This window comes from Hippocampus bargibanti, linkage group LG11, assembly GCF_051943395.1.
Source record: "Hippocampus bargibanti isolate YZ-2025 linkage group LG11, ASM5194339v1, whole genome shotgun sequence".
NCBI classification, from domain to species: Eukaryota; Metazoa; Chordata; class Actinopteri; order Syngnathiformes; family Syngnathidae; genus Hippocampus; species Hippocampus bargibanti.
The window spans coordinates 7,475,875-7,897,700 of NC_142744.1; the positions used below are offsets into that span (position 1 = coordinate 7,475,875).

General features: G+C 40.6%; 13 protein-coding genes across 22 annotated transcripts; 6 read left to right on the forward strand and 7 right to left on the reverse strand.

Moving 5' to 3' along the window:
* Positions 1 to 63,887: 63,887 nt before the first annotated feature.
* On the forward strand, positions 63,888 to 99,777 carry dnah9l (dynein, axonemal, heavy polypeptide 9 like). The gene is made up of 90 exons (XM_089008665.1): positions 63,888 to 64,175; positions 64,519 to 64,662; positions 65,692 to 65,882; positions 65,996 to 66,179; positions 66,252 to 66,351; positions 66,477 to 66,688; positions 66,754 to 66,987; positions 68,132 to 68,299; positions 68,649 to 68,786; positions 69,484 to 69,608; positions 69,700 to 69,895; positions 71,225 to 71,329; positions 71,422 to 71,613; positions 71,798 to 71,998; positions 72,286 to 72,621; positions 72,703 to 72,780; positions 72,850 to 72,905; positions 72,975 to 73,095; positions 73,170 to 73,339; positions 73,571 to 73,793; positions 74,217 to 74,333; positions 74,478 to 74,564; positions 74,790 to 74,948; positions 75,031 to 75,114; positions 75,187 to 75,345; positions 75,489 to 75,611; positions 76,280 to 76,402; positions 76,480 to 76,704; positions 76,784 to 77,002; positions 77,433 to 77,600; positions 77,703 to 77,828; positions 77,913 to 78,020; positions 78,100 to 78,231; positions 78,321 to 78,474; positions 78,618 to 78,781; positions 78,968 to 79,113; positions 79,191 to 79,307; positions 79,382 to 79,520; positions 79,597 to 79,689; positions 79,960 to 80,154; positions 80,552 to 80,629; positions 80,739 to 80,871; positions 81,003 to 81,130; positions 81,253 to 81,401; positions 81,483 to 81,633; positions 81,760 to 81,891; positions 81,971 to 82,144; positions 82,243 to 82,447; positions 82,565 to 82,730; positions 82,890 to 82,992; positions 83,071 to 83,208; positions 83,295 to 83,396; positions 83,488 to 83,649; positions 84,045 to 84,128; positions 84,464 to 84,573; positions 84,669 to 84,831; positions 85,576 to 85,699; positions 85,805 to 85,947; positions 86,142 to 86,303; positions 86,378 to 86,437; positions 86,513 to 86,686; positions 86,811 to 86,957; positions 87,240 to 87,353; positions 87,944 to 88,087; positions 89,064 to 89,246; positions 89,985 to 90,086; positions 90,174 to 90,308; positions 90,395 to 90,568; positions 90,666 to 90,798; positions 91,029 to 91,131; positions 91,232 to 91,354; positions 91,533 to 91,737; positions 91,820 to 91,984; positions 92,068 to 92,208; positions 92,288 to 92,458; positions 92,531 to 92,653; positions 93,079 to 93,272; positions 93,399 to 93,547; positions 93,620 to 93,747; positions 95,053 to 95,190; positions 95,368 to 95,457; positions 95,683 to 95,874; positions 95,987 to 96,106; positions 96,233 to 96,292; positions 96,851 to 97,033; positions 97,103 to 97,285; positions 97,362 to 97,477; positions 98,125 to 98,237; positions 98,301 to 98,441; positions 98,514 to 99,777. Exons 1-90 carry the CDS (start codon positions 63,888 to 63,890, stop codon positions 98,759 to 98,761), a joined length of 13,359 nt encoding a protein of 4,452 aa, XP_088864791.1. The 3' UTR covers positions 98,762 to 99,777.
* A 1,209-nt stretch (positions 99,778 to 100,986) lies between these two features.
* LOC148891371 (uncharacterized) lies at positions 100,987 to 113,571 on the reverse strand. The gene is given in 12 exon segments (XM_089009217.1): positions 100,987 to 102,417; positions 102,420 to 102,902; positions 103,004 to 103,184; positions 104,534 to 104,640; positions 104,768 to 104,842; positions 106,546 to 106,632; positions 107,523 to 107,660; positions 107,748 to 107,776; positions 107,868 to 107,933; positions 108,037 to 108,138; positions 109,983 to 110,070; positions 113,222 to 113,571. Coding segments are annotated over 12 exon segments (1,857 nt in total). The 5' UTR covers positions 113,381 to 113,571; the 3' UTR covers positions 100,987 to 102,075.
* Positions 113,572 to 114,142: 571 nt separating this feature from the next.
* On the reverse strand, positions 114,143 to 135,528 carry LOC148891372 (rap guanine nucleotide exchange factor 4-like). The gene is made up of 30 exons (XM_089009218.1): positions 135,325 to 135,528; positions 130,640 to 130,782; positions 130,359 to 130,447; positions 129,388 to 129,534; positions 127,018 to 127,090; positions 125,917 to 125,972; positions 124,236 to 124,342; positions 124,034 to 124,155; positions 123,687 to 123,870; positions 122,428 to 122,512; positions 122,271 to 122,331; positions 122,099 to 122,175; positions 121,793 to 121,939; positions 120,745 to 120,839; positions 120,549 to 120,634; positions 120,395 to 120,473; positions 120,117 to 120,267; positions 119,946 to 120,034; positions 119,818 to 119,845; positions 119,664 to 119,739; positions 119,441 to 119,587; positions 119,254 to 119,351; positions 118,196 to 118,321; positions 117,879 to 118,057; positions 117,686 to 117,776; positions 117,557 to 117,607; positions 117,394 to 117,481; positions 117,261 to 117,325; positions 116,183 to 116,237; positions 114,143 to 116,091 (listed from the first exon to the last, which is right to left on the reverse strand). The coding sequence occupies exons 1-30, from the start codon at positions 135,390 to 135,392 to the stop codon at positions 115,964 to 115,966; spliced, it is 2,991 nt and encodes a 996-aa protein (XP_088865344.1). The 5' UTR covers positions 135,393 to 135,528; the 3' UTR covers positions 114,143 to 115,963.
* Positions 135,529 to 138,477: 2,949 nt separating this feature from the next.
* LOC148891373 (uncharacterized) lies at positions 138,478 to 151,583 on the forward strand. Of its 3 annotated transcripts, none has more exons than XM_089007925.1 (21): positions 138,478 to 138,709; positions 138,983 to 139,026; positions 139,324 to 139,423; positions 139,519 to 141,217; positions 141,555 to 141,687; positions 142,832 to 142,952; positions 143,055 to 143,159; positions 143,317 to 143,407; positions 143,476 to 143,619; positions 143,774 to 143,827; positions 144,215 to 144,315; positions 145,111 to 145,239; positions 145,332 to 145,428; positions 145,493 to 145,553; positions 146,094 to 146,230; positions 146,315 to 146,544; positions 146,641 to 146,706; positions 147,421 to 147,634; positions 148,652 to 148,750; positions 148,880 to 149,068; positions 151,278 to 151,583. In XM_089007925.1, the coding sequence occupies exons 4-21, from the start codon at positions 139,691 to 139,693 to the stop codon at positions 151,497 to 151,499; spliced, it is 3,720 nt and encodes a 1,239-aa protein (XP_088864051.1). In that variant the 5' UTR covers positions 138,478 to 138,709; positions 138,983 to 139,026; positions 139,324 to 139,423; positions 139,519 to 139,690; the 3' UTR covers positions 151,500 to 151,583. The 3 variants fall into 3 exon arrangements, with proteins under 3 accessions (XP_088864051.1, XP_088864053.1, XP_088864052.1); XM_089007927.1 differs by having other exon boundaries at positions 138,480 to 138,709; positions 146,318 to 146,544; XM_089007926.1 differs by lacking the exon at positions 138,478 to 138,709 and having other exon boundaries at positions 138,940 to 139,026.
* A 137-nt stretch (positions 151,584 to 151,720) lies between these two features.
* On the reverse strand, positions 151,721 to 171,356 carry LOC148891374 (integrin alpha-6-like). Of its 3 annotated transcripts, none has more exons than XM_089007930.1 (26): positions 171,089 to 171,356; positions 164,789 to 164,916; positions 164,625 to 164,704; positions 163,262 to 163,523; positions 163,043 to 163,174; positions 162,173 to 162,386; positions 161,903 to 162,096; positions 161,342 to 161,439; positions 161,129 to 161,256; positions 160,958 to 161,047; positions 160,681 to 160,742; positions 160,441 to 160,610; positions 160,151 to 160,291; positions 158,784 to 158,899; positions 158,555 to 158,711; positions 158,390 to 158,467; positions 157,991 to 158,070; positions 156,521 to 156,598; positions 156,319 to 156,421; positions 156,053 to 156,223; positions 155,543 to 155,644; positions 155,268 to 155,378; positions 154,031 to 154,129; positions 153,832 to 153,957; positions 153,639 to 153,754; positions 152,163 to 152,302 (listed from the first exon to the last, which is right to left on the reverse strand). In XM_089007930.1, the coding sequence occupies exons 1-25, from the start codon at positions 171,271 to 171,273 to the stop codon at positions 153,677 to 153,679; spliced, it is 3,183 nt and encodes a 1,060-aa protein (XP_088864056.1). In that variant the 5' UTR covers positions 171,274 to 171,356; the 3' UTR covers positions 152,163 to 152,302; positions 153,639 to 153,676. The 3 variants fall into 3 exon arrangements, with proteins under 3 accessions (XP_088864054.1, XP_088864056.1, XP_088864055.1); XM_089007929.1 differs by having other exon boundaries at positions 152,181 to 152,320; XM_089007928.1 differs by lacking the exon at positions 153,639 to 153,754 and having other exon boundaries at positions 151,721 to 152,320.
* A 9,511-nt stretch (positions 171,357 to 180,867) lies between these two features.
* On the forward strand, positions 180,868 to 197,800 carry LOC148891375 (activin receptor type-2B-like). The gene is made up of 11 exons (XM_089008503.1): positions 180,868 to 181,292; positions 184,744 to 184,960; positions 188,310 to 188,425; positions 188,753 to 188,904; positions 190,305 to 190,448; positions 190,539 to 190,682; positions 191,512 to 191,660; positions 191,745 to 191,859; positions 193,640 to 193,778; positions 193,871 to 194,001; positions 194,333 to 197,800. Exons 1-11 carry the CDS (start codon positions 181,241 to 181,243, stop codon positions 194,525 to 194,527), a joined length of 1,554 nt encoding a protein of 517 aa, XP_088864629.1. The 5' UTR covers positions 180,868 to 181,240; the 3' UTR covers positions 194,528 to 197,800.
* A 3,156-nt stretch (positions 197,801 to 200,956) lies between these two features.
* Positions 200,957 to 270,955, forward strand: LOC148891376 (rho GTPase-activating protein 29-like). 5 transcript variants are annotated; one of them, XR_016116386.1, is made up of 23 exons: positions 200,957 to 201,098; positions 202,496 to 202,815; positions 222,346 to 222,489; positions 225,388 to 225,484; positions 226,415 to 226,487; positions 226,687 to 226,747; positions 228,151 to 228,300; positions 228,674 to 228,738; positions 228,828 to 228,938; positions 230,010 to 230,090; positions 230,184 to 230,351; positions 230,429 to 230,566; positions 231,621 to 231,808; positions 234,598 to 234,770; positions 235,158 to 235,295; positions 235,519 to 235,617; positions 237,159 to 237,322; positions 237,411 to 237,599; positions 239,117 to 239,254; positions 240,218 to 240,441; positions 241,490 to 241,799; positions 242,868 to 245,178; positions 269,985 to 270,955. XR_016116386.1 is itself a non-coding variant. In XM_089007621.1 (22 exons), exons 2-22 carry the CDS (start codon positions 202,554 to 202,556, stop codon positions 243,855 to 243,857), a joined length of 3,963 nt encoding a protein of 1,320 aa, XP_088863747.1. In that variant the 5' UTR covers positions 200,957 to 201,098; positions 202,496 to 202,553; the 3' UTR covers positions 243,858 to 246,104. The 5 variants fall into 5 exon arrangements, 4 of the variants coding, with proteins under 4 accessions (XP_088863747.1, XP_088863748.1, XP_088863750.1 ...); XM_089007621.1 differs by lacking the exon at positions 269,985 to 270,955 and having other exon boundaries at positions 242,868 to 246,104; XM_089007622.1 differs by lacking the exons at positions 200,957 to 201,098; positions 202,496 to 202,815; positions 269,985 to 270,955 and adding an exon at positions 210,261 to 210,430 and having other exon boundaries at positions 242,868 to 246,103.
* Positions 247,022 to 293,302, forward strand: LOC148891377 (retinal-specific phospholipid-transporting ATPase ABCA4-like). Its single transcript, XM_089007628.1, has 50 exons — positions 247,022 to 247,147; positions 249,022 to 249,125; positions 249,196 to 249,289; positions 250,253 to 250,394; positions 251,265 to 251,401; positions 252,038 to 252,165; positions 252,339 to 252,536; positions 253,601 to 253,690; positions 254,855 to 255,095; positions 256,175 to 256,314; positions 256,385 to 256,501; positions 256,986 to 257,183; positions 257,273 to 257,478; positions 257,638 to 257,814; positions 258,791 to 259,013; positions 259,225 to 259,446; positions 259,515 to 259,719; positions 260,854 to 260,946; positions 261,172 to 261,372; positions 263,836 to 264,013; positions 264,210 to 264,341; positions 265,863 to 266,002; positions 266,077 to 266,214; positions 266,287 to 266,468; positions 267,092 to 267,197; positions 267,276 to 267,481; positions 269,131 to 269,188; positions 269,297 to 269,335; positions 271,179 to 271,342; positions 272,126 to 272,250; positions 272,346 to 272,444; positions 273,617 to 273,898; positions 273,991 to 274,023; positions 274,091 to 274,196; positions 274,265 to 274,339; positions 275,415 to 275,584; positions 275,821 to 275,998; positions 276,082 to 276,197; positions 276,575 to 276,722; positions 278,442 to 278,565; positions 278,638 to 278,767; positions 279,353 to 279,473; positions 279,560 to 279,622; positions 279,921 to 280,027; positions 283,927 to 284,068; positions 284,183 to 284,317; positions 284,397 to 284,500; positions 285,763 to 285,855; positions 291,015 to 291,264; positions 292,669 to 293,302. The coding sequence occupies exons 2-50, from the start codon at positions 249,060 to 249,062 to the stop codon at positions 292,783 to 292,785; spliced, it is 6,939 nt and encodes a 2,312-aa protein (XP_088863754.1). The 5' UTR covers positions 247,022 to 247,147; positions 249,022 to 249,059; the 3' UTR covers positions 292,786 to 293,302.
* Positions 289,293 to 290,505, reverse strand: LOC148891378 (noelin-3-like). Its single transcript, XM_089007625.1, has one exon. It carries the CDS (start codon positions 290,498 to 290,500, stop codon positions 289,832 to 289,834), a length of 669 nt encoding a protein of 222 aa, XP_088863751.1. The 5' UTR covers positions 290,501 to 290,505; the 3' UTR covers positions 289,293 to 289,831.
* An 871-nt stretch (positions 293,303 to 294,173) lies between the features above and the next one.
* On the reverse strand, positions 294,174 to 301,799 carry LOC148891379 (uncharacterized). The gene is made up of 4 exons (XM_089008666.1): positions 301,439 to 301,799; positions 300,337 to 300,483; positions 295,071 to 295,226; positions 294,174 to 295,007 (listed from the first exon to the last, which is right to left on the reverse strand). The coding sequence occupies exons 1-4, from the start codon at positions 301,505 to 301,507 to the stop codon at positions 294,174 to 294,176; spliced, it is 1,206 nt and encodes a 401-aa protein (XP_088864792.1). The 5' UTR covers positions 301,508 to 301,799.
* Positions 298,769 to 300,295, reverse strand: LOC148891380 (noelin-3-like). Its single transcript, XM_089007626.1, has 2 exons — positions 299,606 to 300,295; positions 298,769 to 299,207 (listed from the first exon to the last, which is right to left on the reverse strand). The coding sequence occupies exons 1-2, from the start codon at positions 299,639 to 299,641 to the stop codon at positions 298,917 to 298,919; spliced, it is 327 nt and encodes a 108-aa protein (XP_088863752.1). The 5' UTR covers positions 299,642 to 300,295; the 3' UTR covers positions 298,769 to 298,916.
* Positions 301,800 to 304,167: 2,368 nt separating the features above from the next.
* Positions 304,168 to 374,685, reverse strand: LOC148891381 (collagen alpha-1(XI) chain-like). Of its 2 annotated transcripts, XM_089007619.1 has the most exons (67): positions 374,365 to 374,685; positions 362,973 to 363,137; positions 359,079 to 359,292; positions 358,425 to 358,587; positions 352,325 to 352,453; positions 348,023 to 348,112; positions 345,960 to 346,043; positions 343,873 to 344,169; positions 340,954 to 341,019; positions 339,925 to 339,966; positions 339,604 to 339,666; positions 337,621 to 337,695; positions 337,390 to 337,473; positions 334,005 to 334,061; positions 333,621 to 333,674; positions 333,140 to 333,193; positions 333,000 to 333,053; positions 332,878 to 332,931; positions 331,752 to 331,805; positions 331,621 to 331,665; positions 330,785 to 330,838; positions 330,653 to 330,697; positions 329,624 to 329,677; positions 327,456 to 327,500; positions 327,024 to 327,077; positions 326,887 to 326,931; positions 325,458 to 325,511; positions 325,321 to 325,365; positions 323,762 to 323,815; positions 323,563 to 323,670; positions 323,422 to 323,475; positions 323,227 to 323,280; positions 322,785 to 322,829; positions 322,440 to 322,493; positions 322,304 to 322,348; positions 321,963 to 322,016; positions 321,828 to 321,881; positions 321,570 to 321,623; positions 321,349 to 321,456; positions 320,833 to 320,922; positions 319,319 to 319,372; positions 317,425 to 317,532; positions 317,237 to 317,344; positions 316,969 to 317,022; positions 316,833 to 316,886; positions 315,045 to 315,152; positions 312,199 to 312,252; positions 312,066 to 312,119; positions 311,929 to 311,982; positions 311,683 to 311,736; positions 311,486 to 311,593; positions 311,351 to 311,404; positions 311,142 to 311,195; positions 310,997 to 311,050; positions 310,698 to 310,751; positions 310,448 to 310,555; positions 309,482 to 309,535; positions 309,349 to 309,402; positions 309,128 to 309,235; positions 308,999 to 309,052; positions 308,882 to 308,917; positions 308,726 to 308,779; positions 308,286 to 308,529; positions 307,037 to 307,149; positions 306,885 to 306,953; positions 306,573 to 306,806; positions 304,168 to 305,145 (listed from the first exon to the last, which is right to left on the reverse strand). In XM_089007619.1, exons 1-67 carry the CDS (start codon positions 374,474 to 374,476, stop codon positions 304,999 to 305,001), a joined length of 5,427 nt encoding a protein of 1,808 aa, XP_088863745.1. In that variant the 5' UTR covers positions 374,477 to 374,685; the 3' UTR covers positions 304,168 to 304,998. The 2 variants fall into 2 exon arrangements, with proteins under 2 accessions (XP_088863745.1, XP_088863746.1); XM_089007620.1 differs by lacking the exon at positions 348,023 to 348,112.
* Positions 374,686 to 392,940: 18,255 nt separating this feature from the next.
* Positions 392,941 to 398,002, forward strand: amy2a (amylase alpha 2A). The gene is made up of 8 exons (XM_089008267.1): positions 392,941 to 393,199; positions 394,948 to 395,292; positions 395,469 to 395,699; positions 396,578 to 396,711; positions 396,821 to 397,043; positions 397,133 to 397,254; positions 397,352 to 397,477; positions 397,739 to 398,002. The coding sequence occupies exons 1-8, from the start codon at positions 393,029 to 393,031 to the stop codon at positions 397,926 to 397,928; spliced, it is 1,542 nt and encodes a 513-aa protein (XP_088864393.1). The 5' UTR covers positions 392,941 to 393,028; the 3' UTR covers positions 397,929 to 398,002.
* The last annotated feature ends 23,824 nt before the right edge of the window (positions 398,003 to 421,826 follow it).

Here is a 421,826-nt window from a genome sequence, read left to right on the forward strand (position 1 = left end):
TCCGTGCTGTTCCCAGCACTGCACTTTTCTGGACCGAGATATCCGATGTTGTTCTCGGGATCTGTTGCAACCACTGGTCTAATTTTGGGGTCACTGCCCCGAGTGCTCCGACCACCACAGGCACGACTGTCACCTTTAACTCCCAGGCTCTCTCCAGCTCCTCTGTGAGCCCTTGATATTTCTGGAGTTTCTCATGTTCCTTCTTTCTGATGTTTCCATCGCACGGGACCTTAACATCCACGGCAACGGCTTTCCCCTGCCCTTTATCTATGACCATGATATATGGTATGTTCACTATTACCATTGGGTCAGTCTGTATCTGGAATTCCCACAGGACCTTTGCTTGGTCATTTTCTACCACCTTTGGCGTTTCCCATGTTGACCTTGAGGTTCCAGTCCATACTCTGCACAGATGTTTCGGTAGACTATGCCATCCACCTGGTTATGGAGCTCCATGTAGCACCTTACACCCTGTAGTAATGTGTTGGGCTGTCTCAGGTGCCTCTTTGTACAACCTACTGCTCTGGTGCTCAGGGCCTGCTCTTGAGCAGCCAGGATAAGGCTCGAGGCAAAGCCAGAGGCTGCCTCCATGCGGCAGAGCACACCAGATCAGTCTCAATTTTTATAACCGATGTTAATGGCTGCTAGTGGCTCACGCTGGCTGGTTAGGAATAAATCAAAACACGACATATATTTGTGTGAAGTATCAATTTCGTTACACTCAGCCGGAATCGTATCATTGATTGTCATTTCTTTCGGTTTGCACATGAACTAGTTTACCTCAAGGCATCATCAGGCATTTTGGAGGATGGAAATGTATCAGAGAGTATGAAAGAGGGGCTAGCGAGGACAGGATTTGGACACCCCAAAAGATATAGAATTGCAAATGTCCCCATTGTTACTGGCAACTAGACATAAAGTACACAAAGGGCCAAGGTGAAGTTGATGTCGAAGCATCCAGGGAGCGCAGACGTAACCAGACTGCAAGCGTAAGGAACCCAGCCAAGTCGAGACACAGACAGGACCACACAAGAGGAGCCTGGACAGCGCCAGGGCAGGAGAGGAGAGCTTTGTATCGATTTGTACAGTTTGAGTTTCTTTTGTGAAAGAGGATCTAAGGACAAAAGCAAAAGCCATATCTATTGATCCGTGTACATTTTGATCCTGCTTTTAATGGCCGATTTTCTTCCTTTTTTTAAATACACCTCCATATTTTGCTCATCTTTCTTTTCATGCTGATCTCAAGTTGGGCACCGAGTGGCTAGCATGTCAACCTGTCAGAGATGTTTGTTCGGACACTGTGAACAAAGGCGCGAACACAGAAAGATTGTCTTTTATTGCCGGCAGGGGACGCAGGCGTTCATGACCGACACCCAACCTCTGGAGCCCTCTGCCCAGCTATTGATTGAGAGTATATGCAAATTTAAGTGATACATTAGTAAAACATAGTCTTCTTGATTTGCATACCACACCCCTGGACGTCCCAAGCACCAACATCAATGAACCAACAGATCATACACATTTTAATGGGATGTCTTTCCAGGAACGGATAGAGTTGTAACCTGGCTAATGAGCTCTTTCTGTGAAGGAGTATACCAAGTCGGAAATTAGTCCAAGGCCAGATCTCCTACCTGAGGATGACAGTTTAACAGGCTGTGTCTGTTCACCTCAGATTGACCCCGTATTTTCTGTGCTTCCATTGCGGGCCTTATCCTGTGACTGTAAAGTGACCTTCAGAGTTTTGAAAGGCGCTTATAAATGAAATGTATTATTATTATTATTATTATTATTATTATTATTATTATTATTATTATTATTATTATTATTATTATTGTGTTTGGCCAACTAAACAACAGCAGGAAACTTTTAAATATGATAACTTCTATTCTGTCTATTGTCTATCACAACCTCACAGTACAGAGCTTGTGGGTTCGATTCCAATTTCGGCGTTTCTGTGTGGTTTCTCCGCAGGCTTATGTGGGTTTTCTCCGGGTATTCCAGTTTCATCCCACATTCCAAAAACAAGCACGGGAGGCTGATAGAACACTCCAAATAGATGTGATATGTGTACGGATGTTTTTTGATTGGCCAGCAACCAGTTCAGGGTGTCCCCACGCTTATTACCCAAAGATGGTTGGGAAAGGCTCAAGCACCCCATCCAAGTTTCACTATCAGAATCAGAAAGCCTTTAATAGTCCAACAATGAGAATGATGTTGGTCTGGTTGCCTTCCGTTGCCTCACTGCCACTTTTTTACGTATTTTTTTCCCACGAAGAGTCTTATCTTTGGCAGCAATAAATTGAGTGGATCAACCCAATGCGAGAACATCACATTTAGCGATGAGATGGAGAAACACACACAGTCACACTTACACTCAAAACGGGAGATGACGGAAGATCATTTGTGTGTTGTGTGTAAGTACTGTCTCGTCCGATGTAGCAAAATGAAGGATGGTTGTCATTATTGTTTGCTGTCATAACTTGGCCTGTAAATCTCCTTCTGAGTGGAACTGGAGAAGAGGGAGGAGAGAATTGATTCTCTCCTTGTACTTCATCTTCTTTTCCTTCTTGGTGCAAAGCCAAAGCCGTCTTCATTATGTGTCAGTCCGCAAGAGCATAGGCAACATTTGCAGCCCTTTGCATCACATATCAAAGACACTGACTCCATTTGTTTGGGTGTGTGTGTGTTTTTTTTTAACTCATTACTTGTGTCTGTCTGGGCTGCCCGTCTTCATGTTTTTAACCTTGAAAGATTCCATCAATCACAACATGTCAGGGTACTCCTTCCCTCCGCTTCATCTCCTTTGACCGTCCAACTCCAACCAAGAGAAGCCAACCCGACCGCCCGCCTCAAGTGGGGTACGGCCTATAATGTGTATCCCGCTGACAAACAGTTGGGTAAAGCGACTGTGGCAGCAATGCAGAGACACGGCCAATCCATTACCAAACTGCATCGCCGTTCCAGCCTGCTAACCTGTCGGTTGAAAAATAGTCGTATGCGTCAAGTCACGCCGCATTACAACCAAACTAGATTAACGTATTTCCCGGTGTATAAGGTGCACTGGAGTATAAGGCGCACCCCCAATGAAAGTTGTATTTTCAAACTTTTCCTTATATGAGGCGCACTGGACTATAAGGCGCACCTTCAATGAATGAAAATGGGTTTCCAAATATAATATTTTTTTTCTCCGAATACCTAATAGCAAATGTAAATTATCTATTTGTTATCTATTTGCTTTCTAGCTAGCAAGATATCTAGCTAGATAGCTATCTAGCTAACTATCTATTAGCTATCGATTAGCTATCTAGCTAGCAAGCTTTTAATCAACAGTATTTGAGTTACAACAGTATTTGAGTACGAGTTTTCCAAATATTGGATTGGATTAGATTAGCCTTTATTAGTCTCGCAGTGGAGACATTTGCATTTCACAGCAGCAAAGTGATGGAAGGAAGCGGAAAGGAAAGGAAGAAGTACAAAAACAAAATACAGAAGCTGCTGGAAGGGCAGCCACTCTCGTGGTGCCATTTTGAAGTGAAAAGAACCAAAAAAATGACAACACAAAAACACATTCATTCACTCTTCAGCACTTCATGCACCCTCTTTTTGTACGAAGCAGTTCAAGATGAACGAGGAGAGGATCAAAGCTATCCTTCTCTCCAGTGGATCAGGGACGTCATGGTGGAATGTGCACGTCTACTACAAGCTAAACGTTGAAAGCAAACACGAAGCTGTAGCATCCATTGACGAAAAGAGACTGTCTCACATCGCACATGTTCCATGTAAATCCGCTTGAATTCCAAACCGCGACAGTTCCACATACGCATCGGCACTGTGCTTTCTTCTCCTCCTCGCGGGCTCCTCAAGCCAAGCATTCATCTAGTCGAAGACTGACCACCAGCACCGACCATTTCAGGACTGAGCCTAATCATCGATCACGATAATTGACGATCCGGGATTTCGCCCCATTGTTCATTTAACACAATTGAGGCAAACGATAGTGTAGTATGTGACTATCCAGCTATTGATTGAGTCTCAATTGTTTTGTTATGACCTCAGTTAATGGAAGATTCGCTCGATCGGAGCAGACCGAACAGAACTTTTCTCAAAGTACAACGGCGAACACTTTTGTAAATGGTCAACGAGATAAATGGCTGACTGAAGGACACTTTAATGCTTGCAGATGGATTCGTGCGCAAAGGCCATCTTTATGCAGAAAAATAGTTCAAGTGGGAAAAGGGAGAGGGAGCAGAGAAAAAAAATCAATGTAGTAATTTCATTTTGCGTAAAGCGAACACTTCTTTATCATCCGCGAGATGTAAATGAAATGGTTCGCCGCTGAATAATGAAGCCGTCATGAATCGTCATTTGCTGGTTGGCTCGCTCTCATTTTGCTCAAATCGTTTAGAATCATGACACAGAATCGGAATTGCCGTTTACGGATTATGATGTAAGAAGGGTTGAGATGTCACTCAGAGGGTTTAGAATTTATTTTTTCTTCCAAAGTGGAAATGTGCAGAGTAAAGTGAAAGCCGCCCCCTCGGGCTATATGGTTTCATTTGTCTCACAAGATGACAGCAAGCGCAATAATTGACAGCTCTGGCGAAGTGAAGGCGGTTTTCATTTACTGCAAACATCTTGCTTTTATCAAAGCCGTATCTGCGGCGGCGCAGCTCGAAAACAAAAGTCTTCATCTTGTGCCGTCTTCATCACTTCACAAGTGGAACATCTGTGATTCCCAAAGTTAAAAAAAAAAATCACTCAAGTCAGAGATGATTGGATTCGTTTAGCAGCTGCTCATTGTTGACTACCGCAACCAGTAGCTTGCCGTTTAACAAATAGTGATTCGCTCAGCGAAGTTACCATATTTTCAGGTGTATAAGGCGCACCGGAGTATAAGGCCCATCCCCTATGAATGGTGTTTTTCCAAACATTTTCCATATACAGGTAACATACGAGTTACGACCGGGTTTTGTTCCGACAAAACGGCCGTAAATCAAACGGTCGTAAATCAAAAAGCACTCAAATGGCTGACGCGAGGATCACGTGATCATAGCAAATGACGACACGCTGGCATCTCCTATACGACAGGATAGTATACGATGTCAATCTGTTGTTTTTAAACAACGTTTTCTACTGAATACTATTATATACTAAAATGTTGACAGTTCATTTATAAATCTTATAACTTTTAGTGCCATTTTAATCATTTTATATTTCATATTATCAATCTTTATTACTGTGTCGGCGCACACGCTTTCTGCTGACCCAAGGCTTCCCATGCATGCACTCTTTCAGACCTGTTTTGGCTCAATATTACTTCACATATAAGGCACACCTGTGTATAAGGCGCAGGGTTACCTTTTGAAGAAAATGAAGGCTTTGGGGTGCGCCTTATACACTGGAAAATATGGTATAATGCACACCGGCGTACAAAGCGCAGGGTCATCTCTTGAAGAAAATGAAGGCTTTTGGTTGCACTGTATACACCGGAAAATACGGTAGTTCTATTCAATGAGAAAAGAATACACATTTTTTTTTTTTTGAAGCTTTTGGAAACATTTACACAACACGAATACCAAGATAAGAATACCCCAAAAAAACTTTTAAAAAAAGCATTAATATTGTACAGTCATCAATAAATACAATGAAGAGTGGGTATAAAAAGTCTCCACACCCCTCTTCCAGGAACAATTCATTTCATCTTATAAATAATTTCACAACTTCTTCAATCATAATTTTGGGATGTGTCTTATACACCAGAATATATGGTACTTCACATATAATGCGCACCGGCATATAAAGCGCAGGGTCATCTTTTGAAAAAAATGAAGGCTTTTGGGTGCGCTTTATACACCGGAAAATAATGTATAGTGTAATGTGCACCGGCGTATAAATCGCAGGGTCATCTCTTGAAGAAAATGGTTGCGCCTATACACCGGAAAATACGGTAAATAGTGATGAAATAATAAAAACAACCCCATATAGCAACTTTCCTCATTCACCGAGGACGTTTATTTTCCAAAACTCATTATGCTAGTTGTCAGGAGAAGGTCAGCTCCCTGACAACAGAGCTCCAAGCCGCCGGGAGCGATTTTAGTCTGGATCACCTTGTGTAACACGGGGAGCTCAATTCCAGCTGTCATCAAGCTGGAGGAGGCGAAAATGAATTACCAACCTGGATAGTACGCTTTATTATGTATCTTATATGCCACCTCATGCTGTCCTTGGGGGGGCAACGAGAAGAGCAATTACGAGGACGTGGAGGCGGATGCACAGCGGCACACCTGCCAGGCGTTTTACCTCTCAAAGTCAATAAGGCGCTATTTTCAAAGTCGCATTAATGTTTCAAATGTTATCAGCATGCGGACATGCATCGATGATCTCGGCTACAAGGACACCAAGGCCTCGTCCGTGCAAGCTCATCCAAAACGTGCGACTTTAGCGCGGCTAAGCCTTCGAATCTCCAAATGCGCGAAACTCCGACAACAACCCCGTAAGCTCGGAGGCTCAAGAAAACACGTTTTTCCTCTCAAAATGCTACAAAAAGGCCAAGCTCAAAATCTCTTCGGCGAAATGCAATTTCAACATAATGCCACAGATACGTGACCCTCTACCGCGTAGTCTTGCTGAGAATTGACAGCTCTCTTTCATCCATCTGGCCATACAGCGGGCGAAACCCTTTTGAGAAAACAAGCAAAAAAATCAGCATTTCATGTTTTCCGATAAGAAAAACCTCACAAAAGAGGGAATCAAAAATTCATCCCGGCGTTTGGCGTCCATCAGTAATCTCCCGTTTTCATTTCGGGCTTCGCCGCTTCCCGCCTTCTGCTATTCCACTGCCCTCCTTGCTCTCCAGTTTCGTCCTCACGCTCTCTCTGATGTAATCGTTTCGCGGGTGTGGAAACAGCAGAGAAATCCGAAACGACGATACATAAACAAGGACGTGGTATTCGCTCGCTCGACCGCTTGCGCTTTGTGATGATGTTCATCTCGGCGGGCGAATGTGCACGCATGCGTTTGCTCGACAAAGAGCGCGGCTCTTTTTGCGAGGAATCAATTTTGTCCTGTTATCTGGGAGATGGCATCATTTCACATATGAGTGTCGCATTTGCAGGATGAAGCTACCTTGCCTCGAAATAGTTCTGGATTCAACCCCTGCCCCCACGGCGTTTGTATGTAGAGGCGGGTTTTCCATATAAATGCCCTAATCCGTTCCAAGAACCCCCAAAATTCATACTATTTTCCCCCCATACTGCGGTACCTCGATTTTTGAAATTAATCGATTCTAAACAAAATTCTTAACTAGAAAAGTTTGTAAGTAGAGATGGGTTTTCCATTGTAAATGACCTAATCCGTTCCAAGAAACCCCAAAATTATGATTATTTCCACCCCCCATACTGTGGTACCTCTACTTTTGAAATTAATTGGTTCTGGAAGAAATTTCTTCACTAGAAAAGTTTGTAAATTGAGGCGAGTTTTCCATAGAAATGCTCTAATCTGTTCCAAGAACCCCCAAAATTCAGACTATTTTCCCCCCATACTGCGGTACCTCTACTTTTGAAATTAATTGATTAAAAAAAATTCTTAACTCGAAAAGTTTGTAAGTAGAGACGAGTTTTCCATATAAATGCTCTAATCCGTTCCAAGAACCTCCAAAATTCAGACTTTTTCCCCCAAAGCAGAAAAATGCATCAAAATAGGTAAAAAAAAAACTCTATTATATCTCAGTCTCTCTCTCCCTTCCCCCCCTCTCTCTCTCCCTCTCTCATCATTGCGAGAGGTCCCAGAGGTAATTACAAAGGAGTTTCAGACAGTGATTTCAGAGACCTGAGACCCTGCACCAACCATTACTCTCCAGATCAATTGCTATGGACTGAGCACAACACACACTCTCAGAAGCACAGAACAATTAAGAGTCAACATGTGGGAAAGACAATCAAACCGGACTCATGTATACATGCACACATATTTTCTATATAAACGGAAAATGAAAACCTTATTTAGTTCAAACATGCTCAAGTGCCTCAATACATGAGGCGCACTCAAGGAAACAGACGGATGCCCATTCCCACGTTAGCCGCTAAACTTTTTTTTTCCCGTAATGAACTCATATTAGAGCCAATCTGGCGAGACAGAAAAGTAGATGAAGGATCTTATTTGAAGAAGGGCTTCAAAACAAGCTGCTTGTACAAAGGGTCCCCTAGCGATCCAGTAGAGCGACAGCGGCAAACAAACCTTTGCACCCAGCACAACAAACATGTTGTTTTCTTTTCAAAAAGATCACTCCGCCAGACACGCGCAGTCTGCTTTATCAAATTTGTGTGGCTATGCATATGCAATACTTTTTAAGTATGTGTGCGTAGCACTTAGTTAAATGTGTTTCTGTCCCTTGAGCTCCAAATAGGCACACATACACACAAATGAGGCTGCTAAGGGTCAAGGACATGGAATAGAATCAATAGCGCGGATGCTAATAGAAAAATAAATGTGCAATTTAACTCATTCACTGCCATTCACAAACTTATTTTGGAATTGAAAATATGACAGAGCGCCATTCCCGAATTTGTTCAGGTTTTGTTTTTTTCATGCTTGGGTGCCAATAAAGCGCATGTCATGGCCTCTGGCGATGTTTTCTTTTCCACAAGGGGGCAGCATTTCCCTTTTTTCCATGTTAGTGCTTTGTTCCAGCTTCAGCGCTTATTACAGCACTATTTAAACCAATATGTATGTATTGCATTGTATTGGACAGCCACCCTCATTTCAAGCTCATATAACCCCAGACCTCTATAATTTAGGAATTACGTAACTGTTTTTTTTTCTGATGAAAGAAGAGAGTCTCATGTTTCTTACGCTGTATTGAATGTTGATGTAGTCCTAAAAGTCAATATCCTGTGGTTCCTGAAATTTGAGTGACAATGACAAAAACCCTGGCACTGGAGTGGACACATTTTTGCACATCTAGCATTGAATGAATTAAGCATTTTAATCGAAGCCATCTTCATTGAACGTCTGCATTCAAGCCATTGACAGCCTCTGATGAGAATTTGGCGTTTATTAAATAACATTCTGTTCAAGGACATACGATCGGCAAGCTTTTCAGCGAAGCAATATGTGACCTCCATTCACCTTTTCATTATTGAGCCATTATGCAACCGATTGCATGTTGCAGGTTTGTCAACCCTTGCGGCAGAAATCCCAAGTTATTTGCCAAGACCTGTGCTGAAAAAGAAATTGGACATGTGAGGGTTTTCCTAATTTGGGTTATTGATCCTTTCAAATCAAACGCCCTCCACTCCATATGACATCACAGTGAACTATCCTTCTCTCTGCTCTCCATTGTGCTATCGTTTCTTCCTGTCTGTTTCCAAACCACCACGTCAATCCATTATTGACAATCTAGTGTGATTTGCTTGACGCCACTCCTGTCGACCCACTTTCCTGCGGTCTGCCCTAATTCACCGGCTGTCTCCGGAGTCATATATTTGCTCATCAATTATTTCATTTATAGGATTGGTCATTTTGCTTTGGTTCCATCCGTGATTGACGAGGAAATACGGAAAATCAAGCTTTGTTGTGCTACTTTATATGTTCTTTTCAATAGGATGAATGTTTTGCACTTTTGTTGTCATTTTTGTATTGGATTAAAAAAACCTGCCTTTTGCATAGAATAAAAGCGACAATACAGGCTGCAGTTGCGTTAGGCGACAATAAATGGAATACAATGCAATATAAAACAGCTTATTTGACTGGAGTTTTCAAACTCTAAAGGCACACTGGGAAAATCAAATGCTTTTAGGTGTGCCGTTTAGTGCGTAGTTAACTCTATCAGTGCCGGATGTACAAAAATGTGTCCACTACAGTGCCAGGCTTTTTGTCATTGTCACTCGAATTCCAAGACCCACAGAATATTGAGGTTTAGAACTACATGAACATTTAATACAGCGTAAAAAAAGCTTAGACTATCTTATTTGATCAGGAAAAAAGTTAATTCCTAAATTATATGGATCTGGAGTTATATGAGCTTGAAATGGTGGTTGTCCCAAATACAATACATATTGGTTTATATAGCGCGCTTTAACAACAGCTGAAGCCGGAACAAAGCGCTAACATGGAAAAAAGGGACATTCTTCCCCCTTGTGGAAGAGAAAAACATTGCCAGAGGTCATGTCCAACACTTTATCGGCACCCAGACAAGAAAAAATAAGACAACACAAATTCAGCAATGGCGCCCTACGTCATATTTTCAATTCCCAAATAAATTTGTCAATGGCAGTAAATGAGTTGAATATGAAGTGACTGTTGAATTTGTGGTGCATCACTAAAGGAAAAACAAAACATGAAACGAGCAGAAATAAAACGAGAATATTCTAAACAAATTTGCCTTCAAGAGATCAGTTCTGATGAATGCTTCCATGAAATTCCTTGGGGGTCGATGTTCAGATGGAGACATAGAGCGAGTGGCGGGAAATAATCTGGAAAATGTCAGGCAAAGTTGGAACTAGATGATTTTTCACATGTAAGCAGGCGAACAAGTGTGAGGGGTGAGCGATCCAGCAGCGTTTCAAATCCATTTAGTCTAAAGTAAATGATGAAAATGGGATTCAGGGGCCTCTACTCTGCACGCTATTGTCACCCTTGATTCATATTGCTGCAGCCTGCAGCATAAAACCGCACGCGTGTATTCTGGCAGCGTGTATTGTTTTCCTTTTCTGCATGGAAGGAATAAGGAGCGAGAGAAAAAGCGAACAGAGGTGCAGGTACACATTAACCCAGCGATTTTCAAAATTCAATTTGAAGCTCGGGAGTGAATGAGTGAGTGTGACAGAGTGTGTTTCATTACTAAAGAAAACATGCTAAAGAGTAGCACGTCAAAGACGTGATCATTTTAGAAAGAAAAAAAACAGAAATGAAAAACTGATATGATTGAGACCAGACACCCAAATCACGCACTGTTTTGGTGGGTCAAGTATGTAAAACCTGCAACAAAACTCACTTGTACTCTTTTTCATGATTTAGACTTGATCTTAGTTTTACTCCCTGGTGCTTTCTACTATCTTTATGAGTGTTTTATCTTCTGTATATGATAGTTGTTCATGTTAAGCACGAAGCACCATATAAATCAATATGTGTTGTATTGGATTAAGTACAGTAGAGAGCTCCGCTAGTCTCGGTGTAACGCCCTAACTGGATTTTTTAATTATACATTTTGCCAATAAATAAATGATGATACCATAGATCAATAACTAATTATTAATCATATTTTAAAGAGAGAGAGAGAGAGAGAGAGAGAGAGAGAGAGAGAGAGAGAGAGAGAGAGAGAGAGAGAGAGAGAGAGAGAGAGAGAGAGAGAGAGAGAGAGAGAGAGACTGACCGACCGACCGAGAGGCCAAGAAACCGACCAACCGAGGGACCAACCGAGGGAGAAATTGAGGGACCAACCGAGAGAACGACCGACCGAGAAACCAACCAACCGAGAGACCAAGAGATCAACCAACCGAGAGAACGACCGACCGAGAAACCAACCAACCGAGAGACCAAGAGATCAACCGACCGAGAGACCGACCGAGAGACCAAGAGATCAACCGACCGACTGAGATACCGAGAGACCGACCGAGAGACCGACCGATCGATCGATTTAAATTGCCAACCACTGTTGGTCAATACCAATTCCTCTTTGAAAGTATTCCGAGTAAGATTTTTTTTTTTTTACAGATATGGGAGAATATTGAGAATAGTCATCTGTCACACACACACAAAAAAAATTCTGTGACTCAAGAGGTGACACCGACATCCGGGACTTGTGTTCTTAATTTTCTCCGTGCGTGCAAGAAATTTTATAACCGGGACTATCGAATTGATTCCAGCTCAAACAAATATAATTCCATTTTTAAAAATTGAATTAACAAGCGTTGGAATTTGGTCCTTCAAATGATTTTGGCAACATTCACGTCATTGACTCTCCTGCCATCACTGGTTAACAAAATAACAAATTGCCTGGGCAACTGTGAGGCGCTTGTTGCTCTTGGCAACCCTATTTTTTCCATTTCAATCCTTGAAAACAACCCCCCCCCCAAAAAAAAAAAAAGTCACACAAATAGCAGAGAGAAAGGTGTACAGTGTTGACAAGAACGTATTGATTCAACAGTTTTAATCCCCCTCACCCCCCAAACAAATGACGCTGCTCTTTTAAGGACAGTGAGAGCACAAACAGTATCGACAAGATGGCACAGTGTTCCGCATCTAATTTCCTCTATTATCCCTTCCTTAATGACACTAATTGGATTGCTCCTTTTAATTAATGCGCCCTTGATGGAGGAGGTATTCGTCTGAGTGCAGGCGCACGCTTGCATCTCCTTCCAGGTGCACGTGAGTGACGACGGGACATGATAATCAGACCCCTTAATCCCAGCCATTGCGATACTCGAGTCAACAGAACGTCAAATTCGGTTTGATGCCGCTAATCGCTGCCACCTTTCCAATTACAGTGATACCTCGGTTTACGAACGCTTTAGCTAACGAACGTTTCACCTTCCGAACGTTAAATTTGCGAGAATATGCTCTTGGCATCCAAACTATTTTTCGGGAAACATCCAGAGCGCCACAATGATTGATGTGTCATTCGCGAACGAGCCGGTTCTTGAACGAAGCTGGAAATGGCAGGTGGCTTTTTTCCCCTCTATTCCCCGCCCCAAGTCTTTGGTTAAAGGCACACGTGATTGGTCAAGATCCGTGGTAGAGGAGGGAGGGGACACACGCAGCAGTGAGGGGGGGTTACAGAAACACAGAGTTGCACATTAAAATAGATAGGAAGACGATAGAGAGTGAGAAAATGGATAGAAAACTTGGAACTCGTTTGGACTCGTTTCAATTTTATTGATAGTTCAAAGGGAGAGTGTAGACTGCAAGGTTAAAATATCCCATCAATCAGGCTCTACAAATAACCTGAACAAGCCATCAGTTCAATTTGAAATGAAAAGACAAGCAAGGGAACCAGCTATTAATGAATTTCTAGTGTGTTTGCTTGCATCTGTTGCTGTTCGAATATCACAACTTCCAAGATGTACAACCCAGAGCTCCTTGAGACACTTTATGCAATTAAGCTATCCATTCCATCAAGCCATCAACGACGATCACAAAGGTAAATAAAACAACTTTATGATACAGTACAGTGTATTTCTTCAATTACAATACAATAGCACATTGTACCAAAAATGGGGTATATTTTGGTTAGTTTTAAAGGACAACCGACATCACTTTTTTGTTTCCTAACTGACATCAGAAAAACGTTTTATAGCATATAAAATACCCGAAATATTTTTAGACAAATGCAAAACAATGATAAAAATGACTTAAAGTGTCCAAAATCTGCAAAAAAATTGAGCTGCGAATTGGGCATTTTCAGAAAGACCCGCCCCCAGTTCGTGACGTCACCCCAAGACGTCTTGCCTTGCTCGAGAATTAAAACAATGGATTCAGATTCAGAGAATATGCTTTCTTGTTACACATCCAGTTATGAATATGATTCAAATAGTTCTGAAGAGGAAAGTTTAAATGTTTGCAATTGATTAAATAAAGAAGGTGTTCAGGGTCATTTTGAGTGATCAACACTGAGGTGTCACAGAAAATGCAGAAGATGGTGGCAGCGCTCCGTTGGAAATAGTTTTATTCTTCACTTTGGACTTTTTGTCAAAGAATATCAAAGAGTTGTCTCGGTGTAACATACAACGATTCCCCATTGCGTTATTTATGTGTTTTCCTTCTAATTTCACCATCAACACGGATCAACACGAAGTTTTCAGACCAAACAAAGTACCGCAAAATGGATTGAGGTGATGCAAGGTATGTCCTTTCTCGGTGAGGGGCGTTCCTTCAGTGATGTAGGGTGAGGACTCGTCACCAACTCAAAAACAAGACTTCCGGATTGTTCAGCGCGAGTCTTAAAACGTAAAATCTAGCTATATGCGGTGGAATCTTTGTAAAATACGCTCAGTAGAAGTCATTTGAAGCCATTTTAAAAATTATGTCCGGAGACGTTGGCTGTCCTTTAAGGGTTATTTAGTTGAAAAATTATCTTTTATGTGGACCTGGGAACGGAATATTCTCATTTTAATCGTTTCCTATGGGAAATTAATGTTTGGAATACACACTTTTCGCCTTACACACCCTTTATGGGAACTAATTAAGTTTGTAAGCCAAGGTATCACGGTACCCTGTCACGTGGACACCGTCAAAAACACAAAGTCGCATCGATCGTCGGGGCGGCAGAAGCATCTCATTGCGTCTCATTTTTTGCGCAGGTTGCCGTTAGCGAACATTTAGCATTGCAGTTTCTCTGAAAAATACAATCTGTCTCTTTTCTTTATTTCATTCCCCTTGACGATTTCTTTATTTTAGTTCGCCGGCGGCCCACCTCAACAAGAGAAAATGAGACCATGTTTCTGCTTATTGACTTTCTGTTTTGGTTCTATAATTGTAGCCATAAAGCATAATTAAAGCTCATTATTCATTCGCGCAGATACTCGTGCCTTTTCGTCTCTTTCTCTCAGCGCTCGGCGCGTTTCAAAGTAATTATATCGCCGCGCGCCCGTGAGACTGCACACCCCTGATCCGCTGATGAGAGGAAGCTTGGAGGGTGGATATAATGAAATGGAATATACGTATTACAACATGCTGTGCGCCACAGGCCGGGCGTTCCGACAATAACACACCTTTGAGCTTGACGTTTTCCAACACAGTCGCTGTGACATCAAAGACATTTCTTCTTTTATCCTTTCATTTCAACACAAGGAAGACGGTAGCTAATATGGCGCTATGGTGGGAAATCAAATCTTTGCATTCCATGTGCGTGTGTTGACAGTCAAATTTGATCCGGGAGTAACACGAGAAACTTTTTTGAACAATCCAAACTGTAATTTGCGGTCTGTCATGTTCGTAGAGTAAATAAGCTAGGAGGGAGTTCAAACAATAACAACAGCGACAAAAGCTTCGTCCCAAGTCTCTGGAGTAAGTGTTTGTGGGTTATTTACCTCCTTTTTTGCACTAATCCCTTTTGGTACGACACCATTTGATAAGGAAACAACAAAACAGACAAAAGACAAGGACCTTAGAAAATTGAATCAAAGCAAAATGTTACTAATCGTGTCACATAACTTCAGAGATGAAAAGGTTTCTTCAGCCGTCATCTGTACTTCTTTGAAGGTGTCGGACACTTCGCTCCTTACTTCAGAGAACACTAAATAGCATTCAGACAAATAGCAGTTTGACACTTTTGGCTTTCCTACATTTTCATTCCGCTAAGTTTTCATTTGTCGAGCTTCTCGTGACTCATGAGGCCTTTTAGAGTGTTTGCCAGCGACCCAGGAATAAATTAAAATCTCGAGGCGCTCTGAATGTATACGGCGCGATGCAGGGATGCTGCATTTTTTCAAAACGAGCTAGCTTTGCGTTTTCTAAACTAAGGCAAGCATTCCTTCCATGCGTCTCGGAGCGTTGCAATCAGTTGATATTCGACTCATTTGCATACCGCAAGCTGGTTGGGCGAGCCATTAAAATTTACACCAGGAGAGACGATGTGTGGGGGGGTTCGGTTAGAAAAAATGAATAAGGAAGTATGAGATAGCTCGGGGTGGTGCCACGGCTGCAGCCACAATTCGGTCAGAGCAAAGGAGCGGGAATCACAGCATCAGCATACAAACATCTTGGTAATGAAGCTCCAGCGGTTCTGGGCTTTAACCAAGCAAACCTATCCATCTCACCCCCATGCATTATTCACGGCGCTACAGACATTTTACCGCCCAGCGCACCCGACAAAGATTGGTTCCACTTTTTATTTATCTGTTTTTCATCCCGCTCCCTTCCTGTCCCCTCCTCCTTCCTCTCCGCAGCTTTTCAATTAAATTAAGGCAAGCGCAACACTAAATCCAGGCGGAGGATGCCGGCCCAACAATTAGACTGCCAGAGAGAAAAGGAGAGGAGTCACACGGTCCACCAGATGAATTTCTGTGCTCACCGGCAGAAAGTACAGCCATATTTCAACGTTCAACATTCAAAGTCAAGTTAAAGGTCATGTAAGTACTCGGTGTGTGAAGAGCAAATATGCATTGCATTTGGTTGAGCTAGAAGTCGTTTGGTTCTGTCTGGGGGGGTATTGAAACTTCAGAGTTATATGACACCCTCACACCCAACACAAAGACAAGCCGAGAAAAAAAATGCCGCTCGAAGCAATATTGAATTGGCAGCCTTGAGTGAGTTATCATTTCAGCAGGCTACATTTTATGTTAGCCTGCTCACCAATTTCAGATGTTAGCCAGCGATCCGATTTCAGTTGTTAGCCAACTAACCAATTTCAGATGTTAGCTCGCTAACAGATTTCAGATGTTAGCTAGCTAACCGATTTCAGATGTAAGCTAGCAAACCGATTTCAGATGTTAGCTAGCTGACCGATTTCAGACGTTAGCTAGCGAACCGATTTCAGATGTTAGCTAGCGGATCAATTTCAGATGTTAGCCAGCAAACCGATTTCAGATGTTAGCTAGCTGACCGATTTCAGACGTTAGCTAGCGGATCAATTTCAGATGTTAGCCAGCAAACCGATTTCAGATGTTTGCCAGCTAACCGATTTCAGATGTTAGCTAACTAACCGATATCGAATGTTAGCTAACTAACCAATTTCAGATGTTAGCTAGCGAACCTATTTCAGATGTTAGCTAACTAAGCGATGTTAGCTAGCTAATCGATTTTCGATGTTAGCTAACTAACCAATTTCAGATGTTAGCTAGCGAAACAATTTCAGATGTTAGCTAACTAACCAATTTCAGATGTTAGCTCACTAACCGATTTCAGATGTTAGCTCCCTAACCGATTTCAGATGTTAGCTCGCGAACCGATTTCAGATGTTAGCTCACTAACCGATTTCAGATGTTAGCTAGAAACTTCGGCGCATTGGGTGGAGATTAATCTTTTGTACGTCATGAACACATCGTGAATTTAACAAATTGACACGCCACTTTCAATCACCAAAGCAAAAAAATTGAATGTATTGTTTGTCAATGACATGTCGGTAGTAAACAATACTACATTTGTGCCATACTGTTTATGAATTCGCTACAGTTTTGATTCACAACTGCACATAGTGTAAATCCATGCTATCATATGCACACAAATGTCCTAATTTCTTCCCCAACCCAATATGAGAGTTGCAGCAAATCAGTTGTGGATATTTTCAGATTGGTCTTTAATAAATATCCAAAACGCACAAACCTAAGTCGCAGTGCAGTTACGTAGACATAAACAAAATGTATTTGGGCCGTTTTATATCTACCTGCAGAGTTAAAGAGGTCAATGGATGAGGGATACTATCCTAGATCGGACACGAGCACAGTTGCGAGTGATGTTTACAGAGGTAATCGATAAAAAGTTTAATACATAAGATATATCATAGCAAAATTTCTATCACTGTTAGGAAGGGAGAAGAAGCATAAATCTCCTTCGCAGCAACCCATATCATATGACCTTGACTCACAAATTGCTTTACACACCTGATGGGTGTTTCTGCACCCAGCCTCTGATTAAATGTGTGTGAGTCGCAGAGATGTCAGCAGCGACTGGTAAAGTGAGCTTTGGCCAGAGACAATTGGGAGTCTGCAGTCATTTCAGCGAAGCCGCCGTTCCTGAAATGAGCAGAGACAGAACTGAACCAGGCAATTAAGGAAAAGGTCAGGGTGGATAGATGGTCTCCCATTCCATGAAAGAGTGGAAATACACGCACTGCCAAAGTACACTTATAGTCCTTATGAGGACTCTGTGAATACACTCATTTTCGAATGCTACTGGAAAAGGCTCCACAACATGTTTGGACTATCATCTAACCTTTGGGGATTTTTTTCTTCCAAGTGACAATGTCTGGCTAATGCTGCAATTTATTGCGAGTCAAATGATCATGGTTTCCTTTTTGAACATTCCCAGTGACTCAAAGGCATATTATTATACTTCTCATGTGGGTATGACAAATCAGTACAATATACTGGAAGTGAAGAAAGAGGTGTCTTAAAGAGGGAAAATATTATCTCCAAGTATCTATAGCTTTCGCTAAAGAGGTCGGGTCGCGTGGGCAGCAGCTTCAATAGGGAAACCCAGGCTTCCCAGCCACTTCTTCCAGCTCTTCCTAGTGGATCCCGAGGTGTTGCCAGGCCAGCTGGGTGACATAGTCTCTCTAGTGCATCCTGGATCATCTCCAGGTTTTTCTGCCAGTGGGGCATGCCTGGAACAACTCACCAGGGAGGCGTCCAGGAAGCATCTTAATCAGATGCCCGAGCCACCTGTCTGGCTCCTCTCTATGTGGAGTAGAAGTGGTTCGAGAACGGATTATTCTCATTACAATGGTTTCCTATGGGAAATTAATTTTTGGGATAAACACTTTTCGCATTACACACTCTGTCTGGGAACCAATTAAGTTCGTAAGCCAAGGTATCACTCTAGTATCTACAAACCACTGCACGGTGGCTAGCTTGACTAGGCTAGCTTGCTGCTAATGGCTACATTCGGGAAACATTGTGCCGACCGTGTCACAGGTGGTTAATAAAACATTCCGAATAGTATATGAAACGATCGTGTGATAAAAGTTTGATTCAACAGCGTGATTTCACAATTCAATAGCATAGCGGGGCGTCAGCTTGTCTTCTCACGGCCAAAACGGTAACAAGAAGGTAGACTGAACCTGATGATGAGCGAGGATAGACTGCGAAGAGACGAGAGTAGAGGGGACTCTGAGTGGAAGAGGAAAAAAAATACTCTGCTGAGAGAGATCACAGAAAAGTCATAACCCACATTCAATTAAAGCCTGATTGCTGTTCCATTGCTGTAATATCATACAGCTGAGGGTGGTTTCATATTTCAAACAGAGGCCACGCATTGGCCTCATTAATCATCTCTCTCTTTCTCTTGCACCGCCATAATGAGACATTCTGAATAAACAGAAACAAGAGAATGTACCATCAACAAAAAAAAGTTGGGGTTAAAGAAACAACACTTGGGCGAAAGAAGCTTGGGAGATCTGAGCGATGGCTAACTTGGCTTTGGTCAATCATTCAAAGGCCTGGATACGTCTGTGTAAGCTCTCAGTCGTACAAGAGTGGACCATCGATGAAAAGATTTCTTCGGCCGTCATCTGTACTTCTTTGAAGGTGTCGGACGTTTCGCTTCTTATCCAAGAAACTTCGTCAGCAACGAAGTGACAAAGTTTCTTGGATCAGAAGCGAAACGTCTGACACCTTCAAAGAAGTACAGATGACGGCTGAAGAAACCTTTTCATCGAAAGGCCTGAATAGTAAAGACATATCTGGCATCTACATCAGCAGTTAGAGAAGATTCAGGCTTCTTAAATTGTTTCTACATGTGAGTGTGTATTTTATTTTATTTTATTTTATTTTATTTTATTTTTAGAAAGGGGCTATGTCTTCCTGAAAAAAAGTGTTCAACTAAGGTTACACTTGTCTTTCTTGTATTGGTTGTTTTACGAAACCAAGTAAGCCCACACTTGGGGCGTCATTACCATCACATGAATTATTCAACTCCAACACTTGCGTACATGAACCCCAACATTACTGTCAGTACAGGAAAGTATCAAGATGAATTTTGTTGCATTCAAAAAAAAGAAGGTAATATAACGTGTCACATAACACACATCCGTCAACTATGTAATAGCAGGAAATAAAGTCACAACCATAATGTCATGGCGGGCCAATAAAAACCGGCAGTCAAAGCGGGGGCAACAACGCGGGATACCACGTCATCAGACATTACCCATGCTTGTATGTGAATACAGCACAGTACTACACAGTAAATCCACGGACCAATTATCTCTTCAGCGTCATAACTTGTGGCGCATGGGCTAAGTGGCTTCTGGGGAGACTCAAGTTAAAATATTGTCTTTCTCATCGTGTCCCTGACGCTCATATTCAATGGCGGAGCGGAGACTCTTGAACTCTGGTTGAACTCGGGGTAAAACAGAGGTGAGAGCCAGTGCCACTCACATGTGTGGCACTCACAAGCGTACATAGACCAGGAGCTGCACACAAACAACTATTTAAAGGACAACCGACACAATTTTTTTGTTTCCTAACTGACATCAGAAAAACGTTTTATAGCATCTAAAATACCCAAAACACAGAGGCTGATATTTTTAGTCAAATGCAAAACACCAATAAAAAGGACTTAAAGTGTGCTAAAACTGCAACAAAATGAGCTGCGAATTGGGGATTTTCAGAAAGTCCCGCCCCCAGTTCATGACGTCACGCCAGGACACCAGAATCAAAACAATGGCTTCAGAGAGTTCAGATTCGGAGGAGAAGCTTTCTTGCTACTCATCCAGTTATGAATATGATTCAAATATTTTTGAAGAGGAAAGCATAAATGTTTGCAATGGATTAATGAATTTCTTCCGTATCAATTTGAGCCGTCTGAACTCCAATGTAGCGCCTAGAAAATACACAAGATGACGCCCAAGCTCCGTTGGAAATGGGCTGATTTGTCTGCTGAGAATTTGTGTCAAAGTACCCATGCAATATGCATTGTGTGTCGCTTTCTCGGTCAGGGGCATTCCAGACGTGACGTCACGTAAGGCATCGTAATCAACTCGGAAACAAGACTTCCTGAATATTCAGCGCAAGTCTTAAAACGTAAAATATAGCTATATGCCGTGGACTCTTCGTAAAATACGCTCAGTAGAAGTCATTTGAAGTGATTTTACAAATTATGGACGCAACTTGTCCAGAGGCGTCGGTTGTCCTTTAAGTCCACAATGAGCTATCCAGATTGTCAATACGATAAAAGAACATTGAAAGAATCGTTTTTGTGTCGCATGACGTCAACATTAGCAGAATTTCAGTTAACCTTTTTCCCCCCCGATCCTCCAGACAGGTCTTCGGTCTTAAATAGAACTTGACTGATTCTGAAATGCCTGGTTTAATAATTTACCAAAACCGGTGGAGCGTCTTTTTCAGACAATAGACACAATCGAAACTTAACGTATTGAGACACCAACAAAACTGGACTGATCATTCACGTAATTACCAACAGAATGTGAATAGCATCCAAAAATGTGATCATTGTGACGTATTTTGTCGGGAAGGCGGCATTTCCTGGTGTAAAGTGAACCGGGCATTGCTATTAAATTATTTATGTGCAACTATGGTTGACCCCGGTTCACTGCCTCACCAAGTCTCACCGGCCAACTTGCCCTTCAGTGTTCACCGAAAGCCGTTAGCCATGGCTCATCACACATACACACACACACACACACACACACACGCACACACGCGCACACACACACACACACGCACACACACGCGCACACGCGCACACACGCACACACACACACACACACACACACACACACACTGGAGAATCTGGTCGGCCATTATCATGCACACATTCCAGAGTTGAGCGGATACGTATGCACGCACGCACACATCAGCAGAGTGTGTGTACGTCAAGATAACCAGCTCGCTAATCAAATACAAAGCAACACAAAAATGCACAAAGACGTAACGACACACAACCGGAGTTTGATCAAGTCAGTCTAAATGCTAAATAAGAATCTCAAGAGAGAGGAAAAAGGTGAGCTGGCTGTGCACCGTTGCGTCTCGAGAGGGACTCAATAGGTAACAGAAAATTGGGTAGGGCATAGTGTGTAGAGTAGAAGTCTTTTTTTTTAGATCCTTGGTCATACTGATATTTTTTTATGAAATATGCTCACCCGCAGAAAAAATACCCTGTGACTGTAAAGTGTCCTTGAGAGTTTTGAAAGGCACTTATAAATGAATGTATTATTATTATTATTATTATTATTATTATTATTATTATTACTACTACTATTATTATTATTATTAAAAGGAATACAATACAGCTTTTTTTATATACCAATATTTCACATCTTTCACAACTGCTATTTCCAAAGTTATTGGGGAATTGAAAATATAACAAAGAGCCCCATTCCAGAATTTGTCCGAGTTTTGGTTTGTCTTGCTAGGGTGCCGATAAAGCACTGGCCAGACCTCTGGCAATATATTTTCCTTTCCAAGCGATGAGCAATGAGAGGTGAGTAGCACTTTAACACATACAAGGCCAATAAATTAGGTACACTTGCATACTTTGTGAGTTGCATCTGGATTGAGATTTTATTCATCGTCGTGAGCTTCTTTTGTCACTAAAACAATATTGCGGTCATTTTTGTATAGGGACATTTGGGAAAGGTTGGGATTGTTATGATTCTTTGTATGCCCTGCGATTCGCTGGAAAATGGTTCAGGGTGTCCCCAATTTACTGCCCAAAGACGTGTGGTATTAGCTCCGGGCACTTCTGCTCACCATGTGAGAATATATCGAATCAGAAAATGGACAGATTGAATGAAAAAAAAAGGATTTAATGTGGATAGACCACAGGATGCATGATACGATAACTGTGCAGTATGTATGCGGTGTGGTGAGCTTTTTCAGCCAATGAGAACACAGAAACTACGATTATGAAGATTGACTTGTTGAGTAATGAAACCCCAGTACAGCCATCCTCGGAGAGACATGGCGCAGGCAAAGAATGAAGAGGGGTAAAGTAATGAGGTAATGAAGGAGCAAACAGCTCAACAGGATTCCACTTTGGAATGGAGAAAAGGGAACGTTCCCCCAAGCCCTCGTGGGAGGGGTGTCGATGGAAACAACAGCGGTGCCAAACAACAGTTAGAGAGCAAAGCCCTCGGTATCTGAACATCCCATCTTGGACGCACCCAGTTTGAAAGTTGTCTCTGCAGGCTTCCAAACGGAAGCTGGGACTCAAGTGCTTCAGCGGGAAAACGGTTTCGCCTTGATGATAAATCCCATGGTGACCCCTGATCTATAATTCATAGCAACAAATGGATGCCAAACAGAAGGAAGATAGAACCTATGCACACAAGCACCCGGTTTGAAAGCTTTGAAACCGGCACGCTACAGATCTCCGACCATCTCTCGAGAGTCTCTTGGGTGAGGATTCAGCATCCATTGCCATGGTGATGGAGTTTGGGCTCTTATCCAAAGAGACAGTTAACATATAGAATGCGTCATCCTTCATGGATGGCCATGAGGGAGGTGTTGGGGACAGCAACCAAATAAAAACGGTGCCTAAAAGGCCCAGAGGTGTTTCAATTTAAGGGAAACTGTTGCTTGAGGCTACCTGCTGACGATCTATCCATCAACCGACCTGCAGATCGCAATCGATTGGCCTTCGAGTAGATTTAACGTCACGGGATTGGTGCAAGGGTGTTGCTGGGCAAAGTCAAGATAGTGGTTGAAAATAGCCGTGTAGGAGATCCGGATCATGTTGACATGATTATCAAACACTCATGGCTTTTCTATCAGATTGTTTCGGAGGTGATTGAGGCACATTTCAAAATGGAGGCTTTCGGTCGGAGTATTTTCAATCAGAAATTATTATTATTTATCATTTTATCATTTTACTTATGGTTTTATTGTTCTGTGCTTTGTTTCTATTGTAAAGTGCCCTTGGGTGTTCTGAAAGGCGCTTGAAATTAAATGTATTATTATTTTAGACATTGCTTTGGTCTTCAGGAACGTTTTGAGCTTGTTACAACTTTTATACGGGAGTTGTAATCATTTATACGGGCAGCTATTAGCCAAGGTTGACAGGTATGAAACTCAAACTCCCGTCATTTCCACCTTTTCTTGAGCGAAGTCTACCTCCTGGAAATGCTTGGGAGTATTCCTCACGAAACAAATGTAGTTTCCTTTTAATTTTCACACTTTTTGTTGATTTTTCTCCGGCAGATGCCATGACACAACAATGATAAAAACGACGCTAACCCTTGAGTCTTGATTCCAGGAATGAGCTGTCATACCACGCGCATGCGCAATTCATCTAAAGGAAGCTAACAGCTAGCACTGCGCCGATCGGCTGTTCACGTGTTTTGAATTAACGTTGAGTACAGTACTTACGATTTTTACAGGTAACATCCGATTTACGACCGGTGCGAGTTACGACCACCCGTACTTACGACCATGACCGCCAGACCTTTTTTTTTTAAACTACGGCTGCCACCACTCTATAACTCTACGGCCATGGTGGGGTGAGGTTCAATTTCTGATTGTTCCTACAACCGACTTCTTAGGCAACATAGGCTTAGTTATGCTGATGAGGTGATACCAGATCAAATGGGACAATCAGGCCAGTCATATACCCCATACTCAGGCAGGACAATAGAGGTAATCAGTCAGGACAATAGAAGTAATCAGTGTAGCCGCAGGGAGTAGTCTTCTGCTCACCCTAACCTGAGAGCAGGGACCAATCATAGAAGAGTCTGGCACCGCCACGTCTGGAGAGTAGGGATATATATATATATGGCCAAAACTACCAGCAAAAGATTTTAGTTCGCTGATAAAGCCTCTTGGATAAGAAGCGAAACGTCCGACACCATCAAAGAAGTATAAATGACGGCTGAAGAAACCTTCTCATCGATGGACCACTCCTGTACGACTGAGAGCTTACACAGACGTAGTTTTCACAGCAAAACCGGAGTAGTTGGAATGTATGATCTCAGTTACTTTTCTGCCGATCCTATCCGGGTGGTATGTCGTAGCCTATCCCAGCTGGCCAGCCAATTGAACCGCACACACTGATGAACAACCATCCGTGGTCACATTCACACCTAATGACGATTTCGAGTGTTCAATTAGCCATGTTTTTGGAATGTGGGAGAAAACCGGAGTAACCAGAGAAAACCCACTCCAGGAAGGGGGAAAACATGCAAACTTCACAACATAAGAATGCCAGAGGAAAGTCAGGATGGCACAATTGTCAAAAAGTTTCGGTTGTACTGGAGGTGCAATATTTTCATTTTCAATTCCATCTCTTCAGGCTGATGATGAAATGAGGTGGTTGGGGGGTAAAAGAATGAGAAAAAGATTGATCCCTCACACTTCTTGATGAATCTCCACTGGGTGGCTAAACTATTTATGAGCTTCTGAGCTAAATTCCTCCATGCTTTTTTTCCCCCTTTCACACTTCGGAACATCAATTTCATTCGGCGCAAAAAGTGACACACCCAAATGCATCAAAAACCGTTCGTATGCCTGCAAGATTATATTTAAGGCAGATTTTTAATGCACCTTAAAGGACAACCGACACCTCCGGGACATGTTGCGTCCATAATTTGTACAATCACTTCAAATGACTTCTACTGAGCGCATTTTACAAAGATTCCACCGCACATAGCTATATTTTACATTTTAAGACTCGCACTGAATATTCATGAAGCCTTGTTTTCGAGTTGATGACGATGCCCTAAGTGATGTCAAGGAGGGAACTCTCCTGACAGAGAAAGCGACACACAATGCATTTTGGGTACTTTTTTTTCATCTGAAAACACCGTGTTGATCGCGAAATTTGAAAGAAAACTACATAAGTAACGCGATTGTGAATCATTGTGTGTCACAGCCAATTGCGGTAACACGCATTAAGAAGGTACGAGTTTACACAAATAACGAAGCTTGTGCGCCATCTTGTGCGCCATCTTGTGCGCCATCTTGTGCATTTTCTGGGCGCTACATTGGAGTCCAGACGGCTCGAATTGATACTGGAGCACTTCTTTAATCGATTGCAAACATTTATGCTTTCCTCTTCAGAACTATTTGAATCCTATTCATAACTGGATGAGTAACAAGAAAGCATCTTCTCCGAATCTGAACTCTGAAGCCATTTTTTTTATTCTAGAGCAAGGCAGTTTGTGAAGGAGTATCCGGGCGTGACATCACGAACAAGGAGGCGGGACTTTCTGAATCTCCCCAGGGTTCCGAGCTCATTTTGTGGCAGTTTTGGGACACTAAGTTGTTTTTATTGGTGTTTTGCATTTGACTAAAAATATCAGCCTGCGTGTTTTGGGTATTTTAGATGCTATAAAACGTTTTTCTGATATAAGTTAGGAAACTGGTGAAAAAATGGTGTCGGTTGTCCTTTAAGATTAGCACCGGCACCATCACACACCCGCGGCCAATCTGTAAATCAGCCAGAGGTTGATTTGGCCAAGATTTTTCCCACGCCCTTGGCATTGCCAGATAAGCGGCGGCAATAATGCAGCATGGGGAGATCGATGTGTAACAAGAATAAATACCGAAGCGTGGCAGTATACATTTTGTAATCTCTTAATCGGCGCGGAATCAAAAGCATATGGTGAACATGCAGCGCAAAGGGTGAAATATTATATACTTGCAGCTCAAGATTGTTTCGATTGTGCATAAGGAGCCTCGTGAAGATCCGTCACGTCACAATCGTTTTGTGGTTGATAGATCTTTCTTTGTCCAGTTGCTTACGATAAATGAGGTTAGCTTTTAATTCAGTCACTGCCAGTCTCGAATTTATTCGGGAATTGGAAATATGACGTGGAGGGCCATTCCCGAATTTGATCAGGTTTTGGTTTTTCATGCTAGGGTGCCGATAAAGTGCTTGTTAGACCTCTGGCAATGTTTTTTTCCCTTACACGAGGGGGCAGCGTTTGGCTTTTGTACAGCTGCCCCCACTTCAGAATCAGAATCATCTTTATTGCCAAGTATGTAGAACACACAAGGAATTTGTTTCCGGTAGAACACGCACAAAATAAATAAATCCAGAAATATATACATACAAAAATAAAAATTGGATACACTTAATACACGTAAATAAATTTTAAAAATATATTCTTCTGTACTCCGCGGATTAACAAGTGTGACTATTTCCTCCTAACTCATTCACACATTTATTCGGGAATTGAAAATATGACGGGGAGCGCCATTCCCGAATTTGTTCGGGTTTTGTTTTTTTTTTTCTTGTTTGGGTGCCGATATAGCCAGACCTCTGGCAATGTTTTTCCCTTCCAAAAGAGAGCAGCATTTCCCCCTTTTTCATGTTAGCGCTTTGTTCTAGATTCAGCTGTTGTTAACAACAGAAACCAATTCCTTGTGTATTCTACATACTTGGCAATAAAGATGATTCTGATTCTGATTAAAGTGCTATATAAACAAATGTGTATGTATTGTATTGTATTTTGGACAGCCACCATCATTTCAAGCTCAGATAACTCCAGACCCATATAATTTAGGAATTAACTTTTTTGATGAAAGAAGAGTGTGTAAGGTATCATACGCTGCATTAAATGTTTATGTAGCCCTAAAACTCCATATTCTGTGGGTCCTGGAACATTTTTGGACATCCAATTATGTTTGTCATCAACACCTTATTATTATTATGTTTCTCCCCTCTCCCGGCAAATTGGCGTTTTTATGTTTATGTTTGTTAAGTAATTATAAGTGCCTTGCATGCTGGGTCCAAGAGGACAGTAATTTCATCTGTGCTGTATGTCATGCATATTAGCATATTTGACAATAAAGCTGACTTTGACTTTTTGACTTTGATTTTGAGACGCAAAAGAAAATTCGGCAAAAGAAAGTGTTACTTCAACACCGAAGGTTTGAAGTCTTATTTTTCGCACATCATCACAGACTAATCTTTCTCGTTATCACCAGCCTCACAGGCAGGTGTTGCCGTCTCATTTGACTCGGTGGAATATTTATTTGATTCCCAAGTCTTCAAAACAAAAACAAGCACATTGAGTGTTGGGCAAAGAGGGGTGGGGGGGGGGGGAGGTAGGGGTTGTCACACAGGCGTACGAAACGCAGTTAATGAATTCTTCAGCGATGACACACAACAGATTGCGGATCAATTTTTAATAAGAACCCCACAGTTCGCAAAGCAACGCGTGTGCACGTTTGATACCAGAGCGGGGCCTGCCCCTACTGAGCGCTAATTATATTGAAACCAGCGGCGTCAGACCAAACGTCGGTTTCTAATGCCTCAATAAATGTGTGGGCTTTCCGAACGTCCCCTAGAAGGGCAACAACAAGTTACGTCATTTAAGCAATATTGGAGCACAGTTTATTTCTTGCCAAAACAGCCACTTTATTACAAAAAAACAGATGGCAACAACGTGATTACAATAACATGGCCCCCTTGTGGAAATGAAAAAACATTGCCAGATGTCTGGCCAGCACTTTATCGGCACCTCAGCATGAAAAACCAAAACCCAAACAAATTCGGGTAAACTCCCATATACATTTGTGAATGGCAGTGAATGAGTTAAGAGCAAATATTCACACTTGTTACTCTGTGGGGTACATAAGAGTATTATTATTTTTTAAATTTATGTAAGTGTAGAAAATTTGTATTTATGTATGTATATATTTTTGCATGTATGTATTTCTTATTTATGTATTTATATATTTTTTTTTTTTTACTTTAGTTATTTATTTGTTTGTTTAAATGTATTTATTTATGTATTTATCTATTTGTTTATATGTATTGATTCACTTATTCATTTGTTTGTATGTTTGTATTTTGGATTGTTATTTATTTGTGTATTTACATATTTATTTACTTTTTTATTCTTGTATTTATTGTTGTATTCATTGTATTTATTGTTGTAGTTTTTTATTTATTGTTGCATTTATTTTTTAGATATTTTTTAATATATTTTGTGTACATTTTTGTATTTATTTTTGTATATATTCATTTATTTGAGGGCCCGTCTTTAATTGGTAACACTGACAATCACGTGGCTAACAACAAGCGTCTGTTTTAACGGAAGCCTTTTCAGGACTCGCTGTGACTGCCACAATGTAACAGTCATGTAATCATCAATAAATAATTTCATTGTTCTGTCGAAACGTGCTTGTTTTGCTCATTTCTCAAGTGGTTACCACCGGCAATAAACTTTCCCGCTATGTAAATAACGGGGTGTCCATCAAAGACCACCTTTGATGCCACTTGGCTTTTATTTCCTAGATTCCGATCAGTCGTGACAACGAGCCCTTTATATATATAGGGTTTTTGCATATATATATATATATATATATCCTTTCATATATATATATATATATTTATTGCGGGACGATATATATATATATATATATATATATATATATTTTTTTTTTATATAATTTTTTTTTTATCTTGTTTTGTTTGTTTTTTGAGAAAGGTCAGAATGTGCTGTGGCAATGTTTACATGCTTTGTTGTGACAAAGTTTTGCGGTGGGAATTTGTTTAAAGGGAACGCAAACCAAACCAGGAAGGGCGCAACACATTGTTTCCAAACCTACCAACAGCTCTGCAATAGAAAAAGTAAAAGTTCGAGTCCTCGCTGAGATTGGACTTCAATTATGTAAATTGATTGAAACCAACATTTTGATTCTCCCGGAATTAATACTTTCATATTTTTTTCAAACACTTACAGTAAGGTTATATATAGAACCGTCGCGGCTTGGAATTGAAGCGGCTTTACGTGGGACAGGAGATGTGAAACAATCCCGTTTTGGCAATGGATGCTAAAACAAACTGTGTTTGCTTTGAAAACTTAGATTGTAACAGATGTACGTGCACGTTCCACCATGACGTCTTTGAGCCACTGATGAAAAGGAGGCTTTCATTCGCTCCTCTACCATCTAGAACTGATTCATGTAATAAAATGTTTGTACTCAAACATCATAGAGTACATGCGGAAAGTCGGTAAGATTGCACAACTTTCCATGTGTTTATGTTCCTGTTGTTTATTTTGCTTTATGTTCACTATTATGTGAAGCGCTTTGTTGCAACTGTTGTGAAAGCGCTACATGAATTTGGATGCATTGTATTGTATTGTATATGGCATTGTAAAAGTGGAGCATTCAAAAATACGATGACTCGAGCTAGACGTGATAACTAGCTACCGACCGTTGCATCCTACTCATAACTCATCTTTCAAGGCAATTATTCCAACGTTTTATTCAATGAAAATCCAACAATCGCGCCAGCAGTGGTTTCCCTTTGCATATTATTGGATGGCGAGTACCACCATTTACTACAAAAGGCAGAAGTGGAGACCCTTAATGAGATGGCAAGCTCACATATTCACACAGGAACAGGCACGCCCCGGTCCATTAATTTATAATTTGTGCCGCGACAAACGGGACGTAACAGCATTTTTACCCTGGCACGTTTATACACAAAAATAACTGCAACTCAAACTGGGTTTTAACGGCATCCTGGTTTCACATCGGGGAGGGGAGAAATTATTTGGCCGTTTTACATGTGGTTATCATTTCTTATAAATATTCAGTGATCGTCTCCGAGGCATGGCTCCGAAAAGCCATTTGTTAAATCCTTCATGCTTTAACGTGCATTTCAAATGGAGCGCCTCATTCAAGATACGATTTGAATTGCTGAGCGGGCATCTGCGGCTGACAACGATTTGGTCTTGCTCAAATTATCATGTCATGTGGCAGGTGACATTTTCCAACATCGTGCTTCTATCTGGTCCGGGATTCAACTTCAAGATAATCGAGATTGGAAAATGACATTTGCCTGCAATCTTAGATCATTAATGTCTTGGCGAGTCAAACGATGTGTCGCAAAAGTGTCAGAACAAAACGGAAAATTTCACACGTATCAGAATCAGAATCAGAAAACCTTTATTCGTCCCACAATGGGGACATTTGCAAAAAATGGGAAGGGATGTTTTGAAAAAAGCATAATATGAGTGGGATCAATAAATTATTAGTTGATGAATTGATCACTGATAAATCTACCAATAGATAGATAATATTGTTAATGACGTCATGAAGATTTTAGGCTAATATGCAACCTAAACCTGCCCAAATTTCATGTCAATTACCGTATGTTCCGGTGTATAAGGTGCACCTGAGTATAAGGCGCACGCACATCCAATGAATGTTGTGTTTTCAAACTTTTTCCATATATAAGGCGCACTGGAGTAAAAGGTGCACCTTCAATGAATGGCAAACATCAAATATAATATATGAATATACAGTAAAGTCTCGTTATATCGATATTCAAGGGAGTCCGAAAAAGTATCGATATAACCGGGACTATCGATATATCCGACCCTGTTTGCATGTAATTTTCTCCGTGCGTGCATAGAAATAGTATCGATATAACCGGGACTATCGATATATCCGATATCGATATAACGAGACTTTATTGTATAAACGTTTTCCAAATATAAGGTGTTGGAACTACTTTATATACACATCCTACAAAACATCAAATGTTATTTCATTTCTTCTTATTTTTAGAAGTTAGTTAGTCTATGTATGTATGTATGTAGTTTAGGTATTTGTATATGTCAGTTTATATGTATATATGTATGTAGCTCAGTTCAAACCTTAAGCTATCTTGTTTCAGTCTAATATCATATTCATTATTGAAGGCGGAAGTAGTTGCCGAAACATGTCAGCTAATTGAACACCTACACTGTCGGTAAGTAAAGAATCTGCTTAATATTATTGTATATCGTAGCTGCTATGTTCTTTTCAAAACGATGTCACTCCTGTGGTCTATATCTGCTGGAGACAACTTCCTCCCTCTCTCTCTTGGCCCCCTCTGCTCCTGCCCTGAAGAGCGTACCTATTTATCTGCCTGCCTAAGAAATAAATAATCGTTTAACCTTGCGTCCTGCTGATTAAATATTACCACCAACACCAGCGAAGAACAGAACCAGGACAAGAACAACTATTGATCCAATACTTGGTGCCGAAACCCGGGACCTCATACAAAATATTGGATCAAATAAAAATAAGAAGAAATGAAATAACATTGGATGTTTTTTTAGGATGTTTATATAAACTAGTTCCAACATTAAGGCACACCACATTATAAGGCACTACAGTAGAAGTTGTTATGTACTAATTCTAAGGGGGTAAACAGAGACATGGCAGTAATTGTGAGACCTGTTGTGGCTCTATATTACTTCACATATAAGGTGCACCTGTGTATAAGGCACGAGTCATCTTTTGAAGAAAATGAAGGTTTTTGGGTGCACCTTAAACACCGGAAATAAATAAATCTGCGCATGTGGCTCAGGCAGCCGACAAATTGCCAACCAAAACCAACCGTGCCATCAGAAAATCGAGTGGCTTTTCTGCAGGTGCAAATTGGCAGCAAAACATACTTGATAATATTCTTCAAAACAAATGTTGCAGGTTGGAGCCAAGGTTCCTGTCAAAGTAAACAACAAATAAAAGAGAACTACATGTGTAAAAGCTCAACTTCTGGAATGCTGACATGTAACAGAGTATATATGTAGTAACTAAATTAAGTATATATGTAGTAATTAAATTAAATCCTGGTTTATCCATAACTTGAGCAACCTTAACAGCGAAAACAATGAAATTCTCCTTGTTAGTAACAAATCCACCTTACGCAAAGCTAACCTTTTCTCACTATTGAAAATTCGACCGTTTCTCCCTCCCATCAGGTCAAAAGCTTAGGTGTCATCCGTGTACAGCACACTATATTTCCACTTCCATATAAATAACTTAACCCGATCTGCATACTTCCACCTACGCAATATCAATTGTCTTCGCCCGTCTCTCGCCCCTCACACCACTGCTATCCTTGTTCATAGTCTTGTCACTTCCCGGATTGACTATTGCAATTCCCTTCTCCTTGTTGTCCCTCAGAAACTTCTCCACCAACTTCAACTCGTCCAGAATTCTTTAGCCCGGATCATCACCAGAACCTCATCCTTTCACCACATCACCCCCATCCTCCAAGAGCTCCACTGGCTCCCGGTCAAATATAGAATCAACTTGAAAATTCTTCTTTACACATTTAAAGCTATCCATAACCTTGCCCCCCCCCCCCTGTATCTATCTGACCTTCAGATTTCTATTCGCTCTCGTTCCCTCAGATCCTCTTCCTCCCCTTCTTCGTGCCCCCTGCCCGTCTCAGCACGATGGGGGACAGAGCTTTCTGCTGCTCTACCCCCAATCTCTGGAACTCACTTCCTCCCATCATTCGTAACATTGATTCTCTTCCCACCTTCAAATCCCATCTCAAAACCCACCTATTTAAAATTGCATTTTCTGTGTAGCTCTCTCTTTTGTTTCTATTTGTAATTATATTTTATTTATTGTAATGTATTATTATTATTATTATTATTATTATTATTATTAACACACAGACAAGTTTCTATTATTGCTAATGATATGCCAAAACAATCAGTTATGGCCAGTACGTACACAATGACTACATCAAAGTAATCAAGCTAACAGTAGACGGAGGTGACAGAACGATAACACGAGAGTGCAAAGAGTGAAAAAGCCGATTGGCGAGCCACAGCAGGTGAGGTTATAAAAAGTTGCTCTTAGACATCCTCATTACCGCATCATCTTTGAGAGGACGGCGAGGAACGAGAGTCAGAGCTACGTGGGCTCCATTTGCAGTGACGAGACGTCGCCGCAGCTCCAAGGCCAAATTCTTTAAACCAGGCTTTGGGAGGCGGATAAGACAAGTAAAGCAGCGAGAATAAAACAAGGGCTCTCGAGTGGGAGATGAGAGACAAGGGGAGGGCAGAGGCCGCTGAGACGTAAAAGAAAGGAGGCCAAGAGGTCTCGGAAACAGCGGTCATTAGCAGACAGAACACAAGCCCGAGAAAGACTTACAAGCACACAAAGAGCTCTCGGTAGGCCAAGCACATTGCCGTGCGAGAGCATCGTAATTAATATTTCACAGACCTTTCTTCCTCCTGCAGGTGAATGGAAATTAAGACAAACCGGAGGCATGTCGAGGTTATATAATAGCAGAAAAAGGGAGATAAATAAACTGTGTGCAGTCGCTAGCGTATCACGGTTACCTTATTTAACCCTTTCCAACAAAGCTGGCACACAGAAAAAGTACAGTGATACCACTGCTTACGAACGCTTTACCTCACGAACTTTTCGCCTTACGAACATTAACTTTGCGAGAATATAATATTGGCGTACGAACTAGTTTTCGGCGGATGAACACCAAACCACACGGTCGAACAATGCCACGGTGGCTGGCGGACTAGTTTTCACCACCACCTTTCTTTGAGTGCAGACGTGGTTTGTTATTGAGTGGAGTACTTTTGCTATTATGGGACTGAAAAAGACCCCACCACAGGCTAGTGTTCAGCCAAGGAGGACACAAAAGAAAATTATGGTTGAGCAGAAGAAGGAGATCATCGAAAAACACAAACGAGGTGTGCGTTTGTGTGACTTAGCGTCCCAGTACCAGTATGCTAAGTCGACCATTGCTACGTGTGGCTAAGGGTGTTTCTGTGTTGCCGGTCTCAGGCTTTAGAAGAGGTTGAAAAACCTCTGTTGATTTGGATTAACGAAAAGCAGATAGCAGGGGACAGTGTGAGTGAGGCTATCGAGAAAGCACGGCAACTTCACTCAGATATCATCAAGAGGCAACTACATCAACGACCATCACAAAGCTAAATAAAACGACTATTATACAGTATAGTTTATTTCTTTAATTACAAGAGAATTTATTATACATAAAATAAGGTATATTTTGTGTAGTTTTAAGGCTTATTTAGTAGAAAATTATGTTTTATGGGGACCTCTCATTTTAATGGTTTCTTATGGGAAATAAATGTTTGGAAGACGAACTTTTCGCCTTACACACACTTTGTGGGAACCAATTAAATTAAACTTTTGTTTGTTCTCGAGACTTTTCGCACTGACTTATTTTCTCTGTGGTCGACTTTGGTTTTTACGAGAAGCGATATTTGTTACAATATTACCGCTAATATTTAATGACAAAAACGGAATAGAAAAGATCTCAAAATTATATTTAACATTTTTTGCGTTTCCCATATCAACTTTCTTATGTGCCGTACACATGTAAAAATGTGCAAAAATTGTACAGAATATGGCAAAATACAGCCAGTTGACAGGTATGATAAGATATCATGTTTTAATATAAGGTTTCACCTTCAATGTATGGCCTATATTAAATATATCATATATAAGGAGCATAAAATGGAAGCTGCAATAATGGCTGCTGTTGCATTTGGCATCCAGAATGCATCCTATGCTAAAAGGAATACAATACAATACAGCTTTTTTTATGCCGATCTTTCACAACTGCCATTCCTGAATTTATTCAGGAATTGAAAATATGACGAAGAGCGCCATATCTGAATTTGTTCGGGTTTTGGTTTTTCTTGCTAGGTTGCCGATAAAGCGCTGGCCAGACCTCTGGCCATCTTTTTTCCTTCCGCAAGGCGGCAGCACGTCCCTTTTTATCATGTTAGCATTTTGTTCCAGCTTCAGCTGTTGTTAAAGTGCTATATAGACCAATATGTATGTCTTGCATTGTGTATTGGACATCTGCCCTCATTTCAAGCTTATATAACAGCAGACCCATATCATTTAGGAATTAACTTTTTTTCTGATGAGAGAAGAGAGTGTAAGGTCTCTTACGCCGCATTGAATGTTTATGTAGTCCTATAACACAATATTCTGTGGGTCCTGGAATTTGAGTGATAATGACAAAAACCCTGGCACTAGAGTGGGCACATTTTTATGAGTTCAAAAAGTACATCCAAGATATCAGAATATCGATCCATATATATGGCGCATCATCGGATTACAAGGCGTTCTGTCGGCTTTTGGAAAAAATATGTATATACTTTGAGAAATGCCTCATAGTGCGGAAAATACGGTGCCTTTATGATTTAAACATCAGGATATACGTGAACAACCCATAATCCCCTTTTGAGCAAATGATACACCAGCCGCGTGGATTTATATTTGCTATGTGTCGGATTGGACTGTGCGGGCATAAAAAAAATGAGTTTATAACCTTACAAAGATATATATTCCACAAATCTTGTCGGTTGTTGCTGCTCCCCAAATGGCCCCATTTTTTTTCTTCCTCCAGTCGCGTTCAAGAAATCATAAAAGTAAAATAAACAGCACTGGATCGCATCCCAGCCTTGTTTTTCATCAAGGATCTTTTGAGGATGCCTCCACGGCAGGAGGCGTCGCACTCGCGGAAGGATGAGGGGTGCGGGGGAACGACGATTACCATAGCATTAATAAAACAAGCGGTAATCAGGAACAAGGGCAAAAACAAAAGGCTGCATCCGTGTTTCCCTCCAGGAAGAGCGCATGCATCTGTCATGCAAGTCATACACACACGTGCACAGTGGAATCCATCCAAGCTTGTAAGGGTATTGTTTCCTCAGAAAGGTTAAGTCATCCCAGTTGAGTCTGGTGGAGTCCAAAAAAAAAGAAAGGGGGGTTTAAAATAAATTAAAAAACAATGAAACGAGCTACAGCGGCGTAAACTTTTATTATGAAGATCTGGAAAAGAGTGCTTAAAAATAAAATTGCAATGGTTTTGGTCTTAAACAGGTCCCACGTTAAAGGACAACCGACGTCTCCGGACAAGTTGTGTCCATAATTTGTAAAATGGCTTCAAATGACTTCTACTGGCCGTATTTTAATAAGATTCCACCGCGTATAGCTATATTTTACATTTTAAGACTTGCGCTGAACATTCAGGAAATCTTGTTTATGACGTGACGTCAGAAAAGGACCGCCTCCTGACTATAAAAAAGACGCATTGTAGCGTCTTTCCATCACGTCAATGTATTTTGCTGTACTGTTTTTTTGAAACCCTTGTGTTACATCCAAAAGCCGCCAGCAGAGGGAGTTCAAGCTCCATGCAAGGAATGTATCAGCCTGTGGAAACGGGCTGATTCATTCCTCACAGGATCTGGTCGCCATTGAATGGCTGTCGCTGCTCACCCGCACAAATAAAAAATCCTGTGACTGTAAAGTGTCCTTGAGAGTTTTGAAAGGCGTTTAGAAATCAAATGTATTATTATTATTATTATTATTATTATTATTATTATTATTATTATTATTATTATTATTATTTGAGAATGTGCGCGGGCAGGAAATCCCTCTTCCCAGTTGAGGCTCGGAGGAGCAGTCAAATGGCGATGCATAACAAAAAATAATGGGTGCTGGCACACAATTCAATAATTACGTGCCAGCAGCTTCAGTGATGGCTTATACTACATGTCATACTACAGTAGGTGTGAATTTATTTTGCGACTGGTAGAGCATCTGTGTTTTATACTTCCCCGTTCGGTGTTTGACTTAAACATACATTCCATACAAAATATAGCACTAAAGCAACTTACGCACATATTCACCTTACGAAACATCGCTCGGAACGTATCTCGTTCGTACGGTGGGGAGCGACTGTATTCAAGGCCTTGCCACGTGTCGCCGTCCTAAGGAGGTTTTTGTTCAACGAAAGAGGCATGTGACAAGGAGGAAAAGACACGACGAGAAGATCTTCAGCTCAAGTCTATTCGGTCAACCGCTTTGGAATGGAAATGATGCATAAATGACTTTTTGCAGACCCCCGTACAACCCGAAAGGTCCCCCCGGCAATCAGCGTTGAGCTTCCAATTTGCTTCTCTATTTCTTTCACTCTGTGTCTGCTTGAGAAGCACATCAGTTGGCTCTGGATAAAACAGGCATAATAAGATGGAAAAAATATAATACAATTAAATAAAATAACTATATCATTACATTGAAAATTCAAGTAAAAATTAAATACAAAATTACATTAAAAATTAAGTATAAGATTAAATACAAAATTACATTAAAATTAAGTATAAAATTAAATTAAAAAGAACACTGAAAATTAAATTAAATTAAATTAAATTAAATCAAAAATTCTCAAGATACAAAAAGGAGAGGAGTAGCAGTACCTTACATTGCAGGATTTTCTGCAAAACTACAAAGAGTCTTTTGGCAACACAAAATTCCTACTTATTTCAAACCGATAAACACTTTAAGGCAAAAATTAGTGCATCCAAAAGATAGGCTGCCAAATGAAAAATAAAGTAATGATGTTCTTCAATAGATTGTAAGAATGAAAATTGTAAAGAGCAGTACATTGTGGAGATTAAACAAATTCTCAAAAAAAGACTATCAACATCGCAGGGATAATACTAGTGGGCCTCAATCGGCAGTACATGTGCACCTAAAAGCTAGCAACCACTCATTTGACGACAATGAGGTTTATCTCTTAGCGAAAGAACATAGATGGTTTGAAAGGGGAGTAAAAGAAGCGATTTTCATAAAACAGCTAAATCCTTCACTAAACCGATATGGTGGTGTGAGGTTCAATTTGGATCGTTCGTACAACAGCCTGCTTAGGTAACATATGATTAGTAATGCTGATGAGGTGATACCAGAGCAAATAGGACAATCAGGCCAGTTGTTAGTCAGGAAAATAGAAGCAATCAGTGGAGCCGCAGGGAGTAGTCCTCTGCTCCCCCCAACCTGAGAGAAGGGACCTATCATAGCAGAGTCCGGCACCGCCATGTCTGGACAGTAGGGATATATATATATATATATAGGGCCGATACTACCAGTAATACTTTAGTTCGCTGAAGAAGCATCTTGGATAAGAAGCGAAACGTCTGACACCATCAAAGAAGTACAGATGGCGGCTGAAGAAGATTTTCATCGATGATTAAATTAAATTAAATTAAATTAAATTAAATTAAATTAAATTAAATTGATTGGATTAGTCTTTATTTGTCCCGCAGTGGAGAAATTTACATTATACAACAACAAAGAAATAGAAAAAGAAAATACAGAAGCTGCTTGAAAGGCAGCCACACTCGCTACGCCATATTGAAGTCAAAAGAACAAAAACAAACAACAAAATATGACAACACAAAGTCATTCAATCTGAAGCACTCTCTGCATCCTCTTTGTTGCATTAAGCAGTTCGAAATGAAATAGGAGAGGATCAAAGCGTCATTTTCACCAGTGGATCAGAGACGTCATGGTGAAATGTGGCACGTCTGCTACAAGCTAATTATTGAAAGCAAACGCAAAGCTGGAGCATCCATTGACGAAAGAGATTGTCTCACATCTCCTGTCCCATGTAAATCCGCTTCAATTCCAAGCCGCGACAGTTCCATGTATGCATCAAGCCATGCATCCATACAGCCGCAGACTGTCCAGAGCGGGGCTGTGAAAATGATCTATCAACTGGGTGGTAGGCTACAAATAAAAGAATGGGTAAAAAATAGCTTTGTCTTCCATTTCCTCATTTGGAACACAAGCATGGAAATATTCGGAGAAAATGTGCATCGGGGTGGGAGTTGGGGAGTGAGAAATCTGAGGCCTGGGTGATACTTGGTGTCAAATTAATTTAAAAAGGAAGTGGAGGAGAACAGCTTGTGGTTAGGGTAAATATAGCTTTAGTGCGGGTGTTCTTGTTTCCGGCGGCACGGTAAACAATCCTCACACACTCACCTCGACACCCACGCATACGTTCGAATGAGTTTGCTGTAACGGCGTTAGCAGACGAGCTAGACCTCGCAGTCACACTTTTTATTTTTAATGCCCCCCAACGGACTCCCCCATCCCCACCTCAATTCCCATATGTGGCATCTAGTGATAAGGAAGAGCAATGTATAAGGACAGATCTAATATATGATATTCTTCGGTTGTGCTCGGAAGCTTATAACAGGGTTACAAACTTTTTGCCCTGGTAGTACAGGTGCACCCAACAGTTTTTTTCTTGGTTGCACCAACCTTTAAAGGACAACCGACACCTCCGGACAAGTTGTGTCCATAATTTGTAAAATCACTTCAAATGACTTCTACTGAGCGTATTTTACAAAGATCCCACCGCATATAGCTATATTTTACAATTTAAGACTCGTGCTGAATATTCCGGAAATCCTGTTTTTGAGTTGGTGACGTCACGTCAGGAACGCCCCTGACCGAGAAAGCGACATACAATGCATTTTGGGTACTTGGTTTGGTCTGAAAACATCGTGTTGATCCGTGTTGATGGCGAAATTAGAAGGAAAACACATAAATAACGCGATGGTGAATCGTTGTGTGTTGCACCGAGACTACTATTTGATACTAGTTGACACAAATTCCCAGCAGACAAATCAGCCCATTTCCAACGGAGCTTGGGCACCATCTTGTGCATTTTCTGGGATGCTGCATTGGAGTCCAGACGGCTCAGATTGATACGGAAGGACTTCTTTAATCGATTGCAAACATTTATGCTTTCCTCTTGAGAACTATTTGAATCATATTCATAACTGGATGAGCAACAAGAAAGCATCTTCTCTGAAGCCATGGTTTTGATTCTAGAGCAAGGCAAGACGTTCTGGCGTGACGTCACGAACAAGGGGCCGGGACCTTCTGAAACTCGCCATCTACGAGGTCATTTTGAAGTAGTTTTGTGATACTTTAACTCATTTTTATTGTTTTTTTTTTGCATTTGACTAAAAATATCAGCCTGCGTGTTTTGGGTATTTTAGATGCTATAAAACGTTTTTCTGATGTCAGTTAGGAAACAAAAAAATAGTGTCGGTTGTCCTTTAAGTTAGGCCCACAAAACTTTTCGACTGCATCTCTTTTAAAACGTGAAAAAATAAACACAATGTGACCGTGCTACATAATGACACAGATCCAGATTTGCCGTTATCATATTTGGACAACGAATAGCCATTCTTCACCCCATTTTTCTCAATGTCTTTTTTACAGGTTTCAGTGAGCAACACATGAGAAGATGCCATCTCGTTTTCCAACCATTGGCGCACTGCATGGCGCTGTGTGATGTTGCGTCTCTAATGCCTCCAACCAGTCAAGTTGGCTAACGATGTTGAATCGCCGCAGTGGGGCGACCGCTGCTCACTCTGGGGAACGCTCGAGTCGTTGGTGATGATGATGATGAGTGCATTTAAGGAGAAATAATGATTATGCCGATGATTGCTCGGGCACTGCAACCACCATTTACGGGGTTCCACTGGTCCATCAACAAAAATTACCATCCTGCCTCATTTGAGTAGTCCTCAAACACAATAAAACCTGATTATTTTTAAGAAAAACATTACCGTATGTCTTTCATTATAAGTCACTAAGGCGTTTTCAATTCCCGAATAAATTCATGAATGGCAGTAAGCAATTCCGCGAGTGACGTGCTTACTAACATTTTTGAAGCAGTGAGTCGACTATGAGCGAAAAAAAGATGCGCACATGACAACATAAAAGGAGGCTGACTTTATATGATGGAAATATTTACAGCCAAAGGTTTAGGGTGACAAAACCTTACATGGTTTCCATTTTGATTTCTCTTATGGGGCCAGTCCAATAACTGGCTCCATGTTTTATGGAGAAACAAGCATTTATTGTTTGGAGGCTACACTTTCTATTAAAATGGGTTGGGCTTCCTTTCATACGCTCGGAATTTTTATGAGTTTTGTAAAAGTGGCAATTACCCTTTAAAGGTCAAAAAGCCAATCAGGAGACTTCCATGTACTGGCGATTTTAATGGCTTCCCTATGACACATGTTAATGTCCTGTCTGTGGAATTCCTGCGAGACATAAACTACCGCATTTATTCGAGTATGGAGCGCACACGTGTATAACGCACACCCCTAATTTTTAATTAAAAAATCGGTATAACTTTTTGTTTCACTTTTTCTCGGCTCGGTAAGAGTATATCAATTAAAATATGAAGATTGGTAATTGTGCAAAACAGCAACGCTTAACTCACATTTCAGTGTGGGCGAGGCGAGGAAAGGAAATGAAGTGAAGCGAAAGAAATGGTAATCAACAATAAAAAAAAAGGAATGTGCGTGATCCGGGTCTTTCCGAGAACCGAAACTGAAGGGCCTATGGAGAATAGCCTCAGAAATGCTGCCCCCTCCTGGAAGGGATAAAGCATTAAATATATAGTGATACCTCGGTTTTACGAAACCCTTGGTTTATGAACTTTTCGGTTTCCAAACGTTACATTTATAAAAATTTTACCTTGGCATACAAACTATTTTTCGGGATACACACGGAGCTGCAACAATGAGTGATGTGTCGCTCGCGAACGAGCCCGTTCTCCTAAAAGAAAATGGCAGCCGGCTTGTTTTGGTCCTCCATTCCCCGCCCACAGTAATTGGTTAAAGCCACGTGATTGGTCAAGAACGCAGCAGTGATGCTGCATGCATGAAATATTTTTAAATTTGGTGAGTCTTGGAGAAATGAGCTGGGAATCAAATAGGCAAGAGATTGCCAAAGAGTGTTCTATCCGACAAAAAAAATTGGTCTTCCACTCCGTTGGAAGAAGGCAACCTCCTCTATTATCAGGGTGATGGTGGAGGGGGAAAAAGCACAGTCTCCAGTACCCATCAGACTGGTAAACACGCATGCAGTCGCCTGCAAAAGCCGTGTACACAAGAAAGCCATCACGCTTGAGCAAACATGGGAGGCACGCAGTTATTCCGGTGACAATCACTCGCCGGGCCAGGCAGAAATGACAGCTCTGTAATCAGCAGGTAATGACGGGATCCGTACGGAGGAGAGGAAGGCCTTTGAGAGGAGGGTTCGCACGGCTCTTGAAAGCAGCTCGGTGGGCGGGTAAGTAGAGAGGGGGCGATAAATCTCATCTCGCTTCATCTCACACGCCGGCGCCACCTGGCCCACGCCATTTAGCCACAGTGGGGTCTCTGCCTCTCCATTTCGCTCGCCCCTTTGCCACACGCGGTTCATCAGGCCCTTTCGCAACTTGGCGCGTGATGATGACCTGTCAACGCCAAAAATCGCAACGCTGATTGGAGCGAGAGCTCATGCTGAGCTGACTCGCGCACCGATATAGAGACACAAAGATGCCGTCTACAATTACGGGGCAGGAAATATCAAATGAGGCAATCATAGAGTATGAAGAGAAGAGTGTGCAGCTGCCTCGTCAGCACTCACTTGAAAAGAAAAAAAAAGTTGTACTAATTGCAGTATTCTTGTATGCGGATGGGTCCGACCCATTTTGCGAGCATAACGTGACTTTCAACATACGGCGGTACTTCTACTTACGAAAATCTGGAAACGCCTCAACAGGAAAATATTGCCTCCTGTTACAAAAGAAATTTATAATAGATCATATTAATAATATTTCATTTATAAGCGCCTTTCAAAACTATCAAGGCCACTTTACAGTCACAGGATACCTTTTTCTGTGGGTGAGCAGCGGCGCCCACACGCGCCAGCGTTCACTCAACCCGGAAGTAACTCTAATAGATAGAAAGCTAGCTCGCAGGCTCATTGATATCTAATAGATAACTAGCTAGATAGCTAGTTAGCTAGACAGCAAACTAGATAGCTAGCTACCTAGATATCTAATAGATGGCTCGCATTAAAGCTGTAATCAACATGAGGCATGATTGACCAGCTAGCTAACAGTGAAGCTAATGTCGCACACCTGTGTTTTGATAACAGATGAGGTTAGTTTTCATAGCAGATAAAAAAAATTATTAGATACAGAAGGCAAAAGGGGCGCCACCGGGATCCTGAACGAAATGCTGAAATTCCTGAAATTAACTCTCTGCCAGACATGTGCAAAAATGTGCCCACTCCAGTGGGCACACAGATTATTGAAGTTTAGGACTACATAAACATTCAATGCAGCATAAGAAACCTTAGACTTGCTTCTTTGATGAGAAAAAAAAAAGAGTTCATTCGTGAAGGACAACCGACGTCACTTTTTAGTTTCTTAACTGACATCAGAAAAACATTTTATAGCATCTAAAATACCCAAAACACGCAGTATGATATTTTTAGTCAAATACAAAACACCAATAAAAATGACTTAAAGTGTCCAAAATCTGAAAAAAATTGAGCTGTGAATTTTCAGAAAGTCCCACCCCAGTTCGTGACGTCACCCCAAGACGTCTTCCCTTGCTGGAGAATCAAAACAATGGCTTCAGATACGGAGAAGATGCTTTCTTGTTACACATCCAGTTATGAATATGATTCAAATAGTTGTGAAGAGGAAAGCATACATGTTTGCAATTGATTAAAGAATTTATTCCGTGCCATTTTGAGGCAACATTGGAGGGAAATCTCTCACCCAAAAAAAAGAGGCACAAAATGGCGACCAAGCTCCTTGTGAATAAATTCCTTATATGGAGCTTGGTCGCCCTCTTCTGGCACTTTTTGGTGCGACATGACGTTTTCAGACCAAACAAGTAGAGCAAATTGTATTGACGTGATGGAAGGACTGCTACAATGTGTCCTTTTTTCGGTCAGGGGCGTTCCTTCAGTGACGTCACGTACGGACTCGTCACCAACTCAAAAACAAGACTTCCGGAATATTCAGCGGGAGTCTTAAAACGTAAAATATGGCTATATGCGGTGGAATCTTTGTCAAATATGCTCAGTAGAAGTCATTTGAAGCCATTTTACAAATTATGGACACAACATCGGTTGTCCTTGAAGTTATATGGTTATGGAGTTATCTGAGCTTGAAATGGGGGTGGCTGTACAAAATACAATACAAGGCGTTTACATGTGCGTAAAATACTGTAGTTAACTCATTCAGGGCCAGACGTGCAAAAAAATGTGTCCATTCCAGTGCCGGGGTTTTTGTCATTGTCACTCAAATTCCAGGACCCATGGAATATTGAATTTTTGAGTTTTTTTAAGAAACATTAGACTCTCTTCATTTATCAGAAAACAAGTTAATTCCTAAAATTTCCGGGTCTGGAGTTATATGAGCTTGAAATGAGGGTGGCTGTCCCAAATTCAATGCAATGCATACATATTGGTATATATAGCGCTTTAACAAAAGCTGAAGCTGGAACAAAGCATTAACATGGAAAAAAGGGAAATGCTGCCCGATTGTGGAATGGAAAAAAACATTGCCATCGGTCTGGCCATTCAAACGTCCTCGGGTCAGTTTTTGAGAAAACATCAGGCAACAAAAAATTCTGAGGCAACATGAACTAAAGACGGGGAAAAAATGTGATCATTTTTACACGTTATTCTTGTATTTTTCATTATGTACAACCTTCATTTATTGTGCAATAATCTAATTGTAAAATGTATTTGTTTCATATTTTTATGCATTTTATGCTTGGAAAACATTAATTTTGGGGGGATTGGAAGGGCATTTACATGGAAAACACATCTCTACTTACAAACTTTTCTCATTAAGAAATTTCTACCAGAATCAATTCATTTCAAAGGTAGAGGTAACACAGTATGGGGGAAACTAGTCTGAATTTTGGGGGTTCTTGGAACGGATTAGGGTATTTATATGGAAAACGCGTCTCTACTTATCAACTTTTCTAGTTAGGAAATTTCTTCCCGGATCAATTACATTTGTAAGTAGATATATCACTGCATGCTGAGTTTGTGACAAGGTTATATTTTGGGGCCTTTTCATGCAAATCTGCAACGCTGTGACTTTTGAGGTTTATTTTGTGACCACCATGAATAAGGAAATGAGCGGTTGCTTAGTTAACTTGCGTGTGGGACATCGATTGTGGCTACGCAGGAGGCGGTCAAGGCAGGCGGGTGGTGGTGCCCAAGGGGTGGGACGGTGCTGAGTGAGCAATACTTTATCTCCACGGAAGAGCGCACACACACACACACACACACACACACACACACACACACACACACGCGCGCACGCACACACACACACACACACACACACACACACACACACACACACACACACACACACGCACACGCACACACACACACACACACAGGCCTGACGTAAAAAAATTATTCCTGTCATGCAGGCCCATTGATCCGAGCAAAAGCGGAGAGAAGCGCAGAAGAGGAAAATAAAACAACAGAGACAAAACAGAGGGTCGTTGACGTAAAGATTCACCTTGGAGCAAAATGGCATAAAAATGACAAGGCGGAGGTGAAAGTCACCTCCAGCTTTGTCAAACTCGTGGTGATCAACTAGCAAACAGCTCAGGGGAAAAGGGTGGGCCTGCTAAGCAACTTTTTTGGGATTCACAGGAAAATCTGTCAAGATGGGATGGCAGGCGGGGAATGATTGTGTGAAGTCATTGGCAGGTATTTAAAGGACAACCGACGTCACTTGTTTTTTAACTGACATGAACTGAAAAACGTTGTATAGCATCTAAAATACCCAAAACACGCAGTATGATATTTTTAGTCAAACGCAAAACACCAATAAAAATGACTTAAAGTGTCCAAAATCTGCAAATAATTGAGCTGCGAATTGGGCATTTTCAGAAAGTGCCGCCCCCAGTTTGTGACGTCACGCCAAGACGTCTTGCATTGCTAGTGAATCAAAACAAGTTCTTCAGATTCGGAGAAGATGCTTTCTTGTTACACATCCAGTTATGAATATGATTCAAATAGTTCTGAAGAGGAAAGCATACATGTTTGCAATCGATTAAAGAATTTATTCCGTTTCATTTTGAGGCAACATTGGAGGGAAATCTCTCACCCAAAAAAAGAGGCACAAAATGGCGACCTCCTGTGGCCACCTCCACAGGCTGATAAATTCCTTATATGGCGCTTGGACGCCCTCTTCTGGCGGCTTTTGGGTGCAACACGAGGTCCCCAGACCAAACAAGTACAGCAAAATACATTGATGTGATGAAGGACCGCTACAATGCGTCTTCAAACGTTGAACGGGGAAGTATAAAACACAGACGCTCTAAGAGTCGTAAAATAAATGAACACCTACTGTATGTGGAACTGTCGCGGCTTGGAATTGAAAGGGATTTATGTGGGACAGGAGATGTGAGACAATCTCTTTTCGTCAATGGATGCTACAGCTGCGTAGTTGCTTTCAACATTTAGCTTGAAGTAGATGTGCACATTCCACCATGACGTCGCTGATCCAATGCTGAAAAGGATGCTTTGATCCTCTCCGTGTTTCATCTAGAACTGCTTCATGTGACATAGAGGGTACAGAAAGTGCTGAAGAATGAACGACTCTGTGTCTTTGTGTTGTCATATTATTTGTCATTTCGTTTAGTTTTTTTTTAACTTTATGTGACTTCCGGGTTGAGTGAACGCTGGCGCGTGTGGCTGCCGCTGCTCACCCGCAGAAAAAACATCATGTGACTGTAAAGTCTCCTTGAGAGTTTTGAAAGGCGCTTATAAATTGAATGTATTATTATTATTGTAGTACGACAACATATATCATTGGGTCTTCGGTAAGCCATGACTGAACGTAATTACTGATGGACGTGCTAATGGCTGCCATTACTTTTTTATTATGCATCGCGTCCTCCTGGAGCGTTAACTGGGAAGAGGTATTTCCTCCCCGCCCACATACTTTACACAGCCAATCGCGAGGGAGCTTGGTCAGAAAAAGGCACGCAATACAAAATCTAACAGCATTTCTGTCCGAAGATTTTTCGACATACTGTACCCGCAAAAATGTTCGTATGTACCGTCATTCGTAACTCAAATGTTCGTACGTTGGGGAGCGTCTGTACAAGAATAATTTTTTTTTTCTGGTTCACCTTTTCAACAACATTGATTTCGGAATTTAGGTGAATGATGATTTCAACTCAACATGAGAACTTTATCTGACCCAGCAAACTTACTTTCTAGGAAACTCTTCACAGCACGATTTTACCCGCCCAGGGAGGGGGGGGGGGTTGTTTGAATGTCAGGATGATATTGTGAAGTGTCTCTTTCGCGCAACACGTTTTCCTTATATGTTTGCCAAGAAATACATATTAGCATTTTAGAGCGCAATACTCATTTCATGAAACCTCAGGGGAGGGGCTGCTTGGAAAGGGAGTGTGGAAAAAGAGTGAAAAGAGCGTTGCTTCCTTCCCTGTGGATTGTTTTGGCGAGATCGCATGCTGACAAAAACAAAAAAACAACACTCACTACAATAATAATTACAGGGAACGGAAGCAGTGCGGGTTATTTATGGAACGCGGCTCCCATTAAAAGTCGCATTGATTAGAACTAAATGCATCAAGTCTAAATGGTGTATTAAATCTTTCCCGCTGTATTGTCTTTTCAAAGACGTATTGCAATCTATAACGAACATGAGTCACACGCAAGGTGTCAGGCAAGAGCATCTTATCGCCAAGTTGTGTGTTCCTGAATAAGTATCAAATTGACCCCGTGTCGACTCATTCACTTGCACGTGAAATTTTTAACCGTCAATTGGATTTCCGAGCATTTGAATAGAAGAAAAAGAGTTGTGTTCGTTCTAATACAGTGATACCTCAGCTTACAAACTTAATTGGTTCCCAGGAAGTGTGTGTAAGGCGAAAAGTGTGTCTTCCAAACATTAATTACCCATAGGAAACTGATGAGAATGAGAATAATCCGGTTTCCAGGATTATTCGGTTCCGGATTCCAGGTACCCCATAAAACACAATTTTCTAAATAAAAAGCCTCAAAACTACACAAAATATACATTATCGTATATATAATAAATGTGTTATTGTCTTAGCTATTAACTATCCATTAGCTAGCCAGCCAGCCCTCCATTTATTTGAGTAGCTAATAGATAGCCAACTAGCTAGGCAGATAGCTAATAGATAGCTAGCTAGATAGCCGCTGATGTTACCTATTATTTGACTGTTTTGTGTGGATTTTTACATATAGGTAAAAATGACCCACAACATAATCAACAAACTGAATAGAAAGAGAACTAACTAGGTCGCCAGCTAGCTAGCTCGATCGCTAGCCACCTCGATTGTATTGTATTGTATGTGCAAGCTGAACCGTGATTGTTCGTGACTTGAGACCTGAGTTACCGGATTTTACAGTGTAAAAATGCACTGGATTATAAAGCGCAGCCCCAATAAATGTATTTTAAAACTTTTTCCATATATAAGGCGCTCCGGAGTATAAGGTGCAGCTTCAATGAATGAAAAATTATCTATTTGCTAGCTATTTGCTATCTATTTGTTATCTATTTGCTATCTATTAGCTATTTATCTACTGTAGCTAGTTAGCTATCTAGCCATTAGCTATATGGCTATATAGCCAGCTCGTTATCTATCTGGCTATATAGCCAGCTAGCTATTAGCTATCTATTAGTTAGCTAGCTAGCTTTCTATCTATTTGAATTACTTCCGGGTTGAGTGAACACTGCTCACCCACAGAAAAACTTATCCTGTGACTGTAAAGTGACCTTGAGAGTTTTGAAAGGCTCTTATGAATGAAATGCATTTTTATTTTTATTATATATAAATATATAAAACTTTCCCAAATACTGTATAAGACATACCACCTTTTAAGGCCCTACAGTAGAGGCTGGGGTTAAGCACGACTTCTACAGGGAGAAATGGAGTCGTTGATTGCTAACAGTCGTTGCGAGACCTGTTGTGGCTCAATATTACTTCACATAAAAGGCGCACCTGTGTATAAGGTCATCTTTTGAAGAAAATTAAGGCTTTTGGGTGCACCTTATATACCGGAAAATACGGTACTGTGATGTTATTTTCTCTCAACGGCGGGTGACAAAATGGCCGTCCCTCGAGATGGATGAAAATGACTCGCTGTCTCTCAAGACAGAGAGACAGCGAGGCTCCAACATGAAATCAGATCGGACGGGTTGCAACCTTTTTGGCAGTCTCGGACGAAAAAGGTCACCAAAAAAAAAATGGTACTGTCACTTACAAGGGAGATTAAATGCCGATGCATGTGTTCGGGTGTGTGTCTGTGCATGCCTGAAAGGCATGCTGTGGAGGTCAAACCAAGAATTGTCTGCGCTCTTGTACTTTCCTGGGAAATACAGAGATTAAAATGTCTCTGAAAATAATCATGTCCCGTTTTACCGGCTGAAAGGGCACTATTTTATTTTTTTTCTTCCACGAGGTACGAAACTACCAGGTCATGCCTCCATGTATTTGAGTCACGTCGTTCATTCAACATGCAGGGAAGGTACATTGTCTCACAAAACGTTTTATGGATGTTGTGATGCCGGTAACCTTAGAAGCAGTATACCGCTCTGCACTTATTGGTCGGCGGACGGCGTCGCTATATGCTATACTACTTTTGCTTTGTGGATAGTTGTTCAATTGTGTCGCTGTAACAAACGAGATTTTATTGAGCTGCATGATGCCCTGTATTTTATTGTACTTCAAAGAACTGTGAACTGTCATGCAGTACCTGTTCTTGTTTTGGGGATAGTTTTTTTTAACTCATTCACTGCCAGACCACGTGCAAAAATGTGTCCACTCCAATGCCAGGGTTTTTGTCATTGTCACTCGAATCCCAGGACCCACAGAATTTTGAGTTTTAGGACTACATAAGCATATTATGTAGAGTAAGAAACCTTCTATTTTCTTCTTTCATCAGAAAAAAATAGTTAATTCCTAAATTATATGGGTCTGGAGTTATATAAGTTTGAAATGGGGGCAGCTGCACAAAAGGCAAATGCAATACATACATATTGGTTTATATAGCATTTGTGGGAGAGAAAAACATTGCCAGAGGTCTGACCAGCGCTTTATCGGCACCCCCACAAGAAAAACCAAAACCCGAACAAATTCGGGAATGGTGCTCCACGTCATATTTTCAATTCCCGAATAAATTCGTGAATGGCAGGGAATGAACCAAACAGCGCCACGGTGGCTGGCGGACTAGTTTTCCACACCCCCTTTGAGCGCAGACGTGGTTTGCTATCGAGTGGAGTACTTTTGCTATTATGGGACCGAAAAAGATGCCACACCACAGGCTCGTATTAAGCTGAAGAGGACATAAAAGAAATAGTCGAGCAGAAGAAGGAGATCATTGAAAAACATGAACGAGGTGTGCGTTCGTGTAACAGTACTAGTACGCTAAGTCGAATGAGTTAACGATGAAAGGCTTTCATCTACATACGTGGATCATGATCATTTCTACGAAAATCGGGATGATCCAAATCACAGGGCCCACTAAATAACATTTATAGCGTACGTTGCTATGGTTTCATACATTGGTGTTTTCATTTGTCAACTCGCGTCTTTTTTTATATGAAACGTCAGTCTCCTCTCTGCAAAAGCGATCACAAAATGGATTCCCTCGCATTATTTCGACAGCAATCTGCATGAGCCGACATCTTTCAACTGATGTAATACACAAGAGTGCATGTAAACACACTCGCAGGTCATTCATCACAACAACGGCCAAGGTGGAGACGTCCCCCCTTTGCGATCCATCTCTCAGCTTATTGGCACGGAAAGACTTTTCCTTTGTGCTTTACCCACAGATTTATGAGCGACTAAAGGAGCATGCAGGTGCTTATGCGTGCATGTCAATGAATGCGGATGCATACATTAGCCGTATATGGCCGCCTTGAAATGAAGGGCGGCGAGTTGGGGAGTTGGGGGGTGGGTGTTATCAGGCTGATGGCGCTTATTGACACCTCCTTTTCCCTTGCACTCGTGGCGTCCGTACCTCCCTCCATCCAGTAACCCCCCCGCCCCCTTCAATCAATCCTATTTCTTTAAAAGCCTGTTAGGAACGCCAATACAATTCATTAACACAAAAAAATTTGCTTTCAGCAGTGTGTGTGTGTGGATATGAAATCGGGGAGGCGCATTGAGCTGGAGGTACACTATTAAGGCAATCTGTAATCTGATTACTGCCTATGCTCTATCTATATATCTATATCTATATCTAGATATCTAGATATCTGTCTCTGTCTGTCTATATCTATCTCTATATCTAGCTATATCTATCGCTATATTTATCTACATCTATATCTATATCTATACTATATCTATCCATCCATTTTACGTACCGCTTATTCCTCATTAGGGTCGTGGTGGGTGCTGGAGCCTCTCTCAGCTGTCTTCGGGCACGCGGCGGGGGGCACCCTGAATTGGTTGCCAGCCAATCGCATATCTATATCTATATATTGTATCTATAACTGTCTATATCTATCTATATCTATCGGATCTATATCTATCATATCTATACCTATCATATCTATACCTGTCATATCTATATCTATCGTATCTATATCGATATCTATTGTATCTATATCTCTACATCTATCCTATCTATATCTCTATCTCCATCTATCGTATCTATTCTATCTATATCTATCATATCTATACCTATCGTATCTATCATATCTGTATCTATCGTATCTATATCTCTCTCTATCTATCGTATCTCTATCTCTATCTCTATCTCTATTGTATCTATATCTCTATCTCTATTGTATCTATATCTCTATCTCTATCTATTGTATCTATATCTCTATCTCTATCTATATCTCTATATCTATCGTATCTATATCTATCTAGATCTATCTTATCTATCATATCTATCTATATCTATATCTATATCTATATCTATATCGTATCTATCTATATCTATCATATTGAAACCTATTTGTATCTATTGTATCTATTGTGTGTAAATCTATCATATCTATCTACCTATCTATCTATTTATTTATTAAGAGAAATAATAGAAGAAGGCTGTTCCAGATACCCACTCTGATAACTTCTAGAGCATGCATGCATCCCTTTGCAGAATGCAAAGGGATACAAACACTTTTATCAAAAACAAAATGTAAGCAGAGCTGCAATGTTCCAAACAAAGTTGAGTGTTACACCAGATCATGATGTTCCAATATTGTTCAGCTAAGCAGTAGACATGGGGGACGGGGGTTGCGGGGGGGGGGGGGGGGCAATTACGCTTGCCGTTGTCATCTCACCACACCGCCAAGTCGCTACGTTAATTGACATTTGTATTTTGGATGGCTTGGAGATGAAATGCGTGTGCGAGTAGTCTCGCTACTAATCAAATTGCCACAACCGTAAAGAAAGTGCTGCAACCTTAATTAATCAGTATATCAGGCTGTCTGTCGGCTGTATGCCGCGACATATTCATCAGCAAAGGTAAGAAAAAAAATGACAACCTACTTTGCATACACTCAAATGACTTCAGTTCTTTCGTGATTCATCGTCATGGAGGCGTAGGAGCTAAATGAGCACATCATGTTGAAAGGTGATTCAAACTAACACTCGCATCTCGAATTTGCACACAGCGACTTCATTTGGATTTTTTGATGCCGGCACAAATGCAACCAAATGACAACCAAAGTAAAGTGATACCTTGGCTTACAAACTTAATTGGTTCCCAGACAGAGTGTGTAAGGTGAAAAGTGTGGATCCCAAAAATTAATTTCCCATAGGAAACCATTAAAATGAGAATAATCTGTGCCCAGGTCCCCATAAAACATAATTTTCTACTTTATAATTTTCTAAGCCTTAAAACTACACAAAATATACCTTTTTTAATGTGCTGTGATATTATAATTAAAGAAATAAAATGTACTATATAATAGAGTCTTTTTATTTACCTTTGTGATGGCCGTTGATGGCTTGATGGAATGGAGTGGCCGGTTTCATCAGCATTAAACACTTGATGAGGAACGTAACCTTCTTCTTTCGCCATCTTAAGGAATGATCCCTTGGAGGTGCTTTCTCTGCGATCATTTTACCTTTTTCCTCATCAATTGTGTTCTGTTTAGCTGGGTTGATAGCTTTTTGCATCAAGTGTGCAGACGGCTTGTGGGGGTTATTTGTGGAGCCTGATTGATGGGATATTTTAACCTTCCAGTCTACACTCTGCTTTTGAACTATCAAAGTTGAAACGAGTCCAAATTTCACTGTTTTCTAACCATTTTCTCACCATTTCACTTTTGGTTTTTTTCACTTTTGGTTTTTTGTTTCAAGCTCTGTCGTCTCCCTTTCGCGCGCGTGTGTGTGTGTGTGTGTGTGTGTGTGTGTGTGTGTGTGTGTGTGTGTGTGTGTGTGTGTGTGTGTGTGTGTGTGTGTGTGTGTGTGTGTGTGTGTGTGTGTGTGTGTGTGTGTGTGTGTGTGTGTGTGTGTGTGTGTGTGTGTGTGTGTGTGTGTGTGTGTGTGTGTGTGTGTGTGTGTGTGCGTGTGCGTGTGTGTGTTTTCTCACTCTCTCTCTCTGTCGTCTGCCTGTCTCTTTAATGTTTAACCCCGCCCCTCCCCATCACTGCTGCGTTCTTGACCAATCACATGGCTTTAACCGAAGACGCCATTTTGTTTTGGGGAGAACGGTTTCACTCTCTCTCTGTTTGTAACACCCAACCCCTCATTGCTGCGTTCTTGACCAATCATGTGGCTTTAACCGAAGACTGGGGCCGGGGAATAGAGGACAAAACAGTCGGCCACAATTTTCTTGTTAGGAGAATGGGCTCGTTCGCGAACGACACATCACTCATTGTGGCAGCTCTGTGCGTAGCCCGAAAAATAGTTCGTATGCCAAGGTAAATTTTTCAGAAATGTAATGTTCGTAAACCGAAAAGTTCGTAAGCCAAGGAGTTCGTAAACCGAGGTATCACTGCAGATCTTTTTCTTTTTTTTTGTCTATGCAGCTCGACAGCAACTCGTCAAGCTGGGTCAAAAGCATTACATCACACAAACATAAAAACATCAAAGTCGTCTCTCTTACCGTTAATTGGCCTCGCCCTTTTATGACGTGAAATTGAATCCTTCATAAATGCTGTGAAATGTTTTTTTTTTGGAAAGTTTCTCTTCGAGGACGGCGACGTGGAGGTTCCATGAGGCACATCCGTCCATCTGGTAAAAGTGACCAAATGAGTTTTTGTATTATTTTAGTGCATTTCACCTGCCAGGTGCACCAGAGCAACATTTCATTGAATGAGTGCAATTTCCTTGTTGGTCTCTCAAAGTGAATTTCAATTTCATTTTTCCCCCAGCTTTCCAAATCTTATAATACACAAATAGAAAAACTACAAATCATCTTGAAATGTTTTTTTTTTCATTTCATGCCATTTTTTTCATTGTACTCCTCATTTGAGAAACAGGTCTGAAAGTAACCATTGTGTTTTAATTTTCATTATTATTATTATCATCATCATTAATAGTAGTAGTAATAGTAGTAGTGGGAGTAGTAGTAGAAGTAGTAGTAATATTTTGTTTAGTTATGTTTTTGTCTGTGTCTTTCTTTATCAGAATCAGAATCAGAATGAGAATCATCTTTATTGCCAAGTATGTAGAACACACAAGGAATTTGTTTCCGGTCGAACACGCTGCACTAGTATCATGAGCAAAAAATTGCAAAGAGGCACTATACAATTCCATTTGGGCTACTGTTCAAAGAGTTAATGGCATGGGGGAAGATTATTTATGTTATTTATTTATGTGTTTATTTTTGACAAAGAAGCACTTTACAGTGATTATAATTGTATTTTATTTATTATTGTATCTTTTTTGTCTATGCTTGTCTGTGACTGTAAAGTGCCCTTGATAGTGCCCTTATAAAACACCAATTCGGTTATTGAAATCCCCCCAAAAAAATTATCTCCATCTTACCTGAACCAACCCCCCCCCCCCCTCAACCAATGCCGAACATGTCTTGTGATGTATTCCAAAATCCAGTCATCCAGTGTTCAATGTTGTTTGAATTCAAGTTTTAAATTGTATTAAGTATGCAACTTTGTTTGAATTCGTCCTTCAAATTGTATTGATTAAGTATGCAATCAGGACAATGTGCCGGAAAATTGATTTGCTAAATAAATTAAATATTTAACCGATAATTTCACCATGTATGTATTTTGTTTCCTGGGGATGCTAATGACACTCGTGAGATGGAATTTACCAGTAGCTTGGCAGTATGTTGGATCTCACTTAAAATGGTGTCCTTTTTTTAAATTAACAGTGCTTTCAATGCAAATCACAATGTGTTACATGCCTTGTTATACTTATAAATGTTTTTGATAATCATGATTGCTGGCTTAAAGTGTACTTAAAAGAAGGGGAAAAAAGATGTCTACATGCATAATGCATTGTAACAAATGGTCCGTTGCTTGTGGCAAATTCTCCGAGGGGCAAAAGATTTAATTAAGTCAAAAATGAAGTATGGGGTGCTCAAACAAGCACTGTCGTAGAGACACACCTCATTAGTGATATTTCTGAAGAATTGGGAAAGACTTGTCATTAGATAAAACCATAACGATAACAATCATTCCTCTAGGGCAGCGGTCGGGAACCTTTTTGACTAAGAGAGCTGTAAAAGCAAAATATTTAGATTTTTTTTGTGTGTGATTACACAAATACATATATAGTGCCACTTAGCAGTTTTTTGACGACGATACTAGTGCAGCGTGTTCTACCGGAAACAAATTCCTTGTGTGTTCCACATACTTGGCAATAAAGATGATTCTGATTCTGATTCTGATATAATGTCATTTCAACACAATGTCAAAATGTATTATTTAAAATAATTTTGTGATAATACTCACCATTAATATGAATGGTTTTCTGTTGGTGTTCATGATTGGTAAAAAAAAAAACAGTTAAACTATCGAATGAAAGTCAACTTGCCGGTCCATACGCAAGGTTGCTGCTAGTCAGCCTGCACACTGCTCATTAGCTTGCACGCTTGCTTTCTGCTGTCTGTAGCAGAAGTTCTTGATGCTAATGTAGCATTGGGCTTGTCAAAGTTCCACTGGCATTCGATGATATTGTTTCACTGCACATTAGATTCAGTTCTCTCCACAACGGCGTATGTTTCTGACCGTTCAATCTAAGGTAGACTCGTCATCTGTTTTACCCATCGGGCGGATTCAAAAGGGGGCGTTTACCTGTTTTGACGTCGCCGGCACTAGTTCAGTATCATCCAATCAAAATTGCGCTTTTAGCCAACCTAGTTCAGTATCATCCAATCAAAATCGCGATTTTTACCACACTACTCCCTTGATAAAGTAACAATTGACACAATACAGACAGTTCATTTGTAACGTGTAACAAAAGATAATGTGAATAACAAAATAAATGGTCATACTAGAAAGCATAAATAAACAATGAAAGCATTTTTGTGTTTTATTTAATTCTAAAGTACACTTTTGTAACGCTCACATTATTTTAACTTGCACCACAGAGTCACGAGTACGAAAATCTCCTGATGATTTCTAAAAATTAGCACGTCTTCCATCGTGAGGATAAAGTGAATTGGAAAAACAAATGATGAGATGAGGTGTCCTTTATTTGTCCTACATTAGTGAAATTCCCTATCTACAGCAGGAAAGTTATGAAAGGAAGAGGTAAAAAAAAGAAGTAGAAAAACTAAATAAAGGAACTGCTATAAAGGCAGCCACTTTGAAGACAAAATAAAAAATATGACGCAACACAAAGGACACAGACAGTCATTGCATCATGAGCACTTTTCGGCACCCTCTTTATTGTATGAACCATTTCTAGATGAAAGAGGAGAGCATCAAGATGCCCTTTTCTCCAGTGGATTATGGACACCATGGTGAAAATGTGCACCCGTATGTTACAAGCTATGTTTTGAAAGCAAACACGAAGCTGTGGCATCCATTGACAAAAATACATTGTCTCACATCTGCTGTCCCACGCAAATCTGCTTCAATTCCAAGCTGCAGCTCCCAGTTCCACATACGCGTCGATGCTCCACACTGACGCTCCTTTGTTCTCATCGCGGCCTCCTCAAGTCATGTAACCATCCATAAACATAAACATACTTTAAAGGCACATTGATGAAAAGGTTTCTTCAGACGTCATCTATACTTCTTTGAAGGTGTCGGACGTTTCGCTTCTTATCCAAGAGGCTTCGTCGGCTAACTAAAACCTTTTACTGGTAGTTTCGACCTTATATATATATATATATATATATATATATATATATATATATATATATATATATATATATATATATATATATATATATATATATATATATATATCCCTACTGTCCAGACGTGGCGGTGCCAGACTCTGCTATGATTGGTCCCTGCTCTCACTCAGGTTGGGGGGAGCAGAGGACTACTCCCTGCGGCTACACTGATTACTTCTATTGTCCTGACTGATTACTTCAAGGTGCTGCTGTGGACTGCAAATTTCCCTATTGTGGGACGAATAAAGGTTTTCTGATTCAGATTCTATTGTCCTGCCTTCTCAGACAACATAGGCTTAGTTATGCTGATGAGGTGATACCAGCGCAAATGGGGCAATCAGGCCAGTCGTAGACCCCATATTAAGGCAGGACAAGAGAAATAATCAGTCAGGACAATAGAAGTAATCGGTGTAGGGCAGGAAGTAGTCCTCTAGTCCCCCCAACCTGAGAGCAGGGACCAATTATAGCAGAGTCTGGCACCGCCACGTCTGGACAGTAGGGATATATATATATATATAGGGCCGAAACTACCAGCAAAAGATTTTAGTTCGCTGACGAAGCCACTTGGATAAGAAGCGAAACGTCCGACACCTTCAAAGAAGTACAGATGACGGCTGAAGAAACCTTTTCATCGATGGATCACTCCTGTACGACTGAGAGCTTGCACAGATGTTTAAAGGCACATAAAAAAAACAAATGAGCGGTTATTCAACCTTTTCCTCGTCAGTAACCGTAACAAAGCTGTACCCAATTACATTCAATTCCCTAATGTATATTTACATCTATTTAAAACAAACAAACTAAAAACAAGATTACATACCCAAACATACACACACACACACACACACACACACACACACACACACACACACACACACACACATTCCTTCACCTAATAACATCAACTTTTGCGACAGAGGAAAATCTATATTTCATCTGCGAAGCTGAGGTTCTGGAGCGCACGCAGAGTTTGTTTGTCATTAGGCCTAATCCCTGCGGCTCACCTAATCAAGTTGATGTGCGGGTTTTCGTTTTTTTTCCATGTCTGTGTGCACCGTACACAGAGGGTGAGACGGGCCATCGGCCGAATCGTGCAAACACACACTCGAGGCTGAATTAAAAGGCATCGATTGGACATGGCGTGCTCCCACGCACGCATCAAAGCTTACCTTCAATCAATGGCTAATCTATTTGTTTGTCCATTTTTTTTACGCATCTCAATTTCAAATCTCTTTCAAATACTCATACTTTAGAAGTTATGGAAGCGAAACTGCTCTAATATATAGTAAGTAGTGTTAAGCAGCGTTTCTGAACGGGTACAATCCATGAATTACCTTGACAGTTTTTTTGGGGGGATCTGAGTCAGGCATCAAACAACTCCTGACACATTAAAGGACAACCGACGCCTCCGGACAAGTTGCGTCCATAATTTGTAAAATCAATTCAAATGACTTCTACTGAGCTCATTTTACAAAGATTCCACTGCATATAGCTATATTTTACATTTTAAGACTTGCGCTGAATATTCAGGAAGTCTTGTTTTCGAGTTGATGATGATGCCTGACGTGATGTCACGTCTGGACCGCCCCTGACTGAGAAAGCGACACACAATGCATTTTGGGTACTTTGTTTGGTCTGAAAACTTCGTGTTGATGTCGAAATTAAAAGGAAAACACATAAATAACGCGATGGTGAATCGTTGTGTGTTGCACCAAGACGACTATTTGATACTAGTTGACACAAATTCCCAGCAGACAAATCAGCCCATTTCCAACGGAGCTTGGGCGCCATTTTGTGCATATTCTGGGCGCTACATTGGAGTCCAGATGCAAAATGAGACGGAAGGACTTCTTTAATCGATTGCAAATATTTATGCTATCCTCTTCAGAACTATTTGAATCATATTCATAACTGGATGAGTAACAAGAAATCATTTTCTCCGAATCTGAAGAAATTGTTTTGATTCTAGAGCAAGGCAAGACGTCCTGGCATGACGTCAAGAACAAGGGGGCAGGACCTTCTGAAACTGAGGTCATTTTGAAGCAGTTTTGGGACACTTTAAGTCATTTTTATTGGTGTTTTTCATTTGACTAAAAATATCTGCTTGTGTGTTTTGGGTATTTTAGATGCTATAAAACATTTTTCTGATGTCAGTTCGGAAACAAAAAAATGGTGTCAGTGTCCCTTTAAAGTGTGGTGATGGAAAAAATGTTGATTTCATAGTTAGATAGGCCATGATGTTTTTGCTCAGGTTTGCTTCATGTATTTTAATGTGAAGGTTGCTTGAGGAACGTGCACGGTAAGCCCAAGATGATCCTAACGATTCGATAATATGTCAACATCCAAGTAGTTCCCACAGTGGACCATTACGATAATTCTGCCAGAATAAATCCCCCATTTGTCGTGACCAGCCAACCTCTCCTGTGGGCTAAATTGTACTTGGTTATCAATTCCAATAAAAATCTGCAGAGGTGTACATAGATTAGCGACGGAAGAGCGCTAATGAGGATCAAACCACAGCTCACCTATAAGTGCGATTAAAATAATTGGCAACGAACAACACCAAAAATGACACATAATCAGACTCTGTCCCTCTGCGTTTTTATTCATCAGATTGAAAACCCCCTCGCGTCTGTTATTTCCCCTCTGTCTGCCGTCATTAGCAACTCTTGTCCATATAATGAACGAGCTCTGTGGCGACCAATCAAAGCCAGACAAAGCGGGGTCATCTTCTGAAAGCGGTGGCGGTTCAGTCGGCGCGACTAATTTGCTTCTTTGTTCCTGCGTGTATTTCATTTGAAACGATGGGAAGGATCCTTTGAGCCTTTTCAATGCGCCACACACACCATGAAAAACAAAACACAGCCTAGAATGGTGTGGCGGGCCATGGATTTCGCTTTCTCGGTCAGGGGCGTTCCAGACTTGACGTCACGTCAGGCATCGTCATCAACTCGAAAACAAGACTTCCTGAATATTCAGCGCGAGTCTTAAAACATAAAATATAGCTTTATGCGGTGGAATCTTTGTAAAATACGCTCAGTTGAAGTCATTTGAAGTGATTTTACTATGGACACAACTTGTCCGGAGGCGTCGATTGTCCTTTAAGACAAGTTTCAAGTCATTCTTGTTCTATGACCTTCTCACCAACAATCCCTTTACTCAAGGTCAAAGGCAGCAAGCATATATTGAAATTCAAATACGCCTTGCCTCTCTTGCTTTGTGATCATGAATGTAGCATACCCTATTGTGTTGACGTCTATACCGCAGTGCTGCCGTGCCAATTCCATCCCCGGCGTAGATGACGAGCCTACGTGATGCACAACTCCCCTGAGCTCATCTCCAAAAGCAAAATCAGGATGAGGCATGGGAGCAAATTTCAATTGAATCGTCCAGAACAGTATGTGGAGCTTGGTAGATAAAGAGCTCTATCTACAGGACCCCAAAACAGCCTCATCACTAACATGAAAAAAAGCATTAGTCTTAATTAAGCTTGAATAGGAATGACAAACACACCCACCCTGATAAAAGCCAGTGTCTTGACTTGGCATTTGCTCTCTAAAGAAGCATAAGTGAATAGCACGCTCGCTCCCGTTCACAATACACGGCCGAGAATCAATCCCCAATACGCTTGAAGTCTGGTCATGCCCTCTTTCCGCTTCCTGTAGCTATCAGCGGCTCCAGCAGAGTGGAGAGGGACCTTTGCAGTAAAAAAGGGGAAATCTGATAAGGACCGCCTTGCTCGGAGCTTTCACGGCGATGGTCTCCTGGGATGTTAGTCGCAATTGTCTCTATTTCGTGACTGGCTCTGTATGGTGAGCCTTTCAAAAAAAGTACACGGGTGAGGTGCCATGACGTAGCCATACATAAAAGGGGGATGATGAGATTCAATAACTTGGTGTTAACTGCACCGTATATTCAATTGAGTCTGCGCAGGCATGCATGTGGGAAAGAGATGGCGGCCATGTTTGGCCACGAGACAGACGGTTGTGTTGGTCATTACTGTCGTCGCTCCATTGACTTCATCTACCTTGGGAGGAATGGCTGGTCAGCACCATCTGGATTCATGAACAAGCACATATATGGCAAGCGCCAGACATGGTCGTTTGCATGTCTCGTCAGTCACGAAAATTATCTCATGGCGGACATTTCCTTGCTTGGTCACTCTCTCGGTTTCTTTGGGTTTTCTCCAGGGAGGAAACCGGAGGACCAGGAGAAAAGCCAAAGAAACCGAGAGAGTGACCAAGCATGCATTCATTTAGACAGACATACAGACACACACACACACACACACACACACACACACACACACGCACACACACACACACACACACATAAGCACGCATATACACAGACAGACAGACATAGACAGACAGACATAGATGCCAGGAATGCTCTTACTTTTGTTTCTGTCTACATTTATTTCTGATCAGACACTTGAATCTGGCAAAAAAAAATCCCAGAAGGCACGAGATGGAAAAAGGTGAGAATGGGAAACATCCAGGTGGGTCTTAACTGTACATGTAGGACCGCAAAGATTGAAGAAAAGTGAAGTGGACTAAAAGAAAAACGACTCAAAAGCTGTGATTATCAAGCCACATGCATGTCGTCCTGACAACAGCAAAATGGACAGGTCAAAGATGAGGAAGAGGAAAATCTCATGTATTTTGTTCTTCTACTTCTTTCTTTCCTTTTATCTCCTTTGCATAACTTTGCTGATGTGAAATGTACATTTCTCCACTGGGAGACTGACAAAGATAAATCCAATACATTCCAATAAAATAAGAGACACTTGAGGTTTGGTGAAGGGGAAAAACAATGACACCGCTGAAAGCTTAAAAAGAGTTTAGCCACACTGGAGCGGAATATTACCTTCTCATTATTTCATCTCCGATCAAGTGTTGCAAGTTTAAACATCACCTGAAGGAACATTTTTCCCATTTGCATTACTCAGCAATGACCCTGTTGACAGAGCATATACATTTATTCTAGCGGTGCTCACAACTGCACCTTCATCACTCTTGACTCATTTGTATTCGTATCAGCTGAAATCTCCCTCTTCACTTTCCATCTAAGCTTACAGCCTGTTTGTTTGTTTTTTTTTCTTTGGCTTTTTTATCTTTTTCATGCTCTTCTTATCCTCTCCGTTCTTCCAACAATCACTTTTTTTCTGGCCCCTAACCCTCTTTCCCTTTGGAGCAGAGCTGACATTGGACTTGAGGTCAAAGAGATGGGCAGTCATGCTCTTGCTGTCGAATGGGCTTTAGATACAGCGGGGAGACACCCAAGGGAAGCCTAACTCATTGGCTTTGGGCTCTCCACCGATTCCTATTTTTAATCGAAAGATACTTCAATTTATGGAAACGCAAGACAAAGCCACAAACTCACACTTACTAGCGAGCTTTAATTCAGCCATGGAAATGTTTCTAATCCTCGAATTACAACTTTTTTTTAAGGACCAAATTCCCTTCGAGCCGGATGAGCTTTCACAGTGGAATGTTAAGCACAATTGAAATGTTCACTGTAGATGAATGCTGAACTCTGACGTTGAAAATAAGCCTACAAAGGTCGTAGACGTGAACATGAGAACTATCACACAAACACACACGTACACAATTGACTCCAGTATAGCTGGAGAAATTGATGCAATGGGGCATCCTGTTGACGCAGATGTAAGATTTCTGTGATGCTCATAGAAGTGAACTGGAAAATATTCCAGCTAAAATGATTGCGTTCGGTAAAAAAAAGTACTTTGGACTTTTTTTCTAGGACTGTGGAATGGCACGACGTGTTCCGCAATGAAGTGTGACGGCTGGAGCCATTGCGGTCGTAGATTGGTAGTATCTATATTGTGCCACACTGCCCTGGTGTGGCCATAGTTTGTATTGCACTGAACGTCCTTTAAATCAAAAACAAAAAAATAATAATAATAATAATAATAATAATAATAATAACACATTTTATTTCTAAGCGCCTTTCAAAACTCTCAAGGACACTTTACAGTCACAGGATATTTTTTTTTCTTTTTCTGCGGGTGAGCGGCAGCAGCCATTCGCACCAGCGTTCATGGAACCCGGAAGTAAGACAAACTCACGCCACGAATGAGTGTGTAGAAAAAAAAATAGTCCAATGACTACCTGTTGGTATAAACTGGTGATGTAAAATATGGATGAATCAAATATAGTTTTATATAGTATATAGTATGAAGTATATAGTACAGTATATGTTTTTTATAATATCCATCAAAAACGTTGTGTACATTGATTATTTTGTAACCATTATTAAAACAAAATTAAAAAAAAACATTTTAACATAAAAGCTGGTTCAGGACATACCAGTATACATAATATATTTCCTGCTTGAGCAGTACTTTTGGAATGGACCTGTTACAGCCTCAGGTTACAGGATAAGGTTACCAAAAAGGACACCAGCCTATAAGCAGGTGTATCACTTTACTTTGTAGACTTCCGAGCTGCAACAGGGTCAAAATAACAAATGTAATCGGGGGAATTTGATTATATATTTGCATTACTAACCTTTTCAGCATTTTACCATCGTTAGTCTTCCTTCATGGCCGACATCACAAGGGTTACCCCTTCCCTTAGTGGAAGGGCTTCAGGACTGCGGACCCTTAAGGAGAGCTCTCTCAAAGCTGGGGTGGCGTTGGCCGACGACAGGGTGGACTTTCTCCGAGAGCAGGTCGTCTGTGTGCTCCGCGTGAAGACAGATAAATGGAACCGCTTCATTAGTGCAGAGGAGAATCAGCAAATCATTTTTGATTACCTGGACAATATTTGGAGCAATAGGCTGATGTTCTTCATAGGACCTGGAGGTACACTACATGCAGGAAATAATCAGGTGAAATACATTAGTAGTCATTGGATGATCTTTTTTAGGTCAACAGAATTATTAGAATTAAATCATGAACAGCCTCAGAGGTTCAAGAAATTCCACGACAGTACGGTATCTAATTTTAACAAGGCTTCGTTTGAGTTTGTTATGACTTATGAAGCATAGCGGCAGGAATCTAATGACATTTTTATCAACATGTGTATGTTTCTGTTTAAAAAAAAGGCAATTAAAAAAGGCCAATATATAGCTTGCTTTTTCCCCCTACACTGTTTGACATCGCAATTCTCGAAATAAGTCCCAATTTCTTCCTGGTGATTTCAATGCAATCCTGTTTTTTTCATGTGTGAAGACATCACCTCCATGGAAGAGCAAAATATTGTGCATTCTGAAGAAAGGCGTAAAGAAAATCGCTCGCCTAGGATTCCGAGAACAACTGCGCTTGGGGGAAGTACCAGGATACCCGATGGAGCACTTACCAATTGTCATCTCGCAGGTGTGCAGTGAGCTGGTGGACGGACGTATAAAGTTTCCAACTCTTCTTTTGCAATGAAGAAGAGCTGGCTAAAGTCCTGACATCACACTGTGTGTTGAAAAACTATTTATCTTCATCGCTGTCTGTGTGTCTCTCTTTTTTTGTAATTTACTTTCTGCTAAAAACATGCTAAGGTTGAGAATTATGTACTACTTCCTTGTAAAGTAACAGGGATGAATACCCTCCAACCCATAAACCCTCTGCAATGTAAACACTTGACCTCCTTTATGGTTATACGACAGAATTCTGATGTGTGGCTACCTAGCCAAGCATGTAACTTACCTTTCGGCTATTCATTGGCGTGACTGCTTTGGAGAGCAACGTTGTTTGGTCTTGAGTGCATGCATGTCACAGAGAGAAGGTGGAAGAATGAGGGGGAGAAACCAGAAGGATGTTATATCTATGGTCAAGGGTTCTGTTCTGGCTTGGCCAGTTTAGAGTGCCTCATTGTCTTAGTAGGGTAAAATCCTGAGAAAAAAAAACAGCGTAAACGTCTGTGTACGGTCTCAGTCGTACAGGAGTGGTCCATCGATGAAAAGGTTTCTTCAGCCGTCATTGCCGGACGTTTCGCGCCTCATCCGAAAAGCTTCGTCAGCAAACTAAAATTTGCTGGTAGCTCTGGCCCTATGTACAGTAAAGTCTCGTTATATCGATATCGGATATATCGATAGTCCCGGTTATATCGATACTATTTCTATGCACGCACGGAGAAAATTACATGCGCGCAGGGTCGGATATATCGATAGTCCCGGTTATATCGATATTTTTCGGACTCCCAAGAATATCGATATAACGAGACTTTACTGTATATCCCTAAAGTACAAAGGTGGCGGTGCAAGACAGCTGCTTTGATAGGTCCCTTCTCTAAGGCAACTCTAAGTCTGAAGAAACTGGGGTAAATTTGAAGAAACTGGGGTCAACAGAGGCTTTAAGTAAATATCGTTATTTTTGTGACTCGGTTGCGTTAGGGTATGCACAATGTGTTTGCAGGTGCTGGCGTGTGTTCTGTCGAACAGTCTGAACCATGAGGAGTGGCCTCAGGTTGTGTCGGAAGACATTCACCGACACCTGGAGAAGCTAAGAAGCATCGTAGTCACGCTGAGAGGACGCGCTGAGGGGCGGACTCTGCTTCCCCTTCCCCTTTGTGTGGAGAGGGTACAACTTGAGGAGATTGGACTTGGGTTGGTGCACCATAGCCTAAGAACATTTTAGAACAGTTGTCTGAGAAACAATGATTGTTTTCATTTTTGAAGTTGAGATGCTGATCCAGTAGTTTTCCTTCTCCATCCTTCAGGCCACCAGTTGGAAGTTTGTTATATTCCATAGAAACACTGATTGTTCAGTGGTCTGGACAAATATGGAACATCCTAAAGAAGGACTCTGGAGCAGTGCTGCTCCAGGATGACCATCCTGGCCCCAATGCGGAGCTCCAGTTCTGGACCTCACAAAGAGAAAATCTTTTGGGAATTCAATCTCAGGTACAATCGCGATCTAAGTCTTTGACATTTCTGGAGCACACTTCATGTGACAGTCCCGGTTAACGTTTACAGATTCAAAGTCCCCAAGTGAAGCAGATCATGGAGATCTTGAGAAGGGTCAAAAGCAGTTATCATTCGTCCTTCCAAGACATCTCAGTCAAAGTCAACGAAGGTGACTATCGCGCTTCACCGCTTTGAATATCGAGTCATATTCGGAGTCTTTGTTTGTCGTCGCTGAGGTTGGTGGAAGGCTTTCGAATGATCTTATGATCATGTAAACGCTCGCGTATGTCGCAGCGGCGCTGGAAGCCGAGGACATCGATCTGTACCTGCGCCCTTTGAAGAGGTTGATCAGCAGCTTGGAAGAGACAAGTTTCCCGCAGTTGGACACTTTGCTGCCTCCTCTCCTCCACACCCTCTGCCTCATCTGGAGTCGATCTCTGCACTATTGTACGCCGCAACGCATGGTCGTCATACTGCGGGAGTTCTGCAATCTGATTCTGGAAAAGGTACGGCCATAAATCCTGTCTGGAAGTTGTGAAGATTTACAAGGTCAAGAGTCTTTACTCTACAGGCGTTTGCATACCTGATCCCAGAGGAGCTGTTTAAGATGGAACTTGAGGAAGGGCAGGAGCGAGTCCAAATGACCATCTATGTCCTGCGCACGTTCAAGCAGCTGTTTCACGTTCACCGGCAGAAAATTCTGAAATATTTCCAACATGGCCAGACCGTCAAGCTGTGGGACTTTCCTACTTCACTTGTGTTCCAGCGCTCTGACCGCATAATGGAGAGACTGCTTATGATTGAGGTACGATGGGGGAAAATGACCTTTCGTTGAAACATAGCTGTGCACAAGCGTGCATATGTTAACCCTTTCAGGTCCTAAAAAGCTTAAAGGACAACGGACGTCTCCGGACAAGTTGTGTCCATAATTTGTAACATCGGTTCAAATGACTTCTACTGAGCATATTTTACAAAGATTCCACCACATATAGCTATATTTCACGTTTTAAGACTCGCGCTGAATATTCCGGAAGTCTTGTTTTGAGTTGGTGACGAGTCCTCAGCCTACGTCACTGAAGGAACGCCCCTAACCGAGAAAGACATACCTTGCATCACCTCAATGCATTTTGCGATACTTTGTTTGGTCTGAAAACTTCGTGTTGATCCGTGTTGATGGCGAAATTAGAAGGAAAACACAAATAACGCAATGGTGAATCGTTGTGTGTTGCGCCAAGACTTCTACAGTGTATTTGATGTTCGCTTACAAAACGTCCCAGGAGACAATTTCCACTGAGCTTTGTCGCCATTTTCTGCCTTTTTTTGGGTACTGTGAGTACTAAAGAGTTTGTCACTACATTTCTCTCCAGATGCATCAAAATGACCTGAATAAATTCTTTAATCGATTGCAAACGTGTATGCTTTCCTCTTCAGACTATTTGAATCATATTCATAACTGGATGAGTAACAAGAAAGTCTCTTTTCCGAATCTGAAGCCATTGTTTTGATTCTCAAGCAAGGCAAAACGTCTTGGCGTTACACCACAAACAAGGGGGCGGGACCTTCTGAAACTGGCCACTTCCGGGTTCAATTTGAAGTAGTTTTTGGACACTAAGTCATTTTTATTGGTGTTTTGCATTTGACTAAAATATCAGCCTTCATGTTTTGGGTATTTCAGATGCTATAAAACATTTTTCTGATGTCAGTTAGGAAACGGAAAAGTTAGGAAAGTTAGAAAAGTGATGTCGGTTGTCCTTTAAGGCTTCTGCTTGAAAGCAAAAACAAAAAATAACTGGAAAAGCCTCCCAGAACACATCAAGTTTACTTATCACAAAACCTGACATTTGAACAGAGATGTGTATACTCATAGTTTTTCTGTTTGATTATGTAGCTTGTGTTTGCTTTGCGATCTATTCAAACCATTTGAACATTAGCTTGAGCTGATCTCATAGGAGCTGTTTGCATCAGCACTGGATTTTTTAAAGCTAGAAAAGGTGGAACTCGGTGGATCCAGAGGCAAGATCCTCAACGAAATGGTCTTCGCCATGAGTGAGGAGTTTCAAGACCGCTGGCGAGCCCTTACAGAGAGCAAATATGACCCCTTGGACTACACGAATGATGTGAGGTTTCCTAAGATTGTTGACCGTGTTTTTGTTTGGACAATACTGACAGCAAACATGATCAAATTTGAAGAATGTGGAGAAAGATGTCCTTTCTGATCTACAGGATTTTATTCATCAACATGGGTATTTTATGGAACAAAACAAAGACTTTGACCACAGACTGGGAACTGTCCTCAATTTGGCCTTTCAGCACTCACAAAACCTCAAATCTACATTTAAGGTCTGTTTCATTTGTTTTGAATGGATTTGAACATTTTACATTCAACCAATCCTCATATCTTTCTTGATCCAAGGCTGGATGTCAATAATGTTGTAAAGTGAACCAATGGCTTTGATTCCTCGTCAGCTTTTGCAGATTTTCGGCAACCTGCTGGAGAGGCCCAAGATCCATCACCTTTTCTCTCCAAACTACATTGCCTTATTGAACATGTTCAACCAGGAACTGAACCACTGCCAGTTTCTATTTAGTCAACACAGAGATGGGGTGAGACGATATTTATTTTTTTCATATTATGAATAGTCTTTAAAAATGAATGACGTGAGGTAAAAATACAAAATCACGTGACCAAGCAACAGTTTGATTTATTCCAAATTCTCATTCTCATCTCATTTTCCGTAGCGCTTATTCCTCATTAGGGTCCCGGGGGTTGCTGGAGCCTATCTCAGCTGTCTTCGGGCACGAGGCGGGGGACACCCTGAATTGGTTGCCAGCCAATCGCAGGGCACACAAAGACATACAACAGTCACTCTCACACTCACACCTAGGGACAATTTGGAATGGTCAATCTGCCTGCCATGCATGTTTTTGGAGTGTGGGAGGAAACCGGAGGACCCGGAGAATACCCACGCGTTATTCCAAATTGTATATATATATATATATATATATATATATATATATATATATATATATATATATATATATATATATATATATATATATATATATATATATATATAGATAGATAGATAGATAACCTATACTGCCTTGATGCCGAACAACTGTGTTGAAGTGATATGAAAGGCCTACTTTAGTCAGTGTCTAATAGCAAAAAAAGTGTTTTTCCACCATTTTGAGTTAATTATAACCCAGGGTAAACTGCTTTTTTTCTTGTTGTAGATTATCATTGTAAGACTCATTGACTTGGATAACGAAAGATGCAAATGAATCTTGTGTCTTCCAGATTGCGTCGGGAAATGTTGTTCTTGGGAAAAATATGCCCCTGGTGGCCGGGAGACTGAAATGGTCACAGGAGCTTCAATGTCGCATCTTGAACAACAGAGGCAACCTTTGCCGGCTTTCTCACATGTATGGACCAAGGACTCTGTCATACGCACAGATCTACGAGGAACAACACAGTTGTATTTATAAATGAAGTGTTTCTGTCCTGACATTGCAGGGCTTTGGATGGCGCCGAAGCTGACGCAGCCCTTAGCAAGTGTGAACGTCTTCTGGAAGCTTTGGAGCAGCAGGACCAGGAGATTTTCTCACAATGGAGTGAAGGTCTAGAGGAAATCTGTCAAATGAACTTGGAGGAACCCTTGTTGACTCTCGACAGTGACACAGGCTTGTTTCACGTCAACTTCAGTCTAGCCGTAAGCACAAGAATATCACACACTGTCCAATTAGCATAACTTAAGTTTTGGAGTTTTGGAAACTCCAATTAAAGGACAACCGACGTCACTTTATTGTTTCCTAACTGACATCAGAAATCTTTTTTGTTTCCTAACTGACATCTAAAATACCCAAAGCACACAGTATGATATTTTTAGTCAAATGCAAAACACCAATAAAAATGACTTAAAGTGTCTAAAAAGTACTTCAATTTGAAACCGGAAATGGCCAGTTTCAGAAGGTCCCACCCCCATGTTCGTGGTGTCACGACAAGACGACTTGCCTTGCTCGAAAATCAAAACAATGGCTTCAGATTCGTAGAATATGCTTTCTTGTTACTCATCCAGTTAAGAATATGATTCAAATAGTTCTGAAGAGGAAAGCATACATGTTTGCAATCGATTAAAGAATTTATTCCGTGTCATTTTGAGGGGGAAATGTAGCACCGAAAAGAGGCAGAAGAGGGCGGCAAAGCTACGTGGAAAGCTCAGTGGAAATAAGGCTGAATAATTCCTTACAATTTTTGTCAGTGAATATCAAATAGATGCTCGGTGCCACACACAAGGATTCACCATCGCGTTATGTGTTTTCCTTCTAATTTTGCCATCAACACAGACCAACACGAAGTTTTCAGACCAAACAAAGTATTGCAAAATGCATTGAGGTGATGCAAGGTATGTCCTTTCTCGCTGAGGGGCGTTCCATCAGTGACGTAGGGTGAGGACTCGTCACCAACTCAAAAACAAGACTTCCGGAATATTCAGCGCAAGTCTTAAAACGTAAAATATAGCTATATGCGGTGGAATCTTTGTAAAATACGCTCAGTAGAAGTCATTTGAAGCCATTTTACAAATTATGGACACAACTTGTCTGGAGACGTCGGTTGTCCTTTAAATGAGATGTATCACAAGGGTTGTAAATTTTAAAAACAAGTCTTGAAAAAAAAAAGACATTGCCCCCCCCCCCCTCCCCAACTTCACGTCTCGTCTGATAGTTTGCAGATTTGCACATTTTGTAGTGGAACTGAACCTCTGTAATATTTAAGAAAACTCAACTATTTCCTGATCCAAAACCAGAGCTCTTTTCAAAATCATGAATACATTGAATTTGTTATTGTCTGCAAGGGAAAAAATGCGGTTTCCCAAACTATTGAGGCATCTTTGGGCAAATCAAAACATTTTGGAGTTGGAGTCAAATGTAAATGTTCCAAACGTACAATAGCTCAGTAGCTAAAATGTGTGAGTGTGTGAAAAAAAACAACAGAAATCCATCCTGAATTACTGCTTTACAATACCTCAACCTACCTCCAGTTGAGATCCATGCTCAAGGAGGTGAAATATTTGGCAATGCTGAAGACCCAGAACATTCCCAAAGCGGCCCTGCGGCTCTTCTCAAAACATGAGCAACTCTGCCTGGTGAGTTTCAACTGTCACCTGTAATATATTGAATAATACTTATTAACCGGGAACCTTGACTTCACCCGATTGCCCCCTACTGTGTCCTGCAGCAAAGTCAGACCCTAATTTTGGTGACCCAGTGGTACAACCAGATGCAAAGCACTATCCTGGATGTGGAACTGGGACTGGTGAAAGATGAGATGGAAAGTACCAGGCGACAACTGGATCCAGCCCTGCGAGAGCTGACCTGGGCACAGGATGACGTGTGGGACTACGTTAAGAGCACAAGAGACCTCGTCCAGGTTGCCATTGCTTTACTTTGACTGCATTTTTCCACCAGGGATCTTTTGGGGTGAAATGGAAATATTGTTTCCTAGGTGAGGTTAGAGAAGAGACAGGATACACCCAGGACTGGTCACCAGCAAGACACAGGGCACATACAGATAAACAATCATTCATATTTACGATCTCGTTTGCCATCCCCAGAGCCTTTGGAGTCGTGTGCGTAAGAGCAGAGCCAACGTGGAGGCCATACAGACTCTCATGGAGAAATTCAGCCAACGAGCATACTTTACAAGAAAAGGTCGTGACTCTGCTCTTCTGCTGTTCTCGGACATTGATGAAAGTGTTGCCAAACAACACACGCTCATCAGTAATGCGGGCAAGCGAATACACATGCTTGTGAAGGTATATGACATTAAGACAAGCAGACCAAAAACTCGCAAGTTGTTAGGGAAATAGGGCTTTTGAGGGAAATTTCAGGATGAACCTAAAATACACGCCAATTCATCCAGGTGAATCAAGTTTGACCTTCTCTAAAATGCCAAATGTACATTAGCTACTGTTTAATGTTTCTGTGCTTTATGTCCTTTTTCTCTGTGCGTTTGGTTCATCCTAAAATGTCACCTGAAAGCCGAACATCACTCAGAAATACACATTGTGTTGAATTCTGCATTTAAATTTGATTTTTCAAGGAGAACCAATCACTTCTGGCTGTGTCCGACTTGAACAGCAGCGAGTGGCGGACCTACACCAACTACGTGGACCACCTGATCCTGACAGGCTTCTCTCGCGCCATCCAATTCTCTTTACAGTACCTGCTGGACAACACGGACCCAGCCCAACTTGTCTACCCACTCTTTGAGGTGCAGTTGGTGCTGAATGGCAGTGAGATGTGCTTTAACCCCTCCTTAGACCACAGCGAACAAGGCAACTTTTTGGAAATTATGGAAAAGATGATTGCCAATATTCTCAATACGGCATCATTTATCCCCAGAGTGGCAAAGCACATGCATCGCGACGATTACCAGGTCAATATTTGCATCCTTCTGAAAGGGTTATTTTACACATCAGTCCATTGGTCACAGTCCTTTCTCCTTGTTGTCATGCAGAGTGACATCAACGAAATGAAAGATTTGTCGGAAATGCGTTACGCTTTAGGCGTGCGCGCGCGTGCTGCCATCACCAAGGTCGGTATGTCTGCTGTCTGTTTTCGATGCACCCGAGGCTAACAATTCACTCAAAAAATGTTTTTTTAGGTTTGGGAATATCAAGAATCATTCAACAGCTACCGACATCTTTGGATCGATGACAGGTGAGAATGTGGTGCAAAATTTCTCAAGGTCATGATTTGCAGACTGACTTTGGATTGTGAAATTCGCAGGTCGGAATTTATGAGCCAGTTCCTGATGTATGGCCACGTATTAAGCGCGGAGGAAGCTGAGCTGTATGCAGACGGTGAACTGAAGAAGAACCCACCTACCCTGGAAAACTTTAAGAAGCAGGTTATTATTACTACATGGTGTTTTTTTTTTTTTTTAGTTCTACTACTTAAACCCAATCTCTCTTCCATTTGCAGATCAATCAGTTTGAATCCCTCCATGAGAGCGTAAGTAAGATGGAAGATGGGAGGGTGTTTTGTGGTTGGTTGCAGCTGGACATGAAACCCTTCAAGCGCACGCTGATGAATGTCATCAAGAGATGGAGTTGGATGTTCAAGGAGCACCTGCTCAACCACGTCAATCAAAGGTGACACAAGCAGCGTACAATTTTTAAAGCCAATGTTGGTTTTACGAGCTGAGGGAGTCATTTTTCCTTTGGTTTGAAGGCTTTTGTTGGAAAACAAATCCAATGTTTGTAAAAATGTACACTGTCCCCAAAAGGGTTCAGTAGTTATGTGATACGGATCCTCTAATTTTATTTCAAAATCCCGTCAATACCGAGACCGCTTTTAATTCCCCGCTCTTCTCTACTCTACAGCGTGAGGGAACTGTCGTCTTTTGTCCACGACACAGACCAAGGTCTTTCCAACAATTTATCTGACGGAGACTATGCTGGCCTGGTGGACATCATGGGACACCTCATGGCAATGAGAGACAGACAAATCAGCATCGAGCATCACTTTAAACCTCTCAAATCCACAGTGGAGCTGCTCAAGGATTACGGGCAACAACTTCCGGAGAGTGTCTACAGACAGCTAGAAGTTAGTACACAAATAACACCCCAGACTTGCTTTTTTGATTTTGTTTCATGGTAGCATTTCAAAATATGTGAGGAGTAGCATATGTCTTTTTGCAAAAGCCTCCATGAGGAGCTCAGTGCTTTCACCGGTGGTGTTCGTCGCAAACACATATCCAGCTCCAAGAAACTCGCCTTATGACAGATTTAGTCTAATAGTCTCTCTTACTGGCACTCAAACATACAAAGGGGAATAAGAACATCTTGCTCATCTGCTTTTATGCAACACTGCTGAAATGTCGGTTGGTGTGCCATGAGCAAGCAAGAGTCAGCTTGCAAAAACTGTACATTCCAAGCAGTCAAGTGACTGTGGCCTTAAGTCTGTCCAAATGTGATCTGGAACATCTGCCATACATGCTTTAAAAATCACAAAATATCGTACATGCAGGAGCTACCAGAGAGGTGGAAGAGTTTAAGGAAAATCGCGTTGACGGTCAAACATGAAGTGGCGCCGCTGCAGTCGAACGAAGTTTCAGTTATCCGCAGAAAATGCGCACGGTTTGAGGTGAGTTCAAAGTTGAGCTAGCCACACTCCCCGACGCACATACATTTAATACATTTAAACCCTTGTCCCCTTTATGAATGCTATACAAATAACTGGCACTGATACACGTATATTTCATCAGTATTGCTGATTTCATTTTTTTAGGTCAAGCAGTATGAATTCAGAGAGCGGTTCCATGATGAGGCAATTTTTAAGATCTCTACGGAAGAAGCGTACAAACAAATCGATAAGGTGAGCCGTCGCACTTGCTGATCCTTGCTAATCAAAATCAGGTTATTTCTCGATATCTTGTATATACTATACCATACTATACTATACTATACTATACTATACTATACTATACTATACTATACTATACAACAGTATTTGACGCGTCTTACTAAGCGGGACCACTTAATGGATTAAATATATATGTACAATTGTAGACAAACAAAAGAATTCAATGTATGTCTCCAGTCAGATCAAGCAGTCGCCGCAATGGAGTCAGAAATGAAGGCATTGCAGGACACCGCCGATCTGTTTGAGGTTAGCTTCCCTGACTACAAGCAACTACACCAGTGTCGCACGGACATCATCCATGTCAAAGCAGTGTGGGATATGGTCGTTTTTGTCAAGGTATGAAAAGAGCAAACACATTTGAGGGCCACAACACATACTCAACACGTTCCAGACAAAATGCAGTATTTTTCTCTTACAGAGTAGCATAGAAGACTGGACCAAGACACCCTGGAAAGAGACCAACATTGAGCAAATGGATATGGAGCTTCGACGTTTTGCCAAGGTACAACGTCAGTCGATGACGTATACGTGATAAACAATTGAGAGAGGACCTCTTGTTTGTTGGAACTTTAAGGAGATGAAGACGCTCGATAAGGATGTGCGTTTGTGGGATGTCTACGGGGGTCTGGAGTCAATTGTTAAGAACCTCCTGACGTCTCTCAGAGCGGTCAATGAGCTGCAGAACGCTGCTGTCCGCGAGAGACACTGGCAGCAGCTAATGAATACCACCAAGGTATCTGTGCCTCATTGTCTCATTCTTAACGATGGTTCAATGGAATCAATGATGTATTGAGATGCTGTAGTTAGTCAGAGTTAAGCCACGAATGGGCTGCGTAGCAAAAACTGAAATTTGATCCTGTTTGTCCTGGTTCGCAGGTAACATTTGTGATGGGAGAAGACACGACTCTTGGAAATCTGTTGGAATTACAGCTTCATCGTGTGGAGGATGAGGTGAAAAATATAGTGGACAAGGCGGTGAAAGAAATGGCAATTGAGAAGGTCAGCATTTCCATATTTCACAGTAAACACTTGAAAGTAAATTCAAGGAGTGGGTGCGTTCTAAGTTCTGAATTAAGATGATACAAAAATACTCCACAGAGCTCATCCCAGGTTCAAGTTGCAGTGGCACTAGCATAAATAGGGAGGACCAGATTTTGCTGTCCATAGCTTTGTCATCCGTCTTCCCCTGGGGAATCCAGAAGTGTTTCCAAATCAGCTGGGATACAAAGTGTCTCCACTATGTCATCCTCATGGTCTTTTTTCAGGACATGCCCGGAACACCTCACCAGGGAGGCATTTAGTTGGTATCCAGGAAACATGCCTCGAGTGCGTTATCTGGCTCATATCAAAGCTTAGTTGAGGCTTAGATCAACCAGTAAATCAAGAGCTTTACATTCTGGCTCAGTTCCCCCTTCACTAACACAAAACTGCAAAAACCTGAGAGGTAACGCTTAGACCACCAAACTAAAAGCCCTCTTTGATGACTTTGGTGTAAAAAAAATGTAATGAATCGTCTTTGAGATAAATTAGAGCATGTAGAGATGTTTTATCAATATCCCTCTCAAGGTCACAACATCGAACAGGGAGCGACTCTTGTACATCTCACTATACCTTCTCTTGTGTTTGAGATAAGTCATTCAAGAAAGACAAATGTCTATTTTTGTCAGGTTTTGTCTGAGATAAAACAAACATGGAGTTGTATGTCATTGTCCTATGACACACACACCAGTACTGGAATCCCTCTCCTCAAAGCAAATGAAAACATGATTGAAACACTGGAAGACAACCAAGTAAGCATCCATCATGTTGAATGAGTTGCTTTGACAACCATGACCAAAAAAAACTGACATGCGGAATTTCTCTTCAGGTGCAGCTGCAAAACATCCTCTTGAACAGGTATGTGGAATATTTTCAGCTGCAAGTAAGTGGATGGCAGAGGAAGCTGATGGTGGCCGATCTGGTCATCTCCTTGTGGATGTCAGTGCAAACGACCTGGGCCCATCTCAATAGCATCTTCACCAACAGTCATGACATCAGTAGCCAGCTGGCCAGCGATGCTGAGCGCTTCCGAGGAATTCACAATGACTTTCAGGTACTCGATGAACGCAACTGACCACAGGTAGGTCTACATTTATCCGCTTGATGTATAGTATTTTAATTCTGTTCCCCAGAGTTTGATGAGCGAAGTGGTGCAGAACAGTAATGTCGTAGAGGTGACAAACCGGCCTGGCTTCCAGGAGAACCTGGAGGCACTGCAGCAGAGAATGTCTGTGTGTGAGAAGGCCCTGGCAGAGTACCTGGAAACCAAAAGGCTCACATTCCCCAGATTTTACTTTGTGTCTTTCTCTGACTTGCTGGAGATTGTCTCCAAGGGAACGCAACCCAAACAGGCAAGAGATGAAATCCAATAAAGTGTTTCGAGAACATGTTCGAAAATGCAGTTCCTTCTATTACAATTCATTAACATGCCAGGTGCAAATATTTGAACAGACAGATACTATATTATATACAGTAAAGTCTCGTTATATGGATATCGGTTATATCGATAGTACTGCTTATTACGATACTATTTCTATGAACGCAAGGAGAAAATTTACATGCCGCAGGATCGGATATATCGATAGTCCGGTTATATCGATATTTTTTCCGACACCCGAGAATATCGATATAACGAGACTTTACTGTATTCTTTATCTTCAGTGAGGAACTACTAATATTGCCATAGCCATAAAACAGAAGAGTACCACAGATTCATCAATGAAGTCTTCATAATGTTATATGAGTGTTTGGAAGTAATCGAATTAATCCTGTGTTTTTCAGGTGACCAAACACTTGCTGAAGCTGTTTGACAACATAGCAGATCTTCGCTTCAGGAAGTCACACAGAGGCGAAGGAACAGCGGTGAATGAGGAAGCAGTTGCCATCGGGATGTATAGCCGGGAGGGGGAATATGTTCAATTCACCGAGCCATGCGTCTGTGAAGGACAGGTCTTAAATGCCACATTTGATTGAATACAATTAGCAATTAAAAAGTAATGTTTGTCCGATTTTATATCCATTAAAATTTCCATTTTGTGTTTGTTTGCGCAGGCTGAGTGCTGGTTGAGTGCCCTGGAGAGCGGCATGCGCCGGACCATTCAGAAGGCGATCCAGGAGGCGGTAACCGCTTACGAGGACAAACCACGTGACGTTTGGTTGTTTGATTACCCTGCACAGGTCCCATAAAATAAAATGTGTGCAACATGTCTTTGATTTAATGTTAAAAATTCACCATTTTTCTTTTTCTTCCTCACGCGTTAGGTCGGGTTGACTGGCAGTCAGGTGTGGTGGGCCACAGATGTGGGGATTGCATTTTCAAGGATGGAGGAAGGATTTGATACAGCGCTTAAAGAATATAATAAAAAACAGGTTGACAAAAGATGAGAAGAAAAAGAAAATGTTTCATTTATTTATTTTCACTACAAATTATCATTTGTTGATTTGCCAGATCACACAGCTCCACTCACTGATCCACATGCTGCTTGGAGATTTGACACCGGGAGACAGACAGAAAATTATGACTGTCTGCACCATCGATGTCCACGCCCGAGATGTAGTGGCCAATCTCATAACTCAAAAGGTTTAACGCTAAAATAAGATCCATGCAAATGAATGGTGTTTCTTCAATTTATTATTGTTTTGTATTGGTGTTATTTTTGCAACGCACAGATAACAACAGGACAAGCCTTTGCATGGCTCTCCCAGTTGCGCCATCGTTGGGATGATGAAACGCGACACTGTTACGTTAATATTTGTGACGCCCAGTTCCGCTTCAGTTATGAATACCTGGGCAACACCAACAGGCTGGTCATCACTCCTCTCAACTGACAGGTACCAATAAAAAAGACAAGATTGACACCATCATGCATTTATTTGTTTGTCAATATGATTATTATTAAGTCATAGTCTGCAGTGCTAAACAACTTCATACATTACACAGCAAGGTTTTAAAATTAAACACGCCCCCTGTCAGGTGTTACATAACACTGACCCAGTCCCTCCACCTGACTATGAGTGGCGCCCCTTCTGGGCCAGCCGGGACTGGTAAAACAGAGACGACAAAGGATCTGGGACGCTCTCTGGGCATTATGGTTTTCGTGTTCAACTGTTCAGAGCAAATGGACTACAAGGTAACGCTGACTTCAGCAGCTAGATGCATTTTGACTTGCAATAATCTCAAGCGTTCACATTTTTGGGGAAATATTTAATTTGATCATTTCATCAAAATATCGTGACAAATATTTTCCAACATGTGAACGGAAATTCAAGAAAAGTAAAAGTGTCATTTTTGTATTTGCTGTATTCTACTTCTCCAGTCGATTGGGAACATTTATAAAGGTCTGGCCCAGACTGGAGTGTGGGGCTGTTTTGACGAATTCAACAGGATCTCTGTAGAAGTATTGTCCGTGGTGGCTGTGCAAGTCAAAACCATACAGGATGCGGTGCGGAACAAAAAACACAGGTAAATGCAGCTACAGCAGGAGGGTCTTACGAGCACCTTGGGTTGATGTTATTCAATGCAACGTTGCATAAGTATAGGTTCCATTTCCTTGGAGAAGAAATCGAACTGAAGCCAACGGTGGGAATCTTCATCACTTTAAATCCGGGTTATGCAGGCAGGGCCGAGCTCCCAGAAAATCTCAAGGCTCTCTTCAGGTCAGTCACTCTGATAATATTTGAAGTCCTAACATACGTAGAATCTATCATAATATGGTTTGCTCACAATTCAGGCCTTGTGCCATGGTGATCCCGGATTTTGAGCTGATCTGCGAAATTATGCTCGTGGCAGAGGGCTTCATCGACGCTCGGTTGCTGGCACGCAAGTTCATCAGCCTCTATACGCTCTGTAAAGAACTGCTGTCCAAACAGGTGTACATCTTTTTACTTGAATCCATTCAACAAACGTGCGCCTGGCAATCAGCATGATTTTTTCCCCCTGGATCAGGACCATTATGATTGGGGCTTAAGAGCTGTAAAGTCCGTTCTGGTGGTGGCTGGCTCACTGAAGCGAGAGGAACGTAGCAGACCTGAGGAACAGGTGGGTATCAATGTGGCTTCTTTGTCCAGCACCACATCTTCTCAGCCATCTGGTTTCAGTTGATTCAAGACCAAACATACTTGGCTATTTTACCATCCAATTTCATTGACTTGCTTAAGCTCTGGTTGGAGATCTTGGTTGCAGTAGTTCTTATTGGTCGTTTCCTGCCCGCACCTCAATGTCCAAATACCACTTGAATAAAAAAAAACAGATCTAAAAAATGTCTTAAAACAGTTGACGTGATGCCAACAGCGGTATTTCTCTCCTCAGGTGCTGATGCGAGCTTTGAGAGACTTCAACCTTCCAAAGATAGTGACCAATGACGTGCCCATATTCCTCGCTCTTATTGGTGACCTCTTCCCACAGTTGGATGTTCCCCGTAAGAGAGACCCTGAATTGGAAAACGCTGTACGACATTCAGTCAGTGACCTGAGCCTTCAGCCCGAAGAAAACTTTATATTGAAGGTACAAATGGGTGCACTCATTTTTCATACACTTTTTTGGATCTCGGGTAAGACAGATTGTATTTCAGATAACTTTGAACGACTACCAGATTGGTTGCCAGCCAATCGCAGGGCACAAATCAACAAGCAGTCGTACATACTTACATTGACACGATGCGAAAAATTTAAAGGCTACAGAACTTTTCTTGGGTGATTTGGGAATGTGAGAGCATGAGGAGTACATGCAAATACCAGTACTACCAAATGCAATATTAACCCTTTAACAGACAATGGTTTCTAAAGTGGACATCCTGTCGTGTTATCATGTTACGGGGTGTGTGAAAGAGTTAAATCAATGTTTTGTCAATCTTTTGGTGGGCAAGGACCATGTAATATTTAAACAGTCTTTATGTTTCTAGGTAATGCAGCTGGAGGAGCTGCTGACTGTACGACACTCTGTATTTGTCGTGGGTGGACCAGGAACTGGAAAGAGCCAGGTTACTACTGTATTTATGATCATTTGACAACAATAACATATCTTTGTTTTATTATTTTTCACCATTTCCTTTTTTTTGAGATGTAACCTACACACTCCATCTTCTCTAGATCTTGAAAACCCTCCATAGAACTTACACAAACATGAAGAAGAAACCAGTGTGGAATGACATTAACCCAAAAGCTGTGACCACAGATGAGTTGTTTGGTTATCTCCACCCCGTCACCAGAGAGTGGAAGGATGGTAAGTGAATGTCCCATTTGCTCCTGTAACTTTAGAGCTAACGTACTTATTTTAAGATGTGATACTTCTGAGAATTTTTTACACCATTAGAAGTTGAATTCTTGCAACATTGCTGCTTTTTCTTCTGCTAGGTGTATTCTCAACTACCATGAGAGAACAGAGTTCAGTTACACACGATGGCCCAAAATGGATCATGCTTGATGGGGACATTGACCCCATGTGGATCGAGTCCCTGAACACGGTTATGGACGACAATAAAGTCAGTGTCTCTTGTTTATAACCGCCGCACATCTAAGATCCCTTTGTTTGAATCTTCCTTTGACCCAATGGCGGTACAATTTTATTGTACCCTAATCTGATCTATGCTTCCGTTGTATCAAGGTACTGACTCTAGCCAGTAACGAGAGGATCAGTTTGTCCTCCTCCATGCGTCTCCTATTTGAGATATCCCATCTGAAAGCAGCTACACCGGCCACCGTATCCAGAGCAGGAATTCTCTACGTCAACCCACAGGATGTGGGCTGGACCTCGTAAGGCAATGAAAAATTATCTCCTTCATGGACACAGTCAAATCGACGCGACTACATCTCAGTGTTTGATGTGTGCCTCAGTTTTGTGACAAGCTGGATAGAGACCCGCAAGGCCCAGTCAGAACGAGCTAACCTCACTATTCTGTTTGACAAGTATGTTCCGTACTGTCTGGAGCAAGTTCGCTGCAACTTGAAAACTATCACTCCTATTCCGGAAAACAGCATGGTGCAAGTAAGGAACCTTAAGTTGTCCCGTGCCTCCCAGTGAGTCTTGTGCAGGCCAAAATACATTTCAACACCAATTTCATTGTGGCACTGCGCGGAGGCGTAAAATGTATTCTTGTGTAATATCAACCAGACACTGTGTTCCTTGTTGGACTGCCTGCTGACAGATAGCAACACTCCTCCTGACTCCTCGAGAGATCTTTACGAGATTTACTTTGTATTTGCTTGTGTGTGGGCCTTTGGAGGAGGCCTCTTCCATGACCATGTATGTTCTCGACTTCTGACAATAAGAACCTAAGCTATCACCATTCAACCAGCGCTAACCTTTTGCCTCCAATTTGCAGCTCCATGACTATCGCGTTGAATTCAGCCGCTGGTGGTCAAAAGAAATGAGATCTGTCAAGTTTCCCTCCCAAGGAACCGTCTTTGATTACTTTATTGATCCTGACACGAAAAAATTTACGCCTTGGAGTGAGAAAATGGTTCCTTTCGAGCTGGAGACAGATGTGCCTCTGCAGGTTTGTACAGACGATGACTCCGATTAGCCACAAAACATACAATTCCCAATAAATGTAGAGACCTTTCATTTGCTAAGCACCCCTTTGTTTTTTTTCAGACAGTGCTTGTCCACACTCCAGAAACTATCTGTCTGACATATTTCATTGACCTACTTCTCAACAAAGGCACACCAATCATGTTAGTCGGCAATGCAGGAGTCGGGAAAACCATCCTAGTGTCCGATAAAGTCTCAAAACTTCAAGAAGAGTACATGGTGGCTAAAGTCCCTTTTAACTACTATACCACCTCAGCGATGCTGCAACGTAAGATTTGGCGATCATTTCCCATTCTGTCCCTCATGTCATGTTTCCATCCATCTATCTTATGAAGTATGCATAGTACCCAGACAGACTGTATTGAAATCCATACCTAACATATAGGTGCAATGGAGAAGCCACTAGAGAAGAAAGCAGGTCGAAAATTTGGACCCCCGACCACAAAGCGACTCATCTACTTTATAGATGACCTCAACATGCCCAAGGTGGACGTTTATGGGACCGTCCAGCCTCACACGCTCATACGTCAACACTTGGACTATCACCACTGGTGACACCTCATGCATGTCTCAAAACCGTTTTCTCGACCTGCAAGACTGACACAGTTTAATTATTATTATTTTTACTATTATTATTATTCTTTTCCTTTCGACTTTTCCCTTCAAGGGGTCGCCACAGCAAATCTATTATTATACATATATTTTTGCAGGTATGACAGACAAAAGCTGGTACTGAAAGAGATCTCGAACTGCCAGTACATCACATGTATGAACCCAACGGCTGGGAGCTTCTCAATAAACCCTCGACTACAGGTGCACACTACAGTATCCCGAACGCTAATGTTGAATGCGTGATGAACGCTCATTAACAACTTCGCTTTATCTGGACAGAGACATTTCTCCGTGTTTTCAGTACCTTTCCCCAGCGCTGATGCCTTGACCACCATCTTCTCCAGCATCTTATCAGCTCACTTCCCGCAAGGTGGATTCAGCTATGGCGTCTCACGTTCGGTCGGATCTCTCGTCCAGGTGCATTTTAAGCCAAAGTTCCCGTTTGGTATTCAGAAAAGGACTACATAATACGATATGACAAACTCTATCAATGCCCTTTCCAGGCTGCCATATCTCTGCACCAAAAAATCTGTCAGAACTTCCTGCCAACTGCAATTCGCTTCCATTACATTTTCAACTTGCGAGACCTCGCCAATATCTTCCAGGTAAAACATGATGTTTTTTTTTTTGTAAATGTTTGTCTTCATTCACATTTCATTCACATGAATGGTTGTATCCATTCCTCTCTGAGCACAGGGCATCTTGTTTGCCCAGCCCGAGTGCATCCGATACCCTATGGACCTTGTTCATTTGTGGCTCCATGAGAGCTCCAGGGTGTATTCGGACAAGTTGATGGAAGTCAAAGATGTTGAGCTCTTCAACAAAATCCTGTTGGACACCGGCAAGAGATATTTTGAGGTATGAAATAAAGGAGCCCTATTTTGGAAGACATGTGTCTGTACACCACGACACAGACACAGACACACAGAGAGGCACGAGGCTAACTACAACATCCAAAAGGGGACAAAGTTTGCAAGCCAATGCTCTGCACAAATTCCATTGAATCTAATTTCTGTTTCCACAATATCAGGCACAGTGTACTGGCCCTGATTTTGATGCAGATGAGGGATGCCACAAGGATTGGCCGGGAAAATACTACATTCCACCGCACAATGGCGCAAACACCCGTTAAAAAGCAAAAGAAAAACAGTAGCATCACGCAAGACCGTCACTTGGAACGAAAATAGGGCCCAGGTCATGTAAAATTAATGCTAGTGACTCAAATAAACACTGTTTCTGCTGCAATTCTCCAGGGAATAGATGAATCCATTTTCATCCACCAACCTCTGGTCTACTGTCACTTTGCTCAAGGGGTGGGAGAGCCACGCTATCACCTGGTAAGAGACGCAGATGTATTCAGGTCAGGGGTTCTTTTGCAATAATCCATTTGTTGTCTGTCAAGCATGATGCGATTAATTGATTTTGATTTCAATTAATTTCTCTTAAAAAGAAGTTTCAAGCTCTCTATTCACAAAGCCTTGATGTACCACGGCTGCTGTCATATCTCATCGGACTGAATCATTGAGGAGGAATGCACATTCATTAGCAAACTAATTACCTTTCCACACGCTGTGATTTTAATTTAATGGACTCTTCAAGAAAAATACAATTATTTGCGTATCTGGAAGGAATGACAAAAGTGATACACTAAGCACGCTTGTTTATTTCTCAGGCATCTGACTGGGAGAAACTCCAAAAGATGCTTGTTGACGCTCTGGAGCATTATAATGAGCTTCATGCTGTGATGGGCCTGGTTCTGTTTGAAGAAGCAATCCAGCACGTGTAGGACCACAACGCAATGGCGCAAACATACATGAATGATACGGGATGTGATCCATAGAGCAGATTCACCATCAGATATGCTTTCCTGCATGCAGATGTCGAATCAGCCGCATCCTCGAGGCTCCCTACGGTAATGCTTTGCTGGTGGGGGTTGGCGGCAGTGGGAAGCAAAGTCTCTGTCGGCTGGCTGCCTTTCTCAGCATGCTGGAAGTCTTCCAGATCACGCTACGTAAAGGCTACGGATTCAGCGACCTCAAAGTAAAATGCACGCACGCGCATTACTTTGGCGAAAAAACTGAGAGAAACCTCTTGATGAGCTGATTAGTCTATTCAAGGTTGACTGAGAGTGACTTGGTTTCTAGTCCTACCGCGCATCAGGTGACAACTGAAGTTTCGTGCAGTTTACAGGATTTAGGAGCCATGTTGCGTGAAGTGGTCCACGATCGGCCATGAGTTTTACATCACAAATGTAATAGTCGATGACAACTACCACCTTGGATCGCGTATAGATTTTCGCAGTGGATTTCATCCCTAGGCCTTCAGTGAATCAACCCAGACTGAAAAAAAAGTGTGGCGTGATTTACTACAAGTCCCCTAGAGGGTACCGTTAGCCAGGAATTTTTTTTACCATTTTTGTCTTGAAAATGGCTTTAATAGTGAATCTCCAACCAAATCAATTTCTTCTCCTCCTTCAGCATTATGTGAAAAAAGGATATATGTATAGGTCCAGAGCTTCCTGCAAAATTTTAGTTTGCTGAAGAAGCTTCTCGGATTAGGAGCGAAACATCCGACACCTTCAAAGAAGTACAGATGATGGCTGAAGAAACCTTTTCATTGATTTCTAAGCAATGGAATTTTGTAATCCAATCTAAGTGCCATGGCCGAGTGTCCCAGTACTTTTGTCCGGGCATATCAAGTGCAAACTTTCATCTCGTGCTACTTCTACAAGGAATGATTCGCATGGATGTCCACATAAACACATTCTTTTCTCCACACCTCCAGAGCGACATAGCAGCATTATATATGAAGGTGGGAGTGAAGAATATTGGCACAGTGTACCTACATACTGATGCCCAGATTCCTGATGAAAGCTTCCTGGTGCTCATTAATGACATACTAGCTTCAGGTTGTCCTTTCACATTCATAACAAAAAAAACATATATCAATACAATTTCTCGACTTTACGAATAGCATATTTGGTAATGCAAATTTGATGATGGATCTATTTCAGGGGATATTCCAGACCTGTTCAGTGATGAGGAGGTGGATACAATCGTAACATCAATGCGCATGGAGCTGCGTGGTTTAGGACTCTTAGATACGAGAAACAACTGCTGGAGCTTCTTTATTGAAAGAATACGGAGGCAGCTAAAGGTTAGCATGATTTCATATGAATCGTAATGTGCATGTACACTGCACTGTCTGATAGAAAAAGATTCCTTTGATTTCAGGATTCCCTTTTTTGGGGGGTGGGTGCGTTCTGATCCCATCCCATCACCAATACCATTTTTGTATTTTTCTTTTCAATCGACTTCTCACCTGTTATCTGTTCCTCCTTCGTCTACCAGGTGGTGTTGTGTTTTTCCCCAGTGGGTTTCACACTGCGGACACGGGCACGGAAGTTTCCAGCTTTGGTAAACTGCACGGCCATCGATTGGTTCCACCCATGGCCTCAGATCGCCTTGCAGTCAGTCAGTACCACATTCGTCGAGAAGATACCTGGATTGGAGGTTTTTATATTGTTAATTCTCTCTTTTGGGGTTGACCTACCATTTCAAGATAAATTGATGTTTATCTTTGGCAGCCGAATGTGAGAAAGGCCATCAGTGAGTTCATTTCCCACGCCCACACCAGTGTCAATGAGGTAAATAGCATTGCAAAACACAGTGGGGTATCTTGATGCAGCTTTGACATCTCCTCTTGTCTCACCGCATCTCAGGTGAGTGCCAAGTACCAGCAAAATGAGAAGCACTTCAACTACACCACACCAAAGAGCTTCTTGGAGTTCATGAAGCTTTACGGCAACCTGTTGGGGAAGAAACGAACAGAGCTCAGTCAGAAGACAGAAAGATTAGAGAACGGCCTCCAGAAGCTGCAGAGCACCACCTCACAGGTCAGCGATCTTGTTTTTGAGCTCATATTTCTCATCTATTTGTGGCTTACTCTCATATCTGTTTATTAGAGAGATTCAATCGATCATGATCGGAAATCGCTCTTTTCTTTCACCACCTTCCCAGGTGGAAGATCTAAAAGCCAAACTAGCGGCTCAAGAAGTCGAGCTGTGTCAGAGGAACATGGACATTGAGGCCCTCATCGCTAAAATAGGACAACAGACAGACAAGCTCAGCCAAGAGAGAGCTGTAGCTGATGCAGAGGAGCACAAGGTGGTTTTGATATTTTTACCCCATATGTTGTCAATATGCATTTCTTGGATTCGTTTATGACGTTTTAAACTACACACATCCTTTTTTTTAACATTCACAGTCATTCTCGAGTAAAAATGTGCTTAATTTTCTGGCGACCAGTCAAAGGTGTTCCTGCCTCTTTCCCAAGTCAACTGTGCTTGGCTAATACCTCACCCATCGCCCTAATTGGGATAAGCAACATAGAAAATGGCTTGCTGCATTATTTTCTAAGGCTGATGAAATCTAACATGCCACCCTCAGGTGGAAGAAATTCAAGCGGAGGTGAGCAAACAACAAAGAGAGACAGAAGAGGATCTGGCCAAGGCTGAACCAGCGCTCCAGGCCGCTAATGAAGCCCTCAATACACTCAATAGGGTAATACTCTCTAGATCAACCTCATAATAAGTGAAATCTGTGAATTAGAAAGAAGCGATTTAAATACAGTATATAAATGTTTTGTATGGCACATTCTTTAACACAAACTCCTATTCCGAGAGACGAATACAAGAGGAATAAAGCAGGATTACAGTACAGATTACAAAATCCACAAGAAATTCCAGTTTTGTTCTTTCAAATTTACACTGTTGAACAACAATTATGTCGTCGTTAAGTGGCCAAATTTGGATTTAGTTCCCCCCCCCCCCCCCCCGCCCACCCAATAAAACACGAATTTTAAACCAAAATAATGGTATTGTAGTGAACAAAAAGTCACAAAGCACCGAGACAAAACATCCAAAATCGCCATGGAGGAAAGTTTGGTGAACACTTTTCCTGTTTTCAGCCATATTTTTGCCGGTACATACGGTGTCCAAAAAGTGTACTCGATTTTTTTCCCCCAATGAAACACTATGAAATTCTCGATGACGTTGTCTTTTCTTTGACAATATTTGTTGTTATTTGTTTCCAAAAGTACACCATGACTATGAGAAACGGGGACCTAAAATGTCTTTTTCCATACCATCCAGTTAAATCTGACCGAGTTGAGGACCTTCCCAAATCCTCCGGCGATCGTCACCAACGTCACAGCAGCTGTTCTCGTCCTGCTCGCTAATCAGGGCAAGATCCCCAAAGATCGTAGCTGGAAGGCTTCCAAGGTGGTCATGAGCAAGGTGACACATTCAAACACATATCGATGTGAATAAAAAACCAACAGCACTAATTGTATTCGCGTTTTATTAAAATAACTACAGTGAGACCTCAACTTACGAACTTAATTGGTTCCCAGACAGTGTGTGAGGCGAAAAGTGTGTATCTAAAAAAAAAATACCATAGGAAACCATTAAAATGGGAATAATCCATTCCCGGGTTTCCATAAAATATACTTTTCAACTAAATAAGCCTTAAAACTACACACAGCATACCTTATTCTATGTATAATAAATGTGCTATTGTATTGTAATGAAAGAAATACACTGAATTGTATCATAAAGTCACTTTATTTAAATTTGTGATGGTCATTTATGGCTTGATGGAATGGCGTTGCAGGTCGAAGGTCAAAGGGAATTGCTGTTTGGAAAGGGGGGACTGTAATTAAAGAAATAAACTGTGCTGTAAAATAAAGTTGTATTTACCTTTTTGATGGTCGTTGATGGCTTATGGAAGGAGAGTCACCTTCCATAAGGACTGTTGGTAACTTAACCTCTGGTGCTGTTCGGTCGTGTGTTCCGCCGAAGATCACTCCGCCAGCCGTGGTGGGTGTGTATTATGAAAATAGTGCTTATTATAAGGTTTGATTTTCATAAATTTGACGTTTGTAAGACGAAAAGTTTGTAAGTTAAGGTGTTTGTAAGTTGAGGTCTCACTGTACAATGAAAATTACATGGCAGTGGGCGCCCTCTGTTGGGCAACTGTGGCTCTGCTCACATACCGGGTTCTATCTATCCATGTGTATTTATTTAGTACCGCGGTACAGTCACATTTTTCAACTGAATCACTGCATGGGGATTCATTGCAGTGCATGAAGCGTAGGAGAATATACACGATAAAATCCCTCAACCTTTCTTTTATATTTCACCATTAATTACCGTAGACATAATCCACCCAGAGAGTTAAGTGTCATCCAGTTGCTGCTCTATGTTGGTCCAGGTGGATGACTTCCTGCAGGCCTTGGTGAACTTTGACAAGGAGCATATCCCCGAGGCCACAGTGAAGGTGGTTAGGGACGACTACCTTAGTGACCCTGAGTTCAACCCTGAGTTTGTGCATTACAAATCTTCCGCAGCTGCTGGGCTCTGTGCCTGGGTGATCAATATGATCCGCTTCCATGAGGTATGTATTATTGTCAGCACAACTGAGCCAATTACACCTTATGGACAAAAGGCCTGGGGAGACACGTTGCAATGTTTTAACGAATCAGTCAGGTGTTGGGCGAGAGGAAGGGCTCATTTCTGTTCAAGTTTAAAAAAAATGAAAAACACAGTGGGAAAGACAATGAAGCATGCTTATACTTCCAATAAAAATAATGTTCATACATGTAATAATACATGTAACCACACATTCGCCTTTCTTTGTCTTTCACATTCACACTATATCATTCAACTAACTATATATTAAATGATGGTGAGAGACAGTGTAGTCTATAAAACTGAGAAAACATTGACAATACTAGTCCCTACCAAGTGTGACAGACAGTCTGTAAAACTATGAGGGTGGCGGTGTCCTGTGCCGGTAGCACTAAAACTCGTGTGAATGTGGAAAGTGTGTGTGGAAGTTGCCAACCTCATTGAACAGGTATTTGAAGTGGCAACTGCCTGAGAAAGCATTTGGCAAGAATTTCCCACCACTTTGTGGTAGAAGCTTGGGAATTACCCCTGGTGGAGCAGAATTGTCACCTTAGTGAGGAAACAGTATTTTTTTAATCTGTGTTTTTGAGCCTATGTAAACAGTTTCCACTCTCCAATTCTCATGCTGCTATGGATAGATTTTTGTAAGTACATCTCAAAACTTTATTCAAATCAACATATATTTTATTCAGATGCTAGCAAGCAAGAAAAAGTGTGTCCACAGGTAAACCGGGAAGTGGAGAAGAAGAGAATGTGTCTTTCGCAAGCCAATTCTGACCTCGCCGAAGCTGCAGACAAGCTCCGGGCCATCAGGAAGAAACTGTCTGTGCGTCTCACTGATTATTTGCCTTGTATGAAAGCCTTGATTGATATTGAAAATGTAGCCATTGCCGTATCTGTCAACGGTTTCCAGGAGTTAGACAGCAGCCTGGAAGATCTGACAGGTGAATACAAGAAAGCCACGTCTGAGAAACTGCGTTTCCAAGATGAAGTTGACCGCACCAACAAGACCATTGAACTAGCCAACCGGCTAGTTCAAGGTTTGCAGGTGGCGTCAAATGATTACTTTATGCGTTTGGTGATGTCAAAATAGCCTCTGCGTCTTAAATCTGACAGCTGCATATGTTCTGTCAGAGTGAAAATGTGCGTTGGGCCCATTCAGTGGCTCAGTACCACGAACAAGAGGCTACGTTATGTGGAGATGTCCTACTAACTGCAGCCTTCATCTCTTATGCCGGCTCCTTCTCCAAAAAGTACCGCAGGGAGTTGGTGGACAATCTATGGAGGCCTTTTCTCCGTCAGCAGAAGGTGTTAATGTCATCATGTGGAACGAAAAAATGTCTTTGATCTTACTCAATAATCCTCTGCTCCAACATTTGAACTGTGTGTTTATTCTTTCTCCAAGATCTCCATTCCCATGACAGCAGACTTAGATCCAGTGTGCATGCTGACTGACAGTGCCATGATAGCCCAATGGAACAATGAAGGCTTGCCAGGAGATGAAATGTCCACCCAGAATGCCACCATCCACACTAATTGTGAGTGACCCCTCAATCAGAATCAGCAGCCTGAGGAAGTACATCCTCTGTTGGGCCTTTCTTAGGATGTTGTTAGTGTTGACTTTCCACTTCATGTCGCTCACTTCCTGTTAAGCAAATTTCCTTTATTTGGGCTAAGCAATGAATGTCTTCATGAATGATACCAAAGGTGTATAATAAAAGTAAATAAAATATTGTTGCTAATACGTAAATGGATGTTTTTGCGGCAGGTGAACGCTGGCCTCTCCTGATTGACCCTCAACTGCAGGGTATCAAGTGGATGAAGAGTCGCTATGGCAACAGCCTCAAGGTTATCACTTTCAGTTTAAAAGGGTATGTTTGCCTGAGCACAGATCGCCACAGGATGTCCAGTAAATCCTGCGATACTTTTACATGAGGAATACAATTGCTAAAACTTGCATCGTCGCTTCAGTTACGTAGATGTGATCGAGGAAGCTGTTGTGGCTGGAAATACAGTGCTCATCGAGAACATAGAGGAGACCATTGATCCGGTTCTTGACCCGCTCTTGGGTCGAAACACAATCAAAAAGGGCAGGTAAGAAGACACGTGATGACAGTGTCCTTAACAGGCGCCTTATGAGAAGCAAGGAATTGCAAGGCAGCATTTTATTAGTTTATCTGTAATTCAAAAACGTTGTCCTTTGTTGCCTTTTTGTCAATCAATTATATAACTGCAAATGAACGTATTTAGCGTTTTTGAACTTGTATTGCAGTTGTATCAAGGTGGGCGACAAGGAGTGCTTCTTTCATCCAGACTTCAGACTCATCCTTCATACCAAATTGGCCAAGCCTCACTATAAACCGGAGATTCAGGCCCAGACCACCCTGATTAATTTTACTGTGACCAGAGACGGGCTGGAGGACCAGCTACTTGCTCAGGTTGTCAACCAAGAGAGACCTGACCTTGAGCATCTCAAGGTATGACAGCAATACTATAGTTTATATTTTGGTTAAGTTTGTTCTTACAGGAATTTTTCTGGCCCTCTCGCCCTTCCCACAGAGCGAACTGACAAAGCAGCAGAACATGTTTAAGATCGAACTGAAAGTTCTGGAGGACGAGTTGCTGACGAGATTGTCTGCAGCGGAGAGTAACTTTCTGGGGGACAATTTGTTGGTGGAGAAGCTCGAGAGCACTAAGCGCACTGCCGCTGAGATTGAGATGAAGGTATCCATTTTTTTGAATCAGGGAGACACACTGCAACAATACCAGGGTCACAACAAAGTGCTAAAACACACTCTCCTATCCAGGTGGTGGAAGCGAAAGCCAACGAAGCGAAGATAAACGAAGCCAGAGAATATTATCGTCCAGTTGCCGTCCGGGCTTCACTGCTTTACTTTATCATGAACGACCTCAACAAGATCAACCCAATGTACCAATTCAGCCTCAAGGTAACCGCTAATGGGACGTACTGTAGCTACCTCAGACATATGCTCACCTCAAACTTGAACCTTTTCTACGTTCCTCGAGGCATTCAGTGTGGTCTTCCATAAAGCGGTGGCCATGGTCGAAGCCTGCGAGGATGTGACCACCCGAGTGAAAACGCTAATAGATTATGTGACCTACTGCACCTTCAACTACATCAGCATGGGGCTCTTTGAGAGAGACAAGATAACCTTCGCTGCACAGCTGGCCTTCCAGGTGTGGGGGTGTTGGTGGAGCACTTGTGTCTGAACGTGGATCATTACTGATGGTTATCCGCCTCTCTCCAAGTTGCTCCTGATGACAAAGGAGATAGAAGTGCGGGAGCTTGACTTTCTATTGCGTTCCAATATCGACCACTCTTACATCAGCCCTCTTGACTTTCTCTCTGATGCCGCATGGAGCGCCATCAAGGTACAGAGACAACCTCATATTCCATACCAGAGATGTGTACAAAATATGAGACGTTTTCTGAAACACCCGAAACTCCTAAAACTTAATCAAAGAGGAAAATGTTGATAAGAACAATTTCAATATAGAAGCGATGCCAAATTCCTATTCATATTCACACACTACCAAATACTACTACTAAATAATAGTTGCAGGAAGTTCCAGTCCATCACTGAGGGACTCCCATTTCATTGGTGGATTAGTGACTGATAGAAACTTCAAAGACAGAATGAGCGGCAGTGAAAATGATTCTCAGACGTCACCTGAACTGTCACTAACCCAAAAAGCAAAGTCAACAAGCGCTGTCGGAATGAGAAGCAGATGTACGAATCATTTAGATTTTCATGTCATAACTTAATTCACACATTCACTCTCTGCCGTTTGGACAGGCGATGAGTTTCACTGATGAGTTTCGGGGTCTGGACCGGGACATTGAAGGCTCACCTAAACGCTGGAAGAAATTCGTGGAGTCAGAGTGTCCAGAGAAAGAAAAATTCCCAGAGGAGTGGAAAGGGAAAAGTTCTCTGCAGAAACTCATCATTATGAGAGCTCTGAGACCTGACCGCATGACATATGCCGTCAAGTGAGGCGCATTTCTAATTGATAGAGAATATCCACTCCGGTTACCCCGTGATATTTCCTGGTCTTATCACCATGTCTGGATGAGGAGAACCATTTTCTCACTATTGTTGGCTTGGTTCCATGACAGGAACTTTGTGGAGGAGAAGCTTGGGGTGAAATATACAGAAGGTCGTAAAACTGAATTCGCAAAGTCTTTCAGAGAAACTGGTCCAGCCTCTCCCATGTTCTTCATCCTCTCACCTGGAGTGGACCCGCTTAAAGATGTGGAGTCGTTCGGTATTGCACTCTACACACCTTATACAAACGTTTAACGGACAGTATCTTATTTCGGTACTTCATCCTCATCAGGTAGAAAGCTGGGATTCACCATTGACCTTGGGAAGCTTCACAATGTATCCTTGGGGCAGGGGCAAGAAGCTGTGGCTGAGGTTGCCATGGAAACGGCTTCAAAGGAGGGTCACTGGGTCATATTGCAGGTCTGCCATGAGGGATGGGATTTTCATATAAATATCAAAATTCTCCTCAGCGCTTGTTTTACATTCTACATCTAAACTATTAGTTTATCTTCTTTTTTGTTTGTTTGATTTTTACGGCATTTGATTTAGCTTACAGTGGGACCTTGGCTTACGAACTTAATTGGCTCCCAGACAGTGTGTAAGGCGAAAAGTGTGTATCCCAAAAATTAATTTCCCATAGGAAACCATTAAAATGAGAATAAAACGTTCCCAGGTTCACATAAAACATAATTTTCCATTTTCTAAGCCTTAAAACTACAGAAAAATATACCTAATTTTATGGATAATAAATGTGCTATAGTATTGTATGATTAAAGAAATAAACTGTACTATACAATAAAGTCTTTTATTTAACTTTGTGATGATCGTTAATGGCTTGATGGAATGGAGTGTCCGGTTTCCTCAGCATTAAACACTTGATGAGGAACGTAACCTTCTTCTTTCACCATCTTGAGGAATGATCCCTTGTTGGTGTTTTCTCTGTGATAATTGTATCTAGTTCTTCATCAATTGTGATCTGCTTAGCTGAGTTGATGGCTTTTTGCATCAAGTGTACAGATGACTTGTTTTATTTTAATCTTCCAGTCTACACTCTGCTTTTGAATTTTCAAAGTTGAAACGATTCTAAATTTCACTGTTTTCTATCTATTTTCTAACATTTTTTATGTTTTTTCTTTTATTTTTCACTTTTGTTTTTTGTTTTAAAACTGTCATCTCCCTTTCGTATGTGTGTGTTTTCTCTCTCTCTCTCTCTGTCTGCCTGTCTCTTTAATGTTTAATCCCCCTCCCCCCCAACGCTGGGTTCTTGACCAATCACGTGGCTTTAACCGAAGACGCCATTTTGTTTTGGAGAACGGAATCTATCTCTCTGTGTCTGTAAACCCCCCCTCCCCCACCGCTGCGTTCTTGAACAATCACGTGGCTTTAACCGAAGACTGGGGGCGGGGAATAGAGAAATAAATGAGTCTGATGCTATTTTGTTGTTAGAAGAACGGGCTCGTTCGCAAACGACACATCACTCATTGTGGCAGCTCCATGTGTATCCCGAAAAATAGTTCGTATGCCAAGGTAAAACTGTCATCAATGTAACATTCATAAACCGAAAAGTTTGTAAGCCAAGGGGTTCGTAAACCGAGGTCTCACTGTATTTTGCGCCCATTGGCAGATTATTCCATTTTCTTGCAGCATAGCAGCTGAATACTGCTTTACCATTTTTGCTTTCGTGTGTGTGTGTGTGTGTGTGTGGTTAATTGTACATTCCTGCAGAACATCCACCTGGTTGCTCGCTGGCTGGGCTCACTAGAGAAGCTTCTGGAATGTTACTGCGTCGGCAGTCATCCTGACTACAGAGTTTTTATGAGCGCTGAACCTGCACCAACCATACAGGAACACATCATTCCGCAGGTACCTTCAGCAAGTGTCTTCATTTAATGTTGTTTGTTGTATGGTTGTACAATCACAAAATTATATAGTTGTGCAATCCAATGAAATTATTAGCCTAACATCATACTTTGCAATTTCATTCCGACTGACATTGTCTAAATTTAACTGCTCTGCATTTTGTTGTTGTTTTTTTTCCAGAGCATTCTAGAAAACGCCATCAAGGTCACCAATGAGCCCCCAACAGGAATGCATGCAAACTTGCATGCAGCTCTGGATAACTTTGACCAGGTCTGTGCCCACTATGATTTAGTCTACATTTTGAAAAATAATCAAACTGCATTTTTTGGGTGTTCCTTAGTTCCTTATTATAACAATTTAGATTTAAAATATGATTTTTATTGTCCTTTTAAAAATATATATATATATTATTGTTGTTGTTGTTATTATTATTATTTACTTCTCAGCCCAATGATGCCATTTATTATTTATTTAGTTGTGTCATTTATTGTCCAGGACACCCTAGACCAATGCAGCCGCGAGCAGGAGTTTAAGACTATCCTATTCTCTCTGTGCTACTTCCATGCTTGCGTGGCCGAGCGGAGGAAGTTCGGACCCCAGGGATGGAACAGGAAATACCCTTTCAATACAGGAGACCTCACCATATCAGTGAACGTCCTTTATAACTACTTGGAGGCTAATGCGCAGGTTAGCTCCTGTATTGTGATGCATACAAGGCAACGGGTATAATTATTTAATGTCTCAGAGGTAGAAATGAAGAGATAGCGCGTAACGTGTTTAGAGTGTGTGAATGGCACAGGTGCCGTGGGAGGACCTGCGATATCTTTTTGGTGAGATCATGTATGGAGGACACATCAGCGACGACTGGGACAGAAGACTTTGCAGAACATACCTGGAAGAATACATGCAGATCAACCAGGTTTGCGTGTGGGCAGAGGAACATTTGTCATCTCAATGTTTTATTTATTTTCTTTTCTTTTTACTTTATGTACTTATGTAGTTATTTATGTATGTATTTATTCAGTTATTTATTTGTCATCGGCAGTTTGAACGGAAGCTTGCATTGGCTCCTGGATTTTTGGTTCCATCCAACCTGGACTACAAGGTTAGCTGTTTGTGCTTAACCCATTCACTTCCGGATAATGTGTACAAATGTGTCCACTCCAGTGCCAGGGTATTTGTCACTCAAATTCCAGGACCCACAGAATATTGAGATTTAGGACTACATAAACATTCAATGCAGTGTGAGAAACCCTAAGATTCTCTTCTTTCACCAGAAAAAAAGATGTAATTCCTAAATGATATGGGTTTGGAGTTATATGAGCTTGAAATGGGGGCGGCTGTCCAAAACACAATTCAATACATACAATTGGTTTATATAGCGCTTTAACAAGAGCGGAAGCTGCAACAAAGCGCTAATATGTGAAAAGGGGAAATGCTGCTCCCTTGCGGAACGGGGAAAAAAAAATACATTGCCCGAAGTGTGGCCAGGGCTTTATCCACACCCAAGAAGCATACTCCACACCTGGACATTTCACTTCTTATCCAAGAAACTTCGTCAGCAAACACCTTCAAAGAAGTACAGATGACGGCTGAAGAAACCTTTTCATCGATGGACCACTCCTGTACGACTGAACGCTTACACAGACGTATTGTCTTCCAGGGTTACCACCACTTCATCGATGAAATGCTGCCCCACGAAAGTCCCGTGCATTACGGGCTGCACCCCAATGCAGAAATTGATTTCCTGACCGTGACGTCAGATTGTCTTTTCCACACTCTGCTGGAGCTGCAGTCTCCTGATGCTGTGACGGGGGACGGGGCCACTGGTACCCTGGAGGAGAAGGTAGCACAGATAATGTTATTACTTTTTTATTTTTTTTTTTATTATTATTTTATTTTGCTACAACAACAGGTTAAAACAGTTTTGGATGAGGTTCTGGAAAAGCTTCCGGAGTGTTACAGCATGTCAGACATCACCACCAAGACAACTGAAAGGTCGCCATACATCCTGGTTTGCTTCCAGGAATGCGAACGCATGAATATTCTCATTGGCGAGATGCGACGTTCGCTCAAGGAGTTGGACATGGGGCTCAGAGTATGCTTCAACCGGGTCGGTACGGGTCGGGGTGGGTGTCAGCGTTCTGTGTAATTACCATGTCCGTTTGTCCAAGGGAGAGCTTGCGATTTCCCCCGAGATGGAGAAGCTCCAGACGGCTTTGTTTCTCGACAACGTTCCTGACGCTTGGACCAAGCTGGCCTATCCATCCACTTACAGCCTTGCCATATGGTACAAAATGTGGGCCTTGGGATACGAGACTCACTTATTTGAACTGTTTATTGCCCCTCACAGATTGATTTAATCGTCAAAGTAAACATCAAACAAAAAGAATGACAATGTCGTGGATTCAAAATCACCACATTAAACTTCTATCACAAGACATTGCTGAATAAAAATATTGTGCCGTTTTGGCAGTCATGCAGCTATGTTTTCGTCAGTTTTTTTCCTGGGTGCTCCGGTTTCGACCCACGTCCCAAAAACATGCACGGCGGGCTGATTGAACTCTCTTAATTGTCCCTAGATGTGAGCATGAATGCAGACTATTGTTCATCTCTGTGTGTTGTGCGATTGACTGGCAACCGGTTCAGGGTGTCCCCCCGCCCACTGCTCCCCAAAAAAACAGTGAGATAGGCTACAGCACCCTTTATCCAGATAATCAGATCAGAAAAAAATAACAAACATTGCTACAAATCCCAAATATGTCCTCAACGTTTTATTACCATCATATACAAAATGCCAAAGCACTACTTTTACAATGGGCAAAGCTCTGTGTGGCAAATCTCGGTCATTTAAAAACAAAACAAACGCAGCATGTTGTCATTTTGTGCAAATATGTGGAAAACAATCCACAGTGGTTGCGTTTGCTCGTTTTTCAGGTACAATGATGTTTTACAGCGGTGCAAAGAGTTAGACAGCTGGACTCAGGATTTATCACTACCCACTGTTGTGTGGCTTGGTGGACTCTTCAACCCACAATCATTCCTCACCGGTAAAGCTCATTCTCCCGAATTGCGTATTTCATAGAGTTTGATGTCTTTTTCTGCATATTTAGCTGTGATGCAAAGCTTGGCCCGTAAGAATGACTGGCCCCTGGATAAAGTCAACCTGACTGTAGATGTGACCAAGAAATTTAAGGAAGACTTCAATCAGCCTGCAAGAGAAGGGGCGTACATATACGGACTTTACATGGAAGGTAGTTCCCTCCAATCATCTTTCTTTTCCAGCTTTTATTTCATGCATGATAATTTGCTGATTGTTTCCATAGGGGCCAGGTGGGATACTCAAGCCGGAGTGATCACAGAAGCGCGTTTAAAAGAACTCACCCCGGCCATGCCCGTTATCTCTGTTCGAGCGGTGCCCAACGACCGCCAGGAAACCAGAAACATCTACGAGTGCCCGCTCTATAAGACCAAAATCAGAGGAACCACATATGTTTGGACTCTAAACCTGAAAACAAGGGAACGTCCCGCAAAGTGGATCTTGGCCGGTGTGGCTTTGCTACTTAGCGCGTGACTCAATTTGGTTATTTTTAGGGCAGAAACTTTCTTTTCAATATTACGGAACAACAACTGTCTATTTAGCTATCTTTCTATTTAGCTATCTATCTTCTCTGTAGCATCTTAAAGGACTTTGAAGTTCTGTTCGTGATGTAATGTAGGTAAAGAGATAGAAAAACGTCTCATCTCAGATAAATAAAAAGAACTAGGTTCGACCAAAAAAAAGAAGAGGGAATCCTTGAGCTGTCCAACCCCCCTCAAGGGAAACAGGTGGTCTTAAAATTCTAGAAGTCCTTCGTTGACGTCCCACGAAGAATCCAATTCATAGACAGCCAGTTCGATCTTCGAATAATTCTCAGTCGCAAAAGATAAACAGTCGTTTCCTCATGCGGTGAGAGCCGGCCAGGGAAATAATTGATTTCCTGAACGTAGCCTTAGCTTGATGCTAATGCGTCGGCTAAGAGCACACGTACTGGTACATTTGTTTATCTTTACATTTATACACAGTTACCTTACATTAAGAAAGGGACAATTCCAACAACTCAATCCCTGACTGTTTTTATATTACGAATTAAAGTCTAGGAATGTAAATCAGATTAAAAAAACACTCACCAGGGATGATTTCTCTTCTAAACGCTTCTATTTGTTTTGGCAAAAAAAAGATATTGCCAACGGATTCCACTCTCTTATCTTGCACAAACGGATCTTCAAGCGCTAACTTTCATTTCACTTTGAGTTTTCTTTCCGACCGGCGTTGAAAAGAACGAAGTTCTGCACAGTATTTCACGCGAACGAAAGTCTTGCACCCCACCGTGGTGCGTTCATCGACCATTTGAAACATCAATATCCATAATAAGCATGACTTTAATAGAAACCAACAATAAAATACGTTTTTACCAGTCTGGGTTACAATTAAGTGTCATGTCAATACATGAATGCGCCTCAGGATGTGACAGATTATACATACCTGTCAACCTTGGCTAATAGCTGCCCTTATAAATGCCCATATAAAAGTTGTAGTCTTCTTCTTTTCCTTTCTTGAGAGGTTTGATCCGCATGTTGTAGTACGCCGTACAATATTTGAAATGATAAAAAAAAACACTCATACAAGCAGAAATATTTGTATCAATCCGACCGTACACAGCGATAAAAAAATATACGATTGAGGATCGATGAAAAGGTTTCTTCAGCCGTCATCTGTACTTCTTTGAAGGTGTTGGACGTTTCATTTCGCATCCAAGAGGCTTCGTCAGCCAATTGAGGATTAATTTTGCTGGTTTGCCGTGACAATAGTAGCGATCGGCGGCAGCATAGGCTTACCAGCAGCAGTGGAGACCAACTGGATTTGATCCAAAATGTTTTTTGTAAGATCGGTTCACAGTTTAAAAAAAATCCCGTATACAAGTTGGAGTACACCGTACATTATACATCCATTTTCTGTACCGCTTATTCCTCATTAGGGTCGCGGGGGGTGCTGGAGCCTATCCCAGCTGTCTTCGAGCACGAGGCGGGGGACAACCTGAATTGGTTGTCACCCAATCGCAGGGCACACAAAGACGTACAACAGTCACTCTCACACTCACACCGAGGGACAATTTGGAGTGGTCAATCTGCCTGCCATGCATGTTTGTGGAGTGCTGGAGGAAACGGGAGGACCCGGGGAAAACCCACGCGGGCCCGGCGAGAACATGCAAAGTCCACACAGGGAGGCCAGACCGGGACACGAACGGGCGACCTCTGCACTGTGAAGCCGGTGTGCGAACCACTCGACTGCACCGGGCCGCCCCACCGCACATTATTTGAAATGATTTAAAAAATGTATAAAAGAAGAAGAGAAGTCTGCAGATGCAGAAGTCCAAGATGGCGCCCGAGTAGGCAGCCGTCAGCAAGAGCTCTATCGAGCGTTGCTTTTTTTTTGGTCTTTGTTTTTGTATTTTCTTTTGTCATTTTGTGTTGTTGTGCGTCGTGTGGAACGGATATGCATTGTTTGTCAGCAGTTTTAGCGACTACTTTTGTTTGTGTGTGAACTACCCAAATGTGTCCTATTGTTGGATTGGATTGGATTTGCCTTTAATAGTCTCTCAGTGGAGAAATTTACATTTCACAGCAGCAAAGTTATGAAAGAAATGAAAGTAGAAAAGCAAAACACAGGTGCTGCTGGAAAGGCAGCCACTCTCGCGGCGCCGTCTTGAAGTCAAAAGAACAAAAAATCCTCATTAAAAATAACACTACCTGCTGTGGTGAAATTTGTATCGGTCTTTTTTTATTGAAAAATGAAAAAAATACACACGCATGTGCACACACAGTCAGTTAACTTCTAAATTTCTACGAAAAATTTAAAGGACAACCGACGTCACTTTTTGGTTTCCTAACTGACATCAGAAAAACTTTTAATAGCATCTAAAATACCCAAAACACGCAGTATGATATTTTTATTCAAATGCAAAACACAAAAAAAATGACTTAAAATGTTAAAAATCTGCAAAAAATTTAGCTGCGAATTGGGCATTATCAGAAAGTCCCGCCCCCAGTTTGTGATGTCATACCAAGACGTCTTGCATTCCTGGAGAATCAAAACAATTGCTTCAGATTCTGAGAATATGCTTTCTTGTTACACCTCCAGTTATGAATATGATTCAAATACTTCTGAAGAGGAAAGCATACATGTTTGCAATCGATTAAATAATTTATTTGTGCCATTTTGAGGCAACATTGGGGGAAAATCTCTCACCCCAAAAAAAGAGGCACAAAATGGTGACCTCTTGTAGACATGACAGTGTATTGCGTTTCCACAGGCTGATAAATTCCTTATATGGAGCTTGGTCGCCCTCTAGTGGCGGCTTTTGGTTGCAACATGAGGTTTTCAGACCAAACAAGTACAACAAAATACATTGACGTGATGGAAGGACTGCTACAATGTGTCTTTTTTTCTTCGGTCAGGGGCGTTCCTTCAGTGACGTCACAGACGGACTCGTCACCAACTCAAAAACAAGACTTCTTGAATATTCAGCGCGAGTCTTAAAAAGTAAAATATAGCTATATGCGGTGGAATCTTTGTAAAATACGCTCAGTAGAAGTCATTTGAAGCCCTTTTACAAATTATGGACACAACTTGTCCGGAGACGTCGGTTGTCCTTTAAATACTAAGCAGAAAATGCACACAGATATGGAGGATGCTATGTAGCAGTGCAGTAAATTACACAGGTGAAGCCTTCAACATTGACATGAATCATCTCTTCGCTTTTTTTCTCTTCACAGTACATACTCAATGGTTTATTGATTAGATTAAAAAAAACTCAAAAAAGGTGTATTCGCTCATTGCGTGTCTTACTAATCACTGTCAGACCAGTCGAGCTCCATCATGTCCATGGCGGCGGTGGCCATGTTGATTTTGGAACCGTGTCGTACGCTGCAGCTCTTGACAGAGTTCTGATTAGATGAGGCTCGCATGCTCACCTGGACTCCAGAGTGACCCCTCATCCCCATCTCACTCCTAAGCTTCATCACCCCCACATCCCCCACGTCCACATCCACGTCTCCTAACCTGTCCATCTCCCCCATGTCGTCTAAGGACAGCATGTCCCCCAAGCCTCCTAAACTGCCGCCGAGCCCTTGAAACATGGTGGGAAGCCTCCCTCCTTCCAGCCCCCCCTCATCGACTTTTTCCGTCTCCCATCCCCCGTCTTTCTCCCCTCCGCCTCTCCGAAACCGCCCGAGTAGCCTCGGATGATGGTGGTCACCCTGCTCCTCTGCATCCCTCCTCTCTCCATGTCGCCCTCCTCCCACGTCCTCTCTTCCCGCTCCACTCTCCCCCCCGGGAAGCTCCTGAGCGTCACCTGCACCCTTCCTCCCTCCAAGCTGCCGCCTTCATCCTTCTGGCACCAACCCTTCTCGTCCAGGGTGCCCTCGTCTTGTTTGTCGTCCTGGTCGAACCTCCCTTGCAAGCCTCGGAGCATGACGTGCAGCGGAGAGCCCATCCCCCGCTCCAAAATCGCACCGCCACCCCCTCTCTCACTGTCGCCATTGCTGAGAGTGCGGAGGAGGGAGCTGACGCCTGCGCTGCTGACGCCTGCGCTGCTCATCCCCGCGCTGTTAGAGTCTTGAGAATGCGAGCGGAAGAAGGAGCCGGAGGAACCGATGGACATTGATGGGAAAAACTGATGGGGGAGTGTCCAAATTGAAAAGGAAGAAAAAAAAGACACATCACGTCAATCATTTTTGGACATAAGTTGAGACATGACTTGACCACGCGACCCACCGGCGACATGTTGGAGCGATCCATTAGTAAGGAAGTGGGGCTGGGAGACATGTTGGACCTCTCCATCAGTCTCTCCTCCCACAGTCGGAGTCGCCTCTCCCGCTCCTCCAGTTCCTTTTCCTTGGAATAGAGCTCCCTCTCCAGCTTGCGGAGGCGCTCCAGGGTGGATTCAATTTCACACCTGGAATATTTGCTCGGTCAATTTAACTCATTCACTGCCATTCACGAATTGATATTTTGGACAGCCGCCCTCATTTCAAGTTCATATAACTCCAGACCCATGTAATTTAGGAATTAACTCTTTTTTTCTTATGAAAGAAGAGCGTCTAAGGTTTCTTACACTGAATTGAATGTGTATGTAGTCATCCCGAAACTCAATATTCTGTCCATCCTGCAAATTAAAGAGGTGCAATTTCTGTGCCTAGTGCTAAGGGGCGGAGTTTTCAAAGACGCACGGAGCTCGAAAGGGGCGTTTGCGCCATTGTGGGAGAGGACAGAGACAGTTTCTCTTCCGGCTGATGGAGGCAGCTTCCCTCACTTTCTTTAACTCACTCACTGCCATTCCCGAATTTATTCGGGTTTTGTTTTTTTTCTTGCAGGGTTGCTGATAAAGCGCTGGTCAGACCTCTGGCAATGCTTTTCCCCTCTGCGAGGGGGCAGCATTTGCCCTTTGTCCATGTTCGTATTTTGTTCCAGCTTCAGCTGTTGTTAAAGCGCTATATAAACCAATATGAATTTATTGCATTGTATTTTGGACAGCCACCCTCATTTCAAGCTCACAATACTCTAGACCCATAAAATTTAGTAATGAACTGTTTTTTTCTGATGAGAGAAAAGAGTCTAAGGTTTCTTATGCTGCATTGAATGTTTATGTAGTCCTAAAACTGAATATTCTGTGGGTCCTGGAATTCGAGTGATAGTGACAAAAACCCTGGCACCTGAGTGGACACATTTTTGCACGGCTGGCAGTGACATTTGGCAGCAGACATTTAAACAGCTTCTTCCCCCAAGCCATTAACTCTTTGAACTCTTTCAACAGTAGCCAAAATGGAACTGTATAGTGCCACTTAGCAGTTTTTTTGACAACGATACTAGTGCAGCGTGTTCTACCGGAAACAAATTCCTTGTGTGTACTACATACTTGGCAATAAAGATGATTCTGATTCTGATTCTGATGAGTTAATTTGACAGGCATGCAAATCTAGCAAACGGAATGTTTGTCATTTCATTCAAGAGATTCCAGTGTGTTCAAAATGTATTTAAAGGGGATTTTAACACCCCCATATAAAGCCTTGCTATGCCTCAAGAGTGTACTTTTACCTTATGAGCAATTCAGGCCCTGAAATTAGAAGTGCAGTCTAATTAATGACCACAAGAGGCCACTATAAGCGCAAATGAATAAACTGAATACTGTTTTCTGGGGGACAATCAAGAAATCATGTGGCCATTGCTCATCAGCCAGCACTGAAGCAGCACTAGAACAATCCTGATTTTTGGGGGAGGGCTGGAAAAAAAGGCATGTACGTGTACCTCCACTGGTCCTTGTTATGCAGAAACGAGTTGCATTGGTCAGGTAGCCTGCTATCATTCGCCATCGCCTCTAAGGTAACCAGTACCTGTTTGAACTGCGGACGCTCCTGTTAACACAAGTATGTTTAAATAAATTTTGTCTCACATTATTTATGACATCGTGTTCCATTCATGAGCCTATTTATGACGTTGAGATATGATTCAACCAATGATGCGATGAACCTTTTAGTTTACCTTTGGCTCAGCTTGCCAGCATTTCCTCATCAGCTCTGCGAAACTTGCTGGGCAACTGCTTGGGATGGTCAGCCTCTACACAAACGGAGACAATCATTAGCATTGATAAATTGATTACAAGATATGATTTGGAGTTAGGTTTCGGGAACCTTAACAGCTAAAAATCATAATCCACAGTACAATTTGGGTTGATGAAGCGGCAAGCCCCGTCGCTGCCCATCTTTAAAAGCCACCACAAAACTCACTTGTACTCTTTGGCATTTGACTCAGCATGATTCAGACTGGAACTTGGTTGTACTCCCTGGTGCTTTCTCCTATCTTTGTAAGTGCTTTATTTCCCGTATATGATAGCTGGCTATACTTTGTTACAGCTTGAGCTGTTGTTAAAACACTATATAAGTCAATATGTATTGTACTGTAAAAAAATATATATCTAAAAAATCAGATGTGCTACAAATTAAAGACATAAAAAAAATCAGCCACAAAATACATTCAGGGACATACAAATCCAGCTCCTGATTAAATAAATGTTGGTGTTTTAAGTTTTGTCTAAGTACAGTTACTATTTAACACTCAAAGTGTTGATGCTGCAGTATATATATATAGATGTCTGCATGTCTGGATGTATGTATGTCTGGATGGATGGATAGATAGATAGATAGATAGATAGATAGATAGATAGATAGATAGATAGATAGATAGATAGATAGATAGATAGATAGATAGATAGATAGATAGATAGATAGATAGATAGATAGATAGATAGATAGATAGATAGATAGATAGATAGATAGATAGATAGATAGATAGATCGATCGATCGATCGATCGATCGATCGATCGATCGATAGATAGATAGATAGATAGATAGATAGATAGATAGATAGATAGATAGATAGATAGATAGATAGATAGATAGATAGATAGATAGATAGATAGATAGATAGATAGAGATATCAATATCATTGCCAGCCCGTAAATATAAAAACGTATTGTCCTCTGAAAAATAAATTAGTAATTAAATAAATAAATAAAAATAAATAAATAAATAAATAAATAAATAAATAAAGAGCAAAATAAATAGCAAAATGAATAGAATAGAATAGAATAGAATTGTTGCTGGCAGGTCTGAATGAGCACAGACAGCTTCAATACACCGTGCAGTAAATGGAAACTGTTTTCTGTGGGGATTAATCCTAAAATATCAGCCACTCGGCACGGAGAGAGAGATCAAGTAGGAGGGTCAGGAGGGGAGAGCAGTGTAGCAATGGGGGGGGGGGGGGGGGAATATGAGAGACACTGGGAAAGAGGAGGTGGGGATGTGTGAGGGGGGGTTATTTAGGGAGAGAATTTGGAGATTAGCCAACAGCTACAAGGAATCATGTTCGCTGAGTTGTTTGTTGGCCGCCGCCATGTGCTCGTTTTTAGTGGCTGTATGGTTGTCAATTCAAACGCAGAGGCTGTATGAATATCATCTCTAATAAAATTGTTGCAACAACCCCTTGTCAGCAACATTCTTTCTCATCAAGCTGTAAAAGTAGTGCAAAAGTGGAGCGAGTTGCAGACTGTTCGTATACGCGGCAGACCTTCCAAGAGCACACGGCGACTGACATCAGGACTAAAAATACACGGCTTCACCGGCTCACAGTGGAAACCACGAGAGCATCGCATTGTTGGTACGACCGTGTCAAATGTCCATGTCAAATGACCACGTCAATGTGCTCGGCACGTTACCCGCCGTCAGTCCCAAAAAATTGCACTGCCCGTGTTTGTGCGCACCTCTTGTTTCTCCACCACCAGCCATGCGACCTGCAAACCCTCAAAGCCCTTGAAAGGTATTTCACGAGTCAGCATCTCCCACAGCACCTGACAACAGAGAACACGGGGTTGGTCCTTGCGTAGGAAACGCAGGTATGCAAATGTCTTTCAACTTACAGTCACTCCTCCTACTTACGAACATTCGTGTTACGAACAACGGTACATATGAACAGTTTTGCGGGTATGTCGAAAAATGTTCGTACAAAGATGATGTAAGTTATATTTTGTATTGTAAACATTAAACATACAGTAAAGTCTCGTTATATCGATATTCTCGGGAGTCTGAAAAAATATCGATATAACCGGACTATCGATATATCCGATCCTGTGGCATGAAAATTTTCTCCTTGCGTTCATAGAAATAGTATCGTAATAAGCAGTACTATCGATATAACCAATATCGATATAACGAGACTTTACTGTACTTATATAAGCCTTAAACATACATTCCATACAAAATATAGCACTGAAGCAACTTACGTTCCAAACGGTTGTTCGTAAGGTGAATTTGTTCGTATCTCATTCATAAGTTGGGGAACGTCTGTATACTTTTATCATGTGAGACCATCACACGTGTGTACTGCACAACTAAAAATGGAAAAAATGTGAAATTTTGGTGTCCTTAAATGACACTATGTTTTGATCCATTAACTTCAAGCTGAGAGCAGGGCCTGTTATGTGGATCTCCGAGGCTCCGCAACACGTCTCCGACGGAGACGTTTTACTCACATAACTCACATTCTCAACCCAAACAGACTGCCCAAAATATGTTTCAAGACAAACGATGTGTTCAGGCATATCCAGTATATCCAACGGCACCCTCTAGTGGACGTGTATTAATGTCACACCGCACTCAGAGCTGATTGATTCAAATGTAGCTCCACTGAAGGCCTAGGAGTGACATGCACAGCCCGCCACTGGATAAAGAAGTATCTCACCACGCCGTATGAGTACGTGTCGCAGGTTTCAGAGACGGGTAAGCTCTGAATGACCTCAGGAGCCATCCAGGGAAAGGTGCCCACCACAGTCATGTGAGTGGTGTGGGACAAGAACTTTGATGCACCAAAGTCACAAATCTGAAATGCCCCAGAAAAAACATATAATAATAAAAATACCTTACATTTGCAGCCTGCATGTGAATTGGTTTTAACATGAACACTCACCTTTAGCACTTTGTCTGCTGTCATGACCACTGGGGAAAAAAATAAAATAAATGAATCAAAGAGGCATTGTTAGGAAATATAGAAGTAGAAGCAACAAATAACAGCTCAGCATTGCATTACCATTCCGTGACTTAAGGTCTCGGTGGATGACTTTGATGGGAGCTTCTGCGTGAAGGTAGTGCATTCCTAAGAAAATTAACATTAACTCCATATCTCCCCATTGTATGGAATTATAATAATGAATGTATCATGAATTGTTTTAACATTGTCACATTAGTACGTCAAATACCTTTAGCCATCTGTATGGCCCACATCATGATCTGCTCCATGTCCATCTCCTCACTGTGCTCGCTGGAGAGATACTCATAAAGAGACCCTCCGCTGGCATATTCTGCACACAGAAAACACATAGTGAGTCATCGTAGTATTTGTTTACATGTACCCAAAGCCCGCCATTATCCTCCCAATTAGCGTCCCACAATATGACATAAGGGCTAACTGCTTTCAATAACATTGGGCCCAGACTAGATGTGAACTCGTAAAAACCGCTCTGACCACTTCGGCACACGCGTATCATTACAGCATACTGGTATCAATTGCAAATGTCCTGCCAGAAAAAGCAACAATAACTCCAGCATCAAATTATATATCTCATAGTGGATGATCGCTGTGTTAGCTAGCGTGCATGCTAGCTTGACTTGTTCCGTTTCATGGGAGAGGACACTGAGGCCTCCGTGTGTAAACTTGAGACAAAAACATGATTTTAGGCCAATGAGACTGAATTAAAAAGCGAAAGTGAAAAACAAACACAATCAACAATAAGGCGTGATCTTAATTAGAAGGAAAGTTGAAGAGGCGCAATTTCTGTGCCCGGTGCCAGTGGGCGGAGTTTTCACGCGGAGCTCAAAAGAGGCCTATGCGTCATTGTGGGAGTGTACACAGGCAGTTTCTCTTCCGGCTGATGGAAGCAGCTTCCCTTACTTTATTCCATTTATTTACATTTCGTTTTCATTAATTTATGTGTTTTTTAACTCATTCACTGCTATTCCCGAATTTATTTGGGAATTAAAAACCATGACGTAGAGTGCCATTCCCGAATTTATTCGGGTTTTGGTTTTTCTTGCGGGGGGTGCCAATATAGCGCTGGTCGGACCTCTGGAAATGTTTTTCCCTCCCGCGAGGGGGCAGCATTTGCCTTTTGTCCATGTTAGCGCTTTGTTACAGCTTTAGCTGTTGTTAAACTACAAACATAATTTTAGGCCAACGAGAAGCGGAAAATAAAAAAATGTTGAGATTTCCATTTAAGGCTTTATTTTTATGTATTGTAGGATGGACACCAAGACTCACTTTGTGGCCAAAGATTTTTGCTGACAAATTTAATAAAAATCATATTGCAATACAGGAATTCTCAAATTAATCTTTAAAAACACAAGAAATAATTGTGATTTTTCAAGATACAGTGATACCTCAACTTACGAACGCTTTAGCTCACGAACTTTTCGCCATACGAACATTAAATTCGTGAGAATATAATCTTGGCCTACAAACTAGTTTTCGGCGGATGAACCAAACCACACAGCGCCTGGCGGACTCGTTTTCCACACCCACTTTCTTTGAGTGCACTCAGTGCAGACGTGGTTTGTTATGAGTGGAGTACTTTTGCTTTTTTGTGACCAAAAAAGACCCCACCACTGGCTAGTGTTAAGCCGAAGAGGACACAAAAGAAAATTACGGTCGCGCGGAAGGAGATCATCGAAAAACACGAACGAGGTGTGCAACAGTCTCAGGCAATAGACGAGGTTGAAAAACTTCTGTTGATTTGGATTAACGAAAAGCAGCTAGCAGGGGACAGTGTGTGAGGGTATTATCGCCGAGAAAGCACGGCAACTTCACTCGGATATCACCAAGAGGCAACTACATTAATGACCATCTCAAAGGTAAATAAAACAACTTTATTATACAGTAAAGTTTATTTATTTAATTACAATCCAATAGCACATTTATTATACATAAAATAAGGTATATTTTGTGTAGTTGTAAGGCTTATTTAGGAGAATATTATGTTTTATGGGGACCTGGGAATTGATTATTCTCATTTTAATGGTTTCTTATTGGGAAATAAATGTTTGGAAGACAAACTTTTCGCCTTATACACACTTTCTGGGAACCAATTTAGTTCGTAAGCTGATGTATCACTGTACGACCATATTAACACACACACAATAACAGTCAAACCTGTGACGATGCCATAGTTGGGAGATTCCAGCACAGCTCCATAAAACTGAATGATGTTCTTATGACTCAGGACACTGAGAATCTCCGCCTACGTGGAGATGAGCCAAGAGTAAGACATTATTAACCTCCTCCGCTCTCATGACTGTAACTAGGAAACTTGGTCTTTGATATTGTTAAGTGTATTTTTTTTTCTTTGATGCCCTGTGCAATTTACAAGTTACAAGCACAATTGTTGAACTATTGGGTCAATGATGCCAAGTTGGTATTCCAAGCGGACTGTGAGAAATGATCCGATTTTATTTGATGGGCCAGAATGTATTCATGATAAATAAAGTCTTGTTCATCTAGCTACGCCAGCAATGTACCACGATAGGTATACATGAATAGCAGAAACCATCTCATTTGTATTTGTGCTGTACTGTCGCTACTTCTTTTTAAACAAAATTTACAAACATGAAATAACATTTATGCATTAATCAAAGCAACTAAATGAAAATAAACACAATCAACACTAATGCATGATCGTGGTTAGAAATGAAGTTAAAGAGGGCAAATTTCTGTGCCCGGTGCTGGGGGGGATGTTCAAAGACGCTCGAAAGGGGCGTTTGCGCCGTTGTGGGAGAGGACACAGACATCTTCTCTTCCGGCTGATGGAGGCAGCTTCCCTCAGTTTCTTTAACTCATTCACTGCCATGTGCAAAAAAATGTGTCTACTCCAGTGCCAGGGTTTTTGTAATTTTCACTCAAATTGCAGGACCCACAGGATATTGAGTTTTAGGACTACATCAACAGGCGAATCAGCCTAAGAAAGCTTAGACTCTCTTCTTTCATCAGAATAAAAAGTGAATTCCGAAATTATAAGGGTCTGGATTTATTCAAGCTTGAAATGAGGGTGGCTGTCCAAAATACAATGCAATACATACATATTGGTTTATATAGCGCTATAACATGGACAAAACGCTATAGCGCTATAACATGGCAAACGATGCTCCCTCGTGGAAATGAAAAACATTGCCAGAGGTCTCACCAGCGCTTTATCGGCAACCCCGCAAGAAAAATCAAAACGGGATTGGCGCTCCACGTCATGCTTTTCAATTCTCGAATAGATTTGGGAATGGCAGTGAATTAGTTAAAAAATAAAAATAGAGCAACTCCTCAATCCGGTGACATTTGTTTGGTGGTGTGCTGAGAGATTATTTTTTGTTTTTTGTTTTTTTTCCCCAAAGTCAAAAATGCTGCATGGGTCGATTAAAGGACAACCGACGTCTCTGGACAAGTCGTGTCCATAATTTGTAAAATGGCTTCAAATGACTTCCACTGAGCGTATTTTACAAAGATTCCACCACATATAACTATATTTTACGTTTTAAGACTTGCGCTGAACTTTCCGGAAGTCTTGTTTTTGAGTTGGTGACGAGTCCTCACCCTATGTCACTGAAGGAACGCCCCTGACCGAAAAAAGGACACATTGTCGCAGTCCTTCCATCACGTCAATGCATGTTGCTGTACTTTGGTCTGAAAACTTCATGTAGGACCAAAAAGAGGCAGAAGAGGGCGGCAAAGCTCCATGTAAGGAATTAATCAGCCCGTGGAAACAGGCCAATTAATTCCTTACACGGCTTCGTCGCCATTGTCTGCCTTTTTTGGGTGCAACATTTCCCACCCCTGATGCCTGAAAATGACACAGAATAAATTATTTAACCGATTGCAAACATGTATGCTTTCTTCTTCAGAACTATTTGAATCATATTCATAACTGGATGTGTAACAAGAAAGCATATTCTCTGAATTTGAAGCCATTGTTTTGATTCTCCAGCAAGGCAAGACGTCTTGGGGTGACATCACGAACTTCGGAAACTGGCCACTTCTGGGTGAATTTTTTTTTGTAGATTTTGGACACTTTAAGTCATTTTTATTGGTATTTTGCATTTGACTAAAAATATCAGACTGCGTGTTTTGGGTATTTTCGATGCTATAAAACGTTTTTCTGATGTCAGTTGATGTCAAAAAAGTGATGTCGGTTGTCCTTTAAGGATGAGAAACTCATACCTCTTAATTGAAACCGATCTGCAAATGTCAAATAAGTGTCTGTTGCTAAGCAATGTAATAAATGTTCATCCATCAATGCAAAATTGCACAAAAATGTGCCTGCCTAATCTTCTTTCAATCTTTTTTTTTTTTCGCAGAATCACCCAACAGCAGTTATGTTCCAAATCTGAACGTCGCACTTCCAAGATATCGAAGACAAGTTGAAAGGTCGCTCATATAACTAAGCCCCTTGTTTACATTCAGCGATGCAGGAATGTGTTGGAAGGATTCCTTCCATTAGCGTGTTGTGATGCATGACCTCAATACGCACGTTTTTCCATTATCGTCCCGCCGCGAACGAAACAAGTCTGACCCGGAATCACCAATCATCTTTGTTGAATCGCCCCGCCATTAGACATAATTTTACGAGTCATTGTTTAGTTACGATAACAAATACCAACATGCGCCTTTGACCAACTTCCTGTCATTGGGTTAACAACCCCCTGTCCTATTTTGATATTAATAGCGCAACTGGAAATTATGAGTTGATTCCCCTCGTGGAGTGACACTCAAGTCTAACGACACCGCGTTCCGAATGACTACATTTTTTTGTCTAAATGTACAAAAGGGGTGTGAATAATTTCTTCTTCCATAAAGTGTAGTAGGGCGGGGAACACACAGGGAGGTATGTTTTCGATAAACACTCGGCTGACAACATGGAAGTGGTGCAGGGGGTGACTTAGAGGGGCTCTCTGGGAATCTGGAAATGGAGTCTTGGTGGTTCCAAGGCTCAAAGGAAGGATTTAGATTTTTTGGGGGGGGATTACTCAAGTGCAGATGCTCCCCTACTTATGAACACTCAAGTTACGAACGGTACATACGAACATTTTTGTAGTAACATATATAGTATTCTCTCCAGTTTTACATGTGCGTATCTTTATAGAGCATATATTTTATTAAATGTTTAGTTTTCAGTACAAACCAATACAGGGTACTTATACAAGTTACTTATATAAACCTTAAACATACTTATATAAGCCCTAAACATACATTCCATCCAAAATATAGTACTGAATCAACTTACAAACGAATTCACTTTATGAACGACTGTTCGGAACGTATCTTGTGTGTAAGTTGGGGAGTATTACCAAAAATTTGCCTTGAACAGCGAGTGCGTGTCCATCTATGTGTCAATGGACACGCACGCCTACCTCTTTGTCAATCTTCAAAAGCTTCTTCACCGCCACCTCCTTGTCTCGGGATATCCAGAGGGCCCTGTAGACGCTCCCAAAGCTGCCTCCACCACAGTTCTCATAGTAGAGCAGGTCCTCGTGCTTTATCTGGACAAACGACGAGCCGGGGGACGACATGGCATACTGGCTCTCTCACACATACAGCACACACACATACACACAAGCTCACACACACACATACACACGCACTCTCTTGCGTGCACACTCGACCCGCACCGTGATCTTTGGACACGAGAGTATGAGGACCGAGGATGAGCGTGGATGTTGTCGTTCAGTAAGTCGGCAAGGGGTGATTTAGTCACCGAGAAGAAACCAGAAAGTGCTGGAAGGAGTGAGAGCAGGGCTGGTGGAGGGGGGGTCTGGGGTCTGTAAGTCTGCAGGAGGTATGGCCTGGCTTGTTAAGAGAAAGGTGTTATATTGCCATGTAGTGGAGACTTGTGGAATTACAACCATGAGCGTCTCAGTGGTAGCAGAACAGAGTGAGGCACAAACACTTCATGATGGAAATTAAGGGTTCTGCATTCAAACATTCTCCATTGTATCTAAAAAAACAAACACATACAGAACAAGTGCTATTTTTTTCAGTCATCAGTAGCTGCGGGATTAAATTTTCAAGCAAAGGCAACCTAGCGCCACTCATCCATCCATTCACCCATTTTCTGATATACAGTTGCCAAATTATCAAAACATTTGTTGGATTTTAGCCATCATCAGAACAAATAGATTGAAATATGCACTTTCCACTTGTACATCAGCCTGATTGTTGTTTTTTTTAACACACTGATCTAAACTTCTTCGCAAGAACAGAATGTGAGTACTTCTGCCACCACTGTGTCTCTCAGTTACGGTTTGCTACGTGCACTCCGCAGCAGACTCGCTGTTCAAATATGGTCAGTGGCATCCAGGGCATTCCTCCTTCCTGGATGAGTGTGGCTATATAAAGCTTTCTCTACACTGCGTGAGTGCACACTTAAACACGCAAACACACACACATAGCAGGCAGAGAACCACACACAAACTCCCAGACCAGAACGTGACAGACAGTAAATCAGTTAGCAACAAGAATTGCTACCACACATACTATACTTCTCAAATTGTGCATCCACATGGCAGCATGCGTGACTCATCCCAACAGGAAGTTGGGATTAGTGCTTCTTATATCACGATAAATAGTAAACTGAAATTTATTTTCTTTGAAAGGGCACATTCTGATACAGCTTTCCGGTCGGTTTGACTAATTCTCCAATTTCTTGACAAATATCATGAAGTCAAGGTGTCTGTTAAATTCGCCATTTTAATTCACATGTACAACACAGCTAACCAGCTGATCATGACGGAAGCAAGCCAGTGGGCAGTTCTCAATACACAGTACGTTTAAAGCTCCTGAGGTCAAATGAAAAAGAAATCACATTTGTCAATATCACACCCAAAAAACTTTGACATAGCTAATAAATAAAATCGTTGGAAAACGAACATATAAAAACAAATAAACAAACAGAATACAACTGAAAAGATTTCTCCTGAAATGATAAGCAACATCGCCAAAGAGGTGGGGAGGTTGTTTTAGGCCGATCCCTCCAATAAAATAGGACTTGATATTGTATCAATTTTTTAAATCCAAACCAATTTTTTTGATTCACTGAGGGAAGACTAACAGTTCAGCAAAGTAATTAGCGGAATTATTTTTATTTTAATGTGTTCATAAATCTTAAACTGGATATTATACCACTTTTGTTTTGTTTTAATACTGAAAGAGTAATAACTACCCCAATTTCCCCATGGTGGTACTATTAAAGGCTTTCTGATTCTGATTCTCAACGCTCATTTTATTAGCCCAGCTATGACATTTTGCATAGGATGTTAGCATTAGGCTAGTGAAGTACCTCATGATGTGCTGCTTGCTCTCATACCTGGAGAAACTCTTTTTAAGTAGTGTCACATATAACACCACACCACTGTGAACAGAAGTGAATTTAAAGTTTCGTACGTTCGTTTGATGTGCCACAATAAGGAAGTTAGCATTGTGGTCGACCTGAAGATAAGCAGTGTAATTAAGAGCAAGAAGAAGAGGCAGAGACGGTCCACAGTATGGTGTAATTGTTTGACAACAAGATTAGAGTCGCTTGGTGATTACGTCACCCGGGGGACGTCGAGGAGTAGACAAGAGAGTGACTGGGTTTATCGAATACCGGATTGGCAAATCAAATAAAAGTTACCACGTTAGCCCAACAGCTGCACTCACGTGCCTTATTTGACAACACAACGCCCAACTGAACTTCAATATTAATCCATGTCCCGCTGCCTTGAAATAAATGGCGAAATGGTGATTCTGTACTGAGTATGGTGATTAAGAAACATATATTCGACTTCACTTTGGAACATTTGGAGCATTTGGCTAGCACAACAAACGCTGATAGAAATCCACCGTATAGAACACCAAGTCTATGAAGTTCAGTCATGCAGGATATTGATTCAAGTTCTAACAGGTCCCAAAAACAGTAACAACTACTATGGTTAAACCTCATTCTGGCATGGGGCTAAGACACGGCGAGAGGAAGAGACCTTTGATGGCACAGTATTTGTCCTTTGAGCTTTCAAAGTCACTGACTGTTTTGTGTGTTGCTACTTAGCGCGTAGTTGCTGACGCGTCCGCTTTGTGTGGAGTCACGAAGAAGGCGACGTGGTGAAAAGATTTGAGTTTTATGTCCGCCGAGGTTCCAGTCGGTATGAGAGCTGCGTCAGCGCCCTCTGGTTGTCAATCACGCAGAGCTTCCTGACGTAGCCTCTAACCTCCGCCTGATTCTTGTTGGGTTGGCAAATGTCAGGATCTGGAGGAGGGAAAAAGAGATGTGTTGTATGTCTGGGAGCCTGATTAAAAAAAACATTAAAATAAATTAAAAATAGAACGTAGAGACTTACTGAAAGGCTGGCTTCTACAGTGCCTCACTTGTCGAATTGTGTTCGCTATCATTCGCTGATAAAGAGAAGAGCCCAAATGTTATTCGAATTAAAAAAAAAAAATACGATAAAAACAAAATAAAAGTAAATAAAAATACATAGATAAATAAATAAATACACACACAACTAAACAAGCAATTACATAACTCAAGAAATAAAAGTTAAATAAATTTGATAAATAGATAAATAAAAGCTAAATAAATAAATAAACACAACTAAACAAACAACCAAATAAGCAAAAAAGGGAAGAAATTAAAGTTAAATAAATAAACAAATAAATATGATTAATAAAAGCAAAATAAATAAATACACATTAATAAATTAATACATCCATACATAAATAAACACAAACAAATAAACAAACGAGCAAATAAGAAAATAAATAAATAAAAGTTAGTTAAATAAATAAATAGGATAAATAGATAAAAAAGCAAAACAAATAATAGCAAAAAAACAAAACAAATACACGAAGAAATAAACATAAATAAATAAATAAATTAAAAAAAAATAATAAATAAAAGGCTTCAAGCTGTTTCATGCCATTCCCTGTTGAAGTGTACTGTCAAACTAAACATGAAACTATGTGGTGTATCTGGCGCGTGTGGCTGCCGCTGCTCACCTGTAGAAAAAAATATCCAGTGAATGTAAAGTGTCCTTGAGAGTTTTGAAAACATCTTATAAATGAAATGTATTATTATTATTATTATTATATTATCATGACTTCTGCTGGCTCTGGAAAGGCCATCAGCGAATTCACTGCCTTCGGGTGGCAGTGTTTTACAATACTTGGTTGACAAAACTGATTTTATTTTCTCCATTTGTGTCTTTATTATCCTACACCCTGGCACCAGAGGTAAGTTTATCATGATACACAAACTGTAAATATGTGCTTTCTATCAAGATATCGTAAAAAAATATTAAAATATAGCTGGCCTTCAGGTGGAACTTCAGCAGGGATGCTAAAATGCATTTGAATCATTTTCTAACTTTTTGTGAGCATTGTACAAAATTGACGATGTAAACAAGAAAATTCTCTTACCATTTTCTCAAAATTGACCATGCTGTCAATGAATGTCTTGTTGCCATCGTGTGTAAAAGTCATATCTGCAATGACATTTTTCATTATGAGTGTGATGACATCCAAAACAAAATCTGCTCGCTGAGAATGCTACCTTTAAGTAGAAGGGGCATAAAAGGGATGATTGGCGGCTCCAGTTTGGTTACAGTTAATCGGTATGATCGATGATTTCTTGATGGGTCCTGAACAGAAAACGTCACAGCAACGTCAATCGCAAATAATTGAATGAATATTCTCACTTGCAATCTGCGACTCACCATCATGTTCTCAAATTCGGCGTAAAACTTCTTAAACTTGGTCGGCAGCTTCTGATAAGCCAAGACATGACAAGTGAAGATTTGCTCCGTGGTGAAAACGGACAGTTACAAACATGAATTGGTGTTTACCTCCCATGTCTGACTCAGTCTGCTTACGGCGGGGTTGCTCATGCCCATGATGATGGCAAAAAATGAATTCAGGTTCTTAAACTCCCGACAGCTAGAGAGAGGGACAAAACGAAATCCCAAATTTCTTTCTTTCTTAATTTTTAAAATCATCATTTCTCTGATTTGACAACATGAAGGAGTTCGTCCCACTCACTGCGCGGCTATCTTGATAAACTTCTTGAGAAGCTGGACCCTCTTGCTGAGCTGTCCACAGAGGCAAACCTCAGTGACCACCCAGAGCTGAACCTGGTTGAACCTTCGCAGGAAAAGGTCCAGGTTGGCCGTGGTTCTTCGGAAGCTTTGGCGGCCGAACGTGTGATAGAGCAGTTCGTGCTGTGGGTTGTGCGGACAGGGCGTTATTCAGATTTTGAGGAGCAAAAAAATAAAATAAAAAATCAGTAGGTCATCAGTCGAGATTTACATTGTACTATACTACTGTGTAATTATTTCCGTTGTGTATTTGTGTGGTACCTCGTGCACGCAGCTGAAGAGCTCCCAGTCAAACATTGTCATTTGATAAGCGAGATCCTTTGAACTCATCAGCTCAAAAGTCGACATTGAACCTGCTGAGGGTCCCTCTTGGTCTGCGAGGGGAGTCTGAGACATGTGGCAGAATCATCAAAAATAAATAAATAATAACTGTCTACCGAGTTGAGGTGATCTGTGAAGGATTGAATTTCTTGTTTTTTAATTATGACAAAAGTATCGTCCACATATCTAAACCAGTGTCTAGGCTGCTTAGGCAACACAGGTTACGCAACATTCGTAATGCTGATGAAGTGATACCGGAGGGAGTGGGGCAAACAGGCCAGTCGTTAGTCAGGAATGTAGGAACAATCAGTGGGGCCACAGGGAGTGGTCCTCGGCTCCCCCCAACCTGAGAGTAGGGACCTATCATAGCTTTGTCCGGCGCCGCCATGTCTGGACATTAGGGATATATAAATAGGGCCGATACGACCAGTAAGACTTAAGTTCGCTGACGAAGCCTCTTGGAGAGGAGGCGAAACGTCCGACTCCTTCAAAAAAAGTACATATGACGGCTGAAGAAACCTTCTCATCGATGGACCACTCCTGTACGACTGAGAGCTTACACAGACGACCATCACAAAGGTAAATAAAACGACTTCATTATGGAGTACAGTTTATTTCTTTAATTAAAATACAATAGCATATTTATTATACATAAAATAAGGTATATTTTGTGTAGTTTTAAGGCTTATTAAGTAGAAAATTATGTTTTATGGGGACCTGGGAACGGATTATTCTCATTTTAAAGGTTTCCTATGGGAAATTAATGTTTGGAAGAATCACTGTTCGCCTTACAAACACTTTCTGGGAACCAAATAAGTTCATAAGCTGAGGTATCATTGTATATGGATTTTCGCCTGACCCCCAAAAAATTCTAATTTCAAAGGATGGGTTCCAAAAATAATTCAGCGAGTTGTCAATTTGCTGAAGAACATTGAAAAGATCTTATCGCTGGGTTCTGAAGTTCTGAAGACAGCCAACAGAGATAATTCACGACGTACCAGACTACTGAGTTGCTTCCTTGCACAGACAAACAACCGGCCGTTGATGCTCAGAGAAGAAAACACCGAGACGACATTAGGCTTCAGGACTTGTTTCTCTGTAATACAAATTGACATCGCATCACTTCAACCAAATCACCCTTGAGAAGAACGTGAGCCGGCGTCAAGTCTCAGATATTCATCTTACCACCAGCTGAGCTGAGGTGAACCAGCACAAGCTCATCAGTGGAACCAAGTTTGTCGGCCACGGCACATATCACTTCCCTGCCCGTCGAGGCAACGGCAACTCGAATGGTGGTGTATGTGTGGTCACTGCAGTATACCTTCAATAGGACTAGCACATCACATAAATTAGATGTGACTTTAGAAAGAGCTGATGATTGTTTTAATCCCGTCTCACTGTCACTTACTGTCATCTTGATTTCTAATGGCCTGCTTCTTTTGCAGCCTCTCCTCGCCGTTGCTAAACTGTCGTATGAGAGTCTTCTGTTGAATGAAAAGCCACAGTCAGTAAATGCAGCACCGCTTTCGCACATTCTGGCAATGTGTTGGACATTAACGTGCCTTTTTTGTGGCCTTGGCTTCCTCCGCACTATGTAACAAAATAAAATAAATAGTAGTGACCCAGTATTCACAAAATAAATCTGAATAGGGCACGTGTGTTAGTTTAAGATACATAAGTTAAAACCTACTGCAGTTTGACAACTTTCTCCAGGTCGGGAAGCAAATCTTTCAACGTTCTTAGCAACCGTGCGTCATTTGATACACTTCCAAACAGCTCCTGCAGAGCACAGAAGAAAAAAAGTGACTCATATTGGGATAATATTGATTAACCGGAATATAATCTCAGAGAGATTTGTTACCTTGAGGAAAGAAATAGCAGCAGGTTCTTCCTGGAGGAGAAATGTGTGCGTGTTAGCCCAGCGCAGAGCCAGAATGAGAACTCTCTTCTTACAGTTGAGCGCATGCTCCAAACGCTCTTGTTCGGAGCCGGAAGGGGAGGCCGCATGGTAGGTACACATTTGGTTAAAGATATCAAAAACAAAACAAAACAAAACAAAAACCACCTAGACCATTCATTAATTTGTAGACTAAACTATCATCCATGTTTTATCTCTCTTTTGAGAGGTGAAAAGGATATTGGGCCATGAGTAGAGGGCACAGCTGGCTGTTGGGCATGAAGACGCAGTGCATGAGGACAAAATCGTCCACCGCTGGGTCTGAGTGAAGAAATAAACAGTGAAAATGAAGAATAATCCAAGGGCGAGGAAGAAGACAGTGTTTTGCTTTGCAACCTGGTTCACTGTGATGTATGTCCATTCTCATGGTCTCTAAAAAGTGCTCAAGAATCTTCTGTGGAGTGCCTGAGATCACAGTATACCTGAAAAAACAAAAACAAAAGATACATTCCAACTAATCCATGAGAACGAATGGTGACATTATGTAGGTATTTATTCATTTATTTCTTTGTATTTTTTTAGGCATGTCTACTTGATGCTTCCCAGGGTAGAGGCTCGAGGACTCTTCTCTAAGACCAACACAGCTTGCTCATGCTCCTTCAAACGCACCGTGTTGGCCTCCACGTCCTGCAATTAAAACCAGAATACGATTGTGTAGCGTATTTGAAAAAAAAAAAACGATCAACTACTTGTTTTGACACAAGAGGGAGACAAAAATCTAATTCTGACAAGATCATCCTAATGTGGTGCTCTCATAGAAATAGATTTCTATGGGTGCTCTGGTTCTGACAATTGAGGCTGCGAATTTACCTTATAATTTTGTATCAAATTGGATAGATAGATAAATAGATAAATACATAGATAAATAAATAAACAAATAAATAAATAAATGCAGAAATAAACACATAAATAGATGCTAATAGACAGACAGACATCGATAGATAGATAGATAGATAGATAGATAGATAGATAGATAGATAGATAGATAGATAGATAGATAGATAGATAGATAGATAGATAGATAGATAGATAGATAGATAGATAGATAGATAGATAGATAGATAGATAGACAGAGGGACGGACGGACAGAGAGAGAGAGAGAGAGATAGATAGATAGATAGATAGATAGATAGATAGATAGATAGATAGATAGATAGATAGATAGATAGATAGATAGATAGATAGATAGATAGATAGATAGATAGATAGATAGATAGATAGATAGATAGAGGGACGGACGGACCGAGAGAGAGAGAGAGAGAGATAGATAGATAGATAGATAGATAGATAGATAGATAGATAGATAGATAGATAGATAGATAGATAGATAGATAGATAGATAGATAGATAGATAGATAGATAGATAGATAGATAGTCCTTGAGAGCTTTGAAAGGTGCTTAAAATGTATTATTATTATTATTATTATTATTATTATTATTATTATTATTATAGATAGATAGATAGATAGATAGATAGATAGATTGATATTTTTGCCCTCCTGATAATAAAAATGCAGTATTGATATTTATCTTATGTGTTTATTTGTACAGTCCCGTCCATCCGGTTATGACCCACGTACCCTGAGGATCCTGTTGAAATCCTCCTTGTCCACACGAAGGAAGTGGCAGTTGTCCTCTCTTAAGACAATGGAGGCAGCGCGAGGCGAATCGGTGACCAGGGCCAACTTTCCGAAATCATCGCCCTCGTGGAGTGTACACACCACTCCCTGACAGACACAAACACACAGGTTTGCACAATCTTCAAAAGATTCAGAAAGCCCGCAGAAATGATGGTTGCAAAACTGAATTGTTGTTTGAATTTGTTATCAATGCCACTCGGCAGAGACGTCAAGCACTGATGGCAGTATCTGAAGCATTTCACCCACCTTGCCATAGATAACCACATTCACGGAGCCCTTCTGGATGATGTACCACGAGGTCCCTTCTTCTCCTTGGTTGAACACTGCGGGTGGGATGCAACAACACAATCCAATGTGGCTTTAAGATATGTTGCGAAAAGGAGCAGGAATTGGAGTCTGCGGCAATGTCAAGACCTACACACAGTTCCGGCTTTGGCGTGCGACTCGAAGATCACCACACTCGCCAGTTCCCGCTTCACCTGCAAGTGAGAGCACATCGGCTTTGTTTGTCAGAGGGAAAATGATATTGTTTTGTTTTGTTTTTTTATCCGAATGAAGCACGGTGGTTGACTCACGGTGTTAGTGAGGTGAGTTAAGGCCTTGATGTGAAGCAACTCGTCATAGATGATCTCAAGGTCATCGCCTGTCCTCTGACCAGGCCTGCGCGCACACACACACACAAAAGCACACTCACCACGTAATCATCACTGTTCAACTGTTAAACGTTTTTTTTTTGGGTCACATTTCGCTTTGCGACCAACGGGTGGCACTGTCGAGCCCCACCTGCAGCTGCACATATGTGGGTCGTTTGAAGCAGTAGCACATAATAATAATAATAATAATAATAATAATAATAATAATAATAATAATAATAAATTTCATTTCTCATCACCTTTCAAAACTCTCAAGGTAACTTTACAGTCACAGGATATGTTTTTCTGTGGGTGAGCAGTGGCACCCACATACGCCAGCGTTCACTCAACCCGGAATAACTCAAAAAGATAGAAAGTTAGCTAGCTAATAGATAACTAATAGATAGCTAGTTAGACAGATGTCGCCATCAAATCACAACATCGAAGAATTCGCACCCAATTTCCACCGGCAAAAGATTTCTAGCTCCGCCCTCCGCTGGAGAAAATCTGATTAACGCTAATCGTGTATTATTATTATTGTTATTTATTTTTGATGATAATGTCACTGTCAAAGACGGACGTGAGCTAAACTAAAAGCTATGATGGACAGCCCCTCCCACCCCCTCCTGCCCACCCTGACAGCACTGGGTAGCTAGTTCAGCCAGAGACTATTACACCCGCGCTGCAAGAAGGAGAGGTACCGCCGCTCGTTCCTACCGACTGCTGTCAGGCTTTGCAATTCTCAATGATCACATGTGAAAAAAAGACAAAAACAAAAAAAAACTGGACACTTGTAAATATGGGTTGATGCAATACAGCTACATATACTATCAATATGCCTTTCTTGATACTTGCACTATGTACAGTTTTTTATGAAACAGTTTTGCACATTTACATTTGCACAGTATACAGTTGACATTTTTATTTTGTTATGCTTAGAATATCTTGTTTTCTATCCTTTCACCCCCACCCCTACCCTACCCCCTTTCAAACTGCTGATGTGGACTGCAAATTTCCCCATTGTGGGACGAATCAAGGTTTTCTGATTCTGATTCTGAAAGACAGTGTTATGAGTAATTGACATATGCTGCAGCGTAAAACGTTGCAATTTAGCACATATTATGCAGAAGTGATTCCTGTAAGACAATTTCAGGTCCAACCAATTGTGAACGGCTTTTGCGCATCAATGTCATGTGACTTACGTCTTCCTGAGGATCATGCGCAGCAGTGCGTCCGCTCCAATCTGAGCAAGGAAGAGGATGGTCTCTGGTAGTTCCTCCTCACTTTCCCGCTTCTCTTCCTCACTAGGCAGCGGCGTGTCATCTTCCTCATCATCGAGAAAGCGATAGAACAGGTACTTGTCCTGGAAACCTAGCTCCTGGTCGACTTGAGAGAGAACCAGAATGCAACAATCGCTATTATTAAACACAAAAGCAAACTTCAGAATATTTATTTCCAATTGTCCATTTTATTGAAGTTAATGTTTTCATGTTTTTAGCTGGTAAGCATTTGAAAAATGAAGAATAGAGAAAGAGAAATTGTTAGATACCATGATTCAGCACCTGATCTTCAAGCAGCGCCTGCCACATGCCAACAGCATGAGAACGAGTAAGAACGCAGGCACTCTGCAGCACGAGCCAGTCCACGAGTTCTGTGCCTACGCAGCATTGTCTGCGATACAAAATTGACATGTCATAAGAATCCGGAAAAAAAAGAAAAAAAAAAGTCAGACAACTTTTAAATAGCATCACCTGTATGTCTTGAGGTGATATTTCCTGTCTCGGATCATGTGAGGGGCTCTGGAGAGGATGGCATTGCGGAGAACCTTACCTGCTCTCTGGAGCTTTTCTGTGGGTATCTAGACAACATTAGAAAGTTGCAGGAAATTAACCCATAATTCACATTTTCCCTAAGAGTCTGCTGCCGTATGAGAGTCTTTATTTTGTGAATACTGGGTCACTATCATTTTTTTACATACGTAGTTCGGGGGAAGCCAAGGCCACAAAAAAGACATGTTAATGTCAAACACATTGCCAGGATGTGCGAAAGCGGTACTGCGTGTGCTAACTGTGGCTTTTCATTCAACAGAAGACTGTCATTTTCCCTCAGTCTGCTCCAAAAATGAAATGCTAATTCCAAACGTAAAAATAGATTAAATATGAGCATTGCGTACGTACACTAGCACATTGTCACATTTTGGTTTGCGACCATTGGGTGGCACTGTTGTGCCCCGCCTGCAGCTACACAATTGTTGGTCGTTTAAATCTGTGGCAGTTAAAACAACCACTCAGTGTCAGATCATTGTTTGTTTCATCCTGTCAGGTTTGCTATTTTTTTTAGACTGGGTTTTGTTTGTTACTTTGGACCTTTTTGTTCTGATGACTCTGTTGTTTTTTGGATAAAAATATTTCTTCAGCTGTCATCTGTACTTCTTTGAAGGTGTCGGACGCTTCGCTCCTCATCCGAAGAGCTTCGTCAACGAACTAAGGTTGTGCTGGTAACTCAGACAGAGGTGTCGGTGCCAGACATCTGCTCTGATAGGTCCTTGCTCTAAGTTTGGGGGGGCACTGGAGTACTCCCTGAAAGTAATCTGATTACATCTTTTGTTATGTCTGATTACCTGTAATGTTCTATGCCTGGCTCTGATTGCCCCATTAGCTCTGGTACCTGTACGACTGAGAGTTTACACAGACATTTTGTTGTTTTTGATTGAGTTCCTGTTAACTCTATCTTAAGACAATTTATCAAATATACCCTGCACCTCTCTCCTGACTGCTTTTTTTGTAGTCCACCACCACCTTGCAAATTATGACAGACATTTTGTAGCATTAGCACAAATCCTTTTGTCATGTTCAAAGTAGTCCAAGCGTGAGAGATTGTAGCTTTCTGTGCCATGCATGCATATAGATGCACCCAAAAAAAAGGGTTCACACCTGCATCTAAAGCGGACATAAGTGTGTGCGCCCTCACTGGACCGCACTTCAAAGCAATAAAGGAAGGTGCACTAATTGGCCCGATAGGATCTTTCTTCCGTGTGCATGCATTAACCACTATTAGCATAATTAGGAGAGGATCAGAGTAGTGAGTCATTGCTTGTCTCTGCTCATGGAACACGCACACACACACACACACACACACACACACACACACACACACACACACACACACACACACACACACACACACACACACTACTATTCTGGCATTCTTGTTCATTCACAGACATGAAAGTATGCGGTGGTGTAAAGCGTTTCTATTTTTGCACACGGTAAAATATTATTCATCCATATAATCTCCTTTCGACACAATCGCGTCAGTTAATATGTGGAAGGAGCGTATTTGGCCCTGGGGAAGTGATCATTTTTCTGAATGGGATTAATTATGGATTGGGTGCTCCTTGCAGAGTTGGAGCCGGAAACATTGAATAGTTACCTTATTATGAGTTTTGTTTGCAGAGTCTGAGGTCATCTTGTCTTTGTCGGCAAGTCCTGAAGAGAAAATCATACTCTGACTTTTTTTTTTAATTTCCGATCAATGTAAACATTCAACAAAGACAAATACCCATTGTGTATTTAAAACACGCACATAAGTTTGTGCATGTATAATGGAAAACATACAGCAAAAAAACATGTAACGCATTCAGCAAAGGAGAACACAAACAGTGGGGCCGTTCATGTAGATGGATAATAGAAATGGATAATAGAGCAACTAATATTGCTCTGCAACTTAGGTGTAACTCACTACAGTACCCGTGTATGTTCATGTACTGCCCCCAGCTGGTCAGAACGTGCACAACAGAAGGAGAAGAAGTACCATTTCCACTGAATTGTTGCGAAATCTCTTCCATTTATTTACATTTCATTTTCATTAATTCACGTTTTTTTAACTCATTCACTACCATTCACAAATGTATTCGGGAATAGAAAATATGACACAGAGCGCCATTCCCTAATTTGTTCGGTTTTTGTTTTTTCATGCTTGAGTGCCAATAAAGCGCTGGCCATGGCCTCTGGGAATGTTTTTTTTTCAGAAGGGGGCAGCATTTCCATTCTTTCCATGCCATGTTAGCGCTTTCTTCCGACTTCAGCTGTTGTTAAAGCGCTATATAAACCAATATGCATGTATTGCATTGTATTTTGGACAGCCGCCCTCATTTCAAGCTCATATAACTCCAGACCCATATTTTCGAGGAATTAACTCTTTTTTTCTGATGAAAGAAGATAGTCAAAGGTTTCTAACGCTGTACTGAATGTTTATGTAGTCCTAAAAGTCAATATTCTGTGGGTACTGGAATTTCAGTAACAATGACAAAAACCCTGGCACTGGAGCGGACTCATGTTTGCACATGTCTAGCAGTGAATGAGTTAAATATGTACAATATCCTAGAGTGCCCATTTCTATTTAATTCCAAACATTTTTTGTAGGCTGGAATGTATACATTGCATTTCTATCCAACATCAACATCCACATTTCACAGCTGGATAACTGGGTCCAATCAGGAAGGACATCAGTCTAATATGCAAACTGACTCACTGTCACTGTTGGAACCGCTCTCCATTGCTCCATAAGGAGGGGCCAACAGTCCAGCCAAGCTTTGGCGATGCTTCTGCAAATCCAAACAAGTACATTGCATTACATTTAGTTCACCATCCAACAAATCAGAAAGTCGGTTCCACCCGAGAACCCGCTTATGGAGACACATACAGTATATTGTGATTGCATAACGTGGATATCTGAAGGTCCAAAGATGATGGAAGCTACAGATAACCCACTAAAACTAAAATACACCATTTTAGGGATCACAACCAGATTTGGACCATGTCCTCTGCTATGCATCATCTGTTTAGTCCAGGGGTGTCAAACATTTTTTTTTTTTTGCCGCGGGGCACATTGTAGTAACGGTTTCCTCTCGAGTGCCGCAATGAATTTGTGGAAACCATTAGAATGTTTCATTTCCTCCATATATTACATTCAGAATACACAACAAATTAATGAATAACTAGTTTTAAAATCTGAAGTCAATAATAATGACTGTTAATGTGGTTTACATATGACATTTTGAAAATTTGATTAGGACTTTAGCAAGTATCATGGCAATTCACATGCTTAATTTGCTTTTGTGGGTCGAATAAAATGATGTGGCGGAGAGATTTGGCCCCCGCGCCTTGACTTTGACACCAGTGGTTTAGTCCATCGCATTCGCAGAGTTGGAAAACAAAACAGACAGACACAGAAACCACTATGTGAAAACAAAGCCCTTTGTATAGCTGAGATCGTTTAGATGCGGAACTATTAGCATACAGTATGATTTGGTCTGAATGTTTTTTAAGGCCTCAAATTGTTTTGCTTTGTCTCTACTTTTGACAAAAAAATCCATCATGTAAGTGAGCCTGAATATGTCGCTGCTCCTTTCACGAGGTCATTACCAAGCAACCCATGTATCCTGAGCACTTAGAAACGAATACAGGCGGCACTTGTCAGAGCCGCTGCACAAAAATAAACAGAAAGCTGGCCGAAAAAAGTCAAACAATCCCATAAGTGCAAAACACAATTGTGTGGAACTACAACAAGCACAGACAAAATATATAATAAATAATTCAGACTTACCTGATAAAAACAGCTTTATTATATCCAAAAGTGGGAAAACTGGGATCCCCCAAGAGCTGCCCTCTGCTCCTTTATGACTCACGCATGCCGCCCGATTGCATCGCACTCGACGAGCTGCTTACCCCTCTCTTTCTCTTTCTCTCGCTCTCTCTCTCTGTCTCTCTGTCTCTCTCGCTCTCTCTACCACTCTCTTACAGTGACCGAGCCAATAACCCGACCACTTTTCCCTCCCAGGTTACCACAGTGATCCGAGTCTTTCTGTTACCGCGCTACTCCGGAAGATGAAGGGGGAAAAAAAGAAAGGGGTAATGAGGATGGAGCCGGAGGCAAGAAGAAAAAGACAACATGAAAGGGAGGTAGATGTGTGTGAATAAAGAACTAAATATGTATGGGTGAATATAAAAAAAATTTGAGCCAAACATGACAGAAACAACTGTGCTCTTGTCATTTCTGCTGGTTTCTTTTACTCCCATCTTTAAATAAAAACCCATGACTGGCATCATCCTGTTTTACGAAACAGTCAAACAGGAAACACAAAGAGCCTTTTGCAACGAACGACGTGAATGAGATTAAAACGAATACAACCTCGGGCTGCGATTCCCGCTTTGTGGCCTAAAAAAATGATTCAGTGCACTTAGCGGACAAACACTAGCGATTACAAGCTCCTAACGAGATATTCTTATGACCAACTTGATAAGATTGTGATCCAGTGGAGAAAATTTTGACTATGGTCGTAAAGAAGCTGAAGCATTTCTGTTACATCAATGGCAAAAATCACCCAAGAAAAAAAGACAAAATATGAGAGGCCAGTGACAGTCTGCACTTATCGGGTCTCAAAGTCATAACGGACATCAATTACAATCTGGCATAGAACGAAAAACTAATTAAAATGAGTTTGACAACTATGCTTTAAAAGGTGCAAAATAACAAAATAAACACGCGAATCGCCGTTCGTAGCCTCTTGAATCGTGACAGTGAATTTTGTGGGAGAGCAGCTGCTCTGCCAAGGACAAGTGACCTTGTGAAGGGAGCAGCCTTTGGGGGAGGACAAACCTCACCAAAGAAGCTTACAGGAAGCCTGATACTAATTTGTGGAGACCTTCTGGAGGGGCAAGGCCGACAAAAAAAAATATGGGTATGGGTAAGGATATGGGATGTTTTTGTTTTTTTTCCCCGAAGCACCAAAAAATGGTTTTGATGGACAGCCCTCTTGTGGTTACACAGACAACATCAATACAAGCTTGTCTTTTGTCCAAATAAATGCATTTTGGACACTCACCCCCCCTATGATCTCACCTCCCAGAGGGTCTTGAACTCCCTCTGTTCAATTCGAAGAAGCTCACTGGTCTCTCTGCTGATAATGGTAGCGTGACGTGGCGTGTTGTCCAGGATGGACTCCCCAAAGGCTGTTCCGATCCCCAAAGTACAGATGGTGACCGCATCCTACAGATGAAAAAAAACACGACAGTTTTGACATGAACTACTTTGTGACAAAAAAATTGGGATGTGACAGCAAAGTAATCAGAAAAATTAATTTGTGGTAATCCATGGAAATGCAGTCAAACATGAAGGGCATAAAATCTGATTTTTACATAAATATCTCTAGGTGCTGGACATAATTAGGAAGCGAGAGGCACACATTCTTCATTTAGTGTTCTGAAATTATCCTGAATGCTATATATACCCGAAGTGACATTTCAAATATAGACACCGAATCTAGGCCACCAAGTGGGCTGTATTCATGAAAACGACCATTCAAAATGGAGGCGCTTTGTTATCTTGGCCTTTTACTGGAACAAATCCTTTTACTCCTTCCTTATGTGTCAGTCTTCTACCCGTACATGAGAATACTCATGGTGCTTCCCTTTTTTCTCCCCGACCTTTTGTTATGTGACAGTCTTTTTGGAAAATCGCTTGAAAAAATAACGCAATCACATCATGATAAAATTCAGATGCTATTTCGCAGAAGTTTATATATATATATATATATATATATATATATATATATATATATATATATATATATATATATATATATATATATATAGTAAAGTCTCATTATATCGATATTCAAGGGAGTCCGAAAAAATATCAATATAACCGGGACTATCGATATATCCGACCCTGTTTGCATGTAATTTTCTCCGTGCGTGCATAGAAATAGTATCGATATAACCGGGACTATCGATATATCCGATATCGATATAACGAGACTTTACTGTACTTTGTATATATTGATGACGTGTGTGAGCTTCATTGTATTTTACCTGGTGGTTAGCAGTTTCGGACACTTTGACATCCAGAGAACCGGACAGCACGGCATACCAACTGGTCCCAATGTCTCCCTGTCGAAACACTGTAGTAGGATTTACAAAAAAAGTATGGCAAACTCATCTGACATCTGAGATTTGGGGATTAGTGGAAAAAAAGCTTGATTGAGTCAGTAAAATTGGGTTTTCACACTATTGGTGTTAAATAAAATTTTCCTGGGTTGAATACACCATATGACTACCAGAAAGCAATTTTCATGAAATGACTGCTTACGTACGTGTAATGCCTTTCTCCAGACATTCATAGAAGGCACAGGTGCAGATTTGCACCAAGAGTGGAGGTGGAAACTTAGTGAAGGCTTTAACCTCTTTCAGTCTGGTCAGAATAATATCCACATCCTCTCCTGAGCGCTCCGAGGGCCTAAGCAGGGGGAAAAATGTTGATTACATGTTAAGGCAACTTTGGATGATCTTCACACAACATGATTTCTTCTGTGTGTCATGAGGTAACTTGTTTCATACAAAATGCGAAGCAACGCTATTTCAGCACTGAAAGTTTCATTCAATTCTTTATCATAATTTGCTGGGCCAAATTCATGAATATAAATTTAGTTCAAATGAACCCAACTCGCTTTAGTGTTCTATCCTTACTCCGTCTTTATTTGTCTGAGCTCAAACAATCGGGAGCTGCGGGAGTTACTTCTCATGGCAGACCTTAATGGAGGATCTCATTTTAGCCTTGCTTCTATTTCTAATGCTCTTAATTCAGAGCACAAGACATTTCGTCGAGACCTGAGATCACAATCAACTTCGATCAGAGAGCGGCAACGTTTTGTTCAGAAATTTTGGTGACAAAACAACACAAAGCCAAAGCCACTGTGAGCAATACACCCGCTACGACGGCTACGTCATCCATTCACTTTTTTTTTTAGTCTTGCGAGTGACTCATCTAGGAAGCACCACTGTCGAACACCACTTTAAAATCGCTTCACCTCCATCAACTGACTCTTCTGCTACCAATCTCTACTGTTCTTTTTATCACGCAAGAATGAAAAAAAAAAGAATGAGAAAAAGGGATTTTGGCCCCCAGGCACTTCAAATTTTCACCTCAATCCATTACTACCGACCAAGAAAACAACCTCACATGCTCTCCCCTCCATTAATGTCTGCGAAAAAAAAGCTCTTCAGGCTCATGCATGATTCTCCCACTGCAAGAATCAAAACAAGGGCGCAGAAAATCTTCATGCACCCTCCGCACCCTGCCCACCACCTTTTCTAGCGACTCCCCTCTATGAGCATCAAATACAGCAGACATTTAAACAGCTTCTCCCCCCCAAGCCTTAACTCTTGAAACAGTAACCCAAATATAACTGGATAATGCCTCTTTATATATATATATATATATATATATATTATGATGATACTAGTGCAGCGTGTTCTACCGGAGACAAATTCCTTGTGTGTTCTACATACTTGGCCAATAAAGATGATCCTGATTCTGTGATTTCACATTTGCACACACAGCACATTTGCATCCCGGAGCAGTAGTTTGTCCTCCGTTCCTGGAGGAAGCTACTTGCAGATCGCAGAAAGGACGGAAGGCGCATAGCAGACCTTCCAGCTTTGTAACATCTGCCATTAGTTCAGGGACATTGCTGCTGTATTTTTTTTTCTTTAAATCTGTGACTCATCCTCAACGCATCTCGGAGCAGACTGGGGTAAACGGTTTGGACAGGTGGAGGCAGTAAGGAGACGACCTGCTTGACTTCTCAGGGTCAAAGGGCTTGTACCAGCGTCACACTTGACCCATCCATCAGGAGGCCGAATGTCATCATCCGTCAGTGAGTTTTCCCTGGTTAACAGTAATTGTCTTTTCGGGGTCATCGTCCTGTTCGTGCTCCGCGTGACTGTCAAAAGCAATCTGCCACCTCCCCCCTTTAGTCTGAGACGGATGTGACCTAAGAACTTCACGATTCGTCTCGCCACGTGTGTCCTCCTTGACCAGCCTAACACGCCGCTTCTCATAAAAGTGCCATCTTTTTTCATTCTTTCTTTCCTTAACTCATTCATTGCCATTCATGAATTTATTCGGGAATTGAAAAGATGATGTAGACCGCTATTACCGAATTTGTTCGGGTTTTAGTTTTTCATGCTTAGGTGCTGATAAAGCGCTGACCATGGCCTCTGGCTGTCACGATCTGGTTGGCGACCAACGGGTGGCGCTGTCGGCCCCGCTTGCACCTGCACAGGTGCTGGTCGTCCTGATCAGTGGCAGACTGCCACGTTCTGGTTGGCGACCAACGGATAGTGCTATCGGCCCCGCCCTCAGTTGCTCAGATGTTGGTCGCCTTCATCAGTGGCAGTTAAAAGGACTCCCGGCATGACCATTCTGTGTCGAGTCATTGTATGCATTGTGCAGTGCATTCATTGCATTGTATGCTGTACATGTGTTTGTTTCATCTTGGCATACTTTTACTCTTGGTTTTTCTTTGATAATTTATATTTTTCTGTTCAGATGATTTTGATGTTTTAGATTTTGTTCCTGTTGACTTTATTTTAATACAATTTCTCAAATACAACCGCCATCACCACCTTGCAAACCGTGACACTGGCAATGTTTTCCCTTCCACAAAGGGAGCAGAATTTCCCCTTTTTCCATGTTAGCACATTATTCCAGCTTCAACTGTTGTTAAAGCGCTATATAAACCAATATGTTTGTATCGCAATGCATTTTGGACAGCTGCCCTCATTTTAAGCTCATATAACTCCGGACCCAAGTAATTTAGGAATTAACTCATTTTTTTCTGATGAAAGAAGAGAGTCTAAGGTTTCTTATGCTGCATTGAATGTTTATGTAGTCCTAAAAGTCACTATTCTGTTGGTCCTGGAATTCGAGGGATAATGACAAAAACCCTGGCACTGGAGTGGACATGTTTTTGCTCATATCTGGCAGTGAATGAGTTAAATAGTTCTGATTCCCCCACACGTCGACTTTAGTTCATCCGTGGCAGCCTAGCGCAAATGGCAAACACTTGAAACACAAACACAGACTGAAAAGCAACACGTAGGAGGGGACCACTCGCCCGCTTCACCCAACAACCATCTGGGCTACACCAAACCTGCGAAACTGTAAACAACACACTGAATACTAATCGGTATAAACAAATGTGGAAAAAATGTCTCAAATCGTTCATTTTGCCAATCGTGAATTAAATTTCGTACAATCGATAGAGCGCAGTATTGAAACATGTTTGCACAATCAGTATTTCAGCAACAACAGCCCGCTTGATGTCACAAAACTAATCACATCTTATCTCATATTATCACACCCATTTACAATGAATATCTTCTGACACTTGACATATGAGAAAAGCTCACATTTCAACCTCGGAAGTCTCATCATTGTCTTCCTCCATCATGATTGCTCAGGTAAGCACATCAACAGTTCGCGTCGATGAAATGCTCCCAAATGCACACTGCTGGATTGTGATTGAATAAGAGGTGAATGAGTGAGGAGCACTGAGTGATGCACAATGAGATTCCAGTCCAATCTAATCTGATGACCGAACCTACGCTCAACGCTGTCTCTGTTGGTTGCTGTCAGGAGGACTGCAGGCGCATTGTTACAGCTTTAGCTGTTAGGATATATAAATCAGTATTTCTTGTATTGTATTGTATTGTACTGTATTGTATTGTATTGTATTGTATTGTATTGTATTGCTGCCAAAACCACGATGAATTGCAGTCATTTGACATGCTGCATAATTTGAATAATGTTCAAGGAGGAGGTTGTCACTTTTCATGTCAAAAATAAATAAATAAATAAATAAATAAATAAATAAATAAATAAATAAACAAATAAACAAACACCCTTCTCTGTCACTCATTTGTCACCTACACCACCGCAGTTTAAAATATATATATAACCGATCACACATTAGACTCCCGAATTCAAGCGAGGTTATGATGATGGATGTGCGACGATCAAAAATTCGATCAGCGGGAGTTAGTGGCTCAAGAACAATGTTAATTTAAAAATATGAAATTTGATCATTTTCACCACAAAGTTACATTTCATTGCATACAATGTAAGTTTCAATCCCCTCCCCCCCCAAATAATGATTTTAAAAACTGAAAACGCATGACTGGATGAATGGTTTTCTTTTTTTCTCAGTCCTCATACACTGGTTGATAGCACAGCAATTTCATATGCTACCCAGGTGATGATGACAAGATGGTTGGCTCACGTTGCTAATGGCAACGTAGGGACGGACGTGTCATGGTGAGTTGTGTCGGGTATTTGTGGGTTTGAGGGCTGTCGGGGTGCATGCCTTTCTTTCTCTGACTTTCTTTCAAGGTAAGGTGCTCATCATTCCTTTTATTTGTTTATTTATTAACTCTTAATTTATTTATGTACGTGCGTAATTATTTATGTATTTATTTCTTTAATTGTTTATTTATTTATTTGTGTGCGCGTGTGCGTGGCTATTAGCAACCTCAATTGAAAACATAATGGGTGGGTGGTCATCATCTTGACAGCGTCAGCAAAAACTAATCTGAAATTGGACAATGCTGACAGGAGAAAAAAAGGGTGCAAGAAGAATGTAAAAGGTGCATTGGGATTTTGTCTCAGCCGTTAGAAAACCATGTGCGTCGTGTAGCAACGTGTGCAGTGCGGTAAGCCCCTTCTCGAAGCCACCGCCGCCTCACCATAAACGCATCACTAAAACAGAATAGTAGCTAGAAAACATGTGGGCTGCACATCCGACTTTACTACGCGTTCAAAAAGCAATTACAGCAGCGATGAAAGGCACATTTGAGAGTGCATAGCTCCACCGCATACACACAGTAATCGCCGGGTGCTAATCGATCACTCCGATTCGGTTCAATAAAATCAGGCCCCCCTCGAGGGTGGCAGAGAAAACGGGGCAAAACTCGATCCACGCCTTGGCGTCGTACCCACCTCTTGTCCAGACAGCAGATCCACTCGGGGGACGAAGACAAATTGGGGGACGCTTGCACCGCCACCATCCTTGTCCTTCCTTTCGCCGAGACGCTCGGAGCAGCTTGCGATGCTATCCCAGGGTGTCGGTTAATATATGCGAAGCTGCCCGCGGCCCCTCCCGCTTTGCTTTGCTGGCTGCGGACAGCCGTGCACAGCTGCACTCTGCCGCACGACGCCGCTGCCTTCAGAGCTGTGGCATCGTGCACACGCATGACTTGTCAGTCTGACTGGAGTGGGCAGCTGGAGGGCGTAAAGGGGGAAGATAAAAAACAATAACGTGTGCATGAAAGGTTAATGCTGTAAAAATTCACTAGAAGCTATCGGATGAAATAAACGCCAGCTAAAATCCACTGTGGCTGTCTAGATTGTGTCACGGTTTGCAAGGTGGTGGTAGACCCCAAAAAAGCAGGTAAGAGGGACGACAAGGGTGTATTGGACAAATTGTGTAAAATAAAGTAAGCAGGAACGAAACCTCAAACAAAGTAGCAAAGAAAACCACGAGTAGACAAAATCTCAAACAACAAAGTCATTAGAACAGAAAGGTCCAAAGTAGCAAACAAAACCGTGATTGAAAAAAATTAAAACAACAAAGCCATCAGAATAGAAAGGTCCAAAGTAGAAAACAAACAATGAGTAAACAAAATTTCAAACAACAAAGTCATTGGAACAGAAAGGTCCAAAGTAGCAAACAAAACCACCAGTAAACAAAATCAAAAACAAAGTCATCAGAAGAGAAAGGTCCTAAGTACCAAACAAAACAATGAGTAAACAAAATCTCAAACAACAAAGTCATCAGAACAGAAAGGTCCAAAGTAGCAAACAAAACCATGAGTAAAACATTCTAGATAGGCAGTGTCTGAAAAGTGTGAATGTTCTGGTAGTTTGTTACCTACAGTCAGCAGCGGTGGTTTTACTACACAAATACTTTGTTCCTGTGTTGTATGTACAATATTCAGATATTTTATTCATTCATCCATTTTCCCATCCGCTTATCCTCAGAAGGACCGATAGATGTGCAGGAGCCTTGATAGCCAATCGCACAGCGCAGACAGACGACCAACTATCCGCGCTCACAATCACGCCAACAGACAATTTTTTTGTGTTCAATTATCCTGCCATGCATGGTTTTGAAATGTGGGAGGAAATAAACCCACGTCAGCGCAGCGAGAACATGCAGATTCCACGCAGGGAGGCCAGAGCTGGATTTCAAACCGCTACCTCTGCACTGTACGGTTGGCGCGCTAACTATTCCACTAATGGGATGCTTATTCATATTTGCATCTTTACAAGTATAGCAAAGGCAAGGTAGGGGGGGGGGGGCAAAGGTTCACACAGGACATCTGCTGATTGCTCCTCAAAAGTTCAGTCGGCTTGCAAAAATGCATCAATGCACACAAGAGGAAAATGACCTGACTTTGCATGAAGCGGTGTGTAAACCAACCTGGTTCAATGAAGCAGATGGATCAAGATGTTCATTCAGATTTGCACTGAATGGAATGGCACAAAATATTCTATAAAATGTGTTCAAAAACGTTCTCTATGGGAGTTGGATCACAGGATAGAAACAAAAATTCATCCTATCACCCCCCCAAAAAAATCAGAGGTAAAATAGTTGGTGAAGTACTGAATTGCGGTCTTGTGTCTTGGGAATTCAGCACACACTGTGAAATTCCTTGAGTATGCTTGAGTGAACTGACAACCACTTAAAGCACAAAAGTCTATCAAATACAATTGCCTGACGCAATGTCACACACAAATTATGAGTTGGCGGGCAGATTGGATGGTTTCACCCAGTGGTGGCCAGTGCATGTCACTCCTAGGCCTTCGGTAGTGCTATGTCTGAATCAATCAGCTGTGAGTGTGGTGTAATTTGACTACACGTCCACTAGAGGGTGCTGTTGGTCAGGAACTAACTTGTGACTTGAATAAACTTTAGAAAGGCCAGTATGCTCTTAACTCGCGGCTAGTCATACTATGATTGGCTAGAAACTATCCAATCAAAGTTGGCAAAAACTCTGACATTGACAGCACCTTCAAGCAGGCCTTGGGTTGCCAACTCGAATTCTGATTGATTAAAGCTACATTGATTTTTATGCTCCAGGGCCTGCAGAACTCATTGTGAAGACATCCAGGTAGATTTCTAACCCTGGTAACAAATGATGGCTGAAATGTGATTAGTTAAATGCTTCAACACATATCTGGAAGAAGCACAACAGGGGAAAAGCAATGAAAGGAAGCTGAAAGACAATTTGGAATTATTTACCAGTTATAATGGACAAAATATAAATATATAAATACAGTAAAGTCTCGTTATATCGATATTCAAGGGAGTCCGAAAAAATATCGATATAACCGGGACTATCGATATATCCGACCCTGTTTGCATGTAATTTTCTCCGTGCGTGCATAGAAATAGTATCGATATAACCGGGACTATCGATATATCCGATATCGATATAACGAGACTTTACTGTATATTAGTCTGTGATTTAGATATTTTTAGGCTAGCAGAGAGGGCCTTGCAGGCCATGACAGCCCACCACTGGTTTCAATTTGATTTTAATATGAAAATATTATACACATAGTAACTGACTAAATTGTTACTTCCGAGTTGAGTGAACGCTGGCGCGTGTTGCTGCCGCTGCTCACCCACAGAAAAAATATCTTGTAACTGTAAAGTGTCCTTGAGAGTTTTGAAAGGTGCTTATAAATTAAATATATTATTATTATTATTATTATTATTATTATTATTATTATTATTATTATTTCCTCACAGTATGAGCAATATAAAACTGCAGTCCCACGGTCACAAACCGAAACCAATTTCGATAACATGTTACCTTGAAACCATCTTAATTTTAATCTAACTTCCAATTTTAAAATTCACTTTCCATTCATCCCCTCCCTTCCCTATTTTGCTTCACCTCGTTCCAAAGACGGCTTTTTCATTGGTCACTATTAATATCATCTAGGTCCCATTGCCACCTGGGAAAATGGTCTTCATTCAGATCCAGGTCACATTGAGTGGAATCAGTTTTCTTTGTGTGTCTCAGCCCAGTCCGGTCCATCTGCCACACAAGTTCACTTCACACAGGCACAAAAAGTGGACTGTGACAACACACAGGTGAGACACATACACGCACACGGACAGGCGTGGAGAACATGAGCAGGTACTGCATGACTGCTCTAATTTGCCCAACACACACAAACACATGCAGGTACTGTATATACAGTACCTGCATTGTTGAACACAGGTGTTTTCATACAAGGCTTTCCTCTGAGAATATCAATGGACGAAGAGAAATTGACCATCCCTACGGTGATTCTGCAACAGAAGTAAAAGGTAATTGGTTGTCGAATAATGCATGACAAATATCTGATGTTTTGTTATAGCCTGCTGTTTTGAAATGCAATATAATAAAATTAGTAAATGATTGGATAGTTCAATTCTATATGATATGGATCTTTTTCAGTGCTAGATACTGTAGATAGCCCGGTGGTGCCCACTCACCGTCAGTGTTTCACAGTTAGTGGAGTCGTTTACACAGGATTACCAAGGATTATCCGTTTACAGTATTTAGAAGCATGAGTCGCCATCTGTCTGTCTTTGTCGTAGTGAGGGAGACGCCTTCACATGACTCCGAAGCGACAGCACTCACGGTAAGACGTATAAAGATTTTATTTGAACGTTTTGAACAAAGGAAACTAAACAAAAATGTATGTTCGTCTTTAAAGTGGTATCCATGAGCCAAATAGGAGGGGAAAATGATGCTTTCGAAGACAGTCGTATAATTCTCAATTATCGATCGGGAAATATTTTTGATATTGGGTTAACATGCTTATTATTTATTTTATAACTGCTTAAGTAAGACATAAATCGTGGTTAGGTTTAGTGTGTAGAATATTACGGGAGCAGGGAATTTAATATTGGTAATTTCCTGCTATTCATGAATGCAGCAAAGAGGCTAATTGAATCAACTTTCGACCTGCGTCGGAGTGGAGCTTGCAGAGTGACGTTCGACGATACAAACGAAAGAAATTTGCCCACCTGCTGCTTGTGAGTAGATCTCTCGTGGCGACAGTTACAAATATCGACACCTTACATTTACTGTACTCTTCATAACCTTCCTGTTTGTTTCCGTTTTGCTTTAGCTTTTGACCGACTTGCTCCCAAGGCATTCCTCGTGGAGAAATGTCGCTTTTTGGATAATGACTCTTCTTTGACTACTTCTTGAACACCGGCTCATTTTTTACCAGCGTTTACCTCGTTCTCACCGTCTCAACACGGGTTGCATTTTTTTGTTACACTTGTCTTATCCTAATTATGCGGAAAGACCACAAAGGCCGAAGTCGCTCTCCTCACAGGATTTCATACGAGACTGACTTCCACGCCATTAAATGCTCGTTTGACAGTGAAACCGGCCTGAAGCATGCCTCCACGGTTTTGTCATCCCGGAGTTCTTCAATGCACCATTCTGGTCTACCAACCAGCCTCTCCGATACCCCCGTGTCCCTCCCCAGTATTGGTCGTGGGAGAACCCACAGAACAAGAGGGCCTAAAATTAGGGACAACATCTTCCTCCAAATGGACAATCAACAACTAAGACAAATTACTGACACGGGCCAGTGTAGTTCTAGCGCCCCAGCCTTCCTTTCTTCTCAGAATCCCAATATGCACCTCCAAGCGTCACCATTTCCCGCCAACAGACCGCTGGTCACAGGCTCCGTCACCTGCACTTCCACACCCGAAACCTTCTTGCAAGACAAACCAGCCAGATCAGAGGAGATAAAGGACATAGACAGGGCTGCTTTAGCGCAAAAGTTCTCAGTGACTAGGAAGTTGTTTGAGACCAAAGTGACAGGTTATGGTAGTGGAGGACAGTTGTCGAAATGTTCTCTGAGCAAAGATGAAAAGAAAAGCTTGAATGAAGACAAATGCAAAAATGAACACCTCAGCAAAATTCCTTTTACAAAGACTTCATTAACAACCAGCCTTAAATCTCTGATGTCAGATGTCCCCTGTGGGGAACCAACTAAATCTCCTTCCAGCACTGAGGAGCATGGGCACCCCCCGGTGAGTGAATTAAAGGAAGAAGAAGCCGAAAGAGCAGTGCTTGACTCTAGCTTGGACCCTGAAGAGCCACTCAGGGTCGAGCTTGTCCAAGTGAAGTCGTCAGACAGTGATGATAGTGAGGAAAAGGATAAAGAGTATCTTGGAAATAAAGGAGAGCCTTTTATAGTTAAAAATGTATCTGTCAATGTATCTTTTGAAGACCTGGTGGATGATGTTTTTGAAGATCCCCTTTTGGAAACATCAAATCCGTGCTTGATGGAACTCATGGCAAGAGACTTTAGCTTCATTGCAGACAAGTACGAGCAGGTGAATGAACAATGTAGGGAGGAGCCGAGCCAGCACACTGACAACCTGAGCGAGGAACACAGCGTCACGGGTGAAGTTTTGCGAGAAAATGGTGACAATGAGGATGTGAAGATTTGCCGATTCAGTCAAGTCGAAAGCAAAGCTTGCGTGACACCGGAAATGCAGAAATGTGTCCATGCGAAGCCAAAGGAAGACGAGAGAACGGATGAAACCAGCAAAGGACAAGTTGTCATAAATGGAAGCAAACAAGCGTTTCTTTGCGGCAATGAGAATCAATATTTCAAGCGGGAGTCTTATGTCGAGCATGCAATTTCTCCCGGACAAAATCTGGAACACGCTCTCGATACAGGCAAGCGGCTTTCAATGGAATACGAAGAAATTCCTGGCATTCCTAAACTGTCTGACCAAGATGATGGAGATGACGCGGACGGCGCAAAGATGAAAGTCCGCTTCTCGTCAGCGCCAATCAAGGTGAGAAACAAATTTTTGCCACGTTATCAAGTGTGTATTGATAGAGAAATATGAACCCATGGCTGTGTTTTTAGCGTATCGGGGTGGAGGATAGACAAGATACCACATGTTTCACTGTCAGGATTCCATGAAACGATAAGCGCTCTGCACTTACGACATTGGCTTGATATTTGAAATAGTAACTCAATTTTATTTGTCGGGCAGCTGTAAAAACAAAAACAGCTCAAATAGTGCGCTCTACATAAGGTTGTGTCGTCACATTAAATCACCAGTGATTCCCAAAAAAGCTGTGTTGCATCAGCCTTGTCGATGATGTATGCTAATCATTGTCCTTCAGGTATACAGCACTTATTGTAATGTCGAATACAACCGACGCAATGAAGATATTGACCCAGTGTCCGCCTCGGCTGAATATGAACTGGAGAAGAGAGTGGAAAAGATGGATCTTTTCAAAGTGGAAATTGAAAAGGGTCTGTTTGTTTGTTTTTTTCCTATGCCAGTTATAAAATTAACTCATTCACCACCAGACAGATGTCAAAATATGTGTCCCCTCCAGTGCCAGGGTTTTTGTCATTTTCACTCAAATTGCAGGACCCACAGAATATTGACTTTTAGGACTACATAAATATTCAGTGGACCGTAAGAAACCTGAGAATCTCTTCTTTCGTCAGAAAAAAAGAGTTAATTTCTAAATTCTATGAATCTGGAGTTACATGAGCTTGAAATGAGGGCGACTGTACAAAATACAATGCAATACATACTGTACATATTGATTCATATAGTCCTTTAATAACAGCTGAAGTTATAACAAAGCGCTAGCGTGGAGAAAAATGGGAATGCTGCCCCGTCGTGGAAGGGAAAACACATTGCCTGAGGTCTGACCAGCGCTTTATCGGCATCCGTCGCTAGAAAAACCGAAACCCGAACAAATTCAGGAATGGCGCTCCACGTCACATTTTTAAATTCCTTAAATTTGGGAATGGCAGCGAATGAGTTAATTGTTATACATATTTACGCTTTTGGTTATTATAAATACAGTAAAGTCTCGTTATATCGATGTCGGATATATCGATAGTCCCGGTTATATCGATACTATTTCTATGCACGCACGGAGAAAATTACATGCAAACAGGGTCGGATATATCGATAGTCCCGGTTATATCGATATTTTTTCGGACTCCCTTGAATATCGATATAACGAGACTTTACTGTACCATGTTTTCCAGTGTTTAAGGCACACCAAAAAGCCTTCATTTTCTTGAAAATATGACCCTGCGCCTTATAAGCTGGTGCACTTTATATGTGAATTAATATTGACCCACAATAGGTCTCACTACTACTGTCAACAGCGACCAACTCCATCTCCTCCTGTTGAAGAAGTGGTCAATAATGCCTTATAATGTGGTGTGCCTTATATTTGGAAAACCTTTATGTACTGTATTTATATATTATTATATTTGGAAATATTTTGTCATTCATTGATGGTGCATAGTCCATATAGTACGGTGCACCTTATATGGAAAAAGTTTGAAAATACACTATTCATTGGGTTTGCGCTTTATAATTAATGTGCGCCTTATGCACCGGAAAATACCGTATATTTTTCTCTTCCAGGAGGGGATGGGCTGGGCATTAGTATTATTGGAATGGGAGTGGGAGCGGACCAGGGCCTTGAGAAACTTGGGATTTTTGTCAAAACAGTCACTGATGGTGGAGCAACACATACGGATGGGAGGTATGTTATGCTAAATATGTATTTCCCGCAAGATGAATTCTATCGGACATTTCTCCTCATAATTGTGGATAATTATTTTTGAACTAATTTGATTTTATTTAGGATTCATGTGAATGATCAGATTGTGGAGGTCGATGGCGTGAGTTTGGTGGGAGTGTCGCAGCTGTTTGCAGCAACGGTGCTCAAAAATACATCTGGCCTGGTTAAGTAAGTTGCTCACATTGCTCTTAACAATTTTGTTTTTTCCAACTCGGTGGCTTATTGCAGCAGATTTTTTTTTTTTTTCAAAAGGCTTGCAAATATGCATCATTTTGTGAATCCTCATGTACATTCAATTAATTTGCTTTCCCCCTGCCACCCAAAGGTTTGTGATTGGCCGAGACAAGGAGGGTGTGGAGAGTGAGGTGGCACGATTAGTCAACGAGAGCCTTGAAATGGAGAAAGCATCACAAAAGGTTCATTATGGAAAATGTCATCTGGAAAACGTGACGTATAATAATTCTCCAATCCGTGCTCAACACAGAGTTCAAGGACAAGTGGGGATTCAGAAACTGATGTGGACATGTCTGAGGCCAGCTTAGTGCCTGAGGAGGATGACGACGAAGAGGAGGACATGTCTGCACTATCATGTCTTGATAACAACCAACTATGTCTCAAATACCAGAAGGTACTTTAGATGTAGGCTGAACAACAAAGTTGGAAGAGAGAACTTTGAGTTTGGGGGGAGTTAATATTTGGTAATATTTGTATATGTCACAGTTTGGTGATTTATTTATTTTTTTTGCCTGAAATTGCACATTTTTGAATTGTTGTCTCGATAGCTTCAATCCAAACTGCAAAGAAGAACAGCCGAGCTCGAAAGTGCTAGAGAAAAGGTAGGCTGCACAGTCTGCTGTCACAATATCCATGTTGATAAACGACCTTTCATGTTGACATTCGGAACAGTCTGACCCAATTTAGAGATGGCTCGAGATGTTATTAGGACACGGGCCACCACCTCCCCGTTCCCCATGTCTGGTTATTTTTGCAAAAAAAAGTGCTGTTCGCTCACAAAATCTGTCTCTCTTCTTTCCGACCGTGGGACTTCAATGACTCTTTTATTTGCCGTTTTCAAAGTCTTGATGTCGGAATTTTTAGCCGGTTGGCTAAAAATAGCTCTCCTTGGGCATTGGACTGATGAAAAGATGAGCATCTCCCTTTGTGTGTTGGATACACCATATGCCGCACATGTTACTAAACCAAAGTTGTTTCCCCCCATGCAGTTAAAGGTATTTGAGGAGGAGCAGGCCGAATGGAAGAGCCAGAAGGCTGAACTACAACAAAATGTGGAGGATGGAGAAGAGAAAGCTGACAAGCTTGAAAAGTACATTACTATGGATAATTTTTTTCACCCTATTCACAGCTGACAACAATTATTGATGCAGTGACAAAAGACGACCATCCATTTTATTGACATTGACATGAAACATCCTATTTGTGTCAATCCAACGCAACAAAATCAGAACTTGCATCGCACAGTCCAAATTCAGCCCTTATACATTTTAACTCATTCACTGCCAGATATGTAAAAATGTGTCCACTCCAGTGCCAGGGTTTTTGTCATCTTCACTCAAATTGCAGGACCCACATAATATTGAGTTTTAGGACTACATGAACATTCAATACAGCGTTAAAAACCTTAGATTCTCTCCTTTCATCAGAAAATAGAGTTAATTCCAAAGTCGCATGGGTCTGTAGTTATCTGAGCTTGAAATGGGGGCAGTTGTAAAAAATGCAATAAATTAAAATGCAATACATTCTATTGATTTACAGCACTTTAACAACAGCTGAAGATGTTCAAAGCGCTAACAAGGCAAATGCTGTACCTTGTGGAAGGGAAAAAACATTGCCAGAGGTCTGACCAGTTCTTTATCGCCCCCCTGCAAGAAAAAACAAAAACCAATTCCGGAATGGCACTCCATGTCAACAGTTTTCAATTCCAGACTAAATTCGCGAATGAGTTAAGCATTATAAATAGTTATGCTCTTGGTTATTTTATGTATCATATTCCCCGGAGTATAAGGTGCACATACTAATATTACATGAACATTACAAAAGATTCAAAAATGTTACCGTGCATGACTTTTTGTTGTTTGAGCATCCTCTCTGTGTTTCTCAGGTATTGGCAAGAGGCCCAGACACGATGCAGGGTGGTGAGCCAGCGACTGGCTGATGCCCAGAGCCAATCCGACAGTCTGGAAATCAAGTACGGCAAGGCCAAAAGACTGGTCAGAGAGTACCAGAGCAGGTAATCGTTTAATTCCACTCTGTGAGCCAGTTAGCTCTGGACTGCACAACAATAGGCTCTCCTTTAACTTGATGTAAACAATGTTTACTCAGAGAGGAGGAGGCGGACAGCAGGGAAGCAGATTTGCGTCAAGAAATGGAGGAGCGGGACAACAAGAACAAGGAGACTATTGAAATGCTTCAACGCCAGGTCAGGACGGCTTCTTTGCGGAGCTCGCACAAATATGAACCATGATCATTATCTGTTTTTTCAGTTGGAGCGAAAAGACACGGCGACGGTGGGGACGCTTCTCGCCGTGGAGCCAACAGTCACGGGTAGGCAGCAGCTTTCAGGACATCAATCACATTACTGTTATGCTGAACAGTAATGACATAACTTGAAGAACGTGCTGATATCTAATACATGAACGGTAGCTTAATACTCTTGTCCTTAAAAATGGCTGACGTGTACGTACAAATACAGTCAAACCTGAAGTTTTCGACCATAATCCATTTCAGAGCACTGTTGCCCATCGATTTTTTTCGTAAACCGACACATTTCCCATTATAATCAATGTAATCAATGTCTGTTTTTTTAATTGATATTGAACAACACAACCTGTCGACTCACAATGGAACGTAACATGAGGCTAATGTCTGATTTGCAAGGATAGCCAAACACGTCTGCTTAGTTAAAAAGAGTGGTGCATTCAGGTGCAGCGCAGTTTGGCTGTGAAATGATTTTCAGTTGCAAACCGAGGCATAAAAAAAGCCCAAATTTTTGGTTGAAAACCAAACTGGTGGACAACAGACGTTCAAAAACCGAGGTTTGACTATATATCACCTTGCGGTTTGTGTGCATTCTCTTTGTGTCAGATCCAGAATGGTACATTGCAATTCCTGACACACAACGACTCGACTCCAGTGCGCACATAGCACGAGGTCAGCTGGCCCAGAAGTGCAAACGCCATCCACCTTCACGAGAAAAACTCAGAGAGAGTTTTCAGAAAGAGGTTGTGATTTTGAGGACGACGGGGGGCATGCTGTTCAATGTCAGGCTGTCGTCATCCGACTTATGCTTCACGTTCTCGTCAAAGCAGGAAGAAGATCAGAGGTCACGGGAGAGTGAATCGCAATCCGAAGGGCTTGGAGAGAGGAGCAGCCAAGTTGAACTTTCCAGTTCTTCCTCTTTCTCAGTTCACAGCCCCGCCGACATGTCCGTCTTCACTCCCCCAAACCTAATCACTGACACCATGTCTACCGTCATCACCCCCTCGCTCGCAACCTCCACATCCAGGAAATCCAAAAGAAAAATGCCTGACTTTAGGTGCACTGAACCACGTCCCTTTTAGATTTCAATATGACACTGGATAATGTTTCAGTTTTTCTGAAAGCAATGCTCTGATCTGATGTTCTTGTACAGTGGTCTTCGGAAATCCCTAAGCAAGAGGAAAGGTGGAAAACTGCAGAGAAGGTCCAGGAGCGGCAGGTGTGTCAGAGATATTCGGTCGGACACAGTGACGAAAGGCTCGAACAAAGGAAGATTATATTTTACTACCGGCAGGGGACGTAGCCATTCATGACCGACGCCCAACTTCTGCAGCCCTATGCCAAGCTATTTATTGAGAGCATCTGCAAATTTCAGTGATACATCATTAAAATGTAGTCTTCTTGATTTGAATACCACACCCTGGACGTTCCAAGCACCAACAACTACAATCAACAGAACTTAGATGTTTTAATTGGTTGTCCTTTCCATGAAATGATAGATTTGTCACCTGGCTAATGACCTCTTCCTGTGAAGAAGTTTACCGAGTCGTAAATTAGTTCCCAGGCAAGATCTCCTACATGAAGATGACAGTTTAACTGGCTCTGTCTGTGCACCTCTAGATTGACCCCTGTGCTTCTATTGTGGGCCTTCTAAGCATGACACTTATAGTGGAACGCAATGCTGATACATAGTAGGAGGAGGGGACAAGATATTTAAAAATAGAATTTATGACATTCAAAGCATGCAGCAATAGCAAATTATGCCTCATTTTAATGAAAAATTAGGTCTACTTTGTACTTAATACCGTAAGTGTATTTTAATGTTTGTCACAATGGTGCCAAAATATATTTTTGGGGGTGATGCTTCGTGTCAGTAGTTTTGGGGGGAAAAATACCTTAACTAATGTTACCACGTGTTCTTTAACCGTTCTAGGGCGTCGTGTGGCGACCTGGTGGACGAGCCAGCTGAAGTTTCTCCATCAGGCTCTGTGACCTCCATGCCTTCATGCTTGCCTTTTACCTGGTTTGGAGAGCGAGGGAGGGAAAAAGAGGAGGCCGGGGAGAGGCCAAAAGGCGGCAGTGAGAAGCTCCGTTCTGTGTCCAGCAGCAGTTTGCCTTACTTGACCACCTCTGGTAGGATAGATCAGGTATGAAGAAAAATGCCGCTAACAGATTAGCTTGCATGTACTTACGGAGACATGGAGTGGGTAAGGATCTTTTCCCAAGCCACCTTTAGGTGTCTCTTTTACTTGTGCTCTTTGCTTTACCTTGGCAGAATGAGTGAAATGTGCCCCAACATGTCCACACTCCAACCAGAAATGAATCTTCAAGAATAGGACAACACGGGCAGTTTCATTGGTCCACTGTGACATATTCTGTAATTTCATTGGTCAGCTGTAACATGGTTTTAGTGAAATCTATCAAAAGTGGGGGTGGGTGGTAGCGGGTTGAAGTCCATAAATTTGACTTCCCTATCTTTCTAAAGCTGGGGAAAAAAATAGGTCATCTCTCATTGTGGTATAAGATTCTTTGTTGATGATTTTTAATGTTTTCACCAAGCGCATCTTGAATGTTTATCATCGATGGCGGTTGTTCAAAAAAAAAATCGTGTATTTTCCGTTGTATAAGGCACCCAAAAGCCTTCATTTTCTTCAAATGATCACTGTGCGTCTTATAAGCGTGTGCGCCTTAAATGTGAAGTAGTATTGAGCCAGCCACCTACTCCATTTCCCCCTGAAGAGGTTATGCGTAACCCCAGCCTATACTGTAGCGCCCTATACTGTAGTGTGCCTTATATTTGGAAAACTTTTATATCTTCTTTTCCGTTCGGCTTTTCCCTTTACGGGTCGCCATGGCGAATCAGTGTCCTCCATCTTCAGAGGTTTGATTCTCATGAAAATTTCTATATGTATTATATTTAGGAAAAAAATCATTTATCAAAGGTGCGCCTTATAGTCTGGTGTGCCTTGTATATGTAAAAAGTTCGAAAATACACCATTCATTGGAGGTGCCTTATACGTTACTAAAGAGACACAGTGTGGTCACCACTTGCCCATTTGAAAATGGCAGAATATTTAAAAACACCAACAAAGAAAATCATGATGTGGTCCATGCCTGAAAACCATGCAAGATGGCAAGTCTTTGAAAGTTTGTGTCGGTTCCAGAATATTGGCTCTCTAATGGATAGCTTCCACAAAGGGGGTCACGGCTCTAATCACTCGCTCTGCGAACACTCCCGCACATTCACCTTCGCATCCACGGAGGTGAGCCGTTCTTTTCCCCTCTTTGACTTTCCCACTTTACTTCCTACCCGCTCTGCTCGATGAAGTTGTGTTTCTCCAATGGTGATCCTCTGACCATCCCTAATCGCACACCCCACTCTTGGCTACCAGACCTTGGACGACGATCCTCTGCCAGTGAACAACAACTACCAGTGGCAAAGTCGACCCGTGTTGGAATGGAGCAGCCAACAAGTGTGTCTGTGGTTGGTGGCCGTCAACATGGAGCAATACATGAGTGACTTTGCAGCCAGGGGTGTGGACGGGCCTCAACTCCTCACAATGGACACTGACAAACTCAAGGTCAGTTGGTTAAAAAAAATGTTTTTAACTCGTTCACTGCCATTCCCAAATATTTTCGGGTTTTGCTTTTTCATGCTTGGGTGCAGATAACGCGCTGGCCATAGCCTATGGCAATGTTTTATTTCTTTTCCACAAGGGGGCAGCATTTCCCCCTTTTCCATGTTAGCGTTTTGTTCCAGTTTCAGCTGTTCAAGCACTATATAAACCAATATGGATGTCTTGCATTGTATTTTGGACAGCCACCCTCATTTCAACCTCATAACTCCAAACCCATGGAATTTAGGAAACTCTTTTTTTCTGAAAAAAAGAACACAGTTGAAGGTTTTTAACGCCGTATTAAATGTTTATGTCGTCCCAAAACTCAAGATTCTGTGGATCCTGGAATTTGAATGACAATGACAAAAACGGCCGGCACTGTAGTGTACTCATTTTTACATGTCTGGCAGTGAATGAGTTAAGTTATGTATGCGCTTGGATTTCTGAAATAATTTACTTGTTCAGTGACATTTTAACAAGCCCCATGTTAACGTTAGCATCGACATACTTCTGCGAGAAGTATATTGCAGATAGCAAGTGTGGAAGCTTATGAGCCGTGTGCAGGCGAGCTAGCAGTAACTTCGCCTCTGGACCGGCAAATAGAATTTCATTCCGATCGTTTTCCTGGAATTTTACCAAACACGAGGAACGGAAAACCATTCATGTTAACGGTGAGTACTATCACAGTTATTTTAAATAATGAATTCTGATATTTTGTTGAAAAGTGTCCGCGCGTGCACGCGAGCGTTTGTATGTGCGCGTGCGTGTGGCTCTCGCTGAAAAACATTTCTAAATATTTTACTTTTATGGCTCTCTTAGTCAAAAAGGTTCCCGACCCCTGGCCTATGGCAATGTTTTATTTCTTTTCCACAAGGGGGCAGCATTTCCCCCTTTTCCATGTTAGCGTTTTGTTCCAGTTTCAGCTGTTCAAGCACTATATAAACCAATATGGATGTCTTGCATTGTATTTTGGACAGCCACCCTCATTTCAACCTCATAACTCCAAACCCATGGAATTTAGGAAACTCTTTTTTTCTGAAAAAAAGAACACAGTTGAAGGTTTTTAACGCCGTATTAAATGTTTATGTCGTCCCAAAACTCAAGATTCTGTGGATCCTGGAATTTGAATGACAATGACAAAAACGGCCGGCACTGTAGTGTACTCATTTTTACATGTCTGGCAGTGAATGAGTTAAGTTATGTATGCGCTTGGATTTCTGAAATAATTTACTTGTTTGTATACGATATGGAAGCTTTATCCAAAATTAGAATTTGGACCAAAAACAGATCTCAACCTAGGTTTGATTGGAGCAGGGGTCGGAAACCTTTTTGACTAAGAGAGCCATAAAAGTAAAATATTTCTAAATGTTTTTCAGTGAGAGCCACACACACGCGCACACACACACACACACACGCACACACACACACACGCGCGCGCGTGGCCACTTTTCAGCAAAATATCAGAATGTATTATTTAAAATAACTTTGTGATAGTACTCACCGTTGACATGAATGGTTTTCCGTTCCTCATGATTGGTAAAAATCCAGGCAAACGATCGGAATGAAATTCAATTTGCTGGTCCAGAGGCGAAGTTACTGCTAGCTAGCCTGCACACGGCTCATAAGCTTCCACACTTGCTATCTTCAATCTACTTCTCACAGAAGTATGTTGATGCTAACGTTAACATGGGGCTTGTTAAAATGACTGACATTCGACTGTTTCATCCATCGATGGTATTGTTTCATTGCAAATTACAATGAGAATATTTTCTCTCCTCTACTGCCCCGGTGCATTCACGCTGAAGTGCACTAGTTGGGCTCATTTAAAGGGGCGTTTACCTGTTTCAACATGACGGCCACTATCATCCAATCAAAATGGCGCTTTTGGCCATTCTAGGTCAGTGTCATCCAATCAAAATTGCGCTTTCCACCAACTACAGCCCCAACGGGAAATGAACGGCGAAAAAAACGACAATATGTATTTAGTTTTATCGGCGAGCCATATGCAATCATCAAAAGAGCCATATATGGCTCGCGAGCCATAGGTTCCCGACCCCTGGATTAGAGCGTCAACGCAATATAAAAAGTAATTTGTTCATTTGAGTATTGGTCGCCCTCTGGTGGAAAACATTGCCATGTCACGTCAGAGATTTTGCTTCCTTTCTGTCGTCAGGCCATGGGCGTGTGTCAAAGTGACCGCGCATCTCTCAAGAAGAAGCTGAAGGAGATGAGGAAACACGAGGAAAAAGAAAAGCGTATAAGGGAGAAAAGGTGGAAGGAGTCATCCATGAGCAAAGACAAGAATTTCAAGAGCGAAGGCGTGGTCATCGAGAACACATCCGCTCTGGAGTCGCACAGTAGCGGGAGATGTGCGAGGACCGAATCGCTCCTGTAGATGAATTTGACACTTCCCACCAGCTTGGACGATCGTGGTTTGCATTCCACTAAAAACTTTTAATTTATGTTATGATGGGAGAACACCAACAAATCTCACATTTCCAGCACTTATCATTTTTATATTTTTACGTCTTGATTTTAAAATGTCATGTTTTAATAAATATGCTTTAAACGTCCACATTCCACTGTTTCATTAGAAAATTGTTTTACAGCCAAACACACACCAATATGGTAACTTTAATTCATTCTTTTGACATTTTAATCCATTTGCCAATTCACTTTTTCCCCCACCCAATCCACAACATATTAATTAATACAGGACTCATTGGAAACAATTTAGAAGTCATACACGTTAGCATGACGTGACTCTTTGGTCTCGTATAGTGCCTAACAGAAAGAACCCCTTGAGTAAATAAATACAAAAATGGCCAAAAAAAATATAAATCAATCTATAAAATCCCTGACCTTCTCCCTCCATCCCACCCCAACACTTAAAAACACAAAATGTACAAAACAAAGCTCCAAAGTAATGAAGGACTTTCTACTGTACAACATTTCTTCCAACGTCTCAACTTGCATTTAAAAGCCCCTGAAGCAACAAAAAAAATGTACAAATGAATATCTTGTTTTAATATTTACATTCCGCCAGGATGTGATTCACGGTTAAGAATAGTGTTTGTTGTTATGCCAGTTTGTCATCCATGTTTTCTTTTCTAGGATTGGCCAATCCACATTCACGTCTCTGTCGTCGCGTTTGATCCGAACCGCGTTGTAACTGGGAACTTTGTCTTCATGTTTGGCCTGTTTGAAGGAGATGCACTGCGTTAAAAAAAAAAAAAAAAAAACAATGTCAGTGTGAAGAAAGAAAACCAACATGTTAAAAGGCTTTAGATGCAACGGCGAACATAGAAAAGCAAACCAGAGCAATGCAGAAAGCTAAAGACTGAAGTTAAGCGCCACCTCCCCAAGTCCATGCGTGCACAGTTGTACCTTGACTTCTGAGTAAAATATCGCAAATTAACTTCCCTTGTGAAGATCATGTTACAGTACCACAAAACTAACATTTTAAAAATTTTCTGACTTTTTTTTGCAGTATCAAACGAGCTTGGTCGGCGAAACGATCCTAACTAGCGCAGCTAACATGCTAAAGCTGATGGCGACGTTTCAGCCATTAAGAAACGAGCCGCCAACTTGAGCTGCAATGCCCTCAACTGCTGAATGAACACAGTAAACTCCCTGTGGGGCCCATTTTGTTGCGCTGTTCAAATGTGCCTTTTTTTCTCTTCTTTTTTTTTTTTTTGCTCTTTGGCTCAACTTTATTTTGTGCCACTTAGCTTTTTTTGCCTTTTCTCTTGACTTTTATTATTTTATCTTATTTCTTTTTTCCTCTTTTCACTTCTTTTTCTTTATATAGCTATTTTCGATGTATTAGCTATCTAGCTAGCTATTAGCTATCTATATAGCTATTAGCTATGTCCTTGAGAGGCGCTTATAAATACAATGTATTATTATTATTAGTAGTAGCTAGCTAACTTTCTATTTAAGTTGCTTCCGGGTTGTGTAAACGCTGACGCGTATGGCTGCCGCTGCTCACCCACAGAAAAACTTATCCTGTGACTGTAAAGTGATCTTGAGAGTTTTGAAAGGCACTTATAAATGAAAATTTTAATTATTATTAAAGAAAACCAGCACTGTACAGTATTTTGCTGAGGAAAAATATACATCATTAACAATAAAATAGAACACAGACAAATTAATTCATTTTATAACTCTTTTTTTGCTGAACTTTGCTCTCAGCCACTACGTCTTGTTCATCTAAACTTTTTTTTTTGCTTCTCCTTTCTAGCATTATAAATAAATATAATCAAAATACAGTTCTACCTTTCAAGCCCCTGCAAATTAAACTACACGCTCACCACACTTTTTTGATCGGGAAGTTGAGGCACTGTTGAGTCGAGGTACCACTGTATATTATTTCTAGTGACACTTGCATGAGACAAAAAAAATCATTCAGCTTTTGCAATTATAATCCAGTAGTCACGTAATTGAGTGAGGAAAGCCTAAACCCAACTACCAGAAAGCGACAGATATGCACATTTTCACTCATTAAAGGCAAGCCGGGTAAAATTTGCCTTACTCATTCTTTCATTTTTCAGTTTTGTTTAGATTTTTTTTTCACGCATTTGTTGTCAGCCTCTGTTTTTCTGTCAGGTCCTGTTTGTTCTTTTTCCCACAGATTCGACAAAGTCCACACTGAGGAGAGTCAAGTTAGATAATCATCATCACTTAATTTTCGAACGACATTCGGATGTGTAAGTGTATGCACTGACCTTCCAGAGAAGGAAAGCCAGCAACGCCAGTAAGAGCAAGGCCAGGAGAACGGACAAGACAATGATCCACCATGGGACTCCTCCGTATTGGGCCTCATGCCTCTCAGGAAATGCGGTGAGTCTCATCTGTGGGGGTTATTGAGAAAATGTTTTTTTTCTCTCTCGAAGGAGTCACATTGCATATACAGTATCTACGTACCTGCGTCTCAGAATTCTCGTTCACAGTGATTTTTCTTGTGCTTTCAACCTGAAGAGCCGCCTTGACGATCACCTCCACATGATGCAGCTTGTTGTAATCCTGATTAGGAAAGCAATAATCATATCATAATGGCAAAAAGGAAATAAATACGCAACGTGTTATGAACGCGGCCCGTTATCAAGGAATCGGGTCGGATAGAATTGTAATTTATAATTTATGCATCGTGTTTATGTGATCGCCAAATAGCAATGCGACGCATACGAATGAATCATCATAAATTATGTCAAAGCCCTGTATAAAGATTTAAAGGACAACCGACGTCACTTTTTTGTTTCTTAACTGACATCAGAAAAAACGTTTTATAGCATCTAAAATACCCAAAACAAGCAGTATGATATTTTTATTCAAATGCAAAACACCAATAAAAATGACTTAGTGTCCAAAATCTGCAAAAAATTGAGCTGCGAATTGGGCATTTTCAGAAAGTCCCGCCCCCAGTTTGTGACGTCACGCCAAGACGTCTTGCATTGCTTGAGAATCAAAACAATGGCTTCAGATTCGGAGAATATGCTTTCTTGTTACACCTCCAGTAATGAATATGATTCAAATACGTTCTGAAGAGGAAAGCATACATGTTTGCAATCGATTAAGGTATTTATTCCATGTCATTTTGAGGCAACATTGGGGAGAAACGATCACCAGAAAAGAGGCACAAAATGGCGACCTGTGGCCACCTCTGTTTCCACAGGCTGATAAATTCCTTATATGGAGCTTGGACACCCTCTTCTGGCGGCTGTTGGGTGCAACACAAGGTTTTCAGACCAAACAATACAGCAAAATACATTGACGTAATGTAAGGACTGCTACAATGTCTTTTTTTTTTCGGTCAGGGGCATTCCTTTAGTGACGTCACATACGGACTCGTCACCAAACTCAAAAACAAGACTTCCTGAATATTCAGCGCGAGTCTTAAAATGTAAAATATAGCTATATGCGGTGGAATCTTGTCCGGAGACGTCGGTTGTCCTTTAACATTTCTCATGTGTTCAGTGATAAACAACCACCAAATCTGTCATTTCATCATTTTTCCCCCCAGTTCCAAACTTCAATTTAAAACGTAAAAAAAAGGATAGTGATGATGACATTAATGGGTTTTTCTTGAACATAGATCGATAAGTACCTCAACCTTCCCCAGAATAATTTAAAACAACAAAAAAAGAAGTCCTCGCGCAGTTACCGCCAACAATGTGCTGTTCCAGAGGCGGGAGTGAAGTGTGATGACCGCGTTACTGTCCAGGCCTCTCAGGGGACACTTGAGCCTCACACACTTGGCCCCGTCGTCACATGACTGTAACCAGAGAGCCAGCCAAATTAAATTTAATGCAGTACCTCTCAAAAACGCATCATAAGCCATCGTTGGACTTTGTTGTTTCTTGTACAAGTTAATTTATTAACAATTTACTGCTGCGAAATAATTTAAAAAAGGATTGTGGTGAAATTGTTTGTTTTTACCAGAATTTTGGAATTCCTCTTGTCCACCAAACGTGAAATAATTCCTTGGTCACCACTCTTGGTCTTTGTTGGGGCTCTTCTTATCCTGCTGTTGCTACCTTCCTTTAAAAAAAGGCAAGATTAGATGAATATTTTGAAAATTTTATTCCGACAAGTTTCATATTTTTCATTAGAAAAATCTCACAGGAAACGGTCAAATTAAAATTCATCAAAAAAGAATCTCTTGCTCTTTTAGTCGTTTTAACTGCAAACATACCATGATGATACGAAAGCAATTAAATATCAGTTCAGTTCAAATTCATGTAACAAAATTATAAAAATTAAAATCATTCACCAAGACCAGTCCAGGCAAACTCCTCCCCCACATACCAAGCTTGTCTATTAATTGACATGTGTTACTTCAACATAAATCCTTGGGACGAACGCCGATTTAAAACAAGGCTTTGGCGCCACCAAGCGGCACTGCGGGATAAATTACATCAAGTCACATCACATTTTCTCCCCGCTGACCTTTCTAAGAGGATTGATCTCCGATTTAGGCGTACACTCAATGTGGTTCACGCCTGTGGCTGTGACCTTCAGCAGATAGAGCAGCCACTTGTTCTGGTCCGTGGTCTTGGGCCAATCAATGTGCAAGGTGGCAGTGCCAAAGTCCGTAAGGCGCCTTCCAATGTTGATGATCTGAAATAAGTAATATTACACTGAACCATTGCAGGGGAAAAGAAAGAAGAGTAAGTCGCCGCTACGGAGGATGGCCAATTTTCTTCTGTGCTCACTCTGATCTGATGTGTGAGGGGCATTCCGATGTCGCTTTCCGATTTCATGGCATTTTGATCTCTGATATTTCCAGAGAATTGTACCTGTGAGGGCTGCGCTTGCCTGGGGAAAGAAAAGAAAGACACCCAGAGTTTGCCTTCAATTCTGTCCAGGTGAATGTTTTTTATATGATATATTTGTAAAAGAAAAAAATCCGGTTACCCTGTTATAGTCAGCTGTAATGCGATGGCAACGTTGGCCCTTGCTTTAACAGCGGCCAGTGTCGGCTGCTCGCTGGTTCTGCATAGAATCAAAATCACCAACCTCCATCATGACAGAGTATAAGCATGCTACACTCGAACAATCCGTATCCCACTGGACGCCCTCTACTTTTTGGATAGAAAAAGTCGACACAGCCCTAGTGAAATCCAATCTTTAAAAAAAAAAAAAATTGGAAGGGGAGGAAAGAAAAAAAAAAAACCACAAATTTTGTGACTTGTGACATGTTCATTTGAATTACTTTTTAACTCATTCACTGCCTATCCTGAATTGAATTGAAAAGCATCATGTGGAGCGGCATTTTGTTCGGGTTTTGTTTTGTTTTTTTTTTCTTGCAGGGGGTGTGCCGATACAGCACTGGTCAGACCTCTGGCAATGATTTTTTTTTCCCTCCCACAAGGGGACAGCATTCGCCTTTTGTACAGACACCCGCGTTTCAAGATCAGATGTCTCCAGACCCGTATAACTTAGGAATTGACTCTTTTTGTCCTGATGAAAGAAGAGACACTAAGGTTTATTACGCTGCATTGAATGTTGATGTAATCCTACAACTCAATATTGTGTGGGTCCTGCAATTAGAGAGAAAATGACAAAAACCCTGGCACTGGAGTGGACACGTTTTTGCACATCATCTGGTCGGGAACGAGTTAAAATGTTTCTGAGTGGAAAAGTAAAATGAGAGAAACAATGTGTTTGCACAATTGTGCACACCCTCTTATAACACGCTCTTCCTGACTTTTTTTAAGCAGAAATCTGAAGAAGCCAACATTGACTGCTATTTGGAACTGTTCATAATTCCTTTTACCGTGTCGAAGGCCGCAGATCCTTCTGAGGAAAAACAGCCCCCTGATTAATGAAGGCATCACCAGGTAATGAGAACTGTGGTGTTTGTGGCAAACTTATATTTTGGAATTTGGTCCCAAAGTTTAAGGCTGAATCTTAAACTAATATTTCTAAATTAAGTTCATGTTAATAATAGTAATTATTCCGCATATACATTAAAATTATTGTCTTTACAATATTACACACAACAATATAATTTTATACAGTCATTTCAAGTCAGTCAGTTTATTTATATAGTCCATATTCCAGACCGCTTTATCCTCATTAGTGTCCCGGGGGGTGCTGGAGCCTATCCCTGCAGTAGGCGGGGGACACTCTGAACCGGTTACCTGCCAACGCAGATTTTATCTTATAAAGTTGACTGAATAATTATTGTTATTATTTTATACATTTTTCCTGTCTGTCTGAAAAACCAAAAGTGGCCTTTGGCCACAAATATTTTCCCACCTTTATAATTCTGCAAACGTGCCAGTGAAAATACTACGAAAATAAATACATAAATAAAATAAATTCTTTCTAAGCGCCTTTTAAAACTCTCTGAGTGTACCAAATGTGGCCAATTCAACTTACGTATCAGGTTGAAGATCAATCTCGATTTCGGTGGTGTTCAGCGAGAGGCCTGTTGTTCCAAGAATGATATAGAAAGTTGTCTAGAAACACACACACACAGCCACATGGGCGACAGTTGTTACAGGAAAAATGATAAAGGTTGCTTCACAGAATCGATTTTAGCACTTTGCTGACATATCTAGCAACTTTTCAGACTACCGTAGCAACTTGCCGTGGTCAGCAACTCGAATATCTAAAGACAAAGGAAGATACTGACCACAGACATTAACCTGAAATACAAATACATTGAACTTCAAAGTTAAAGAAAAGAGAACTGTACTCTTGGGAAGTGATTATTTCACATCCCACTTTTAACACATATGAGACCAGAGGGAGTAAACAGAAAAGTCACACACTCACCACAGAGTCCCGTTTGAAAGGATTTCCAAGTTCGCAGGTCGCCAGAGAGCCGTTCTTATTGGCCGTGCAACTTACAACCTACAATCAGAGTCTTTTAATAGTATTCGCAAAAGTATGTCATCCAAAAAGCATGTGAATTTGTGCATGGGAGCTAATGAAGCATACATTGGGTGGTCCCTTGAAAGCAGAGTATGTGAAAGCACGCGGGAAAGAAGCGACCACTGAAGCCTCGTGTGCGTCATCTCCATTTTGATTGGTCACCTTGACCTCCAAAGCGATGTCCTTCTGCTTGCTAAACGAGATCACCGGCACACCGTTCTCCCTAAACAAAAAAAAAGGCTTTTCACAAACAGAGGAGCACAGTAAAAACAAACTTTCGTTTTTTTTTTCTTACAGTGGTAAAGGTGTGAAGGTGTCATCTTTACTCGTCCTGTAGCCATAGCGATGCGCCACTTTTAAGTTACTGCGGCAAATATTGTCACTGCCGCAACCCTCTTTCACAAATTGAACCTACCAGAGATACGAGCACACAAACACACACAGAATGGCAAGATGTTACTTACAACATGACATGAGTTTATCGCTGTTCCACTTTTTCATTTGACTTGAAAAATTTGTTTTGGTTGATACGAAAGAATTGTGCTTTGGGCACAACATTTGTGATGTTTGTCTCTACATCACCAATCAAAACAAATCCTGGCCGTGATGTGAGCACACTTGTGTTTTCATTGTGAGTGTATGACAGAAACGACGAAGGACACAATGACTTTGAAGTCAGGTGAGGCACAACACTGCTGGTCTCACCTTCAATCTGTGTTTACCTCACACACTACAGTGTGTGAGGCTTTGAGCTACGTTGTTATCTATGTCTGACGAAAAATTTACATATCAACGCCTACGCTAACTCGGGTTTAGCTTTTTATTTTGAAATTTTGAAAATGTACTTGAAATGGGATTGTTGGTGACGTCTCTTAGTCATTCGTGCTTTTAATTGAAAAAAAATCTGGCTATCAAGCTAACTATCGAGGTAGCTATTGAGCCAGCCATCTATCGATCTATCTATCGATCTATCTATTGATCTAGCTATATCGATCTATCGAGCAAGCTATCGCGCGACCGATCTCGCGATCTATCGACCTAGCTATCGAATCAACTTTAAAATTCTTCTTTATACATTTAAAGCTATCCATCACCTTGCCCCCCTATACCTATCTGAAATTCAAATGTCTATTCCTTCTCGTTCCCTCAGATCCTCTTCCTCCCTCAACCTCTGTGTGCCCCCTGCCTGTCTCAGCACGATGGGGGACAGAGCTTTCAGCCGATCTGCCCCCAAACTCTGGAACTCACTTCCTCCCAACATTCGTAACATTGATTCTCTTCCCACCTTCAAGTCCCATCTCAAAACCCACCTATTTAAAATCGCATTTTACGTGTAGCTTTATCTCTTGTTTCTATTTATTGTATTTTATTTATTATTGTATCTATGCTTGTCTGTGAGTGTAAAGTGTCTTTGAGAGCTTTGAAAGGTGCTTGAAGTAAAATGTATTATTATTATTATTATCGATCTAACGATCTAGCTATCTATCGATCTATCAAGCTAGCTACAGTCTCTATCAATATATCTATCTATCGAGCTAGCTATCTATTGATCTATCGAGCTAGCTATCTAGATATAATATAAAAAAATCAAGTTACTCTCAAATTATTTAATAGCGTACTTCCTCACGATGTTAACTCAAGGAATTATTTGGAGTCGCCTACCTCTTGTCGAGTTGTGACTGTGTCATCGGCGTCGAGGACAGGCGGCATCTCTGAGGAGCTCTGTCGACGTTTGCGTTTCTTATCTTGGATCTCCACGTCCACGTCGACGGGCACCCCTCGGAGTTTGTCACGAATATTGTCCTGTGGGAATGACGTATGATTTTTCCTCTCTCCCTTAGACTCAGTGCCGTGTTAGCTACTTCACCCATTTCGGGTAACTTTCAATCCCGCAGTTCTAAACTTAGACAAAGTCTCTCTGTCAATCAGTTCCTACAAAGAAGGATTTGCACCTGTATAGCCAGCTGGCGTGTGACGCATTGCTTCCTTCCTTTGGTGTCCAAGACGACGGTCCCTTTGGATTCATATTCGCTGTCAGAGGCCGATTGCTGAGTGAAGGAGGCCCTGGGGATGAGATTCTTCTTTCTTTGGTCAGCGTCCACCGTCATGGTGTATGCCAAGGCTAGGATGATAGGTCAGTCAGTTTTGGTGTTTGCAAAGAGCAAAAGTGTTTCTTAAAGAGAAATCCTTACTCAATCTTGGTGAGTAAGTCTTGGGGTTGGCGGTGTAGGTGAAACAAGCTTGAATGTTCATGCTGAGAGAGGATCACAATAGCTTTAGATTCATGATCATTTAATTTGATGTTGGTACCAATAAATAATAGCAACAATGTTTTATTTTGTTTTTTTTTAATCAATGACAAGTAGCAATTTTGAAAAATGGTCATTATCTCAAAGGGTCCCTAAATTCACCAAGGGACCCCAAATTCACCAAGCTACAGTTCTTTGGTCAAAGTTGAAAGTTACGTACCAGAACTTGTTGCCACAGTTCTTCTTCGTCAGGTCAATTTCCCTTGGTATGAAATTGACTTCCTTCTTGATGGCGATGACTGGACGGGCTCTGAAAACACAGGGTTGAGCTTTTCTGTAGGTAGGGCTGGCGTGGAGATACAAAAGAAAAACATAAACTTGGAGCACTCACCTGTACACAAAAACCGCATCAGAGAGGGATCCAACAGCCAGGTCGGGGTAGGAATTCTTGTCCAGATCCATGTTACCCGCTAAAGAGTAGCCAAACATTGTCACTCCTGAAGGCTTGCCAGACAAAATCTGCAGCAAAAAAAAATGAATGGTAGCCAACGTTAGGCAACATTTTCTCAACATTATACTGGGCCAAGAGATTATCTTTGCGCACCTGTGCCGCTTTGGTGGATCGGAGTCCTGTGTTTGATCCATGGTAGATGTAGACATTTCCTGAATTGTCATCATCGTAAGGGGCTCCCACTGCAAAATCTATTTCAGAGAAACAGAATCATGTCTTCAAGGCAGGGCGTTCTAAAATTTTAAGCCTCCACCCTCCAAGATTTTTTTTTTTCATGTAATGCTAGTTAGATTAATACCGTTTCTATTCATTTCAGTGAGGTAAGATGATTTAGAATTGTGTGTGGGGAGCTACAAGCTTGTTTACAGAACAGATCAAACTTCCACTTTAAACCATTTTTGTATTTTAAATCACCGCCCAGTGAAGTTTATGTGCAAATTAATTTTTGCAATATTATGCCCCTCCCTGTTTATGATCAAATATTAACAAATTTACCCATAACCAGTTTCTCAGTGGAACCTATATCAAGTTGGTTATTGAAAGCGTAGTGTGCCAAGTTTGTCACTTGTCACCCAAATACAGGCCATACTTTTGGTTTCATCAGCCAGGAACAGACTTTTTCTGTCTCCCAATTGAATGAAACAGAAGCCTCACCATGGTAACCGTCCTGGTTGATATCTCCCAGATTTTCCACAGCGAGTCCAAACATGGAGTCCTTCGGTCCATCTATTCTGATGGGGTTGACCTTGTCCCATTTTCCGGCTTGGTTTACAAAGGCGTACGTAGCGCCTCCGATTTCGCCGTCCTTCTCAAAGTACTGAGGCGCTCCGACCACAATGTCCTCCCAGCTAGCAAATGACATCATTAGCGTGTAAGTCTACTAATCACCTTGAAAAACTTTGAATGCTACAAAAACAAACTCACCCATCCCCATTGAGATCCAGTACGGCCAGGTCATAACCGAATGATGAAGCCAGCCCCTCCCCTTCAAGCGTGTACTCTTGCAGTAAAATGTTACTTGTATCGGGACCTTTTTTGAGCAGCACTACCGCGCCGCTGTGGTTGGCCCGTGGAGCCCCCGCCACTACCGTCAGTTGGCCTTTCTTGGTCAGACTTTTGCCCGAGTCCAGGGAGAAACCTGTGGCCATGAGACATAAAGGCTAAACAAAGTACAGTCCTTGTATTGGGACTTAGTGGAGTTGAACAGCAATATGTCCTTTACTTGAGTATTTCTTTTTCTGACAAATTATACTTTATTATACTTGGGATGATTTTCCAGTATCTATATCTGAGCATTTATTTGGACAATGACTTTTACTTGGCTGTACTTTAGCATTTTTTTCGGGTACCAGCACTTTCAAGACTTTGCCAGACTGACATTAGGTATCGACAGTATAGAGCGTGATTCCCGAATTTGTTCGGGTTTTGGGTTTTTTTTAATGCGGGAGGGTCTTTTTCAAGCTTTGGTCAGTCCTCTGGCAATGTTTTTCAGAAGAATTTTTTTTCTTTTTTTATGGTGAAAGAAGAGAGTCTAAGGTGTGAATGTTTATGTAATTCGAGTGAAATTTTCCCCATTGTGGCACGAATAAATGTTTTCTGAATTGAACTGAAAATGACAAAAACCCTGGCAGTGGAGTGGACACATTTTTGCAAATCGTCTCGCAGTGAATGATTTAAGTACTTTGTATTTTTTTTACTTAAGTACAGAATATGAATACTTTTACCACGTGCAGAAAGTTGTAATATTGTGGAAGATTGTGCTTTTAGGATAGCCGTGGTGAGTGAGTGCCTCACCGAGGTAGCTGCTGGCAGGGGCGGGGACCAGATCGGGATTCTTCTCATTTTCATCCCCTGCCTCAAATGGGCCGTCGTCATAAATGCCCATCTCCAGAAGGGTGTCATTTTTTTGCTCCAGGCGGACCACACCTAGAATAGAAGATGAGAGTAGTGGTACAGCAAAGTATGAGTGAGTTTGCTATTACACCCCAACAATCGCACAGTCTCATGGGTTACCTTTCCAGTTGTAAGCTCCCGGAGCCCCAAAGATGAGATAATGATAATCCTTGTCGAAAGTGGCTGAGAGGCCCTGCTGGCAAGAACCGAACATTTCATGACCTCTTGGCCTGCTGTCACAAAAATGCCAGCTTCCTCCATCTTCGCTGGAGAGAGGGTCGATTTGCAAATCCTGACTCAGCACGTAGCATCGGCCAATGATGTCCCGGGATTCGATGGTGGTCCTCACATTGGTCCTGCGCTGGTATCGATGGGCACAGGTCTACATCGGGGAAACAAAAGCACAATTCTCAGTCAAGTACAGTATTCCCCCAAGTAATCATAACTCAATGTTTGCTCCTGCTACTGTATATTTAGTGAAGAGATATTTTAGTTTTTCTTTGGGGGGATACCCTAGTATGTTGGCAAGGAGATTACAATTTTCGATGCACGTTTCAGCCATCTATAGCATCGAGCAGGGGCTGCGGGTCTTGCGCTGATCTCATTCCAGGTGTGCCTATTGTAGTGACCCAAACGACAGCTATTCGTAGGCATTTTTTTTGATAACCTGCACCCAGCTATTCAGTGAAAAACATGACACATCCACATCTTGTGTTCTCTTTTCTCTGGAACACTTGAAAATAGGAACTGGTGTTATGGAACTATCATATCTTCTGGTGTCTTAGGTGCACGCAAAAGCCTTGATTTTCTCCAAAAGATAACCCTGCACCTTATACGCAGGTGCGCCTTATATGTGAAGTAATATTGTGCTACAACAGGTCTCACAACTACTGTCAACAGCCACCGACTATTTGCTAAACGTTTATATATTTATATATTATACTTGGAAAATTGTTTTCATTTATTGAAAGTGCGCCTTATACTCTGGTGCGCCTTATATATGGAAAAAGTTTGAAAATCCACCATTCATTGGACGCTACTTACAAACATTTGAGTTACGAACAACGGTACATATGAACATTTTTGTAGTAACATATGTAGTATTCTCTCCAGTTATACATGTCCATACTTTTATAGAGCACATGTTTTATTAAATGTTTATTTTTCAGTACAAACCAATACAGGTAACTTGTACTAGTTATGTATATAAACCCTAAACATACTTAGATAAGCCTTAAACATACATTCCTAACCAAATATAGCACTGAAGCAACTTACGAACAAATTCACCTTACGAACAACTGTTCGGAACGTATCTTGTTTGTAAGTTGGGGAGCGTCTATACTCCGATGCGTGTTATACACCAGAAAATACAGTATTTTTCATTATTGAGTTTGACCAGAATACAATTATATACAGTACTGTCACTGTTTAAACTCCTTACGGTAACAGTGGCATGAACCAAAATGTTGGTTTTTCTTACCACAACTTTGCCTCCTGGCCCCTGACTGTTGACCCTCACTCCCATCCATTGGTTCTCTTTGCTTTCTCTGGTGGTGTCCTCTGCATAGTCAATTCATATGAATTACTGTACTAGAAAAAGCTCAAATGTGCAGTCACAGTCAATAAAAAGAAATCTCAACTCACCGTCGTCATCAAAATTAACCCGCACACAGCCTGCAGAGGGTGAGCTCATGTCACAGCTGTAGAGTCCCCCCGTCACCGATGCCGTTTGACCGCTATAGCCTTTGGCTCTCGGAGCCCCGACCAGTAGCCTGGAACAGACCCAAGTTGAGAAAATATGAGGAAAAACACCATCTGCGGTTACATGCATTGCGCACTGTGCAGTTGGAAGCATCATAAAGTGTCATATTCACTCTACTTCCTGTTGTAGGTCGCATTATTAGCGTAATTCAAAGAAGCCTTCTATCTCTGGTCGCACACACACACAGGGAGCCCTTTGTAGGTTGAGGACTTCATGCAAATGCCACAAAGCATTGAACTATGAGCGAAGGGGGTGTTACAGAGAGAAAAAAAACGATGATATCATCTTTTAACGGATGCTTGCGAAAGCAAATCACACGTCAACTTCCATCAGGCAACCTACATTTTGAACCACCTGTGTTTTGAACCACAGTTGTTCGTAAGTTGAATTTGTTCATAAGTTGATTCAGTGCTATATTTTGAATAGAATGTATGTCTAAAGGACAGCCGACGCCTCTGGACAAGTTGTGTCCATAATTTGTAAAATCATTTCAAATGACTTCTACTGAGCGTATTTTACAAAGATTCCACCGCATATAGCTATATTTTACGTTTTAAGACTCGCCCTGAATATTCAGGAAGTCTTGTTTTTGAGTTGGTGACGAGTCCATACGTGACGTCACTAAAGGAACGCCCCTGACCGAAAAAAAGGACACATTGTAGCGGTCCTTCCATCACGTATTTTGCTGTATTTGTTTGGTCTGACGATGGCTGACGTGACGTCACGTCTGGAACGCCCCTGACTGAGAAAGCGACACACAATGCATTTTGGGTACATTTTCTGGGACACTGCATTGGAGTCCTGACGGATACGCAAGTACTTCTTTAATGGATTGCAAACATTTATGCTTTCCTCTTCAGAACGAATCTGAAGCCATTGTTTTGATTCTAGAGCAAGGCAAGACGTCCTGGCGTGACGTCACGAACTGGGGCGGGACTTTCTGAAAATTCCCAATTCGCAGCTCAATTTGTTGCAGTTTTAGCACCCTTTAAGTCATTTTTATTGGTGTTTTGCATTTGACTAAAAATATCAGCCTGCATGTTTTGGGTATTTTAGATGCTATAAAACGTATCTCTGATGTCAGTTAGGAAACAAAAAAAATGGTGTCGGTTGTCCTTTAAGGCTTATTTATACAAGTATGTTTAAGGTCTACATAAATATATTTAAGGCATGTATAAGTAACCTGTATTGGTTTGTACAGAAAAATAAATATTTAATAAAATATATGCTTTATAAAGATATGTACATGTACAACTGGAGAGAATACTACATATGTTACGACAAAAATGTTCGAATGTATCATTGTTCTTAACTCGATTGTTCGTAAGTAGGGGAGTGTCTGGACCAAAGACCTTATTGCAATGAACGTAAAAAAAAATTGGACAAGCTTTTATTGTTGACTTCTTATTTCAAAACTAGTTCCCCATCAATATCTTGTGCGTTTTGTAAACATTTATAGGGTTTGACAAAATTCACCGTCGAAACAGCCACACAAAAAAATTCTTTTGACACCCCCCTTAGTATAGAAAATGAAGGCATAGTCCTGACATGGATGACCCACCGATTCATCTTATCATTAAGCAACAGAGGAGGAAGCCCCATTCCGTTGTCTTAGTCTTCAGGAAGACAAAAAAACAGTGTTTTTGTTTTTTGCCCTGGAGTGTTTTCACATAAACACACGCACATGCCATAGTGCAAAATCACCAAGACACCAAGGCTGTAGCAACAGATTGACCGTAACAGAGGCATCTCGATGAGAGAGGTGTAATTTATTCCCTTTTTTTTTTACACGACAGTGGTTCCTGGGCCACAGCCTGTTGCTTGGCAACATCTGGCGGTGCCCTATCGGAAGGAGGGAGAGTGAGAGCGAAAGGGGGGCAGGGAGGGGGTCTTAAAAAAGTGCGGCTAGTGCAATCATATGCTACCCAACTACTCGATTTTTCCACAAAATGTCTGCCAAGAGCCTATCCCAAATCTCTTCAAATTTTCTTCTGTTTGCTGTCCAGATGAAAACATTATTTATGTCCGATTTCTCTTCAGCTTCACCTGTTTTTTGTTTTAAACGGTGTTTGGTGTTGGGTAATCTTACACAACCTCAGGCAAGAGAAACTCCGGAGAACAAAAACCTGACACTCCTCCTTGTTATGTAGCAAATACCAAGGCCCTAGATCCTCACTTACAGGTACATGCCACAACATTAGACACACTAATTTTTATGAGAACCAACAAGAGTTGCTAAATGATTGTAAAATATCAAACTATCATCAGTTTTGATTGAAATATTTAGAGAGCTATAAATTTACCAGACCGACGTCTGCTTTTTTTTGTAGGTTGCACCACAAGTACCGTATTTTCTGGTGTATATGGTGCACCGTAGTATAAGGCGCAACCTCAATGAATGCCGTGTTTTCAAACTTTTTCCATATATAAAACACACGGTACTGTAAGGCGCACCTTCAATGAATGAAGAAAGTTTTCCAAATAGAGAAATTGATAAGCGTTTTCCAAATATAAGGCACACCACCTTATAAGGTGCTACAGTAGAGGCTAGCGTATGCACTACTTCAACAGTGGGCAATGAAGTCGGTGGCTGCTGACAGTAGTTGCCAGACCGGTTTTGGCTGGATATTACTTCACATTAAGGCGCATATGCGTATAAGGCGCCGGGTCATCTTTTGAAGAAAATGAATGCTTTTGGGTGTGCCTTATAAACTGGAAAATACGGTAGTTCTATTCATATGAGAACAGAATATACATTTTAAAAATTCCTTTGGAAACATTTACACATTTATATAAAGATTACAATACCCCCCATTTTTTTAAAACATTAATATTGTGCAGTAATCAATAAATAAGTACAATGTGGAGTGGGTATAAAAAGTCTCCACGCCCGTCTTCCAGGAACAATTCATTTTATCTGATAATTTCACACATATTTCAACCATTAATTTGACATATTACCTGGCCAACAGAGATTAGATCAACAAGCATCTGAGACATTGGTTGAGCAAGTGTGCACACCCCTAATAACTGCGGATGTGCCGCCCAAATTTCTCTATGTGTGCTCTTCGGAGAAATATTGATTTGTTCTGAGTTTTAATAGCGTTACAAAATATATAATACCGTATTTTCTGGTGTATAAGGTGCAAGGGAGTATAAGGTGCACCCCTAATGATGGTGTATTTTCAAACTGTTCTCCATATATAAGGCGCAGTGGTCTACTGTATAAGTCACACCTTCAATGAATGAAAACAGTTTTCCAATTAGAATATATAAATATTAACAAAATTCTAAAAAAAAAAAAACTCTTTAAATACAAGTTTGAAAAAAGACTTTTTGAACACGAAATTACCACATTTTGCAGTGTGCACTGGAGTATAAGGCGCACCCCCAATGATGGTGTATTTTCAAACTGTTCTCCATATATAAGGTGCACCGGAGTATAAGGCGCACCCTCAATGAATGAAAAAAAGTTTTCCAAATATAATATATATATATAAAAGTTTTCCAAATACAGTATAAGGCCCACTACATTTTAGGGTGCTATAGTAGAGGCTGGGGTTACGCACAACTTCTTCTATAGGGTGAAATGGAGTCAGTGGCTGCTGACAGTAGTTACGAGACCTGCTGTAGCTCAATATTACTTCACATATAGGGCGCACCTGCGTATAAGGCGCAGGGTCATCTTTTCAAGAAAATAAAGGATTTTGGGTGAGCCTCATACATCAGAAAATACGGTAATTGTATTGGTGCTTGATAGATTGTTCAACTGTATCAAAAGGGTCCATAAAATGCATATCGCCATTCAAAATATGCAAGCATATATTGATCAAACTTGTTTTTATGAACAGACGTCGCAGTCTACCAGTGCCGCCACACGCCTACTCATGCACACACACACAAACATCCACGAGCACACAACCATAACAGCTGCTCCTGCCCTCACCTGCAAGTACATGCACAACACGTCGCCGAAAGGCATGAAGACCCGAATAAAATATAACTTCCAAATTTGCTTGTGCACACGTGGCTGGGAGAGGATTGCCACAAAAGTTGAAATGAGGAGGGGTCAGAAATGCACACGCATGCATTGACACATACGTTTTACCATTTGTCATGATCAACCAATAAGCTCCCCTATTCACTTTGGAAAATACCTCGTTCCAACTCTGTGAGGGATCTGTGAAGATCTTGCCAAACAAACGTCGCTTGCACAAGCATGCACACACATACCCAAGTTTGGAATCTGGTGTTTCACATACATGTGTTTCGAGCTCGTCTGAGATTGACTGCCTTTGTATAAAAAAAAAGTTATCTAGACGACTGATTCACAACAGGGAGTCCGAGGGTGCTTTTGTCTGCTGTGACTTGTTGCAATTGTATTTATTATTATTAAGACAAATAATGTCGTTTCTCTTCTCATCACATTTTACCAAAAAACATTCAAAAACAAAAATTACTTGAATCAAACAGTGCCATCCCCGAATTTATTCGAGAATTCAAAATATGACACGGAGCACCATTCCCGAATTTGTTCGGGTTTTGGTTTTTCTTGCGAGGGTGCCAAGAAAGCACTGGTCAGACCTCCGGCAATGTTTTTCCCCTTTCACGTGGGGGCAACATTTGCCTTTTGTACAGCCGTCCCCACTTGCACCTCATGTAACTCCAGAATCAAATAAGCTAGAAATTAACTTTTGCATGTATTGTATTGTATTTTGTACAGCTGCCCCTATTTCAAGCTCAGATAACTCCAGACCCATATAAAATTAAGGAGGAAAATTAAGGAATTAACTCTTTTTTCTGATGAAAGAAGTGAGTCTAAGGTTTCTTCCGCTGCCTTGAATTTTTATGTAGTCCTAAAACTCAATATTCTGTGGGTCCTGGAATGTGAGTGAAAATGACAATTAGTATTTAACTCATTCACTGCCAGATGATGTGCAAACATGTATCTGCTGCATTGCCAATGTTTTTGGTCATTTTCACTCAAATTCCAAGACCCACAGAATATTGAGTTTAAGGACTAAATACACATTCAATACAGCGTTAGAAACCATAGATTCTCTTCTTTCATCAGAAAAAAATAGTTAATTCCTAAGTTACATGGGTCTGGAGTTATCTGAGCTTGAAATGGGGGCGGCTGTACAAAAGGCAAATGCTGCCCCCTTGTGGAAGGGAAAAAGCATTGGCAGAGGTCTGACCAGCACTTTATCGGCAATCCTTTGGAAGAAAACCCAAAATCCGAACAAATTTGGGAATGGCGCTTCACGTCATATTGTCAATTCCCGAACCAAATTGTAAATGGCAGTGAATGAGTTAAGTAATGTTTGTTTTTGAGTGTTGCAAGGGAAAATGTGTACTTGACATTTTACTGGGCCAAAAGTTTGATTTGGATCACCAGTGTTCATTCAGCACAATCTGCTGAGGATAAGCGGTACAGAATACTTTTTTCTACCTTTATTTAAGTGAAAATATTTATAGTGTAAATTGTGTTATATTGTCTTATAATAATTTTAGAGAAATTTTTAAGGAATGATACATCTCTTGTTTTTTTTTGATGAACGCTTAGGTCTATTGTGCCACCGTATTTTTGGCCAAACTGATTACTGTAAATTTGAGGCTCTTCAAAACTGTGACGCTCTGTATCAGTTCTTTACTTAGTGTTCAAAGTTCGCCAGGTACTGTTTTAAACACATCTACATATCATTCAAAGCACGAAGCCTTTCGAATTACAAAATAAAATACCAGATTGCTGAATTACAAAATAAAATACCAGATTGCTAGTTCATATGAGACAAAGATTTGTCAACTGGAATATACAGTATGTACATGGCAATCGATGTATACAATATTTATTTTCCCACGTCATGATTATTAATTTTCAACCTCAAAATGTTTCCATAATCACCTGCGGCGCAACGTGAGCATGCTTGGAAAACAAGCAAGTCGAACCCAACGGCTCACTAATTATTAAACTTTTAACAGATAAGTCAAGACTCCTTAAACATTAACAAAGGTTGGAAAAAATGCAGACACATTAGCTTGCGAAAAGCAACTCATAACCGATACCTGTGAATCCCAAAAACGACGACGTCAGCATTTATGTATGCCTAATTATCCCCCCCCCCCCCCCCACAAAAAAACTTTACTTAAACAAATCCCGATGGGTAAAAAATGGCTCTCACATTCTTTTATCCACAGGTTCAAGCTGCCGATGCAAGGCAATGGCAAAGCCAAATAGGCTTTTTGGATCTCCGTTCTTGCGCACGACGTCCTCGGTGTCCAAGTTGAAGGCTGAAGACGGTCGGCCGCATCCCAGTAAGAAGGTGAGTAAAAGCCGCAACACGGCACCTGACGTTAGCCCCTCCATGACACCCCGTTCGGACTATGGTGAAAAGTTTCGAATCCTTGTTGCAGGGTGTTGCAGTTGACGCCGAGATAATGTAAGAAGGAGTTGCTCGGTGTCCACTTTTCACTCGGGATCGCCCCTCCCTCGATTACACTGACTTTCGCGCTCGCACGCGCATGCACAATAACCCACTCATCCCTGTGCAGCTATTTTTCAGAATTAATGTCATTGGTCTGTTTCATAACTGCCGAATAAGAATAAAAAAACCTTTGTGGAGAAAATATTCTCAATTTACAGTAGGAAAGTTATGAAAGACCAAAAACTTTTGGGGCTGCTATTAAGGTAGCTACTCTTGCGGTATCATTTTATTCACAATAACAAAATAATTGGATTGGATTAGCATCTCGGTGGAGAAATTTACATTTCACAGCAGTAAAGTGATGAACATAAAATGAAAGGAAAAGAAGAAGTAGAAAACAAAAAACAGGAACTGCTATAAAGGTAGCTACTCTTACGGGACCATCTTAAATTCAGAATAAATAAATTGGATTGGATTGGATTAGCCTTCTTTATTAGTCTCGCAGTGAAGAAATTTACCTTTCACAGCAGCAAAGTGATTAAAGTAAGAGGAAAGGAAAGGAAGAAGTAGAAAAACAATACAGGAGCTGCTTTAAATGCAGACACTCTCGTGGATGCCATCTTTAAATCAAAAGAATAACAAAAAAAAACGAAATAACAAATAATGTGACACAACACAAAAGACACACAGTCATTCAATCTTAAGCACTTTCTGCACCCTCTTTGTCATATGAAGCAGTTCTTGATGGAAGAGGAGAGGATCAAATCCCATTTCCCACATGTATCCCATTTCCTGCCCCACGTAAATCCTCTTCAATTCCAAGCCGCAGCAGTTCCACATACGCCCTTTTTTCTCATTGCGGGCTCCTCAAGCCATGTATCCATCCACATCTATATTCAGATATTATATTTGGAAAACGTTTTTCATTCATTGGGGGTGGGGGGGCTTATACTCTGGTGCACCTTATACACCGAAAAATACTGTACTTTTTTTTCAATGGATGCAAAGATAGTAAATGTCCTTTTCATCATGTACTGAAATAGAAGTACAGAAACTTTGATACCACCTCCCCCCAAAAAATACAATACAATAAATATTGGTCTATATAGCCTTTTAACAACAGCTGAAGCCGTAACAAAGCACTGAACATAGACAGCTATCATATACAGGAAATAAAGCAGTCGCAAAGATAGTAGGAAAATAAAAATAAATAAATAATTCATCAATGCATACATCCACTTTTTAATCATCTTATCCTCACGAGGGTCACAGGCATGCTGGAGCCTATATCAGCTGCGAACAGGCAGTATACCGCTGAACTGGTAATTACTGGACACACATCTACGAACAACCATTCACACGCACAGTCACACCTTTGGACAATGTAAATAAAGGCTTCCAATAACCATGTATGTTTTTTAGAACGAGGGAGAAAACATTGAGATCATTGCTGTTAATTAATCTAATGTAATTGTTAGCCAACCTATGACGGTTTGCTTTTTGTTTTTTCCTTGATTTCCCGACTCCCTAATGGTGTCGTTGGCATTTCATGAGACTCACCACTTGTTCCTCACAACACAACGTGTCAGCAAACAACGCGGGCTTTGTGTGCATGGAGAGAAAGAGGGCAGACAGAAAGGGAGAGGGAGAAAGAAGCCGCCCACGTACTGTACAAAAGGCAAAAATAATGGTGGAAAAACCGGGCAAGAATGCTGTTCCTGTATCTCATTATTAGAGTCGTGCTTTGGAGCTGGTGGCCTTGAGAATCGCCTTTGAAAGCAGATTCATTTGTTTGAATGTTTGACTTTAAAGCCCACTGCTAGTTGGAAGCTCCTTACAGTCAAAACATCCAAAAGTGTTTGTTGGGCAGTGTTGTGCGGGTTTTCACTCATTCACTGCCATTCACGAATTTATTCAGGAATTGAAAATATGACGTAGAGCGCCAGTTTTGGTTTTCTTATTTGGGTGCTGATAAAGCGCTAGCCAGGGCCTCTGGCATTTTTTTCTCTTTCACAAAGGGACAGCATTTCCCTTTTTTCCATGTTAGCGCTTTGTTCCAGCTTCAACTGTTGTTAAAGCACTATTTAAACCAGTAGGTATGTGTTGCATTGTATTTTGGACAGCATCATTTCAAGCTTGTTGTCAAACAGGACATGAAGGTAGCTGGTGTGAGAGAAGAGGATGCACAAAAACAGGATAAGTTTTCTGTGGGTGAGCAGCGGCAGCCACACGCGCCAGCGTTTACTCAACCCAGAAACAACTCAAAAAGATAGAAAGCTCGCTATCTAGACTAATAAAGGCAAATCCAAATCCAGCTAATAGAATGCTAAATAGATGTGTCCAGTAGTCGACTTTTTTGTGCAATAGAAATCACATTTGTGGTATTTAAGTGAAATACAACTTAACTTTACTTCAAATATTAGGAGTACTTGAGAATTAAAACCTATTCTTTTCATGAAAAAAATGTAGTGTGCTTTATTTTTTATTGCTTAAATAAGATATTACATACAAATACGTTACTCTCCAACTACTTTTGGACTAGCAAATCGTACAGTCCTTAAATCCACAACTTGTCGTCCACAGCGAAAGGAAGAAATGAGTAGAGTGGAGGGAGTGGAATCATTAACAAAGAGGTGTAACGTGCTTCTGTGTTTTTATGAGACAGTACATATACATAGCCTTTGGTTAATTAATGATAAACGTGATACACCTGCGCGGTCCATTTTAACTCATTCACTGCTAGATGGTGTGCAAAAATGTGTCCACTCTATTGGTAACATTTCAATCCCGAGAGGTGCATTACGTTTTGGCTCCCACCTTGTTATAAGTTAAAGAAAATATAGACATACAGATGACTAAGAAAAGTGGTTGTAAATAAAGCTGTGATCTAAAACATTACTGCCCAAGTGCGGAAAAAGCATTCCGGGCAATAAAAGAGGAAGGAGTTAAAAAAAAGGGAACAAAATCATATGCTGTAAGTGCCAATCATGGCCCCCCTCGACCTCTTTATCACAGTTTGGTGATTTCACTTTAGAAAGTCATCTACACATACTTGCATTTCAGAAATTAGCCATCTTGTAACAAAACACTCCTGGTTTCCATTATGTCCTCAATGTACAGTGATACCTCAGCTTACAAGCTTAATTGGTTCCCAGAAATTGTGTGTAAGGTGAAAAGTGTGCCTTCCAAACATTAATTTCCCATAGGAAACCATTAAAAATGAGAATAATCCGTACCCAGGTCCCCATAAAACATACTTTTCTACTGAATAAGCCTTAAAACTACACAAAGATACCTTATTTTATGTACAATAAATGTGCTATTGTATTGTAATTAAAGAAATAAGCTGTACGGTATAATAAAGTCATTTTATTTACCGTTGTGATGGTCGTTGATGTAGTTGCCTCTTGATAATATCCGAGTGAAGTTGCCGTGCTTTCTGAGCGATAGTACCCTCACTCGCATGTTCCCCTGCTAACTGCTTTTGGTTAATCAAAATCAACATGTTTTTCAACGTCTTCTGTTGCTGAGACAACATAGAAACACCCTTAGCCACACGTAGCAATGGTTGACTGAGCGTACCGGTACTGTGACGCTAAGTCACACAAACGCACACCTCATTCGTGTTTTTCGATGATCTCCTTCTTCTACTCGACCGTTATTTTCTTTTGTGTCCTCTTCGACTTATCACTAGCCTGTGGTGGGGCCTTTTTTGGTCCCATAATAACACTACTATTTGATACTTGTTGACACAAATTCCCAGCAGACAAATCAGCCCATTTCCAACGGAGCTTGGGCGCCATTGTGCATTTTCGGGGAGCTACATTAGAGTCCAGACGCCTCAAAATGATACGGAAGGACTTCTTTAATTGATTGCAAACATGTATGCTTTCCTCTTCAGAACTATTTGAATCATATTCATAACTGGATGAGAAACAAGAAAGCATCTTCTCCAAATCTGAAGCCATTGTTTTGATTCTAGAGCAAGGCAAGACGTACTGGCGTGATGTCACGAACAAGGGGGCGGGACCTTCTGAAACTCGCAATGTCCGGGGTCATTTTGAAGTAGTTTTGGGACACAAGTCATTTTTATTGATGTGTTGCATTTGACTAAAAATATCATACTGTGTGTTTTGGTTATTTTAGATGCTATAAAACGTTTTTCTGATGTCAGTTAGGAAACAAAAATGGTGTCGGTTGTCCTTTAAGCTAGCAAACGGAAAGGCTTAGTTAGCCATGTAGTTGAATGTCAATTCAGCACAGTATTCTGGTTTTGGGCCTACTATAGATGCTTCTTGAGTCAACCGGTAGCGACAGGCTCCCTATAAAATGAATGTTCGTTTTAAAGAAATGATGACTTGCTTCACTGTTCCACAGGTCCTCTGACTACGTCTGTTCTGTACAGATGACTGAGTGCATGAATCACATTCAGCACATTTGGTTTATGCATCTGAAATGAGATAGATCTGCACACACATGTCCTAAAGATAAACTCATCGTGTTCTGAGGTTAACGTGGAATCTTGGAATTCCTGCCGTGCTCCTCAGCAGAATCTCAGGTAAGTGCGATAAATCACATCTTGACTTTCACTCCCACACATGAACATGTGGGATCTGAGAATGCGTGCGAGACACGATGACAGAATCACTCCATGTGTACCAAAAAAATATCGAAATGATAATAATAGTTGCATTGTTACATGTTCAGACAATTCTATGATCAAATATTTGTGAGGGAAATTTAGATTGAGCCACTTTTCACTCCCCTCCCAATTGTGTTACAGGGAGCAAACTGGGGCATGTTTGGGTGAGTTTGGTGCGGAAGAACACTTTTTTTTGCCTAACTTAAGAATATCAGAGCAAAAGAGAAATGTTTTCCACCGTAGTGCTTTGGGATGGGAAGCTAGGAATGAGTCCCAACATGCCGGAAAGGAATGAAGGATGAATTCATGACCAGAGTCTGACACCTCACCCTGCCACTCCCAGCACCTCCCAAAATCCTTGACAGCGTTCTACCGATTGTACTGTTGCAATTTCACTCTTTTATGAACACATATTTCACTAAACAATAAACACCAGTGAGCCAATATGAAGCACTGACATCTCTTTAATGTTGCAATGAAAAAAAATTATGCTATCACATTGAATTATGCAATGATTTTTTTTTAGTCCTCCAATTGAATACAATGTGTACAAATGTGCATATTATCTTTACTCATAAGACACGTAAGAGATTAAAATTGTAATATGTGATTCATTTCCTGGCTGGACATGAGGAACAAACTCACCTTTATTTGTCCAATCCTGCCTGCTCCACCCACAATACTGGCGTAACTCACACACACGAGCAACACACCCTTCAGCACAGTCACAGGAAGTTGCCAAAGATCAACCCTTGCGGCATTTTTTTTTCCTCTCTGACGGATAGTTTACTTCAATAAAATTGCTGACAAATAATTAGAAACACAAATTAAATGAAATTATTTATATGGGGCATTCTATGTCAAGAAATTGTGACTGTGGATGGGTATGATAAATAATGACTTCCCACGCATGATGGTTGACTTGCTGTGGTGTGAAAGTTACAGTCTTGATTGACAGAAATAAACATCTGTTCCGAAAGGCAGGATGTTGTCAAGTTTGTATTCGGCTCCGTTTATAAATGTATGTGTTGAAAATGAATCTTAAAACACTGTCAAAAAATATGTTCGTCCATCACGGTTTGGTTCAAGCCGCCACAAAAATAGACAAAATCCGACTTCAAAGGATAGTTAAGATGGCGGAAAAAAATCATTGGCACCATCTTACCCACTCTCGAGGATTTGCACACTACAAGAATCGAAACAAGCGTACGGAAAATCCTGCTGGACCCTCTGCACCCTGCCCACCACCTTTTCCGGCTACTCCCCTCAGGGAGGTGCTACCAATCCATGCGCACAAAATCCAGCAGACATTTAAACAGCTTCTTCCCCTGTCGCCATTTACTCTCTAAACAGTAACCCAAATATAACTGTATAGTACCTCTTTGTATTTTTTAATGAAGATACTAGTTCAGCGTGTTCTACCTGAGACACATTTCTTGTCTGTTCTGTATACTTAAAGATGATTCTGATTCTGATCTAAAATTTTCTATCGATGTTGGGTGGACACGCAGCAGCTCCCCTCTCTCTCCCTACAAATTGCCATTTTAATGATTATTATGTTTGTTAAAGGACAACCGACGTCTCCGGACAAGTTGTGTACATAATTTGTAAAATGGCTTCAAATGACTTCTGAGTGTATTTTAATAAGATTCCACCGCACATAGCTATATTTTACGTTTTAAGACTCGCTCTGAATATTCAGGAAGTCTTGTTTTTGAGTTGGTTACGAGTCCGTACGTGATGTCACGAAAGGACCGCCCCCTGACCGAAAAAAGACACATTGTAGCAGTCCTTCTATCACGTCAATGTATTTTGTGTACGTTTGGTCTGAGAACCGTGTTGCAACCAAAAGCCGCCAGAAGAGGGCATCCAAGCTCCATATAAGAAATTTATTAGCCTGTGGAAGTGGAGGTGGCCACTGGGGGTCGCCATTTTGTGCCTCTTTTTTTTTGGTCGTGAGATTTTCCCCCAATGTTGCCTCAAAATGGCACATATAATTCTTTAATCGATTGCAAACATGTATGCTTTCCTCTTCAGAACTATTTGAATCATATTCATAACTGGATGTGTAACAAGAAAGCATATTCTCCGAATCTGAAGCCATTGTTTTGATTCACAAGCAATGCAAGACGTATTGGCGTGACGTCACGAACTGGGGGCGGGACTTTGTGAAAATGCCCAATTCGCAGCTCAATTATTTGCAGATTTTGGACACTTTAAGTCATTTTTATTGGTGTTTTGCATTTGACTAAAAATATCATACTGGGTATTTTAGATGCTATAAAACGTTTTTCTGATGTCAGTTAAAAAACAATAAAGTGACTTCGGTTGTCCTTTAAGTCATTATAAGTGCCTTTCACGCTGGGTCCGAGAGGACGGTAATTTCATCTGTGCTGTATTTTATGCATGTTTGACGATAAAGCTGACTTTGACTTTTTGTCTTTGACACCCTTGGTCACTGCATAGCAACACCGCTATTGCTAACAGAATAATGATCTTCTCAATTTACTCATATACAGTGAACCCTTGTTTATCACGGGAGATACGCTCCAAAAATAGCCAGCGAAATGTGAAATCTGCAAAGTACAATTTAGTCAGCTTTTTTTTACAATCCAAAACTGTACATACTGCAGAATGAAACAAAAAATAAAACCTCTTTTTTAATACGTAGTTTAAAGAGCGGTGTTGTAAAATAATATTTTGCTTCTGTGCCTATTCTTCCTGACTTCGCTGCGCTGTAGCGTCTTATTCTACTGAAGGAGTCTTTCTCCGAGAGAAGAACATTGTTTTCGGTAGTTGTTGGCACTTTTTTTTGTCTTTCTTTTAGAATAGAGAACAGCTCATGGCGCAGAAGTCTCCATGAGCTGTTTAAAGCCAGTGTGTTTGATTTTATTCTGCTTTGTTTGCAGTGTTGTTTCTCTTACTTTGTTTGTTTGCACAGTTGCATGCCTTCATTAAAAAAAACGTTTTTTTCCCCCTGGAAAAAAAAAGTCAGCGATGCACTGAAGCCGCGATAAGTGAACCGTGAAGTGGCGAGGGATGACGGGGATCACTGTATACAAATTTAGTTAAAAGAATCAATAAAATGAACGGAAACTGGATTCTTTCCATTGGCATACCTGTTGTATTGCAATACTAATATAGATAGTGTCATGTAAAGCTTCGGGCCTGTACACTAATGAATGAATAGTCACATAACAGCCTTAATGTTCGCCTGTAGAACACGAGAATGATAAAATGAAAGCTGTAAAGGTAGCATAAAGCCGCTGCCGTCATGCCATAGACGTGGCATGGCCTCCACAGAACAAAAGACTGTAGAAATGTACAGTACATGTTTTTTACAACACAGGTGGGAGGGAGCTTTACCTCCTCCCAAGACCTCTGCTACCACCTGGTGTTGCTCTGTAAAACATGAGATAAACCTGCAGGCTCAGTACAATGAGAGCTGTACATAGCACATACTGTACCTTTGCTAAAATAATGTATTTAATTTGATTATTTGAATTGCATTATTTGCATGGAGAAACAAATAGCAGATTTTATCTATTCGGGTGGACGTCATCATTCTTAGACATCTCCAATAAACTAAGAGGGCGAAAAGCCTCGCTTTATTTGTCCAAAATATGTTTACTTTTACTTTGTTTGATATGCTTCTTGCACATCTTCTTCCTGACTAGTCTGTCCTATTGGTCAGACTAATTCATGTACAGCTACATGAGTGATAGCATGTTAGCATCTAGATCAATTTCCTGTCCTGGTCATTTTTCTTGTAATGTTCCAACATCCACACAGTCTCCGGCAGCTCTAATTCCACTCTTATTGCACTTTGAACCTTTACTGAGCTCCCCTCATCTCATTGAGTTACAAAATGGCTCATGAGGAAGCCATTTTTGTCTTGAGTTACATCAATAGTTTTCAGAGCGATTACCTACAGATAACCCCATTCCTGGCTCATTTGCTAAATGAGCCGCCTCTGTTGAAACTAATCTGTTTGTGCCGGCCTATTTCAATTTAGGTCGACATTAAAATACAGACTAATTCTCTATTTTACATTCTTATTTTTGGAATTGACCACAGGAGAGTCACTTCCTCATCACTCATGAACCTCGTGGCACCGCTAATCATCATGTTTCATGTCTCATATTGGCAAAATATGATAAATGGTGAGAAAGACTATGATTGGGGAAATATTGATTGTGATGTATTGTTTTTTCAAGAGACACCATCATTATATTAAATATGGTACAAATCTTTGGCATTCGATTCAGCATAACTTGATCTTGGTTTTACTCCCTGGTGCTTTCTGCTATCTTTGTCACTGCTTTATTTCCTTTATATGATAGCTGTCCATGTTAAGCGCTGTGTTACAGCTTCAGCTGTTGTTAAAGCGCTACATAAATCAATATGTATATTACTGTAAAATAAAGATAAATATTGATCATTGTCTGATTAATATTGTGCAGATCCACAAACCATTCATATTTTTCCCTCGTTCCATTAATATTTTCATCGACGTTGAACAACAATTTAAATAATATTTACGGTTCAAATTCTAATAAATAAACAAAAAAGGAAACCCACAAGGAAGTCTGCGATTGCAGCCCCCAGTAATCCGAGGACAGCGAGCGAGAATTAAGTGCTTAATAAAAACGTTAATCCTCGTGGGGGGGCGTCCATAACCAAATTCCCTTTAGTTATCGTCGCAATATATAGTCCGCCTTCGAATAAAACGCAATGATTTTTTAAGTGTGAAACGGCAGCGTTTTAGGGGAATCTAGTGGAGTTGCGTTGAGGTCACCTCGACTGGGGCTGCCTGATTTCCCCTCTTTGTGTTTACACATCCGGGTTTTCCCAGCTCGCACCCCCCCCCCCCCCATTTCGAAGCCATTTTGGACACACATCACACTAACATGCACGTAAACCCTGGGCGACCTCGCGACGCTGCGCCTTCAACGACACTACTCTTCACGCTTGTGCACCGCCAGAGGGAACGCTATTTTTTTTTTGCTCCAGCCTTCTTTTCTCTGAAGCCATGTGGAACTGAACGAGCAAGCACGGCGGCCCGACTAATCTGCCCCCTTCGTCTTTTCTTCTCGGCGGTGGTGGTGGTGATTGGTGGTGTGGCGGCGGCGGCGCTTACGAGCCGCGGAAGGCTTTAGCTTAGAGGGGGGCCTGCGGTTGGTTAGACTCCGCCGGGGCTGAGGGGTGGATGTGCGGGACCGAACCAACGCGGTGGACCTCCGTGGTGGTGCTTTTAAAGACGGAACATGTCTTTCTCGTGGTTGACTTGTTCACTTCTGCTGGGAACTTTATGCGCAGGTAAGCGGCCGCTAGGGGTTAGCTTACACCGTAGACATTGTCACCTCTGCGAGTGTTTATTTCAACTTTTATCACCATATTTATTTTTTTACAAAGGGTATTCCACCGCGTATGTGTATTACTCATTGATATGCGGGTGAAATATTGAGGTTGATAATTTATTTGTAAAAAAATACACGAAAGTGTGGTTTGCCACAAAAGGTGCTACGTGCTAAAACTGTTGCGTTCGAAGCCTTTTGTGAGCGTAGCGCAGGGCAGGAATAGAATGCAACAGCGGCAGCTGCTGCAGCAGCGACATCCTGAAACCTTAGATGCTCCATAACACGCTTCCCTCAACAGCAGAAAAAAAACGAAAAGAAACGACGTCTTAAAAAAGAAACATTTTAAACGCCGCACCGATAAATTCGACCAGACAATAGATTGACAACCAAGTGAAATTGCACAAGGGGGGGCTGAGTTTTTCCTCCCCCACAGCTTTCAATAATGTGACTCCGCAACGTGGGCTTGCTCTCTGACCTTCTTTATTATTTTGGACCATACGGCCTCCCTCTATACCGCCCCCTCTCCTCTCTCATGCAGTTTAGAATGACAATAAAATGTCTACACAGCTGCCACCCCCCAAATATATGCGTCTGTCTGTGTGCCACACGGCCATTTTCCATCCTAAATGATTTTGCAGATTGTAGGAGTAAGCCGCTTCCTCCAGAGTCCATGTTGTGATGGGTTAAAGCCTCCCGAAGTGACAGAAGGAAGGGAATAGGGGGGGGGTATCGTAGTAAAAGTCCTCTTGCATCACGTGATCGCCAATATGGTCTGGATGTAGCATCTTGTCGTTTTTTTCGTGTAATTGACTTGACTTCTTTAAACGTGATATTATACATGTATTGAAGTCAATTCTTTGCTGTCAACGCGCGAGAGCTCGTGCGTGTGTTTGTGTGTGTGCGTGCGTGAGAGCGCCTTTATTGGGGCAGGGGCATTGTCCGAAAGGAAAGTATTTAAAGAGGCAGGTTCTAGTTTTTTGGTGTTTCAGCTGATAACAAATCTATTCTGACGTGTGATGAGATGCTTTTACAGGCTGCTATTCGTGCGGGAATGAAATTATTATTCAGTGTTTTTAAACTAGATAAATGTGCATTGCTACAAGACATTAAAAGAGTAAACATTCCCTTTTGTTTTTCAACGGCAGTTATTTTTGAATTCTGAAAATGATAGTGTGTTGTCTGATGTCTAAAATACCGGGCCGGATAATGTTAAAACATCATAATATTTACGGTTGTTGGCACCGAATTTCATACTTTCATCGTGTTGATTGGACGCAATCGTGTCGTGAGATGTTGTAAAGTCAGATGAATCCATTAGCAAAATCCATATGAAAATAATTAATAGTTTTATGAATTATTTTGTGCGACGAAAAGGAACATTGATTTGATGAATCGATTTTTACCCTTATCTTTTTTACACCTCTGTTGTAATTTATGTATTTAATGTAATGTTATTTAATGTAAATTTCTCCACTGTGAGACTTATAAAGGCATATCCAATCCAATTTATTGCCTGTTAACAAAACATTCTATTTGCTTCATTGTGTGCAAATAATGGATAACCTTTTTGTGGAGCATCCCACATAAATGCTGAAATTTTAACTTAGCGCATCCAACATTTAGCGTTGACATATATGCAGAACCTTGTGTTTCGTTGGCATGTTTGCTATGTACGGTATCTGTTTTCAGGAAATTGAGTTTCACAAAGTAGTTGTCGGATGAGAAGTGTAAGGACAAAAAAAATACAAATTCAAATCAGGTTAAGTCATTTCATATCCAGGTAACGATAATCCAATGATATTTTTCCTTTAAATTAAACGAGGTTAATTGCAATTTGAGGATCTTTACGTTTAGACTTTACATCCAAAAAGAGGTGAATAGTCAATCTTGACTATATTCAGCAGTAATTTGACCCCGCTCGAAACATGAAAGTGGACATTTGTCATGCTGGTAATAATTCAGACACAGAGAGACGAGGTTCTTTTGTGAGATGAATCAGTGAGGTAATGTCATCTTTACGTCATGTCATTTCTCTCCCCGCCTTTCGATTTCCTGACTTGGCTTTTGTGGTTCAAACGGATCTGATCATAACAAGAACATGACATTAAACATTGACATAGCTCCTGTTTGGCAAGCTACACGGTGGAATCAAATAGGTTTGGCCATTTTAAATGCAAAAAGATAATATCTAAGCATATCAAAATAATGTGGTCTCTCTTCCAATCCACAAAAACTGGCATAAAAAGAATGACACAGGTTAAATCACTTTCCTGTTTTACTTCATTTACAATCCATAATCCATCTGTAAATTATGATACTTCAACAAATCCAGAGGCTTCCACCTTTCATTTAAATTCGGCTGAGCTTTTATTAGTCCCGCAGTGGAGAATTTTACATTTCACAGCAGCAAAGTGATTACAGTAAGAGGAACGAAAGAAGTAGAAAAGCAAAATACAGGAGGTGCTGGAAAGACCTGCCAGTCTTGCGGCGCCATCTTGAAGTCAAAAGAACAAAAAAAAACCCGAAATAATAATAATAACAAATAATATGACATCACAAACACAATCTTAATCATTCAATGTTAAGCACTTTGTGCACCCTATTTGTTGCATGAAGCAGTTCTAGATGAAAGAGGAGAGGATCAAAGCGTCCTTTTCACCGGTGGATCAGGGACGTCATGGTGGAATGTGCACGTCTCCTACAAGCTAATTGTTGAAAGCCAAAACACCAAGCTGTAGCATCCATTGACAAGAAGAGATTGTCTCACATCTCCTGTCCCACTTAAATCCGCTTCAATTCCAAGCTGCGGCAGTTCCACATACGCATCGGTGCCCTGCGGCTGTAAAAATGCTGGCCATTACAGACACAAAAAGTAAAATCCACCCAGAACTGTCTTTTTCCTGTGAGATTTTATGCAGTCTGACATCTTAAATACCTGTACTGGTAAAAAAAAAAACAACAACACATCTTTTGGCATCTTCAGAGGTTTCTTCATTTCTGGAAATAATTAGAAATATCAGTAGGGGATAAAAAAAAAAAAACCTTGATATTTTTTCCAGATGAATTTGGTATGCCGAGATGTCTACGAGTAATTTACAGTCCAAACCCCGAGTTAGCGATACAGTACACACAGGATGCACAGTGAAGGGAGTAATCCCTTGGTCCGTGTATATCTCCAGAAGCGTCTGGCATGTTGCTGTTGTGTTTTGTTTCACGGCTAATTAAGTCTAAAGAGATCTTTTAAGCGCGGTAGATTATTAGGCAGCAATTTTGCGAGCCCCCGAGTTCCTGCCGGAATTTGGCGGCGGTCCAAAGCGGAAACTCCGGGATATTCCCAACAGCGGCTGTCCCACCCGTCCGTTTCTTCTGCTTTTGTCGGATTGCTTACCGTCTGCTCTTGTATCTCACAGGATACAGCGTCGGGGAGGCGGAGACGCGTGAATGCGTGTTCTACAATGACAACTGGCGCGCCGAGAAGACCAACCAGAGCGGCTTTGAGCGGTGCGACGACAAGGACAAAGACAAGGACAAACGTCTGCACTGCTACGCGTCCTGGCTCAATTCCTCAGGGACCATCAAGTTGGTAAAGAAAGGCTGCTGGCTGGACGATTTCAACTGCTATGACAGGTGAGCCCCCCCCGGATGGTCGCTGCGAGGTGTGAATTTTTACCACCTGACGCTCGCTTGCGTCTCCCCAGAGGCTATGCTTTGCGCATTGGTTTTGAAAAGGTGAAAAGGTCGTCCGTTTCTGGGTCTTTCTGGCAAAATTGGCAACTGCCAGTCGAATCATCAACCTTTCACACTTTCATCAAAGACACATTATCCCCCGTGTTGCTCTCTGTAATACATATTAACGGGCAATTGAGGTTAACCTGCAAGTTTTTTGCCTTCCGCGCTAGTACTGGAGACATAACAGAGGTTGACGCTTGCAGCTGTTTGAAAAAAAAAACGTCAATTTGGACAGAGGTGTGAAATTTCACACTAGAGCCACGCCCGCCGTGTTTTAAAGGACTGCCGATTGTGGGTCTTCCTGCCAAATTTGGCAAACCTTTCAGAAAACCTTTATTCGTCCCACAATGGGGAAATTTGCAGTCCAATTTGAAAGAGGAATGGGGTGGGCTGGTGAAGGGATAGAAAACAAGATATTCTAAGTATAGTAAAATAAAAATGTCAACTGTACACTGTAAATGTGCAAAACCGTTTCATAAAAAAATGTACATAGTGCAAGTATCAAGAAAGTCATATTGATATATGTTGCTGTATTGCACCAACCCATATTTACAGTATAGTAAAGCTATATATTGAATATATATATAGTGAATGAGTATAGTAAAGTATGGCGTATTCACGAGTCAAGGGAAGAGTATTTCAGAATTAATGTAATTGGTCTGTTTGATAACTGAAATGAGAATTAAAAAAAATGTGGAGAAAATATTCTCAATTCACAGTAGCAAAGGTCTGAAAGGAAGAAATAGAAGTTAAAAAAGTTTTGTAGCTACTAGAAAGGTAGCGACTCTTGCGGTGCCATCTTGAATTCATCATAACAAAATGATTGGATTGGATTGGATTAGCCTTGATTAGTCTCACAGTGGAGAAATTTGAATTATACAGCAGCAAAGTTATGGAGGGAAGGGAAAAGGAAAGGAAGAAGTAGAAGAATAAAACACAGGACCGGCTGTTAGGAAGGAAGCCATTCTCGCGGCGCCATCCTGAAGTGAAAAGAACAAAAAAACTAAATAACATGACAACACAAAGACACATTAATTCAATCTTAAGCACTTTCCACACCTTCTTTGTTGTGTGAAGCAGTTCTAGATAAAAGAGGAGAGAATCAAAGCGTCCTTTTGACTAGTGGATCAGGGACGTCATGGTGAATTGCGGATGTCTGCTACAAGCTAAATACAATACAATACAACACATCCTAATTTATATAGCGCTTTCACAACAGCCGCAGCTGTAACAAAGCGCTTCACATAAGTCAACACAAAGCAAAATAATAAACACAAATGGAACATAAAAACATGGACAGTTGTGCAATCTTAACAACTTTCCTCATTTACTCTACGATGTTTGAGTACAAGACAAACACTTTAGTACATGAAGCAGTTCTACATGAAAGAGGACAGGATGAAAGCCTCCTTTTCGCCAGTGGATCAGAGACATCATGGTGGAATGTGCACTTTTTCTACAAGCTAAGTTTTTAAAGCAAACACGAAGCTGTCGTATCCATTGACAAAAAGAGATTGTCTCACATCTCCTGTCCCACCTAAATCCGCTTCAATTCCAAGCCGCGGCAGTTCCACATACGCATCGGCGCTCTGCGGCGACGCTCCTTTTTCATCATTTGTTGACTTGCTAGAGGTTAGCCGTCTGATGCTGTCGCATCAAATCTGATGATCAAATTGGATTATGCCAAGTTGTTGCGTGACAATTTTTTTGGGGCATTTCAATTGTTCGAAACTTCTATCCACCCCCCTTCCGCTCAAACGGATTAATCCAAGAAAAAAAAATACAAATGCTTTGGAATCTGCTGGCTGCTCGTTGAACTCCTTTTAAATGCACTTTACTGTCACCTCGGCTGTTAGAGTTAAAGCACATGACTGTGCGCTCATGTGATTAGCATTTTTTGTCAGGTGGCATGTGTCCAAAGTAAATACCCATGGCGCACACGCGGCAATGTAAGGACACTGTGTACATAGAATACGCCAGCTTTAAATAATTCACTTGCGTAACGTACGCCGCCGCAACGGGAGGACATACTGAGGCGACACGAAAGCTGTTTCCATTATCTGCTTTTGAAAATATGGATATGGATATGGACGTGTATATTCACGCCTGCCGAAATTTACTGCACGTGCCGATTCGATACTGCTGAGTACCGTATTTTTTTGGGATTATTCGTCGCTCCAGATTATAGGTCGCACCAGCCAAAAAATGCATAATTAACAAGAAAAAAAACATATATAGGTCGCACTGGAGGATAAGTCGCATTTTTGGGGAAAATTTATTTGATAAAATCCAACACCAAACAACATACATGTCATCTTGAAAAGCAATTTAAAATAAATAAATTAAATTAAAATAAAATAGAAAATCAAGGCTTTTGGGTGCACCTTACACACCAGAAATTATGGTAATTGTAATACAGAAAATAATTACCTGGCCAATCTTTGACCCATTTATCTCCAGATTGTCAGGATTAAAATATTAAAATATTTTTATACCGTATTTTCCGGTGTATAAGGTGCATGATGCTGTATTGATGATGCTGTATTTTCAAACTTTTCCCCTATATATAAGGCGCACCGGTCTATAAGGCGCACCTTCAATGAATGAAAAAAAATCCAAATATATGATTTAAATATATAAAAGTTTTCTATATATAAGGCACACCACATTATAAGGCTCTACAGTAGAAGCTGGCGTTGATCACTACTTCTAAAGGGGGAAATGGAGTCACTGGCTGCTGACAGTCGTTGCGAGACCTGTTTTGGCTCAATATGACTTCACATATAAGGCGCACCTGCGTATAAGATGCAGGGTCATCTTTTGAACAAAATAAAGACTTTTTGGGATATATTTTCATGTATCTGGTCCACCGGTTTATAAGGCATATCAGGCTGATAATTGCATTTGACAACTTGAAAAAATTGATTGAAAATGGATTGTTTTTGCGCGGAATGAATAGCATTTTTTTTATTTCATGGTCCGGCAGTGTGCGATCTGCCAATTGCAAAACACAAAATCAGCGGCTTTGCTGCAAATATATTTCTTGTCTTTCTGCAGCTTATATTCACCATCATTAAAAATAGCCGCGATAGGCTTCTGAAACTAAGACAGGTGTGTATGTTTGTTTATTTATGTGTGTGTGTGTGTGTGTGTGTGTGTGTGTGTGTGTGTGTGTGTGTGTGTGTGTGTGTGTGTGTGTGTGTGTGTGTGTGTGTGTGTGTTTGTGTGTGTCATCTCGCGGCTTCAGGCAAGAATGCGTCTCCATGGACGAGAACCCTCAGGTCTTTTTTTGCTGCTGCGAGGGCAACTACTGCAACGAGCGCTTCACCCACCTCCCTGACTTGATCGGCATCGGCAACCGAGGTGAGGGGCCAACCCGGTGGAAAAATAGCTCCAACATTAGCGGGGGAGACGCAGCTCAAGTTCACACACACAAAAAAAGACATCTAGACATATGAGACAAAAATACCACAATATGTGTCATCAAAAGAAAATATGGAACTTATATGTTGGTTTGTACACCAGGTGGGAGAAGTTTCAACATCACTTATAGCATAAATGTTAATTCGGAAAGGACAGCGATAGCCTTTTGACACTTGGTTGCAACCAAGCATTTCATCGTCACGCAACACCGATGAGTTCTGTGATTTGATGCGTTCATATTCATCAATCGTGTTTCTTCACCCACAGTCAAAATCCGGCTCCCGCCCCGAGTGCCATCCATGTTGAACGTGCTGGTCTACTCCCTGCTCCCGCTCTGCGTGCTCTCCCTGGCAATCATCTTGGCCCTTTGGATGTACCGTCACCGCAAACCCCCTTATGGCCACGTGGACCTGAGCGAGGTGAGACGGTTGATGATTTTCATCATATTTACGGCGCCGCACTCTATAGCTAGAGGAGACGTATGGAAGGAATGAAAGCCACGTTCTTACTCCTTTCCACCTCGCAGGCATTGGAGGAAATTAAAAGGGCTGTGCGCATTCAATTATCATCCGAGACAATGTTGAAATGAATTATCCGTGCCAATGAGAGCGCGTCCAGCAGAGATGTGTACAGAATCGAAATGGAACCCTATTAAATTTTAATTTCGAAATTACGCCGGCCAAAATGATCACTGTTATCTATATTATCACCATATTGCAAAAAGAAATGGAACTACAGGAAGAAAAAAACATACAGATACATGCTCCTAAAGCATAGGTGTCCAAGTCAAGGACCATGGGCCAAATCTGGTCCGCCAAGTCATTTTATTCGGCCCGCGAAAGCAAATCAAACCATAATGCTTGCGAAAGTCTGAACCAAAAATTCAAATTGTCCCATATAAAACACAATAGGTCGTTATTTTTCACTTTAAATTTGAAAATGAGTTATTTGTTGTTGTGCGCTCTTTATGTAATATGGGGTGGGGAATAAACATTCAAATGCCTTCTCCAAATTCATGGTTTAATTTTTGAAAAAAATTGAAGACTTTTAGGTGAATTTATTCGGGAATTGAAAAGTGTGACATAGTGCGCCATTCCCGAATTTCTTCTGGATTGGTTTTTACCTGCGGGGGATCCCTATAAAGCGCTGGTCAGACCTCTGGCAATGTTTTTCCCTTCCATGAGGGAGCAGCATTCGCCTTTTGTCCATGTTAGTGCTTTGTTGCCGTTTCAGCAGTTGTTAACGTGTAATAAATCAATATGCATGTATTGTATTTTGTACAGCCGCCCCCATTTCAAGCTCAAATAACTCCAGACCCATAAACTTAAAAATCAACTCTTTTTTTCAGATTTTTTTCTGGTGAAAGAAGAGAGTTTCAGGTTTCTAACGCTGCATTTAATGTTTATGTAGTCTTAAAACTCAATATTCGATAGGTCCTACAATTTGAGTGAAAATAACAAAAACCCTGGCACTGGAGTGGACACATTTTTGCACATCGTCTGGCAGTGAATGAGTTATTGAGTAATTATTTTTGGATTACTTTTTAATTTTATAGTACTAAAGTAGATTTTTCAGGCGTCTGTACTTTGGGTATTTATTTCCCTGATCGACTTTTTATATACTTTTGGTAGATTTTTCAGCAACCTGTAATTTATATTTGTTACTATATATATATATATATATATATATATATTTTTTTTTCTACGGCATTTGAAAGCAGAGATGCACTTTCAACTCTTCTCTGTTGGAGCACTTAATCCTTGATACAAAATAAGTGAATGAGTTAATGATTTTTATTATGAATCTATTTGTGGATCAGGACCCTGGCCCCACCCCTCCATCACCGCTGGTGGGCCTGAAGCCCCTGCAGCTGCTGGAAATCAAAGCCAGGGGACGCTTTGGGTGTGTTTGGAAAGCCAAGCTCATGAGCGAATATGTCGCAGTCAAGATCTTCCCTGTACAGGTGGGTTCACTGCTCCTTAGCGCCTTACACTCCCGATTAACACCCGAGGAGGCGCAAAAAAGTTGACATCCTTTCATTGCCGTTCGGCAGGATAAGCAGTCATGGCAAAACGAGCGGGACATCTTCCTGACACCGGGCATGCGTCACGAGAATATCCTGCACTATATCGCCGCCGAGAAGCACGGCAGCAACCTGGAGACGGAATTGTGGCTCATCACTGAATTCCATGAGAGAGTGAGAATTGGATTGTCTTTTTAATAATGTCTGCGTTGATCCGAAGCAACCTTCTGTGTGTTTTCCAATATTGGCCAGGGCCTTTTACCTCCGCAAAAGGGCATCACTGCTTTTATTAAGAATGCTCATCGACACAAACTAAGAAGACAGACAATGGAATCACGGCAATTAGGCTACTCAAATATTCGCAAATTTGAAAATGTGAATATGCGTGAATATGCGCAATGTTTTTAATTGTAAGACCTGAATATGAAGAAATTGGCCTTTCTGTGCTAGCTGTTAGCCTTTATGCTTTTAGCGACGGGATGTTTGCATTAGCATCTGCAATGTGTACAGGCGCTCCCCACCTTACGAACAAGATACGGTCGTTCGTAAGGTGAATTTGTTCGTAAGTTGCTTCAGTGCTATATTTTGTATGGAATGTATGTTTAAGTCAAACACTGAACAGGGAAGTATAAAAAACAGACACTCTAACAGTCGTAAAATAAATTCACACCTACTGTAGTACGACGACATATATTCTGCTGCTGGCACGTAATTACTGAATTACGTGCCAGCAGCCTTAACTTTTTGTTATGCATCGTGTCCTCCTGGAGCGTCAACTGGGAAGAGGGATTTCCTCCCCACCCACATACTCAGCCAATCGCAAGCGAGCTCGGCCGGAAAAAGGCGCAATACAAAATCTAACTTATAGCATCTCTCTCCGAACATTTTTTGGGAAATATTGTACCCGCAAAAATGTTCGTATGTATGTTATTCGTAACTCGAATGTTTGTAAGTTGGGGGGCGTCTGTAATTATCGTCTCTCACACTTGATGTTTTGTTTCAGGGTTCTCTGACTGACCACCTCAAAGGCAACACTGTGACTTGGGGGGAGCTGTGCCTCATAGCCGAGACGATGTCGCGCGGCTTAGCCTACCTCCACGAGGACATTCCCAGCAACAAGGGGGAAGAGCCCAAACCTACCATTGCGCACAGGTACGTCCAAAAAAATAAATAAAAAATATGGCTGAGATGATGCCAGGTAAGTTTTATTGCTCATGACGGTTTCTTTCTCATCAGGGATTTCAAGAGTAAGAATGTTATGCTACGAAGTGATCTGACCGCAGTCATCGGAGACTTTGGACTTGCTGTACGCTTTGAACCTGGGAAACCTCCAGGAGACACTCATGGGCAGGTAACAACAACACACCCACCATCAATGTTGTGAATATTTACAGTTATGGATCAGCAGTTTAATAACATAATCGATGCTAAAGTCCTTTTTGTCCCTGGAAATTAATCACACGAAGCAGATAGGTGAACCAATGGATTGGATTTACCTTTATTAGACTCGCAGTGGAGAAATTTTACATTTTACAGCAGCAGTTATGAAAAGGAAGATGAAAGAAGTAGAAAAACAATGAAATGCAAATACTGTATTGGGCCGAATGTGTTTTTTTTTTCATTGAAATAAGACTGAAAAAGTAGGGGTCGTCTGATATTCAGGGTGTAGACCAAGTGTGTCAAAGCCATTTTTTTTGCCACGGGCCACATTGCCGTTACGGTTTCTTCTTGGGGGGCGGTATGAATTTGGGGAAGCCATTAGAATGTTTCATCCCCTCCACATATTACATAGAGATCGGCCAACAAATTGATAAATGACGTGTCAAATCAGAAATCAAAATAATGACAGTTATTGTGGTGTACGTTCGCCAATTTGAAATATTGGTTCGGACTTTAGCAAGCGTCATGGCACTTGACATGCTTGATTTGCTTTCGCGGGCTGAATAAAATGATGTGGCGGGCCAGATCTGGCCCTCTGCGCCTTGATTTTGACACCTGTGGTATAGACCTTAGACCCATTTACTACAGTAGATGGCGGCAGATTTCATTGAAGCAAATGCTTAACTTGACTCCCCAGGCCAAAGCGAACGCCTGTCACGAAGAATACAAATAAAAAAATAACAGTAAGAAATAATTTGGTGTGCCTTATATTTGGAAAACGCTTATGTATTTCTATATTATATTTGAAAAACTTTTTTCATTCATTGAAGGTGCGCCTTATAGTCCGGTGCGCCTTATTTATGAAAAAAAAGTTTCACCGGAAACCCAGTGTTAAATTTGTTCCTCGGGAATGGCAATATTTTCACCAGTTTATCTTGATGTTGGGAGCCCTGATTAATTTATTCAAATGTAATGCGAAACTAAAGCTAAAATCATCAAAAATGTATTTACCGCAATACAAGATCATCAAGCTTATTTTTTTAGCAAAGTGGCATACCAGTAGTTGATCTTTTGGGAATTTTGAACAGTGTTAAATGTTAAAACACGTTTATATTTATACATTGTATTTGGAACACTTTTTCATTCATTGAAGGTGCACCGGCCTTATATATGGAAAAAGTTTGAAAATACACCATTCATTGGGGATGCGCCTTATACACTGGAAAATATGGCAATTTGGTGTTCAAAAAGTCTTACTCAAACTTGAGTCTTGGAAAAAGAGGAGGTCATCTTATAATCAGGGTTGTCTTATATTAAGGTCAATTATGGTATTTCAGGTTACCGGCCATCTTTGAATTATCAATTTTCGCTTCTCGTTTTTTGTTTTTATTCCAGCAAACTTGTAAGACATCTTTTTTTTTTTTTTTTTGCATTTTAGACTGCGTCTACTGGCAGAAAGTAAAAAAAAAAAATGCTCTCGCAGCATCAAACTCAGTGACCCAGTAACAGGCTGTGGGTGTATCATTGGCATGGAGACAAATCTCAATCTATGCACAACGACCCAACCAATTTTTTTTTTTCAATTCGGGTGAATCTGCAAAAGTCCGCCCACTTTGTGTGCCACCTAAAATAAAATATTATCTGTAATATCACCAGGATAATCTCTGGGAGATTACCGTCAACTCACCTTTCGTGGTCAAGCATCCACATTAAATCTGTGCCTAACTCATAAATTGTGGCCGTCCCATCAGGTGGGTACGCGACGCTACATGGCTCCCGAGGTGCTGGAAGGAGCCATCAACTTCCAGCGAGACTCCTTCCTGAGGATCGACATGTACGCCATGGGTCTGGTGCTTTGGGAACTGGTGTCCCGTTGCAACGAAACGGACGGTGGGTCAATCCGGGAAGTGGATTGTGTTTGTGGCAGTTGTTGAATAAGAAATGAGAGGGGAGCCATTTTTCTTTTTTAATGTCCTTCTCAGGTATTGTGGGTGAATACCTTCTGCCGTTTGAGGACGAAATCGGGCAGCATCCAAGCCTGGAGGATCTGCAGGATGTGGTTGTGCACAAGAAAATGCGACCAGTCATCAAAGACTGTTGGCTCAAACACCCCGTGAGTAATTTTTGCGCGAGCATCATCTCACGAACTGTGCTAAACTCATTCACTGCCATTCACAAATGCAATATTTATAGTACTAACGTAGATTTTTCAAGTATCTGTACTTTGGGTATTTATTTCCCTGATAGACTTTTTACTTTTCGGATACTTTTGGTAGATTTTTCAGCAATCTTTAATTTGTATTTTTATTTTTGGCATTTGAAAGCATTTGAAAATTGGTGCGCTGAATAATGAATACAAAATAAGTGAATGAGTTGTGTCTAGCAGTGAATGTGTGCAAGGTGGTCTTCTTAACATATACGCGACCCTTCCCTCCCGTTCACAGGGTCTGAGCCAACTGAGCGAGACCATCGAGGAATGTTGGGACCACGACGCCGAAGCCCGCCTGTCGGCCGGCTGCGTGGAGGAGCGCATCGGCCAGATCGCCAGGACCACCGGCAGCACTACCTCAGACGGTCCCGTCTCCATCGTCACGTCGCTCACTAACGAGGACCTACCTCCCAAAGAGTCCAGTACCTGAACACGTGCAGTGCTCCTGACTTTTTTGTTCTTTTTTTTCCCTTTTTTTTTGTTTTCTTTTTTAATTTTCAAACACAAACTCAGTGGATCTCGGTGAATATTTAATAACATGCAGCTGCTATTTTATCCCCATACTGGTATTTTTTTTAAATTCCTGGGGCGTCGGATCTTATTAACGCATTCATCTGCTGTAGTATGGATGTAGTCTATAAGCTATGCGACAGGCAACACTAAAAGTCGTTATTACCTCATATTTTTTTTAACTTTAACTTCTTATTTTTTTGTTAATTACCTCATTTAAAAAAAAGATCATTTTTATCCTCCCCTTTCCCGTCAATTGAACTTTTAAGCTCCAAAACCTCTGGAGGATTTTGAGACTGTTAGAACAAAATAGATTCATCTTCCTCAGGGGTCAATGCTTCTCTGATTTTTTTTCTAACAAACTTGTGCTCCCCTAATTTTTTAACCTGTGAATGCCTCCCCTCCTACCGGAAAAGAAAAAAGTTGAGGGGGAGAGGGAGAAAAAAAACGTACAGTATATATAAATGTATATAATGGAGCACAGTGGGTTTTATCAAGCTAAAAATGGGTGCTGGACTTGTTGGAGATTTTTAGGGACACTTTGTAGTCCCGCGGGGAACCACCTCTCAGGTATCCAGTAGGCTTCTTTTGTGTGTGTGTGTGTGTGTGTGTGTGTGTGTGTGTGTGCGTGTGTGTGTGTGTGTGTGTGTGTGTGTGTGTGTGTGTGTGTGTGTGTGTGTGTGTGTGTGTGTGTGTGTGTGTGTGTGTGTGTGTGTGTGTGTGTGTGTGTGTGTGTGTGCGTGTGTGTGTGTGCGTGTGTGTGTGTGTGTGTGTGTGTGTGTGTGTGTCCTCTTACGCGAGAGGGAGAGCCAAGCTAGCTGTCATTATGGACTCGTTGCCCATTTTAGTGAGGATTTTTCTTTTATTCATTCTCTTGGTTTTTATTTGTCGAGTTACTCCTTTAGCCATTGACGAATGCTGTCTGGAGTTGCAATGTTACACATTCTTGTTTTTTTTTTTAACCGTTCGTATGCGTTTGAATGGATGCCTGTGAATGATCATGCAGTTAAGCACAAAATGAGTCATATCCTGCTACACACCAGGAATTTCAATGCAATGCTTGCCAGTTTTGGACTTTTTATATATTTAGAACTAAAAAAATGGGAAATCTGCACCAAAAATGCAACCAAAAATTCTTTTAAGTTGTCATAAAAGACTCATTCCAAATTGGTGTCCCAAATGATTTTTAAAAATGAAGATGGCTATTGCCACAGCATACATAAGATCATCCCAAAAAATGTTCCAGGCATGGATTTATGATAGCAATCAAGAATTTTGACATAGATAGAATTTTTGGCTGAATACAAAAATAAAACAGTTCGCTTGGGCCAACGAAAAAAAAATGGTGCAATTTTTAGTCATAGCGAGTAACTGGCTGCCATAAAACAAATTACCGTATTTTCTGCACTATAAGGCACACCTAAAAATATTTTTTCAAAAGATGACCATGTGCCTCATAATCCTGTGCGCCTTTTGTATGGAAAACGTTTTAAAATGCAGTATTTCATTCATTGAAGGTGCCCCTCATAATGCGGTGCACCCTATGTATGGAAAACGTTTTAAAATATCTCATTCATTGAAGGTGGCCCTGATAATGCAGTGCACCTTGTGTATGGAAAAGGTTTTTAAATATGTCATTCGTTGAAGGTGTGCCTTGTATTCCAGAAACTACAGTAATTTGTTTTATTGCAGCCATTTTTTCGCTATAACTAAAAATGTAGCGTTGTCGTGGTCTAAACAACTGTCGAACGATGAAAAGGTTTCTTTAGCTGTCATCTGTACTTCTCTGAAGGTGTCGGATGTTTTGATACTCATCCGAAAAGCTTCGTCAGCGGACTGAAGTTGTGCTGGTAGCTGTTGAACGTTTCAATATTTCCCAAAAGATGATGACAATTATAACCTTCATTTTGAATGTTTTGATTTCCGATACACAAAAAGAAAATGCTGAATGCAATAACGGGCTACCCCAAGATGTCAAAATGAGAACTGAACCTCTATTTAACCCTTTCATATACTAAAAATGGGAACTCGTAACCCGACAACAGCTGCGTGCTCCACTTTCAAACAAATTCATCATAACTCGGGGTATGATCCATTTTGTGCTGTGCGTTTGTGAGAACAGCGGTCCGGCCGCCATACTTGAGTCCAAGCAACATGTCTGTTTGTCTTTTTTTTTTTCTTGACGTTTCGTACAGAGCCGTTCAAGTCAGCCGTTTGTCCCCCAAATACCTCAGTCCTCCACGTACATCACGCCGGGAGAGCTCAAAAACGGTTGCCTTTTTCCGTCTCTCGCCGATGCAATGCCATGCAGTCGTTGTACTGTCACATGAACACGAGTACCATACATTTTTGAATGTCCGTTTTTAATGCTGCTCTGACTATTCCAGGACTCTCAAGAATTTGTATTCTCTGCCTGCTCTCGAACCATCGGTGGCACGACGACGCGAGGCTAACGTTTTGTTTCTTGTTGTAGTTCGTGTTGTGCGTGTTTTTGTCTGTTCAATGATGATGATGATGATGATGATGAAGGGGCGAGCCCTCCAGCTGCTTCCTCTCCTTCGAGACTGACCTCAGATCTTCTGAACAAGTACCTCAGGCTTTTTTTTCTACATGTACACAGACTTATTTGTGTTCTTAAGATGTATTTGATTGTGTGTTTCATTTTTTAAAAGAATATTCTAGTCCAGATGGTTTAATGTTGTCGGATGGGCCTCTTTTAATGGTTTCATTTTCATATTTTTTTAAGAAAATTAATTTTAATGTACCTTTTTTTAAGTAAAATGATTTTGTGTGTTTTTGTTTTGTTTTGGTAAACCATAGCCCTAACAGTTGTCTCACTGTCCACACAAAAAAATGGATTAAAAAAAAGTTTAAAAAAAATAAGACGCTGATTGTTGTAAAAAAAAGGTGACGCTCTGGACATTGTTTTTTAAACAATGAAAGTGATTATTCTGCATCTGTATTTAAAAAAAGCTCTCTATTTACAGTTAAATCCAAAATGACCATATTTAGAGTATTTTTTTATATCTGTTGAATGGGTCTCTTAGCTGGAAAAGTGACTACATTTTGGAAGCAGTTCAAATCATTGCAGAAATTATTTATGTGCATTATCAGAAATCAGGTCCAAAATGTGGATTTTAAAATTGTTGAGATCAAACTATAATTATTTCACTTTTTTTTTGCATTTTTTAAATAAACATATTGAAATGTGTTGAAAAAAATGAATGATTATGCCAAATTTGCAGACACCTTCAATCCCTTTCAATCATAACCTTCATCCCTTTGCCCACTCTTAGCTAGCTAGCTGTCTATCCATTAGCTAACTATCTATTTGAGTTACTTCCGGGATGAGTGAACGCTGGCGCGTGTGGCTGCCGCTGCTCACCCACAGAAAAACTTATCATGTGACTGAAAAGTGACCTTGAGTGTTTTGGTAGGCGCTTGTTAATGAAATGTATTATTATCAATATTTTGTGTTTTGACACTGGAGACAAACAAAAAAAGAACTGTCCCATTGTCACATTGTCATTTTACCCCCATTAAATCTCAAGAATTGACAAAAAAAATGTCCCAAAAGTCCAAATCAGTAGAAATATGTTGAGTCATAGTGTTATAGCTCATTCACTGCCAGACCATGTGCAAATATGTGTCCACTCCAGTGCCAGGGTTTTTGTCATTTTCACTCAAATTGCAGGCCCCGTAGAATATTGGTTTTTCGGACGACATAAAAATTCAATGTAGCATAAGACACCTTAGACTGTCTTCTTTCATCAGAAAAAAAATAGTTAAAACCTAAGTTATGAGTCTGGAGTTATCTGAGCTTGAATTGGGGGTGGCTGTACAAAAGGCAAATGATGCCCTCTACTGGGAGGATAAAAATATTGCCAGACGTCTGACCAGTGCTCTATCGGCACCCCCGCAAGAAAAACCCGAATTAGTTCGGCAATGGCAGTGAATGAGGTAAAAACATCTGGATGTACGGAACATACGCTCCTTTTGTTGACACATCTTCAACAGATACACGTTGGGTATAAAATGGCACCAATGTTGCATTACTGATCTACGACATGAATGTTTTTTTGCTTCAAAATAAGGGCTGTCAGTATGTTCTTCCAAGACCAGGTCCCAAACAAAATGTGCAATGCAATGAAGACAAGGAAGACCACAAACATTCAAATGTTATTTATTTCCATAAAGTTATCACAAAATGATACTGATGTACAGTGTTTGACTGTACAACTAGAATATATGATATTCTTGGCTTTAGAAACAGACAATTCAAAATTGCGTTCAAATTTCCAGCAAGAAAATACCTGTTCACAAATCTAAAAAAATAGTTTTGGCCTTAACTGTAATTATAACTTTTGTTTTGGTTTTTCGGGTTGCTAGCAGTGGCTATCAGGTGGCGAGTTGCTCACACTCGCGTTTGTGTGCGTGTGTGTTTGGAGCAAAAAGATTCCGGATTCTTCTTTTTTTTTTTTTTGCTCCTTCGGGGAACAGTATTACCTCTAACTAAACTCATAACCTGCCGATGTGACGTTCAGACTTGATAGTTAAGATATACGGTGCTGTGCAAAAAGATGGTGACTTAAATTATGATTTCTGTACAAAGAAAAAAGTGCTCTGTCGTGTATTTTCTGGTTTGGGTCGGGGGGGGGGGGGGGTGAAAAACTGCCCCCCCAAAAAAGAGAAAAAAAAACATTTTTTTTTATGTGCACAGTAGTGTACGTATGAACTGAGGGTCCAGCAATATATTGAACACAGCAATAGTCATCTGAATAACATTTGATGGTCACTCAGCTGTGTGTGCAACGACGACCCCGCGCTCCCACCCGACCAGTTGACCGAGGTACTTTCATACAATGACACCCCCCGCACTCCAAAACAAAAACGCTTCCAGTTTTTCTGACCACTTACCTCACAAAGTACCTCTGTAACTTGGCGTCATCTGTAAAAAGGACACACACAAAAAAACATCAAATGAGCCACTGAGAACAAGCGTGGGCTAACTCCATTCTTGGCTGTCATTTTGGGTTTGGTGCAAATCAAAACGTGTCAATATGAAAAAAAAAACGTAGAAGATTACCCCAAAGTGCAACAAAGGCTACCCCAATTTGTCAAAATTGAAACTCACTTCAATTTCAACACATATTCCCAGAAAAGAATATGCCTTTTCTCTGCTCATTTTTGTTCTTGACATGAAAAGGACTTGGCCCATTCTAGTTCACAATCGCTCAGATACTGTATGTTTTTTTTCATGATGATAATTATTATGATGTGTGAGAAAGCAAGGAAAGCCCTCGCTCTAGTATGAATGACATTTTCCCCGTTGGTGTGATGATTCCATGTGCTGATATGTTTGACTTTCGTCTTGAAAAGTGCTTAGAAAAAGAAGAAAAAAGAGTAGACGACATCTTTTGTATATGAAAAATAAAAGATAAACAGATGACAGTTCAACGTGATCCAATAATGTGGCTCCTTTATCGATATCACTGTAGTTTTTTTTACAAAGTAACACACATTTCTACAAAATTGAAAACTTTATGCTATGGCTCATGTACTGCCCAGAAGCATACAAGGCAAAACATATCAATATATTGTGTATCATAAAAACATCTCACAATGTTGATATTTTTGGACACGTAGTATAAACTGATAATTGAACAATACACTAGTGAACTTGTTGTTACGTTTAATTTTATTTTTGTATTGTTATCTTCAGGGCATATTTTGTTTTTTATACCGACGCTTATTTCGGAAGTCATTAGCTTGTGGTGTACGAATATTGTGGTTGGACAAAAGACAACAAACCACAAAAATCTAAATCACCCCTGAAGCTAAAATCCACTTCAATTCTTTGCACACTAGATGGCAGCATGGGCAACCACAAACTACCCAAATTTGGATTTAAAGCTCACATTTAACCATGCTAAACCCAAATTGTTCATTTAAGTTGTTTATGTTTGTAAATGTTTCATTCATGTGAAAAAGTGTTGTTTCTGTTTGATAAACCAAGTGGCGTTGCAGTGTTGCTCGGAAACAAAATCAGATAATTCACAAGAAAGTACAATGTGACTTCGTAATGACGAACTCGGACGCTGACGTTTCGCTCACGTTAGGCTAACAATGAGTGTTTGAAAACGACAAAAAGCCATTCTTTTTTGTGTTCCTTTGATTATTTAGCTTTTTAAATCCCCGTGCGTGTGCTCGTCCATTTAACGTCACTAAGCCCCGCCCTCTATGTTGGTTTTAGACCAATCAACGTGCCGTTAGTTCCCCACGTGACAAGGGGACTTGCTCATGACGAATGATTTGGGAGTTAACTGCTTGAGCTGCAGTGCAGCGAACAAGTACGGTTGAGTGTCTTTGCTCGCTGTTCACTTTTTGCTCTTTTAAAAGTTATATTCTTCACACTTCGAACTGGAATACTATTTTTTTTCTGAAACGCTGTTTGGATATCTTTGCTACCATGCCCAAAAAGTGCTGGTCAGGTGAGTGATTAAATCGCATGTTTTTTTTCCCTAATTTGTTTTTGTATTTTTTTTTCTTGCAATAAAATGCTTCACGACTGATAATCGGAAGGAAATTACAGTACAACATTCCAAGCCTCGTATTACACTGCGGACGCCCAAATACTACAAATATTTTTTAAACACTTATTATAACAGTCGACAGCTTTTTCGTCAACCCTGACATTGCGTCAGTACTACTCATGTTTTATCATTAAAGATCTCCATCATTTGCTTTTAAGTCCGGGTCTCCCAACTTATTTTTATAAATAATAATAATACATTTATTTGACCAAAAACTATAGCTTTAACAAAACACGAAGATTAAACTTACAACAAGAAAATAATTATTCTAATATTTTCGTAATACTGTATGTGATCCTAACAATACATTTTTGGAGGGCAATACAATACAATACATTCCGATTTATATAGCTCTTTAACAACAGCTGCAGCTGTAACAAACCATGGAAATCTATCATACAGGGAATAAAGCAGTCACAAAGATAGTAGAAAGCACCAGTGAGTGAAGCCAAGATCAAGTCGGAATCATGCCAAAGAGTACAAACGAGTTTTGAGAAAGCATATGAATGCTATGTGAAAAAATGTGGATGGATTGGAATCAATTGGATAATCGTTTAATAGAACATTGGTATCTAACTGAATGCAAATTTCCCCATTGTGGGACTATTGGATTGAATTGGATTTGCCTTTATTAGTCTCGCAGTGGAGAAATTCACATTTCACAGCAGCAAAGTGATGAAATGAATGAAAGTAGAAAAAAGAAACCCATGAGCATATTATTTCAGAATCAGAATCAGAAAACCTTTAATAGTCCCACAACAGGGAAATTTGCAAATTTTATGTGGTCCGCGAAAGCATGCCAACTTCTATAACGTTTGCTCATATCTGTAATATATAATAAATGCAAATATTGATAGATTGCAAACATTTTCTTGTTATGTTATTGCATATAGTTAATAAGATGAATTTTGCTGAAGTACAGAACAGAACAACACAATTGGATTGGATTTACCTTTATTAGTCTCGCAGTGGAGGAATTTAAATTTCACAGCAGCAAATTTCTGAAAGGAAGAGGAAAGGAAAGAAAGAAGTAGAAAAACAAAACACAGGAGCTGCTGGAAAGGCAGCCACTCTCGCAGCGCCATCTTGATGTCAAAAGAATAAAAAAAAGTAACAAATAATATGACAACACAAAGACACAGTCATTCATTCTTAAGCACTTTCTGTACCCTCAATACATCACAATATTGACGACACATAACACAATCAATATTTATGTTCCTGCTATATCAAACCATTCCAAGTGATCAGTGTGTTAAGATCATATTGATCATCTTGTTCCTGTGTCTCTCTAGGGGAAGCCATTAACCGCCTGGGTGGCTGTTTATTCGAGTAGCTCACCTCATTGCCAGAATGCTCCGTCAGAGCAGCGGAGGCGGCGGTGTAAAGCCAGGTCATGCCTCGGCGGCGTCCAGACGTCACTCTGACTCCGCCAAGACCTGGGATGTCAGGCACAGGCAGTGCGCCCGCAACCTGTTGAGCGATGGCGCTGATCCATCGTTGTCTGCTTCATGCCCGCCCGGAGTGGATCCGGAGTATGTGATGATGCTGGTGAATGACGTCAGGTGGTTTGCTAACGTGCTGCTGCACCTCAAGGAAGCCTTCCAAAGTCCAGGTGAGAGGAGAGGCATTGGCTATACAGTGATACCTTGGCCTACAAACTTAATTGCTTCCCAGCCAGAGTGTGTAAGGCGAAAAGTGTGTATCCCAAAAATTAATTTTCCCATAGGAAACCATTAAAATGAGAATAATCCGTTCCGAGGTCCCCATAAAACATAATTTTCTACATTTTTAATTTTCTAAGCCTTAAAACTACACAAAATATACCTTATTTTATATATAATAAATGTGCTATTGTATTATAATTAAAGAAATAAACTGTACTGTATAATAAAGTCGTTTTATTTACCTTTGTGATGGTCGTTGATGGCTTGATGGAATGGAGTGGCCGGTTTCCTCAGCATTAAACACTTGTTGAGGAACATAGGCTTCTTTCACCATCTTGAGGAATGGTCCCTTGGAGGTACTTTCTCTGTGATAATTGTATCTAGTTCATCAATTGTGATCTGTTTAGCTAGGTTGATAGCTGTATGTGTACTGATGACTTGTGCGGGTTATTTGTGGAGCCTGATTGATGGGATATTTTAACATTCCAGTCTACACTCTGCTTTAGAACTATCAAAGTTGAAATGAGTCCAAATTTCACTGTTTTCTATCCATTTTCTCACAATTTCACTTGTTTTTTTTTCGCTTTTGTTTTTTTTTGTTTCAAGCTCTGACGTCTCCCTTTCGTGTGTGTGTGTGTGTGTGTGTGTGTGTGTGTGTGTGTGTGTGTGTTTTAAATACGAAAAATAGTTCGTATTTAGGTAAAATTTTCATAAATGTAACGTAAACCGAAAAGTTCATAAGCCAAGGAGTTCGTAAACCGAGGTATAACTGTACTGTGTTCTTGGAAACATTTTGAGACTATCCCACACATCAGCCTTCTGTCTGGTTGCTGACTTTGTCGTTAGAACTGACATGAGTGAAATTATTGCTGAACAAACGACAAAAAAAAAGTCGGTGATAAGATGTTTTTGAACTGATAGACATAAAACTCAACCGGTTAATTCAAGCACAAGTTGTGCACATGCGTCACAGCACAGACACATTCCAGTCATACAATTAGACGTCACGTTTGTTGATCTAATGTGAATGATGATTGCAAAAGATTAGATATAAGGAAAATACATCTGAATTGCGTGGGTTATTGTGAATGTCGCCATGGTTATGGCTGGGACAATTCTGGTCAAATTTGTTTAGATGGCCCTTTATCAAAACGGGCCCTCACAAGCCTACCCTTGAAAAAATATGAATGGCATCTACTGGTCTAAACTCCCGAGAGGACAAGAAAAAAGTCAAAAATCCCATAAGAGGGGAAAAAAAGAAGAAACTTGGTTAATATTGGCGGGCTTCTCACTCTTTTGTATCAGATTTATTGTATTGGAAGCAATGACAAAATTGATATAACGTTCCACTCTCAAATCAACACCGTCGCATTTATGGCGCTTTCGTATCAATGCTGTATCATCAAAACCAGAAAGCCTTTAACAGTCCCACAATGGAAAAATTTGTAATCTACAGCAGCAAAATTGAAAGGGGCGAAAAGATTAAACCAAAGTATTCTACGCATCATAGAAATCGAATAAATAAACAAAATAGGAGAACGCAAAGGGATTAAAAAATGGTTAGGAGCTGCTATAGAAGCAGCCGCACAGGGGGCGCCATGACGGGGGGTGCTTCCACAATAGCTGCAGCTGTAACAAAGCACTTCACGTAATAGTCAACATAAAGCAACATAACAAACACAACAGGAACATAAAAACACGAACATTTGTGCAATTTCCCCATGTACTCTATGATGTTTGAGTACAAGACAAACGCTTTATGACAGAGCAGTTCTAGATGACAGAGGAGAGGATGGAAACCTCATTTTCACCAGTGGATCAGAGACGTCATGGCCGAATGTGCACGTCAGCTAAAAGCTAAGTTTTCAAAGCAAACACCGAAGCTGTAGCATCCATTGACAAAAAGAGATCTCCTGTCCGACATAAATCCGCTTCAATTCCAAGGCGCGACAATTCTACGACAGCTCCTTCTCATCGCAAGTTAAAACATGAATGTTTTATCATCGTGTTTTTTTCCTCTCGCCACTCAAAACAAATTCATATTTTTCACTTATTGATCCTGGATCATAATCAGAAACAATGCCTCACTATCAGTTTCAAAGCTGACTATATTTGCAGCCTCAGCATTGCTAATGTACTGTATGGTGAAAACAGAGATACATTGCATAGCCTGTGTAGGAAATTATTCTACCGTTTGTTAGAACGGATCAATATTGTCAATATCAAAATCATTATTGTCAGCGGGGAAAAAAAATGCTCCGTTAGCATATCAATATTTTGTCCCACCTGGAAGATGTTTTGCATTATTTTGCTACAATATGACTTGGCTGTAGTTCGATCTTGAATGCACGACTACTACACACACACACACACACACACACACACACACACACACACACACACACACACACACACACACACACACACACACACACACACACACACACACACACACACACACACACACGCGCGCGCACACCAGGCTCCCAACAGTGCTTCTGGCAGTGGGAGTGATTTGTTTAACCATTCCTGTGCTTGGAGGAGGCCGCTCTATCTCGCATGCATATGCATGTATGTGTGCCTTTTGTGTGAAATGAAGGTAACAAATGGATTTATGAGCGTCCTCTTTTGACTTTGTAACGCATCAATAAAAACTCAAATCATAATACTAATAGCATTATGCCGTGTTTGTCGTCCAACCAACTTTAATCCCTCGGTGTGTTTCAGGTGGATCAAAAGCTTACTTGTCACGGGATGTGAAACTGAAACTGAAAAACAAGTCATAATATCGGAATGCAAAATGATAATGTTGATGTGTAAAATACAATACATATTAATTTATACAACGCTTTAACGATAAATGAAGAAAACAATGGGGGGTGAGTGGCAGAAGTGAAGAGATGACCATTATTATTATTATTATTATTATTATTATTATTATTATTATTATTAGTAGTAGTAGTACCAATATTAATATTAATATTAATATCAATTTAACATTAATATTAATTTTAATGTTAATGTTAATGTTAATGTTAATAATAATGCTAATAATAATAATAACGCTAATAATAATAATAATAATAATAATAATAATAATAATAATAATAATATTATTCAACTTATGATGATAATTATTATTATACTTATTATTATTAGTACTAATACTACTAATGCTAATAATAATAATAATAATAAATATTATTATTATTATTATTACAGTAAAGTCTCGTTATATCGATAGTACTGTTTATTACGATACTATTTCTATGAACGCAAGGAGAAAATTTACATGCCGCAAGATCGGATATATCGATAGTCCGGTTATATCGATATTTTTTCCGACTCCCGAGAATATCGATATAACGAGACTTTACTGTATTATTGGTAGTAGTAGTCGTAATAGTAGCAGTATTATTATTGCACTACTACTAATAATAATCATTATACATACTACTACAAACTATATATACTACTGCTAATCATAAGAATTATTATTAGTAGTAATTTTAGGAGTATATTATTATAATAATAATAGTAATTGTAACAACAATAATAATAATGATTATTATTGTTTCTACTATTGTTGCTACTACTGTTGCTATTATTATTATTATTATTATTATTATTATTATTATTATTATTATTATTATTATTATGATATTATCATTATTATCATTATTATTTTATTATTATTATACTGACAATGCTAATAATACAAGTTACTAGTTGTAGTAGTAATAGTAGCAGTATTATTATAATACTAATAATAATTGTTAATAGCAATAGTAGCATTATTATTATTATTGATATTATTTTATTCATAGTAGTTGTAGTGTAGTCAGTGTAATAATAGTAATCATCCTAAGAAGTAGAATAATACTGTAAAAACACTGTAAAAACATTTTATACTGTATTTTCTGGTGTATAAGGTGCACCGGAGTATAAGACGTCCCCCTCATGAATGCTGTATTTTGCCACGTATAAGGCGCACCGGACTATAATGCGCACCTTCAATGAATGACAAAAGTTCCAAATACAATGTATAAATACATATAAAAGTTTTCCAAATAAGGCGCTACAGTAGAGGCTGGCGTTTCGCACGACTTATACAAATGAAAAGTGAGTCGGTGGCTGCTGACAGTAGTTGAGACACCTGTTGCTCAATATTACTTGACATATAAAGTGCACGTGCGTATAAGGCGCAGTGGTCTTATTTTGAAGAAAATGAAGGCTTTTGAGTGCGCCATCTTCAGCGGAAAATACGGTATATACAATATTTTAAAATTAAGTATTAACAAAAAAAAATATCATCTTAGGCCAACAATGCTTGTATTTGATCCTCGGATCACCTACCCGTCCCGTTTTACATGTTCCCCTCCTCCAACACATGTCAAACATGCTGTGTAGGTAGACTTGAAGGACAGGACTTGTGCACCCCTGCCCCCAAATTTGAGCATTGGGCCGATCTCTTTCATGTTTATAAATTCCCAATAGGGTGACGCCCTCCCTTTACTGACCGGCATGTCATTGCTACGCCAACAGCAGCGTGAACCAGAACGGCGGGAACCAGTTAGCCTGGGAATTTAGCACCTTAGTAGAGGCTGTTTGAGGTTTTAGCTTAGCAGCGCATGGGTGAAAGGTATTGGCGTGCACACACCCACACCGCTGAGTCGGGTCTGAAGAGGCCTGGACAAGAAGGTGAGGCTCTTATGACCCATTGGGTGAACCCTGACTGTAATCCCCAGAAAAAGCCACGCAGACTTTGTTGGACATTTAAAGGACAACCGACGCCTCTGGGCAAGTTGTGTCCATAATTTGTAAAATCACTTCAAATCACTTCTACTGAGCGTATTTTACAAAGATTCCACTGCATATAGCTACATTTTACGTTTTAAGACTTGCTCTGATTATTCAGGAAGTCTTGTTTTCGAGTTGGTGACGATTCCTGACGTGACGTCACGCCAGGAACGCCCCTGACTGAGAAAGCGACACACAAAGCATTTTGGGTACTTTGTTTGGTCTGAAAACTTCGTGTTGATGGCGAAATTATAAGGAAAACACATAAATAACGCGATGGTGAATTGTTGTGTGTTGCACCAAGACTACTATTTGATATTAGTTGACACAAATTCCCAGCAGACAAATCAGCCCATTTCCAACAGAGCTTGGGCGCCATCTTGTGCATTTTTCTATGTCCAGTCCAGATACCTCAAAATGACACGGAATAACTTCTTTAATCGATTGCAAACATTTATGCTTTCCTCTTCAGAACTATTTGAATCATATTCATAACTGGATGAGGAACAAGAAAGCATCTTCTCCGAATCTGAAGCCATTGTTTTGATTCTCGAACAAGGCAAGACGTCCTGGCGCGACGTCACGAACAAGGGGGCGGGACCTGCTGAAACTCTGCATCTCCGAGGTTATTTTGAAGTAGTTTTGGGACACTAACGCATTTTCATTGGTGTTTTGCATATGACTAAAAATATCAGCCTGCGTGTTTTGGGTATTTTAGATGCTAGAAAACGTTTTTTCTGATGTCAGTTAGGAAATGCTTTTTCCAAAAGATTTGCGTGGGCCTCCCTTTGCAAAAAATCTGACTCGGTGTTCTGATTCCTTTGGAATCAGCTGGGCAGTGGTTTGCATCCCATGGTGCGGTCTGTACATTTCTTCTGTCTTTTTTCAAACCATAGATTGTTGTGCCTTCACTGACTGTTGGACTGCCTGTTCGATGTCTGTCGCTTAGCACACCAGTTCATCCTTTCTTTCCCAAGACTAGTTCCGACTTTGATTTTGATTGTAGTTTTATGGTCTGATGGTGACTTTAGGTGGTTCCATGGTCATTCTGGTTTTCCTTCTCCTGCTAGTTACACTTGTTGTTTTTGGGTCTGGTTCTCCTGTTGACGAATGATCGTAACCCCAACCCTAAAATCCAGGGCCCGATTGCAGTACAGAGAGTAGTTGCTGTTCTCCATCTGGTTCCAGTTTTGATCTTGGTTGTGATTTAGTTCAGGTTCAGCTACTACTTCTAAATGTGGTATTTGTGCTTTTGGTGCTGGAATTAGACCTTGTTCTGGATGTAGTACTACTCATTCAAGTTGCAGTTGCAGTTTTGGTTCTACTTGGGCTTCTGGTCCTGGTAGCTGTTGTACTTTTGCGACTAGTCTGGTACCAGGTCTCATTCTAATTCAGTTTTCGTTCTGCATCTCGCTCCAGTTTGATTCTTGTGTTTTTCGGTTTCTTCAACAAATTGTCATTGTTGTGGTCCTGGTACTTACTAGTTACGCTAGCTACCAAATTGTCATTGTTGTGGTCCTGGTACTTACTAGTTACGCTAGCTACCCTTTCTGTTTTTGACTTTAACTGTGGTTTAGAATATTATTTTATTTGAAAATCACAATTTGTTGTGATATATCTCGTGTTCTCATTCCAGTTGTGGTTCCGCTTTTGATTTTAGTTTTGATTCCAGCCGCTTGCAGTTAATGTTTATTTCTGAATTCGCTACAAATGCACTTGTTGTCGTATTGTTAGCATCCGCCCGTCAATCTATGTCCACGTGTCCTGTTCTGCTTCAGCTAAATCTTTTAATCGGGGGAATGAGATGGTGAAAAAAGAGAAAAGAAGCTGTCGACGACGTACCGGACTGAGCCCCCCCCACCCCCAAGCCCCCACGCTCCCCCTATCCCCCAGTCTCCCGCATACTCTGCATTCCTTTAGAACAAATGTTCACTTGTGGCCGCGCAATGCCTTCAATAGAGCAGCGCGCGGGTAGCTTTGAACCACGCCAACGTGGAAAAAGCCCCCCCATTCTCGGAATACATTGCCAGCTAGATAAATTTTTGCTCAGAAGGCCCACTGAAGGCCTCAGTGGCCGGTTTTACCGGACATTGCCTTCAGGGGACCCTCGGCAAACTCATCTTTCTTTAGGAACGTCAGGCATCCTTCTTTTCATCGCCTTTCCGTCTACGTGACTACATTTGAAAATATTTTGCCGTGGCGCAAAATACCGCACTTGTGGGCGTCCCACAAAGAAAAGTGTTTGCCGTGTCATCGCGACATGCTGATAAGATTGAATTTTAGTCCAGTTAAACTGCATTGTTGGTATCCGCGATGCCACTTTGCTTTGTCGTGTCACTGCGGCCTATTTCAAGCCGGCTGCCATTTTGGGATGTCATAATATTTATTTATTTATTTATTTTGTTGTTGTTTTGACTTCAAAATGGTGCCGCAAGAGTGGCTGTCTCTACAGCAGCTCCTAAATTTTGTTGTTCTACTTATTCTTTTTCTTTTTCTTTTTCTCTTCCTTTCGTAACTTTGCTGCTGTGATGCATATGTGGAACTGTCACAGCTTGGAATCGAAGCGGATTTATGTGGGACAGGAGATGTTAGACAAACTATTTTCGTCAATGGATGCTACAGCTTCGTGTTTGCTTCCAGCATGTAGCTTGTAGCAGACGTGCACATTCCACCATGACGATCCACTGGTGAAATTGACGCTTTGATCCTCACCTCTTTCATCTATAACAGCTTCATGTAACAAAGACGGTACAGAAATTGAAGGTACAGTACTTTGTGTTGTCATATTATTTATTTATTTTTTGTTCTTTTGACTTCAAGATGTCGCCGCGAGAGTGGCTGCCTTTCGAGCAGTTTTTTTGTTTATTTTGTTTTTCTACTTCTCCCATTCCTTTCATCTTCCATTCACTTTGCTGCTGTGAAATGTTCCTTTCTCCACTGCCACATTAATAAAGGTAAATCCAATCCAATGCAAATAGGAATTTCTCCAATGTGAGACAAATAAAGGTTATCTCATCTCATAACATTTGACAATTTTATGTTCGAGGGCTGTGTCCGTATTTGTGCCGTAATACATCAAGAAAAAACGGTGATGGGTGAAATCCACATTTCAAGTCAACAAACTGGGATAAGATTTAAAAAACCAGTCCCTGTTCATTGACCGTAAATCCTCAATGCCCGCCCAAGTGTGCCAGCTCAAGTGGCGGCTTGCGGGTGGCGCCTTCAATCGAAAGCCGTCCTAACGACATAATGGCTTAATGGGCCGGGAGAAAGAAAAGAAAAGGATTTGTCGGGCGAGGGCGGGAGGGCTATAACTTGCCCCCTTCCCATGATGCCACGTGAAGGATGTTTTTTGTGCAAGTTCTTGGTTTGCGCTGTGTTTCCTGGGTTGGTTATTTATGGTTATAGGCTAAGTGGGTTAGGGGAGTGTTTATGTAGTAGATTGTTCGCGGTGATGGAGAGCCCAGAAATTTACAACCTCGCCCCTTTTATTTTTCTTCCAGCTTTGTGCGTCACCTTGTTGTTGTTGCAAAAGTCATCTCCGGGACACGTTCTCATAGTTGCCCTACTTTAAGGAGACTGCATAAGGAGACTTCCTGCACTTATACAAAGTCGCAAAGCTCCTAATAGACTACATCAGTATTAGGTGGCATATGTCAAATATGTCTATGATTGCATTTTCGAAAGCTTTCTGACAATCCCCTTTGTGTTGTTCTGTAAAATCTGTATTGGGTCAACATTTTTTGGTAGGCTGTGAATATTCCATTGGCATTTCAGGATCAGAATCACCCTTATTGCCAAGTATGTAGAACACGCTGCACTAGTATCATCATATAAAAGACATGACAAATAAGCATGAATGTATGTTCTACATACTTGGCCAATAAAGACTCAGAATCAGAATCATTTTTATTGGTCAAGTATGTAGAACACACAAGGAGTTTGTCTTTGGTAGAACACGCTGCACTAGTATCATCATTACAAAAAATAGCAAAGAGGCACTATACGGTTATATTTCGGTTACTGTTTAGAGAGTTAATTGAGACGGGGGAAGAAGCTGTTTAAATGTCTGCTGGATTTGGTGCGCCTGCCTGAGGGGAGTCGCTGGATAAGGTTGTGGGCAGTGTGCGGAGGGTCCAGTAGGAAAGAATGTTAGCATTTTTGTGCCCTCCTTTAACATCGTATCACCGCCGTTTGACCTTGTTATGGCAATTCACTATACAAACACATTGTAAACATCGTTTTATTTTCTCAGACCTCCGTTTTTATTATACATCCGGTCAATGACTACATCAAGCCGGTCTTTACAAAAGCTCTCCCAAACAGCTCGGCCATTTTGTTCCGTCCCAAAGATTAAATAATCTTTTTGCTCTTACTTTTGATTCCTGCTTAATTTTTCGAATGTTAAACAAACCTAACAGACCTAACATCAACTCAAGAAAAAAAGACAGCGACAGTATGAAAGGTGAATACAGAAATTTCAAGTCCCGGCTTTCCAATATTCCCTGTCAGGTTGCCGCCCTTCACCCTTTGATATGGCCTCTGAAAATGGGAAATACTGTGTTGCGACCTTTGACACGGTCCACAGACGCAGGAAAAAACAGGGGTTGTGTGAAAAGGGCGAATGGAAATGCATTAAAAGATGAATAAAGCAGTCTCAGCTTTTCAGTATTCTACATCAGTGCGATCTTGAGATTTGTATGTATTTAGTGTCCTAGTTATATATTCACCATTTGATTGGCAACAGTTAACGTATTTTGTTTAACATTTCATGTCAGCATTCTTTATATATACTGAGTGTGGTGGTGTGGTGAGTATAATTTTGCTTTTTTGATTGTGTGTTGTGTGCTGTGCCGATGACCATTTTGTGTTCGGGAACCTTTTACTGAGCGAGTTGCTTGTTCTGTAGCCACAAAGAGACATAAGTCTTATTGTACCGGTCCCAAGCCCGGATAAATACAGAGGGTTGTGTCAGGAAGGGCATCTGACGTAAAAGCTGGGCCAAAACAAACATGCGTATCATACTTCTGAAGATGAAGGTGACTGATTCGCTGTGGCGACCCCTTGAAGGGAAAAGCCGAAAGGAAAAGAAGAAGTAGTTTCCTAGTTATATAGCTAATAGCTAGCTAGACAGTATTTTTCCCTTTAGTACTGGTCTTAAAAAGACATTAAAAAAATGGGATCTTCAACTCATCAACTGATTGAAACTGGAAGATGTTTTGTTTTGGTGCTGTACGAAGAGACTGGACTTCACACAGTGCCGTGCGACCCCCCCCCCCCCCCCCCACCTCCATGCCTCCACTCAAAGGCAGGTAGCTGTTTATGGAGCGCCTGCTGTTTACTGTCTGTGCGACGGCTGTGATACCCCCCCTACTTACCAGCTCGGCCTCCAAACAAGGCATGCAGAACAACTGCCAGCGTTGGCCGTGGAGTAAGTCGTGTTTGCTGATGGAATTCGGAAAAAAACCCAAATCCACTCTCCCTCTCCGCATATCACATTTCACGCACCCCAGCAATGTAAACATTTTTTGTAGCAGATCCACCATTTGTCATAAAATGCCATTTAGATGACGTTATTCTGTCGGAATGTACGCTCGGAAGCGCGGCATCTGTCAGGTGGACTGAGTCAACATGCATCACCGTATCTGAATTCTCAAGGAAGGTTTCGGGCAAACCTCTTTGGCAGATAGCTCTCACAGCCGTTTCTTCCAAGGCGCCGCTGAGGCGTGTTCAAACTGAAGCTCATCACGAGTCCTGACAGGCTCGCTGATTGCTGGTTGTTATCAATTTGAGAGAGGGTGCAGGGGGTTTGGGGGTAAGAGTGGGGGGTTGTAACCTATGTCAGGCCACCTGAAGCTTGTGGATTAGGGGTAGGTCTTCCCCCAACCCTATGCTGGAGACCCCCCATGTCAAAATGTAGACCAGATACCGAATTTTCGGGTAAATAAGGCACACCCAAAACCCTTGATTTTTTTTTCAAAAGCGCCTTATATGCAGGTGCACCTTATATGTGAAGTAATATTGAGCCATAACTGGTCACTACAACTACTGCCAGCAGCCACGACTCTATTTCCCCCCGTAGAAGAAGTGTGTTATGTGTGTGCCATATATTTGGAAAACGCTGAAAAATTTTTACATTATATTTAGCAAACCTTTTTCATTCATTGAAGGTGCGCCTTATAGTCCCGTGCGCCTTATATATGTAAAAAGTTTGAAAATAGACCATTCATTGGGGGTGCGCTTTATACTCTGGTGTGCCCTATACACTAGAAAATACAGTAATTTGGTATTCAAAAAGTCTTCTCAAACTTGAGTCTTGGAAAACTGTTGCGCCTTATAATGTTGTGTGTTTTATACAGTGATACCTCAGCTGACGAACACTTTAGCTCATGAACTTCTCGCCTTACGAATATTAAATTCGCACGAATATAATCTTGACATACAAAGTTTTTTTTTTTTTTTTATCGGGTGGAGTACTTTTGCTATTATGGGACCGAAAAAGACCCCACCACAGGCTAGTGTTAAGCCGAAGAGGACATTAAAGAAAATTACGATCGAGCAGAAGGAGATCACGGTGGCTGGTGGACTAGTATTCGTCACCCCGTTGTTTGTTATCGAGTGGAGTACTTTGGTATTATGGGACAGAAAAGACCCCACTACAGGCTAGTGTTCAGCCGTAGAGGACACAATAGAAAATGACGGTCGAGCAGAAGGAGATCATCGAAAAACACGAACCAGGTGTGCGTTTGTGTTCCTCGGGAATAGCAATATCTTCCGCAGGTCACTTAGATGTTGGAGGCCCTGATTAATTTAATCAAATGTAATGCCAAACTAAAGCTAAAATCATCAATCATGTATTTACCGCAATACAAGATCTTCGAATGTTTTTTTTAGCAAAGTGGCATACCAGTTGTTGATCTTTTGAGAATTTTGAACAGTGTAAAATGTTATTCGATAGGAACAAGCAACATTTATTATGTGTGGCGCTATTGTTTGATGCAGTTGTAAAAGCGGCCCGTTAGCCATGTTAACCGCTAGCAAGAGGCTGAGCTGCACCGTATTATTTATTGTAGTCAATGTGCAAGAATAATACATCCTATCCCTTATCAAAATATTTCGTAAAGGTAGTTCGGCTGATCCAAATTCACCTTTGCTAGTCCTAGTGCCGCAATTCTCAATTTCTATGCCAGTGTGTCACATGGTTGCTATTTGTTATGATTTGAGTATTTTCCTAAAACTGTGGGTGCAATATGGGCTCATCATGGCAACGGGAAATGAGATTCTGGATGTTGGGGGCGGGTGACTGATGTGGTCTGGAGGGGCGGGGGCCCTTCCTTTTCAAAATGCTAGCCCTGACGACTGTTATCTCTACCAAAACAATAGCACCCCCTCTGCCCCCATTAGCACCACCACGACCGCCATTACTGCAATCAGGCAGCGCATTTCCAGCCCCCCCTCCACTTTTTTTTCATGCCATTGTTGTGACAAAAGCACTCAAGGCTGATTCTTACTGGCTTTTTCTTTGCTGTCACACACTGCCGTGAGCCCAGAGCCTCCCGTGCTAACAATAGCGAGCGGTCAGTGTGAGCTGTCACTTGAGATTGGAGCTCATGGCTTCATTCCCTTTTCTATTTTGTAAATATTCCGCTTTTTGTGTGTGTGTTGGTCTGTCATTGAGGATTGTTGAGGTGTGTGTGGTGAGGGGAAGGAAGGTGGCACAGTTGGGCAGTTATCTCAGTGGTGCAATTAGTCACAGAGCTAATAGATGTGAATGCAGGTTCGCGCACCTATTTTTGATTGACACGAGGTTACAGGTCTTTTAACTCATTCAATGTGTCCATTCCAGTGCCAGGGTTTTTGTCATTGTCACTTGAATTCCAGGACCCACAGAATATTAAGCTTTTTTTGTTTTAACTTTTGATTCCTGCTTTATTAATAAATGCCCTAACAATGAGGTTTCTTACGCTGCATTGAATGTTTATGTAAAAAGCTCAATATTCTGTGGGTCCTGGAATTCGATTATTTAATCTTTTGGGAAGGAACAAGCCTATCAGCTACTGGTGATATTGTTCAAAAGAGCCAATCAGCTACAAACTATCTACAAGTGGGCGCTTACAATCAAACCAAGTCTACAAAAGTGTAGACATTTAGAGTGACAACTTTAAGAATGTGTTCGTATAGTGAATTGCCCTGACACTCACATTCTCTTTTTTTAATCAGAAAACAAGAGTTAATTCCTAAGTTAAGTGAGTCTGGAGTTATCTGTGCTTTAAATGGGGCTGGATGTACAAAATACAATACATATGATCTATATAGCGCTTTAACAACAGCTGAAGCTGTAAAAAAAGTGCAAACATGAACAAAAGGCAAATGATGCCCCCTCATGGAAGGGAAAAACATTGCCAGACGTCTGACCACAGTGCTTTATCGGCACTCAAGCAGGAAAAACCAAAACCCGAATAAATTCAGGAATGGCGCTCTACATCATATTTTCAATTCCCGAATAAATTTAGGAAATGGCAGTGAATGAGTTCATATGATATGAAATATACTTCACGTTTTATTTTAATTTACATTTAATTTTATCGGAAAAAACATTAGTCAATAGAAAATAATGACAATTTAAAATTCTATATCAGTTAATATTACGTATTTTATGATTTTATTAAGGCAAGATAAGTTTTATTTCTTAAAATGTGTGTCTGGGTGTGTTGACGCTGGGGGAAGTCATGCTAACCGAACGTGTGCTTCTTTGATTCTCAAAGTACTTCAAGCACTGGTGAGCCAAACATACCTAAAAGGGAAAGAGGTTGAGCACTTTAATGAGGGTCCATTGTTGGTGGCTTTAAGGGAAGGGGGGTTGAGAGTACTTCAAAGAGAAGGACCCACCCTGCAGGCATAGATGCATGGGGGTAGAGGGTTGGGTAGGTGTCTCGTGGTGACCACAGGTGAGTATTACGTCTCTCCTGTGAAATGTGTTCTTTGATCTTGGGAGGGTGATGAAGTCTTTCTCGGCCCTTTAAGCGACGTATGTACACCTGAAACACCACCTTACCGTACCTAAAAGTAAATAATCAGCGCTGCAATCTGTTTATCTATCCACTCTTTGACTTCCATTCCCCGGGGTCAGGTCATGGGTCCAGCAGCTTTTGTAGGGAAGCCTCGACTTCCTTCTCTCAGACATTTAGCCATAGCTCCTCCAGGAGATACAAATTAACTCATTCACTGCCAGACGTGCAAACATTTTATTAGTTATTATTTTATTATTATTATAGTATTATTTATCATTTTATTTATGGTTTTATTGTTCTGGTATTTGATGTTCTTTTATATATAAAGTGTCCTTGGGTGATTTTAAGGCACTTTGAAATTAAATGTATTATTATAAAAATGTGTCCGCTCTAGTTTTTGTCATCGTCACTCGAATTCCAGGACCCACAAAATATTGAGTTTTAGGACAACATAAACATTCAATGCAGCTTAAGAAACCTTAGACTCTCTTCGTCCATTAGAAAAAAAAAAGTTATATGGGTCTGGAGTTATATGAGTTTGAAATGAGGGTAGATGTCCGAAATACAATACAATACAATACAATACAATACAATACAATACAGTAAAGTCTCATTATATCGATATTCTCGGGAGTCGGAAAAAATATCGATATAACCGGACTATCGATATATCCGATCCTGCGGCATGTAAATTTTCTCCTTGCGTTCATAGAAATAGTATCGTAATAAGCAGTACTATAGATATACCCAATATCGGTATAACGAGACTTTACTGTACATACATTTTGGTTTATATAGTGCCTTAACAAAAGCTCAAGCTGGAACAAAGCGCTAACATGAAAAAAAGGGAAATTGTGGAAGGGAAGGGAAAAACATTGTCAGAGGCCATGGCCAGCGCTTTATCGGCACCAAAATAAGAAAAAACAAAACCGAACAAATTCGGGAATGGCAGTGAATGAGTTCATATGATTTTATTTTCATTTACATTTCATTTTATCAAAAAAACATAACCAATAGAAAATAATGACGTCATTTAAAATTCTATATTTGTTCTGTTTTTTGTTTTTGTTCGTTTTTTTGGTTCACCCCCCAGGCTACTTGACCTCCTTTGAGCTTTTAAACACCACCTCAATCCCACAAATTGAAGTTCTTCACACTTAGTGCTTCACAGTTCCTGAAAACTCAAGTTTCCAATCAGTTTCGAAATCTCGCAAAAATAATTCACCTGGAGCACAGAGGGGCTTAGTTTGTCTGCGTCACCTAAATTGAGATAAAATTCCCGCTGTCCAAACACACCAAAAACTTTTGGGAAGAAAAAAAAGTTCCTTGAGGTAGAAAAGGCATCATTTGAACCTACGCAGAAGTTGGAGAATTCCTCCGCCAGCTGTGAAGATGTGTGTTATTGTGTGCGTGTGTGTGCGCGGCCTGTGTGTGTATATGTGTGTGTGAAACCATGAGAGCGTTTGTCACAGGGAAGGAGGGGCTGAGAAATACACCCAACCTCTCATTTTCACTCCCCCCTGTAATTCCTGCAGCGTTCCAATAAATCCAGCCTCTCATCCTGCCTGCCTCTTGATGAAAACCAGATGGCTCTCCTGCCCACCTCCCTTCCCCCCATATTACACACACACACACACACACACACACACACACACACACACACACACACACACACACACACACACACACACACACACACACACACACACACACACACACACACCGAGTAATAACGTTGAGAAAGGTGTCACTGGTCTCTGAGATGATAAATGATGCGACTCTTTGTCATTGTCTGACTGCAATACTGTCAAGTTGTTAAACCGGCATCAAGGGATTATTGCCTTTTCTTCATTTTTTCCCATTTATCTTTCTTGTTGTTCTTTTAACTCATTCCCTGCCAGACAGTTGTTTTGTCTAAATTAAAAAATAAATAAAGACAAAGATGTTTTAGTTAAGAAAAAATATATCTACATAATATTGTGAGAAAATAATTTTCCCCAATTCATACTTTTTGATAACAGATTTTTTTTTAAACAAGCTATTTCTTTCAAAATATATATTACATTTCTTCCCCAGATAAAGTGACAAACATCTGAAATTAACTCATTCACTGCCAGTCGTGCAAAAATGTCCACTGCAGTGCCAAGATTTTTGTCATTGTCACTTGAATTCCAGAGCCCACAGAATATTGAGTTTTAGGACGACATAAACATTCAATTTGGCGTAAAAAAACATACTCTCTACTCTTATCAGAAAAAAGAATTAATTCCTAGGTTATATGGGTCTGGAGTTATCTGAGCTTGAAATGGAGGCGGCTTTACAAAATACAATACATACATTAATTTTTATAGTGCTTTAAAAACACCTGAAGCTGTAATAGCGCTAACATGGATATAAGGCAGATGCTGCTCCCTTGTAACATTGTCAGAGGGGTCTCACCAGTGCTTTATCGGCACCCCCGCAAGAAAAACCAAATCCCGAGCAAATTCGGTAATGGCGCTCATCAGAAAAAAAAAGACTTAATTCATAATTTGTATGCGTCTGGAGTTATCTGAGCTTGAAATGGGGGCGGATGAACAAAAGTCCATTGCTTTATCAGTATCCAAGCAAGAAAAAAAACAATACAGAACTAATTCAGGAATGCCGCTCTATGTCATATTTTCAATTCTCGAATACATTTATGAATGGGTTAAGTGGTACGTAATCCAAAAAGTAGCTCTGTTCTGTATCTCTCCCATAAAAGGAAATTTGATCCATATTTTGACACATGGGGTACAGTTCAGTTTCAAGAGAAACAATGTGATTCATTTTGAATTGGTGGCATCACGATTGGATATATTTTGGTATGACATGTGTAATAATAATGCAGAACCTGTAAACGCTGCCCAAAGCATACATTAGTTAAGTTAATTCAATTCAAAGAAAACACTAATTAATCACAACAAATGATACAGATTCACATGTGGGATGTGATATTCGATCCAATTTGTTTACATCAAACCGATTTTTATTTTATGAAGTCGTTTTTTGTGACACCCACACCATATAATAATACATTTTATTTATAAGTGACTCTCAAAGCTCTCAAGGACACTTGACGATCACAAAACAGGGAAAGGGACCTATTTGAGCAAAGGTATAGCACCGCTACCTGTGTACATGAGGGATGTATACATAGGGCCAGTTACCAGCACAACTTTAGTTCGCGGACGAAGCTTTTCGGATGAGGAGCAAAACAGCCGACACCTTCAAATGAAGTACAGATGACGGCTGGAGAATCCTTTTCATTGATGGACCATTTTTGTACGACTTAGAGCCTAAGCAGTCATATACCTGTTTTTTTCTGACCCCTGAAAAGGCGCAATTTCACAACAAATTTGTTCAGCAACTTGTCCGCGACCACCAAAAGCTCAGAAATCATCCAGTCCCCAAGCTGCCCCTTCTGTCGGCAGGTGTTTGGAAAACGGTCACCGTTCTTTCCTCATTGCATTTCAAACCACCACAAGCGTCGCCTTCCAAACTTTCACTTTTTCTCGCTTTTCTGTTTTGGTGTTCTATTTCGGAGAGCTTCCTGTCTCCGTTCGGCCCGTTGTCCCGTCCTCCACCCACCCACATATGTGATTACATGCTAGGTTGAGGCCCTGTTGTCCTTCCACAGCCCCTCATTACGTCGCTTTCCCAAGTTTATTTCAACGACTATCGCCCGTTCGCCACTGTTGACGGCAAAATTCACATCAAACCTGTTGCTAATGCTAACCAAAAGATTGTTTTCAGATTTATTTAGTCCGTCTACTCTGCCTCTTGTTTAATAGGTTTTGTTGAAGTATGCAGAGAGTGCATCCTTTTCACAACAATTAGTGGTTGAGTCAACTCTGATATGTAGGCCCTCCAACAATGCCTACGCCTTTTCGTTGGTCTCCCCAAAGTCTGCCTCATCCGTAATAGACCATCTTGAGTCAAAATTTCTTTTCCACAAGACGTTTGACATGCGGTCGCGCCACAGTGTTGTGTGGGTTCATGTTTATGGACTGCTGCGCTTTTTTTTTTGCGCCCAGTCCGCATCTTCTGAAACTGATCATTTAGCATGACGTGGAGACATCGTCTTTTAAAATAATGAGACTTCCAGGAGACTGAAACGTTGTGTGGTCCCTACGCAATTTTCTTGCCTACCCTCGATATGTTCCGGATTTCTTTTGTAATCCATAATCTTGTATTGTATTTGGACACTGTCATGTTTGACAATTAGCATTGTGCTGCCTCCACAATGTTACATTTTGTGTGTCCAACTTTACATTCCAAGACAACTTTTTCTTTGTATTTAGTTGGCCTGTTATATATCTTGCATTATGTGGAGACGTGGTAATTTACGATGATTGGGTATTCTTGTAGACTCTGACGCATTGTGGTCACTGGTGCGTCAATAATCACTTTTTATGTCGGAGGGTGACTGCCAAATCTGTCAAGTCGAGACGACTAATTGGACAACGATTAGAGTTCTTCAAGTCCTTGACATTAGGCGACTCCACAATATTGGGTGCGTCCTTCTTCATGTTCCCGGGAGACCTACTTGATCCGCCAAGTCTGCCTCCTCCATCTTAGATGATTTTCGATGATAAGGAGTTGCTATTCAAGTATATTTTGAAAGTTACAGTAGTACATCTACTTGTGAAATGAATTGGTACTTGAAGAAATTTCTTAACTATAAAAATGTGTAAGTTGAGACGCATTTGCCATGTAAATGCCCTAATTCGTTCCATGCCTCCCCCACAAGATATTCAAGTATATTTTGACATTTACAGTACTACATCTACTTGTGAAATTAATTGTTACTTGAAGAAATTTCTTCACTGGAAAAAATGTGTGTAAGTTGAGACGCATTTGCCAGGTAAATGCCCTAATTCGTTCCAAAAAAACCCTAAATTCTGAATCTGACATCAAAATATATAGGAAATACATATAACAATTAAATTATTCCACAATAAATGAACATTGTGCATTAAAAACAAACCAGTGGCTCTTAACTTTTTGAGAGGTACCGAACCCCACCAGTTCAGATATGTTACATTCAGGAAACTGTGCTGCCAGATAGCGCGACCTTTATTTCGTAAATTTGAAGCAATATTTTCCTGTTGAGGCATTTTGTATGTAATTTGAACATTTCATATGAAGAGACGTTTGAAGTACATCTACTTGTAAAATTAATTGGTACTTGAAGATATTTCTTCACTGGAAAAATGTGTAAATTGAGACGCATTTGCCATGTAAATGCCCTATTTCGTTCCAAGCCCTCTAAACCCCTCCTAAATTAAATGCTTACGATAATATCAAAATACATCAAAATATATAGGAAATACATATTACATTAGATTCTTCCACAATAAATGAAATTTGTGCATTAAAAAATAAAGCAGTGGTTCTTAACTTCATGTTACGTTCAGGACATTACATACTTAGAGACGTTTCTAAGTAGAGGTACCATTGTACAGTTTTGTGCACTAGACCATTTTTAGGTGGTGGTGTGTGAGTAGCACAACCTCTACATGTTTAGCGTGTTTCAGGGTGAGTTTTTTTCTTGTCACAAAGAGCAAAAGAATGTCAAGAATGAACAAGTGCTACTTTTCAACAAGCAAATAAATCGAGCGCATTTTTGTGCCTCTTCAACAACAGAGGGCCCGGAGGCTTTCCAACAGGTGGTCCAGGAGCGTCTGGCCGAGCTGCTGCGCGTTCTCAAGGCCGTCATCGCCAAACACCAGGCACTCAACTCAGTGGACATCCTGGGCAAGGCGGGCACACTGATCGCCAAGGTCAAAGGTAAGCGGTAGCAAACGCAGCATGCTGCTTACCCGACACCTGGCCTAGAAATGTCACAACGCGCTCACCTGCTCTATATTTGAAAGCTCCCAAGTGTGACCCAGTGCCGGAGTTTGCACGTGTACAATGCCAGAAAAGGAAACTGCGCGGTCCAATGCACTTCAATCACACTGGAAACGTGGCACCAATCCAAGCAAATGATTACTGAACTGCAAATGACGCCGAGATTATTTATACAGCATCAAATTGATGAATACTGACTGTTAATTAATGATCTGCCTTTCAGGAGAATAGTTAGTCTGTGTCCAATTGGCAAAAATAGCCTTTCGAGGAGGGCTAAGGAGGGCCTGGTCGCGCTTCTTCACCTCTTTTCCACACTCTCCATTGCTATGGACAGTTGACCCCAAGTACTTAAAATCATCCACCTTCTTTATCTCTTCTCCCTGCAACCTCACTCTTGTAGTCGGGTCCCTCTCATTCACATATGTGCTGTCTTGCTGCGATTGACCTTCATTCCTACAAGACCATTAAGGGTAAACCTTAATTTTCAGTGATTTTGAGTGATTTCTTAAATGTATTATTATTTTATTTTTTTTCAAGCGTATGATTGACTAAAATGCCCTTTTGAGGGCGACTCATACATTTGTTTCTGTCAAGTGGAATACTTGTGAGCAGTCATGACTAAGTGACAATGCCTGAATGATGACAGTATCCTCCCTGCGTTTGGCGCAACACCTGTGGCGTCTGGAATCCCACCAGGGCGTATTTAGACAAACTAGTCCAACGCATTTGCAGACACCGCTGACACCGTTCGCTGCTCAGTTGTTTTGAATGTCTACCCGAGGCACTTTTTTGCTTCCACAATGTCAAGAAAGAATTTGCCTCTGAGCCGTTAAATGATAGTGTCACTTGTGGCGGCAAAAGTGACAAGATATTTGTTCATTTCCCACTTTCAGTGACAATTTGCAATAAAAGTCACCAAAAACGTGATGTAAAAATTACTGTTAACACTACTTAGAACACAGGTGTCAAAGTCAAGGCCCGGTGGCCAAATCTGGCCCACCACATCATTTTATTCGGCCCGCAAAAGCAAATCAAGCATGTCAAGTGCCAAAAGTCTGTATCAAAATTTCAAAATTTCGCATGTAAAGCACATAAAGAGTAATTTTTCTTGACTTCAGATTTGAAAACTAGTTTTTCATTCATTTGTTGTGAGCTCTGTATGTAATATGTGGAGGAGATGAAACATTCTAATGGTTTTCCCAAATTCATCACGGCCTTCGAGAGAAATTCATAACTACAATGTGGCGCGAGCCAAAAAATGTGTGGCTTAACACATCTGCCTCACAGAGCAGAGGTGGAGGGTTTGATTCCAGCTCCGCCCATCCATTGTGGGGTGAGCATGTTTTTGTTTTGAAATCTTTGCACGGGGGAGCGAACATCCCATTGCAACATTAAGCAACATGAAGTTGTGCAAGGGATATAAAGGCAATTTTATGGAAAAATATGACATGTGAAGTTATTAAAGACCGCACTTTGTTGTTGCACTTGTTCAAGCAACAAACTCGGTGAGAGTGAATCAACGGTGCTGAGGGATGGGAGGGAGGTAGGGACAAGGGCTAGAATTGTTGTTCCGAGAACCACAGGATGTCCTGAGGAAGAAGCCAGTGCAGTGCAGAGTCGCTCAGCAGCATTCAGCAGGGCTCTTCGAGAGTCTCCTGAAAACATCAAATCAACCCTTTTTTTGTAGCTGTTAGCAACGTGCGGCCGCCCCGAATTTTCCGTCGCGGCAAAAGCTAAAATCCGAAATAACTGACCTGTGAATTAAGTGTTGAAGGCTTTTTAAGGTAAGCGAGAGATTGACAGAAGTCGAACTGTGTGTGCAAGTGTTTCCTGTTCCAGCAGCAGACAGGAAACACGACGTCCAACGTCATCGGCTGCCACTTTGGTCACAAACGGAGTTCTTGCTGACGAAAGTGCTTCCTGAAGATTTTTTCACCTTCGATGCGCCTCAAAGTTTTTGCTGCAAAACTATTGAGGATCGGCAATTGCTTAGGCTGTTTCACTTTGGATTATAACAACCTGGACTACATTTTTCTCAGGGTGACTTTAGGTTACGTCTAATTTTTTTGGAGGACGAAAGACATGGCTTGACTCGACTCATACAAACCATCAGTTTTCGGATTTGGGATTTGCCTGGTGACAATTTATAAAAGACTCAACGCAACTTTGACTTTTTATTCTAAACCTCAACTTCATTTTAAGTTGCCGTCATGCAGAGTGAAAGAGGCCACCTCATGCTCTCTTGTGTCATGGCGGGAAATTGGAAAATTATATATATATTTTTAGACTAAAAACGTCAAGAACTACTCGATAGGTAAGAGCAAATCTAAGTGTGTCTGAAAGTTCCAGGATTGATGGCGCCGTTGCTTGACTACTACAATGCCCAAAACATCTGACACTTCCTGACCAATAGCAACTTTCCCTTGTTGGAGCAACCTCCTTACTCAATCTGGCGCTATGGTGTTGTTTTTTTCCCGCTTACCCAAAATATTTAGACTATGCAGATGTTAAGAAGATGCTAGAGCTATGGAGAAGCTCCAGGAGTGCAAGTTTGTTATTCGGGTGTGAAATATGTCATTTTGTGTCAAGAGTTCTTGAACTTTTCTGGCACAACTCATGAATTGGCGAGATGATGTGACTTGATTTCTGACTTGCTTATGAACCTAAGTAAGGCCTTCACATGACTTGCTTAAAATTTGAAGGTTAAGATTTGACACTTCTGACATACTCCCACCTTCTGGAAAGCAGCCTGAGACTTTTTGTAAATAATCACGTCTGAATTCAACACACACACACCACCAGGTCAGTGATATTTACTTTTCTTTCTCTCCACAGGCATCAACTTTGACGACGTCAGATCGGAAAACCTCGACGGAACATTTGGCGAGATTCATGCGTCCATCGACACCTTGGCGTTCACATTCGGCAATGTGTGAGTATTCTACTTTTTGTACTTTTCTTCCTTGTGATGAAAATCACCAGACTTTGACGTATCAACAAAGTAATTGAGAGCTCCTAGGCAAGTACAAACTAAATTCCAATGAGATTGAGATGTTGTGTTCAACATAAATAAAAAGCAGAATACAATAAAGACAAAAAGTACCCAATTTCCCAAAACAATGTGAAACATGAATTAGTCAGAACACAGTGTACCTTTCCACTTTGGTATCAATCTGTCTTATCGCAAGGCAGCATAACAAATTGGCGTTTTCATGTTTATGTTTGTTAAAGTAATTATAAGTGCCTTGCATGCTCGGTCCGAGAGGACAGTAATTTCATCTGTGCTGTATGTCATGCATATTAGCATATTTGATAATAAAGCTGACTTTGACTTTGACTTTGATAACATCACCATGTTTTTAACTCCTCAACACATTTTCAAACAAAATGGCCATAAGCTAAGCTAAACGAATCTTTTGACGTGCTAAACATGAAGATAATGAAAAGGGAATTGTTTCATCAGACTTGTGTGCCTCAAAATTAGCACGAGCACCTTTTTACAAGTTACAGAACCAGTCATGTTGGTGCTCATGCTAGCATGAGCACAATTTCAGAGTCTGGCCCACAATGCTGAAATCTAATATAAGGCTATGCTAATAATGCATTTTGCCTTTTGTTTAAGACAGAGAAGCAACACTATGATTTAGAAAGTGTTGTTTTAAGCCATTGTATTAATGTGTCGATGCTAATGGATAACCTATGATAAGCCTAGTCAATCAATTGATTACATCAATCTGTTTTGTGTTGTTTAGCTGCCTCATATTAGCATGGTAAAAAGATGGTTCTCGCACTGACATACAAGTCAGGGAAGTAATATTGTATTTTTATTAAAGTGAAACTGTTTTTGTTGTGTGTGCTTCAGAGTTTCTGACTTCCTCATGGGAGATGTGGACAATGGCTCAGGGTTGGGGACTCCCCAGACCAGAAGAAGCATGGTAAAGATTTTTTTCCCCTCCTCCTTATTCCCCACTCCATTTTACTTGTTTTTGTTGAATGCTTTGTTCCCAGCAACTTAAAAAGCCTCAAAGACGAACTTTAATTGGTGTGTCGAGAGCATAGCTGCTTGTTAATTGCATGTCTGCCTTTGCCTTCTTGTCATGTGAAATTGTGTCGTCGTCCCCCTTTTTTTCTCAGTCTTTTGACAACCTCGCCGCGGATCCCGAAGACTATGCGGCAGAAAAGAACGACCTCGCCGGTGAGTGGCTGTCAGCGTTCCATCGTCCAAGGGGCGTGGAATTGGCCGCGATACGGCATGTTTACGGCGTGCTGGCCGAGGGCAGGCCGACGTTGTCAACTTACGAGCTCCCGGCGTGATTTAGGAATGCCTGAGGCGGAGACCCGCCCTGTTATTTCTGCCGGACCACACGTTTTCCCTGCTGGCCTGAATGTCTGACATTCCGAGGCCTCTTCAGGATAGGCATGCGTCGGATGGGAAACACATGGGCTCGGAGTAGAAGTGAGGTGGGGCGGTGAGGGTGGGGGGTATTGTCTTTTTTAGAATATGCCAGCATTTTCACATCCTCCCGTTGTGTCACTTATCTGCTTCCTTTTGGTAATATCTTCAGCTTTTTTCGCGTCTCCCTTTTAGATTCAGAATCATTTTTATTGACCAAGTATGTAGAACACACAAGGGATTTGTCTCCGGTATAACACGCTGCACTAGTATCATTATTTAAAAAATTGCAAACAGGCAGTATACAGTTATATTTGTAACTTGAGGGAACAAGCTGTTTAAATGTCTTCTGGATTTGGTGTGCATGGATCGGTAGCGCCTGCCCGAGGTGAGTCGCTGGAAAAGGTGGTGGCCAGGGTGCGGAGGGTCCAGTAGGAAAGAATTTTTGCATATTTGTCACCTCGTTTCACATCGTATCACCGCCCTTTGACCTTGTTAAGGCAATTCACTTATACGAACACATTGTAAACATTGTTTTATTTTCTTAACATCGCTCCACCGCTCGCTCCTCCACCATCGAGAGCCTGCCTGAGGGGAGTCGCTGGAAAAGGTGGTGGGCAGGGTGCGGAGGGTCCAGTAGGATTTTCCGCACCTTTGTTTCAATTCTTGTCCTCGAGAGTGGGTAGAGCGTTGCCAATGATTTTTTTCCGCCTTCCTAACTGTCCGTTGAGGGTTTTTAAAATTGAAAATAATGTTGAAAACTTATTCCGATATTACTTGCCGTCTGTGTAGGACAAGATCTGCCATTTTTTTATGAGATGACAAAACGTTTGTAGCTCATGTGGCCAACATTGTTCTAAAAGGCAATTAGCTGTTTGGAGAGATGAACGTTTCCCTTGGTGGTGACTCTTGAGGTGCTATTGAGCAAGATGAAGGGTTCTTGGTGTCTTTTTTGTAACCATTTCAGCTCTTTGATGAAAAAGTTTCTTCAGCCGTCATCTGTACTTTGAAGGTGTCGGACGTTTCGCTCCTCATCCAAAGAGCTTCGTCAGCGAACAGAAGTTGTGTGTGCTGGTAACTTTAGTCCGCTAACGAAGCTCTCCATGGACCACTCCTGTACGACTGAGAGCCTACATAGACGCATTTTAGCCCTTGGGAATTGTTTTGATTAGTTTTAAAAATACTTAATCAAATATCCTCCTTAGGCCCAGATGCTCCTCTGTCGCGGGAGGAGGAGGTGGACCTGATACTGCTGAAGCATGATAGCGGGGTGGAGTCAGCCCTGCTCTACGCCAAAGCCTGGTCCAAGTACATAAAAGACCTCCTGGGCTGGATGGAGAAAAGGGTGACCATGGGTGAGGACTGCTCCTTACGCATCACAACATTTGACCATGTTGAATCGTGTTCCAGCTGTCTTTGGGCAGTAGGCGGAGGACACTCTGAACTGGTTCCTAGCCAATCACAGGGTACATGATGACAAAAAAAACATTTGCGCTCACACTTAGGGACACTTGAGTGCGTTCACTGCATGTTTTTGGAATATGGGAGGAAACCGAAGTACCCGGAGAAAATCCACACAGAACATTCCGAAGCCGGAATCGAACCCTGAACCTCTGCACTGTGAGGCAGACGTGCTACCGTGCCGCCTCATGAAAAGATATTGTTGAATTTCATGCTTCAATGTGAAAACTGGTTGAACCTGACCTGGATAATCCCTTTGTCTTCTAGACGTGGAGTGTGCCAAAAGCTACGCCAAACTGGCTGAGTCAGCCAAGTCGCTGGTGACGCAGCAGGTTTGTTTAATCTATTTAGAATTCCTCGCACTTTCCTGATGAATCATCGTGAATTCTGGATGGATTAACACGTTTTATCTGCCTTGCAGGACTACATGCCCTTTAGTGATGTCTACAGGTCCACCTTCAAGAACGACGTGGAGTATAACCAACTTCTCATGCAAACCGCCCTGGCCTTGCAGACCAATAAATTCATTCAGGTTGGCCAATATAAGAATACTTTGAAAACCCTCAATTGTTCGCCGCTCGGTTTGGAAAGGGTCTGAATGGGGTAATGAAAATTTAATAGAATTAAATATAAGGGACATAAGCCAGTGTCTTCTTGTGCCGAACAAACATGCGAATCAAACCTCTGAAGATGGAGGACACTGATTCGCTGTGGCGACCCCTTGACGGGAAAAGCTGAAAGGGAAAGAAGAAGAAATATACAAGAAAATAAAATATATTTAATTGAATATAATGAATTAAGTTACATTATTTTTATGTAATTTTTTTTCACTTGGAAATTTACAGACACTCCCCTACTTACAAACATTTGAGTTACGAACAACGGTACATACGAACATTTTTGTAGTAACATATGTAGTATTCTCTCCAGTTGCACATGTACATATCTTTATAGAGCAGAACATTTTTGTAGTAACATATGTAGTATTCTCTCCAGTTGCACATGTACATATCTTTATAGAGCATATCCTTTATTATCAGAATCAGAATCAGAATCATCTTTATTGCCAAGTATGTAGGACACACAAGGAATTTGTTTCCGGTAGAACACGCTGCACTAGTATCGTTGTCAAAAAAACTGCTAAGTGGCACTATACAGTTCCATTTTGGCTACTGTTGAAAGAGTTCAAAGAGTTAATGGCTTGGGGGAAGAAGCTGTTTAAATGTCTGCTGGATTTGGTGCGCATGGATCGGTAAATGTGTATTTTTCAGTACAAACCAATACAGGTTACTTATACAAGCCTTAAACATACTTAATATAAATCGTAAACATACTTATATATGCCTTATATACAAAATATAGCACTGAAGCAACTTACGAACAAATTCACCTTACAAACGACCGTTCGGAACGTATCTTGTTCGTAAGTTGGGGAGCGTGTGTTTATGAGTCTGTTAGTGTCATGTTTTTTTCAACATATTTTTATTGATATTTTTTTACTGCATCAGTTACGAATCGATTTGCACTAATATGTTTTAGAAGGAAATATTCCAACTTCAGAATGACAATGTCGCCCTCTTTTCCACCTCCCTCCCCTTATTAGCCTCTCCTGGGCCGTAAGAATGAACTGGACAAACTGAGGAAAGACCTCAAGGAGCAGTGGCAGAAGGAACAGAAAAAAATGGTGAAAAACACTACCATATTGCGCCATACAAAAATGAACTGAAAAATAATAATAAAATACCAAAAGAGTTCAACATCATGTGTTCTATTCCAGCACGAGGCGGACGTGAGCTTGCGAAAGGCTCGGGCACTAAAGGCCCAGAGGCGAGAAGAGTATCAGAAGGCCCACTCGTCCACCAGCCGCTCCCTGGAGGAGCACCCCAACGGCGTCAATAAGCAGCTGGAGAGGAAGAGGAAGTTGGAAGAGGAGGCTTTGCAGAGGGTACGCTTAAACGCCGGGCACCGTGGCCGTCGTCGCTCCATTTTGTTGTTTAACTCTTAACTGTGTTGCGGCGTTAGGCCGAGGAGGCCCAGGAACAATACCAGAGCAGCATGGCTGACGCGGGCGTCAGGAGGATGGACCTGGCCAATGTCAAACACACCATCCTCACGCAGATCAGAGAGACCGTCTTCCAGTGTGACCTCACACTCAAGGCGGTAGGCCACATCATTTTTTATCATTTAGTTTTAATTTATTTTAATTAATTTATTATTTTAAGTCATTTATTATTTTAATTTCTTTCTTTATTATTTCATTTTATTGTTATTTTATTTATTTACATATTATTTTTTTTCTTTTTAAAGAATGCCCCACCATATTTGACATTTCTGTATCAACAGACTATGGCACAAGGGTATTATGCCATTTAGTTTATGTTTATAAATGTTTGGTTTTTATTTCCAATATTAAAATAATTTATTTGTTTTTTTCTTTATTGTTGCATTTTAATTTTTACCTTCATTTTATTGTATTTTTCATTTTTAAAAATGATTTTCATTTTTACAATCAAATTAATTTAATTTAACTTATTTTAGAGTTCTAAAAGAGTTTGTTTTTTTGTCAATTTTATTTCATCTAGATTTTGTAATTTATTTCATCTAAAATGTCCATCATTTTTTATGCAATGTTTTCAATTACAAATAATTGCACTATTATTTTTCATGTATAACTCTTTGACTACATATGTCACTTTTTTATTTCAGAATTTCTGTTCTGTTTCTTTCTGTTTTACAATCAAATTAATGTAATTTAACTCATTTTGGAGTTCAGAAATATTGTATTTGGTTTTTTTTTGTTGATTTTATTTCATCTTGATTTTATTTCATAGAAAATGTTCATCATTTTTTATGCGATTTTTCAATTCCAAATATTTGCACGATTATTGTTCATGTTCAACTTCAACTTCATATATAACTTCATTATTTCAGAATTTAATTGAACTTGTTTCAATAATGTATTCATATTTTTGATTTCATTTTGCATTTTTTTGGGGCGGCGGGGCGGGGGGTTATGACATCAATATAACAAACAGACTGTATTCTCATACGAGATTTCTCTAACTTGTGTCACTCCAAACTGAGGATGCCTAAAATCTTAAAAGTAGAAATAGGGTCTTGATAACATGGCACAGGTATAAACACCTTCTCAAATGTCCATTTATGCTCTTATTGATTTTATTCTATCATCGTGGCCCACCCTTCCTGCTTGCAGGTGACAGTCAATTGGTTCCAGATGCAACACGCGCAGATGGCGTTGCTTCCCACCCACCACCAGGCATTGAGTGACGGCGCCAAGCTGTACGAGCCCGGCGAATGCTACTCGGAGTTTGTACGCCGCCTGCCACGACATCTGCCCAGAGAGCGTGTGCACTCTGACTCAGTTTCCTCAGACGGTGCCAGGTATGGAACCGGTACTACCTCGGTTCATTTGACACTGTTGGTAACTAAAACGGCAGCACCTGCACTTTTGAGTCTTTAATTTTTTTTAAGGTTGAGAAATGACAAAATTGTACAATTAGTGTGCATGCCGTCCCTGTGGCGATGTTGTTCTTTTTAGAAGAGTCCCACTGAGTCAAACCGGGAAGAAGAGAGAGAATGTGCATGTGTTGGCCTTCCTCTCAGGAAATATCTGTGGCGCAGGCTTGAGTGCAAGCAGTCAGATTGCGAGTGTGAAACTTTGCCTCCCACTTTTCTTTCCAAACACAACACTTCCCACACACACACGCTACCCGTAGGGAAAAACATTACAAACACTAATAGTTCACACACACCAATGCTTCAAAACATGTGAAAATGGAAGATTTTTGGGTGGATAAAAGGGTTTGATGATTATTATGATGGTTATTATTTTTATTACATGTGTAATCATCATCATACACATTTACTTGCTTTGGTTTTTGGCATTTTGTCAGCAAAATAAACACTGACTAACGGTCCTGAGGTTTTCATTAATAACCTTACAAAATAGAATGCTAAAAATATCTATAGGATGTTTTCATCAAAATATAATGATGATAATAAAGACCCTCCCCAACTTATGAACGAGATACGTTCCGAACATTCGTTCGTAAGTTGAATTCATTCGTAAGTTGATTCAGGGCTATATGTTGTATGGAATCTATGTTTAAAGGACAACCGACGTCTCCGGACAAGTTGTGTCCATAATTTGTAAAATGGCTTCAAATGACTTCTACTGAGCGTATTTTACAAAGATTCCACCGCATATAGCTATATTTTACGTTTTAAGACTTATGCTGAATATTCAGGAAGTCTTGTTTTCGAGTTGGTGACGAGTCCGTACGTGACGTCACTAAAGGACCGCTCTTCACCGTAAAAAAGACGCATTGTAGCGGTCCTTCCATCACGTCAATGTATTTTGCTGTATTTGTTTGGTCTGGGGACATCGTGTTGCACCCAAAAGCCGCCAGAAGGCCAAGCGCCATATAAGGAATTTATCAGCCTGTGGAAACGGAGATGGCCACAGGAGGTCGCCATTTTGTGCCTCTTTATTTTTGGGTGAGAGATTTTCCCCCAATGTTGCCTCAAAATGGCAAAAATAAATTATTTAATCGATTGCAAACATGTATGCTTTCCTCTTCAGAACTATTTGAATCATATTCATAACTGCATGTGTAACAAGAAAAGCATATTCTGATTCTGAAGCCATTGTTTTGATTCACAAGCAATGCAAGACGTCTTGGCGTGACGTCACGAACTGTGGGCGGGACTTTCTGAAAATGCCCAATTCGCAGCTCAATTTTTTGCAGATTTTGGACACTTTAAGTCATTTTTATTGGTGTTTTGCATTTGACTAAAAATATCATACTGCGTGTTTTGGGTGTTTTGGATGCTATAAAACGTTTTTCTGGTGTCAGTTAAAAAACAAAAAAGTGACGTCGGTTGTCCTTTAAGGCTTATATAAGTATGTTAAAAATAGAATGCTAAAAAATAACGAGGGTATTTTCATCAAAATATAATGATAATACAGATGCTCCCCAACTTACGAACAAGATAAGTTCCGAATGGTCGTTTGTAAGTGGAATCCGTTCGTAAATTGCTTTAGCGCTATGTTTTGTATGGAATGTATGTTTAAGGCTTATATAAGTATGGTTAAAATAGAATGCTAAAAAATATCTATAAGGTGTTTTCATCAAAATGTATGGATACTACAGACGCTCCCCAACTTACGAACGAGATACATTCAGAACGGTCGTTCATAAGGTGAATTTGTTCGTAAGTTGCTTCAGGGCCATACTTTTTCTGAAATGTATGTTTTAGGTTTATATTACTATGTTTAACGTTTATAAAAGTATGTTTATGGCTAGTATAAGTAACCTGTATTGGTTTGCACTGAAAAATAAACATTTAATAAAATAAATGCTGTATAAAGAAATGTACATGTACAACTGGAGAAAATACTACATACTATATATGTTACTACAAAAATGGTCGTATGTACCGTCATTCATAACTCGAATGTTCATAAGTAGGGGAGCATCTGTAAAAAATAAAATATTTACAAATTTTGTGTTTTTCAGAAAGTCACAAAATTTGGGGGGGCAGATGTTTTTTTACTCATTTTTTTACATTGCTTTTTTTCTTTAAAAATATACATCTGTACTCATTGCCTTTTCATGTAATTATGCTTTTTTTTTAATGAAAACGAAATAAAAATGATCTGCCTGTTTTTCTTTCATTTTTCCACGCTTGGAAAAATAACATCCATCTCTAAAGAACTTCTTAAAGTGTTTATATTTGAGCAGAGAGATGCTTCAGAGCCCTCAAGTTCAGCTATAAAATAACTGTAGATGAAAGTGAGGACAAACCACGCACTGAATTTAGGTTATTTTGTGTAAAGTGTGTGGCAAACATTCATCAAAGGCCACATTGCCATATCATGACTAAAAAAAATAGAAAGGGACTTAGTCGCTTTTAACTGTCTCTCATGGTCTGAAAACATACATAATATTACATTGCAAATTTCCCCATTGTGGGACTCTTCAAGGCTTTCTGATTCTGATAATATTTGCGCATATGACGTAATTCTTCCATAGGTGGTGAATGTGAAGTTCAAAGGAAGGGTGTCAATTGTAATCGACTGGTGATGTGTCCAGTGTCAATAATATTCATCAATCACGAGCAGCACTCTGTTGGGTTAAAGTCTGAAAAATGTCATATTTCCTCTCTAGGTTTGTGTTCGCCAAGCGGTCCGTGGGCAGCAGCCACTCATCCCACGGCAACCTGTCCCAGGCCTCCCTCACCTCCTGTGATGTTCTCAGCGGAGACGAGGTGGACAGCCCACGCCACCGCCGGCCGGGGCGAATCGCTGCGTGCCGTTCCAACAGCAGCACAGATATTCCAGGTAATCACAATCAAAATCATCTTTAATGGCCAATTATGTCGAACACACAAGGAATTTGTCTCCGTTAGAACATGCTGCACTAGTATCATCATAAAAAAACATGACAAATAAGTATGGAGGACACTAATAAACGCTAATCTAATCTAATTGAATTCCTTAATGTAAGTAGGAACAACTCAGGAACAACTGTGAGACAATGTGCAAAGTATCAAGAAGGGGAGTCGCTGTAAAAGGTGTTGGGCAGGATGCGGAGGGTCCAATAGGATTTTCCGTGCTCTTGATTCTTTTTCCTAACTGTCCGTTGAAGTCGTCCACAAAATGTCAGTGGAGCTGTTTCCGGCCATAACGCGGCACCATCGGGACTAACGGTGTTTCCTGTTCCCGCAGGATTGAGGGGCCATGCGCCGCCGATCCGAACCTGGACCTCCGGTAGTCCAGGTAGCCAAGGTGGGATGTGCAGTGACTCAGAGAGCGCTGGGGGTAGCAGTGAGTCCAGGTCTATGGACTCCCCTTCTGCTAGTCCAGGTATGAATAGAAAAGGTGGCTCAGCAAAGCCTTTGCGACTAATTTTGCAATATTTTAGCTCGCGTCGCGAAAAGTTGACATGCTTGATTTGCTATCATGAGCCACGTAAAATGATGCGGCGGGCCAAATCTGGCCCCTGGGCCTTGAATTGAACACCCGCGATACACTGTATGTCAACGACATAGACCGCATTCATAATCCTGTTCCAAATATGTCAACGTAGGTGACTTCAAGCGACGCCTCCCCAGAACTCCCTCCACTGGCACAATGTCTTCTGCTGATGACCTGGACGAGAGAGAACCCCTCTCACCTTTAGACAATGGTATGATCCACCCACCCTATAAGTAATACAATGTTTCAAGTAGTGTTGTAAGTGTAACTTCCAAAAGAACAGCCAAGAACATTTGGTAATGCTGTCCCCACCTTTTTTTTTCTTTAAAAAAAAGACAAAGGAACTAAATGTTGACACATGATCTCAAATGGACAATGAACATCTAACAGTTCTTAGTCCCACACCGGAAATGCTTTAGAAGTGTCTCAGAGTCAGCCTCACCCTCAGGAACCTTGACAATTGAGTCATTCCCCGCTCACATCACATTCTTGGTATTCTTTTTGTCTCTGAGTCAAGGTTAAGGTGATTGGACTTCCCATGATGGTCAGCTTTCAAAAATTCCAACCAGCAGTTTGACCTTGATCGTTTGTTCGTTATTTTTGTGAGGCAGGAAAGCTTCATATCCGGGTGGTAGCTCATTTCAGCAAAGCTTGAGCAATTGTTGTCTTCATCAAGTAAATAAAACACGTTTTTCTTCATGATCTTTCTTGGAAAAAGAACCTTATCAACTTTATCGTAAATGTATAGGTTACAAAGTTAAAATACTTATTTTTTTCCTGAAAAAAAAACATGATTATCTTAAAAAAAATACAATTAACTCATTCACTGCCATTCGCGAATGTATTCAGAAATTGAAAATATGACGTAGAGCGCTATTCCCAAATTTGTTTGGCTTTTGTTTTTACATGCTTAGGTGCCGATAAAGCGCTGGCCATGGCCTCTGGCAATGTTTTTTTCTTTTCCACAAAGGGCAACATTTCCCCTTTTCCCATGTTAGCGCTTTGTTCCAGCTTTAGCTGTTAAAGCGCTATATAAATCAAAATGTATGTCTTGCCTTGTATTTTGGACAGTTGCCCTCATTTCAAGCTCATATAAATCCAGATCCATATAATTTAAGAATTAACTTTTTTTTCTGATGAAAGAAGAGATTCTCAAGTTTCTAACGCTGCATTGAATATTTATGTAATTTTAAAACGCAATATTCTGTGGGTCCTGCAATTTGAGTGGACACATTTTTGCACATCGTCTGTCACCTTATCTGGGGAAGAAATAAAATATATTCATAGAAATAAATAGCTACTTTAAAAAATATTCATTTTATCAAAAAATATGAATTGAGGAAAATTATTTTCTCACAATATTATGTTTATTTTTTTCCTTAAATAAAAAAAATCTTTGTCTTTAATTTTTTTTCAATTTAGACAAAATTTAGACACTTACAAGCTTGAACATAAACTGTAATAAATGGATCTTAAAAAAGAAACCATCTCAGAATTTTGGCCACCTCTGCTAAAATCTTTGACATCTTGAAATGAAACTGATCATTCAAATTTACTATGAAGGAAAAAACTTCATAAATGTCATAGAAATCATCCGTTTTTCATGTTTGCTGGAAAAATCTGAATGACTCAGGCCGATATTTTAGGAAGATGACTTGATTGTCACTGCTCTTATTTTTGTCTAGACTTGACTTCCTCTTATCTATCTCCGTCCCCATCGTCAGAACAAACGTCCTTCTCTCTTCTCTTCAGGTCTGGCCGAGATGGTAACGGAGACAGCCAGCTCTCCGGGGCCCTTTCGAAACGCTCAGATGTCCAAAGCGGCGCAAACGCACAAACTCAGGAAGCTCAGAGCGCCGTCCAAGTGCCGCGAGTGCGATAGCCTGGTGGTCTTCCACGGAGCCGAGTGCGAAGAGGTAACGTACCAGCCCCGCACTGCCGCCTTCATTTAAAAAAAAAAAAAAGACTTGGACTCATCTGGATCACCCCTCGTCACCCTTCCAGTGTTCGCTAGCCTGCCACAAGAAATGTCTGGAGACGCTGGCCATCCAGTGCGGCCATAAGAAGCTGCAGGGCAAGCTTCAGCTCTTCGGCATCAATTTCACCCAGGCGTCCAAAAATAGCCGAGACGGGATCCCCTTTATCATCAAGAAGTGTACCTCTGAAATCGAAAGCCGCGCTCTCAACATTAAGGTAAGGCGAAACCGTATCAGTCTCAATTTTAAAAATAGCATAAATAAATGGAATCCCAATCATTGTAAGTTTGAGCGTCATGATTTCGTGCAGGACTTCAGTGAGGCTCATCCTGATGTGCACGCCATCACTACAAGGGGGCAGAACATTTATTTTGTACAAAAATAATTACATCAAATTCCAAGGGCCACATTGGAGTTACGGTTTCCTCTCAGAGGGTGTTGTACACTTGGGGAAATTATTAGAATGTTTGATCCCCCCACATATAATACAAAATAGAGCACACAACAAATTAATGAATAAGTCAAAAATAATGACTGTTATTGTGGTTTACATGGAACAATTTGAAATTTTGGTTTACAATTCATGGAATTTTGCAAGTTTTATTTGCTTTTATGAATAAAATTATGTGGCGGGCCAGATTTGGCCCCAGGGCCTTGACTTTGACACCTGTGGTTTATATCATACTTAAAATATGTAATCTGGATAAATACAAAAAGGTGCAATTCTTGATGTTTTGTTTGACAGTAAACCTAAAGGACAACAACACCATTTTTTTTTGGTTTCCTAACTGACATCAGTAAAACGTTTTATAGCCTCTAAAATACCCAAAACACACAGGCCGATAATTTTAGTCAAATGCAAAACACCAATAAAAATGACTTAATGTCCCAAAACTGGTACAAAATGACCTTGGAAATGGCGAGTTTCAGAAGGTCCCGCCCCCTTGTTCGTGACGTCACGCCAGGATACTCCAGAATCAAAACAATGGCTTCAAAGAGTTCAGATTCAGAGAAGATGCTTTCTTGTTACTCATCCAGTTATGAATAGGATTCAAATAGTTCTGAAGAGGAAAGCATAAATGTTTGCAATCGATTAAAGACGTCCTTCCGTATCAATTCGAGCCGTCTGGACTCCAAAGTAGCGTCCCAGAAAATGCACAAGATGGTTCCAAAGCTCCGTTGGAAATGGGCTGAATTGTCTGCTGGGAATTTGTGTCAACTTCTGTATGATCTTACCGCAATTGGTAGTGTTGGTTCAACACACGAATCACCATCGCGTTTTTCCTTCTAATTTTGCCGTCAACACGATGTTTACAGACCAAACAAAGTACCCAAAATGCATTGTGTGTCGCTTTCTGTGTCAGGGGCGCGTTCCAGACTCGAAAACAAGACTTTCTGAATATTCAGCGTGAGTCTTAAAACGTGAAATATAGCTATATGCGGTGGAATCTTTGTAAAATGCGCTCACTCGAAGTCATTTGAAGTGATTTTACAAATTATGGACACAACTTGTCCAGCAGTGTCGGTTGTCCTTTAAACCGGAAGTACAAAATGAGCTTTTCAAAGCAACCACTTATTCACTGTCAAACTGCCGCTTGTTGCCAAGTTGCCTGCCAGCGTCGCCAGCGCTCATAACTCAAATCGTTGGTTGTGGTTGTAACTCAAGACAGCTTGTTTTGTATTTCAAAAATTCCGAAACAATTGACCACGTTATGTGTTGGTTTTTTTTCGTAGGGCATTTACCGTGTGAATGGAGCCAAGTCACGTGTGGAGAAGCTGTGCCAGGCCTTTGAGAATGGCAAAGACCTGGTGGAGTTGTCGGAGCTGTCGCCGCACGATATCAGCAATGTGCTCAAGCTTTACCTGAGACAGGTGAGGGAGGCAATAGCATTCAACAATGCTCTTGCGAGTCGCACATGATTGATTTTCTCATAGTAATACGACTTTGATTTTATTCTGGAGATATGAATGTTTCTGAAGGCTATCTTGAAAATGGGAAACCATTGAAAAAGAGTGAGAGCCTAAAAATAAAAGAATTACAATACATACACATTTTTTCATGACATTTTTTTTCACTCAGAAAAACTAAATTTGGCTTGGAAATATACAAGGTTTTATTATTTTTAGAACTTTTTTGAATGAAATAAAATTTTGTTTTACTATCATACTTTATCTGCCCCCCTCTGTAAATATCCGTGAGATGAGATTTTATGATAAAATATTACATTTTGAAATGAAAAAAAAATTATTAGAAAAAAACGGTGTAACAAAAAAAGACTTTTTTGTTTAAATATTAATAATTATGATATTATTTCTGAAGGCTGTCTTGAAAATGGAAGTCTAAAAATGTGAATTTTACAACACATTGACGGGCGGTAGTCGAGTGGTTAGCACACCGGCTTCACAGTGCAGAGGTCGCCGGTTCACGTTGCCCTCTGGCCTCCCTGTGTGGACTTTGCATGTTCTCCCCGGGCCCGCGTGGGTTTTCTCTGGGTCCTCCGGTTTCCTCCCACATTCCAAAAACATGTATGGCAGATTGAAGACTCCAAATTGTCCCTAGGTGTGAGAGTGACTGTTGTTTGTCCTTGTGTGCCCTGCGATTGGCTGACAACCAATTCAGGGTGTCCCCCGCCTCGTGCTCGAAGACAAATAACATTCCCTTAGGGAATGTTTTTATTTGGAAATGCATCATTGTTTTTCATATAATTCAACTTTTCATCTTATAAAAATAGTACTTTTTTTAAAACAAAATCTTATGTCTAAAAAACTTGACCATGCCATTCTTATCAATACAAAGCTTTTTCTCATCAATATCGACCCCTTGTCACTTACCAGTTACCAGAGCCGCTGATCCTCTACCGCTACTACAACGAATTCATCGGCCTAGCCAAAGAGTACCAGCGGGTGGTGGTGGACGAGGCCCACCAGAGTGAGACCAAGAAGCCCGGCGGGCCCAGCATCCATCTCAACCGCGTGGTCCTCCGCATCCGGGACTTGCTCCACCACTTGCCCGCCGCTAACTACAGAACGCTACATTTCCTCGTGGCGCACCTCAACAGGTAAGCGTATCTTCAAATGCATGAAACTAGCCCTCCGGAGATTAAAAACGATCCACGTTTATTTAATAATAATAATAATAATAATAATAATAATAATAATAATAATAATAATAATAATAATAAATCATAATAATAATAATCATCATCATAATTATCATCATAATCATCATAATCATCCTAATCATAATTATACTCATAATAATAATTATAATAATAATTTTAATAATAATAATAATAATAATAATACATTTAGTATTTATTGTCACTCATGCTTTTTTTAGATCAGATTTTATTCTTGTTCTATTTTTTTCCCTCATTTTGATTTTATTTCTGCAATATTGTGCCATTTTCAAAAAACAGTACAAATTTATTCTTGTGTTATATGCTAATTCCATATGATATTCAGACTTTTTCTGCAACTACATAAAAAGATCTGAGCAATCTAATCAGATTTGAGTGTTTTTCTATTGCAGTTATTTTTTTTCTTTTTCAGAAAATAATACTGCATACTGAAAGATAATACTTTTGAAAACTCCCCAAAAACATCTTTATAGAGCACATATTTTGTTACATTTTTATTTTTCAGTACAAACCAATACATGTTACTTATATATGCCTTAAACATACTTATATAAGCCTTAAACATATATTCCATACAAAATAATAGCACTGAAGCAACTTATAAACAAATTCACCGAACGAACGACCGTTCGGAACGCATCTCCCATCATCTCTGTACCCGCAAAAAATGTTTGTATGTACCGTTGTTTGTAACATGAATGCTCGCAGGTCAGCAAGTTCGTAACTTCAATGTTTGTAAGTAGAGGAATGTCTCTATCTGCAAAAATGTTCGTATGTACCGTTGTTCGCAACATGAATGCCGGCAAGTTCGTAACTTCAATGTTTGTAAGTAGGGAAACGTCTTTATCTGCAAAAATGTTCGTATGTACCGTTGTTCGTAACATGAATGCATGTAAGTCGGGGAGTGTCTGTATATTTCTCTAAACATCTCACAATCTCGCATTTCGCATTGGTCGGTGTCGCGCAGAGTGGCAGAACAGGCGGAAGAGAACAAGATGACAGCAAGTAACCTGGGCATCATCTTCGGCCCCACGCTTATGAAGCCGCGCCAGGCGGATGCCGAGGTGTCCTTGTCCTCCCTTGTGGACTACCCGTACCAGGCCCTGATGGTGGAGCTACTAGTGCGACACTTTTCGGTGGTCTTTGACCCTCCGCCGTCGAGTGATTCAGATGGCCACTCGGCCGCCGCCTCCAGCCAAACGTCGCCTGTCCTCACACCCCAGGAAAAGCTGCAGCGCCTTAGCAGACATTCTGCTTCCCTGACGGATATTAAAGAGGTACGAGTTCCGTTTCTGGAAATGTATTTTGGTTACCTCAGGTGGAATTTGAAGAAAAAGTACTTTTCTTGAAAAAAATTATTTAAAAACTCTTTTTTTCAGCCATGACTATTGTCATTAATTACCAATGGCGAGTTGTGAATTTCATCGCTAGGCCTTCAGTAGTGCTATGTCTAAATCATTCCACAGCTGTGACTTAAAAAATATGGTGTGATTTACTACAAGGTCACTAGATGGTACCATCCGCCAATAAATAACTGCCCGAGCTTTCATAATGATGTCCATCTTTTCTTGAATCACCCGTCTTGAAAATGGCTAACAGTAAATCCCGCACCAAATTGTTTCTCCCCTTCAGCCATTGTGAGTTGATAAAATCGCTATTAAATCAACACGTCTGTGTAAGCTCTCAGTCGTACAGGAGTAGTCCATCGATGAAAAGGTTTCTTCAGCCGTCATCTGTACTTTTTTGAAGGTGTCGGACGTTTTGCCTCCTATCCAAGAGGCTTCGTCAGCGAACTAAAGTCTTACTGGTCCTATCGGCCAGTACGACTTCATGTCAGCGAACTAAAGTCTTACTGGTCGTATCGCCCAGTAAGACTTCGCTGACGAAGCCTCTTGGATAGGAGGCGAAACGTCCGACACCTTCAAAAAAGTACAGATGACGGCTGAAGAAACCTTCTCATCTATTAAATCAACACAAAAATATATTCTGCTCATGGCACACCACTGTTAATTACTAAGAAGAGCAATTAATCCCTTTTTGTCATGTTATTGCCATGTTATATTATTATTTGTAATTGACATGTTATTTATTTGTCATGCTAACTTAGCATGTAACGTATAATATCTTTGAAGAACTAATACACGATAACATTTGCTCTCATTTTATAATTTCTCGTTTGAAATGCATTCGAAATCCACAACTACAAGACACCATGTTAGATTATTAGCAATGTGCTAAATGAATCGCTTTCTCAAGCTAGTAGCATAACAACCATAAGCTTATTAGCATTCACTTTGTTAGCTAAGCTTCATTTTCTCCTTTCCTCCCCCCCCGCCACTGTGCAGAGTTCCAAAGTGTACAAGAGGTTCTCCTCCGTCATCCCATCCTCGCACATCCTGGACGAGGTCCATGAGGTCCAGCCCGGAACCGACCGAACGGACTCTTCAGGCGGCGTCAACGGTGCGGAAGAGATACAAAGGTCCGCACCAGCGTCAGGCCGCGCCGCTCTCACCGGCTCTGCGTCGGCCACCCTTGCATCGATGGTGCAACTCCGAGCCCATCGCGCCCGATCGTCGTCCCGACCCATCAGCCTCCCGGCGCCGGCGGAGCCCGCCGACCCGCCGAAGGAAGCCTTCAATGAAACTGAACCGGCGGAAGCTCGCGCCGGCTCGTCGCGGGTCAGCGCCTATTACATCACGCCATTTATCGACACTCGGGCGATGCAGCGGCGGACGTGGGACAGGAAATACAGACATTACGACGTCACACCCAAGACCGCCATGATCGTGGCTAAGCTACCCACCGCTAGCACCGCTAGCGCCGCCGCCGTCCCAGCCTCCCCTGCCGGCACTGTTAGCACCGTTTTCCCCAACAACCCCTACGCCGTGTCCGTCAAACCCGGCTGGACCTCCGAGCGGGACAACCAGCCGGCGTCCAGCTCATTGTTGACGCTGAGACCCCCGAGGACTCTGCAGCCCCCACCTGGGACTTTCTACAAGCCCCCCGTCGGCAGGGCTAGGACGCTTCCCGACTGGACTACTAGCATCACTACCATCACTACATCCACCACGACTACTACCACCGCCGCTTCCTCCCCCACCGGTGCCTCCTCCCCTATCGCCGCGTCCCCCAGCCCCCCCCACAGCCGCCTCCAGACGCAAGACTCCACCGACAGCGCCATCGACGCCGAAGCGGCTTCCCTTTCTCCACCGCAGTCGCCGCCCCCCAGCAGCCCCGATGACTCGGACCCCCCTGGCGAGACCAAGGTCATCTACCAAAGACTGCGACCTCACCGACTCCAAGAGCTGGAGCACAGGGAGGCCCATTTTGTCTGATAACGTTGATTTTTTTACGTTAAAAGTGCCACACGTGCTAATATACCCCAAATTTGTCATTTTGAACAAAACCACTAAAAATAAGAGCCAGCCAAATTTCTTTTCCTTCTTTGTGTACCCCAAAGTTTTGCTGGCATCCTGCAATGCACTTATGCAGCTTTTTATACTCGGAATGTTTAAGTTTAATGTGTTTGTACACCTTTAAAATGGTGTAGCCTTGTTTGGGCAACACAGAAAAGAAAAATGGCTTCCATTTTTAGTGAGAGTGAGTGAGTGAGTGAGTGAGTGAGTGAGTGAGTGAGTGAGTGAGTGAGTGAGTGAGTGAGTGAGTGAGTAAGTGAGTGAGTGAGTGAGTGAGTGAGTGAGTGAGTGAGTGAGTGAGTGAGTGAGTGAGTGAGCGAGCGAGAGTGAGAGGGTGAGTGAGTGAGTGAGTGAGTGAGTGAGTGAGTGAGTGAGTGAGTGAGTGAGTGTGTGAGTGTGTGAGTGAGTGAGAGAGAGAGAGAGAGAGAGAGTAAGAGATTTTGAGAGTGAGAGAGAGTGAGTGAGTGAGTGAGTGAGTGAGTGAGTGAGTGAGTGAGTGAGTGAGTGAGTGAGTGAGTGAGTGAGCGAGCGAGAGAGTGAGAGTGGGAGGGAGGGAAAAATATTGTAACATTTTTGGGGAGAAGTTTACCCTTCAGTATTTTTGAGGAAAAAAAAGATTTTGGGAGGGAAAAAATGGTTAATTTCTGTGTTATTCTCTTTTTTATATTTTTGTATGTCAATGGAAAAAAAATATATGTGAAATAATTTGGGATTCATTCCTTTGTTATAAAAAAGGCAAATATTTTTTCTGCGAAAATAAAACAGTAAATAATGAATGAGCAACCAGTATCGCATATGCATACTTGCTCAGCATCTATTATGTTATTATTAATATTCATCTGACGAGTGATTATTTTTCCAATACACTGATACCACGTCTTACGAACGCTTTAGCTCACAAACTTTTCGCCTGACGAACATTAAATTCACGAGAATATAATCTTGGCATACAAACTAGTTTTTGACGGACGAACCAAACCACACAGGTGGCTGGCGGACTAGTTTTCCACACCACCTCTGGGTGCAGATGTGGTTTGTTATCGTGTGGAGTACTTTTGCTATTATGGGACCGAAAAAGACACCACCACAGGCTAGTGTTAAGCCTAAAAAGACATTAAAGAAAATTACGGTCGAGCAGAAGGAGGAGATTGTCGAAAAACACGAACGAGGTGTACGTTTGTGTTAATTAGCGTCCCGGTACTAGGATGCTGAAGTCGACCATTGCTACGTGTCGCTAAGGGTGTTTCTGTGTCTAAGCAACGGTCTCAGGTCTCAATAGAAGAGGTTGACAAACCTCTGTTGATTTGGATTAATGAAAAGCAGGTAGGAGGGGACAGTCCTTATGGAAGGTGACTCTCCTTCCAAATAGTAACTCCCTTCCTCCCTCCCACTCCATTCCATCAAGCCATCAACTACCATCACAAAGGTAAATAAAACAACATTATTATACAGTACGGTTTATTTCTTTAATTACAATACAATAGCATATTTATTAGACATAAAATAAGGTATATTTTGTGTAGTTTTAAGGCTTATTTAGTAGAAAATGATGTTTTATGGGGACCTGGGAACGGATTATTCTAATTTTTAATGGCTTCTTATGGGAAATAAATGTTTGGCAGATGAACTTTTCGCCTTACACACACTTTCTGGGAACCAATTTGGTTTGTAAGATGAGGTATCACTGTATTTTATAAGTGATTTGAAAAAAATATTTTCTACAGTCAGGGGTTTTAACCCAGTTGCCTTCATTTTCATGAAAATTGCATATTTGTAGGTATTGTTATCAAAATTGTGTCTCCATTTTCTTAATTTTTCAGGGGGAAGAAAAAAATATTGTAGGTGAAGAATAAAAAAGCAAAACCTATGATTTGTAGGAAGGTTTGTTTTTTTATGTTACTTTTTCAAAAAGATCTTATTTGTAAACAAGACAGTGCTTTGAATGAAATGAATATTTTTCAAAATTGAGAGAAAAATATTTTCTTGGAAAAAAAATTGTATGTAAGAACAAATTGTATTTATTAAGGTTTTTTTATTTTATTTTAGAGGAAATATTTGGAGAAAAGAGTTGTTTGTTAGTCATTGCAGGTGAGAAAACAAAAATGACAACAAAAATGAGACGTGTCTTAATAAAATACAAGTGCTTAATAATTGAAATAATTGTCCTATTTTTTTCACTTTTTATTTTTTATCACACCTTTGAAGGGGCATTGTCAAGTACATTTTATGTCAGGGATAAAGAGCGGTACCTCTCCTTCTTGCCGCGTGGCTGTAACAGTCTCTGGCTGAAAGACGGTGGGCAGGAGGTGGTGGGGTGACACGTTGGATTTTTTTTAAGGGTGTTTTCTCATAAAACACATTTTTTGATGCAGAAAAAAGATAACTCCTTGACATTTTTTTCCTTTGTTCGTTTATATTTAGAAAAAAAGACTGCTTGTAATATACTCAAAAGCTACAATTCAAAATTACCCCCCAAAAAATGACAAAATTAACTCTTGTCAACTCATTCATTGCCATTCACGAATTTGAAAATATGTCGTAGAACGGCATTTTCGAATTTGTACGGGTTTTGTTATTTCATGCTTGGGTGCTGATAAAGCGCTGGCCAGACCTCTGGCAATATTTTTTCCCCCCTTCCACAACTGGGCGGAATTTCTTTTTTTGGGATGTTAGCGCTTTGTTCCAGATTCGGCTGTTGTTAAAGCGCTATATAAATCAATTTCTATGTGTTGCATTGTATTTCAAAGTCTGATAACTCCATATAATTTAGAAATTAATTCTTTTTTTTGAAAGAAAACAAAGTCTAAGGTTTCTTACGCTGCATCGAATGTTTATGTAGTCCTGAAACTCAATATTCTGTGCAATTCAAGTGAAAATGACAAAAACCCTGGCACTGAAGGGGACACTTTTTTGCACATCATCTAGCACTTTATATTATGTCCAACTTGCAACACTCCTTCTATTAGTTGTGCTTCAAAATGGATGATGTCCTTTTTTTTCTCTCTTGGAGCTGAGCCAGGAGATTAGAGCAATCAGATTAGGAGCGTTGCTGTTTCTGTGTTGAGCAGAGTGGCCTCCATTCGTCCGTCCGTCCCACTGTTGGGACGTGTGTGTGTGTGTGTGTGTGTGTGTCTGCTGTATCATCTACCTTGTCCCTCTCGCCTGGTGGGCTACATGCGACGTACTTTGGACACTGTGCTGCTTCTGAGGTAAGACTCAAATACACACACACACTAAAATACACACAAACGCAATCTCTGTATTGCTTTATTTCGATTGTCACATGTCATGTCAGAGCATTAGGCTCTGTGTGAACTATGTGAGAAATGTGATGCTTCTGCTTACTTGTGTGCCATGAGGAAAAAAACGGATGCAAAATTTTGGTGGGATTTAGACTTTTTCTTTGCTTCCACTATTTTGTGCACGAGGATTGAATCTCACAATATTGTGGCCTTTTTGTCTTGAGGAAAAAACACGTTTTCGATCACCAACTTTTTATGTAAATTCTAATAAGAATAAAAAAAATGTTATAATAAAAAAAAAATATTTATATTTTTAACGCAAAATATAACACCTTAACTCATTCACTGCCATTCACGAATTTATCGAGAATTGAAAATATGACGTCGAGCGCCATTCCTGAATTTGTTTGGGTTTTGTTTTTTCTTGCTTGGGTGCCGATAAAGCGCTGGCCGTGGCCTCTGGCAATGGTTTTTGTTTTCAACAAGGGGCAGCATTTCTCCCTTTTCCATGTTAACACTTTGTTCCAAATTCAGCTGTTGTTAAGGCGCTATATAAACCAATATGTGTCAATATGTTTGTATTGCATTGTATTTTGGACAGCCGCTCTCATTTCAAGCTCATATAACTCCAGACCCATATAACTTAGGAATGAACTTGTTTTTCTGATGAAAGAAGAGAGTCTAAAGGTTCTAAAGCTGTATTGAATGTTGACGTAGTCCTAAAATGCAATATTCTGTGGGTCCTGGAATTCGAGTGACAATGACAATAACCCTGGCACTGAAGTGGAAACATTTTTACACATTGTCTGGCAGTGAATGAGTTAACTGTCCAATGTATGACTTTCACCAAAACCTCATTATTAAATAATAATAATGATAATAATATTTATGATAATAATGATAACAATAATAACAATTCCAATCATATTAGTAATAGCAATAATAATAAAAAAAAAATAATAATTCCAATCATCATAGTAGTAATAATTTTTATTTGAAAAATGATGTATTTTCTACTTTCCGACTTTATTTCTAGAGGGAAAAAATCTATCATTTAATTTTCATTGTAGTTGTTCAATTCTTTTTTTCCTGAGACTAAACAGAATTTTATTTTCAAAATAAATGCCATTTTCATCTTAAAGTAATGTTGAAGTGATTTTTTTAAACTCTATGTTACTTCCGGGTTGAGTGAACCCTGGTGCAGGTGGCTGCCGCTGCTCACCCGCAGAAAAAAATATCCTGTAAAGTGTCCTTGAGAGTTTTGCCGCTTATAAATGAAATGTGTTCTTATTCTTATTCTTATTCTTATTCTTATTCTTATTCTTGACATCACAGCTTGTCGACATAGTTCCAAACAAATTACTCGTATTGTACGCTTGTCATCTGCATCTCACTTGATCGGGAATTACACGTTTTTTGACATTTATATGATTGTTTTTAAGTCTGCATTTTAAACCTTCCCTCACGTGACATTCACCAGGGGCAGACAAACACTCTCTGTGTTATGTTTACGAGGCTAAACCCAAAACCTGATTTTGTGGTATTCTATCTCATTATTCCCTGGAAAAAAAACATGACTTTCTAATAACTTTTTATCCAGGATTTACAAAAAAGGCTATCTTTTCAATATATGTATTTTTAAGGCCCCTCGGGCGCCACCGGTAATCAGGTATCAGGTATATAATATATTGATTCTATTATGTCGATTTTTTTTTACAATGTTATTCTCGAGAAAAGTCAGCCCCACCTCTTATTAATTACATTTAGTCCAAAATATTAAATTTCTCTTAGAAAGGTGTATTCTGGCAGAGTTGTTGTGTAGCCGAGACTTTTTTTCACAGGTTTAGCAAAGTCACATGACCCCATTCGAGTGGGAGTCATGAAGACGAGCTCTCAAATCCGCCTGTTGCTCTGGAAGAACTGGACCCAGCGAAAAAGGCAGAAGGTGACATGAAAAAATTGTCGGCTCCTTCTTCCCAAACCTTCTGACCTGTCCGGCACTTGTTTTGTCGCAGATTCGTTTCCTGGTGGAACTCTCGTGGCCTGTGTTGCTTTTTATTTGTCTGGTGTGGCTGAGGAAGGCAAACCCGCTGTACCAGCAACATGAATGTAAGAAGGCAGAGAAAAACACGACGCATGGACCGCTAAGGATTGACCATTGTGTTGTGATATGGTCGTTAAATTATAAGTATTGTTGTAAAACACCTGGCAACTTGGCGGGCAGTGTGACGTTTTAGCCTTTTTTTCTTTCTTGAATTGAGTGAGCTTCAAGAAAAATTGACAGGTACTTGAAAAATGAGTGGCAATTAGACAAAATGACATTAAAATGAAAATACAACTTAATTTCTATCGAGAAAAACAATCTACTTTTTACGTAGGGATTTTAAAAACATACTTTAGTATGATATCGCTGAAAAGGTTTCTTCAGCCGTCATCTGTACTTCCCTTGAAGGTGTCGGACGGTTAGCTCCTCATCCGAAAAGCTTCGTCAGCGAACTAAAGTTGTGCTGGTAGCTCTGACCCTATATATATCCCTACTGGACAGATGTGGCGGTGCCAGACCACTGCTTTGATAGGTCCCTGCTCTAAGGTTGGGGGGGGGGGGTTGCTCTACGGTTGGTGGGAGCTGTAGCCTACTCCCTGAAGCTAATCCGATTACTTTTTTTGTTCTGTTTGAATATGTTCTATGCCTGGCTCTGATTGCCCGATTAGCTATGGTATAACCTCATCAGCATGACTAAGCATACCAGGTAACGATCGAAGAAGTCTGTTGTAAGCACGATCCAAATTAAACATCAAACCACCATGGTGATTTAGTGAAGTTTTGTTGTTTTACAAAAATTGCTTCTTTTACTCTCCTTTCAAACCATCTACTTTCTTTAGGTAAGATTTTAACCTCACTGTCATTAAATGGGTGATTGCGAGCTTTTAGGTGAATATGTACTGCCGATTGAGGCCCACTAGCATTATCCCTGTGATGTTGATATCGCAGGGATGTGATATATAATATTTTTCTTTGATATTTCATGCATTTATTTATTTATTTTTAACATTACCACATGCTGATTCCAGGTCATTTCCCCAACAAGGCCATGCCATCCGCTGGCGTGCTTCCTTGGATCCAGGGCATCTTCTGTAACGCCAACAATCCCTGTTTCAGACACCCCACCAGAGGAGAGTCTCCGGGAGTTGTCTCCAACTATAAAAATTCAATGTGAGTGACTGACTTAAAGGACAACGGTCACCATTTTTTTTGTTTCCTAACTGACATCCGAAAAATGTTTTATAGCATCTAAAATACCCAAAACACACAGGCTGATAGTTTTAGTCAAATGCAAAACACCAATAAAAATGAGTGAAAGTGTCCCAAAACTACTTCAAAATGACCTCGGAAATGGCAAGTTTCAAAAGGTCCCGCCCCCTTGTTCGTAACGTCACGCCAGGACGTCTTTCCTTACTCTAGAATGAAAACAATTGCTTTGGATTTGGAGAAGATGCTTTCTTGTTACTCATCCAGTTATGAATATGATTCAAATAGTTCTGAAGAGGAAAGCATAAATGTTTGCAATCGATTAAAGATGTCCTTCCGTATCAATTCGAGCCGTCAAGACTCTAATGTAGCGTCCCACAAAATGTATAAGATGGCGCCCAAGCTGATTTGTCTCCTGGGAATTTGTGTTAACTAGTATCAAATAGTAGTCTTGGTGCAACAAACAATGATTCACCATCACATGATTTATGTGTTTTCCTTCTAATTTTGCCATCAACACGGATCAACGCGAAGTTTTCAGACCAAACAAAGTACCCAAAATGCATTGTGTGTCGCTTTCTCGGTCAGGGGCGTTCCAGACGTGATGTTACGTCAGGCATCGTCATCAACTCGAAAACAAGACTTCCTGAATATTCAGCGCGAGTGTTAAAACGTAAATTATAGCTATATGCGGTGGAATCTTTGTAAAATACGCTCCGGAGAAGTCATTTGAAGTGATTTTACAATTGTAAAATCTTGTTCGGAGGCGTCGGTTGTCCTTTAAGTCTTTATCGTTACCGTATGTTATCATACTTTTTCTTTTTGCTGCTTCAGATTGTCACGCTTCTACACCGACATCTTGGAGATGTTCAGTGAAACGGAGGTGCACCAGCTGAGACTTCTGTGGCACGAATTGTCCACATTCTCCGACTTCATGGATACGCTGCGCAACAACCCAACTGTCATGTCAGGTACAATGGGGACGAGACCGCTATACCACCTCAGAGTTTCAAGGTCCAAGTCATAAAAAGTCATAGCTAGGAAAACCGTGGCTGGACTTAAATACAGACGTTCCCCAACTTATGCATGAGATACGTTCTGAACGGTCGTTCGTAAGTTGAATTTATTTGTAAATTGATTCAGTGCTATATTTTGTATGGAATGTATGTTTATATAAATATGTTTAAGGCTTGTATAAGTACCCTGTATTGGTGTGTACTGAAAAATAAACATTTAATAAAATATATGCTCTATAAAGATACTTACATGTACAACGGGAGAGAATACTACATATGTTACTACAGAAATGTTTATATGTATCGTTGTTTGTAACTTGAATGTGCGTAAGTAGGGGAGCGTCTGTCTATGATACCAGCCAGAGAAGGAGTGGCTAGTATCATATACAGAAGTAACAAAAACAGGAAGTAGAATCCTTTCAAAATAATATGACCAAAAACTCAAAAAAGCCGCTCAAATGTACAACAATAGAAGATAAAAAATCCAAGTCCGCTCTTGATAGCTTCAGCTTCGCGTTCTCTAAAAGGGAACCAAGCAAGCTACCAAAATGAAACATGTAACAGCACAGAGACTTTGCGGTTTGCGTTCAGGTCGAGGTCTGAAAATCGAGGACATCCTGAAGGATGATGAGCTTCTGACAGCGTTCCTACTCCGTGATGCCAAGCTCCCAGAGTCTGTCGTCTATCAGCTAACCAACGCTGAGATACGAATAGAACAAGTAAGGCTTGAGGATGCTAATGCTAATGCTAACGTAAACACCGGATCATAGCTTTTCGGACCCCATTGAAGCCATTGCATTATAGTTAATGCACAGTGTCCACAAATTTCTCATGTTCATTCTATTATGTATTTGAATGTATTTCAAATAGTTCTTTCCTGTTTGCTCAAAAGTTTGCATCAGGTATCCCAGACCTTCAGCTGAAGGACATTGCGTGCAGCCAGGCGCTGCTGGAACGTTTCATCATCTTTCCGAGCCGCCACGGCTTACACGGCGTCCGCAACGCCATGTGCGCCCTTAGCCAGCCGCGGTTGCAGAAGATCGAGGATGTACTCTACGCCAACGTGGATTTCTTCAAGATCTTTCGACTGGTGAGGGTTTCGTCATGCCTTCACCCCCTCGTGCATCCTCCGACTTTATAGTACTGACGCTCCTCTAATTACGCACAGTCGAGTTACGAACAATGGTACATACGAACATTTTTGTGGTAACATATATAGTATTCTCTCTAGTTTTACATGTACATATCTTTATAGCGCATATATTTTATGAAATGTTTATTTTTCAGTACAAACCAATACAGCTTACTTATACAAGCCTTAAATACATTTATATAGACATTAAACATACTTATATAAGCTTTAAACATACAATCCATACAAAATATTGCACTGAAGCAACTTACGAACAAATTCACCTTACGAACGACCGTTCGGAACATATCTCGTTCGTAAGTTGGGGAGTGTCTGTATACCTAATAAGTGGGTGGAAGCGCTCAGCAGGTGACTCAGGTTTGATCCGTCTTGCCCCTGTTTCCCTAATGGGTTTAGGCTTTGCCCCGCCCATAAGGGCTAAGACATGACCTGCAGTCTTGTCTTGGCCGACAGATTACAGCAGTTGTAACATGTTCATAATCAAATACTCTAATCCCATTGAAATGAATGGATAAACTATTAATCCGTTCCATCCCCCTTCCACAATTTTTGGGGGGGAAATAAGTAACGTTCTTCTTCTTCTTTTCTTTTTGGCTTTTCCCTTCAAGGGGTCGCCACAGCAAAACAGTGTCCTCAATCTTTAAAGGTTTGATCTGCATGTTTGTTAATGATAGCTAATAATTAACTTTTTAAGAATATAGAGGATAGTGGTCGTTGACACAACAGTCTTGAATAAGTGAGGTCATACTGCCAATCAAAGTTTTCCAGAAAATTCTGAATTACGCTGATCCCTACGTGCTTCCTCCAATGATCCTTTATCAGCTTCACCTCCCCTTCCTCTTGCCACTCCCTGTTCGCTTCATTCAATATGCCAGGAAGGACGTCTTGCGTGATTGTCTTGGAATTCTATATGGAGAGTTCCCAACAACACAGCCCCGACCCACTTCCGTTGATCTTGACCAAAGAAAGAGTTAATAAATCAACATGTCCTCTTCCCTCAGTTGCCTCGCATCATGGATAGCGCATCCGCAGGGCTGGACCTGCAGCGGTGGGGTCGTGTCCTCAGGGCGACGTCAGAGAAGATTCGAGAGGTGAGATATTTCACAATGCACTACTGTGGATCTTTTTACGATCTCACCCCACCCTATCCCTTCAGCCATCGGCTATTGAGGCCCTGTTGGCTATTTCTAAGCTCTTCACCACCAGCATCATGATCACCTTAGAGCGAGTAATACAGTGATACCTCGGTTTACAAACCCCTTGGCTTACAAACTTTTCTTTTTACTAACTTTAAATTTATGAAAATTTTACCTTGGCATACAAACTTTTTTCGGTATACACATGGAACTGCCTCAATGAATGATGTGTCGTTCGCAAACGAGTCTGTTCTTCTAACAACAAAATGGCAGCTGACTGTTTTTCTCCTCTATTCCCCGCTCCTAGTCTTCGGTTAAAGCCACGTGATTGGTCAAGAACGCAGCAGGGGGAGGTGGTTTAAACATTAAAGAGACAGGCAGACAACAGTGAGAGAGTTTCAACTTTGACAGTTCAAAGGCAGAGTGTAGACTGCAAGGTTAAAATATCCCATCAATCAGGCTCCACAAACAACCCGCACAAGCCATCTTTACGCTTGATGCAAAGAGCTATCAACCCAGCTAAACTGAACAGAATTGATGATGAACTAGATAAATTTATCACAGAGAAAGTACCTACCAGGGATCATTCCTCAAAAAGAAAGTTACGTTCCTCATCAAGTGTTTAATGCTGATGAAACCGGCCACTCCATTCCATCAACCCATCAACGACCATCACGAAGGTAAATAAAACGACTTTATTATACAGTACCGTTTTTTCCTTTAATTATAATATCATAGCACATTTACTATACATAAAATAAGGTATATTTCGTGTAGTTTTAAGGCTTAGAAAGTAGAAAATTATGTTTTATGGGGACCTGGGAACGGATTATTCTCATTTTAATGGTTTCCTATGGGAAATTATTTTTTTGGATACACACTTTTCGCCTTACACACTCTGTCTGAAAACCAATTAAGTTCGTAAGCCAAGGTATCACTGTCATCAAAAAGCCTCTTAAAAATTGGAACACATAAACTCCCCTACCACGATAAGGCGACAACTCAGGGAGAGAAATGATCTTGACATGTATTTATACTTTTATTCAACTATTTTCCATTTTGGTTTTCAATGTAACACCAAAACGATATATCTGCTTATGACCATTTCCCACCCATCAGCTGATGCAACGTGACAACTCCCGGGCACTCATCAAAGCCGTCACTTCTCTCTTCCGCACCGGTGGCCCTTCCGCTTTCTCAGAGCTGACTGCGTCCATTTCCAGCCTCTTTTGCGGCTACCCAGAAGGCGGCGGCGCTCGTGTGCTTTCCTTCAACTGGTACGAGGACAACAACTACAAGGTGTTCCTGGGGGTCAACAGCAGCCGCACTCGTGACACCTACGTGTATGACTACACGACCAGTGAGTTCAGTTGACTGCCAAAACACTCAAATGTCCTCATCTTTGGTTCAACCAATATAAGATACAAAATATCTTTCATTTTAAAATATCAATTGTGTTTTAGGGACCAAAGATGTCTTATTAAATTTAAATCAGATCCAAAATATTTTCTCTGCTTTAAAGGACAACCGACACCAATTTTTTGTTTCCCAACTGACATCAGAAAAAATGTTTGACAGCATCTAAAATACCCAAAACACGCAGGCTGATATTTTTAGTCAAATGCAAAACACCAATAAAATGAGTTAAATTGTCCCAAAACTACTTCAAAATGACCCCGGAAATCGCGAGTTTCAGAAGGTCCAGCCCCCTTGTTCGTGACATCACGCCAGGACGTCTTCGCCTTGCTCTAGAATGAAAACAATGGCTTCAGATTCGGAGAAGGTGCTTTCTTGTTACGAATCCAGTTATGAATATGATTCAAATAGTTCTGAAAAGAAAAGCATAAATGTTTGCAATCGATTAAAGAAGTACTTGCATATCAATTCGAGCCACCAGGACTCCAATGTAGCATCCCAGAGAATGCACAAGATGGCGCCCAAGCTTCGTTGGAACTAGAATCAACTAGAATCAAATAGTAGTCTTGGTGCAACACACAACGATTCACCATCGCGTAATTTATGTGTTTGTCTTCTAATTTCGCCATCAACACAAAGTTTTCAGACCAAACAAAGTATCCAAAATGCTTTGTGTGTCGCTTTTTCGGTCAGGGGCGTTCCTTTCGTGACGTCATGTCAGACATCGTCATCAACTCGAAAACAAGACTTCCTGTATATTCAGTGCAAGTCTTAAAATGTAAAATAGCTACAGTATATGCCGTGGAATCTTTGTAAAACACGCTCAGTAGAAGTCATTTGAAGTAAGTTTACAAATTATGGACACAACTTGTCCGGAGGCGTTGGTTGTCCTTTAAATCAAAACCCAAAACATTATCCCAATTTCAAATTCCAACCAGATTGTTTGCTGAAATTCAATTCACCTACAAAATGTACGCCTTGATTGTCCTCCCCAATTGAATTGAATCGTTATCATGTTTGCAGCTGCCTTCTGCAATAACCTGATGCAGACGCTGGAGTCAAACCCGGTCACGAAAATGTTGTGGAATTCTGTTAAGCCCCTGCTGATGGGAAACATCCTGTATACTCCTGACTCCCCTGCTGTCCGGAAGATTTTAAAAAGCGTAAGTTAATCGCCTGACCCCTCTGACACGCCCCTCCTCATGCTCACTGTTTGTTTTGTGTTTGTGTCAGGCGAACACCACCTTTGAGGAGCTGGAGAGGTTGTACAAATTAGGCAAGATGTGGGAAGAAGTGGGACCACAGCTGTGGGCTTTCTTCCAAAACAGCGTGCAGATGAACATAATCAGAGTGAGACTTGAAAATTATTCTTGGGAATGAGTACTCTGTATATTTCTAGCCCATGAACTGGCTCAACATCTGAATTACAACTCATGAATCGGAAAAACGGAAGCATTTCAACTCTTCTGAGCAGAAAACAAACAAACCAACTAACCAGCTAACCAGCTAACTAACGAACTGGTCACTTAGCTGACTAACTCACCAACTAACTCATTAATTACCCAACTAATGGTGTAGCGATATATCTGAATATGTTACTAGCTTGTTACTGTCCACACAAGCTAATTATTTTGCTAATTAAATACACTGAAGGACAGATAAGTAATTGGAAGCTCACAAAATTTCTCACTACTGTCTAGCTAATTAATTAGCTTGGGGCCTGTTCAAAAACATGCTCTGAAGATTCACTCAACGACCAAAGAGAATTTTGAAATTTGCTATAATTAAAGTGCACCAAAACCACTTTTGTTTTTGTGTTGTGTTATGACTACAGGACACATTGTCAAACCCCACAGTGATGAACTTTGTGGACAAGAGTCTGGAGGATACCAACATGACGACCAAAGACATCCTTAACTTCCTGTATAGTGGGCCGGAGAAGTGGCGAGAGGCAGGGATGTCCAGATTTGACTGGAGGAACATTTTTAACGTCACTGACCAACTTTTGCGCACCATCAACCAGTATGCTGAGGTGACTTGCTGGGTTCTACTTCCATTGCATGTACTGTGCAAGAGGTTTTGTGTTTGGTCATTCATTAGCTTTGGATTTGCTGACTGCAGTGTATCAGCCTGGACAAGTTTGTGGCCTACACGGATGAGTCACAGATGATCCATCAGGCCTTGCACCTCCTGGAGGAGAACAAGTTCTGGGCCGGCGTGGTATTTACCGACATGTACCCCTGGACTACCAGTGTCCCTCTGCACGTCAAGTACAAGATCCGCATGGACATTGATGCAGTGGAGCGCACAAATAAGGTCAAAGACAGGTTGGTGGGGACAATACTAATTGTAGATACGTATATGTGAGTTATTGGCCAACTATCTAGGTTACTTGTAAACAATCAATCAATCAATGAACCAATGACCACAACATAGCCTATGAGCTTATGAAAGTTTGCAGTAGCTGGTGTCCTCTCTGTCTCCAGGTACTGGGACCCAGGCCCCAGGGCTGACCCCTTGGAGGACCAGAGGTACATATGGGGTGGCTTTGCCTATCTGCAGGACATGATCGAACACGGCATTATTAAAGTGCACACTGGCCATGACTGGCCACTAGGGGTCTACGTGCAGCAGATGCCCTACCCCTGCTATGTGGACGACCTGTGAGTCTGTACTGCTAGTCCGATATCTGGAGAGATCATAGCTCGCTAATGTCACGGTTTGCAAGGTGGTGATGGCGGGTGCGGATCCCAAAAAGCAGGCAGGAGGGAGCAGGAGGTTGTTTGACAAATTGTATTAAATTAAAGGTCAGCGGGAACAAAATGTAAAACATCAAAATCAACTGAACAGAAAAAATACAGTAAAGTCTCGTTATATCGATATCGGATATATCGATAGTCCCGGTTACATCGATACTATTTCTATGCACGCACGGAGAAAACTACATGCAAACAGGGTCGGATATATCGATAGTCCCGGTTACATCGATATTTTTTCAGACTCCCTTGAATATCGATATAACGAGACTTTACTGTACAAAGTATCAAAAGAAAACCAAGTGTAAAAGTCTGCCAAGGTTAAACAAACACAAGCACAGCATACAATGGATGCAATTGCAGACAAAGCAGCAAACAATGAACCCACACCGGATGGTCGTGCCGGGTGCCCTTTTAAGTGTCAGTGATTAAAACGACCAGCACCTGCGAGGCTGCAGGCGGGGCCGACAGCGCCCCCCGTTGGTCGCCAACCAGATCATGACAGCTAACTGAGTAAATTACTTACTCACAAGCCATCTTGCTTAGTAAGTAACTAGCTAGCTTAGAACCTAAGTTGGGTTGTAACTTTCAAGCTACCTGTGCACATCAGTAGCTAACAAGTAAACTATCTACCCAAGCTAGCATTATACGTCATTAACTAACTTGCTACCGTTGCTTGGTAAGTATGTCACCATAAGGAAGTATATAATTACTTTGCGACATAAGCAAGTAAGCAATGAGCTAAATTGATCACCTAACTACCTAAAGTATCTACCGTATTTGGTTAACTTGTTAACAAAGTAAGTACTTAAGTAGTTAATTAGCTGTCTTCTTTACAAGATCTTTGTTAACGGAGCGTAACCTCTCCTTGGCCGGTTGTCAGCTTCATGATCACGCTGAACCGCTGCTTCCCGATGTTCATGGTGCTGGCATGGATATACTCAGTGTCCATGACAGTGAAGAGCATCGTGTTGGAGAAGGAACTGCGCCTCAAGGAGACCCTGAAAGCTATGGGTGTGGCCAACGGCGTCTTCTGGTGTACCTGGTTCATCGACAGCTTCGTCACCATGGCAGCCAGCACTGTGTTGCTCACCTCTATCATTGTGGTGAGTTAGTAGGTAACTACTCAAATTAACTAAGTACTCAAGGAAGGAAGTAAAGTAGTCTAATACCTAAATGTCTACTCAGCTGAGAATGTAAGGAAAACAATGGTGTACTTTCTAATATCTACCTGCCGACCTCACTATCAAACTAAGGAACTTCCAACTGTAACTATCTTGCGAAGCAACTACCTAAAACCATGTGACCTGTTTCCAGGGCGGCAAAGTGCTGAACTACAGTGACCCATTGCTGGTGTACCTCTTCCTGCTGACGTTCACGGTGGCGACTATCATGCAGTGCTTCCTCATGAGTGTCTTTTTCAGCAAGGCCAACCTGGCAGCAGCGTGCAGTGGTGTGCTCTACTTCACCCTCTACCTGCCCCACATGCTTTGCTTCGCTTGGCAGGACCGTCTCACGACCAAAATGAAGATGGCCGCCGTATGTGAATCAAACAACATGTTTTGAGAGATGTTGTATAGTGATGATGGTGCTCATTGTCCCTCCAGAGCCTGTTGTCTCCTGTGGCGTTTGGCTTTGGGACAGAGTACTTGTCGCGCTACGAGGAGCAGGGCGTGGGCCTGCAGTGGGACAACATCCGGACCAGCCCACTGGAGAAGGACACCTACTCATTTCTCACTTCCATCCTTATGATGGTGCTGGATGCCACGCTGTACTTCATTCTTGCCTGGTACTTGGACAATGTTTTTCCAGGTGAGCCCTTTGGATGGAGATGTATTTACAAAAATGTTTCTTATGACTCCATAACCGTGTTGAGAGTTTGTGCCTTGATATCCAACCCTCAGTCTAGTCCACCTTTTCAAGGTGATTGATTAGTCAAATAATAATTACCTGCCAAGCTACCTGAGTACATTAATGAGTACAAACTATGTAGCAAACTATGTAACAAAGTAGGCAATGAGTAGCAAAATTAGCAGTGACCTAACAAATTACTTGACTACCAGGAAGTAGGTACTAGCAAGCTACATATGTACAGAATTACTAATTATACCTGCCCATTTATGTAAACTGTAACAAGCTCCATAGTTATTCGCAAGATAAGAAAGTAGTAGATAACTACCTCATCAAAAACTCTTTCCTGAATTACTAGATAACTTGCAAGCTATCCAAAGTACACAGGTAATTAATTACCTTGGAGGAATTCAACTCCCTACCTAAACAATTAACCTGCTAGCTACCTATGTTGAAACGTTTGAAACAAAGTCAGGAATACGCAAGAAAGTATAACAAATGAGCAATATAAGTAAACGAAAGAGGCCCACTTCTGCAACTAAATGGGTAACTACTCCGATATCTGGAGAAAACATAGCTAAGTGAGTAAATGAGTTACTCACTAGCCATCTTGCTTAGTAACTAGCTAGCTTACAACCTAAATAGAGTTGTAACTTTCAAGCTACTGATGCACATCAGTAGCTAACAAGTAAACTATCTACCCAAGCGAGGATTATACGCCATGAGTTAACTTCTTCTAGATAGCTATATGAGTACAGAATTATTTATCATACCATCCCATTTGTGTAAACTGTAACAAGCTACATAGTTAAGTTATTAGCAACTTAAAAAGTAGCTCGACAGCTACCTCATTGAAAACTCTTTCCTGAATCACTAGATAACTTGCAAGCTAGCTAAAGTACACAGGTAACTACTTAGGATGAAGGTAACTCGCCACCTAAACAATTAACCTGCTAGCCATTTATCAAGTCATTCATTTAAATAAATGGCTAACTTGATACCTGATGTACATACATGTTATTCTCCATATATTCATCGTGTGTGCTCATTCCTCAACGGCTACATTATCTCATAAATTCTCTGGATTCATTGCAGGTCAGTATGGCATTGGTCGGCCATTCTACTTCCCCCTGCAGGCTTCCTACTGGCGCAAACCTTCAGCTACACCTGCTACCGGAGATGACCCAGGTATTACCGGCTCACAAGTGCACAAAATGATTGCGTTGAATACTGTAGAATGTATTTTGTACAAGTGATTTTTTATTGCTTGTACATGAAGGCAGGGTCTTTCTCTGAAGTACCTACCCACCCATCAAGTGTGAAATGAATCACAAAACTAAATCATTTGTCAGCTCCTTGAGATGTCAATTTGACTAATTTATGATTCACACCCACACCTAACATCGTTCACAGTTGCTCCGGAAACAAACAAAGCTGAAAAGGACCCTGAAAGTGGTGGCACCTGTAACGGCTCAGGCAGTAGGAACACCTGCAAACACCAAAGCAAACGGGAGCGCCTGGAACGGGAGAAAGAGTGGCTGAGGCTTCACGAGGAGGAGGAAGAGGAGAAGAAGGAGGAGGACGGGGAAGAGAACGCCTCCGGCAGGCAAGAAGGTGATGATTCAGTGAAAAAATTGTGCAAAACACGCTCAAGGCTCCCATCTAGTGGACAAGAGAGGTGTTACATGTCTGACACAAGGTCGATGCTTGCACATATTAAAAATGGAATGAAATATCTGTAATATCTATCATATCATATAAATTATGCAATGATACCAATAATGATAACGTTTTTAAACACAATAGTTCATTTTTGCACAATTCACATGACAGAGTATACAGTTTTATCTCATTCACTACCAGACGTGCAAAAAAAATAAAATAATATTAATAATCCATTTCATTTCTAAGCGCCTTTCAAAACTCTCAAGGTCACTTTACAGTCACAGGATAAGTTTTTCTCTGTGGGTGAACCTTAGCTAGCAAGCTACATATGTACAGAATTACTAATTATACCTGCCCATTTATGTAAACTGTAACAAGCTCCATAGTTATTCGCAAGATAAGAAAGTAGTAGATAACTACCTCATCAAAAACTCTTTCCTGAATTACTAGATAACTTGCAAGCTATCCAAAGTACACAGGTAATTAATTACCTTGGAGGAATTCAACTCCCTACCTAAACAATTAACCTGCTAGCTACCTATGTTGAAACGTTTGAAACAAAGTCAGGAATACGCAAGAAAGTATAACAAATGAGCAATATAAGTAAACGAAAGAGGCCCACTTCTGCAACTAAGTGGGTAACTACTCCGATATCTGGAGAGAACATAGCTAAGTGAGTAAATGAGTTACTCACTAGCCATCTTGCTTAGTAACTAGCTAGCTTACAACCTAAATAGAGTTGTAACTTTCAAGCTACTGATGCACATCAGTAGCTAACAAGTAAACTATCTACCCAAGCGAGGATTATACGCCATGAGTTAACTTCTTCTAGATAGCTATATGAGTACAGAATTATTTATCATACCATCCCATTTGTGTAAACTGTAACAAGCTACATAGTTAAGTTATTAGCAACTTAGAAAGTAGCTCGACAGCTACCTCATTGAAAACTCTTTCCTGAATCACTAGATAACTTGCAAGCTAGCTAAAGTACACAGGTAACTACTTAGGATGAAGGTAACTCGCCACCTAAACAATTAACCTGCTAGCCATTTATCAAGTCATTCATTTAAATAAATGGCTAACTTGATACCTGATGTACATACATGTTATCTCATAAATTCTCTGGATTTATTGCAGGTCAGTATGGCATTGGTCGGCCATTCTACTTCCCCCTGCAGGCTTCCTACTGGCGCAAACCTTCAGCTACACCTGCTACCGGAGATGACCCAGGTATTACCGGCTCACAAGTGCACAAAATGATTGCGTTGAATGTATTTTGTACAAGTGATTTTTTATTGCTTGTACATGAAGGCAGGGTCTTTCTCTGAAGTACCTACCCACCCATCAAGTGTGAAATGAATCACAAAACTAAATCATTTGTCAGCTCCTTGAGATGTCAATTTGACTAATTTATGATTCACACCCACACCTAACATCGTTCACAGTTGCTCCGGAAACAAACAAAGCTGAAAAGGACCCTGAAAGTGGTGGCACCTGTAACGGCTCAGGCAGTAGGAACACCTGCAAACACCAAAGCAAACGGGAGCGCCTGGAACGGGAGAAAGAGTGGCTGAGGCTTCACGAGGAGGAGGAAGAGGAGAAGAAGGAGGAGGACGGGGAAGAGAACGCCTCCGGCAGGCAAGAAGGTGATGATTCAGTGAAAAAATTGTGCAAAACACGCTCAAGGCTCCCATCTAGTGGACAAGAGAGGTGTTACATGTCTGACACAAGGTCGATGCTTGCACATATTAAAAATGGAATGAAATATCTGTAATATCTATCATATCATATAAATTATGCAATGATACCAATAATGATAACGTTTTTAAACACAATAGTTCATTTTTGCACAATTCACATGACAGAGTATACAGTTTTATCTCATTCACTACCAGACGTGCAAAAAAAATAAAATAATATTAATAATCCATTTCATTTCTAAGCGCCTTTCAAAACTCTCAAGGTCACTTTACAGTCACAGGATAAGTTTTTCTCTGTGGGTGAACCTTAGATTCTCTTCTTTCATCAGAAAAAAAGAGTTAATTTCTAAATTATATGGGTCTGGAGTTATATGAGCTTGAAATGAGGGCGGCTTTACAAAATACAATTCAATACATACATATTGGTTGATATCGCTCCTGCACAACAGCTGAAAATGGAACAAAGCGCTAACAGCGAAAGAAAGGGAAAGGCTGCCCCCTTGTGGAAAAGAAAAATATTGCCAGAGGCCATGGCCAGCGCTTTATCGTCATTCAAGCATGAAAAAAACCCAACAAATTCGGGAATGGCGCTCTATGTCATATTTTCAATTCCTGAATAAATTTGTGAATGGCAGTGAATGAGTTTATATTATTTTCACAATTATTTTGAAAAATAATTTGAGATTCGACTTTGCTGTTATCCTGGCAGGCCTTCTTTTGTTTGAGCCCGATCCAGTGAGTCTGGAGTTAGGGGTACGCATCCAGGAGCTGGTTAAGGTGTTCCCCGGAAGCTCTCGTCCCGCCGTCGACCGACTCAGTCTCAACTTCTACGAGGGTCAAATCACCTCCTTCCTGGGACACAATGGCGCCGGGAAGACGACCACCTTGTAAGACCGTAACGCTATAATATATTCACATTTTACTGTTTATGACAGAGGAGGCACGATGGGACACTGGTTATCAATTCTGCCTCACAGTGTAGAAGTCCAGGGTTCGATTTTGGCTCTGGCCTTTCAGTGTGGGGTTTGTATTTTCTTAATATATTATCAATGAGCTTTTTGAGCTTCTGTCTTTCTGTCTTAGGTCCATCCTGACCGGGCTCTTTCCGCCCACGTCCGGCTCCGCTTACATCTATGGAAGAGACATCCGCACTGATATCGACGCTGTACGGTCCTCGTTGGGGACGTGTCCTCAATACAATATTCTTTTCAATCAGTTAGTACCTTTCTCATCGCCTTGAACCTGAAGACATGCTCATGTGTCACTCATAGGCACACAGTTTTTTCAATTGTATAATTTTTTTTGATATTAATGCACTCTTTTTTTGTATTATATCTTTCTTTTTTTACTTAATAATACTTTAAAAATAGCACAAGTTATAAACACTTAAATTATTCTTGCTATTATGAATGAAAAAATGTCCTCAATACATCTTGAAAAATAACAAATACTGGAACATCTATGCAATCTTCCAGTGGGGCACTTCCATTGAAAAAAAGACAATAAAGTTAATATAATAATAAAGTACAATAAAATAAAATTAATACAAACACATAAAATACATATAAATAAAAATAAATACTGGAACATCTATGTATGTCCAAAATATAATTTTCCAGTTGTGAAAATGAAGTTAATATAATAATAAAATATAAAATGAAAAAAAATAATACAAAAAAACAAATAAAAAAAAATAACAAAAGTTATACTTGACTTTTTGACTTTCATAAAAAAAAACTTCAATTGTTGTACTTCCATTAAAAAAGACAATAAAGTTAATATAATAATAAAAAATACAATAAATAAAAAATAAAATACATATGTATATGAACATCTATGTTTATCCAAAACATAATTTTCCAGTTGTGAAAATAAAGTTAATATAATAATAAACTCTAAAGTGAAGAATAAAAAAATAAATATAAAAAACAACTTAAAAATTTATTTAAAAAAAATAAAAGTTGTACTTGACTTAACTTGATAATGAAAAAAATCTTCCAGTGGTGTACTGTACTTCCATTAAAAAGCAATAAAGTTAATATAATAATAATACAAATTAAATACAATAAAATAAAATAAAAACAAATACATTAGATATAAATAAAAAATACTGGAAAAATTTATGTATATCCAAAATATAATTTTCCAGTTGTGAAAATAAAGTTAATATAATAATAAAATCAAAAGTGAAAAATACAAAAATACATACCAAAAAAAAACAACTAATTTTTTTTTAAGTTGTACTTGACTTAACTTAATAAATAATAAAAAAAATGCCAAAATGATTTCAATTTTAAATGCTCCGCTACTTACAAAAATTCGGGTTATAAACAACAATACATATGAACATTTTTGTAGTAACATATGTAGTATTTGCTCCAGTTGTACATGTACATATCTTTATAGAGCATATATTTTATTAAATGTTTATTTTTCAGTACAATCCAATACAGGTTACGGATACAAGCCTGAAACATACTTATATAGACCTTAAACATACTTATATAAGCCTTAAACTTGCATCCCATACAAAATATAGCACTGAAGCAATTTACGAACAAATTCACCTTACGAACGACCGTTCAGAACGTATCTCATTCGAGAGTTGGAGAGCGTCTGTATTATGTTGATTCCGAAAATGTCAACATTTGAAATCAAAAATTGCGCTGTGAACATTCAAGTCAAGGGATCGCTTCATATGTTCTGGCTCCGTAACCCTTTTTATTTGGCTTCCAGTCTGACGGTGGAGGAGCACATCCTGTTCTACTCGCTATTGAAGGGTCGCACGCAGGCCGAGGCGCAGGAGGAGGTTGAGAATATGCTGGTAGACGTGGGCTTACCTCACAAGCGAGACGATGAGGCGCAGAACCTCTCAGGTCAGGAGTTGCTCTGTCTCCTTTTATGTGTAAGTGAAAAAAACCCTCTCAAAGCCTCCATTTTGTACCCACAGGCGGCATGCAGAGGAAACTATCGGTCGCTATGGCATTTGTTGGCGGCTCTCAAGTGGTCATCCTGGATGAGCCCACTTCTGGCGTGGATCCTTACTCCAGGAGGTCGATTTGGGACCTCCTGTTGAAATATCGATCCGGTACATATATATCCATCTAGTTTCACGATCTAGTTTTTCGCCATTTTGTCTTGATACCGACATGTTTTGCAGGCCGCACGGTGATCCTCTCCACGCACCACATGGACGAAGCCGACCTGCTGAGTGACCGAATCGCCATCATCTCCAAGGGTAAGCTGCACTGCTGCGGCTCGCCGCTCTTCCTCAAGAACTGCTTCGGCGCCGGATTCTACCTCACGCTGGTGCGCCGCATGAAGGACCTCAAGAAGAAGGAGGTGAGCTTCTTGGCACTAAACGAGCTGAAATGTAGAGTAAGGGTCCAGAAAATGCTCAATTTTGAATAAATGTTTACAATATAAACTCATTCACTGCCAGAAGATGTGTCCACTCCAGTGCCAGGGTTTTTGTCATTTTCACTCAAATTGCAGGACCCACAGAATATTGACTTTTAGGACTACATAAACATTCAATGCAGCATAAGAAACCTTAGTCTCTCTTCTTTCATCGGAAAAAAGAGTTAATTCCTAAGTTATATGGGTCTGGAGCTCTATGATATTGAATGAAATGAAATGAAATGATTTGCTGCCCTATCATGGAAGGGAAAAAAACATTGCCAGAGATCTGACCAGCACTTTACTACTTTACTTTCGGCACTCCCCGCGAGTAAAACCAAAACCCAAACAAATTCGGGAACGGCGCTCCACGTCATGCTTTTCAAGTCCCGAATAAATTCGGGAATGGCAGTGAATGAGTTGAACATTAAATTATCTGTATGATTATCTTTTTTTTTTTTTGAAAGCCTTGCCAAAAAAGAGATTGAAATCGCTCATTTGAAACCGAAAACATATAGTCCGAGTATGCATGTCACTTATTTTCTGCGCCTTCCTTTTTCCACCAGAATGACTGTGACTGCGCCTCTGACTGTTCCTGCACCTGCTCCATTTGCACCAGTCACAAAGATCGGTCCCAGAACATGTGCCAGAACGCCGAACGCGTCTTGGATGGTGCGCCCCATACGTCGCAAAAAAAAAATCAAGATATGGATTTCCCCCCTGACCAAATGCCCCCTCTGATGTCCGCAGGGCACCTGGATAGCATCAACGGCCTCATCCACCACCACGTCCCAGAGGCCAAGCTCATCGAGGCCATCGGTCAGGAGCTCACCTTTCTGCTGCCCAGTCGAGGCTTCAAGCACCGCGCCTACGCCAGCCTCTTCAGGGAACTGGAGGAGACCCTCGCCGATATGGGACTTAGCAGCTTCGGCATTTCTGATACATCCTTGGAGGAGGTGCGCGGACCTGTTGACGGGTATTAGGTTTAAAAGTCACACCAGAAAGAACAACGAGAAAGACAAACAACAACGTTATTGTATAAAGGATGACGCCTCGTACTGTGCAAAACGCTTATTATGGAACACTGTGAAAACTAAAAGACATTTAAAAACAACAATCGACATTACTACAATATGTTCAATAAGAGATACAGTAAATAAGCAAATTAACTCATTCACTGCCATTCACGAATTTATTCGGGAATTGAAAATAAGATGTAGAACGTCATTCCCGAATTTATTCAGGTGCTTTTTCATGCTTGGATACCGATAAAGCACTGGCCATGGCCTCTGCCAATGTTTTGGTTTTCCACAAGGGGGCAGCATTTCCCTTTTTTCGATGTTAGCGCATTGTTCCAGCTTTCGCTGTTGTTAATCAGAATCAGAATCATCTTTATTGGCAAGTATGTAGAACACACAAGGAATTGTTTTGCGGTCGAACACGCTGCACTAGTATCATCATAACCAGGAACCCGCTATTTAAACCAATATGTATGTATTATAATAATAATACATGTACATTTAATTTCTAAGCGCCTTTCAAAACTCTCAAGGTCACTTTACAGTCACAGGTTCACTCAAATTACTCAAATGGATAGAAAGTTAGCTAGCTAGCTAGTCTAGAAAGATGTTAAGTTCAGGGCATGTGGGTGAGGGAATGCACCATTCAACCTAAGAAAAATAATTAAATACAAATGAAAATAAAACAAGTGTCAATGATTCTTTATTGCATTGTATTTTGGACAGCTGTCCTCATTTTAAGATCATATAACTCCAGACCCATATATATGTCTGATGAAATAAGACAGTCTACGGTTTTTAACACTGTGTTGAATGTTTATGTAGTCCTAAAACTCAATATTCTGTCGGTCCTTGAATTCAAGTGACAATGACAAAAACCCTGGCACTAGAGTGGACACATTTTTGCTCATCGTCTGGCAGTGAATGAGTTAATAACGTACCGTGTGCACCTTGTAAACAAACAAAAGTAAACAGACTTTAATGACATAGACTTTATCGTTCCCTTTCTCTGGCGAGTTCTCTCGCTATTTCTCTCGTTCTGCCTCTCTCTTGAGACAATTTCTCTCGCACATAGAAACATGTGACATGGATCAGGAAATGATTCTGACAAAATATTCTAAATACAATTTAAAAAACTTTCAAAATAAAACAAAACAAAATATTCTAAATAAAAAAATGACAAAATATTCGAAAAAAAAAGTTCTAAAAAAAATCTAAATTAAAAAAAATGAAGAGGATTTTAAGAAAAACATACATATGAAGGTTCACATAGAAACATTAAACACCTTCACAAAACAACAAGCCCAAATAAATTATATTTTTTGTTGTCATGGCAACCAATGACAATATTGGCGCCAGTTACAGTCATGTCATTTACATGAATTCTCATTTGGATGAACGTGATTTTTATTTTATATGTTTATTGTTGCTGTTGTCGTTTGCGGCATCATTCTCAGAGCTGTTCAAATGTTTTGATCCAGTTCATTTTACAGCTGTTATCGTTTATATTATCACAACAATTACTTTTCATTATTTTTATTTTTTTTCAAATGAACTCATGAATGAATGTTGCATCTTTTTTCCAGATCTTCCTGAAGGTAACAGGAGATGGCGAGGCATTAGCAACCAATGCTCCCACCGCAGGTAAATAGTGATATTTACCGTACACGTCCTGTGTGTCGCAGTCGTGTATTTCCCTCTACCGTCACACTTGTGTTTGTCCCGTGTGTTCTTCCCCATGTCACCTCTTAGATGTAGAAGAACGAATGCTGCGGCGGAGAAAAAATGAAGGTCAGACACGAGACAAGTGATGCTTTTTTTTATTTTTGTGTGCACCCAGTTTGGTGAATATACTAGACATGGGTCAAGAGATAATTTAAGCAGCCTGTCAAAATACAGTACAGTACAATTATGGTATATACAGTATGTAGTAATATCCAAATATTTGAACTTTTTCATCCATTTTGTTGAATCATGAACATTTGTAGTTAGGTACAAAAGGATGTGCACATATGATAATACAGTGATACCTCAGCTTACTTATCGCCTTACGGGCATTAAATTGGCGAGAATATAATCTTGGCATACAGACTAGTTTTCGGCGGACAAACCAAACCACACAGCGCCACGGTGGCTCGCGGACTAGTTTTCAGGGGATGAACAACAAACTACATGGTCGAACTGCGCCATGGTGACTAGTTTTCATCACCCCCTTCCTTTGAGTGCAGACGTGGTTTGTTATCGAGTGGATTACTTTTGCTGTTATGGGGCCGAAAAAGACCCCATCCCTGGCTAGTGTTAAGCCAAAGAGGACACAAAAGAAAATTACGTTCGAGCAGAAGAAGGAGATCATCGAAAAACATGAATGAGGTGTGCGTTTGTGTGATTTAGCGTCCCAGTACCAGTATGCTAAGTCGACCATTGCGATGTGTGGCTAAAGGTGTTTCTGTGTTGTCTAAGCAACGGTCTCAGGCAATAGAAGAGGTTGAAAAACCTCTGTTGATTTGGATTAATGAAAAGCAGGTAGCAGGGGACAGTTTATGGAAGGTGACTTTCCTTCCAAACAATAACTCCCTCCCTCCTCCTCTCACTCCATTCCATCAAGCCATCAACTGCCATCACAAAGGTAAATAAAACGACATTATTACACAGTACAGTTTATTTCTTTAATAACAAGACAATAGCACATTTATTATACATAAAATAAGGTATATTTTCTGTAGTTTTATGGCGTATTTAATAGAAATGTTTCATGGGGACCTGGGAACGGATTATTCAAATTTGTAATGGTTTCTTATGGGAAATAAATGTTTGGCAGATGAACTTTTTGCCTTACACACACTTTCTGGGAACCAATTAAGTTCGTAAGATGAGGTATCACTGTACTGATGAGCTTTAAAATTGTTAATTCAAATAAATGGAACCAAAATAGGTTTTGAAATTTAGAATTTTTAAAGAATGGAGGAAAGAGATGGGAAAGGAGAGGTATCACAGCAATGAGTATGATAATAGAAAAGAGAGGAAATGCCAACCTTCCAAAAAAATGAAACAGATGTTTGATTTAGAAAAGTCCCTGCTCCCCCCAACCTTAGAGCATTGCCAGAGATGTGGCCAGCGCTTTATTGCCACCCAAGAAATAAAAAGCAAAACCCCCTAACCTTAGAGCAGGGACCTATCTCAGCAGAGGTCTGGCACCACCACTTCTGTCCATTTGGGATATATATAGGGCCAGAGTTACCAGCAAAACTTTAGTTCGCTGACAAAGCTTTTCGGATGAGGAGCGAAATGTCCGACACCTTCAAAGAAGTACAGATGATGGCTGACAAAACCTTTTCATTTATATTTTTCCTTGTTAAAAAAAATTTCACAGTTACAAAAGGATGTTGCTATAAATAATAGACCACCGGTAGAAATCCACAAGGCATTCTGTATGCAAATCTTCAATTTCATATGGTCTTATTTGTTGTAAAAATAATAAAGATGCAAGTAACAAAAAAAGAAGGAAAAGCTACTCAAAGTCTTTCACCTAACGAGATGTCAGACACGTTGTTCATCTTTTTCTTCCCATGTTTGAATTCTTTTGTCAATCATGATTTTGATGTATTTTAACACTGCTCATGTGCAACGATCACAGAGCGGTACGATGCCACGCAAGCGAACAGCGTCGCATTAGACTGCAGCGCCGGAAAAGGCTCCAGGCAGGTGAAAGGAGCATGGTTGATCCTGAAGCAGTTTCACGCACTACTTGTCAAGAGGTTTCATCACGCCACCCGCAGCCGCAAAGATTTTGTGGCGCAGGTACGTCCACACTGCATATCAATCAATAAATACATAAATAAACAAATAAATAGATGCATACATACATAAGTAAATAAATAAAATTCTGGTTTGGAGATTCCAAATCATCATCGGTTGTCTAATATTTAAGATAACTATCAAATTGAACTCAAAATTTTGAGTTGATCATCCTTTGAATCCGTCTGAGTTTTCCCACATTTCACTGAAATATATTTACTCTTTCACTGCCATTCACAAATTTATTCAGGAATTGAAAATATGACTGAGGTGGCCATTCCCAAATTTGTTCGGGTTTTGATTTTTCTTGCTTGGGTGCCGATAAAGCGCTGGCCAGATCTCTGGCAATGTTTTTCCTTCCACAAGGGGGCAGCATTTCCCCTTTTTACATGTTAGCACTTGGTTCCAGCTTCAGCTGTTGTTAAACCGCTATATAAACCAATATGTATATATCGCATTGTATTTTGGACAGCTGCCCTCATTTCAAGCTCATATAACTCCAGACCTATATTATTTAGGAATTAACTATTTTTTCCTGATGAAAGAAGAGAGTCTAAGGTTTTTTTTATGCTACAATGAATATCTATATAGTCCTAAAAGTCAATCTTCTGTGGGTCCTGGAATTCGAGTGACAATGACAAAAACCCTGGCACTAGAATGGACAAATTTTTGTATGTCTGGCAGACATCTTCCAGTTACAAAACTGATCTGAAATGGATCATAAATGATTTGGTTCGTCCATTTACATTTATCGTTGTTTAATCTTTTTTTTTTATGGCTGTTCAGATTGTCTTGCCAGCCAGCTTTGTCCTCATAGCGCTCATCTTCACCACCATCGTTCCACCGTTTGGAGAATACCCCAGCCTGACGTTGACCCCTTGGATGTACGGACCACAGGTCACCTTCGTCAGGTTGCCAATCATTCATCCAACAGCATATTTGTTCTTTGGAGACATTGTACTTAAATACTTTAATGACCTCATTTCTGATAATTTTTCCAACGCAGTAATGAGAAACCCTCCGACCCAACAATGAAGCACTTCACCGAACGCTTCCTAGGGCGGCCCGGTATGGGAACCCGATGCATGCCAGGGGAACCGCTGGGGTGAGTTTGGTGGGATACTGATGAGCAACGGTTTGCTCTTTCACACGCAGATGCTGCGAAATGACAGCACCGACGCCACAATAGAAGATTTGAAGGCCTTTTTACACCTTTGGCATTTTCACAGAACCCAGCAAAAGGCACGATAGCCATTTGAGTGTCGGGTGTTAAAGGTCACACCCCTGTTATAGCCCTTGTGGCATTTCCATTTTCGGCTCCAATTGTACCCCCAATAGGGAGAATCTTGCCTCCAAAGACATGAAATCCCCCCCTCACCTTACATTGAAATGGAAAATAATACTAAATGATATAGAATTTTAAATTATGTCATTATTTTCTATTGATTAATATACAGTATTAATTCGTTATATCGATATTCTCGGGAGTCGGAAAAAATATCGATATAACCGGACTATTGATACATCCGATCCTGCGGCATGTAAATTTTCTCCTTGCGTTCATAGAAATAGTATCGTAATAAGCAGTACTATCGATATAACCGATATCGATATAACAACACTTTACTGTATTTATTCGATAAAATGAAATAAACATGAAAAAAGAACATGAATTAAGTTTCATATCATGCAAACTCATTCACTGCTATTCCCGAATTCATGAATTGTAATTATAACATGAGCGCCATTGCCGAATTTGTTTGTTTTTTTTTTTTTTTTTTTGCGGGGTGCCGATAAAGCGCTGGCCAGACCTCTGGCAATGTTTTTTTGCCATACACTTAAGGGGCAGCATTTGCTTTTTGTCCATGTTCGTGTTTTGTTACAGCTTCAGCTGTTGTTAAAGCGCTATATAAATCAATATGTATGTATTGCATTGTATTTTGTACAGCCACCCTCATTTCAAGCTCATATAACTCCAGACCCATATCATTTAGGAATTAACTTTTTTTTCTGATTAAATAAGAGAGTCTAAGGTTTCTTATGCTGCGTTGAATGTTTATGTAGTCCTAAAACTATATATTCTGTGGGATCCTGGAATTTGAATGACAATGACAAAAACCCTTGCACTGGAGTGGACACATGCATGCACATTATCTGGCAGTGAATGCGTTAAATGACATTTTAAAAAGAAATACAACTTTTAATTATTTAGTCTAATACTTACAGTACATGTAATCTAATTTAAAAAGTCCTATTTGTGTTTGTCCGCTCACCCAGAATGCCTTGCGGCGAGACGGCATCCGAGTGGCACCGCCCGGATGTCGACTCTGTTACGGCCAACATCCTACAGAGTCCAGAATGGAACCAGAGAAACCCGTCACCCTCTTGCCTGTGCAGCAGTAGCAGAAAGCTAAGCATGATGCCTATCTGTCCCGCCGGTGCCGGAGGACTCCCAACCCTGCAACGCCTGGAAGCCACGGGGGACACCATGATGGATTTGACCGAGCGCAATATCTCTGACTTCCTGGTCAAAACCTACCCAAGTCTAATCAGAACAAGGTGAATCAGATATTTTGGCTTTCTTTTCCTCATTGAACATTCTATGAGGGTTTTGGTAATAATTGCTAATTCCTCCCCGGTGCATCGCAAAGTTTGAAGAGCAAGTACTGGGTCAATGAGCAAAGGTAAGTGCATTTGGACCTCTCATTGGAAAGTGAATCCAATCCTTCACTGAATGGAGTCTTTCCTCAGATATGGTGGCCTATCCGTCGGAGGGCAGCTTCCAATCTTGGAGGTGGAGCCCAGACAGATCGGGAACGCTTTCAGTCAACTTGGACGCATGCTCAACATCAGCGCGGTAACGAGTCTCGTCATTTGCACGCCGTTTGACCCACGAACTCACTTGTCACAAACGTTCTCTGGCAGGGTCAACATTCCAAAGCGGCACTTCGGGAGCTCGGCCCTTTCCTGCGCTACATGGAGAGTGAATTTAACATCAAGGTGCGTAATATTTCAGCAAATACAGTGATACCCTGGCTTATGAACTTAATTGGTTCCCAGAAAGTGTGTGTCAGGCAAAAGGTGTCTATTCCAAAAATTAATTTCCCCATGGGAAACCATTAAAATGAGAATAATCTGTTCCCAGGTCCCCATAAAACATACTTTTCAACTAAATAAGCCTTAAAACTACACACAATATACCTTATTTTATGTAAAATAAATGTGCTATGGTACTGTAATTAAAGAAATAAACTGTACTATATAATAAAGTCGTTTTATTTACCTTTGTGATGGTTGTAGATGGCTTGATGGAATGGATAGCTTTTTGCAAGTGTCTCAAGGAGCCCTGGGTTGTACATCTTAGAAGTTGTGATATTGCAACAGCAACAGATGCAGGCAGACACACTAGAAACTTCATTAAGAGCTGGTTCCCTTGCTTGTATGTTCTCTTCAAATTGTACAGATGGCTTGTGTTGGTTATTTGTGGAGCCTGATTGATGGGATATTTTAACCTTGCAATCAACACTCTGCCTTTAAATAAAGTTGAAAAGAGTCCGAATTTCACAGTGTTTTCTATCCGTTTTCTCACCATTTCACTTTTTGTTTTTTTTTTTGTTTTTTTACTTTTGTTTTTTGTTTTTGAAGCTCTGGCATCTCCCTTTCGTGTGTGTGTGTGTGTTCTGTTTCTGTGACCCCTCCCCCCTGCTCACTGCTGCGTGGGTCCCCTCCCTCGTCTACCACGGATCTTGACCAATCACGTGCGGCTTTAACCGAAGCCTGGGGGCGGGGAATAGAGGGAAAAAAAGCCGGCTGCCATTTACAGTTTCGTTCACTTCTGATATCCAGGTCCAAGAACCGTCTCGTTTGCGAACGACACATCACTCATTGTGGCGCTCCGTGTGTTTCCCGAAAAATATATCGTATGCCAAGATTATATTCTCTCGAATTTAACGTTCCTGGGTGAAAAGTTTGTTAGCTAAAGCGTTAATAAACCGAGGTATCACTGTACTGTCTTATTTATGTTTTTAGTTCTGTTCAGGGGATTATCAGGAATATAAATTGTCTTCATTGGCAGGTGTGGTACAACAACAAAGGTTGGCATGCCATGGTGGCTTTCATGAATGTCGCAAACAACGCCATCCTGCGGGCATTCCTCCCTGCCAGCGCCAAGCCCATTGAATTTGGCATCACCGCAATCAACCACCCACTAAACCTCACGAAAGAGCAGCTTTCCGAGGTCACCGTGTGAGTGATGACCCTCACATGCACAAATTGACGGCAAACAAAATAGAAAATAACTTAGTAAGGTTAAAATACTGTCTGAACGTCATGATAATTATTGCAAAGTTGGTGATGATATCAGGTCTTGCAATTGATAATATTTCAACCGAGCCTGGAAACATGCTAACATGCTAGCATTATATGCGAGCATGAAACATTCTGATTCATTTTGACAGTGTTGATCCATTTCACCCCATCAGATTGACCACGTCCGTAAACGCGGTGGTGGCCATCTGCGTCATCTTCGCCATGTCCTTCATACCAGCCAGCTTCATCCTCTACCTCATCCAGGAACGTGCCAACAAAGCTAAGCACCTGCAGTTTGTCAGTGGCGTTAGCCCTTTCATCTATTGGGTGTCCAACTTCTTCTGGGACATGGTGAGGGCAGAACAGCGGTGGTTGTCTTTAGGGCATTCTGGTTGGCTTATTATTTATCCCCTCCTTTTGAACGTTTCGACCAGGTAAACTACTCCATCAGCGCCGCCATGGTCGTCGCCATCTTTGTAGCATTTGACAAAAAGTGTTACACGTCTCCAACCAACCTGCCTGCCCTTGTGGCGCTGCTCCTGCTCTATGGGTAGGTCTAAACTTTTGGCTTTAAGCTTTACAATGAGCTCACCGTTTTATTTTAGCATAAAACAAGATATTAAACTGAGCAAAGAAGGCGCTAGGTTAATTGACATGATGCCCTTCAGTTGGATACAATCTGAAATGGTAGTGGTCAAGTGGTAACAAGCTAACAGAAGATTTGCTAACACCTTCGATAAATAAGATGGAATTAATGAAGCCAATGACAGTGGATCAAGTGCTAACATGCGAACAAAGGATATGTTAACGCATAAGATGGAATGAATGAAGCATCATTTTGTATTTATTAATTTCATTGTCCATAATTAGGGATAGACAGAAAGTACCCCTCGGAGTGAACACTCATACTGGTACTGGTGATTTCAGGTGGTCTGTTACGCCCATGATGTACCCCATGTCATACTTGTTCGATGTCCCGAGCACTGCCTACGTGTCGCTGTCATGCATCAATCTGTTCATCGGGATCAACAGCAGCGCCGTCACCTTCATCCTGGAACTCTTCGAGAACAACCGGGTAAGGACAAGTACAATGCTGTATTTTACACTCCCGAACAGAGCATTTTATATTACAGTACGTACAAAGTCTGACACATCACTCATTGTGGCGCTCCGTGTGTTTCCCGAAAAATATGTCGTATGCCAAGATTATATTCTCGCGAATTTAACGTTCCTGGGTGAAAAGTTTGTTAGCTAAAGCGTTAATAAACCGAGGTATCACTGTACTGTCTTATTTATGTTTTTAGTTCTGTTCAGGGGATTATCGGGAATATAAATTGTCTTCCTTGGCAGGTGTGGTACAACAACAAAGGTTGGCATGCCATGGTGGCTTTCATGAATGTCGCAAACAACGCCATCCTGCGGGCATTCCTCCCTGCCAGCGCCAAGCCCATTGAATTTGGCATCACCGCAATCAACCACCCACTAAACCTCACGAAAGAGCAGCTTTCCGAGGTCACCGTGTGAGTGATGACCCTCACATGCACAAATTGACGGCAAACAAAATAGAAAATAACTTAGGTTATAATACTGTCTGAACGTCATGATAATTATTGCAAAGTTGGTGATGATATCAGGTCTTGCAATTGATAATATTTCAACCGAGCCTGGAAACATGCTAACATGCTAGCATTATATGCGAGCATGAAACATTCTGATTCATTTTGACAGTGTTGATCCATTTCACCCCATCAGATTGACCACGTCCGTAAACGCAGTGGTGGCCATCTGCGTCATCTTCGCCATGTCCTTCATACCAGCCAGCTTCATCCTCTACCTCATCCAGGAACGTGCCAACAAAGCTAAGCACCTGCAGTTTGTCAGTGGCGTTAGCCCTTTCATCTATTGGGTGTCCAACTTCTTCTGGGACATGGTGAGGGCAGAACAGCGGTGGTTGTCTTTGGGGCATTCTGGTTGGCTTATTATTTATCCCCTCCTTTTGAACGTTTCGACCAGGTAAACTACTCCATCAGCGCCGCCATGGTCGTCGCCATCTTTGTAGCATTTGACAAAAAGTGTTACACGTCTCCAACCAACCTGCCTGCCCTTGTGGCGCTGCTCCTGCTCTATGGGTAGGTCTAAACTTTTGGCTTTAAGCTTTAGAATGAGCTCACCGTTTTATTTTAGCATAAAACAAGATATTAAACTGAGCAAAGAAGGCGCTAGGTTAATTGACATGATGCCCTTCAGTTGGATACAATCTGAAATGGCAGTGGTCAAGTGGTAACAAGCTAACAGAAGATTTGCTAACACCTTCGATAAATAAGATGGAATTAATGAAGCCAATGACAGTGGATCAAGTGCTAACATGCGAACAAAGGATATGTTAACACATAAGATGGAATGAATGAAGCATCATTTTGTATTTATTAATTTCATTGTCCATAATTAGGGATAGACAGAAAGTACCCCTCGGAGTGAACACTCATACTGGTACTGGTGATTTCAGGTGGTCTGTTACGCCCATGATGTACCCCATGTCATACTTGTTCGATGTCCCGAGCACTGCCTACGTGTCGCTGTCATGCATCAATCTGTTCATCGGGATCAACAGCAGCGCCGTCACCTTCATCCTGGAACTCTTCGAGAACAACCGGGTAAGGACAAGTACAATGCTGTATTTTACACTCCCGAACAGAGCATTTTATATTACAGTACGTACAAAGTCTTCTGGATGACAGGGGATGATATCGAGGAAGTCAATTTGACAACCGGTTTTGTCTCTCTGTGCCATCAGTCATTGCTGATGTTCAATGACTGGTTGAAGAAAGGCCTACTGGTCTTTCCTCACTTCTGCCTGGGCCGCGGTCTCATCGACATGGCCATGAACCAAGCAGTCACCGACGTCTACGCCCGCTTTGGTAATGATGTTTTTTAGGGCACTTGACATTAATGTCTTCAATTCTATCATGTCCGATGTGTTTTTTCGGCAGGTGAGGAGCACTCCAACAACCCCTTCCGATGGGAATTTGTCGGCCGGAACGTTTGCTTTATGGCGGTGGAAGGTTTCATCTACTTTGGCCTCAACCTCCTCATCCAGTACCGTTTCTTCCTGGATCACTGGTAAAACATCATCATATCGTATTTTTAGAGCTAAGCGCAACCTCTTCCTGTTTTATCGAAAATGATTACTGTACGCAGCAGGGTTGTAGTTACGGTTTCCTCTCGGGGGGCCGTTATGAATTCAAAGAAGTCATTGGAATGTTTCATCTCCTCCACATGTTACATATAGAGCGCACAACAAATTAATGAATCACTAGTTTTCAAATTTGAAGCCAAAAATAATGACTGTTATTGGGACGATTTGAAATTTTGGCTCGGACTTTCGACAGCATCATGGAATTTCACAAATTTCATTTGCTTTCGGGGACCGAATAAAATGATGTGGCGGGCCATATTTGGCCCTTGGACCTTGGCCTTGACACCTGTGTTATACAATGATGATTTAAGAATGTTCAAATGTTTCTCGAAAGCAGTTGTCAGGACGATCGGCACAATCTTTGACAATGGCAGCGTTTTTACTCGTGTACGATTTGTCGTCACTTTCCGTTATTTCCGATGTCTTTTGAAATGAGAGCAATGTGGAAGTCAAGGAAGTGAAAAACCACAGCATTGATATTTACGTGTCTATTTGTACAACTTGCACAGGCAATCGGGTGGCAAACGTAGCCCGGCTACAAATGAGGATGATGATGTGGCATGCGAGCGACAAAGAATCTACGAAGGAGGCAATAAGTCGGACATCCTGCACATTCAAGATCTCACCAAGGTCATCAGTAGAAACATTTCTTGCGCTAGTAGGAATGAAAAACAAATAAAGTGCCGTCAAATTTTGTCCTTCTGTTCTTATCCCAGACTTACGTTGGCAGAAAGAGGCCGGCTGTTGACGGGATCTGTGTGGGTGTGCCTGCCGGAGAAGTGAGCTTGCTGTTTTTTTACTTTTTGGATTGTAAAAAAATTAATAAGAATAATCCCCAAAATAAAAAAAATAAAAAATGGATTGTAAAAAAAAAATAAAAGAAATACATTTTTGGATTAAAAAAATAATATTAAAAAATTAAAAAATAACCTTTTCAATTGTAAAAAAAATATGTGTGGGTCTGCCTGCCGGAAAAGTGAGCTTGCTGGTATTTATTTATTTATTTATTTATTTGTTTGTTTGTTTGTTTACTTTTATATATATATTATTTCAGAAACACATTTTTTTCCATTCCAGTGTTTTGGCCTTTTAGGCATCAACGGCGCCGGGAAGACAACCACCTTTAAAATGTTGACAGGCGACACAGACGTCAGCTCGGGGGATGCGACCGTGGTTGGTTACAGGTATGCGATCATGATGATGAGGTTGTCGTGAAGTTACATTAGATGAGATGAAGCAATTTTCATCTTGGTTTGGATTTGCATTCGAAACGAAACGCATTTTCTTCCTCAAAACATTCGCAGTCGAAATTGATGAACTGTGTCCTCCCCCATTGTTCATGATTATTCCAATACCATTTTCGATTTGGAATCCATCCAGCATGGAAGAAGGTAACTCTAATTCAAATCTGAGCATGACTAATCATGATAATCTCCAATAGTAATAAATTAGCGGCCAAACAAATGGTGCCGAAACCTCTGAAAATGACTTCGGGACATTTTTCTTCTTACAGCTCTCAACTCTTTCACTGCCAGACATGCGCAAAAATGTGTCCACTCCAGTGCCAGACTTTTTGTCATTGTCACTTGAATTCCAGGACACACAGAGTTTTAGGACTACAGACGCTCCCCAATTTACAAACGAGATGCGATCCGAACGGTCGTTCATTAGGTGAATTTGTTCGTAAGTTGCTTCAGTGCTATATTTCGTATGGAATGTTTGTTTAAGGCTTAAATAAGTATGTTTAAGGCTTGAATATGGTCAAGTGGTAACAAGCTAACAGAAGATTTGCTAACACCTTCGATAAATAAGATGGAATTAATGAAGCCAATGACAGTGGATCAAGTGCTAACATGCGAACAAAGGATATGTTAACACATAAGATGGAATGAATGAAGCATCATTTTGTATTTATTAATTTCATTGTCCATAATTAGGGATAGACAGAAAGTACCCCTCGGAGTGAACACTCATACTGGTACTGGTGATTTCAGGTGGTCTGTTACGCCCATGATGTACCCCATGTCATACTTGTTCGATGTCCCGAGCACTGCCTACGTGTCGCTGTCATGCATCAATCTGTTCATCGGGATCAACAGCAGCGCCGTCACCTTCATCCTGGAACTCTTCGAGAACAACCGGGTAAGGACAAGTACAATGCTGTATTTTACACTCCCGAACAGAGCATTTTATATTACAGTACGTACAAAGTCTTCTGGATGACAGGGGATGATATCGAGGAAGTCAATTTGACAACCGGTTTTGTCTCTCTGTGCCATCAGTCATTGCTGATGTTCAATGACTGGTTGAAGAAAGGCCTACTGGTCTTTCCTCACTTCTGCCTGGGCCGCGGTCTCATCGACATGGCCATGAACCAAGCAGTCACCGACGTCTACGCCCGCTTTGGTAATGATGTTTTTTAGGGCACTTGACATTAATGTCTTCAATTCTATCATGTCCGATGTGTTTTTTCGGCAGGTGAGGAGCACTCCAACAACCCCTTCCGATGGGAATTTGTCGGCCGGAACGTTTGCTTTATGGCGGTGGAAGGTTTCATCTACTTTGGCCTCAACCTCCTCATCCAGTACCGTTTCTTCCTGGATCACTGGTAAAACATCATCATATCGTATTTTTAGAGCTAAGCGCAACCTCTTCCTGTTTTATCGAAAATGATTACTGTACGCAGCAGGGTTGTAGTTACGGTTTCCTCTCGGGGGGCCGTTATGAATTCAAAGAAGTCATTGGAATGTTTCATCTCCTCCACATGTTACATATAGAGCGCACAACAAATTAATGAATCACTAGTTTTCAAATTTGAAGCCAAAAATAATGACTGTTATTGGGACGATTTGAAATTTTGGCTCGGACTTTCGACAGCATCATGGAATTTCACAAATTTCATTTGCTTTCGGGGACCGAATAAAATGATGTGGCGGGCCATATTTGGCCCTTGGACCTTGGCCTTGACACCTGTGTTATACAATGATGATTTAAGAATGTTCAAATGTTTCTCGAAAGCAGTTGTCAGGACGATCGGCACAATCTTTGACTCGTGTACGATTTGTCGTCACTTTCCGTTATTTCCGATGTCTTTTAAAATGAGAGCAATGTGGAAGTCAACGAAGTGAAAAACCACAGCATGGATATTTACGTGTCTATTTGTACAACTTGAACAGGCAATTGGGTGGCAAACGTAGCCCGGCTACAAATGAGGATGATGATGTGGCATGCGAGCGACAAAGAATCTACGAAGGAGGCAATAAGTCGGACATCCTGCACATTCAAGATCTCACCAAGGTCATCAGTAGAAACATGTCTTGCGCTAGTAGGAATGAAAAACAAATAAAGTGCCGTCAAATTTTGTCCTTCTGTTCTTATCCCAGACTTACGTTGGCAGAAAGAGGCCGGCTGTTGACGGGATCTGTGTGGGTGTGCCTGCCGGAGAAGTGAGCTTGCTGTTTTTTTACTTTTTGGATTGTAAAAAAATTAATAAGAATAATCCCCAAAATAAAAAAAATAAAAAATGGATTGTAAAAAAAAAATAAAAGAAATACATTTTTGGATTAAAAAAATAATATTAAAAAATTAAAAAATAACCTTTTCAATTGTAAAAAAAATATGTGTGGGTCTGCCTGCCGGAAAAGTGAGCTTGCTGGTATTTATTCATGTATTTATTTATTTATTTATTTATTTATTTATTTATTTATTTAGTTATTTATTTATTTATTTATTTATTTGTTTGTTTGTTTACTTTTATATATATATTATTTCAGAAACACATTTTTTTCTATTCCAGTGTTTTGGCCTTTTAGGCATCAACGGCGCCGGGAAGACAACCACCTTTAAAATGTTGACAGGCGACACAGACGTCAGCTCGGGGGATGCGACCGTGGTTGGTTACAGGTACGCGATCATGATGATGAGGTTGTCGTGAAGTTACATTAGATGAGATGAAGCAATTTTCATCTTGGTTTGGATTTGCATTCTAAACGAAACGCATTTTCTTCCTCAAAACATTCGCAGTCGAAATTGATGAACTGTGTCCTCCCCCATTGTTCATGATTATTCCAATACCATTTTCGATTTGGAATCCATCCAGCATGGAAGAAGGTAACTCTAATTCAAATCTGAGCATGACTAATCATGATAATCTCCAATAGTAATAAATTAGCGGCCAAACAAATGGTGCCGAAACCTCTGAAAATGACTTCGGGACATTTTTCTTCTTACAGCTCTCAACTCTTTCACTGCCAGACATGCGCAAAAATGTGTCCACTCCAGTGCCAGACTTTTTGTCATTGTCACTTGAATTCCAGGACACACAGAGTTTTAGGACTACAGACGCTCCCCAATTTACAAACGAGATGCGATCCGAACGGTCGTTCATAAGGTGAATTTGTTCGTAAGTTGCTTCAGTGCTATATTTCGTATGGAATGTTTGTTTAAGGCTTAAATAAGTATGTTTAAGGCTTGAATAAGTAACATGTATTGGTTTATACTGAACAGTAAACATTTAATAAAATATATGCTCTATAAAGATATGTACATGTACTGGAGAGAATACTACATATGTTACTCCAAAAATGTTTGTATGTTCCGCTGTTCGTAACTCAAATGTTCGTAACTAATGTTCGTAAGTAGGGGAGCGTCTGTACATAAACATTCAATACAGCGTTAGAAACCTTCGATTCTCTTCTTTCATCAGGAAAAAAAATAGTTAATTCCTAAATTATATGGGTCTGGAGTTATATGAGCTAGAAATGATGGCGGCTGCCCAAAATACAATGCAATACATACTTATTGGTTGATATAGCGCATTAACAACAGCTGAAGCTGGAACAAAACGCTGACATGGGAAAAAAGAGAAATGCTCCACCCTTGTGAAAGGGAAAAAAAATTGCCAGAGGCCATGGCCAGCGCTTTATCAGTACCCAAGCATGACCAATTTGAAAAATGGCGCTCTACGTCATATTTTTAATTCGTGAATGGCAGAGAATGACTTAAAAAGACTGATTAGAAAAGAAGTCCCGAAAAAAAATGTCAAAACCGGGCGCCGTGAGCGGTCACTCTTGTCTTGTGGCAGCATCCTGAAGGAAATTCTGGACGTCCACCAGAACATGGGCTATTGCCCACAGTTTGACGCCATTGACGAGCTGCTGACTGGCAGGGAGCACCTTTATCTCTACGCTCGCCTCAGGGGTGTGCCCGAGGACGAGATCCCCAGGGTAATTTTTGCCGATTGGCAGCAGGTCTTGGTCCTAACCTCCCGCCCCCCACCAAATGGTTGTAGTTAAGTCTTAATATTGGTTTAATAAACTTCAAACCTTCCTCCGCATTAGGTGGCCGAGTGGGGCATTCAGAAGTTGGGCTTATCTGAGTACGCCGGCCGTTGCGCCGGAACCTACAGCGGCGGTAACAAACGCAAACTGTCCACCGCCATCGCCATGATCGGTTGCCCGGCGTTGGTCCTTTTGGTGAGTTTGCCAATCATCTCCATGCGATTTTTTCCATTTTTTATTTTTTTTTGCGAACAAGGCAATCTTTGTTTTTCAGGATGAGCCCACCACGGGGATGGACCCGCATTCCCGTCGTTTCCTGTGGAATGCCATCCTGAGCGTCATCCGGGACGGCCGGGCTGTCGTGCTGACGTCGCACAGGTTTGAGGATACTGAAGTAGAGACTGTAGAATAAGAATATAATTCAAATATTATTATTATTAGAATATGCCCTCAAGGGGAGATTCCTCACTTTCATTTTCAAAGTGGTTTACAGTGGTTGTACAAATAAGCCTAAATAGACCTAAAAATGGCGATACAGTGTATATAAATAGAATAGTAAGTATGTATTTGTACAGTATGTATTCATTTTTTAGCACACCAATGAGTTTATTGTCTTTCTTTTTTCCTCTCTTCACTTCTTTTTATTTATCTAGCTATCCAGCTGTCTATCTGGCTGGCTGGCTATCTAACTATCTAACTCGCTACCTCGCTGGCTATCACTTTGCTATCTAGCTAGCTACGTTGCTAGCTACCTAGCTATCTATTTGCTAGCTATTAGCTGTCTTGCTGGCTATCTAACTGGCTATATATTGGCTATCTAGCTGGCTATTATCTATATATTTGGCTAGCCATCTAGCTGGATAGCTACTAGCTATATATTAGCTAGCTTTCTATCTATTTGAGTTACTTCCGGGTTGAGTGCGTCTGGCTGCCGCTGTTCACCCACAGCAAAAGTTATTCTGTGACTGTAAGGTGCTTATAAATGAAATGTATTATTATTATTGTTATTATTATTATTATTATTATATTTATTCATCTCGCAATGGAGACATTTCCAAGGAAGAAAGTAGAAAAAAAACTATAGGAGCTGCTGTAAAAACATAACCTTCGAGGTTCTGCCAGAAAAAGTCAGAAAAAGCTTCTGAACTTTATTTAGGGGATCTAAAAGCGGCAGTGTGTTCTGATTTCCATATAAAATTCTTGTTTGTTTTTTCCTCTCTTCACTTCTTTTTATTTATTTAGCTATCCAGCTATTTATCTATCTAGCTAGCTACCTAGGTAGCGATCTATTTGCTATCCATTAGCTGGCTATCTAGCTATCCAGCTGGCTAGCTAGCTTAATAGTTAGCTGGCTATCTAGCTGGCTAGATAGCGATCTAGCTGGCTAGCTATTGGCTATCTATTAGCTAGCTAGTTAGCTTTCTATCTATTTGACTGACTTCCAGTTTGAGTGGCTGGCGCGTGTGGCGGCCGCTGCTCACCCACAAAAAAACCTAAACTGTGACTGTAAAGTGAGCTTTAGAGTTTTGAAAGGCGCTTATAATTGAAAGTTATTATTATTATTATTATTATTAAAATACTGTGATTTGGACAAGACAGGTGGCCATCTTGAATGTTATGTTATGCTTTGCGTCCACCAGCATGGAGGAATGTGAGGCCCTGTGCACGCGACTCGCCATCATGGTCAACGGCACCTTCAAATGCCTGGGAACCATCCAGCACCTCAAATACAAGTAAGATCCTCACACGTTGCTAGGCAGAATTAAAAACAAACATTTGTGACATCGGATTACATCCCGCGCAGATTCGGCGACGGCTACGTGCTAACCATGAAGCTGAAGGCGGCCAAAGCAGGTGCGCCTCCCGACCAGGAGCCCGTGGAGGCGTTCATGGAGAGCAGCTTCCCAGCGTGCGTGCGGCGCGAGAAACATTACAATACACTGCAGTACCACATCGCGTCGTCCTCGCTGGCCAGGATCTTCCAACTGGTTGTTTCCAATAAGGAGCGACTCGGCATCCAGGACTACTCCGTTTCACAGACCACCCTAGACCAGGTTAGTAGATCAGTATTTGCCCTACGTCAGCGATTGTCAAATGGTGAAAAAAAAGACCAAGTATAGTAAGGTGTTTTTAGCCGAAAAAAACAACCATGTACAGTAAGGCATTTTTAGCAAGAAAAAAAACAACCACCTTTTTAACACCAAAAAAAACAACAACCACATATAGTAAGGTATTTTTAGCTGAAACAAACGACCATGTATATTCAGGTGTTTTAGGCTGAAAAAAAGCGAACATGTATAGTAAGTCGTATTCTTAGTCCAAAAAAAAACGACCATGTATAGTCAGACCTTTTTAGGCTGAAAAGAATGACCATGTAAAGTAAGCCGTTTGGAGCCGAAAAAAACGACCATGTATCGTAAGGCGTTTTTAGCCGAAAAAAACAACCATGTACAGTAAGGCATTTTTAGCAAGAAAAAAAACAACCACCTTTTTAACACCAAAAAAACAACAACCACATATAGTAAGGTATTTTTAGCTGAAACAAACGACCATGTATATTCAGGTGTTTTAGGCTGAAAAAAAAAAACGACCATGTATAGTAAGGCGTTTTTAGTCGAAAAAAAAAAAACGACCATGTATAGTAATGCGTTTTTAGCCGAAAAAAAAACCGACCAGCGTTTTTAGCTGAAAAAAACCGACCATGTATCGTAAGGCGTTTTTAGGCGGAAAACAACGACCATGTATAGTAATGCGTTTTTAGTCGAAAAAAAACGACCATGTATAGTAAGGCGTTTTTAGGCAAAAAAAACGACCATGTATAGTAAGGCGTTTTTTTTAGCCCCCCAAAAAAACGACCATTTATACTAAGGCGTGTGTTTGCCTGCAGGTGTTTGTCAACTTTGCCAAGCAGCAGATGGCGGAGGATGACGTGGTTACGTTGCAGCGGCGTGTCACGGGCCGGCGCAAGGATGTCAAAATCGCACCTGTGAAGAGGAAAACCTGATATGTGCTCATGAACAATACAAATATGAATATGTACATACTTTATGGCAAATGAGTACAAGGCCTCCCCGCAGATTGTACAGAGGCCGTTTTTTTGTTTTGTTTTAAAATGGATGTTTACATCACATTTCTATTTACTGTATATATGACGTACAACTGTAGGTGCATGCTTTGTTTGATTTGGCATGTAATTATTTCATGGGACATGTATATTCAACTTTAGTAAGCAAAATAGACAGTGCATATGACACTAAATATTATATTTACCCCAAATAACTCATTTCTCAGAAAAAAAACAGCGGTCAAGGAATTGTTTCAGAAGAATAATGTGGGCTTTTGAATAAAGTCATATTTGTGTCCCGCTAAAGTAAAATACGTTGCTGTTCACTGATGTGACTGAATAATGATGACAAGAGAAAAACGTGTGGACAGAATAATTAAAAAAAAAGATCACCCGAAAAGCCACCTGCTTTCTTGCTTTTGAGGAATGAGATGCTATGTCATTTGCTTTTAAGGCGTATTGTATAGTCAGGCGTTTTTAGGCTAAAAAAAGGCCGTGCATAAAAGACATTTTTAGGCGAAAAAAACGACCATATATAGTTGGCCGTTTTTTTAGCCCCCAAACAAACCTACCATGTATAGTAAGGCGTTTTAGGCCCCCCCAAAAAACAACCATGTATAGTAAGGCGTTTTTTGCCGGAAAAAAAACGACCTTGTATAGTAAGGCGTTTTTGGCCGAAAAAAAAAGACCATGTATAGCAAGACGTTTTTAGGGGAAAAAAAATCACCATGTATAGTAAGCCGTTTTTGGCCCAAAAAAATGACCATGTAAGTCTTTTTTGGCCGAAAAAAACGACCATGTTTAGTAAGGTGTTTTTGGCCCCCAAAAAAATGTCCATGTATAGTAAGGTGTTTTTGGCCTGAAAAAAACCTCCATGTATAGTAAGCCGTTTTTAGCTGTAAAAAACGACCATGTAGAGTAGGGCGTTTTTGGCCGAAAAAACAACCATGTATAGTAAGGCATTTTTAGCTGAAAAAAACGACCAAAGCATTTTTTGCCGAAGAAAACGTAGTAATGTGTACTAAGGCGTTTTTAGGCTGAAAAAACAACAACCATGTATAGTAAGGCATTTTTAGCTGAGAAAAAAACGACAATGTATAGTAAGGAATTTTTTGCTGAAAAAAAAATGACCATGTATAGTAAGGCGTTTTTGTCCCAAATAACAACCATGGTTAGTAGGGCTTTTTAGCCGAAAAAAAAACCAACCATGAATAGTAAGGCGTTTTTTGCCCGAAAAAAACAACCATGTATAGTACGGCGTTTTTAGCGGAAACAAACGACCATGTATAGCAAGGCGTTTCTAGGCTGAAAAAACGACCATGTATAGTAAGGCATTTTTTGCTGAAAAAAAACTACCATGTATAGTAAGGCATTTTTTGCCGAAAAAAAAACTACCATGTATAGTAAGGTGTTTTTGGATGAAAAAAACGACCATGTATAGCAAGCCGTTTTTAGGCTGGGAAAAAAACAAACATGAATAGTAAGGCGTTTTGGCCCAAAAAAACGACCATGAATAGTAAGGTGTTTTTATCCGAAAAAAACAACCATGTATAGTAAGGCGTTTTTGGCCCCCCCCAAAAAAAACGACTATGAATAGTAAGCCGTTTTTAGCTGAAAAAAACGACCATGAATAGTAAGCCATTTCTGGCCGAAAAAAACAAACATGTATAGTAAGGCGTTTTTTACTGAAAAAAAACCATGTATAGTTAGGCATTTTTTGCCCCAAAAAAATGACCATGTATAGCAAGCCGTTTTTAGGCTGGAAAAAAACCCACCATGAATAGTAAGCCGTTTTTGGCTGAAAAAAAACAAACATGTATGGTAAGGCGTTTTGTACCGAAAAAAAAACAAAACATGTATAGTTAGGCATTTTTTTGCCCAAAAAAACGACCATGTATAGCAAGGTGTTTTTTGGCTGAAAAAAAAACAACGATGTATCGTAAGGCGTTTTTGGACCAAAAAAACGACCATTGTTAGTAAGGCGCTTTTAGCCGAAAAAAATGACCATGAAAGTAAGCCATTTTTTGCAGAAAAAAAGACCATGTATAGTAAAGCGTTTTTAGGCCCCCCCCAAAAAAACGCCTACGTATAGTAATGTGTTTTCAGACGAAAAAAACTACCATGGTTAGTAAGGCGTTTTTAGCCCCCAAAAAAACAACCATGAATAGTAAGGCGTTTTTGGCCAAAAAAAACAACTGTGTAAAGTAAGGCGTTTTTTGGGCGAAGAAAACGACCATGTATAGTCAGGCGTTTTTGACCAGAAAAAAAACTACCGTGGTTTTTATCTTCACTGTAGCCAAATAATATGTACGATTAAGGGCCTGAAATATTTAGTGGCTAATTTTTTTAATTGGCTGATTTTATTTGTTTTTTTGCACATACACAAATGACAACATTGAACAAAGATCATGACATTCAAACCCCACAAAACAAAAGGCAAAAAAAGCCCAATTTTTGACGATGTTTCAATCTGTTGTAAATCAAACAAACAATAAAGGAGCGTTTATTTGTAAAATTCTGCATCAAAATCATATATTTTGTATCGTGAGGTGCCAAGAGAAGTTATTCCATTAATTAGATCTATTTTTCATTGAATCTGTGATTGAAATGTTATTTTGCTGATCAGAATCAAGAAATGTTGTCATTCAGGCGTCATCGTCGCTTCTGATGACGTGAAAGAGCGTGACGTTGAAAAGCACCTGGTGTCCGTTGTTCCAGCCGTAGAGCGCCCGCTCACGCGCGTTGTAGTCCAGCATGGACATGTGGAAGTACTGGTTGTGGAATGGGATGTCCACGTACTCGTAGGACGACGTCCGGGTGGAGTACGCGTAGTAGACTTTGGCGCCGGTCAGGTGCGAGTTGGTGACGTAGAGCGTCCCGCAGATCATGAAGGCCTCGCCGGCGTTGCGTTTGGAGTACTCGGTGTTCCAAGTGGCGAGCGGCCGTAAGGTGTCGGGGTCCAGGCGGCTCAGGACCACGTTGCCGGCGTTGCGGTTGGTGGCGTAGACGGCCCACAGGCCCAACTCGTCGGCCATCAGGTCGATGTCGGAGAAGCCCCCCCAAGTGTACGGGTAGACGTTGTGGAAGCCGGCCGAGTCCAGCGCCCGCTGGGTGAGCACGCGGCCCGTTTCCAGGCCGTACCGCACGATGATGTTGCTCTGCATTTTGTTGTAGTAGAGCGAAGCGTTGTAGACCACGTGGTTGGTGCCCGCCCACTTGAAGGGCAAGCTGTACGTGCGAGATTCCACGCCCGACACAAAGTCCGCCATGGACTGGTACTCTTTGACGATCTTGTTGTTGGTGTAGCCGTCCATGTACCAAACCTGCCCACAAAGTCCGGATACGTCAACATATTCATTTTTTTTAACAGGGGAAAAAAAAAATCATTGATATTTTGGAAAACAAAATACAGTATTCAAGAAAAAGTCTTGTTTTGTAGAGTCTTTTTTTTTTAAATAAAGTTTTCCATTACTACAAAAAACGTTTTCTATTGAATATTTTCTAAAATATTCCTTGTACATTTTCGGGGGTAGAAATCATACTTTTAAGATTAAAACATAAAACAAGACATTCTATTTGGTTGTGTATACATGAAGCTTCTTACCCTAAATATTTTATGAAAAAAAAAAACTTTCTTTGTCGTGGGGTGAATATATTGTGTATATTTGAGGGACAAGAGGCACATTTCCCGAGGCCCTGAACGCCTCACAGAAGACACCTTCAAATGCCTGGGAACCATCCAGCACCTCAAATACAAGTAAGATCCTCACATGTTGCTAGGCAGAATTAAAAACAAACATTTGTGACATCGGATTACATCCCGCGCAGATTCGGCGACGGCTACGTGCTAACCATGAAGCTGAAGGCGGCCAAAGCAGGTGCGCCTCCCGACCTGGAGCCCGTGGAGGCGTTCATGGAGAGCAGCTTCCCAGCGTGCGTGCGGCGCGAGAAACATTACAATACACTGCAGTACCACATCGCGTCGTCCTCGCTGGCCAGGATCTTCCAACTGGTTGTTTCCAATAAGGAGCGACTCGGCATCCAGGACTACTCCGTTTCACAGACCACCCTAGACCAGGTTAGTAGATCAGTATTTGCCCTACGTCAGCGATTGTCAAATGGTGAAAAAAAAGACCAAGTATAGTAAGGTGTTTTTAGCCGAAAAAAACAATCATGTCCAGTAAGGCATTTTTAGTAAGAAAAAAAACAACCACCTTTTTAACACCAAAAAAAACAACAACCACATATAGTAAGGTATTTTTAGCTGAAACAAACGACCATGTATATTCAGGTGTTTTAGGCTGAAAAAAAGCGAACATGTATAGTAAGCCGTATTCTTAGTCAAAAAAAAAAAAAAAAAACGACCATGTATAGTCAGATCTTTTTAGCTGAAAAAAAATACCATGTATAGTAAGGCCTTTGTGGCCCAAAAAACGACCATGGTTAGCAAGGCGTTTTTAGGCTGAAAAAAACCAACCAGGTATACTAAGGCGTTTTTAGGCTGAAAAAAACGACCGTGTATAGTAAGGCATTTTTACCCCCAAAAAACTACCATGTATAGTACGCCGTTTTTAGCCGTAAAAAACGACCATGGCATTTTTAGTAGAAAAAAACGACTATATATAGTTAGCCGTTTTTTAGCAAAAAAAAAACCCTACCATGAATAGTAAGGCGTTTTAGCCGGAAAAAAACGACCATGGCGTTTTTAGCTGAAAAAAACGACCATGTATAGTAAGGCATTTTTAGTAGAAAAAACGACTATATATAGTTAGCCGTTTTTTTTAGCAAAAAAAAAAAAACCTACCATGAATAGTAAGGCGTTTTAGGCGAAAAAAACGACCATGTATAGTAATGCGTTTTTAGTCGAAAAAAAAACGACCATGTATAGTGAGGCGTTTTTAGCTGAAAAAAACGACCATGTATAGTAAGGCGTTTTTAGGCGAAAAAAACGACCATGTATAGTAATGTGTTTTTAGCCGAAAAAAAACGACCATGTATAGTAAGGCGTTTTTAGCCGAAAAAAAAACGACCATGTATCGTAAGGCGTTTTTAGGCAAAAAAAACGACCATGTATAGTAATGTGTTTTTAGCCGAAAAAAAACGACCATGTATAGTGAGGCGTTTTTAGCTGAAAAAAACGACCATGTATAGTAAGGCGTTTTTAGGCGAAAAAAACGACCATGTATAGTAATGTGTTTTTAGCCGAAAAAAAACGACCATGTATAGTAAGGCGTTTTTAGCCGAAAAAAAAACGACCATGTATCGTAAGGCGTTTTTAGGCAAAAAAAACGACCATGTATAGTAATGTGTTTTTAGCCGAAAAAAAACGACCATGTATCGTGAGGTGTTTTTAGCTGGAAAAAAAAACCACCATGTATCGTAAGGCGTTTTTAGGCGAAAAAAACGACCATGTATAGTAAGGCGTTTTTTTTAGCCCCCCAAAAAAACGACCATTTATACTAAGGCGTGTGTTTGCCTGCAGGTGTTTGTCAACTTTGCCAAGCAGCAGACGGCGGAGGATGACGTGGTTACGTTGCAGCGGCGTGTCACGGGCCGGCGCAAGGATGTCAAAATCGCACCTGTGAAGAGGAAAACCTGATATGTGCTCATGAACAATAAAAATATGAATATGTACATACTTTATGGCAAATGAGTACAAGGCCTCCCCGCAGATTGTACAGAGGCAGTTTTTTTGTTTTGTTTTAAAATGGATGTTTACATCACATTTCTATTTACTGTATATATGACGTACAACTGTAGGTGCATGCTTTGTTTGATTTGGCATGTAATTATTTCATGGGACATGTATATTCAACTTTAGTAAGCAAAATAGACAGTGCATATGACACTAAATATTATATTTACCCCAAATAACACATTTCTCAGAAAAAAAACAGCGGTCAAGGAATTGTTTCAGAAGAATAATGTGGGCTTTTGAATAAAGTCATATTTGTGTCCCGCTAAAGTAAAATACGTTGCTGTTCACTGATGTGACTGAATAATGATGACAAGAGAAAAACGTGTGGACAGAATAATTAAAAAAAAAAGATCACCCGAAAAGCCACCTGCTTTCTTGCTTTTGAGGAATGAGATGCTATGTCATTTGCTTTTAAGGCGTATTGTATAGTCAGGCGTTTTTAGGCTAAAAAAAGGCCGTGCATAAAAGACATTTTTAGGCGAAAAAAACGACCATATATAGTTGGCCGTTTTTTTAGCCCCCAAACAAACCTACCATGTATAGTAAGGCGTTTTAGGCCCCCCCAAAAAACAACCATGTATAGTAAGGCGTTTTTTGCCGGAAAAAAAACGACCTTGTATAGTAAGGCGTTTTTGGCCGAAAAAAAAGACCATGTATAGCAAGACGTTTTTAGGGAAAAAAAAATCACCATGTATAGTATGCCGTTTTTGGCCCAAAAAAATGACCATGTAAGTCTTTTTTGGCCGAAAAAAAACGACCATGTTTAGTAAGGTGTTTTTGGCCCCCAAAAAAATGTCCATGTATAGTAAGGTGTTTTTGGCCTGAAAAAAACCTCCATGTATAGTAAGCCGTTTTTAGCTGTAAAAAACGACCATGTAGAGTAGGGCGTTTTTGGCCGAAAAAACAACCATGTATAGTAAGGCATTTTTAGCTGAAAAAAACGACCAAAGCATTTTTTGCCGAAGAAAACGTAGTAATGTGTACTAAGGCGTTTTTAGGCTGAAAAAACAACAACCATGTATAGTAAGGCATTTTTAGCTGAGAAAAAAACGACAATGTATAGTAAGGAATTTTTTGCTGAAAAAAAAATGACCATGTATAGTAAGGCGTTTTTGTCCCAAATAACAACCATGGTTAGTAGGGCTTTTTAGCCGAAAAAAACCCAACCATGAATAGTAAGGCGTTTTTTGCCCGAAAAAAACAACCATGTATAGTACGGCGTTTTTAGCGGAAACAAACACCATGTATAGCAAGGCGTTTCTAGGCTGAAAAACACCAAAAAGCATTTTTCACATCAAATAAAAAATATATATAACAAACGGTACTCTCATGTTGATGGATGGACAAATGGATGGATGGACGGATGGATGGATTGACAGATTGACGGACAAATGGATGGATGGATGGATGGATGGATGGGTGTATGATGGATAGATAATGGATGGATGGATTGATGGACATATGGATTGATGAATCAATTGATGGATGGATGGATGATGGATGGATGATGGATGGGTGGACAGACGGATTGATGGGCGAATGGATGGATGGACAAATAGATGGATGGATGGGTGGGTGGATGGGTGGATGATGGATGGATAATGGATGGATGAATGGATGGATTGATGGACGAATGGATGGATGGACGGATGGATTGATGGACAAATGGATGAATGAATGGATGAATGAATGGATGAATGAATGGATGGAATAAATAGACGGAATAGATAGACGGAATAGATAGATAGATAGATAGATAGATAGATAGATAGATAGATAGATAGATAGATAGATAGATAGATAGATAGATAGATAGATAGATAGATAGATAGATAGATAGATAGATAGATAGATAGATAGATAGATAGATAGATAGATAGACAGATTGGATGGATTGACTGACTAAGTTTGCTCATGCAGATTCTCAGTCGCTTTTCCAAGCTCAGAACTTTCTGATTGAGCTCGTCATAATCAAATGTTCCCATCTGTTCCTGAACAGCCAGCAAGACGGACGACAGGTTCCTGATCTCTTCCTTAAACTGGGAGATGATCCTGGCATCCGTCTTGTACTGCTCCAAAACGGGGATCAGCGGCTGCAGCGACTCCATCTTCTCTTTCAGTTCCTGAGAAGATATCAGGAATGTACTCGATTTTGAGAAGGGAAGGCCAGACGGACCGGGCAGTACCTGGAAGTTTTTGGTGGCCTGTGTCCTCCGCTCCGAGTCCATTTGTCTGAATTTGGAGCGTAGACCTTTAATGAGGCTCTCCATCCTCACGATGTACTGGAAGTCCCTTTGAGTACGCAGGTTAAGTACTTCCATAGACTGCGACATGTTCCGGACCTGCTTGGGAACAACGTTGACTCTCAAGGATTACCGTTATTCTGAGAATTGGCAATTCGACCTCCATTTACACCACGATATTCATTAATCTCATTAGAGCAAACGTCTGAATTAATTCTCTTCATTGCACATTTTAAGAAGGCTTCTGAAAGCCGTGACGACGTACATTCCCCCTACGGCAAATGGCGGCGCTGCCTCCGATGCCCTCATATCTGTTGTAAACAAGCTGCAAACCCAGTCCCCCAACGCCTTGTTTATCATCTCAGGGGACTTCAATCACATTTCCCTGAAATTCTCCCTCCCAACATTCACACAGTATGTAACTTGTGCCACCAGAGACAATAACATATTGGACCTATTTTATTCAAACGCCAAGGATGCATACAAACCCTCCCCCCTCCCCCCTCTCGGAAGAGCAGACCACAATATGGTTTATCTCAAGCCTGTGTACAAACCCCTTGTCCAGAGGCAACCAGCTGTGACCCGCACGATCAAAAGATGGTCCACAGAAGCTGAAGAAGCTCTGCGGGACTGTTTTGATTCAACCAGGTGGGAGCTCTTTACTGAGATTCATGGGGAAGACATACTTTATGGCAAATGAGTACAAGGCCTCCCCGCAGATTGTACAGAGGCAGTTTTTTTTGTTTTGTTTTAAAATGGATGTTTACATCACATTTCTATTTACTGTATATATGACGTACAACTGTAGGTGCATGCTTTGTTTGATTTGGCATGTAATTATTTCATGGGACATGTATATTCAACTTTAGTAAGCAAAATAGACAGTGCATATGACACTAAATATTATATTTACCCCAAATAACACATTTCTCAGAAAAAAAACAGCGGTCAAGGAATTGTTTCAGAAGAATAATGTGGGCTTTTGAATAAAGTCATATTTGTGTCCCGCTAAAGTAAAATACGTTGCTGTTCACTGATGTGACTGAATAATGATGACAAGAGAAAAACGTGTGGACAGAATAATTAAAAAAAAAAGATCACCCGAAAAGCCACCTGCTTTCTTGCTTTTGAGGAATGAGATGCTATGTCATTTGCTTTTAAGGCGTATTGTATAGTCAGGCGTTTTTAGGCTAAAAAAAGGCCGTGCATAAAAGACATTTTTAGGCGAAAAAAACGACCATATATAGTTGGCCGTTTTTTTAGCCCCCAAACAAACCTACCATGTATAGTAAGGCGTTTTAGGCCCCCCCAAAAAACAACCATGTATAGTAAGGCGTTTTTTGCCGGAAAAAAAACGACCTTGTATAGTAAGGCGTTTTTGGCCGAAAAAAAAAGACCATGTATAGCAAGACGTTTTTAGGGAAAAAAAAATCACCATGTATAGTATGCCGTTTTTGGCCCAAAAAAATGACCATGTAAGTCTTTTTTGGCCGAAAAAAAACGACCATGTTTAGTAAGGTGTTTTTGGCCCCCAAAAAAATGTCCATGTATAGTAAGGTGTTTTTGGCCTGAAAAAAACCTCCATGTATAGTAAGCCGTTTTTAGCTGTAAAAAACGACCATGTAGAGTAGGGCGTTTTTGGCCGAAAAAACAACCATGTATAGTAAGGCATTTTTAGCTGAAAAAAACGACCAAAGCATTTTTTGCCGAAGAAAACGTAGTAATGTGTACTAAGGCGTTTTTAGGCTGAAAAAACAACAACCATGTATAGTAAGGCATTTTTAGCTGAGAAAAAAACGACAATGTATAGTAAGGAATTTTTTGCTGAAAAAAAAATGACCATGTATAGTAAGGCGTTTTTGTCCCAAATAACAACCATGGTTAGTAGGGCTTTTTAGCCGAAAAAAAACCCAACCATGAATAGTAAGGCGTTTTTTGCCCGAAAAAAACAACCATGTATAGTACGGCGTTTTTAGCGGAAACAAACGACCATGTATAGCAAGGCGTTTCTAGGCTGAAAAAACGACCATGTATAGTAAGGCATTTTTTGCCGAAAAAAAACTACCATGTATAGTAAGGCATTTTTTGCCGAAAAAAAAACTACCATGTATAGTAAGGTGTTTTTGGACGAAAAAAACGACCATGTATAGCAAGCCGTTTTTAGGCTGGAAAAAAAACAAACATGAATAGTAAGGCGTTTTGGCCCAAAAAAACGACCATGAATAGTAAGGTGTTTTTATCCGAAAAAAACAACCATGTATAGTAAGGCGTTTTTGGCCCCCCAAAAAAACGACTATGAATAGTAAGCCGTTTTTAGCTGAAAAAAACGACCATGAATAGTAAGCCATTTCTGGCCGAAAAAAACAAACATGTATAGTAAGGCGTTTTTTACTGAAAAAAAACCATGTATAGTTAGGCATTTTTTGCCCCAAAAAAATGACCATGTATAGCAAGCCGTTTTTAGGCTGGAAAAAAACCCACCATGAATAGTAAGCCGTTTTTGGCTGAAAAAAAGAAGAAATGTATGGTAAGGCGTTTTGTACCGAAAAAAAAAAAAACATGTATAGTTAGGCATTTTTTTGCCCAAAAAAACGACCATGTATAGCAAGGTGTTTTTTGGCTGAAAAAAACAACGCTGTATCGTAAGGCGTTTTTGGACCAAAAAAACGACCATGTTAGTAAGGCGCTTTTAGCCGAAAAAAATGACCATGAATAGTAAGCCATTTTTTGCAGAAAAAGACCATGTATCGTAAAGCGTTTTTAGCCCCCCCCAAAAAAAACGCTACGTATAGTAATGGTTTTCAGACGAAAAAAACTACCTGGTTAGTAAGGCGTTTTTAGCCCCCAAAAAAACAACCATGAATAGTAGGCGTTTTTGGCCTAAAAAACAACTGTGTCAAGTAAGGCGTTTTTTGGGCGAAGAAAACGACCATGTTTATATGTCAAGCGTTTTATGACCATGAAAGTAAATGAAAAAATACCGTAGGGTTTTTCTTCACCTAGTAGCCCCCAAAATAATATGTACGATTTAAGTGCCTGTAAATACTTTTAGTGGCTGTTTTTTTTATTTTGGCTCCGATTTTATGTGCATTTTTTAATGCTCATACACAAATTGACAACATTGAACAAAGATCATGACATTCAAACACCCAAAACCAAAAGGCAAAAAAAGCCCAATTTTTGGGGTAAGGCGTTTTTTCAATCTGGTTGTAATCAAACAAACAATAAAGCGAGCGTTTATTTTTGTAAAAATTCAATTGCTTTCAAATATCTATATTATTTTTGTAATCGTGAGGTGCCACAAGAGAAGTTATTCCATTAAATTAGATCTATTTTTCATTGAATCTGTGATTGAAATGTTATTTTGCTGATCAGAATCAAGAAATGTTGTCATTCAGGCGTCATCGTCGCTTCTGATGACGTGAAAGAGCGTGACGTTGAAAAGCACCTGGTGTCCGTTGTTCCAGCCGTAGAGCGCCCGCTCACGCGCGTTGTGTAGTCCAGCATGGACATGTGGAAGTACTGGTTGTGGAATGGGATGTCCACGTACTCGTAGGACGACGTCCGGGTGGAGTACGCGTAGTAGACTTTGGCGCCGGTCAGGTGCGAGTTGGTGACGTTTTAGAGCGTCCCGCAGATCATGAAGGCCTCGCCGGCGTTGCGTTTGGAGTACTCGGTGTTCCAAGTGGCGAGCGGCCGTAAGGTGTCGGGGTCCAGGCGGCTCAGGACCACGTTGCCGGCGTTGCGGTTGGTGGCGGTAGACGGCCCACAGGCCCAACTCGTCGGCCATCAGGTCGATGTCGAGAAGAAGCCCCCCCAAGTGTACGGGTAGACGTTGTGGAAGCCGGCCGAGTCCAGCGCCCGCTGGGTGAGCACGCGGCCCGTTTCCAGGCCGTAGCGCACGATGATGTTGCTCTGCATTTTGTTGTAGTAGAGCGAAGCGTTGTAGACCACGTGGTTGGTGCCCGCCCACTTGAAGGGCAAGCTGTATGTGCGAGATTCCACGCCCGACACAAAGTCCGCCATGGACTGGTACTCTTTGACGATCTTGTTGTTGGTGTAGCCGTCCATGTACCAAACCTGCCCACAAAGTCCGGATACATCAACATATTCATTTTTTTTAACAGGGGAAAAAAAAAAATCATTGATATTTTGGAAAACAAAATACAGTATTCAAGAAAAAGTCTTGTTTTGTAGAGTCTTTTTTTTTTAAATAAAGTTTTCCATTACTACAAAAAACGTTTTCTATTGAATATTTTCTAAAATATTCCTTGTACATTTTCGGGGGTAGAAATCATACTTTTAAGATTAAAACATAAAACAAGACATTCTATTTGGTTGTGTATACATGAAGCTTCTTACCCTAAATATTTTATGAAAAAAAAAAACTTTCTTTGTCGTGGGGTGAATATATTGTGTATATTTGAGGGACAAGAGGCACATTTCCCGAGGCCCTGAACGCCTCACAGAAGACTCACCTTGATGTTTTGAGGAGAAGCTTGTGGATCTGTCATCCATGCGCCGAATCTGGTTCCGGAGGTCTTCACTGTGAGCGGGCCGCTGATTTTCAACAGCTTGCCACATGCTGCAGACACACACACACACACACACACACACACACACACACACACACACACACACACACACACACACACACACACACACACATCAAATAAAAAATATATATAACAAACGGTACTCTCATGTTGATGGATGGACAAATGGATGGACGGATGGATGGATTGACAGATTGACGGACAAATGGATGGATGGGTGTATGATGGATAGATAATGGATGGATGGATTGATGGACATATGGATTGATGAATCAATTGATGGATGGATGGATGATGGATGGATGATGGATGGGTGGACAGACGGATTGATGGGCGAATGGATGGATGGACAAATAGATGGATGGATGGGTGGGTGGATGGGTGGATGATGGATGGATAATGGATGGATGAATGGATGGATTGATGGACGAATGGATGGATGGACGGATGGATTGATGGACAAATGGATGAATGAATGGATGAATGAATGGATGAATGAATGGATGGAATAAATAGACGGAATAGATAGACGGAATAGATAGATAGATAGATAGATAGATAGATAGATAGATAGATAGATAGATAGATAGATAGATAGATAGATAGATAGATAGATAGTGATTCTGAAAACAAGTCATTTGTGTTCCACGTGCCTTCTCCAGGAGTTGTCGCAGCTGGCGTCCTTTGGCATCCCGCGAGCACAAACTCTGCCCGGGCGCCACCACCGTGCACACGCAGCGGCCGTCGGCATCCTGGGCAGAGCCGAACACTTGCCAGCCCTCCTGCGGCGCAACTGTGGTCTGCTTGAACACACGCACGGACATACATATTTATACATAGACATATTTCAGGTCAATACTGGTTGACGGGCATTCATATGGGCTCAGTCAAAAGTTTTGAGACATCTCTGCATTTTATAGCACAAAAAAGCATTTCTAAAGTCTTGGAATCTAATATCCAAATATATGATGCAACTTATGCTTCTTGTGTATATATATATATGCTGTAAAATTAAATACATCTTTTCATGGCAAAAATAGAAGAAAATAATATATGGAAGGTATTATTATCATCATCTTTATTAATAATATATTATATATATATATACATGTATACATATCGTTATTATTATTATTATCATCATCATTATTATTCTACTTTTTATCTTTTGACCCCCGCCACCTCTTCCAATTTTGCTGTTGTAGTTTGCAAATTTCCCCATTGTGGGACTATTGAAGGCTTTCTGATTCTATTGTTATTATTATTATTATTATTATTATTATTATTATACAAAGTGCTGACTGGAATGTAATCTGTTGTAGAACTCGATTGAAAGCAAACTAGTATATCGATTTTATTCAGAAAAAAATAAACGCTGAATTAAATTACGTTTAAAATACGTTTTTGTCTTTTTTTTCTGGGTAAATTTAGCAAATCGTTTACAAATTATTAGTAGTACTAATACTTTTTATAGATCAGCTCGCAAACGATATGGTAATATTAATCAAATATACACAAAGTACATAAAATAACTAACACACACACAAAAACGCGTACACAAAGGCATACCCTTACGATGAGTATATTTATATATAGTTTTGAAAATTATACGAATCCATTTTAAGATCTCAATGTAACCTACGTGGAAAGCAACAGTCGTGGAGTGATTACGCAAGACAATCAGAAAACGACAATTAATGTTGAGTGACTGCCATCGTATCGCATTTTGTTGTTTGAAGGTGTCATTGAACTCACCGCGGACGGCCAGAAGCCAAACAGCAGCTGCAGCACGACGACCGCCACCAACGACGAATGCGTCCGCATCTCGGAACGAGAAACCACTTCAAAAAAGCAACAACAAAAAAACGGATGCCAGCCGAGTGTCCACGTGCACGTCCAGTGTCAGTCCAACAACACCGCAACACACGCAGACGCGCACATTCACTGACATAAAAACACGTCGAATAATGTGGAAGAGGATAAAAACAGTAGCTGTCATCAAGAGGTGTCCACGCGTGACATGGTTGTGGGTCCTGTCATAAAAAGGGCAGAAACTCGTATTGACGCGGTCACGCGCGTGCGCAGCCCGGATCACCACCGCCGGCGAGAAGGCGGAGTGCTCGACCGACGACGTTTGTTAGGTTCACAGGTACGGAAGAGGATTAGGGTCAACGAAGAAAAAAAATATTTAGCAAAATACTCAACAACCGACACCCTTTATTTGTTTCCTAACTGACATAATAAAAACGTTTTATAGCATCTAAAATACTCAAAACACACAGGCTGATATTTTTAGTCAAATGCAAAACACCAATAAAAATGAGTTAAAGTGTCCCAAAACTATTTCAAAATGACCTCGGAGATGGCGAGTTTCAGAAGGTCCCGCCCCCTTGTTCGTGACGTCACGCCAGGACGTCTTGCCTTGCTCGAGAATCAAAACAATGGCTTCAAATTCGGAAGAGATGCTTTCTTGTTACTCATCCAGTTATGAATACGATTCATAGTTCTGAAGAGGAAAGCATAAATGTTTGCAATCGATTAAAGAAGTCCTACCCATATCAATTCGAGCCGTCAGGACTCCAATGTAGCGTCCGAGAAAATGCACAAGATGGCGTCCAAGCTCCGTTGGAAATAGGCTGATTTGTCTGCTGGGAATTTGTGTCAACTAGTATCAATTTGTAGTCTTTGTGCAACACAAAATGATTCACCATCACGTTCTTTTCGTGTTTTCCTTCTAATTTCGCCATCAACACCGATCAACACGAAGTTTTCAGACCAAACAAAGTACCCAAAATGCATTGTGTGTCGCTTTCTCGGTCAGAGGCGTTCCAGACGTGACGTCACGCGAGGCAACGTCACGAACTCAAAAACAAGACTTCCTGAATATTCAGCGCGTCTTCAAACGTAAAATATAGCTATATGCTGTAGAATCGTTTTAAAATACACTAAGTAGAAGTCATTTGAAGTGATTTTACAAATTATGGACACAACTTGTCCAGATGCGTCGGTTGTCTTTTAAAGTCAGAATACTGACTTTATTCTCAGAATTCAGACTTTAAAGTAAAAAACATTCTCAGATTTCTGACTTTAAAGTGAGAATTCTGAAATTAAAATCAGAATTCTGAGAATAAAGTGAGAATACTGACTTTAAAGTGATATTCCCTATACTGACTCAAATCTCAGAATTTTCACTTTAAAGTCATTATTCTACGGAAGAGGATTAGGGCCATTAAAGAAAAAATAAATAAAATCGGCAAAATTCTCACTTTAATCTCAGAATTATCAATTCAAAATCAGATTTCTGACAATAAAGTTATAATTCATTTTAAATGTTTAAAGTGAGAATTCTGGAATTAAAGTCAGAATTCTAGAAATATCAGAATTATACGGAAGAGGATTAGGGCCAATGAAGAAAAAAATGAATAAATGTGGCAATATTCTCACTTGAAAATCAGAATTAATCTCCGAATTTGGATTTTAAAGTGAGAATTCTGAGATTAAAGTCCGAATTCTGAGAATAAAGTCTTTAAAGTGATATTCCCAGAACTTACTTAAATCTCAAAATTGTCACTTTAAAATCAGAATCCTGATATTCCCAGAATTTGGATTTTAAAGTGAGAATTCTGAGATTAAAGTCCGAATTCTGAGAATAAAGTCTTTAAAGTGATATTCCCAGAACTGACTTAAATCTCAAAATTGTCACTTTAAAATCAGAATCCTGATATTCCCAGAATTCTGATTTTGAATTTATAATTCTAAAATTAAAGTGAAAATTTTGGCGATTTTATTTATTTTTTCTTCTGTGGCCCTAATCATCTTCTGTACCATTGGTATTGACACTTTTGATTTAAAAGTTCACATACGTGCGTATGTACAAGAATGAAAAACTTTTTAGATTCGATCGCATTAACACACAGGTGTTAAAGTCAAGGCCCGGGGGCCAAATCTGGTCCACCACATCATTTTATTCGGCCCGCGAAAGGAAATGAAGCATGTCAAGTGCTGTGATTTTTGCTAAAGTCCAATCCTAAATTTAAAATTGTCGAATGTTAAATCACAAAAACAGTCATTCTTAACTTCCGATTTGAAAAGTGGCAGAAAAAAAAAAAAGAATTTGACGCGTGTCTATGTTAACACGACTTGATATAGGCGTCATCCAATGAAAAGTAAACCTCTTCATCACACATTTGGAGCTTTTGGGATGTATATACAGATGGAAATATTTTTGTTGGGCAATAAAAATTACTGGATATGTATTGTATTTATTTTTTGGGTGGATCAAAACATATCTTAAAAAAAAAAAAAAAAAAAAAAGAATTCCAGTATTGGAAACTGCCCTGCTTATGGTTAACGATTAGCTGGAATAGTCTTATCATGAATGTTTGAACACAAATAGTGGGGTAACCACGCATAGACAGACAATCTTAAAAAACTCCCTGTACAATATCTTTTTTATGTGAAAAACTGACTAATAGTGACACATCCAGTTTCAGAATCCAGTTTTAATATTTTTTTAAGGCACACAGTTAAGTCCACAAGGCTTTTTGGTTGTAAATTAACAGGAAAGTTTGTTCTTGGGGGTAAAAAAAAAAAACATGGATTCTAGAACAGATAAATATGGCCCACGTTTAGGATCTGGATGAGGATAAGAACTTTTGGACAATATTTATATTACTATTTATTATGGCTCGACTTCCCTTTAAGTCATGAAAAAAAATAAAATAGCATTTGTGTTGCTTTTTTTTTGCTGTTGTCATAATAGGCAATTTTATTTACAAATATTTTGTTACTTACAAATTTCGTCAAATGTGCTTTATGTCCTGGTTGTACAGTTTCAGAAACATGGAACAAAACAATTTACGAAGCTGGGACACATGCAAAGTCTGTTAAGGATGTCGGATTCAGAAAGGCACAATATTGTACAAAATAATAATAATTATTATAATAATTACAGTTTCATCAAAAAGTAATTTGTGTAGCACCTTGAGTGTTTTGCCAGACGCACGTCTGTGGTCATGCGCGTCCGCCTGCCACGCCATCAAAAGTCCTATTTTTTTTTCTTCCCTCTTCTCACTTCCCACTCTTGACCCAAATCTCAGTCACATGGTTGCGACCCCACAGCGTGGGGGGTGGGGGGGACAGGACCACACCCCCCACTATCTTTCAACATTTTTGCTTTGAACCTGCCGACCCTGTCCGTCGGTTTGGGAGGTATGGTTGGAGGGCAGGGGGTATAAGGTGGGAGGCGGGGGGTCAGGATTGGTTTCTCTGAGGTGGAAGGGGCAGGGGGAGCCTGATTTTGGGGGGTGGGGGGTCTAGCCAAGGAAGCAGATGGGGCCGACCTCGAAGCCGAACCTCTGGTTCGAGTCACCGAAGTCGTTGAGCATGACGTCCAGGATGGGCAGTTGATCGATGCGAGGGGTATTGATCTCCAAAACGGTCTTGGAGTAGCCCAGCTTGGACTGAATGCAAAAAAATATATATATAGAAATATTACAAAAAAAATTAGGACTGATGGTTTCAAACCTTGCTTGAGGTTGCCAAGTATTTCAAGTTCATTTGAAATATGGCTTTGAAAATTGGCTTGTTTAACTCATTCACTGCCAGACGATGTGCAAAAAAATGTGTCCACTCCAGTGCCGGGTTTTTTTGTCATTTTCGCTCAAATTGCAAGACCCGCAGAATATTGACTTTTAGGACTACATAAACAACTCACGAGCTCCCTGCTGGCCTCACAGAGACATCGTCCATTGAACTTGAGAAAGCTGAAACATGATTTGCTGCAGAAACAGAATGAAAGTCAATTGCAGCTCACAATAACTGTTGACAAAAGTCTGACTATTGCAAAGGTCAGTTGATGGACCACCACCGAACTCTGCCTTGATACAGTACTGGCTTGGTGTCCGTTGATTTCCTCTGCTGCATTTTGCTTTGATAAATTTGAAAATTAAATGTAATCCCCGTTCCAATTTTCATGGGGGATTCGACACAAGAAGCCTCATCAGCTGGTGAAATACACCTAACATGAATACTGCGCACATCTAGGGTATGGCACACACAGGTGATGGTTTGGGATCGATTATAGGGGTAGATTAGCTGGCTTGCTAGCTATCTAAATAGCTATCGTTTAGATGGCTAGCTATCTAGCTATCTATTAGCGACTGTATCCTGTGACTGTAAAGTGACCTTGAGAGTTTTGATAAGTGCTTATAAATGAAATGTATTATTTTTATTACTGTATCTATTAGCTAGCTAGCTAGCTAGCTAGCTAGCAAACTTTCTATCTATTTGAGTTACTTCCGGGTTGACTGAACGCTGGAACACTGAACGCGTGTGGCTGGCACTACTCACCCACAGAAAAGCTTATCCTGTGACTGTAAAGTAAGTGACCTTGAGAGTTTTGAAAAGCGCTTATAAATGATGATGATGATTATTATTATTATTATTATTATTATTATTATTATTATTATTATTATTATTATTATTATTATTATTATTCAATTCAGAATAAGAAACGTTAGACTTAAAAAGAGTTAATTCCCAAGTTGTATGGGTCTGGAGTTATCTGATCTTGAAATGCGGGGCTGTCGAAAATACAATGCAATACATAAATATTGATTTATATTGTGCTTGAACAGCTGAAGCAATACCAAAGCGCTAACATATGAAAAAGGGAACTGCTGCCTCGCCGTGGAAGAGAAAAAAAACTGCCAGAGGTCTGACCAGCGCTTTATCGGCACACTGTGAAAGAAAAACCAAAACCTGACCAAATTCGGGAATGTCGTCGTGCTTTTTTCTTGTAAAGACGCTGAATATAAAAAAAAGACGCTGAATAAATCGGGGAATGGCAGTGAATGAGTTAAAAGCGAAAGTATTTTAGGTGACTTACAGCGCAACCGTCGACAAGCGGTTTGATGAAGGCGCTATTGTCGTACGACATCTCCTCGTCGTTGGAACCCAGGAAGCGCAGAGCCTTGTCGTAGCTATCGGCCTTGGCGTCGTACCACGCCGCCGACTGGTGACACACGTAGGAAAAGTTCTGGCGCGCCGATGAGCTGAGAAGCTTCAGGAAGGTCATCTGCACGGCGTTGATGCTGTTCTCCGCCACGTCTACGTAGTTGAGCTGCACGGCGCCGAGGGAAGGCGAAGTCAATGCCGTATAATTCTCACATGCCATCGATACGCCACCGGTTTGACTTACGATTTTTCCACGTTTGAATTCACTGAACCAGGAACCGGGCGTCTCTTTGGGCCAGTTGGATATTCTGACCTGCCGAAGGGGAAGAAGACTTCAGCGTCTTCACACGGCATCACGTAGCTGCGTTCCGCTACCCCGTGTGGTGCGACACTCACCCCTGAGGACTTTTTGTCTGGATTGATGCACGTCTCGCCGCCTGCCGTGAAGTTACAGAATACTTTGATGGCGTCTCCGACGCATCCCTGGTTGGGATCGATCCAGTATTCACCTGACAGGGATTGTGGGGGAGAGCAATTGAGAGATATCAGGGCTGTGTTCGGAATCCTTCATTAATTTATAATTGCCTAATTCTACATAGGAACTTTTACTGTTAGTTAAGGAGCGTAATGTAGTTTTTTGCCACCATTTGGTGGCATCTTTGTGCCAAAGAAAAATTGATGAAGTGATGTAAAGGTTTCTTCAGCCGTCATCCGTACTTCTTTGAAGGTGTCGGATGTTTCACTCCTCATCCGAAGAGCTTCGTCAGTGAACTAAAGTTGTGCTGGTAGTTCTGGCCCTATATAAAGTATTAACCCTAATGGACAGTGGTGGCGGTGCCAGACCTCTGCTCGAATAGGTCCCTGCTCTAAGGTGCTAATGAGGTGATACCAGAGCTAATGGGGCAATCAGAGCCAGGTACAGAACATACGTTAGAGGTAATCAGAAAGAACAAACGAAGTAATCAGATTAGCTTCAGGGAGTAGTGTACTGCTCCTCCAACCTTCCATTAGTGATATAGTGTATATATAGGGCCAGAGTTACCAGCACAACTTTAGTTCGCTGACGAAGCTTTTCAGATGAGGAGCAAAACAAAACGTCCAACACCTTCAAAGAAGTACAGAGGACGACTGAAGAAACATTTTCATGGATGGGCCACTACTGTACGACAGTGAACCTACACGGACCTATGATGAAGTGAATATAGGAGCTTCATGTAGCGCCTCAATGCTTTTGTGAAGCCAGTGAACTATGGTGAATTTAGTTTAGTAGCTCCATATCGAGTGTTGCACCATTGTTACGGGGTTTTTGGTGCGAAGGAAATATGTTGAGGTGAGTTGAGGAGCTTTATAATAATAATAATAATAATAATAATAATAATAATAATAATAATAATAATAATAAATGTAATTTCTAAGCACCTTTTAAAACACTCAAGGACACTTTACAATCACGGGATAATAATTTTTTTGTTCTTTTATTTTGAAAAATTACAAATAACATTTACTTGAGCTTCTTGTAATCTCGGTTTTGTGATTTTTATCAAAAATATATAATGATATTGGGTGTGATTTCGAAACATAGCCCAAGTAAAAACTGCTTATTGTGCTAATGCTAAGCTAATTCCTGCCTCTAAGTCCCACCTACCATCTGGGAAGTCAGGCTGGCTGAGGCGCAGGTCATTGCAGGTGCGGGCTGGATTGTCAGCGGTGCCCAGAGGGAACTTCATACGCTCAATGTCTTGTTTGAGGTTGTTGAGGGAGCCAAACACGTCCTCCACGGCCAGGCCGTCGATGCTGTAGTCGTCGTCCGCCTGTTCCTCGGCCTGTCGCTTGTTCTTCCTCGACACACGCTGGATTGGCAGCGACTGAATGATGTCACCAGCAGGGCCCTACGCAGCGCACGAGAAAAATTCAAATTGGAACGAATAAGGACAATGTTTGGACAAAAACTGATCAAATGTTTGCATGCTAATACTTGGAATGGAAGCCGCTTAATGAGTGATGGTGAAAACTGCTATGTTAGCTTCTTCCGCTAGCTGGTTAGCGTCATTCTATTTTTGACGCACTAAAATAGGACAAACTTACAGGGGGTCCAGGTGGTCCCATCAATCCAGGGTCTCCTTTTTGACCTGCTGAACCCTGAAGGAAAAAACAAAACAAAACAGACACATTAAAACGAATCCCTGAACAATGACAGCTGACTGATGACCGATTGTTAAAAAAAAAAACAACACAACTTACAAGTGATCCCTTGGACCCCTTTTGCCCATGAGTACCCTGGTTAAAAAAATACAAATAGAGATGAGAACCTGAAGATGGAAATCATGGCAGAAAAAATACATACAAAGTGCAACTTACAGGAATACCAGGAGGACCAGGAGGACCAAGAGGTCCGTGAGGACCCATAATACCCTATAGGTTGATATGGCGACACGTTAGAATATGATGAAGACATATTTGGAAAAGGACAATCTAATATCAACTCACAGATTCACCCTTGCCACCAGCAGAACCCTGCAATCCGGGCAGACCTCTGTCTCCTTTCTCTCCAGAGTCTCCAGGTGGTCCGATGAGACCGATGAGACCTGGGTGACCCTGTCCGTGAAGGAATCAGTACAAATTTACTGAATAAAACGAAACAATTCGTAAGAATATGCGAGTTGTAGGCAAAATAATGGAATTAGCTCTAAAAAGCATGAGCATTTTACCTTCTCTCCCTTAAATCCAGAGTCGCCTTTCATACCAGGAAGTCCAGGTGGTCCCTGGGAAAAGTCAGGACGGTTAGTTTAAGTCACACTTGAAAATAAATTCATCGAGCCATTACAAAGAAAAAAAACTTACAAGGGGTCCAGGAGGTCCATCTTTTCCAGAGGCACCAGGAAGTCCTTGCTCACCCTGTGATGAAACAAAAAAAACAACACATTGAATAGCATAGCATGCGCGCTAGCAAATGCTTCAAATACTGAAAACACGAATAGTTTAATCCTCATCTTGACAAGTCGTTTAGAATCTAAATTTAAAGGGCAACCGACGTCACTTTTTTGTTTTTTAACTGACATCAGAAAAACGTTTTATAGCATCTAAAATACCCAAAACGCAGTATAATATTTTTAGTCAAATGCAAAACACCAATAAAAATGACTTAAAGTGTCCAAAATCTGCCAAAAATTGAGCTGCGAATTGGGCCCCCAGTTCGTGACGTCACGCCAAGACGTCTTGCATTGCTGGAGAATAAAAACAATGGCTTCAGATTCGGAGAATATGCTTTCTTGTTACACATCCAGTTATGAACATGATTCAAATAGTTCTGAAGAGGAAAGCATACATGTTTGCAATCGATTAAATAATTTATTCCGTGTCATTTTGAGGCAAACGGGCGTGGGGGAATGTCTCACCCAAAAAGAGGCAATAAAATGGCCACCGAGCTGTGAGGAATGAATCAGCCCGTTTCCACGGGCTGATAAATTCTTCAATGGAGCTTGGACTCCCTCTGCTGGCGGCATTTTGATGTAAAATAAGGTTTTCCAAAAAAAAAAACAGTACAGCAAAATACATTGACGTGATGGAATGACCGCTACAATGCGTCTTTTTTACGGTGAACGGCGGTCCTTTTCTGACGTCACGTGAGGACTCGTCACCAACTCAAAAACAAGACTTCCTGAATGTTCAGCACAAGTCTTAAAACGTAAAATATAGCTAAATGCGGTAGAATCTTATTAAAATACGCCCAGTAGAAGTCATTTGAAGCCATTTTACAAATTATGGACACAACTTGTCCGGAGACATCGGTTGTCCTTTAAGACTCACGACAGGGCCGGGGATTCCTCGAAGACCCTCTGCACCGGGCTTTCCAGTGGCTCCTTGGGCTCCCACAGGACCGGTCTTTCCAGGAGGTCCTTCAGCTCCGGCTTCGCCCTGAAAGTAAAAAAAGGTTGTAAAGATTGAAAAAGATGCTTATTTGGATTCAACAGCTGCCAAAGTTTATTGCATCTGAGCGGCAAGTACGGATTAAATGCTAACATGCTGTTATTTTGCTCTATTTAAATCCACGTTTTACCTTAGATCCCTTCTCGCCCTGTCGTCCTTCCTGTCCCGCTGGTCCAATGGGTCCCTTCAGGGTGACAAATGCACAGAATTATTGATGCCACTGTCATTTAATTCAATGACCACCCGTGCAAGGGTTGACCTTGAGACCGATTTTCCATTCTGTTGGAAACGCGTTAAAAGCTAAAAGCTGTCCAAACAGCCCCAGGTCACAAGCACACTAATGCTGTCATGTGCAATAATAGAACAGTTGGTACATACATAACTACAAAAAAATAAAATACAATAATAAATAAGTAAACATTCACTCACCCGTTTGCCAGGAGGTCCTGGTACTCCGGCCTCACCAGACGGACCCGCAGGACCCTAAATAGAGTATGAAAAAGGGGAAAAAAGTATTGTATTGAGATGTAATTTTTCTTGTTGATGATTTCTCTTCAGAATTCCAAAACCGTACCGGTTGACCAGCCTCTCCATCGTCTCCCTTGTCACCCGCTAGACCATCAAGTCCCTAGATGAGACATTTTCCAAACATTGAAATCAATGCAAATTTGTCTGCACACAAAACCGGTGCCACAGAATGATAGGCCGAGATGATGTTCAAGTAAACACTACAACATAGAATATTCGGCATAAATTCCTCTCGAAATGATTAATTATACTTACAGCAGCACCAGGCTCACCAGGAGGACCTGGGTCTCCAGGGAAGCCAACCGGGCCCTGTTGAGACATCGAAAGAAAACGACTCAGCATTTTAACTTAAAAAAATGACATCATTGTTTCAAACATGATTGCACGTACAGGGTTACCCTTGGGGCCATCGTCTCCAGAGGGTCCGCGGGCCCCAGCGGGTCCCGCGGCTCCTGGTGGACCAGATTCTCCCTTCTCGCCGGTCTCTCCTCGCAGGCCCTGAACACAAAATCAAACACACACCACAGGGTCATTTTGTCACTTTAACCACATTCCCAATATGATAATTGGTATTCCAGTTTGCTTACAGCTGAACCTGGCTCTCCGGGTGCTCCAGGGTTGCCAGCTTCACCATTTTCTCCCTGTTGAAAGCAATAATTTGATTAAACATGTCCAAATTCAGATACAGGTCATGTATATCTTCGTAGAGAGTAGCCTCTTATCCAACCTGATAGAAATGGCACATAACGTCAAAACTGTGCACACTATCCCACCCCCAAAAAAATAAAAATGGCGCAAAGCATCATCACAGTGCAAAAACAAGATCTCCTCACCTTCTCACCGACAGCTCCTGGACCTCCAATACCACCAGGGGGACCTTGAGCTCCCTACGGAATGAGCATACTTGACAGTCAAGGCTATCATACCAATAAAATGATGACATTTCATAATAGAGAGAAAACAGACTTACGCTGGCTCCACTTGGTCCCTGGGGGCCACGGGGGCCTGGTGGTCCAGGAGGACCCTGTTAAAAGACAATCGTAGAAAATAAAGTCTTAAAAGATTCATATTTTGAATCACTAAAAATCTTAGTAAACACTCACCATGGCTCCGACATCTCCGTTCTCTCCCTTTTCGCCTGGAGGACCAGGCAAACCCTGCAAGAGGTGTGTTTTATTTGTTAGAGAAGGTTTAGAGCGCACAATTATTTTGATCAATATTGTGATTATAAATCGTAATTATTGACAGTGTTTGAAATAACATCTGCCTGGAGGCCTGGGGCGTACAACTTTTACGTCGGGCGTACAACTTTCAAAACGTCTCGGCCTGGGTGGCCGACAACTTCTTCAAGACAAAAAAAAAAAAAGCCAAATTGCCAAAACAGACGTTCGTTTGGCAATTTGCATACTCGGCACCGGCAGCCAATCAGAAGCCTTCTTCTGACTACACCCTGACTGTAAAGTGTACTTGACAGTTTTGAAAGGCACTTAGAAAGAGAAGTCCATGTGGCTTTTAGCAGACAACGCAACGCAAACATTGCAGTGTGTATCATGACGATAAACAGACAACTGGAGCAAAATCGTCGTAAAAAATACTTTATACTTCGCAACAATGTTTTTTTCTTTTTGCGATTAGTCATCGTATTGAGTTTTAAGTTGTGAAAAATGGGGCAGGCCACTTTATGGCCGGGTAGGCAACTTTTCAAAGTTGTCTGCCTTGGTGTCTGCTAACTTTTTGTCATGAATTTCAGACACTGTTATTCATCATGTAAGTGGGGGAGGTGGGGTTGAATTTTTATTGCACTACTTGGTAACTCACAAGCAATGAATATTTTCTGTAAAAAAATAAAATAAGGATATGGAATTGCAGTTTAGAAAAAAAAAATCAATAATAAAAGGGCGAAGAAGAATTAGATTGCATCCCGCAGCACTCTGCCCGATAAATAACAAGCAGCGTTTGCCAAATAAATGCACTAATGGATTCAAAAGATGCACACTTTGGCACACACAGCAAATCAATAAATGTTTACTAATGCTCCTCTCTATCTTTGATATGTCCAACGTCCTCACATCCAGCTCCAAATAGTCATGGAGGTTAAAAAAAAAAGAAAAAATCCATTTATTCGTAGCCCACAGTGAAAAAATCATTAACGCTGCGCTCTGAGTGGACATCTACCGAAGGGCATTCTTAATTAAAAGAGGGGAGATCAGAGAAGTGTGGGAGGCCCAATTTAAAGTCCATTCTGCTGAATGATGACGTGATTAGGCCCCGATGGGCGGCTGGCCTGGCCGGTGGGGGCACGCAGGGGATGGAGGAAATTAACTTTAAGATTGTGGAGTGAGTTTCTTTTTACAGAAATGTACTTTGGATTAAAAGTTAGTTCGGCCTCATTCAGGTTTTTTTTTTCTTGTAAACCAATGACGATAATAATAATAATAATAATAATACCACTAATAATAATAAATATAATTAATAACAATAACAACAACAACAATAATAATAATAACAACAATAATAATAAACATAACAATAACAACAATAATAACAACAATAATAAAAATAATAATAATAACAATAACAATAATAATAAATATAATTAATATAACAATAATAATAATAATAATAATAATAAATATAATTAATATAACAATAATAATAACAATAACAACAACAATAATAATAATAATGATGATAATAATAAATATAATTAATATAACAATAATAATAACAATAACAATAACAACAATAATAACAATAACAATAATAATAATAATAATAATAATAATAATAATAATAATAATAATAATAATAATAATGGTGATGATGATACTTCTTCCACTACAACTCATTTATTTATTTTTTAAATCACTAGAATAAAAAAAAACGGCCCATAATGGGGAAATTTGCTATCTGCATAATGTTTTTTTGAAAATAAAATTTCCTTTCTAAAGTTATGACTGTTGGTAAAATGATACTCATAATGTTTTTTTGATTTTTGGAGAAAATAATCTTCATAATATGAACACTTTGTGCTTCTAAAATTGTATTTATTTATTCTTTTCATCCCCTTAAAATGACATTTTAAAATAAAACCGATTTTACAAATTTCTTTACAAACTTTTTTTTCTAAACATCGTTAAAATTTTACTGAAGTTAGACATTCCATTTTTATCCTTCTCACAACTTTTCTCGCCATTTTTTTGCAACATTTTACGATTGGATTGATTGGATTTACCTTTATTTGTCTCGCAGTGGAGAAAATTTACATTTCACAGAAACGTTATGAAAGGAAAGAAAGAAGTAGAAAAACAAAATAAAGGAGCTGCTAGAAATGCTTGAAGTCAAAAGAAGAAAAAAAACAAACGTCCATAACAACTTAGTTTTGTCCTTAAATTTAAACCTTTAGCTTGATCAGACTATTGATGAACTTTTGCAAGAAATCAAATTCAAAGTCACAATAGGTGGAGATGATGAAGCTTGATGAGACGCTTAGATGGTTTTAAGCAACATTTTGCGTTAAAAGAATCTTTGGTTTGGAAAATCTTCTGTCACTCGACGGCTCGTGTTAGCGTCTCATGCTAGCAACAAGCTCGGTGCTCGGTAATAATGTATTTGTATGCCGTTATTGCACAAGAGGAGTGTTTTCCGTGTGCGAAATGAGTTTCGTATCAACAGCAGCTCAACGTTATGCCAAGAGCTATATTAGCGCTGATTGATTTGTACCTACTCTACGCGGGAGAAGACAGGAGGGAGGCGTACACAAAACATTATTTAACCAGGAGCGAGGCATACATGAATAAATGATAGAGTGTTTTTTTCTTCTTTCAAAGTCATGTAAATGAGATGAAATGCCATTAGCAGGCATCATTTGTTCTCAGGGAACAAATGATGGGATTTACATTTCAATAAGGTAAACAGAAACAGAAAAAAAATGGCAGAAAGGACAAACCTGTAGTCCGATGGGTCCCGGAAGGCCGGGGAAGCCTCTGGACCCTTCGTCTCCTTTCTGGCCAAACATTCCTTGCTGACCTCGGGGACCGGCTTCACCATCGCTGCCCTTCAGGAGGCCCGAGCGAGAGACATAATCAAGGTTATCAATTAAGGAATTTATTCGGGAATTGAAAAGTGTGACGTGGAGCGAGCGCCATTCTTGAATTTGTTTGGGTGCCGATAAAGCGCTAGCCATGGCCTCTGGCAATGCTTCTTCTTTTCCACAACGGGGCAGCATTTCTCTTTTTTCCCAAGTTAGCGGTTTATTCCGGCTCCAGCTGTTGTTAAAGCGCTAGACAGGAAACATCCCACTTACGACCGGCTTGACTTATGACCACCCGTACTTACGACCACGACCTCCGGACCCTATTTTTAAAAATTTAATTCTACGCCTGGCACCGCAAAGCGCTAGCAGGCCGGCAACGCGTACGACAATTTTGGCCAGCCAGCCAGCATGTCACTCACGCACAGCAATCGACCATATGATGACGCCAGAGTGGGGAGTTTGCGAGTCATTTAGCCTCCAAGTTTCTATTCAATATTTTGAATGGATTTTGACTTACGACCATTGTTTATTAGCTATATAGCTATTAGGCCGGCTAGCTATTCAACTAGTGAGCTACTGGCTATCTATTAGCGAGCTAGCTAGCATTATATCTATTTGAGTTACTTCCAGATTGAGTGAATGCTGGCACGTGTGGCTGCCGCTGCTTACTCACAGAAAAACTTATCCTGTGACTGTAAAGTGACCTTGAGAGTTTTGAAAGGCGCTTATAAATGAAATGTATTATTATTATTATTATTATTATTATTTACTTACGACCGTTTGGTCGGACCGGAACTCAGTCGTAAGTCGGATGCGACCTGTATAAATCAATGTATTGTATTGTATTGTATTGTATTGTATTGTATTGTACTATGTACAGACGCTCCCATTTCAAGCTGAGATAACTCCAGACCCACATAATTTAGAAATTAACTCTTTTTTTTCTGATAAAAAAGAGATTCTAAGGGTTCTTAAGCTGCATTGAATGTTTATGTAGTCCTAAAACTCAATATTCTGTAGGTCCTGGATTTTGAGTGACAATGACAAAAACCCTGGCACTGGAGTGGACACATTTTTGCACATCTGGCAGTGAATGAGTTAATGAGGATGCTGAAGGTTATTTTATGATTTGTGCAGCTTTTTATTTTCCTGGTCAGTCAAGATGCGCTCACGGAGAGGCAAGAACCTTGTTCAACCTTCCAACGAACAATCAACAGTTCTTTTGGAGCGAATGGAGCGCAGACAATGTTGATTTGAACTGACATACAAATGTTCACTAATTGCCTTTTCAGCTCAGTCGCGCAACCTGCTCTCGGCCAGTCTGTCCTCGTGTTTATTTTTATCACCGCCCCAGATGTGACTTTTTGCAACTATAGCTCAAACAGTTAAAAAAACAAGGTGCTCGTTTTGCTCCTTCCTCCCGTCGGGTTAATTTTCATGTTGCGCTAATGAGGCAGAGGTTTTTATTTTTTTTCTCTCCCCGTCAGCCCCCGATTGGTAGCGTTGACATGCTGATGCGCTGCTGTGTTATTTTTATGATGACAATGTCAGCAAGGCTTGTTAAAATAGTTGCTTAGCTTCTGGCATCATCAAAACAATCGTTAACAAGCGGATGTAAAATTATTGATTTGGATTCCAGATAACTATTATTGCATAGGTCACTCATGAAGATGGCCCAAAAGAATGGGAAGCGGTACTCACAGCTGGACCGGGAGCTCCGATCACACCCTGAAGACCACTGGGGCCCGGTGGACCCTGAAGGAAAAGCGATAGAAATGCCGATGACAATGACCGCGTTGTCATTTTGGACATTTTATATGACGGTATGGGGACATACAAGTTCGCCCTTGTCTCCTTTGCCTCCCTTCTGTCCAGGTCCGCCAACTTCTCCCTGTGAAACGATACAAAAGCAGCACAGCACAGCTCACTTGACTGAATCTATCCTCCTTTGATTGTACGTTTCAAAGTCACCTCGACGGTAATTGGCCAGGTAAATATTTCTCTGGAGATTTTAATTTAACTGGTCTCCACAGCTACCTTGAAGTAAGTTTTAGCACTTAATAGATTATCTGGAGCCTACGTGACTGGAACTACTTTACACCCACCTTGTCACCATCCTCTCCAGGTGGGCCTTGAGGTCCAGCAGAACCAGGGAGTCCAACGGGACCTTGGATGCCATCGCGACCAGCGGGGCCCATGGGACCTTTCTCGCCCTAAAGGACATGAAAGACAGATGATAAATGAAAAATGTAAACCTTGCGTTAATTACCGTCGGAGGGGACAAGCGACTTACAGGAGCTCCCTTTTCACCAGCAGGTCCTGGTGGTCCCTGTGGTCCGTTGCGTCCCGTCAGGCCGATGGGACCTCCGGGGCCAGCCGCACCTCTCTCACCTGGGGAACCCTGTTACATCAAAGAATTCAGTCAGACCTGGAATGACTCTTTTGTTATGAAAATTTGTGAGAACATGAAGTACACGGAAAAGTTGAGACTGTGAAGTATAATAGCATACTATCCAAAACAACGGTACAGGAACAGGGCAAAATGAAATTACTCAAAATTACAGATCCAAGGGCCAGTGTTAACTCCAGTGCTGGATCGTTAGGGCCAGCCAGACCTTCTCTGCTGGCCTAAAAATATTTAAATCACAGACTAATGTAAAATCTTTCTTAAATAATTGCAAATTGTCTTTCAGCTTCCTTTCATTGCTTTTCCCTTATTGTGCTGCTTCCAGGTGTGTTTTCATCTTGAAACATTTAACCAATCACATTTCAGCCATCATTTGTTACCATGGTCAGAAACCTACCTGTGCGCCTTCACAAATCAGTTCTGCAGGCCCTGGAGCATAAAAATCAATGTCGATGAAACTGGTGCCTTAACCAATCAGGGTTCGAGTTGGCAACCCAAGGCCTGCTTGCAGGCGCTGGAAACGAGTTTTTGCAAACTATGATTCGCTAGTCACATGATTGGCTGTCACTAGTCAATCATAGTACCACTAGCCGCTAGTGATAAGAGCATACTGGCCAGAGATAGCACACCGTATCTGTAGCAAGCTGCATAAACAAATATATATTTGTGTTGATTTAACCGCAGTTTTGTCAACCCACAATGGCCGAAGGAGGAGAAGAAATTGATTTGGTTGCAGATATACTGTTAAAGCCATTTTCAAGAATATAGTAGATGGACATCATTAAAAAAAAGGTTGGACAGCTCCGAAGCTAACAAAAACAGCAATATTGCAATGTTATGAGGTTATCATGAATCCACATATTCAGAGTAAAATATTCACATCTTCAGTTTAATGACAGTATTTTTTAAGTTTATTCAAGTCACAAGTTATTTCCTGGCTAACGGCATCCTCTAGTGGACGTGTAGTAAATCATACCATTGATTGATTCAGACGTAGCATTACTGAAGGCCTAGGGTTGACATGCATGGCCCACCACTGGTTCACTCTAACCTCAAATATTAATTTCCATTCTCACAACCCACTTAAAATGCACTTTAAAATGCAGCACGGATGTGCCACAGTGCGTAGCCAAAACCATCACATTTCAACAATACAATACATATTGATTTATATAGCGCTTTAACATAGGCTGGTATGCTAACAATAGTTTCGTTCAAAATTATGGCACACCGCCCCTAAACTGGCTGTGAAAATCTAAAGCTTAAACGATCAACGTTGCCATTGCACCCGGTGACGTTCCCGCAGCAGCAGGAAGTCAATGTCTCCTCGTTTACAATCTCAAAATATTCTCGCCAATTTGAGCTGAGTGCCTCATCACGCTCATTCACCAATGATCTTTTCAACTCGGCAAATCGGCAATCATGTCATAGGTTGACGCCGGAGGGGTACTTTAGCGGTATAATTGTCGGAAGGCTGCGTTTAACAGTCCGACAAAATTACATGCGTTTCAAAGTCGGCTGTCACTCAGTTTTATCCCCATTCAGCCGCCGCAAATGCTTTCAGAGCACCGCACTTATTTATGGAGTACTTGCCCATAAGTGCCCATTCGCTCTTCCAATTTCAGCTTGTACGACAACTACCAGATGGGTGATATTCTTCTAGTGCAACAAATATGTGAGTCCATGCTTTTGCCTTCTAGTTAATTTGGAACGAGAATCAACAAGACAGACACAAAATCATGTACATTTCAGTATTTGCCATACGATTAGTGTTACTCACAATGGGACCTGGGGGGCCCTGGGGACCCTCTCCTCCCTTTAAACCAGCTGGACCCTGAGAACATACAGTGGAGATGTTGGCATAAAAACAAAAACAAAAACCTTGAAGAATCCATGATAAAAAAAGATACAGGAAGTCGGTCATTTTGTTTTGAAACAGATATTGGGGTTCATTTGGTCATTTCCAGATGTTCCTAAAAAATCGTTCTAGAGATTCTGTCTGTCTATGACCATATTTTAAACTATAACGGGTGATGCTAAGTTGTGAAATGCAATTTATGCCTTTTCCACATTTGTCATGAAAGAGTGTTTCGTTCTTTTCGAATTTTCTACAGACGCTCCCCAACATACGAACGAGATACGTTCCGAATGGTCGTTCGTAAGGGGAATTTGTTCATAAGTTGCTTCAGTGCTCTATTTTGTGTGGAATGTATGTTTAAGGCTTATGTATGGATGTTTAAAGGACAACCGACACATCTGGACATGTTGCGTCCATAATTAAAAATCAATTTAAATGACTTCTACTGAGCGCATTTTTGCAAAGATTCCACCGCATATAGCTATATTTTACGTTTTACGATGCCCTAATTGACGTCACAGAGGGAACGCCCCTGACCGAGAAAGTGACACACAATGCATTTTGGGTACTTTTTTTCATCTGAAAACACTGTGTTGATCGCAAAATTAGAAGGAAATCTACATAAATAACGCGATGGTGAATCGTTGTGTGTCGCAGCCAATTGCGGTAACGCATAAAGATGGTGTACACAAATTCCCAGCGGAAAAATCAGCCCATTTCCAACGGAGCTTGGGCGCCATCTTGTGTATTTTCTTCGCGCTACATTGGAGTCCAGACGGATCGAATTGATACGGAGGACTTCTTTAATCGATTACAAAGATTTATGCTTTCCTCTTGAGAACTATTTGAATCATATTAATAACTGGATGAGTAACAAGAAAGCATCTTCTCAGAATCTGAACTCTCTGAAGCCATTGCTTTGATTCTGGAGCAAGGCAGTTTGTGAAGGAGTATCCTGGCGTGATGTCACGAACTAGGGGTGGGACTTTCTGAAAAATCCCCAGTTTCCCAGCTCATTTTGTGGCAGTTTTGGAACACTTTAAGTCATTTTTATTGGTGTTTTGCATTTGACTAAAAATATCAGCCTGCGTGTTTTTTAGGGTATTTTAGATGCTATAAAACGTTTTTCTGATGTCAGTTGGGAAACAAAAAACGTGTTGGTTGTCCTTTAAGATTTGTATGTTTAAGGCATGTATAAGCAACTTGTACTGGTTTGTACTGAAAAATAAACATTTCATAAAATATATGCTATATAAAGATATGTTCATGTACAACTGGAGAGAATACTATATACAGTGTTTTACTACAAAATATCTATTGTTGTTCATAACTCGAATATTCATAAGTAGGGAAGCGTCTGTTTATGTCATACAAGTGTTAAAAATTGAAAATTAAGTGTGTGTGTGTGTGTGTTAATGTCAGTGAATGTTACTTACCATGGCGCCTGGAAGACCTCTTGCTCCATTGAAGCCCCGCAGACCTGCAGGACCTGGTTTACCGCCAGATCCCTGAGGACCTGGATCTCCCTGGATAGAGACAAACGATCTATTGAGCAACAACTAGGGGAACACATGTGACACTTGGATGCAAATGGTTTTAAACTACAAGCACGTTATAAAAGTGTTATTCAGCTTGAAATATACAAAAATATATGAATAATTGCAAATTGGGGATTTAAACTGTATTTTTTATGTATTTATTTTTATTATTTGTTAGAAGTTATTTGACTTCGAACAGAAAATGCACGCACACAGTCGAATTATTTTGACCCACATGGTGCAATTATTTTTATTATTTATCATTTAGTATTAGGTATTTGATTTCAAACAGAAAATGCACGCACATAGTCAAAATATTTTGACCCATGTGTTGCGAACCAACATCAATCAGCACACACGTTTATCGAAATACTTGGTCTTTGAATTTTTGTGACAACAAAAGTGCTAGTTTACCTTTCCGCCCTCCTTTCCTGCAGCACCTGGCAAGCCATGCTCTCCAGGTGGGCCTGGGGAACCAGGGTGTCCTCGCTCTCCACTAGGTCCAGTCTCTCCGGTTGGACCCTGACAACAAACAGCAAAGTTTCTCAATTATTACGGGTATACTTTTTTCAACCTAATTTTCAACCTGCTACTTGTGCATATCTTAATGTAAATGTCTCACAACAAGAACCTACTTGAGGTCCAACCACGCCTCCAGGTCCTGGTGGGCCGGTCTTTCCTTGGAAGCCCTGAAAGGCAAATTATCAGAGCATCATTTTATTTTTGCTTGTTTATTAAGGGAAAAGCTTACAACTTGAAAACCATCATGCTAGATTGTTATCTGAGGGGGCGAACTAGATAGAACATTGTGAGGGGCGAGTGAGCATTTTCACGGTTGTGGTTTAGCAAAAGATTATTTGGGAGTTCAACAGGGGATTAAGATTAATACTGACCGTCTCTCCTCTCTGTCCTGGGTGACCTGGCAGTCCATCTTTTCCTGGTGGGCCCTACAAGTAGGGTGGAGGGGAAAAGAGACATTATAAAAAAATGGATATCTTAATACGAACATTGTGATTGCAATTACTTACATTGGGTCCCTTTGGTCCAGGAAAGCCTACAGGTCCTTGTGGTCCTTGAGGACCCTTGAATAAGAGGAAGTGATCAGTAAATTGAAATACTGTACGGTTTCATGATGATTTTTTTTAACCCATCCGTCCAATATGAAATGTCTATTTTTCAGTACAAACCAATGCTGGTTATATAAGCCATAAACATACATTCCATACAAAATATAGCATTGAAGCAACTTATGAACAAATTCACTTTACGAACGACCGAACATATCTCCTTTGTAAATTGGGGAGCATCTATAATAAGCGTCTATGATAATAATAATAAAAAATGAAAGCCATCCAAGTGAAACACAAACCCTCTCTCCGGGTGGTCCTGAAGGTCCATCACTGCCGGAGGTGCCCTTCGAGATGAAAAGACAACGCCCACTTTCAGATTTCGCAGCTAAAGGTCACAATCAGACCTCAAAATTCAAACATGAATTAGCTTATCACCTTTGCTCCTGGTTTTCCTGTAGGTCCTCTTGCACCACGACCACCACGTGGACCCTACACACACACATGTACACACACACACACTGTGGTTATCTGTGGAACACAATATTATTGAAAATACTTAAATAATGAATGAAATGAGAATCAGAATCAGAATCATCTTTATCGCCAAGTATGTAAAACACACAAGGAATTTGGTTCCGGTAGAAATGTGTCTCTACCAAGCAATTTAAGCACCCTTCCCCTCAAAAAATAATAAAAATGAAAAAAAACAAAAATAAACACGACTGATATTGTTTGAAGTAGCATAAATCATTCATGATTCAGATGAATGGAATTGCCTACCGTCGGGCCGCGTTGACCTCGGGGACCGGATTTGCCACCAACACCCTGACAGAGACAACAAATCAAACAAGCTTCAAATCATGAGCAGGTGCAAGTACATTTTAATGACTTTGCACAAGAGGACTAAAACACTGTTAAAAATAAATAATTGCAAATTGTAATTCAAAATTGAAATAAAGTGGTTGATCTAAAATCGATGTCATAAATACAGTAAAGTGTCGTTATATCGATATCGGTTATATCGATAGTACTGCTTATTACGATACTATTTCTATGAACGCAAGGAGAAAATTTACATGGCGCAGGATCGGATATATCGATAGTCCGGTTATATCGATATTTTTTCCGACTCCCGAGAATATCGATATAACGATACTTTACTGTAGTTATTTTTGACAATGGCTGTTAGCTGGGCTTCCCGTGAGCATAAAACCAAACTGACCCTTGCGCCTTTCTCGCCATTGGATCCGGCGAAACCTGGGAAGCCGTTGGAGCCCTACAAGAAAAATGCAAACAAAATTACAAAATATATAAATATGAAAATTCTGACGAGATGCAAAATTAATTCATGACAAAATTCTAATGACTGAATGAATGATTATAAAGTGCATGTCAGCTAAATGGGTTTGCCACATACTTTGGAACCTAGTCTTCCAGGATATCCGGGCAAACCTGGTACTCCAAGCTTTCCCTAAACAACAGAAGATAACATAAATCTTTAAAAACAAATTCATCTTAAATTTGGACTTGAGTCTTAGCATTGGATCGGTTGCTGAACCTTCTCTCCAGCTGGACCGATGGGACCGGACTCTCCGTTGGGTCCCGATGTGCCTTTGGGGCCCTCCGGTCCATCCTCTCCGCGGGGTCCTGTTACCCCACCTTCACCCTGGATGTTCCCCGAAACAACGTTTTTAAAAGTTTGCTTTAAATTTGAGATTTGAGACTTCCTTCTGAAAATATTTATCAAAATAAATCACCTTGTCACCCTTGAGCCCCATATCGCCTTTGAAGCCAGGGAAACCATCTTCTCCCTAGATTGGAATTAAACATATTCATATATAGACGATATTGTGTCGTTTGTAATGCAGTACATTTCAGCAACACAAGAAGAATACGTGATTGCCGACAGCGACCCCCAGTGGCAATTTGGATTAAAGCAGATAAACCAACATTTTCGTTACTCTATTGCCATCTGGTGTTAAAACTAAAAAAGTGCAGTGAATCTGAAACAAACTGCGGGAGGGTATAAATAGTATATATATATAGCTATATCAGAAAAAATACACATGAAATAGCAGGAAGATATTCAAAATAGGATATATTAAAGCAAACAAATCCAACAAAAATGTCAGCCATAATAAATATAATCCCACCCAAAATATCCTACAAATAATAAATGTGAAAAAATGACAATATGAAAATATTCTGTTTGGCAGTTTGCAAAACATTTACAGTTACAATTGTGACATTATGCTACAATTTATTATTCAAATAATTAATATGTTAATAATTTTATTATTTAATAAAATATGAATGTTAATAGGGCGGCCCGGTAGTCGAGTGATTAGCACACCGGCTTCACAGTGCAGAGGTCGCCGGTTCGTGTCCCGGTTCGGCCTCCCTGTGTGGAGTTTGCATGGTCTCCCCGGACCCGCGTGGGTTTTCTCCGGGTACTCCGGTTTCCTCCCACACTCCAAAAACATGCATGGCAGGCAGACTGGACACTCCAAATTGTCCCTAGTTGTGAGTGTGAGAGTGACTGTTGTACGTCTTTGTGTGCCCTGCGATTGGCTGGCAACCAATTCAGGGTGTCCCCCGCCTCGTGCCCGAAGAAAGCTGAGATAGGCTCCAGCAACCCCCGCGACCCTAATGAGGAATAAGCGGTACGGAAAATGAGATGAGATGAGATGAATGTTAATATATTTAATATTTTTTTAATTAATTTATTAATTATTTTAAAAAATATGTAATGAATTTAATTACTTTTTTGGATTTTCCCATTGTGGGACTATTAATGGCTTTCTGATTCTAGAATCAAAATATTCAAATAAGTGCATAGAGTTTGTGAAAATACAGAAACACAAACTGTATATGGGGAGAATGTAATGTGTTAAGAATTTTTTGAGATATTAATTTTTGTACACTTCAACATTGCAGTTTGTAAAATAATTGGCAGTTCCATGGATTTTCATTTTTCCCCTATGCAATATCATGAAAAACTTTGTATTATCTCCTTGCCATGGAAGGTTTCCACAAAGTTGTCAGGTAGGTAATAAAAAAAAATACAATTTTCACAATAAACTCTAGAGTTGAGGTATTTCTTGGCAAAAGCAGTACTGTATGTAACCACAGAGTAAATCTCGGTGCTTGCATTGGAAAGTCTAAAACACACAAGGCGGCCAAGTCCATTCAAACAATCAAATCTAAAAAATTCTCTTTTGTTCAAATGTGTGGTCTGGGCCTTCCAAAAAAGTACTTCCTTGTGGTTCGTGTTTATCTACACAATCAAACTTTGCCAATATCATAACTTGTTTACCTTTTCTCCTTTGCCGCCTTTCAGGCCTCGGATTCCCTCTGCCCCCTGGGGGAAAAAAAATAAACAAAACAAATCAAGTTACATCCACACTCGGGGTGTTATTTGTCAGTTTTGTCCACAGCGTGATAAGCACCCACCTTGACGCCACGAGGTCCGGGGTAGCCGATGGATCCCATTGGTCCAGGGAAACCCTGAGGATGTGGAAAAAGTGTTATTTATTTGAGTTTATGTGATACATTTCAATTGATTTCCCAGAAGTGCGTAACAAGTTACACATGTGGAAAAAACTGACAAGAAGCTGAACTCAATTATACACAGTGAACAAGTCAGGTGAAATGCTCTGATATTCAGGTCGCGCATTATGTGTTCCATACGCTGTGCATCCTAAGGCCAAGTTGGGCAGTGTCTTCCAGCAGATGGCAGCGCGATTAAAAAAAGTATTATTTTTAGCACTGATAAATTCAATTACTTGGGGGGGGGGGGGGGGGTCACTGACCACTCTCTGGCTTTCCCCTTTACAGTCATGTGGAGGCTGTGGAATTCTCCATCAACAAACCAGCCAAGAGAGCTTGACTGGATTTTTCTTATGATTGTGCTATTTGAATTCTGCCTAGGAACAAGTGACGAGGAAAATCATCCAAGTAATTCTACAAGTTGCCTGCCAGCTGATTTAGGCCATTATTTTCAATGGCTGACGTTATTAAAAATATATATCCTTCTATCTAGCTCGCTAGCTATCTCTATATACAGTACACACACACACATATATATATATATATATATATATACACACACATATATATATATATATATATATATATATATATATAAAGTCTCGTTATATATATATTATATATAGTACTGCTTATTACGATATATTTCTATGAACTCAAGGAGAAAATCAAAGGATCGGATATATCGATATTTTTTCGACTCCTGAGAATATCGGTATAATAATAATAATAATAATAATATTAATAATACAGTAAAGTCTCATTATATAGATATCGGTTATATCGATAGTACTGCTTATTACGATACTATTTCTATGAACTCAAGGAGAAAATTACATGCTCGCAGGATCGGATATATCGATATTTTTTCAGACTCCCGACAATATCGATATAATAATAATAATAATAATAATAATAATAATACAGTAAAGTCTCATTATATCGATATCGGTTATATCGATAGTACTGCTTATTACGATACTATTTCTATGAACTCAAGGAGAAAATTACATGCTCGCAGGATCGGATATATCGATATTTTTTCAGACTCCCGACAATATCGATATAATAATAATAATAATAATAATAATAATAATAATAATACAGTAAAGTCTCATTATATCGATATCGGTTATATCCATAGTACTGCTTATTACGATACTATTTCTATGAACTCATATTACATGCTATATATATATATATATATATATATATATATATATATATATATATATATATATATATACACACACACTTGTTTTGTTGTCATATGAAAATTAAAAAACAACTATTGTACTTTTTTGTAACCCTTTGTCACGGTCACAATACTTACACCTGCTCCTTTCTCGCCTGGAGGACCCTCTTTCCCAGGGTGACCCTAAAAAAACAAACAAACAAAAAACACTGCCTTAGCTGACCGCAATATTATTCGTTGCCATTTTGAACGGATTGAGGAGGCATGTTACTTACAGGAGGCCCATCGGCACCACCAAGACCGGCCAAACCCTGTTTTCCTTGAGGTCCCTAAATTTATTTGATCGACAGAGCAGGAAGGCAGGAAGTTAAACATGTGAAATACAATCTTTTATCAGAAAAAAAAACAAGGTCTTAAATGCTGCGTCACAAGCTGCAAGATAATGCTAGCCTCTCCCCAAGACTTTAAATGTTTTGGATTCACCACTAGTCCGCCGATAGCAACTTTAGTTCTTGAAAATGCAAATTTGAGAGGTTTTACTTAAGTATGGTGCGTCATTATATGGCTTTAACCTCAAAGTCGTCGAACGTGAGGCATGCAGAGTCAGAGGAATGCAACCACTTGAGGCTTTGTCTTGCGGCAGCACATCTGCTGCAGCGCTTTTAAATGAAAATCGACTTTTGAGACAGAAGGGAGAGCGTACTCACTTTTTCACCAGGAGGCCCGATCGGACCTTGAGGCCCAATGAGACCCTGAAAATGAATCAGAGAGTGGGTGTTACACACAATGTGGAGAAAATAGGGCACCTGTCAAGTCTGTTTCCAGTTTTAATTTGCTGATTTTTACCACTTCATTGCTTCCACATTGGAAGTACTTTAGCAGTGTTTATTCAGACACGTTTAGCCACCCGTGCAAATGGACTTTTATTATGATTTCCGCAAGTTGCTTGATTTCACTCCCGAGGTTTCCCGAGGTGAAAAGAAGAAGCATTTAGGAACATATTTGACTTTTTTCCCCCCTCCATCAAAAAAAAGGCACGCTTTCTGGAAGCCAGAAGCCGCTTTGACATTTGTTATGCTCCCGGGTAAAAAGAAATGGAAAAAAAAAGTAAAATATCAATATATTGTATTTTTGATGTGCTTTCTTTCTGATGTGAAGTAAAACTTTTATTTGAATGTGCATTTCTCACATTCACAAACTTGAATTTTCTCATTCACTCAGGATGTGTGAGGTAAAAAAAAGATCGGGAAGAGATTTATTTTGAACAAGTATGTTCATTTCAAAATGACCCTGGAATGTTGTTGCTGCTCCACAGATTCATTGAAAACGTTTTATTTCACAGGCTATTTGCGACCCTCACGCTATAACAGCGGGTCAATTTGACCCTGGGTACCTTTTACGTATATCTAAAGGTCTAACAATGACTTTCCTTTTGAACTCTACATCTAAAATGATGCATTTCAAGGTGCATTGTATAAATATGTTTATTACATTTCATAAAAGTTAAATAAATAAAAAAATGGTTTGATTTGAACCACAATGAATGTTATTGTAATTCTTTTTTGGTCGATATTAAACAAAATGACTACTCAAGGCTACGTGAAATGAACTACTGTATTTTAAATATGTATGTTGATGTTTGATTTGACTCGATTGCAACTGTTATAATAAACAACCAATTACTGTATCTCATTAACTCATTCACTGCCATTCGCAAACATATTCGAGAACTGAAAATATGAGGTAGAGCACCCTGCCCGAATTTGTTCGGGTTTTGTTTTTTTTTCATGCTTGGGTGCCGATAAAGCACTGGGCATGGCCTCTGGCATTGTTTTTTATTTTCCACAAGGGGGCAGCATTTCCTTTTTTCCATGGTAGTGCTTTGTTCTAACTTTAGCTGTTGTTAAAGTGCTATATAAACCAATATGCATGTATTGCATTGTACTTTGGACAGCCACCCTCATTTCAAGCTCATATAACTCAATACCCATATAATTTAGGAAGTAATTCTTTTTTTCTGAAGAAAGAAGAAAGAAGGAGTCTAAGGCAGGGGTGTCAAAGTCATTTTTTTGCCGCGGGCCACATTGTAGTTATGGTTTCCTCTCGAGGGCCGTTATGAATTTGGGGAACCCATTAGAATGTTTAAATCCCTTCAAATATTACATATAGAGCATACAGCAAATTAATGAATAACTCGTTTTCAAATCTGAAGTCAAGAATAATGACTTTTATTGTGGTTGACATCCAAAAATATGAAATTTTGGCTCAGATTTTAGCAATCATCATGGAATTTAACAAGTTTGATTTGCTTTCGCGGGCCGAAAAAAATGATGTGGCGGGCCGGATTTGGCCCACGGGCCTTGACTTTGACACCTGTGGTCTAAGGTTTCTAACACTGTATTGAATGTTTATGTAGTCCTAAGACTCAATATTCTGTGGGTCCTGGAATTCAAGTGACAATGAAAAAAACCCTGGCACTGGAGTGGACACATTTTTGCACGTCTGGCAGTGAATGAGTTAAAGAACGTGATGATAAATTAATTGATTTTTCAGACCTTTGTGGGTGATAAAAAAACGAAATCATAAAGCCTCGGGTCAAAGAGACCCGGTGACATTATTTTGCTATTCCTCCTGAGTTGTGAACCAAAGTCAACCTCTCGTGTGAATTTTGTCGGGCTGAAAAAAAGGGGGGGTATGGGATTAAAAGACTGCAAAGTGTTTGCGCAGACGTTAGATGGGGAAAACAGATGTCTTAGAAGGAGAATAAAGAAAGAAGCGAGGGGAAGAATTTCAGGCATCGGAAGCCATCATGTTGAGTTAGAAAACAGAGATGCACGGATAAATCGATGGATGAGGGGAAGGGGGGGAGACTTACGTGAGGACCAGGCATACCCTGTTGTCCGTGAGGACCGGGTTCTCCTTGTACACCCTAGAAGATCAGAAGAAAAATCTCAATCAGATTTTTATTGGACTGTGTTTTTTATTGATGTAATTTTTCCTGACAAAATTATGAAGTTTTTGCTCCGACTTGTCCTATGAGGGTCGCCACAGCGATTCCCTCGACTCAGCCATTTTTTTTTTATCTAGTCTTGGATTTGCGTTTGATGTTGAGGGTCTGAACAACATTTTTAAGATGAACTTTGTAACAGTTGACATCTTGGACGATTGGCACTTCCAATTTGTCAGAAACCGTTTGGCAAAAGGCTTTTTTTGTTGTTTCTTGCAAAATACTCGAAAGGCAAACCAGCTAGCTCGACGGTAGTGATTTGTGACCTCACAGAAAGACAAATAGATGTGACTTGGTGTTTAAACATCTTTCATTTCACACTGAAGTGCGTAATAGGTACAGTGTGTGCTACTGTAAAATTTGGGAACGTACTACCATTTTTCAAATCTCTTTTCCGTTTTTAAATGTGTCAAAAAACCACACGCAGACAGAATAAAAACCTCCCAGAGACGAAACTGCTTCACATGTTCCTAAACTTAATATAAACATGTCGTGACAACTTTAATGGAAAAGAAGACGCGCGAGGCGTCAGTGTAATCCGTTTGCTAGGACAATGAGGCCTCATAGTGATTATGCAAATAACACGTTGACTTTATGAATATATTCGTGACTGTGACTCAGTGACCACACGTGGACTTGTTTAGGCTGCTTGGGTAGTGACCCCACCCCAATGCAGCTTCCCCGGTGAGACTCTCGTGAGAGTCGGCGTCATTCTCCTTTTGACAGGTCTTTAAATTTAGTTGTTAAAAAAACGTTTTCAAACAATTATATGACATAAAATGATGACATAAACACTTTGATGGTCTTGACCAAAGTGGCTAGCAGCAATACTTGGGTAAATTATGACTAAAAATAAAAATCACACACACCAAGGAGAAAACAAAATATTGTCCTCACCATGTTTCCTTTGGGACCCGCTTGACCGTCAAGTCCAGGAAGGCCCTGCGGGGAAAAAGGGTGTGAGAGATAAGACAATTCCTCGAGAGAGCGACGCAAGCATAATGATACAGTAATATGCGATTTACATACACGTTGTCCTGCAGGACCCGCCGAACCTCTGGGGCCCAGCAAACCTCGAGGACCCTGTGTGGCGAAAGAAGTGTAAAGTGCAACATATTGAATAGAAGGGCAAATAAGATGATAGTCACAGCAGGAAGTCCTATCCTAAAACAAAAGTTGAGGAACATTGAATGAAGAAAAAAATTGATAACAAATATGTGCAGAGCATTGAGTAAAACTAGCAAAGAAAAAAAACAACTTTGGTATAATGATATGAACTAAAAAGCCGAGATTGCAGAAAACTGAAAAAAATGATGAAAACAAACAAAAAAAGAAATAATGAAGGAAAATGATGAACTAAATAGAAAACCAAGACTAGATGAACAATGAGTACCTAAGTAACATTTGAATGCAAGATCCAAAAAAACTCAAGTGAACTTTAAACAAAAACCTCACAGAATAATGGAGTGAGGAACAAAATCCCAAAAATATAAATAAAAACAACGTTAAGGAAGGAACAGAAACGTGAAGGAACGAATAGGCGTTCTTAAGGACGTCATCAACATGCAGAATACTGCGTTTACTGGCATCATAAAACTGTGGGAAATTGCAGCGCTAACATTTTTGCGCTCATAAATACTGACCTCGTGTGGTCATTATGGGTATCGCCTACTCCGTGGAGCCGTCTCAATTTGGAGTGTATGCGCGTCCGTGTGCTGTTTGTGTGCTGTTATCACTCACGCAATAAATATGAAACTTTCTGCTATTACGCACACAACGTTTTTTGTTTCGATGACCAAAATGGTGTGATTGACAGATTGATTTGCTGCCACATTTTCTTTTCAGAAGCCAATAAATCCACTTACGGCCTCTCCAGCCACACCTCTCTGTCCAACCTGGCCGTCTTCCCCCTGCGGAGAACACGAGAGGGCTTACTGGCAAGTAAACAAAAAAAGGGGGTACCGTTGGAATTGGAGGGGGCATGCTGACTACTCACTCGCTGCCCATCTTCTCCTGGAGGTCCTGGAGGCCCTGTTGGACCGTGCTCTCCCTGGAGAAAATAGGTATCAAAGAGAAGTTAGCAAAGCAAGGTTGGGTTTTGCAGACTCGCAGCTGGGGCAGAGGAAGGGGAAAAAAAGGAGATGAGTCGGCAATTATGAAACGACGCAAAAGACGTGACCGCATTTGGAGAATATGCTCCCCTGTATTTAGATGTCCCTTATACGTCCTTTAATTACGCCATATAGGATAGAACTGACGTCTGAAGATACTTCCCGTGAGACTTTGGAAGAAGTCTTCCATGGCCACCGCCCTAGCCGTAAAAAAAAAGAATGTGGGGAGCAACAACCCCACAAAAAAGTGTCTTTGCGTGACCTTATGGGTCACGTTTGAAAATCTACATATTAAACCTTTCTCTAATGTTTCTATGGTGTTTATATATTCATCCATTTTCAATGCGTCTTATCTTCACGCAGCGCATTTTTTGGCAGATTGGATGTTCCAATTAGCGCTTGTTTTTTTCCATAAATCCAAAAACATGCATCTTAAATTTATTGAGGAGTCCAAATTATCCCTCGGTGAACGTTTGTATTTATTTATTTTGTCTTCCAGGTCACCCACTAGTGATACAAAATGGTGCCGTTTCAGTTCACCATGTAGCACAACAAAATGGCCGCCATCGTGGACGACAGAAATCATCACAGCTAGAAATAATTCAGCAAAAAAAGGTGAATCATCATGCATCTTAAATTTACTAAGGAGTCCAAATGAATGTTTGACTTTATTCATTTTGTCTTATGGGGTTCCAGGTCACCCAATAGCAGTACAAAATGGCGGTGCTTCATGTCACCCAATAGCAATACAAAATGGCCACCATCGTGGACTATAGAAATCATCGCAGCTAGAAATAATCGAGCAAAAAATGTAAGATGATGATTAAATCATTAATTTGATTGATTGTTAATACAAACCACCTCTTTTACGAAATTATCCAAACGGGCACATCAAATGACAAAACGATTGCTCCTATCACTCGCTAATCATGCTAAACGTCGCTTTGCACAATGGGAATTAAGGCAGTGAGAAATTATAATAAAGTAGTTAAATAATAAAACAGTACTCACCCGATGGCCCTTCTCTCCCGGAAGACCAGGAAGGCCGTTGAAACCTCGGTCACCCTGGAAAGTACAGTGATGTCACAATGTCTACAATGAGAATTTACCAGTGGAGGCGTGAGTTACGGTACCTTGGTACCAGGCTCTCCTGGCATTCCTCGCGAGCCGTCAGCTCCATTACGACCCTAGAGCAACGTAGACATATCGGGAATATGAGTCAATGGCAGCGAAAAAGTCCTTTTGGACTTGATTGGTCCCCATTGTGACTTACTCGCTTTCCGGACTTTCCCGGGGGACCAGTAGGACCCTGAAGACCTCTGGGGCCCTGAAGTAAAAAACACATTCTAAATAAATAAACAAATAAACAAACAAACACGCAAACAAATAAATAAATAACATATCTCAAAGATGAACTTTAAAATCCATTTTAATCAAGTTGAACCACATTTCAGAGTTATTAGGGTAAATCAAATACTTTTTTTTGAAGTGGATTGATGGATTTTTTTGCCTGCAAACTTAATGACTTTTATTTACACTTGGAATCAGAAATTCGATGCCTTCCTTCAGACCAATTATAATAAATTTTCAGGAGCAATGCAAAATAAATGTAGGTCGAGTGTGTCAATTTTAGGGTCCAATGTCAGAATTGTCATGAAACTAAAGCATGTTCAAGACTTTTTCCAAGATCACTCGTGTTTGGGAAATCCAAGAAAATTAATCTGTTCCGTAGCTGCCCAAAAACAACTTCTCACCTGTGGTCCGTTATCACCACTGTCCCCTTTAAGACCAGGAGCTCCAGGACCGCCCTGTTAGAAAATCCGATTTAATGATTGAAAAAGATTTTCATGTACTGTATGCAGCCGATGGACAAGAACCCAACATAATAGTATGTAGCAAATCAGCTCCTGAATCAGGCGTTAACAGTGCAAAACAGAAAGTTACGATACTGGCTGTAAGACGTAGTTAGACCAAAACCAGAGATGACTGCGTGACCTCAGCCGCCCATTGACCTTCACATATATGGGTGTGGGATGATATACATGCGGCAAGGGTGTGCTCATGATCTCATGCGTGGTGTGGGATGAACAGACAACTATGCGGATTCACAGTGCAATTGGTTTTGAAGAAACACTCACCACAGGACCGGACCTTCCCGCCAAGCCCGCTGGCCCTGGAGGACCTCTCATAGCCAGCTGGAGAGGACATGGGCGGAAGAGAACAATCAAAGAGACATGTGAAACCACTGCTCATCCACACGCCACTTTGGGCGAAGAATGGTGAACGTTCTCACAGTATTGTTCTAAGTTTATGTAGCCTATAAGGAAACCTTTGATGTCTCTGTATAGATCATATCCAAATCCTTTGCGGTATACGGCTTGACAAAACAGCAGATGTTGCATCAACCAAGATTTGGCCTTTGTGCAAACATCTCCACAACCGTACCACAATACCAGTGGTGGGCCATCAGGGCAAGAAAGGCTTTCTCTGCTGGCCTCAAAATATATGAATCACAGACTAATGTTAATTCTATTTTGTCCATGAATTCTTATGAAATAATTCCAAATTGTCTTTCATCTTTCTTTCATTGCTTTTCCCATGTTGCGCTGCTTCCAGATGTGTTTTCATATTTAAAGGACAACCGACACCATTTTTTTTGTTTTCTAAATGACATCAGAAAAACATTTTATAGCATCTAAAATACCCAAAACACACAGGCTGATATTTTTAGTCAAATGCAAAACACAAAAAAATGACTTAAAGTGTCCCAAAACTGCTTCAAAATGACCCAGAAAATGGCGAGTTTCAGAAAGTCCCGCCCCCAGTTCGTGACATCATGCCAGGACGTCTTGCTTTGCTCCAGAATCAAAACAATGGCTTCAGAGAGTTCAGATTCGGAGATGATGCACGCTTGTTACTCATCCAGTTATGAATATGATTCAAATGGTTCTGAAGAGGAACGCATAAATGTTTTCAATCGATTAAGAACTCATTCCGTATCAATTCGAGCCGCCTGGACCCCAATGTAGCGTCCCAGAAAATGCACAAGATAGCGCCCAAGCTCCGTTGGAAATGGGCTGATATGTCTGCTGGGAATTTGTGTCCACTTCTTTATGCTGTTACCGCAATTGGTAGTCTTGGTGCGACACACAATGATTCACCATCGCATTATTTGTGTTTTTCCGTCTAATTTTCAGACCAAACAAAGTACCCAAAATGCATTGTGTGTCGCTTTCTCAGTCAGGGGCATTCCTGACGTGACATCACTTCAGGCATCGTCATCAACTTTAAAACAAGACTTCCTGAATATTCAGTGCGAGTCTTAAAAATGGAAAATATAGCTATATGCGGTGGAGTCTTAGTAAAATGTGCTCAGTCGAAGTCATTTGAAGTGATTTGACAAATTATGGACACAACTTGTCCGGCGGTGTTGGTTGTCCTTTAAGCATTTAACCAGTCACATTGCAGCCATTATTTATTACCAGGGTTAGAAATCTACCTGGACGCATTCACAATCAGTCCTGCGGGCCTTGTGGCATCAAAGAAGTGTCGATAAAACTGTTGTTTTAAACAGATTTCGAGTTGGCCTTATTTCCTGGCTAATGGTAGCCTCTAGTGGACTTGTATTAAATCACACCACCCTTTTTACATGAGTCGCAACAGTAAAGGTTGTATAGTGATAAAATAGTTATTAAGGGTAGGATTGATTCAAACATAGCACGAGTGAAGGCCTAGGTGCGAAATGCACGTATCACCACTGCACAATATGTATGAATTGTCCAGAAAAGAAACACAGAAGGGCCTGCCATCGGTAGACGTGACGTGAAATCGCCTCTTTGAAGAAAGGTTGCAAGGAGTTTTTTTTTGAAAATACTTCTCAATACTGGACTCAATACAGTCCAGAAAATAAATAACAGGGAAGTTAAAATTACCAGCATGAACAATGTGGCATCTGTAAAACCGATTGTGGTCTGATGTTTTATTTTTTTAAATGGTGATTTTGTTACAAAAACAGCTGAGTAGTATCCAAAGAAGAAGATCGGGAGTCAGACCAAATCAGCCGCACGATCGACACGTCATCTGCAAAGCTGTAAAGTTTTTATAGGCGCACCCTGCTGAAAAAAATTAGTAAGCATTTGAACAGAAAAGTTTGAGTGAGACTTTATTGCGTTGACTTCATACGCCGCCCCCGCCACTTCCTAATCGATGTCTGGTATCCTCTGCAGTTGAGTCAATAAAGCCGCCCTGTCCATGACATGAGTCAGGAGCTGGCCACTAGTCGTCACTAGCATGTGTCTGAAAATAATTCAAATGAGGCTAAAAATGTACACAGTCGACATTTTTTTCCTGAGTGCTTTTGTTCCAAAGCCAAGAACGTGTGGAACATTTGTAGCCCAATGACCTAAAAATGAGCTAATTTGCTCAGCCAAGCAATTCATGACCTACTTTGCCCTCGCAAGGCATTATGAATGTCGTTGTTTGGCTTACACGGGTGAGAATAATTATTTTTGGATGTGGAAAAAATATTTCAAAATGAGTTTTGGCTGGCGCTCCAAAGGTGCAAATGGGATGTTTGCGCTCGATCTAATCAACTCCATGAATCGTAAGCGTTGCCTTCTTATTTCTGTAAATGTTGTGTGAAATCACTTGTGAAACTATCTTTTCATCAGTTAATTTATTTATATTACATTTTTATTATGCATAACTTAACGGACAACCGACGTCACTTTTTTGTTAACTGACAGCAGAAAAAACGTTTTATAGCATCCAAAATACCCAAAACACGCAGTATGATATTTTTAGTCAAATGCAAAACACCAATAAAAACGACTTAAAGTGTCCAAAATCTGCAAAAAAATTGAGCTGCGATTTTGGGCATTTCAGAAAGTCCCGCCCCCAGTTCGTGACGTCACGCCAAGACGTCTTGCATTGCTTGTGAATCAAAAAAATGGCTTTAGATTCGGAGAATATGCTTTCTTGTTACACATCCAGTTATGAATATGATTCAAATAGTTCTGAAGAGGAAAGCATACATGTTTGCAATCGATTAAAGAATTTATTTGTGCCATTTTGAGGCAACATTGGGGAAAAATCTCTCACCCAAAAAAAGAGGCACAAAATGGCGACCTCCAGTGGCCACCTCTGTTTCCACAGGCTGATAAATTCCTTATATGGCGCTTGGACGCCCTCTTCTAGCCTTCTGGCGGCTTTTGGGTGCAACACGAGGTCCCCAGACCAGACAAATACAGCAAAATACATTGACGTGATGGAAGGAAGGCTACAATGCGTCTTTTTTACGGCGAAGGGCGGTCATTCAGTGACGTCACGTACGGACTCGTCACCAACTCAAAAACAAGACTTCCTGAATATTCAGTGCAAGTCTTAAAATGTAAAATATAGCTATATGCGGTGGAATCTTTGTAAAATACGCTCAGTAGAAGTCATTTGAAGCCATTTTACAAATTATGGACACAACTTGTCCAGAGACGTCGGTTGTCCTTTAAGAACAGACACATGTCTTACCCTGGCCTGGGAAAGGATGGCCTGAGCCTGAGCCTCTTGTGCCGTCACCACAGGTCCCTTGTGTGCTTCGCCGCCTGCTCGGAACTGTCGATCAAAATTAAAAAGGTGACGAGATTAAGATTACAGAGGCTCTGATGACAAATTTAATGGGTGCATGACATTAAAAAAAAACAGAAAATGCTGATTGGGTAGCAGACCCACTGTGCCAGTGTGTGAAGTGGTCGAACTTACTGGAAGCATCAGAATGGTACCTGCAGGCCCTGGGACTCCGTCTGAACCCGGAATTCCAGGTCGTCCTGGAAGACCCTGAGGAACAAAAATGAGCACTAAAATGTGAATCGCAATTTAGAGTCGCCAAGATGTCTACAATGTCTGACTGGGGCAAAATTAGGCAAATTACCCAGTAGGCGTGCTTCTAAAATGTCATGTCATTTTTTTAAAATAACTTTCAAGCAGGTGCTACTGACTATTTTTTTTAAAAACCAAGATTCAGTACACATGATGACTCCCCCCCAATTTTTTTTCGGACCATGTGAAGCCCACCCAAAAGTCGAACATATTCAATCCAATATTTTTTCCCCCTCTTTAATTTACAGTGGCAATAAACAGTTTCCCAACGGGCTCAATTGGAAGTGACTCGAGTGCTGTTTGGTAACGACATGTTTGTGGATTAAGGTGCTTTTCCCAGTGTTTTTAAAGTAAATCACCCCATCAACTTGACAGTTGCTGCACCCGCCCTCTCTTAGTCTAAAAATAAATAGTAAAATTAAAGTATTTATAGGTAATAAAGTATCTGGGATTGGACTTTGTTGCAGACTCTTTACAAGATAGGAGTCTGGGAAAAGGAGGACTAGCGTAGCTGTACTGCATGTTAATTTAAGAGAGGCAAAGAAGCTATTGTACATCTTAAAGAGAAGGCAGATCAATTATTAGGCTGTCCAATATCTTGGAAAGTGACGTTAAAAGAGGGTTTATAGCGGCGCTAATGGTGACGCATGCAGATTAAGCGCTACGCCATGGAAAACCGCATACATGACTACAGGAAAGAGTTACGTCTAATCCTCCTGGGCAAAACAAATTTTCCCATGAGAGGAAGTAACAGGAGGCGAGGAAGTTTACGTTTAAAACCCAGAGGGATCACCGCAGTATGGCATTGAGGTCATTCACGTTTCCACTTTTCTTTGTTCCAACATTTTTTCCCTCCTATAAAAAAATATGACAATTCTTGAAATAGCACTCACTCGTTTAAATAATAATTCTTATTTCTTTCTAAAAATAAATTTTATTATTGAAATATGTTCTGGAAAAAAAATGCTCAACACATAAAAAAGCTAATTCTTCTCATTTGAATAAATAAAAAAAAATCTCAAAACATCACCTCCTTTCTCAGAAAATACCACAGACATGCTTAAATGGTGGCCATGTTGGAAAGGGCAAAAATCAGTTCAAAGGCAATGGAAAGCATGGTATTAGCTTAGCAACCGTGCACGAATTAGGCTCAAATGCATGTAATGATATTTTATATTTACAGGATGGTTGTTTTATTTGTCACTGCGTACATGTCTCTCAAACATGACACATCGTCCTGGTTTTATAACATTTTGCAGTTGTTTGTCTCAAGCAATTCTTGATATCATTCACTCGTAACTTGGGCACAGTGAGTTGAGTTTAGATTAACTTTACGACTTTTCAAACAGTGTATTTAAAAATACGTACAGTCTTTAAAAATATTTAAATTACAGTAAAGTCTCGTTATATCGATATCGGATATATCGATAGTCCCGGTTATATCGATACTATTTCTATGCGCGCATGGAGAAAATTACATGCAAACGCGGTCGGATATATCGATAGTCCCGGTTATATCGATATTTTTTCGGACTCCCTTGAATATCGATATAACGAGACTTTACTGTATTTTGAAATCGTTTTAAATAGGTATTTAGAAATACCTATTTACAACAATGTTGTTGCAAATTGGGAGGTTCTAGGCAATGTAATAAAGGACAAAACAATAGTTTTCTATGTATTGGTGTTTTTATGCCACATTAGGTTTTCTTGATAAAAAAAATAAAAATAAAAAAATAAAAAGGAAATTGACTCCATAAAATAACTTTACTCTAATATTTACCAATTGTTTTACTCTGCATGGTTGTTTCATAGACTCGTCACAGAATGAATGCATGTCAAACGTGTTGTAGGGAATCAACTCACCCTCGTACCAGGATCTCCAGGAGGTCCTGGGGGACCTTGCAGTCCTGGAGTACCCGGGACACCCTGAAAAAAACAGATGCATACTCTCAGTTCATTATATCCCAAAACTCACCACAGGCGGTCCATCCAGAGCCGACGATGCAACGTCCAAAAAAGACAGAAGCAAAGATGGCTTCAAAAAGACCTCAAAAGTCCCCCTCCCCCCATCCTTCATCACACTCTACCACTGACACTCTTTCCATAAAATCACCCCCTCCTTTATCCTTCTTTTTAGCTGTTCTCCATGTGTGCAAGGCAGACAAGAGAGAATGTGATACTCACTGCCTGGCCGGGGGATCCTTGGGGTCCTTCTATAAGCATACCCTGAAAAAAAATAAAAAGGCAATAAGAGTAGATAATATAGTAGCGTTACAAATAACAGACGGTTGCTGCGGGTTTGAGGTCTAGGAGTTTATGTATTGCTACACACAGTATTCATCAAAGGTTATGTATGTGTGGTTAAGTATTTGGACTGGTTTCAATACAGATGGTACGGGAGGGGCTATCATTTCGCTTAATATGATGGTTCTATAGCTTAGACTGTACAGAAAGAGCTACAGATTTCACATATTTGCCAAAAAGTAGTCATATATTGTCATAGAAACTTGACCATATGCAATAAACGCCAGACTCTGTCTACATTCATTATTTATTCACAAATTAGGAGCCACTTGACAGTATAGCTTCACAACAGTTGATGTATTATAGTAGCAATTAGACCCAATGTTAATCTTTAAATGAGTCAAAAGTTACCCCAAAAATAACACAAACAATCACAACTAAAATCAATGACATTAGTTAATTATGTTCATTCAAAAAATTGATTCAGTCACTTGCTAGCTGTAGCAAGCTAAGTCGCCAGGAAAGTAGCTGCCAGTGAACATGAGATCACTATGTAAGATGTGAAAAGACAATGTCACAAGCTAGCTTGAGTTTGCTATAAAATCCCCAAAATGTATTCCAGGGCAATGCCGCATTCAAGTTAGGAAATATCTAATTTTGAGAATTGATGTGCTAGCTAGATTATTTGTCAGTGTATATGTAAACATTGGATTGGATTGGATTGGATATGCCTTTATTAGTCTCACAGTGGAGAAATTTACATTTCACAGCAGCAAAGTGATGAAACATACCTATTTGTAATAATTTTGTTGCATATTGGGAGGTTATAGGCAACAAAAAATGACAAAACAATAAGTTTGAATCTATTGGTGTTCTTATGCCAAATGCCTTTTTACACTAAATTTATCAGGGAGCAGCAAAGCCATTGACCAACTTATTCATTGTGCAAAGGTGCGACATACAACTTACAGGTTCAATAATGGCAGGTTCGCCCTTCTCTCCTTTCTCTCCCAGGTAACTTTGGCTTCCTCCCACCTGTGGACATGAGAAGACGCATTTTCTAAAACACGACAATTAACGTTTATGTTGGGGGGGGGGGAGGCGAGACTGACAATCAGCAGGAGTTGGCGATAAAAGTGTGAAGAAAAACGCCACAGAAGTGTGGACTACTGTTCATGAAAATTAAGGTCGCTCTCTGCTGCCTGCTCGGAAAAATAAACCTCAGAAATAATACAGCCAGAAGCTATAATTTGGACTGCTATTCAGTAAGCTTTCTTACCAAGCATAAAAACAAAACAACCAAAAAAAAACATCGGGAGTGGTTACCTGACACTATCCATACAATGACTTCACACGAGAGGCATTACCAAAAGCCCCAAGAGGACAGTGTCCAGCAGTTTGCGAAAGCCATGGAGGACTTCTGCGGTGTGCTGGGATAGTCTCCCGGAGAGCGCTAATAGCACGTTGGCGATTAACCCCCGAGGTTTGTCACTTCCTGCCTTTGAGAATCTTCATCTTAGAGCCATTGCAATAAGGCCTGGCTTACACTACAGGAGACGTATTTAAGTTGAATTTACTTTGAAATTTCGTAGATCATATTGTCAACAATGTACGATATAGTCTTGTGTGATTCTTTCGCATTTGCAAATCTCCACAGAATTACAAGGTGGGGTCATGATTTCAAGTCAGAGTTGGTATTTTTTTAAATGAAGATGAGGGAGGCTGTAGAGCAGTGGTCGGGAACCTATGGCTCTTTTGATGATTGCATATGGCTCGCCGATAAATCTAAATACATATTCTCGCTTTTTTCTGTGCATTTTCTGTTGGTGCTGCGGTTGGCGGAAAGCACAATTTTGATTGGATGACACTGACCAAGGTTGGCGGAAAGCGCAATTTTGATTGGGTGATACTGGCCGTCAGTTGAAACACGTAAACACCCTTTAAATGAGCCCGAGAAGTAAAAACAAAGTACACTTCAGCTTGAATACACCGAGGATTCGCTTTTGTGGAGAGAAAAGGTTCTGATTCTAATTTGCAAAGAAACAATACCATCGATGAACCAGTCGAATGTCTGACATTTTAACAACCCCCGTGTTAACGTTAGGTTCAGTATACTTCGGTGAGAAGTATGTTGCATAGCAAGTGTGGAAGCTAATGAGCCGTGTGCAAGCTAGCTAGCAGTAACTTCGCGTATAGAGCCGGTAAGTTGACTTTCATTCCGATCGTTCCACTGGATTTTTACCAATCATGAGGAACGGAAAACCATTCATGTTAACGGTGAGTACTATCACAAAGTTATTTTAAATATTAAATTCTGACATTTTGTTGAAAAGTGGCCGCGTGTGCGTGTGTGTGTGTGCGCGCTCGCGTGTTGTGGCTCTCACTGAAAAACATTTCTAAATATTTTACTTTTATGGCTCTCTTCGTCAAAAAGGGTCCCAACCCCTGATGTAGAGTCATTCCTAACAATAGTCAAGTCATCATTAGGACATGGTTACAATGTAATAATGTAAATAAGATGGACTCTCAAAAGACAGTAGGTTAAAGTTAGGTAGAGTTTCAAAGAGGCTGAGGGAAGAAAGGGCAAAGATTTCACACAACGTTTTGGGCCGAGTTTATAATTATTCATAGAGGGTTAGGGTCCAAAAGAAGGGTTATGGTTTCTAATTTGACTTTCATACCAGGGTGAGGGTTTCAAATGAGGGTTTTAAAACAGGTTTAGGATTTGAAATTAGACTTTCTAGACAGGATTAGGGTTCCCACCTACAGTTAGGGTTTCAAGACAGGATTAGGGTTGCAAATTAAAGGTTTCCAAAAAGAGTTAAGGTTAGAAAGGCAACAAAGTTTTAAACTTGGCTTTCAAGACAGAGTACGAGTTTCAAATTATGGTTTTAATAAAAGATAAAGATTTACAAATAGGAGTTTCAATTTCATTGCAGTTTTAGGACTGGGTTCGGTTGCGAACCACAAATTCAATCACGCGCAAGTGTTCACTCAACCCGGAAGTAACTCAAATAGATAGAAAGCTAGCTATCTAGTTAATAGTCAGTTTATTATTTATTTATTTATTACTTTATGTTACTTCCGGGTTGAGTGCACGCTGGCGCGTGTGGCTGCTGCTGCTGACCTTCAGAAACAATATCCTGTGACTGTAAAGTGTCCTTGAGAGTTTTTAAAGGCCCTTTAAATGAAATGTATTATTATGATTATTATTAGTAGTAGTAGTAGTAGTAGTAGTAGTAGTAGTAGTAGTAGTAGTAGTAGTAGTAGTAGTACTACTACTACTACTACTACTATAGTACTAGATAGATACTAGATAGTTGGATAGCAAGATAAATAAAAAGAAGTGAGCAGAGGAAAAAAGAAATAAGAATAGTCAAGAGAAAGGACAAAAAAAAGCTAAATGGGACGAAAGAAAGTTGAGCCAATGAGCAAAAAAGCAAATCAAGTATGTCAAGTGCCATGATACCTTGCTGAAGTCTGAACCCAAATTTCAAAGTGTCCCATGTAAAACACAATAACAGTCATTATTCTTGACTTCAGATTTGCAAACTAATTTTTCTATAATTTGTTGTGCATTCTGTATGTAATATGTGGCTTCATCAAATTCAAAATGGCCCTCGAGAAGAAACCATCACAATTATGTGGCCCATGGCAAGAAATACGTTTGACACCCTTGCAATAGTCATTTCTCTGACCGGTGGCATCAGCAGGGTGCACTGTCTAAACAGAAAAGGTCACCGGACTACAGAGTTCATGTCACAGTGACAGAGAGGTTACCATCTGCAAAATGTCTACGCTTCAAGGTACTACCCGAAAAAAACAAACACTCCAAAATGCATTCCTGATCACCACCACATCCTAACATCCTTCATTATCATCACTTACGCTGCTCTCCCTGTAGTCAGTTTCGGCCGGAACGCCGGGGCCAAACTCCTCCTCGCCGATGGATTTCTTGGTGTCGGTTGGAGTCCCGTAGTCGCCATAGTCGCCGTAGTCGAAGGGCGTCTCTTGGGTCTCCTCGCCTTCATTCAGGTCGTACTCCTTGAATTCGTAGGTGTTGGTGCCCACGTCCACGTTGTCATTGGTATTCACCGGGGAGATGGTTGCCTCCGCGGGAGTGGGGTCCACCCCAACCTGTTCCATACCAGTGATGTAGTCGTCCACATTTTCCTCTTCATACGTCTGGGATAGATCCAGAAGGGGAGGTAAGGGAGAAGACAAGGCTTGTTCATGCTTGGTAGACCCATAAAACAGCACAAAGAACCCAAAATAAGACTCGCCCGATGTTTTGGTTTGAAATGGCGAAATTGCCCGAGGGTTTTGTGGATCTGTGATTCCTGGATCAACACCTTTTCTAGTAGAGGTAGAATTTTTTTCTGGATCTATGCTCCATTATTTTTTGTGGCCATCGGTTAAAACATGATGTCAAAGTCAAGGCCTGTGGGCCAAATATGGGTCGCCACGTCCTTTCATTCGGCCCACGAAAGCAAATCATACTGGTGAAATTCCATGATGATTGCTGAAGTCTGAACCAAAATTTCAGATTGTCCCATATAAACCACAAAAACAGTTATTATTTTGGACTTGGAATTTGAAAACTAATTATTCCTAATTTTTTTTTGTGCTCTATATGTAATATGCGGTGGGGATTAAACAATGGATTCCCCAAATTCATAATGGTCGCCGAGAGGAAATTGTAACTTAGTAGCAAAAAAATGACTGACACCCCTGAGTTAAAACATAAAAATGTTGAATCAAAACTTTTTTCCCCACTCTAGAAATGTGCTTTTTTATGCACGTGTACACCCTAATTTGCATCACCATAAGATATTTTGCATCACTCTTTCATAAGGTTTTTGTATTCAATAGTTGACTTGGAAAACACTTTTTTTCATGGAGACTTCAACGGCAAAGGCATTTGTTCCTCTTTTATCCACGCCAAATATATTTTTTTTGTGTGTAAATCATATTCTATCAGTCTGTTGTCTATTATCGATATAAAACATTTATCGCATGGCCTGCCCGTAAACTTTTGTGTTAATCAGTTACAGTGGAAAATATGTTGAATTGTATCCACATCAATGGATTTTTTTTCTTGGCCCAAATTTCACTATTTCAAAAAATGAAATGAAATTGGTTAAGCATATTTTCCGCAATCTGACAAGTAGAACAAACTATCATTGCAAAATTGATTTTTTCACACCAACATGCATCATCCAGTCAAAGTGGCTCACAAAAACAAATGGCCAGATTGTTCTCATTGAACCCCCGAATGTTCCTCATTAGTTTGTTGTTTAGGTTTGTAATGATGAAGTACAAACAAAGGCTGCCAAATTCTGGACATATCAGAAGCATGGAAAAGGAGAGGGATGATTTTTCTGTCTGCCTACTACTTTTCCATCGGTTATGCTTTGCTGAATGACAACGATTTCCTGCTGCGGCCGCCTTTACAATGTCATTTCACAAAAAACAGTAGCATGTGAAGCTTCATGATTTTGACCAAATCAGGGTTTTTCTCACTAACATCAACAGTCATTAAAATTTTTAATATCTTTTAGAAAGTGGATGAATGTTAGTTTTCAGGAATGTTGAGGCTACACTCGACTTGCCGACTAACTTGACCAACTTAACAGCCGCTCTGCCCCCAAACTCTGAAACTGACTTCCCAACATCCGTAATATTGATTCTCTTCCCATCTTCAAATCCCGTCTCAAAACCCACCCGTTTAAAATCGCATTCTGTATATAGTTTTATCTCTTGTTTCTATTTATAATTTTATCTGTGGTTTTATTTACGTGCCTGTTTTGTGATTGTTAGTGTCCTTGAGAGTTTTGAAAGGAGCTTATAAATAACAAGTATTATTATATTATTATTATTATTATTATTATTATTATTATTATTATTATTATTAATGATTTGAATCATTCTTACATATTTTACTAATATTTAAAAATAGAGAAAAAAAGAAATACCTGGCCTGCCGTAGGAGTTTCAGGCTGACTTCCATCCACAATTGTGTAGTCGTAATCGGTGAAGTAGTCGCCATCTACGATGGTCTGAAAGCAGAAGCACACATTTACAACTTGGGCACAAAACGTTTTGTTTTTTTTGCCGCAGGTTACATTGTGGTTACAGTGCCGATGCGGATGTGGAACTGTCGCTTGTTGTAATTGAAGCGGATTTACGTGGAACAGGAGCTCAGACAATCTCTTTTCGCCAATGGATGCTACAGCTTTGTTTGCTTTTTTTAGCTTCTAGGAGACTTGCACATTTCACCATGATATCCCTGATCCATTGGTGAAAAGGACGCTTTGATCCTCTCCTCTTTCATCTAGACCAGGGGTGCTCGTTACGTCGATCGCGGAGGTAGTACTGGTCGATCGCAGCGTGACAGTAAAAAAAAATAGTCAGCCTATCAAACGTCCCGTCACTTGATTGACATACAGGGCAACCATTCAGATGACAACTGAATTTTTACCTTTAGGTCGCCGTGCATGCGTAAACAACGGCGCTAAACGCAGCAAAATTTACAAGCTAGTCAGCGAATTACCTTACTACTTGTTCAGAGACTTTAAAAATAAGGCAGAGATATTATCTTCAATCAAAGCTCTGCAGCTGTCAAGACATACAGTTACACGGCGCTGTGAAGCCATGGCTGAGGATTTAACCCAGCAAATGTGGAAGGACATCGGAGATTGTGAGTGTTCTCACTGCTGAAGTCCAGGGCTCATGGACAGTTCTGTAACTTACTCACATAGGAAAAGTACCCCAACATGAGGAAATGTGCTACCTCCTTGTCTGCATTATTCGGCTTCACTTATTTATGTGACTCAGCCTTTTCCTACATGAGGATCATTAAGTCCAAATACCGTTCCACCATGACTGATGAACATTTGGAAATGTGCTTGAGGCTGGCTGTCAGCAGCTACTGTCCGGACTATGCATCCCTGGCTGATTCAATTCAGTGCAAGTCATCAAAGTAAACTCAGGTAATTACAAAAAAAAAAAAATAATAGTTATTTATTATGTTATGTATATGTAGTTATTATGTGTGGTGTGCAATATTGGCTTATTCAGTTATGCGAGGTACATCAACATACATTGTACATACAAAGAATCCTTAAAACATTTGAAAATAATTATGTTTTGCATTTTTGTCGTGGGTAGATCATTTTGACTTGGTTGTTTTTATAAGTAGCTCATATGCTGAAAAAGTGTGAGCATCCCTGATCTAGACCATGCAACAAAGAGGGTGCATAAAGTGCTTAAGATTGAATGACTGTCTGTGTATCGTTTGTGTTGTGTCATATTATGTTTTTTGTTTGTTTTTGACTTCAAGATAGCACCCTGAGAGTGGCTGGCTTTACAGCAGCGCCTGTATTTTGTTTTTGCTTATGTGAAATGTATATTTCTCCACTGTGAGATGAATAAAGGCTCATTTAATCTAATCTAATTTTCAACAGATTCTTTTCTTACAGACAGTGGCTTTTTTAGGCGTTCAATTACCTTACATGTTTCGGCGTATACTTGGATGTTGTTGTGACGCGCCTTTTTCAGCTGACGAAGGCACGTCACATCAGATGAAATGTATTACAGTAAAGTCTCGTTATATCGATATTCTCGGGAGTCCGAAAAAATATCGATATAACCGGACTATCGATATATCCGATCCTGCGGCATGTACATTTTCTCCTTGCGTTCATAGAAATAGTATCATAATAAGCAGTACTATCGATATAACCGATATCGATATAACGAGACTTTACTGTATTATTATTGGATTGGATTGGATTTGCCTTTATTAGTCTCGCAGTGGAGAAATTTACATTTCACAGCAGCAAAGTTATTAAGTTATTATTATTATTATTATTATTATTATTATTATTCGATGGTATGAATTTAACCCAACTAATCTAATATAATCTAAAATAAAAGAAGAAAATTGAGACAAAGGACGGAGAATAAAACACGCTCGGACATGCTGGTTATTCATAACAAGCATTGATCATGAAAACAGGGTGAGTAGCAGCGGTACCTCAGTCTTGGCTCCTTCGGTAGGGGCAGGTTCAGTGGGGAGCGCTCCTTCGCTGTAGTCATATAACTCACCATAATCATAGTTAGTGTACTGGAAAATTGAAGAGAAAAAATGGAGGGGAAAGGGATGCGGTCAATCAATGTCGTCATGTAAAATATGCCAGCACAATGACATATTGTACAGTATTTACATGGCAAAAGATGAGCGAGAGGCTGAGATGTACTCGCCATGCTGTTTTAGAAATATATGTTGAAATAAATCACATCCATAGAATAGAAAAAATAGATATATGGATGAATAACAACTCTTGTTTGCTTCCAAACAAGTTATAATGCGGTCAAATGTGACGCTGGGCTACGCGTAGGTCCGAACATTAATGATCGACAAAGGCGTTCATTAATGGAGCCTCTTTAAAGTGAGCGTGCATCCCTGACTCATGGTTGGGAAAAGGCAAAATTACAGGAGCAAATGACATATAGTGCGAAATAAACATGTGGGCTGAGCAGTGCAAAATAATCAGCTTCAGGCATATAATGTTGATGTTTATTTATGGTCTCAGAGTCATAAAGGAAATGGATACATGTCGCTCAGATTGGAATAAATTGTGGGAATTGGTGCAAGCTGAAAATGTTGAAACTTCAAAAGGTAGCCTATAAAACATGCTAAACCAAAGAAACGACAGTTGCTCTGTCATGTTCCCTTTCTTCAGAATTAAAATCCTCTTTATTGCCAAGTATGGAGAACACACAATTTGTTTCCATTAGAACACGCTGCACTAGTATCATCATCAAAAAATTGCAAAGAGGCACTATACAGTTCTATTTGGGTTACTGTTTAAAGAGTTAATGGCTAGGGGGAAGAAGCTGTTGAAATGTCTGCTGGATTTAAACGGAGACGAAGCAGTTCCAAGGTTTTTGTCATTGTCACTGAAATTCCAGGATCCACAGAGTATTGAGATACGGACTACAGAAACACTCAATGAAACGTAAGACACATTAGACTCTCTTCTTTTATCAGAAAAAAATAGTTAATTCCTAAATTATTGTACAGTATATGGGTCTGAAGTTATATGAGCTTGAAATGAGGGCAGCTGTCTTAAAAAATAAATACAAAGTCATACTGTTTCCTCCCAGCCTATATTAAATGAGAATTTAATAGTGAAGAGAGAATTTAATAGTGAAGAGAGTGAAGCATATCCTGATTACAGGATATGCTTTACATTATCAGTGTCAAAGCCAAGGCCCGGGGGCTAAATCTGGGCCACCATATTATTTTATTCCGCGAAAGCAAATCCAACTCGTGAAATTCCATGATGATTGCTAAAATCTGAACCAGAGTTTCAAATTGTCCCATGTAAACTACTAGAACTGTCATTATTTTTTTTACTTCAGATTAGAAAACTAGTTATTTCTATTTTTTTGTGTGCTCTGTATGAAATATGTGGAGGAGATGAAACATTGTAATGGTTTTTCCAAATTCATACTAGCCCTTGAGAGGAAACCGTAACTACAATGTAGCCCGCGGCAAAAAAATGACTTTGACACCACTGCTTTAGAGCGATTAATATGAGTTGCGAAAGAATGCTAAAAGCCGCAATGTTGGCTCAACATTCATCCAGAGGTCACAGTTAGAGTCAGGGGGGGCCTGGCCAAACAGTCGAGACAGTCAGACAGGAGGGGAGAACGCGAGGGTTGAGGAGTTGTGGGCGTATGGATTTACGATGGTGGAACGCTTCGCTGGGAGCTTCACCGCAAGGCCCGGATGAAATCGGAATTGGACGTACAATCGTGCGCACATATGGACGCGCACTCCCATATCGCCCCTGCTTCCTTTCTTTTCATCCTGGGCCGAACATATGTGGCCGACAACTACACAGTGACGGGAGGGTCAAGGTGGTTACTCCCTGGTGGAGTTTTCATGACACATCCACAACACGTGAATCTGTTTAACCCATTCAGGGAACAGCGGCTAGTACAGAGGATAGCTTATCATGTTATCAGGCTTCAGGTTAGCATTATTGCTGCTAGAAACGTCTTTGATTAGGGGAGCTGTGTGAAACATTGTGACCCCGATGGTGGGAAAAAAAACTATCGATGATGCACTTATCAGTGTTTTTCTTTCCTGACTGGATTGCAAACAATCAATTTTGCAGTTTCTTAATCAGAATCAGAAAACCTTTATTCGTCCCACAATGGGGAAATTTGCAGAATAGAAGAATAGAATTAAACGGGCTAAAAATCGATAACAAGAGTCAGTGTATTGAACATCCACACTGTATATCGGCTAAAACAATGAAGTGATCTTGGACTTTCCTAAAATGCTATACTTTCACAAAAAGACGACAACCTAGAGTGCCCGGGGGCCAAATCTGGCCCGCTACATCATTTTATTAGGCCAGCGAAAGCAAATCAAGCATGTCAAGTGCCAAGATGCTTGCTAAAGTCCAAACCAAAATGTCAATTTGTTGTATGTCAACCACAATAACAGTCATTATACTTAACTTCTGATTGGAAAACTAGTTCTTCATCAATTTGTTGTGCGCTCTGTATGTAACATATGAAGGGTTTGACACCCTTGCAAAAGTGATTTCGCTTTCCTAAAAAGCAAAGAAAGTGGGTTGCGTTGCCCTTAAAAGTACATTGATGCTGCAAAAAAACTAAGAATGTTGCCCTTTCCATAAAAGAAGCCAAACTATAGATATTGCACATCCCTGTCAAGAAAAGGTCTCCATAAACATCCATAACGAGCCTAAAAAGCTATGATGACAGGAATTGCGGGGAACATTCCGACTATAACGTGGACAGCGAATAAACCATACGTACAGCCAAAGTGTCTCTCCCTCTCTGTCTCTCTCTCACCCCCCGCCCCCATCACCCATTCTGTCTCTCTGCTTGACAGCCTCCACCAGAGTAAACTTGATGAAGATGAAGCAACAGTTTCCAACCACTTCTTCCATACTTGAACCCGGCATTGAAAAAAAAATGTTTCCAGGTATTGGAATTCTTTCTGCAATGGGATGAAAGGTTAAAAAAAAAGGTTGAATTTCGGGTAGCACAGCCTGCTGTACTCGTTAGTGATATAAATCACGGGGCCACTGCAAAAACGGGGCTCGGATCGACCTCTGCGGCAGCGTGGGGAAAAAAAGGGGGTGAAATTTTCCAGCATGAGCTCATCGGTTAGTTGACGGAAAATGTCAGCTGACTGTTGTGACTCATGCTGGAGAAGTAACACACATACAAACAAAAAAAGAGACATTTTTGATAGGCAAGGAATTCTAATTGTTAATTTGGATGCCTCATGCTAAATTTTAAGTCATAATATGAAGCGCAGATGTCGAACAATCATCAAGAAAAACACACTTGTTCAATTAAGTGATTTAAAATGCATTTTTTGTGTAATTTTGACCAGACGCAAAGTAAATTGAGCCAAAATGGACACCACACACATTAGTCCAAGGTAGTAGAAACATGTGGGGACATTATCAAGTAAATTGAGAAGAATAGAATAAAAAACAGTGTGACTTCTGGGTAGAGTGGACGCTGGCGCGAATGGCTGCTGCTGCTCGCCTGCACAAAAAAAAATTGTGACTGTAAAGTGTCCTTGAGAGTTTTGAAAGGTGCTTAGAAATTATTATTATAATTTTTTTTTAAATTATGATTATTAAAACTAATTTTCTGAATATTTGTGCCTGATCAGGAACATATTTGGTAACACAAACCAGAAAAAAAATGTGGGCAATAATAAAAAAGTTACTCTTATGCATCATTTTTATTGCTCTGTTGAATGAATGTTATGATACGATTTTTAATTTTTTTTTAAAAGATGTAAGGATAATATTTGCTGAATTTTAATCATACCTGTCAACCTTGGCTAATAGCTGCCCATTATAAATGACTACAATTCCCGTATAAAAGTTGGAGTAGGCCATAAAAACTGTCGCGGCTTGGAATTGAAACGGATTTACGTGGGACAGGAGATGTGAGACAATGTCAATTGTCAATGGATGCGACAGCTTTGTGTTTGCTTTGAAAAATTAGCTTGTAGCAGACGTGCACATTCCACCATGAACTGATCCACTGGTGAAGAGGAGGTTTTTATCGTCTCCTCTTTCATCTACAATTTCTTCATGTACTAAAGTGTTTGTCTTGTACTCAAACATCATAGAGTACATGGGGAAAGTCGTTAAGATTGCTCAACTGTCCCTGTTTTTATGTTCCTGTTGTGTTTATTATTTTGCTTTGTGTTGACTATTACGTGAAGTGCTTTGTTACAGCTGCACCATGAATCCCCTTTTCTACTAACCTCTTCCTCAGGTTCTTGGGCTTGCGGGGTGTCCCTGTGGTTTGGGGTTTCACAGTCGGGGCTGTAATGTTCACAGTAGTCAAAAGCGGCCCGGGGGTCTGCCACGATAAGCAGCTGCTGAATGTCACCCTAGACCATGACAAAGACAAACAACATCAGCCATAAAAACAAAAAGAAAAAACATTTTTTGATACAAGTGGAGTGTGTCCATGCAAGGACGAACACATCCCGATGTGTTTGAGAACAACAGACCGTAATCCTCCTGATATAAAAGGTCGTTAATCAAGGCTCGAGGCGAATCTGCAACCTATTGTAGCAGGGCGAGATTCCTGGCTCATGGCAGATGAATAACCAAGGTTTGTAGTTATCTTATCGACGTCTGGTTTTCATGATCTTTTGGAAAAGGAAATTATATCTGCACCGCTAACCTTTTCCCATCAGCCAAAATGCCTCATTTGAAGAATGTGACCATCAGTCAATCACCAAATTAGAAGATTCGAAATATATAGTGATGATACTAGAATGTTGGAACATTTTTTTTATTGTATTTATTTATTTACATTTCCATACCAGAAATCTTAAACATGGGCCAACATGCTCGACAATGAATGTCATGGAAAATCTCCCTACCCCCCCCTGACTTCAGTCCAATCAGCAAAGAAAATATAAATACAGTGAATCGTTGGTTTTAAACGTCTAAGTTCTCAAACAAATCGATTTTTGACCAAATATTTTGTTTTTTATGCTTAGGTTTACAACCGAAAATCGGTTCTCAACCAAACTGAGTGCACCTGAATGCACCACTTGACTTCTCTGCGCTTCCTTATAAATCACTTTCTTGCGTTTCGTTGTGACGATGCATTATCCTCATGTGGCGTTCCGTCGTTAGCAAGCATGTTTCTTTTGTTATATTACAATAAAAAAATTAAATAATGAAAAAAAGCACACATTCATTATATTGACTATAATGGAAAATGTTTTGTTTTTCAACCAAATCGATTTTCGAACAGGTTGCTGGTACGGATTTTGGTTGAAAACCGATGTTTGACTGTAAATACAAATACCAAAGATTTCTAAAGTCAATCACTTCTTCAAAATCAATTCAAATTCGATGTGTGTACAATTTTGAATGCAGCATCGGCAACTAAAGCCTGCAAGATAACAGCTAATAATCTTGGATTAACGCGGTTGTGCTTTTACTTTAGCGTTGATGGCTAAGCATTATGACGACGACCATCCAATAAATTCTAAAAGCTGTACGTACTCTCATTTCTGCAGTATTTTTTGCTCACTACAACTTCAAATCATGTCATCAAAGCGCAGGGCAAGTTCAAAACATATTGTCGTAAAAGTTGTTCCATTCACAGTGGTTTACTTGTTTTTTACACTTGTAAAAATTATTTCATACTTTGAGACGGCGTTGACACGAAAGACGCTAAGAAGCAACAACAAGCCGAGCAGCGCGGTCATTATTTGTCTGTTTGTCTTGCCTTTGTTTTTATTAGCGCATATGAACTTGTTGATATCTGCTCCACATCCTCCATTCTCCGTTTATTAATTCTACGTGGTGGGATGTTTATGTTCAAATGTCGGCACGCCGGGGACGCTCACGAGATTTCAACGAAGATGGACATGTCACAACAACCACTTCCTGCTAAGCTAGACTCAACACACCCACCATTTAAAAGTTACAATAAAGCGTTTCACCATTGGTATACATCACAGGTGTCTAAGTCAAGGCCCGGGGGCCAAATCTGATCCACCATATCATTTCATTCGGCCAGTGAAAGAAAATCAAGCACGTCAAGTTCCATGATGCTAGCGAAAGTCCGAGCCAAAATTTCTAATTGTCAAATGTAAATCACAATAACAGTCATTATTCTTGACTTTTTGAAAACTAGTTATTCTTTTTTTTTTTTTTGCGCTCTATGTGTAATATGTGGAGGGGCTGAAACATTCTAATGGTTTACCTAAATTGGACCGTGGCTTGATACCCCTGATCAACATGCTGACACATTCAGACTTCAAGTTAACTTCAAATCAATCAATTTAGTCGAACTGCCGACCTAAATGCAACAAATTGAGATTAAAATTAGTACAATTTCAATATTTAGTGCTTCATTGTTTAAATGTCTTAATCACAACAGTTAACTTCATTTTACACTTACAAAAATGGGGAAAAATGATACTTTAAATATTGCATATGGTGGTAGCTTGACTCTGGCACAAACGAAGGAAAAATTATTGCAAAATCAACAGGAAACGACAGACTTTCTCTCTACTCACTATCTCTATCTCACAGTGACATCACTCTGGACTGCCCTTGACACCAATCACAAGCTCGCATGTGCATGTGTCCAGCTCAGGACGTGACATGCTATCCGGCCTGCTTACTCATCCTCTGTATGAGCAACTAGCGTGCTTTATTTCTTATTATCTTATTGCACAGGCGGAGCTGTGGAAGTGGAACAACACACGCAAATGGAATTTGAAGAGAAAAATAAAACGCACAAGGACGACAATTAGCCGGGGGGACTGTGCCTAACACGCTCCAGATTCCCGAGACTTTTTAGTAGCAACGGGCTACAGCTAAAAAAGTTGATTGGGATGAGCATTGGCACTTTTGTTTGAGCGGTGCGGGTGGGATCGCATCGCAGTCGGTACAATAGAATGTCGTCATAATATTAAAGTCCACTTGAGTTATAGCCCGATGTCAGCAAATGGTTCTTTGCGATTTAAGTTAAGCCAAGTTCAGCACTTCTAGCTTTTATGCTACGGTAAACTTAGCACCTGCTGCAATCACGCTATCTTCTGAACACAAGACTTGTTGTCTTCATATCAAACTCAATTATTTTAATTTTGATGCTAAGCTGAATGATTTTGGCCTTTACAATTGAACAGTTTTCATTTAATTATGGTCGAAACAAAGCATTTCTTTACAACCAAGAACAAGAACAACCGACACCTCAGGACAAGTTGCGTCCAGAATTTGTCAAATCACTTCAAATGACTTCTACTGACCACATTTTACAAATATTCCACTGCATATAGCTATATTTTACGTTTTAAAACTTGCGCTCAATATTCATGAAGTCTTGTTATCGAGTTGATGACGATGCCGGAGTGACGTAGCTGAGGGACTCACGCCCCTGACCGAGAAAGCGATACACAATGCATTTTGGGTACTTTTTTTCATCAGAAAACACTGTGTTGACCACGAAATTAGAAGGAAAACTACATAAATAATGCAATGGTGAATCTTTGCGTGGCAGCCAATTGCGGTAACACGCATAAAAAAGGTGTCTACACAAATTCCCAGCGGACAACCAGCCATTTCCAACGGACCAGAGCCGAAGGACAACGAGAAGCTAGCCGGAGTTAGCGATGGATAACTCCTCTCAAGGCTGATCATCCATCTCATAAATTATTTTGTTGAACGTATATAAGTAAAATGGAGCTCTTCCAAGCCAAAGATGATTACATTCTTCAGAACGAGGACCGAGCTCTTTGGTGTAGCCGAAAGGACGCTTCGATGACAGTCAAACCTGGTACGTATTGTAATGCCCCTCAGCGTGACATGCACAACACAAGCACTGGACGTTACAGTATTATTCCGACAGTCAGTCTATTCTTTGAATGGAACACGAATGCTTTTCTTGACCCCGTGATTAAATTCTAAATAACTGGATGAGTAACAAGAAAGGATCTTTTTCCGAATCTGAATTATCTGAAGCCACTGTTTTGATTCTGGAGCAAGGGGTTTGAGAAGGAGTATCCTGACGAGACGTCACGAACTGGGGGCGGGACTTTCTGAATCTCTCCAGTTTTGAGCTAATTAGTGGTAGTTTTGGACAACTTTAAGTTCTTTTTATTGGTGTTTTGCATTTGACTAAAATATCAGCCTGCATGTTTTGGGTATTTTAGATGCTGTAAAATGTTTTTCTGATGTCAGTTAGGAAACAAAAGAATTGTGTCGGTTGTCCTTTAATTCATACTAAATTCGACATTGTTAAGCCTTTGTGCTCATCTAATCCTAAAAGTAGTACAAATAGCGGATCTGGCACACAATTAACTTCAACAGTGCCATCTGTATTAAATATAAAAAAAAAGTGGGAGCACGGAGGCGGTAGCATTGATAAACCTGCTGGCCGAGGATATGTGTCTACCAGCTGTGGAATGTGATCATATGCTGAACATTATTCCAGCTTCTCGCACTTGCAAGACTTCTGCATCTGTCAGCCAGAACTATGCTAAAATAGGAGGCCACTGTTTTGTTATTGCAAGAACCAATAAAAGGATGATGTAGGACACGTTACACCCTGCTGCAAGACGAACGAAAATTCTGATGTGACAGAGTTTCGTTGTGAAGCATCGAAGACAGCAGATGCCCAATCATTAGGTATATCACACTTTTAAGTACAATTGGTTATGTTCCAAAGGTGTCTAGTGGGGGAGACAGAAGTACAATCACAACAAAAACTGAAGTCAAAATACATACGGCTTGTATTATGCGAACAGATGCTACAATGATGAAAATATAACAACACAGGCTAAAATGTGTTTCAATGTCTTTATGGAGTCTGATGAAAAACACCTCAATGTCTTCTTGACTTAGCTGGAAGGTCAAACGAGTTACACGTAGCATAGAAGAAAGGCTACTAGAGTGGCTTTACTTTTTTTAACATTTCTTGTTTTTTAAAAGCTAATTTCCCGTTAGTTTGTCTAACTGGCTATCTAGCTAGCTACCTAGCTGGCTACATAGCTATCTATCTGTTTGTAATCTATTAGTCACGTAAACGCTAGAAATGGGAGCGTTGAATTTAGCCTTGCATTAAGTTTAAAACATATTGAGTTTGGTTGGCTAAAAGACTATTCAATTTTGTATGAATTTAGCACGGCTGAGAGTTTTAGACTTAACTTAGCCTGAGGTGATATCAGAACATAAACAATCTTCTGTGAAGAAGAACAAAATCGTGAAGAGTTGGGAATAGTGTTGTTGTCGTTTCCCCTTAACTCAGAGGCACCTTAATTACAATCTTCAGTGCGGCTTCCATTCTGGCGTTCTTTCTCTAATTCACAACCACGGCTTTTATGGCCTCGTGTAACCATGCTATATTTCCTTATCAAGGCTGTCAGGAGATTCTAACCACGTCTGCCTCACTTTAGCCACATATTAAAGCGGCCAAGTCACATTTTCCACTCAGGTCACAACCTTCTTGAGGTTGCTCTAAATGCAGTTTAGTGTGAATTTAACTTCCTTTGAAATATGAAAGAGTTGAACTTGGTGTAAATTTTCGAGAAAATGATTTTGAGAAAATGATTACAGATCAACGTACCAAGTTGAGAGGTACTATGACTAAAACAGTCAGAATCAGCTTAAATGTTGAAAACGCTGAGTTGAGTTTTGCATAAAAGCATGAAGACAGAAATATATTTATCTTATTTTCCCATTTTAGCAAAATGTGATAATTTATTTTAGTGTGAAGTACGAAAGCTAAATGTAACAATTTTAGCTGAGCATGAAGGCTAATGGAGTTATTTCAATGAGCATAAAGGCCAAAAGTGTTGACTGCGATTTACTGTGAAGGTTAATATAGTTAGATTGAGATTAGCGTGAAATCTGAAAGAGTTGACTAGGTTGTTGTAGGCTCTAGTTTCACCATAAAAATTAAGAGTTGGATAAGGGTAGTATAGAGGCTAAAAAACACATTGAGTCTGGCTCATGGGTTGAGTTTTGAATGCAGGTAGGTCATAAAGATACATTCCTTTGTGTCTGTCAACCATTCGATCAAGTCCCGTGTGTTAGCTTAGAATGTTAGAAGTGTTGACTTAAAATTAGCATGACATGTTTCATTATGAATAGTGTTGAGTTTAGCTTGGCACAAGTAGCATGAAGGCTGAACGGCTGAATTTAGCTTAGCATAAAAGCATACATGGAAAAAAAAACAGTAACTTGGCCAAAAACATCTTTCCCTTACCAACTTTACAATCAAATCAATCGTGTTGCCTTGACGCATTAAGCACCTCTATAATGTTCCATTGCAGTAACGGAGACAACATAGGGGCTCAAACAGAGATTTCAAAATGGCGAGTGGCTAACCTCGAAGACTTGGTCGTCCAGGATCCTGGTGCCGAAGACTGTGATGCCTTCCGTGTTAATGACTGACCCCTCTCCCCTGGCCAGCGTCTTCTTCACCTTTCTCTTACAGTCCACAATCATGGTGACACTCTTCTTTTCCACACTGATGGCCACACGATGCCACCTAATGACCAACACACAGGCAATTATTCACATGATAAACATGGAAATCCCCTGAAATGGTAGCCAAACCCTAACTCTATGCTGATCGGTTTCAGGTATGGTTTCTTGAGCCTTTTTTCAATGCGCCGCAAGGTTTATCTTAAACTCGGGCCAAGATGTTAAAAAAGTACAAGACGTATCGAATCTCAGTGAGTACTTATAGAGAAAATATGAATGAGTTTGAAAGAAAAAATGTACTAGAGCATCTTTAGTATCTTACTTTGAACATTAGATCGTTTGTGGTCAGTCTCGAGTCAAAAACAAGAAGTCAATAGGGCAATCGTTTCTGTTGTGCCTAGCAGTAACTCACCATCAATGCAGTAGGTACAAAGACCGATTTGATATGCTCAATTTAGAATCGCTAAAACCCCTGAAGCCCCTTATGTTTTACTTAGCATCCACATTGATGGTAGGAAAACACCATGTGAAGAAAGCGGTCACTGGGTCACTCACTTGCCGTCAGCCAGGTTGATAGAGCGGAACAGTGGGTACTCCTCCGGGGTCGGTTTTCCGTGCTGGTCTTCGTAGAGGAAGATGGGCGAGCGACCCACCTCCACACCCAGCTGCTGGATGCCCTGCTGGTTGTACATGGACAGCAGGAAGGATTGTAGGCCTGATTTGGGCTTGACAGTGAACATGATGGAGAAGTCTTCTGGGAAAACTCCGCCTGGAAAAGGATACCCAGTGATGTTTCATTTGATTACATAACATAAAATAAAACTCTAGCTTGAGAGGCTGGTCAGCTCAATAAAATTGCATTATTAACTCATTCACTGCCAGATGTGCAAAAATGTGTCCACTCCAGTGCCAGGGCTTTTGTCATTGTCACTCAAATTCCAGGACCCACAGGATATTGAGTTTTAGGACTATGTAAACATTCAATGCAGCCTAAGAAACCTTAGACTCTCTTTATCATCAGAAAAAAAAGAATTACTTCCTAAATTATATGGGTATGGAGTTATATGAGCTTGAAAGGACGGTGGCTGATCAAAATACAATGCAAACATGCATATTGGTTTATATAGCACTTTAACAACAGCTAAAGCTAGAACAAAGCGCTAACATGGAAAATACGGAAATGCTGCCCCTTATGGAAGGAAAAACATTGCCAGCTCTTTATCGGCACCCAAAAATAATAATAATTGCGAATGGCGCTCTGTGTCTTATTTTCAATTCCCCAATAATTTTGTGAATTGCAGTGAATGAGTTAACATGATAAGTAATTAGATTTTTGATTAGCATGAATGCAGGACAGAAAGTTTCAACATTAAAAGCGGATGGGGCAAGCATTGACTCTCTCTGGATTTATGTTTGTGGCAAGGCTAATACACTTAATGTTAGCTTAGCATTAGAGAGTGACAATCAGAATCAGAATGCTTTAATCGTCCCACAATGGGTAAATTTGCAGTCCACAGCAGCAATTTGAAAGGGGATGGAGTGGGTGTGAAAGGATAAAAAACTACAAAAACAAGATATTCTAAGCATAATAAAAAAATGTCAGAAGACTGAGGTATATACTGTAACTGTGCAAGACTGTTCCATAAAAAAAACTTTATGTAGTGCACGTATCAAGTAAACGGCATTTTGATATATGTAGCTGTATTCCGTCAATATAAGGTGGCTGTGCTATTTACAGTCCAAGAGTCCAGGATTTTTTTGTGAGGTTTATCATACCCGTCACATCTCATTCTCACAGACAAAAACGATCCTATCCCAGTTCTGGACCATGGTTAAAACAATCTATGAATAATCATAATAATCCTTTGACTCACAGAATTCCCCCCCAAAAAACATTAAGGCTAAAAGTGTTAATTATCACTTAGCAAGAAAGCTTTAACAGTGGCGGGGAAGTGTGAAATGCTGAGTTTATCCTTCCATGAAAACTAAAATACTTAAAGGACAACCGACGTCACTTTTTGTTTTTTAACCCAAAACACGCAGTATGATATTTTTAGTCAAATGCAAAACACCAATAAAAATGACTTAAACTGTCCAAAATCTGCAAAAAATTGAGCTGCGAATTGGGCATTTTCAGAAAGTCCCGCCCCCGGTTCGTGACGTCACGCCAAGACGTCTTGCATTGCGAGTGAATCAAAACAATGGCTTCAAATTCGGAGAATATGCTTTCTTGTTACACATCCAGTTATGAACATGATTCAAATAGTTCTGAAGAGGAAAGCATACATGTTTGCCATCGATTAAAGAATTTATTTGTGCCATTTTGAGGCAACATTGGGGGGTAATCTCTCACCCAAAAAAAGAGGCACAAAATGGCGACCTCCTGTGGCCACCTCCGTTTCCACAGGCTGATAAATTCCTTATATGGCGCTTGGACCCCCTCTTCTGGCCTTCTGGCGGCTTTTGGGTGCAACACGAGGTCCCGAGACCAAACAAGTACAGCACAATACATTGACGTAATGGAAGGACCGCTACAATGTGTCTATTTTAAAGTGTATACGCTCAGTAGGTCCAGGATAACTGAAGCCAGGTCTTCCTGAATGTTCAGCGCGAGTCTTAAAACGTAAAATATAGCTATATGCGGTGGAATCTTATTAAAATACGCCCAGTAGGAGTCATTTGAAGCCATTTTACTAATTATGGACTTGTTCGGAGACGTCGGTTGTCCTTTAAGTCTACTTTAGTGTGACACTTAAAAGTGTGACGTTATTTAAGTCGAGGCTGAATAATTTGAGTTTAATTCAAAAATAGAAATACTTTGCATGAAGGCTCAACAAGTTGAGTTGAACTGAAGTGAAAACTCATCGTGTCGCATTTACTTCTGCATAAACGGTAAAAGAGTGAGAAGTGCAAAAGACCCGCGTTTGACTTCATATGAAGATTAAAATTAAGTAGTTGCGCTTAGCGTCAAGGATACATATGTCAAGTCAGCTCAATGTGAAGGACGAGAACCCACCACGGCTCCTGCCTTCGCTGTGTGTCTTTCTCCTTCCACGTAAAACCAAAGCACCCAGACGGCCTCAACCAGACAAAAGTGTTCATTATGTCCACCGCAACGACTTTCTAAGGATTCTTTTATTCATTTCTGATTTAGTGAGATGCCTTCACTTGACGCAGGCGACGACTCTCACGGTCTACGGGCTCTGCCCACCCCTCACCCATGATGTGTCATGGCAGTCTGTGTCTAATAACAAAAAAAAAATTGTACCAGACAGTCTCGGACTGTCTGTCGACTGCAGCAAAGTGGAGGCTGGCAACAATTAAATTTGAGAAGGGGGCACACTGTATTGACGCTGGCAGTTGACATTGTACTTAACTAAGGAGTATGTTGCCAGTTTTGCACGCATGATTGGGTAACACAAAGCGGGTGTTGCTATTTGTTTGTATGATGATTAAACAGTGGAAGATGTTGATTTAGAGCTTCTGGGAAAGTTTTTTTTCCCTTTCTGGGGCCATTTTGTGCTCTCAACAGAAATATAACTGAACATATGTTCCCTCATACTCTCTTTTTCATGGCCAATCCCAAAACGGATCATTGAATTATGACCCCTTATTCCAACCATGTGAGTTGACTTGCCTTATCCTTCAATTTTTCTTCATTTGGCAGAATGGTGGAAATTTTTGAGCTACTTCATTTTCCAGATTATAAAACGATACTTTTTTTCCCTACATTCTTTGAACTCTGCGGCTTTTATTATGGATCAGTTTATTTCGGAAATTTTCATGACACGCGTCAAGCCATCCATATACTGTATTTCCCAATCGTCTCATTTTTAAGCCTTTCAGGGACACCTTATCATGGTATCGGGTGACAGGGTGAATGAAATCTCTCATTAACTCATTCAGTGCCAGGGTTTTTGTCATTTTCATGTCATTTTGTCATTGTCACGCGAATTCCAGGACCCACAGAATATTGAGTTTTAAGACTGCATTAACATTCAATGCAGCGTAAGAAACCTTAGACTCTCTTCTTTCACCAGAAAAACAAGTTCATTCCTAAGTTATACGGGTGTGGTGTTATATGAGCTAGAAATGAGGGCAGCTGACCAAAATACAATGCAATACATACATATTGTTTTATATAGCGCGCTAACAACAGCTGAAGCTGGAACAAAGCACTAACATGGAAAAAAGGGAAACGCTGTCCCCTTATGCAAGGGGAAAAAAACACATTGCCAGAGGTCTGGCCAGCGCTTAATCAGCACCCAAGCAAGAAAAAACAAAACCCGAAGAAATTCGGGAATGGCCCTCTATGTCAAATTTTCAATTCCAGAATAAATTTGTGAATCGCAGTGAATGAGTTAACAAAAATGAAATAATAAATGAACTGCCACATCTTTCAATTTCTCTGCATCCCATGAAGTTGGTTCCCATGAAGATGACATTTACCTGGGAAGAGCTGCTTGGTCGGACTGCTGAGCTGAGCCTTCTTGTTCACTCGATAAGCAATATCGGGTTTCGAGCCTCGGCGCATTGTGCAGAAGCCGGGCGTTTTCTTGATGCCTTGAGGTGAGCTCTTAAAGTCCAAAGCCTTCAGCACGTCCACTGGCTCGGCTGTAATGGCAGAAGGGAAGATGCAATTCAAAGTCAAAGTCAAAGTCAGCTTTATTGTCAAATATGCTAATATGCATGACATACAGCACATATGAAATTACTGTCCTCTCGGACCCAGCATGCAAGGCACTTATAATTACTTTAACAAACATAAACATGAAAACGCCAATTTGCCAATTTCACTACAGTTGAATGAGAAAAACACAATTGTGTTCTTTTGAGAAAGCAGTTGCGGGAAATATATTTTGCGGAAATATATTTTCCCAAGAAAACAGACCACAACTGCAAAGATGACATCAGCATTTTGGTTATATTTATTTTTTTATTCCTTGCATACATGATAACTACGGAAAAAAATATTTTAAACTTATACACTTCATACACATAGTCAAAATTGTATTTTTTTGAGATGTTGTACATCATATTCTTACTTTTTTCAAAATAAAAAAAATATATATACAATTTCTTATTTCATGGGGAAAAATGTCATATATTTTCCTAGTGAATATTTTGACTCATTCACTGCCAGACGTGGAAAAATGTGTCCACTCCAGTGACAGGGTTTTTGCCATTGTCACTTGAATTGCAGAACCCACAGAATATTGAGTTTTAGAATGACATAAACATTCAATGCAGTGTAAGAAACCTTAGACTCTTTCATCAGAAAAAAAACGACTTAATTCCTAAATTATATGGTTCTGGAGTTATATGAGCTTGAAATAAGGGCGGCTGTCCAAAATAAAATGCAATACATATATATTGGTTTATGTAGGGCTTTAACAACAGCTGAAGCTGGATCAACATGGAAAAAGGGGACATGCGCCCCCCTTGTGGAAGGGAAAATACGTGAGGTCTGGTCAGAGCTTTATCGGCACCCAAACTAATTCGAGAATGGCACTCTACGTCATATTTTCAATTTCCAAATAAATTCGTGAATGGCAGTGAATGAGTTAAAAATGATTTATATATATATATATATATATATATATATATATATATATATATATATATATATATATAAGAGATAAGAAGGTATTTTATTTAATTTATTCATTTATTTATTTATTTTTAAACAAGAAATCTAAACCCTGTTAAAATTATGACATTAAAATCCAATCAAGCTCCCCCCAAAACTAACTAAGCCTGCCCACACATGGTATTAAACCCTCATCTGAAAGAGAAGTGCCGCAAGGTCCTGTGAAAAGACACAATCATGGTACTCCAACACCTTGGTATTATTTCTCGAATTTTTGCAGGTTTTTAAGTGTCCCTTGTTGCCGCTTGGTCAACCATCCCAACTATTTAACATTGGGCCAAACGCTTCTTTTCTTGTGTCTGGCCCCCCTCCCTCAATAATACACACTGCATTCCACGAGCAAATCTCTGTTTTGTGTCCATTTCCCGTCACGTGGTTACTTATCGCAGCGATGAGAAAAAGGGGAAATGAGGCCAACTGATTGCGTTTGTGCCGTGGAAGTCTTCTTTGAGGTCACTTTGCGTAAACCAACAAATGTTTGAATGTGCAATTTGGCCCTTTTGTTCTACTGCGTGCGTGGACTGCTTTGATCATGTCTGACACATGTTGGAAAAAAAGCAACATGAAACGATGAGAGACAATAACAAAACAACAACATTAACGCATGGCAGATTTTTCATTGTTATCTGCACGGTTATTGTCCGCATCCTAGCTAGTGGACTGTAAAGTAGCCACGGACAGCTTGTAAGAAGTTTTTAGCAATGAGTAATCCTCAATTGCAGCGATGCGATATTATTATTATTATTATTATTATTATTATTATTATTATTATTATTATTATTATTATTATGGTGTTGTTTTTTTCATCTGCAAGTTCATTTAGCAAGTAGCTTGCGAGCTAGCATACTAGCAAATCTAGAAAAAACAATTTTGTGTCCTTCCTGTTACTGCTTACGGTATGAAACCCATGGGTCTAAGGTCTCGGGGCAGTCTTCAGGGAACAAAAAGTAGTCTGTGAGCTAAAATACGAACAGAATCTATGATGTATAATTTTTTTCTGTAGTTTTTAATCATGGTTTAAATCACAATTGATATGTTATTGTTCTTTATATTATTATTACTATTATTGTTGTTATTATTATCCTTTTATTTTTTTCAGCTGCAATTTCATTTAGCAAGTAGCGTGCGAGCTAGCATACAACCATATCTAGAATACTACTTTTGCGTCATACCTGTTACTCTTCATGGTATGAATCACGTGGGTCTCATGTTTCGGGGCAATCTTCAGAAATGAAAAAGTTGTCAGCGAGCTAAAATACGAACAGAATCCATGATGTATTTGTTTGTTTGTAGTTTTTTTCACTGTTTGAATCGCAATTGATATCTTATTATTTATTATTATTATTATTATTATTATTATTATCCTATTGTTTTTTCAGCTGCAATTTCATTCAGCAAGTAGCTTGCGAGCTAGCATACAAGCAAATCAAAAAGTAGTCTGCAAGCTAAAATACGAACATAATCAGTGATTTATTATTTTTTTTGTAGATTTTTTCACTGTTTAAATCGGTATGAATATGTTATTATTATGAGTTATTATTATTATGATAATAATTACTAATTTAAAACAGATACTTTACTTACAGACAGTGTATTGTAGGTGTTTCAAATACCTGACATGTTTCGGCGTCTACTTCCGCCTTCGTCAGAGTGTCACCAATTAAATTTAAATTAAATTAGATATCAAGTAGACAGGATGAACTTAATACAATGATAATAATTACTATTTTATTATTTTATTTTTTTCAGCTGCAATTTTATTTAGCAAGTAGTTTGCGAGCTAGCATACTAGCAAATCTAAAAAAACTACTTTTGCGTCGTTCTCGTTACTGTTAACTGTAAGAATCCTGTTGGTCTAAGTTCTCGGGGCAGTCTTAAAGAATCAAAAATTACTGTGCGAGCGAAAATACGGACAGAATCCATGATTTATTTTATGTATTTTTTTTTATAGTTTTTTTTCCCCCCCACTGTTTAAATCATAATGGATATGTTACACCCATTCAAGAATTGAAACGGTGTATTCCTGGTAGCTTCTTCTCAATGAACCAGGAAGTAGCTTGCTAGCTATCATACAAATATTTACAGGGGTGAAATGATTCCTTTTCCCTTCACAGCAGTCCCACAGCAGCCCCCTCAAATTCCAACCCCATCCCCATTTATATTTAATAGTACACTCCTGGTCACTGACTTGAACTAACATCCTAACTTACGTCTGTGTAAGCTCTCAGTCGTACAGGAGTAGTCCATCGATGAAAAGGTTTCTTCAGCCGTCATCTGTACTTCTTTTCTGAAGGTGTCGGAAGTTTCGCTTCTTATCCAAGAAACTTTGGGGCCTAAACTACCAGTAAGACTTTAGTTTGCTGACAAAGTTTCTTGGATAAGAAGCGAAACGTCCGACACCTTCAAAGAAGTACAGATGACGGTTGAAGAAACCTTTTCATCGACTAACATCGTAAGTGTATTTCCCGACTACAATTTGCGCTATTTGGTGGGGAGGAGCAGGAACATTGGAACTCAAGTGGCGAAATGAGACAGCAAATTCAGCCAACAAATGGATCGTAGCACGTGAAGCAAGGGAAGTGCTGATTGTGCGGTTCCTGTATGGGTGGCTGCCTGCTTGGTCGGGACGGCTGCGAGGAGGTGCCGAGTGGTGGTGGGGGCTTTGGCTGGAGCTTGAAGTCCACATGCTGAAGCCATTATGGGCCTGGCACCACTCCCTGTGCACCACTCACCCCCTTTAGTAAAACATACTCAAGACTAAACTCAGATGGCCCCAAATTTCTTGACTACTTCTCCTTTGAGGAACTTTTGCTAGGTAAAGGTCCATCTTGACTAAGTGGTTATCCACTAGTTTATTATTGCTTGATAAAGTGGTTATTAATGAGTTTAATAATTCTTAATGAAGTGGTTTAACAAGTAGTGATAAATACGTACATTAATGATTCACAACGTGGTTATTAAACAGTTCAGGGATGCTTTACAACGTGGGCAGTGGCTTTTTTATCTCGACTTTAATTTATTTCTGTGTTATTCATGACTTTTTATTGATGATTTACAATGCTGTTTGAAGCAAGTTTTTTTATGATTACAATGTTTCACGTTTAGGTAGTCAATACTTGAAAATGGTTATTAACTCATTTGCTGCCATTCCTGAATTTATTCGGGATTTGAAAAATGTGACGTGGAGCTTCATTCCCGAATTTGTTCGGGCATTTGTTCGGGGTTTAGTTTTTATTGCGGGGATGCCCATAAAGCTCTAGTCAGACTTCAGGCAATGTTTTCCCTTCCACAAGGGGCAGCAATTGCTATTTGTCCATGTTAGCACTTTGTTCAAGCGCTATCTAAATCAATATGTATGTATTGTTTTGTATTTTGTACAGCTGCCCCCCTTTCCAGCTCAGATAACTCCAGACCCATATAACTTAGGAATTAACTCTTTTGTTCCAATGAAAGAACAGTGCCTAAGGTTTCTAATGCTGTATTGAAGGTTTACGTAGTACTAAAACTCAATATTCTGTGGGTTCTGCAATTTTAGTGAAGATGACAAAAACCCTGGCAGTGGAGTGGACACATATTTGCACATCGTCTGGCAGTAAATGAGTTAAAAAAGTTCTTGGTGGTTTTTGTAATGCTTGAACGTATAATTATGTAGTATCTTTTCCAGTTTTAATAATTGGTTATAAAATAGTTTTCTAATGATTTAAATAGTGGTTCTTAAATACTTGAATGATTCATCCTGTGATTGGCTAAGAAACGATTCAGGGCGTACCCCACCACTTGCCCCCAAAACACTGGTGGGATAGACTCCAGTGGTTCCGCGAATGGGTGATTCACAATTATTGATTGACAACGTTGTTATTAAGTACTTCAGTTATGAGTCATAATGCGTTTTAAAATCATTATTTACTTTAATAATGCCTCAGTGGTTTGTCAATGTCAATTAATGAAGCTGTTTTTAACTTCTTGTCTAATGCTAGATACAGATCTTTGGGACCAGCTTAGTAACAGTTCATAAATTTGTGACTAACCGTGTTAATAATGATTTTCAAAGCAGCATGAGACTCCGCATGATTCAGACTTGGTCTTGGTTTCACACCCTGTTGCTTTCTACTATATTTGTGACTGCTTTATTTTCCTGTTTAGGGTAGCTGTCCATGTTAAGAGCTTTGTTACATCTTCAGCTGTTGTTGAAGCGCTATATAAGTCAATATGTATTGTATTGTATAAACATTTTATTCATTCAAACAAATTATACCAATTTCTAAGATGTTTATAACATAAATATTGACCTGCTACTACTAAAGTCTACTATTGGCAGACTTCTTATCAGTTTCTGCCAAACTCTGAACATTACTTGGCTGTGAACGACTTAGTTCGTGCTCTATAAAGAAGTAAGGAAGGAATAAAAATCTGTACTGGACGACTTATGAGATTAACATATGTATGATAGTAACTGATCTTGAGCCGTCACGTAAAAGGCAATTGATATTGATGTTATAAACACTATAAACAACAAGGCATTTATGTCATTAGGTGTGTTTAAGCGACCGTCACACTTATTATGTTTTAATGATCTAACCCACTAAATTATCCATTTATAAAACCCATCATCGATTGTTTTTACATTTTCTTCATACATGGAGATATTTTTTTTCTGTCAATCAGTCAATGAGGGGACTATAATCTCCCTAGCAAACCCGACGCCTCTCTTCCACCTTCTTCCCTTTCACTCTGCCTCTTTGAAATTAAATCCTGGTTTACCCATACCTTACTCAAACTTAACAGCAAAAAAACTGAAATTCTCCTTGTTGGTACCAAATCCACCTTGAGCAAAGCTAATAGTTTCTCTCTCGCTATTGACAATTCGACCGTTTCTCCCTCCCATCAAGACAAGAGCCTGGGTGTCATCCTTGACAGCATACTATCTTTCCACTCCCATATAAATAACTTAACCCGATCTGCGTACTTCCACCGATCGCAATATCAATCGTATTCGCCCGTCTCTCACCCCTCACACCACTGCTATCCTTGATCATAGTCTTGTCACCTCCCGGAATGACTATTGCAATTCACTTCTCCTTGGTGTCCCTCAGAAACTTCTCCACAAACTTCAACTAGTCCAGAATTATTCAGCCCGGATCATCACCAGAACCTCATCCTTTCACCACATCACCCCCGTCCTCCAAGAGCTCCACTGGCTCCCGGTCAAATATAGAATCAACTTGAAAATTCTTCTTTATGCATTTAAAGCTATCCATAACCTCCCCCCCCATAACTATCTGACCTTCTTCAAATTTTTATTCCCTCTTGTTCCCTCAGATCCTCTTCCTCCATCCACCTTTGTGTGCCTCCGCCCTGCCCGTCTCAGCACGATGGGGGACAAAGCTTTCAGCTGCTCTGCCCCCAAACTCTGGAACTCACTTCCTCCCAACATTTGTAACATTGATTCTCTTCCCACCTTCAAGTCCCATCTCAAAACCCACCTATGTAAAGTTGCATTTTCTGTGTAGCTCTATCTCTTGTTTCTATTTACAATTGTTTTTTTATTGTATTCTATTTATAATTGTATTTTATTTATTATTGTATCTATGCTTGCCTGTGACTGTAAAGTATCCTTGTATTCTATTTATAATTGTATTTTATTTATTATTGTATCTATTCTTGTGTGTGACTGTAAAGTGTCCTTCAGAGCTTTGAAAGCGCTTGAAATAAAATGTACAGTATTATTATTATTATTATTATTATTATTATTATAAATGTCACATTAGTAGTATGATCAAAAGAGATCATAATCATATGTAAAAAAATGTCTGTTGAAAGACTGCACCGAGCTACTGCTTCTTCTCTGAGAATGTGGGAATACCTTTATGTGCATTACTGCATACCTCAAGGCCTCATATATTCCAGATGTGGCCAATTGCTCAGGACACCCGCCCATTTTAGCCGCCAGTCCCCCCACCCCTACTAACCCATTCCCACTCTCCACTTTCCTCTCCCGTTTTCTTTTTTCTTCCCACCACACGGCACACTGTCGCGATCCAGCATTCCAGCCACCCGAGCTCGAACTGGAGTCGACTAATAAGCGTGACTCCTTTAATGGAGTGTTTGCGAGCCATGAAGGCAGTTCATTTGTCAACATATTGTCAGCAGCTCCATGTCTGCCATGCTAACAAGCTCCCATAGGAAACAAAAAAATGAGGGGAGAAAAAAAATATATGATCACCTGCTTAAGGTGTAAGCAGAGAGATGACGGCAATGATAGAAAGAACTCATTCAAATAATTTCAAGGGGACACGGAAGACGTGGAGGGGGAAAAAAGTTCCATCCATGACTACTTTGGTTTGATGTGGAATTGAGCTGTGATTACGACGGAATCTTCTCCCGGGGATGTTTTTTTTCTTTCCCTTCCTTTGACTAGAAACTCTCTAACGAGGTCTGGCAGCAATGACAGCAATTAAAGCCCGACCCCTTCGGAGACCCCGCAAATATTTGCGTATGTACATTGCGCAATTATGGTGAGCTTGCATCTCAATCATGGTGAGACAGGAAGGCTTTTGATGATTACACAATATGATGCAAACTATTGTTGCAGGTAGCTTCCTGCCACAGGAGATGCGATGACATTTCTACATGCCAGTTGTTGAATCAATCCTGTGTTCTTCCATCACGGTTTGGATCTGGGCTGCCATAAAAATGGACAAAATCCGACTTCAACGGAGAGTTAAGATGGCGGAAAAGATCATTGGCACCGCCCTAGCACTCTCGAGGACTTACACACTGCAAGAATCAAGACAAGGGCACGGAAAATCCTACTGGACCCTCCGCACCCTGCCCACCACCTTTTTCAGCGACTCCCCTCAGGCAGGCATTGCCGATTGATGCGCACCAAATCCAGTAGACATTTAAACAGCTTCTTCCCCCATCCCCATTAACTCTATAAACATTAACCCAAATCTCGTTATAATCATTGTAGATTCAGCTCTGTACTCACTTGAACCACTGTCCACCTGATACTTTGCACATTGTCTCACAGTTGTTCCTGAGAGGTACCACTTACATTAACTCATTCACTGCCATTCACTAATTTATTCGGAAATTGAAGATATGACGTAGAGCGCCATTCCCAAATTTGTTCGGGTTTTGTTTTTTCTTTGTTGGGTGCCGATAAAGCGCTGGCCTTGGCCTCTTATAATGTTTTATCTTTTCCACAAGGGGGCAGCATTTCCTTTTTTTTTCAATGTTAGTGCTTTGTTCCAGCTTCAGCTGTTGTTAAAGCGCTATATACACCAATATGTAGTTATTGCATTATATTTTGGACAGCCGCCCTCATTTCAAGCTTATATAACTCCAGACCCATGTAATTTAGGAATTAACTCTTTTTTCTGATGAAATACGAGAGTCTAAGATTTCTAATGTGTTGTGTTGAATGTTGATGTAGTACTAAAACTCAATATTCTGTGGGTCCTGGAATTTAAGTGACAATGGCAAAAACCCTGGCGGTGGAGTGAACACATTTTTGCACGTCCGGCAGTGAATGAGTTGAGGAATTTGATTATACAGTGATACCTTGGCTTATGAACTTAATTAGTTCCCAGACAGTGTGTAAGGCGAAAAGTGTGTATCCCATAGGAAACCATTAAAATGAGAATAATCCGTTCACAGGTCCCCATAAAACCTAATTTTCGACTTTCTAATTTTCTAAGCCTTAAAACTACACAAAATATACCCTATTTTATGTATAATAAATGTGCTATGGTATTATAATTAAATAAATAAACTGTACTGTATAATACAGTCATTTTATTTACCTTTGTGACGGTCGTTGATGGCTTGATGGAATGGGGTGGCCGGTTTCCTCAGCATTAAACACTTGATGAGGAACGTAGCCTTCTTCTTTCACCATCTTGAGGAATGATCCCTTTTAGGTGCTTTCCTTGCGATAATTTTACCTAGTTCCTCATCAATTGTGTTCTGTTTAGCTGGGTTAATAGCTTTTTGCATCAAGTGTACAGATGGCTTGTGCTGATTATTTGTGGAGCCTGATTGATGGGATATTTTAACCTTGCAGTTTACACTCTGCTTCTGAACTATCAAAGTTGAAACAAGTCCAAATTTCACTGTTTTCTATCCATTTGATCACTCCCTCTCTGTCGTCTACCTGTCTCTTTAATGTCTAACCCCCCACCCCCCACTGCTGCTTTCTTGACCAATCACGTGGCTTTAACGGAAGACTGGGGGCGGGGAATAGAGGACAAAAAAAGTTGGGTGCCTTTTTCATTTTTGGAGAACGGCCTCTCTGTTTGTAACCCCCCCACCCCTTACTGCTGCATTCTTGACCAATCACGTGGCTTTAACTAAACACTGGGGGTGGGGAATAGAGGACAAAAACAGTCGTTTTTGCCATTTTCTTGCTCGGAGAACGGGCTCGTTCGCCAATGACACATCACTCATTGTGGCGCTCTGTGTGTATTCTGAAAAATAGTTCATCTGCCAAGGTAAAATTTTCATAAATGTAACGTTCGTAAACCGAAAAGTTCGTAAACCAAGGGGTTCGTAAACCGAGGTATCACTGTATTATATTATGTTGTTATGTTATGTTATGTTATGTTATGTTATGTTATGTTATGTTATGTTGGATTCGATTGGATTAGATTAGATTAGCCTTTATTAGCGTCCTCAATACTTATTTGTCATCTTTTTTTATGATGATACTAGTGCAGCGTGTTTTACCAGAGACACATTCTTTGTGTGTTCTACAACTTGGCCAATCAAGATGATTCTGATTCACATCTGATTCTAAATAGTATAATAGATTGCTTCTTGTGCAGTTCTTGCCACTTTTTTTTTAGTATGTGCAATGCTGCCGACTCTTACCGCTGCTCACACTGACTTCTGTATCACTCTGTTTACACCTCCACAGCACCTGATTTGAAACATGTGGTGATTTGGCTTCAACCAAAGATGCTGACTATTCTTGTTGCTAGTCACATCCACATCTGTAAACGTGATAGCTTCTTATTCCTGTTCAACTTGACACTTCGCTACTTACAAGCTTTCGCCAAGTGATTATTTGCTGCTTTTCATAATCACTACTGGATATCGTCGCTGTCTTGTGAGTCCATTTTAGTAAAGAAAAAAAGAAAAGAAAAAAAGTCATTTGTGTTTTTCACAGGACAACAATGATATAGGGTATAAAACGCCTATTCACACACAGTTGGCTACTGTTATTTGGATGGATAGTATTTTACGTCAATGCGCTTTCTAAATACATTGCTGCTGTCTATTTTTGCTGCTGATGGGTTTGATTCTGTCATTCTTATTTTTAGTTTCTGCTGTACTGTCCACATTAATTAGACTCTCCATTGAAGGACCAACGAATACCAACCAAAAGCTTCTTTTGGCTTTGAAAAGAGGCCAAAAGAAGAAATATTTGAAAGCATGAATCTTACAAAACCATCAGACGCACTTTTTTTATATTCCTGGCTTGAGGCCACACAGTATGAATGTCTCTTTGGCTCTCGCAGCACTATTCTTCAAAGCTCGACGTTAATGTGACCCACATATGTGCTTTAAAACCAGTCAAAATAGTCGAATTTTCGACCACCACCACCTCCCCCTCCTTCCTTTTCCATCAACGCCCCAACTTTTTTTTTTAGTGTATGTGTGTGAGTTTCGTGGGTGGGTTTTGGGGGATGGCTTGGATAATATTAGAGGGGATGGAAAATATATCAAGGTCTCAGATTTCAACACTCTAAAAAAATAAACATTTTTTTGGTGTGATAGTGTTTGTTTATTCCCGAAGTAACGAGAAATGCCTCTATTTCTCTCGTAAATAGGCGATTTTGTATTATTTCAAATCTCTGTTTCTCATTATCCCGTGCGTAAAAGTCGTGCGTAAAATAAACACCGGAGAAATGGCGCTGCCCGGCAAGACAAGACAAGTTTCATCGCTCACCTAAGATAACAAATGTAGGATCAGGGGGTGCTAGCTCGAAACCCCCAATCGCTTGCAAGTTGAACGTGACGCGAGACGTCTCGTGAGAGGAGTTTACGGAATATTTAATTGTGCGTAAAGGCACGCAAATTCAACTCATAAGCTAACAATGCGAGGTGCAAGAGCGAGCGGAACCACTAATCGAGACGTCCATTAAATGTCATTTTAACGAATGTAGCGTGAAAGGGGATTCTTACCTGCTTTGACAGCGGCAGTTTGTAGAATTATAACAAGGACGATGGCGGCGAGCGTTGACCACCGTAGCCACCTTTTCGTCCTCCACCTGGCGCGCCGCCGTTGCGTCTCCATAGTGATCGCCCGCGCGGCTGGTGCAAGATTTTTGGTGGGTGAAAGCTCAATTAAAATAAATCCCTCTTAAAAAGTGTGTGTGCTCGCACTAGTGCAGCTCCATGTGGCGGGTGGTGGGGGGAGTGACGATGACTGTGGCGGCCGGACGAGAAGCTTCAGACCGGCTTCCCCCTTTCTTCAAGCGCAGCAGCACACTGATGGTGGAGCAGTGTCATGAAAAAAATTTGCAGTCGGCTTCTTGAGAAGGGTTGGACGAAGACCAACGAGGAGGATACTCACAGAGGAAAATTATCCGTTCGTCAAATCACCATTCTGGAAAGTTCTTTCCACGCCCCCTTTTACTTCGTTTTTGTCCTCCCTTCACCTCCATCATCTTGAGCAGAACATCATTGGCTTCAGGTGCAACTCCTCCAGTATCACAACAAGGCCTGACCAAAAGGGAAGGGGAAAAAGTGGTGTTCAACTATTCTGGGGAAAAATAGCTACCCGAAAAAAAATCTAATAAAACTTGAAAGAGTTGAATGAATCATCACGTGCGACTGGGGAATCTTGAAATAATCCACCTTGACTTTGTAGAAGAAACAAGTGATGGTGGAAGAAAAAATGCCGTTCAAGAGTAACAAGAACATATAAGGCCATTGGTGGCAAAAGTGTCATGCTAACCATAGAACAGGAAATGACTAAAATATCATTAAACTCATTCACTGCCATTCACAGATGTATTCGAGAATTGAAAATATGACATAGAGCGCCATTCCCAAATTTGTTCTGGTTTTGTTTTTCATGCTTGGGTGCCGATAAAGTGCTGGCCATGGCCTCTGGCAATGTTTTTTTTATTTCACAAGGGGGCAGCATTTCCCTATTTTCCATGTTCCATGTTCGGATGTTATCCACGCGCTATATAAACCAATATGTATGTACAGTATTGCATTCTATTTTGGACAGCCGCCCTCATTTCAAGCTCATATAACTCCCGACCCATAACATTTAGCAATTAACTATTTTCTTCTAATAAAATAAGAGAGTCTAAGGTTTCTAATACTGTATTAAATGTTTATGTAGTCCTAAAACTCAATATTCTGTGGGTCCTAGAATTCGAGTGACAATGACAAAAACCCTGGCACAGGGTTTTTTTGCACATCGTCTGGCAGTGAATGAGTTATCTCTCAAACCAGCTAGAATCAGAAAAAAATGACATTTTGGATCAATGATTTATGAAAAATATGATTACAACCTTGGAATAGGAAAAGGAACATGGTGCATAATCGATTTGTCGATGAGATGGCATTTTGACAGACTTAACTCATTAACTGCCAGGTGATGTGGAAAAATGTGTCCACCCCATTGCCAGGGTTTTTGTCATTGTCACTCAAATTGCAGGACACACAGAATATTGAGTTTTTGGACGACCTAAACATTCAAAACCTTAGACTCTCTTTTTTTTTTATCAGAAAAAATAGTTAATTCCTAAATTATATGGGTTGGAGGTTATCTGAGCTTGAAATGGGGGTGGCTGTAGAAAAAGGAAATACTGCCCCCTCATGGGAGGGAAAAAAATGACAGAGGTCTGACCGGAGCTTGTTCCACACCCCATGCAAGAAAAACCAAAACCAGAACAAATTCGGGAATGGCAGTCCACATCAAGCTTTTCAATTCCCGAATAAAGTCGGGAATGGCAGTGAATAAGTTAATCCGCATTGTTCAAAGTAAAAATCACAGTAATGAATAATCATATATTTTTGTGTTGGGAGATTTTGGCACCACATCTCTCAATTGGCCTATTTAGAGAGGACTTTTGATGAGCATGGTCGTTTGGCCAAATAGGTGACACACTTTTTATACATTGCAGAATGTCTCAAAGTGTGAAAATAAACTGCTACTGGGGATGAAAAGAAGCTTTTAGACTCACTAACTTCAGGCAGTCGCGTTGCTGCTAGCAAAGAAACAAAATGGAGGACATGTCAGCTGACCAGAAATGCAAATGAAGCAGAAAAGGGGCGGAGTTAGATTATGGACATATCAAAATGGAGTTTTAAAGGACAACCGACGTCACTTTGTTTTTTAACTGACATCAGAAAAACGTTTTATAGCATCTAAAATACCCAAAACACACAGTACGATATTATTAGTCAAATGCAAAACACCAATAAAAATGACTTAAAGTGTCCAAAATCTGCAAAAAATTGAGCTGCGAATTGGGCATTTTCAGATAGTCCCGCCCCCAGTTTGTGACGTCACGTCAAGACATCTTGCACTGCGAGTGAATCAAAACAATGGCTTCAGATTCGGAGAATATGCTTTCTTGTTACACCTCCAATTATGAATATGATTCAAATAGTTCTGAAGAGGAAAGCATACATGTTTGCAATCGATTAAGGAATTTATTCCATGCCATTTTGAGGCAACATTGGGGGGAAATCTCTCACCCAAAAAAAAGAGGCACAAAATGGCGACGTCCGTTTCCACAGGCTGATAAATTTCTTACATAGCGCTTGTACGCCCTGTTCTGGCCTTCTGGCGGCTTTTGGGTGCAATCCAAGGTTTTCAGACCAAACAATGCAGCAAAATACATTGACGTGATGGAAGGACCGCTACAATGCGTCTTTTTTACGGTCAGGGGCGTTAGTTTAGTGACGTCACGTACAGACTCGTCACCAACTCAAAAACAAGACTTCCGGAATATTCAGCGTGAGTCTTAAAACGTCAAATCTAGCTATATGCGGTGCAATCTTTGTAAAATACGCTCAGTAGAAGTCATTTGAAGCCATTTTACAAATTATGGACACAACTTGTCCGGAGACGTCGGTTGTCCTTTAACAACTTCCTTATACGGGCCACTGCTTTCATAGGAGTGGGGAAAAGGAAAAAAAAAAATCAAATCAAAACAAAACAAATCGAACACCCGGTAGCCAAAAATCCAAATGGTTTCCAGACTCGACAGTTTCCTCTCACAGACCTTGGCCCTGATAATAATTAGTGGATAAAAAAACAGCAGAAAAAAAACCTGGAATACAAAATGGTGGCACAGGTCGAGGCCGGCATGAGGCCGCTAAGTGGAGTGCTTGTCGCTAATCAAACAATACTTTTAAGATGGCTTTTAAGAGCTTTAAGCTCTTTAAAGCCATAAACAGCCTGGATGAATGCTACATTGTTAATGGTTTGCATTATTATTCAAAAATAAATAAATAAATGAGTGCCAACTGGAAACTCGGGTTTAGAATTGAAATATTTACAAAACTCAGATTTAGTGCGGGCTAAATCTGTCTTTGTTTTTATTTTATTTGATGGATTTATTTTTGTATAATGTCAAGTCGAGAAATGGGGAAATGTGTATCTTTTAGATGAATGCACGTTTCAAATCTGGCAACAAACAGGATTTCTGGATTCATCAGTGCAACACTGGGCCAACTGCCATTTCCAAGATGGCCACGCCCACAGAATCAGGCTTGACGTTCAAAAGAGTATACATCAAATAATGACAGATTTAACAGATGTTAGGATGATTGCAAGCAACGTTTTTTTTCTTCCTAATCTTAGTTTGTTTATTTTTCTTCAGGCAAGCTAGATTTTGACTGATTTTTGGAATGTGGGAGAGGAATTTTCAGAAATTGGAGAAAATTTACGTTAGCACAAGGCAGAACATACAAATGGCAGAAACTTAAACCCAGACCCTCAAAACTAGGAAGCAAACGTACTAATGACTAGGCTGCTGGGTTATCTTACTGCTGTACGAATGGAAGCCCCTTATAAATCAAGCGCCCCCTCTAATACCAGGACAAGGAGACATCATGTGCAAGAAATAAAAGACTTCTTAGACTTGTCAAGTCAATCCCCAAAGAAAATGCATTTTACCCGTTAAGAGGGAGACATGGAACCCAAAACCATCCATCCACTTCCTGTCGTACTTTTCTTTATTTTAGTCAATGGATAGAAGGCGAGATTTTTTTGGGTGGCTACACTCGCCTCAAGTCTCCTCTTCGGCGAGTAAATTGCGTTCTCTGTTGGGTTTAAGTCAAGTGTTTGACTTGATCCACCGTGTACACATGTCCTTGCTCCAAAAACAGATCACCTCCAGCTCCAAACATAACTCCGATACCTGAAAGTATCTGGATATGTACATCTGTGTAAGCTCTCAGTCGTACAGGAGTGCTACACCGATGATCGTAGACCATAATCAGTCAGGACAATAGAGGTAATCAGTGTAGCCTCAAGGAATAGTCCTCTGCTACCCCCAACTGTAGAACAGGGAACTATCAGAGCAGAGATCTGGCACCGCCACCTCTGGACAGTAGGAGTATATATATTGGGCCAGAGATACCAGCAAAAATGTAGTTTGCTGACGAAGCCTCTTGGGTGAGAAGTGAAACGTCCAACACCTTCAAAAAAGTACAGATGACGGCCGAAAGAAACCTTTTCATCTGGATATGTACGATAAGGAAAAGTGTCAAGTCTATTTGATGTCCCATTTAGCTAAAGTTAGCATGTAGCAACCCGATGCTATGTGATTCAGCCAAGCCACGTCACCGACTGGATAGACGAACAGCCAAATTTTGAGTTTTATCCCTCGCTCTAATCAAGGGCTTCTTTTTTAAAAAACCACCCACCGCATGGTAGTTTAAAGCTCGCAAACACAGTTATTTCATAAAACGGTACCATTTGTGGCACAAACAGGTATTTTACGGCACATTGTTAAAATTAAAGAAAACAAAAACAACATCATCAACAAAAAACAGTGCGTTGGTGTGTTGATAAATGTAGCGCAACCTACGTTCAACACAATCGCATCAAATTTGTCATTGTTATTGGTTTCTCGAAGGGGAAATTTCCCAGCCAATCAGATGACGGCATCAAGAGAGGCGTAGCTCCTGTCGGATGCAGAAGCAAAACCCCCATTTTACAACATGGAGGTACGCCAAGCGTGTGTGTACGATGGCCGCTGTGGCCACCAGCTGCCTCAGACTATTGTCTTAAGGAAGACGCACTGAATGGAAAACAATGGACCTTCACGGGATGGAAAAAAAGGGGGGAGGGTGGGTTGGAAGGGCAGAATCCCAAAACAATTCAAATCCACGCCAAGAAAATGAATGTTATTTGAAAAATGAAGACATAAAGTCCAACATAAACATTCTAAATCCACTGTGAGACAAATTGGAGGTTTTTTTAAATGGAGTCCCTTTGTTCCTTTGTGTGTATTGATGAATGTGTGAAGTCAAACGAGCAATGAAATCACACTATCGAACTACGGGAGCTGTCCTTACAAAAACATACGCTAAAAAAAAATCGTAAATTTATACTCCTATTATCTTTGGAGTCAATTTGACTGCATTCTATGTTTATCATTCCCCAAAAATGTGATTTTTTTTGCTGCCTATTTTGTGATGGTTCCTTATTTGATGTGGGTAACTGTTAAAGCATAAAATGATCATGACACCATGGCTGTGTGTGCTTTTGGGAATCCTTGGTCAAGTAGGACTTGTTTTATCTTCGTCATTTACCGCAGTATAAAGCGCACACTCAATTAATGGTGTATTTGGAAACTTTTTCCATATATAAGGCGCACGGGATTATAAGGCACATCTTCAATGAATGAAAAACGGTTTTACAAATATAATATATAAATATAGAAATGTTTTCCAATTACAGTATAAGGTGCACTGGTGTATAAGGTGCACCCCCAATGAGCGCACCAGATTATAAGGCACACCTTCAATCAATGAAAAAAACAGTTTTCCAAATATAATTCATCACTATAGAAACGTTTTCCAAATATAAGGCACACCACATAACAGGTATGGCTGGGGTTACACACTACTTCTTCTACGGGGGAAATGGAGTTGGTGGCTGCTGATACAGCAGTATAACACCCAATTAATGGTGTATTTTGAAACTTCTCCATATATAAGGTGCACGGGATTATAAGGCACATCTTCAACGAATGAAAAAAAGTTTTACAATATATAAATATAGAAATGTTTCCAAATATAAGGTGCACTGCACTGGTGTATAAGGTGCAACCCCAATGAATGGTGTATTTTCAAACATTTACCATATGTAAGGCGCACCAGAGTATAAGGCACACCTTCAATGAATAAATAAAAAGTTTTCCAAATATAATATATTAATATAGAAAAGTTTTCCAAAAATAAGGTGCACCGGAGTATAAAGCGCATCTTAAATGAATGAATGAAAAAAAGTTTTCCAAATATAATATATAAATATAGAAAAGTTTTCCAAATATGAGGTGCACCCGAGTATAAGGTGCAACCTCAATGAATGGTGTATTTTTAAACGTTTTCCATATATAAGGCGCACTGGATTATAAGGCACACCTTCAATGAATGAAAAAAAAAATCAAAATATAATATCTAAATATATATTTTTTTCCAAATATAAGGTGAACCCTTGCATAAGGTGCAACCCCAATGAATGGTGTATTTTTAAACTTTTTCCATATATAAAACGCACTGGATTATAAGGCACACCTTCAATGAATAAATAAAAAGTTTTCCAAATAAAATATATTAATATAGAAAAGTTTTCCAAAAATAAGGTGCACCGGAGTATAAAGCGCATCTTAAATGAATGAATGAAAAAAAGTTTTCCAAATATAATACACTGTATAAATATAGAAAAGTTTTCCAAATATAAGGTGCACCCGAGTGTAAGGTGCAACCCAAATGAATGGTGTATTTTCAAACATTTACCATATATAAGGCATACCAGAGTATAAGGCACACCTTCAATGAATGTAAAAAAGTTTTCCAAATATATAAATATAGAAAAGTTTTCCAAATATAAAGCACACCACATTGCAGGTATAAGGTCCTACAGTAGAGGCTGGGGTTACGCACTACTTCTTCTACGGGGCGGAAATGGAGTCAGTGGCTGCTGATAGTCGGCTAAATATGACTTCACATATAAGGCACACCTGCGTATAAGGCACTGGGTCGTCTTTTGAAGAAAATATTTTGGGTGCGCCTTATACACCAGAAAATATGGTCGTTTCAAAGCTCTTTCCCAAGGGATCGTTTCCCCAAAATGTTAAGCTGAATCCAACGATCATCTTGTTCAAAGATTGAATGAAACATTTTTGTGCTTTCCCCTTTGAAAATGAAGTCACCCACTTGATAAAAAAAATGGACAAAGTTCTTCATAAGGTTCTTCTTTTTCCTTTTTTTCTCTCTAGGCTGCTCTTTAATTTTCGGGACGATTTGACATGCGGGGTCAGTCTTTGTAGTTGCGAGGCATGTGATTACAAGCGGTGCATACGGTGCCAACATGCGCCAGGCTGACAATGTGTAATTATGCTGCCGTAATACATACGTAGAGCGGCTGTGAAAATAACATTTTCATGTGGATTTCGGTTATAAAGCAAGACATGTTTAATCAACGTTCCACCCGGCCTTCCTAAAAATGGAATGACACACATTTTTTGCGGGAGTCATTCTCATGGTTTGAACTCTGCCAATATTACCTGCGTTCGCGAAATTACCCAATCAAGTCCGCTGGATTTTTTATTTTAGTTTGTAGACTTTGATTTCGTACATACAATGTTTTTTGTCCCTTGAGGTATGAGTCTCATGTTGTGACAGACAGTCCTCACAACTCACAGTTTGGGACCTCAAATCATCTTTGTCCAATGAAATGAATGGAAATGCAATTAATTCGTTCTAACCCCTACACATAATGCTGCTCGCAAGACTAAGGGGAAAAATGGGCCTAATGACTGCTCAGATCTTGAAAATATTGTTACTTGGGTCACTCTTATGTGAAAACAGTGCAGTATAAAGTGGCGGTGACAGATTAGAAGAGTAATTGCAGTAATTATGAAATATACACAATGGGACTTTGTTGATTGCTACTGCCTTTGACGGCATTTTTTTTGTCTTTGGATAACTTCTAGTCTGTACATGACCAAAAGGACTTTGAATGTAAATTATGACTGATTATTTCTAGTTTGCTCATTGTTGGTTGTTATGAGTAAGTGTATCTGACCCATGTCCATCGGTAAATGTCGAACCCAAGTTTACCGAATTTGAATACGTGTCAGGGCGCTCAAACAAGCCACGTGTGGCGAACTTCAGGTGTCAAGTGAGCTAAAACGCTGGTCAAAGTAAGTAACCGCGGCCTAAGACTTCAAGGTCAGTCAGCTTGAAGCATTTAGCACGAAAGCGTCTGTAAACTCACAGAATTTTACAGGACATTTCCTCACCACACTATTTTACGACTGTGACCCGAAGCGCGAGGAAATTTCAGAGAAGGCTTTGAGATCCAGTCGAGTCAAATTTAGTCGATGCCTTGATGGCTCAGCGAGGACTCCTAACGACTGGGTGGAGCGGACAGATGTTCAAACTTGCTGGTCATACATACCCACACGCGCGGGACGGGATGACCATGTCTATGGTTTTATATGCTAAAGTTATCCATAGGGGGGAAAAAACGGCTGAGGAGCCCACAGAAGGATTTTTTTTTTTAAACTGAGACAATTTTGTGAGAGAGCAACATAAGAAGATACAAAATCAGGCATTGTACAGTTTTGGTAATATTGTATTTGATGCACTCCAATCATCTCAACAGACCGCAGCATTCAAAAATGTGCGTTATCTCACAAAAATGAAAAAGAATAGACACTTCCAGGTATATTTTGACCTGTTCCAGAGTGAACGAAGCATCAAAATCCACTTGTTTTTATCCATGCGAGCCGACAGCCATCTCGTCATTTGCTATCAAATGAAAATGATGTCACAATGCCGAATTTTGCTCTTTCCTCTTTCTTTGCTCTTTCCTACTTATACAGTGGAATATTTTTTTTGTAAATATTTGTAAATAAGTAAATAAATAAAGACAGAAAAAAGAAAGGATGAAAAAAATATAAAATAAATAGAATAATTAAAATAAATAATAATAAATAAATACAAAAATAAAAAATACAACTACAAATAAAACATGAAACATTTAAAGTGAAAATGTAAAAAAGTAAAAAAGTCAAAAGGTAAAAAAGTAAAAAAGTAAAAAAGTAAAAAAGTAAAAAAGTAAAAAAGTAAAGACAAAAAACAAAAAACAAAAAACATATATACAAAAAAAAACAAAAAACAAATATACAAAAACAAAAAACCAAAAAACAAAATACAAAAAACAAAAAAAAAAAAAAAGACAAAAGACAAAAAACAAAAAACAAAAAAAAAAAACAAAAACAAAAAACTACAAATTACAAACTAAAGCCTTTTTTTTAAAATAAAACTGTAATTTTTATAAATTACAAAATAAAAAAAATAAAGTTAAAAATTAAATAAATAAACAAATAAATAAATAAATAAATTCTGGCCATGCTAACTTCATGTCTTCATAACTGGAGGTGCCTAATTTGTTCTGTGTTGCAACGGTACACCTACAGTATGTACCATACAAAAGGTTCCTGAATGATTTTTTTCCAGGACGTATAACAATACAGAACACGCGTACAGTATATACGAGCAGCATAAATTAGCGTGAAGTCGACCATAAATGTGTTTTAGGGGTCATAAATATACTATATAGTGTTGAGACGTGACATTTATTGAAGCCTCAGCAATCACACGTGACATTTTTAGAGATCTAATGGGCGGCTGTTTGATTTGTTCCGACTGTAATGAAAGGCTTGGCCTGACGGCGGGTTAAGTGGCACTGTCTGTGATAACGTAAAGCTCGAGTGTGTCGGGTTTCATATGGCAAAAACTTGACTTAACGGCATCCAAAAAAGATGGAAGGAGCGGTCATCGTTCCTAAATGTGCTCGAGATGGCAAAAAGAGTGATTTGTGATGAGGTTTTTTTGTCTTAGAAAATATTGCTAATTAAGTTAGCATTATTTATAATCATAGCTTTTTTGATAAACGAGCAACGCGTTTCTAGGTAGCTTTAATTTGTCAGTACACGGGATATTTGTTTTATTTATTTTTTGAACAATTATTGGATCAAAATCTTGACCCAAAACGTTTGGCTGTTTCAATAAATTTTGGAAGGGGAAAAGACAACATTTCTAGCATATCACATTTGGGCGATTCTTCAAGGTGTCACTTAAAGTTTGCTCAATCTGGATAATTGTATATAATTCAGAGTTGAAAGTAAATATACATCTTTGAATTGCAGGTCCACTTTCTCGTTAGTTCCTCACTGAACACATCCTTTGAGATTCAAATGTCTGTAAAACTGGAACAGGCTGCTGCATGTGGACCGATTTTGAGGAAGGAGCATGTGGCTCATTATCCGAGGTTATTTTGGAATGTCCTGTTCCACGTCACCATAAACAAGTACCGTTGTGGGCACGATGTGGCTTAAAGTTTATCAGGGGGAGCTGAGTATTCTGCATTCTGTGTGTCTCTTTCTCACAAGGAATAAACCGGAAAGACAGCGCTTGGTGTTTGCCGGTGTTTCTTTTTCCTCTTACTATGTTTGCCGGCTTTCCAACCATATCGATACATGGAAAGTGTTGCGGAACGAGGAATGTATAATATCAGATTTTTGCTTGAGGCTAGCCCGCTTCTTCCGACTTTGGAAAGTTTACATTTCCTCGAATGGGTTTTGTCAAACAGTCTAACAAAAGGCTATCAAATTTGATGGCAAGAATGACGAAATGTATGGAGTCAAGGCCAAAATTCCTTTGATTTGAGACGATAGTGATACTGTCTAGTTCCTAATAATAACATCTCCAACGTGGTGCCTACATGGAAGACCATGAATCGCATGTCTGTTATTTATTTATTTTTTATTTTTGGTGCCGAATTGTTAATTTCAGCTCAATTCTTGAATTTATTTGGAATTGAAGAGTTTGATATGGAGCGCCATTTCCGAATTTGTTCGGGTTTTGGTTTTTCTTGCGGGGGGTGCCGATAAAGCGCTGGTCAGATCTCTGGCAATGTTTTTCCCTTCACCCAGGGGGGAGCATTTACCTTTTGTCCATGTTAGTGCTTTGCTACAGCTTCAGCTGTTGTTAAAACGGTATATAAATCAATATGTATGTACTATATTGTATTTTGCACAGCCACACCCATTTCAAGTTCGGATAACTGTCACGGTTTGCGAGGTGGTGATGGCGGGTGCGGATCCCAAAAAGCAGGCAGGGAGGAGCAGGAAGTTGTTTGACAAATTGTATTAAAATAAAGTCAGCAGGAACAAAATGTAAAACATCAAAATCATCTGAATGGAAAAAATACAAAGTATCAAAAGAAGACCAAAAGTAAAAGTCCGCCATGGTTAAACAAACACATGCACAGCATACACTATGCATGCAACAAACAGCAAACAAACAATGAACCGGCACCATGGTCGTGCCGGGTGTCCTTTTAAGTGTCAATGATTAAACGACCAGCACCTGCGAGGCTGCAGGCAGGGCTGACGTCGCTACCCGCTGGTCGCCAATCTGATCGGGACGACCAGCACCTGTGCAGGTGCAGGCGGGGCCGACAGCGCCCCCGTTGGTCGCCAACCAGATCATGACAATAACTCCAGACCCTTTTTCTGATGAATTGCATGACTCAAAGAATATTGAGTTTTAGGACTACATAAAAATTCAATTCACCATAAGAAATCCTAGACTCTCTTCTTAATCAGAAAAAAAGAGTTAATCCCGAAGTAATATGGGCCTGGAGTTATCTGAGCTTGAAAAGGGGGCAGCTGTACAAAATACAATACAGTACACACATCTTGATTTATATAGTGCTTTAACAGTAGCTGAAGCTGTAACAAAGAGCTCACATGGGCGAAAGACAAATGCTGACCCCTGGTGGAAGGGAAAAACATTGCCAGAGGTCTGACCACTGCTTTATCGGCAACCCCTGAGGGAAAAACCAAAACCTGAACAAATTCGGGAACGGCGCTCCACGTCAGGATTTTCAATTCTCGAATAAATTCGAGAATGGCAGCCAATGGGTTAAGCATTGAGCCAATCACATTTCAGCCATTGTTTTTGACCAGGGTCAGAAATCTACCTGGACACCAAACAGTTGCTTTAACCAATCAGATTTCGAAATGGCCACGCCAAGGCCTTCTCGCTTCCTGGCTAATGCTACCCTCTAGTGGACTTGTAGTAAATCACACCTCAATTATACGAGTCGCAGTCGCAGCTGAAACTGCAGTAATGGTTGTATAGTCATAAATAGTTATTTAAGGTGGGATTGTTTCAGACATAGCACGACTGAAGGCCGAGGTGTGAAACGCATGCCTCACCCCTGCTTTGTTATGATAACCAAGTTGCCAAAAACGACTTTTCAACAAGTTTAATGTTTTTCATACATTTTTTTGTTACGCTATTTGATTCTCAAGGTGCAAATCATATCTGTGACACACTTTTTCAAACTCGTCTGTGAGAAAATTCACTCGGTGAACCCGGTGACCCCTATAAGTCATCATAGGTTATTCAAGTGGAACCCAGAGTAGGACAAGCAGTAGCCACTGCCGCGGGTGCAGTTTTTTTTCCGTGATCAACAACTTCCCTACCGTGTGCACTGGATAACGTCCACCGCGGCAGTTTGCGTTGCAGCTGCCAGCTGGATGCAGCATTGTTTCCACGCTGTACTCCTTCCCCAAACCATCCTGCCTGGTGAGAGAGTTATCTCCGCTAAAACAGTTGACATAAAAAAATGACACAAAAATTCGATATTACAAAAAACTACAACTAAGGGGCACTCTTCTCAGTGGTGCATTGACTTCAGAGGATGTTATTTTCACTTTACAAGGACTTTAGTTTGTACGCGCGTGAGGAGGACATGTGCATCATCCACGCACGTGCGAATTTGAGCCTTTAGTCACCTCCATTGCAACATAAAGGCGATAGCAAGTGCGTCTGGAAGCGTTTAAAACTCATCGGGGAAAGAAAAGAAGGAATTCCCTCCCGCATATGGAATCATTTCGTCCAAATAGGACATGTCATTTTTTCCTCTGTGCGATTCAGGTGGCATATTTTCCTATATGTTTCACCACCCACTGACACTAGACTACGAACATCTTACGGGAAGGACGGCAAACCCAGGCAACAGGCGTCGCATTGTTCTTCGTATTGTGGCAATAGCGGTGGTGTCTTGCTTGATTTACAACTTGAAATGTTTCAGAGACCACGTTCGTAACTCTCAAATCATCTATCACCATTGAAATTTATAGAAAGCACAATAATCTGTTCCACTGTCCTAAAAAAAATAAGTTTTTTTTTCTAAAAACAAAATTACACACTCCAGTATTGTACCATCGATGAAAATGTTTCTTCGGCCGTCATTTGTAGTTCTTTGAAGGTGTTGGACGTTTCGCTTCTCATCCGAAAAGCTTTGTCAGCGAACTATAATTGTGCTGGTAGCTCTGGTCCTATATACTGTTGATCCCAAATGGACAGAGGTGGCGGTGCCAGACCTCTGCTTTGATAGGTCCCTGCCCTAAAGCTGGGAGCGGGGGGCAAATGGGGCAATTGGACCCGTCATAGAACATAATCAAACAGGACAAAAGAAGTAATCAGATTAGCTTCAGGGAGTAGTCCACCGGTCCCCCTCAAACTGAGAGCAGGGACATACATAGCAAAATATGTTTTCCAGGCACAATAAATCATCTACATATCAAGTCCTTTTTTACCCGTAACAACATGTAAAAATTTGCAAATTGGCGTTTTCATGTTTATTATGTTTGTTAAAGTCATTATAAGTGCCTTGCATGCTGGGTCCGAGAGGACAGTAATTTCATCTGTGCTGTATGTCTTGCATATTAGCATATTTGACAACAAAGCTGACTTTGACTTTGATGTAGCATTTTTATGCAAAACAATAGACAATAATGGGAAAATATTGGAAAGCTTTTGTTGACAAGAAATTCATTCGATGGATTTCTCATCAAAATCTGTTTATTTTATAATAGACTGTTTATTTTCTAATAAATCTTAATAAATATTCATGTTACAGCATTTTTAAAATTGATCTTTGTAACATCAATGCAAAGTGTTCTGGGGCCAATTATATTTTTATAACCAAATATACATTTTATCTGAAAATAGACATTTGGGGGCATTATTTATCACATTTTGCCCTTTAGAGGAGATTAAAAAGAAAAAAGACATTTTATTTGGACTTATTGGTGAGAACTAGCCAGAAAGAATTGGCCGAACACTAGAGCAGCGTCATAGACCTCAGGGGTGCTCGCACGTTTTATTTTTTTTTCCTTGAGGCGGCTCGGGCCTGCGTCCACGCCGCAGCCTGCGGTGGAGAAGGCCCAGAGCGTCGGCAGCACGGGAATAGAAGTTTATTACTGGTGCACAGCTCACCAAATTGATACCTTGGTGCAAACAGAAGGAAGAAAATCACATACACCCATGCGATACTCACCAATCGAAACACACACACACACACACACACACACACGTATTTGCGTGGTACTAGGCTAAACTATACTTTGAACGATACTGTTTTGGCGTTAGTGGCTCACATATGTGGACTCATTGTCCAGCGAAGGCGACGTCAAGTCACTCAATGACTTCAGATGCTTTATAAGTCCACAAATCAAGAGAAAAAAGATGGATCTATTTTATTATTTTTATGATAGCCCCTATACAATTAGAAGAAAATCATATTATGATACAAATGTATTGATCCCATTATCTTCTAATGTAATCATTAGCGTCGGGTTGGGGGGGGATGCTGGATCCAATCTCAAATTTTGTACACTTTTGATGTGGTTTTGATGCAAATTTAGTGTCACACTTGAAACTCTTCTGCTACTTATTGGTCAACAGTGGAATTATTCGATATGTGGAACTGTCGCGGCTTGGAATTGAAGCGGATTTACGTGGGACAGTAGATGTGAGACAATCTCTTTTCGTCAATGGATGCTACAGCTTTGTGTTTGCTTTCAACATTTAGTTTGTAGTAGACGTGATCATTTCACCATAATGTCCCAGATCCACTGGTGAAAAGGACGTTTTGATCATGACAGAGGAGAGCTTTCATGTAGAACTCCATGCAACAAAGAGGGTGCAGAAAGATAAAATGACTGTCTGTGTCTTTGTGGTGTGTCACATTATTTGTTCATTAGTTTTTTGTTCTTTTGACTTCAAGATGGCGCCGCGAGAGTGGTTGCCTTTCTAGCAGCTTCTGTATTTTGTTTTTGTACTTCTTTCTTTCCTTTCCTCTTCCTTTCATAACTTTGCTGCTCTGAAATGTAAATTTCTCCACTGCGAGACTAATAAAGGCTAATCTAATCTAATTACAGAAGAGTTATTTTCAAATGTACAGAGAACAATCTGGGAGATTTCACAGCCTGTGTTAGTTTTTTGTCCCCCATTTAATAAAATACAAAACATGTATTAATAGAGCATTTTCATGACAAAACATCACAGCAAATATATAGTTTACCTCCATAATGTTATTACATAACACACGGAAACATATCAAATGTATCAGATTTCAGGACATCAACCTTGAGGGAGTTTCCATGGAGGATTGACAAGAACACGTTCTAAGCTAAACCTTAGACAGCCCTCTAGTGAAGAGAGCTGACAAGCGCACCTTCCATGACAGCTTCAAAACACGGTTCAAGAATAAATACATAAAATAATCAAATCTAATTACATCTAATTTCTTAGAGATTTGCTTTTGATTTAATTCGGATCAGATGGAGGTGGCAGAAATGAGAAAAAGTGAATGCTTTTGGGTGTGTGCGCCTTATTGTGGGCAAAATATGGGTGTTTGATCATTTCATCCTGATAATGTTATTCTGATTCTAATTATACTTTGCTTTCTTACTGGCTCCATTGAAAGTAACATCACTCAACTCAGCTCTTGCAAACATTCACCAAAAAAGGGTCAAAAAATTATGAACTCGCCATTCTTTCCTTTTCTTCTCCTGTTATTCCCTCACTCTGTGCCAGCTCAGTCACTTTCTATTTTCCCATCATTTTTTTTACCTGGACACTACAGCTGCTGACCTGAAAGGAAGCTTTTGTCCTTGGACCGACCAGTGTTCAAAAACACTCGTGGGAAAAAGCTGAAGCAAGTGGGGAATAGGAATACATCATACATACACCAGTGAAAATAAGGCGAAGCAGAGGAAAAACAGACAACAAACTGTTTTTGGTGGCTGGTATGGACATCTATGATGTATATGATTGTATTATGGATCAGGTGGCTCTTATTTAAAGGATAACCGACGTCACTTTTCGGAGAATATGCTTTCTTGTTACACCTCCAGTTAAGAATATGATTCAAACAGTTCTGAAGAGGAACGTATACATGTTTGCAATCAATTAAATAATTTATTCCATGCCATTTTGAGGCAACATTGGGGAGAAATGATCACCAGAAAACAGGCACAAGATGGTGACCTCCTGTGGCCACCTCCGTTTCCATAGGCTGATAAATTCCTTATATGAAGCTTGGACACCCTCTTCTGGCGGCTTTTGGGTGCATCACAAGGTTTTCAGACCAAACAATACAGCAAAATACATTAACGTGATGGAAGGACTGCTACAATGTGTCTTTTTTTTTCGGTCAGGGGGCGTTCCTTTAGTGACATCACGTACGGACTCGTACTCGTTGTTTGGAGAGGAAAGAACCCATAAAGAAGTGCAAAAATTGTTGGCTGTTCAGCCAAAATTATCTCCAATGCCTTAAAATGGGAAGAAATACCAAATGGGTAGAAATACCAGAGACACATGGAAGAAAACGGAAGAGAACTATTAAAATGGACCAGATATTAACCAGAATGGCTCAGCCAGGATGATGAAACACAGTCTGCAGTTACCTATAAGTGTTGTGACAGTCAGAAATGTATGTACTTGAAGAGGTTATGTTGCCTGATGCTGAAGAGGACATGCCCTTCAAATGGGTGTTTGAACAAGACAATTACCCCAAACACACCAGTAGACAAGCAAAGTCTTGATTCCAAACCAATAAAATTAATGTTATGGAGTGGCCAGACAAATCGCCAGATCGCAATCCAAACAAGAACTTGTGGGGTGATATCAAAAATGCTGTTTGCGAAGGAAAACTGAGAAATGTAAATGAATTGTTGAATGTTGTAAAGTTCATTCATTCATTACCATCCTCATCATCAAAACCGTAGAACAATGACGTTAAACCAAAACTGCCAGGTACAGAGTCAAAATGGCATCCCGACTCAACAAGCGTCTCGCCACACGGCAAAAAATAAATTTACTCATTGACTCATTGATATGGGCTCATGTCCAATACAAACAGCTGCGAGAGTACACATGACTCGATCAAACTTCATGCTGCAAAATATTTTCCAGCATTTCTTCACATTGAAATTTGTACAATTGTCATTAGATCTTATGGGGATAGGGGTTGAAAATTAAGATGCATATACAAGACTGCATGTGGCAATAATTCATATATCATAATTATGAGGCCGATTCTGGCCTTCCTGGCAGAATTTACGTCATCCCTGGTCCTGCGTGGGTTTTCACTGGGTACTTTCCTCCCATATTCCCAAAACAAGCTTGGAAAGTAGATTGGAAGCTTCGATGAGAAGGTTTCTTCAGCCATCATCTGTACTTTTTTGAAGTTGTCGGACGTTTCAGCTCCTATTCAAGAGGCTTCGTCAGCAAACTAAAGTCTTACTGGTCGTATCGGCCCTGTTTATATATCCCTAATTCCTGACTAACAACTGGCCTGTTTGCCCCCCTCCCTCCTTATGTAGGAACAATCAGTGGGGCCACAGGGAGTGGTTCTCTGCTTCCCTTAACCTGAGAGTATGGACCTATCATAGCTGTGTCCGGCGCCGCCATGTCTGGACATTAAGGATATATAAATAGGGCCGATACGACCAGTAAGACTTTAGTACGCTGACGAAGCCTCTTTGATAGGAGGCGAAATGTCAGACACCTTCAAAAAAGTACAGATGACGGCTGAAGAAACCTTCTCATCTATGGACCACTCCTGTACAACTGAGAGCGTACACAGACATATAGATTGGAAGCTCTAAATTGTCCCGAGGAGTTATGATGAACGAATGGTTGTTTGTCTCTGTGAGCCTTGCGATTGGCTGACAAGCACTTCAGGGTGTCTGCCGTCTCCTGTCCCACGACAACCAGGACTTGTGAAAGATAAAGCGGAGTGGAAAATAGACGGGTTATTATCACAATGACGGACACTTGTGGAATGGCGAGACATGGAGGAAACCTTTTTCACTTTTGTTTTTGTGTCGAAGCTTGATAAGTTTTCCCGGTGTTTACGATGAGGACCATTTGGCAGCCACATTACAGGCAAGTCATATGTTCAACACAGAATAATTATTTATTGTACAAAAGAAAATTTATATTCACAGGAAAATTGAAAAAAATATTCTGGGTTGACGAGCAGTAAACTAGAGGTTTTTGACCCGCCCCCGCCCACTTTTGGGCAAAGTATTACATGATAAGAGTCACATTGAAAAGGGTGAGAAAATAAGCAGCTGCCAAACAGGCCTGACAATCTATTTGTCAGGATTCCCATTAGTTACCGTGAGGAGGGGGGGGGGGGGGGAGTGAACAAATACAGGTGTGCCATCTGCGTCGTGCGTTTTTCCAGAATTTCCCTCCGAGAAACATGGAGTGGTTTGTCGCGTGGATGCTGTTCTGGGGGCTCGCCGCCGCCCAGCATCATCCTCAATTGCGGCATGGTAGGACGGCCATCGTGCATCTCTTCGAGTGGCGCTGGGCGGACATCGCGGCGGAGTGTGAGCGGTTTCTGGGGCCCAATGGTTTCGGGGGAGTTCAGGTAGATCTGTGTTCATTTTTGTGTGTATGGAAATGACTTTGTGCGGTGCAGAAATATCTACGGCGTCGCTTCTCTGTGGATATTTTCTAGTACTTTTTGTTCTATTGTGGAAAGCGGTGATTATCATGAGTGTGCATGTGTGTGCTTGTGTGCGTGCCTTTGCAAAGTTTGTTTACTTTGTGGTTTATTTGCAATCTCGCTTGGTCGTTTTTTTTTTGTCTTCAGATGTCTGCAAACATTTGCGATATGCTACAGTTGTTAAAAACAACAACAGGCATAAGACAGACCCACGTTGGGGTGATTTTTTTTCCTTGACAGATCGTCTTGCTTTCAACTATTATACCATTGTCGCAAATATTGATCAATATGATAAAACGTCTTCATACATGTTAAGTTTTAGAAATAAGTTAGAAATCGGGAGAATTTCGTACTCATGACTCGGGTTCATGTTAAAATAATGTGAGCGTTACAAAAGTGTAAATTAGAAGTAAATAAAACACAAACATTCTTTCATTGTTTATATATTCAATTAGTATAAAAAATTCTTTATTTTTTTTTTTACATTTTCTTTTTTTCATCTTACAAATGAACTGTCTGTGTAATGGTTGCTTTATAAAGTGAGTAAGTGCAGTGATACCTCAGCTTCCGAATTTAATTGGTTCACAGAAAATGTGTGTAAGGCGAAAAGTTCATCTGTCAAACATTTATTTCCCATAAGAAACCATTAAAAATGAGAATAATCCGTTCCCAGGTCCCCATAAAACATAATTTTCGACTAAATAAGCCTTTAAGCTACACAAAATATACCTTATTTTATGTACAATAAATGTGCTATTGTATTGTAATTACAGAAATAAACAGTACTATGTATAATGAAGTCGTTTTATTTACCTTTGTGATGGTAGTTGTCAATAGGTGACGAACCAGGTTGTCTCTTGATGATATCCGAGTGAAGTTGCTGTGCTTTCTTCACGATAATACCCTCACTCACAATGTCTCCTGCTAGCTGCCTTTCATTCATCCAAATCAACAGAACTTTTTCAACCTCTTCTATTGCCTGAGACGGTTGCTTAGACAACACTGAAACACCCTTAGCCACACGTAGCAATGGTCGATTTAGCATACTGATAGTGGGGCGCTAAGTCACACAAAACGCACACCTCGTTCGTGTTTCTCGATGATCTCCTTCTTCTGCCCGTAATTTTGTTTTGTCGTCCTCTTCGGCTGAACACTAGCCTGTGGTCGGGCCTTTCCGGTCCCATAATAGCCAAAGTATCCTCGATAACAAACCACGTATGCACTCAAGGAAAGGGGTGATAAAAACTAGTCCGCCAGCCACCATGGCACTCCGTGTGGTTTGGTGTTCTTCCGCCGAAAACTACTCCGCTAGCCACCGTGGCGCTGCATGTGGTTTAGTGTATTTGCTGAAAAGTAGTTCGAATGCCAAGATTATATTCTCACGAATTTAATGTTCGTAAATTGAAAAATTCATAAACGAAAGCATTCGTAAGCTAAGGTATCACTGTATTGTGGTCAAAATCGGGAGTTTCCCGACCAAATCGTGACACTTAATTGTATTAGTCTTTGTTTTACCGAAGATGACTAACTGCCACTTTCACACATCTAGAAATCGGTAGATCACAGCCGAGTATTGTAACAGTGAACTATTCTTAGTCTGAACAGCAAACGTTATTTGCCCACAGGCAATTTTCATCCAGTTATCATCTTCCTGTCATGTGTTTGCTTAGATCTCTCCTCCCAACGAGCACATTGTACTGAACAATCCCTGGAGGCCATGGTGGGAGAGGTACCAGCCAGTGGGATACAACCTGTGTTCTCGGTCGGGCGATGAGCGTGAGCTCCGAGACATGGTGACGCGGTGCAACAACGTCGGTGTCAACATCTACGTGGATGCAGTCATCAACCACATGTGCGGGTCAGCTGGCGGCGAGGGGAACCATTCTTCATGCGGGACCTGGTTCAGCGCCAGCACCAAGAACTTCCCCGACGTTCCCTACAGCGGGTGGGACTTCAATGACAACAAATGCCAAACGGGCAGTGGTGAAATCGAGAACTATTGGGATGCAAATCAGGTGCGGATATCCAATTTTCCAAGAAGTTACTACGGAGAACTGCATACACCCAGTTTGGCATTTGCCTATTGAGATTTTGTCCGAAACATATCCACCGTTGTTCGTGCCATTTTCTTGTAGCATCGACTGAAGCATCAAAAGCCTTCAATTTACTTGGTGATCATTTCCTTCTCCAGGTGCGTAACTGTCGCCTAGTGGGCCTTCTGGACCTGGCCCTGGAGAAGAACTACGTGCGGGATAAGGTGGCTGAGTTTATGAATGTGCTAATCGACATGGGCGTAGCCGGATTCCGGGTGGATGCCTGCAAGCACATGTGGCCGGGTGACTTGGCTGCCGTCTACAGCAGGCTGCACAACCTCAATACTGAGTGGTTCGCAGAAGGCTCCAGACCCTTCATTTTTCAGGAGGTACCCAAGACTACACCTGAAATGCTTTAACTCAAATTTCTGGACTGGATTGAAGACAGTTAATTTATGGTCTGTCGCAAGTGGTGTACACATAATAGTAGTTTTTTTTTTTTTTTTTTTTTTTTTGGGGGGGGGGTGGAATCTGATATCTACAGAATGGAATCAGGCCTCTTCCAAATGTGACTTTGATGGCAATGTATACAAGCAAATATAGCCTACCAATTATAGATACAGTATCTATCCAGCTATCCATCTATCCATCCATCGATCCTGCGAGCTAGCTATCTCGCTATCTAGCTATTTAGCTAGCTATCTAGCCAGCTATCTAGCTAGCAATCGGAAGATACTGCATATATAAACACACACACACAACGCATCACATATTAATTCATATTAAATAAGTGACTGATACATTTTGGAAAAAAAATCTGTTGTTCGTAGTTTGGTATAGACAATTATGAATATACTTGTGACCCGGACAAAATTGTCCCACATACAGGTTCTGTTCTAATTATCATTGTTTGCTTCCATATTGTCACTGCTCTTTTTTTGACTCAGGTGAAGTTACTTACTATACGTGCCATCTGGGCGTCATGTGTTCTGTTAGTGTTTAAAGATTCGTCACAGATGTACGTCACTTGTAAAGTACATGGAAAAAGAGCCAGATTGTGTAAAGTTTTTGATTAAACACGTCGTGAGCCAACACACTGGTACCGCCTGTACCAGTTCCTTGCAGTGAAAGATGACTTGGTGATAGCTGATATGATTGGGTCATTTTTACAAGGTCAAAACCCTGAAGTCAGAGCTGTGAGAAAAGGAAGATGTGTTATTTGAATAATGTCTGACTGATACACACTATTTGTCCTCTGGCAATTCAGGTTATCGACCTCGGAGGCGAGCCTATCTCATCACACGAGTACACTAACCTGGGACGAGTGACTGAATTCAAATACAGTGCAAAACTAGGAACCGTTTTCCGAAAATGGCACGGCGAGAAGTTGTGCTACACCAGGTACCTTGGGATATTGGGATATTGATAGGCATATTGGGAATTCACACTTTCTACATATAATACAAAAGGTAGGTCCGCTATAAATATCATTTCCATTCTTCACATGCAGAAATTGGGGAGAGGGTTGGGGTTTCATGCCCAACGGCAGTGCTGTAGTATTTGTCGACAACCACGACAACCAGCGAGGCCATGGCGCAGGCGGTGCGTCCATCGTCACCTTTTGGGATCCCAGGCTCTACAAGATGGCGATGGGCTACATGCTGGCCCACCCTTATGGTGTAACGAGGGTCATGTCCAGCTTCCGCTGGAACCGAAACATCGTCAATGGAAAGGTTCTCCACTCATCACTCATCATAAATTCAGGAATGGGAGTGAATGAGTTAATCAATGGATTTATGTTGTTCCCTGGTCATGTTCTCAGGATCAGAACGATTGGATGGGACCGCCGAGTCATAGCGACGGGAGCACCAAGTCTGTTCCCATCAACCCTGACCAGACTTGTGGGGACGGTTGGGTGTGTGAACACAGATGGCGACAGATCAAGTGAGGACATTCTGGATTTTGATCTTCTGGCGTGTTGGTGCTTCAAGATGATTGATTTTCTTGGCTAATGAGTCTAAAGGCTGTCAAACCCCTGCAGGAACATGGTCATTTTCCGCAATGTTGTCAACGGACAGCCTCATACCAACTGGTGGGACAACCATGGTAACCAGGTTGCCTTTGGCCGAGGGAATCGGGGTTTCATCGTCTTTAACAACGACAACTGGTGAGCGTCAAGGCAACTCCAATGATGGATTATTTCTATCCATTTGGTGTTTGGCAAGGGTCATTGGGTTTTATTTCAAAGGCAATGAATTTGTCTTTGGTCATTATGTTTTTATGTGGCTTGATCGCTGAGAAAGAACCACCTCCTTTTGGTATCCTGCACTTGATTTTTTTGTTGCTGCCGTTTCCCCATATCGTGATGAACTCCAACGACAAATCCCAAACACTTGAAACAGCTAGCTCTCTTCTCTTTCGTCTTGAGGGACCTGGACGTGACTCTGAACACCGGTATGCCCGGCGGCACCTACTGCGATGTCATCTCTGGCCAAAAAGAGGGAGACAGGTGCACGGGGAAGCAGATCTTCGTCGCCGATGATAGCCGCGCCCAATTCCAGATCAGCATCCGTGATGAGGACCCCTTTATGGCTATTCATGCCGAATCCAAACTGTAAACACTCACTACGTTGACCAAAGCACAATGAGCTCTAAACAAAAGTGGTATTAAAGCGGGTCTGTGGTGAAAGGCTTTCTCCTCCTGTCTTCTTTTTTTCTGCTCTGGTGCCTGAACAAAATGATTTTATGTATGCAGACATATTGATTTCACTTGATGGTTGGGCGGTGGGTAGTAGGGGGTTTGGAGTTGGCAAGCAACAGGCTCATATGGTGCCTTTCTGTGTGGTCTTAAGGGTCTTACCTTCTGTCTCTCCGGGTACTATCTTTTCCACCCATGGTTCTGAATTCATGAACATATGCCGGGCAGAATGATTGAAAGCTTGCTGTCCTTTGATTTGGCAAGTAGACGTATGTGGATGGGGCTTTACTCGTCAGGGCGGCAACTATCATTTTGAACAGAATCAGCCTACATAACAGCCTGGGTGAACCGGAGAGCGTCTGATCATATTGTAGAAAACAAAATATTTTATGTTGGATGGATACCAGGTCCAAGAACACCACGGTGCTGTTGTTAATCTCCATGGGAACGCAACGTTGTTACCTCGGGGAACTGAAGAACGAAAGGTGTGTCAAAATGGATCTTTTCACAGATATAGAGACTCGTGGTGGTGCGATGTCAAATCCAAATCGACAGGGAGAACTGCAATCATTTGTATTTATTCTACTGTCATATTTTTTTGATCAGTTGATTATCCCAGGTGAACCCATGGTGGCCTGCCAGTGTCCACCCTGCACTTTCTTCAGCCACTGAGGACTTCCTATCATCACTGTCACCGCTGAGAGCGCAGCCCCGGTAGCGCGACGGGAAAATGGGGGACCCCCAGAGACCCCATTCTCTGTCTCTCTTAATCTTTTGCCTATAAACACCCTCTCCATACCTACCTGGAATGAGTGGCAGCGTCCATGGCCCAGATAGATGAAAAAGGTGATTTTATTTTTACCATAACATTTATTTCATCTCATCTCAGTTGTTATGGCAACGTGACCTGAGATCAGGGTAAAAAAAAGTGGATATTCCATTCCATTGCCTTCTGGAGATATGGATGTTGAATGTGGTTTTTTGAGGGGAAATAATAACAATACTGTAGATGATGGATCAAGAGATAATAGCAAGGGGACACCAGGGTCCTACTGATCAGTGATCAATGCACTGAATTTTAATGGGGGTGGACGTCATGTTAAAAAAAACCAATGATCATTGGGTAGGAGGAAGAAATGCTTTGAGTCTTTTTTTTTTCGTTGTTTTTTTTTATCCTCACATGTCGAGAAAGATACCCAAAGCCCCAAACAGAAGACCAACTCAACAACACCCTACATTTAAAGATCTGCATGCTGACAAGACATGTCTATCATAACAGGATGTAACGAAGTGAAATTACAGTCACAATTTCAAGGGAGTCCTACAAAGAAGAGCACGTCCAAAAGATTTAGTCAAATTACCAGTGCTCCTGAATTTAAACCACATATGATGGATGGGTGGTGAAAATTTATTCTGATTTTTGTTGTCTCAATGGGATATGGCAGGTGAAGTTTGATGACTTGTTACGACACCCTGCAGTCGTTTGGATTGAATTGGAATTGGATTGGAACATTTATTATTATTATTATTATTATTATTATTATTATTATTATTATTTTTAATAATAATTTAATTAGTGAGATTCAGTGTATTAGCTAACTAGCTATCTAGCTAGCTATCTAAGTGGCTCCCTATCTAGCTAGCTATCTGTTGGCTATATATTAGCTATCTAATAGCTGGCTAGCTAGCCTTCAATCTGTGTATTTTAGTAGATATTCAGTGTATTAGCTAACTGGCTATCTAGCTAGCTATTTAAAATTGCATTTTCTGTGTAGCTCTCGCTCTTGTTTCTATTTATAATTCTAATTTATTACATTCTATTTGTGATTGTATTTTATTTATTATAGTACCTAAACTTGTCTGTGACTGTGAAGCTCCTTGAGAGCTTTGAAAGGCGCTTAAAATGTAATGTATTATTATTATTATTATTATTATTATTATTATTATATACCTTTCTATTTACTTCCGGGTTGAGTGAAGCTGCTCACCTACAAAAAAAAACTAATCCTGTGACTGTAAAGTGACCCTGACAGTTTTGAAAGGCGCTTCTGAATTAAATGATTGGATTTGTGGCCAGTACGTTGGCAGAAATTCTAATATTCAAACATAAGTATTTCAAAATATTTTTTTTCCTTTCAGAACAAACTCATTTGACATTCTAACATTTTACAGTCCACCCCAGCAACAACACCCCCTCCCCACACACACACACACTCAGGACTGCTCTTAAAGATGTTTCTAAACCAGTCGCAAGGGGGCAGTGTTGTAACAGACACTGTCACACAGGTTTGGCTCTGTTGAATTCTCACGATCACCACTTGAAAGTCAGAAACGATTCATCTGCGAAATAAAAATCAATTCTTGATTTGCATCTGGTTTTCCTTTTGACCACTGACTTGTATTCGAAAGGAAAAGCAGCCAAAGCCTCTATTTTTCCCTTCATTGAAGAAAGAGCTGTTTACACAATAAATTATCTCATTAAAAAACAGATTTCACTTTATGATGTGCAATGTGGTTTGTTTGCGTTGATGGACCTGGATACACCTTTACAAAAATAAAAAAGGAAAAACAAAGCTATGCTAATAAAGAGAAGTATGTATACCATACTGTTGGAGTTAAATTGTATATCATGTAGTCACATTATATTTGTAAATTAGTTTATTTTGTATTATTTAAGTTATTTGCACATATGCACATAGCTTTTTGTTTTGACTCATAGCCATGCTGACTCTCAATAACAGAATGTGCAGACACAATAACAGAATGTCTCCTTGAAATGTTTCATTGAGCAGTCTTCTGCTTTTATCAAAATATGCTTGTGTTTTGCGCCAGTCTCAACCGGTGTGCTCCCCCTCCCTTTAGACGGTTGAGATCTTTGTAACCAGGAACTCCCAAAATTTCAATAAAAGCAAGGGGACCAGAGATTGTTTTCAGAGTGGGTCGGATAAATGTTACGGAACAGTCTCTGAACACTCTCCTTGCAAGTCCATCTCACGTCTTTGTGTTTTTCTTTCACAATTAGTAAAAATGTTTTAAGTTTAACCCTAACACATACAGCGAAAAAAAATAGCCAAAATGTTCACTTTTGATGACTTAACAATAAGACTACGAGCAGCACTAATGAAAATGATTCATTCACAAAGAAGCAAGAAAACTACAAAATATGTTTAAATTATAAAATGAACAATTGTGGTGACTGTAACTGGATATCTTATCGTGTAATCAGAATACAGGGGACATAAAAAGGTTATAAGAATTATTTCTTCAACACTTCATAATATAGAGAAGCACCCAGAGCAACATAAAGCCTGATCTCATGTATTTATTTATCCTTTCATGATATCCATGCACAGCTAATAGTCCGCATCCCGCTGAGAAAATACCCCCTTCGCGTGTGTCGGTGCATTGGAAATATAGATGAGAGTTACACACAGGCACATCCTGAACGTCTTTCAAAAGTCAGGTCGCACATTGGTTGAAGCAACAAGGAAAATGAAATTTGTATCATGGGAACAGAGGTGGGGGGAGTAATGGATAGCCAAAAATCATAGAAACAGAGCAATCTATTTGAGCCACATTTATATTTCATGGGCCAAGTAAGGTGGGGTATGAGCTGACCCCCGCCCTAATGCCTTTCCCCACATTCCCTTTGCGGCTGTTTTTATTGATCCCTCTCTTATTGCTGCCACTGTTTGCTCACTCTCATTTCTGCCCACATTTCAGGTATGTTTGGATTGTGCTCGCACGCACACACACACACGCATGTGTTTTTGCCACACGGTGGGAACGAGGTGTGCAAAGGATTTGCCCCGTGGGAACCCAATTTAAAACATGAAAAAAATATAATTATGAAACGCATAAAAATTTGATTTTAGGACCCGACATTTTTTGAGCTTGTGCTCACTCAGAAATCACTTTAAAATGGCATATTTCTTGATTTTTATTTTTCCAGGTTTTTGCCACCCTGTGGGGACTTCACGAATCATGTCAGACCAAAACCACAAAATGCGCATATTTTTTCGAGAGATGTTTAGGCGGCCCGGTAGTCAAGTGGTTAGCACACCGGCTTCACAGTGCAGAGGTCGCCGGTTCGCGACCCGGTCCGGCCTCCCTGTGTGGAGTTTGCATGTTCTCCCCGGACCCGCGTGGGTTTTCTCCGGGTACTCCGGTTTCCTCCCACACGCCAAAAACATGCATGGCAGGCAGATTGACTACTCCAAATTGTCCCTAGGTGTGAGTGTGAGAGTGACTGTTGTGCGTCTTTGTGTGCCCTGCGATTGGCTGGCAACCAATTCAGGGTGTCCCCTGCCTCGTGCCCGAAGACAGCTGAGATAGGCTCCAGCAACCCCCGCGACCCTAATGAGGAATAAGCGGTACGGAAAATGAGATGAGATGAGATGAGTTTAGAGCCTGAAAGGTCAGCAATTGTGTTTTGCAGGAGCCGTGATCTGATATTTTTTGACAATCCTAAATTTTGAACACATAAATGGTGAAATATTTTGTTCAAATGCACAACCGAGTTCAAGCCCCTTACCATTTTCTGACACGATATCCGACAATGTAATCAAGCACCAGAACTAAGTCTGCCAGGTTCTGTCACAACCAAAAGTTTGACTGCATCTAATTATCTGACTTGTCAATACACACACACATACACACGCGCACACACGCACGCACGCACGCGCAAACACACACACACACACACACACACACACACACACACGCGCACACACACACACACACACACACACACACACGCACGCACACAGACATGTTTTTGCAACAAGGTGGGGACGAGGTGTGCGAAGGATTTTGACCAGTTTCTTGCCACCCTGTGAGGACTTCACGAATCATGTCAGACCAAAACCACCAGCAGGTGGCATTTATTTTTTCTCCAGAATATTTAGAGCCTGTAAGGTCAGCAATTGTGTTTTGCAGGACCCGTGATCTGATATTTTTTGACAATCCTAAGTTTTGAACACATAAATGGTAAAATATTTTGTTAAAATGCACAACCGAGTTCAAGCCCCTTCCCATTTTCTGACACGATATCCAACAAAGTAATGAAGCACCAGATGTAAGTCTGCCAGGTTCTGTCACAACCAAAAATTTGACTGCATATAATTATCTGACTTGTCAATACACACACACGCATACACACGCGCACACACACACACACACACACACACACACACACACACACACACACACACACACACACACACACACACACACACACACACACACACACACACACACACACACACACACAGAAGCAAAGCTGGTCTGAAAGAGTGAAGGAAAGGAAGCAGATGGTGGCATGAATAGTGCAGCAGGTCCCGTCCCTGAAACCCCCACTCGCCCCACTCACACACACTTTTCGCCTTAGCGTGCTGCTCATTTACCCCTACAAACGCCCTCATATGGTGACGTCATGATGACTTGAAGGTCAACGGCAGGACGAACTTCTCCAAGTTGGAGTGTAAAACAAATTGTAGAGTCCATTATCCCGGACTCTACATCCCTGCCTGCACACCCACGTCAAATTTTATGAAACACTTCCCATCGTATTTGTGACGTTTGGTCTTCTCCCAATTTTCCCACCGAATTCTCTGCACGTGTGCCATGGGGACTCCACACGAGTGCCTTAATTATACATGAGCAGCCCAGGGCAACACACGAGTATTAAAGTTGCATGGCTAGCTCAGGACAGACGGACCCATGTCAAAATCCCTTTGGTGACCGGGCCAGTGACCACCTTCATTGTCCCCTACCTAAAAGTCAGGACGCGGTTCGTCAGGATCTTTTTTGGGGCTGTCTTGTACTCTGCCTCTGTAGTGACCACTTTGAAAATCGTGCACATTTGCATTTTACATACAGTGATTCCTCGGTTTACGAATCCCTTGGCTTCCGAACTTTTTGGTTTACGAATGTTACATGTATGAAAGTTTTACCTTGGCATACAAACTATTATTTGGGATACACACGGAGATGCCACAATGAGTGATGTGTCGTTCGCGAACGAGCCCATTCTCCTAACAAGAAAATGATGGCCGACTGTTTTGTCCTCTATTCCTCGCCCCCAGTCTTCGGTTAAAGCCACGTGATTGGTCAAGAATGCAGCAGTGGGTGGGGGCGGGGGGTTAAACATTAAAGAGACAGGCAGGCGACAGAGAGAGAGTGAGAAAACACACACACACACACGAAAAGGGGGACAACAGAGCTTGAAACAAAAAAAAAAAAAAGTGAAAAAAACAAAAGTGAAATGGTGAGAAAATTGATAGAAAACAGTGAAATTTGGACTCGTTTCAACTTTGATAGAGTGTAGACTGGAAGGTTAAAATATCCATCAATCAGGCTCCACAAATCCGGAGTCATCCGCACCGAAGAAAACAAACATCAGCGCTGGATCAGGGAGGCCATTGAAATCCGGAAGCGAGAATCAAGGACCATCAACAGGGATGAGGTAGCTTACATGCTCTCTACCACTTGGAGCAGTATCCTGGAGGGACGAGCAGACAGCGGGGGGGGGGCGTGGCTTGCCTGTCAGATCTGACAGGTAGGTCATGCCATCATAGCAACACCAGCCGAAAACGGTGCGTCAAAACAACATCCGTGAGACTCTGACGAAGGCGGAAGTAGACGCCGAAACATGCCAGGGATTTGAACACCTACAATACACTGTCTGTCAGAAAAGAATCTGTTTTCAATTCGATATCAAGTAGACGGGATGAACTTAATACAACTAATGGATGCTACAGCTTTGTGTTTGCTCTCAACAATTAGGTTCTAGCACACGTGCACATTTTACCACGACGTCGCTGAGCCACTGGGGAAAAGGATGCTTTGGTCCTCTCCTTTTACATCTCGAACTGCTTCATGCAACAAAGAGGGTGCAGAAAGTGCTTAAGATTGAATGACTATGCCTTTTGTGTTGTGTCACGTTATTTGTTATCTAGTTTTTTGTTGTTGTTTTGACTTCAAGATGGCGCCGCGAGAATGGCTGCCTCGACAGCAGCTCCTGTATTTTGTTTTTCTACTTCTTTCTTTCCTCTCCTTTTGTTTTCTTCACGTTGCTGCTATGAAATGTACATTTCTCCACTGTGAGACTAATAAAACAAATCCAATCCAAATAATCTCCGATTTAATCTGCGATAAAAGTAGAGATTTTATCTTTTGTGCTCCATCAAAATTAAACCTTTGAAAACAGAAACATGTTTAAATCACTTCGTTGTACTAAGTTCATAAGATTCATAAGAAGAGAATAAGATTATATGTTTAAATCACTCCATAAAAAGTGGTAGATGTCTTTTTACACTTGTATGAGAGTAAAGGGCGGTTTCATGATGGCAGTATTTTATGTCTATTTTCTGACATCACGTCAGCGGGGTCGAAGACAGGGTGTGCTTTTTTCTTTTTTCTCTCCTTGCCACCTGCTCCAATTCCAAGACTCATTGGCTCACGGAATGATTGACAGCCGACCGGTGGGGTCAAAGCGACACGACATACGTGATGTGCTCTGGTTTCCTTATTAGAGGATTAAATATGATCTTTTGAAGGCGAGGCCGGTAAGGTCACTCGAGGTGGATTCGAGTCAAGCAGCATGTCGTCAAACGATTGCACAGGATCAACCGCAGCAAGACCACCAGAGGGGGGCCCATTAGGTGCTTGGGAATGTCATGTTTCCACTCACTTTGTACCTCTCACTCGTATTTTAAACAATCTACCGTTGCGCTTTCGCTATTCCACTTAGCTCCGACCTTAGCGACTGTTTTCCTTTTCTTTTTCAAAGTAGGAAGACTGGAGTGTAGTGCAGCATGATAATGATGCGATTTGGAGCCGCGCAAGCAGACTGATCAACCGAAACTGTCGCTCTGGTCAAAAAGCGTTTCGTTCCACATTGGAAGTTGATATGAATGAAAATAAACGGTAACTTTAGTGACACTTATTCAGTTTTGAGTAATCAACAGTTGAACATGGGTTGAGATGGGCAAAAATACTAGTTTCTGACCCTCAAAGTCAATTTTTGCCACGGTCTACATAGTCGTTACAGTTGCCTCACGAGGGCCGTTATGAATTTTGGGAAGCCATTAGAATGTTTCATCCCCTGCACATATTACATGTAGAGCACACAACAGATTAACTCATTCACTGCCAGACATGAACAAAAATGGATCCACTCCAGTTGCCAGGGTTTTTGTCATTTTCACTCAAAAATCATAACTCACAGAATATTGAGTTGTAGGATTACATAAACATTCAATATAGCGTTAGAAATGTTCGACTCTCTTTTTTTTCATCAGAACAAAATGTTAATTTCTAAATTATATGGGTCTGGAGTTATCTGAGCTTGAAATGAGGGTGGCTGTCCAAAATACAATGCAACACACACATTGGTTTATACAACAGCTGTAGTTGGAAAAAAAGTGCTAACATGGTAAAGAGGGAAACGCTGTCCCCAGGTGGAAGCAAAAAAACACATTGCCAGAGGCCATGGCCAGCGCTTTATCGGCACCCAAAAAAGAAAAAACAAAACCTGAACAAATATTTTTAAATTTAGTTTTAGGACTACATAAACATTCGATGCAGCGTAAGAAACCTTAGACTCTTTCATTAGAAAAAAATGAGTTATTCCTAAATTATATGGGTCTGGAGTTATCTGAGCTTGAAATGGGGGCGGCTGTACAAAATACAATAGAATACATACATATTGGTTTATATAGCGCTTTAACAAGAGCTGAAGCTGTTACAAAGCGCTAACATGGACAAAAGGCAAATGCTGCCCCCTTGTGGATGGGAAAAAACATTGCCAGAGGTCTGACCAGCGCTTTATCGGCACCCCTGCAAGAAAAACTAAAACCAGAACAAATTCGGGAATGGAGCTCCACATCACACTTTTCAATTCCCAAATGAATTCGGGAATGGCAGTGAATGCGTTCATGAATGACTAGTTTTCAAATCTGACGTCAAGAATAATGACAATAATTTACATGATAATTTGACATTTTGGGTCAGACTTTCGCAAACCAACATGGCACTGGACATGCTTGATTTGCTTGAGCTGGCCGAATAAAATGATGTGGCGGGCCAGATTTGGCCCCCGAGACTTGACTTTGAAACCCGTGACCTACAACAACCCTTCGCACTCACTGAGGGACAATTAACACACTTCAAATTTGTCCTCAAACCTTGAGTGACAGTAAATGAGTTTGGCTTCTCAATGCAATCAAATATCAGTCACAAAGTATTTCAAGGCAGCAGCTTGTTGCCTGGATATGATCTCGATCTTTCAATCCCTTTCAAACCAAAAGCCAAGACCGCCATTGCGCTTCACAGCGGAGGTCTTTCACCGATGTTCAGGCGTCCCATCCTGTTTCAGGCACGCGCCAACTTTTATGTCTGCTGGCCACGCTCGGACCCAAAAATGAACTTTGAATCCAGCAGCAGGGATCTAAACCTGACAACTCTGAAAAACAGAACCATCAACGAGCGATGCTCCGATTGGAAAGGAATCAATAGGAAACATCCCCTTGGCGGGATTCTCGCAGCAACGTGATGCCTGCTTATCAAGCAGATGTCTTCTCCATGACAGACGGCCGCCCAGTGTGGGGCGTCATGACAAAATTACATCGCGAGCGGTAATTAAAATGACTTTTTCAGCCGTCTCATGTCACTCTGCGGGGGGAACGCTGAAACTGACGTCAGTCGCAGTGACGGCCAGCAGAGACGGGATAAAGTTGGACATCAAACGTGGGCAAGCTACCCCTTGCGGGAAGCCACGGTCCAGTCTGTCACTGAATGAGACAAAAGAAAGCCTTGTGCTTTGGGAACACGCATGGACACCAGGATGGACATCGGCAGGGAGCTTTTGGGATTCTGGCGTTACCAAAGTTTGTCAGAAAACTCACACAAACCTCCACCCACCCCCTCATGTGCTTTGGTGTGCTCCACAGCAACAGATGTCGCCTCGAGCCAGTCTTCCTCTTGATTCCACTGAATGTGGCTTCTGGTTTCTCAGAGAAAAGCCAGGGAAAAAAAAGTTAGCACGCATCCTCACGACGGAGGGATTACACGTCTTAGACGAAGGATCCCATTTAAAAGCCACAAAAACATGAGTAAGAGAGGCAGCGAGTGGTTTTAAGCGAATGACTATATGGCTAAATTGAAATTATTGTAATGACATTTTTTGGGGAGTACACAATGCATCTACTTTCCTATCAGAGAGGATAAAAATTAATAAGAATCAAAACAACGGTGTGCAAAATTCTACTGGACCCTTTGCACCCTGCCCACCACCTTTTCCAGCTACTCCCCTCAGGCAGGCGCTACCAATCCATGCGCACTAAATCCAGCAGACATTTAAACAGCTTCTTCCCCCGTCACCATTAACTCTCTAAACCAGGGGTGTCAAAGTCATTTTTTGCCGCGGGCCACATTGTAGTTATGGTTTCCTCTCGATGCCGTTATGAATTTGGGGAACCAATTAGAATGTTTAAATCCCTTCAAATATTACATATAGAGCACACAGCAAATTAATGAATAACTCGTTTTCAAATCTGAAGTCAAGAATAATGACTTTTATTGTGGTTGACATCATAAAATATGAAATTTTGGCTCAGATTCTAGCAATCATCATAGAATTTAACAAGTTTGATTTGCTTTCGCGGGCCGAAAAAAATGATGTGGCGGGCCAGATTTGGCCCGCGGGCCTTGACTTTGACACCTGTGCTCTAAACAGTAAGCCAAATATAACTGTATCGTGCCTCTTTCCAATTTTTTATGATGATACTAGTGCAGCGTGTTCTACCGGAGACAAATTCCTTGTGTGTTATACATACTTGGCAATAAAGATGAGTGATTCGGATTCTGAATAGAAGTACCATGACTCATTTTCGCCCAAAAACCAACAGAAATGGTTGGAATGTGTATTGTAATTGGTCAAATTAGCTTTTGTAAATACATGTACTTCGGTACAGCATAAATATTCGTCACATCAAGAGCATATGACTGCAAATACTGTTCTAGTGCCTCATAACTTGTTATGGCTGAACCATTTGTGTTCAATGACCTGTTCAATGGGTTAATGCATGGCAAAATGGATGCTAATTAGCGTCGCATTAAGCTAGCAAAGACTGCAAAACCAAACGACCACTGATTAGAAAGTGTGCTGAGTTGAGTGCACCACCACCAGATGATTATCGTAGCTTAAGTCTCTGCTAGCAAGGCAAAACAAAAACAAACAACACTAACAACAACAACAAAAAACTATCTCACAGCCCTATTGTAGTGACTTAGTGGGAATCACAAGAGCTTCAAGTGTTTTAGTGATTGAAAAGTTAAACGCTTGGATCACATTTAACTGAAACTAAGTAAACAAAAAGATTGTTGTACTAAGTTTATCCTGTCTACTTGATATCTAATTTTAAGCAGATTCTTTACTTACAGACAGTGTAGGTGTTCAAATAGCTGACATGTTTCGGCGATTACTTCCGCCTGTCTGTAAGTAAAGAATCTGCTTAAAATTAAACAAAAAGATATTTATCTCCCGATATTAAAGAAACTGTGTATTCATTTCCCAGAGAAAAGAAAAATAAACAAAAAAGTGAAGTTAGTACATCTTTTAGCTTTAGAGAGATTACATGTCTTTGTTGGAAAATCCCATTTAAAACCCGCTAAAAAAATCAATATTAGAGTCAGCGAGGGGGTTAATCACATGAGTATTTAACATTCTGCCAACGCTTGATGATGGTGTGTGCTTTATTAGCGATGTAATTGAACCTCAGGCAGTGATGTCCGAGAAAAAAAACATGTGGGGTAAGATTAATTCCCGGTATTCGTAGTTTGCCAGGATTCTGCAGACAAAATGTTCCGCATATTTAACAAGCCCTAATCAATATGTTGTCTTGATTAATTCACCCAGGTTGACCCCTGTCGTCTCGAGTTTCACGACGGTGACGTCGTCTATGCTCGCCGACGGGACGACGGTGGAAAAAAATGTTGGCTTAAGTTTGAGACATAATAGGCAATCTGTTTCATGATTTTAAAAAGTTAGCACGCTGCCAATTAGCATAGCATTAGCATGATGGCATTTCAGCTGTGGCGGGCTGTGCATGTCACTCCTCGGCCTTCAGTAGTGATATGTCTGAATCAATCAGCTGCGAATGTGGTGTGATATTACTAAACATACACTAGAGGGTGACATTGGCCAGCAAATAATTGTGACTTGAGAATCATTTATTTTTACTCTGAACACGTGATAACCTCATAAAATCGCAATATTATTTGCTATTTTTGCTAGCTTCTGAGCTGTCCAACTGTAATGGTGTCCATCTAGTCTTGAAAAGGCCACTCTTGAAAATGGCTTTAGCAGTATATCTGCAACCAAATCCATTCCTTCAGTCATGGTACTTCTATTCACAAAACCGCGATTAAATCAACACAACAATATATTTGCTTAGGCAGTTTGCTACAGATGCAGTATGCTGGTATCACTAGCGACTAGTTAAACTATAATTGTCTAGTGACTAGCCAATCATGTGACTAGCCAATCAAAGTTTGGGAACACGCTGAAATTTCCAGCGCCTTGCAGCAGGCCTTGGGTCGCACACTCAAACTCTGATTGGTTCTAGCAACAGTTTCATTGACACTGATTTTTATGCTCCAGAGCCTGCAGAACTGATCGTGAAGGCATCCAAGTAGATTTCTGACACTCGTAACAAATAATGGCTGACATGTGATTAGTTCAATGTTTAAATACGAAAAAATTACTAATAATTCACGGACAAAATATAATTCACATTTGTCTGTGATTCTGATATTTTTAGGCCAGCAGAGAAGGCCTTGCAAGCCCTGACGTCCCACCACTGCATTTCAGTCTCGAAACTCCAGATCTTAATTTCTTTTAAAATGTTATTCATTGCCTCAATGTAGCACCACAGTCCAGCAAAACTGCGAACAATTTGCTCACAGAAAATGTTTTTGAGACAAGGCATCAAACAAACTTTACTTTTACTTTGAATCGGTCTATAAATGACAAAAAAATCAAAAGTATTGATATCATTGCTTTGATGTGATCAATATCAACACCAAATGCTGTGAAATGTATATGTCTCCACTGCGAGACTCGTAAAGGCTCATCCAATCCAACGTGTATTTATCAACTCACCAGATTTTAGTCAAGAAGCTAAAAGGGTATGACACAATGTCCTTTGGAGTATATGACTCATTGTTCTGATGTATTTGTGCCCCCGACGGAAAGCCACCAAGCGAGAATACCTTTATTGTCTTGCTTTGAACATCTGTGTTTGTCCACTGTCAACAGCAAGTTGTCCCTGTTTCCACAATGCCAGTGCAAAAAAAAAAAAAAACAAAAAAAAACAAACAACCCCCCAAAAAACTGTGCACACATGCACATAAACATTGGAAATTGTCCTGGCGATTCGCTGCTGTTTGATTGGACTTAATTTTACTCTCGCATTCAAACAAATGCTTCGATCTTGCTTACAAGTTGGAGACTGGTTTCGATCCTCCCCCCCTCCCCTCTTTATGTGAAGGCATCTTTTTCCGGCTCATTCCATGAAAAGAGGATGCTGATCTCACTCAACACCGCTTCAACCCCCCTGAAGCGAGAGATGGCGTCATTATCCGCCATCAAATCCACATCCCCCCTCCGACGCCACTGTTCCCCGCACGGCTCCATTGGAGTATTGAACGCCACTGACGAAAACTCAAGTTTTCCACGGTGATACGTACTCTGAAAATGATTATCGCTTTTCAACAACAAAATTTAATCATCGATGGCTCCATAGGCCATTCTCAAGATATTTCATGCTTGTTTAAAAGAAGAACAGAAAAAGAAAAAGCACATTTTGATTAGAACGCTAATATATTTTACTAATTAAAAAAACTGTTCTAGATGCTTTATTTTTATTTGTTTATTTATTTTTTGTAATGTGTCTTGTTTTTTGAGAAGTTAGATTTTTTTGGGTTGGCGCAAAGCGGATTTCATCATGTGGTTGGGGATTGAATCACCTTTGAACGAACTATCAATAAATAACTAAATAAATAACTAACTAAATAAATAAATATAGATAAACCAAACCATCTACCAACATTTTGTTTGAACAAGGGTTTATAAAAAAATTAATACAAAATAAATACATAAATAAATAAATAAATAAATAAATAAATAAATAAATGTAGATGGTTTATTTTTATTTGTTTACTTATTTATTTATTCATTGTAATTAGTATGATTCATTTTGTTTTTGAAGTTTGATCAGTACAGGATTGCACAATGCGGATTTCATCATTTGGTTGGGGAGTGAATTCCCTTTGAACGAAATATAAATAAATTAAAAAAAATAAAAATAAAATTAACCATCAACCAACGTTTTGTTTGAACTTGGCTTTAAAAGTAAATAAATACATTCATAAATAAATAAGTAAACTAATAAACAAATACATAAATAGATACAAAAATAGATAAACAAATATATCAATAACAATAAATAAAACAAACAAATAAATAAATAAATAAATACACATTTAAAAAAATATGTTGGCATTCTAATCAAACTTTGACACCAGGCTCCTCCCACATAATTTTAGATCATCCATCAGTCTAGGAAACCTGATTGAGGTTCATTTGGGTCAAGGAGTTTGTCTTAGGTCCTTCGGTGCTCTGAAAATAGCCCCCACAATCCCTCATTAAAGCTCAAATGACAAACCTCTTGTCAAATTTCAGGAATCCAACTGATTTCAACGCAACAGGGCAGGAATGGTACATTTGAATATTATAACTTCAATATGAGAAAAAACTGGACACTTGTAAATATGGGTTGTTGCAATATATCTAAATGCATTTCTTGATTCTGCACTATGTACAGTCTTGTTTATAGAACGGTTTTTGCACATCTACATTTGCACAGTATACAGTTGACATTTTTATTTTGTTATGCTTAGAATATCTTGTTTTCTATCCTTTCACTCCCACCCCAACCCCATCCCTCTTCAATTGCTGCTGTGGACTGCAAATTTCCCCATTGCGGGACGAATAAAGGTATTCTGATTCTGATTCTGATTCTGATGAGCCCAGCAATGCAAATTACGCCCACTGGAGTTGTACAAAAACAACAGTGAGAATTGAAGAACTGAAAACTGCCATCACAGCAAAAATAAGAGCCATCCCGAAAGAGGGGTGTGTAAAAGTGATTGACAACTTTGTCAGACGAGTACAGGTTTTCTTGCAACAAAATGGTGGACATTTGCAACACATCTTTGGAAAGCCATAAATTGACTAAAAATTGACAGAAATAGCTGAAACTCTGGTCAACGATCTTCCATAAACTGAATAATGTGTGGTTGTAACTTGAAATGAATAGCTTTTTAATCAAAGCCACAATTGAAATTTTTATGGGTATGCATCTTTTTGGGTCACCCTGTATGATGTAATCCTGGTACATAACAACAGCCTGAGTCGTAGTAGTATAATCCATTCCATGAAGTGTAATTTGGCAAAATGGAGCTATATTGCCTCGAGAATTATGTAACCAAGATAGATTTGTATAGTACATCCGATACGGTGTCAATAAATCCCGTGACTGTAAATGTTCTTGAGCGTTTTGAAAGGTGCTTCGAAATTTCTTCTTCTTCTTCTTATTATTATTATTATTATTATTATTATTATATTACTGTCGTGTTGTTTAAAGGACAACCAACGTCTCCGGACAAGTTGTGTCCATAATTTGTAAAATGGCTTCAAATGACTTCTACTGAGCGTATTTTACAAAGATTCCACCACATATAGCTATATTTTAGGTTTTAAAACTCGCGCTGAATATTCCGGAAGTCTATTTTTGAGTTGGTGACGAGTCCGTATGTGACGTCACTGAAGGAACGCCCCTGACCAAAAAAAAAAGGACACATTGTAGCAGTCCTTCCATCACGTCAATGCATTTTGCTGTGCTTGTTTGGTGATACCGTTGTGTTGCACCAAAAAGAGCCAGAAGAGGGCGACCAAGCTCCATATAAAAAAAATATCAGCCTGTGGAAACGGCTGATTAATTCCTCACAGGAGGTTAGTCGCCATTTTCTGCCTCTTTTTTTGGTGATACATTTCCCCCCAATGTTGCCTCAAAATGGCACGGAATAAATTCTTTAATCAATTGCAAACATGTATGCTTTCCTCTTCGGAATTATTTGAATCATATTCATAACTGGATGTGTAACAAGAAAGCATGTTCTCCGAATCTGAAGCGATTGTTTTGATTCACAAGCAATGCAAGACGTCTTGGCGTGACGTCACGAACTGGGGGTGGAACTTTCTGAAAATGCCCAATTCGCAGCTCAATTTTTTGCAGTTTTTGGACACTTTAAGTCATTTTTATTGGTGTTTTGCATTTGAATAAAAATATCATACTGCGTGTTTTGGGTATTTTATATGCAATAAAACGTTTTTCTGATGTCAGTTAGGAAACAGAAATGTGATGTCGGTTGTCCTTTAAATAGGATGTCAATATCATATCCATACAAGCACATGTGACTATGACAACAAGGTGGACAGTCATTAAAAAAAAAAAAAAAAAGCTCCAAACTTTTAAAAGTGATGATGGAGGAGTCGGAAGCTAAAATTAGCTGACAGCCTCCTACATATTTCATCTGTGCTCATCATGTAAAAGATGGCGAGTGAGAGAGGAAGAGAGGAAGGGGAAAAAAGACAGCGGTCAGGAGTCCAGCGGCCGAGGCAAGATTGTCAATGTACCTTGGCGCTTGGCACGACTGATGGGATTGTCATTGCCTCCGAACTTTGGTTCTTATTTTGATAAGGAGATCTAAGAATTAGCCCTTAAAAATGGATGTAAATGCCCTGTGGAATGTTATTTAAAACCCAGTCTCTCAAAGCCAGCTACAATTAGGAACATGAAATTTGATCAGAATGTGGACCGTGAACAAAGTTTCAAAAATGAACCCGCTCCCTATCATAGAAAGTCTGACATTTTGGTTTTAACCCATTCACTGCCATTCGCAAATATATTCGGGAATTGAAAATATGACTAGGAACGCCTTCCCGAATTTGTTCGAGTTGTATTTTTTTCATGCTTGGGTGCGGATAAAACGCTGGCCATGACCTCTGGCAATTATTTATTTCTTTTCTACAAGGCGGCAGCATTTCCCTTTTTTCCATGTTAGTGCTTTGTTCAGGTGTTGTTAAAGCGCTATCTAAACCTATATGTATGTATTGTATTGTATTTTAGACAGCCGCCCTAATTTCAAGCTCATATAACTCCAGACAAATATAATTTATGAAATAACTTTTTTTCTGATGAAAAAAGAGAGACTAAGTTTTCTTACGCTACATTGAATTATTATGTATCCACTGATTAACTCATTGATTAACTCATTAAAAAGCACAACATGGACAGTCATTCCCAAATTTGTTCGGGTTTTAGTTTTCCTTGTGGGGGGTGGGTGCGGATAAAGCGCTGGTCAATCCTCTGGCAATGTTTTTCCCTTCCATGAGGGGGCAGCTTTTACCTTTTGTCACAGCTTCAACTGTTGTTAATGCGCTATATAATTCAATATGTATCGTATCGTATCGTATCGTATCGTATCGTATCGTATCGTATCGTATTTTGTACAGCCGCCCCCATTTCGAGCTCAGATAACTCAAGACCCATGTAACTTAGGAATTAACTTTTTTTTCTGATGAAAAAAGATAGTCTAAAGGTTTTTACACTGCCTTGAATGTTTACGTAGTCCTAAAACTCAATATTGTGTGGGTCCTGGAATTTGAATGAAAATGACAAAAACCCTGGCACTGGAGTGGACACATCGTATGGCAGTGAATGAGATAACGATAATGAGAGTGAATGAGTTAAATGGCATTCACCAACCACGCACCTGATCACACAAGTTTTTTTTTTCCTCGTGATCGCACACACTTTCTATCCCCCCCACAGGGGGACGCACTGTAGTTAATTGGCATTTCTCTCTTACGGCCTAATCTTTATCTTCCACTCAAAAACTGTGCTGATCTGAAATCCAAAGCACAGCATCGACAAGGACGGCTCAGTATGATGGACGGTAATGTCGGGACGCAGGGCAGTTCAGAGAGTCTTTCACCTGGCGTTCACTCGCCGATTGGACTCAAACAAAAGCCATTAGCGCTCAGCAATGTTTTGCTACATGGCCGCAAATCAGTCAAAAAAAATCCGGATTTTTAGCCTGGATGCCTCCTCCGACCAAACAAAATTACTTTTCTGCCGACATTCTTTTCTGTTGCTGCAAATATTGATCACACTCACAAGGAAATGATGTCTTGAGGGTCCTCGGCGCAAGTAGGTGGGCCAAGACATTAATCAGGAAATCAATTATGCTGTTGATTGGAGGGCTTGCATTTGGAAAAGGACCCCGGTGAGAGCAAGGGGACATTGGACGTATTGTTTATAAAGTTTATCGGTTATCGGGTAACAGAGTTTTCTGTTAAATCATGACATCTTCCCTTTTTATTCTTAGTTTTGGGTCATTTTGACGATATTCTCTGAGGTCACATCAATAAATGTCACCACTCACGTTGAACACCAATTACCCCCCCCCCCCCCGCCAAAATAAGGAAATCAATTAAATACATTTCAACAGCAACGGCAAAAAACATAACACAAGCAGTATTTTCACTCTTTCTCCACCAAAAAGAAGTTTTCCCGAGTTTCAAGCACCAACAGACATTTTTGGCGAGAGAGACCGCGAGAAAAAAAATACAACTAACATAATGGAAGCCAATCTGTTACGCGCCATCATTATCTTCCACGACGAGCAGCTGGGAAATGGTCAAACAGGAGACTCTGGCTGCTGATGCAAATGAGACTTTGAAATGGCCTTTTTTTGAGGTGTTTGCAAATGCCAATCAGCGATTTTGAGTCAAGCGCGTTGTGATAATTTGCGGGAAAAAAACTATTGCGGGCCATTTGCCAAATATGACCCTCATTAGTTTTGAACAACTGCTCAGCTGGCAAGCAAGTGGATTGGGAAGGAGTTGCGACTATCAATTGTATAATGACGATTCCCACGTATTTACTGTGTAGATGTATACGAAAAAAAAAAACATTGAAACACCATTCAACATCATTTTAAAGAAATACCGCCAGTCTCAACCAAGTTCATCATTGCTGCTTTAACATATTTTATTTTTTACAAATATTTCCTGATAACCCCCACACCGTATCATTTTATCATCTGATATAAAAAAATATCTAATCTCTTGTGCATTATAGGACGTACAAAGCATCCCCGAAGTTGACTGTGTGTGGGAGATGGGATGAAGGATGTGTGTGTGTGTGTGTGTGTGTGTGTGTGTGTGTGTGTGTGTGTGTGTGTGTGTGTGTGTGTGTGTGTGTGTGTGTGTGTGTGTGTGTTTTCTACTAGTGACATATTTGGAGCATCTGAGATGAACGATTGTTCCAACTTTTTTGTTTTTTTTTTTGTTTCAATCGCCATTTTACCTTGCTTTTTTTGGCAAATAAATACGCTAAATTCAAATCGCTTAGACATTACGTAATCTCTGTCTCTTTGTCATTACGTAATCTGTGTGGCCCCTGCCCATCTCAGCATGATGGGGGACAGAGCTTTCAGCCGCTCTGCCCCCAAACTCTGGAACTCCCTTCCTCCCAACATTCGTAAGATTGATTCTCTTCCCACCTTCAAATTCCATCTCAAAACCCACCTATTTAAAATAGCATTTTCTGTGTGACTTTATATCTTGTTTCGGTGCACACCAGTGCAGTTTTTGGGGATACTTTGAGGCTTAGAAATACAATTCAACTTGAGGGGTTTTGCTCAAATAGTAATGCTCAATCGCAGTGTGTCGAAATTCCAATGGTATATGAAGGCAGCATGTCTTCGTCAATCTGTTTCAATTGTTACCATAAAACATGCTTTGCAGTGTAAATATCTGTTGCCCCCCCGACCCCCCCATTCCCACCCCAAACCTTTCATCTGCCAACCCATAAAATGAATATCCACACTGTGCCGCCACCATTGCGTGTTTGTGAGTAACAAGCAACGACCATCGTGGGGAATGGCTCCACCTAACACGGCTCTCTTTAAATTTAAACATGTCATTACCATTCAATGGAAGCGGAGAAATGGTATGAAAAATGCGACCGGCCTGCCGGCGAATACTAACCAGAGCGTCGGCAGATGTATGCGCACGTACCTCGATGAATAGTAAGCAATGGATTTACTTGCGACGTTCGTAGCATTTTAATCCAATATTGAGATTAAAGGCCTAATCCACCCTCATTGTCAATCATTTGACACGTCCACTACGCCGTGTTGGCTTTATTGAGGCGTTTGATCATCTTAATAGGGAAAATATTTTGGATGATTAACTCATTCACTTCCAGATGTGCAAAAATGTGTCCACTCCAGTGCCAGGGTTTTTGTCATTTTTACTCGAATTCCAGCACCCACAGAATATTGAGTTTTAGGACTACATAAATATACAATGCAGAGAAATATACCTTAGAATATCTTCTTTCATCGGAAAAAGAGAGTTAATTCTTAAATTATATGGGCCTGGAGTTGCTTGAAATGAGCGCGGGTGTCCAAAATACAATGCAATACATACATATTAGTTTGTATAGCGCGTTAACAAAGAGCTAACATGGAAAAAAAGGGAAATGTAGCCTCCTTGTTGAATTAAAGAAACATGGCCAGCGCTTCATCGGCACCCAAACAAGAAAAAACAAAACATGACCAAATTCGGCAATGTGTGAATGGCAGTGAATGCGTTAATTAGCTTGTCAGAATTTACGCTAAATCATTTTTTTTGGTGGGGATGGGGGAGTGTGGAAAAGTTGAACAAAAAATGAAATAGAAATCTCGGTGACAGAGAGCTTCAAAGTGAAGTGTTTTGGCTCTGTGAGGTGGAATTGCTCGTACCCCAGGGCAAAGTGTCGACATCTCTCATCGAGATGTTTTCTTCAAACGGCGTGCGGCTCGTCGGAGATCTAACACAAAGAAAAGTGTTGTAATTCAGAGATTTTTTTTTAAAGCTATGAACTTTCCAGGTTCACTCTTGTTATCGTTAACACATTCACTGCCAGACGATCTGCAAAAATGTGTCCACAACAGTGCCAGGGTTTTTGTCATTGTCACTCGAATTCCAGGACCCACAGAATATTGAATTTTAGGACTACATAAACATTTAATACAGTGTTAGAAACCTTAGACTCTATTCTTTCATGAGAAAAGAAATCCTAAATTACAGTAAAGTCTCGTTATATCGATATCGGATATATCGATAGTCCCGGTTATATCGATACTATTTCTATGCACGCACGGAGAAAATTACATGCAAACAGGGTCGGATATATCGATAGTCCCTCTCACACTCACATCGATATTTTTTCGGACTCCCTTGAATATCGATATAACGAGACTTTACTGTATATGGGTCTGGAGTTATATGAGCTTGAAATGAGGGAGGCTGTACTATACATATTGATTTTTATCTTTCTTCTTCTTCTTATTATTATTATTATTCTTATCATTATTATCATTATTAAAGATTACATTTCAGTTGGTAAATGCTTATTGAAAAGCCTCATAGGGAAACTCCAACCCACGACATTTGCACTATAAGGTTGACATGCTAACGCCCGAACTAACAGGCCTTTCATTCGTGTTTTTTTTTTGTTGTTGTTTTGTGTCTTTTCTTTTTTCACCCATCGCTATGCATGCCATCAGTCGGGACCTCAAAGTTTTTTAAGCTGAATAGCGGCAAACTCTGTCAAACAAGGAGGAGGAAGCAAAAATCACTTTGGCTAATCCGACACTCCGATGTGGGCCATGCAGAATGTTCCTTTCATCAGCCATAATTGGACATCGAGCCGAGTGCTATTGTGCTGCACGAGTTTGGGCCGCCTGCAGCCCTTTTGACTTTCAAAGTGCTCGCCAACCTTCAATTTATTGGGATTTTTCACCCGGGGAACGTTTTATAACTCTTGATGAAAATCAATCAGCATACATAGGATGTGAAAAAGTCTACACACCCCTGTTCTAATGTCACATTTTTGTGATGTGAACAAAATGAAACCAACTCAATCACTTCAAAGTGTGACTCAGAAGCTGAACACCTCAATATTTTCAAGTAGCAAAATGGTAATCAACAACAAAAATGTTAGATTAGATTAGATTACATTTGATTAGATTAGATTTTAGAAATTTTACATTGGAGAAATTTACATTCCACACAGCAAAGTGATAAAAAGAAGAGGAAAGGGAAGGAAGAAGTAGAAAAACAACATGCAGGACCTGTTGTAAAGGCAGCCACTCTCACGGCGCCATCTTGAAGTAAAAAGAACAAAAAACAACAAAAATCATGTCATGTCATGTCATGTCATGTCATGTCATGTCATGTCATGTCATGTCATGTCATATAATATAATATAATATAATATAATATAATATAATATAATATGATATAATATAATAATAAAAGCACTTCATGCAGCCTCTTTGCATGAAACAGTTCTAGATGAAAGAGTAGAGAATCAAAGTCGCCTTTTCACTAGTGGATTAGGGACATCATGGTGAAATGTGCACATCTACTACAAGCTCAATATTGAAAGCAAACACGAAGCTGGCACCTGTCCCACGTAAATCCACTTCAATTCTAGGCCGCGACCGTTCCAGCCGCAGACTGACCAACAGCACCAACCTTTCCGCTGAACAAAGCAGGGCTGTGAAAAAGCTGTCCATTGCAGGCGCAAAAAAAGCACAATCGCTCTCAAGCTGTTCAACGATGACAGTCAAACGGCACTGACAATCCTCCCAATCAAAAACTGTGCTGGCATATTTGCGCTGCTGAAAATGCGCAACCGCTCAGTTGTTTTTCTTGTTTTGCTCAGAGTTTTTTCCTCCTTGATGAATTTCGTGGCCAAAAATGCTGTTAAACAATCCACATCTGGTCGAGATGACGCACAACAACATAAAGTGACAAGAGGAAACACACCAAAAAAATAATAATAATGCAAGGTTCGTGAGAACACATGCCGACGGCTGCCTACTCGGGCGCCATCTTGGACTTCTTTCATTGTTGCACAAGTGTGCACACTCTCTTTTACACGGCTGTTTTCAGAATAACTGAGTATAGCATATGAAACCAGCATTTCAATTTTCTAGGTGCCCTTTCCTGTTCTACGCTTATCAACATGGATATCACAACATCCCGGAATGTCTTTTTTCATTTCAGAAATTGAAGGAAGACTTTTCCAAGCGGCATTCCCACATCCCGAGCCAAGACATGAATTTGTGAGATTGAGTGTCTGTCTTCTTCTTTTCCTTCTTCTTCTTGTCATCTAGTTTGTCCGGTTAGCTAAAGTTAGCTAGCCACCGTCACACTGGCTTTTCGCTTGAGGCACTTTGCAGTTTCTCCCCTTGAACCCCCCCTAAAAAAAGTATTTCTGTAGCTATGTCTGTCATTCACTCTCTTTGTCTGCCTCACCTCCTTTCTTTTCCTCGTTCAGTGAATCCTCAAGTCGACGGAGGACCACTTCCTTTGACACACACTCACACTCACACACAGATACACAGGAGTGTGTCTGTCTGACTGCCTGTGACACCACTGACAGGATGAGGCCATGTTTGCCCCCCAAAAAGTTGCGGACGTGAGAGCGAGTCAAAAGCTAATTTGGCTTTCGGCACATGACTCTCTTGCGCGGTCATGCACATCGCCGCAAAGCTAAAAAAAAAATGAACAGGAGGAAAATGTAAGCGTAGACCTCCGCCAAGGTATGATACTTTTGTGGTTAACTCA

What these genes read in the sequence shown, in the direction of transcription:
- dnah9l (XM_089008665.1), top strand. Translation starts at nt 63,888, where the DNA reads ATGGCCGACATCACAAGGGTTACCCCTTCCCTTAGTGGAAGGGCTTCA. An exon ending in CTTGAGGAGATTGGACTTGG is followed by an intron (nt 65,883 to 65,995) that starts GTTGGTGCACCA and finishes TCCATCCTTCAG; the next exon opens with GCCACCAGTTGGAAGTTTGT. An exon ending in CATCCAACCTGGACTACAAG is followed by an intron (nt 96,293 to 96,850) that starts GTTAGCTGTTTG and finishes ATTGTCTTCCAG; the next exon opens with GGTTACCACCACTTCATCGA.
- LOC148891372 (XM_089009218.1), bottom strand. Translation starts at nt 135,392, where the DNA reads ATGGTGGCGGTGCAAGCGTCCCCCAATTTGTCTTCGTCCCCCGAGTGG. An exon ending in CATTAGAAATCAAGATGACA is followed by an intron (nt 119,588 to 119,663) that starts GTAAGTGACAGT and finishes GTGATGTGCTAG; the next exon opens with TCCTATTGAAGGTATACTGC. An exon ending in GGAAGCAACTCAGTAGTCTG is followed by an intron (nt 118,322 to 119,253) that starts GTACGTCGTGAA and finishes CACATGTCTCAG; the next exon opens with ACTCCCCTCGCAGACCAAGA.
- LOC148891373 (XM_089007925.1), top strand. Translation starts at nt 139,691, where the DNA reads ATGCGGAAAGACCACAAAGGCCGAAGTCGCTCTCCTCACAGGATTTCA. An exon ending in CAAAGTGGAAATTGAAAAGG is followed by an intron (nt 141,688 to 142,831) that starts GTCTGTTTGTTT and finishes TTTCTCTTCCAG; the next exon opens with GAGGGGATGGGCTGGGCATT. An exon ending in AGAAAAATGCCTGACTTTAG is followed by an intron (nt 146,545 to 146,640) that starts GTGCACTGAACC and finishes GTTCTTGTACAG; the next exon opens with TGGTCTTCGGAAATCCCTAA.
- LOC148891374 (XM_089007928.1), bottom strand. Translation starts at nt 171,273, where the DNA reads ATGGAGGGGCTAACGTCAGGTGCCGTGTTGCGGCTTTTACTCACCTTC. An exon ending in GGGAGCTTACAACTGGAAAG is followed by an intron (nt 163,175 to 163,261) that starts GTAACCCATGAG and finishes CTTCTATTCTAG; the next exon opens with GTGTGGTCCGCCTGGAGCAA. An exon ending in GATGCGGTTTTTGTGTACAG is followed by an intron (nt 161,048 to 161,128) that starts GTGAGTGCTCCA and finishes CTGTGTTTTCAG; the next exon opens with AGCCCGTCCAGTCATCGCCA.
- LOC148891375 (XM_089008503.1), top strand. Translation starts at nt 181,241, where the DNA reads ATGTCTTTCTCGTGGTTGACTTGTTCACTTCTGCTGGGAACTTTATGC. An exon ending in GCCACGTGGACCTGAGCGAG is followed by an intron (nt 188,905 to 190,304) that starts GTGAGACGGTTG and finishes TTTGTGGATCAG; the next exon opens with GACCCTGGCCCCACCCCTCC. An exon ending in CAGGAGACACTCATGGGCAG is followed by an intron (nt 191,860 to 193,639) that starts GTAACAACAACA and finishes CCGTCCCATCAG; the next exon opens with GTGGGTACGCGACGCTACAT.
- LOC148891376 (XM_089007621.1), top strand. Translation starts at nt 202,554, where the DNA reads ATGCTCCGTCAGAGCAGCGGAGGCGGCGGTGTAAAGCCAGGTCATGCC. An exon ending in AGAAAAGAACGACCTCGCCG is followed by an intron (nt 226,748 to 228,150) that starts GTGAGTGGCTGT and finishes TATCCTCCTTAG; the next exon opens with GCCCAGATGCTCCTCTGTCG. An exon ending in AAGAGGAGGCTTTGCAGAGG is followed by an intron (nt 230,352 to 230,428) that starts GTACGCTTAAAC and finishes TTGCGGCGTTAG; the next exon opens with GCCGAGGAGGCCCAGGAACA.
- LOC148891377 (XM_089007628.1), top strand. Translation starts at nt 249,060, where the DNA reads ATGAAGACGAGCTCTCAAATCCGCCTGTTGCTCTGGAAGAACTGGACC. An exon ending in TCTTCAAGATCTTTCGACTG is followed by an intron (nt 252,537 to 253,600) that starts GTGAGGGTTTCG and finishes CTCTTCCCTCAG; the next exon opens with TTGCCTCGCATCATGGATAG. An exon ending in TGGGTGTGCCTGCCGGAGAA is followed by an intron (nt 279,623 to 279,920) that starts GTGAGCTTGCTG and finishes TTTCCATTCCAG; the next exon opens with TGTTTTGGCCTTTTAGGCAT.
- LOC148891378 (XM_089007625.1), bottom strand. Translation starts at nt 290,500, where the DNA reads ATGGACGGCTACACCAACAACAAGATCGTCAAAGAGTACCAGTCCATG.
- LOC148891380 (XM_089007626.1), bottom strand. Translation starts at nt 299,641, where the DNA reads ATGACAGATCCACAAGCTTCTCCTCAAAACATCAAG. An exon ending in CTTCTCCTCAAAACATCAAG is followed by an intron (nt 299,208 to 299,605) that starts GTGAGTCTTCTG and finishes CTTTGTGGGCAG; the next exon opens with GTTTGGTACATGGACGGCTA.
- LOC148891379 (XM_089008666.1), bottom strand. Translation starts at nt 301,507, where the DNA reads ATGCGGACGCATTCGTCGTTGGTGGCGGTCGTCGTGCTGCAGCTGCTG. An exon ending in TTGGCTTCTGGCCGTCCGCG is followed by an intron (nt 300,484 to 301,438) that starts GTGAGTTCAATG and finishes GTGTTCAAGCAG; the next exon opens with ACCACAGTTGCGCCGCAGGA. An exon ending in AGGCCACCAAAAACTTCCAG is followed by an intron (nt 295,008 to 295,070) that starts GTACTGCCCGGT and finishes ATATCTTCTCAG; the next exon opens with GAACTGAAAGAGAAGATGGA.
- LOC148891381 (XM_089007619.1), bottom strand. Translation starts at nt 374,476, where the DNA reads ATGGAGACGCAACGGCGGCGCGCCAGGTGGAGGACGAAAAGGTGGCTA. An exon ending in AAGGATCCCCCGGCCAGGCA is followed by an intron (nt 339,667 to 339,924) that starts GTGAGTATCACA and finishes TGTTTTTTTCAG; the next exon opens with GGTGTCCCGGGTACTCCAGG. An exon ending in CAGGACCTCCTGGCAAACGG is followed by an intron (nt 310,752 to 310,996) that starts GTGAGTGAATGT and finishes GTCACCCTGAAG; the next exon opens with GGACCCATTGGACCAGCGGG.
- amy2a (XM_089008267.1), top strand. Translation starts at nt 393,029, where the DNA reads ATGGAGTGGTTTGTCGCGTGGATGCTGTTCTGGGGGCTCGCCGCCGCC. An exon ending in ACTATTGGGATGCAAATCAG is followed by an intron (nt 395,293 to 395,468) that starts GTGCGGATATCC and finishes TTCCTTCTCCAG; the next exon opens with GTGCGTAACTGTCGCCTAGT. An exon ending in GACCCTTCATTTTTCAGGAG is followed by an intron (nt 395,700 to 396,577) that starts GTACCCAAGACT and finishes CTGGCAATTCAG; the next exon opens with GTTATCGACCTCGGAGGCGA.